This window comes from Salmo salar, chromosome 03, assembly GCF_965601325.2.
Source record: "Salmo salar chromosome 03, fSalSal1, whole genome shotgun sequence".
NCBI lineage: Eukaryota > Metazoa > Chordata > Actinopteri > Salmoniformes > Salmonidae > Salmo > Salmo salar.
In genome coordinates this window covers 35,420,543-35,858,913 of record NC_138293.1, presented here as the reverse complement: position 1 = coordinate 35,858,913, position 438,371 = coordinate 35,420,543, and the positions used below count along the sequence as shown (strand labels likewise).

Sequence of the window (438,371 nt, the reverse complement as noted above, 5' to 3'; positions counted from 1 at the left end):
GCTATGTCCGATTTTAAAATAGCTTTTCGGTGAAAGCACATTTTGCAATATTCTAAGTAGATAGCCCGGCATCACAGGGCTAGCTATTTACACACCCACCAAGTTTAGCCCTCACCAAAGTCAGATTTACTATAAGAACATTTTTATTACCTTTGCTGTTCTTTGTCAGAATGCACTCCCAGGACTTCTACTTCAATAACAAATGTTGGTTTGGTCCCAAATAATCCATAGTTATATCCAAATAGCGGCGTTTTGTTTGTGCGTTCAAGACACTATCCGAAAGGGTAAATAAGGGTTACGCGCCCGACGCGTTTCGTGACAAAAAAAATCTAAATATTCCATTACCGTACTTCGAAGCATGTCAACCACTGTTTAAAATCTATTTTTATGCCATTTTTCTCGTAAAAAAGCGATAATATTCCGACCGGGAATCTGTGTTTTAGTTCAAAGAGAGAGAAAGTAAAAACATGAGGTCGCCCCGTGCACGCGCCTCAGTCTGATGGTCCTCTGATAAACTTTAGCGCCTTTGGTAAGTGGTAAGTGGTCTATCAGCCAGCGGCTGGAATTACATCATTCAGCTTTTTCCCGGGTTCTGAGAGCCTATGGGAGCCGTAGGAAGTGTCACGTTACAGCAAAGATCCAAAATTGTCAATAAACAGAGCCAAGAAGCCCAAGGAATGGTCAGAGAGGGTACTTCCTGTACAGAATCTTCTCAGGTTTTTGCCTGCCATATGAGTTCTGTTATACTCACAGACACCATTCAAACAGTTTTAGAAACTTTAGGGTGTTTTCTATCCAAAGCCAATAATTATATGCATATTCTAGTTTCTGGGCAGTAGTAATAACCAGATTAAATCGGGTACGTTTTTTATCCGGCCGTGTAAATACTACCCCCTAGCCCTAACAGGTTAATTGAAATGCATTCCAAGTGACTTCCTCATGAAGCTGGTTGAGAGAATGCCAAGAGTGTGCAAAGCTGTCATCAAGGCGTGGCTACTTTCTGGTAACTACAAGATTCCATATGTGTTATTTAATAGTTTTGAGGTCTTCACTATTATTCTACAATATAAAAATAAAGAAAAACCTTTGAAAGACTAGGTGTGTCCAAACTTTTGACTGGTACTGTACACGGCTGTGACTATAACCGAGGATAATTATCTTGGGAGGTATTACGGTCGGTATGGTGTTGGTTGTCTGTGGTCAAGAGAGCAGTAGGAGTGGTTGTGGTGCGGTCTGGTTGTGTGTGTGTGTCTGGTTTGAAGAGGAGGGGGAGGAGGGGTCTCTGGTCATGGTCCAGGATTGATGCCTCTGTTCTGGGTCGTGAGGAAGCCCCCCCCCACCCAGCCCCCTCGTCCCTCTCCAGGCCCACCCGCACTGTCCACCTCAGCTCCCCAGTCCAACTTCAAACATGCCGGGTTGTGGTGATCTATGGAGATGGCCAGGCAGCTCTTTCAACTGAGTCAGGCCAGGTCCATCAAAGGATTTATCTCCTCACAAGATTAAAGGGGGCCAAGGCGTCTGCCAAACAAAGGCTAAGGCTGAGGGTCAACCCAGGCCTCTGCTTGAGAGATTTATACTGAGGCAGCCTTCACATTGTAGACATTGTAGCCGTCTCAGCCCCTTGTGACGTCCCCTCACCTAAACCTCTATATTAACCAGACCTGCTCAAATATGCTGAGAATTAACATCGGTATGTCTGCAAATTGTTACCCAAATATGATCAATATCTCAAAATATTTGTGGAAATTATGAGAAAAACATAGTTAAAGCCATTCATCTGAAATTGTTTAATTGAAAGACTTGAGGAGGATTTGGCAAAATGTAGGTGTGGTATAAATTGTTCTTTGCGTCACCACGTGCATAGTTACATTAACTAAGTTGTGAGATTCTAAGTCAATTTTCAGCAACATCAACTATAAACACATTAGCAAATAGTTTGAGTCAAACTCCGAGGCAGGGTGTAAGTTACTCAACCCTCCTCTATATTTCTGACATGTTCCTGGCATCACTGAGAATTCCACAGTAATGAGGAAATATCTTTTATGGAACATTAATAATGGTTTGGGGGGAAAAAAACACGAATTCACCCCTTAAACAGTATAAGAGCTATGCATTCAGTGTATGATCCTATTGGCTGAGGGAGTAGCTCACCTGGTCCATCATACATATGTAACACTCCCACATAGCCTACGAGTACATAAAAAAAAAACATTTTCGTTATAGAGCATGCCCTCTCAATGATTCTATGACCAAAACACTGAATCAATCAGTGACGCTCTCTCTGTCCTCAGCTCCAGTCATTAAGGGACATTGGAAGCAATTTGATCACAATACGATTGCATTTTCGAGAGTTCCACCGCATCATACACTCTTAGAAAAAAGTGTTCCTAAAGGGTTCTTTGGCTGTCCCCATAAGAGAACCCTTTTCGGTTCCAGGTAGAACCCTTTTCGGTTCCAGGTAGAACCCTTTTTGGTTCCAGGTAGAACTTTTTTGGGTTCCATGTGGAACCCTCTGGGTGCTCCTATGGGGACAGCCGAAGAACCCTTTTAGGTTCTAGATATCACAGTTTTTTCTAAGAGTATGTATTGTCCCCCACAACGAAATTGGGGAGGGGACTGTGGATCTGTGTCCGTCCGTCATCTGTTAGTCACACGCAATGTCTCAGACACATTGGCGAGATTTTGATGAAACTTGGGTGAATTGTGCGTCTTGCCATAGAGATCTGGCATTTACAAAATGACACTGATTGGCCCAAGGTGGTAGCTATAGTAACTGAAATCTATTACTCACACGCCATATCTCAATTGTCCCATAGGGGGGCGCTGCATCATTCGTGGGGGACAACATGTTTCCTGTTGCCTTGTTTTTCTTGGGGATGAGATTTGGTTCGTTTTAAGAGTAGGAACGCAGGCTTGTGATAACATACTTTGCCGTCTAGCTCAGAATGAAAACACTCATTTGTATTCATTTGCGGGTTGGCTGGGTGTGGGTAAGACAGAGTGAGTGAGGGAGTTGAGGCCGGTGGCTAGATAGGACCAGGCACCATTATGACTAGGGGGGACGGTATGGGTTCACTCAGACCATCTGGAATACCAGGGGACTTCTCATTAAGAGGGAGCAGAGACAGTCTAACCAGAATCATATCATTCAGAGAGGTCTTCCATAATGAGTTGTTATCTTTCAGACACAGCCTTATTGATGAAACATACCAGCGAATTCCATAGTAAAGAACATTGGGCCATGTAGAGGAAGAATGTGGGAGGTAGTAGACTACACATTTCCACTAGATTCCAATAATAAGGGGGGTGTTACTGAATGGACAATATTCAATGGTGTCAAAGTCAGAGATGTGAGATGACCTTGACCACCTCATCCTATACCTAATTTCTGGACCATGATCCTCTAGTTTAGTTTTCACCTGTGCTGATGAATTCCAAGGCAATACTTTTGTCTCCCTTCTACTCCAACTTCTACGTTGCCCTTGGTGTATCACTGTGTGTTTTCAAGTGTATTCATTTGTCTGCTTTTTTTAAGCGCCTGCCTCTCTCTCTGTGTGTGTGTGTGTGTGTGTGTGTGTGTGTGTGTGTGTGTGTGTGTGTGTGTGTGTGTGTGTGTGTGTGTGTGTGTGTGTGTGTGTGTGTGTGTGTGTACTGTACATGCCGTGTGGAGCCTCGCCCAGAATAGTAGGAGGAGGAGTATTCATCACCATGTACTCAGACTGTACAGGGTCAACACTGGGCTGGAGGAGACGCTCACTTCACTGTGCCTGGCACCAGCAGGCACGCACACACACACACACACACACACACTATTCAGGCAGCCTTGAGAAATGCAGCCAGGACAGAATGTACATTAAAACAGGAGGGAGGCTCTTCTATCTATCCTCCCCTCTTGCCCTTACTTTCTCGCTCTACCTCTCCTCCTCTCTTTCTTCTCCCAGTTTCGTCCCGGGCGTGGTGTGAAGTAAAGTTCTTCGGCTTTGCCCCCTCCTCCATACGCAGAAAACGACATCCCGTTTGTGCGGAGCTGGATACAAATCGCATTCTCCCCCATACCTCTGTCTCCTCTTATTATGTTTACGGTGATGTCAATGGGAGCAAAGTGGATAATATGACCCCTGGAACGCGGAGAATGGAGCACAACACTCAGCTCAGAGCATGACTAAACCTCTCTGCTCTAGCCCTGCCAGTAGAGCTGCTATTGTCCCAGGTTTCTTACTTTCAATTAAAGTGACTGAAATGCAACCGTACTTCATGACATTACTAGAACATTACTGCACAGGAGGTTGGTGGCACCTTCATTGGGGAGAGTGGGCTTGTGGTAATGGCTGGAGCGGAATGAGTGGAATGACATCAAACACATGGTTTCCATTCCGTTTGCTTCGTTCCGGCCGTTATTACGAGCCGTTCTCCCCTCAGCTGCCTCCTGTGCGTTACTGTCTTTTCTCTGAGGGAATGCAATATGACACATCCCCTGGCTTTCTCTCTCTTTCTCTCTCTTTCTATTTTAATACAAGAGGTCATGAGATGCTACTTTGTCTTGTAAACACCCCGAGCTAGGGTTTACCTCTGTAGCTCCAGTGTTAAAGGTCTGACTGGAACAGGGCTCCCAACAAGGAGCAGATGAGGAGAGCTGTGCTCTAGAGGTTTATGGCTGTGCATGTGTCAGTGCCGGGCAGTCTGTCAGAGACGGCTTAGCAGAATCTACAACAGGTCCTAGAACTGCTGGATTACTATGGCATATACCAGCATCATCAACCGCCTGTTTTTCAGCCCCCAAAAAATGTGAAACTGAGACATACTTTTTGTCCTCAGACTAAAATACAGTCTGACGAAGCCCGAATGGAGAAATAAAATCATTTAAGTAAACTTTTAGAAATCAGATTTACTACATAACTAATGCACTGTTGAACATGTCTAACTCAACATCATTTGTCGATTGTATATGGCGTCCTTGGGACATATAACATGCCTCTAATATAGTTCAATCATTTTTATGATGCCCCTATTTCTAATAAATCACTTCTCAATGATCTGAGGTACTTGACCCTGGCAGTTCTAACCAGCAGACAGACAAGCTCTGCTCTCCATCATAATATCCTCTTTTATTTATCTCTACTTCATCACTCTGTCAGAACCACTCAAATATAACTGCAATTTTTCTGTCAGAATGATTCAAATGTAACTTCCATTTTCCCCCATGTAGAATCTGTCATGGCTCTCTTGTTCTGTTGACGATGGAGTGGAGTGGATTACAGAGATAACGTAATGAGCACCATTCAGGAATAGATGCGGTAAAGAGGTAACTCGAACAAAACAATGAAATTCCCATGGAAACACGTGGGGGGAAAGATCCCGAGTCTCCTCATTGCCCCCCAGCAAAATGAGTTTACATTTAAGCAGTGGTGTAAAAATACTTTAAAGTACTACATAAGTAGTTTATTTGGATATCTGTACTTTACTATTTATATTTTGGACTACTTTTACTTTTACTGCACTACATTCCTTTAGAATTTATTGTACTTTTTACTCCATACATTTCCTTTGACACCCAAAAGTACTTGTTATATTTTGAATGCTTAGCAGGACAGGAAAATAGTCAAATTCGCGCACTTATCAACCGAGAATCCCTGGTCATCCCTACTGCCTGTGATCTGACGGACTCACTAAACACAAATGCTTTGTTTGTAAATTATGTCTGATTGTTGGAGTGTGCCCCTGGCTTTCCGTAAATAAATAAAAACAAGATAATGGTGCCATCTGGTTTGCTTAATATAAGGAATGTGAAATAATTTATACTTTTACTTTTGATACTAAAGTATATTTTAAACCAAATACTTTTAGACTTTTACTCAAGTAGAATTTTACTGGGTAACTTTCACTTTTACTTGAGTCATTTTCTATTAAGGTATTTTTACTTTTACTCAAGTATGACAGTTGGGTACTTTTTTCACCACTGCATTTAGGCTATTGTTTATATGTGTATTTCACACTATGTTGAGGTAAACATCTGTGTATAATGCTTGTATGGATGTCAACCCCAACACATGTTCATGTCATCGTCACCAATCAACTGTATTACAGTTAAAAACAACTTTGACTACCACCGCCGATTTCTGTATGCTAGCTATGCTAACCAGCTTATACGAATGAGAATTAGCATTAAGCAGTCAACTCTTCTAAATCTGAAACTTCTACATTTTATGCAGCGAAAACAGACAGATATATCCAAATCGGACTTTAAGTAACCACATTGTGGGCCTGTTACAATACATAAATCATGACATATTTGACAAATATCCACTTTGTTACATCAGATTTGTTGAATGTGCGCCAATATGGTAAATGAAACGTCTGCGTTCCATTGACTCCTTTACCGCAATTATCCTACAACGCATTAGGTCATGAGAATTTGAGCGCATTCCGTATGAATGATGAAATGACTCGCCAATGGGACCTGAATCAATCCACAGAAAGAAGGAATGATTAAATACACGGGGCTCCACTAGAATTATTACATTTCATTCTGGTTTTTCTCCCTCCTTTTCTTAACAGAAGAGCAAATTAGCTGTTCTCGCAGGCGGCTCAGGTCTGACAATGAGCTTGCTACACGCGTGGGAATTTTAAGTGACAGACAGACAGAAAGAGTGGGTCAATAGCCAGCCAGTCGTCAGAGCTATTTTTGTTTGTCCAAAATTCAGAAGTGCAAGAGTTTGCCTGTTACTCAGGAGGGGGCGGGTGTTTTTCATTATAGCTCAGCTCAGTTTCCCATTGAGCCCCCTCTCCTCCTACCGACTCTCTCTCTGTCATCCCCTCTCCCGCCTCCCCCCTCCCCCGAGCAGGAAAAAGCTTGCAGGCCGCCTTGGAGACAGGCTGGCTGCGCAGGAGGCCTGGGCAGATGCACTGCAGATATGTATGTATGTGTGTGTGTGTGTGTGTGTGTGTGTGAGCTTTGGGCCGCGACCCTCGGCGGCAGGACATTGACCAGATCCTGTCAGAGACAGGGAAGAGCCGGCCCAGCGCCTCCTCTCTCTCGGTCTCTGTCTTTGTCTCTGTCTCTCTCTCTGTCTTTCTCTCTATTCCTCCCACCCCTTTCTGTCTGTCCTCGTTCCCTCCCTCTATCTCCAGCCCCATCCTCTGCCTGCCTGTCTGTCTCACCACCAGCCCAGAGGGGAGCCATGGGGGAGGACAGGACAGGCCCCCCGGAGCCATTGCGTTCCTCTGGAGCCACACACACACACACACACACACACACACACACACACACACACACACACACAATAAGACCCCTGGATCACTTCCTCTCTCCAACAGAAGCTAATGGATAGCTGAGGCAGGGTGACAGGACAGCTTATGTGACAGCAGCAATGCCGGACCACTTATGAAAACAGCCTCTTTCGAGCAGCGTCAGCACTTTTCCCTTTCTTTTGTCTGTTGTGGCGGAGAGGAGGAAACGCATCGGGTGGAAATATGAATAATTTGTCATGTGAAAGGATGGTGGATGGCACATGGGGTGTCAGTTTGTGTTGTGGTGAGACAACAGAGGTGGCTTCATGCCCTGATTTATAAAGCTTCTAAAGGCCTCCTACTTCAGTAATATTCAAACTTTTTCCTGACTTGTGTTCAACACCAAGTCATTTAACCTGTGAGCATAGTCACAGGAAGTACAGGTGCTGAAGGTGCTGCAGCATCCCCTGATGAATACAAATAAAATAGAAATTCACATTTTTTTGAGTAGGAGACTATTCCAAACGGAAAAAAAATATATGGTGTTGTGATGATTGACCTTATAGACTAGCCAACAGGACACTCTCTCTCCTGGTCCTCCACTATCCCAGCATGCCAGGCAATACCAATGACTTCCTGACTCCGTCTAAGTGGCAGACCCTGGGGGGGATGAGATGAAAGAACTGGCACAAGTTGAAATGCCAGCAGGGATGTATTGAAAATTCTGCAGCCGCTTTGATGTCAAGCTAATTAAGCTTTCACTAGTTTTATCTTTTCTAGAGAGAGGAGAGTATTTACAGCACCCCTGAGGGGGTGTGGTATATGGTCTCATATACCACGGCTGTCAGCCAATCAGCATTCAGGGCTGGAACCACCCAGTTTATATTTAGAGCGTAGTGTACAGGCTATGGTGAGATATTGAGGTGGTGTGGCCGACTGGGTTTGAACTCAGGGTCTCAGGCTACAAAACCTTATTGGCCTGCTGAGCTCAAGCCTGTAGGGATTAGCTTGGGGAGCTAATGAAAGTCTTCAGGTCACAAGCCAGGTTACTCATCATGTGTGCATGGTTCCTTACAAGAGGCCTATTTTGTGAACAAAAAAAAGTTGTGTTAATTGAATTCCCGGCCGTACTTTTCTGAACCATTTGTCTTCTGAGCAAGTAGTGGGGGGCGTCGTCCACCCCTCCTCTCTCTTCCTGTTATACGGTGTTCACATGAGTCATCATCTCACAGTCCTGGACTTTCATACCTTCTTTCCCTCCCTTTGCTCTGAAACATAACCTACAGAGGCTACTACAGAAGGGTACACTACCGATCCATCTCTCGCTGAAATATACAACTCCCACACCCTGGAGCATTAGGACGTGGTGGAGTAACACATCCAGCTCCTTGTAGCTGGGAGGTTAAACCTAGTTTGTCATCAGATTCTAATGGGAGTGAGGTGATGAAGACACTGTGCAAAGAACAACCAGGATTGATCATGAGCAGGGGATGACTCCTCATTCCGTCTACTATTTCCAGGATTTCACACTCTTTTCACAGTCTTTAAAACTGGAATCTTACATTTCAGTGGCCCGTTGCAGTGTTTTTAAAATGGGTGGGATTCTGTTATTGTAGCCACCCATGCAAAACCCTTTTTATTTACCTTTCATTTTCAGGGTTCTTCTTTTTGTTGTTGCTGTGTTTGTATTTGGCCAAATTCCTCATTGTATTAGTATTTTGCTTTCAATTGAGGTACAGTACTTTTAAGCAATAAGGGCTCTCTCCTCAGGGCAGCAATAGAAGCTCAAGTCCGTTAACCCTCCACATATAGTGACTAGCCAGTGCATATGTCCGACCCAACATGGGCCAACATGTAATCCTAAACAGTCCCAACTTAATGTTTCTGTCAACTTTCCACCAACCTCTGATAAATGAGATACAGCGGAGAAGTGTTTAACGAGTCATAAACTACCATTGTTTAACATTATAAACATATCCATTTATCATTTGTTACCATATGAAAATAAACCGTGAAAATTTCGCCACCATTTCAGGCCAGCAATATAAGGGCCTTGTAGTCTGTAAGCAGTGAACAGATTTGGGAGTGAAGTAGAGATCTTTCCAAACTCTACCCTACAAATTATATTATGCTAATAGCTCATGTTGCATATTCCCTTATGTGATGTATGGCAGCTTCATTTTGCTTTGGCTAGAAACTATATGAATATGACAAGTGGCATAACAAACTTGATACAGTGTATGATGTGTTTCTTTTTACTTTCCCAGGTTCTGGTGCTGCCCCTTTGTGATTCAATATGATTATTGTTAGAAATGTGTCATAACAATTTTGCCACAGGCTATGGCACTACATGTTGCTTCTGCATTATAAATGGTTTATGATGCCTGTATTCATCCTTATAAGTGATGTTCCATTTAAAGATATGTTCCGTTTTAAAGTGGATCTGAGGTTAGTTTAGGAACCTGGAGCTGGAGGCCCACTTACTGAACACCGGGAAGACTGTGACGTGGAGACACAGAGAGGTCAAAGTTCACAGGTCAGACTGCTCATAGTCCTCACTGGTCTGGATAAGAGAAGTTCTAAGTGAAGCCTCTGGAATCATCTCTTCTGGGGATGTTCATTTGTTGTCCTTATTTATGTTTTCCTGCAGGGAAATATCTATTGGAATGTTTTATTTTATATTTGAGTACCGTATCATTATAATTAATGGGGTCTTTTTAAGGGAGATATGTATATTTCTTTAAAAAAGTTATGTATCATATGTCAGATTCAATTAGCAAATATGAATGACTATGTTCTTGAGGGAGTGTCTTGTTTCAATTTAGACTTAAACAATAGCATGGTCTGAACTTGATACCCCGCAATTTGTCTTGTACTTTTGAACATGTCTTTCAACATGAGTACAGTTTCGTAAAAAAGAAATTCACAATAGAATAAATATTAAGGCAAAACCTTGGGATGTTTCCCAGATTAAATGATCAATGATTAAAATGTTCATTTTCACTCTCGTCCTCAGAGACTGAGAGCGTTCCATGATGACACGTAGGGAGAATTCACTGTTGGGCTTTTCACATTCCTTTGGTGGGAAGATTCAAGTTCCCGGTCGACCTAGTAGGTATCAAAGAGCCAAGTGGATACATTTCATTCACAACACATTGTTGGCAGCGATTCAACGCAAAGCAACCACCAACGTCTGTTCTGTACTGTTCTGTCTAGCCACCCCGTTCCTATACCTCAAGTGGAAATGTAAACGACAAATTCAAAGTTGGCCGTTCGACGCAAACATCCACTGTACTAGGACAGCAGGTAAAATACAGTTCTGTCATATTTACCTCCTATATTTACCTCACACTAGCTGTTCTTTAATCTCTAATCCAAGGCTCAGGCTTCAGACAACACAAGGCTAACAGACCCATTGTATGGCTCACACAGCGAGGGAGGCAGCAAAGGTGTGTGTGTGTGTGTGAGTGAGTAAGCCCTACTTTACATAGTCAGAAATGTAAACACTGGATCAAAAGAATGCAGGGGGCATCTGCAGGTGAAAGGTCAAAGAGAGGTGAAAGGTCAGAGTAAGGAAAGGAGGGAAAGTAGAAAAGGATGGAGGGAGCTTCAAGGAGGAGATAAAGGGTGATAGAGGAAGAAACTGAGGGAGGTAGGGAGGGAATAAAGAAGTGGAAGAGGGATGTAGGGAAGGAGGCAGGGAGGGAGAGAAAGGATAAAGGGGGAGGAAGGGGAAGGGGGGATGTTGTGAGTGGATGGTAGGAGGGATTCAGACCGGTCCAGGTTTTAGTGCCCTACCTACACATAGGTTAACCTGGCGCCATGCAGTGAAGCCCAACAGTCTCTCCGTGGGTTGATGAAAAATGGCAACGCAAACACCGCTGTGCCACTCGTTATGTGATTAACTGAACAAAACACTTCTAGTAATCCTTGTCTCGCTGTAGGAGGGAATGTGCATGGAGGCACTGTTTCTGAAGCATGGCTATACTCAGATGCTTAGAAATTGTATTTAAAAGCGTTTATGACAACATAAACACATGGATAATTTCACTAAGCGTGCTGATGGAGGAATCCACTAGGCTTTAGGCTATTAGGTGTTGGGCTTCCATGTGAGATGTGGTTGTGAGGTGTTCCCATGGATGCTGTGACACTTTATAAACAATAATGAGAACAGGGTGTGCTCAAATACAAGCACACACACACACACACCTTGCCCCACCAGGAGTCGTCCCACCAACAGAGTCAACTACAGGACCACACAGTGGGTATTTACGCCTCACACTTCTCTGCCTAAACACCTCTGTTTATGAATTGGTCTTGGGCAGCTTACCAACACTCTGCTCTGGCCTCAGGGTAGGTAGGTTATGGGAACAGAATAGATTGTACAGTAGGGCTTCTCTCCTCCCCCTTCACCCCTCTCCCCTGTTTTGTGTGTGTGTGTGTGTGTGTGTGCGTGCGTGCATGCGTGTGTGTGTGTCTACGTTCTGCCAGCCAGCCAGCCACCTAGGGCCAATCAGTCAACGGTTCCCCTGGGACCATTTTGAAAAACAATCACTCTCTAGTCAAGTAGTCAAGAGATGCCACGGCTAATTCTAAACAAACTATTGATGTTCCAGAGGCCCAGTAAATGTTTGACAGTGTGTGTGTGTGTGTGTGTTTACATGTTCTACTATCCTCGTAGGGACCTGAAATCCCTAAATGTTCCCACAAGGATAGTAAAACAAGGAAAATTCTCTGTCATGGGGACATTTTCTACAATTAGGGTTAAAGTTAGAATTAGGTTTAGGTGTGTGTGTGTGTGTGTGTGTTAGGGTCACAGAACGGTTCTGCTTGACAGAACGTTCAATTGGCCATTTAGCAGACTTCACCCAAAGTGGGGCGGCATCAAGATAGCCTCAGACTAAGTGGCAGGTGCCTATGGGCTCCCCATTGTAGGTGCAGGGAGAAGTTACCTCTTATTTCATGGTCCCTAAACCATAACTTACCAGGATCAGGTGAAAAGCTGCTTGTTGAGGGCCAGTGGTATACAGCTCCCTGACTTCTTCTGTAGCGAACTAACAGCAATTACAAGACATATGCCACTACTGTGTTCTCTCAGTGGAATCCCTAGGATAAGCCACTGACACGATTCTCACATTTGTTTTTATCCTCTGATGTTTAGCTCTTGGACATCCAATACTGTAATGTACTGCAATGTCAACAACAGTTGCTGCTAGGGTAGGGTCCCATTTGTAAGTGGTGTATTGGGGGGGGTAAATCAACTGATAAGACTGTCACAATAGACCCTGGGCCTGCTGGGCTGAGTGAAAAAGGTCTGTGACAGAGTGACAGACACACTCCAGAGCCAGATTGAATTCCATCCACCTCCGGTTAAAACAACATTTGCATTCTGGCGATTCTAGCTATCGCATTAACTCTAAAACACAGTCTCATCCACCAAAAGAGACTCGTATTTATTTTGGTATGTGCTGCCTTTCTTTCCTCTGAATAATGAATTAGAAAAACACGAGGCTTGGACGGCCTGGTCACCTCAATGCCTGGTGTGGGATGTGTGGGAGAGAGATGTGTGTTCAGTCCCAACGCTGGAGGGATGGATGGATGGAGGAGGAGAGGAGAAGGGATGGAGAAAAGGAGGAGGGATGGACAAGTGCCTCTAGAGACCCCCACCACCACCACCTTACAGTAATGAAGTCACGTCCTAAGTACACCAGAGGAGGCTGGAGGGAGGAGCTATAGGAGGATGGGCTCATTGTAATGGCTGGAATGGAATAAATGGAACAGAGTCAACCATGTGGTTTCCATATCTTTGATACCTTTCCATTTTTTCCCATTCCAGGCATTCCAATGAGCCCGTCCTCCTATAGCTCCTCCCACCAGCCTCCACTGCAGTACACAGTCTCAGAGAGACAGGCAAACGCAGGACAGAGAGAGGGGGAGATGGAAATGGACAGGGGGGAGTTCTGTGGGTGATGGTGACAGTGATGCTGTTGTAAGGCTGGAGTCGGCTGGGTGTTTGTGGGTGTGTAGGGAGTTATCATTGTAAAAGTTAACTTCAGAAATACAAGGGATGGGGTGATAGTGTCAATGTTTATGTATTCGTCTTTGTGTGCGTGCATGTGCCTTTTTAAAGTTGTAGTACTGTCAGGAAAGGGGATACTGTAGTTGTGCCAGAGAGATTGCGCAACCAGCCTCCCCCTCAACCCTCCCCTTCCCCCTCTAAACACCTTATTTCTCTTTGTGTCTTCTCTCTGTGCTGTGCTGGAGAGAAGGGTTAAATCAATGTTAGTGATGTGATAACCGGCCTGTTTATGGAGGGGCCTCCGGCCAGCGGGCCGCTGCTACAAGGGCTGCCGGCGTTAGCTACTCACTGATGATGTCATATCAACAGCCCCCCTTCCCCTTCACCCCTTCCACCCCCACCAAGCCCTGTCCCTCAGGAAACCCCCTTCGTCCCCATCATCACTACCCTATACAGTGGTGTAAAGTACTTAAGTAAAAATACTTTCAAGTACTACTTAAGTCTTTTTTGGGGGGGGTATCATATATTTTCCTTGACATCCAAAAGTACTAGTTACATTTTGACAGGAAAATGGTCCAATTCACACACTTATCAAGAGAACATCTCTGGTCATCCTACTGCCTCCGATCTGACGGACTCACTAAACACAAATGCTTCATTTGTAAATGATGTCTGAGTGTTGGAGTGTGCCCCTGGCTATGCATCAATAAAAATAAAACATGTTTTATACATATATATACTATATATGCTTAAGTATATATAAAACCAAATACTTTTTGACTTTTACTCAAGTAGTATTTTTCTGGGTGACTTTTGCTTTTACCTGAGTCATTTTCTATTAAGGTATCTTTACTTTTACTCAAGTATGACAATTGAGTACTTTTCCCACAACTGCCCCCATACCATCCCCATGCTCTATGACATATCCAGTGACATGGTCTCGGCTGTTTTAAATCTGTAACGATCAATGACGTCACATCATTTCTTACCAATCAACCTCTATGCATGACTTGTAAAGTGGCTGTACACAGCATTCACGTCTCCCTTTTATTTACTTTCACCACACAATCCAACAGATCTGCGGCACAGATATCATTAGGCCAAAACAATAGAGAGGATTTATCTGATGTCGAGCCTGAAAGAATGTGTCACCCCCTACTCTAGAACTCACATGTGAATTAGCTCAAAATACAGACTTTCTGAAGCTTAAATCCTCCATTAAAGCCTGTTTTACTGGCCCAGCTCGGGTTGGTGCACTTTAAGTCTTCACTTTCTCCTCCTTTCCGGTTTCCCTGTGAAAAACAGAGGGTGAGGCAGACTAGAGGTGAGTTTCAGTTCAGAGTTGAAAAGGGCAACGTTGGAAAACACTCCCAGGTATTCAGCGGGCAAATACAGAGCATGTACGATAACAGTCGAGTTGACTTGTCGCTCTTGAACACTACGCTGTAGATTTCGTTCTAATTAGGAGTGTTGCAGCAGAAAGGGGAAAGGAAGATAAAGTGTGTCAAGGTCGATTTGTCCGGTGGTGGTGGATGGGGTGGAGAGAGAAAATGCTTGGTGCAGCAACTCACTTGGCAGCAAATCCTACAGTACAGCAGAATGTGTTGCAAATACCAGGCTAAGGCAGCGTATCTCTTGGTATTAGCTGAAGTCATGTTGTGGCGCTGCACGGTGTTAACGCAGTGAGTAAGAGCCAGCTAGTCATCCCGCCTGCCTAAGGATAATACTGGACGAATTCACTGGAATTTTATTTTCATAAAAGAGGACGGGAAACGCTTAATAAGGAGCGAATAAATCAATAGCCTTTTTTATTTGTCCTGAATAAGTGACTGCATGAGTGTAATAATAAACATCTTAGTCAGAGATTGATGGTGGATGATGGGCCTGACTAAGGGCACGTAGCGGTTAACCCTGGCATAGGGGCAGTGGGCAGCGCCCATCTTGAACCCGCCTGACCAGCCTTTTCCTCCGAAATTCCCACATTACGCAGGCTAGAAACAGGAAGAAATGACAGACATAATTTCCCTGCGATCAAACATTGTTGATCTTTACATTAACACGACCTGATGCAATCTGCTTTCAGACCGGGTAGCACAAAATAATTGAACGTGCTGAAATTAGAGACTATTTTGAGGTTATTTCCTCTGTTTCCAGTGCTGGGGCAGATTGGCCTTAATTGAAGAGAGAAAAACAGGAAGCTTTAAAGTCATGTCTATAATTAATTGGCGGTCCCAGCCAAAGGGTCTGCGCTGGTCAGTCTGTCCAGGGATCAAGGGGAGGGTTGAGTTGGGTTCTCTACGGCCAGAGTAGACACTGCTGTGTTCACATCATAGAAAAAGAATTACAGAGCTTTGGCTTAAATGGAAATGTCCGTTGTGGTAATGCTATTGTATTCCCATGAGTCCTGTGCAGCCCAGAGCTCCTTTCTCCTCTCAGAGCCCCAACAACATCCTACAATGTTATCCTCATTATGCGCCTCCACAGCTATCTGGAACTCCAAATGAAAATGTATAGCGTTTCAAGACATCAATGAGCCAAATAATGTTTACACAGCCATACCAGAGAGAAGAGAGGGGGAGGGAGAGGGAGGGAGAGAGGGAGAGAGAGAGGGAGAGAGAGGGAGGGAGAGTGAGAGAGAGAGACCCTGGCCCTGCATTGCCTTCATAGCAGGAAGGAGGGGCTGGTATCCCACTAGACTACATAGCCTGTACTTGACCTGAGTGACTAGGGCTGTAACTCCATGCAGAATCTCTGAAGAGTGAGCCATGGAGCCAGAGGACTGATACCAGCCAGAAGGATGGATGTGTTTTCCACCCATGCAGGCACGCACACACAATATGTTGGAATGGGGTGACCATCCTTCTCCCCCTCACATTGTTCTCTATCTGTCTCCCACCGGACATTGTGTTTGTACTGCTGCTGGTGGGACCGGAGGAAGATAAGATGCATATATTTACATATCAGAAGTGAAAGCATGGGGAAGCCATGATGAAGCCATGATGCTGTGAAGTAATATAGTAAGAGCCTGGCAGTTTGTGACAGTTGGCAGGATTAAAGGAGATCAGCCTTTTTATATTAATAACTGAAATAACTTAACGGTTATAACAGTCTACGAATACAGGCAAAGATTACAGTGTTATACATTCTCCTAGGCCAATATAGTTTACCTCAAGACTATGATTGACACCTGCTCATACGTCACCATACTATAATTCGTCTCCCCATTAAAAGAATGACTAGCATGTTGTTTGTTGACACAGTTAATTGATTAAAATGTCTCCACTGTGATTTCACATTGTTTTGTTTTTGAAAGGCCTGGACTTTGACGGAAATACTCGGGAATTATTGCATTTGGCTGCGAGCTGGGTTTCCCATACACACAAGTGCTGAACTTAATTCAAAACCCCTTTGGACGCCAGGCTGACTGTTGAGCTAGTGGGAGAGGAGAGATAGCTATGACCGGACTCTGAACTCACAAGAATCTTGGATTATGCCTTCCTTGGATAGACTAGGACAGAAAATACTTAAATGAGTTACATGATTTACTAGATAGGTTTCAAAGTACTAGCTAGGTTCTTTATTGAAAGAGAGAAGAGAAGACAGTTGGTCAGAGAGATTGAGACATAGTAGAGGTGCGTTTCCCATTAGGAACAGTAGAACAATAGCTCTACGACAAACCTGTCTCATCGTCATGGGGGAATAAATGATCATTTGACAGTCAAATTTTGTCAGGCTTTCATGTATTCAGAGGCCAGAGAACCCTCCCACTCTCTTAACTATGGAGCCTTGGCTGGTATTTTCATATCCTAGTAATACCAAAGAATGTTTCGCGTTCAGGTCAATAATTGATCTGGGTTGGAAGTTGCATCATATTTGTTTTATATAATATATATTATACAGTTGAAGTCGGAAATGTACATACACCTTAGCCAAATACATTTAAACTCAGTTTTTCACATTTCCTGACATTTAATTCCATGTCTTAGGTCAGTTAGGATCACCACTTCATTTTAAGAATGTGAAATGTCAGAATAATAATAGAGAGAATGATTTATTTCAGCTTTTATTTATTTCATCACATTCCCAGTGGGTCAGAAGTTTTCATACACTCAATTCATATTTGGTAGCATTGCCTTTAAATTGTTTAACTTGGGTCAAACGTTTCGGGTAACCTTCCACAAGCTTCCCACAATAAGTTGGGTGAATATTGACCCATTCCTCCTGACAGAGCTGATGTAACTGAGTGAGGTTTGTAGGCCTCCTTGCTCGCACACGCTTTTTCAGTTCTGCTCACAAATTTTCTATAGGATTGAGCTCAGGGCTTTGTGAAGTGCCACACCAATACCTTGACTTTGTTGTCCTTAAGTCATTTTGCCACAACTTTGGAAGTATGCTTGGGGTCATTGCCCATTTGGAAGACCCATTTGCGACCAAGCTTTAACTTCCTGACGGATGTCTTCAAATGTTGCTTCAATATATCCACATAATTTTCCTGCCTCATGATGCCATCTATTTTGTGAAGTGCACCAGTCCCTCCTGCAGCAAAGCACCTCCACAACATGATGCTGCCACCCCCGTGCTTCACGGTTGGGATGGTGTTCTTCGGGATTTCAAACCTCCCCCTTTTTCCTCCAAACATAACAATGGTCATTATGGCCAAACAGTTCTATTTTTGTTTCATCAGACCAGAGGACATTTCTCAAAAAAGTACGATCTTTGTCCTCACGTGCAGTTGCAAACCGTAGTCTGGCTTTTTTATGGCAGTTTTGGAGCAGTGGCTTCTTCCTTGCTGAGCGGCCTTTCAGGTTATGTCAAAATAGGACTCGTTTTAATGTGGATATAGATACTTTTGTACCTGTTTCCTCCAGCATCTTCACAAGGTCCTTTGCTGTTGTTCTGGGATTGATTTTCACTTTTTGCACCAAAGTATGTTCAACTCTAGGAGACAGAATGCGTCTCCTTCCTGAGCGGTATGATGGCTGCGTGGTCCCATGGTGTTTATTCTTGCGTACTATTGTTTGTACAGATGAACGTGGTACCTTCAGGTATTTGGAAATTGCTCCCAAGGATGAACCAGACTTGTGGAGGTCTACAATTATTTTTCTGAGGTCATGGCTGATTTCTTTTGATTTCCCCATGATGTCAAGCAAAGAAGCACTGAGTTTGAAGGTAGGCCTTGAAATACATCCACAGGTACACCTCCAATTGACTCAAATTATGTCAGTTAGCCTATCAGAAGCTTCTAAAGCCATAACATCATTTTCTGGAATATTCCAAGCTGTTTAAAGGCACAGTCAACTTAGTGTATGTAAACTTCTGACCCACTGGAATTGTGATACAGTGAATTATAAGTGAAATAATCTGTCTGTAAACAATTGTTGGAAAAATGACTTGTGTCATGCACAAAGTAGATGTCCTAACCGACTTGCCAAAACTATAGTTTGCTAACAAGACATTTGTGGAGTGGTTGAAAAACAAGTTTTAATGACTCCAACCTAAGTGTATGTAAACTGTATATATACTGTATATATAAAACATATTCAATAAAATAAACACAGAAGCACACAGAAATACATATGTATTTCTCTGTGCTTCTGTGTTTATTTCATTGAATATGTTTTAAAAAATCACATTCAAAAATGATAAAGAGTCAGTTGGCCAAACGTCTGGTGGCAGGACATACCTTTACATGCAAATTAAATAACGGCAGGTTCCTAATCTGCCCATGGCTACTCGACATTTGACCATTTTACGTCATGTTCATTAGAAGTAGTTAGGAAAGCTATATCACGCACAATGAAGTCAGTCTACCGCATGCGGTGTGTTGTGTCCAGAAAGTAAAGTCCCCTTCCCAGTAACCTGCCGTGGTCAACTGTGGAATGCCAGGTGAGAGAACAAAGGGGTTGGAGTTGAACAAACAGTTGGTAAGCATGACCGATATGTTCCCAGCTGGCGTAGGAGTGACGAGTTAATCTTTACATCTTATTGTTATGTTCCTCAAACAGAACAAGCCTTTTACCTGCTTTTTGCAGCACAGGATAGAAAAGAAACACCTTCTAATCTACTGTACTGCACCTACTGTAGCAGATATTAATAAAGCATGTTATATTTAGGTGTTATGGTATAACCTTCAGAATGTTACATCAGCAAAGGACCTTTTGTTTATGATATAACAACTGAGAAATTTTTTTTTATAAAAAATATTGAGTTATTTTATTTTGTAAATATTTTTTCACGAAAGTAGTGCACTGGGCCTTTAATAGTATTAGCGGACCGATATAGACGTCTGTTGCGTCATCTTGGCAAAAAAAGGTAGTTGCATAATTAAGAACAGATTCAAAAGTTGGAATTGTAAGAGTGTTTGTTCTGTCCCTTTCTCTGCAATTGTCATTCTAGTGGAATCCAGAAACAACAAAACCCTGTCCTCAAACATTTACATCAAAAGGTGCAAAGTTATGGGCAAAGACACATCCACATCAAATTCAATATTTTTCTTGATAAAATAACATGGAAAACTATCACTTTTTGTGCAATATTAATTTACCATCCTTACAAACCACTTAATGTAAATGTACATCACTGTATTGTACATAGTTTTGTCATCTAGGTTTGTACCTGTAGACTTTCCATCACCATGAAGAAAAACAATGATCAATACAGTAATTGAGTACATTGAGACATCAAGTGGTTTGTGATGATGTGGCTCAGTTGGTAGAGCATGCCGCCTGCAATGCTATGGTTGTGTGTTCGATTCCCAGAGGTTGCCAGCAGGAATATGTACGCACTCACTACTGTAAGTTTCTATGGATAAGAGTGTCTGCTGAAAAGGAATGAATAGACCTTTTCAGTTTTCACATAGAAATAAGTTGCATTTGCAAAGTTCAACAAACTAGAAAACATATATCAAGCAAGTATTTTTATATTCCACAAGTATTATCAGATGAACTTTTGGGGGTGAATTTTAATGTGGTTGTCTTTTGTGTATATATGTTTCCACGTGGCAAGCGTTTGTACATTCACTCTGCCAAAACAGTACACAGTTACAGTAACTCACCCTTCTAGATAACTTGAACTTGTCTAACCAGGTCTTGTGTCTTGAAGTCCCCTAGGCTAGCTATTGCTAGCCAAATTATTTAGCCAATTAGCTTGTGCCAGCTGGTGTGCAACCGTGGCAAAGTTGTTTTGACATTGGATAGCCTTTCTCTGGGGCTAGTTAGGGACCATCAATAAATTACATAATGTAAATGGGAAAATATTTTCATGTTGCACAACTGTCACAAGCTCATTAAATGCTTTAACTATTTGTATGTGAATTTCTACAGTGCATTCGGAAAGTATTCAGACCCCTTGACTTTTTCCACATTTTGTTAAGTTACAGCCTTATTCTCAACAATCTACACAAAATACCCCATAATTACAAGGTGAAAACTGTTTTTAGAAAATGTTGCAAATTTATACAAAATAAAAAACAGATACCTTATTCATACCCTTTGCTATGAGACTCGAAATTGAGCTCAGGTGCATCCTGTTTCCATTGGTCATCTTTGAGATGTTTCTACAACTTGATTGGAGTCCACCTGTGGTAAATTCAATTGATTGGACATGATTTGGAAAGGCACACACCTGTCTATGTAAGGTCCCACAGTTGACAGTCCATGTCAGAGCAAAAATCAAGCAATGAGGTTGAAGGAATTGTCCGTAAAGCTCCGAGGCAGGATTGTGTCGAGGCAGAGATACCAAAACATTTCTGCAGCAATGAAGATCCCCAAGAACACAGTGGCCTCCATCCTTCTTAAATGGAAGAAGTTTAGAACGGCCAATACTCTTTCTAGAGCTGGCCGACCAGCCAAACAGCAATCGGGTGAGAAGGCCCTTGGTCAGGGAGGTGGCCAAGAACCCGATGATCACTCTGACAGAGATCTGGAGTTCCTCTGTGGCGATGGGAGAACCTTCCAGAAGGACAACCATCTCTGCAGCACTCAACCAATCAGGCTTTTATGGTAGAGTGGCCAGACGGAAGCCACTCCTCAGTAAAAGGCACATGACAGCCCACTTGGAGTTTGCCAAATGGCACCTAAAGGACTCAGACCATGAGAAACAAGAATCTCTGGTCTGATGAAACCAAGTTTGAACTCTTTGGCCTGAATTACATTTACATTTACATTTAAGTCATTTAGCAGACGCTCTTATCCAGAGCGACTTACAAAATGGTGCATTCACCTTATGATATCCAGTGGAACAACAACTTTACAATAGTGCATCTAAATCTTTTAAGGGGGGGGTTAGAAGGATTACTTTATCCTATCCTAGGTATTCCTTAAAGAGGTGGGGTTTCAGGTGTCTCCGGAAGGTGGTGATTGACTCCGCTGTCCTGGCGTCGTGAGGGAGCTTGTTCCACCATTGGGGTGCCAGAGCAGCGAACAGTTTTGACTGGGCTGAGCGGGAACTGTGCTTCCTCAGAGGTAGGGGGGCCAGCAGGCCAGTGGTGGATGAACGCAGTGCCCTTGTTTGGGTGTAGGGCCTGATCAGAGCCTGAAGGTATGGAGGTGCCGTTCCCTTCACAGCTCCGTAGGCAATCACCATGGTCTTGTAGCGGATGCGAGCTTCAACTGGAAGCCAGTGGAGAGAGCGGAGGAGCGGGGTGACGTGAGAGAACTTGGGAAGGTTGAACACCAGACGGGCTGCGGCGTTCTGGATGAGTTGTAGGGGTTTAATGGCACAGGCAGGGAGCCCAGCCAACAGCGAGTTGCAGTAATCCAGACGGGAGATGACAAGTGCCTGGATTAGGACCTGCGCCGCTTCCTGTGTGAGGCAGGGTCGTACTCTGCGAATGTTGTAGAGCATGAACCTACAGGATCGGGTCACCGCCTTGATGTTATTGGAGAACGACAGGGTGTTGTCCAGGATCACGCCAAGGTTCTTAGCACTCTGGGAGGAGGACACAAGGGAGTTGTCAACCGTGATGGCGAGATCATGGAACGGGCAGTCCTTCCCCGGGAGGAAGAGCAGCTCCGAATGCCAAGCATCAAGCGTGGAGGAAACCTGGCACCATCCCTACGTTGAAGCATGGTGGTGGCAGCATCATGCTGTGGGGATGTTTTTCAGCAGCAAGGACTAGGAGACTAGTCAGGATCGAGGGAAAGATGAACAGAGCAAAGTACAGAGAGATCCTTGATGAAAACCTGCTCCATTGTGCTTGGGACCTCAGACTGGGGCGAAGGTTCACCTTCCAACACGACAACGAACCTAAGCACACAGCCAAAACAAAGCAGGACTGGCTTCGGGACAAGTCACTGAATGCCTTGAGTGGCCCAGCCAGAGCCCGGACTTGAACCTGAACGAACATCTCTGGAGATACCCAAAAATAGATGTGCAGTGATGCTCCCCATCCAACCTGACAGAACTTGAGAGGATCTGCAGAGAAGAATTGGAGAAACTCCCCAAATACAGGTGTGCCAAAGCTTGTAGCGTCATACCCAAGAACACTCAAGGCTGTAATCGCTGCCAAAGGTGCATCAACAAAGTACTGATTAAAGGGTCTGAATACTTATTTATATGTGACTTTTCCTTTTTTTATTTGTAATAAATTCACAAAAATGTATAGAAACCTGTTTTTGCTTTGTCATTATGGGGTATTGTGTAGATTGATGAGGGGGGAAAAAAACATTTAAATCCATTTTAGAATAAGGCTGTAACGTAACAAAATGTGGAAAAAGTCAAGTGGTCTGAAAACTTTCCGAATTCACTGTAGGTGGTGTGAGGTTTAAGTTATTCAAATTTGGAGCTATTGACATTTTAAAATATTGTCCCATGCATTGTCCCGTGTGGCTCAGTTGGTAGAGCATGGTGTTTGCAACGCCAGGGTTGTGGGTTCAATTCCCACGGGGGACCAGTACGCAGAAAAAAATTTATGAAATGTATGCATTCACTACTGTAAGTCGCTCTGGATAAGAGCGTCTGCTAAATGACTTAAATGTAAATGTAAATTGTGTAATTTACTGACGGTCCCTAACTAGCTCCACAGTGATATCGAGTGTAAAACCAAATTGACCATTATGATAGGGTCATGCAGCCGCGCTCCGAATTGATGATTACTTGCATGCTGCCAGCTGTGGGCAGGATTGAAATGAACCCAACCCAAGGAAAACTGTTACAGTACCCTTCATTCCATGACATACCTTTTTTTTCCCTATCATCTCGCAAGTATTGGATTTGGACCAGACTTACTTTATGACCAAAATTATCCTATTAACACTTAGTAGTCAATTTTGACACTAGAATACATTTTTCTGACTCGTATCGATAGGCCATTTTCAAAAAGAGAAAAGTTTAGTTTTAGGTGCGGTCCCTCAATAAGTATGTTCACTCATCCTGTTACAGGCCCAGTGCAGTCAAAATTGTGATTTTCCTGTGTTTTATATATATTTCCACACTATGAGGTTGGAATAATACCGTGACATGGTGAAAATGATAACGTTTTAGTTTTAGAGCTGTTTGAAAAGGATGCCTGACAACACAGACAGAAGACACTGGCAACAGCACAAATATAACAGCAAACAAACAGTGGATGTGTGTGTGTGTGTGTGTGTGTGTGTGTGTGTGTGTGTGTGTGTGTGTGTGTGTGTGTGTGTGTGTGTGTGTGTGTGTGTGTGTGTGTGTGTGTGTGTGTGTGTGTGTGTGTGTGTGTGTGTGTGCAGGCAGGCATGTGTGTGTGTGTGAAGTAAAACAACATGCTCCTTTCATAAGGCAACACAAACTAGTGACATCGGCTGCCAACTAGAAACATCTACATGTCTCAACAACCTGTCCATCAATTTGTCCTTTGAACTCCTCCAGGGCCACCAGGACCTGTAGTATAAGGTTGGCTTGGAGGGAATTCCAAGCCAACCTTCTTGGTAACTTAATTGTTATCCAGAAATGATTTCATACTGAAATAAAAACGGCTGCATTGGACCTTTAAACTACTGTCAGGTGGAAGTGACTCTGAGACTATCATTCCATCCAGGATCACTTCCACCTATCATTCCATCCAGGATTACTTCCACCTATCATTCCATCCAGGGTCACTTCCACCTATCATACCATCCAGGGTCACTTCCACCTATCATTCCATCCAGGATCACTTCCACCTATCATTCCATCCAGGATCACTTCCACCTATCAATCCATCCAGGATCACTTCCACCTATCATTCCATCCAGGATCACTTCCACCTATCATTCCATCCAGGGTCACTCCCACCTATCATTCCATCCAGGGTCACTCCCACCTATCATTCCATCCAGGGTCACTTCCACCTATCATTCCATCCAGGATCACTTCCACCTATCATTCCATCCAGGGTTCATGGGTTGTCAGTTTTGACTGATCCTCACTCTTCCTCTCTGCAGGCAAAACGGGTTTGTTCTCTTGCCCTTCCTGCAATCTCAGCTTCAGAGTGCATCTCCTCCCATAAAGACTGGCTTCGCCTTCCTACAACTTCCTCACATTCCTCACAGTCACAGAACGAATGAAAAAGACTGAAAAAAGACAACACTATCAGGCTAGCTAAGGTCGCTGCTGGCGTCTTCCCTTGTTCTATTATTCATGCTTCTACTGTCATTGTCAACGGTTATGGTCAACTACAGAGCTTCACAAAACTCATTTTCACTCTCACACTCCCACACATAGCTACAGTATATCTCTCAAAAAAAGTATATGATAAAGGCCTTAGAATAAATATTCAGTGATTTCTCCTGATGTATTGAAATGATCTTTCCATCGTATTTTGCCATTCAAATCCTCCAAGAAACATGAGTCGGCGGTCTTAAAGAGTACGTGTTTTTAATCTTTTTAAATATGCCCTCTCTCTCTCTCTCTCTCTGTGTGTCTGTCGAGGAAACCCAAAAGGGCTGAGTCAGAGATCCCATCGCTTCCGGAGGCAGACAGGGCCAGCCAGGGCAGAGCCAAACAGAGGGAGCTCCCCTTTGAAAAGCCTCTCTGTGGAAAAATCAACGGGCAACTCCTGGGGGAGTCACTCTGCTGTACTGGTCCTACCCATTCCTGCCCAAACAGCCCCAGGGCCTGGGACCTGGCTGGGGTCATAACATATTCATTAGGACCAGTGGCGGTCAGTGCCGTTTAAGATGAGGGAGGCCGATTTTTTTTCTTCTCATGAGCATGGTCTTATTTCTATGACAGCATATTGGATGTCCTTCATTCATATTTCATTTACCCAGCTCAATGTAACAGCGATAGGTTTAGGCTACTACATTATACTCAAATTTTCCCTATACCCATCATGAGGTTGCTACAACCTAGCCTATGAATGAAAGTTTACAACGTAGGTACACACAGGTCCAGAGACAAATTTGAGGTGACAGACAGTGACGTTCAATACCGCCTTGCACACTCTTGCCTGCGTTTTGCTGATGTAATCATTAGTCCAACAGTTGCAAGTGAAAGTTTCTATTGGACAATTCAGGTATGTTTATCCCCATTTTGTTGTGTTTGCTTCCGTCTACTCTCATAACAGCCACGTTGTATTAGTCATCTTCCCTTCGCTTGTGGACTTCAATGCACAACAATTCAGCTGTATGTGACCAGGCAAAAAAAACATTCCAAGGCAAACCGCCTACATCATTGTCACCATATTAGCTGAAGTAAAGTCATAGTCAGCATAACTAATAGAACTAACGCGTTTGTAAACCCAGCTACAATCATGCAGTAACGTTAGTCAGTAAGCAGTTACACTAGCGGGCCCCGGTAGCAATAAATTAGTAATACCAAAAGCTTACCTTGACTTGGAAGAGTTCCAGTGTTGTGTTGGAAAGTCATAGCCAGCTAGCAAACATAGCATCGCTCTGTTTGAGCAGGGTGTTTCAGTAGGCTAAACTAGCTAGCTAAGTACGTGAGAAAAAAAATGACAATCTTTATCGCTTGCTCTATTTCTCTCTTGCTTCTCCTTAATTTTGGAAGAAATGTATTTGTTCGAAACTGTTAAACTATTGTCTTTCTATCTCTTTGAGTCAACTACTCACCACATTTCATGCACTGCAGTGCTAGCTAGCTGTAGCTTATGCTTTCAGTACCAGATTAATTCTCTGATCCTTTGATTGGGTGGACAACATGTCAGTTCATGCTACAAAATCTCTGATAGGCTGGAGGACGTCCTCCAGAAGTTGTCATAATTACTGTGTAAGTCTATGGAAGGGGGTGAGAACCGTGAGCCTCCAAGGTTTTGTATTAAAGTCAATGTACCCAGAGGAGGACAGAAGCTAGCTGTCCTCCAGGTACACCATGGTGCTACCCTACAGAGTGCTGTTAAGGCTACGGTAGACCTTCTTTGCAAAATAGTGTGTTTTAATCAATTATTCGGTGATGTGATTATATTTAGTATAGTTTTATCTAAAAGGATAACCTTTTAAAAATATTTTTACATTTTAATTTTTATGAAATTCACTGAGGAGGGTGGTCCTCCCCTTCCTCCTCTGAGGAGCCTCCACTGATTAGGACCCAATGGAAGAAAACAGACTAAGACAGGGACAAGGACAAATTCCCTGTATTTGTCCAAAAAGAACCACTCGTTTTTGTTTTCCATTGAAAAATAGTTTGCTACACTATTAGAGAAAAAGGTGCTATCTAGAACCTAAAAGGGCTCTTCGGCTGTCCCCATAGGAGAACTCTTTGAAGAACCCTTTTTTGGTTCCAGGTAGAACCATTTTGAGATCCATGTAGAACCCTTTCCACAGAGAGTTCTACATGGAACCCAAAACAGTTCTACCTGGAACCAAAAAGGGTTCTCCTATGCGGCAGCCGAAGAACCCTTTTGATACCCTTTTTCTAAGCGAGTACGGTGTGCCCTAATGAATGTTACCCAGGCTTGCAGTCTCTCTGTCCTCATGCTGTGCTGTGCTGCTAACTGTTTACCTTGGCTCCAGTCTTCCCGCCAGAGGACTTTCAACTCAGTAGCGCTGCCCTCGGGGGTGACACGGACTCTCTTACTCACTGTCTAAATAAAGCAGCCTTAGGCGTCAGTTGCTGTGTATCGCTCTCTCGCTCTCTCTGTCTTTCTCTCTCTCTCTCTCGCTCACTTGCTCTTTCACTCTAATTCTCTCTCTCTCCCTCTCTCTCTTTCTGTCTCTGCCAATTTAGAATAGCACATTCAACACAGATAAGACTCTGTTACGCTGCTCAGTGACAAATACATCAGCCTATTGCACCATTCACCAAACTCCTAAAATAGGTTTGAGGCTTTGGTTTGTGTCACTTGTCAGTTCTTACAGCTGATCTTCACAGCTACAGATAATTTATGGTGAAATAACATAGAGTGACTGTTGTCATGCGCATGACCCCCAACCTTAAGCACATGAATTCAGAGTAACAAATGGGAGGAGGACCTCAGTGATGTAATGTGTTGTGAATCCTCTTAGAAAAAAAGGTGCTATCTCTAACCAAAAAGGGTTCTTCGGCTGTCCCCATAGGAGAACCCTTTGAATAACCCCTTTTGGTTCCAAGTAGAACCCTTCTGCTTCTAGGTAGAACCCTTTCCACATGGAACCCCAAATAGTTCTACCTGGAACCAAAAAAACGTTCATCCATGGGGACAGCTGCAAAGTGCACCTGGAAGACATTACTAGCCTAGGACCACTTCATAAATTAACAGACCTATAAATATTTGTTCTTATTTTAGGTTTCACACTACGTTTGATTTACATATCTAAAGAAAAGTTTGTAATTTGTCTCGGTTGCAGCAGAGCCTATTTAAAGTTTGTGTGAGGTCATTTCTGTTAAAGGCCCATTGCAGTCAAAAATGTGATTTACCTGTGTTTTGGAATAATTGGAATAAGGTTGGAATAATACTGTGAAATTGTGAAAATGATGATAAAAGCTGTTTGAAAAGACCGGCTGAAATATCAGCCTGTTTTGGTCGGATGGAGTTTTGGCCTGCCAATTAGTTAAAAGACCAATAAGAAAGACAACTCCCACTCAGACTACCACATGACAGTCCTAGTAAAACATTTCCTTGAGAAATTGCTCTATTATAAGAAGCTATGTTTGTTTCTTGTTGACAATTTAAATTAAAAACAATCCTACTAGGGTATTTAATTGTTACCCAGAAATGATTTGATATTGACATAAATTCAAGCTGCTTTGGACCTTTAATATGGATGATGCATAACTGCAACACCTCAGACAAAGACTGGAAGGAAATTAAGCCTGCAGACGCTTGCCAACTCCTTGGGCATGTGCTATAGACGAATAAAATACAAAAGATCCAAAACTAAAAAATACATGTTGTTGAAGATATTGAACTGGTGACATTATCAAAATAATGGATTATAATAACGTTTTTCTACACTGGTCTGCTCAAAACTAGTATCATGCAAGGGGACAGGTAGTACAAAACAATTGCCATTTTCTTAAATAAAAGTGAAATAACATTTAAATAACCTTTATCTCTAAATTATGTATCTGGCTGATGTGCAGTGCAGTCTTGAACATAGCTACACTGACACTCAATAAACTCTCCAACATCAATATGTCAAATTGCAGCCAGATAACCTAAAGCTCAGGCATAAATCTAGCCATCTCTAAAATGTCTGTGTCTGCCTATGGTATAATTTACAAGCTATGTTCACTTAAATATATTTCACACTGTGACAGGCACAATACACTTGATTTAACACACACTGAAAACACTGATAAAAACCATTGTAGTGATTGCATATCATGGTGTAAAGAAACAATTGTTGTTGTGTGTAAGAGGAAAGGCTAACTTTAATACAGAATGAGAAAACAACTAGACCAACACTGTCTGGAAATTCAAAACCCTCAGGGATCCATTGCTGCTGCCTTTCCAAAATCTTCTCATGACATATTTCTCTTGAAGGTACCATCTTAAAAATGTACAAACTGTAAAACACAGTTTTAATTAACGTTTGGTTTATTATTCCGGCATGAAGTAATATAGTGGAAATCTTCATACAAGTTCAATTAAAAATAAAAAAAATGGAAAGTAGGCTAAGGCGATTTATATTCCGGAATACCGGTAGACTACTAGCTTTTATCGAACCTCCCTGAATCATGAGGTGAAAGAATTTAAGTGAGGAATACCACTGCCAATTTTTTTTAATGCCAATATAACAACAAATGTATAAATATTATTCAAATATGAGGGGTTATTTAATATTACAATTTCAAAATGGTGATATGTACCTTCACAGCAAATGGCTAGATGGAGCTAAAACTCTTGCTGCAAACTCTGGCACATACCACAAAAACACTGTGATACAATGACACAACAACAACGTGTAGATTTCCTTCAAAGATGGGCAATTATTCCAAAATTCACATATCAACAGAACAATTTATTTCAAATATTGAAATAATATCATTTAAAACTGTATCAAGAATAAAACAACCAACCAAAGAAATACAAATATCCAAACAAAAAAATAGGAAAACAATGTTATTAATAAACATGATATTTCAAAAAATAAATAAGTCCAGAAAAAAACTATTAGCAGGCCCTGTTTCAGCTGAACGACCCTGATGGTGAAACTGAAATGCACTTTAAAACGGCAGTTTCACAATGACCTTCAGATTCATTCCGCCGAAATTGACATTCCCCAGAGAGCTAGAGGAATTTGTCTGGCCCTAAAATGGATCCACTGAGAGTTCTGCTGAGCGAGGCGCCATTCACACCCCTGCTGGAGGAGAGGGAGACATATAGTATGATCTGTGTATTGAATGGGAAAGACATATTTCTACTTTTTTTTTCAACTTTTTTCAGCTTTAGACATATTTTGAGTAAAAATACAAGGGCACATTTGTATTCCACTTTTTTGTTGCGTGTTGAGTCAAACCAAAATCAACAGTGATTTGTCATATAAGGTCATTATGTCTTTAAACCAGTGAAAGGTTGTTTTCTACCTACATATGAATTTTCTTCACGTCACTGAAACATAACTCTTGGCATAAATCAGTCTTTTAAGATTATTCTCAATTGAAGCTACAGTTTCATCAGCATGTGTAAATGTGTAACATTTTACTCGTTGACTAATTTTGTTTTATGACAGTCTAGAGTTGGTTGTAGGAACAACCATTACCCTTTTATCAACCAAAAACTTACTAGGGGCAATTTAGCAATTCCGCATCTGTTTGCGGAATTAGCAATATTAGCAATATTACATTATTTTATGTTGACCTCATTTAGCCTTTTCATTTGATTTTTGTCAAATTTTATATGAACATCAAATGCATGTATGCGTCAGTAAATGTATACTGTTTCTACCAGTTAGGTAGTCTTTGTTGTAGCCAGATAATATTGCAGCAGTCTTCTTTTGCAGTTTTGTATTGTAACAAAAATATGCATCTATAAAACAATTGCGGGTGCCATTCATTCAAACAGTATTTAGCTAGCTGTTGTACATGTGTCAAAGATTTTGCGGACATGTTCTCTCTTTTTTTTATCCTCGCCGAAAAGAAAAAAAACACTTCTACCAATTTCTTAAAAAAATAGTACCATAAAGTGAACAGTATTTTTTATTTAATCTGTAGGATTTCATTATTTGCGAATTGAGTTAATAATTAAAAACAAAAACTGACCGACATAGGATATTGCAGTCCTTGATACCCTGTTTTAAAACCAAGAGTTTCAGTCAGATACAGTAAGAGCTATCAGTGGGAAAAACGTGCAGATTTACGATCACTGTTAACAACTACTCACTCACCAAGAGAGAAGGAAATACAAAAGTATATTAAAAAAACAAAGATATAACATTTTTTTTGTTTGTTTCAGATCTACTCTATATCCATATCTTTATTTAACAATCATAGTCATATTTTCAACAATGGAAGATTAATAAATACTTTCTCTTGATTCAGGAAGGTTGTCTTGGTAACTTGATAGCTTGATTCCAGTTGCAAAAAAAAAAGATTATCAAAATGTCCTCTGTATGCATGGTTGAGCTTTTCTCAAGCACTAATATCCAATTAACCACTTTTGTCTTGAGTGGGGGAATCCATAACATTATGTACAGGTTTCTTCATTTCAGACATTTTATCCACCTCCATAGCTGAGAGAGAGAGAGAGGAGAGAGAGAGGGAGAGAGAGAGAGAGAGAGAGGGAGAGAGGGAGAGGAAGAGAGGAGAGAGAGGGAGAGAGGAGAGAGAGGGAGAGAGGGAGAGAGAGAGGGAGGGAGAGAGAGAGGGAGAGAGAGAGGGAGAGAGGAGGAGAGAGAGAGGAAGAGAGGAGAGAGGAGAGAGAGGGAGAGAGGAGAGAGAGGGAGAGAGGAGGGAGAGGAAGAGAGGAGAGGAGAGGGGAGAGAAAACAGCAGGTCGGTCCGGAACGCATCCGAACTGCAGAGTAACAAGAATGCATCAACAGGCCTCCTCTCACATAATTCCCTTTCTGTTAAGGCACTAAGGTTTTCTCATATAATTCTGGAAATCAATCCCAAATATTCCAGACGTTTCAAACTTGCATGAGCGTGGAGGGGGGGGGGCTGTCTCTGTCCAACTGTTGTTAGCTGGGAAGTAGGAATCAGACCCAGAACCATCAAGGCACAGAATATTTCCACCATGCAGCAGCAGGACATCCAGAGAGAGAGAGAGAGAGAGAGAGCGAGAGAGGATAGTGTGGTGGGTTCCACCCCCAGCTCGTGACTCAGGCAAGAGCCATGGGGCACCAGGACTCTCCCCTGACGGAGCCGGCTATGTCTGGAGACTGGGTGAGGCCCACGCTGGTGTAGAGACTATCCTGGCCTGGGTACTTCACGACGGCAGAGCCATCAGAGCCTGAGCCATCCGCTGGGCCACTCAGGACAGAGGACTGGACCTGGAATAAGACAGAGAAATGTTAGTCACAGATTCAAAAGAAATGACTGGGTCTTTCCACAAAATAAGTGCCCTTTGATATTTTTACTAGAAATTGTGCACCAATATTGAATTTTAAAAGCCTGGTATATTACATGAAGTGCCCTTAAATATAGACCACATGTATAATTCAATAAATTGCATGAACCCTGTTACGTGAACTGAACACTCGTTTTTAATATGGTGAAACTATTCTTAAAACATTTAAATAAGAAACATTGAACATCTAATAGTCAATAGTGTAAAAGCCGGTGAACTGGTTTTACTATTTTTGGCAATTTTCTGGTGTTTTGTGGTAGAAAACTGATCGGTTGGAGCATACCACAACCCTCTTAACCATAGATAGACAGGCTAGAAACGTTTTAGCGCGTTTTATTTACTTTCTTAAGCTTGAATTCAATTGCCGCTCCCTGTTGCACACAACAAGCTTCCATTCCTACTGTCACAAAGGGGATTTAAGGCTGATTTAAGATGAAATCGTCAACCATCTTATGGTCAACCCTGTTACTTTATTTGCCACTTAATTGGCACTCACCATAGTATGTGTTTATATAAAATCTTGAGATGAGAACATGTATTTTTTATTAAGTTGAACATGTGCTCATAATGACAGAATGTGAAAATCAGGCGAAATCAAACTTTTTTGGACCAAGTTACATTTCTTAAAAAGCACTGAATCGGTGGAACGACCCTACAATTATCCATGGGTTTTCCATAGTCACAGCCAGGGCTTCCAGAAGCCGATCAATGATAAATCTTCATTTGTAACTGCTAAAATTGATATACACTGAGTGTACAAAACATTAAGAACATCTTCCTAATCTTGAGTTTTGCCCTCAGAACAGTCTCAATGGGTGGTGGACCATTCTTGATACACACGGGAAACTGTTGAAAGTGGAAAAACCAAGCAAAATTGCAGTTCGTGATACAAACCGGTGCACCCGGCACCTACTACCATACCCCATTCAAAGGCACTTAAATCTTTTGTCTGCCCATTCACCCTCTGAATGGCACACATACACAATCCATGTCTCAATTGTCTCAAGGCTTAAAAATCATTCTTTAAACTGTCTCCTCCCCTTCATCTACACTGATTGAAGTGACATCAATAAGGGATCATAGCTTTCCCCTGGATTCACCTGGTCAGTCTGTCATGGAAAGAACAGGTGTTCATACTGTTTTGTACACTCAGTGTATAGGCCTATATGCATTGAATCTCCACGTTATTATAGCAAACCGGCCCATTTATCAAATGATAGGAACAGACAAATGTCATTAATAAAATGTACTTTAAATAGCCCTATAATATTGTTTCATTTGGAACAAATCAGAGACTAAGTTTCAGGACACAATTCCAGAAGAGCATCATCTCTGAAAAATGCAGACCACTTCCCAGAACCCATTGGAGACAGCCTTTAAATACCTCTGAAGACACCAGATACAGTAAGCTACATCCCACATACCGTGTGACTCAATACTTTTGAATCCAGTATTATCAGGCCAATATTACTGGTATCACGAACATATAAGATGAAAGTGTATTATTAGCCTGCCTGCTCCTTCATTTGTCAACAGTAGTCATTCAAAAGAATACCAATTAGTGCAATAAATAAAACGATAGAATCACATTTTAGATATATATATATATATATTTTTTTAAAGTAAAAGTGGGTCTATCCTACCAAAACCGTGGACTTATATTTGACGCTAACTGAAATGTGTGGGAAGAATTCAGCCGTGCATAATTTGTTACACAAGACATATCCGAGGAGGGAACAACAGTAGAATTTCAATAGCAAACGACCTTGAGTCCGTTTTTATAACATACGCGGCCTATCCCACACCTGAATATTGGTTTTCTTTTTGAATACGCTATATCAAAAGATGGATCGTTCATATTAACCCTGGCACCTGCGTGTTGGGAGAGCTGTTCTTCGAGCAGTCTTCAGAGTTGGAAGAAGACGTCGACGTCGGAGTCATGGCGACGGAATTACTATTTCCTGTGGTAAAATGATTTTAAAAAGTATATATATATATAAAGAGAACCATAAAAGTGAAGTATTTCAATTATACAACAGAGAGAGAGAAAGAGAGAGAGAGAGGGGGGTCTGCTTACCAGAGGATCCCTTGGTTTTGTTCAAAGTTTTAGGTTTTCTTTTCCTCGTCTGAATTCCCTCTTTCTTCATGGCGAGCGGCCGAGGTACCTGCAAAAATAACGACTACATTAGTCTGTCATGTTTTTTTGGCTACACGTTTTGTCAATGTAGGAAAACGTGTAAATTGTCCTTTAAATATCAACTTTATTAATAATAAATATAATTTATTAGGCACACTGAATACACTGATCCCATTTAATATTGTTCTCCATAGTCATCGAAATAATTACACACGGTAATTAGGCACGTGTCAGTTACAATATTCTCTGCATTTGTCAAACACGAAGTTATATAAAAAAAGGGGTAACTTGTGACATAATACAAAGATTGTGTCTTACTCCATGTAATTTTGTGTAGAGCCCACATGCGTTGCAGACCGGTTCTCCTTCTGCGTTTCTGCGCCACAAGGTGGTTGTGCTCGTCTGACAGTTGGCGCAGGAGAGGCCAATTCGCCGGGATGATGACTGGGAAAAGGCAATATGTAAACAACGATAAACACACTGGAACATAAAGATATGAAGCTACGATTAAGCAAAGGTGAGCGCGTGCTGTAAACGTGAAATGGAGAGATGTCTGAGCCCGCGGTTAGGCTACCTGACTAATGGAATCTTTGGCTGTGATCCAAGCACTTTAATTCATCGTTGGATATGAAGGGCATGGATTCTCCTCTCTTATGACTTATGACTCTCTTTCTGTTATCTGCACTAATTTCCGAACAATAATATTGGTCCAATTCATGTCATCCATTTAACTGGCAGTTACGTTCAGCTTATTACCAGGAATTTCATTGTCAGGCAGTTTGTGGAAAAAAGGCATCAGTCTTTTGTTAGTGTGCGTAATAACTGCGTAATGGCGCCAGGAGAATGTGGGTCTGAAAAGTATTTTTTCCCTCGCGTAGCCTCTGTCCACTTGTTGACCCTGACTAAATTACCTATATGACAGCCAGAATGACCTTGTTAATATATGAACGCTGGCTAAACTGAGGGTGCAATAAAATGCTCTACCGTTTAAGCGAATTGTTTGTCCAAAAAAATCACCATAAGGAGTATTGAGATCTGAGGTGATAACCTTAAGCCATTGCTTTAAATATATAGACAGGAAATTGAGTGGTTAACTAGTCCCCTGAGCGTGTTCTGCTTACCATCCGCTTCTGTGGTTTAATTAATGGCCGGCTGAGTCCATTCATTTTGCTGTACAGGCCGCAGGCGTTGCAGAGAAAGTGGCCCGTGCCATCGCGTCTCCAAAGCGGCGTTGAGATGGAGCCGCAGTTGACGCATTCCCTGCTCTCTCCCAGGTCGTCGAGAATATCTGCGGGAAACAGATAGGGCAATACACCAATCACTTACATGACACTTCAGAGAGGTGCTTGCGCATTAAAAGAGCCATGATTTTTCTTAGGCTTAATTGAGCACCTGTCTTCAAATATGTTAAGTTTTTTAATGATTCACCATTATTTTCAAAATGAGGTATATTCTAGGCATATGTGATAGCAAATTAAGATTATACATTCAATACACAAGGAGACGGCACTTTTGACTGTACTTTAGCTATTTTATCTATGTCTAATGCATTAAGTTACTTTAAGAAACTCATAATGTTTCCATACTAGTTTTATATGTGCAGTCAGAGGGTGTAATCAACAATGTATTTATTTTAGTTACACCAATAAAAATATGATAGGCTTTGAAGTCGTTATAAAACATTTGATATCAGGGATAGGCCTAAACTTTAATTCATGCAACAAATGCATTGATAATAGCCTATGTAACTAATATATAGCATATACTCTTAGAAAAAAGGTTTCAGATAGAACCAAAAAGGGTTATATTGCTTGCTTCATTTATGGCACCCCTAAAGGTTCTATATAGAACCATTTCGTAGGGTTCTTTGATCAGAACCCCATCAGAACCCCAGGGGTTCTTCATTGAACCAAAATTGGGGTTCCAACAACCTTTAGGGTTGCCATATATGAAGCAAGTATAGAACCCTTTTTGATTCTATCCAGAACCTTTTTTCTAAGAGTGTAGGGCTCCCGAATGGCGCAGCGGTTCGGTACACTGCATTTCAGTGTAAGAGGCGACACTACAAACACCCTGGTTTGAATCCAGGCTGTATCACAACCGGCCTTCATTGGGAGTCCCATAGGGCGGCGCAAAATTGGCCCAGCGTCATCCGGGTTTGGCCGGGGTAGGCCGTCATTGTAAATACGAATTTGTTCTTAACTGACTTGCCAGATAAATAAATAAAATATATAGCCTAATTAACTTGCTATTCTAAAATGGAACCTATTTACCATGTCTTACCATTACTATAAAACATGTATTTTACCTCCGATAATTTCCTTAACCAAATTGAATTAGAATTTATTGGGGCCATCAGACCTAAACACTTGTAATCGTAAATTATCATCACATTGTTTCACACATGTCCTTGTTGCTTATACATTTTTTGAATGGTTATTTTTATTATTATTACCATGCGTTAAACAGCTATCCGATAGATGTCATATCAGCACTAAAGTTCTCACTCAATTAATCAGCTTTCTTCGATACTTTTGGGAATAGTAAGCCTACCTCCATTGGGTCCTCGAATCGTCAAGGGCGCACCTCTGCTTTGCAAAGTGTGCAACATGGTGTTATCGAACGGTCCTCCCGGCCAAGGCGAGGACAACTGGGATAGCTGCGGTCCAACATACGGGGAGTAGGGACTGGCGTAGGATCCACCGAGGGGCCGCGGGAGACCGTACTGGTCTCGACTGCCCACATTCAGCGGGTTACTGTAGCCGTTATCCCTGGACGCTACGTTGTTCATTGGCGGGCTTGGAGGGTAATGGAAACGGTTGGCGGTATGAGGACTCCCGGTGCTGTAGGAGGGACTCTCCGGAGTAGACTGCGACCAGACTGAATGGCTTGTGACCGCATGACTGGGCTGTGCCGACCCGCTGGCTTGCAAATAAGGGAGGCTGGATATCATGGGTCCCACCCGGGAGCTCGGTACATACACTGGAGAGTTGGGGTTGGAGTGCATATAGCCCCCAGAGGGCGAGTCGTACCCCGCCTGGCTCTGGTGGGCCGCCGCGATGGCTAGTGTTTGATACATGTCGCTGGGGTCGACGATAAGGCCCCCCTTGTGGTGCGGGTGCGCTCCGCTAGAGATGATTAGTTTGTTGCCCTGGTCTAAATCCGTGAACAGCGTGATGTCCTCTGTGGTGGGCAGGGCAGTGTTGTTGTTATGGTGTCCGTGTCCGAAGTGAACGTAGGAGTGTAGAGATGGTCTACCTGGCCCCTCGTCGCGCCGGTGTCCCACTAAGTTAAGTTGATCCGTTGTCGGCGGTGACCTGAGTCCCTCCGAGTCGTGCGCGTGGCCGTGACTCTCCCTCCTGTCCTGACCGCCGTGTAAGTAGCTCTGTTCAGCCGGTGACCCTGGGCTGCTGGACACTTCTTGCTTGACCATGGACCAGCTGTTTTCGCCCAGGTCCATCCAGGATCACTTTCCATACACCGTAGGGCTAGAAAATCGTGAGGGTGTTGTCTGCCCTGGGAATGAGAGAGAATATGTTATTATCAAGATCAAGTAGGCTAAAAGGGTCTATCATATTGTAAATTGTTAACTTAAATCAGGTCCTTGGGCGTCATGTAACTATTTCTGGTATCATAAAGGATCTATGAGATGAGGTAATCAAATCTTATTACAATCTCAAATATTCTTCCCAAAGATTTGGTCCAAAGAGTTACATTTGAATTAACTTTCAAGCGATACTATTAATTTGCAAGAAACATGTAATCCCCCATGATAACAATATCATATCAATTCCATAGCTTACCCTCTGGGAAACTGCGTAATACAAACCCAACATAGCCCTTGACGTGGGGCTTGGTTTCATTTTGAAACGTATTCGCGTAATTTTGAGTACATGACATAAAATGATAGGCGAAAGGCTAGGTTACTTAGCACACACTACTCGATCCTCACTATTAAAACTATATGATGGTTATAGACTAATAGTTAAGATATGTTTGGCAATACCGCCTAAGATATTAATCCATTAGAAATGTAAGCACACCGCGCGCTCTGACCGGAGGAGTTGAATCCATCCGTGTCAAAACCCTGTCCTCCCCTCTCGAGATAGCCTCTTCATTATAACAAAAAAACCACACACCGTTACAGATAGGAACAAAATGCAATATATCTTTGGAGCAAAGCGATAACCGCTTGATAAGACGCGTAACAGATAAGACCCAAGAGGCAGGGTAAGGGTGACAAACCAATACCCCAAATGATTTAGGTTCTGCGCAACTGGCACCCAGGAGCACGATCACTGAAACCAGATGTTTCACCAAGACTGGACTGAAACATAGAAGACAAAAGAGGAGAGGAAGGATTATTCACCACACACCTACTCGTTCTGTGCCATCGGTCGCTTCGTTGAAGTTTCCTATAGTGTGCGGGTCGTAGCTGGTCTCTGGGAAGATAGGAATGAAAGCGTTAGCCTACTGCGCGCGTGACGAGGTTTTTAGAGAGGAGGCGCTTCTCGAGGCTGCAGTTGGAATCTGAGGGCGTTCTCTGATTGGATTTCAGTTTAACAAACATATCAACTGGTTGAGGGTGCTAGCCTTTAAGAGACTTGATCCTGTCTAAAATGACATGCAATCAATTTGATGTTTCACAGTAGGCTATTGACTTTTTGTTGTTGAAATAAAATCGAAATTCATATATCAGATAAATATACAGAGAAAAGCTTGTTTTGGCAGTGCACATTGGTTTACTCACAAAGTAGTTAAGATATTCAAATAAATAATAATAATAACTGCGTTTTATTTTAGAGCAAAAATGGGGATGTTTCATAATTGACACCAATCCTGGTTTAAAAGGATATTGCGTACAAATTAGTTAGATGTACAAACCACGACTATCATGATGAACATTAACCTATCAGAGGCTCACAAATTATAGTAGGCCAGTCATTATAGACAAACAAGTTAAGTAGTCCCTAGGCTAACATTCTTCAGAATGTGTTTACAAGTTCTAGCAAGCAATACATTGAAATAATGTAAGATGTTACAGAACTATCGACAAAACTGATGGCATCGAATACAGAGTTAAAAAAACAATATTCAATTGAAAAACTTTTCAATTTACAAAGTGAAATATTTAATAGCCTATCAATTGCACCATACTTAAAATAACTAACATTGAATGATACAATAATTATAATTAGAAAGTAAAAGGCCGTAAAATACAAACCTCGCTGAGAACAGCTATTTTAAAATCGCCTTTTTATTTGTTTATTTGTTTGTTTATTCTCAATTTCGGCGTTGTGTTAGGGCAGACCATTCACAGTTAGTTTATTTAAGTGAGCCCTTAAATTGTGATTAAATGGGGTCAGCCTCGGAAGCACAAACTCTCAGCACGTATCTGTTGTTGCAGAGAGGATTTACATTGAACTGGCGATGAATACTTCAGTTGGAATATACATTGGCTTAGTGAAATTATCAAAAGTGACGAGATGTCAATTAAACCATTCATTACTAGTCTTCTGCACTCCTTCCAGACGTTAACAAATCGGTCCGTCGTTAGTCAACCTGGGAAGAACTGAAATGGTATTTCTTTCTGTTTACATTTTGTCTGGATAACACTGTTAGGCGATACGCGTTTCAGGGTAAATTATAGGTCACCATTTCGTTGCACTGAAAGATAGAGGAGAGACACGAGCCATTGCAACACGATCTATCCTCTGTTTGACTCCTCTTGTAAAATGGGCTCAAACAATGGCCATTCTTCTTTTAATTTGGTCTTTGCATTCCTTTCACTTTTCGTTGCTTTGTAAAGGGTAAACCTAGGTAGCATTTTATAAACGTTCTCTTAGAGGTGTAAGCAACGGCATACTTCTAAAATAGATATCCGAACTATGACTATTGGTTTAACGCGCCATGGATTGGACGTGTCCTCGTGCGTAAAAGGGATAGCACTAACAGCTATCGCCTAGGCTATTTTGATAAATCGTTGAGAGCAAAGCGAAAAAGACAGAACATAGCCTATCAAATGCACGGTGGAACATGGAGTAAACAGGCGCTACTGTCTCGGCTGGACATTGGGGGGGGGGGGGGGGGGGCAGTTGTCAGGGAGGTGCGAGAATACATCATTTTACTGTCTGTTCCAATGCGACTTAACGAATGAGGTGTTTTCGCTGTGATGCCATGAAGTGTGTCTCTCAGATAGTTAGCCTACCTGTGACGAATCCCCACCCGTAAAGTGTCAGGACGCCAGTCAGTCTCAGCCTCTATCTTCACACTATCCAGGGACGGACAGGCTCAGGCAGGGGCAGACCGGGAGAAGACTGTTTGCAATCAACAATAAATAGTCTATATCATTTGGAAATTTAAAGCGAATAATTTACTTTCACTGTGGAATAATTTAAGGTTTATTATAATGTAATGGCATTATTAGGCCTAGATAAGTCGCTCTGGATAAGAGCGTCTGCTAAATGACTTAAATGTAAATGTAAATGTAGATGGGCCTTCATTCGAATTACCTCGACAAGCTTATAATATTAATGTTATAATTATTCATAATAATAACAATATAATAATATATTTTGAAAATAATAGTAGCGGTAGTACAAGTAATGATAATACAATTCTATTATTATGTGATTTATTTCTTTATTGATTTTCAAGATGGCGGTATCTTCAGTCGTATCTCAATAATGTGTGTCTGTTTCATTACGTAATCGCCCTGAGGTGTCATTGCCTTATACTGTATGTACTGACTTCATAATGATTATCTCCTACTACTCGTTTTCTGTTATATTGAAAGACAGAGTTTCCTTGGTTTCCTATTTTGAGACATGGATGTTGTATGTGTGCCATTCAGAGGGTTGAGATATTTACGTTTCTTTGAACGGGGTATGGTAGTAGGTGGGGGAAGCATTGGAGTCAAAATGGGCCAGTATCCCTGTGGAATGTTTTCGACACCTTGTAGAGTCCATACCCAGACGAATTGAGGCTGTTCTGAGAGGAAAATACGGGGTGCAACTCAATACTAACAAGGTGTTCCTAATGTTTTGTATACTCGATAGGCCTATTCATGTGATGATAAAAGTTATATTATCATTGATTTGGCGTAATAAAAATATCAGCTAAAATCGTAACATCAGATTTGATTGGTTTAATACAGTCACAACACCTAATAATTTATGCTATTCATGAATGGCGTTGAAGGCAAAAAAGGAAGTCTGCTTTGTCAGTAGTGTAATAGAATAGTGTCATCAAAGGTGAGAGTTTATGATGAATTGGGAACAATCAGCGATTTGTAAATGAATGTCTACCTTGTAGCATTCAGACATTTACTTAATTATTCACCTCAGTTTCGATTGCGTCTCAATAGATTGATTAGATTAAGTGGAGATGTTTTTATGTGCTCGGAAATTAAACGAAAATGTTGCAGTTCATGTTTTTATTTGATAAAATGTTTTATTGCACATCTTATTCAATCCAGTATCGTTGCCAAGACCGCTATGCGATCACATTTGAGATATCCTGTTAATATTACATTTGACAATACAGAGCTTGAAATTATGATTATTATTACCGCGCTATTACAACAATTATAATAACAACAATAAAATACACTTTTGTTTTACCCACTAGATAAATGTAATACAGCATTTTATCATTACATTTTGAGTGTCCATTTAATCTCACAAACGGGTGATAAAAACAAGATAAAGATAAGCTAAGGAATGGGATTTATCGTTGTAGGTACTCTCTCTCGAAATTACTGGACAATTTCTCGAGCAGTTTTGGAGTTTAGATTCAGCTGGTAGTGAGATAGTTCAATCAAAGAAATGACAGCTATGTATAGAATATAGCACATGGCATCCATCAAGAGGATCCACATACAGTAGGATATATTTCGAGGTAATTTATGGGTAGAAGATCATTTCAGAGCAGAATGCCATTTCATTGTTATTAAAAGGCGAAAACCTCATGGTTTGATTAAATCCAAACGAAGCCACTAATGTCCGCTAATTATGGTTAACTCGAAAGGTCGCTGAGTCGAATCCCCTAGCCGACTAGGTGAACAATCTGTCGACGTGCAATGCCCCTAACCCTACTTGCTCCTGTAAGTCACTTTGTGGATGAGAGTCTTGGAAATGTAAAAATATTGTACGGTCGTGACTCAATACAGATAAATAATTGTTCTCGACATATTTTCACGTTATGCTTTAGCGATACATACCATCTAATTTAAATTGCCATATTGAATATGGCTGATAATTGGTTGTTATTTAATTGACCCCTAAAGACATCTAATGTATTGTGATAACATTTAGAGTGAATTGCCTAAAATTGATATATCTAACCTTCCACGTCACACATATACAGAGAGCATAGTGTCCCACTTCCTTATTCAGATTCACAGTTATTACAGTTTGTTTATAGGTCGTCTGGCTCTTTGTACATAGCTTGGACTTTGGGAGGAAGAGTTGTGATTTGTTCTGGAAGTCAAATAAAACTCTGTGTCCCATTATGGAGGCTGTGAAAGTAATTTCCTTTATGTGATTGATCTCTTCACTGTGTCTGAAGCGTTTGGGGCTTAAAACAAATGAAATGCCCTATTTACACGTTTTTTTCTTCTTCATGGGAGGCAGGCACAGAGCAGTTAAGTTTTATGCCTGAGACTCTGTCTCTGTCTGTCGCTCTGTCTGTCTGTCTGTCTGTCTGTCTGTCTGTCTGTCTGTCTGTCTGTCTGTCTGTCTGTCTGTCTGTCTGTCTGTCTGTCTGTCTGTCTGTCTCTACCTTCCCATGGCTGCATGGCCAGTGGCTCCCATAGAGGGTTAAGTCAAAATGAAACTGCATTAAAATAACAGGTAGCTCTTAGGTCATAGCCATTTCCTGCAGTCAAATGACACAGTGACCTCATGGGTGGAATGATTATAACATTTTTAATAATATCATTAAATAAACATGATAAAAATGTCCATGTCAAACAGTTTGTTATACACTGCATGACCAAAAGTAGGTGAAGACCTGCTCGTGGAACATCTCGTTAATATGGAGTTGGTCCCCCCTTAGCTGCTATAACAGCCTCCACTTGCTTCCATTCAGCCACAAGAGCATTAGTGAAGTCGGGCACTGATGTTGGGGGATTAGGCCTGGCTCGCAGTCAGCGTTCCAATTCATCCAAAATGTGTTTGATGGGGTTGAGGGCAGGGCTCTGTGCAGGCCAGTCAAGTTCTTTCACACAGATCTCAACAAACCATTTCTGTATGAACCTCACTTTGTGCTCAGGGGTATTGTCATGCTGAAACAGGAAAGGGTCTTCCCCAAATTATTGCCACAAAGTTGGAAGCACAGAATCATCTAGAATGTCATTGTATGCTGTAGAGTTAAGATTTCTCTTCACTGGAACAAAGGGGTCTAGCCCGAACCATGAAATACAGCCCCAGACCATTATTTTTTTACAGTTGGCACTGTGCATTGGGCCAGGTAGCGTTCTGCTGGCATCCGCCAAAGCAAGATTTGTCCGTCAGACTGCCAGATGGTGAAGCGTGATTCATCACTCCAGAAAACGCGTTTCCACTGCTCCAGAGCTTTACACCACTTCCGCTGATGCTTGGCATGGTGATTTTAGGCTTGTAAAACCCATTTCATGAATCTCCCAATAAATAGTTATTGTGCTGACATTGCTTCCAGAGGCAGTTTGGAACTCAGTATTGAGTGTTGCAACCGGGGACAGACAATGTTTACGCATTATGCCCTTCAGCACTCACTGGTCCCGTTCTGTGAGCTTGTGTGTCCTACCACTTCGCGGCTGAGCCGTTGTTGCTCCTAGACGTTTCCACTTCACAATAACAGCACTTACAGTTAACCGGGGCAGCTCTAGCAGGGCCACAATTTTACGAACTGACTTGTTGGAAAGCTGGCACTGAGCTCTTCAGTAAGGCCATTCTACTGCCAATGCTAGTCTATGGAGATTGCGTGGCTGTTTGCTCGATTTTATACACCTGTCAGCAACTGGTGTGGATGAAATAGCCAAATCCACTCATTTGACGGGGTGTCCACATACTTTTGTATATATAGTGTATTTAATTCTTCTTTAATGTATATAAAATGTAATATTGGGATGCAAACTTACGATTGAATACATTCAAACTCTGTTACTTATTATTTTAAGCCCATATCCATGTGTGTGAGGTGTATACTTTTGTTTCAAAGTAGATTTGTTTAAGACTATCAAGAAACACTCTGTGTGACCCTGACTTAGCCCATTGCAGTAGAAGGTTAATTTAAAGTAAGAATTAGGTTTATCTTTAGCAGTGTGGTTAGGGTTAGTTGCATGATAATATTTTTAAGAGAGAAACTGTAGGTGACAACTGCCTCGGGGGCTGCCCCAGTGGCTGATGGGATGTGGTGGGTGAGCGTCAGTCTGCTGTTTGGAGTGGTAGATGATTAAGCGAGGCAGGGCAGGTGTGTAAAAGCAACCTTTGTCGTTTGGACAGTGTGAACCATCCTTGCTGCTTTCCAAGGCTCGCCCACAAAAGGGAACGCCCTCACCTGCCCGATTACGAGTGTGTGTGTGTGTGTGTGTGTGTGTGTGTGTGTGTGTGTGTGTGTGTGTGTGTGTGTGTGTGTGTGTGTGTGTGTGTGTGTGTGTGTGTGTGTGTGTGTGTGTGTGTGTGTGTGTGTGTGTGTGTGTGTGTGTGTTGGGGAGAGGCTAGGGGATATACAATACTTCCCCGGAAGTATTGTAGAGCCACAGCCAGTCAGCTACACCCTAGCTGGGTCAAGTGATGAACCACTGTCTATGACCAACTACATTCCTCTCCATCTAATGACACTGAAATAGAAGAGAGTTTTAGACTAGCTTAGCGCTGCGTTTATGATTCTAGGGGATTGGTGTCACTTAGCAAACTCATAAAAAAAACACGAACATAAAAGTAGCAAGTTGAATAGTGTGGCTCAGTACTGGAAAATGGATAACTATTCCAATTCATACTCGTAAAAGCCTTGCATCAGACAATGAGGGAGACACCCAATCTTTAGTATTGTCTCCATACGTATCAGTCTATCATAGTGACGTCGTCACAGGTTGGTGATATGGGGTGCCTTTGACTCAGTTGCCTCTCATGTCTTGACCTTGGCTCTGTTTTCTAATTGTAGTGTAATAATAATGACATGCAGGGTAGATAGGAGTTACAGAATGGAACCAACTACTCTGTGTGATACAATGTAGACAAGATTATGAGGCTCAGTATCTGTTTATGCAACCATATCAGGACCTCTAATGCCCATATTAGTATTAGTAACTTCCAAATGTATATCCGATGATGTAACGCATGATAACTCAAAAGGAGAAACACACTGACGTTGCATTTTAGTTTACGTCTTAACTATGATTTTGTCCAGTTTATACCAGCAGGAAAGAGGTCACCAAATTGGAATGAACCCAGGCCAAACCATTCTCTATGTCTCGTTGTCTAATGTCTCTTTACAAGCATTTCTCTACACCCGCAATAACATCTGCTAAACACGTGCATGTGACAAATCAAATTTGATTTGATACAATTTGATTTGAAGGCCAAACCGTTGTTCATGACTTCTTTCTAAACCAGCGTTTCTTGGGTCACCCCAGTCTAGAGCCCAACTCAATACATTTGCATCTCCTCTCTTTCTGACAGTGAACTGCTTTCTTACCTATCTCATGAACAATTAAGGGGTTCATTTCCCCGTGTAGCTGGTGGAGGGACATGGCATGACACACATAAGTAAATCTAGTCTGACTGACAATAAGACGGAGTAGGCCTTGTCATACAACATGCACATAACGTTCACATCAATCATGCATTTGTCTAGATGGGAGATTTACAATGATAGATAGTAATTTCAAGTTGCATGCACAGATTTGTTGCATTGGGAATTTATTTGGGAGTGCGGTCTGAAATGGTGGCATACCGGCAGTGGCGGTTCTAGCTTGTATGGCTCCCTGGGTGCCCCCCTCCCTTCAGCCCCCCGCCCCTGGCGGCTGCCCATGTCGCCTATACCTAAATCCGCCACTGCATCCCAGCCCCTGATATAGTTGGGGTTCCTCTAGCTCTACCTTTCTCCCTTTCTCTTGGTACCCCTCTCTACCTTAGCCCAGTCAGTGTGGAAGGGCTAGCTCCAGTGGTGGGGGGTCTGTGGGGGTGCATGGTCATCCAGCCCCTCACAACCTCATGTCAGAGAGCTTCTCCTGGGATGCTCCTCCAGGGACGGGCCCCAGATAAGCCCTCCATCCATCCATCACACATCTGACTCAAGTGTTTAAAAAGCCATTAGACAAACTAACCAGATAAGCCCGAGGTGTATAATTCAACACTCGCACCGATTGAGGGTAATAAGAACTTAAGCACTGTAATTGTGAGGAAAGATTACAATGGCGGAGTGCACTGCTCTAGCCCACAACTCTGTTATGTTGCTATCTTGTACGAAGATCATATGGTAGCACTTCATTTTAGAATACATAAATTACCACAAAATTGGAATTTTCACTAATTACCTAAAAATTACTAATGGTTTAGACTAGACATGGCCTTTAAATGAACACCTCTGTATTGGGTCTCTGAAAGTACAGCTAATAGATGAGGTTTGGTTTTCCAAACCCGAGCAAGGCCATGTTATTGTTTCCACGTTAACATCCCCGTCACCTCCATCCTGTTAGCTCGCCAGCTAGAGCCAGCTCCTCTCTGTGTTTTGTCTTAGCAGAAGGTCAGGTTTCCAGAACACCCTGTGACTTTCCCTGAATCAGCTGTTTAGATGTTCGGCGCACCAGAGAAAAAGAGCAGCCTTGGCAGAGGTGACGTCATTAAATAGTAAAAAGCAGAGGTGTAGGGGTGGGGGTAGTAGTTGGGGGGATTCTGGGCTGTATTGGGGAGGGGGGTAGAGAGAGGATAGGGCAACAGACAGAGGCAGACAGACATAGGGAAAGAGGAGAGGAGCAGCTGAAGATCCAGACCTTAGCATACACAGGTCTCTCAGCTGGTCTCAAGGCCTGGGCATTGTATTGTACTTAGCGGCTCTACTGCTTATTAGGGAGATACCGTATGAGAGGGGCGTAAAACCTCAGTCTTGGTAGATTAATGAACTACCCTCTTGTCTTTTGTTCATTTTTGTAGGGCAGAAAGTGTACATACCTGTACTGTACCTAAGTTAGGTGGATATTCATCTAGGTTAACTCAGAACTAAAGTCTTGCGTAATTGATCAGATGCTCTATTAAGTTCTGGGTCCATATGTGTTAAGAGAAGAGATAGAACGAGGATCAGAAGCGGAAGCGGAACGAAGAGCTCCAACCTCTCTCTTTCCAAGTTATGGGCAAGTCTATGGGTCAAATGTCCCCTCCCCTTCTGGAATTCTAAAGATGCAAAATTGTGAATTGTCCAAAGCACGGAACTAATGCTGCTCATTATCTCACGCTCCGTTGTATCACGACAGATCTACGGTTCCGTTTATGTTTACGTAGTCTGTTCACGGGAGATTTAGGTGGACCTTGGAGACTTGTTTTTGCAATTGAAATAGCTAGGTAAAAATCTTAGAATCTCAAAGCCTGAAAGAGTAAAAGTCTGTAGTACCCAGTGTTGGGGAGTAACGGATTACATGTAATCTGTTACATGTAAGGGATTACAAAAACGGGTAACTGTAATCCACTGCATTACCAGCAAAAATACTGTAATCAGATTACAGATACTTTTGAAAAACTAGATGATTACTTTGAGGATTACTTTTAAATTCAGAAAGGATGTTTGCGGAAAAAATCTTTGACACTTCTCTGTTTTTCAATGACATTCAAATCAGCGTTGAAAAAAGGCGCAAGTTTAAGTTTGTTCAACCTGAGCGAGTCTGACCACAAGAGAGACCATTATGATGACACACCAAATGTGTTTGATGGATCGTGGGAAAAGAGCAGGAATAGGTTTTTGTAGGCTACAGTCCAAGCTATGTCTTCCAGTGGTACGGCTGCTGTCGGCATCCATAGATTATCCAACTTGAATAAATGCTTGGAGGTAAGGATGACAGCAGTGGTGTGGTCTATGGCGATATGGATATCACTTATTATTGATATCTACATAGGGCATTGATGTGAATCACACTGCTGCTCTCTCATTTAGCCATTTGCACCTTACGGATTGTGGTTGTTGTGGATGTCTGTTCACAAATCTAAATGTGTATTTGAACCCAATAATGGTTGAATTCAAGAAGTTTAAGCAGCCTATCAGTCATTGTTTTTGAAACCAGTGGACAGGCAGTGAAAAATGCGCTCTTGCAACAGCTGCATAGTGCGGATCCAGGACTATGGAATAAAAGTGTTTTTTTTATTGCTCAATATAATTCATGGTGATAAAAAAGAAATAATACATAGGCCTAATGGACACATGGTCAAACTCACACACTTTTGATAGACTCAAACGGACTTGTAAATTATATATATTTATATGTATATGTGTGTATGATTCCTGAAGAATTTAACTTACAAATGCCTCATGAGCTTAGTTCAACTGTCATACATCCATGAGAACCCAAAATATAAGCTTGTAAATGTAAACAAACACTGTATAGCCTCATAACATGGTTAAAACAATTATTTTGATATCATGGAGGGTCAGTCCTTGCATCCATAGCTCTGTCTATCAATATAAGAGTGGTTACATTTCTCCAGGCGCATCCCTCAGCTTTTTACCAAAACAGAGGCGTGGCAACTGTTTTGTTATTGTTTCATCTGGGGATTTGCCCTTTAAATGGCTGCATATTATTAAGATAATGTCGCCAACAAAAAGGTAAACAATATGTCTATAGCAAATGCAGCATATGGCATTGAGTCGTTCAATTTAACGTCCATATATGGCCAGCTATGTAAACTTTAACATTGATTTATCCTGCAATAGATGTCGTTCAATTGGTAACATACATTTTTCTCTTCTTCTAATGCCTCTTAAGGGGAAAGTAATCTAAAAGTAACCGAATGTAATCAGATTACGTTACTGAGTTTGGGCAATCCCAAAGTTACGTTACTGATTACAATTTTGGACGGGTAACTTGTGACTGTAACGGATTACATTTAGAAAGTAACCTACCCAACCCTGGTAGTACCATAGCTCATTTTGGCTGTGCAGAACTGAACACTAGCCCCAAATTGGTCCTTGGAGTTGTGAGTTGCTGAGTCAATCCAACACCTTTTTGTGACATTTTAGAAACACCAATCCGATTGTAGCAAATTACATTACTCAAAAAGGTCTTGTTCTCTTTCACTATTCTGTTGAAATGCACAACGCTAAGCTAGGGCCTAGATCCTTCTCCATAGACAGTTTCTTTCTTTCCACTGGAAAATGTATTCAAATGTGTGTGAGGCTGTTTGAGTGTGTAGAACAAACAAGGGGCTCGGCAGACCTGATAACATCTTGTTACTGAAAAGGCTGCAGAGCTCAACCAACCAAACATGGCCACCATCATGTGGCAACGGTTTCCCTTGTCCATCCATGACCGTATGACCTTGTCTCAGGCACCTCAAACAGCTATACTTGCACATGTGTAGATGCAGACACACAGACACAGACATGTGCACACACACTGCTCTTCCACACACATTAAAATACAACACACTCATTCCAACTGTGCACTTGCCTGCAGATTTCCTGTCACATTATCACTTCACTTTACTCCAGTTGCCCAGACAATGAAAATATCGAGGTGCTGGGTCAGTACAGTTTATGGCGTGACAGAGTCTTTGTTTGACTGAAAACAGTCAACATGTGAATTCTACATGCTCCAATTATATATATTTTTTTTATCAGATCTCCATCAAACAGACCAATCATGCGCCTTCCTTTGTGCCTGTGTCTCCGTCCTCAGTGTGCTGTACCAGGCAGAGCCATATTGCTCACAGCTCCCTCTGTTTGTCCGGAAATGTTTGCTCATGGTGGGAATATTACACCTAACTATACTACAGCAAGAAAAGACATGAAATGACTCCAGGTCTGACTGAAAAGCAATGTGTCACCTCCCTTCTACTTCACCGTAACTGATTTGTTTATAAATTCACCGTCCTTCCCGATACTCTTTCTCTCTTAATTCCATGTCAAAATGACATCTGCGTAGTAGTGTGTCTGGCCCTTCGTTTCCATGGTTGAGTTTCCGTGGTGAGTTTGTCTTTGAGGGGGGCATTCCCATGACCTAAAAAAACCTGTATGATTCTACAAAATGAGGTCATATCAGGATGATCTCCAGCACGTATCATTTACTGTAACATTGTGACTTGGTGCCTGTACCACTCTACCTCAACAAAAGGGGACAAGAAAGACATGGGAGATGGGAGTAGCTACTGGATGAGGCCATTACCGGTCTCACTTCCACATAGTGTCTATATAGCACGTTGTCCCTTCAGAAGGACAAAGCTGTTCTCTGTTGATTTCACAAGATTTGGATTGGGATCTCTGTATATGTCTTATTGTAAATACTGTAGCCATAACAGAAATACCAAGCAAACTAAGCACTTGGAAAAAAGTAGACTTGAAGCAATGTATTACATGTAACTGCAAATGTGTCAGGAAAACATTTTATGTGTAAAGTATAATAAAAAAAATCCTCATAGACAACATGCGATACATTTAAATATATTTCCTGGATTGAACACAATAACAACTGAATGGACATTTCCCTAAAACAATCTATTTTTGAGTACTTAAATTCATATTCTTTCGTACACTACCCAGGACTCTTGTTTGACACCCCCTCCCCTCCTCTCCCCTCCTACCTCACCCCTCCCCTCCTATCCCTCCCCACTTTACAAAAACATTGGGCATTGTGTGTGATTTGTTTTGATAGAACATGGTCCGTAGCCTAGAGGTGTTGGCTCCACTCAGATCAGTGTTTACAGAACAAGAGAGAACACAGAGCTCAGACTCACAAAGAGCATCAAGATGCTCTAGGCGCTAGGGACGATGAGTGTGTGTGTTGGTGCGCGCGCGCATGTGTGTGTACTAGCCTTCAACAACCCAGCGTGGAACTAGAATACCAAGCACTGATAATGATGGGAACCGATTGGCATAGGAGGAAAATGACAGCATTTATCTTGAACGCTACTCTGTGACATCATCGTGTGACTTACACTGTCCATAACAAGTTGGATAATAGTTAGGATCATGACATATTGTTCGCAACACATTGGATCAGCTCTTATCCATGGTGAGATAAAAATTAAGTGTTATCTTGGCCTTATTATTAAGTTAGAATTATTTAAGGCAATACATCTTTATCAAAATATTGTCTTATGAATGTGTTACAAAGACCAGTATAAAAAATTGAAGGTGAGGCACTAATCTAGAGATCTGCTTGAAGTGTAAATTATAGATATTTTACAAAGGAGCGGTTTATAACAAACAAACCCCTTTTGACCAGTGAATTGTGAGGCTAAAATGTCTGAGAACGTCAACAAGCCTATGCGTTTCTATATCTACGGCACCTGTGTGAGGCTGAGGACACCCAGGGTTGCTATAGGCTAATAAATCATTGACCTCACCTCCCTCCACAGCCAATTCTTGGGAGATATTGACTAGAACAACATCACATTCTCTCCTCTGGCCCACTTCAATCCTGGGAACAATGGGTATAGATGAAATGGAGGTAGGTCATTCTGAGAATGTGTCTGTTTGCCTGGTTACCTGCTACAGCATACCAACACTGGTATTCAAGAGAGACATGGCTTCCAAGAATAAAGTGATCGTTTAAGTGTAGGTTACAAGCAAACATATGGCTTGAAGCATAAAAAAACAAATATCCAAACAAACCTCCTTATATTTTACGACTAAACATTGTAGCAAGTCAATTGCAACACAGTGAGAGGATGCATGTAAACTCAGCAAAAAAAGAAACGGCCCTTTTTCAGGACCCTGTCTTTCAAAGATAATTCGTAAAAATCCAAATAACTTCACAGATCTTCATTGTAAAGGGTTTAAACACTGTTTCCCATGCTTGTTCAATGAACCATAAACAATTAATGAACATGCACCTGTGGAACGGTCGTTAAGACACTAACAGCTTACAGACAGTAGGCAATTAAGGTCACAGTTATGAAAACGTAGGACACTAAAGAGGCCTTTCTACTGACTCTGAAAAACACCAAAAGAAAGCTGCCCAGGGTCCCTGCTCATAAGCGTGAACGTGCCTGAGGCATGAGGACTGCAGATGTGGCCAGGGCAATAAATTGCAATGTCCGTACTGTGAGACGCCTAAGACAGTGCTACAGGAAGACAGGACGGACAGCTGATCATCCTCGCAGTGGCAGACCACATGTAACAACACCTGCACAGGATCGGTACATCTGAACATCACACCTGCGTTACACCGAGGCCTGTACTCTGGACCGGGATCGATTGGTCTGTCATGGTCTAGGGCGGTGTGTCACAGCATCGTCGGACTAAGCTTGTTGTCAAGGCAATCTCAACGCTGTTCGTTACAGGGAAGACATCCTCCTCCCTCATGTGGTACCCTTCCTGCAGGCTCATCCTGACATGACCCTCCAGCATGACAATGCCACCAGCCATACTGCTCATTCTGTGCATGATTTCCTGCAAGACAGGAATGTCAGTGTTCTGCCATGGCCAGCGAAGAGCCCGGATCTCAATCCCATTGAGCACGTCTGGGACCTGTTGGATCGGAGGGTGAGGGCTAGGGCCATTTCCCCCAGAAATGTCTGGGAACTTGCAGGTGCCTTGGTGGAAGAGTGGGGTAACATCTCACAGCAAGAACTGGTAAATCTGGTGCAGTCCATGAGGAGGAGATGCACTGCAGTACTTAATGCAGCTGGTGGCCACACCAGATACTGACTGTTACTTTTGATTTTGACCCCCTTTTTGTTCAGGGACACATTATTCCATTTCTGTTAGTCACATGTCTGTGAAACTTGTTCAGTTTATGTCTCAGTTGTTGAATCTTATGTTCATACAAATATTTACACGTTAAGTTTGCTGAAAATAAACGCAGTTGACAGTGAGAGGACATTTCTTTTTTTGCTGAGTTTACATTTTGCACACAGAAGAAAGTGTGCATTCTTTGATTGAGTCCGACTGTACGACACATCAGAATCTGAATCAGAATTGCCAAGTACATTTACACATACCCAGAATTCGCCTTAGTAAGAAGGTGCTGCCAGCAATAGACAATATACAAGAAGAATACAGTCCATATACAAGTATACATAAATATACAATTCAAGTCCACAGAGACATCATACAGAATGTACGATATCGGAACAGTAAACATTAAAAAAAAAATTCTGGAGTATAGGCTAATTACATTGGGAATATACCATTTACCGAGGGTTGTGCGGAGGACCGGAGGTGTAAATAGTGAAAATGCGGTATAGTGCAGATTAGTATTTGACGTCATTGATGACAAGGTGCAGTAATCGTCCCAATGCAAATTCACTTAATCCCTATGAGCCCGATTGGCCGGTTGATGTGCACGGAGGAAGAAACTGTTCTGGTGGCGGGAGGTTTTGGTCATGATCTAAATCACCTGCCAGAGCGGAGTCTTTGAAATATGGGGTGTCGGGGGTGGGCAGGGCTGGTGATGATCTGACCTGCACGCTCCCTTGTCCTGGAGGCGTGCAGGTCCTTGATGGAGTGCAGGTGACATCTGATGACCTTCTCCGCAGACCGGATGATTCGCTGCAGTTTGACCTTGCAGCGGGCAGACGCAGACCCAAACCAGACAGTGATAGACGAGGTGAGGATGGACTCTGATGGGCGTGTAGAACCGAACCGGAATTGTCAGAGAGAGGCACAGTACATAGGCCTGCCAGTCGATTACTTCAACCGTTCATCATCTCACACTGACATGCCATACATGTGCTATAGTGTCAAAGCAAATCAAATTTTATTTGTCATCTGCGCCGAATACAACAGGTGTAGTAGACCTTATCGTGAAATGCTTACTTACAAGCCCTTAACCAACAATGCCGTTCAAGAAATAGAGTTAAGAAAATATCCACTAAATAAACAAAAGTTAAAAAAATATAAAATCAAATCAAAAAGTAACACAAGAAAACTACATAACAATAACGAGGCTATATACAAGGGGTACCGGTACCAAGTCAATGTGCGGGGGTACAGGTTAGTAGAAGCTTGGAGGTAGAAGCTGTTAAGGAGCCTTTTGGTCCTAGACTTGGCGCTCCGGTACCGCTTGCCATGTGGTAGCAGAGAGAACAGTCTACGACTTGGGTGACTGGAGTCTTTTGACAATGTTTTGGGCCTTCCTCTGACACCGCTTAGTATATAACTTGGCCCCAGTGATGTACTGGTGCTGCCCTCTGTAGCACCTTACATTCATATGCCAAGCAGTTGCCATTACAAGTGGTAATGCAACTGGTCAGGATGCTCTCGATGGTGCAGCTGTATAACTTTTTGAGGATCTGGGGACCCATGCCAAATCTTTTCTGTCTCCTGAGGGGGAAAAGGTGTTGTTGTGCTCTCTTCACAACTGTCTTGGTGTGTTTGGACCATTGTAGTTTGTTAGTGATGTGGACACCAAGGAACTTGAAACTCTCAACCTTCTCCACTTCTGCCCCATCTATGTTAATGGGGGCTTGTTCGGCCCTCCTTTTCCTATAGTCCTCGACCAGCCTTTGTCTTTCTCACAATGAGGGAGAGGTTGTTGTCCTGGCACCACACTGCCAGGTCTCTAACCTCCTCCCTATAGGCTGTCACATCGTTGTCTGTGATCAGGGCTATCACTGGTGTATTGTCAGCAAATGTAATGATGGTGTTGGAGTCGTGCTTGGCCACTCAGTCGTGGGTGAACAGGGAGTACAGGAGGGGACTAAGCACACACCCCTGAGGGGCCCCAGTGTTGAGGATCAGCGTGACAGATGTGTTGCTACCTACCCTCACCACCTGGGGGCGGTCCGTCAGGAAGTCCATGATCCAGGTGCAGAGGGAGGTGTTTAGTCCCAGGGTCCTTAGCTTAGTGATGAGCTTTGTGGGTACTATGGAGTTGAATGCTGAGCTGTAGTCAATGAACAGAATTATCACATAGGTTTTCCTTTTGTCCAGGTGGGAAAGGGCAGTGTGGATTGCGATTGAGATTGGGTCATCTGTGGATCTGTTGCAGCGGTATGCGAATTGGAGTGGGTCTAGGGTTTCCCGGCATGATGGTGTTGATCTGAGCCATGACCAGCCTTTCAAAGCACTTCATGGCTACCAACGTGAGTGCTACGGGGCGGTAATCATTTAGGCAGGTTACGTTCGCTTTCTTGGGCACAGGGACTTCAGTGTTGCTTGCCTCAAAGCGAGCTTAAAAGGCATATATCATATATCATATATCAAAGGTTCCCCAGAGCACATTCGACTTTTGCCCCGGCGGAAAGCACGAGAGGCACTAAATGTCAACCAGGCCTTCCTACACTTTGTACAAGCCATCTTTATGTCTTAGCGTTTTATGATGCACAGGATAAGGCTCACTCTGAAGGTCTCTCAAAGGATCCAGTTAGTGGAGGACTGAAGAGATGGAGGGATTCAGAGTATGGGTTAGATGGGAAGGTAGGACGGAGGTATGGGGGAGTGAGGGAAGAGTGGGTGTGAGAGAGAGAGAGAGAGAGAGAGAGGGAGAAAGAGAGTGAAGGAGAGAGGGAGAGAGAGACAGGATAAAAGAGCAGGCCGGGCCAGGCCTGAATGGGAGGTTGCAAGCAAACACTTTTGCTCCCTGTACTGAGATGTTCCCACTGAATAACACACACTTGTGTGTGGAGGATGCACCGATGTCATGCCGCAAAGGTCGGCAAGAGTCTCAACAACAAGAGGTGTCAATCAGTAACGTGGTTATATGGCTGTGTTAATACTTAATAACATGTGCCCAGACCCGATGCCAGGATAAAGTGACTGAGGGGGAAGTTGAAATTAACGAGGGGGGGGGGGGCAAAGTTTTGCATTTGAATTATATTAAATTCTGCTTATATAATCACACTATACCACAATAAACATAAAGTTCAAATGCTGAGATTGCGAGATCATTGAGTGCTTTTGAAATCTGTAGCCTATCTCTGCCGCTCTGTATCAGCACAATGGACAGCGCCCTACAGCTAGGCCGTTTCGGTAATGAATATAGGCTACAACACAGGTGTCGAACTCATTCCACGGAGGGCCGAGTGTCTGTGGCTTTTTCACTCCTCCCTTGTACTTGATTGATGAATTAAGGTCACTAATTGGTAAGGAACTCTGCACACCTGGTTGTCTAGGGCTTAATTGAAAGAAAAACCAAAAACCTGCAGACACTAGGCCCTCCATGGAATGAGTTTGACACCCCTGGGCTACAAGATAGAGAGGGAAATTCACCTATTACAAACAGCCTATGTGAATGCAGCCATGCACACAGCTGTCTCACCAAGATAATGCAAACTAAATGCTGAAAGTAGTACCTTAGTTATGCAAACAGAAATACTGAATAGCAGTTTGGCTTAGAATAACCGACAACTCTGAATGTGAATGAATGCGAACAGAACAAAAACAGTGGTACCAAGTAGTAGACATAGTAATTGACAAAGGCATGACACAATCTATATTCAGGCTAGTTACATTAACAGCAAACAAACACAGTAAACAAAAGGCAAATAGAGATCCAAATAACCAACACATAGCCTACTGCCTGTTACAGTGAGATGCAGCCGTACACAGCTGTCTTGCCAAATAAACAGGCCAAAACAGGACCGCTTCAAACATGGAAAAATCATGCTGCTCACTCATGAGTTCAGCAGCACATTGTGCTGTGGCACAATACACTTCTGTGAATAAAATTCGACCAACGTAATTAATTGAACAATGCCAGCCTACCTACCAGAAACACGTTTCCAATACATACAGCTCCTTTTACAGCAACGCAAACCAATAGGCTACCAAGAAAACCATAATACAACGGAGCCTATCTATTTCTATGATGAAACATACCCATATGTAGCTATACCCAGGGGCTTCATTTGGGTTCTTGCATTGGAATTATATTGAATTCGGCTTATATCACGCTATACCACAATAAGCATAAAATATTAAAAAAGGCTTTTGACCAAGTGACAGGTTCAATGGCACGAAATCTCGCTGAGATCTGTCAGCACTATGGACAGCGCCCTACACACTAAAGCAAGATTTTAATAAAAACCAATCAGCTAGATTGTTTAAATTGTGTATTTTCAAGAGTTGCAGCTTCCTTGATGCTCTGTGGAACTTCTTGAGTAGGCTAGTCGATAATTCCCTTCTCCCCGAAGTCTTCTTGTAAGATCCCCCCCTCAAATGCCAGTTGGATTAGTTGAGCTCTCCGCAGGGTGTAGCACGCCTCTTCTATGCTGACTGAACACATTTGTCATAGTGGAAAATGAGTTCTCGCATGTAGCCGTGGACGCCTCAAAAGTCAGTCCATGTTTCAGTGCAGTAAGCACAGGCTGGATATGGGGAGAGAGGCCCAGAGAATCATTGCAGGATATCAAGTGGGGTCCATTGGTCCTCACTGGAGCCAGAGAGGAGCGTAAGATTTCAGTCTGCAAAAAAACTGGCGGGCGACACTAAACTCAGCTTCCACCAAATCTGTTTGGCTTACATCCAGCAGTGGTTTCACCTTTTCCACATCTAGAAAGTCCTGACTCTCTGGGTCAAAGGGCACACAGTGCCTCCACGAGTTTGTTGGCTGTTGCGTTTGCTGAATCGTTCGGACATTTCACCAATGACAGCATTCAACGTGCTGAAGAACAGTCTTTTCTCCTCTGTCCTGTTGGCTTTACTGTACTGTCCACCACGTATTGCTGAAAATGTGTATGTACATAATGTTGCTGTTGGCTTGGAGCTGGTGGTGGTGTGTCAGTGCCACTGGCACTGCACTGTGCCCAAATGTCTTCGAACTCGCTGTCGCCCTTCAACTTCTCGATGCACTCCAACGCACTGTGGCCCACTTTGACTCCAGTGTAAAGCTCTGTTGCTTTTGTCTGGAGTAATTTGTTTGGAGCATCGAGAAGACTGAAGATTCTGTGCCCCATGCTGTCTGTAAACTCATGTTTTGCGCCAACCGGTCACTCAATCATTTTACCGTTGTTGCTATTAGAATATAGGGACATGAAACAAAAACTGAGGGGGCTAAAGTTTGAACTGAAGGGGCTAAGCGACCTTTAGCCTTGTGGGCCCGGGCCTACATGTGCCCCTGGCCCAAGCACCTACATACCATTTTAACAGGCATAATCCAGGGCAAAACAAATACTCCATGCTTATTGAACACATTAATGATACATGTACTGTCAGTGCTTCACTTGGACTGAAATAGGTTCTGGTACTCATTTTGGGTGCTAGTATTGTTCATACTTAGGTGCAGGAGCTCCACAATACTTTTGAGCTAATATTCAATAAGACCTCAAGCAGTAGAAGATTTGAGGTGCCGGTACTCAGCTCCGATGAGCTCCTGCCCAAGTAAAGCACTGTGCACCATCTTGTTTCAGATTTTACCACACTCCACTGGCCTCTCAACATGTGGCTGAGGAGTTAGATGTTACAAAAGACAAGAAAATATGTCCTTGAGAAATACAATTTTGGGAGTTCTACTAGTGCTTACCTCTACAGGATCGGTGGGTCCCCCCGCGGGACGGTTGAGCTAACGTAGGCTAATGCAATTAACATGAGGTTGTAAGTAACAAGAACGTTTCCCAGGACAGACATATCTGATATTGGCAAAAAGCTTAAATTCTTGTTAATCTAACTGCACCGTCCAATTTACAGTAGCTATTACAGTGAAATAAAACCATGCTATTGTGTGAGGAGAGTGCACATTTATGAACTTGGAAAGTTATTAATAAACCATTTAGGCACATTTGGGCAGTCATGATACAAAATGTTGAACAGAAATGCAATGGTTCATTGGATCAGCCTAAAACTTTTCACATACACTGCTGCCATCTATTGGCCAAAATGTAAATTGCGCCTGGGCTGGAATAATACATTATGGACTTTCTCTTGCATTTCAAAGATGCTGATACAAAAAAATACCAAAACAAATGTTTTTTTCTTTGTATTATCTTTTACCAGATCTAATGTGTTATATTCTTCTAAATTCATTTCACATTTCCACAAACTTCAAAGTGTTTCCTTTCAAATGGTATCAGGAATATGCATATCCTTGCTTCAGGTCCTGAGCTACAGGCAGTTAGATTTGGGTATGTCATTTTAGGCGAACATTTTTAAAAGTTAAATTGAGTGAGTATTCACAAAGCTCTAGTAGTGCATTACGATATTGTCATATACACAGCTCCAGTCTGTATAAAGTTGTGTCTGTGGCAGCCAGACATGCCAGTAGCCTTCCAGGGTTAGAGGCACAGGAGTGTGGTCTATCCATCTCCCCCCCAGCCCCACTCCCACAGACGGCCTTGTGGCTCCACACAGAAAGAGCCTCCATCCTTGAAAGACACCTTCGCTAGATACTGGAGCAGCATGTACCTGGAGCTGCTTTCCCTTATCTTACTACACCCTCACACAGAAACAAAACACTTGCACATTCGCATGCACACACACACACACACACACACACACACACACACACACACACACACACACACCTCCCAGCTTGCTTTGCTTGATAAATATGATGACCCAGACAGGCTCCATCTCCTGTTGTGACCTCCCTCACCCCCATTACCCCCTCACCCCCCTGCCAAGCCTGGCCATCGCTCTCAGCCAATCTCCACCCCCTTCTCCAACCAGGAGCCAGCACCCAGCCATACACAGGACACATTAAGGGCGATAAATGACAACATTTCTATTCGTCTACTTAAAATCTGGTTCTGTTTCATTTTTAAATACTGTTCACCGAGGTTATTATAGTTTTGTGTTTTTAGGTTGGTTTATATTTCTATTCGCTTTAAGATTTCTCTTTTAAATTCAGTTTAGTTTCAGTTCTTTTCCAGATCTGATTTACTCGTTTTTATTTAATTTAAAAGTTTTATAAAAACATTTCGTTTTTATATTATTAAGTTTCAGTTTTAGTGTTAGGGACAGAAAGTATGTGTGGGAGGCTAGGAGCCATGTATGTGTTGTATAGTTTTTAGGGATGTCACTTCTTGCCACTGGGGGCAGTAGTGCATAAGGTGATAGGTCAAGTCACAGGTTAGGTTAGGTTTACAGGTAGACTCAGCAAGATGAGGTACGTAGATTCACCAAGTAATCAGTAGTAGTGGATACATTTCTGCAACAACCAGGAGCGTTGAAGCTCGAGGCTCAACTTCACCATTGTTTTGGTCCGGTAGCTACCAAATTGTAGAAGTGTGAAGCGCACCCACGCACACGCGCAGATACTCTATGTGACCGTGTGAGAGCAAAGTCTTGCATCATGCTCATCTAAATGGGCGCGCTCCTCTGTTCAGACATTGCTGATGCCTGCCAGATCTTACAACACCTGGATAGGTATTTTGCATTTCTGCTTACCACATCATGGTCGCATTCCCGCGGCTCAGACGCTGCATGCATCAACCAAAGGTTGCATGCCACGTCATCGATTGTGCAGTCGGACAACAGACTGCTACAGTGCCTTCAGGAAGTATTCACACTCCTTGACTTTGTCAACATTTTGTTGTGTTAAAATTGATAAAAAAAAATTGTTTTGTTTTTTTTCGAAATTTTTACAAATTAATTACAAATGAAAAGCTGAAATGTCTTGAGTCAACAAGTATTCAACCCCTTTGTTCTATGGACTCATACTGTGTGAAATAAATTGTGTTTAACGTGATTTTTGAATGACTACCTCATATTTGTACCCCACACATACAATTATCTGTAAGGTTCCTCAGTCGAGCAGTGAATTTCAAACACAGATTTAATCACAATGACCAGGGAGATTTTCCAGTGACTTGCAAAGAATGGCACCTATTGGTAGATGGGTAAAAATAAAAAAGTAGACATTGAATATCCCTTTGAGCATGGTGAAGTTATTAATTACACTTTGGATGGTGTATCAATACACTCAGTCACTACAAAGATACAACAGTCCTTCCTAACTCACTTGCCAGAAAGGAAGGACCCCACTCGCAGATTTCCCAATGAGGCCAATGGTGACTTTAAAACCGTTAAAGAGTGTAATGGCTGTGATAGGAGAAAACTGAGGATGGATCTACATTGTACTTACTCCACAAGACTAACCTGTCACGCCTGCTCCTGCTTTCCCTCTCTGGTGCTCGAGGGCGCCAGGCTGCCCTTCATTACGCACACCTGTCACCATCATTACACGCAGCTGGGCAATATTGGACTCACCTGGACTCCATTTCTTTGTTGATTGCCCTTCTATATCTGTCTGTTCCTCAGTTGTTTCCCCGTGTCAGCATTATTGTCGTTATGTCGTTTTGTTCCCCCACCCTGTTCTTGTTTTGATATCCGTTTTCCAGTAAATGTTTACTCCCTGTACTTGCTTCTCATCGCCAGCGTTGATCCTTACGTAAGCTAATTGACAGAGTGAAAAGAAGGAAGCTTGTAGGAAGTAAAAATATTCCAAAACATCCATCCTGCTTGAAATAAGGCACTAGAGTAATACTGCAAAGAAATGTGCCAAAGCAATTCACTTTTTGTCCTGAATACAAAGTTTTATGTTTGAGGCAAATCCAACATCAATCAATCAAATGTATTTATAAAGCCCTTTTTATATCAGCCGATGTCACAAAGTGCTATACAGGGACCCAGCCTAAAACCCCAAACAGCAAGCAATGCAGATGTAGAAGCACAGTGGCTAGGAAAAACTCCCTAGAAAGGCGGGAACCTAGGAAGAAACCTAGAGAGGAACCAGGCTCTGAGGGTTGGCCAGTCCTCTTCTGGCTTTGCTGGGTGGAGATTATAACAGTACATGGCCAAGATGGTCAAACGTTCATAGATGAACAGCAGGGTCAAATAATAATAATCACAGTGGTTGTAGAGGGTGCAACAGGTCAGGACCTCAGGAGTAAGTCAGTTGGCTTTTCATAGCCGAGCATTCAGTGTTAGAGACAGCAGGTGCGGTATAGAGAGAGAGTCGAAAACAGCAGGACGCCTGGCGAACAGGTCAGGGTTCTACAGCCGCAGGCAGAACAGTTGAAATCAGAGCAGCAGCACGACCGGGCAGACTGGGGACAGCAAGGAGTCATCTGGCCAGGTAGTCCTGAGGCATGTTCCCAGGGCTCAGGTCCTCCAGGAGGGGAGGGAGAGGGAGAGAGAGAGAATTAGAGGGTGCATAATTAAATTCACACAGGACACTGGATAAGACAGGAGAAAAACTCCAGATATAACAGACTGACCCTAGCCCCCCGACACAAACTATTGCAGCATAAATACTGGAGGCTGTGACTGGAGGGGTCAGGAGACACTGTGGCCCTATCCAACGATACCCCCGGACAGGGCCAACCAGGCAGGATATAACCCCATCCACTTTGCCAAAGCATAGTCCCCACACCACTAGAGGGATATCTTCAGATCACCAACTTACTACCCTGAGGCAAGGCTGAGTATAGCCCATGAAGATCTCCCCCGTGGCATAAACCAGGTGTGGAAAGATCTTAGAGATTTACCCCAAAAAGACTCACAGCTGTTATCGCTGGCAGAGGTGATTCTAAAATGTATTGACTCAGGGAGTTGAATACTTACCTAATCAAGGTATTTGTGTTTTATTTTCCATATATTATTTTCAAATGTTAGAATTTTTCATCCACTTTGACATTAGAGTCAAAGATAATAGTTTCAGCATAGTTTTAGCTTTTCAGATGGGTTTGTTGATTATTTAATTTCAGTTCACTAAACCTTTTTTTTCATGATTCGCCTTTGTTTTCGTTTCAGTTTCAGTCTATTATAATACCCTTGCTGTTTACACATTCTCTTCTCCTCACTAATTTAATGGATATATTTAATCCGAGTTTTCTGAAGTCAGAAAGAGTAGATTTAGATGTCGAAGCAATATTGAAGTAAAGTGAATGTCTTCATGCAGCCAGCCAGGCAGATGGAGGTGTGTGTGCACAGTGCAAACAGACCCTTGTACCGAGGAGGGTAAAGCCAAAGCACTCGGCACAGGAAAAACCTGTGCTAATGTCTGTTTCTCCTGCTAAATTGTTTTTTGATAAGGGAATATCTAGAGATAAGTGTTTTCACTGTCCTGTCTGCAATGCGGAAGCCATCTTGATAAATATTCTGTAATCTGTAATCCACTATCGCCTGTTTAGGAATCTGACAGACATGATTTTGGTCAAATAAAAGAACAGGGTATTATTTATGACATTTTAAGAGCTATCATTATATTAGCGGAGTACCTATCGTCTATACTTTATAGTCAGCATTGGGTTAAGGTTGGATTTGTTCACTTTCTCGTTGCTTGAGGTTGTGTCGGTGAGCCATTGGGGGAATAAAAAAAAAAAATTGTGTTGAAACAGTTAACGCCACACAGCGTGACCGAAAGAAGCGCTGGACCTAAGGTGAGACTGTACAGTGACTAACACAACACCATGGAGAACCTTCTCAAGGAGAACCTTCTCAAGGATGGATCTGTAGGACAAGGCCTTGTAGTACCAGACACACACACACAGAGAGAGAGAGACGTCATTAGAGGACCACCTGGCAAAGAGCTGGAAGCCCAGTCTACAGAATGTACGACACAGACAGTGTACCAAAAAAAATAGTTTATTTAACTAGGCAAGTCAGTTAAGAACACATTTTTATTTACAATGACGGCCTACCAAAAGGCAAAAGGCCTCCTGCGGGGACGGGGGCTGGGATTAAAAATAAAATAAAAATATAGGACAAAACACACATCACGACAAGAAAGACACCACAACACCACATAAAGAGAAACCTAAGACAACAACATAGCATGGCAGCAACACATGACAACACAGAATGGTAGCAACACAACATGACAACATCATGATAGCAACACAACATGGAAGCAGCACAACATGGTAGCAGCACAAAACATGGTACAAACATTATTTGGCACAGACAACAGCACAAAGGGAAAGAAGATAGATACAACAATACATCACGCGAAGCAACCACAACTGTCAGTAAGAGTATCCATGATTGAGTCTTTGAATGAAGAGATGGAGATAAAACTGTCCAGTTTGAGTGTTTTTTGCAGCTCGTTCCAGTGACTAGCTGCAGCGAACTGTAAAGAGGAGCGGCCCAGGGATGTGTATGCTTTGGGGACCTTTAACAGAATGTGACTGGCAGAAAGGGTGTTGTGGAGGATGAGGGGTGCAGTAGGTATCTCAGATAGGGGGGAGTGAGGCCTAAGTGGGTTTTAAAAATAAGCATCAACCAGTGGGTCTTGTGATGGGTATACAGAGATGACCAGTTTACAGAGGAGTATAGAGTGCAGTGATGTGTCGTATAAGGAGCATTGGTGGCAAATCTGATGGCCGAATGGTAAAGAACATCTAGTCGCTTGAGAGCACCATACCTGCCGATCTATAAATTACGTCTCAGTAATCTAGCATGGGTTGGATGGTCATCTGAATCAGGGTTAGTTTGGCAGCTGGGGTGAAAGAGGAGCGATTACGATAGACGAAACCAAGTTACCGCCCAAACAGATCCACAGATGATGCAATCTCTATTGCACTCCACACTGCCCTTTCCCACCTGGACAAAAGGAACACCTATGTGAGAATGCTATTCATTGACTACAGCGCAGCGTTCAACACCATAGTGCCCACGAAGCTCATCACTAAGCTAAGGACCCTGAGACTAAACACCTCCCTCTGCAACTGGATCCTGAACTTCCTGACGGACCGCCCCCAGGTGGTGAGGGTAGGTAGCAACACATTTGCCACACTGATCCTCAACACTGGAGCTCCCCAAGGGTGCGTGCTCAGTCCCCTCCTGTACTCCCTGTTCACCCACGACTGCATGGCCAGGCACGACTCCAACACCATCATTAAGTTTGCTGACAACACAACAGTGGTAGGCCTGATCACCGACAACGACGAGACAGCCTATAGGGAGGAGGTCAGAGACCTGGCCGGGTGGTGCCAGAATAACAACCTATCCCTCAACGTAACCAAGACTAAGGAGATGATTGTGGACTACAGGAAAAGGAGCACCGAGCACATCCCCATTCTCGTCGACGGGGCTGTAGTGGAGCAGGTTGAGAGCTTCAAATTCCTTGGTGTTCACATCAACAACAAATTAGAATGGTCCAAACACACCAAGACAGTCGTGAAGAGGGCACAACAAAGCCTATTCCCCCCCAGGAAACCAAAAAGATTTGGCATGGGTCCTGAGATCCTCAAATGGTTCTACAGCTGCAACATCGAGAGTATCCTGACCGGTTGCATCACTGCCTGGTACGGCAATTGCTCGGCCTCCAACCGCAAGGCACTTCAGAGGGTTTTGCGTACGGCCCAGTACATCACTGGGGCAAAGATGCCTGCCATCCAGGACCTCTACACCAGGCGGTGTCAGAGAAGGCCCTGAAAATTGTCAAAGACTGTTCTCTCTACTACCGCAGGGCAAGCGGTACCAGAGTGGTAAGTCTAGGACAAAAAGGCTTCTCAACAGTTTTTACCCCCAAGCCATAAGACTCCTGAACAGGTAACCAATGGTTACCCGGAGTATTTGCATTGTGTGTCCCCCCCAACCACTCTTTTACACTGCTGCTACTCTCCCGCACATTGGCTAACCGGGCTATCTGCATTGTGTCCCACCACCCACCAACCCCTCTTTACGCTACTGCTACTCTCTGTTCATCATATATGCATAGTCACATTAACCATACCTACATGTACATACTACCTCATTAAGCCTGACTAACCGGTGTCTGTATATAGCCTTGCTACTCTTATTTTCAAATGTCTTTTACTGTTGTTTTATTTATTTCTTTACTTACCCACACACACACACACACACACACACACACACACACACACACACACACACACACACACACACACCACACACACACACACACACACACACACACACACACACACACACACACACACACACACACACACACACACCTTTTTTTCGCACTATTGGTTAGAGCCTGTTAGTAAGCATTTCACTGATTTGAAGTCTAGATTTAACCGTAACCTGCAGCTTTGATATGTGCTGAGAGAAGGACCGTGTACCATCTAGCCATACTCCCAAGTACATGTATGAGGTGACTACCTCAAGCTCTAAACCATCAGAGGTAGTAATCACAGCTGTGGGGAGAGGGGCATTCTTCTTACCAAACCACATTACCTTTGTTTTAGAGGTGTTCAGAACAAGGTTAAGGGCAGAGAAAGCTTGTTGGACACTATGAAAACTTTGTTATAGAGTGTTTAACACAAAATCTGGAGAGGGGCCAGCTGAGTTTAAGACTGAATCCTCTGCATATAAATGGATGAGAGCGCTTCCTACTGCCTGAGCTATATTGTTGATGTAAATTGAGAAGAGCATGGGCAGTGGCTGAGACAGCAGATGTTCTGACTTTGTACACTGCACTTTTGAGAGAGGTAGTTAGCAAATCCCCCTCCGAGAAACCAACACTCCTTAGCCGGCCCACAAGAATGGAATGGTCAACCGTAGCAAAAGCGTTGGCCAAGTCAATAAAAATAGCAGCACAACATTGCTTAGAATGAATCATTTGGGACCTTTAAGGTTGCAGTGACACATCCATAACCTGAGCGGAAACCAGATTGCATACCTGAGAGAACACTATAGACATCAAGAAAGCCAGTCTGTTGATTATTGGCAATTTCAACACTTTTGATTAACAGGGCAAAATAGAAATTGGCCTATAACAGTTAATCAGCTTGATTTCCCCATCTAAATAAAAGACGCACTGTGGCTGCCTTCCAAGCAATGAGAATTTCACCAGAAAGGAGAGACAGGTCAAAAAGGTCAGAGATAGGCTTGGCGATGATAGGGGCTTTGTGTACAGCAAACTGTCTGTCATAGTGACCTCCAGCAGAGAGAGAGCTGTCTGTCTGTGGTCACCATGGGACTCCCCCCCCCCCCCCATACAGGATTCAATAAAGGGCAGAGGCCCCCTCCACCAGTCAGTCAGCCAGCCAGCCAGTCAGTCAGTCAGTCATCCAGTTAAGTGGATATTTTCTCTCTCTCTCTCTCTCTCTCTCTCTCTCGCTCTCTCTCTCTATATATATATATATATATATAGTGTGTATATATAGTGTGTATATATATATATATATATATATATATATATATATATATATATATATATATACACTGCTCAAAAAAATAAAGGGAACACTAAAATAACACATCCTAGATCTGAATGAATAAAATAATCTTATTAAATACTTTTTTCTTTACATAGTTGAATGTGCTGACAACGAAATCACACAAAAATAATCAATGGAAATCCAATTTATCAACCCATGGAGGTCTGGATTTGGACTCACACTCAAAATGAAAGTGTATATATATACTGCTCAAAAAAATAAAGGGAACACTTAAACAACACAATGTAACTCCAAGTCAATCACACTTCTGTGAAATCAAACTGTCCACTTAGGAAGCAACACTGATTGACAATAAATTTCACATGCTGTTGTGCAAATGGAATAGACAACAGGTGGAAATTATAGGCAATTAGCAAGACACCCCCAATAAAGGAGTGGTTCTGCAGGTGGTAACCACAGACAACTTCTCAGTTCCTATGCTTCCTGGCTGATGTTTTGGTCACTTCTGAATGCTGTCGGTGCTCTCACTCTTGTGGTAGCATGAGACGGAGTCTACAACCCACACAAGTGGCTCAGGTAGTGCAGCTCATCCAGGATGGCACATCAATGCGAGCTGTGGCAGAAAGGTTTGCTGTGTCTGTCAGCGTAGTGTCCAGAGCATGGAGGCGCTACCAGGAGACAGGCCAGTACATCAGGAGACGTGGAGGAGGCCGTAGGAGGGCAACAACCCAGCAGCAGGACCGCTACCGCCGCCTTTGTGCAAGGAGGAGCAGGAGGAGCACTGCCAGAGCCCTGCAAAATGACCTCCAGCAGGCCACAAATGTGCATGTGTCTGCTCAAACGGTCAGAAACAGACTCCATGAGGGTGGTATGAGGGCCCGACGTCCACAGGTAGGGGTTGTGCTTACAGCCCAACACCGTGCAGGACGTTTGCCATTTGCCAGAGAACACCAAGATTGGCAAATGCGCCACTGGCGCCCTGTGCTCTTCACAGATGAAAGCAGGTTCACACTGAGCACATGTGACAGACGTGACAGAGTCTGGAGACGCCGTGGAGAACGTTCTGCTGCCTGCAACATCCTCCAGCATGACCGGTTTGGCGGTGGGTCAGTCATGGTGTGGGGTGGCATTTCTTTGGGGGGCTGCACAGCCCTCCATGTGCTCGCCAGAGGTAGCCTGACTGCCATTAGGTACCGAGATGAGATCCTCAGACCCCTTGTGAGACCATATGCTGGTGCGGTTGGCCCTGGGTTCCTCCTAATGCAAGACAATGCTAGACCTCATGTGGCTGGAGTGTGTCAGCAGTTCCTGCAAGAGGAAGGCATTGATGCTATGGACTGGCCCGCCCGTTCCCCAGACCTGAATCCAATTGAGCACATCTGGGACATCATTGTCTCGCTCCATCCACCAACGACACGTTGCACCACAGACTGTCCAGGAGATGGCGGATGCTTTAGTCCAGGTCTAGGAGGAGATCCCTCAGGAGACCATCCGCCACCTCATCAGGAGCATGCCCAGGCGTTGTAGGGAGGTCATACAGGCACGTGGAGGCCACACACACTACTGAGCCTCATTTTGACTTGTTTTAAGGACATTACATCAAAGTTGGATCAGCCTGTAGTGTGTTTTTCCACTTTAATTTTGAGTGTGACTCCAAATCCAGACCTCCATGGGTTGATAAATTGGATTTCCATTGATTCTTTTTGTGTGATTTTGTTGTCAGCACATTCAACTATGTAAAGAAAAAAGTATTTAATAAGATGATTTCTTTCATTCAGATCTAGGATGTGTTGTTTAAGTGTTCCCTTTATTTTTTTGAGCAGTATATATATATATGTATATATATATACATACACATTCCCCCCAAAATATCCAGTCAACTATATGGCACCAATGGTGAGAAATTCCACCAATGGAAATGTGCAGAGTTCATCTGTGCAGCTGTCCAAACCAGGTGCAGTGTTCTCAGGCTATGGTGTAAGCCGGCCTTCAGCACTGGAAAATAGAATTGTGGTTGCTACGTTTCACACAGAAATTGGAAGCCAATAAGATTTGCTGCCGCTAAAGTCGAAATATTAAAACAGTTGTTGATCTTCCAAGCACCTGACAACCTGATGAATATTTATTCATTTGAATTAACACAACAATCCTATTATCACCAGGTTCCTTTTGATGTTCTCTTTTCTCTGCGATAATGACATCTGAGCTTGGGACAAACTGCATTAAAACCACTATAATTATCTCTTTTGGTGTCCTTTTAAGTTTTTCAGAACTGGAAAAGGATAAGTGGATCAGTGGAATAAGCAGTGCTACAGTTCAGTTGAGGGTGGAACAAAACAACGGTTCCTCTCTCAGGCAGCAAGGCAGCAGGTGCTCCGAGCTCTCCCCTCCACCACGTTGTAACCTTGAAGGGAGTAGACAGGAATGCTGCCTGCCAGCCACACTATCTATCTGAGAGGAGAAATACTGACTGCAAAGGCTTTTTTCTGTGGATGTGTGAGAGAGCAAGTGTGAGAGAGAGAGAGAGAGAGAGAGAGAGAGAAAGAGAGAGAGCGAGAGAGAGGGTGAGAGGGGTAAAATCAATATTCCAGAGTCCATCAGAGGAACCAGGTTTTTTTTTGTGTGTGGTCGGTAGGTGTATGTAAAACCACACTATGACCCCTGGAAAAATAAAGTTAATGTCTAACTTCTTTATCTCTCTTTTACAGCCAAGGGTTGTACCCCGAATCAATACACAATGCACAAATATCCCAGAGCTCAGTGTTCGAGAGAGAGAGAGAGAGCGAGAGAGCGAGAGAGCGAGAGAGAGAGAGAGAGAGAGAGAGAGAGAGAGAGAGCTGAGTGATGAAGAGGGCCTGAGATTTCCCCAGCCTTAGACCACCTGAAAAAAAGCTATTTTAGAGCTTGTCTGGTTCCTGCTGAACTGATAAAGGGTAAATTTAAACTGAGGTCAGAAAGTTTAACTCTCATTCAAAAAGAGGCTCTGAAAGACAGAAACTTCTGAAAGACAAAGCATTCAGTAGCACCGGGTCGTGATTCCAGCATGTGTAGGCTGCGTTTGAGCGGTATAATGTTTCCAGACGAAAGATTATTCATTGAAATAGACTTATTCATTGTGAAAAATAATGCTAAAGGAAGGAACATTGGATTTAAGTTTTGTTGAAATATTCAAAGTCCACAGAGCTTTACACTATAGACAAAAATGAAATACTGTAAGAGCATCTATTTGGTTATTAATGATAGCCACTCCCGTAGCAGACTGTACAGGCTCCCCGATACCCTGGAAGTGAATGCACATCAGGAAGCTAAAATCCACAGGACACAAGGACCCAGTACAGACCAGTGCCAGGAACCGTGTTAATGGTTAAAGGGGGAACTGCCTCCTAGAACCAACTTCTCTGGTTATAAACAACCTATGTGACATTGATACGAGTCAGAAACATTCATTATCGTGTCAATATTTACTACAAAGTGTACATAGGATAATTTTGGTCATAAAGTCAGTCTCGTTCAAAACGAGATTTGGATGTGAGCGCGTCACGACGGGTATGGATGGGCTGGGTATGGATTCCTTACATGCTCACTTATGATGTGCAATTGCCCAGAGACACAAGGTGTGGTCTGTCGCCAGCTGCCATGTGTTGTGGACACATTGTCAAGTCTACAACGCATGCACACTTGCTTGGCATAGGAGTGAAAATAGGCTTCCGTTTTCTGTCTTCCGTAAACACGCGCTGTAACATAGAGATGTGGACGTGTGGGAACGCTAACCCTAACCTTATAATGCTTCCAAAACCATACCGCGAGCCACGTATGTTAATGTTCAGACAAAACTTAACAAAACTCCCCCGTACAGAAGACGCCTTCGTCCAATGACTCTTATGTGTGATGTAATGAACTGAGAGTCGTGATCAAGGGCTAGTGTGTGGCGGGTTGTGATACTGTGATGTAACTAGCTAAATACATAGACTGTCCCTAATGTGTAATGTGATGTAATGTTATAGACTGCTTTTTTACTACAGTCATTTTGCAATGTAACTGCAATTAGAGTGCAGTATTACTACAGTTCAACTGCAGTACACTGCAGTTATTCTGCAATTACTGCGTCCAAAATACCACATTCGACTGCAGTTACTGCACTTTTACTGCAGTTTCAAAACTGCAGTGTTTTTTGTAATGTTACCGTTTATATTTAGGTGAAGGAGCTCCACAATACTTTTGAGCTAATATTCTATAAGAGGAACAGGAGCTCAAGCAGTAGAACATTTGAGGTGCCGGTACTTAGCTCCAGTGAGCTCCTGCCCAAATCAAGCACTGCTTATAATTTTTGTATACTTATCCAGTACATTACCCATCCTGTCAACCTGGCCCTCATTTGAAATCTTCTGGAAGTTTCACATAATTTCACAATAAGTCAAGCTTGGTCAGTAGCTATGAGAAGAGTGCCATCTTCCTGCATCTCACATCTGCTTGTATTTATTGAACTCTGCCTGCTGGACCCATGGGTTGACACAAACGGACATATCTAGGACGGAGTGTCATGCCACCTGACTGCACCTGTCCACAACCTGTAATACATTACATAGCTGGAAAGGACTTCCTCACCCACTGGAGACTTGAAGATAGAACCTCACCCAAAGATCTCTGCATTTCAGTGTGTGGTTAGACAGCCAAATCCTTAGAACGGACCAAAGAAATAGAATCGAATGCTATGCTACTTCTGGGATAGCTGAAGTTGTACTGAAGATGATTATGCTCCCTGTTCTATCTGTGGTTGTTCTCTACACACAACTTATTTTCATTTGCTAGGTGATAGACTATCTACAGCAGAATTTATTTTTTATTTGACTTTGCAACACCCATCAATTTTATGTTGATAAATGTACAGCTGAAATCGGAAGTTTACATACACCTTAGCCAAACGCATTTACACTCAGTTTTTCACAATTCCTGACACTTAATCCGAGTAAAAATTCCCTGTCTTAGGTCAGTTAGAATCACCAGTTTATTTTAAGAATGTGAAATGTCAGAATAATAGTGGAGAGAATTATTTATTTCAGCTTTTATTTATTTCATCACATTCCCAGTGGGTCAGAAGTTTACATACACTCAATTAGTATTTGGTAGCATTGCCTTTAAATTGTTTAATTTGGGTCAAACGTTTCGGGTAGCCTTCCACAAGCTTCCCACAATAAGTTGGGTGAATTTTGGCCCATTCCTCCTGACAGAGCTGGTGTAACTGAGTCAGGTTTGTAGGCCTCCTTGCTCACATAAGCTTTTTCAGTTCTGTCCACACGTTGTCTATAGGATTGAGGCCAGGACTTTGTGATGTCCACTCCAATACCTTGACTTTGTTGTCCTTAAGCTATTTTGCCACAACTTTGGAAGTATGCTTGGGGTCATTGTCCATTTGGAAGACCCATTTGCGCCCAAGCTTTAACATCCTGACTGATGTCTTCAGATGTTGCTTCAATATATCCACATAATTTTCCATCCTCATGATGCCATCTATTTTGTGAAGTGCACCAGTCATTCCTGCCGCAAAGCACCCACACAACATGATGCTGCCACCCCCGTGCTTCAAGGTTGAGATGGTGTTCTTCGGTTTGCAAGCCTCCCCCTTTTTCCTCCAAACATAACAATGGTCATTATGGCCAAACAGTTCTATTTTTGTTTCATCAGACCAGAGGACATTTCTCCAAAAGTACGATCTTTGTCCCCATGTGCAGTTGCAAACCGTAGTCTGGCTTTTTTATGGCGGTTTTGGAGCAGTGGCATCTTCCTTGCTGAGCGGCCTTTCAGGTTATGTCGATATAGGACTCGTTTTACTGTGGATATAGATACTTTTGCACCTGTTTCCTCCAGCATCTTCACAAGGTCCTTTGCTGTTGTTCTGGGATTGATTTGCCCTTTTCGCACCAAAGTACGTTCATCTTTAGGAGACAGAACACGTCTCCTTCCTGAGCGGTATGACGACTGCATGGTCCCATGGAGTTTATACTTGCATACTATTGTTTAATAGATGAACGTGGTACCTTCAGGCATTTGGAAATTGCTCCCAAGGATGAACCAGACTTGTCGAGGTCTACAATTGTTTTTCTGAGGTCTTGGCTGATTTCTTTTGATTTTCCCATGATGTCAAGCAAAGAGGCACTGAGTTTGAAGGTAGGCCTTGAAATACATCCACAGGTCTACCTCCAATTGGCTCAAATGATGTCAATTCGCCTATCAGAAGCTTCTAAAGCCATTACATCATTTTCTGGAATTTTCCAAGCTTTTTAAAGGCACAGTCAACTTCGTGTATGTAAACTTCTGACCCACTGGAAATGTGATACAGTGAATTATAAGTAAAATAATCTGTCTATAAACAATTGTTGGAAATATTACTTGTGTCATGCACAAAGTAGATGTCCTATCCGACTTGCCAGCCTAAAGTTTGTTAACAAGAAATTTGTGGAGTGGTTGAAAAACACGTTTTTTGACTCCAACCTAAGTGTATGCACAGAAAAAAATAATAAAATGTATGAAATGAAATGTATGAAATGTATGCATTCACTACTGTAAGTCGCTCTGGATAAGAGTGTCTGCTAAATGACTCAAATGTAAATGTAATGTATACTTCCGACTTGACCACGCTCTCCATAGCCAATGTGAGTAAGACCTTTAAACAGGTCAACATTCACAAGGCTGCGGGGCCAGACGGATTACCAGGACGTGTGCTCCGGGCATGTGCTGACCAACTTCACTGACATTTTCAACATGTCACTGATTGAGACTGTAATACCAACATGTTTCAAGCAGACCACCATAGTCCCTGTGCCCAAGAACACGAAGGCAAACTGCCTAAATGACTACAGACACGTAGCACTCACGTCCGTAGCCATGAAGTGCTTTGAAAGGCTGGTAATGGCTCACATCAACACCATTATCCCAGAAACCCTAGACCCAATCCAATTTGCATACCGCCCAAACAGATCCACAGATGCAATCTCTATTGCACTCTACACTGCCCTATTGCACTCTACACTAAGCTGGCCAAGTTTGTGCAATGTCCACATGTAGCCTACACCTGTAGAGATATTAGTTCTGGGATTTGTCCCCCTGAAAAGAGCTAACAGCGAACATATGGAGAGACGAGGCAAAACTGCTGGCTGTGAAGCACCAATAGGCCACCACCTGTGCTAATTGGCTATCTAGGTTTTAGAGTTAGGGCGCTCAAACTCAACTCTGGACCTCAAAGCCAGTTCCACTGCATTTGTTCATTGTTCTCATCTAATCAGGGAATGATTTAGACCTGGGACACCAGGTGTGTGCAATGAATTACCAGATATAACATGGACGGGATGAGTCGTGTGTGAGATGGCATCAGGTCAGTTGGTGTTGAGCGATGGGGAAAAGGCTACAGAGACAAGAAAGAACCACAGGAACTTCTGTTATGGGTGTGAGGAAGCACTGCCTCTACCTAAGCTGGAGGACACATCTTTCTGTTTCGACTGTGTGGAATGGAAGAGGAAAAAGAAAGTTTTGAAGACAGTGAGGAAAGAAGAGGTAGAGTTTGAAGAAGATGGCGATAAATAGGGAAATGGGGTGTCAAACAAGACAAGTACAAACAAAGTAAGAAGTACGCCAGATCAACTGGTGTGGTGGAAGGTGTGGTGAAGAGCTCAGAGCTCAGAGCCCAAGCCTTGCATCGATGGACCTGTTAAAGAAGAATCTGGTCCAAATGGAGAAAATTGATCCTTGCCTTTTGGCGGATCCATTTATGGTTTTAGGGTGGGTGGGTAAGGAGTCGAACTAGTGAAGGTAACTCATAGTGCACTTGTGATATTTGTTTGTGTTTCTTTTGCCCAGAGGGAGCGGGTGCTCTGTGTCACACAACTTGGGTCAATATCTGTTTCTTGCTTTGCTCTTAGGAACAGGGCACCAGTAAAACGAGGGATTTCTGGGGTAGCGTTAAGTGTGGAAGTGGAGCAATTTAAGTTGAAGATTCCCGGTGTGTGTGACGCCCGCCGTTTGGTGCAACGCAGATCTGGTGGTGAGCGTGGTGAAACAGAAGAGTCGCTGTCAGTCCTTTTGAGTTTTGAGCCTGAATCTTTACCCGACAAAGTCATTAAATAAATCAAATGTATGTATAAAGCCCTTTTTACATCAGCAGATGTCACAATGTGCTTATACAGAAACCCAGCCTAAAACCCCAACCATCAAGCAATGCAGATGTAGAAGCATGATGGCTAGGAAAAATTCCCGAAACCTAGAGCGGAACCAGGCTCTGAGGGGTGGCCAGTCCTCTTCTGGCTGTGCCAGGTGGAGAGGAACCAGGCTCTGAGGGGTGGCCAGTCCTCTTCTGGCTGTGCCGGGTGGAGAGGAACTAGGCTCTGAGGGGTGGCCAGTCCTCTTCTGGCTGTGCTGAGTAGAGAGGAACCAAGCTCTGAGGGGTGGCCAGTTCTCTTCTGGCTGTGCTGGGTGGAGTTTTAAAGAGTGCATGGCCATTAAGACCAAATCGTTCTTCAAGATGTTCAAATGATCATAGATGACCAGCAGGGTTAAATAATAATCACAGTGCTTGTAAAGGGTGCAACACGTCAGCACCTCAGCATTCAAAAGTCGAGACAGCAGGTGTGGGAGAGAAAGAGGGAGGGGGGGAGAGAGAGAGAGAGAGGGAGAGTGAGAGAGAAGGTCGAAAACAGCATGTCCAGGACATGGTATCACGTCCGGTGGACAGGTCAGGGTTCTATAGTCGCAGACAGAACAGTTGAAACTGGAGGAGCAGCACGACCAGGTGGACTGGGGATGGGGACAGCAAGGAGTTTTCAGGCCAGGTAGTTCTGAGGCATGGTCCAAGGGATCAGATCCCCTGGGAGGGGGGAGAGAGAGAAAGAGAGAGAGATATGTAAGAATTAGAGGGAGCATACTTAAGTTCACACAGGACACCAGATAAGACAGGAGAATTTCACCAGATAGGGCAGACTGCCCCTAGCCCCCGGGCACATAGACTATTGCAGCATAGATCATGGAGGAGGAGACAGGATGTTAGGATATCTCAGCTATCCTGTTAGAGCTTTTGTGTCTAACCCGCTGCAGTGTTTCAGGTGTCATGTTTATGGTCATGTTGCAGAAGTGTGTAGGAGGGAGATTCCAAGATGTAGGAAATGTGCAGGAGGGCATGGGACAGAGGAGTGTCTAGTGTCGGTGAGTACAGAAGGTGTTGTATGCTGAGGCAGTGAAGAAAGTAGAGAAGGATGGGTCTACGGTGAAGGATCCTGAGAGGATCCCTGTGAGTAGTAGATCTGTGCCAGAACAGAGGGAGAGGCCAATAATGCTTCAGTAAGGTTGGATTCTTAGCGTTCATAGCTATGGTTATCAATTGTACAGCAGGGATGGAACCTAAGTCCCAGAAAATAGATGTGGTGGCAGTGGCAGAGAAGTACTTGGGGGTACGAGATTTAACTTCAGAAGAGTTACAGGGTGTGTCGAGTGGTGGTGTCCTGTCCCGTTGGCCTGGGATAGTATCAGGTAGGGTTAAATAGTGGAATAGGTGGTGGTGGGTTTTTAATGAATGTAAGGTTAGTTGGCAGGGTAGTTTTTCCTTTTCAGTATCACAAAGTATAAAGGATATATACCCAAGTTGTTGGCAGGAATGAAACATATATTGGATGCCAACCGTCGTTAAACCTCACCAAAGAAGAAGATCTGCTGGCTGTAGCAAGTTATAGAATACTGTGTTGACAGCGGAGCTAACTGAAGATCGGGCATTCAGCTTGCAGCTGTTGATATTGTTTCCATAGTCACGTCTTTACGTGATGTGATAAAACTTGAAGTTGCACGCTACTTTCATATCAAGGTGTTGTAGTACGAGTGTCTCATGAAATATATTCCAGACACTGTACTTTTTCCTCTCTTGGCATAACTGTGATTTGATCGAGAAATATCAGCTAGCTAGATAGGCTAGCCAGCTGTAGCTATCCCCAAGCTATGCTAGCTAGCTACTGTCAGGTTGGCTAAACACAAGGTCAGCACAGGCTTAGCCTACACATAGTCTGAATAGATCATCTTGAGATGATGAGTCAGTCAGGAGGGGAGTCCTCAACTTCAAAACTGCTCTCCATGGCAAAGCTAGCTTAGCTTACCTCTGTCACTAACTCACTGCTGCAATTGTTTGTTTGTTGTGATTGAATGACAGACACCCAAGAACACCCACATTAAACTACACCCCAGTCTGTCAGACAACTCTCGTTTGGGCTTCAGTAATAGCTGCTGCATTTCTAAATAGGCATGTTCACACTGCACCTTAGCCCTGGGCTAAGGGAGATTTTAGCCCAGGACTAAGCGAGTGTTCACACTTAAACATTCTAAAGTGGGCTAGCACCAACCTTAGCCCAGGGTTAGCTGGCCCTGCTCTGGAGCAGGGTTAGCACCGACTTTTCAGGGTTAGCCCCAGAAACACGGTGCCATTGTGAAACAGGGTCAAGAGCAACGCCTAGAAGGCTCACTGTGTAATGAACATGAGGGAGACAGAGAGCTGGTTTCAAGTGCAGGGCGCAGCAGGTGTTTAATGTAAAGGACCACAGGAGGAGGCAGGTAGCTGGGTCCAGGGGCAGGAAGCAGGTCATACACAGGGGGTCCAAAAGGCAACAGTACAGGCAGGGAAAAGGCCAGTAACGTCGCCCGGGAGAACAGGAAATCCGATAGGCTAAGTTACAAGTAGGGAATAGGCAAAAGGCGTCGTTAGTGAGGCGGTCAAAAACTATCATACACGGGAGGAGTTAAAGACGGGAAAAACTGAGCGTGTCAAAAACAAACAATACCTCCCAAAGATGGGGTGCAAAGAACTGAACTAAATAGTGTGTGAGAGTGTAAGCTGGGAAGTGGGCTGGAAAGTGAGCTGCATTCAGGGGATCTACGTGTATGAAAGTGTGAGTTGGAAGCAGACGTTACACACCGTCCAATCACAATAACTGCACTGTCACTTAATCCAAATATGATTCTGATGCCTTTAATATGTTCTGCACGTTATTTTGATAAGTAAATACATACTATTTCATTCTTCCATCTGAAGACAAAAGCCCAAATACTTTCATCCAAACATTGGTTACCCTGGCTAACAAAAATGGTTTCTATGCAGCAAGCTGGCTAAGGAATTCTCACTTAGCCTACTATAGCTACAAACTCTACAGTTGCAAGGGCAGCCAGCAAACGCAACATGTTCATCTGTTTTCATAGCTTTTCTTTTTACATTTAATTGGATGCAATCTCTGTACAGGGGCAAGATCGAATCGGATCAAAAGTGAACCAATGTTTCCGAGGTCAGATAGGCAGACAAAAAAGGTTAATACAAACCATCATTGTTGGAAATCAAATGCTCGGCTAGAAGCAAGATTAAATAAGTAAGGCAATCAACGAGGGGTAGTTCTATGGAAAATAACGAACGACGTGGAAGGTGTTCCATGGAGTTGCATTATTTTCCAGAGAACGCATAGAGTCCCTTGATTATCCATTTTATACCATGGCTATAATTGAACACATTTGCCACTAGAAATGTGTTCATTTGCTGGTATAAATGTGTTCAACATCCACTGAAGTAGCCTAGCAAGTTTACTACAGTGGCAAGAACAAGTATGTGAACCCTTTGGAATTACCTGGATTTCTGCATAAAGTTGATTTGATCTTCATCTTATTCACAACAATAGACAAACACAGTGTGCTTAAACTAATAACACACAATTTATAGTATTTTTCTTGTCTATATTGAATACATAATTTAAACATTTACAGTGTAGGTTGGAAAAAGTATGTGAACCCCTAGGCTAATGACTTCTCCATAAGCTAATTGGAGTCAGGAGTCAGCTAACCTGGAGTCCTATCAATGAGACGAGATTGGAGATGTTGGTTCGAGCTGCCTTGCTCTATAAAAAACACTCACAAAATTTGAGTTTGCTATTCACAAGAAGCATTGCCTGATGTGAACCATGCCTCGAACAAAAGAGATCTCAGAAGACCTAAGATTAAGAATTGTTGACTTGCATAAAGCTGTAAAGGGTTACAAAAGTATCTCTAAAAGCCTTGATGTTCATCAGTCCACGGTAGACAAATTGTCTATAAATGGAGAAAGTTCAGCACTGTTGCTACTCTCCCTAGGAGTGTCCGTCCTGCAAAGAGGACTGCAAGAGCACAGCGCAGAATGCTCAAATAGGTTAAGAAAAATCCTACAGTGTCAGCTGAAGACTTACAGAAATCTCTGGAACATGCTAACATCTCTGTTGATGAGTATACGATACGTAAAACACTAAATAAGAATGGTGTTCATGGGAGGACACCACGGAAGAAGCCACTGCTGTCCAAAAAAACATTGCTGCACGTCTGAAGTTCACAAAAGAGCACCTGGATGTTCCTCAGCGCTTCTGGCAAAATATTATGTGGGCAGATTAAACTAAAGTTGAGTTGTTTGGAACACACAACACTATGTGTGTAGAAAAAAAGGCACAGCACACCAACATCAAAACCTCATCCCAGCTGTAAAGTATGGTGGAGGGAGGATCATGGTTTGGGGCTGCTTTGCTGCCTCAGGGCCTGGACAGCTTGCTATCGTCGAAGGAAAAATGAATTCCCAAGTTTATCAAGACATTTAGCAGGTGAATGTAAGGCTATCTGTCTGCCAATCCGCCAAAGCTCAATAGAAGTTGGATGATGCAACAGGACACCAACCCAAAACACAGAAGTAAATCAACAACAGAATGGCTTCAACAGAAGAAAATACACCTTCTGGAGTGGCGTATAAAATACGCCTTCTGGAGTCCTGACCTCAACCTGATTTAAAATGCTGTGGTATGACCTCAAGAGCGGTTCGCACCAGACACCCTAAGAATATTGCTGAACTGAAACAGTTTTGTAAAGATGAATGGTCCAAAATTCCTCCTGACCGTTGTGCAGGTCTGATCCGCAACTACAGAAAACATTGGTTGAGTTTATTGCTGCCGAAGGAGGGTCAACCGGGTATTAAATCCAAGGGTTCACATACTTTTTCCACACTACACTGCGAATGTGTTCAATAAAGACATGAACACGTATAATTGTTTGTGTGTTATTCATTTAAGCACACTGTGTTTGTCTATTGTTGTGATTTAGATGAAGATAAGATCACATTTTATGACCAATTTATGCAGAAATCTAGGTAATTCCAAAGGGTTCACATACTTTTTCTTGCCACTGTAGATAGCTACAGTAGATGCCGTGGTAAACAAACACACTTGCTAGTTTTTTTAAATGTATTTTTATTTCACCTTTATTTAACCAGGTAGGCTAGTTGAGAACAAGTTCTCATTTACAACTGCGACCTGGCCAGGATAAAGCAAAGCAGTGTGACACAAACAACAACACATGGAATAAACAAGAGTACAGTCAATAACACCATAGAAAAAAGAAAGTATATAGACTATAGACTACAGTGTGTGCAAATGGCGTGAGGAGGTAAGACAATAAATAGTAATTACAATTTAGCAAAGTTTAGCTAACCAAACCTAGCTTGCTATTATGAAAATCAAATTCAACTATACCAATACTGTTTTATTTTTTACCCACAATTTCATGATATCCAATTGGTAGTTACAGTCTTGTCCACTGCAACTCCCATATGGACTCGGGAGAGGGGAAGGTCAAGAGCCGTCCTTCCTCCGAAACACGACCCTGCCATGATTCTTGACACACTGCTCACTTAACCTGGAAGCCAGCCGCACAAATGTGTCGGAGGAAACACTGTCCAGCTGGCAACCACAGTCAGCTTGCACGCACACACCCAACCAGCCACAACAAAGTTGCTAGAGCACAATGGGACCAGGAATACCCAGCCAGCCAAAGCCTCCCCTAACCGAGACGATGCTGGGCCAATTGTGCGCCACCTCATTGCTCTCCCGGTCACGGCCAGTCTTGTGACACAGCCTGGGATCGAACCCAGGGCTGTAGTGGCACCTCAAGGACTGCGATGCAGTGCCTTAGACCACAGTGCCTTAGACCGCTGCGCCACTCGGGAGGCCCATCAATACTGTTTTAAATTTTACTTTTGCTTTCAAAAGCAGTTCAAACAAAACATGCAATAAATAACTTTAGCCATTGAATTCTACCATGCAAATATACTGTGCATTATAAGGAAATAATGCATGCTCTAGAATGTCCTTCAAGCCAATCAGAATGGAGTATTCAGCAATGCCATGGTATTGAGCTGAGCTACAGCCTTCCCTGTAGCTCAGTTGGTAGAGCATGGTGTTCGCAACGCATGGTGTTTGCAACGCCAGGGTTGTGGGTTTGATTCCCACGGGGGGCCAGTATGGGGGGGAAAAAAATGTATGAAATGAAATGTATGAACTGTATTCACTACTGTAAGTCGCTCTGGATAAGAGCGTCTGCTAATTGACTAAAATGTAATGTAAATTGATAATTAAGCAATAAGGCCTGATGGCTGTGGTATATGGCCAATATACCACGGCTAAGGGCTGTTCTTATGCACGATGGAACGCGGAGTATACCAATCAGAATTTGTTTTTCCCCATAGAAGGGCTTCTTTATTACAGACAGAAAGAGAGAGAAATTAACATTATCTTTTTTGGCAACAGCTCTGATGGACATTCCTGCAGTCAGGCTGCCAATTGCACGCTCCCTCAAAACTTTAGACATCTGTGACATTCTGTTAGAGTGGCCTTTTATTGTCTCCAGCACAAGGTGCACCTGTTTAATCAGCTTATTGATATGCCACACCTGTCAGGTGGATGGATTATCTTGGCAAATGAGAAAATTCTCACTAACAGGGATGTAAACAAACTTGGGAACAACACTTAAGATAAATAAGCTTTCTGTGCATACGTATGGAACATTTCTGGGATCTTTGGCTTGGAAAGGTTTTATCGCCTAGTCACAGAAAGCTGTTGTATTGTGCATTAAAGTCCAAAAGCAAAGGGAAAAGGTGAGAGGAGGAGACCCGCGTAGATGTGAAATGGAATTATACAACAAGCAAATGATCATGTTGTTTGTATGTGGCTGCTATCAAAGTGAACTGTCTTTGTAATGATCAGGGATGTATTCATTACGCCGATTCTGTTGAAAACGTTTCTTAAACATAAGCAAACGGAACGAAACAGGGATAAATATACCTGAATTTGTCCAATGGAAACTCTCGTTTGCAACTGTTGGACTAATGACTACTTGAACTCTGTGAAGCATTTATTTGGGCTGTAATCTGATGTGCAGTTAATTGCCGATTTCTGAGGCTGGTAACTCTAATGAACTTATCCTCTGCAGCAGAGGTAACTCTGGGTCTTCCTTTCCTGTGGCGGTCCTCATGAGAGCCAGTTTCATCATAGCGCTTGATGGTTTTTGCAACTGCACTTGAAGAAAATGTAAACGTTTTTAAAATGTTCCGTATGTCTTAAAGTAATGATGGACTGTCGTTTCCCTTTGCTTATTTGAGCTGTTCTTTCCATAATATGGACTTGGTCTTTCACCAAAAGGGCTATCTCGTCACAACCCAACTGATTGGCTAAAATGCATTAAGAAGGAAATAAATTCCCCAAATTAACTTCTAACAAGGCACACCTGTTAATTGAAAAGCATTCCAGGTGACTACCTCATGAAGCTGGTTGAGAGAATGCCAAGAGTGTGTAAAGCTGTCATCAAGGCAATAGGTGGCTATTTTGAAGAATCTCAAATATAAAATATATTTATTTGTTTAACACTTTTTTGGTTACTACATGATTCCATGTGTTATTTCATAGTTTTGATACCTTCGCTATTATTCTACAATGTGCAAAATAGTACAAATTAAGAACAACCCTGGAATGAGTAGGTGTGTCCACACTTTTGACTGGTACTGTATATTTTTCAATATTAAAAAGTAAAAAAACATGTTTAAGAAAGTGTTTTGCTTTGTTTGTACCTGGAATGGTTCTCTGCTATGCTCTGCTGCTACTCTCGCATGACATTGCTGAATCAGTGAAAGGACAAAATTGCTGTCCTACACACACTTTTTTTAATATTAGTTACTAGTTACTACATTCCAGTTCTTAACAGATGATCATTTCTATAATATGGCTACATTACAAAAATATAATATATTTGTTACAGCTGAAACGTGGTGTTACAGCATTTACAGCCTTTCTGTTTTCTCAGAAGTCTGTCTATTCAATCTCTCTCTGCATCAAAAGCACTTAGAGTTTAGTTTACTGCCCAGCCAAAGGTTGCACTTACACAGCTTTATATAATTATTAAGTAAGCAATTATGTTAACCCACTGTTTTAAAGATAATACAATGATAAGGTTCTGCCAGTCACACTGTAGTGTAGTTTGTCCTATAACGCTGTTCTCCCTCCCTGTAAGAAAATAAATCGCTTCTCCACAGAGGCCATAATGTCCTCTCCTCTTTCAGGTTGAGTGTTTGTTTAAATTTCTGAAATTTACCTGAGAGAGGCACTGTAAAAAAAAACTCAGTCAGCAACACTTTGTAATGACCCCGCTTAGCTAGTGGCATTTTATCAAAGCTCATAAACCTTGAATGACTATATATTGATAAAGACTGTTTAAAGTGTCATCTGAACGATAACATTTGTACTGTAAATGTGGCCCTACAGGCTCTAACCCTTGGCTTTCAGAGCTCCAATCAGGCTGTGGTGGTGATAAGCATGGTGCCTAGTGGGCCACAGCCCTACACACATTAATCAGGTCAAAAGTGACACAACCTTTGTGGGGACATCAAATCAAATTTGATTTGTCACATGCACCGAATACAACAGGTGGAGACCTTACCGTGAAATGCTTACTTACAAGCCCTTAACCAACAGTGCAGTTCAAGAAATAGAAAATATTTACTAAATAAACTAAAGTAAAAAAGAAAGAAAAGTAAGTAACACAAAATAACAATAATGAGGCTATATACAAGGGGTACCGGTACCGAGTGAATGTGCGGGGGTACAGGTTAGTTGAGGTAATTTCTACATGTAGGTAGAGTTACAGTGACTATGCATAGATAATAAACAGCAAATAGCAACAGTGTGAAAATAAAAGGGGGAGTAAAACGTGTAAATTGTCCGGGTGGCCATTTGATTAATTGTTCAGCAGTCTTATGGCTTGGGGGTAGAAGCTGTTAAGGAGCCTTTTGGACCTAGACTTGGCACTCCGGTACCGTGTGCCGAGCGGTAGCATGGACATGGGTGACTGGAGTCTATGAGAATTTTTTGGGCCTTCCTCTGACACTGCCTAGTATATAGGTTTTGGATGGCAGGAAGCTTGGCCCCAGTGATGTACTGGGCCGTACGCACTACCCTTTGTCGCGCCTTACGGTCAGATGAGGAGCAGTTGCCACCTGGGGGCGGCCCGTCAGAACGTCCAGGATCCAGTTGCAGAGGGAGGTGTTTAGTCCCAGGGTCCATAGTTTAGTAATGAGCTTTGTTGGCACGATGGTGTTAAACACTTTCTTCACACGCTTTGAGGATAACACAGTGCCACCGACATTGCCCGCTACCAACGACTGTGGGCTCTCCTTCCTGGCTGACGTGAGTAAAACATTTAAATGTGTTAACCCTCGCAAGGCTGCCGGCCCAGATGGCATCCTTAGCCGCATCCTCAGAGCATGCGCAGACTAGCTGGCTGGTGTGTTTACGGGCATATTCAATCTCTCACTATCCCAGTCTGCTGTCCCCACATGCTTCAAGATGGCCACCATTGTTCCTGTACCCAAGAAGGCAAAAGTAACTGACCTTAATGACTATTGCCCCATAGCACTCACCTCTGTCTTCATAAAGTGCTTCGAGGGGACTAGTCAAGGATCGTATCACCTCTACCTTACCTGACACCCTAGACCCACTTCAATTTGCTTACCGCCCCAATAGATCCACAGACGATGCAATCGTGTCACTCTGCACACTGCCTTATCCCATTTGGACAAGAGGAATACCTATGTAAGAATGCTGTTTATTGACTATAGCTCAGCATTCAGCACCATAGTACCCTACAAGCTCATCATTAAGCTCAAGGCCATGGGTCAGAACCCCACCCTGTGCAACTGGGTCCTGGACTTCCTGACAGGCCGCCCTCAGGTGGTGAAGGTAGGAAACATCACCTCCACTCCGCTGATCCTCATCACAGGGGACCAACAAGGGTGCGTGCTCAGCCCTCTCCTGTACTCCCTGTTCACCCATGACTGCGTGGCCAAGCACACCTCCAACTCAATCATCAAGTTTGCAGACGGCACAACAGTAGTGGGCTTGATTACCAACGATGACGAGACAGCCTACAGGGAGGAGGTGAGGGCTCTGGGCGTGTGGTGCCTGGAAAACAACCTCTCATTCAATGTCAACAAAACAAAGGAGATGATCGTGGACTTCAGGAAACAGAGGGTGCACCACTCTATCTACATCGACGGAACCCCAGTGGAGAAGGTGGAAAGCTTCAAGTTCCTTGGCGTACACATCACAGACAAACTGAAATGGTCCATCCACAGAGACAGTGTGGTGAAGGCGGCGCAACAGAGCCTCTGCAACCTCAGGAGGCTAAAGATTTTTTGACTTGTCACCAAAACCCTCACAAACTTTTACAGATGCACAATTGAAAGCATCCTGTTGGGCTGTATCACCGCCTGGTACGGCAACTGCACCGCCCGCAAAGGCCAAAAAGATCATCAAGGACATCAACCACCCGAGCCACTGCCTGTTCACCCCGCTATCATCCAGAATGCGAGGTCAGTACAGGTGCATCAAATCTGGGACCGAGAGACTGACAAACAGCTTCTATCTCAAGGCCATCAGACTGTTAAACAGCCATCACTCGCACATTAGAGGCTGCTGCCTATAGGCATAGACTAGCAATCACTGGCCACTTCTTCAGGCTAGTGTCCTTTTTTCTGAATTTTCGCTTGACTGACGTGCCCAAAGTAAACTGCCTGTACTCAGGCCCAGAAGCCAGGATATGCATATAATTGGTACCATTGGAAAGAAAACACTTTGAAGTTTGTAGAAATGTTCAAATAATGTATGAGACTATAACACAATAGATATGGTAGGAGAAAATCCAAAGAAAAACCAACCGGAATCTTTTTTTTTTGAGAGCCCATGCTCTTCCAATGGAACGCACCTGCTAATTTTGCTTTCCTATTGAACATACTTCTTTCCGTATGAAATATTATAGTTTAATTACATTTTAGGGTACCTGAGGATTAAATTGAAATGTATTTTGACTTGTTTTAACAAAGTTTAGCGGTAGCTTTTGGATTCCTTTCTCTGCATGTTGAACGAGTGGATGACTCAAATAGAATGCGCCAACTAAACAGACTTTTTGGGAAATAAAGAAGGATTTTATCTAACAAAACGACCATGCATGTTGTAGCTGGGACCCTTTGGATTGAAAATCAGAGGAAGATTGTGAATATTTAAAGTAAGTGAATATTTAATCGCTATTTGTGATTTTATGAAGCCTGTGCTGATTGAAAAATATTTTGATGCGGGGCGCCGTTCTCAAACAATCTCATGGCATGCTTTCGCTGTAATGCCTATTGTAAATTGGACAATGCAGTTAGATGAACAAGGCTTTAGGTACATACAAATGTCTTATATCGGTTAAAAGCTTAAATGTTTAATATCTATAATTTTTATGATTATTTATTTGAATTGCGCGCCCTCCACTTTTACCGGAAGTTGTCACCAGGTGTCCAGCTGGCAGGACGGATAGCCCTAAGAATGGAACACTAGTCACTTTAATAATGCTTACGTATCTGGCATTACTCATCTCATATGTATATACTGTTTTCTATACTATTCTATGGTATCGCATTCACTTAAGAAGGTTTACATATCTTGCATTACTCATCTCATATGTCTCTACTGTATTCTATACTATTCTACTGTACCTTAGTCCGTTCCGCTCTGACATCGCTCGTCCATATGTATAAAGTCTTAATTCATTCCTACTTAGATTTGTGTGTATTGGGTACACGTATGTTGTGTAATTTGTTAGATATTACTTGTTAGATACTACTGCACTGTCAGAGCTAGAAGCACAAGCATTTCGCTACACCCACAATAACATCTGCTAGTCACGTGTATGTGACCAATAGAATTTGATTTGAATGAACAGCTTTCTCACATAGGTGTTTTTATCCAGGTAGGAAAGGGCAGTGTGGAGTGCAATTGAGACTGCGTCATCTGTGGATTGTTGGGGCGGTATGTGAATTGGGGTCTAAGGTTTCCTGGATGATGGTGTTGTTGTGAGCCATGACCAACCTTTCAAAGCACTTCATGGCTACCGACGTGAGTGCTAAAAACCTGCGGGCTACCAAAACCTGCGGGTTCTCCTTCACTGCAGCCAATGTGAGTAAAACATTTAAACGTGTTAACCCTCGCAAGGCTGCAGGCCCAGACGACATCCCCAGCCTCGTCCTCAGAGCATGCGCAGACCAGCTGGCTGGTGTGTTTACGGACGTATTCAATCAATCCTTATCCCAGTCTGCTGTCCCCACATGCTTCAAGAGGGCCACCATTGTTCCTGTTCCCAAGAAAGCCAAGGTAACTGAGTTAAATGACTACCGCCCCGTAGCACTCACTTCCGTCATCATGAAGTACTTTGAGAGACTAGTCAAGGACCATATGACCTCCACCCTACCTGACACCCTAGACCCACTCCAATTTGCTTACCGCCCCAAAAGGTCCAGAGACGACGCAATCACACTGCCCTAACCAATCTGGACAAGAGGAATACCTATGAAAGAATGCTGTTCATCGACTACAGCTCAGCATTTAACACCATAGTACCCTTCAAACTCGTCATTAAGCTTGAAACCCTGGTACTCGACCCGGTCCTGTGCAACTGGGTCTTGGACTTCCTGACGGGCCGCCCCCAGGTGGTGAGGGTAGGTAACAACCTGCTGATCCTCAACACTGGGGCCCCACAAGGGTGCGTTCTCAGCCCTCTCCTGTACTCTCTGTTCATCCATGACTGCGTGGCCAGGCACGCCTCCAACTCAATCATCAAGTTTGCAGACGACACCACAGTGGTAGGCTTGATTACCAACAACGACGAGACAGCCTACAGGGAGGAGGTGAGGGCCCTTGGAGTGTGGTGTCAGGAAATAACCTCACACTCAATGTCAACAAAACAAAGGAGATGATTGTGGACTTCAGGAAACAGCAGAGGGAGCAGCCCCCTAGCCACATCGACGGGACAGTAGTGGAGAAGGTGGGAAGTTTTAAGTTCACGGACAAACTGAAATGGTCCACCCACACAGACAGCGTGGTGAAGAAGGCGCAGCAGTGCCTCTTCAACCTCAGGAGGCTGAAGAAATTTGTCTTGTCACCAAAAACACTCAAACCTTTACAGATGCACAATCGAGAGCATCCTGTCGGGCTGTATCACCGCCTGGTATGGCAACTGCTCTGCCCACAACCATAAGGCTCTCCAGAGGGTAGTGAGGTCTGCACAACGCATCACCGGGGGCAAACTACCTGCCCTACAGGACACCTACACCACCCGATGTCACAGGAAGGCCAAAAAGATCATCAAGGACAACAACCACCCGAACCACTGCCTGTTCACCCCGCTATCATCCAGAAGGCGAGGTCAGTACAGGTGCATCAAAGCGGGGACCGAGAGACTGAAAAACAGCTTCTATCTCAAGGCCATCAGACTGTTAAACAGCCATCACTAACATTGAGGGGCTGCTGCCAACATACTGACTCAACTCTAGCCACTTTAATAATGGAAAAATTGATGTAATAAATGTATCACTAGCCACTTTAAACAATGCCACTTTATATACTGCTCAAAAAAATAAAGGGAACACTTAAACAACACAATGTAACTCCAAGTCAATCACACTTCTGTGAAATCAAACTGTCCACTTAGGAAGCAACACTGATTGACAATACATTTCACATGCTGTTGTGCAAATGGAATAGACAACAGGTGGAAATTATAGGCAATAAGCAAGACACCCCCAATAAAGGAGTGGTTCTGCAGGTGGAGACCACAGACCACTTCTCAGTTCCTATGCTTCCTGGCTGATGTTTTGGTCACTTTTGAATGCTGGCGGTGCTTTCACTCTAGTGGTAGCATGAGACGGAGTCTACAACCCACACAAGTGGCTCAGGTAGTGCAGCTCATCCAGGATGGCACATCAATGCTGTGGCAAGAAGGTTTGCTCTGTCTGTCAGCGTAGTGTCCAGAGCGTGGAGGCGCTACCAGGAGACAGGCCAGTACATCAGGAGACGTGGAGGAGGCCGTAGGAGGGCAACAACCCAGCAGCAGGACCGCTACCTCCGCCTTTGTGCAAGGAGGAGCACTGCCAGAGCCCTGCAAAATGACCTCCAGCAGGCCACAAATGTGCATGTGTCTGCTCAAACGGTCAGAAACAGACTCCATGAGGGTGGTATGAGACCCCGATGTCCACAGGTGGGGGTTGTGCTTACAGCCCAACACCGTGCAGGACGTTTGGCATTTGCCAGAGAACACCAAGATTGGCAAATGCGCCACTGGCGCCCTGTGCTCTTCACAGATGAAAGCAGGTTCACACTGAGCACATGTGACAGACGTGACAGAGTCTGGAGACGCCGTGGAGAATGTTCTGCTGCCTGCAACATCCTCCAGCATGACCGGTTTGGCGGTGGGTTAGTCATGGTGTGGGGTGGCATTTCTTTGGGGGGCCGCACAGCCCTCCATGTGCTCGCCAGAGGTAGCCTGACTGCCATTAGGTACCAAGATGAGATCCTCAGACCCCTTGTGAGACCATATGCTGGTGCAGTTGGCCCTGGGTTCCTCCTAATGCAAGACAATGCTAGACCTCATGTGGCTGGAGTGTGTCAGCAGTTCCTGCAAGAGGAAGGCATTGATGCTATGGACTGGCCCGCCCGTTCCCCAGACCTGAATCCAATTGAGCACATCTGGGACATCATGTCTCGCTCCATCCACCAACACCACGTTGCACCACAGACTGTCCAGGAGTTGGCGGATGCTTTAGTCCAGGTCTGGGAGGAGATCCCTCAGGAGACCATCTGCCACCTCATCAGGAGCATGCCCAGGCGTTGTAGGGAGGTCATACAGGCACGTGGAGGCCACACACACTACTGAGCCTCATTTTGACTTGTTTTAAGGACATTACATCAAAGTTGGATCAGCCTGTAGTGTGGTTTTCCACTTTAATTTTGAGTGTCTCCAAATCCAGACCTCCGTGGGTTGATAAATTTGATTTTTATTGATTATTTTTGTGTGCTTTTGTTGTCAGCACATTCAAATATGTAAAGAAAAAAGTATTTAATAAGATTATTTCTTTCATTCAGATCTAGGATGTGTTGTTTAAGTGTTCCCTTTATTTTTTTGAGCAGTGTATAATGTTTACATACCCTACATTACTCATCTCATATGTATATACTGTACTCTATACCATCTACTGCATCTTGCCTATGCCGTTCGGCCATCACTCATTCACATATTTTTATGTACATATTCTTATTCATTCCTTTACACTTGTGTGTATAAGGTAGTTGTTGTGAAATTGTATGGTTAGATCACTTATTAGATATTACTGCATGGTCGCAACTAGAAGCGCAAAAATTTCGCTACACTCGCATTAACATCTGCTAACCATGTGTATGTTACAAATACATTTGATTTGATTTGATTTGATAAAGGGTGGTAGTCATTTAGGCAGATTACCTTCGCTTATGTTGGTCTGCTTGAAACATGTAGGTATTACAGACTCGGTCAGGGAGAGGTTGAAAATGTCAGTTGGTCTGCGCTTGCTCTGAGTACGTGTCCTGGTAATCCATCTGGCCCCGCGGCCTTGTAAATGTTAACCTGTTTAAAGGTCTTGCTCACATCGGCTACGGAGAGCGTGATCACACAGTCGTCCGGTCATAGGCATCCTTGAAAGCGGCAGCACGTGGCTTCTGGTTGGGATATGTTAGTACGGTCACTGTGGGGACAACATTGTCGATGCACTTATTGATGAAACCAGTGACTGTGGTGGTATACTCCTCAATGCCATTGGATGAATCTCAGAACATATTCCAGCCTGTGCTAGCAAAACAGTCCTGTAGCTTAGCATCCGCGTCATCTGACCGCTTTACAGTATTTATTGAGTGAGTCACTGGTACTTCCTGCTTTAGTTTTTGCTTGTAAGCAGGAATCAGGAGGATAGAATTATGGTCAGATTTACCAAATGGAGAGCGAGGGTGGGCTTTGTATGCGTCTCTGTGTATGGAGTAAATGTGGTCGAGAGTTTTTTCCCCCTTTGGTTGCACATGTGACATGCTGGTAGAAATAAGATAAAACAGATTTAAGTTTGCCTGCATTAAAGTCCCCGGCCACTAGGAGCGCTGCTTATGGATGAGCATTTTCTTATTTGCTTATGGCATTATACAGCTCATTGAGTGCGGCCTTAGTGCCAGCATCGGTTTGTGGCGGTAAATAGACAGCTACAAAAAATATAAACTCGCTCGGTAAATAGTGTGGTCTACAGCTTATTATGAGGTACTCTACCTCAGGCGAGCAATACCTCGAGACTTACTTAATATTAGACATCGCGCACCATCTGTTATTGACAAATAGACACACACCACCACCCTTCATTTTACCAGACGTAGCTGTTCTGTCCTGCCGATGCACGGAAAATCCAGCAAACTGTATATTATCCGTGTCGTCGTTCAGCCACGATTCTGTGAAATATAAGATACTACAGTTTTTAATGTCCCGTTGGTTGGATAGTCTCGAACGAAGATCATCCAGTTTATTCTCCAGTGATTGCACATTGGCCAATATAACGGATAACAAAGGCTGGTTACCCACTCGCTGACGACTTCTCACAAGGCACCCCGATCTCCGCCCCCAGTATTTCTGTCTTTTCTTCACACGAATTACGTGGTCCTCGGCCTGGTCTCGGAGAAAATAGTATATCCTTTGCGTCGGACTCATTAATGAAAAATATTTGTCCAGTTCGAGGTGAGTAATTGCTGTTCTGATATCCATAAGCTCTTTTTGGTCATAAGAGACAGTAGCAGCAACATTATATACAATATAAGTTACAAAAAATGCGAGAAAAAAACAGAAAATAGCACAGTGGGTAAGGAGCCCGTACAACGGCAGCCATCCAGTCCGGCACCATTATAACATACATACAGCTGAGGAGGCTGGGAGCTCATCATTCAATGTGAATTTTCCATGTCTGTAAGGACAGACGCTGGGAGATGAGAAGCAAAAACAGGGAGTGAATATTTAATAAATAACGGACATGAAACAAAACAAGGACAGAGTCTGGACAAGGGGAACAAAACAACATTATTGCAGACATGGGGCAGAAACTGAGGAAGTGACAGATATAGGGGAGGCAATCAATAAGGTAATAGAGTTCAGGTGAGTCCCATGAAGCGCTGATGCGTGTAACAATGTTGACAGGTGTGCGTAATGATGGGTCGCCTTGCGCCCTCAAGCGCCAGAGAGGGGGAGCGGGAGCAGGCGTGACTACCCCGCCAGGGGCACCACTCGGCGTCCCACCTGGGCAAGCCTGACAGGCAGGCCGATGCATGGGAGCTGGACGAGCCGGCTGAGGCGTGGAAGCCCAACGAGCCGGCTGAAGAGTGGAAGCCTGACGAGCCGGCTGAGGCTTGGGAGCGTGATGAGTCGGCTGAGGCTTGGGAGTATGACGAGCCGGCTGAGGAGCAGGCGTGAGCAGGCGTGATAATGTCAATTCATCTTAAAATGTATAGATCTCACAACATGAGTTCTTTAAAAAAAATATGTAAATAATGAGGTGAGAAATATATTTTTTTTAAATCATGTAAAAAACAGTTCATAAAGCTACAACAAATTGAAGAGAAAAGTGAGAAAGGTAACCATTTATTTTAAAGCCTGGTATTCCCCAGGCAGTTACTTAGTTACCATTTTACCAAGCAATTTCTATCTAATAAGTGCATAGTAATTACGCTTTGAGATTTTATTGACACAAACATTACTACAGTATGTACCATTTGGTACCAATTATATTGACACCTTCTCTGAAAGATAGGGAATAATGAGCATTTTATGAGGGAATGATGATCGTCCCATGTCCTCCGTCACTGGTGGACTTACCATTAGGCAGAAGAGACAATTGCCTCAGGCCTCACATCATCAAGGGGCCTCGTGAGTTGGGAATAAGAAAATTAAAGCCCCCCCATGCTCCGCTGGAGGCATAATAAATAAATAAATAAATAAATCACCATCAAAATATAACTATTTAAGCTAGAGATCTCAGTTTCTTTGCATGGGCTGCATCTCAATCCACTACATCCGCCGATGTCGGCCTTCCGCATCTGCGGTGGAATGGGTCGTCACTAGTTACCACAGCCACGAAGTTATAATTATGGCTAAACCCGGCCTATTTCTAAAATGTATCTTCTTAAAATCAGATTTTAAACCTAACCTTAACCACACTGCTAACCCTACCCTTAAATTCTGACCAAAAAAGCTAATTTTTGTTTTCATGAATTTTTACCACATTGTCAATTTAGACTTTGTGGCTGTGGTAACTAGATACAACCGATGGAAGGTGCCAGAGCTACAATGGTGTTTGTCAGACCTGGAGACATCCAGAAAATCGGTCTTCTCATGAAAACATCTATAGCGTCCGAACGGTCTGTGCTACACACTGATATGACCCCTCTACGGAAAGATGAGACTCGCTCCACAACCCACACAAGTACTTCTCTGAAGATAACCCGGTACCGGGCCCAAAAACGTATGGAAGTGAATTGGGCATTTCCATGTAAAGGTATATGGGTAATTCCATGTTAAATGTTTTATTTTTATTTTCCTGATTTTACTTATCTCTCTCAGATATAGGACAAACACTTCAAAACATACTGAGGCCTCCAAATCAATAAGACCGCCCCTGTCCTCCGTCACATAATCTAAAGCCTTTTATAAATGACTAGACATGATTTACAGTTGATGAGAAGCACATTGTTATTGATAATAACGTGGGTTAGAGATGTCTTCTTGATTGTTGCTAGTCACCTGAAAAAGATGAGAAACATGTGTTAAGAGTTTGAGTTAGGAGCACGGCAATTGGTTTGGCGCCGAAACATTTTGTTGCGAGTCTCCCCATAATATACAGTAGCTCTTTCTGGTCATACATGTAGTAATCAAAAGTTACAAGTACAGTATGATGTTGTTTGCTAATTGAAATGTCAAGGTGAATCTTCAGAAATGAATACATTGTTTTCTGTTGTGATTGAAGAGGTTTTGTTAATTTCCAGAGCATTGAAGGGCAAATGGGGCACGTTCAAGCGTATAGTTAATTAATGGTACGGGTAAAGGGTCTATCAGAGTAGGCTACCAAACGTGTACACATAACCACAGCAGTGTTCTACCACAGTGGTTCCCAACATTTTTATAGTCTCGTACCCCTTCAAACATTCAACCTCCAGCCGCTTACCCCCTCTAGCACCACGGTCAGCGCACTCTCAAATGTTGTTTTTTTGCCATCATTGTAAGAAAATTATGGCATCCCGGAGTTGCCTCTTCAATGTTGACGTTGAGACTGGTGTTTTGCGGGTACTATTTAACAAAGATGCCAGTTGAGGACTTGTGAGGTGTCTGTTTCTCAAACTAGAAACTCTACCTCTTTCTATTCTGGTTAGAGACAGTTTGTGCTGTTCTGTGAAGGGAGTAGTAAACAGCGTTGTAGGAGATCTTCAGTTTCTTGGCAATTTCTCGCCTGGAATAGCTTTCATTTCTCAGAACAAGAATAGACTGACGAGTTTCAGAAGAAAGTTATTTGTTCCTGGCCACTTTGAACCTGTAATCGAACCCACAAATGCTGATACTCCAGATATTCAACTAGTCTAAGGAAGGCCAGTTGTATTGCTTCTTTAATCAGAACAAAAGTTTTCAGCTGTGCTAACATAATTGCAAAAGGGTTTTCTAATGATCAATTAGCCTTTTAAAATGATCAACTTGGATTAGCTAACATAACCTGCCATTGGAACACAGGAGTGATGGTTTCTGATAATGGGTCTCTGTACCTATGTAGATATTCCATAAACAAATCTGCCTTTTCCAGCTACAATAGTCATTTACAACATTAACATTCTTCCGATGGCATTGAGGAGTACACCACATCAGTCACTGGCTTTATCAATAAGTGCATCGAGGACGTCGTCCCTACAGTGACTGTACGTACATACCCCAAGGGGGTCAAATACTTATTTCCCTCATTAAAATTTATAACATTTTTGACATGCGTTTTTCTGGATTTTTGTTGTTGTTATTCTGTCTCTCACTGTTCAAATAAACCTACCATTAAAATGATAGACTGATCATTTCTTTGTCAGTGGGCAAACGTACAAAATCAGCAGGGGATCAAATACTTTTTTCCCTCACTGTATTTGCATTGTGTGCACCCCCCAAACCCCCCCCCCCCCCCCAACCCTCTTTTTACGCTGCTGCTACTCTCAGTTTATCATATATGCATAGTCACTTTAACTATACATACATGTACATACTACCTCAGTTGGGCCGACCAACCAGTGCTCCCGCACATTGGCTAACCGGGCTATCTGCATTGTGTCCCGCCACCCGCCAACCCCTCTTTACGCTACTGCTACTCTCTGTTCATCATATATGCATAGTCACTTTAACTATATCTACATGTACATACTACCTCAATCAGCCTCACTAACCGGTGACTGTCTGTAGCCTCACTACTGTATATAGCCTGTCTTTTTACTGTTGTTTTATTTCTTTACTTACCTATTGTTCACCTTACACCTTTTTTGCACTATTGGTTAGAGCCTGTAAGTAACCATTTCACTGTAAGGTCTACACCTGTTGTATTCGGCGCACGTGACAAATAAACTTAGATTTGATTTGAACAATGTCTACACTATTTCTGATCAATTTTATGTTACTTTAATGGACAAAAAATGTGCTTTTCTTTCAAAAACAAGGACATTTCTAAGTGACCCCAAACTTTTGAAAAGCAGTGTACGTATAGTTGAAGTCGGAAGTTTACATACACCTTAGCCAAATACATTTAAACTCAGTTTTTCACAATTCCTGACATTTAATCTTAGTAAAACATTTACTTCCCCGTCTTAGGTCAGTTAGGATCACCACTTTATTTTAAGAATGTGAAATGTCAGAATAATAGTAGAAAGAATGATTTATTTCAGCTTTTATTTCTTTCATCACATTCCCAGTGGGTCAGAAGTTTACATACACTCAATTAGTATTTGGTAGCATTGCCTTTAAATTGTTTAACTTGGGTCAAATGTTTCGGGTAGCCCTCCACAAGCTTCCCACAATAAGTTGGGTGAATTTTGGCCCATTCCTCCTGACAGAGCTTGTGTAACTGAGTCAGGTTTGCAGGCCTCCTTGCTCGCACACGCTTTTTCAGTTCTGCCCACAAATTTTCTATGGGATTGAGGTCAGGGCTTTGTGATGGCCACTCTAATACCTTGACTTTGTTGTCCTTAAGCCATTTTGCCACAACTTTGGAAGTATGCTTGGGGACATTGTCCATTTGGAAGACCCATTTGCGCCCAAGCTTTGACTTCCTGACTGATGTCTTCAGATGTTGCTTCAATATATCCACATAATTGTCCTTTCTCATGATGCCATCATGCAAGCGGTCAGACAAGTGAAAATGATGGTCAGTAAAGAAAACTTTAAGCTCGTCTCTCAATTCAAAAAACATGTAAATACTTTGCCCCTTGATAACCAGCGCACTTCTGTATGTTGTAAAAGCGTTACATGGTCACTGCCCATATCATTGCATAGTGCAGAAAATACACGTGAGTTCAGGGGCCTTGCGTTAAGTTAACCATTTTCACTGTAGTGTCCAAAACGTCTTTCAAGCTTTCAGGCATTCCCTTGGCAGCAAGAGCCTCTTGGTGGATGCTGCAGTGTGCCCAAGTGGCGTTGGGAGCAACTGCTTGCACGCGGGTTACCACTCCACTATATCTCCTTGCCATCAGTACAGATACCAAAATGAGCAGCAGCTACATTTGGCTACATACGGACCATTAGTGGAATTCCCACGAGATAGTACTACGTGGAGTTCCAGGTCTCCGGCAGCCTCTGGAACTGACGGTCTGCAGCCAACAAGGCTGAGTTCATCTCAGCCTATGCTACCCTCCAGTCCCTAGACTTCCTGGCGCTGACGGAAACATGGATTACCACAGATAACACTGCTACTCCTACTGCTCTCTCTTCGTCTGCCCACGTGTTCTCGCATACCCCTAGAGCATCGAGCCAGCGGGGTGGTGGCACTGGAATCCTCATCTCTCCCAAGTGGACATTCTCTCTTTCTCCCCTGACCCATCTGTCTATCTCCTCATTTGAATTCCATGCTGTCACAGTTACCAGCCCTTTCAAGCTTAACATCCTTATCATTTATCGCCCTCCAGGTTCCCTTGGAGAGTTCATCAATGAGCTTGACGCCTTGATAAGTTCCTTTCCTGAGGATGGCTCACCTCTCACAGTTCTGGGTGACTTTAACCTCCCCACGTCTACCTTTGACTCATTCCTCTCTGCCTCCTTCTTTCCACTCCTCTCCTCTTTTGACCTCACCCTCTCACCTTCCCCCCCTACTCACAAGGCAGGCAATACGCTTGACCTCATCTTTACTAGATGCTGTTCTTCCACTAATCTCATTGCAACTCCCCTCCAAATCTCCGACCACTACCTTGTATCCTTTTCCCTCTTGCTCTCATCCAACACTTCTCACTCTGCCCCTACTCGGATGGTATTGCGCCGTCCCAACCTTCGCTCTCTCTCTCCCGCTACTCTCTTCTCTTCCATCCTATCATCTCTTCCCTCTGCTCAAACCTTCTCCAACCTATCTCCTGATTCTGCCTCCTCAACCCTCCTCTCCTCCCTTTCTGCATCCTTTGATTTTCTCTGTCCCCTATCCTCCAGGCCGGCTCGGTGCTCCCCTCCTGCTCCGTGGCTCGACGACTCACTACGAGCTCACAGAACAGGGCTCCGGGCAGCCGAGCGGAAATGGAGGAAAACTCGCCTCCCTGCGGACCTGGCATCCTTTCACTCACTCCTCTCTACATTCTCCTCTTCTGTCTCTGCTGCTCTTCTCTGTGTCACGGACTGCTCTTCTCTGTGTCACGGAGACTGCTCTTCTCTGTGTCACGGAGGCTCTCCGCACTGCTAAAGCTAGCTCTCTCTCCTCTGCTCTCATACTTCTAGACCTATCTGCTGCCTTTGATACTGTGAACCATCAGATCCTCCTCTCCACCCTCTCCGAGTTGGGCATCTCCGGCGCGGCCCACGCTTGGATTGCGTCCTACCTGACAGGTCGCTCCTACCAGGTGGCGTGGCGAGAATCTGTCTCCGCACCATGCGCTCTCACCACTGGTGTCCCCCAGGGCTCTGTTCTAGGCCCTCTCCTATTCTCGCTATACACCAAGTCACTTGGCTCTGTCATATCCTCACATGGTCTCTCCTATCATTGCTATGCAGACGACACACAATTAATCTTCTCCTTTCCCCCTTCTGATAACCAGGCGGCGAATTGCATCTCTGCATGTCTGTCAGACATATCTGTGTGGATGACGGATCACCAGCTCAAGCTGAACCTCGGCAAGACGGAGCTGCTCTTCCTCCCGGGGAAGGACTGCCCGTTCCATGATCTCGCCATCACGGTTGACAACTCCCTTGTGTCCTCCTCCCAGAGTGCTAAGAACCTTGGCGTGATCCTGGACAACACCCTGTCATCTCCACTAACATCAAGGCGGTGACCCGATCCTGTAGGTTCATGCTCCACAACATTCGCAGAGTACGACCCTGCCTCACACAGGAAGCGGCGCAGGTCCTAATCCAGGCACTTGTCATCTCCCGTCTGGATTACTGCAACTCGCTGTTGGCTGGGCTCCCTGCCTGTGCCATTAAACCCCTACAACTCATCCAGAACGCCGCAGCCCGTCTGGTGTTCAACCTTCCCAAGTTCTCTCACGTCACCCCGCTCCTCCGCTCTCTCCACTGGCTTCCAGTTGAAGCTCGCATCCGCTACAAGACCATGGTGATTGCCTACGGAGCTGTGAAGGGAATGGCACCTCCATACCTTCAGGCTCTGATCAGGCCCTACACCCAAACAAGGGCACTGCTTTCATCCACCACTGGCCTGCTGGCCCCCCTACCTCTGAGGAAGCACAGTTCCCGCTCAGCCCAGTCAAAACTGTTCGCTGCTCTGGCACCCCAATGGTGGAACAAGCTCCCTCACGACGCCAGGACAGCGGAGTCAATCACCACCTTCCGGAGACACCTGAAACCCCACCTCTTTAAGGAATACCTAGGATAGGATAAAGTAATCCTTCTACCCCCCCCCCCCCCCCCCCCCCTTAAAATATTTAGATGCACTATTGTAAAGTGGTTGTTCCACTGGATATCATAAGGTGAATGCACCATTATGTAAGTCGCTCTGGATAAGAGCGTCTGCTAAATGACTTAAATGTAAATGTAATAGTAACAGTTAATGTGATTGGATGTTAATTATTTGACTAGGCTACCTGTATTTAAAATTGTGTTGTTATTTCACTGAACACTCATTTTATTTTTGGCAGTGAAACGAGGCTACTCGGGCGAGAAAAAAAACTCACCCAAATGTATAGCCCCGTTGGAAAATATAAATGGACTGTTTGAAAATGTGAAGAAAAAATACATTTATACCATTTCTTTTTAATGTGAATCACATTTTTATTTGCCGTACCCCCAACGGCATTGAGCGTACCCCTGGGGTGGTGGTCCACAGATGGTGGTCTCAGAGCCATGTACCTATGTCCCAGTGGGATTCCGGACTATCTCGTGTTAGCATCTGTGGACTATGATTTATGCTTCAGGCGATAGTACTTTATGTCCCAGGTTGTATTTACGCTTAAACGCATTTGTGGCACCTCTATGGATATGTGTGCTTACAGTAATGAAATGTATGTTTATGATATGAAAATGTACAAATTAAAAATTCATGCATGGTGAAGGGTTATTGAACGATACAGTACGTCATGTTCTCATTGGTAAGAGGCATGATGGGTAGGCCTATTCCTATTTAAACTGTGGCATTTATTTGTTTGGGAGACAGGACAGGGAACAGGTCCGCATGCTGCCAGGTTACAGGTATAGTTGAAGCCTGGGTTTTGTTTGAAAATCTCTATTTGGTTCAGTATTTCCTTTCGATGCAACAACCAATTTGTCATTTTTGTTTTTGTAAATACTTGTACAGTTCGCCAGTAATCGTCACATTTGCCAATAAAAGCCTAGCTCTAGGCAGAGAAACGATCTTCATCGTCAGCCTCCTCAACGTTCAAATCCTACCACTGGGTCAACCTTCACAGAGGGTTACTGGGGATGTCATTATTAAATATAAAACTTCTGAAAAAGATTCTGATAGGACAATTTTCACACTCCCACCATATGACAACAATACAGGCTATCTGCCATCGATAAGAAAGCATAAATGATATGATATCATGCAACGATATCAGTCCCCACAACAGATAAGAGTTAATAATACTGTAGTAGGATATCTACTGTACAGACATTGCAGTATTCCATACTGTGGTGCATTTAACTGCTCTGCAAATGCAACCGTAGGTGTAGGCTAAGAAAGTGTAACTTGAGTGTTCAAACAACAAATTGGGTAACATGTGAACATCACATCAAGTCACGAGTTGTTTACTCATTTGTTTCCCCCTCCATGTTACAGATGTGGTATGTTTCCCCACATAAGAGGGCCAGGACACTTTGCCCTGATCAATAGCAATAAAGCAATCCGTTTGTCAGTCTGGGGCTGTATGTATGGAGGTGGGGTTGGTGAGGAGGAAAATAATATAGCTCATTTACAACTTCACTGTGGAGGTGGGGAGGGCGGTGGTTTCAGGCTGAACTCCATGAACAAACACACACACACACACACACACACACACACACACACACACACACACACACACACACACACACACACACACACACACACACACACACACACACACACACACACACACACACACCCCACCCCCAGTATAAGGCCCTCTCTGGTCCAAGAAGTGCATGTCAGAGTGCACTTTGCCCAGGCCAACCATAAAGCCTGACCATAAATATAGCTCTAGTTCTGAACTGGGTGACATGTGAGAGGACCTTCAGACGAAGAGCGATCAATGCCTCCAACACAGCACTCAGACCTAAGACAGGCACATATACTGCCAATTGCCAAACACACACAAACAGTTATGAAAATACATGACTCTTATCCGGAACTGGGATGACATATCAAGGTCCCAAATAAAGAGGAAGGAATCAAATCCTTCCAACATGGCAGATTTGAACTGAAACTAACAAATACATTATTCTTAACATATCTAGAGGAAATACTATTTTCAGAGGGTGGCAAATTGATTTCCCTTCATAATGTTCTGGCAGGACTACATGCATGTAGCCTCTCTGAGTTATGTTCAATAGGCCAATAAACTGACTGGGCATTGGATATATTGCCATCTTGTGGTATGCTCTACAACCTGCAATTCAACTATATTGTTCCTCATCCTTTAGTTTAGAAAAATATAATTCAACGTTTTGAAGTGATGGCATACTGAAACCTTCAGTAGAATGTTTTCCTGCACCAAACATTATTTTAGCCAGGTATGCCTTCGTCGTGGTGCTTACACAATAACATAAAAAGGGAACGATCACTGCAAAATCAAAGTTTACAAAAAATAGAAAGTTCAACATCTTCATTTTATGAATTTTTACTGAATATCAGGAACATACAGATATACTTGCAGTGAAGTTGCTCACCTACACCACACCAGTCAACCAACAGATTCCCATTCAGAGTGACACAGAGAAGCATCCAGGGTCAATGCTCTGCATAAGGGCATATTGACAGATCTCCCAACAGGCCAAAAAGCGTGAACCCGAACCTGCCAAGATCCCTCCAACAGTTACCCAATAGCTGTCCCTCAACCATTTGAGACCCTTCCCACAGTCCCCCCCAAGAATAAAAAATACAATTAATTCCATTCCCCACCCCCAAGAACCCCGCAATGTGCCAACAACCAAGAAAATGAACTAAAGAGAAAAAAAGACAGAAGAAAACAGCAAACACTGCAAAAAACAAAAAAACAAAGGACATCAAGGACAACTAAAATCATAACAGAAATTATTCAGACTTTTTCCAAATTTTGTAACGTTACATCCTTATTCTAAAATGGATTAAATTGTCCCCCCCCCCCCATGAATCTACACACAATACCCCATAATGACAAAGCAAAACAGGTTTATAGACATTTTTGCAAAAAAAATACAAATTAAATATCACAAGTATTCAGACCCTTTACTCAGTACTTTGTTGAAGCACCTTTGGCAGCAATTTCAGCCTTGAATCTTCTTGGGTATGATGCTACAAGCTTGGCACACCTGTATTTGGGGAGTTTCTCCCATTCATCTCTGCAGATCCTCTCAAGCTCCGCCAGGTTGGTTAGGGAGTGTCATTGCACAGCTATTTTCAGGTCTCTCCAGAGATGTTCGATCAGGTTCAAGACCGGGCTCTGGCTGGGCCACTCAAGGATATTAAGACTTTTCCCGAAGCCACTCCTATGTTGTCTTGGCTGTGTGCTTAGGGTCGTTGTCCTGTTGGAAGGTGAACCTTCGCCTCAGTCTGAGGTCCTGAGCGCTCTGGAGCAGGTTTTCATCAAGGATGTCTGTACTTTGCTCCCTCAATCCTGACTAGTCTCCCAGTCCCTGCTGCTGAAAAACATTCCCCACAGCATAATGCTGCCACCACCATGCTTCACCGTAGGGATGGTGCCATGTTTCCTCCAGACGTGACACTTGGCATTCAGGCCAAAGAGTTCAAACTTGGTTTCATCAGACCTGACCAAGGCCCTTCTCCCCCGATTGCTCAGTTAGTCCGGGCACCCAGCTCCATGAAGAGTCTTGGTGGTTCCAAACTTCTTCCATTTAAGAGTGATAGAGGCCACTGTGTTCTTGGGGACCTTCAATGCTGCAGACACTTTTTTGTACCCTTCCCCAGAGCTGTGCCTCGACACAATCCTACCGCAGAGCTCTACAGACATTCCTTCAACCTCATGGCTTGGTTTTTGCTCTGACATGCACGGTCAACTGTGGGACCTTATATAGACAGGTGTGCCTTTCCAAATCATGTCCAATAAATGTAATTTACCACAGGTGAACTCCAATCAAGTTGTAGAAACATCTCAAGGATGATCAATGGAAACAGGATGCACCGGAGCTCAATTTCAAGATCAGAGCAAAGTGTCTGAATACTTACAGAAATAAGGTATTTCTGTTTATTTGTAATACATTTAGAACATTTTCAAACAACCTGTTTTCGCTTTGTCATTATGGGGTAGTGTGTTGATTGATAAGGGACATTTAAAAAAATATATAATAATTAGAATAACACAATGTAGAAAAGGTGAAGGGGTCTGAATACTTTCCTAATGCACTGCATATATAGACCATCGGAGGGAAAAGACACCACTCACCATCTGTGTGCTGAGTAAAAAAGACCACTGTGAGGTTAAGTGGAGACAGTTGGGTGAACAGCTGGATGAATTATCCCTTTAATACATAGCTTTGCTGTTTCTGTTGTGTTACACAGTATGTTATGTTCTATGTTATGTGGCAAGCCCTAGAGGGCCTGGTCCTTGTCCTGAGCCATGGGTGTGTGATCAGCAGCAGATAGGCAAGGCAGCCAGTCTGCTGGTGGACTCCAATCATGGCTCAGACCCAGCCAGGCCCAGTCGTCCATTCAATCATCCATCACCTTGACTGACTGACTGCAGCACTGCCACCCCGTCGGGGTGCTGGAGACAGCACTATCTTCCCTGGCCTGAGGATTGGGGAGAATGGCTGTGCTGCATGGGGAGGGGAGGGCTGTTTGCTGACTGGGTCATGAGGGGTCGGGGGTCGTTATTCCCCCACCAGGCAGTTAGTTTGTCAGTTAACCCCTGCTGGGTGTGAGTGACAGGAGCCCATTAGTCCAGCCTGGGCGAGAGAGGGATGGAAACAACAGTCACACCAAGACTCGGAGGACACTGACTGTCTTTGACCCCCCCCTCCCCCCAGCAGTGGATTTAGGCATAGGCGACATGGTCAGCCGCCCAGTGCGGCATGGGATGCCCGCACAATTCTTCTTTTTTTTTATATTCCAAATGGTGACATTTGCGCAATGGGTTTTCTATCGCTCATTTACATGTCACGTCAATGATATCATGTCACCGTGTGGGACTGTGGGTCAATTACCCTTGTCGGAGTGGGCGCCCTGATTCTAGTTTGTGAGCTCGGCAGGCTACTGCCTGGAAGGTCTCCCACTCAGAAGTACGAGATGGGGAGGGGGGTGGGGGTAGGTTGACCTCAAGTCTCCCCACTGGAAGCCTGAGGTAGGGGGAGCGGGGGAATCTATCAAATAGCGCACCTCTAACTTTGAAAAAGTACTAATGCAATTAGTTGTACAATTTAGTTTGTGTGTTTCTTGTTTGAAGTGCAATATTGTAATAATCATGTTCTCTTCTTTATAAGTGTGTTATTCCATTTGTGTATTTGTGTGATATAGGATTTGTGAAATGTAGTTTTTTTTTGTTAGCAATAGTGTAATACTAATAATTCGATTCTCTTTTTATTTGTATTTATATACCCCAATGTGTTTCAATTTGTCTTTACTTCTTTTTGTATATATTGTTATATGGTTTTAAATGTTATGATTATTTATTAGTGTTAAATGAGTTAGTGCAGAATGGTGTTGTTTTTTTTTTTTTGGGGGGGTGGGGGGGGGGTTCACCCAGGGAGCCATACAAGCTAGAACCACCACTGCCCCCCAGGACTGTGCTGTGATCAGTGAGGGAGATCATAGAACCATCCCTAGTGTCTGCTGATTTACCTTAGTTTGCAGCCCTTCAGTTTTGTGTAGTCAATTATTGTTTTGTATATTGACATGATCAGCCAAATGCCTCTAAATGTTTGTAAATTTGTCAAAAACAAAGACAGTGCGACGCCAGCCTACACAGCAGGGGAAAGGCAACATGCTAATTAATTGTCCATCAAACATTTCTAAATAAACAAGTTGACACTGTCGTCCTTCAGTCAATTTACGTTCACAAGAAACACATTTTTTTTTAAAGTACCTGTGGTTAGATGTCCCAAGGTTCATTTTGAACTTTATTTCAGCTATACGTTTGTTTTTTAAAGCACTTTTAAGCAATACAGTGACCAGCTTTCATGATACATGTTGTACTGCATACATCAAACATTCATGCCAAAAAAAAAGGAAAGAGAATACTACTGAAACCTTTGTAAATCTGAACAGATATAAGTATGGAAAATAAGGTACAAAATAGGCCTTTATAACAACTGCATCAAGACAATACTACGATAAAGCAATATTAGTGCTTCAAGCTTTTAAAAATGTTAACGTGATCAGTGAAAGAAATAAAAACTTTATTTCCTAAAAAAATAACTTGTTTGCACTGGCAAACCCATTTGCGAGGGAGCTGGTCACCTTATACAGAAGTGAACTGCTTTTCCCTCCACAGAGGGATGTGCTGTATTAGTGTCAACTTTGCCAGGGGAACCATGTTCTTCTTAGCCCCAAAAAAAACACTGGTAGAAGGATACATGAAGAACCTGACAAAAATATATCCCTTTCCTTATCAATCAATCTTACTATTGACTCTGAACATGTTAGACTTGCAGAGACAAAACAAGATATAAAATAATACTTTGATAAAAATGTTTAATGGTGGATGTCTATCAAAACAAAAGACCAATTTCAACGTTGATATTGAAGCAGGATTTGTGGGAGAGGCTATCTAAATCCTATTTATGGGCAGCAATACAAAATAATTTACTCTATATTATCGTTTTGGCTTTCCATTAGATTGTACACTAGCTCAATACATTATTATATATATATATTTTTTTTTAAAGAAAATACATTTAAATAAAATATAAGGTAAAGAGCACCTTATCCCCAAACAACGTCTTTAACAGGTACATCATTTTTGGAAGCAATGGCACAGGAATAATCAAATGGTTATTAACGGTGCTTATAAGAATCATAGGATGGATGAATATCAGACAGACAATACCACCTATAGTCTCAGAACAGCTCCACAGCAACTTGTGACATACGTGTTGACATACTGTTGTACAAATGCTCAATAATGTGTGAATTCATCCATCCAGCGAGTACATGACGGACACTATTCACTTAGAGAAGGAAGTAGGCTGAATGAGACGTGTCTTGACTTGCATCTCCACTGGGTGTACAGTATTTAACCGCTGCAGCCCAAAGATGACGCAATACTAAACATGTGCTGCCTGCCTGCATTTCTCCACAGAGAGAGAGAGAGAGAGGTTGGTAAACAAGGTACAGCTGATGAGGTGTTACCTGGCGATTGGACGACCGCCGTATCACCGCGCTATCAGAGTTAAGGTGGAGGTGGACCTCCAAAGTCATGACAGAAAGAACAGCACTTTTGCTTTACGTTCAATCAGAAGTTGTTCTACCTAGAGAGCATGCTAACTAGTGCAAACCTGTCCTGTTGACTGGTATTAAACACGCCGTAGAGGAGCATGTCACAACAATAACCCTGCCTCAAATACGCACGTGTCGCAGGAGACCGGCTGAACTTTTTAAAAACGGACATTGCATTTTTACAAACATGCCATCATACTGTAATTATCATTGATTAATGTTGAGTAAGCTCCAAAAGAACGGAATAGTCAGTCAGTAGCCTCCATTATGAATACGCTTGCATAATAAACACAATTCCAATAGAACCAATGATAAATGGGCTTTAGATTTAGCAGAGGCAGTCTTCCAGGCCATTTCGCAAGGCCAAGAGTCCAACATGACAGGGCTGCGTGCCAAGGACCCCACCACAGATATCATTATAAGAGGACGAGTTTCTCTCCCGAGAGAGAGAGAGAGAGAGAAGAATTTTTGTAGAATCAATGATAAATGGGCTTTAGATTTAGCTTGAGGCAGTCCTTCAACAGAAGAAGAGTTGACTTGTATTCCGGGCCTGTACATTTCCCAAGGCCAAGAGTCCAACACGACAGGGCTGCGTGCCAAGGACCCCACCACAGATATCATGATAACAGAAATGGTAAGAGAGATAGAAAGCAAGGTGAAAGGGCATTCTGAGGAGCAAAGCACTTTTTCCTGACACAAGGGGATCAAGAGACTACAGTCTGCTACAGGCTTTTTTAACTGAGATACAACACCAAGGTTCTATTAAGACAATGTCAGCTTTTTTTTTTGTAACAAGGTTGCCACAATTGTAACGCTAAAGTCTATGTTTTGTTTTTCTGGTTGTAAGACGTCCTACGCTGGGCTGGGCTAGCAGACACAGAGGGGAGAGCAGTGAAGTTCAGATAGATGAGAGAGCAGCAGCTGGTGTGGTTGGTTGTTGATGGGGAGTATAGTAGGCCGAGACTGAAGCCTGGGACTCTAGTAGAGGAGGATGCGTCTCTCGATGGCCTTGCGGCAGATGGGGCACTCGCTCATGCGGTCGCCACACAGCTGACAGGTGCCGTGGCCACACATGAAGATCATGTTCTTCAGCCGGTCCAGGCACACCGGACACATGGTCTGGAGAGATACGCACAGCGACACTTAGTACTCATCCCAGTTCTGATATAAACATACTGTATTTGGAAAATGGTTGCTGTAAGACATGGCTACAGATGCCAAGAGAGTCTAAAGCCATGTTTAAGGGCAAGGAAAAGGTGTTTAATATCCACATGCTACAGTGCCGTCAGAAAGTATTCATAACCCTTGACTTACACATTTTGTGTTACAGCCTGAATTCAACATTTTCTCGCACCCATTGACACACAATACCGAATAACGTCAAAGTGAAAACATGTTTAGACATTTTTGCAAATTCATTGAAACAAAACGGAAATCTAATTTATACAAGGATTCACACCTGAGTCAATACATGTTAGAATCACCTTTGGCAGCGATTACAGCTGTGAGTATATCTGGGTAAGTCTAAGAGCTTTGCACACCTGGATTGCACACTATTTGCACATTCTTTTTTTTATTCTTCAAGCTCTGTCAAGTTGGTTGTTGGGCATTGCTTGACAGCCATTTTCAAGTTTTGCCATAGATTTTCAAACCGATTTAAGTCAAAACCGTAACAAGGCCACGCAGACCTTGGTAAGCAACTCCAGTGTATATTTGGTCTTGTGTATTAAGTTAGTGTCCTGCTGATAGGTGAATGTGTGTCCCAGTGTCTGTTGGAAAGCAGACTGAACCTGGCTTTTCTCTGGGATTTTTACTGTGCTTAACTCTACTCAGTCGCCACCCCCAAACAAAACCCCCCAAGTCCTTGACCCATGACAAGCATACCCATAACATGATGCAGCCACCACCATGCTTGAAAACATGAAGAGTGGTACTCAGTGATGTGCTGGATTTGCACCAAACATAACGCTTGTAAACTCAGCAAAACAAGAAACGTCCCTTTTTCAGGACCATGTCTTTCAAAGATAATTCGTAAAAATCCAAATAACTTCACAGATCTTCATTGTAAAAGGTTTAAAAACTCTTTCCCATGCTTGTTCAATGAACCATAATCAATTAATGAACATGCACCTGTGGAACGGTCATTAAGACACTAACAGCTTAGATGGCAGGCAATTAAGGTCACAGTTATGAAAACTTAGGACACTAAAGTGACCTTTCTAATGACTCTGAAAAACACCAAAAGAAAGATACCCAGGGTCTCGGCTCATCTGTGTGAACGTGCCTTAGGCATGCTGCAAGGAGGCATGAGGACTGCAGATGTGGACAGGGCAATAAATTGCCATGTCCGTACTGTGAGACACCTAAGACAGCGCTACAGGGAAACAGGACGGACAGCTGATCGTCCTCGCAGTGGCAGACCACGTGTAACAACACCTGCACAGAATTGGTACATCCGAACATCACACCTGCGGGACAGGTACAGGATGGCAACAACAACTGCCAGAGTTACACCAGGAACGCACAATCCCTCCATCAGTGCTCAGACTGTCCGCAATAGGCTGAGAGAGGCTGGACTGAGGGCTTGTAGGCCTGTTGTAAGGCAGGACCTCACCAGACATCACCGGCAACAACGTCGCAGGATGAGCAAAAAGTGCTTTTCACTGACAAGTCACGGTTTTGTCTCACCAGGGGTGATGGTCGGATTCGCGTTTATCGTTGAAGGAATGAGCATTACACTGAGGCCTGTACTCTGGAACGGGATCGAGGTGGAGGGTCCGTCATGGTCTGGGGCGGTGTGTCACAGCATCATTGGACTGAGCTTGTTGTCATTGCAGGCAATCTCAACGCTGTGCGTTACAGGGAAGACATCCTCCTCCCTCATGTGGTACCCTTCCTGCAGGCTCATCCTGACATGACCCTCCAGCATGACAATGCCACCAGCCATACTGCTCGTTCTGTGCATGATTTCCTGCAAGACAGGAATGTCAGTGTTCTGTCATGGCTAGCAAAGAGCCCGGATCTCAATCCCATTGAGCACATCTGGGACCTGTTGGATCGGAGGGTGAGGGCTAGGGCCATTCCCCCCAGAAATGTGCGGGAACTTGCAGGTGCCTTGGTGGAAGAGTGGGGTAACATCTCACAGCAAGAACTGGCAAATCTGGTGCAGTCCATGAGGAGGAGATGCACTGCTGTACTTAATGCAGCTGGTGGCCACAACAGATACTGACTGTTACTTTTGATTTTGACCCCCCCCCTTCTTTGTTCAGGGACACATTATTCCATTTCTGTTAGTCACATGTCTGTGGAACTTGTTCAGTTTATGTCTCAGTTGTTGAATCTTGTTATGTTCATACAAATTTTTGCACATGTTAAGTTTGCTGAAAATAAACGCAGTTGACAGTGAGAGGACTTTACTTTTTTTGCGGAGTTTATTTACAAAATGAAGTTGTATTTTTGCAGTTTTACGTTAGTGCCTTACTGCAAACAGGATGTATGTTTTGGATTATTTCATTATGTACAGGCATCCATTTTTTCACTCTGTCATTTAGGTTAGTACTGTGGAGTAACTACAATGTTGTTGATCCATTCTCAGTTCTCTCCTAACACAGCCATTAAACTGTTTTAAAGTCACCAACGGCCTCATGTTGAAATGCCTGAGCGGTTTCCTTCCTCTCCGGCAACTGAGTTAGGAAGGACGCCTGTATCTTTGTAGGGACTGGTGTATTGATGAACAATCCAAAGATTAATAACTTCACCATGCTCAAAGGGACATTAAATGCATTTTTATTTTTAGAAGTACCATCTACCAATAGGTGCCTTTCTTTGCGAGGCATTGGAAAACCTCCCTGGTATTTACGGTTGAATCTTTGTTTGAAATTCATTGCTCAACTGAGGGACCTTACAGATAATTGTATGTGTGGGGTACAGAGATGAGGTAGTCATAAAGAAATCATGTTAAACACTATTATTGTACACAGAGTGAGTCCATGCAACCTTATATGTGACTTGTAAAGCACATTTGTACTCCTGAACTTATTTAGGCTTGCCATAACAAAGATGTTGAATACTTAGACTCAAGACATTTCAGCATTTCATTTGTAATATTAAAAATATCCTAAAAGAAACATACTTCCCCTTTGACATTATGGGGTATTGTGTGTAGGCCAGTGACACACAATCTAAATTGAATCCATAGTAAATTCAGGCTGTAACACAACAAAACGTGGAATAAGTTCAAGGGTGTGAATACGTTCTGAAGGCATTGTAAGTGAATAGTTATTGGATGTGCCTAGCATACGCACAAAGAGGACTGTTTAACATTTGTTATTACAATGAAACCAAATCTGAACCAAGTATATAAACTCAAATGATGCATGGCGTTTAAGTAGATATCACCATGTTGTCTTTCGTACATACCACCACGCTTACCTGCTCCTTGATGTCCTGCAGTTGTTGCTGCAGCTTCTGAACGTCAGCGTTGACATTGGTGTTGTCTTTGTCTCTCTGCATGGCCGGGATATTACCGCTGGCTGTAGGAGGAAAACAAGAATAGAGCGCACACAAAGTTGAGAAAGTAACCAACAACCAACATATGCAGGCTCTCAAACTAGTGGCCCCCGAGCCGTTTCAATGCAGCCTAGAGAGACCGCAAGCGGGAGAGATTGAGAGAGAGAAGGGGAGATGCCTTTCATTCCGTTGGTGGCAATGTCAACGCAAACCTCCCTTTTATTGACATGCTGCTCTAAAGGCCGAACGAATCAAGCAATCATACAGCCCCGTTCTATGTGGGGGGCCGTTCTGGGAAGAGTTCTACACTTGAATCCAGGCCTTTTTTAACAAGCAGGGATTTCAGAGTTCGACACATGCACTTCCCCAGACAGTGTTTGGCCGAAAATGGTCCGAGGCCACGTGCTTGAGGGCACAACCTGTCTGAATGGTGGAAATCAGTGTAATTGTGGGTCGGTGCGATTCTGTGTGTGGTGTGGAGCGGTGGACGAAGGATCGCTGCAAAGGAAAAGGGGGTTTAGGCAACAGGGCCTAGGCCAGGCAGGGCAGACAGCAGAGGGGAGTTTTGAACCAGGGCAGAGGATGAGATACTTACACCAACTTAGCGCCAGATTGTTGGGCTGGAGCAGATCCTGCTGCGACCCCCCTGCCATTAGAGCTGAGTTAGAGCTACCTGCTGAGAATAACCAGTCACAGTGTTATAGCAGGAGCCCCAGATACAACTCCACAAGACAAGGCCTGAGGAGGAGCAGTCTACTCTCTATTAAAAGGCCTCGAGAGCGAGCGAGAGCGAGCGAGAGCGAGAGAGAGCGAGAGAGAGAGAGAGAGAGAGAGAGAGAGAGAGAGAGAGAGAGAGAGAGAGAGAGAGAGAGAGAGAGAGAGAGAGAGAGAGAGAGAGAGAGAGAGCAAGGAAAATGAGGTTATTAAATCAGAAATAGATGTTAGGTGGGAGGTGGGGAGGAGTCTTCGCTAGATCGAGTAAGGCAGCTGGCTGCAACCGCTTCCTTCCAAGTCGAAAAACAAAAAACACACTAAATAGTGTTATTAGGACCAGGAAAAGAGCTGTTTGGGTCAGCAGTGCCCAGCAGCTAACCTGACAACTCTTAAGTGCTCCCCATTAAACACTAACTAACACTAAGGCTAGGAGAGTCTCGTCTAGGTCGGCATCCCTCTTCAAATGTCAAGGGACATAGGGGAATGTGCATGTGCGCATCTGTGTGTGATAGACGATGTACTTTGTATTTGAAGAGATCGGTGTGTGTGAGTATGTGTGTGTTTGTGCGATACGGGAGTTTGTGGCAACACACAGAAAGATCTTTCGACAAGCGAATCTTCGGCAAATCAATATAAAAATCAGTGAACTTACAACAGTTTCCCCTTTAACTCAACATAAAATAATAAGGACAACAAAATAAAGGGAACTGCGTGTGAGGTGCAGTCATAAAGGAGGGACAATAATGTGATCGAAGAGCGTGTGCAACTTAAAGACAACACTAGGGATGGTGAACGTAACCCAAAACACACACATTAAAAAAATGACCAACATTGTACCGTCACTGCTTAGCTAACAGATTGATTTGGATGGAGAAATGGACTGATGGTGATATTGGAAGCAGTTTTACAAATATACTTCTAGGGGCCAGTTAAGGGAGAATTAATAGCCAGTTATGGAGGCCAATTTCTGTTAATCACGAGTGCATGCTGCTAAAAATGTTATAAAACTGACGTGATTGAATTACATGTTATGATTAAACAGATTCCATAAAAATTGGTCAGCCAGTTCTAGTCTGATTAAGTTGACGATCATAGATGACGCATTAAATGACCTCAACTAGGGAGGTGGTGTCCTTGTCTGGGAAAATAAACACATTCGACTAAAACACACAAAACAATGACAACGCCAACGTTTGAATAATGCGTGAGCAAGAAGGCTGTGAATCAGAAAACCAAAGCCAACACCAACAAACAGAACATGTTCATCGTGGGGGGGGTGGGACGAAGGGACGGTGAGTCATGACAAGAAAGAAAGGAGGATAAAAAGGGAATTAAAAGGGAACGTGTGGAAGATTCACTCACTAAGGTCCTCATCATCCTCATCATCATCATCATCATCAGCTGCATCATCCTCCATACCTTTCCCTCCACAACACAGGACGAAGGGCGTGCGGCGTTCCACAACAGCCCGGCATTGTACGCACTTCTTCATGAGGCTGGCACAGTCTGCAGCGAGGGAGGGAACAAACACAGACAGGGTCACAGGTCAGTAAGGCCCGCTGGAACAGGTGAAAGACTTGGGATAAAGAGACGGGGTCCCGTTCCACGGGGCAAACCGGACGCAACCTAGGCTGGTTCACTTCATGTACTTACTCTCACAAGCGCACATGTGACCGCAGGGCTCGAAGAGCACGGCAGCCTTCTTGTCGGAACACACGACACACTCCTCAATCTGTACGGAGACAACAACAAAAAAAACATCTGATGTCAATGAAAGGAAAGAGAAGAAAAAGTCATACCTCTGATTGGAGGATGTCTTTACTACCCCCAAACAGATTGAAAACATCTATCAATTGATTCTCTCATTAGTAACTTATACAGCTTGATACTTATCGAAGCGCAACAAAAGTTAGCGTAAATCATTCAGGGACAGTAAGTCTTTGGTCCACCCACACAGACAGCGTGGTGAAGAAGGCGCAGCAGCGCCTCTTCAACCTCAGGAGGCTGAAGAAATCCGGCTTGTCACCAAAAACACTCAAACTTTTACAGATGCACAATCGAGAGCATCCTGTCGGGCTGTATCACCGCCTGGTACGGCAGCTACTCCGCCCATAACCGGAAGGCTCTCCAGAGGGTAGTGAGGTCTGCACAACGCATCACCGGGTGCAAACTACCTGCCCTCCAGGACACCTACACCACCCGATGTCACAGGAAGCCCAAAAAGATCATCAAGGACAACAACAACCCGAGCCACTGCCTGTTCACCCCGCTATCATCCAGAAGACGAGGTCAGTACAGGTGCATCAAAGCTGGAACCGAGAGACTGAAAAACAGCTTCTATCTCAAGGCCATCAGACTCTTAAACAGCCATCACTAACATTGAGGGGCTGCTGCCAACATACTGACTCAACTCAAGCCACTTTAATAATGGAAAAATGTATGTAATCAATTTATCACTAGCCACTTTATATTATTTATATTAGATCATGTTTACATAACCTACATTATTCATCTCATATGTATATACTGTACGCCATACCATCTACTGCATCTTGCCATCCTGATGTAATGTATCACTAGCCACCTTAAACAATACTGCTTTATATGTTTTCATACCCTACAATACTCATCTCATATGTATATACTGTAGTCCATACCATCTATTACATCTTGCCTATGCCGTTCGGCCATCACTCATTTATATATTTTTACGTACATATTCGTATTCATTCCTTTACACTTGTGTGTACAAGCTAGTTGTTGTGGAATTGGTAGATTACTTGTTAAGATATTACTGCATGGTTGGAACTAGAAGCACAAGCATTTTGCTACACTCGCATTAACACCTGCTAACCATGTGTATGTGACAAATACATTTGATTTGATTTTGACATCAATGGGAGACAACCCAGATCCTAAGTCAGAATACCGCCCTGAAATTCTCCAATACAGACATGATCACTTTATTGAGGCTGGGTGGGTGTGCAACAGTACCTTGGTTCTGGACTGGACCTGGTCCTTGCAGATGAGACACTTCTTGACGCGGGGGGAGCAGAGAGAGCAGGTGGCGATGTGTCCGCACGGTCCGAACAGGGTGTCTCTCTTCATGTCAGAACACACCATACACTCCTCCAGGGTCTCACCGTTACTGTTCAGAGACGGGCTGCGAGAGCCCACCTGGCCACTGGAGGGGAGACACGGGGAGAGAAGAGGGCGCTTGTGAGAAAGAGGAGACCGGATACAATGGAAGATAGGGGAGACAACTACTTGGAGCGCAACAACCGTGTTACAGTGTGGTTTATAAGGTCTGGGCTGGGGGCTGGGTAAAGGAACTAGGGTTTCTTACCTGCTCTTCTCCTTGTGGCACTTGGCCAGGGCCTTACAGAGGCTGGGGTCGGGGCAGAGGTCCAGAGGGGACTGGCCCTTCTTGTTGCGGATGGTCAGGTCTGCTCCGTTAGCCGCCAGGAAGCAGGCGATGGACGCTGCACTCTTCTTCTCTGCTCCCTGGGTGCCCAGGCCCATGATCAGCTGTGGAGGACCAACGCACAGGAGTCAGTAAGGCTGTCTTTTTCTGTCTCCCTTATCCTTTCACCCATTCTCGGTCTTTGTCCCACTCCATCTCCCACTTACCACTCCTCCCAGCTCCACCAGACAGAGGAGAGGAGAGCGAAGCAGACAGTGTCTGATTAGAATGTGTGAACTAGCGTGTAGGGCTGTACAGGTTGAGGCTGGGTCAATCTCCCATAGCATCACTTTACAAGATGACAGTTGAATTAGCCACCCTAATGGCTCCATCAGTACAGATGTAAGCCACTGGTTAGAAAGAGTCAGACATGTTGAGGATAAATTACTTGGGAGACAGGGGGCTTTGAAATGGCCCAGCCAGCCGAGTGAGGAGCTGTCTCGGCATAGTAATGAGCCGAAACGGTGCTTGAAATCCCAATGAAGCATGCCCCCTTATGTATATCTCTCAATGGGACTTTCTTGTTTAACCCCCTAGATAGAGTCCATTGACGTGTCAGTGAGTCAAAAAGTCCCCATCAAAATCCGTCAGTTTAAGCTAGATATGTTTTTTTTTTTCTGCATTGGATGTGTCTCGATCCACCGCATCCGCCAGTGTCGCACTTCCGCACCTGCGGTGAAAGGCGGCAGAGCTAGAGCGTTGTCTGTCAGACCATGAGACATCCCGAAAATCGATCTTCTCACTGAAACATCTGTAGTGTCCAAACAGTTTGGCCTACAACCTATAATGACCCCTCTATGGAAAGGGGAGACTCCCACGAACGCGATGGTGTTCTCCGTTTTGCTCTACGACCCCACAAGTGTCACGGGACTCATCTTAAGGTAACCGGTACCGTTTAAAAAAAAAAAGAATTGAAGTATGAAGGTAGTTTACCAAAAAAAGTCATTAAATATGTATAAAATAAATATATTTAATTCGTTTTTTTTTAATACATCTCCTAGATTTAGAGACACTTCAAAACCTTGTTTCTTCTGATTTATATTTGGACTGTCCTTTTTGCCATTTATGAATGTATTACTCAAAAGGGGTCCTAAAATTCCGAATCAAATAGCTAAATGCTCCATTGTTTGACCATGTTAAAACAATTCCATATGTTAGCTTAGCACCCCCCCCCTTAAACTCAGAATAATTAAATAAATGCTTAATCCCGTACCGTGTTTTTGGATGGTTCCCAGGGCTCCACCTTGCTGACGTCTTGCATGTCCTGCAGCTGGCGGAGCTGGGACAGCGTGTGGTGACGCAACGCCTCGTGGAGAGGAGTGTCCCCGTCCTTGTCCTGCACGTCCAGCTTGGCTTCCGCTCGCACCAGTAGCTGGAGACAGACACACATGGTGCTAATTTATAATGAGCATTTATTCGTATAACAGTTCAGTACCCATTTTTCTTTCAAAACAATCATCATCCAAATGAGTATAGCACCATATCGTAGCAAGAGGTCCTGCACATGACTGTGGTCCTGCTGCGCCAGTCTGAAGCTGCACTAGCCAACCACTCCACAAGATGGCGACGTAACAGCTTTACCCAGACAGGAGCCACATTACTCCACTCTCACGTTCCCTCCCAGAAAGCTTTCTCCTTTCTTTGGCACTACGTCAGCTTGGACCTAGCGGGCTAATTCTACTGCAGGAGATCCTCCATTTTAAATGAAACGTGGGTTACTGTCTTTGATGTTCTCAACAGCCTTTAGTGCACCGTCAGGGGGACAGATAGCGAGATAACTACAGATAGCATCTTCAATTAGTGGTAGGAGAGAGGGAGCGAGGAGAGGAGCAAGGGAGTAAGGAGAGTAGCGAGGGAGCAAGGAAAGTAGAAAAGAGGGGGGGGGGGAGGGAGGGAGGAGAGACTGACCCTGACTATCTGTGTGTGCTGTCTCTCCACAGCCAGGTGCAGGGCCGTCTGTTGGTTTACATTCTGGATGTCCAGGCTGGCACTGCCCTGAGAGGAGGAAACAGAAGGAACACACAGAGACGGGGAGAGAGAGAGAGAGAGAGAGAGCTATCGTTCAAATATTCCTGTATAAAACGCCCCAGTATAACATGCACACACTGGTTCTGCAGTGTACCTCCTAATGTATACTACAGTACATTGGTGCATGACTGCATGGTTTAAGCTCGGGCTGAACAATATATTGAATTCATTCGAATTCATACACATTTCTATAAAAGGAATTGGCGACTAGTTCTCATTCTGAGAAACAAGCATCATCTTATCCAGGTAGGCGACTTGATTTCAACATCTAAAAGTGGACAGGCTAGCATGTTGTTCAAACAGATGGAGATGGACAGGAGGGTGTGTTCATAACAGTTCAACTGTTCTACCTTGTTAGCAAGCAAATTGATCCAAGTTGGCTAGACTTCACATATAAAAGATTAGCCGGTTACTCACTAGCACGTGGGCTTGTGCTTCAGGGGTTGTTTGAGACATTTTCTATAATGCCTGCGACAAGAAGTTGGTCATTTCTTAGTGGGGATGTGCATTGTACATGGTTCTGGTTCAATTTGTTACCAAAAGGGCATTTTCATAGCCAGATCAGTGACTGTTGAAAAAAGCAGGTTCAACTATTTTGATAGAAAAAAAAAAAAAAAAGATGCTCTTATGGTTGTGGAAGGCTTATATTTGGCCTAGGTAGAAATTTCACAAGCCCAGAATTCATTCGGCTATTCCAGACTGTTTGAAATGCAGTGGTGTGTTAGTGTGTCCCCTACCTGGTGAACCAGCAGCTCGGCCACCTCCACGTGGTTGTTGAGTGCGGCCAGATGCAGGGCGGTGTAACCATCGTCCTTCTTCTCGTCTACGATCCAGGGCCGCGGCAGCTTGGACAGCAACACACGCATGGCACTGCAACGAGAGAGAGAGCGAGAGAGAGAGAGCGAGAGAGAGAGAGAGAGAGAGAGAGAGAGAGAGAGAGAGAGAGAGAGAGAGAGAGAGAGAGAAACCGAGAGGGAGGGAGAGAGAGGGATGAGCAGGAAGATGACGGTTTGGTGCATGACAACAGAATCCTAGGAAGGAAGGAAGGTCATGAGGGCGCAATCAATTGATCATTGCTGAATGACTAGGGATGAGTCCCAAATGGTGCACTGCCTTTGACTAGATTCCTACCGGCCCTATGGGATAGGACAGTGATGGTCCAGTCACGTGGCCAGGATACATTTTGGAAATATGTTAACATTCCTCAACGTATCTATAGATTCGATTCTTTATCTCAAAGTCCAATACGCCGCTTGAAAGGCATCACTCCACTGAGGACCAACACACACTACAGAGAAAGGTGCTGAAACATACAGTAGTGCACCCAAAACAATATTTTTTTTAAACACACACACACACACACCAGTTAGATTTCTTTCAACAGTACATTCCTTCTTACATGGAAACTACTAGAATGCTAAGGATGGGCTTGGCTAGTGGCACAACATTTACATTTACATTTAAGTAATTTAGCAGACGCTCTTATCCAGAGCGACTTACAAATTGGTGCATTCACCTTATGATATCCACAGCTTCTACTTAGGCTAACCTTTGAGGAGTTCTGTACAAGTGCCTGAGGGAATTTGAGAAACCCACGTCCTCAAGTCAAACCCAGTTGAAAGAAGAGAGAAAGTCTTTCCCTGGTGAAGCAGCACAAAAGCCCCCGTTATTGAGAGGAAAACTGGTCATTACACCACAGTTAGCTGCTTTCAGTCAGCTCTCCTTATGGGGGGGTGAGAGAGAATCTATTGTTTAAACAGGGTTGTTAAAGAGGGGTGCGTTGCGAGGCAGCAGCGAGTGGTTATGCTCCTGTTTGAAGGTCATTTGGAGGTTACATGCCTTATAGAGAGATGGCTGCTGCATGGGGAAACGACATGACAAGGCGGCAAGTAGTAGTGTGTCTGGACTGGAATAAGGCCTATTGACATTCTGCAGAGCACTTGGAAAAGAGAGCCAACTATGCAATGACGCCACACCAAAACAGAAACGGGATAGAACATTGGACTGGGGAGAGCAACATCACAATGGAAAACTGGCCTATATGGGCAGACCCTATTTGAACGTGGGAGAGAGGCGGAGCGGTTGAAGGACAGAGGCAGGCATGCGACAAACCCCCTGCTGAGCAGACTGGGTCTTCCATCAAACCTCCTCAGCTAGCTAACACACATCCAATTCTCTCTATCCATCGCTCCATCCCCTCTTGCCCTGCCCAGCCCAGGGTAAGCAGCCTGGGCTAGAAGTGACCAGCCCACAGACCAGTCAAGTGGCTCTCATCCCGACACACACTGCATGTAGTGAGGCAATATCGTAACCTTCCTAATACAGTCAACCAGGCCAATAGTCAAAGACTAAACCTGGCTATATCTACTGACTTTGTGGGGAAACTTGTCACCTTGGCCAGCCCTGGCCATGGAACGGCGTAGGTTGCATCTTTGAACTGCGAAAAAAAAAAAAAAAAACACAGCCAAGTTCAAAAAGGGTTTTGACACGGCTGAAAAGTCCTGGCAAGGCATGTACTAGAGAACCAGCGGGAAAAGGAAGAGGAAGCGCAGTAGTTGCTAGGTAGATATTAGGTCCTTATACACGTGTAGCAGTGAAACAAAAAGAACGATAGAGCAAGAAAGAAAGTAGAGACGCAGGCACATGCTGGGAGTAGAGTAGGCTTTGGGGCTCGGAGCTCTCTGGAGTACCGGTTAGCTGCAGGGTAGATTCTGCTAAACCCACACTCTCTCTCTTTCTTTAGAGTAATAAATAGCATCAGCATAGTAACCCTCCAAGCTGCAGCAGAAGTTCAGTATATTTCTGTACAGAGCAGAGCTGGCTGCTGTATTACTGCAGTGCTGCAGAATACCCTGATCCCCAGTCTCTCTCTCTGTCTCCGCACAGCGTCTGTCTTAAGCACACCTGCATTGCTTGCAGCCATCTTAAAATGCTTAATGCAGGAGAGCGTGGCTTAAACGTGTTGCCAACCAGCCGCAGCTCTACTGCTACCAGTTTTCTAAACAGTCAAGATGTGTCACTGTGAAATAGCGCAGTAGTTCGTAAGATATAAGATATAATGATCACATGGGACACTTTCAAGAAATGTCCCTCAAGAATATTTAAACAATTGTATAAACTAATAAATATTTGACAGCTGTATTCCTCTTCTCTATTCTACAGGACTAAAACACTGTTGAGTTGAGAGAGAAGATAATGTTCTCACCCCAAGAACTGTCTACAGCGTGACATTGAGAGTCAACCGTTCTGAATTGCACTCTCCTTGACTACAAGAGTTTTCATGAGACCCACAGGCAACCATCCCATGCAAAAGCTTTTGTTCTCTGGTCCTTGCTATCTGGTATCCTTGGGATGTCCTTACCCCCATTGAAGATGAAAGGTAAAATGGTTAACGTGGCAATATGTAACTTTTTTGGGCAACCCGACCAAATTCACATAGAAATGTGAGTTATAGATCCGTCATGCTCATTGAAAGCAAGTCAAAAAAAGTGGTAGATCTGTTCTATGTGCACTATTTCTATGCTTCCCGTCAAATTTTGTTTTTGCGTCTTTTACTTTCAGTTTTGTATACCTGCTTCAAACAACTTAAAATAAAATATATTTGGCTATTGAAAAGATATTTCACAGCAGTTTAGACAGTACAATGATTCTCTACACTATACATTGTTTTGTCAAACTTCGATTAGCAGATACCCATAGACTTGCAGTCATTGCGCTAAAGCTAGCTAGCATTGGCTCGCAAAACTATCTCTAACTTCCTTCATACTGGACACAGAGACATAAGAATGGTAACCATGAGCTCATCTGACTCTGGGGAAGTAGATAAAGGGCCTCATTGCAAAATAGCCTATTTTGACTTTGTGTCTGGAAACTAGTGACAACCGGAAAATGACGCAATTATTCCAAAACTGGAGCTCATTTTTGGAACACATATTTAAGGTTTTGTCACGCAAATGCCCATGTAAAAATGGAAAAGGAAAAGCAAATGAACATAGTCTTCAAGAGTCAGTCAGAACTACAGACGTTTTCGTGAGAAGGCCGATTTTCGTAACGTCTCATAAACACTGCTGTAGCTCGGCCACCTTTCAACGCAGATGCGGAAGGCCGACAGAGGCAGATGGGGTGGATTGAGACGCAGCCAGTGCAACAAAAAAACATCACTAGCTTAAATTAACAGATTTTGATACCCATTTGTTTTATGTTACTTAGATTGAAGCACGGGTGTGTCAACAGAGTTAAGGATTAAGGTAAGCCTAAGGTTACAGTAAGGATAAGGGTTAAGCTTAGGTTTTAGGGTAGGGACATCCCAAGGATCCCTGATAGCACTAACCTTAGTTCTCCCCCCTCAGGAATGGTCGAATAAATCTCCTCAACAGACAACTTAACCAATGACAGCCCACCTTGCCTCCCCAGTCCCAGGTCCCCCACCAAAGTGATTAGGGCCTGGCAGCAGACTAGTGGCCTCTGGTGTTTTCTAGGTGGTACTGCGGCACTGTGCTGCACTGGTCAATTAGTGCTGGTTGGGGTGGAGAGAGACAGAAAGGAGAGTCTCTCCAGTAACGAAGAAGCTTGACCATAGAGATGGATAGAAGTCGCACTTGCACACTGCATGGACAGCGCCATCGAGGACTTTTACATTAGCTATCATGGCAAAGATAGAGCTGGAAAGAGAGAGTACCTATGAGGCTGAATAGATTGACAGACTCCCTGCCACGCTGGGTGAAATGGGCAGACATTAATATTAATGCACCTTCCACGCTGCCTGGCTGGCACTGCTGCAATGCAGTTAGCTATTTGCCGAAGAGGCAAGAAAAAAAAGGGGGGGAGGATGGATGAAGAAAGAACATACTAAATATCTCAAACTAAAAGCATAATTTTTGGGACAAATCGCTCGCTCAATGCTAAACCTTGTTTAGATCTATTACTAAATAATGTGAGCATTTAGCAAGTTAAGGAGACTAAACTGCTGGGTGTAACCTTAGATAGCAAGCTTTCATGGTCAAAACAGACTCAAATGGTTGCTAAATGGGAAGAGGTCTGTCCATGATACGGCGTTGCTCTGCCTTCTTCACATCAATGCACAAAATGCATAGTATTAAATAGAGCGATGACTACATATAACTTATCTACCCCAGGTAACTCAAGCCAGCAATAAATACAGTTTCAAAAAACAGATTAAAAAGTTAGAATTTATATATTTTTTTAAATACAACATTTACATAAGTATTCAGACCATTTACTCAGTACCTTGTTGAAGCACCTATGGCAGTGATTACAGCCTTGAGTCTTCTTGGGTATGACGCTACAAGCTTGTCACATCTGTATTTGGGGAGTTTCTCCCATTCTTCTCTGCAGATCCTCTCAAGCTTTGTCAGGTTGGATGGGGAGTGTCGCTGCACAGCTATTTTCAGGTCTCTCCAGAGATGTTCGAGCTTGACTGAGTCACAAGGACATTCAGAGACTTGTCCCGAAGGAAAACCTTTGCCACAGTCTGAAGTCCTGAACGCTCTGGAGCAGGTTTGCATCAAGGATCTCTCTGTACTTTGCTCTGTTCATCTTTCCCTCGATCCTGACTAGTCTCCTAGTCCCTGCCGCTAAAAAACATACCCACAGTTTTCTGCTGCTACCACCATACTTCACCGTAGGGATGGTGCCAGGTTTCCGCCAGATGTGACACTTGGCATTCAGGCCAAAGAGTTCAGTCTAGGTTTCATCAGACCAGAGAATCTTGTTTCTGAGAGTCTTTAGGTGCCTTTTGGCAAACTCCAAGCGGGCTTTCATGTGCCTTTTACTGAGGAGTGGCTTCCGTCTGGCCACTCTACCATAAAGGCCTGACTGGTGGAGTGCTGCAGAGATGGTTGTACTTCAGAAAGGTTCTCCCATCTCCACAGAGGAATTCTGGAGTTCTGTCAGAGTGACCATTGGGTTCTTGGTCACCTCACTGACCAAGGTCCTTCTCCCCTGATTGCTCAGTTTGGCCGGGCAGCCAGCTCTAGGAAGAGTCTTGGTGATACCAAACTTCTTCCATTTAAGAATGATGGAAGCCACTGTGTTCTTGGGGACCTTCAATGCTACAGAAATGTTTTGGTACCCTTCCCTAGATCTGTGCCTCGACACAATCCTGTCTCGGAGCTGTACGGACAACTCCTTCGACCTCATGGCTTGGTTTTTGCTCTGACATGCACTGTCAACTTTGGGACCTAAAATAGACAGGTGTGTGCCTTTCCAAATCATGTCCAATCAATTGATCTTACCACAGGTGGACTCCAATCAAGTTGTAGAAACATCAAGGATGATCAATGGAAACATGATGCACCTGAGCTAAATTTTGAGTCTCACAGCAAAAGGTCTGAATACTTATGTAAATTAGTTATTTCTGTTTTTGTATTTGTAAAAACAATTGCTAAAATATTGAAAAACTGTTTTCACTTTGTCATTATGGGGTATTGTGTGTAGATTATTTTAATACATTTTAGAATAAGGCTGTAACGTAACAAAATATTTAAAAAGTCAAGGGGTCTGAATACTTTCCGAATGCATTGTATATCTTGTATTGTAATTTGCACTGTACTACGTATTAGACAGATAATCTTTGTATGTACTGATATGTAGGCCGTGTGTGACGTTTTAAATTGATGTATTTCAGTCCTTGATTCATAATCTTCTGTACTATGTATTATGTTATGTTTCATGTAGACCCCCAGGAAGAGTAGATGATGCTTTTGCAGCAGCTAATGTGGATCCTAATACTTAATGTTTTATCTTGGCGGTGTGTGAGTGGGTTTCCACTGTGAGAAAGGGGGTATGTTGGAAAGAGGGGGAGATAGAGGGGGAGAGAGCGCATTGGAGATGGGAGGCAGTGGCTGTGGACCTCTAGTAGTAGCAGGGCATATAGACTTGACCAGGGCGTTAACACCAAGGAGGCTTGGAGAGAGATTCTAGAGCACATGGAGGGAGGGAGGGATGGAGGCTAAGTGATAAAGGATGATGGAGACTCAAGCTGGAGAAATAAAAAGGCGAGCTCCTTTTGTTAGGATCAGCTTGCAGGCAGCAAGAGAGAAAGTGCCTCAATGCAGAAGGGCACAGCAGAGAAAGGAGAACAGGGGGAGAGAGAGATATGGAAAGAGGGAGAAAGGGACCAATACAGATGGGGAGAGAGATGGATAGAGAAAGAGACAGAAGAAGAGAGCAGAAGTGAAGGCGTGATGGAACTGGGTCACGCAGCGGGAGATCTCAGAAGTCCCTCAGGAGCACTCTACCAGGGCCTGTTGTCTTGGGCTGCAATTTGTCATTGACTGGGAGCCTGTATAGCGAGGGTGTGTGTTGTGCATGGGTGGGTGGAATGGTCGACAGGGCCATTCTGCTACCCTTGCCTAGCTGACAGCCATCTGTGTGGTGGTCAGTACCTGGTACCCACAATGCAACAGGAGGTGAGGGGGAAAATAACTAATAGGACAGAGCTAATATGTGTTCTCCATAATATGTTTCGCTGAATTTTTTTTAAATCCAGCCTTAACATATTTGGTGTTGTCAATATTTTGGAAAGTTAACAGATAATGCAATGTTTTCATCACGCAGGTATTTCATTGCATCAATATGGCTAGATGGAAACCTGTCTACTGCCAACTCCTTAAGGAATTTCATGCCAAACAAATTGAAACAGACTGGCATTCAGGCTACCATCCTCTAGCCGGTGCCCTCTCTCTGGTGTGAGTCTGGGGAGTGACAGTCTTCTGTGAGAGCTAGGCTAGATGATGTAAATATATGATGATGTAGCCTAAATAAGTAAATAGAACCTCACCAGGTTGGTTTTGGCTATCAAAAGGGGGATGGATGCCCACTGACCCAGTCCCACCGTTGAGATGGACTCCACCCTCTAGTCTCTCTCAATGTAGACTGAAAGGCTAAATAAACCAGTGCAGGCCAAAGCATCACAGAGGAACCAGGCTCAGGCTCCAGAAAAAAAGCCTTTGATTAGGCTGGCGTGGCTGGAATAATTCTCCCTGCAAAGTGACCTTCGCTGTCTACCTGTCGTAGGCCCTGCGTGTGTGTGCTAATGTTAACCACTATTTATTTGCATATACTGGGATGGGAAGAAAGTTAATTGACTTGTGCATTTCTATGCTTTGGTTTGGCTTGAATTGCTAAGCAATATAATGCATTTTGTGGTGACAAATTTAACAAAAAAAAATAAAAAATTACTGGTGCATTTTTTAAAGCAACCGACCCAGATGGGGTTTTGTCCATCTCTGAAGTAGGCATGATAATGCTTCGTTTTTTTAAATGATCCTTAAATCACTTTGCATTGTGGAACATTCTGATTCACAGCGATTTAAGAAGACAGAGGTAGACAGTGAGGGGGACCTGAATGGCACATTAAATGTCCCATTGGTTCTATATGACCCAATTACTTTCCCACAATGCTCATCTGCCCCTTGCACTTCATTCCCTTCAGCACCTTAAAAAAGCCTCACTCATCTCTGCACCAGCCATAACACACGTCCTGCCATAATACTCATAATCTACGTCCTGCCATAACACACGTCCTGCCATAATACTCATAATCTACGTCCTGCCATAACACACGTCCTGCCATAATACTCATAATCTACATCCTACCATAACACACGTCCTGCCATAATACTCATAATCTACATCCTACCATAACACACGTCCTGCCATAATACTCATAATCTACATCCTACCATAACACACGTCCTGTCCTAATACTCATAATCTACGTCCTGCCATAACACACGTCCTGCCCTAATACTCATAATCTACGTCCTGCCATAACACACGTCCTGCCCTAATACTCATAATCTACGTCCTGCCATAATACTCACAACACACGTCCTCTAGCGGGTGAATGGATCCAGAAAAATGAAAAGGGGAAATACAAGGGTGTGTACGTAGATCAAATGACATTTTATTTGTCACATACATGTGTTTAGCAGATGTTATTGCAGGCGTAGCGAAATGCAGTAATATCTAACAGTAATATCTAACAATTTCCCAACAATACACACAAATCTAAAGAAAAGGAATTAAGAATATATAAATATTTGGCCTAGCAATGACAACCCAACAACGTTCCACGGCACATGGACTAATGGACAAAATAGCTGGTAAACTATTACAGAACATGCTTTCACTTCTCCGACCCTGCCTAGTGAGACAGCTGCAATTTCTTTCACTACAATCCTTACCCTCATGATTGATTGATTTCCTAACCATTTTTTCACCGCAACTACCATGACTCTGACCATCAAAAATGGCACAAACAACACACAGTATAACATAAAAACTATACTTGCCCCTGGGGATTTTTCATGCTGTTTCACACAGAGGTTAAGAAGCCATGCTTAGAGGGAGGGATTGACCGGGGGTTTGCAGAGCAGAACAGTGGTGGAGAATTAAGCTACTCGAAGCGAGGGCCTTCGATCGACGGCCAGTCAGGCAGCCTCCTGCCTGTCAAAATATGGTTGACGGTCTGAGAGGCACGAAGGATCTACAGTATGCTCGTAAATCTACCACTCTAAATCACTGGCTGCCTCAGCCACACACACACCCGTTTACACTCCGACGGATGGCTGAGTTCACTCTGTAGTAGATGAGCTGCAAGGGTACCAGCCACACTAGAATATAATAAACCAACACCTTTAAACCATTAACAAAAGGAGGAACAACCCGTTACCAGATTCTGTACATAAGTAAAGTGCAGTAATTGCAGAAGATCCAAACAGATTAAGATGCTGCTGCAGTGTTGCAGGGATGGATGGGAGTTCTGTGGTGAATTCTAACTTCTCACCCTCTTCCCTACTACAAATTACTTCGGGGATTTAAGATACACGGGCAGAAAGGAGTCCATATAGCTAATTAAAATGTATCCATTGTTTGCAGAGGAAAAATTGGGAGTAAAACGCTTTGTATCCGCTACCCCCCCCACCCCCGAAGCACTGAAACAACGGGGCCATATGCCCCAGTGCAATACAGAGGACATGTATAATGTGGCTCACGAGGGAGCTGGGCTGTTTAAATGTACATTGTCGTACAGATAAGAACGAGCCCATATAAACATGAATAAATTCCAACTGCAGTCCACCAGATCCGTGGGGGTGCATAGATAAAGAGTACCATACAGTTCTCAAGTTCTTGCTTTTCATGCCCAAGCTACAGGCTAAATAATGGACTTTTGATAACTTCTGTATGGTTTTCCTTATTCGCGATTCCTTATTCAATGGTGTTGTGCAGGGGTGTGAAACTAATTTTGCCCCAGGTTGCCGTATTTGGTATAATCCTCCATCCATCATTTTTGGAATTTTCAATATTTCATGTCTGTCTAGCTAGCTGAACAGTCAAAAAACAGTATAAATGAAAGTAAATAATTTCTACACAGTTTCGATTTCGTTAGTCTGTCCTGCCCCCCCCCCCCGGGAATACACAAACCCACTGCAGGATGGATTGGACCCCCTCGCTTATTTTATGAATATATACAGTTGAAGTCGGAAGTTTACATACACCTAAACCGGTGTGGTACATTGGGTTCATGTGCACTAGACCCCGTTATGAAGCTTTGTGCAGTCATAATTTGGATTCATTACATCTACAATAATCATGAATGAAACACAAATTATAACATAGTCAACAGTGTCCAAAGGTGTCCTCCACAACACCACAAGCCGAAACACTATCATTGACTATAAAGAACTATCAAATTGGGCCCGAATAGAAATTACGACAGCCGTTCCAATACATCAAATGAATATAAGCGTTTGTTTTTAAATGGAGTGAGAAAATATTCATAGACCCCTGTCAGCCGTGTAGTAAGGAGTATATCACCTTCATATCCTATATTTATCACCTGCATTGCTGAAGCACTTAAAGGGAAACACAAATAAATCCTGCTCTTTCTAGGTTTGGCAAAGAAGAGCAGGGCACAGTATACACACAGAGTACCACTGCTTCATATACAGTACAGTGTTTTTTCTTGATCAAAATGGGACTGGACGGTGGGCGTGGCAATGTGTGCAGTCAGCCCATTGGCGCAGCTGAATTTTAGAACATTTTGTATTATTTTTTGTTTACCCTTATTTTACCAGCTAAGTTAACTAAGAACACATTCTCATTTATAGCAACAACCTGGGGAATAGTCATAGGGAAGAGGAGGGGGGATGAATGAGCCAATTAGAAGCTGGGGATGATTAGGTGGCCATGATGGTATGAGGGCCAGATTGGGAATTTAGGCAGGACACTCTTCAAATCAAATTATTTTGGTCAAATACACGTGTTAAGCAGATGTTATTGCGGGTGTAGCAAAATGCTTGTGTTCCTAGCTCCAACAGTGCAGTAATATCTAACAATTTCACAACACACAAATATAAAGTAAAGGAATTAAGAATATATAAATATTTGGATGAGCAATGACAGATCGGAATAGACTAAGATACAGTAGAATAGAATACAGTATATAATTATGAGGTGAGTAATGCAAAATATGTAAACATTAAAGTGACTAATATTCCATTATTAAAGTGGCTAGTGATTTCAAGTATGTATATAGGGCAGCAGCCTCTGTGCTAGTGATGGCTATTTAACAGACAGAAGCTGTTTTTCAGTCTCTCGGTCCCAGCTTTGATGCACCTGCACTGACCTCGCATTCTGGATGATAGTTGGGTGGACAGGAAGTCGCTCGGGTTGTTGTTGTCCTTGATTATATTTTTGGCCTTCCTGTGACATCGGGTGCTGGAGGTGTCCTGAAGGGCAGGTAGTTTGCCCCCGGTGAACCTCTGGAGAGCCATGCGGTAGCAGGCAGTGAAGTTACCGTACCAGGCGGTGGGTGATACAGCCGAACAGGATGCTCTCAATTGTGCATCTGTAAAAGTGTTGGAGGATTTTAGGTGCCAAGACAAATTTCTTCAACCTCCTGATAGGTGCAAGCGCTCGCTGCTGTTTCCTGAAGTCCACGATCAGCTCCTTTGTTTTCTTGACGTGGAGTGAGAGGTTATTTTCCTGGCACCACACTCCCAGGGCCCTCACCTCCTCGCTGTAGGCTGTCATCATTGTTGGTAATCAGGCCAACTACTGTTGGGTCGTCAGCAAACTTGATGATTGAGTTGGAGGCGTGCTTGGCCACGCAGTCATAAGTGAACAGGGAGTACAGGAGGGGGCTGAGCACGCACCCTTGTGGGGCCCCAGTGTTTAGGATCAGCTAAGTGAAGGTGTTGTTTCCTACCTTCACCATCTGGGGGCAGCCTGTCAGGAAGTCCAGGACCCAGTTGCACAGGGCGGGGTTCATACACAGGGCCTCGAGCTTAACGATGAGCTTGGAGGGTACTATGGTGTTGAATGCTGAGCTAGTTAATGAACAGCATTCTTACATAGGTATTCTTCTTGTCCAGATGGGATAAGGCAGTGTGCAGTGCAATGGCAAATGCATTGTCTGTGGATCTATTGGGGCGGTAAAGAAATTTAAGTGGGTCTAGGGTGTCAGGTAAGGTAGAGATGATATCATCCTTGACTAGCCTCTGAAAGCACTTCATGATGGCAGAAGTGAGTGCTACGGGGCGAAAGTCATTTAGTTCAGTTAACTTCGTTTTCTTGGGTAAAGGAACGATGGCGGACATATTGAAGCATGTGGGGACAGCAGACTAGGACAGGGAGAGATTGAATATGTCTGTAAACACTCCAGCCAGCTGGTCTGCGCATGCTCTGAGGAGCTAGGGATGCTGTCTGGGCCATCAGCCCTGCGAGGGTTAACACGCTTAAATGTCTTACTCACGTCGGCCACGGAAAAGGCCACAGTCCTTAGTAATGGGCCGCGTCGGTGGCACTGCGTTATCCTCAAAGCAGGCGAAGGTGTTTAGCTTGTCCGGAAGCAAGACATCGGTGTCCACGACGGGGCTGGTTTTCCCTTTGCAGTCCGTGATTGTCTGCAGACCCTATCACATACGTCTCATGTCTGAGCTGTTGAATTGCAATTCCACGTTGTCGCTATACTGACGTTTTGCCTGTTTGATTGCCTTACGGAGGGAATAACTACACTGTTTGTATTCTGCCATATTCCCAGTCACCTTGCCATGGTTAAATGCAGTGGTTTGCACTTTCAGTTTTGCGTGAATGCTGCCATCTATCCACGGTTTCTGGTTAGGTTTTAATAGTCACAGTGGGTATAACATATCTTATACACTTCCTGATAAACTCAGTCACCGTATCAGTGTATTCGTCAAAGTATTTCTCTGTGGGAACCCGGAACATTCCCAGTCAGCGTGATCAAAACAATCTTGAAGCATGGATTCCAAATAGGTCAGACCAGTGTTGAATAGTCCTTAGGCACGGGTACTTCCTGTTTGAGTTTCTGGCAATAGGAAGGGAGGAGCAAAATGGAGTCGTGATCCGATTTGCCTTAGGGAGGGCCTTGTAGGCATCCCGGAAGTTGGAGTAGTAGTGGTTGAGTGTTTTAGCAGAGTGAGTACTACAGTCAATGTGTTGATAGAACTTGGGTAGCGTTTTCCTTAAATTTGTTGGGTTAAAATCCCGAGCTACAATAAATGCGGCCTCAGGATATGTTGATTCCAGTTTGCTTAACCTCTCTAGGGTATGTGGGACGAAATCGTCCCACCTACTCAACAGCCAGTGTAATCCCGTGGCGCGTTATTCAAATACCTTAGAAATGCTATTACTTCAATTTCTCAAACATATGACTATTTTACACCATTTTAAAGACAAGACTCTCGTTAATCTAACCACACTGTCCGATTTCAAAAAGGCTTTACAACGAAAGCAAAACATTAGATTATGTCAGCAGAGTACCCAGCCAGAAATAATCAGACACCCATTTTTCAAGCTAGCATATAATGTCACATAAACCCAAACCACAGCTAAATGCAGCACTAACCTTTGATGATCTTCATCAGATGACACCCCTAGGACATTATGTTATACAATACATGCATGTTTTGTTCAATCAAGTTCATATTTATATCAAAAAACATCTTTTTACATTAGCATGTGACGTTCAGAACTAGCATTCCCACCGAACACTTCCGGTGAATTTACTAAATTACTCACGATAAACGTTCACAAAAAACATAACAATTATTTTAAGAATTATAGATACAGAACTCCTTTATGCAATCGCTATGTCCGATTTTAAAATAGCTTTTCGGCAAAAGCACATTTTGCAATATTCTGAGTAGATAGCCCAGCCATCATGGCTAGCTATTTTGAACCCCACCAAGTTTGGCCCTCACCAAACTCCGATTTACTATTAGAAAAATTTGATTACCTTTGCTGTTCTTCGTCAGAATGCACTCCCAGGACTTCTACTTCAATAACAAATGTTGGTTTGGTTCAAAATAATCCATAGTTATGTTCAAATATCCTCTTTTGTTCGTGCGTTCAAGACACTATCCGAAGGGTGACGCGCCCGACGCGTTTCGTGACAAAATTCTAAATATTCCATTACCGTACTTCGAAGCATGTCAACCGCTGTTTAAAATCAATTTTTATGCGATTTTTCTCGTAAAAAAGCAATAATATTCAGACCGGGAAACCCTGTTTCAGTTCAAAGACGAAAAAATAAAAACATGGTGTCGCCTCGTGCACGCGCCCCCAGTCTCATTGTTCTCTGATCGACCACTATCCAAATGCGCTACTGTTTTTCAGCCAGGGGCTCCAAAGACATCATTCACCAGTTTGCCGCCTTCTGAGAGCCTATGGGAGCCGTAGGAAGTGTCACGTTACAGCAGAGATACTCAGTTTTCAATAAAGAGAGTGTAGAAGCCCAAGAAATGGTCAGAGACGGCACTTCCTGTAAGGAATCTTCTCAGGTTTTTGCCTGCCATATGAGTTCTGTTATACTCACAGACACCATTCAAACAGTTTTAGAAACTTTAGGGTGTTTTCTATCGAAAGCCAATAATTATATGCATATTCTAGTTTCTGGGCAGTAGTAATAACCAGATTAAATCGGGTCCGTTTTTTATCCGGCCGTGCAAATACTGCCCCCTATCCCCAACAGGATAAAGTACAGTGAAGTTCTTTGAGGGCCTTTGTGGTATCGGCTTGAGGGGGAATATACACGGCTGTGACTATAACCGAAGAGAATTCTCTTGGGAGGTTAATCATGAAACATACACCCCCGCCCTTCTTCCCGGAGAGATATGTATTCCTGTCTGTGCAATGAACTGAGAACCCAGCTGGCTGTATGGAACAAAGACAGTATATCCCGGGAGAGTTAAGTTTCCGTGAAACAGAGTATGTTACAATCACTGATGTCTCTATGGAAGTAAATCCTCGCCCTGAGATCGTCAACTTTATTATCTAGAGACTGAACATTAGCGGGTAATATACTTGGAAGCGGTAGGTGGTGTGTGCGCCTCCTGAGTCGGACTAGAAGTCCACTCGGAATACCTCTTCTCCGCCGGCGGTGTTTTGGATCAGCCTCTGGAATCCATTCAATTGCTCTGGGGGGGTACAAACAAAGGATCCGACACAGGAAAGTCAAATTCTTGGTCGTAATGCTGGGGAGTTACCGCAACTCTGATATCCAAAAGTTCTTCCAGGCTGTAAACAAACCCCCCAAAAAACGATGGGCTAATAACTTAAGAATGAACACAAAAAAATAATAATAATACTGGAAAGTTGCCTAGGGGCTAGAAGCACGGCTGCACAATCTATCGGCACCATTTTCCTTACGATAAATGCCATGGGATCTTTAGTGACCAGAGAGTAAGGACACCCGTTTATTGTCCTGAAAGACAGCACTTGATATAGGACAATTTCCCCAATCAATGCCCTGGGGCATTGGGATATTGTTTGATGGCCAGAGGAAAGAGTGCCTCCTACTGACCCTCCAACACCACTTCCAGCAGCATCTGGTCTCCCATTCAGGGACCATCCAGGACCAACACTGCTTAGGTTCAGAGGCAAACCAGCAGTTTGATGCAGGGTGGTATGCTGCTGGCAGTGTACAGCCATTCTTGCATTTATAAGCATATTTCCTGCAATTCTACCAAATTCTTCATGGAACAGAGCATTTTTGGTCGTTTTAAAGCGAATTTCCTACATATTTCGCCATGGAGCTGAGAGAAAATGTACTTTTGAAATTTCCTGCAATTCTATGAATTTTGGACATGGCTAATGGTGTGTTCTTTTGCTTAAATGTAATAAAATCAATACAGCTACATTTATGTAATTTTCAGTCCCTGACAGTCTAGCTTTTATTTAGGTGATTATTAGTTGTCAGATTATATTATTTAAAAATCCGCAATAAGAACACCTAATATTGAGTTGCACACCTAGGGCTATTACGGTGACTGTACTACCGGCGGTCACGAGTCATGAAGGCAGTCAAATTCCACGTGAACGTTTAGTCATAGTAAATAGGCTTCTCCAAGCTCTGATGCTGCTGACGGTCATTAGTAGCCTACCAAACTTACTAACTGCCTTGTACTCTGCACGCTTATTGTCCTCTCTTGTCACTCTTATGCAAATGTCATCGAAAATCAAATCAAACTCTTAATGAGAGCCCATGAGCTCATGTTGTGCAACATTTCTATGGCTAAAATGTGGACGGTTCTTCCAAATGCACCTCAGAATTGGATAAGGAAGTCCCCGATGTGTCTGTATTCACTTGTAGCCTGTGAGAAAGACCAAATCACGTGACGGAGAGCCATGTGAGTGAGAAGTGCTTCGGGGGCACGCAACATGTAGGGAGAAGGGAATTAAAGTGATTATATTCAGCCCAAGTGCACAAATGGCCACTGGATGCAAAAGGAATTCTTTTTTTAGGGGGACTTACGGCCGCATAAAGGGGGATACTGCCGGGAAATTCAAGGCATTATCAAGTGCTTTTCAAATTGTGAATGAGAGACTGATGAAGTGTGTACAGCCTACACAAAAAACAAAGCAGAGCGCATGCCTTTCATACAACTTTTTTGAAATCATCATTTGGTCGCATCATGGAGCCTTACAATGTATTAAAAAGCACAACATATAGCCCGACGATTGTATCACAACTAAAGTTACATACACAACTCCAAATTAAGCATATAGGAGTACCTATTTCTTTGTTAACCGCTCAACACAGAATAGCCGCATGTGTGCACTCATATCATTTGGAGAAAATATTTATATTTTATTCAGCTTTGTTCAATTGTATTCTTCATACTATAAAATAATGCCATGGAATTCTAAGCAAATATTGTCTGCTAAATTACCTCGTGTAGCCCACAGTCATATCAGGACCCAACATAAGGACAACACAGAGTATACTATTCTGTTCTTCTGAAATAGACAACATTTTCTTCATATCATCTTCCTTTAGACCTGTAAAATAAACAACGGATTTATTGTGAAGGTGTAGGGTATATTACATTCATTTAGACTTTTAAAAAATGTAGATGTTCCAAAAGGTCTGCATCAGTGGCTTGTAGGCTGTGTGTGGAAGCCAGGAGATCCTACATTTATTTATGTTAATTAACGGTCAATTACCATGAGATTACAGGCAGTTATTTGCTTGTCAATCCCCGTCTGACAAAACTTCGTGACCGCCACAGCCCTAAGTTGCACCCGCCCTCAGAACAGTCTACAACGACAATGTGTTCAAAACGTTCCACAGGGATGCTGGCCCATGTTGGCTCCAATGCTTCCCACAGTTGTCAAGTTGGCTGGATGTCCTTTGGGTGGTGGACCATTCTTGATACACACGAGAAACTGTTGAGCGTGACAGACTCAGCAGTGGATTTAACAAGTGACGTCAAAAATAAATCATAGCTTTCACCTGGTCAGTCTATGTCATGGAAAGAGCAGGTGTTCTTAATGTTTTGTATACTCAGTAGGTTCATTATCCTTTCTACATCATTTAGATCTGGCTTTAGTCATTTAAGCTTAGATTGAAAGCACCCCCCCATGGGCATTAATATGGAATTGGTCCCCCCTTTGCTGTTATAACAGCCTCCACTCTTCTGGGAAGGCTTCCACTAGATGATAGAACATTGCTGAAGGGACTAGCATCCATTCAGCCACAAGAACATTAGTGAGGTCGGGCAGTCTGCGTTAAAATTCATCCCAAAGGTGTTTGAGGTCAGGCCTATGCCAGTCAAATTCTTCCAAACCAATTGACAAACCATTTCTGTATTGGCTCCCGAGTGCCGCTGCGGTCTAAGGCACTGCATCTCAGTGCTAGAGGCGTCATACAGACCCTAGTTCGATCCCGGCCTGTATCACAACCGGCCGTGATCAGGACTCCCATCGGGCAGTGCACAATTGGCCCAGCGTCATCCGGGTTAGGGGAAGGTTTGGCTGAGTTAGGCCGTCATTGTAAAATAAGAATTTGTTTTTAATTGACTTGCCTAGTTAAATGGACCTCACTTTGTGCACAGGGGCAATGTCATGCTGAAACAGGAAAGGGCCTTCCCCAAACTGTTGCCACAAAGTGGAAACACAGAATCGTCTAGAATGTAATTGTATGCTGTAGTGTTAGAATTTCCCTTCACTGGAACTAAGGGGCCTAGCCCGAATCATGAAAAATAGCCCCAGACCATTATTCCTCCTCCACCAAACTTTACAGTTGGCACTAGGCATTGGGGGCAAGTAGCGTTCTCCTGGCATCCGCCAATTCCAGATTTGTCCGTCGGACTGCCAGATGGTGAAGCGTGATTCATTCCTCTAGAGAATGCGTTTCCACTGTTCCAGAGTCTAATGGCTGCGAGCTCTACACCACTCCAGCCGAAGCTTGGCATTGTGCATGGTGATCGTAGGCTTATGTGCGGTTGCTCGGCCATGGAAACCAATTTCATGAAGCTCCGACAAGTAGTTATTGTGCTGAAGTTGCTTCCAATGGCAGTTTGGAACTCTGTAGTGAGTGTTGCAACCGAGGACAAACAATATTTACACTCGGCGGTCCCATTCTGTGAGCTTATGTAGCCTACCACTTCGCGGCTGAGCTGTTGTTGCTTCAAACGTTTCCACTTCACACTAACAGCACTTACAGTTGACCCGGGCAGCTCTAGCGGGGCAGAAATAAGATTAACTGACTTGTTGGAAAGGTGCCACGTTGAAAGTCACTGAGCTCTTCAGTAAGGCCACTCTACTGCCAATGTTTGTCTATACACGTGTCAGCAACGGATATGGCTGAAATAGCCGAATCCACAAATTTGAACGGGTGGATTCGGAAAGTATTCAGACCCCTTGACCTTTTCCACAATTTGTTACGTTACAACCTTATTCTAAAATGTATTAAATTGTTTTCATCCCTTAGCAATCGACACACAATACCTCATAATGACAAAGCAAAAACAGGTAAAAATGCCAAGAGTATGCAAAGCTGTCAAGGCAAAGGGTGGCAATTTGAAGAATCTCAAATATAAAATATATTTTGTTTGTTTGACTTTTTTGGTTACTACATGGTTCCATATGTGTTATTTCATAGTTTTGATGTCTTCACTATTATTCTACAATGTAGAAAATAGTAAAAATAAAGAAAAACCTGGAATGAGTAGGTGTTCTAAAACTTTTGATCGGGAGTGTATATTTTTTCACATTGTTTGGACTAGGATTTAAATGGCAGAACAATCCCTGCAGTAGATAGGTAGTCTACACAATACAAAGGCTTTTTCCTGTTACATTTGAGTGTGTGTGCATATGAATGTGTGTGTGTGTACATGCACTTGTGTAGTCACTTTCACCCAAAGGCGCACAAAGAAATAAAACATACTTTTTTCTAGGCGCACTGTGTGCTACTAAATTAAAATTCAAGGTCACACAACAAAATATTTAGGCGCACATAAGAGTAAAATGGTCCTATTAGGCTCTAGACACGCATAGCGAAATGTGGTCTACGACTGCAGCTCATCTCATCTACCTTGCAAAGGTTACCTGGAGTAACGCATCTCGGTGAGATCACTTATCTTTTAATGAATTACAGAGCACTTATCTCCGTCCTCCAGCCACCCAATCCGGAATTAGGCCAGATCAACTGGGGAAAGGACCGATCATACACACTGCAGATAAACAACAAACGTATCATAATAAAAATACAAAAAAAGGCCTCTGTATGTAACTGTGTGTCCCCTCTTGGTTTTATCCTGCAACAAGGAAAACGCTCCTATGTTCAATGTGGCTCAGGAGAATTGTAACTGTGTGTGCGAGTGAACATACGGCAACAGGGTGGTAGTTTTGCATTATCCTCATCAAACACCTTCCCTGTCACCTCCCTTTATTGACACTGTACAAGCACCTGTCTTAGTCCTCTCCCATATTACCATATGAATATGAAAAACCATCAGGTGAAAATGCCAAACATACAGAGTGCATGTATGTACCATACACACTGAGTATACCAAACATTAGGAGCACCCCCTCTGATTCGCAGAGTGGCGCAGCGGTCTAAGGCAAGTCAGTTAAGAACAAATTCTTATTTACAATGACGGCATAACCTGGACAACGCTGGGCCAATTCTGCGCCGCCCTATGGGTCTCCCAATTACCGTCTGGTTGTGATACAGCCTGGATTCGAACCAGGGTGTCTGTAGTGACGCCTCTAGCACTGAGATGCAGTGTCTTAGACTGCTGCGCCACTCGGGAGCCCCAAGAAGGGATGAAGGGAAGAAGATCCTTACTGATGGAAGGAAGAGTGAGAAGGTTTAACCTCAAAAGCACAGTATGATAACAGATCTGTGTGTGCGGTCTTGCACAAAGTCAAAGACCTTGAAAAAGCTTCAAAATGATCTGAAGGATCGTCAAACTCCTGCAGTCCATCAAGTTCGAGGGGATCTCTTTCAAGTCCAGAGTCTTGTGACAGAAGCTGTGTCAATCACATGGGAGAGTATCAATTGAATAGCCCCGCCAAAAAGTAGTTGAAAAAAATATGTCCAACCTGAGAGCACATTGTGAATGTCGAGAACACGTTGCTCAAACTCATCCACTCATTCTGGCACATGGAAAGTCCAAAAACAAGTTCTTGACTAGTTTTCAAAAGCTTTCATGGTTTTTGCACACCGAAATGTTCGGTTCCAGAAAGGAACAGCATTGAGACCTACCAAAACACTACGTCGCCAATCAATAACTTATAAATGGCCTGTCTTAGTGGAACTCTTGGTTGAATGGAGTTGTTGTCTTAAGACAGTAGAGTGAAAACAGCTGCCCCACCCTTTTATCCAGCTGAAACCATCCAATCAATTAGTGCTGTGGCCCCTACCTTCGCATATTGATCGATTACCTGCTCAGCTTAACATCCAGCCCGTACTATTTATCACCCAGGCAGGGAGGACGCATGTGAGGCCGCTGGGGCTGGTTGAGTGATGCTGTGATGGTGCTTCAGAGGCAGATGCATGACTGTCTTGAGGTAATTCTAATTAACCTGTTGGGTCTAGGGGGCAGCATTTGCATGTCTGGATAAAAAAAATGTACCCGATTTAATCTGGTTACTAATCCTACCCAGTAACTAGAATATGCATATACTTATTATATATGGATAGAAAACACTCTAAAGTTTCCAAAACTGTTTGAATGGTGTCTGTGAGTATAACAGAACTCATTTGGCAGGCAAAACCCTGAGACATTTTCTGACAGGAAGTGGATACCTGATGTGTTGTATTGACTTTAAACCTATCCCATTGAAAAACACAGGGGTTTAGGAATATTTTGGCACTTCCTATTGCTTCCACTAGATGTCACCAGCCTTTACAAAGTGTTTTGAGTCTTCTGGAGGGAGATCTGACCGAACAAGAGCCATGGAACGATGATGTCCCATTAGACACCTGGCGCGCGAGTTCATGTTGGGTACCCTCGTTCCAATACGTTATAAAAGAGTATGCATTCGTCCACCTTGAATATTATTCATGTTCTGGTTAAAAAAGGCCCTAATGATTTATGCTATACAACGTTTGACATGTTTGAACGAACGGAAATATATTTTTTCCCCTCGTTCATGACGAGAAGTCCGGCTGGCTTAGATCATGTGCTAACAAGACGGAGATTTTTGGACATAAATGATGAGCTTTTTTGAACAAAACTACATTCGTTATGGACCTGTGATACCTGGAAGTGACATCTGATGAAGAGAATCAAAGGTAATGGATTATTTACATAGTATTTTCGATTTTAGATCTCCCCAACATGACGTCTAGTCTGTATCGCAACGCGTATTTTTCTGGGCGCAGTGCTCAGATTATTGCAAAGTGTGATTTCCCAGTAAGGTTATTTTTAAATCTGGCAAGTTGATTGCGTTCAAGAGATGTAAATCTATAATTCTTTAAATGACAATATAATATTTTACCAATGTTTTCTAATTTTAATTATTTAATTTGTTACGCTGACTTGACTGCCGGTTATTGGAGGGAAACGATTTCCTCAACATCAATGCCATAGTAAAACGCTGTTTTTGGATATAAATATGAACTTGATAGAACTAAAAATGCATGCATTGTCTAACATAATGTCCTAGGAGTGTCATCTGATGGAGATTGTAAAAGGTTAGTGCATCATTTTAGCTGGTTTTATGGTTTTGGTGACCCTGTCTTTGACTTGACAAAACATTACACACAACTCTTGTAAATGTACTGTCCTAACATACTCTAAATTTATGCTTTCGCCGTAAAACCTTTTTGAAATCGTAAAACGTGGTTAGATTAAGGAGATGTTTATCTTTCAAATGGTGTAACATAGTTGTATTTTTGAAAAATTTGAATTTTGACATTTATTTGGATTCAAATTTGCCGCTCTTGAAATGCACCTGCTGTTGATGGAGTGCACCACGGGTGGCACGCTAGCGTCCCACCTAGCCCCAAGAGGTTATACTGCTGGGCTTGGTTCAGGTTGGGCTGGCTGGGCGAAACGGGACATGTCAGACAAACCACTGCGGGTTTAGCATTAGGGAGGAGTTGTTCCCCCTGGCTGACCAGGTCACCTGACCAGGAAAACTCCAAGCTCTAGTCATAGCCTCTAACTGGGGCCTGACTTTGTTCGGTCAAAGTCCATGTGTTTTTTGAGCGACCGCTTCAGGCGAAGCAAACTCAACGGCAGCACACTCTTACACCACACATTGGCTGGAAAATGTCTGCTGGCTCGGCTGGGGTTGGCTAGGGCAGAGAAACTCGCTATATGAAGGCTAGGGTGTTTTTACACTTGGTCTCTTTCAGACAATTTATGTGAACTCAAGGCAGTTGACTTAAATTGTTTGTGCAGTGTAAACAATCCAAAAGGAACTCAGACACCTCAAAAGAGCCCCGAAGCGAACTGAGACCAAATCTCGAGAGGTGGTCCGTGTTCGGTTCGCTTGAATTCCACAGTCTGGTTCCCTTTTTAGGGAAAGGTGAACACAAAGCTCCCCAGGTTCACTTGTCATTATTCCCACACCACACACTAGACTACTGCAACACCGTTTCCCTTGCCATAACCCCTCACACTGGTGCCACAAAAGAGAGACGATGAGCAGACTGGAAGAAAAAAAAACGTGTGCTGTTTTCGGCTACTGATTAGCGATTGTCAAGGACGCACAGAAGTTTTTTGTTCCGATTATTTGTTTGCAATATGTTATCTGTAGGCTAAGAGAGCGGTTTATTCGAATGTGGGGGTTAAATACTGTGAGAAGACGACAATGCATTTGGTCACAATCAACATAGGGTACAAAATCTATTCAAGCTTTTGAAGGGGTGGTAGCCGACATTGAGTGTGAAATTTTCAATTACAGCGTTATTTAATCTGCAGTTATTCTTCTGCTATTTATTTTGATACCAATAATATTTCCATGTTAATATTATCTTCTGATTGCATTTAGTTAAAAGATGAAACAATAATAATTGCAATCTATTAGCTTCCAAAATAGGTTTGTCTAGCTTTGCGATAATACTTTCTGATGGAATGGCTTATCTTGCGCACTTTGTGAAAACCCAAGTGAATGTTGAAAAAAGATCTTGGTTCCTTTCTAAACATAGCAATGTGAATGCAAAGGGGACTCGGACCACAAAAAAAGGTGAATTGAACTGGCAAAAAATTTGAGTCCTCATTCAAAGGCAAGGGCAGTGCGAATACAAAGCGAACACATATTTAACTTTTTTTTTTTTACCCAGTCCTTTAAAGAGGATTGAGATCGGTGACTATGTTTGTGCAACAGTATCTTTCAAATCAAAGAGGAATAGTAGAAGCATGAATGTGTTAGCTACATAGAGTAAAGATGATTAAGTCCCCTAGGAAACACTGACCAACACTTTGGTTCTTACCCTGGTATTTTCATTCATTGTCACGTCAAACAGTGTATTCTAAGTGCCCACTATTATTTTCCAACTATAGAATTAGAATAATCATTTTTACACCGTTCACCCAAGTGTGTTGATCTAAATTGCAAGAGAAATAGCAACTTGCCACATTTGATAAAAAAGAAGGCCTAGATTTTTTTGCCCATATCGTCCCACCCTAATGTGGCAGTGTGGAAATTCTCTCAAATGAGTGCAGGAAATGAAGATGCATTTATAAAGCCCTTCTTACATCAGCTGATGTCACAAAATGCTGTACAGAAACCCAGCCTAAAACCCCAAACAGCAAGCAATGCAAGTGTAGAAGCACGGTCAACTGTAAGACCTGTTATTGTGAAGTGAAAATGTCAAGGAGCAACAACGGCTCAGCCGCGAAGTGGTAGGCCACGCAAGCGCTCAGGACCACTGAGTGCTGAATCGCGTAGCATGTAAAAATCGTCTGCCCTCAGTTGCAACACTCACTACCGAGTAACAAACTGCCTCTGGAAGCTTCCTGAAATGGGTTTCTATAGGAGAACGCTACCTGCCCCAATGCATAGTGCCAACTGCAAAGTTTGGTGGAGGAGGAATAATGGTCCGAGGTCGTTTCTCATTGTTCGGGCTAGGCCCCTTAGTTCCAGTGAAGGGAAATAATAACGCTACAGTATACAATGACATTCTAGATGATTCAATACTTCCAACTTTGTGGCAACAGTTTGGGGAAGGCCCTTCCTTGTTTCAGCATGACGATACCCCCGTGCACAAAGCAAGATCCATACAAAAATGGTTTGTCGAGATCAATGTGGAAGAACTTGACTGGCCTGCATAGCGCCCTGACCTCAACTCCATCGAAAAGCTTTGGGATGAATTGGAACGCCGACTGCGAGCCAGACCTAATCGCCTAACATCAGTGCCCGACCTCACTAATGATCTTGTGGCTGAATGGAAGAAAGACTCCACAGCAATGTTTCAACATCTAGTGGAAAGCCTTCCCAGAAGAGTGGAGGCTGTTATAGAAGCAAAGGGGGGGACGAACTTCATATTAATGCTCATGATTTTGGAATGAGATGTTCGATAAGATGGTGTCCACATTCTTTTGGTCATGTAGTGTATGTGTTGCCACCCTAGGGTCGCACACTACTCATAAAGAACATTTTGACCTTTTATTATTTAAAAACATAAAAATACCATAATAATTTTGTTTTTTTAAATACTTTGATACTGGCCATATCACCCAGCCCTACTCGCACATACATAAAGTAGTGGCTGGACAACGCAGCAGGAGCAGTGCCTGACAGGAGGAATGTGGAAATGAAGAGCTGTTGAGTGTGTAGCATTGGATAATAGCGGGGGGGTGTAAGCACGATGGTTGAGTGGAGATGGTCAAGTAAGGAATACAGTTATCTAGTGTAATAAAAATGGCTACGGTCGGAAGTAATGCACTACATAGGGAACCATTTAGGACACAGCCCTAATAAACAAACATAGGACTTCCAGAGATGGGGATTTGAGCCAAAACCAGTTGAGAACAGAACAAAAAGACCAATAACTTAAGCACAAACCCCCACCGCCAAACACAGCCCTCCTCACTCTCTGATCTGATGACACTAAGTGAAATTATGTCTGTTAGCAATGGAGTTATGACTGGTTTGATTTAAAGAGGGCCCTGCCTAACTGCTGAAGGAAAGTGGAGACAGACTGTGGGACTCCTTTTTAGAGCCCAATAACAGGTGGACGTTCCGGGCCTGCCATTTATACAGTTGCAATTCTGCACTTTCATTGGCCATGTAAGGTCAAGCTTTGAGCACACATTAGCCAGGAATGAATCCATTCCAACCTGGCAAATGGTCAATTCTTGTAATAGCCATAAAGATAACGTGATCGAAAAGCTATACATTTTACTGACAATATATTAATTGAGTTGCATACTTAAATCTATGCAAGGATTTCTTACACTCGCCCCATAAAAAAGCCAGGGATATAGTTTTGTTATAGTGGAGATGAGGAAGTGTTGCCAGTGAGCTTGTTAGCAACGATATATAAATCAAATCAGTAGATATGCTTTGGAATGAAGAGCATTAGGCTAACGCAAGACGTTAGGCTACTCTTTTTGATGACAACACACTTTCCTCACAACATGAGCCCCTCTCCATCTCAGCTACTGTGTCTCTGGGCGGTTTTCCTTCTCTTTTATAATGACACAAATACCTCAGAGACATTTCCATATGATTACTTCTTGCAGGGGACATGACAGTAAATGGTGTGAAAAAACATGGGCCTGGAATAATGAAATACACATCCTCGGGCGATGCAGTTAAATGCAGGGTAGGGGGTGTGGGACTGGTGCACTGTCACTACAGGTAGCAGGAATAGTCAAAGACAAGCACTGCTCCAGAGCGAGCGAAAGAGAGAGAGAGAGAAGTGCGAGAGAGTGAGATAGAGAAGAGGACACAGAGGACATTCCAGGCAGTGCAGTAGATATGCCCTTTGACGAGACCAACAGATTCTTCGTGCCTCGGCAAAGCTAGAAAAAGCCACTTGAAAATGAATTCAAAAGCTCAAAAAGGAGAAAAGACAAAGCCTTTGGGTAACACGCGCACACTAAGCTTCGAGGTGAGGCTGACACATGCACAACTAGATCAGCTGCTCTCCAGTACCCTTTCCACTTCTCACCAGCACAATCTCTTTCCCTCCCTCCTCCTCCTCCTCCTCCTCCTCTCTTCTGAAATGCGCAGTGTTTCTAAGTATAGAGTTTGAGCAGACGCGAGCTCGACCATAAGCAGTGTGCTCCAGCGCTATTTAAAAAGCGGATAGGGAGAGAGTGAAGGGGGGTTCAAAAGGAGGGAGAGAAGAGGGGGAGTTGAAGTAAAACAGGGGAGGGGGAAAGAAAGACTCAGGAATATACAAGAGGAACCATAAGAGGGAGACCACTTTATTTGGCGGTACTAAAAATAGCGCAGCAAATGGCAGGAGTAGTAGACAGTGTGGGGCTTGCCTGCTCGGCCGGGCCAAACCAACCGACACTGCTCGCCTCGCAGGAAGGATGGACGAGAGGTGCAAACGATAGGCAGGGGACCTGGACGTAGGCTTCCCGGAGCCTGTGGCCAACAGTTGCTGAAAGGGGTTTACGGAAGGGAAGGGGGAGTGACGCGGAGACGCACTGCTTGACTAAATATGGTCAGGGAGGTGGTGGAAAGAGAGAGACACCGGAGCAGCCCAGCAACCTGGGACCAATTCTGAATGCGTGTTTCAAATGCTTGGCTAGCCATAAAGAGAGAGTCAAGTAACCAACGGTAGCTTTGCTTTCTGTACTGTGAGGAAGGGACACAATAGAAATAGACTCATAGAAATGCCCTTTCTAGTCATTGCATTTCTATGGGGGACACCACCAGTTAAGCTCGTCTCTTATTCGCTGTGTGCGTTTTAAGTGTGCGTGAGTTAGCTGCCCTACCTCCCACTACCACCTTCTCTAGGCCGTGACCTTCTCCCCCTGAAGAGGTGACCCCTGCTGGGTTGGTTTGGCCTAATGAGGGTGTCACGTCTACTGTAAAGATTTCAGCTGTGAACTATGAAATAAACAAAATAATATATAGATTTTATTTTAAATGAACTCAGTCCGGCTCTTGACAGTTGCAATAGTTCACAGGGTACATTATCGAAACTGGGTAGTGCATCACCAGTTCCTCTTGTCATGTCAGTCATTGCAAACCTAAGAGAGCTATTTATAACTTGTCTTCATTTTGGTGTCGCTCAAATATGACATGAATATACATTAGACATGGCAAAATGTATAGAATTGCGCGAAAATTTGCTTTAAATGTGCAACATTTTATCTCGCAACCCTTGAAAAAATGTGTAGAATTGCAGGAAATAAGCTTTAAACCTGCAAAATTCTCTCCACCAACAAGAGGGGTGTGAACAGTTTGTGTCAAACAGTGCTTGTGCCCATAGAAATAGACGTGGCACGGGCGCTGGAAGGGGCCCCGAGTGAACAAGTTTGGGAACCCCTGGTGTAGAGAATCAATGAACCATCTAAACTGCTGCGAAATATATTTTCCATAACAAAAAAATATTGTATTTTCAACTGTTTGAAGCCGGTGTACAAAACCGAAAGTAAAAGATCCAAAAACAAAACTTAAGAACAGCAAGCACAGAAAGAGCGTACACAGAACAGATCTACCGCTTCTTAGACTTGCTTTCAAAGAGAATGACAGATCAATAACACACATTTCTATGTGAATTTCGTTGGATTGCCCAAAAAGTTACAGTGCAGATTTAAATAAAGGTTAATAAAATAGGCTACCCTTTTCCTCCCTTAACTGTGCTCACCAACTGTAACATGAGCAAATTGCTATCAAGACCTTTTTTTTTTTAAATGGCAAATATCAAAACTACTCGGCTGACTCCCTCACTCTTCTCTTGTGAAGTAGATGCACTGAATAATAAAAGTGTTGCGTTTTAGAAATCCCCAGCACAGAAAGCGCAGAGGCTGTATGTGTGTGAATATGTCAAATGAATAAGAAGAAAGAGGGAGAGGGAAGAAGGGAGAGTGCTACACTTTCTGCCTGTCTCCTACAGACAAGGGAATCCTCCCTTCCGTCTCTCCCTCAGAATGCACATGGTAAGAGAGGAATGCTGCAGTTTTTTCATTCCTCCGACACCTTTTTCAAACGGCAGCTAGCTCCCCATGTCAGACCGATGTCTTTCCCCTCCTAAAGGTATGGCTTGAGTGTGTGTGTGTGTGTGCGTGTGCGTGTGTGTGTGAGAGAGAGAGAGAGCGCTCCACCCCAACCCCCCACCTCTCCCTGACTCTGACGCTCCCCCCTCCCTCCCCCAACCAGAGAGCTGATTCAGCGAGTCAGGCATGCACCCAGCACACGATGGCTGCAGCAGCTGGAGCGCAAGCTCTCTAGGTCATTATGGTTCTCCTCACTACGGAAGAAGAGAGGAGGAGGAGAGGGAGAAGAGGAGGAGCAGCCCCAGTTAACAAACTGATCTGACAGGTAACATATGCTCCCCCCTTTTTCATTTAAAAAGGGGGAATTTACCCGACGGGCCCCTGACGTCTCTTCCCTCTGCTCCGTCCTCTTCTATCGCTTTCAGCGGAGGGACGCAATCCATTATTAAGAGCATGGCTTGGCTGTGAGTAGCGTAGTCAGTCGGAAGGGGGAGTGGAATTTACTGTTCTGCAGTGGCAGCAGTCAGCAGCACACAGTAGCAGCCAGCCAGTAGGACAGAAAATAACTTAACCAACCAACACCTTGGGGCTTCTCTCTTCTGGGGTCTCTTGCTGGCTGCCTGGGTAGACCCATAGGAGGAAAGAGAATACCGGCCGGGAAGGAAGGAGCGTGGAACGAAAAAGAGAGAAAGAAGAAGCAGGTGAAGGTGGAATGAACGAGGAGGGAAAGTTGCCGTCTGTTCAGTTGACGTCCACATGGATATTTTTGTTGTTTCCCCTCTCTCCCTCCCCCTCCCGCACTCACCCGGTTGTGCTGTGGCAGGACATGCTGCTGCAGCAGCATCAGAGCTCCCGCTCTGCCTGGCTCATTAGGTGTCACGGTTGCAGCCCCTCTGATATCTAATGACGGACTCGTTAGCTCAAACCCGCACTGACGTGGAGACAGAGACAGCCAGAGACAGAAGCATTCGCTCTTCTTCTTCTTCACACTCTGTCCTCCATCTACCTGACTGGGAACTCATCCATTTTTTTGCGTCCACTTGATAAAGGAGATATCTGATGGCGATAGAACATTTCTGGGTATTTGATTACCCTCGTGCCTTTTCATTCACTGGCCAAGATGAGGCCGAAGACTTCATTTTTGGAACGGGGTCATCATCATCGTCGTCGTTTTTGTTTTCTTTGAATCATAGGGGTACGTTTTGAAGACATAATAGTCCCGAGGATGACGGCCGGATGGTCGGAATGTGGATGATATATCGTCGGTGTGGATGACGACGAGGTGTCAGCAGCCTTAACGAACGGCGTCGGTTGCCATGGCGAACAAACAGGACTTGAGTTTTAAACAGAACAGGATGAAATGGACCGGATTGACGGTACAAAGCTGGGTCAGTGAATTAACACCGATGTGGAGGTAGAGGGGTGGGGACAGGGGGGAGGAGGGCTGATGGGGGTTACGGCTGACTGAGTGGATGTGTGTCACAGGCTGGCTGAACCCATGCAGTGGTGGTAGTAACCCAGTTTGTCTCGCTCTTCCCCTCTCCCTCCCTCTCCCACACTTGCTAGGGGCAGGCAGGCAGGGCACAATACTGCAGTGCTACTGTATATCTCAGACCACACCAGACCAGGCCGGGGCAGGGCCAGACAGCAAGGCACCAACTCTGCTCATTCACTCCTTCCCTTTACGTCAGTCAGTCAGTCGCTAGTTAGCTAGTCCTCCAGGAGGAATCCCCCCCACCTCACTCAATTCTCTCGGGAGGCTGTGACTTTTCCTAAACGGGACGTCACACCAACACAGCAGAGCTGCCTCATCCACCCACCCAGCCAGCCCTGCCCCATCTTTAAGCTGAGAACAACTGGACAGGACACCTCCAATTCTCAATGGCCAACTCTTCATTCATTCCTATTTCCAGAACCAGAACTCACAAATACATTTCACTATATATGGCATTAACACTTCCACACTCGTCATCCACATTCACAAACATAAGTGTTTAGAGGTAACATGTAAACTAACTCTCCCCCACACAGACATAACCTCAGTCAGCCAGTCAGCACCTAAGCTAGACTGCTAGTGGTTTAGAGGGGGGTTGGGAGTACAAGCTGCCACCAGGCAGTGTTGACTTGTGGAATGTGTTGAGCTGGGTTAAAGATTCATTAGAGACTCGCTGAACTTTTCACGCCGTCGCGCAAATCGTTATTGATCTATTGCCTCCTATCCGTCATATTCTCCCCCTCTAACAGAACAGCTGCTGCCACCGTTAAACACGGGACGGGCAGGTGAGGAGGAAGAAAGAGTGACAAGAAGAAAGGGAGCGAAACGCCCACAGAACCAAGGAACAGAGAGAAAGAGGTGGAGAAAAGAGCGAGGGGGGAAATTAAAAAAGGAGCAGCGCCACCCACGGCCAATCAACATACAAGTGCTGAGTGGGCAGGCCAGCAGTATTAGTGCATGCATGTGACCTCTGGCCTGTTCTGTGCTGCCTGCCTGTGTATGAGCCTAAAACCCAAATCCTGCTCACAATAGCTTCCTATTCCACTTGGATAGATCGCCACCCTCGTTTTCAAACATCAGCAGGAGGCAACGGGCCAGCAGGGAGCTGGGTGGACACTGGACACACCGCTAGCTGGGGGGCGAGGGGCAGACAGTGACACCAGAGACATGTATGGGACAAGAGCGAGGAGGGAGGGAGGTGCATAACTGGTTAGGGATATGGGGAAGAGGGTGGGCGTAAGAGAGAGCGAGAGAGAGAGCGGGGGGAGGATCAGGGAGGTGTAAAAGTATACCATGTAGCCTACGTAACTTGAAAGTGCTCCCCTATTTCCAGGACAGTAGGATCAAGCCTCATACAAGACAAGGTGCACAGAGCCTAACCACCTACCAAGGACGCATAACCAGCAACGAACAAGTCAACTACGCTTAGTCTCCACCGCTTTTGAATTTTTGACCCACCCCTCTACACTCGTCCTCTTTCTTTTTTTTTTATTTGCTGGAAGAAGACCAGGACAACCTTCTCTTGCTGTAAAATGAGAGCGAGAAAAAAAGAAAAGAAAAGAACTCCCTGTTCCCAATGGTTTGTCCCAGTTCTCTGGAGGACTGATGGGATCACTGGGACAAACAGCACCGACAGGACTGGAACACTTCTGAAAATGGGGGGAGGGGAGGGGGGCTGGTTGAACTTTACTGGGTAGCTAAAGAAAAGCAGCCTCGAGTGTTGATCTGAAATCACGCTCAAAGTCACCTTACGGTGCAGACTCACACTGCATTCTTAGGAGGGGGAAAACGGTGAGAGAGAAAATCTATGCTGCCACTACTAGCTGCTCCGTGCGACCTTGTGAATTCACTGTGATTGCCTACTTGGTGTACATACTTCTTTATGTACCCATATGAATATATGACAGCTATGGAATGTAAAGAAGTATGTATTCTTGGTGAGGTGTGGACCCTCAACTGGCGGAGCGACGGGGAATGTTTCTTGGTTGATGAGAGTCCCTGTTTTTTTTGTTGACAATCTATATCGCTGTGTGTGGAGATGGTTGTGAACACAACTGCGATTTCGGGGGGGTGTAAATTAGAATAGTGGGCGGAGTGGAGAGAGGGGCGAAGACATTAGCTATACTGTTTTGGGGAAGTGTCACTGCAGCAATATAACTGCTGTAGGGACATAGTTAATACTGGTTTCTCTAACTGGCAATATGATCCACACTATTAACCAAGAAATCAGAATATTTCCCGAAATGATTGTTTAGACTACATGTGTCTACCAGAGTGGAGATATAGGGTTAGCGTGTTTGGCTTGTATTATTCTCCTGTGTGGTGGAATTAATTGGTTCTGTCAGTTAGTTCCAGTCAGTAAGAAACGACTTGGTTGGAGCTAGTAAGGAACGACTTGGTTGGAGCTAGTAAGGAACGACTTGGTTGGAGCTAGTAAGGAACGACTTGGTTGGAGCTAGTAAGGAACGACTTGGTTGGAGCTAGTAAGGAACGACTTGGTTGGAGCTAGTAAGGAACGACTTGGTTGGAGCTAGTAAGGAACGACTTGGTTGGAGCTAGTAAGGAACGACTTGGTTGGAGCTAGTAAGGAACGACTTGGTTGGAGCTAGTAAGGAACGACTTGGTTGGAGCTAGTAAGGAACGACTTGGTTGGAGCTAGTAAGGAACGAGTTAGTTGCGTCACCGACAAACTCAGAAGTAATAATGACCCTGTGACATCGCCATAGGAACAGGTCCTCCTTTCAACATTGGTGGGCTTTACTGCATTATGGCCTTTTGAATCACAGCCAGCTGCAACTTAGCTTGCGACTAGTACAGGGGGAGGGAGAGAGAGAAATAGGTATGCCAGAGAGCCAGGCCAGAGCTCCATTATTAATACTATAATCTCTTCAAAAAGGTCCCTCGGGACAGGAAAATAAGGAAGGTGAATTATGGCAAAATGTTGCCATCTTTGTTTAATAAAAGCGCGGCGATGGGATGAAAACGCAGCAGAGAGGAGAGCTGCTGAGGAGGCAGATCAGAGAGAAAGAGGCAGGCAGGCAGTTGCTGCCGTTTAAAAAGCTGCTGGCTCTGCCACAGTGCTGGATCATACGGCAGGCATGGTGTGTGGCGTTAGCCCTACTGTGTGTCCAGTCCAGCTATAGCAATGTCTCTCCCAACATACCCCCCCCCGACCCCTCTGAAAACCCCTCTGCACCCCTCCCCTCCGCTGCTGATTCCTAGCCTCATTGTTCAGTTTGCTATGCTTGCCAAATGCTTTGCTGCGCCGCACGGCAGTTGGCAGTGCAGCTTAGGACCGTCGAAAAGTGACAATGCAGGATCAGGGCCAGCTTCGGCCCTGTCAGACGATTCCAATTGTATCACTGCTTCAAACAAATAAAGGCCCACAGGAGAGGGGGGGGGGGGAAGAGGGCTGTGGCAGCTGAAAAAGGTGTAACAAAACTAAGAAAGCGTTTCCATTGCGTTTTTTGGTCTGCAGCGTAAAAAACAAAAGCTTGCGGAAGTTGTCGTAGTGAGCTGAGCTGAGCGGTGCGGTGCGCTAACACAAAATCTGCTAAAAGCAGCACAGTGCAAACCAGACCATGCTAGTGCAGAGCAGTCAAGCAATGGAAAAGTCTAGTGCTTCATCTGGGACACCTTTGTGCTATGGGACTAGTATAATGAAATAATGCACAATGGCACTCTGTTGTGGTTTGATTAACATGCTGAGGATGGCGCTGCGAGGACGTATTCCATTTGCCATCCATGAGAGAAAGTGAAAGGAGGTAGGGAAGAAGCAAGATTCTTAATTCAGTCTTTGACAATGTGCACCAGTGCCATTCCAGCGACAAGACAGGATTTTTTTTTAAGTAAAAAAAAAAAAGTCTCATTTTTAGACTTCAGAAAGAGAGAGGTGGAATTTGTAACCTACTTGTCCCCTCTTAATACAGTCTGGTTTTTCTTTTTACCTCAGTGCAGTCATATTTGATTCATGAAGATAAAACTGGTGGTACAGGCACTCAGATTCTCTGTGGTGTAAACTAAAATGCTTGAAGACTGAGACAGACCTGCGTTTGCCTTTTCTATGAAGTGTAGGCTAGCTCAGGGTGCAGCTACGCTTTAGGGTAAGCTAAGCCGTTACTGCTTGAAGGAGGGGGTTCGGAACTCGGAAATTAGAAAACGTAGCGAATAGTACAAGAGACCTTCCAATGAGGGTAGGGGTGAAATGGTTACGTCAAGCTCAAATGTCATTTGAAGAGACTAATCTGGACAGAAGATTTAGGCTACTAAATGTATTTCTCTTTCGTTACCCCCCCCAGTCTAACCTTTCTCAGTCCTTCTGTCAATAACCATCTGCGTATGTCTCAATCCCTCAATCTCTCCCTCCCTTTCTGTAAAGCCATAGCAGCTATTCTACCAACTGTCTAGGGGGTCTCTCTCTCTGGCCATAACATGCTGCCTGACTGACACCACACAGCAGATGCTGACATTATCAAATGCTCAGTGCCTGTCGGTCGGTCTGTCGACCCCTTGCTTTTGCCCTGTTATGGACAGTGGACGAAATGGTGCAAGCCGGGCCCCCACCCATCTGACTCATCTAGTGTGTGTGTGTGTTGCAAATAGCCTCTCTCCTGTGCCATACCGAGCTGCCCCTGTGCTGATCTCTCTCTATCGCTCTCCCGATCTGTCCCTCAGCTGCTGCTCTGCTCTTAGAAAGTGGCTCTTAGGCGCACTCATAGAAAAACCTGTTCACATCAAAACTGTTCCGGAAATTGGAGCAACAAAAAGGTATAATAACTAAATGACAGTTAAAAAGTACAGTTAACCAGCAGGCCAATGACATTCATTGAAAGGACCACCATGGAAAACATGAGAACGCTCATCGTTTAAATACATACTATTTTAAAATAAGTCTATGACTGATATGAATGACTGGGCCAAAGTAATGCCCCCTTGAGCGCTGCATTAGGAGTGTGTGAGGCTGACTGCGGAGGTATGGGTGTCGGCCTCGGTTTCAGTGACCTGGCACGCACACACACACACACACGCAGCGGGTCCCATCCGTCACAGGCTGTAATTGCTACATGACTCCGGGACATTTGACTCAAGTGCACCGCGACAGATTATTATCCTTTTCTTAGGGAACCATTTTTCCTCCCTCTCTCAGAGAGAGGTTGGAAAGGCAACTTAAAACATCGCAACAAGGATAAATAGACTGGCTGGAGGGCAGAGCAGAGCACGAGGGAGATATGGCTGTGGTGTGGGAAAGAGAGAGGGGGGGGGTAGAGTAGAGATTTTAGTTAATGGAGCGGGCAGACATAATACTTGATGGCTGATGTCCTAATTGCAGTATTAGTACACTACACACTTCCCTGTACTGTATTATACTGTATGTTCATGTTTCCAGCTTGTTCCAGCTGGGTTGCCGACACTCCAGTCCTTGACCCAGTGAACACCTAATGCTTTGCTAAAGCTGGTAAAAAGGAACCAAATCACCTCTTGAATGGATTTGGTCCCCTTCAACCAGCTGTAGCTATGCTTTGATGACTACATACCGTCCTACCGGAGCTCCTCTCTCTTCAATGTTCTGACTGACTGGATGATAGCGTCAATGATCAGGTGTAGCCAGATGCCTCGACTTAGTGAAGATGAGAGCCGACGTGTCTAAGTGATTATTGATCAAGTATCATGTTTCATTGCTGAGTCTGTCTGCCTTTCTTCCATCTTGACTAATAAAAAAGAAGCCATCAGAGACTGAACAAACCGCTGCAGCGTCCCTTACTCTTCGACTTGACCGTAGAACGCATGTGCAAGACTGGCATTCCAACCAGATGCGCAACTCAACGGCTGTTTTTAAAAAAATAGCAGGGGACGTACAGGTAACTGCCAAAACAATGGAAACACTTGAGGGGTATACAAAGTAGATTGAAAGCAGGTGCTTCCACACAGGTGTGGTTCCTGAGTGGATAAAACAATTAACATCCCGTCATCCATCTATAAAAATGCTGGGTAGGCCATTATTTTGCCGACTACGGATGCATAGCCGTAGGGCACAGGTGGTCACTGAATGGTTTGATGCGCATGAAAACGATGTAAACCATATCTGTAACCCATGGCCGTCTTAGTCACCAAATCTCAACACAATTGAACACTTCTAGGAAATGTTGGAACGGAGCCTGAGGCGGTGCGTCCCACCACCATCTACAAAACTCCAAACGATGGAATTTCTCGTGGAAGAATTGTGTCGCGTCCCTCCAATAGAGTTCCAGACACGTGTAGAATGTATGCCGGCTCGGGTTGGCCCAACGCCCTATTAAAGACACTATGTTGGTGCTTCCTGTGTTTTTGCAGTTACCTGTACGCAGTGCGCTTCAGAAACACCCAGCGTTCCGCGCTGAGTTAACTCACATGGCTGTGTAAAGAATGCAGCAGCAGCCCAGGGGCCACGCCAGAACTAGCTCCTCCAACTGACTACCACAGGATGATATATTAACATACAATTAGTGTTGAGACGTGGGGAGGCAAGCCAACGCAGCACAGTGGGGCCACATAAAACGGTTTGAAAGTGCAGATCTAAGGGAACGTTTTAAAGAGAGCGAAGGGGAGTGGGGAATAGTAGACCAGGTACCGGACCCCCTCTTTGGAGAAGCCTCCTTTGTGTGTGTGTGTGTGTGTGTGTGTGTGTGTGTGTGTGTGTGTGTGTATGTGTGTGTGTGTGAGCGAGAAGAGGGGGAGATAAGAGCCAGATGCTCCAGAGGACGGGAGCTAAACGCACAAATCATAAGGAGCAGACCCCTCGCAGACTGACACACACGCAGCCGCAGTTCATGCAGGCAGATCAAACCATTCCTCTGCACCCCCCCACCACCACCACCACCTTTCTGCCTCTTTCCGTTACTCGGTCTCTCACATACAGAATTGCATCACACTTGGCTTTCATGTTTAATGTCAATCTGACCTGACCGAGCTGTGACATCACACACCCTAAAGCCATGGCTATAAGTGACTCAAATGGGCCAACATCTGGTTGAAATTGTGATCTATAAAAGGGACACGGGTGTTAAATTAACAAAACAAAATATAAGCCTATGAAGAACAAGAAGGGTTGCACTTGTAATTGAGTGGTTATTGCAACTGTGCCATTATACTATTATAACCACAAGTAGCCTAAAGTGTTTGATTAGCTTGTATAAAAATAAAAAAAAATACGTTTTCAGCTGCAGCCGCTCAAGAACAATAAAGATTTATTGAAATGAAAGTTAGAATTAGAAATGTTGTCTTTGGCTTCACCACATAAAAACAGACATAAAACTCCATCATGAGCACGCCATTCTTGAGATCATTAAATAAACTGGACGCAGCAAAAAAGTTGATATATTTTGCGTTGTCGGTCTAAAGCAATAATCATAGTGTTCATCATAAGAGTTTATCAACACGTAGAGGTCAAAGACCGCCATCATCAAGACTGAAGGGCACCTGGTCATCTCCATGACTCCGATCGTCTTATGCATGTCACGGTCCGAGACCACCGTTTACAGCAAAACGTTATACTTTATCCTTGAACTACGAGTAGCCTTGCACAACTTCAAGTCAGGGATTTTTCTGCCATTGTAATCCTTGCGTGGCCTGCCTAAGTATTTTTCGGGTTGCCTAAATCCAAACATTGTTAAGTTAATACATTTTAGAGATGGAAAAACACATTCGGTGTAAAGTTAAATGACTAAAACGGATATAAAGTACGTAGAAAAGATAACGACCCATATATTTTTTAGGGCTGACCCCAATTAGTCGACTCGTCAACTGTTTGGTCGTTAGGCTGTTGGTCGACCGAGATTGTTTTAGTCGAGCAGTAACAAACGCATACAGTACTAATCAAAAGTTTAGACACACTTACTCATTCTAGGGTCTTTGTTTTGACTATTTTCTACATTGTAACAGTGAAATAACACATATGGAATCATGCAGCAACAAAAAAAAGTGTTAAATCAAAATATATATTTTAAATTTTAGATTCTTCAAAGTAGCCACCCTTTGCCTTGATGACAGCTTTGCACTCTCTTGGCATTCTCTCAACCAGCTTCACCTGGAATTCTTTTCCAACAGTCTTGGAGTTTCCACATATGCTGAGCACTTGTTGGCTGCTTTTCCTTCACTCTGCAGTCAAACTCATCCCAAACCATCTCAATTGGGTTGAGGTCGGGTGATTGTGGAGGCCAGGTAATCTGACGCAGCACTCCATCACTCTCCTTCTTGGTGAAATAGTCCTTACACAGCGTGGAGGTGTGTTGGGTCATTGTCCTGTTGAAAAACAAATGAAAGTCCCACTAAGCGCAAACCAGATGGAATGGCATATCGCTGCAGAATGCTGTGGTATCGAGCTCCGTACCGCATCGCCAAAATTTTGTAACAATGCAGAAGGCTCTGTATAGCTTCGCATTGACATGATTGGTTGATGGTAGCTCTGCACTGCTCCGTGAAGTGCAAGAAGTATGAATGACCTTGACATCTGCTGAGGCCATATCACCGTAAATGCTGCATGGTCAATGCTGAAGTCGGATTGACCATGCACCCAGATGCACAATGCCCTTCTCTCTCCAGAATGCGCTCTCTCCCGCCAATTTGTGCACATTCATTGTTGCTGGTTAAGTGTGCCTTGAATTCTAAATAAAATCCCTGACAGCATCACCAGCAAAGCACCCACACACCATCCCACCTCCTCCTCCATGCTTCACGTTGGAAAACACATATGCAGAGATCATCCGTTCACCTACATCTCACAAAGAAACAGCAGTTGGAACCAAAAATCTAAAATTAGGACTCATCAGACCAAAGGACAGATTTCCACCGGTCTAGTGTCCATTGCTCGTGTGTCCTGGCCCAAGCAAGTCTGTCCTTATTATTGGTGTCGTTTAGTAGTGGTTTCTTTGCAGCAATTCATGAAGGCCTGATTCACGCAGTCTCCTCTGAACAGTTGATGTTGAGATGTGTCTGATTCTTGAACTCTGTGAGGCATGTATTTGGTCTGCCATTTCTGAGGCTGGTAGCTCTGATTAACTTATCCTCTGCAGCAGAGGTAACTCTGGGTCATCCTTTCCTGTAGCAGTCCTTATGAGAAGCAGTTTCATCATAGTGCTTTGATGGTTTTTGTGACTGCACTTGAAGAAACTAAGTTCTTGAAATGTTTCGGATTGACTGACCTTCATTTCTTAAAGTAATGATGGACTGTCGTTTCTCTTTGCTTATTTGAGCTGTTCTTGGCATAATATGACCTTTTACCAAATAGGGCTATCCTATGTATACCACTCCTACGCTGTCACAACACAACTGATTGGCTCAAACGCATTAAGGAAAGAAGTTCCATAAATTAACTTTTAACAAGCCACACCTGTTACTTGAAATACATTCCAGGTGACTACCTCATGAAGCTGGTTGAGAGAATGCCAAGTGTGTGCAAAGCTGTCATCAAGGCAAAGGGTGGCTACTTTGAAAGTCAAATATATTTGGATTTGTTTAACACTTTTTTGGTTACTGCATGACTCCATGTGTGTTATTTAATAGTTTTGATGTCTTCACTATTATTCTACAATGTAGAAAATAGTCAAAATAAAGAAAAACCCTGGAATGAGTAGTGAACTAACCCATCGCGGAAGCCTAGACTAAAAGCCAATTTATTTTTTATACAAAAATATTGTCGGAGGCTCCATATTGAGGGTGTGACGCAATTGCGGAGCCTCCAGAGACATGCAGATGCAAAATCGAGCTCCGTACCGCATCGCCAAAATTTTGTAACAATGCAGAAGGCTCTGTATAGCTTCGCATTGACATGATTGGTTGACGGTAGCTCTGCACTGCTCCGTGACGTGCAAGAAGTATGAATGACCTTGACATCTGCTGAGGCCATATCACCGTAAATGCTGCATGGTCAACGCTGAAGTCGGATTGACCATGCACCCAGATGCACAATGCCCTTCTCTCTCCAGAATGCGCTCTCTCCCGCCAATTTGTGCACATTCATTGTTTCATAACTTCATTATGTCAATTGTTTGCGTTTGATTGTTAGTGTATATCAATTCCCCATTACATATATCCCCTGTAGTACATTTACCATTAATTCCTATCATTTCTAATCTACAATGTTTGTTGCTTTGGTTACGGTAATTATTTAAATGCATTCAACATTATTATTCCAGTCTTCTCATTGTCTGAGTGGACACATTGTTTGGAGCGTGCCCAACCTATGATATACTTGTGAGAAACAGGTTTTGGTTCATTTCATTCAATTTAGTCATTGTCTTTTGTTGTTTGGAGTGCTCCTGTCAATGTTGAGTAAGGACACACACACACAGAAGTAGGCCTCTTCCCTTCAATAACCACTCAGCGTGAAAGCGGAAAAAATGTCATGCTCTGATCCAGTAGAAATGTCATAAAATAGGCCAAACTGATAACTTCATATCAGTGCTTGACTTGGATTGAAATAGGTTCCGGTACTCATTTTGGATGCTGGCACTGTTTATATTTAGGTGCAGGAGCTCCATAATACTTTTGAGCTGATATTCTATAAGAGGAACAGGAGCTCAAGCAGTAGAACATTTGAGGTGCCGGTACTCCGCTCTGGTGAGCACCTGCCCAAATCAAGCACTGCTTCGTATCCTTAACGCAAATGCTCACTGCAGGGTAAGTGAGGGCCCAGAATATTTTGTACAATGTTGCAAGTTTGCTAGCACAAACTTCAGGTCTGGACCCAACTTAATAGTTGATACAACGTTTCAAGTTCATTGCAGACAGGACTTACGTAGCCAATGTCATTTATAGGATATTTATTTTTTAAATCAGGATATTTTCTACCTGCAGGCTGCAATTTTTTATTTGTTGGCTTTATGTAGGCAGTATTCATTTTGTTATTATGTTTGAGCAAAAGAACGCAGCATTATAATTGCAGGAAACTAGTTTTAAAACTAACATTCTCACTCAGCTCTAATGTAGAATTGCAGTTAAATTAGCTTTAAAAACAGCAAAAATGTCTCAGCTCCATGGAGAATTGTTTTGAATTGCAGGAAATTGTCTCAAAAATGCTAACTTCATCTACACCGCCAAGACGGGGGCCTATAAAATGTTCTAAAGTTTGGCGCGCCGACAGGCCGACCACCTTAGCCCCTTTCGATAAAAAAACAACAACCCTGGAGGTGAACCTAGCCTGGTAATAATAGCATAACAGTCTCAATCCCAATTGTCTCCCAGTCAGATTAAGCTAATCTTAAAGTACCTACTTCAGGTGGTAAAACCCTCATTGTAATTCCAGAAATGTCTGCCCTGCAGCAGCAGCAACGAATCCCAGAAACCAAACAAACATCCAACACAACCATTTCACAGCAGTCTTCACTACAGGCCTCTGTAAAATATATTTTTGAAATAATTATGACCCGTTACAACGACCAACAGTAGAAGCGATCTCCTCTCTCTAGTCTCCATTAGTTCTGGCAGAGTGAACCGGTGTGTGCGCCTGGTAACCCAGCAGGTCAGGTAATTAGTACTATACGGGGTGTCCTATCCGTTTGTTGGTGCGTTAAAGCTACATTATGCAATTTGGAGAAAAAAAGAAAAAAAAAAACGTGTCCTGGCAACTTGACCCTTAAACAGATTCCCAGATCCCAGACTGTAGCGTTAAAGGGGATGTTGAGAGCTGTATTAAAAAAGGGTGAGAGGCGTGTAAAAAGGTGGCGGAGTTGTCTGGTCTGACACTGCAGGGCCTGCTCTGTTTGGAGCCCCGTACCGTTTATGACTCACAGGTTATTAATCGTATTGTTTACAGTGCTGTAGAAGCGAGCGCCTTCCAGCCAGACAGAGCCAGAGCTGCTGAGAGGAACCAGTCCCCCGTCAGCGGCAGAAGCAGCAGTAAACACACACACACACACACACACACACACACACACACACACACACACACACACAGTACGTACACACGCAAGCTTAACCCTCCATACTCAATTTAAAAAAGGTGTCACCTCAACTCTTCCTATTTACCAAGTAGCCTAAATTACACACTAATTGTAAAAGACGCAATTAACTGACTCACAAAACCTGTTGCTTTATATATAAACACGACCATTTCAATCTGCTTTCAATCTCTCTCCCTCTCTATTCATCCATCTTCCTCCCTCTCTCCCCCTTTCCATCTCTCAGACAAGCACATACAAAACTTGACGCGGTATGGGTGAGTAATGACAGCGGTGATATATAGTTTAGCTCCCGCATTAGCAGGCGCCCCTGCTGGTACAGTTTATTTGTCTCCGCGTTTGGGCCTCCACTCCACACACACTGCCAGATGCCAGACTCATCTGTCACCTCAACTCCTCCTGTGTCGTCGTCCCCCCCTTCATCCTCAACAACATTTACCCACACCTGGAGGGCACTACCACACACGCACACTGGCTGCCCGCCATTACTGTCTGATGTCTGAACATATGGCTGATGGGTGTCCTATTTAGTGTACATGGAGGGATTGTCAGATTTGTTTCTCTGGTCCCAGATGATGCACAAGACATGCAACTTGGATTATAAGTACAATCAATACAAGAACATCCCGTGGCAGGAAGTATTCATCCATAACTGAACATAAATAGCCTGAACAGAAGCTTGAGTCATGTACCACTGAACAATAACCATTTCAACTGAACAAACACCACCCGACAGATATTTCGAGGGAAAGGATTTCATTTCCCGACCTATTTTCAAAGGTTTGGCATCGCCACTGACGGCCACTAAACTTCGTCTGACAACCACCTAGGGTGCTTTTGAAGAACACGACACTACTACTGCAGTCAAAACCTACTCCCAGACCCAAGCACTCTATCAGGACTCAAAAGCCACTGCATTAAAGCACTGCTAAAATAAATACATTCACTTCAACCAAGGGAGACGTCCTTTTCAAGGGGTTTAAGACGTGCTCGAGTCCAGACGGCCATTTTTCTCTCTCTCTGCAATATTGTGGAGGAGCTTGAGTGTGAAATCGACGTACACATCTTGGTTTCTCTGAAGGCGAGGGGGACAGAGGTTGGGTGGAAAGCAAGGCAGCAGGTCACAACAACACGGGCCCTGGCCTGTAACAAATACTGACTCCAGCACTTTTCACCTTTACTGTACACTTGATATAAGACTGACAACTCCCACTGTTACACACTGGTGGAGGGAATCAGGGTATAAAATGAACACCTGCCAAATGTGGGTAGATTAAGATATTGGCGGGTAGGGATGTCTATTTCACCAGCCACGTAGGCGGGTGGTCAATATGCAGGGCTCCACAGTGCGAGCATTACGTTCACATTTGCAAATAACAGTCAAAAGTCAAGTATGAGCACGTGCTAATTTCGGCCATTTTGTTTCACAGCTGCTAATCGCCCAAAGAAATAGGAATCCTGTATCCCACCTCACGCAGCAACAATACCTGGCTAGGGAGCTTTGCGCACTAAGTTAAGTGCTGACAATGGCGTGCAACTGCAGCCTGCAATTCGGGGCGTTCTTGCATGTGGGCGTTCCTGCATCTGACCCCCCCACCCCATTGGTCCCTTCATGAACCGCCCCAACTAGCTTGCTAGTTAGCACAAGGTGTCACCCCCACCTGCTGTGTACTAGCTAGTTTGACACCGCCTCCCTCCTGCTGTGTACCGGGCCGTAATTGCACCCTTCTCAATGCTGATAGATTCACTTTTGGAGGCACTGCGCACAGGCATAACAGTTGGTCTAATTTACTCTAAAGTCAATGAAGTGAGACTTGGTCCTCGTGTTTCTTGGCTACTACATTGTTTTGTTCACAAGCTTGGTTGCTTTTCGATGTTGGTTTGAATCTGCTGCTTCAATTGAAAGCAAAGAGTCGCCGTCTACTACTAGTCAGATCCAAAATCACACACACAACTCAAGTGGCCCCGTTACCACGGTAACCACCCGCTCTTAAAGGGGCAGCAGAACATTTTCTCATCTGATAAAATGTTGGTTGAAAGACTGAACATTTAGCAATTTACCACATTACTGGTTTTAGAAACATTACAAAGCATGGTCATGTTTTTTTTTGGTGTTATGTAATTATGGCAATAACAACAACAAAAAAGTACATCTTAGGCCCTGGAGGGAATGCAATGTACAGAGCATTAATGTACAGTACAATGGGAGTCCACTCAGTCCAGTTGCCTGGACTGAAACACACTCAGAGTTCAAGATTCATATGAAACAAAAAAAGAAGAAAAACAGAAACATTTGTCTCCCATCTTTTGATGCCATTAACTGGTTAAATCACCGCATTATGACAAATGACTTCAATGCGCCTGACTGAGGCCACAAGGCTTATGCAGTAATAGGCAGGCCGGCACAGCGAGGCACGCCGATTGCAATCCAGATTATTGTTTTAACTGGCTATCTATGAGTTGCAGGCAGTGCCATAGGAGGACTCAGGGGGGCTTAATGTATTCCAGTGTTATACCACTATTATTCCACTGTATTCCAGTGTGCTGCTGCTGTCTGTGCCACTCCCAGTGGACTACACCATACCAGACTATGTCAGGCAGGGCTGAAATAGCAGGTGCGCCAGAGCCCTCTGACCCCAATTCCCTCTGTCCTCGTGCCAATGGAATGTGTATCAGCTAAGGGGAATGATAATGTCCCCTAGCTAGCCCTGACCAGACCGTACACCATGAGCCAGACCTACTGCCAAGCCACAATGGCAGCGGCTAGTGTGTGTATGTGTGTGTGTGTGTGTGTGTGTGTGACCGGTATATTGTAGTCTCGCTGAGCTACCTGCCTTAATGTGTGTCTCATGCATGAGAATAGCCCATAGCTACAGAGTGGAGCAGAAGCAACCAGGTGGAGCTAGAAATAGACGTGGCCAAGGACGAGGAGGCTACTGACAGAGGCCGTAGACTTGCCTAGTCTAACAGTCAGAAACAAACACATCAACCTCAAAAAGTCATTTGCGGTTCAGTGTGGTCATAAGCCATTTTCTAGCAGTCTCATTCAATTTGTTCATTTGCAATCAATAAAAGTAAAACGTGTTTGAAACACTTCAACTTGGCAAGCCACAAACGCAACTGTATAGACGCCAGGGCTTCCCATTCCATTCACTTGGTTTCCTGTGAAGCCAAAAGGCAGATTTCCACATTGACTTTTTTCATCATCAGCCCTGGCTTGGCGGTTAGGGCCAGATAAGTATCAGGGTTGTACCTGGGGTTCCCTCGGAGGGCAGCGTGGTGCAGGGCGTTGAAACCGTTGTTGTTGGTAATGGTGACATCTGCACCCGCCTCCAGCAGCACAGACAGCATGTCATCTCTCTTCTTACTGATGGCATCATGTAGGGGGGTGTCTCCCTCTGAGTCCTGTAGGGGGCGACATTATACCAACGTCACTTTGACCACCTGCACCACACCCATTATCACTAACAACACCCATATAGATTTCACCTAAACCCTTGAGTGCAGCGAGATCCACCCAAATATTTGGTTAGAGGTTGGATACATGACAGCGCTCCAAAGCAGGTATCTGCAAACTCCCATCTCATGAATGTTTGTACATTCACTGAAGGGACAACTCATTCCTAAAAATCGGGGACAATTTGTGTAGAAATATCCAATGCCCTACAGAGCATTTATCATCTTAGGGTCAAACATAAAATATCACAGACCAAAAGAAAACAAGAAGTACAATTTATGGGTGAATCAAAATCAATGAAAACGTACCTGTCAACACCGCACCAGCATGAAATTCACTTCTGAGTACACGGTTTACAGCTGAAGACTCAAAACACAGTCTACTCATGTATACATGTACTCACTCATCTGTGTGCGTGAGTGTGTGTGTCTGAGCGGTTACCTGGAGGCTGGGGTGGCAGCCAAAGTCCAGTAGGGTCTTGACCACCTGCAGATGGCCCTTGTTGACAGCGATGTGCAGGGGCGTCTGTCTGCGCTTGTTCCTGGCGTTCAGGTCTGCACCGCCTCTCTGCAGCACCTCGATCACAGAGCCCTCGTCTCCGAAGGACGCGTGGTGCACCGCCCGGTCTCCATCCTTGTCCTGGGAGGAATATTATACATAGACTGACACACTGACCCGATGTCTCCACTGTTTACATCACTGTGTAACTATGACTGACCAGGTCAGCTTTTTAAGAGTACGACGCGAGACCTGTATAGGTAGACTGGGTACGGAAAAAGAGAGAGGGATTGGTTTCTCTAAAGTGGTTTCTCTGTTCATTTTGGTATTGAGGAGAGTTTAAATATATGAGTACTGAGAGGGGACTATAGTATTGATTTTAGCATTGAGGAGGGACTGTTGGATGTACAAACCTCGGCCTCCAGGTCCACGTTGTGTTTCAGCAGCAGCTTGAGGACGTCCACGTGTCCGTTCTGACTGGCCGCCTGCATGGCTGTGTGTCCAGCACACTGCCCGTTCACCTACAAAACACACAATATAACACTGTTCGTGTGTTTGTGCGTTTTTGTATTTTGAGTTTATCCGGTGCACTGCCTCGTCACTTGCAAACAGAAGACAAATATGCGTGTGTATTTCATTGCCAACTGCAGTACTGCAATACTTAGGGCATTAATATTAATGCAGGCTCCTTTGGGAGTCACAGAACGTGCCTTGTCCTGGCGGGCAGATCACTTGGCACAGCTCACCGAGCTTTAAGCAATAATTTCACTGAAAGGCGCCGGGGCACCTGGCCAGCCCTCACAGCACTGACACACACTGCCGCTGAGACTGCTGCAGAACGCTAAGATGATCAACTCTAAGCAGCTCTCGAAAGGCAATAGGAAATAGGAGAGCGCAGACAGCTCTCCTTAGGGGAAGATTGTTGGCCTGGTTGATGTAAAGGATGCATCACAAAAAGGGACAGGAGTTTTTCCTGACTGTGGCCCCCTGACAAGGAAAAACTCTGCGCCCCACCTGTATCGTATAACTAGCCCCCAGAGTTGTCCTAGTAACGTGGAAAATTGGCCCTAGACCAGAACATGGTGTATGTTCACCATGTCGAGACGGTGAACGAAGCAAGCACTGCAATGCACGCCAATGCCCTGGATGCTTGCACTGGGCCGGAGCGGAATGTTTTAAAGACGAGGTGTGAAGTAAATGGCTGTGACTGGCTGCAGTAAATGGTGCTGTATAGAAGGCACATCAGAATGTTTACCTGTGACCTAGAGAAATGTCTTTCTTTATAGAATTATTTTGCAATCTCAATTTGCAATAAATAGATCTTAGGGAGAAAAACAAAAATGGGACTAAATTAAACCCTGAAGCTGTGTTGAATGCAGGGATCACTTACGTCCACGTCAGGTCTCTTGAGGATGTCCTCCACCTTGGCCAGGTCGCCATTGGCTGCTGCTTTGACCAGCTCCTCATTGATGTCACCAGACTCCTGGGTCTCAAACAGCTTCTTCAGCAGCTGAGACAGACGCTCTACACACAGATGGAGAAAAAAAAAAAACGTTCCAAGTTCATCCTCTAGATCCAAGGAGTGAAGAATGTGTGTGGTGTGCACGAGTGGTCAGTGTACGTGCATGCCCACTTATAAACGGGCTAGAAGCAGATAGGGAAAAAATATGAGTTTATGGTCTGTGTATCTCAGTGTGCACGCACATCTTCTATGTGTCTGTTCTGACTGTGTGTGTGTCCTGCCTACCTCCGGATGCATTGGTGACAGCTGAGCCAGCGGGGGCCACTTTGGTGACAGCAGCAGGGTTGTAGGTCCATGACGTTCCGCAAACCTCCACCTTCAGGTCGCTGTCTGAGTAGATCTGCTGCACACGGCCCACCTTGCCCAGGGTCTGAGGGAAACAATACATTATTACATTGCTACAGCCTTTCATTACAATCACAAAAGAGCATATACACATCGTATTGTTAGTTTGTCTTTGAAGACAAACCAGTGCTGCGATGAAGGAGCGTTTAAGTACTGAAGATTATTGAAGTGAATTCTGAAACTCCTTTGAGCATTCTGGTGTCTAAGAAAGGGAGGGTAAATGATCTAAGACATAACAAAGATATAGAAAACATAAGCAAAATGCCCCCCCCCCCCCAAAAAAAAAGTCAACAAAAAAAGAGATGCCGTGTGTCTGTGCATCTAATTTCTATAAAACCCTTCGTTCCTCTTCCAGGAAGAAAGACTTGGCCCTTCCTTTCCAAAAACATGACAGGAAAGAATAATCACAGATGACTAAAAGCACTGTTCTGATTATTCATTCAAAGGGAAGGGCAGTTGAACGGCTGAGCGAACGGCAGACTTATTCCTCATCTATATAGCCAATTACCTGGGACCTTGTTGATGTCCGTCAAGGGACACACACCAGAAAATACTTCCACTGAAACGCCGTACAAGTTGAGTAATGAAAGGGATTTGCTGGCTGTCTCGCCGGTTCGTTCCAATATCCACAGTCTTCAGCATACTAGATAGAATGCATGGCCGACACACTGCGTTTTTCTACATAGTATGCTAATGTCAATATTAAAACAGACAAACACTATGTTGCAATATGCACTCGGTGGCCAGTTTATTAAGTACGCCAACCTGTTCACGAAAACGGTTCGCGCCAACAGATAGTGAGTCCTGTGGCCGTGGCATGCTATATATAGCAGGCAGATGGGCATCGAGGCATTTAGTTACAGTTCAATTGAAAGTTAGGATGGGCAAAACGAGCGACCTAAGCAACATTGAGTGTGGTATGATCGTCGGTGCCAGGCACGCCGGTTCCAGTATCTCAGAAACTGGCCGGCCTCCTGGTCTTTTCACACAGTGTCTACGGTATACCGGGAATGGTGCGACAGACACACACAAAACTACCAGTCAGCAGCAGTCCTGTGGGCCAAAACATCTCGTTGATGAGAGGTCGAAGGAGAATGGCAAGAGTCATGCAAGCTAACAGGCGACCCACAAAGAGTCAAATAACGGCGCGATACAACAGTGGTGTGGAGAACGGCATCTCGGAACGCACAACTCGTCGGTCCTGGTCACGGATGGGCTATTGCAGCTAACGCCCACACCGGCTAAAAACAAAAAGCGATCACCAACACCGGACAATTGAGGAGAAGATAAACAACTTGTTCTTTTAGGTTCTGGGCATTTGTTTTTCATTCCAACAAAAAACGCAACAAAGTGCCTATGCAAGTCCTCAATGTCACTCAGAAACTAATTCCAGTGTCAACCTGCCAGTTTAAAATCTTTGCCAGTGTGTACACGTGTAGGTTACCTGAACCTGCACCTCCCTTTCCAAAGTATAGGCTACTGTCTATGGCCTACTGATGTTATGCGTGATTCAGAAATTAGGGAGATAGATTTTTTTTTTTTACCCGAGATTAACGGATTCACTTTTTCAATGACAGTTGAGGATACTATAGATATCACGTTCCACATGGGATTTGTGAAATGTTTTTATTTTAATTATGGTGCCGCTTCGCACACACAAGCTTGTTAGCAAATGCTGGTCCAACGTTAAGCCAACTCTCAGAAGTTCAAAGACATTCAAAGTTTCTCCATAGCAGCCGCTTCTCCGTTGGTGTGGGCGTAATTCAGATAATGTAAATCACATAAAATGCACTGCGCTTCAAGCCAAGCCTCCTCTCCTCCACCCTCTCTTGCTCTCTCCCCACACGCAACATTTCAGTCGCCCTACACTAGTCTGTCCAATGCATGTGAACAACTATTGCACTTGATTGGTGAAGTCATTTAATGTTGAGCTAAAGGAAAAAATTTAAATAAAAAGATTTCAGATGTATCAAAAGGAACAATATCAACCAGTACTTTTTGGGGTTTGAACCGGTTCAGAACTTTATTTTGCTGGTCGGAAAATTGCAACGGAACAAAATAATAGTTATATTCGGAACAAAACGATTGCGTGCGCAACTATGGGGCAAAACAAACGGGGTTGGCTTAGATTGTTGACAACTTGTCAACTTTATTTTGTCTCCAATGTTTACTGAAAACATAGTTGCACAATGAGCGCTTGTCTCTCAAACCCATCATTACAGTGGTTGGTTAGCTAGCAAGCAAATGTTTGCCATATTAGCATAGGAGTGACAGTCAAAACAAGACATGGTATCAAGAACAAGATCCAACGAGCTACTTACGATTCCCACACATAGTAGTTTGTCATTGTTGCTAGCTATCTGCCCATCCAGAACCATAACACACAGCCTTCTGCCCCTTTGAAGAGCGTGCATCGTTTTTGTGACAGCTAACCCATCTATAGGGGGCTGTAGCAGGCAGGCAGAGAGCAGCACCATTAGTGGCTAGTGATCAAAGTAAGTACCTATCACTGGGTTTTAAAGCTCGTTAGCTGTCGAGGGTGTTGGTTTTAGTGGAGCGTTGGAGGATTGTGGTGTGATGTAACATACAATTTGATGAGATGAAGCAATGACTATCTACGATTATGCCAGTTTACAGACTTTTAGCCTAAAATCACAATAGCCTAGTTTCTGCCATAGTCATCACATATCATTACACCCCAGCGATACTGTCATTGTTATGTGGGAGGTGAGAGGAAAGAAAAATGCCTTTATGCTGACGAAGGAAACACTTCCTTTTGACCACTGATGCTGCGAGTTCTGGTTTTTATTGCTCATACAAAAAGATGTCCGTTTAAGGGTTTTAAAAAGGTGTGTTTGTCTGTTACAGGCACCATGGAATAGGCCCTCCAGTTGTGAGGTTTAAGGGTGTGTGTGTGTGTGTGTCTGTCTTACAGGCAGCATTGCCTCGGCCCACTCCCCGTGTCCTCTCTGCAGCAGTTTAATGCGGTCGATGTCGTAGCAGATCTGGACCAGGTCTCCCACCAGGAACTGGGAGCTGCCGCCCTCTGCCCCCGCCGCAACACCTTCCCCACTACGCACCACGTTGGCTTTGGTCAGCACCGCAGGGTTGAACGTCCACCTGTAACACACGTTGGTAACGCTTTATTTCAGATGGCCTCTGTGACATGTCGGAAATATTTTTCATTAGGCCAAATACGTTTCAAGTCCATATCATACTCTTGTTATGACACAGAGGGTGCTGCTTGTGTTATGACTGGATTGACCTGACACCCCTATGCTTGTGCACTGGTCTGAATCATGAACTGGTAGAGCTCACCTGTTCCCACTGGGGTACTGCACCACAATGTCGTGGTCCTCGTCAATTCCACACACGGTACCGGTGGTGGTGAGGGTCTCGAACATGCCGTCTGTCCAGCCTCCGTGGCCGTGCTGCAGGGACTGGACTATCTCCAGGTCCAGGTCGATGTTGACCAGGTCTCCGATCTGCAGACCGCCTGGGTTCCTGTTGCCATTCTGTTCGCCTGTGGAAAGAGTGCAAGGGAAATACATACTGGTTACACAGTACGGGGGGTACATTCCTTACACTATGTAACCTTGTTTTATCTAGGTTAGTCTCATTAAGATAAAATAAGGTGGACAAATCAGATCCTGGAGAGCCTTATGTGATTATTTCATTTGGTTTCTGCAGTGCTGCATCGGGTGCCTAACATAACCCAGGTATCCCTGGACAGGAAAATCTGAGAGAAGATAATCATTTTCCCAGCCAAGGAGATGGGATTGTGGGAATGCTGTGCCAGTGTGACCTGTGACTGCACCCAAGCTGTCTCCATGCAGCCTGGTCCTGTCTGTATCTGTGTGGTGGTGCCACCTAGTGGATGCCACCAGTAACTGCAGCCTGGCATGGACATGCTCCTGATGCCCTTGGACTCCACTGCAGAACACTGTGCTGGGGAGAAATTGGTGCAATATTGACGGTAGGTGTAGTGCAACGGATTACTAATACAGTACTCACCTAGAACAGGGCAGTGGTCTCTGTAGAAAGAGCCTCCTTTGGCATCCTGGACACATTTCAAATCCGACTGAAAAGGAGAGACGGGGGAACAAAGTGTCAGCTAATTATCTACTTGATTCAATCTATTAGAACTGCAGCAGAAAAATGCGACAGTAAAATCACACTGCCTTAATACTGCAGCGACACTCTGTTAAAGTTACTGCAGGGTAGCGTGGCAACAACAGCATTACCCTCAGGGCTCTGAAGGATATGGAAACATTACATTACAAAGCTCTGGCTCGGCAGGGCAAAGAAGCCACTGCATCATGTCATTTGTGATGACTCAAATGTGGATGTGCATCCACTGTGACATAGTTAGAGGGTAGCCGTGCTGATTACAAGGCAGTGCAGACATCTATCCGGAGATGAAGGGACACAGCAGGGTTCACTAACAGCGGTTCTATCCCAAATGGCACCCTAGTCCCTATATAGTGCACCACTTTTGACCACTTTTGGTCTAAGGTAGTGCACTATAAGGGAATAGGGTGCCATTTGGGATGGTAGCCATGTTCATAGATTTGTGATATCAACCAACTTGACTCTTTTTGATGCCCTTTTGCACAAAACAAATGTGTAAAAAGAGAAGGGAAAGGAAAAAGGAAGAGGAAATGCATAGTCTGGTAAATGTGTGAAGCCAAGAGACCAGGCTGTGTGTTTTTGATGCTATTTGAAAAAAACTACTTTGTCAATAAAAGTGAAAATACATTGATTGTGCGCACCAAAACGCAGTTTCTTTGACATCGTCAACAGTGCTCTTTTGCAGTCTTACTACCAATAACGTCAAAGCGTGTTACAAAAAGTGTTAAAGTAACAGAAAATTTAAACACCAACTGCAAGGTTGACCAATGACCAGGACATCAAATAATATGTATTTTTTTATTATTTGGGGGGAGCAGCATATACAAACCGTGCTTTAGTTCAGCCTTTTTATTAAATTCTGGGTCGAGACCCAGTCAGAGTAAAAAAATTAAATAATGTTTTTCCTTATTTTTTAGGACCTCAGTCTGTTTCAGCTTACTGTTGAGACTTAGAATAGTAGAATAAACAAGGTGCAAGTTTGAAATGTTGAAAATGTTTTATTGTTTGAAATGTTTTATTTCGTTATGTCAGTCACAGAGTCACTCAATTAGCCAGGCATGCAGGGCACGTGCCCAGGCGCCCTAACCTCCAGGGGGCCCACATAGATTTTATTATTTAGTCTCACTCAGATAACATGAGTCATGGCAAAATGTGTAGAATTGCAGAAAACTTGCTTTAAAACAGCAACATTTTCTCTATGCTCCATCACATAATGGTAGAATTGCTGGGGGGAAAAAAATAGCTGGGGGAAAAAAACATACATTTCTCTCCACCGTCAAGGGGATGGGGGGGCACTAAAATGTTTTACCTGCAAGGTGGGGGGGCTCCCAACCAAATCTCGCTTAGGGTACCTAAAAGGGGGCATGTTTTCATGAGCTTTGATCTCAGGAAAACATAGAATTTCTAATTTGGGTCCCAGAATGAAAAAGCTTAAGAACCCTTGCTTTATTCAATCAGATGCCGTATACCCTAACCCCTCAAACCTACCAGACCTATTAGAATAACAAAAGACAAATCTGTTACGCAACCCAGAGCTCTGATTGGCCGTGTTCATAAAAAGCAGGAATGTTCCGCACCAATCAGCACGCTGCCTGTCATTTGTGGCTCGTGTGGGACCCCTCCTTTTCTCTCCACCCACTGAAGCTGACCTCCATGTTTGCTCTCTTCCTCATAAAGAAAGAAGGGAACAGATTGCCTTTCTCATGTAGATCCCCTCCCTCCTTCCAGCTGCCTGCCACAATGGGGCCCTGGCTGCTGGCTGGCTCTCCACCACAAAGGCTTGGCAGCACAAGAAAGACCCCAGGCTCTGTGGTCAAACACAAAGACCAACTGACAGCTGATCTTTTGTGAGTGAGTGTGTGTGTGTGTGTGTGTGTGTGTGTGTGTGTGTGTGTGTGTGTGTGTGTGTGTGTGTGTGTGTGTGGTGCTTTACTCACCATCCCCTCGAAGCCCACTCTGTAGAGGTTCTTGGCCCCGTTGTCCCAGAGTACGTAGGCTGCACTGTGGGGGCTGGCTGCACTCCAGTCCTGGATCTCTGTCACCTGGGGAGGAAGAATGAGAGAGGGAAATATGAAAAAAGAGTAATGAGCTAGCAAAGACATTCCCATCTAAGAATCATGCTAAAGGCATGCCTTGGGGTTTTCATACACTCTGTTGGATATGTCAGATGTATTCCGTGCATTTGAGCAAATAAACAAATAATGGCACATAAATATATATCATAATATATAATTTAACATGGAACCTCAAACAGAAAAATGATGGAGTAGGTACACACAGTGCATTCGGAAAGTATTCAGGCCACTTGACTTTTTCCTCCTTTTCCTACGTTACAGCGTTATTCTAAAATTGATTAAATTAACTTTTTCCTCATCCACCACCACTCATTACCCCACAATGAATGAGTGAAAACAGGTTATTAGAAATTTTGGAAAATACACTGCTCAAAAAAATAAAGGGAACACTTAAACAACACAATGTAACTCCAAGTCAATCACACTTCTGTGAAATCAAACTGTCCACTTAGGAAGCAACACTGATTGACAATACATTTCACATGCTGTTGTGCAAATGGAATAGACAACATGTGGAAATTATAGGCAATTAGCAAGACACCCCCAATAAAGGAGTGGTTCTGCAGGTGGTGACCACAGACCACTTCTCAGTTCCTATGCTTCCTGGCTGATGTTTTGGTCACTTCTGAATGCTGGCGGTGCTTTCACTCTAGTGGTAGCATGAGACGGAGTCTACAACCCACACAAGTGGCTCAGAGAGTGCAGGTCATCCAGGATGGCACATCAATGCGAGCTGTGGCAAGAAGGTTTGCTGTGTCTGTCAGCGTAGTGTCCAGAGCATGGAGGCGCTACCAGGAGCAGGAGGAGCACTGCCAGAGCCCTGCAAAATGACCTCCAGCAGGCCACAAATGTGCATGTGTCTGCTCAAACGGTCAGAAACAGACTCCATGAGGGTGGTATGAGGGCCCGACGTCCACAGGTGGGGGTTGTGCTTAACGTTTGGCATTTGCTAGAGAACACCAAGATTGGCAAATTCACCACTGGCGCCCTGTGCTCTTCACAGATGAAAGCAGGTTCACACTGAGCACATGTGACAGACGTGACAGAGTCTGGAGACGCCGTGGAGAACGTTCTGCTGCCTGTAACATCCTCCAGCATGACCGGTTTGGCGGTGGGTCAGTCATGGTGTGGGGTGGCATTTCTTTGGGGGGCCGCACAGCCCTCCATGTGCTCGCCAGAGGTAGCCTGACTGCCATCAGGTACCGAGATGAGATCCTCAGACCCCTTGTGAGACCATATGCTGGTGAGGTTGGCCCTGGGTTCCTCCTAATGCAAGACAATGCTAGACCTCATGTGGCTGGAGTGTGTCAGCAGTTCCTGCAAGAGGAAGGCATTGATGCTATGGACTGGCCCGCCCGTTCCCCAGACCTGAATCCAATTGAGCACATCTGGGACATCATGTCTCGCTCCATCCACCAACGCCACGTTGCACCACAGACTGTCCAGGAGTTGGCGGATGCTTTAGTCCAGGTCTGGGAGGAGATCCCTCAGGAGACCATCCGCCACCTCATCAGGAGCATGCCCAGGCGTTGTAGGGAGGTCATACAGGCACGTGGAGGCCACACACACTACTGAGCCTCATTTTGACTTGTTTTAAGGACATTACATCAAAGTTGGATCAGCCTGTAGTGTGGTTTTCCACTTTAATTTTGAGTGTGACTCCAAATCCAGACCTCCATGGGTTGATAAATTGGATTTCCATTGATTATTTTTGTGTGATTTTGTTGTCAGCACATTCAACTATGTAAAGAAAAAAGTATTTAATAAGATTATTTCATTCATTCAGATCTAGGATGTGTTATTTTAGTGTTCCCTTTATTTTTTTGAGCAGTGTATATGAAAAATACAAAACTGAAATACGAAATTGACATAAGTGTTCAGAACCTTTGCTATGAGACTTGAAATTGAGCTCAGGTGCATCCTGTTTCCATTGATCATCCTTGATGTTTCTACAACTTGATTGGAGTCCACCTGTGGTAAATTGAATTGATTGGACATGATTTGAAAAGGCACACACCTGTCTATATAGGGTCCCACAGTTGACAGTGCATGTCTTTGCAAAAACCAAGCCATGAGGTCGAAGGAATTGTCCGTAGAGCTCCGAGACAGGATTTTGTTGAGGCACAAATCTGGGGAATGGTACCAAATAATTTCTGCAGCTTTGAAGGTCCCCAAGAACACAGTGGCCTCCATCATTCTTAAATGGAAGAAGTTTGGAACCACCAAGACTCTTCCTAGAGCTGGCCGCCTGACCATTCTGAGCAATCGGGGCAGAAGGGCTTTGGTCAGGGAAGGGACCAAGAACCCGATGGTCACTCTGACAAAGCTCCAGAGTTCCTCTGGAGATGGGAGAACATTCCAGAAGGACAACCATTTCTGTAGTACTACACCAATCAGGCCTTTATGGTAGAGTGGCCAGACAGAAGGCACTCCTCAGTTAAAGACAACTTGGAATTTTCCAAAAGGCACCTAAAGACTCTCAGACCATGAGAAACAAGATTCTCTGGTCTGATGAAACCAAGATTTAACTCTTTGGCCTGAATGTCAAGCATCACGTCTGAAGGAACCCTGGCACCATCCCTATGGTGAAGCATGGTGGTGGCAGCATCATGCTATGGGGATGTTTTTCAGCGACAGGGACTGGGAGACTAGTCAAGATCGAGGGAAAGATGAACGGAGCAAAGTACAGAGAGATCCTTATTGAAAACCTGCTCCAGAGCACTCAGGACCTCAGACTGGGGCCGAAGGTTCACCTTCCAACAGGACAACAACCCTAAGCACACAGCCAAGACAACACATGAGTGGCTTCGGGACAAGTCTCTGAATGTCCTGGAGTGGCCCAGCCAGAGCCCGGACTTGAACCCAATCGAACATCTCCAGACCTGACAACGCTGTCCAACTTTTTAGAGTACCAGACGCACACGCCAAATCGGGGTTCTCTTTCTCCCCGCACACTGACTGTTTGAGTCTGATTTCAGATTTTCGAAATGTATAAAATCTCAAATCTAGTGCAAAGGCATTTTAGAAGCATTGCCTCTATAGCTAAAACCGGGCAGTCATTCAATCTTCATCGCGCAGTCTTCTAAACTCCAGACTCCATTTAATGCCAAGATGTTTATATTTATTTTAGATTATACTTTGGTAATGCTTTTTGTGACGAGGATCATAATTACACTTACAGTCTCAGGTTACGTGATCCTCGTAATGTTACATGTAAAATGCAACTAATGGGACGCAGAATTAAATGTATATCACACTCGCACAAATGCGACCAGTTATTTTTCATATTTGCATTTCATTTCTTTCTCTAGCAAATGCGAGTGAACTGCTGGCACTTTAGAACCCACTGAATGTCCATCTTATGTTCGCTAAAGTTAGCTTGAAACAATTAGTGTTTACCTTTCCACAAAACAGAGTCGAAAAGGGATTTGTGTTTAAGTACGAGCTGACAGTCGGCAAACTCAGCATCACAACAAACAGGAGGGGCAGACATGGGGTAGCTACGTCCAATAATGACGTATTAATCTCCATGTCCATTGACACAAACAATGTACATGTCTGTGTGTTGCAGCTCGAGAATCAGGATGTTAGATTTACTCAGTGGATTGTTTATTAAAAAAGGTTTAAAAAAAGTTTATATATAAAAAAAATATTATATCGAGCGTGGCCATGAGCACGAGCTCCGTTCCCTTTCCTTTCTAAAGACAAAGGAATTGTCCAGTTGGAATATTATTGAAGATTTATGATAAAAACATCCTAAAGATTGATTATATACATCGTTTGACATCTTTCTACGAACTATAATGGAACTTTTTTTACTTTTCGTCTGGACTTTGTGAGCGCGCCTTGTGCATTTGGGTTACTGGACTAAACGCGCAAACAAAAAGGAGGTATTTGGACAAATAGATGAACTTTATCGAACAAAACAAACATTGTCTAACATGGAGACCTGGGAGTGCCATCAGATGAAGATCAAAGGTAAGTGATTCATTTTAATGCTATTTCTGACTTTTGTGACACCTCTCATTGGTTGGAAAATGGCTGTATGGTTTTCTGTGGCTAGGCGCTGAGCTAACATAATCGCATGGTGTGCTTTTCCCGTAAAGCCTTTTTGAAATCTGACACAGCGGTTGCATTAAGAAGTTTAGCTTTAATCGTATGTTAAACACTTGTATCTTTCATCAATGTTTATGATGAATATTTCTGTAATTTGATGTGGCTCTCTGCACTTTCAATGGATGTTTGTTTGAGACAATGCATTTCTGAACATAACGCGCCAATTTTAAATGAGGTTTTTGGACATAAAGATTAACTTTATCGAACAAAACACACATTTATTGTCTAACATGGAGTCCTGGGAGTGCCATCCGGTGAAGATCAAAGGTTAGTGATTCATTTTGGGACATCTCTCCTTTGGAAAATGGCTGTATGGTTTTCTGTGGCTAGGCGCTGACCTAACATAATCGCATGGTGTACTTTTGCCATAAAGCCTTTTTGAAATCAGACACTGTGGCTGGATTAACGAGAAGTTTCTTTAAAATGGTGTATAATACTTGTATATTTGAGGAATTTTAATTATGAGAATTCTGTTGTTTGAATTTGGCGCCCTGCAATTTCACTGGCTGTTGGCGAGGTGGGACGCGTCCCACATATCCCAGAGATGTTAAACCACCTGACCAAGTCCTAAAGCAATGGGACTCCCCGAATCTCTCAGATTATTACCAATCCCACAAGAAGACTCCAAAACACCATGAAAAGGCTACTCTCCTTGATGTTGTCCTTACAAATAATCCTGATAGGTATCAGTCTGGTGATTTCGGTAATGACCTTAGTGATCACTATTTTACAGCCTGTGTTCGTAATGGTTGCTCAGTGAAACTAGCTGTCCTGATTTGTCATAGATGATTGCTAAAAAACTTGAATGAACAAGCCTTCCTTCATGACTTGCCCTCTGTATATTGGTATAGAATCAGCTTGATCACCTTTGTCGAAGACGCATGGACCTTCTTTTTTATATTTTCAGTGGTATTGTTAAATATGCACCAACAAAAATGAAAAACCGGTTCAGCCCCTGGTTCGACCTTCATCTGGCAGCATTACTCCACCTCAAGAATTCAATTTCCTCGGCATACGCATACTCAGGCTGACTGGCTCTCTTTCAGGCAAATTAGAAAGTGCACTCAGGCTATCCAGAAGGCCAAAGTTAGTTACTTTAAGGAGCAGCTGTCGCTCTATGGGTCTAACCCCAAGAAGTTCTGGAAAACGGTTAAAGACCTGAGGAATAAACCCTCTTCCTCACAGCTGCCCATGTCCTTAATGTTGATGTGGTTGCTACTGACAAGGAGCACATGGTTGAGCTCTTTAATCACCACTTCATTAAGTCAGGATTCCTATTTGACTCTGCCATGACTCCTTCCCCGTCCAACATTTCCCACCCCTTCTAATGCGACTATCCCCAATGCTCCTCCCCCTCTTCCCCCTGCTCTGCTACAAAGTTTCTTCCTGCAGGCGGTCACTGAGTCCGAGGTGCTAAAGGAGCTCCTTAAATGTAAGATGGCGCCGACAGAGATGGTAGCTTGGCCTTAGGAAACTATGCAGTATTTTGTTTTTTTTATGTATTATTTCTTACATTGTTACCCCAGGAAATCTTAAGTCTTATTACATAGAGCCGGGAAGAACTATTGAATATAAGAGCAACATCAACTTACCAATTTTGCGACCAGGAATACGACTTTCCCAAAGCAGATCCTCTCTTCGGACCACCACTCAGGACAATGGGTCTAATCCCAGCAGCTGAACGAAAACAACGGCGGCGCAGAAGGGGCAGACGAAGCGGTCTTCTGGTCAGGCTTCGAAAACGGCGATTCGCTCTCCTTTCCCAAGTATACTACTCGCCAATGTCCGGTCTCTTGACTACAAGGTAGACGTAATTCGAGCGAGGGTTGCTTTCCAGAGAGACAGAGATTGTAACGTTCTCCGTTTCACGGAAACATGACTATCTTGGGATATGTTGTCGGGATCGGTTCAGCCACCGGGCTTCTCCATGCATTGCGCCGACAGAGATAAACACCTCTTTGAGACGAGGAAGGGCGGGGGAGTATGCTTTATGATAAACAACTCTTGGTGTAATCATAACAACATACAGGAACTCAAGTCCTTCTGCTCACCCGACCTAGAATTCCTTACAATCAAATGTCGGCCATTCTACCTCTAGAATTCTCGTCAGTTATCGTCACAGCTGTGTACATCCCCCCCCCCTCAAGCGAACACCAAGACGGCCCTCAAGGAACTTCACTCGACTCTATGTACACTGGAAACTATATATCCAGAGGCTGCATTTATAAACAGTGCAATTTTATTCCCTTCTCAAGCGAAATTCCAGTACAGGGAAAAGGTGGAGTCGCAATTCAACGGCTCAGACACGAGACGTATGTGGCAGGGTCTACAGGAAATCACGGACTACAAAAACAAACACAGCTTTGAGAATAATACAGTGCCACCGTCGCAGCCTGCTAACAAGGACTGCAGACGTAGCACCCCCCCCACAACTGAAATGGTCCACCCACACAGCCAGTGTGGTGAAGAAGGCACAACAGCGCCTCTTCAACCTCAGGAGACTGAAGAAATTTGGCCTGTCACCCAAAACACTGAAACTTTTACAGATGCACAATCGAGAGCATCCTGTCGGGCTGTATCACAGCCTGGTATGGCAACTGCACCGCCCTCAACGGCAAGGCTCTCCAGAGGGTGGTGCGGTCTGCACAACCCATCACCGGGGGCAAACGACCATGACACCTACAACACCCGATGTCACAGGAAGGCCAAAAAGATCATCAAGAACAACAACCACCCGAGCCACTGCCTGTTCACACCGCTATCATCCAGAAGGCGAGGTCAGTACAGGTGCATCAAAGCTGGAACTGAGAAACTGAAGAACAGCTTCTATCTCAAGGCCATTAGACTGTTAAATAGCCATCACTAACTCAGTGAGGCTGCTGCCTACATGGAGACCGAATCACTGGACACTTTAATAAATGGATCACTAGTCACTATAAACAATGGCACTTTAAATAACGCTACTTTAATAATGTTTACATATCTTACATTACTCATATCACATGTATATACTGTATTTCATACCATCTACTGCACCTTGCCTGTGCCGCTCGGCCATTGCTCATCCATATACTTATTATGTGCATGTTCTCATTCACACCTTTAGATGTGTGTGTATTAGGTAGTTGGTGGGGAATTTAGATTACTTGTTAGATATTACTGCCCGGTTGAAACTAAGAAGCACAAGCATTTCGCTACACTCGCATTAACATCTGCTAAGCATGTGTAATGTGACCAATAAAACTTGATTTGATTTAAACTTAACCCCCAAAAACATCTGGGTCAGATGGTTATGACCCTTTCTTCATTAAGGTTGCTGCTCCTATCATCGCCAAGCCTCTCCAACCTATTTAACCTGTCTCTCCTTTCTGGGGAGGTTCCTATTGCTTGGAAGGCAGCCACGGTGCGTCTTTTATTTGAAGGGGGAAATCAAGCTGATCCTAACTGTTACAGGCCCATTTCTATTTTGCCCTATTAATAAAAAGTATTGGAAGAACTTGTCAATAATCAACTGACTGGCTTTCTTGAAGTGTATAGTATTCTCTCAGGTATGCAATCTTGTTTCCGCTCAGGTTATGGGATGTGTCACTGCAACCTTAACGGTCCTAAATATTGTCACCATTGCCCGTGATTCTAAACAATGTTGTCTTACTATTTTTATTGACTTGGCCAAATCTTTTGCTACGGTAGACCATTCCATTCTTGTGGGCCGGCTAAGGAGTATTGGTGTCTGAGGGATCTTTGGCCTGGTTTGCTAACTACCGCTCTCAAAGAGTGCAGTGTATGAAGTCAGAACATCTGCTGTCTCAGCCACTGCCTGTCACCAAGGGAGTACTCCAAGGCTCGTTCCTAGGTCCCATGCTCTTATCAATTTACATCAACAACATAGCTCAAGCAGTAGGAAGCTCTCATCTATTTATATGCAGATTAATCTTATACTCAGCTGGCCCCTCCCCAGATGTTGTGTTAAACACTCTACAACAAAGCTTTCTCTGCCCTTAACCTTGTTCTGAACACCTCCAAAACAAAAGGTAATGTGGTTTGTTAAGAAGAATGCCCCTCTCCCCACTGGTGTGATTACTACCGCTGAGGGTTTCGAGCTTGAGGTATGGCTAGATGGTACACTGTCCTTCTCTCAGCACATATCAAAGCTGCAGGTTACGGTTAAATCTAGACTTGGTTTCCTCTATCGTAATCGCTCCTCTTTCACCCCAGCTGCAAAATTAACCATGATTCATATGACATACCAACCCATGCTAAACTATGGAGACGTAATTTATAGATCGGCAGCTAAGGGTGCTCACGAGCGACTAAATGTTCTTTACCATTCGGCCATCAGATATGCCACCAATGCTCCTTATAGGACACATCACCGTACTCTATACTCCTCTGTAAACTGGTCATCTCTGTACACCTGTCGCAAGACCCACTGGTTGATGCTTATTTATAAAATCCTCTTAGACCTCACTCCCCCCTATCTGAGATACTTACTTTTACATTTTTTATTTAACCTTTATTTAACTATGCAAGTCAGTTTAAGAACAAATTCTTATTTACAATGACAGCCTAAGAAGAGTGGGTTAACTGCCTTGTTCAGGGGCAGAACGACAGATTTTTACCTTGTCAGCTCGAGGATTCTATCTAGCAACCTTTCGGTTACTGGCACAACGCTTTAACCACTAGGCTACTGCAGCCCACATCCTCCACACACACACACACACACACACACACAAACACACACACACACAACACCCATTCTGCCAGTCACACTGTTGAAGGTCCCCAAAGCACACACATCCCTGGGTCACTCCTCTTCTCAGTTCGCAGCAGCTAGCAACTGGAATGAGCTGCAAAAAAACCCCACTCAAATTTGAGTGGTTTTTTTTATTCAAAAGACTCAATCATGGACGCTCTTACTGACAGTTGTGGCTGCTTTGCGTGATATATTGTTGCCTCCACCTTCCTGCCCTTTGTGCTGTTGTCTGTGCCCACTAATGTTTGTACCATGTTTTGTGCTGCTACAATGTTGTGCTGCTGCCATGTTGTGTTGCTGCCACGCTGTGTTGTCGTCTTAGGTCTCTCTTTATGTAGTGTTGTGGTGTCCTTTGTCGTGATGTGTATTTTGTCCTATATTTTGTTTTTTATTTTTAATCCCAGCCCCCGTCACCGCAGGAGGCCTTTTGGTAGGACATTGTAATTAAGAATTTGTTCTTAACTGACTTGCCTAGTAAAATAATGGTTAAATAAAATAGAGTAAAGTGTCTGAACACACACGATTTCCTTTTTTCCCCTTTTATAAATTTGCTAAAAATTCTACAAACCTGTTTCTGCTTTGTCATTATGGGGTATTGTGTGTAGATTGATGGGGGGGGGGGGGAACTATTAATCTATTTTAGAATAAGGCACAACAAACGTAACAAAATATGGAAAGTCAAGGTGTCTGAATATATACAGTGCATTCGGAAAATTAGAAATGTTTTGAAGTTCAGCTATGAGCCCAAGGCAAGATTGGAAAAATATTACAATAGAACAGTAAATAAAGTATCCCTTTAATTAACAGTGTGACAAACTTCCCTCTTTTACGTACAGTTGAAGTCGGAAGTTTAGCCAAGTAAATCAACTCAGTTTTTCACAATTCCTGACATTTAATCCTAGTAAAAATTCCCTGTCCAGGTCAGTTAGGATCACCACTTTATTTTAAGAATGTGAAATGTCAGAATAATAGTAGAGTGATTTATTTCAGCTTTTATTTCTTTCAGGACATTCCCAGTGGGTCAGAAGTGTACATACACTCAATTAGTATTTGGTAGCATTGCCTTTAAATTCTTTAACTTGGGTCAAACGTTTCAGGTAGCCTTCCACAAGCATTCCCACAATAAGTTGGGTGAATTTTGGCCCATTCCACCTGACAGAACTGGTGTAACTGAGTCAGGTTTGAAGGCCTCCTTGCTCACACAAGCTTTTTCAGTTCTGCCCACACATTGTCTATAGGATTGAGGTCAGGGCTTTGTGATGGCCACTCCAATACCTTGACTTTGTTATCCTTAAGCCATTTTGCCACAACTTTGGAAGTATGCTTGGGGTCATTGTCCATTTGGAAGACCCATTTGTGACCAAGCTGTAACATCCTGACTGATGTCTTCAGATATTGCTTCAATATATCCACATAATTGTCCTTCCTCATGACGCCATCTGTTTTGTGAAGTGCACCAGTCCCTCCTGCAGCGAAGCACCCCCACATCATGATGCTGCCACCCCCGTGCTTCACGGTTGGGATGGTGTTCTTCAGCTTGCAAGCCTCCCCCTTTTTCCTCCAAACATAACGATGGTCATTACGGCCAAGCAGTTCTATTTTTGTTTCATCAGACCAGAGGACATTTCTCCAAAAAGTATGACCTTTGTCCCCATGTGCAGTTGCAAACCGTAGTCTGGCTTTTATGTGGCGGTTTTGGAGCAGTGGCTTCTTCCTTGCTGAGCGGCCTTTCAGGTTATGTCGATATAGGACTCGTTTTACTGTGGATATAGATACTTTTGTACCTGCTTCCTCCAGCATCTTCACAAGGTCCTTTGCTGTTGTTCTGGGATTGATTTGCACTTTTCGCACCAAAGTACGTTCATATCTAAGAGATAGAACGCGTCTACTTCCTGAGCGGTATGACTGCTGCGTGGTCCCATGGTGTTAATACTTGCGTACTGTTGTTTGTACAGATGAACGTGGTACCTTCAGGCATTTGGAAATTTCTCCCAAGGATGAACCAGACTTGTGGAGGTCCACAATTTTTTTTCTGAGGTCTTGGCTGATTTCTTTTGATTTCCCCATGATGTCAAGCAAAGAGGCACTGAGTTGGAAGGTAGGCCTTGAAATACATCCACAGGTACACCTCCAATTGACTCAAATTATGTCAATTAGCCTATCAGAAGCTTCTAAAGCCATGACATCATTTTCTGGAATTTTCCAAGCTGTTTAAAAGGCACAGTCAACTTAGTGTATGTAAACTTCTGACCCACTGGAATTGTGATACAATGAATTATCAGTGAAATAATCTGTCTGTAAACAATAGTTGAAAAAATGACTTGTCTCATGCACAAAGTAGATGTCCTAACCGACTTGCCAAAACTATAGTTTGTTAACAAGGAATGTGTGGAGTGGTTGAAAAACAAGTTTTAATGACTCCAACCGAAGTGTATGTAACCTTCCGACTTCAGGCCCAAGTTCTATTTCTCACTTTGTGGGGTAAATAATATTCATTCTAAACTAACAGTATAGCTGCTGCTAGGCTGGGGGACATGTAATAGCAGTTAGATGTGTAGAGGCTGGAGCTGCCTGAGCATATTGCTTACAGCATCGTAAAACAAATTATACCATTAAATAACACAGCAAAATGATCCCTTTAAAATTGACTGTGGGGAATCTTATATTGAATACAACTGGGGTCTAGACCGGAGCAGGGTCCAGCAACAGAGCAAATCAGTTGGACGGGCATGTGATTTTCATAGGGGAGCAAGTTCTCTCGCCAATGGACTTCCTATTTTGGTTTTTTTTTTTAAGACATGTAGCCTAATTTAACAGTAAAATTAGGCTACATGTACTACATTTTAATAGGGTGTTATGGGTCAAAATGAAACTTTCGTTCTGGTGTTATACTTTGTATTTCATGTTACAGAGCAGCTTCTCAGGAACACAGAAGACTATTTCAAGATGATAGGACTTAACATTACTGAGATATCTTACTCAAGTAATTGGAGGGGGGGGGGGGGGGGGGGGGGGGGGAGTTACCTTGTCAAAAAGGTACCAAATCACCTGTCTGGATTCTTAATTTCATTTGTGTCATATTGTTATGACATTTTCAGGGCTGATGAACAAAGAGACGATTCAAATAATTTTGTATTTTATGAAAATATGCACTAATATGCAAATGAGTCTGTATGGAGTACATCATTACAGGAACTTAAGCCCAATAATTTAAGGTAGGGTGGTACTATTAACAAATCATAAAGCTTTATGCAAAATTTGAAACTTTATGAAATTCGAAAATAACTTTTTATACAACGTTATGCAAATGAGATACATACTAATATGTTAATTCATCTGTACGGAATTAAACAATACAGCATGTTAAACCCGTTCATTTAAAGTCAGGTAGTCAAATCGTTGACATATATTGATGTTTTATGCAGAACTGGAAGTCTACACTGAGGATTAAGATACTGCCCATGCGTGTGCACACACACACACACACACACACGCTGTTGGATTCAGTAGCCCAACTTACTAGGCCTGGAGAGCCAAATAATACGCCCATCACTGCACGCACGCACACAGAGAGCCTGACACACAGAGAGCCTGACACACAGAGAGCCTGACACACAGAGAGCCTGACACACAGAGAGCCTGACACACTTTTCACCAAGTATGTACTGTAACAAAGGCCAATAACAGCTTTTAAGGTAGGCCTACACCTGAGTTGGGTTATATTGTAATGTTATTTTTGGTGTTGATGAGTTAACTGCATTGTTTCAAGTAAATAATTAGCCTAGGCTCAGAAGAGTCAGTGGGCTGCCTGCTAGCCAGCAGCACAGCAAGATAGATGGAACACATTTTCAAATTCACTGGTATTTAGCTACGGTTTTAATCGATTGTGGTCCCATGTGGCTCAGTTGGTAGAGCATGGTGTTTGCAACGCCAGGGTTGTGGGTTCGATTCCACGGGGGACCGGTACGGGGAAAAAATGTATGAAATGTATGCATTCACTACTGTAAGTCGCTCTGGATAAGAGCGTCTGCTAAATGACTAAAATGTAAATGTAAAATGATTGTAGTGCTGCAGCCACATAATACTGGTAGTTTCCACTTGAAAGAATAAAACGATCAATCACAAAATTCCCCGCTGGTACAAAACAGCCAATGCTGTACAGCGCTGTCTCGCAACAATTGCCTCAGCGAACAGCGTCCAGCACTCTCACACAGCTAGCAAGCTAACACTAGTCATGGAAATTGGGGTGGCGGAGGTGAATTTGGACCTGTCCCTGACAACCCATACATCAAACCGTAGCTACGAAGCTCTGCTTTTTATGACGGAGCCAAAATTAAAACGTTTCACCTTACACTTCAGTCCAAGGATGTCCAACAACCATGAAAGAACCTCAAGACTCTCCAATACTTCTAAGCATTACAATGTCTCATCGATCTTACTCTGGTAGGTTGAGGAATGAATACCTTCTACCAAAAGCAAATATGAACACACCGATTTCACGGGTTTCACAAAAAGGGCTTCCCCACAGAGTAGAACGTTCTTAGCACGGCACTTGGTTTACATTTCGGGTTCATATCTCGTAAATGTCATAATTTTTTGACATGTGTAACAACTGCCATATTCATGTTTTCAAAGGATTTATTATATTTTGACGACCACAATATTGACATTTAGTAAAAATGGATTTTATAGAATTCTTGCATAGCGTCCATGGTTTGTTGCATCACCCAACACCCTACTTGTAACATGGCATGAACACAACCAGTCATGTTTTCATCATTGTCAAACAAATCACTTCAAAGAGTATGTTAACTTAGCACGTTCTTCCAAAATAATTCTGGTATCCAAACAATGCAACGTGTACCCGCTAACTTTCCTTCAATTAGCAAGTGGCTGAAGCTATCTCACCAGAGCAGGGCCTAAAATGAACACCCGCCACCGTGAGTAGATTTTGGCATTGGTGGGTAAAATGTCAATTTCACCAGCCACGTTGGCGGGTGGTCAGGGCTCCACAGTGCGAGCATTTCACTCGCATTTGTGAGTAAAAAGTCAAGTATGATCACATTTATAGTAAAATAAAAGGCTGCAGTAGCTGTTATCAGAGTATTTCCGCAGTGTTGTTTCATAGATGGTAAATTAAATCGCACAAAGTCAAAGAACTACGAATCCTATATAGCCTATTCCACCTAGTGCTGCAACACTACCTGGCTGGGGGCTGTGCGCATGTGAAGAGTTGAGTGACAGATTCATTTTTAGAAGCGCTGCGCATAGGCATAAAAGTTGGTCTAATTTACTTGAAACGAACATCTATTGAAGTGAGACTGTCTTTGTGTATCTTGACTATTTACATTGTTTGTTCACAAACCAGGTTGTTTTACTATGTTTCAGTTTCAACTGCTAGGGAAGCAAACTATTACAGACTACAAAGGGAAGCCCAGCCGCGAGCTGCCCAGTGACACGAGCCAAATTGCTTCTATGCTCGCTTCAAGGCAAGCAACACTGAGGCATGCATGAGAGCATCAGCTGTTCCGGACGACTGTGTGATCACGCTTTCCGTAGCCAACGTGAGTAAGACCTTTAAACAGGTCAACATACACAAGGCTGCGGGGCCAGACGAATTTCCAGGACGTGTGCTCCGGGCATGTGCTGACCAACTGGCAGGTGTCTTCACTGACATTTTCAACATGTCCTTGATTGAGTCTGTAATACCAACATGTTTCAAGCAGACCACCATAATCCCTGTGCCCAAGAACACAAAGACAACCTGCCTAAATGACTACAGACCCATAGCACTCACGTCCGTAGCCATGAAGTGCTTTGAAAGGCTGGTAATGGCTCACATCAACACCATTATCCCAGAAATCCTAGACCCACTCCAATTTGCATACCGCCCAAACAGATCCACAGGTGATGCAATCTCTATTGCACTCCACACTGCCCTTTCCCACCTGGACAAAAGGAACACTTACGTGAGAATGCTATTCATTGACTACAGCTCAGCGTTCAACATCATGGTAACCTCAAAGAACATCACTAAGCTAAGGATGCTGGGACTAAACACCTCCCTCTGCAACTGGATCCTGGACTTCCTGATGGACCGCCCCCAGGTGGTGAGGGTAGGTAGCAACACATCGGCCAAGCTGATCCTCAACACTGGAGCCCCCCCAAGGGTGCGTGCTCAGTCCCCTCCTGTACTCCCTGTTCACCCACGACTGCATGGCCAGGCACGACTCCAACACCATCATTAAGTTTTCAGACGACACAACAGTGGTAGGCCTGATCACCGACAACGACGAAACAGCCTATAGGGAGGTGGTCAGAGATCTGGCCGGGTGGTGCCAGAATAACAACCTATCCCTCAATGTAACCAACACTAAGGAGATGATTGTGGACTACAGGAAAAGGAGCACCGAGTACGCTCCCATTCTCATCGACGGGGCTGTAGTGGAACAGGCTGAGAGCTTCAAGTTCCTTGTTGTCCACATCACCAACAAACTAGAATGGTCCAAACACACCAAGACAGTCATGAAGCGGGCATGACAAAGCCTATTCCCCCTCAGGAAACTAAAAAGATTTGGCATGTGTCCTGAGATCCTCAAAAGGTTCTACAGCTGCAACATTGACAGCATCCTGACTGGTTGCATCACTGCCTGGTACGGCAATTGCTCGGTCTCCGACCGCAAGTCACTACAGAGGGTAGTGCGTACGGCCCAGTACATCACTGGGGCTAAGTTGCCTGCCATCCAGGACCTCAACACCAGGTGGTGTCAGAGGAAGGCCCTAAAAATTGTCAAAGACCCCAGCCACCCCAGTCATAGACTGTTCTCTCTACTACCGCAGGGCAAGCGGTACCAGAGTGCCAAGTCTAGGACAAAAAGGCTTCTCAACAGTTTTTACCCCCAAGCCATAAGACTCCTGAACAGGTAATCAAATGGTTACCTGGACTATTTGCATTGCGAGCCCCCCCCCCACCCCTCTTCTACGCTGCTGCAACTGTTTATCATATATGCACAGTCACTTTAACTATACATTCATGTATATACTACCTCAATTTGCCCGACCAACCAGTGCTCCCGCACATTCGCTAACCGGGCTATCTGCATTGTGTCCCGCCACCCACCATCCGCCAACCCCTCTTTACGCTACTGCTACTCTCTGTTCATCATATATGCTTAGTCACTTTAACCATATCTACATACTACCTCAATCAGCCTGACTAACCGGTGTCTGTATGTTTCCTCGCTACTTTTATAGCCTCGATACTGTATATAGCCTCCCTTCCTGTTTTTCCACTGTCTTAACTGTTGTTTTTATTTATTTACTTACCTATTGTTCACTGAATACCTTTTTTGCACTATTGGTTAGAGCCTGTAAATTAGCATTTCACTGTAAGGTCTACACCTGTTGTATTCGGCACACGTGACAAATAAACTTTGATTTGAGAGACAACACTTCTACTATTCAGACTCCATCGCACAGGAAAAAACAGATGAGGTACGCTACCACGGTAACCTTCCATCCTTAAAGGGGCAGGTTTAATTTTTTTTCTCTCATCTGTGATATTTTGGTTAAAAGACTCAGGTCACAAAAAATGTACTATATGTAGCCCATGTATCTGATTCAGTCTGGCCCCCCCAAAAAATGGACATGCCATACTCTTTTTGGCCAGACAGTATCAAATATATTGGCAACCCATACTGAGACAGAGGGGCGCTGTTTCGCTCACTTGGATGCTTAATCTGAGATTGATGTGTCTCTGTCGGCGCACATCCTGGTCAAATAAATGACCAATATTTAAGTATTTTATTTGGACAGGTACGGTAGACCGACCTCAACCCCCTAAGACCCACCCATAACGCCAGCCCTGGACCGGAGTTGAACTTCTAGAGCTCTATGGGGTAGAGGTCGACCGATTAATCGGAATGGCCGATTAATTAGGGCCGATTTCAAGTTTTCATAACAATCGGTCATCGGTATTTTTGGCCACCGATTTGCCGTTTTTTATTTGTATTTTTTTGTAAAATTTTTTAACCTTTATTTAACTAGGCAAGTCAGTTAAGAACACATTCTTATTTTCAATGACGGCCTAGGAACGGTAGGTTAACTGCCTTGTTCAGGGGCAGAACGACAGATTTTTACCTTGTCAGCTTGGGGATGCAACCTTACGTTAACTAGCCCAACGCTCTAACCACCTGCTTTACGTTGCCAAGGTAAGTTGCTAGCTAGCATTAAACTTATCTTATAAAAAACAATCAATCAATCATAAACACTAGTTAACTACACATAGTTGATGATATTACTAGTTTATCTAGCCTGTCCTGCTTTGCATATAATCAATGTGGTGCGCATTTGCGAAAAAGGACTGTCCTTGCTCCGACGTGTACCCAACCATAAACATCAATGTCTTTCTTAAAATCAATACACAAGTATATATTTTTAAACCTGCATATTTAGTTAATATTGCCTGCTAACATGAATTTCTTTAACTAGGGAAAATGTGTCACCTCTGCAACAGAGTCAGGGTATATGCAGCAGTTTGGGCCGCCTGGCTCGTTGCGAACTGTGAAGACTATTTCTTCCTAACAAAGACAGCAGACTTCGCCAAACGGGGGATGATTTAACAAAAGCGCATTTGCGAAAAAAAGCACAATCGTTGCACGACTGTACCTAACCATAAACATCAATGCCTTTCTTAAAATCAATACACAGAAGTATATATTTTTAAACCTGCATATTTAGCTAAAAGAAATCCAGGTTAGCAGGCAATATTAACCAGGTGAAATTGTGTCAGTTCTCTTGCGTTCGTTGCACGCAGAATCAGGGTATACAGAATCTGGCTCGTTGCGAACTAATTTGCCAGAATTTTACGGAACTATGACATAACATTGTAGGTTGTGCGATGTAACAGGAATATTTAGACTTATGGATGCCACCCGTTAGATAAAATACGGAACGGTTCCGTATGTCACTGAAAGAATAATGTTTTCGAGATGATAGGTCATTAATATGGTCAAATCCGGAAACTAAGGTTTATTATATTATAGTTAAGTCTATGATTTGATATTTGATAGAGCAGTCTGACAGAGGTGGTAGGCAGCAGCAGGCTCGTAATAGTCAAAGATATATGGTTTAGAGAGAAATAGTCGACGCGTCATAATTCCTGTAATAATTTGCGGCTGAACTTGAAAGGGGTTCCTTCGTTATTTTACCGTTCATGTCTTCCATAGAGAATGTCTTGATCTACTTCAAATAAGGTCTGTGTTTTGTGCTTAAACCGCCTCGGCGTTTTGATACCCGTGTAAATCTCACTAGGTAACGTTTGTCAACATATTTTCATAAATCCACTCTACAAAAAAAATGATCTTCGCTTACATTGATCAGAGTTATATCCTATGGATATCTACACAGTTATAAAATTGGCAAGGTGGTGTAAGCCTAAATCAAACACAGACCTTATTTTAAGTTAATCTAAAAATATCCTATGGAATAAATGAAGGAAGCGCTTTTCAGATTTTGCTAGGTGTCATGGGAATTGTGACTCGCACTTTGGTAGTCAAATCTTACCATGCCCATTATTAAAATAGGATCTCCTGCATATAGAAATTACAGTTTTTGTTTTCAGCATTCATCACAGGTAACTTAAACTCTATTTTTATTATTCAAACAGTTGAGAGTATTTGTCTCCTAAGCAGACTCCTCAGTATCGTTGTCACTTCAGAGCTGTGTGTGTGTGTGTGTGTGTGTATGTATATATATACACATATGTAAAAAATCATCATAATAATCGGCCGATTAATCAGTATCGGCTTTTTTGGTCCTCCAATAATCGGTATCGGCGTTGAAAAATCATAATCGGTCGACCTCTAATATGGAGCTGTTCTCTTCATAAATCTACACGGAGAACGTTGAAGCTGGAATGGTGAAACTGCCACGGCCATTTGCAATATTACAACAAATTTTAGGGCAAACAACCAACACTTTTTATCCCTCTGACATCATTGCACGAGCAATGCAACAGTATCATATGTACTGCATTGTTTTTTGCCACGATCCACAACACTCACCAGCTCTGCTCCGTCAACAAAACAAAGTGTATTCTGTGGTGATGAAGTATGCATGTCTTTTCACAATTATACTAATGTAGGGCACTGACTGGGATGGAACCAGTCAGTCCAAAGGAACTATGCTGGTCCCCACATTCTTCACACTTCCTCCTATCACCTTCTGGGACCTAATGAGGAAAGCACACCGTAGCAAGAAATTTTTTCATGGTACATTTTTTGCAACAGAACGAGTACCTTTCCTCTCCTGCCGTTGCCTCCGTCCTGGTCCTCCCACTGCCAGTCCACTCCCCTCACCACCCGGCCACCTGTGTAGATGCCTCGGGCTGTGATCTTCTTCGACTTGCGGCGAGACTCCAACAGGACTCTGTCAAAATAAACAAGAAAATGTATGTTTAATTTACTGACAGTGGGTGGGTGAATAACAATAGTTGTCATTTGATGGGTGTTGAAGATGGAAATATTCAACCAATGTTGGATAAAGCTGGACATTTATTTATGGTGGCATTGAAAGACCTATTATTGGGCACATCATGAAGTTGATGTATTAGTCCATCTATGATTTAGGTCTACTAGCTATATCAGTTTTAACAATGTTATTAGCCAAAAACAAATGTTGTTGATATGCCAATTTAGACCTTTTCAAGAACTGAGCATCTTTGGTCACTAACGTTAGATAGGTAGAATATTTCAAGATGTCTGTCGAAAACATATCAAGACTCCTAAACCATCTCTTTTGATGAAGACTTAGAGCTGCTAACTGGATTTGAGAGGAGACTAATCGAGGATGTTTAACTGCGCAGTGTACTAAAAACGGTCCCAGTTTTGATTATGGGGATGAAAAGCCATGAAAACAGACTGAACCATTACCACAACAGTGAGCAGTGCAATTGGCTTGCCAGATGGGCCCGTCTGATCGTCAGAGCAACAATACCAACATATCTAGGCTATATACTTAATTTTTCACTATAGCAGTGGTTAAACTAACTCTACAGCATATTGCCAGCACAACAATGGATTAGGCTACCCCAAAGTAGCCTCATCCATAGTGTCTAACGACATGTTAAAAAGACTGAGGGCATCTGGTTCAAAGAAATTGCACAATTACTTGTGTCAAACCTCTATTTGGGTATCAGCAGATAATCACATTTGAAGAAACCTTGTCTTGTCGTCTTTGAACTGGATATTCCAGCACTTCAAAATAACAAATAGGATTTGGCTTGTTTTATTTATTAGTTGCTGGCATGCATCTTTCAGACTCTGGGTCATCCTGGGTTAACCCTTGCACACTATCTATTGAGAGTAAACAAACAGAATGAACAGCCTGTAACAGTGCCTTGACTTTTTCCACATTTTGTTATGTTCCAGCATTATTCTAAAATGGATTAAATAAAAGCAAATCCTCAGCAATCTACACAAAATACCCCATAATGACAAAGTGAAAACAGGTTTTTAGAAATGTTTGCAAATGTATAAAAAAATCTAAGACATTAATACCTTATTTACATAAGTGTTCAGACCCATTGGTATGAGACTCAAAATTTAGCTCAGGTGCATCCTGTTTCCATTGATCATCCTTGAGATGTTTCTACAAATTGATTGGAGTCCACCTGTGGTAAATTCAATTGGTTGGACATGATTTGGAAAGGCATACGCTTGTCTAGATAAGGTCCCACAGTTGACAATGCACGTCAGAGCAAAAACCAAGCCATGAGGTTGAAGGAATTGTCTGTAGAGCTCCGAGACAGGATTGTGTCGAGGCACAGACCTGGGCAAGGCTACAAAAAGATTTCTGCAGCATTGAAGATCCCCAAGAACATAGTGGCCTCCATCATTCTTAAATGGAAGAAGTTTGGAACCATCAAGACTCTTCCTAGAGCTGGCCGCACAGCCTAACTGAACAATTGGGGAAGAAGGACCTTGGTCAGGGAGGTGACCAAGAACCCGATTGGAGTTCTGTCAGAGCTCCGGAGTTCCTCTTTGGAGATGGTAGAACCTTCCAAAAGGACAACCATCTCTGCAGCACCCCACCAATCACACCTTTTAGGTAGAGTGGCCAAATGAGATTCTCTGGTCTGATGAAACCAAGATTGAACTCTTTGGCCTGAATGTCAAGCATCACGTCTGAAGGAAACCTGGCTCCATCCCTACGGTGAAGCATGGTGGTGGCAGTATTATGCTGTGGGTATGTTTTTCAGCGGCAGGGACTGGGAGACTAGTGAGAATCGAGGCAAAGACGAACAGAGCAAAGTACAGAGATCCTTGATGAAAACCTGCTCCAGAGCGCTCAGGATCTGAGACTGGGGCGAAGGTTCACCTTCCAACAGAACAAAGACCATAATCACACAGCCAAGACAACGCAGGATTGGCTTCGGGACAAGTCTCTGAATATCCTTGAGTGGCCCAGCCATGCCCGGACTTGAACCCGATCGAACATCTCTGGAGAGACCTGAAAATAACTATGAAGCAACACTCCCTATCTAACCTGACAGAGCATGAGATGATCTGCAGAGAAGAATGGGAGAAACTCCATAAATACAGGTGTGCCAAGCTTGGAGCGACATAACCGAGAAGACTCAATGCTGTAATCGCTGCCAAATGTGCTTCAACAAAGTACTGAGTAAAGGATCTGAATACTTACGTAAATGTTTTATTTCCGTTTTTTATTATTAATAAATTAGCAAAAACTTTTTGGGCATTGTGTGTAGATTGATGAGGAAAAAAACAACAATTTAAACAATTTAGAATAAGGCTGTAAAGTAACAAAACGTGGAAAAGGTCAAGGGGTGTGAATACTTTACGCAGGTGTGTATTTGGGAAAGTATAGAATGCATCATGTTATTGTCTGCTCCATAGCATTGTTATTACTTGACCGATGAGGCACGCATCCAGTTTATGCTTCAAAACCAACTTTATAATAGATTATATTTTACTCTAAATTCCATGACTTACTGTAAGGCATTGTTGGCAGAATAGACAGATGCAGTTCAATGCTTGACTCATATAATTCACCAATACATTTCTTGGTAGCTATCAAGTTGAAAATCACAGCTGGCCTGATACATTGTTTGCTGCCTCCACCCATTCGGGATGCACTGTTTCAGTTTCAAATACTCAATATAAAAGTTAAAAATAAAAACTGACAACTGTAACTAAGGCTGTCAACACAATCAATCTAGCAAGGGCAATGATGACAAGACCGTCATAACGTGGCAAATAGGCAAGCGCACATGTCAAACAAGGCCCACGGGGCGAATAGGACACAAAAGCGAGTATAAATGAGTCAACAGTTGAGTCATCTACTTTCTGAAATTACAGCCTGATGCACTTGCATCTGTGAATTGAACTTCAAATTGCGCTGCTTTTGTGTGTCCCGTTTACAGTGCGCAGCGGTGGGAAAGTGCACAGACACATGCCAGAGTCCTAGCTAGGCTACTAAACTGTTGCAGTCTGGCTTCGGTTTTTAAAGCTTGACAATGAATAACCAAAAAACAAAACCTGCAAACCATCCAAAGGAGAAAAATGTAGGCCTATTACAGGAACATTTGAGCGGTAGCCTAGGCTGGCAACTCAACTACAAGACATTAGTGCTGCATTCAACTGCACCGGTGATCCATGTAGTGCAAACAAATGAAATCATGTTTTAAGTTACAACATATTGCTTCGTTTTTGTTCTTTGGAGTTATTAGGGTCGCAGCATATTATGCACATCTGCAAGCATAGCAGCAAAGAGAAAAAGTCTTTGGCTTGACAAAAAGTATTTATCCCTTATGTTTTAATATGTTAAAATGATATATACAGCATCCATATGTACATAAGTGCACACTATAAAGTTAGCACATTTTTTTTGTCAAATCAAATAGGCTATATTTGGCCCGCTAGCTGCTGGGAGGATGTCATGAAATTGGAGTTGTTGAGTGACCAACTTTTTCACTCATATCGTTTTTGGTGGCTACAGCTAGAGATGCAGGTGTCATTTGGTTAGCTAGCAAAAAAGCTATGGTGAACTTGAACGACTTATCCACAATTAGCATCTGTCTTAGATGTCAATCAAACGCATTTGGCATCGATAAAATGGGCGGGCAGGGAAGTACACATTCAGTTGTCAAAACGTGGGTTTAGACAAGCATGCATTGGCAAGCAAGCGGCAGAAGGATGAGCAGGCTACTACTCCCCAACGTTTATCAGTTCAATTGTGACAGCCAAATAGCTGAAAAGGTTTGAAAGGGTTTATTTAATGTTCCCTTGATAGATTTTAGCTCATCTCCCTCTGGCTAGCATTAGTTGTCGATCTTAATGTTGTTGATGTGCATAACTGAGGGAGCGATAGCCTACGTTTTCATGGTTGTTTGATCAATAGGACTGTTAATTTCCAAAACGCAAGGGGACTCCCATGGTATTTACATATTGGAAGAAATCCAGTCAGGTATGTTTTGTGGATTTTGGCGAATGTGTTCTAATGGTGGACAGCTTGAAGCATGCGGGTCTGCTGTCCCCACTTGCTTCAAGATGTCTACCATTGCTTTCTTGGTTACAGGAACAAAGGTAACACAACTAAATGACTATCGCCCCGTAGCACTCACCTCTGTCATCATGACGTGCTTTGAGAGGCTAGTTAACGATCATATCTACCTTAACCTGTTAGGGCTAGGGGGCAGTATTGACACGGCTGGATAAAAAAACATACCCGATTTAATCTGGTTACCACTCCTACCCAGTAACTAGAATATGCATATACTTATTACATATGGATAGAAAACACCCTAAATTTTCTAAAACTGTTTGAATGGTGTCTGTGAGTATAACAGAACTCATTTGGCAGGCAAAACCCTGAGACATTTTCTGACAGGAAGTGGATACCTGATGTGTTGTATTGACTTTAAACCTATCCCATTGAAAAACACAGGGGCTGAGGAATATTTTGGCACTTCCTATTGCTTCCACTAGATGTCACCAGCCTTTACAAAGTGTTTTGAGTCTTCTGGAGGGAGATCTGACCGAACAAGAGCCATGGAACGATGATGTCCCATTAGACACCTGGCGCGCGAGTTCATGTTGGGTACCCTCGTTCCAATACGTTATAAAAGAGTATGCATTCGTCCACCTTGAATATTATTCATGTTCTGGTTAAAAAAGGCCCTAATGATTTATGCTATACAACGTTTGACATGTTTGAACGAACGGAAATATATTTTTTCCCCTCGTTCATGACGAGAAGTCCGGCTGGCTTAGATCATGTGCTAACAAGACGGAGATTTTTGGACATAAATGATGAGCTTTTTTGAACAAAACTACATTCGTTATGGACCTGTGATACCTGGAAGTGACATCTGATGAAGAGAATCAAAGGTAATGGATTATTTACATAGTATTTTCGATTTTAGATCTCCCCAACATGACGTCTAGTCTGTATCGCAACGCGTATTTTTCTGGGCGCAGTGCTCAGATTATTGCAAAGTGTGATTTCCCAGTAAGGTTATTTTTAAATCTGGCAAGTTGATTGCGTTCAAGAGATGTAAATCTATAATTCTTTAAATGACAATATAATATTTTACCAATGTTTTCTAATTTTAATTATTTAATTTGTGACGCTGACTTGACTGCCGGTTATTGGAGGGAAACGATTTCCTCAACATCAATGCCATAGTAAAACGCTGTTTTTGGATATAAATATGAACTTGATAGAACTAAAAATGCATGCATTGTCTAACATAATGTCCTAGGAGTGTCATCTGATGGAGATTGTAAAAGGTTAGTGCATCATTTTAGCTGGTTTTATGGTTTTGGTGACCCTGTCTTTGAATTGACAAAACATTACACACAACTCTTGTAAATGTACTGTCCTAACATACTCTAAATTTATGCTTTCGCCGTAAAACCTTTTTGAAATCGTAAAACGTGGTTAGATTAAGGAGATGTTTATCTTTCAAAGGGTGTAAAATAGCTGTATGTTTGAAAAATTTGAATTTTGACATTTATTTGGATTCAAATTTGCCGCTCTTGAAATGCACCTGCTGTTGATGGAGTGCACCACGGGTGGCACGCTAGCGTCCCACCTAGCCCATAGAGGTTAACACGCTAGACACACTTCAATTTGGTTACCACCTCAATGGATCAACAGACAATACAATCGCCATCGCACTGCACACTGCCCTATCCCATCTGGACAAGAGGAATACCTATGTCAGAATGCTGTTCATTGACTATAGCTCAGCCTTAAACACCATAGTACCCTCCAAACTCATCATTAAGCTTGAGGCCCTGGGTCTGAACCCCGCCCTGTGCAACTGGGTCCTGGACTTCCTGACAGGCCACCCCCAGGTGGTGAAGGGGTGAAACAACACCTTCACTTCGCTGACCCTCAACACTGGGGCCCCACAAGGGTGTGTGCTCAGCCCCCTCCTGTACTGCCTGTTCACCCACGACTTCAACTCAATCATCAAGTTTGCAGATGACACAACAGTAGTAGGCCTGATTACCAACAATGACAAGACATCCTACAGGGAGTAGGTGAGGGCCTGGAAGTGTGGTGCCAGGAAAACAACCTCTCACTCAACAAAGGAGCTGATCGTGGACTTCAGGAAACAGCAGAGGGAGCACCCCTTATCCACATCAACGGGACTGCAGTGGAAAAGGTGGAAAGCTTCAAGTTCATCGGTGTACACATCACTGACCAACTGAAATGGTCCACCCACATAGACAGTGTGGTGAAGGCAGTGCAACAGCGGTTCAATTTGGCTTGGCACAGAAAACCCTCAAACTTTTACAGATGCACAATTGAGAGCATCCTGTCAGGCTGTATCACCGCCTGGGACAGCAACTGCACCGCCAGCAAACGCAGGGCTCTCCAGAGGGTGGTGCGGTCTGCACAATGCATTACCGGAGGAAAACTACCTGCCCTGCCCTACAGCACCCGATGTCACAGGAAAGCCAAAAAGATCATTAAGGACAACAACCACCCGAGCTACTGCCTGTTCACTCAGCCATCATCCAGAAGGCAAAGTCAGTACAGGTGCATCAAAGCCGGGACAGAGAGACTGAAAAACAGCTTCTACCTCAAGGCTGTTAAATAGCCATCACTAGCATCGAGGCTGCTGCCTATATACACTGGCCACTTTAAATATGGAAAACTTGTCACTAATGTATCTTAGTCTATGCCACTGACATTGTTTGTCCAAATATTTATATATTCTTAATTCCATTCCTTTAGATGTGTGATCTCTCTTTTGAAGAACATATCAAGACTGTTTCAAGGACAGCTTTTTTCCATCTACGTAACATTGCAAAAATCAGAAACTTTCTGTCCAAAAATGATGCAGAAAAATTAATCCATGCTTTTGTTACTTCTAGGCTGGACTACTGCAATGCTACTTTCCGGCTACCCGGATAAAGCACTAAACAAACTTCAGTTAGTGCTAAATACGGCTGCTAGAATCCTGACTAGAACCAAAATATTTGATCATATTACTCCAGTGCTAGCCTCCCTACACTGGCTTCCTGTTAAGGCAAGGGCTGATTTCAAGGTTTTACTGCTAACTTACAAAGCATTACATGGGCTTGCTCCTACCTATCTTTCCGATTTGGTCCTGCCGTACATACCTACACATACGCTACGGTCACAAGACGCAGGCCTCCTAATTGTCCCTGGAATTTCTAAGCAAACGGCTGGAGGTAGGGCTTTCTCCTATAGAGCTCCATTTTTATGGAATGGTCTGCCTACCCATGTGAGAGACGCAGACTCAGTCTCAACCTTTAAGTCTTTACTGAAGACTTATCTCTTCAGTAGGTCCTATGATTAAGTATAGTCTGGCCCAGGAGTGTTAGGGTGAACGGAAAGGCTGGAGCAACGAACCGCCCTTGCTGTCTCTGGCTTGCCGGTTCCCCTCTCTCCACCGGGATTCTCTGCCTCTAACCCTATTACAGGGGCTGAGTCACTGGCTTACTGATGTTCTTCCATGCCGTCCATGGGAGGGGTGCATCACTTGAGTGGGTTGAGTCACTGACGTGGTCTTCCTGTCTGGGTTGGCGCCCCCCCCTTGGGTTGTGCCGTGGCGGAGATCTTTGTGGGCTATACTCGGCCTTGTCTTAGGACGGTAAGTTGGTGGTTGGAGACATCCCTCTAGTGGTGTGGGGGCTGTGCTTTGGCAAAGTGGGTGGGGTTATATCCTGCCTGTTTGGCCCTGTCCGGGGTATCATCGGATGGTGCCACAGTGTCTTCTGATCCCTCCTGTCTCAGCCTCCAGTATTTATGCTGCAGTAGTTTATGTGTCGGGGGGCTAGGGTCAGTCTGTTACATCTGGAGTATTTCTCGTCTTATCCGGTGTCCTGTGTGAATTTAAATATGCTCTCTCTAATTCTCTCTTTCTCTCTTTCTTTCTTTCTCTCGGAGGACCTGAGCCCTAGGACCATGCACCAGGACTACCTGGCATGATGACTCCTTGCAGTCCCCAGTCCACCTGGCCGTGCTGCTGCTCCAGTTTCAACTGTTCTGCCTGCGGCTATGGAACCCTGACCTGTTCACCGGACGTGCTTGTTGCACCCTCGACAACTACTATGATTATTATTATTTGACCATGCTGGTCATTTATGAACATTTTAACATCTTGACCATGTTCTGTTATAATATCCACCCGGCACAGCCAGAAGAGGACTGGCCACCCCTCATAGCCTGGTTCCGCTCTAGGTTTCTTCCTAGGTTTTTGGACTTTCTAGGGAGTTTTTCCTAGGGAGTTTTTCCTAGCCACCGTGCTTCTTTCACATGCATTGCTTGCTGTTTGGGGTTTTAGGCTGGGTTTCTGTACAGCACTTTGAGATATCAGCTGATGTACGAAGGGCTATATAAATAAATTTGATTTGATGATGTGTGTATTGTTGTGAAATTGTTAGATATTACTTATTAGATCTTACTGCACTGTTGGAGCTAGAAACACAAGCATTTCACTACACCCGCAATAACATACAGTGGATATAAAAAGTCTACACACCCCTGTTAAAATGCCAGGTTTTTGTGATGTAAAAGAATGAGACAAAGATAAATAATGTCAGAACTTTTTCTACTGTTAATGTGACCTATAATGTGAACAATTCAATTGAAAAACAAACTGAAATCTTCAAGGGGGAAAAATGAAAATAAAAACCTTACAATAACCTGGTTGCATAAGTATGCACACCCTCTTATAACTGGGGATGTGGCTGTGTTCAGAATTAACCAATCACATTCAAACTCATGTTAAATAGAAGTCATTACACACCTGCCATCATTTAAAGTGACTCTGATTAATCGCAAATAAAGTTCAGCTGTTCTAGTAGGATTTTCCTGACATTTTCTTAGTTGCATCTCAGAGCAAAAGCCATGGTCTGCAGAGAGCTTCCAAAGCATCAGAGGGATCTCATTGTTGAAAGATATCCGTCAGGAGAAGGGTACAAAAGAATTTCCAAAGCATTACATATACCATGGAACACAGTGAAGAGAGTCATCATCAAGTGGAGAAAATATGGCACCACAGAGACATTACCAAGAACTGGACGTCCCTCCAAAATTTATGAAAAGACGAGAAGAAAACTGGTCAGGGAGGCTTCCAAGAGGCCTACAGCAACATTAAAGGAACTGCCGGAATTTCTGGCAAGTACGGGCTGTGTGCTACATGTGACAACAATCTCCCGTATTCTTCATATGAATGGGCTATGGGGTAGGGTGGCAAGACGGAAGCCTTTTCTTACAATGAAAAACATCCAAGCCCGGCTGAAGTTTGTAAAAACAAACATCAAGTCCCCCAAAAGCACGTGGGAAAATGTGTTATGGTCTGATGAAACCAAGGTTGAACTTTTTGGCCATAATTCCAAAAGGTATGTTTGGCGCAAAAACAACCCTGCACATCACCCAAAGAACACCATACCCACAGTGAAGCATGGTGGTGGCAGCATGATGCTTTGGGGCTGTTTTTCTTCAGCTGGAACCGGGGCCTTAGTCAGGGTGGAGGGAATTATGAACAGATCCAAATACCAGGCAATTTTGGCACAAAACCTTCAGGCGTCCGTTAGAAAGCTGAAGATGAAGAGGAAGTTCACCTTTCAGCACGACAACGACCCAAAGCACACATCCAAATCCACGAAAGCATGGCTTCACCAGAAGAAGATTAACGTTTTGGAATGGCCCAGCCAGAGCCCAGACCTGAATCCAATTGAACATCTCTGGGGTGATCTGAAGAGGGCTGTGCACAGGAGATGTCCTCACAATCTGACAGATTTGGAGCACTTTTGCAAAGAAGAGTGGGCAAATATTGCCACATCAAGATGTGCCATGCTAATAGACTCCTACCCAAAAAGACTGAGTGCTGTAATAAAATCGAAAGGTGCTTCAACAAAGTATTAGTTTAAGGGTGTGCACAGTTATGCAACCAGGTTATTGTGAGTTTATTATTTTTCATTTTCACCCTTCAAAAATTTCAGTTTGTTTTTCAATTGAATTGTTCACGTTATAGGTCACATTAAAGGTGGAAAAAGTTCTGACATGATTTATCTTTGTCTCATTATTTTACATCACAAAAACCTGGCATTTTAACAGGGGTGTGTAGACTTTTTAAATCCACTGTATGCTAAACACATGTATGTGACCAACAAAATTTGATTTGATGATGTAAAGTCGCACTATTGCTACTGCCTGTAAAGACAGAGTCCAGTTCAAAGTGAATGATAGCCCGTGTGGCAAATGGCTTATTTGCATATAGGCCTACTGTAGCCCTGGTTGGCTATGGCGCGTAGGCTCCGGTCCTGAACAAGACAAACCTTTTTATTAGGTATTATTTGCTGCAGTGTCTTAATTGTCCAATCGCACGGCCGCTTTCCCACTCTATATTGCTATAGAATTTTTACAAATGCCGTACCATGTTATTCCCAAACTTTCTATGAATTTATGAAAATGACCTTATCTAAGGGCTCGCTTGTCAGAAAAAGTTTTTAAACATTTTTTTTAAACGTTAAGTGCCTTTCTTCCTTGGGGTGTATATGAACAGATTTTTATAAATGTTCATGTTGACAAAATGCTGTCAGTTCCACTTTAAATGGTAATTGGTCAAGAGAGAACCCACAGACTCATAAATAGCCACAGACTGCAGACAGTCAGTGAAAGAATTTAATGTGGCATAACAAAAAAGTCCATCATGCCTTCAGTTTAGAGCAGTGTCTGTGGGGGGGGATGGGGACAATTAACAGTCTCAGGGGAACTGAAGTCACACGTCGTTGAAAGGGTGCCAGCGGTCTCGCCATGCATTTGGTTTGTCCCTTTGGATCTAATAAAGGGCCTGAAGCAGTTGGAGGGACTGCTAAAGCAAGAAAATATCTTCACTGTATGTAATAATGCAATAACATGTCCTGGTTGCATTCTCTGCACATTATGTTTCAGTCAGTTCATTTTGAAAACCACAGAAATACACTAACTGTTGTTTTCATGAACTAACTTTTCAGCTCCTTTTGTTATTGGGGGTGGCAGGTAGCCTAGCGGGCCAGTAACCGAAAGGTTGCTAGATCGAATCCCCGAGCTGACGAGTTAAAAGTCTGTCGTTCTGCCCCTGAACAAGACAATTATCCCACTGTTCCTAGGCCGACATAGTAAATAAGAATTTGTTCTTAACTGACTTGCCTAGTTAAATAAATGTCAAATAAAAAAATGATTTCAGACTTTTACATTTCTGCCCTATCATAACCATTGAGGTACAATATGAACTGGAGACTGAGTCCAAGATGTCAGACCGATGTTTAAGGTAATCTACTCATCTTCGCATACGACGATTCATACAGGTTGCATCCGGTTTATACCGACCAACATCACATGCGTACTAGCACGACTTCGTAACGTCATCCAAAAACAAGGCAGACATTGGATGAATATAAATATAAAATGTTAATATCTCCGGCTGTGAGTGATGGGAAAAAATTTGGCCTCAGCAACAACTATTTGAATAATTCCATTGATGTTTTGCTCACAAAGGTGATGACTAAAGTGTCTAATTAGTCATTTTCAAATCAGACTTCTCTATGTAGCCATCAGAGCAGAACTGTCGGAGCAGTCGAAACCGTGCTTCTTGACTGGAACCCTGGCCCCTTGACCATAACATTCTCAAGACAGGTTTGTTGTTACGATTTGGCATTTTATGCAATTATGCTTTGTCTTTCATTTGTAAATCTTCTATGGAAGCAGATAAAGACAGACATGGCCAGTAACATGGGATTGGCTGAGGCCCCAACAACATCGCTGCTTCTGAAATAGAGTCTGAGCAGTCGCCTGGCAACAGAGAGCCATGATCGGTGGCCACATGTTGAGTCTGCCTACAAGGCTGGGCTCAGGCACCACTTCTCAAATGTCAGAGAGAGAGACCGCCAGGGAGAAACAGAAAGCCGCAAAACAGAGAGTAAAATTGGTGGGTCCCTCAATATAATCAACCAAAGGATGTAGATTAGAATTGTTATCATTTAAATCATCACTAAAACCATAGAGTTTGTGGGGCTGAGTTGACAAAGCATCCCTACACATTGGTTCCACGTTGTCTTTATTGTGGTCACACTGCATAGATAATCAGATCTCACACTGAGTAACATGACTGCATTGAAGTTGACCCGGAACGTAATCATTAGCTTCACAGGGCAGCTGACAGTACTCACCTCTCGCTGCCTGGGGTGGTGATCCTGTAGAAGCGGTGGCGCAGGTGGTGCTTGTCTCCGTGGTAACAGGTGGTACAGAGGTCATAGTTGGTGCACTCCGCACACTTCCAGCGGATACCGATGATAGGTTGCTGACGGCAGGTGTCACACATGGTACCGTCATGCTTGATACCTGAGAGGGAGTAGTAACAAGGCAGTTATTCACATTTTTGCTGGGCAGCAGGTTGCCTAGCGAGTGGCCCAGGGGTCTAAGGCGCTGCGTCGCAGTGTTGCGGCGTCACTACAGCCTGTGTGTCTGCTAAATGACTCAAATGTAAATGTTGGAGGTGTCAAGTGTGAAGCAATGATGCCTCTGCCCGCAGCTCTGGGGCCTTTGAATTGCCATCTTCATGCTGTACCATCGTTCATCAACACAAATAAAAGTAAACATACAGTACACTAGGTCTAAACACTCAGAGGGAGACGTTATTCACAAAGCTTGCTTTGATGAAGATATCTTAAGTAGTCATCCTCACGTCTAACTCTCTAGATGTCAATCAAACTCAACGTGCTCCATGTAGCACGCTTGATGCATTGCAATAACTTGTAACGTGGCGGTATGCCAAACAACCGTGTACACATCAACACCCAAATGCATAGGCTAATTGAAACAAATTATTAACAAAAACAGGACATACTATATGTTTAGCGATCACAGAACCAGCAGGGCAACATTACCTGTGGGAGCACTGTCAAATATCCTCACGTCGTATGCACCAGAGCACCGGTAGTTGGCCGCAGTCCCGTTATCCCAGACAACAACCACTTCTTCCGGACTTTCGAAACTCCTGACGGTGCCGACATGTCCCTCTCCACCATCCTGTTTTCCCCATTTCCAATCGGGTCCACGGATCACTCTCGCACCAACTCCTTCCATTATCACACGGTTATTCCTGCCAGTAGTCATTTACGAAAAGGTCTCGCAAATAACGTAACACAAAAAATATATAGCCAACTAGCAGGATATGCTAAGTAGCTAACTACCTGTGTTTAGCAGGATAATTTTGAGAAGCAAAACTGTTCTGTTGTCCAGAAAAACACAATTTAGCAATATCTTGTTAGCTTGCACGTTACGTTAACTAGGCTAGCCTGCTTGCGGTAAAGTTCCAAAACAATATAGCAGACACAAGCTAACAGTTAGTTGCAAAGGCAAATATACATTGCTAGTGAAATGTATCAAACGTTTAGTTAGCTTGCTTGATAAAACAACGCGTTGTACTTGAAATCAAAGCCAAGCTAACTCACTAACGTTAACTGTTAGCAAGCTAGCTTTGCCAACTAGCAACTGCCAAACATTAGCTACCAAAGTAAGCTGTTGAATGGCACGCACTTTCCCCTCCACAAGCTGTTCGTCTGCAGTGTTATGGAAATAACGGGTATGTCTCAGTATCCCCTTTCATGTGCTTTTCGTCCCAAGAGCACAATACATTGTCACCCCAAGAGCGTGTAAAGTAGCCACATCGTCACGAAATGGTATACCGTTATTAGCTAGCTAGCTATTTAGTTAGCTAGCTTGTGCCTCTGCAAGAATGCCACCTCCACAACTTAACGTTAGACCACTAGCGTACATTCGTCCTTTTTGTTGCATAAATATTTCATTCGTAGGTACGTTTATCCTATGTATTCGATTTATGTCTCAAATGTATTTATTTTGTCAAATGGCTCGCAGAAGTAAACTCAGTATAAACGCGTCGCCATTATTGTCAATATACCAAGCAGACGGAGGTTTACCACAGATAAACAATGAGACAGATATTTCACTGGATGTATAAATGTGAAGCATCCGCTTGGTGTTTTCTCTCAGGAAGCCCATTGGCGTGCGGTGGGAGAACATGGAACGAGATGGCTTTTGGCCGACATTCTGCACATTTTATCATCATGAAACCTTTGATCTCAATACAGTTTTCTGTTCCCAAAATTATAATCTGTTATCAAGAGTGGACTAAGTTTTGTAGACTTTGCCATTGGAAAACATCGCTGTTTAGAAGGAGTGCAAAGGCGAATTAAGTTACTGCACACGAACACTTCAGAGTAGGCGTTCCCTAATGGAAATATGCAGATAAAGCTAGAACACGCCAATAGGATCTCGCTAGCTCGTGCTTGGCTCTGCCCACCTCCTGGCTTGTTCTGCACACTATGACTCATTTGTTTCCATTGGAAACGACAAGGCATATGTGTATCTTGGTTTAGTTGTAAAAATCTTTGCGTTGTGACGACGAAGATGTTTGGTTTGGAAAGCGAGGGTTTTGCCGCGTTCAAACACTAGTAGGAACTTGGAAACTCGGAAATATCCGACTTGCCGATTTGTTGTACACGGCACGTGTATAACTACAAAAATATAAAGTCTGACGTTTCTGCGTTGTCTAGTTCCGACTAGCACATGAACCCAGCAATAGGCAAGCTCAAGGGGTAATTTGACAAAGCGCAAGGTGGGGCAATTTGTTTTGTCGAAAATGCAACATGCAAATGTTCTCAAAATGCAAAACGAGGGGTTTTATTACCTATTTCATTGAATGCATTCCTCCAATTTCTTCCTAAATGCATTTCCTCTGTTTTAGCCTGATGTAGTTGCACTCTTTGTAGGACTATGATTATGAAGCAGCCGAGGCATATGATATACACTGCCCAGTATATCAGGTAAACCACCCTGTTCACGAAAATAGTATGCTCTTACAGACAGTGAGTCACGTGGCCGTGGCTTGCTATATAAATGAGGCAGACAGGCATTGAGGCATTCAGTTACTGTTCGATTGAACATTAGAATGGGCAAAAAGAGTGACCAAAGCGACTTTGATCATGGCATGACCATAGGTGCCAGGCGCGCCGGTTCCAGTATCTCACGCACGACAGTGTCTAGTGTTTACCGAGAATGGTGCTACAAGCAAAAAACATCCAGTGAGCGGCAGTCCTGTTGGCGAAAACAGCTCGTTGATGAGAGGTCGAAGGAGAATGGCAAGAATTGTGCAAGCTAGCAGTCAGGCCACAAACAGGCAAATAACAGTGCAGTACAACAGTGGTGTACAGAACGGCATCTCGGAACGCACAAATCGTCAGTCCTTGTCACAGATGAGCTATTGCAGCAGACAACCACACCGTTTTCCACTCCTATCAGCTAAAAACAAAAAGAAGGGTCTCCAGTGGGCACGCAATCACCAACACTGGACAATTGAGGAGAGGAAAAACATCGCCTGGTCCGACGAATCCTGGTTCCAGTTGCGTCATGCTGATGGCAGAGTCAGGATTTGGCGTAAGCAGCATGAGTCCTGGTGGCGGTGTGTGGGCAATGTTTTCCTGGCAAACGTTAGGTCCCTTAATACCAAATGAGCAACGTTTCCATGCTCTGAAGAATTCAGGCTGTTCTGGAGGCAAATGGGGGTTCGACTTGGTACTAGATGGGTGTACCTAATACTCTGGCCACTGTGTGTGTGTGTGTGTGTGTGTGTGTGTGTGTGTGTGTGTGTGTGTGTGTGTGTGTGTGTGTGTGTGTGTGTGTGTGTGTGTGTGTGTGTGATAATCATGTTGTAACCAAAAAAGTGCTAAACAAATCAAAATCTATTTTATATTTGAGATTCTTCAAAGTAGCCACCATTTGCCTTGATGACAGCTTTGCACGTTCTTGGTGGCAGCATCATGCTGTGGGGATCTTTTTCAGCGGCAAGGACTGGGAGACTAGTCAGGATCGAGGAAAAATGAACGAAGCAATGTACAGAGAGATCCTTGATGAAAACCTGCTCACTCTCAATTTCTCCCCCGATTGCTCAGTTTGGCTGGGCGGCCAGCTCTAGGAAGAGTCTTGTTTTTTTTTTATTCGGAAAAAGTCAAGGGGTCTGAATACTTTCTGAAGGCACTGTGTGTGTGTGTGTGTGTGTGTGTGTGTATACACGCACACACTCTGTTCAAAAGTTTGGTGTCACTTAGAAATGTCCTTGTTTTTTTGTCCATTAAAATAACATCAAATTGATCAGAACTACAGTGTAGACATTGTTAATGTTGTAAATGACTATTGTAGCTGATTTTTAATGGAATATCGACATAGGCACACAGAGGCCCATTATCAGCAACCATCACTCCTGTGTTCCAATGGCACATTGTGTTAGCTAATCCAAGTTTATCATTTTAAAAGGCTAATTGATCATTAGAAAACCCTTTTGCAATTATGTTAGCGCAGCTGAAAACTGTTGTTCTCATTAAAGAACTAATAAAACTGTCCTTCCTTAGACTAGTTGAGTATCTGGAGCATCAGCATTTGTGGGTTCGATTACAGGTTCAAAATGACCAGGAACAAATAACTTTCTTCTGAAACTCGTCAGTCTATTCTTGTTCTGAGAAATGAAGGCTATTCCATGCGAGAAATTGCCAAGAAACTGATGATCTCATACACCGCAATGTACTACTCCCTCCACAGAACAGAGCAAACTGTCTCTGACCAGAATAGAAAGAGGAGTGGGAGGCCCCAGTGCACAACTGAGCAAGAGGACAAGTACATTAGAGTGTCTAGTTTGAGAAAGAGACACCTCACAAGTCCTCAACTGGCAGTTTCATTAAATAGTAAACGCAAAACACCAGTCTCAAAGTCAACACTTAAGAGGCGACTGCGGGATGCTGGCCTTCTAGGTAGAGTTGCAAAGAAAAAGTCATATCTCAGACTGGCCAATAAAAAGAAAAGATTAAGATGGGAAAAAGAACACAGACACTGGACAGAGGAACTCTGCCTAGAACGCCAGCATCCCGGAGTCGCCTCATCACTGTAGATATTCCATAAAAAATCAGACGTTTCCAGCTACAATAGTTATTTACAACATTAACATTGCCTACACAGTATTTCTGATCAATTTAATGTTATTTTAAAGGACAAAAATGTGCTTTTCTTTCAGAAACAAGGACATTTTTGAGTGACCCCAAACCTTTGAACGGTAGTATGTACAGTTGAAATCTAAAGTTTACATACACTTAGGTTGGAGTCATTAAAACTCGTTTTTCAACCACTCCACAAATTTCTTGTTAACAAACTATAGTTTTGACAAGTCGGTTAGGACATCTACTTTGTGCATGACACAAGTAATTTTTCCAACAATTGTTTACAGACAGATTATTTCACTTATAATTCACTGTATCACAATTCCAGTGGGTCAGAAGTTTACATACACTAAGTTGACTGTGCCTTTAAACAGCTTGGAAAATTCCAGAAAATTATGTAATGGCTTTAGAAGCTTCTGATAGGCTAACTGACATCATTTGAGTCAACTGGAGGTGTACCTGTGGATGTATTTCAAGGCCTACCTTCAAACTCAGTGCCTCTTTGCTTGACATCATGGAAAAATCAAAAGAAATCAGAATTTTTTTTGTAGACCTCCAGAAGTCTGGTTCATCCTTGGGAGCAATTTCCAAACGCCTGAAGGTACCACGTTCATCTGTACAAACAATAGTATGCAAGTATAAACACCATGGGACCACGCAGCCGTCATACTTCTCATGAAGGAGACGTGTTCTGTCTCCTAGAGATGAATGTACTTTGATGCGAAAAGTGAAAAACAATCCCAAAACAACAGCAAAGGACCTTGTGAAGATGCTGGAGGAAACAGGTACAAAATATCTATATCCACAGTAAAACGAGTCCTATATCATCATAACCTGAAAGGCTGCTCAGCAAGGAAAAAGCCACTGCTCCAAAACCGCCATAAAAAAAGCCAGACAATGGTTTGCTTCTGCACATGAGGACAAAGATCGTACATTTTGGAGAAATGTCCTCTGGTCTGATGAAACAAAAATAGAACTGTTTGACCATAATGACCATCGTTATGTTTGGAGGAAAAGGGGGGAGGCTTGCAAGCTGTAGAACACCATCCCAACCGTGAAGCACGGGGGTGGCAGCATCATGTTGTGGGGTGCGTTGCTGCAGGAGGGACTGGTGCACTTGGCATTATGAGGATGGAAAATTATGTGGATATATTGAAGCAACATCTCAAGACATCAGTCAGGAAGTTAAAGCTTGGTCGCAAATGGGTCTTCCAAATGGACAATGACCCCAAGCATACTTCCAAAGTTGTGGCAAAATGGCTTAAGGACAACAAAGTCAAGGTATTGGAGTGGCCATCACAAAGCCCTGACCTCAATCCCATGGAAAATTTGTGGGAAGAACTGAAAAAGCGTGTGCGAGCAAGGAGGCCTACAAACCTAACTCAGTTACACCAGCTCTGTCAGGAGGAATGGGCCAAAATTCACGCAACTTATTGTGGGAAGCTTGTGGAAGGCTACCCTAAACGTTTGACCCAAGTTAAACAATTTAAAGGCAATGCTACCGAATACTAATTGAGTGTATGTAAACCTCTGACCCACTGAGAATGTGATGAAAGAAATAAAAGCTGAAATTATTCTCTCTACAAATTTTCTGACATTTCACATTCCTACAATAAAGTGGTGATCCTAACTGACCTAAGACAGGGAATTTTTACTAGGATTAAATGTCAGGAATTGAGAAAAACAGAGTTTAAATGTATTTATCTAAGGTGTATGTAAACTTCCGACTTCAACTGTATATATACAAAGCATTAGGAACACCTGCTCTTTTCATAACGTAGACTGACCAGGTGAAAGCTACGATCCCTTACTGATGTCACTTGTTAAATCCACTTCAATCAGTGTAGAAGTTGAAGGGTAGGAGACATGTTAAAGAAGGATGTTTAAGCCTTTAGACAATTGAGACAGAGGGTGAATGGGCAACACAAAATATTTAAGTGCCTTTGAACGGGACATCCAGCCAACTTAACACAACTGTCGGAAACATTGGAGTCAACATGGGCCAGCATCCCTGTGGAATGCTTTCAACTCCTTGTAGGGTCCATGCCCTGAGGAATGGAGGCTGTTTTGAGGGCAAAAGGTGGGGTGCAACACAATATTAGGAAGTTGTTCACTGTTCTTAATGTTTTGTGCACTGCCATTTAGCAGACGCCATGCTCTACCAACTATACATTTCACATATGGATGGTCCTGGGAATCCGACCCACTACCCTGGTGTTGCAAACGCTATGCTCTACCAACTGAGCTACAAAGGACCACAATGAAAGGTGTGGCCAATAGACTGCACAGGTGACATGGGCTTGAAGCACCCATTTTCACAAATGGATAGAATGGCCTACAGGGTTCTGGGTCAAGAGTTCACAAGGTCAAGTATTGTACCATTACATAACTACACTGAATAAAAATATAAATGCAACATGCAACAACTTCAAAGATTTTACTGAGTCACAATTCATATAAGGAAATCAGTCTAAATAAATAAATTAATTAGGCCCTAATCTATGGATTTCACATGACAGGGCAGGGGAGCAGCCATGGATGGGCCTGGGAGGACATTGGCCTTACCTCCGGGGAAGCATGCCTAGTCAATCAGAATGAGTTTTTCCCCTCAAAAGAACTTTATTACAAACAGAAATGCTCCTCAGCACCCCTTCAGACGATCCTGCAGGTGAAGAAGCTGGTTGTGGAGGTCGGTGGGGTGGCGTGGTTACGTGTGGTCTGCGGTTGTGAGGCCGGTTGGACGTACTGACAAATTCTCTAAAACGACGTTGGAGTTGACTTATGGTAGAGAAATGAATATTCAATTCTCTGGCAACAGCTCTGGTGGACAGTCCTGTAGTCAGCATACCAATTGCACTCTCCCTCAACTTGAGACATCAGTGGTATTGTGTTGTCTGACAACTTCACATTTTAGAGTGGCCTTTTATTGTCCCCATCACAAGGTGCATCTGTGTAATGATTGTGCTGTTTAATCAGCTTATTGATATGCCACACCTGTCAGGTGAATGGATTATCTGGACAAAGGGGAAATGCTCACCAACAGGGATGTAAACAAATTTGTGCACAATATTTGAGAGAAATAGCTTTTTCTGCATATGGACAATTTCTGTGATCTTTTATGTCAGCTCAAACATGGGACCAACACTTTACATTTTGCGTTTATATTTTTGTTTAGCATAAATATACACTGAGTGTACAAAACATTAGGAACACCTTCCTACTATTGAGTTGCACCCCTTTTTTGCCATCAGAACAGCCTCAATTCATTGGGGTGTTCGAAAGCATTCCACAGAGATGCTGGCCTATTTTGACTCCAATGCTTCCCACAGTTGTGTCAGTTGGCTGGATGTCCTTTGGGTGGTGGACCATGATTTATACACTCGGAAACGGCTGAGCGTGAAAAACCCAACAGCGTTGCAATTCTAGACACACTCAAACCATTGCGCCTGGCACCTACTACCATACCCCGTTCAAAGGCACTTAAATATTTTGTCTTGCACATACAGCCTCTGAATGGCACACACACAATCCATGTCTCAATTGTATCAAGGCTTAAAAATCATTCTTTAACCTGTCTCCTCCCCTTCATCTACACTGATTGAACTGGATATAACAGGTGACATCAATAAGGGATGATAGCTTTCACCTGGATTCACCCGGTCAGTCTGTCATGGAAAGAGCAGGTGTTCTTAATGTTTTGTGCACTCAGTTTATCTATTATGTTTCTAGTATATTCTACTCGAATGACCTGCATGATAATTCAAATATATTTGCTTCCCTGGAATAGTATCTTGCCAATCTGCTCCCAGCTCACTATATGCAAACCCCAAATCATCAAGGGCTATTTGCATCTGCACATTTTAGGCCTATGGACTATAGCCTAAGATGTGCACATGTAAATACAGTAGCCCTTGATGAGTTGGGGTTTGCATAGGCCTATATGAAGTGGAAGCAGGTGCATGGTTGCAACCTGGTGTCAGAGCCAAGACACTCCATTAAGTATGATATGTTACGTTTGGTATGGTTACATACTTTTGGTTATGTAGTGTATGTGGACACCTGCTCATAGAACATCACATTACAAAATCATGGGCATTAATATGGAGTTGGTCCCCTGTTTGCTGCTGTAACAGCCTCCACTCTTCTGGGAAGGCTTTCCACTAGATGTTGGAACATTGTTGCAAGGACTTGCTTCCATTCAGCCACAAGAGCATTAGTGAGGTCGGCACTGATGTTGAGCGATTAGGCCTGGCTCGCAGTCAGCGTTCCAATTCATCCCAAAGGTGTTCAATGGGGTTGAGGTCAGGGCTCTGTGCAGGCCAGTCAAGTTCTTCCACACCTATCTCGACAAACCATTTCTGTATGGACCTCACTTTGTACACGGGGCATTGTCATGCTGAAACAGGAAAGGGCCTTCCCCAAACTTTTGCCACAAAGTTGAAAGCACTAAATCGTCTAGATTGCCACTATTCTGTAATTTCAGATTTCCCATCACTGAAACCAAGGAGCCTAGCCTGAACAATGAGAAACAGCCAGAGACCATTATTCCTCCTCTACCAAACTTTAAAGTTGGCACTTTGCATTCTCCTGCCATCCGCCAAACCCAGATTCTTCCCTCGGACTGCCAGATGGTGAAGCTTTATTCATCATTCCAGAGAACGCGTTTCCACTACTCCAGAGTCGAATGGAGGTCGAGCTTTACACCACTCCAGCCAACGCTTGGCACTGCGCATGATGATCTTAGGCTTCTGTGCGGCTGCTCGGCCATGGAAACCTATTTCATGAAGCTCCTGACGAACAGTTCTTGTGCTGACGTTGCTTCCAGAGGCAGTTTGGAACTCAGTTGTGAGTGTTGCAACGGAGGACAGACAATTTTTACGCACTACGCGCTTCAGCACCCGCTGGTTCCGTTCTGTGAGCTTGTGTGGCCTAGACGTTTCCACTTCACAATAACAGGACTTACAGTTGACTGGGGAAGCTCTAGCAATGCAGAAATTTTACAAACTGACTTGTTTGAAAAGTGTTATCCTATGACGGTGCCACTTTGAAAGTCACTGAGCTCTTCAGTAAGGCCATTGTACTGCCAATGTTTGTCTATGGAGATTGCATGGCTGTGTGTTCGATTTTATACATGTGTCAGCATCGGGTGTGGTTGAAATAGCCGAATCTACTAATTTGAAGGGGTGTCCACATACGTTTATATATATGTATGTATATATGTGTGTAAGACAGATGGTTACTTAAGGCAAAAATGAAAGTAAATTGGATGGGTGGGTGTGTAACTCGAACGTCTAGAAACCCAAAGGTTGCTAACTCGAATCTCCTCACAGACAACTTTGGCAATAGCAACTTTTCAGCTACTTACTAGTTTTTTAGCTACTTTGCAACTACTTAGCATGTTAGCTTACCCTTCTCCTAACCCTAACATTAACCTTTTTAGCTAACCCTCCCCTAACCTTAACCCTTTAACCTAACTCCTAAACGTAACCTTAACCCCTAGCCTAGCTAACATTAGCGAGTTAGCTAACGTTATCCACCTAGCTTGAATTCGTAACATATCATACATTTTGCAAATTTGTAAGATGTTGTACTTTTTGCAAATTCGTGACCTAACATGTTAAGCAAATTAGTAACATATTGCACGTATTGCAAATTCATGACATATAATACGAATTGTAATTCGTAACATATCATATGTAATGGGTGAAGGACATCCACAAATTAATACATATATAACTCTAAATGTGCGCAATTGTTTTGCATGGAATAATCGGAAATGTGTAGTTCTGACTATGCTCAATAGGTGGTGATATTAAAACCAAATAGTTGTAACGTTTAACCATCCCCTGAAAATGGCACCTAGCTGTCAATGGTTTTAGCGGAGTTGGGGGTCTCCTTGCCCCCCAGCAGCCAAATCGAACGTATTGTGGCGTTTTATTGAAAACGACCTATTCCAGTGACCTGTAGTCTGTATTATACATTTGAATATACAGTATTTGCTTCCATGGAACAATGTATTTACCACCTATTCCGTAAACCCAGTCACTGGTTTTCATTGGGGGGCTGTGGCTTTTATGTAATGTATCCTTCCTTTCTTTCTCTCTTGAAGATATCTCTGATCTAATTTATTGTGATAAGATCAGTGATTTAGACTGGGTGTAAAGGTGCATTAGGCAGGCTAAGGGCACACTGATTAGATCTAATTCGTTGACTGTAAAAAATGACTGGACTTAAAGATCTACATTAGAATGGATTCCAAAGAATCGTCCAAGTGACAGACCATTATGACAACAGACAGACGTCTGTTCAGGGCAATAGATGGCACATGCAGTGAGTGGTGTAAAGCACTTAAGTAAAAATACTTTAAAGTACTAGTAAAGTCATTTTTTGTCGTGTCTGTACTATATTTTTTGGCAACTTTTACTTTTACTTCACTACATTCCTCAAGAAAATGGTATACGTTTTACTCCATACATTTTCCATGACACCCAAAAGTACTCATTACATTTCGAATGCTTAGCAGGACAGGAAAATGGTCCAATTCAAATACTTATCAAGAGAACATCCCTGGTCATCCCTACTGCCTCTGATCTGTCAGACTTACTAAACACATACACATATTTTTATAAATGATGTCTGTACATTTTTAAAACAAGAAAATTGTGCTGTCTTTGCTTAATGTAAGGAATTTGACATTTACAGTTTTACTTTTGATACTTAAGTATATTTAGAACCAAATACGTTAGACTTTTACTCAAATAGTATTTTACTGGGTGACTTCCACTTTTACTTGAGTATCTTTCTATTAAGGTATCTATACTTTTACTCAAGTATGACAATTGGGTATTTTTTCCACCACTGGGCACATGCAACATGGCCCTTGCGTAATTCCAGTCGCGGTGATGTGACACAGCCTTGATTGTACCCACACTCTGGGTCATGGCTAGAAAGGTACAACTTTTGTGACATTTATTTCAAAATAAATGTTTTATTGTTGCATTTTAGCTAACCCTAACCTTCACCCTTTTCCTAACCTTAACCTAATTATCCTAACCTGCTACTTTAATTATCCTAACCTGCTGCGTAAGTTATCCTAACCTCTACGAAAAAGATAAATCGGACAAAATGTGCATTATTTCTTATCAAAACCAGCTCCCGCTGTCCCCGATGCAATGTTGGCTGCTTCCACTGCAGGTGTTATATAGCCTAATATTGCGCCTGCTACAGCTCAGCGCAGTCCGGTCAAATAGCGCCATCGTCTGCCTCTATATATATCGCTCCCCTTGACTTTCCCCTTCACATTTGTGCATGCATCCAGAGGAGCAGAGGTTTCATTCGAACCTGGCCGCTATACCTGAAAGCGCGAGATAACAGGGACCTGGCAATGATCTCACTGGACTTCAATTTGAATGTTTTGACAAGGGACCTGTCACTTTATCTGGAAAATCAAGTGAAAGTTGGACTTTTTGGATCTGGAGTATTGTCACTGGTGCTTGGCTTCAGCGCAGCTTATGCCTACTATTACTTGATCTCTGTCGCGAAGGTAGGGAGGTCACAGAGGCTGCTTTGAAGAATAATTATTTGGGATACATTGTAACCTGCAACTTGTCTTTTAATTATTAGAATGTGGCATAACGGTTATTATGAGGGATATTGCTCGCGCTTTTGCGCATCAAACCGGCTGAGCTGCTGCATGGTTTGCTGAGGGGGCTGATTTATAACAGTACCGTACGAGCATCTGCGGTACTGCACATGTGATATAATCTCTCAATAAAATGCTATCGTATGATTTTTCTCCAGACTAAATGTGAATATTCAAAACTTGTACAATTAGGCCAAGGCTACATATTTACAAAAGTTGAATTGTTATTTAGGCCGCATATATTTTATCGTGAGTCCTTTGTTGGTTTTGTAATCTGAAATGTCGATGATGTAGGCTCGGTTTAGGCTATTATCATACAAGCTGTCAGAAATCTAAATGCAGTGATTGTTCATTACCTACTGTAGGTCTACTGTTATATTCAGAAATTAATGGGTTTTCCAATATTCGATTTCCCCAATAATGAAACGCATAGGCCTATATAACATTAGGCGATCGTTTGATAATAATAAAACATACAATAACGACCGTGCATTACATTTGTTGTTATACAGGTTCAGAGATGTGCTGCACATGTATAAGGGCCTATATTCTCTGATAGGACAGATGTGTTTGATATTGTGGTGACCTCATATAATCCCATTTGCAACACTACCTACTGTCACTGTATTCTCATTACCAGTCTCCTTCATCTCCACTAGTGACTGCAGAATGTCCCTAAAACTCACCAAAACATTTACTATTTTCTCACACTTTATACAGTCCTCTAAACCAACATTAGAGCAACATAAAATATTTAGATTCCAGACTTGGTATTGCATTACAATTACACTATAGTTGTTGAGATCCTTCCTTTGGAATCAATATTCAATATCATGTGATTTCAGTGAAGAGGCTTCACGATGTTTTTAAGGGTATTGTAAGGGAGGAGTGGTGTAGATTGTGAATGATGAAGTATAATGAACTGTATTCAGGAGATTGTTTGTCGTCTGTAGTATACAGTGTGTCAATTCAATGTAGGAAAGGCACAACAATGTATCTTTGACTTGCATGGTCAGACATTCCTCCTCCACTTCCCCTCAATAACGTGAAAGCCACATCACTCACACACTTCATGTCTTGTATTGCAGAAGCCCCAACTGATTTCTGGTGGTAAGAAGTTCTACCAGTTCCTGCGGGACCAATGTCCCGTGGTGTCAGAGACCTACTACCCCACCTTCTGGTGCTGGGAGAGCCGGATCCAGACACTGCTTAGACCATTCGTCACGGCTAAACCGGGGGTCAGCTACAGAAAGTAAGACTTTTATAGGATGAGAAGTGATGGTAGTGGTGTTATTGTTGAAAGAACTATCTCAAAATGAACATATTGCGAGAGGATCTTTAGCATGTGATCTTTAGCATCTCTTAAATAAGTGTCGAAGTTCAAGGGTCACTTGGCCTAGTGACCAGGTAGAATGAACGTTGAATTGACGTCTGTGCCCAGTGGGTTGCACCTCTTGTCTTTCGTCAAGACTGATCAGCAGAAACGTGAAAGGAATCTTTTGTGTGATGGTATTGGCTCAGCCAACCGGTGCCACTTTAATGCAATTTTGTTAGAGATTAATGGTCAGGGTGTCCAAGGCCTCCTGCATTTATTAGGTGGGTTGAAATTAATTAAAATGAGTTGGGGGTAGTTAGTATATATATATATATGTATGTGAGAACTCCTTCAAGACTGTTGGAAAAGCATTCCAGGTGAAGCTGGTTGAGAGAATGCCAAGAGTGCAAAGCTGTCATCAAGGCAAATGGTGCCTACTTTGAAGAATCTCAAACATAATACAGTTTGATTTGTTTAACACTTATTTGGTTACTACATGATTCCATATGTGTTATTTCATCGTTTTGATATACAATGTAGAAAATAGTAAAAATAAAGGAAATCCCTGGAATGAGTAGGTGTGTCCAAACTTTTGACTACAGTGCCTTCGGAAAGTACTCAGACCCCTTGACTTTTTCCACATTTTGTTACGTTACAGCCTTATTCTAAAATTAATTAAAATAAAAAAATCCTTAGCAATCTACACACAATACCCCATAATGACAAAGCAAAAACAGGTTGAGAAATTTTAGCATTTCATAAATAAATGTTATTTATTATATGCAAAAAAATTCTAAAAACCTGTTTTTGCTTTGTCATTATGGGGTATTGTGTGTAGATTGCTAAGGATTTTTTTTCCCAATAGCTTATTTTTTGTATTTATTATTTACCTTTATTTAACTGGGCAAGTCAGTTAAGAACAAATTCTTATTTACAATGATGGCCTAATACATAAGTATTTAGACCCTTTGCTATGAGACTCAAAATTTAGCGCAGATGCATCATGTTTCCATTGATCATCCTTGAGATGTTTCTACAACTTGATTGGAGTCCACCTCTGGTAAATTCAATTGATTGGACATGATTTGGAAAGGCACAAAACTCTCTATAGAAGGTCCCACAGTTGACAGTGCATGTCAGAGCAAAAACCAAGCCATGAGGTTGAAGGAATTGTCTGTAGAGCTCAGAGACAGGATTGTGTCGAGGCACAGATCTGGGGAAGGGTACAAAAAATGTCTGCGTCATGGAAGGTCCCCAAGAACACAGTGGCCTCCATCATTCTTAATTGGAAGAAGTTTGGGATCATCAAGACTTTTCCTAGAGCTGGCTGCCCGGCCAAACTGAGCAATCGGGGGAGAAAGGTCTATGTCAGGGAAGTGACCGAGAACCCGATAGTCACTCTGACAGAGCTCTAGAGTTCCTCTGTGGAGATGGGAGAACCTTCCAGAAGGATGACCATCTCTGCAGCACTCCACCAATCAGGCCTTTATGGTACAATGGCCTGACGGAAGACACTCCTCAGTAAAAGGCACATGACAGCCCGCTTGGAGTTTGCCAAAAGGCACCTAAAGACTCAGACCATGAGAAACAAGATTCTCTGGTCTGATGAAACCAAGATTGAACTCTTTGGCCTGAATGCCAAGCTTCACGTCTGGAGGAAACCTTGCACCATCCGCATGATGGATGTTTTTCAGCAGCAGGGACTGGGAGACTAGTCAGGATCGAGGATGAACAGAGCAAAGTACAGAGAGATCCTTAATGAAAACCTGCTCCAGAGCGCTCAGGACCTCAGACTGGGGCGAAGGTTCACCTTCCAACGGGACAACGACCCTAATCACACAGCCAAGACAATGCAGGAGTGGCTTCGGGACAAGTCTCTGAATGTCCTTGAGTGGCCCAGCCAGAGCCCGGACTTGAACCTGATCGAACATCTCTGGAGAGACCTGAAAATAGCTGTTCAGCAACACTCCCCATCTAACCTGACAGAGCTTGAGAGGATATGCAGAGAAGAATGGGAGAAACTCCCCAAATACAGGTGTGCCAAGCTTGTAGCGTCATACCCAAGAAGACTCAAGGCTGTAATCGCTGCCAAAGGTGGTTCAACAAAGTACTAAGTAAATGGTCTGAATACTTATGTAAATGTTTTATTTATATATATATATATATATATAAAAAAAAAATGTTGGGGTAAATTAGAATACTTTTCTTAAAACCTGTTTCTGCTTCGTCATTATGGGGTGTTGTGTGTAGATTGATTTACACATTTTTATTTTATCAATTTTAGAATAAGTGTCACACCCTGACCTGAGAGAGACGGTTTATTTTTCTATGTTGTTAGGTCAGGGTGTGGGGTGGGCATTCTATGGTTTATATTTCTATGTTTTGGCCAGGTATGGTTTCCAATCAGAGGCAGCTGCCTATCGTTGTCTCAGATTGGGAACCATACTTAGGCAGCCCTTTTCCCTCCTTGAGTTGTGGGATCTTATTTTTGTACTGCTGTGTAAAGCCTGCAAGACGTGACGGTCGTGTTCCATTGTTTATTATTTTGTTTAAGTGTTCAGAGTTCAAATAAATTCAAGATGAACACATACCACGCTGCACCTTGGTCTACTCCTTTTGACGATCGTTACGATAAGGCTGTAACCTAACAAAATGTGGAAAAAGTCAAGGTGTCTGAATACTTTCCGAAGGCTCTGTATATAATATATATAATATAGTATATTCCACAGAGCTAGAATCAAAATAGTGATTTGATCTGATTTACTGACCGAAAATACCAAATTATTTGATCGTCGTCATTAGTTACTGTATTTATGTAGGCTGTCCACTAAGGAGCAATATCATCATCAACTTCAATAGCCAATCAAGATAGAGTAGACCTTCTGAAATCTTTACTACTATTGCTGAAAATCAAACTATAGGTAACTAACCACAGAATGGGACTATAGGCCATCTATTACTATTGTCCTCGCCTTGATAGTCAGACTTGCCCTAATCTGACCCAGTGACTCAGAAGGATGCCCTAGTGCCAAGGGCATTCCACTTCCCTTGGCCTTTTTTTGACCATTGTCCAATCAAGCAGCTACATGTTTCCCACTTCCCACAATGCACCATGGCAGCATGTGGGTCTCACCCACCACCTGTCTCAGATCAAAGCCTGTGTGTGTGTGTGTGTGTGTGTGTGTGTGTGTGTGTGGTGTGTGTGTGTGTGTGTGTGTGTGTGTGTGTTTAGCCAATGATATTTGTTGGAGGTTATTAGTCATGAGGGAAGAGAAGACCTCTACTAACCATAATCAAATCTACACAAGGACAGAGCATAGAAATTGCATTACTAGAATTGGAAAAGTGCCTCAGACCATGGCAATTTGACTATTTGACCCACCATGGAATGTTGAACTGAATGGGACAGAGATCCTTGAAAGCTGACCAGGTTTGTCTCGATTATCGCTGGCTGTTGGAGTGAAATTTCTCTCTCTCTCACTCCACTCATCCGCATCTGGGATTAGCATGTCTATAAAAGAGGTGTCCTCCTGTTCTGCTTGTGGGTCGTGCTCGCTCTCGATTGGTACACGGCCCAACCAGCTGGCTCCAGATTGGTGCATGGCCCACGACCCCAGTGGCTGCTCTAGTCTCGCCTTTAAGTGCATATTTAATGCTGGTGTGGTTCTGTAATTTCATTCCTCCACCAGTCATACAGGCATTGACAACCAATGTTGTCGTCTGGTCGCTCGGTTGGTTGGCGTGAGATGGATTGCACTGGGACTCATTGACCCCAGCTAACGGGGTAGGCTTGGGGAAACTATACATTTATTCTCCATAAGAATCCACTGCAGCTGCAGCGAACAAAATCTCTTCACAGCAAAAAAGGTTGATCTGAGCACCCAGTCGGAGGTCGCAAATGGAGCATCAGAATTGTATCAGGATTGAGATCCACATATGGATGTGATTTAAATTGGAAGTCAAATCAGATTGTTTTTTTGTTTACACTTTAGGGAAAAGATCAGATAAGTATCAGATATTCTAAATCATTGGCAGAAGATCTGAATTGGTCTGCCTGTATAAATGCAGCTTGTGAGGCTGATCACTAGTGAAATAAAGTGGTTGTCAAGAAAATGGTGCAGGTGGGACTGCACGGCTGCAATTGCACATGCAGCCCAATTCTGATCTTTTGCCCAATTAGAGGCAAAAGATCTGAACTGATTGGTCAAAATACCAATTAGGTGGCAAAAATGATCTGCATACTAGGTTCAGTTTAGTCCTAGCAGAACTCGGCTAGGGGAAGGGAACGTCCGTGCCTCGCGTACTCTTTTACAAGACCCTTCGCTTTAAAAAAGCGATATTACTTTGTCCCTCTTGAGATGCCATAGCAACAACATAGTCAGTATACAATTCCTCAAAATAGTTAGAATGAATCTAAGATGAATCGTTAATTAATTTAGCCGAAGAGGTCTGGTCGCAATATTTTACATCTAAGTAAGATGTTTGGTGCAGTATTTCTCAAGTGGAAATATAGATCCATATAGGTTCCAACAAGAAAATAAACATTACTATAAGGGCACAAGGCAGATGGTTAGAGTCTTTGCAGTTTACTTATAATCCAAAAGGAGAAGGAAAGAGAATGGTCGTGGACAGGCAAAAGGTCAAAACCAGATTCTGAGTTCAAGAGGTAAAGAGTGGCAGACAGGCTCGATGTCAGGGCAGGCAGAAGGGTCGGGCAGGCAGAAGGGTCAGGCAGGCGGGTACGGAGTCCAGAAAAAAACATGCAAGGTTCAAAAGCGGGAAGACTAGGAAAAAGATAATAGAAAACAGGCACACGGGAAAACACGCTGGTTGACTTGAAAACATGCAAGATGAACTGGCACAGAGAGACAGGAAACACAGGGATAAATACACTGGGGAAAATAAGCCACACCTGGAGGAGGTGGAGACAATCACAAGAACAGGTGAAACAGATCAGGGCGTGACAATTACAGTTGTTAATAATTCTATACCTTAAAGTATTCGATTTCAGATATCTCTCTCGATATATGTATATATAAATAAAGTGGTTGTCAAGAAAAACTAAAAGATAAACGCCACATGCATCAATTTCAAAGATTTTACTAAGTTACAGTTCATATGCGGAAATCAGTTAATTGAAATAAATTCATTTGGCCCTTATCTATGGATTTTACATGACCGGGAATACAGATACCTTTAAAAAAAAAAAAGGGCCTAACAATGGGCCTCAGGATCTCGTAACTGTATTTCTGTGCATTCAAATTGGCATCGATAAAATGCAATTGTGTTCGTTGTCCGTAGCCTATGCCTGCCCATACCATAACCCCACCACCATCATGCGGCACTCTGTTCACAATGTTGACATCAGCAAATCGCTTCCCCACATGACGCCACGCACGTCGTCTGCGGTTGTGAGGCTGGTTGGACGTACTGCCAAATTCTCTAAAACGACGTTGGAGGCGGGTTACGGTAGAAAAATGTACATTAAATTCTCTGGCAACAGCTCTGGTGGACATTCATGCAGTCAGCATGCCAAATGCACGCTCCCTCAACTTGAGACATCTGTGGCATTGTGATGTGTGACAAAACTGCACATTGGCCTTTTATTGTCCCCAAGGTACAGCTTTATAATGATCATGCTGTTTAATCAGCTTCTTGATATGCAACACCTGTCAGGTGGATGGATTATCTTGGCAAAGGAGAAATGCTCACTAACAGGGATGTAGCCAAATTTGTGCACAACATCTGAGAGAAATAAGCTTTTTGTGCATATGGAACATTTCAGGGATCTTTTATTTCAGCTCATGAAACATGGGACCAACACTTTACATGTTGTGTTAATATTTTGTTCAGTGAACATATAGATATACAGTATATACAAAAGTATGTTGACACCGCTTCCAATTAGTGGATTCGTCTATTTCAGCCACACACGTTGCTGACAGGTGTATAAAATCGAGCACACAGCCATGCAATCTCCATAGACAAACATTGGCAGTAGAATGGCCTTACTGAAGAGCTCAGTGACTTTCAACGTGGCACCGTCATAGGATGCAACCTTGCCAACAACTCAGTTCGTAAAATTTCTGCCCTGCTAGAGCTGCCCCGGTCAATTGTAAGTGCTGTTATTGTGAAGTTGAAAAGTCTAGGAGCAATAATGGCTCAGCTGTGAAGTGGTAGGCCACACAAGCTCACAGAATGGGACCACCAAGTGCTGAAAGCGAAGCATGTAAAAATTGTCTGTCCTCGGTTGCAACACTCAATACCGAGTTCCAAACTGTTTCTGGAAACAACATCAGCACAGTAACTGTTCGTCGGGAGCTTCATGAAATGGGTTTCCAAGGCCGAGCAGCCGCACATAAGCCTACGATCACCATGCGCAATGCCAAGCTTCGGCTGGAGTGGTGTAAAGTTTGCCATTGGGCTTTGGAGCATTGGAAACGCGTTCTCTAAAGTGATGAATCACGCTTCACCATCTGGCAGTCCGATGGATGAATCTGGGTTTGGCAGATGCATAGTGCCAACTGTAAAGTTTGGTTGAGGAGGAATAATGGTCTGAAGTTTTTTTTTCATGGTTCAGGCTCCTTAGTTCCAGTGAAGGGAAATCTTATCGCTACAACATACAATGGCATTCTAGACAATTCTGTGCTTCCAACTTTGTGGCAAGAGTTTGGGGAAGGCTCTTTCCTGTTTCAGTATGATACTGCCCCCGTGCACAAAGCGAGGTCCACATAAATGGTTTGTCGAGATCAGTGTGGAAGAACTTGACTGGCCTGCACACAGCCCGGAACTCAACCCATCGAACACCTTTGGGATGAATTGGAACACTGACTGCGAGCCAGGCCTAATTGCCCAAAACATCAGTAGGTGTCCACATACATTTGGTCATGTAATGTATCTCCTAGATATAGGACAGACACTTCAAAACCTTAGTCAACAAAATCTATCATAAGGAATGTCTTTTTTTGCCATTTAGGAATATGTTATTCAATGCGTTTCTATGGGCTATAGTACTAAAGGCCAAATAATAAAAAAAAATATATATATATACCTAAAAGGATCAGAAACTCTAAATCAAATAGCTAAATGATCGATGGTATGACCATCTGAAAACAATTCCATATGTTAGCTTAGTACCTCCTCCCTATTCAAACATTCTCTACCGAAGTTCTCATTTGGGCAGCATGTACGAGACAGCGCAGAGAAGCAGGAGAAATGTTATAGTGGTATTTTGACATGCATAACCAAGAGACGTGCTTTTTGATAATCCAACCTATGGATTACAGAATAAAGGAGTCACGATTTTGGGTTTCAGTGGGATTGGGACTTGACAGGAAAATAGCCTAGGCTCTAGGACGAGAAGATAGAATTTTCCCTCATGTCTCTCTGAATTGTTAACAGACTCATGACACAGATGCCTACGTAGGGAATTGTGCATAGGCCTATCAAATTTGTGACTGCCTGAAGACTTAAAATGACAGCTCAAAGAGACACACGTTCTTTAATAGACTACGCTGTAGGGGGTTTCCTTTAGGGTTTATTAACTGAATTCAGGTTGCGAATGCAGTCCGGCAAGACCGGCAGTGTCAATTTTGTGTGCGCTTTGAATTTATGGCCACTTTCTGTGAAGTAAATACGCTAGGCTTCCATGCTACACCCTGTTTGGATAATGTGCTACTACATTTTTCCTAATCTGATGCTGAGGAATTAGTGCAGACATTGGGGAAGAAATTAGTCATCATTTTTCTTTTTGGGAAATGTGAAGTGTTCTCGGGACAGTCCCGTGATCCGGTTACCCATGATAATCCCTAGTTTGTGTGTCTGTAATTTAGTGCTGTCTTTTTCTACCCGGCCTGTCCCGCTTCTCTTCTGACTGTTATGTCTGACCTCCTCCTCTCTGCAGTGAGCTCATTAGAGCAGCAGATGGAGGGCAGATCTCTCTGGATTGGTTCGACAACGATGACAGCGCCTCCCACCCCAACTCGGCCACGCGCCCCACCGTCCTGCTGCTTCCAGGCCTGACCGGCACCAGCAGAGAGTCCTACATCCTCCACATGGTCCAGCAGAGCAGGGAGCTGGGATATAGGTGTGTGGGCCTGGCTAGAAGTACTAGACAGTACTGCACAGTTTTCATTAATTCAAACTATTGTTCCATTCAATACTCTGGATTAGCTCTATGTTTTAGCCTGTAGGACTATTTTAAACACTGTGTACAGTCAACTCTTGATAACACGCTCATCTGTTTCAGTGCTTTGCAGTTCAGTAGTCCAAATTCAAATACATTTCCTTTCCAGTGAACATACTCTATGTCAGGAGTTGACAATACTTTCAAACGCATTTGTACATTGTGTTTTAACAACTGTGTATGAAGGGATTAGGGTTACTTGAGGTAGGCAGCTGCAACAATAGAGAAGCTAGCCAAGCTCTCAGTAGGCAGAGCAGAGCTGCTTTGGAAAGAAAGAGCTGAACGTTGCACAAGCACTAAGAGATGCCGAGGGAGGCAGTTTTTTCTCCTCCAAAAGGCCCCTTCTGTGTTCTCTGTACTCATTCTTTAAAACGGAGGGAGCAGTTTAGAGAAGGTACGGGAGGGGGGCAGGCAAGCGGAGCAGGGAAGGGAGGGTGGCATGCAAGCTATCAAAGCAGGGAAAGGAGGGGGGGGGCAAGCAGGCAAACTCAGCATCTTTCACCCCGGCCCTCACCCCTGTCCTGCTAGCTTAGTGAATTACAGCTTACTGGTACAAGCTTTGCAGCAGGAAGCAAATGTACGTCACCACTCCTTCCCGTGTCCACCCCCCCCCCCCCCCCCCCCAATCTACAGTATGGCCCCACCCTGCTGCTGAGTTTTACAGATAGAAACAGCAAGTTTGAGCCTCTCAGATAACAGATGAGTAGAGAAATGTATGATACTGCTGTTCAGCACTAATAGAAAAACAGATTGGGGGCAGCGTGTTATTTTGAGTCATGCAGTGCACCTGGAAGTTAGAACATAGTCATCACACATAGTCTGCTGGTACTCGCTTACATTTAGGAAATGAATCATATTAGCGTTAGTCTTGTAATTTCTCAAGGAATGCAAGGAAGGAAATGGAATGAATGGAATTCCAAGGGTAAAGTGCATGTTGTTGTTGTGTTTCAGGTGTGCGGTGTTCAACAACAGAGGGGTGTCTGGCGAAACTCTCTTGGTGAGAATTTAATATTCATACAAAGTACAGTTTCAAAAGGATTGGTGCGCGTGTGCCTTTTTATGTTTTCAATTCAGACATGCATTCAAAACCACAACCGTTTTCGACGACTATATTACTCCGTACAATCAAAAGGTATCTTCGTCTACACGGCTATGCAAACACTCACAACGTGACAAAGACATAGGCCCTACATCCTAGTGGTGCTCCACATGCATGTGCAGGCTTTCCCCTGCATTGTCATTGGTGCTATTTATCAGTGTGACATCCCCGTCACTATGTCACCGAGCAGCCCATAACATGTCTGTGTCATGTGTAACCCGTAGTGTGTAACCCGTAGTGTGTAACCCGTAGTGTCTTGGGTAACCCATAGGGAGCCTAGTCCAGACAGGATGCAGACAGACTATGTTGTTACATAGCAGGGATTGCAGTTACAGGTGGATAGATAGTGTATTCTAACACTGGACCATAGAGCAGAATGACCTTGCCCTGTCCTGTCTTCACCAAGCACATGCTCCTTCTGACATCCACTGTAGCTCAAGCTTTATCTATGAATCTATGCCTGTTCCAGATCTATTTAGCCAACAATTAGGGTTTGTCAATCTCCATTGAAGTGAGGAAGTGCTATGATGCTATTCAAGAGATGCAAATGTGCATAAATTATATTAGGTATCGTTGTCACCCAAACAGCTCAGCCAGTCGACAAATGGAACCTTGTATCGTGCCATAGTTTGTGGCCACAATGTCCTTTTTGAGCTCTGTGCTCTCAGAATAAATAAATGGGTTGTTTTGTGTCTTGTCGTTGTTGTATTCACATGCACAGTCACAAAGACAGACACACATGCAGTCAAGCATGAACACACACACGAACACACACACACCAGTTACTGTATCTTGTAACCCAGGCCAGGGTTTCATCTGAAAGGGCTATTCTCAGTTGCCAAACTGGGCCATTACTGTAGTGCACACAGATCATTAGGAATTAGAGTACAAGTAATTTAATAGGATAGAAAAAAATCGAACAAACTTCACGTGTTGTCTGCATGATGAGATAAGAAGTACTCTAATTATGCCTAGTTAAATAAATATTTACAGTGTTTTGTATGTACAGGTATGTATATATACCAGTACTATGATCTCCGAGTATAACTATTGCACTACATAACGTGGTGGTAAGAAAGGAATGACCCTTCTTCCACTAGCTTTGAGGTTTTATGCAAATGCCTACGCATTCATAAGCCTTTGACTGTTTTCTTTGTGGACAGTTTAGTGTAAATGGCGTCCATTGTTTAAATAGGGCACAGTATTAGAAGGAATGTCCTGCTGTGTGAGAGGTTCCCTCTCGGAGCTAATTCAGTTCTTCAGGTTTCGAACTGCAGCCGTTGCACTTAGTTGGTCCATTTGAGTCGCATCATATATCATAGTAATATTTACCATTACTACAATGCAATGGATGATTATTGGACATTGAACTGTGTTCTATTGTAGTAAACTTTAATACTGTATCATCAAAAGGGAAATTGGTTTACGCTGTTTTTATTGTGGATATTCTCGTTGTAACCGTACCAGTACAGTTCCTACTCCTCTCAAGTTGTCTACTCAAAAACGTAGGCTACGAGGAAAAAACAGCTGCCACTTTGGCTGAGCTTTGCTCATGAATATTGATGAGGAAAGGTATTGGTATGCAGCCACAGAGATAGACAACATGTCTGACTGAGAAATAGGTGACGTTAAATGGACTTGAAACGCTGAAGTGATGTTGTCAGGGAGTATGAAGTTATAAAACCAGCTTTAAGGTTATTTTAAATCCATGTGTTGTCAGTTATTAGTACTTTAGTGGGTTTTAGGTACAACATAGAACAGTTGTAAAGCTGTAGCCTATCCCTTTTTAGATTGTACTAGTATTTTAATTCATTGTCACCTTTAAAACCCTGTTGTGTTTCATTTAGTTTTGTAATTAAATGTCCCGAGTGGTGCAGCGGTCTAAGGCACTGCATCTCAGTGCTAGAGGCGTCACTGGTTCGATTCCAGGCTGTATCACAACCGGCCATGATTGGGAGTCCCATAGGGCGGCGCACAATTGGTCCAGTGTCATCCGAATTAGGGTTTGGCCGGGGTAGGCCGTCATTGTAAATAATAATTTGTTCTTAATTGACTCGCCTAGTTAAATAAAGGTTAAATATAAAATAGAGTTTTTTTACTTATTTTCTTTTCTCAAACCTTAGTGGCCCATTATTGTTCTCCATGTCTGTGGTCTCATTTGACTAAGCGGGTCATTTGCTTAATGTTAACAAGAATTTCTTGATGGACAGATGCTACAGTCCAGAGGCTATCCAGCAGCAGGCTGCATGCTACACAGCTCTGACTACTCTTTAATGGTGTTACAACTGCTCCTGTGGTTGCTACTGCGCTAACTCCAAATAGCCTGAATCAGCCATTTGTAATGCCAGACCTTCTTTTTCTACCACTCATCAGTAGAGCGCCATGGAAACGACATAGCATCATGGAGATGGTTTGGCCTCTAAATCACAAGCAGTGTTTGTGCATGTGTGCGAGAGAAGGTATGAAGGCTTGAGTGTAATTCATGTACTGCGTGTGCACGTCTGACTATAGATACCCTAACAGTGTGTGCACGTGCAGGGAGGATGATACACAGTACACACACTCTGCAAAAGCACACATGGTGAACTCTTCTTATCTTTGTGTGCCACCCAGACACCCAGAACGTACTGCGCTGCCAACACAGAGGACCTGGAGGCTGTCATCGAACACATCCAGAGGACAAATGAGGACGCCCCTCTCATGGCTGCTGGGGTCTCCATGGGCGGGTAGGTGCCTCTTCATGCATTCTCACTTCAATGGACAGTGACACTATACACTGGGCCAAATCCCAAGCGCATGCATTACTCAGACTTCTGCATAAATCGTGTATTATTGTAGCTTATTGACGTCAACGGGATCTGTATAGAGCAGTACTATACTACAGTATTACTTCACTGAACTGTGGGAGTCAGTCTGATGCGAGTATGGTTTATGTAGAGCCTCGAGAGCGCACTTGGTAGTCCTTGGGGTTTTAATGATTTTCAAAAAAGGTCAACGCTCACCAGCAGAAATTATGTCATGGGTTGGTAATGTATTTTGAAATTTTGCAGCCTCATGCTTTCCCCCTGTTAGAAACAACACTTTGCATTTGATTTAGAGAGCTCAGCCTCTCAGTAGTACTTACACCATGTCAAAAGAGGTATTCAAGCTATAATCTCCCAGGTAAGTGCAGATTGATGAAAGATTTAACATTTCACAATCCTCCTCTGCTCTCCCCTCTCCCCACAACCCTCTCCCCCTCTTTTGAACCCCAGGATGATGCTGGCAAACTACCTGGGTAAGAAGGGCAGGGAGACGTGTCTGAAGGGTGTGGTGGTGTTCTCGGCAGGCTGGGATGTGTTTGCGTGTACAGCGTCACTGGAGAAGCCTCTGGACCGCTTCCTCTTCAACTCTTACCTCACTAGCTGCCTGCAGGCAGGTGTGGACAGGTGGGTGGGGGCCAGAGGAAGCTGGAGCCTGGGCTGGGGGATTAGCCTATTTTAGCTGTTAGCATTGTTTAACATTGTTTTCCTTTTAGCGGTTAGCACCTGAACCCTGAGGTTTGTGGAGGGTGTGAACTAGCTTGGCCACTTTCTTTCTTTCTTTCTTTCTTTCTTTCTTTCTTTCTTTCTTTCTTTCTTTCTTTCTTTCTTTCTTTCTTTCTTTCTTTCCCTCTCTCTCACTCTCTTGCCTCTCTCTCCGCTCTCTCTCTCTTCGCTATCTCTCTCTGGGGATCCTGGACATATTTTATACTTCACTCTCAGGCCCCAATCATATCATGAACATTGCCACTGGATATTAAAGCAAACCCCCATGCTTCCCCATGATGCCCATTGAAGCAAACCTACTTCCACAGTGAAGCAAACCTACTTCCTGCTTCCTCATGTTTTTCTCTCCTCTAGACACAAATCTGTCCTTGAGAAGAGTTACGACATTGATCATGTGATGAAGGTAAAATGCACTTCCTTTTTAATGACCTCCTGTAAATCCAATCAAAGTCAAAGAAAACAATCTATTCTTGTCACGTTCTAGTCTCGTCCTTATGGCCCTCTTGGACTGCTGCCAAATGTTGTTTATCCCAACCCCCATGCAGGCCAAGACCATCCGTGAGTTTGATGAGAGGTTCACGTCTATAATGTTTGGCTACCCCACCAACGATGACTACTACCACGATGCCAGTCCTATCCACAAGCTCAAGTCTGTGCAGGTGCCCATGTTGTGTCTAAACGCTGCAGACGACGTCTTCTCCCCCTGTCATGGTGAATCCACAATCACACCCCACCCCTGGCCCTCCATGTTGGTTGCTTAGCCGATGAGCAAGGCCTATACGGAAAGACAATGCAGGCAAAACAGTGGTTCTCAAACTTTTTGTGGTTGGGGACCCCTTTTGTGATAACAAATTCATCAGGGACCCCTTAAAATCAGAACACAAGAAAATATAAGGAGTTCTGCTATGACTTTGGCAGTGCATGGCTGGATGAAACACGTCTCAAGCCCTGGGAAGGACCATTTTGGCACACGTTTTGCCATGAGGCAGAGAGAACTTTGCAATTTTAAAGATTAAATTACAGTGCATTTACAGTGCCTTCAGGAAGTATTCACACCCATTGACTTTTTCCACATTTTGTTGTGTTACAGCCTGAATTTAAAATGGATACAATTGAGATGTTGTGTCAATGGTCTACACACAATACCCTATAATGTCAAAGTAGAATTATGTTTGTAGAATTTCAAGTTTTCAACCCCTTTGTTATGCAAGCCTAAATAAGTTCAGGAGTAACAATGTGCCTAACAAGTCACATAATAAGTCCCAATCAGTTGAGCTGTGAATTTCAAACACAGATTTATCCACAAAGACAAGGGAGTTTTTCCAATGCCTCACAAAGAAAGGCACCTATTGGTAGATAGATAAAAAAAAAAACAGACATTGAATATCCCTTTGAGCATGGTGAAGTTATTAATTACACTTTGGATGGTGTATCAATACACCCAGTCACTACAAAGATACAGGCGTCCTTCCTAACTCAGTTGCCAGAGATGAAGGAAACCGCTCAGGGAATTCACCATAAGTCCAATGGTGACTTTGAAACAGTTACAGAGTTTAATGGCTGTGATAGGAAAAACTGATAGATCAACAACATTGTAGTTACTCCACAATACTAACCTAAATGACAGAGTGAAAAGAAGGAGGCCCGTACAGAATAAAAAATATTCCAAAACATGCATCCTGTTTGCAATAAGGCACTAACGTAAAACTGCAAGAAATGTGGCAAAGAAATTAACTTCATGCCCTGAATACAAAGTGTTATGTTTGGGGGAAGTCCAACACAACACATCGCTGAGTACCACTCTTCATATGTTCAAGCATGGTGGTGGCTGCATCACGTTATGGGTGTGCTTGTCATCGGCAAGGACTAGGGAGGTTTTTGGGATAAAAATAAACAGAATAGAGCTAAGCACAGGCAAAATCCTAGAGGAAAACTTGGTTCAGTCTGCTTTCCAACAGACACTGGAAGACAAATTCACCTTTCAGCAGGACAATAACCTAAAACAAAAAATGTACACTGGAGTTGCTTACCAAGACAACATTGAATGTTCCTGAGTGGCCTAGTTACAGTTTTGACATAAATCGGTTTGAAAATCTATTGCAAGACTTGAAAATGGCTGTCTAACAATGATCAACAAACAACTTGACAGAGCTTGAAGAATTTAAAAAAGAATAATGTGCAAATATTCCACAAACCAGGTGTCCAAAGCTCTTAGAGACTTACCCAGAAAGACTCACAACTGTAATCACTGCCAAAGGTGATTCTAACATGTATTGACTCAGGGGTGTGAATACTTATGTAAATTTGATATTTCTGTATTTCAAAAACATGTTTTCACTTTGTCATTATGGGGTATTGTGTGTAGATGGGTGAGGAAAAATATAAATGTTATCCATTTCGAATTCAGGCTGTAACACAACAACATATGGAATAAATCAAGGAGTATGAATACTTTCTGAAGTCACGGTATTTTTTGTTTGTTTTTGTAAACAATACAAGAAGTATTGAACTGAAATTGATAATTGACCCTTAGTTAAGCCATGTCCCCCTTAGTTACTGTTGCAACCTCAGACAACATTTTCCCGGGAAGCACAATTCCCAATTCAACCACTGGTGAAATCCCCTCACAATGATCTCAAACTGTGTTTCCAATACACAATCAAATTAAACACAGACTACCCCTTGCTAATCAGGAAACTCTTGGGTATGTTGTGGTGGACTGTCATTTCAATTGCTTTACAGGAACCTGGTAAAATGACGTTTGTGGTGTAGCTCGTTTCTGAATTGCTCTGAATTCACTGTCAGAATGCAGTCTAAGCTATAACCACTTTTGGAGCTAACTAGTGCTCTCAAATCGTATCCTGATGTTGACAGCAGATGGGAGCTAAGTATTCATAACATTGCTAACTTAGCTACCTAACTTACATTTTGAGAAAACAAGTTATATTAAGTGGCTGCCTAGCTATCTAGCTTTCACAGGCTCTGCATTTCAGGAATCATAGTAGCAATTACTCCTGGTGAACTGTTCACTTATTTAATAATAATTGCATACATTTTATTTGAAGAAAACTCTGTTTTCGCTATAGCCCTCTCCGGCTTTCATTGCGTTTAAACGTGAGCTTGTCCGAAGTGTCGGACTCGACTACAGTTGCGATCCGTTGGAGCGCAGCGATTGGTTGCCCAACATTCGGTGTGGGGCTTAGCGAATGGTCAATTGGTGGAGAACTGTGGATATCATAAACATTTTATAGAAGGTTTCTCTTTTTTTCATTCTATTTCTTTGATGGATACCAATATCCCCGTGAGCCTCCCAGGCCCATGCTTCCCAGGGTTAAGAACATCAATTGGAGATGAATAATATTACATCGTATTGTATTACACCCTGTAAACTTATTCCACGGACCCTTTGCCAAAATGTGTTTAATCTGTTAGTAATATAAATGTATATATATATATTATTATTTTATATCTATCTGTACATTTCTTGTAATGCCTTAATGTGTACGTGAATACCGTATTTCTGTGGGGTTTTGGAAGTTAAATCGACAATCTACTGTATAGTGCTTGGTGTATGTATCCATTGCTTGACTGCTAGATTATTAACAATGTGTCTTGTCTCTTCTCCTCCTCAGCCATTCCAGTGGAGGCAGTGAAGCAGAACCCTAACCTAGCCCTCCTTATCACTTGCCATGGGGGTCATATTGGTTTCCTGGAGGGCCTGTGGCCCCGACGGAGCACCTACATGGACCGCGTGTTCAAGCAGTTTGCCAAGGCCGTCATAGAACAGGGTGGTGACCTCAATGACCTTTCCAGCTAATAGGACCAGTTCTTCTCTTTTTCCTTCTCTCTGTCGTCCCTTCACACCTTCCTTTTCTCCCTCTCTCTTTCCTTCATTCCTTTTCTCCTTCCCCCAGTCCTTCTCTCCTTACTTCCTCGTCTCCATCCCTCTCTCTCCTCCCTCCCTCCCTTTCTCCATCACTCCCTTCCTCCATCGCTCCATCCCTCCCTACAAGCAAAAAAAACATTTTATTTTGAAGTGAACACTGTCACAATACAACATTTGTCCGTCCACTCATGTGTTCCTTCATACATGAATTAATTCAGTGTATGTCCCCATGAATTCATACTATGCTTATTCGAAAAAGTGATTGCAATTGCTCATGTCGACGGTGAAAGGATGAGTATGTTCACATTAGTTGTGCTAGCTAAATGAGTGTGTGGTGGAAATACTTTTTTAAGTTAACAGAAGTACTGTATGACATGAATCATTTCAGCTGTCTTTCCCCGTCCGTCAGTGTTCTCAACAACAACTTGTGTATCAGTAGGATTTTAGTCCTCAGGGATTGTATTTATTTTTACATAGTCTGTCTCTGTCTGTCCGTCTTTGTTATGAATGTGAATGTTTTTATGTTGAAGATCGTTAATTCCTTAAAAAAAAAAAACACACAAAAAAACCCATATCTAATCTCTCATGACAGACAGCTAGCTGCTATAGTAGCGCGATACTTAGTTCTTGGTTCGAGATGATAACTTTCCCTTACCCGAACAGATCACAGTATTTATGTTCTCTTGAACTGTTCTGCATGCACTTTTATTCACACATTCTACCTGTGCACACACCAAATAGCTCTAACAATGTAACTCCATTATTAATGATAAGGAATGTGAAATTGCACTATTTTAGTTTGAAACGAACCATGCCTCTAATTCCTTCATGCAAACACACTTGATTTCAATTATTTTTAATATGTTAGTAAGTATACCCAAAAGTCCTAATAAATTAATATACAAATATCACAGGGATGTTATTGTTGTCCAGATGTTAAAGACACAGCCAAGTCTTAGTTACTTCATGGACCAGTACTGTATTTTACCCTACTTGTAGGGTATTTGCTGAGCATATCAACCTGAAACCTCATGTTAGAATGAAGGTGCTAGATACAGTGATGTGTATGATATATTGTACATTTGAACAGGATTGTGTTACAGTAAGATGGGATGTATGCATACCCTCTGTGTTGACTGTGATCCTGCACCAGATGCATATTTCATCAATGCAGCCTGGTTGCCAGTTTAGTTCTGCTTAAGACAACAATGAGAATGGAGTTGTTTGCCATAAAGGAGTGAGCAAAAGTAGCACCAGATTTGGCAACCGGACTGTCACCAATGCACTGTTTCAGACATTGTCCGCATACAAAATGGCACCATATTCCCTATATAGTGCACTACCTTTGGCCAGAACCTCATGGACTCTAGTCAAAAGTTGTGCACTCTGTAGGGAATAGGGTGTCATTTGAAATGCACCTATGACTTTATTCCTGTGGAATTTGTATGTTTCTTTATTCTGCCCCGTGGCCATTAAGTAGCATGTGTCTCATCGTCATCACGTCCTGAACCTTACGACTTAGAACACCGCATCATAATCAGTAGCACAAAGGACATATTTTGTTAGTCATTATATTTATGATATTATATTTCATTTTATATTTTAAAAAACAAACATTCTATTTAACATGCCTAGCAATAAGATTTTCAGATTAAATTGTCTATGTAGTAAAAGTACCAGTATATACATGTATCAATACGGAGTGTATTTCGCTGTATGTAATACATTATTAAATGAAACCTACTACAGTGCAGTTGTCTGCTGTCGCTCTTCTCTCAAGTGCTCTGCTTGTTAATGCATTTCCTCAGTTGACTCTGCCTGATTTTATTGACTTTTAAGGGTTTGGTAATTTGGTCAGTGCCCCAATGTTGGCATCAGCTTCAGTATCATCCAAGAGATGTGTAATGCCACGTTCACGTCATGTCAGAAACTTGGGACCTCTGAGTTAAAATGAACCTAAGTTATTTGTGTAGAACTTCCTATTGGTTGATTCTGATACTTCCCGAGTGTGAAACTCTTTTTACAACGACCAAGCAAGGCGGAAATGTCTGAGTTTCCGACATTAAGTGAATGTGGCATAATAACAAGCTACTGTATGTTGCATCATCCATCCCTATTTCCAACACTAGCATGAAATGAAGACGCTATATGTTTCTACTTTTGACTCCTCCTTAGTGAAAACTTATTCCAATGTAAATACATTTTATTTCCCTCTTCACATTAACATCTTTGCAGAATGCAGGCAAATCATCTGTAATCTGATTCACATGGGGATGGTTCTCTGCTAAGCTCTGGTCCACGGTCAGACGACCTCACACAGCCTCTTACGACATTCAGAGGTCCTGTGGAGGTAACATTCGACAGCACACAGAACAGAAGCTGCATGGCTTATCATATAACCCATCACGTGCCACACAGCCAGGTCATTAGGTTATGACACATGTGTCACGCTATGCCGGGCTCTCTGTTTTTGGTTGGCCGGATTTGGTCGACTCACTGTCATTGGCTGTCCTGGTGTTGTGTTTCTAACAGACTTTGGTTCAAATGGTACTGCTGACACCGGGCTATAATCCTTCACACGCACGAACACACACAGCTCCCAGACAGTGTTGGTTTCAGCTAAATGGTTCTAGAAAGCTTGGGAGGGAGAGTCGTTAGAGTAGACAGTGGACAAATTTATATCAGGAATCTATGTGACCTATATTGTATTGACCAGACACAAACACACACATATAGCTTTCAGGACGTTTTGGAGGGGGAAAATGTTTGACCATTAAAAAAAACGATTTCCACTTAACGTAACCCTAACCCCCAAATCGTAAACCTAACCCTTAAGCTTAAAATAGCATTTTAACAAGAAGTTCTTGTTTTCCTAACTTTCAGGACATTCAGGTGAATTGTTTGGACATTGGGGTCCTGATAATGTAGGAAAACAAGTACAGACACACACACACACGCGCGCGCACACACGCACACACACACACACACTTATCTAACTAAGCAATGAGGTTCAATTACTTCTGTTTCAGTATTCATTATGTCAGCTTTTTAATATTTTAATCATGTAAAATCTGCGGGGTTAGATTGAGTACAGTATTGCCAGCTACAGAGAAAGTAGCCTGAGGGCTGAACGACTGAAAATAGTTTTCAGATGGAATCCTCAGGAGAGGGACAATAGGTTTCTTTGTTAAGGGCAATGTGACAATGACATTTTACAAAGCAATGTAGAAACAATGCAATTGAAATGGTAAAGGTGGACAAAGAGTGCTATACCTGGATAATATTTCTGTTACGACTATACATATGTAAAGGGGGGGGGTTTGCATATGTCACTCAGGAAAGACTTACTATACAGATGTTGTTTAAATTCCTGGAGGATCAATTATGTCTTACCCACAAATGGTACACCTAGGGCATCAGCAATGCTCTGAGAGACAGAGTGAGAGAGAGTGACAGAGAAGTAGAGAGAGAGAGAGAGAGGGGGAGAGAAACAGACAAATACACAGTAAATCAAGTATAGTTGAAACCACAGTGTTATATTTTTGGGCGGCACTCGAATGGGAGTTATCTTAACTCTCAAGAGAGTGATACATTCCCTGGAGCTGGTGTTGATAACTGGAGTTCAATGGGACAGAGTACTTTTAACTCCATTATTGGTAACCAGAGACAGGGAGTTAAATCTATGGAGTTATCCACAGATGGATTGATATATTTCCCAGCATGCTCCGTTGCAGGTTGATTTTTTTAAATCGTTTGTTTCAATATCTGTATTTTCGCATGTACTGATTGTTTTTGATCTTATGCTACACAAAGATAAGAAACGTACATTTTTCTAAACTAATCCGATCTGTAAGTGGCTGGATTTATAGCAACTGTTAGTGAGATAGCTGTTCCAGTTTACATGGTGTAGGTAGTCTTCATCTACTGTATTTTCTTATTTACTCAGAGTTGTATGTGTTGTAAAAGTGCTGGATATCTTCCTGTAAATTCGCGTGCAACAGAGATTGGATATCACATTGTGAACCACCATATTGTGACATGTTGAGAAATAATCAAATAAGGCTTTCCACCCTTATAACTCAAAGGAAGTAAAATGAAAGAGAAATGGACTCTGCTGTAGTCGATTGTTAATTCAAAACGATCCAGTGTAAAATGGCAAGGGAGTTGATAAAAAAAAAAGGCAATTGGGAGTTAAATTTAAGCGACTCTCTGAGAGTTGGATATTTAGTGTTGTTTTAAGTCCAAAAACATCAACACCATGACCAGAGTAGTTTTAACACAAAATGGAGGTGGGAGCATATACACCCCAAAATAGTGTTTCATTTCCATAGAAGTTACATTTACTGTGTAGACGGGGTATGACATAGTTTATAGTAATGCTAGTGACTTAAAATAACCTGGTGTTACACCACACTGGGTTTGGAGGTGAATGAAACACCCATGTCCCAATACTACCTCCCACGGCTTATAAATAGCGTAGTACAGTACATGGGTTGACCATAGAATTAGGAATTAAAATACAACTCTCAAACTTTGAATACCACTAGAGGGTCATTGGAAAAGGTTGAAAAAGGTTATGGAATAGATTGACAACAAAAAAACTGTGTTACCAACTACAAGCCTTTTGTAAGGAACAGATTATTCGAAAACGTAGCCTCAGGGGATTACTTTAAAAACAAAAATGCTACGCAAGACAGAGGAAGTAAACTTGTACTTTTTATCTAGCAATATAACAAACAAATGGATCCACCTTTTGTAGTACCCTTTCATTGAATTTGTTTAATGTGAGCACAGTTCAACAAAACTTCGTCACAACTCCCTAGTTTATTGTAATGTCACTTTATTACAGAAATTACAGAAATTCCAACAACAAAAGCATGTTTTCCAAAGTCAAATGTTCACAGCCCGCATATTGAACAACCGCAATGGTCAACATGAGGTAGATGACTCTGTGGCCAAGCCTACCATCGGTTGGGTCGCCAAATCTTTAGCAAGACACTTAAATACCCACAACAGATAATACTTCAGTGAAGATTGTGAGAAGCAAATTGCATAAGTTACTGTATGTGTTCATCTAATTATCTACAAACAAGACACATTCTATGGGTCAAAAGGGTATGATCAATATCGAAGGGTCTGATCATCAATCAATCCGATTAATCAATCAACACTGTCTGTCTTTACTGATAGTGTAATCAATATTTTCTCAGTGTCTTTGTTCATCATTTACCCCGTACAGTTTTGATGACAATGATCAATACTTTTTTGGTTGTTGCTGCTGGCAAGTTGTATAGTGCAAGTTCACATTTCCTACCCCTCAACATTCAGTAGATAAGACTCAAGAGCTCTTGGTCTTGTGCAAAGCCTTCGTCAATGGTTTTCAGAAGAGGATACGCTTCTTGATTTTAGCTCGCTCAGTCAGCACGCAATCAATATTATTACACTTCAACATGATTATCAGTCCAAAATGCTTGTTCAAATAAATAAGAATCTCTCATGTAAAGGACATGATTTTCATGACAAAAAAAAACGAGAATAATCTGACATGAGAAAAGCCAGGGAAACGAACACGGTAAGAAGATAAAATCTTAGGTAGATTCTTTGCGCCTTGGCTGGCAAACACAAAATGCAGACAGAAAGCCATCATCATGACACCAAAACATAACTGCTAAAAGTGACACAATACAAAAAAAAATGGTCAGAAACCCTCCGCGAGCCGTAACGGGGTTGATTGAATATATTAATAATGTAAACAAAGCTTTTAACAACAGACAGTTGTCCTCAAATCCAACTTAACCTCTTAACCCCAACCAGACAGATGTTTCTTCACAATTTCTTCAATTGGATTGGCCTGTAGCCTCTCCATTGTAAGACTTATTACAATATTACCCTTCACTGCAAATGAGTGATCTATGTAACAACATCACTTAATAAGGCATATTCTTTGGATGACCCTGTGCAGTAACATATAAAAAAAACATTCCTACCTGCTTTCAGGTAGATGAATTGACCTACAGTATTCATCTGATGATGACAGCAGTCCACACCCATTTTCTGATTATCCATAGTTTCATGTGAAAACCCTGCAACTGTAAGTCATTTGACTGCATTAAGGTATATGGGGGAGGTCTAAGCCATCTATACTATCAGGCACGGAGAACAGATCACTGAGTAATATTACAATCATAAACAAGACCACAGGCACAGTCAATAGCAAGATAGGTAGAGGTGCCAGTGAAGGTTTGCTCTTTCTATAGCATCCTCATCTAGTAGTGGGAGCTACTGGGATATATGCATCATCCGCATAACATGAAATAGAATTCTACTTTGTATCTGAGCATCAGGTCTTTAGAGCTAACTGATTGGTCAACAGGTCTCTTCCTGTTCTCCCTCGCTCCATTTGATTGGCTCAGTTAGATGAGCAAAAAGACAATGTGATAGGAACAGTTTAGTTAGGGACAACATGTTGCAATATGAGGGCACAAGAGCAACAGGGTCCCTTGCGGTGGCTTGCCAGTCAAATGTAAGTGGACAGGACTGTACACTACACAGTGGCTTAGATATCAACTAGAAGCTTTTTCCCTGACTGATCAGCATAGAAATGGATATACTAGACCTTGATGATAGAATTCTAATACACTCCAGAATCTATAATATTTACACTAGTAATCTAACAATGGAGTGGGATTTTAGCGAGAAGAGAGGAGAGGAGAGTAGAGGAGGCTAAGGGCAAGGTGCAGATGTGGATGTCATTTGTGGCTCATATCAGGGGTATCAACAACATTACAATGGGTAATAAGTAACAACACTTGACACTGAAGGCGAGAGAGAAAAGCAGTAGCTTTCCTTTAGCAACGGGCAACTCGCTGTTGCCTCTCACTTCAAAACCCTGAGATAAAGCGTATGTCCGTGACGGGACATCCCAACAAGAGCTGTGTTCGCCACAGCGCCATGCTTACAATCTTTGAATAAGTCCCATTATCGATGACGAAGAGTCTCTTTTTGCAGCAAGAAATATGTCAACAAATACAGAAGTTCACTGATAATGCTGATTTTTGCACAGTAAAGTCTTTGAATTTTAATCAGGCTCAGATTAGGGACAGACCCCAACACAAGTCTGCGTTAAAACTCACTGTCCAACCACTTCTGTTCCAAACATAGCACAGCGTTGTGGAGGAGCTTGTACTGTAGGAGGAGAAGGCATCACATCCACATTGATGATGGCCACGTGTCCATTTTTTGGGCTCTTTGGCCTTGATGTGCCCCAATACTCCTCTCTGATCTCCTGACATCATTGTGATTGTTAACTGGTCTGAGAACAGATGTTATACTCCTGCGTGATCAGGGTCTGTGTGACAGGAGGTCGGCTAAACAGATCTGAGAACAGTGGTTGTATCCCCCTAACAGACAAGGAATCGTCGTGATTGTTAACTGGTCTGAGATCAGTGGTTAGTGTGTATCCTTCTGTCTAGTTAGGGTGGATGGGACAGGAGGGCCATTTGGGCAGGTCTGGCAGCAGTTTCAGGGTCAAACATGGCGTCCTGTGAGAAAGTAGAGGGGCCGGTCTTCGCTGCAGTTGGCTGTCTGGAACTCATCCCGCAGACGAAATTGCCACTTGTCCTCCAGCTCCAGCCGTACGATGGTCTGACGCAGAGAGTTACGGTCCTGGCAGATCACACACAACGTGGCACCTATGGACAGGGTCAGGGGTGAGGGGTCAGAGGCCATAGGTCAGGGAACCAATCAGAAAGGTGCTATGGTTTTCCTGCTGTATATGCATGTATTGCTATATAGAACAAATCAGAAAAGTGGCATCAATGAAGTGAATTTAACCGGAGGGGAATAACCCTTGGCTTCACATACATTACATTGACTTAACCTCCCAATATTTGTTATGGTTTCGCAACTCGGGATGAGGTTACACTTAACATCACATAAGGGCTAAAAAAACAAACAACATTGAAGTAGCATCAGTTACCTTTGAGGAAGCTGAACTTTTTGAGGAGGCCAGAGACGACAAAGGAGTCACACAGGTAGAGCAGCAGGCCGCTGAAGACCAGACCCTGGTGGTCCAGGTTAGTGGAGTGTGGCCTGGAGCTGACGTAGCACACTGACACCTGGGGATGCAGAAAGCACAGTCACATCTCCACCATCTCAGTCGTGACCTTTTCATCAGGGAAACAGTTTGTAGGATCTGTTCGCACGATAAAACTGCGCTGGGTTGACGTTTTTCTTTTTACATTCATCTACTTTGCAGAAAATCAATGCACGAGTTGGACACATGAATCTCAAGATTTTCACATTCTCTCCACCAGACTAGCTCAGCTCGTACCTCATGGCAAGCCTATGTTGAGGTAGCTGTCTATGGACAGCACTGAGTTGCTGCATAATTCATGGCCTGTGTTGAGGTACATCAGCTGTCTATGGGTTGGATCTTACCTCAGGGCTTATGTTGAGGTACAGTAGCTGTCTAGGGGTCGGATGTTACCTCATGGCCTATGTTGAGGTAGCTGTCTAGGGGTTGGATCTTACCTCAGGGCCTATGTTGAGGTAGCTGTCTAGGGGTTGGATCTTACCTCAGGGCCTATGTTGAGGTAGCTGTCTATGGACAGCACGGGGTTGCTACTGTTCTGTACTGCCTTGGGGAACAGTCTGTGGCTGCAGCTCTGGAGAAACTTCTCCAGGAGGAACTGAGCCGGGGCGGCCAGGAGGGTGTGCTCACTGTCTGGGGCACAGATGTACTGGGGTGGGCTGATGGGGGTTGGGTTCTCCATCACCTAGAGGGGGAGCAGGGTAGGGGTTAGCATGACTGACTGTGTTTCAGACTACACACACATACTCGCACACGTACACGCATACACACACACAATATATCTCTCAGACCAGGAGGTGAGGTAGAACAATTAGGAGCAGGACACTCACGACGAGTTTGGGTTTGACCAGGAAGTCCTTGTGTCCTCCAAAGAGTATTTCTTTCTTCATCAAGCTGAAGTGGTTGAAGCGACAGAGCAGCAGACCACTGCTGTTGGCTCTCAGGTTGAAATCCACCTCCTCACAACTGTATCGGTTGAGGTCGTACTGGACGTTCTGCGTCAGCTCAACGTTGAGCATGACAAAGTCGTGGAGGTGGCATCGGGAGAAGGGCCGGGCTGGCAGGCGGCGGGCCAGGGCACTGCTCCACTTGCGGGCCCCGCACACGGCATATAGGGAGATCTTAGGAGTGGCCTCCATGTGCTGCAGCACCGTCTTTAAAGACACGTTGGTCAGACTGGGCCCGGTGTCTGCCATATCACTGAGGGAGACAGGGAAGAGCAGGGGAGACAGATATTAGTGTTGTTATTGATAGAGGAGTCCAGATATATTACGGTTTTTGTGTGAGTGCGCGTGTGTGTCTGTGCGTGCCAGTTTCCCCAGCAAACCGGGAACATTCCCAGGACATTAGCTAACGTTCCCATTAAGTTCTAGTTAGGGTTTTATCTTACATTAGGTTGATAATATCCCAAAAACATTGAAATACATATATTTAAAAAATATATGTTCTGGGAACGTTCTTGTGAATGTTTTATACAAACATTATATATTAATCAGCACAACTGGACAATTTTGGGGTTATTAGAACTTTTGGAGCAACCTAATAAATGCTCTGGGAATGTTCACAGAACCTATTTTGGTTTGCTGGGTCTGTTGTAACCCATACCTGCTGCTGTCCTGGGGTTGGTGTGCGTTCCAGAGCACACAGGAGTCATCCATCATGACTATAAAGGGCCAGACGTCCTGCCTCTTGACCCCCTGCTCCTCCAGACGGTTCCTCTCCAGCTCCAGATTGTGGTAGGACAGCTCCTTGATCATGAACCGAGCCGCGCCTGGGACAGATACAACAGTAATGTTACTGCTATGTTACTGACAGTGGTTGCATCCCAGACAGTGGTTGCTCTGGACAAAAGTAGTGCACTGTACAGAGAATAGGGTGCCATTTGGGACACACCAGTTCCCTAATGGGATGCCGCCCCATAATAACCATAATGATACAGTACATATGCTGGTGGAGACCCACTGATATTTCATTTATTTGCCTGGCCACATGACCCGACCAGGAAAAAGTCTGGGGTCTAGTTATGACCAAGGGGTCATGTTGGGCCATAGTCACAGCTTGGGCCATAGTCACAGCTTGTATGGTCACAGTAGAAAAACATTAGCCAACCACCGACCCAAGAACTCTACCACATAGTTTCACCTCCAACTCTAAAGCTCCAACTCACATGGCAGTCTGAACTTTGACCTGAATTCTAATTATTACTTTGTTGGTTCTCTCACCTGCGAAATTGTCCTGTCCTTTCAGCCTTTACCCAATGCCCCTATTACTGCACCTGGCATGTGCTTGTAGTACTGCAACGCTATTGGTCCATCCATAAAGACTACACACCTAAATGGTGGCTCCATATATCAGACTACTGGCCTGCTGGTGTTCTCATTGGCCAGGCCCTTCCCTTTTGGTTCCTGCCATATTCAAATCTCAAGTACCTACTAAAGTTATGTGTCCAAACATGCTTTACTCAACAGATGGCAATATAGACACAGTATATCTCTTGAATTTCATACAGACTGCTGTAGATGCATCATTATCATCAGAGAGAGATACGCTACTGGGCAAACTAAGAATGTAAAATACATTAGTGTATAAATAAACAAATGCCTAAATATAGTTTATACATCGCAGGACAACTCTATGGTTTCTTTGTTGAGTGTTTTATCACAAATGACTATGGTCCTCAATGCTACCGCTCAGCAGGGAAACACCTTACTGAGCTCTATGCTGAGACAAAAACCTGTAGTACTGCAACTCTCCAAGCAGGGTTGAGGGTAATTAACTAATCAAATGAGTTAACCTATCTAAATGACTGATTGCCAGACACTCCGAGTAGGGCAAAGTTTCCCCTAGACGCTGATTTTGGGTCAGTTTCGTATTTTCCCCACTAATGGTTACAGTTAGGATTGATGGAGGTGAAGCTGATCCTAGATATGTACCTAAAGGAAACTTCACCCAGGGGCCCAAACACTCACCAACTCCTGCACTGTTGAACATGGCGGGAAGCACCAGCAGGATGTGGTTGGGCCAGTATTTCCTGTAGTGGTGCATCTCGTACTGCTTGACCACCAGGATGTGGAGGTGGGCGGTGCCCTCCATGGCGTGGAAGATGTTGAGAAGGCCGTGCTCCTGGCGCCCCGTGGTCGGGGTGAAGATGGGACTTTTCAACAGACTGAGGTCCTGGGATGGGAGGAGAGCTGTAGTTAAAGACGCATAGTGCAGCTGGCTACGGGGCAGGTAGCCTGATCAAGCAGACTGAGTGCTGAGCTATGGCGAGTTCAGGCTGGTTCCACTAGGCTAGGGCCCAGGGCCGCAGTAGCATCAAACAACTAAAGTGAGCGAACGAGAGACACATAGGTGCATAGTTCGCGCTGTGTGTGAAATGTGGCAACTCCTTGTAACATGATGATGTGTGTGCCTGTGTTGCTTATGTATTGCTTACGGCACTATTTCCTTTAAGCACATATAACGCCATACTGATTACAGAAGCTGAAGGATGAGAACATTCCTTGTCACTATTGATAACATTCATCTTGGGCGCAACATTCTAAGAACTCGAGGGCAGTCTCAAGGTTTTCCCCAATCCCCACTGATTTCCCCCATCCCCCTTTACCTTAGCAGAGATGAGGGGCAGCCTCATGCTCTCCAGGTGACTGCCCTGCTGGCTGAAGACAAAGTGCTGCTCCTTGGCCTTGGGGATGATGAAGTGAAGCTGCACCTCCTCTCCCAGCATGGACGAGCAGAACGTGAAGGCGTGGAAGGTGCACTCCGACAGCTGAACGCAAACACAACCACACACATTGTTGCGCACACATTACGCACGCATAACACACATTATTACACACATGTACGCTTCCAGTACAGACAGAGCTGCACCAGTCAGCACACGTCTCAGCACAAAAGGCTGAACCGTTCAGCGCACCAGTCGTTCTGCAAGTTGGACGGTCGTTTTTCGATAGGTTTAGAAAGGGGGGAGGAGAAAGGGGCTTGAGACCCAACAACGCAGCAATAGGTGTCACAGGTGATCTGTTAGTTAAGCCAATAAATAAAGTTCTCCATTGAGACAAATTATCTCTTCACAATGACAAACGAGCTACCCTTTCCTTCCCAGAGCCATTTATTCATATCTAAATACTCTACATGGCTGGTTCCCTCCCTGTGCACTCACCTGTGTGGCTGGGCTGGCTTCACAGTAATGGTGACACTGATCACAATGGTGAAATGCATTGTGGGCTGCGAACATACTCAGCCGCATCGACACCGTTTCCCTCTTCGCAGGCATTTTGCTCTCTCCTTCCAGTTTAGGATCTGCATGGACAAACATTACAGTTACACCCACATGCTATGGGACAAAGCTGCATACACAATATACATAGACAGTGATGCTTGAGGTGGAAGTCGAGGTAGAAGGCGCAGCAATATCTGACCCTGAATCAGTGGAACAAGGGCAGCTTCCGTCTACAATGACAGGGATGGGAATAAGAGTTTATTTCTGCTGACCTTTCAAGCCCTTTGGCATCTTGTCAGTGTAAACAGCGCTGGCCCTCCTGAACTTAGGGTCTCTGGGGAAGAGGTCGAAGGGCAGTTTGCGGATCTCCTCAATGTCTGGCCACTGGGTGCTGGCTGGGGGTGTGGCCTCGGACATATCCGTCATCGCTAGAAGAGAACCATACAACATACATTGACATCAGCCTCAGTTTCTAGACTAAGACAGTATGAGAGAAAATGAGAGAGAAAGAGGACGAGAGAGAGAGAGAGAGAGAGAGAGAGAGAGGAACGGACAGATATTAACTAGGGGATCCTGCTCTCCTCACCTTCCTCCAGCTCCTCTTCATCATACACATCCACCTCAAGCAGTCTAATCAACATACGGAACAGGATGCGTAGAAACTGCAGGTAGGCACCCGTCTTCCCCACCTATCAGAGAGACAAAACAGAGTTGTTCAACCGATTGCAACCTATCTGTTTTTTACCACTGACACTCATTGCATGCAGCCATTGCCACTCAATCTGCGGTATCCATTCGAATAACATCATTATACACAATCGCCTCTTGGGACTCCATACAACAAGGTGGATATTCTCTTGGTTGAAGAGGGATAAGTGAGGAAAATGAATATCAGCATGCAGCTGTAGAATACGATGCATGACTTGTACAGGAGAGACGCTGTCATTGATATAGACAAGAGTTGATATATTAATATCTGTATGGTCTCTAACCTGTGGGGGCCCGCTGAGCAGCAGGCGTCGTGGGTGTGGCCCTGGGGGGGCCTCGTGGTCGGCATGATGTTGCCTGGCTACAGTCCACTGTCTGTAGAAGAGGCTCTGCTCTGACCCTTGTAAGTTAGGGGTGAAGAGGGGCCTCAGTGGACTGCTCCAGCCCACATCGGCGTGAGGCAGCAGGGAGAAGGAGCTCAGCTGGCTCCCTGATTCTCCAGCCAGGAGGTTGTAGGCCGCGCGCGACAGGATGACAGTCCGGGGAGAGACCCGAGGCGACTTGCTGCCCCGGCCGCATTGCGTAGACTGGCTGGGGTGCTGGGTCGAAGAGGAGGAGGGGGAGGAGGAGGAAGAGGAGGAGGAGGAGCAGAAGGACGGAGGGGCGTTGGAGGGGCGGGAGGTGGCACTGCCCAGGGAGTCACACTCCTGTTTGACCCGGCGGGGGGAGGATGAGGTTGTGCCCATCCCGTCTTCCATCATGATGCTGCCCGCCTTGCCTCCGGGGGGGCAGGAGGAGGTGGAGGGCTTCTGGGAGGAGTCAGGGATGTCAGAGGAGCTGACCCTGTTCTCTGCCAGAGAGCCTGGGGAAGGGAGAGGCATGGTACGGTGAGAGAGAGAGTTCAGACTCATAGAACAGTATTTCAAAATGATTTCATAAACACAACTGTAACACCATCACTACACAGTATCCTAAACCCTTAAAACAATCATCTTGTCCCCATTTCCTAAACATGTTGTGTCTCTTTTGTCCAGCGACCTACCGGGGCCTCTGGTAGCAGCGCTGCCGGTGCTCTGGGGCCTCTCCAGGTCCATGTGCAGCTCTAGATCTGGGTCCTGAGGGCCACTGGTCTTGTCTGTCTCTGGGTCCTTGGGGGCCATGGACCTGCAGGGCTCCTTTACCACCCTCAGGGACACGTAAGAGCAGGCCAGACCCACCTCCTGCTCCAGGGCCGTACGCGTCAGGTAGCTGGAGTCGATCAGACGCAGGTCACAGTACTTCAGGGACCTAAGAGGGAAAAATCCAGTATAAAGGTGAGGTGGGGGATTTGAATCGATTCTACAAAGTCAATCCAATAGAGGATGCATCTTCTATGGCTAGGTAGATGTAGATGCTGTCATGTCAGTACTACCTTGGAAAGGTTTCTCCTAGAGGGTCTTTTCCAGTGAGGATGACAATGCAGGGAAGACCCTCCAGATCCTCATAGGTGTGAGGGACCCAGTCTTCAATTTCACAGCCCCGCCAGGCCTGCAGAAACAACACAACACACAATTAGAAATGTTTCGGAGTCAAATTAAAACCAAGTTATTATGTCTCAGTCTGATGAAAGTGGGTGGGCCCTTGATATGATGACATTTTTTAAAGACATCTTCATCAAATCACTTCTTTCATAGAGAGAGGTGGTGTTCAAGGTCATCTCAATATCAAATCATTTCTGGGTAACAATTAAGTACTTGTTAAATTGTGATTGTTTTCAATTAAAATTATATATAGCTTCTTAGGAAAGAGCAATTTCTCAAACAAGAATTTTGCTAGGACTGTCCTGGAGTGGGGAGGGGAAAACTGAAAACTAGCTGTTATTGGCAGAGAGGTTTGGAATTGTATTTCTTATTGTGTTATTAACTAACTGATGTCACCAGGCAGGCTAAAACTCCAACCCACCAAAACTGGCTGAAATTTCAGGCGGTCTATTCAAACAGCTCTTTCACTAAAAGGACATTGTCATAATTTTCACAATTTCACAGTATTATTCCAACCTCATAATGTGGAAATAAATACAAAACACTGGATATCACATTTTTGACTGCACTGGGCCTTTAAGATGTAAGAATAGGCTAATCCAAATTGGCCACCCTGCCCTCCCTCCTGACCTCACATCTCACCCTGAGTCGGTTAGCGAAGTGCCGTGGAAGGCTGAGCTCGGCGGCAGGGCTTCCCAGCAGCACAGCGAAGCAGAATTGAAGACCCAGCTTGTCCCTGACGTCCTCCAGGCGCTCCCGGGCCAGCATGGCCAGCTGCAGAGAGGGCACCCGGACCAGCAGCATGTGGCCCCGGCCCTTGGTCCCCTCCCGGCCCGGGGCACTGATCAGATCCTCCACCATGGCCAGGGTCTCCGGGGTGATGTGATCCCGTAGTGAAGGTGAGGAGGTCAGAGACATCATGGCTTCAGTGTACTGCTGGATCAACAGGTAGCTCCTGATCACCATGCTGTGCAGGTGGGGGTGTCTGCAAAACCAGGAGAGGAGAGGTGGTGGTGTTAGTTGTGTCAAGGCAGGTTTGGTGTCCAGGTCAACTGGTTGAGCTTTTTGGGGGTCATGCATGGGCTTTCTGATGATCTTGAACTTAAACTTAAAAAAAATGGTTGATATGTAAGAAATAAAATAAAAATGAAAGATGTGTGTATGTATATGTTTGACTTTTATGACAGAGAGTGTGTGTGTGAGAGCGAGGAAGAGAGGCACTGCCTATCAGCTTTAAACTTGTCCCTAAACCTCCTTATGGGGTTCTCACACTTGGTCCCTTTCAGACAATTCTTGTGAACGCATGGTTAACTTCACTTTTTTGTACAGCGTGAACACTCCAAAGGAACTCAGACCCTTCAAAAGAGCCCCCAGAGAGGCCTCCCGAGTGGTGCAGCGGTCTAAGGCTCTGCATTGCAGTGTTGCGGCGTCACTACAGGCTGTGACCGGGAGTCCCATAGGGCGGCGTACAATTGGCCCAGCGTTTCCGGGTTAGGGGAGGGTTTGGCCGGGGGGGCTTTACTTGGCTCATCGCACTCTTGCGACTCCTTGTGGACCGGGCGCCTGCAGGCTGACTTCGGCCGTCAGTTCAGCGGTGTTTCCTCCTAGACATTGGTGCAGCTGGCTTCCGGGTTAAGCGAAGGGAGGTTAAGAAGCGCGGTTTGGTTTGGCAGTGTTAAGATAATGGGCATAATGCCAACCCAAGGTGGCGCTAGTGGGGCACCCATCTAGGATATATAAACAGACCTGTAACTTGTAATACCTGAGGAAAGGATTATGCTTGCAGTTTGCCAAACTCTCCGAAGTGAGTTATTCACATACACATAATAACATGGTGTCAGAAGTGAGATTTGAACCCACGCCTCCAATCGGAGACCAGAACCATGCTACTGATCAAAACATCGCCCCGCAGACACGGTGTAACGATGTGCGCTGGGAGTCGGGAAGCAAGTTCAGGGAGTGAATGTTTAAATAAATAAAAGAAACAATGAACACAAAACAAAAACAGCGCACCGACATGAAACAGAAACAATGACGCCTGGGGAAGGAACCAAAGGGAGTGACATATATAGGGCAGGTAGTCAAGGAGGTGATGGAGTCCAGGTGAGTGTCAATATGCGCATAACGCTGGTGACAGGTGTGCGCCCTAACGGGCAGCCTGGTGACCTAGAGGCCAGAGAAGGAGCACACGTGACACACGGGAAGATCCTAAGAGGCTGGCCGGACACAAGAAAGAGTACGCCCATCCTGGTGAGGGACTACTGGACATACAGAGACGAACTCACAATGCAGGAAGAAGTGGTAGTGCCAGAAACTCTACGCCCGATGATTCTCTCTCGTATCCATGCAGGGCACACAGGGGTCAAAGCCAGTCTCAGGAAGGCCAGAGACTCAGTATTCTGGCCCAACATGACCCAAGAAATGTAACATGTTGTGGCTGTGTGCAGCACATGTAATGCTAATCTACCGAAGCAGCAAAAGGAAACGCTGCACCCACATGACGTACCAGCACGTCCTTGGTCGAAAGTGGGAATGGATCTGTTCTCGTTCCTTTTCTGATTATAGTGGACTACTATTCCGATTTCTGGGAGGTGGAGAAAGTGATTGACGCAACAGCCGCTTGCATCATTGACTGTTCTAAGCAGAAGTTTAGCAGATATGGCATACCTGACAGTGGTGTCGTTACAGATAATGGGCCACAGTTCACGAGTCAAGACTCTTCTTTGCTTGCAAAAACCTAGGATTTCCATCATGTGACCTCCTCACCCTCCCACAGTCAGAGTAATGGTAAGGCGGAGTCAGCAGTGAAAATATCCTCTGCATTGGTGTGGGCAGGACACATAATGAGGAGACGCGAAAGACCCCACCAGGGCAGTTATCTCTGCCGACCGTTCCCCCACAATTTCAGGAGAATGTGGAAGAGGAAGGAGAGGCCCTGAGGCTCCCAGAGGTGCCCAACATCCGAGGTGCCAGGCGAGTCATGTTTCGGAGGACGCATGACTCGACCTTCGCCTCTCCCGAGCCCGTTGGGGAGTTGCAGTGATGAGACAAGATCATAATCACGAAATTGGGAAGTAAAAAAGGGGGTATAAATTACAAAATATATATATAATAATAAAACAAAGAGCCCCTGAAGCAAACCGAACTGAGACCATCTCGATTTAGGTTCGCAGTCTGGTTCCCTTTTTGAAGGCAATGTGAACACAACGCTCCCCAGGTTCCCTTGTCATTATTCCCGCACCACACACTAGACTATTGGAACAACGTTTCCCCTGCCATAACCCCTGACATCGGTGTCACGAAAGAGAGAAGATGATGATGTGCAGGTTCACGGAAAAAAAGTGCATCGAGTGAATGTTTGAAAAAGATCTTGGTTCCTTTCTAAACATAGCAATGTGAATGCAAAGGGGACTCGGACCACAAACTAAGTGAACTGGCAAAATGTCCGGGTGCCCTTATTCAAAGACAAGGGCAGTGTGAATACAAAGAGAACTGAGTTCTTTAGCTTTTTTTTTACCCCAGAGTTCACTTTAAAAAGGATTGAGATCGGTTCTTTTAAAGAGGACCAGTGGAGGCTGGTGGGAGGGGCTATAGGAGGACAGGCTCATTGTAATGGCTGGAATGGATGGTATCAAACACATAAAACATACGGAAACCACTGACTCCGTTTCATTCATTCCATTTCAGCAATTACAATGAGCCCGTCCTCAACTAGCTCCTCCCACCAGCCTCCACTGAAGAGGACCATATGTTAAAACACCCTTATAGATTTTATTACCCCTAAACCCGGACCCCGAGTGACTGACTGACCTCTCCAGCAGTGTGTTGATCATCTTCTCGAAGGCGTCGTCACAGCGCAGGATGGGACTGGCCACCCCCCACTGCAGAGAGCTGCTGTAGTCCCTCAGGCCAAAGTACACCAGCTCCTTAGGAGACAGCTCCCCCTATGGGTCAAACACAGGAACATCAGCTGCTGTCTGAGCAAATTGACTCATCTCTCTTGTCTATTAGTTACATCTACTTGTCTGACCAATAATTTATATATACACTAGACACCATTAGGGGGGAGCTGTGTTGAAGCCAACGTGCCTCCATCTTGGCACTCCCCCAAAATTGTAAAAAAGCTATAGAAATGCATTTATTAATGTCTACATCTGTTTTTTTCCATGTTTATTATATTACAGACACCTTAATGCATACTTTTAAACGATTATGTGAGCTAAACATACAAATAAAAAATGGAAAAATATATAAAAACATTTTCCTTAAAGCATCATTTTGAAAGATTACTAATGTTACTGGCCCCACTACAACAACAAATAATTAAACACGTGTAATTTTGTCCTTGAAACATTTAATTGAAATACTGTAGAATTCCATTCATTTCTATTGAGGACTGCTCCTACTGGGGTGTGCAGAATGGTGGCTCTCACACAGAGGTCATTTAGAAGGTGATTGTTATATGTGGTTGTTTTGCTTCCTTAGTTGAGTGCACTGACTGACTGACTGATTGTAAATTGCTATTGATAAGTGTCTGTTAGAATTACTCAAATAATTTACATGTAATTCCATATAGCTGCCACCAGGTGGCAGAGATGAACCACGGCGCAGGGCCACTCACCAAGCTGTCAGTGTTGGCTGGCCAGTGCACCTCATTGTGGACGCTGATGCGGGACTGTCGTGTCTGCAGGGTGAATGGGAAGCAGCTGACCTGCAGCACCAGCAGATTCATAGCCTCCAGAACCTCCTGGCAGTTTACCACCCTGTCAGCCAGACCCTGAAGCTCCCCGTGGCACACCGAACCAGACAGGGCACTACAAAGAGAGAGGAAACAAAAAAGAGGTTTCCTTTGGGGAAACTTGTTCTGCCCTGTTCTATATGTATGACTACAAAGAAGCCTCTGCTCTTCTCTGTCTTGTTCTGTCTTGGCTTGGGCTGTTCTGTTCTTATTCAGTACACTGTGCAGCCGAGGACAGACCTTCTAATCAATGTTTTCAGTTACTACATCTGTCAGAACCAAGTGTCAGCGGCACAATTTCAATACTCAAATGTGTGTGTGTGTTCGACATGCGTGTGTGTGTGTGTTACCTGGTCAGGTCCACGTGGGAGTTGTCGTGGATGAGGACAAACAGGGTGTAGGGGTTCTGTTTGACCTTCCTCATGAAGGCCTCCATCTTGCCGTGGACGTCTCCGTCTAGACGCACCACATACTTGTCGGACCTCTGGTGGGCTGAGGACGCATCCTCTATACCCAGGTCTACTAGCACTCCTTTTAGAGACGGGCAGAAAGAGATGACAAAAAGTCCAACGCACGTAACTAAGAAACCTTGTAAAAAAAAAAAAAACAGGTAGAGATAGTCTTGACATGGACCTCTTGTAGACAACCAACAACAAATTATTTTGATTCACCCATTGTAATATTGCCTAGTGCTGTCTTTCGATCCTAATCATGAGTACCTGATTGTCGGATGCGTTGAGCAGTCTGGTTCACCAGGATGTGGGACGGAGGAACCAGAACCAGGAAGTCCACCTTGCAAAAGCGTCCCAGGTCCAGACTCTGACTGCCTGAGTCTGCTATGGAGCACACCTGGGAGAGCAGGCTCCTGGCTACATTGAGCTGGGGAGGGTGGATCTGAAACATCTCACTCAGCAGCTCTGGAGGGAGGGGGGGAATGGGGGGGCACATGTCATCATACTGGAAACTTAGAGCCAAGTATATAGTATATACTGTAGCTTATTATCATATCTATCCATCCAGAAGCTTCACAGCGTCAGAGTCTCCGGCAGAAAGAGGAGGAAGGGTCAGAAGAGGGGCCAGGCAGAGGCCGTGCCTCACCTGACTCAGAGGGTGGCACCATGGTGGCTGCATCCTGGGAGTGGATGTGGTCAGTGACATCGCCCTGGAAGGGCTGGATGACCTGGCCCTTCCGTCGCCGCTGGATACGCACCAGCTGCTTGTCCAGGTTGTCCCCTGGAAACAACAACATAGCAGGCCACCACCAGTCAGAGACAGAGACGCTCAGACACATGTGCGCAAGCACACGCACACACACACGCACGCACGCACACACACACACACACACACACACACACACACAGCAACTACAGAAACAAAATCTACTCATAAAATATTGATGTCTGTCTGTTTGTGGTACAGTGTCTCGTTTCAGTCCTGTGACTGCCTAGCTGGAATGGCCCAGTCGGCATTTAGGAAGGTAAATATGTGCCATTGTCCTTGATGTCTTTGTAACACAGGTCATGTTTGTTTGATTGATTGATTCATTCATTGGGCTACCTAAATCATTACTCCTTAGAAATGACCTTTGAGTGTTTTCCATTGATGTCGTGTCCCAAGGCATCTAGTATACTCACCGAGTGAGGTGGTTTTGAAGTGTGACGCCAGGACACTGACTTTCCCTGTTATGAGCTCGTAGCTGATCTCCTTCAGGAACTCATTGGTGGTGAGCATTCCCTCGGCTAGCGCTCGTGCCTGGTACTTCCCTGTAAGACCCATACAGACAAGTATGAACGAGCCTGAGTCTCCTTTGCGCCGTAAGACTGCTAGCCCGAAGAGCTAAAGCCTAGGCATTAGCTCTGGGAGCTACGCAAGTCTTACGGTCTCAGGCAAGGCTCACCTACTGTAATTACTTCCTTTAGTATGCTCTAAAAATACAGACACGCCACATCTAAGTATCAGGCTGTATGGAGGAACACTCACCCAGCGCGAGCACACAGAACTCGTTGCCGCTCATCTTGGAGGTGCACACAATAACCACGTAGGTGGGCAGGCACTGCTGGTAGGGCGGACCGTCACAAAGCGAGCGCAGGGACTCAGAGATGCCTTCTCCCAGCGAGTTGTAGGTGACCAGGACCTGGACACTGCCCCCAGAGACACTAGCCTCCAGGCGGGCCAGCCAGGGCAGCTGGGCCGGAGAGATGGAGGGACCTCCAGGACAAACTAACATGGCCTTCAGCACGATCTGCTCAAACTCCTCCCTCAGAGGGATCTGCTCCGAACCTGGAGTGGGGAGGGAAGGAGAGGAGAGGTGAAGTGAGGAAAGGAATACAGTTTCCCCATGTCTACTTGCTGTTTTTCACGGGGGATGATGCTCTTATGTTTTTATAATGTGAACAAGACAATCAAATCTCATTTCTCAACAGTGCAGAGCCCATTCTCAACAGTGCAGAGTTAAAAATTAAGACAAATATTTGCTAAATAAAAAAGGAAATAGTAACACAATAAAAACAATAACAGGGATATATACAAGGAGTACCAGTATTGAGTCAATGTGTTTGGGTATGAGGTAATTGAGGTAATACAGTACTGTATGTGCCTGTGGGTAAGGGTAAAAGTGACTTGGCAATCAGTGTGTGGTGTGGTGTCAATATGCATGTGTATGTGTGTGTTTTGTGTTTGTGTGTGTGTGTGTGTGTGTGTGTGTGTTGGAGTGTCAGTGTAGTATGTGTGAGTGTGTGGGTAGAGTCTAGTGAGTGTGCATAGAGCCAGTGCAAGGGAGTCAGTGCAAAACAATTAAGATAAAGAAATAAATAACAAAGGGGGGTCAATGTAAATAGTCCGGGTGGCCATTTGATTAACTGTTCAGCAGTCTTATATAGCTTGGGGGTAGAAGCTGTTAAGGAGCCTTTTGGTCACAGTCTTTGCACTCTGGTACCACTTGCCGTGCGGGAGCAGAAAGAACAGTCTATGACTTGGGTGGCTGGATTCTTTGACAATTTTTAGGGCCTTCATTCTGACACCACCTGGATGGCAGGGAGTTTGGCCCCAGGGATGTACTGGGGCCGTACACACTACCCTCTGTGTGAACTTGCGGTCAGATGCCGAGAGGTTGCCATACCAGTCAAGATGCTGCCAGTCAAGATGCTCTCAATGGTGCAGCTGTAGAACTTTTTGAGGATCTGAGGGCCAACGTTAAACCTTTTCAACCTCCTGAGGGGGAAGAGGTGTTGTCGTGCCCTCTTCATGACTGTTTTATGGATTTTTTTTTTTTACCGTGATAGGTCCTTAGTGATGTGGACACTGAGGAACTTGAAGCTCTCGACCCGCTTTACTACAGCCCCGTCGATGTGAATGGGGGCGTGTGCGGCCCACCGTTTCCTGTAGTCCACGAAATGCTCCTTTGTCTTGCCAACATTGCGGGAGAGGTTGTTATCCTGGCCTCCTCCCTATGTCTGTCTCATCGTCGTCGGTAATCAGGCCTACCACCGTTGTGTCGTAGGCAAACTTGATGATGGTGTTGGAGTCGTGCATGGCCACGAACTCTGCCCCCTTCTTGAGGGTCAGCATAGCAGATGTCTTGTTGCCTACCCTTTACCACCTGGGGGTGGACCATCAGGAAGTCCAGGACCCAGTTGCAGAGGGAGGTGTTCAGTTCCAGGGTCCTTAGCTTAGTGATGTGCTTAGAGGGCACTATGGTGTTGAACGCTGAGCTGTAGTCAATGAACGTTATTCTCACGTAGGGGTTCCTTTTGTCCAGGTGGGAGAAGGCATTGTGGAGTGCAATAGAGATTGCATCATCTGTAGATCTGTTGGGGCGGTGCGGGAATTAGAGTGGGTCCAGGGTTTCTGGGATGATGGTGTTGATGTGAGCCATGACCATAATTTCAAAGCATTTCATGGCTACAAATGTGAGTGCTACGGGGCTGTAGTCAGGTTACCTTGGCGTACTTGGAGGACTATGTTGGTTAGCTTGAAACATGTAGGTATTACAGAATGGGTCAGGAAGAGGTTGAAAATGTCAGTGAAGTCACTTGCCAGCTGGTCAGCGCATGCTCTGAGTATGCTTCCTGCTAACCCATCTGGCCCTGCGGCCTTGTGAATGTTAACCTGTTTAAAGGTCTTACTCACATTGGCTATGGGGAGCGTGATCAGCTGGTGCTCTCACACATGGTTAAGTGTTGCTAGCCTCGAATCGAGAATAGAAGTTAATACGCTCGTCCAGCTCTTGGCTGGATTTTCCTTTGTAATCCGTGATAGTTTACAAGCCCTGACACATCCGACGAGCGTCAGAGCCAGTGCAGTAGGATTCGATCTTAGTCCTGTAATGACACTGTGCCTGTTTCGTTGGAGGGCGTAGCGGGATATCTCATAAGTGTCCGGATTAGTGTCCTGCTCCTTGAAAGCAGCAGCTCTAACCTTTAGCTCAGTGTGGATGTTGCCTGTAATCCATGGCTTCTGGTTGGGATATGTACGTATGGCCATTGTGGGGACAATGTCGTCGATGCACTTATTAATGAAGCCGGTGACTGATGTGGTAAACCCCTCAATGCCATCGGATGAATCCTGGAACATATTCCAGTCTGTGCTAGCGAAACAGTCCTGTAGCTTAGCATCCGCTTCATCGGGCCACTTTCCATATTTCCTGTTTGAGTTCTTGCTTGCAAGCAGAAATCATAAGGATAGAGTTATTGTCCGATTTGCCAAATGGAGGGTGGGGTAGAGCTTTGTATTCATCTCTGTATGTGGATTAAAGGTGATCTACCATTTTTATCCCTCTAGTTGCACAGGTGACATTCTGGTAGAAATGAGGAAAAAGGGAATTCAGTTTTCCCGCATTAAAATCACCGGCCGCTGGGAGCTCCGCCTCTGGATGAGCCTTTTCTTATTTTCTTATGGCCCTATACATTGAGTGCGGCTTTAGTGCCAAAATCAGTTTGTGCTGGTAAATAGACAGCTACGAAAAATACAGATAGTAAATAGTATGGTCTACAGCTTATGAGGCAGAACCCAGAGCCTTCCTTAATATTAGAGATTGCGCACCAGCTGTTGTTAATAAAGAGACATACTGTACACCACCCCCCTGACTTTACCGGACTCTGCCGTTCTGTCCTGCCGATGGACAGAAAAAACAGCTAGATTCATATTATCCATGTCCTTCTTCAGTCATGACTCTGAGAAGCATAGTATATTACAGCTCTTAGCAACTCAAGGTCATGCTAGCTATTTGGAGCCACTAACGTGCATTAGTGACAGTAAGTGCAGCAGCAGCCGTTAAAGGAGCACTTTGAGTTACAATGGGGGAGCGGGATCCAACTACCTCATCAGTGTTACCAAACTACCTCATCAGTGTTACCAAACTACCTCATCAGTGTTACCAAACTACCTCATCAGTGTTAGCAAACTTTAAAACAACCAGGCTTTGGCTTAGCCCATTCTCCCAACTATTAGCCTCAATGTCTAATTAAACACTTTAAATAAGCCTTTCATATGTAACAGGGTGTGTGTGTGTGTGTGTGTGTGTGTGTGTGTGTGTGTGTGTGTGTGTGTGTGTGTGTGTGTGTGTGTGTGTGTGTGTGTGTGTGTGTGTGCATGAGTCTTTTGAGGCCTTTACCTAGTCGTGCAAGGTACTGCAGGGTGAGGAGGATCATGGTCTCCACACTGAGTAGTTGGCTGCCAGTCAGTCCCAGGCTGGCCAGTGTCTTCTCAGTCAACTGGTTGCCCTTATAGCAGCTCACCAGCAGGGGGCTCACCACAATGTCCCCCACGTTCCCATAGAAGTATGGTAATGTGCCGTGCCCTGCAAACCAAACACCAGAATCAGTCAGTCAATCATATACCCTGAGGAAGACACTGTGTCCTGAAACGTTGCTTCATTCAATGATTGGGAGTTATATAGAGTGTGTCTTTCTTTCTTTTCTCTAAATCACATCCTGGTACAGTACAAGTGTCTTTTTAAATTGAGATTACAGTTTTAAGAGGAGGATTTACCGATGAGGATAACAGGACGGACTCCTGAGGTGTTGAGCAGGTTGTCAGGGACGATGACAGTCTCTCCAGCAGTGACGGGTTGGGGCTGAAGGACACCTGCTACAGGCAGCTGAGGAGTGGACATGGCCAGCACAGCGCCTGTTCAGAAATAGACACACCATGTTAATACTGAGATTACAATACAGCTGCATATTAAAGCAGATCCTGGAAATCAGGACCTTTATAATTCTTAAAGATCATTTGTACCCACTCTTTCGGCTTCTGCTCAGATCTGCACTAACCTGTCTGACCCTATCTCCATGGAGATGCTGAATGAATCACCCCTGGCAACAGAGAATTTCATGGACCTTTTGTCCTTCCTTCTCCCGAAAAGCAAGGTCAATGTGGTAAACAACATCAGATCTAACACGCACACTCTCTCTCTCTCTCTCTCTCTCTCTCTCTCTCTCTCTCTCTCTCTCTCTCTCTCTCTCTCTCTCTCTCTCTCACACACACACACACACACGTTTTCACAATGGCTGGGGCTAGAGTACACTCTTCGAAGAAAAAAACCCATCAAAAGGGTTCTACGTTGAACCCAAAGGGGTTGTACCTGGAACAAAAAGGGTTCTTCAAACTATGGGAACAGCCGAAGAACACTTTTAGGTTCACGATATCACCTTTTTTTCCTAAGAGTGTAGGTGGTGCATGACATTTCAAAGAATTCCTCATGAAACAAAGACTACTAAGGCTGTATCTATTCAGGACACGCACTGGACGTTAGCATACGCTGTGGTGTGATGGTGCAATTCATCTAACTGTTGCCTTTTCAGTGTTGTACATGAATGTGTCCCTATGTAAATAAACAATGAAACATTATCAAAAGCTCTGTGCCAGACCTGAGGAGCAGACGATGGGTCGGATAGCGGGCACAGGGACGGCTGTAGGGGGGACTGGCACCAGGGGGTTAGGGTGCCAACCGCGGTGGCGCTTCTTGGGCGGGCCTGAGATCATGGCAGAGGAAACTGGACAGAAAACAATACAAGAGAAACATGAGAATTCATTCATGTTGTAACTGCAGAATATGGGTCTGGGTTCTCAAAAGGAGTCTGGGTTCTCGGAGTCTAGGTTCTCAAAATAATTCAGAGGGCTTCTACAATGGTGACCTATTAGCAATGATATTACATTCTACTTGATATTACAGATCAGATCGGTAATAAAAAGAAAAAGCAGGTGCAGAGAAACATTAAATTGGAATCGGAATAGTAAATATGTATTGTAATTCCCCCATAACAGGAACACAGCAAGCAGACATTTCCTGTGTATGTTCAACGTCCCAGAGGTTAGGGAGGAGAATGTGGCGCTCACCTGGGTTGCCTCCTAGGTCGGAGGCTCTGTACCCCTGTCCCTGGGGTCCCAGAGACACCTGGGAGGGGCTCAGTAAAGGGGGGTGGCCGTCTGGACCCAGTCCGTTGGTCGGCCCGTTCACTCTTAAAGCCATGGGTACTACACAGACACACAGACAGACACACCGTACATTATTGATGCATTTCACCACAATTCCGTTTCAGATGATTCGACGTTAAATAATTAACTTTCGTAAGATAATGTTTTGACAGCCTTTTGAGAGATGCCATACGTGAAGTGCGTGTTTATATATTCTTCATAGTGAACAAAGAGTAAACAAATACAATAAATACATGTATTTGATAATTACAAAATAAAACCAATTGTCCTGAAAGATATCTTCCTAATATAGAGACTGAACAATACATAAGAATGATTTAGGCCCGCCTAACACTGAGCTATTGATTCCCTATTGCCAATGAACTGATGGGGCACTTTCCAGTCTCAGATTCACTGTGTGTGCATTTACGCTAACAGATTGATTGGTATGTGTAGGCCAGGCCTGTCAATCTTACAACCTTGTAAACGAGCTAATGGATAGCCAGGTCTTAAAAAGTCATTACAGGGATTTTCTGCTCAGTATTGATGAGGAGTGTGTGTGTGTGTGTGTATGCACACGTGTGTGTGCACACGTGTGTGTGTCTCCAGTCAGTAGAAGAGGCTAATCTACACGCCACAGCTCCATCTGGACTATGCTTGGCCACGTAAACAAGCCTGTTTCTAGGCAACAGGTCCTTCTCCAACTCAAACCAGGGCACATAGCAGAAGTGATGCTGGGGCTATTTCCTGACCCTTAGAAATACATGGGCTAAAGTTTATTACACATGTGGCATGTCTGCATAATATTACTGGATATTATTGATATATAATGTACCATGCTGTAAAACACTTTAAAGCTGATGTTGTGAGGTAACAATGACTATACGATGGAGATATAATTACACATACAATCGATTAACACATTGTCATCCAGAAACAAGTTCCACGGCCTACACATCACTGACAAACTGAAAATGGTCCACCCACACAGACCTCAGGAGGCTGAAGAAATGTGGCTTGGCACCTAAAACCCTCACAAACTTTTAGAGATGCGCAAATGAGAGCATCCTGTCAGATTGTATTACCACCTGGTACGGCAACTGCACCGCCCGCAACGGCAGTGCTCTCCAGAGGGTGGTGCCCAACACATCACCGGGGGAAAACTACCTGCCCTCCAGGACACCTACAGCACCCAATGTCACAGGAAGGTACACAGAAAAGTACAACAACCACCCGAGCCACTGCCTGTTCACCCCGCTACCATCCAGAATGCGAGGTCAGTACAGGTCAATCAAATCTGGGACCAAGAGACTGAAAAACAGCTTCTATCTCAAGGCGATCAGACTTCAAAATAGCCATCACTAGCATATTAGAGGCTGCTGCCCTATATACAGTTGAAGCTGGAAGTTTACATACACTTAGGTTGGAGTCATTAAAACTTGTTTTTCAACCACTCCACACATTTCTTGTTAACAAACTATAGTTTTGGCAAGTCGGTTAGGACATCTACTTTGTGCATGACACAAGTAATTTTTTCAACAATTGTTTACAGACAGATTATTTCACTTATAATTAACTGTATCACAATTCCAGTGGGTCAGAAGTTTAAATACACTAAGTTGATACACTAAGTTGATACACTAAGAAAAAATGTGTAGACCTCCACAAGTCTGGTTCATCCTTGGGCGCAATTTCTAAATGCCTGAAGGTACCACGTTCATCTGTACAAACAATAGTATGCAAGTACAAACATCATGGGACCACGCAGCCGTCATACCGCTCAGGAATGAGACGCGTTCTGTCTCCTGTTGATGAATGTACTTTGGTGCAAAAAGTGCAAATGAATCCCAAAACAACAGCAAAGGACCTTGTGAAGATGCTGGATGAAACGGTTACAAAAGTATCTATATCCACAGTAAAACGAGTCCTATATCGACATAACCTGAAAGGCTGCTCAGCAAGGAAAAAGCCACTGCTCCAAAACCGACATTAAAAAGCCAGACTACGGTTTGCAACTGCACATGGGGACAAAGATCGTACTTTTTGGAGAAATGTTCCCTGGTCTGATGAAACAAAAATATAACTGTTTGGCCATAATGACCATCGTTATGTTTGGAGGAAAAAGGGGGAGGCTTGCAAGCCGAAGAACACCATCCCAACCGTGAAGCACGGGGTGGCAACATCATGTTGTGGGGGTGCTTTGCTCTAGGGGGGACTGGTGCACTTCACAAAATAGATGGCATCATGAGGAAGAGAAAATATGTGGATATATTGAAGCAACATCTCAAGACATCAGTCAGGAAGTTAAAGCTTGGTCGCAAATGGGTCTTCCAAATGGACAATGACCCCAAGCATATTTCCAAAGTTGTGGCAAAATGGCTTAAAGGACAACAAAGTCAAGGTATTGGAGTGGCCATCACAAAGCTCTCACCTCAATCCTGTAGAAAATTTGTGGGCAGAACTGAAAAAGCGTGTGCGAGCAAGGAGGCCTACAAACCTGACTCAGTTACACCAGCTCTGTCAGGAGGAATGGGCCAAAATTCACCCAACTTATTGTGGGAAGCTTGTAGAAGGCTACACAAAATGTTTGATCCAAGTTAAACAATTTAAAGGCAATGCTACCAAATACTAATTGAGTGTATGTAAACTTCTGACCCACGTGGAATATGATGAAAGAAATAAAAGCTGAAATAAATAATTCTCTCTACTATTACTCTGACATTTCACATTCTTAAAATAAAGTGGTGATCCTAACTGACCGAGACAGGGAATATTTACTAGGATTAAATGTCAGGAATTGTGAAAAACTGAGTTTAAATGTATTTGGCGAAGGTGTATGCAAACTTCCGACTTCAACTGTACATAGACTTGAAATCACTGGCCACTTTAATAATGGAACACTAGTCACTTTAATAATGTTTACATATTTTGCATTACTCAAATCATATGTATATACTGTATTTTATTCTATTCTACTGCATCTGAATCTGTGCCACTCTGACATTGCTGACATTGCTCGTCCAAATATTCATATATTCTTAATTCCATTCCTTTACTTTAGATTGGTGTGTATTGTGTGTATTTCTGTGAAATTGTTAGATATTACTTGCACTGTTGGAACTAGAGAAACAAGCATTTCAATACACCCGCAATAACATCTGCTAAAAACGTGTATGTGACCAATAACATTTGATTTGATTTGATAGAAGAAGAGTAGAAGAGCTGTACCTATTGGTAGAGTCTTGCCCCCAGGGGTAGAGGCCAGAGGCTTGAGGAAGCTGCAGTCTCGGGCCAGGTCCTGGGCTGAGAATAACACAGAGGCGGCAGAGGGAGTCCTGGTAGGAGGGGAGTCTGGAGGGTAATAAGAACACAGGGTGGCTGTTGGGTCCTGTCAAATTGCCTTCATCAAAATCTCTCCAAACAAAACTAACAAATCAAGAACAATGAGTCAATCCAATTGTTCCATTAGAACAAGTAAACCATAACAGTCCTGGTTAACAAAACAATGCTTCGTAAACAAACACAGACACTCTACACTCAAGCCAGATGTAATCTTGGTCAGAGGACGGAGGGATGGGAGATGAGGGGAGGGAGGGAAGGAGGGAGGGAGGGGAGAGGACAGGGGGTGTTGTGTCAAACCTCTACCCTTCCCTGACAGAGCGTGATGACCTAACTGGGAGCAGGATGTAGCTCAAGGTCGGTGTCAGGAGATAGGACACTGATGCGTATCAGCACAGCTAACACATCAGGTTTAGTATTTTAGTATGTGTTTGTGTGTGTGCGTGTGTGTGTGTGTGTTTTTAATCTGATTTTACTGCTCGCTTGAGTTACTTGATGTAGAAGAGAGTCCCATGTAGTCATGGCTCTATGTAGTACTGTGTGTTTCCCAGAGTCTGTTATGGACTTGGAGACTTTGAAGAAACCCCTGGTGGCATGTCTTGTGGGGTATGTATGGGTGTCTGAGCTGGGTGTTAGATGTTTGAACTGACAGTTCGCTGCTTTCAATAGTCCGGGTGGCCATTTAATTAATTGTTCAGCAGCCTTATAGCTTGGTGGGTAGAAGCTGTTAAGGAGCCTTGGAGCTCCGGTACTGCTTGCCGTGCGGTAGCAGAGAGAACAGTCTATGACTTTGGTGACTGGAGTCTTTGACAATTTTTTGGGCTATCCTCTGACACCGCTTAGTATATTTCACAAAGACAAGTAGTGATTCAGTCAATCTCTCTTCTACTCTGAGCCAGGAGAGATTGACATGCATGTTATCGATATTAGCCCTCCATGTACATTTAAGGGCCAGCCGTGCTGCTCTGTTCTGAGACAACAGTCATTTGCTTATGCTCTTTTTTTATGGCACTTGACCATATAACTGGGCAGTAGTTCAGGTGTGATAAAACTAAGGCATGTAGGTCTTGTTTAGTTGATTGTGACATCAAGAAAGCAGAGTAGGGCTTTATCACGGACAGACCTCTCCCCATCTTAGCTACCGTTGCATCAATATGTTTTGACCATGTCAGTTTACAATCTAAGGTTGCACCAAGCAGTTTAGTCTCCTCAATTTGTTTAATTGACACATTATTCATTACAAAATTTAGATTAGATTTTGGGTTTAGTGAATGATTTGTCCCAAATACAATGCTTTTATTTTTTGGTATATGTAGGACTAGTTTATTACTTGCCACCCATTCTAAAACTGACAGCAACTCATTGTTGAGTGTAGCAGTGTTTTCACTTGCTGTGGTAGCTGATGTATATAATGTTGAATCATCAGCGCACGTGGACACGCGGGCTTTACTCAATGCTAGTGGTAGGTTATTGATAAAAATAAAGTCAAGGCAGCTACCGTGAGGTATGCCAAACTCTACCTGGTTTACGTTAGAGAGGCTTCCATTAAAGAAAACCCTCTGTGTTCTGTTAGACAGGTAACTAACTCTTAATTCACGATATACATTTGAAGTCGGAAGTTTACACACACTTAGTTTGGAGTCATTAAAACTCTTTTTTTTTAACCACTCCACAAATGTCTTGTTAACAAACTATAGTTTTGGCAAGTCGGTTAGGACATTTGCTTTGTGCATGACACAAGTAATTTTTGCAACAATTGTTTACAGACAGATTATTTCACTTATCACAATTCCAGTGGGTCAGAAGTTTACATTCACTAAGTTGACTGTGCATTTAAACAGCTTGGAAAATTCCAGAAAATGATGTCATGGCTTTAGAAGCTTCTGATAGGCTAATTGACATAATTTGAGTCAATTGGAGGTGTACCTGTGGATGTATTTCAAGGCCTACCTTCAAACTCAGTGCCTCCTTGCTTGACATCATGGGAAAATCAAGAGAAATCAGCCAAGACCTCAGAAAAAAAATTGTAGACCTCCACAAGTCTGGTTCATGCTTGGGAGCAATTTCCAAACGCCTGAAGGTACCACGTTCATCTGTACAAACAATAGTACGCAAGTATAAACACCATGGGACCACGCAGCCGTCATACCGCTCAGGAAGGAGACGCGTTCTGTCTCCTAGAGATGAATGTACTTTGGTGCGAAAAGTGCAAATCAATCCCAGAACAACAGCAAAGGACCTTGTGAAGATGCTGGAGGAAACAGGTACAAAAGTATCTATATCCACAGTAAAACGAGTCCTATATCGACATAACCTGAAAGGCCGCTCAGCAAGGAAGAAGCCACTGCTCTAAAACCCCCATAAAAAAGCAACACTACGGTTTGCAACTGCACATGGGGACAAAGATCGTACCTTTTGGAGAAATGTTCTCCCGTCTGATGAAACAAAAATAGAACTGTTTGGCCATAATGACCATCGTTATGTTTGGAGGAAAAAGGGGGAGTCTTGCAAGCCGAAGAACACCATCCCAACCGTGAAGCACGTAGGTGGCAGCATCATGTTGTGAGGGTGCTTTGCTGCATGGGGGACTGGCACACTTCCCAAAATAGATGGTTTCATGAGGTAGGAAAATTATGTGGATATATTGAAGCAACATCTCAAGACATCAGTCAGGAAGTTAAAGCTTGGTCGCAAATGGGTCTTCTAAATGGACAATGACCCCAAGCATACTTCCAAAGTTGTTTAAAATGGCTTAAGGACAACAAAGGCAAGGTGTTGGAGTGGCCATCACAAAGCCCTGACCTCCATCCTATAGAAAATTTATGGGCAGAACTGAAAAAGCGTGTGCGTGCAAGGAGGCCTACAAACCTGACGTTTGACCCAAGTTAAACAATTTAAAGGCAATGCTACCTTTATTTAACTAGGCAAGTCAGTTAAGAACAAATTCTTATTTTCAATGACGGCCTAGGAACAGTGGGTTAACTGCCTTGTTCAGGGGCAGAATGACAGATTTTTACCTTGTCAGCTCAGGGATTCGATCTTGCAAACTTTCGGTTACTAGTCCAACGCTCTAACCACTAGGCTACTTGCCACCCCACAAATATTAATTGAGTGTATGTAAACTTCTGACCCACTGGAAATGTGATGAAAGAAATAAAAGCTGAAATAAATCAATCTCTCTGCTATTATTCTGACATTTCACATTCTTAAAATAAAGTGGTGATCCTAACTGACCTAGACAGGGAATTTTTACTCGGATTAAATGTCAGGAATTGTGAAAAACGGAGTTTAAATGTATTTGGCTAAGGCCTGTAAAGGATGTAAAGCCAAAACACACGTTTTTTTCATGATCGATAATGTCAAAAGATGCATGACAAAAAAGCTCCCACAATCATATCATTATCAATTTCTTTCAGCCAATCAACAATAATTTGTGTTAATACCGCACATGTTGAGTACCCCTACCTATAAGCGTGGTGAAAGTCAGTTGTGAAATAGCCTTGTATCTGGTTCAACACTCTTTTTTTTCAATGTAAATAGTCCGGGTGGCCATTTGATTAATTGTTCAGCAGTCTTAGAAAAGCTGTTAAGGAGACTTTTGGACCTAGACTTGGCGCGACGGTTCCATTTGTCAGGCGGTATCAGAGAGAACAGTCTACTGTGACATTAATGCTAGTACGAACTCGGACCCAGGCGCAGAGAAACACAGCAGGCAGAGGTAAGGGTAAAACCAGAATATTTACTCAAGATCTTCATAGCAAAACAACAAAGCAAGGGCACACGAGAACACTGAACAAAACATGAGACCTGAGCAACTGGCCCAATCCACAGAGAAACCAAAATAGTCATCCAGCATGTGATCCCAATCAGCCCAATCAGGGTCACCTGGACACTAGAAGTAACCCAAGGGTGCTATCCAGTGGCAACGTCAGGTAGTACACTGAAGGGAGAAAACCTGACCTGTGACACTATGACTTGGGTGACTGGAGTCCTTTGACAATTTTTTGGGCCTTCTGGGATGATAGTGTTGATGTGAGCCATGACTAGCCTTTCAAAGCACTTCATGGCTACCGACATGAGTGCTATGGGGCGGTAGTCATTTAGGCAGGTTACCTTCCCATTCTTTGGCACAGAGACTATGGTGGTCTGCTTGAAACATGTAGCTATTACAGAATCGGTCAGGGAGAGGTTGAAAATGTCAGTGAAGACACTTGCCAGTTGGTCCGCGCATGCTCTGAGTACACACCCTGGTAATCCGTTTGGCCCTCAGCCTTGTGAATTTTGACATGTTTAAAGGTCTTGCTCACATCGGCTACGGAGAGCGTAATCACACAGTCGTCTGGAACAGCTGGTGCTCTCAGTGTTGCTTGCATCGAAGCGAGCATAAAAGGCATTTAGCTCTTCTGGTAGGTTCGCGTCACTGGGCAGCTTGCAGCTGGGTTTCTCTTCGTAGTCCGTAATAGTTTGCAAGCCCTGCCACAGCCGACGAGCGTCGGAGCCAGTGTAGTAGGATTTAATCTCCATCCTGTATTGATGCTTTGCCTGTTTGATGGTTCGTCAGGAGGGCATAGCGGAATTTCTTATAAGCGTCTGGATTAATGTCCCGCTTCTTGAAAGCGGCAGATCTAGCCTTTAGCTCGGTGCAGATGTTGCCTGTAATCCATGGCTTCTGGTTGGGATATGTACGTACGATCACTGTGGGGACGACGTTTTCGATGCACTTACTGATGAAGCCAGTGACTGAGGTGTTAAACTCCTCAATGCCATTGGCTGATTCACGGAACATATTCCAGTCTGTGCTAGCAAAGCAGTTCTGTAGCATAGCATCCGCGTCAATTGACCACTTCCGTATTGAGCGAGTCACTGCTACTTCCTGCTTTAATCTTTGCTTGTAAGCAGGAATCAGGAGGATATAATTATGGTCAGATTTGCCAAATGGAGCGTGGGGGAGAGCTTTGTATGTGTCTCTGTGTGTGGAGTAAAGGTGGTCTAGATATTTTTTCTCCTCTGGTTGCACCTGTGATATGCTGGTGGAAATGAGGTAAAACAGATTTAAGTTTATCTGCATTAAAGTCCCCGGCCACTAGGATCGCCGCTTCTGGATGAGCATTTTTTTTTATGGTTATGGTCTTATATAGCTCGTTGAGTGCAGTCTTAGTTCCAGCATTGGTTTGTGGTGGTAAATAGATAGCTACGAATAATATAGATGATACATCTCTTGGTAGATAGTGTGGTTTACAGCTTTTCATGAGGTACTCTACCTCAGGTGAGCAATAGCTTGAGACGTCTTTAATATTAGACATCGCGCACCAGCAGTTATTGACAAATAGACACACACCCCCGCCCCTTGTCTTCCCAGACGTAACTGCTCTGTCCTGCTGATTCATGGAAAACCCAGCCAGCTCTATCGTACCCGTGTCGTCGTTCAGCCATGACTCGGTGAAACATAAGATATTGCAGTTTTTTGTCCCATTGGTAGGATTGTCTCGACCGTAGATCATCGAGTTTGTTTTCCAGTGATTGCACGTTGGCCAATAGAACCGATGGTAGTGTCGATTTACTCACTCGCCTACAAATCCTCACAAGGCACCATGACCTTCTCCCTCTGTATCTTAGTCTTTTCTTCACGCAAACGATGAGGATTTGGGCCTGGGCTCCGGAAAGCAGTATATCCTTCGTGTCGGACTCATTAAAGAAAAAGATCTTTGTCCAGTTTGAGGTGAGTAATCGCTGTTCTGATGTCCAGAAGCTCTTTTCAGTCATAAGAGACGGTAGCAGCAACTTTATGTCCAAAATAAGTTTCAAACAAAATAGCACAGTTGGTTAGTATCCCGTAAAACGGCAGCCATCCCCTCCGGCGCCATTATTATTCAGAGTTTGTTGCTGGCATTTCATGCCCAAGTTTGCTAATCTTGCCAATAAAAAATTTAAGTAGTTGGCAATATCAGAGGGTTTTGGGATGAATACACCGTCTGATTCAATGAATGATGGAGCTGAGTTTGCCTTTTTGCCCAAAATGTCATTTAAGGTGCTCCAAAGCTTTTTACTATCATCCTTTATATAATTTATCTTTGTTTCATAGTACAGTTTCTTCTTCTTTTTGTTTAGTTTAGTCACATGATTTCTCAATGTACAGTTTGTTTGCAAATCGGCTGTGCAGCCAGACTTATTTGCCATTCCTTTTGCCTCGTTCCTCTTAGATCTCATACTGACTGAGCACTAACTGCACTATAAACTGAGACAGAGTTGACTGCCATGAGCGTGTCCTACCTGAGAGGGAGAAAGAGGAAGAGGAGGGTGTGCGTGTGTCCTACCTGAGAGGGAGAAAGAGGAAGAGGAGGGTGTGTGTGTGTCCTACCTGAGAGGGAAAAAGAGGAAGAGGAGGGTGTGCGTGTGTCCTACCTGAGAGGGAGAAAGAGGAAGAGGAGGGTGTGTGTGTGTCCTACCTGAGAGCGAGAAAGGGGAAGAGCTGTGTCCATTGGTGCCTCCATTCTCCTTGCTACTCAGGGAGGATGAGGAACTGGGCTTGGAGGTGGATGCACTGCTATTGGAGAACTGGCGCGTCTTGCAGTCTGGGGAAAAGGAGGGGAGAAATAAATAACATTTTTAAAATAGAGCTGGAAACATATTATCAGTGAATCAATCAATGATACATTTTGTATATATATTGATGGGTCATAAAACAAATATAGCCCCAGTCCAATAACACATTTTAGTTATTACAAACGTTACAAAAACCACTCAACTCCATTAGGCTACTATGCATTTATAATGCATTTACTAAATTACTATGCAACATCCTGTCATGTTGTAGAAACATACAATGTTACTAGTGTAATTACAGTGTTACAACACAGGTATAAGAGAAATTCAATGTAAAGTGTTGCAGAAAGTGTGTGAAATGAATGCAGATAGGGTCAGAGAGACATCTCACCTTTCCAGCAGATGAGGGGTCCTTTGCACAGAGCACCCTGAGAGTTCTTCACCAGGTAGTATTTTAAGTGCTTCTGCTTCTTGGGCTGCGTGGCTAGCTTCAGGTTGATGTGGTTGGAGAACTCAGTAAAGTACCGGAACCCCTTCTCCCCACAGCCAACACAGTTCCCTGAAAACCCTGCACACACAACACATACAGAACATATTATAAGGATACATTATAGTCTTATGTCAATATTTCTATCGCCAAACATTTATGAACAACAAAAATAAGCTGTTCAATTCAATGGGGCATTAGGAGGCCACAGCACAGGTTTACCAAATGCTGAATGCAACAGTAATCAAAACTAGTTGCAAGCTACAGTATGGAGGGTGCTAAAAATCGAGCATTTCCGATGACTCATCTAAGCTGAGCGGGTAAAATACTCATATGTCTACCTCAGTATATCAGGTCATAGAGACGGACTGACCTAAAAGTGCATTTTTCCCGTTCTCATCAGGCAGAAAGCGCCTGTCCACGGCACACACCAGGATGTGCTCTGGGACGCTGGAGGACTTAGCACCGACAAGCTCGAAGCCAGCTGGGACTTCGATCGGTTCCGTCGCCATGGAGACCAGACGGAGGTCCTTACCGGCCTGGCAGAAGCCTGAGAAGAACAGTCAGCTCGGGAGTAAACATCCACAACAACACCACACAGTACACGTACCATGGTCGCGTTCACTGGAATTAGTATTATCGTCATCAACTTGCTGAATAATATCTATACAGAGGTCTACGATACATTGGAACATACCAAGCTGAATATTGTTGCAAACATGTGGTGTTCCTAAGTAGAGAATGTATTAAGATGTGTTCTTAAGATATGCTTTTTTAGCAAGGATTTGAACCCCAGGGGTTCCCAGGACAAAAGGAGTATGAGATGTTTTTTGAGGCCTTACCGTCCATGGTGCAGCAGCCGTCGGGCGCAGGGCCCTGGTGTAGGTAGGGCAGGGGGGGGCTGCTGGGGTCAGAGTCCTCCTCCTCCTCCAGCTCTTCCAGACCGTTAGAGGCCCGGCCGTTTAGCAGATCCTGACCCTTAGGCTCCCCGCACGGCATGTACAGGTCCACCTTGGGCTTTACATCTGACCCAATAACACACAATGACCCCCGTAAGACATAATGTCGCCATCATACACCACATCACACAGCACAATAAATTCTCCTGGAGTGAAGATGCCAGACAAAGGCAAGGAGATGGAGTTCGGAGGCTTTGCAAGTCCTTTTTCAATAGAAGGACAAACCCATAACACATTACATGGCCACGTTCAAGTCCACCTCTCTTCAAGAGAACTAAATGAGTGAGATGATATAGATTTGCTGTGTGTGTGGGTATAATGTAATGACTAATTCGCGAGTCCTATTCAACTGGTTATCATTAACATAACTAAACATGATCAGAGAAAGACGTTTTTTGCCCAATGTGTTTCTGTTATCTATAATCCACTAATGAAACAGTCAGCTAGCTATAGCTAGTGTTTTGTACTGTTTCTATACATAACGACCTTGATGAGGACAGAGAACGGAGCAATTCAGACAGAGAGAAGTACCATCCATGTTGCCAGGATACTGGTCAGGCTCCAGATATAGCTGAGTGAAGATGGGCTGTGGGTCTCCACTGCTGGAGCGTAGGGAGGCCTTGATGGAGTTGTGGAGGGCCTCCTCGAAGCGAGCAGATTTCAGCTGCCCCGCGTACGAATTCCCCATTATCTGTAATGAGAAGAACGGTATAACATGGACAAAAGCACAGCTATGCACTCAAGGCTCAGCTCCATCCACGTCGATTAGTAAGAGAGAACAGAGTAGGAATCCAATCTACAAAGGATACTTGTCCAGGGGTCATATAGATGCTAGGATGCACTTACAGTCTCACATAAGATGCATGCGCGCACACAATCTCTCACTCTCTTTACCTTTTATTCCCTCTGTCTTTATCCCTACCCTATTTCTTTCTGGTTTTGTCTCTAAATCTTTCCCTCTCTTTCTGAATTTCAGTATGTCGCCCTGGCCTCATTGCCCCCTCCTTTGGTCCACTCTTCGGACATCTGCCGAGGTCGGCTGTGTGGGCCTGGGGTTGAGGTTGGGAAGCAGGTGGCAGCTGGACAGACAGGGACACACACATGTGGCCTGGTGGCACTGAAGAGTGTAAGGGGGGGGGGCTTAGTGAAAAGCTCTTGTTCAAATAGAACAGAAGTGACCAGTACAGGGAAAGAGTAATAACCAAGTACCCCCATAATGAATGACTGGTATAGACTGTCCAGCTAAATAACTATCCTTAAATAACTCTCCTTTTCGCTCCTCTCCTTTTTCTGGCCATTGCCCTTTTCATATCACCCAGCCATTCATTTGCAGGGTTTACAATTATAAAGGACTGAAAAGAAAGTCCTATTTTTTTGCCAGCTAACATATGGTCTTGGCCTGAAAAACCCTCCGTACCATTGTCCTTGGGCTACATTTGGCAGGTGTTACTGTAGTGTTGTATAAACGCAACCATTAACAGCCAAGTCAAGCCACAGGTTGAAGGTTTCATCTGTTTGGGAACAACTAGGACTCTGTAACCATCACATTGTCTGCGCAGGTTTTTTAGGGGCACAATTACTAGTGATAACATGTATTTTGACTAACTCTATGCCTAGCAATATTACATTTTGACTATGCCAAGCGATGTATAAATGGCTTGGCTATCGAACAACTAGTCCAAATGAAACTCCTGTATCTGCAATGTAAAAGAAATGTACAGGAATATAGACTACACATGATATCTATAGGACATAGAGAATTTGCAGACAAATCACATTTAAATATAACTAACCAATTTGTATCTATTTTTGACATGTAAAAAAACAAGTTGCATCCAATCCAGATCATTTGATTGACAGGTGAATTGCCACTGGACAAAATACCCCTCGCCTAAGGTAACCATTATAAAATACAACCAACTAAGACTTAACTGGGTTAATCATTATATCAAGAGAACCTATTTTACTGAGATCAATCTGACAAATACAAAGCACTATTCAGTGTCTATGTTGATTCTACTCGAAAGCTCTTTGTTCACCCTTTTAAAATGAAGAAGCATGCCTCTTCCCATGTTGTCTTTAGCTACTGTAGTGTAGCCGTCTAAAACCCTGAACCCTTTTATTCTGTCAATAACCGGCAGGCTTGGTAATCAAGTTGAAACAGTCAGCCATCCGAGGTCCTGGTCCTGCCCTAACCTGTCCCATGCCTGGACAGGTTCAAGCCTGGCTGATTACCCAAGAACCTACCCAGGGGGAAAAGGGTCTGAGAGAATGAGAAGAAAGAGAGAGACAGCAAGAGAGAGAGAGAGACAGTGAGAGAGAGACAGCTTTGGCAATGTACACATATGTTTCCCATGCCAATAAAGCCCTTTGACTTGAGAGAGATAGAGAGGGGGTGGGATATGGCCAGCCAAGGCAGACAAAGGACAAGATTAAGTGTGGTGCCTGATTGTGCTTTGACAGAGATAAGCAGCTTAACATAAAGAAGCTACAGTATTTCTCCCTCCGCTGACGGGTGGATGGATGGAGAGAGATAGAGAGAGAACTATCCAAGGTGTGTTTAAAGAGGTGGCGGAGCCTGGTGAAGGCGTCCACATGCTTCCCATATATTATGACAACATTTTGTGACGTTTTCGTTCGTTTTGGTCTTCGGTTGTTTGTGCACACGTCATTTTTTCTCAAAGTTGGTAGCGGTTTCATGCACATTTTTTCACTTGAGAAATACTGCACCAAACATCTTAGTTAGTTGTAGAATTCTCGGCAAAAACATGAAAAGATGAATTCAGTCTGGTTTCGGCGTCTCAAGATAGACAAACAGTACTATTGCCGCTTTTTTCACATTTTTCAAGCAAACGTATTTTAAGGGAGTATGAGAGCACACTCATTCCGTTCGCCGAGCCGAACCGAAGCATGCTGATGCCTTAAGGGGTTTTTCGGAGGACTTCCAGGTCAATTCAAGAGCCCAGAGCAGCAGAGAACAGATTTGTCCTTAAACCTCACAAAGTGAAGCCATAGTGGTGACCTCACAAAGCTGACACATGGGAGAGGTGGAGAGGGGAACACAGACGAGACCCTTCAACACGTGCTCCATCACAACAAAGCCACACCGTGACAAAGGTGGCCTAATGGATGTGGCTGGAGCAGGAGAGAGATAGAGGAAGTGGCTGGAGCAGGAGAGAGATAGAGGAAGTGGTTGGTCAGGAGAGAGAGAGAGGAAGTGGCTGGAGCAGGAGAGAGAGAGAGGAAGTGGGTGGTCAGGAGTGAGATAGAGGAAGTGGCTGGAGCAGGAGAGAGATAGAGGAAGTGGGTGGTCAGGAGAGAGATAGAGAGAGGAAGTGGGTGGTCAGGAGTGAGATAGAGGAAGTGGGTGGTCAGGAGAGAGATAGAGAGAGGAAGTGGGTGGTCAGGAGAGAGATAGAGAGAGGAAGTGGGTGGTCAGGAGTGAGATAGAGGAAGTGGGTGGTCAGGAGAGAGATAGAGGAAGTGGGTGGTCAGGAGAGAGAGAGAGGAAGTGGGTGGTCAGGAGTGAGATAGAGGAAGTGGGTGGTCAGGAGAGATAGAGGAAGTGGGTGGTCAGGAGAGAGATAGAGAGAGGAAGTGGGTGGTCAGGAGTGAGATAGAGGAAGTGGGTGGTCAGGAGAGAGAGAGAGAGGAAGTGGGTGGTCAGGAGTGAGATAGAGGAAGTGGGTGGTCAGGAGAGAGATAGAGGAAGTGGGTGGTCAGGAGAGAGATAGAGGAAGTGGGTGGTCAGGAGTGGTTTCAGGCGGGGTTTCATTTGACATAATTATGTTTGATGAATGATGAAATAGTGTCTGATCTGTGTTTCCAGGTAGTGACAGAATCATGTTTGGAGAAGTGAAGTGACTGAGATCTCCATTTTCTCCAGAAGTAACTGGAAGCTGACCAGAAAACCCGTCTCAGATTCTTCCACAGATTCCTGAGCCTGGGTGGCCATAATGGCCATATTGCAAGAGTCTAACCCCCGTGCAGAATTAAGGTCTGGTCCTGTGACAAGCTTGCAAATTCCAGGAAGCCATATGGGAGAAAAAAAAATAGGTCTTGTTCATTAGGAATTAAATGAAAGAAAATTGTCAGACATTTTGTCAAATAGGGAGGTACCATCTGAACTTGTCCAATAAGAAACGCTCGTTATGGTTTCACGCTTTGACATGTTTTGCTACGGTGTGCCCTAAGGAACAAGACCCTCCCTTCTCTCTTTACACATCTTTCCCATTCGGACTTTACCTCACTTTCCCGACGCGACTTTAAAACATGATAATCTCATGTATTATCACGTCATCTTGGTGTAGCTGACCTTACCTTGTGTGATTGTTCCCAGGCGTGAAGGGATTTGTTCTCCTCTGCTACATGATGGGTCAGAAGAACCACTGTGTAGAAACGTCCTGCAGTGACATCCCCCTCAGCAGCACTGTTCTAGACCTAAAGAGAGAGGTCGGATGAATACATGAGATTAACAGAATGCATCTTCACCCAAGGATCCAAATGAACAGACATATGGAATATAGGAGACATACTGTATAGTAGGCTAAAGGTTTATAGTTGGCTAATTGTCTGAAACTGATTAGTACACTAAGGAAGACGATCATGCCACGCTGGTGTATTTAAAGGCGAGAGCGTCGAATCAGGCTTTGACCCGGTTGATATACTGTATGCAAGGAGAAGTGTTTGCTGCAAATAACACACGGTAGGCCTGCAGCACCTTTCATCACAAGATATCAAATCAAACCCAATATTTCAAAAATCCTATTGAAATGAAACTCAAGGTTGAAAGACGCACAAAAGCTTTTAAATAGTCAGTACAGTCCACACAACATGTCTGACCGTGTTGGCTGCACTTAGAGCAATGAGAGAGGCCACTCAAAAGTTAAGAGGAGCTTAACAGATTGCACAAAACCATGACATATGTAGTGACCGTTGGCGGTGAACAGGGGTTATGTGATACGGTAGCCTCTGGGTATTTTTGTAAAACACACTAGAGTGTTAGGGTTTGTAATCATTCACACACACACACACACACACACACACACACACACACACACACACACACACACACACACACACACACACACACACACACACACACACACACACACACACACACACACACACACACCAACAACTACTAAAAACTGGTACAGATAAAAGATCTTAATTTGACCAGTTTCTCACAGCAGCAAAATAATCCTGCAGCAACAGGAAATTTGAACTTTGGTGTGGATTATAATTCATGGAGTTTTTGTAGGCGTTGATAAATGTTTTTTTTTTAAATTAAGTCTGACATTTTAAAGTGGAAATTTCAAACTTTAGAAGCCTTTTTAAACCTTGAATACACTACACGTTTGCATTTCCTGCTTTGCAGGACATGTCCTGCAACAGCAGAATGATCAAATTAAGATCCTACATCTGTACTTCCACTTTGACCCCAAGCATTGTTTACCCACTCCTAGACCTTATACAACTAAGCTGATACAAAGTTCCCTTCAAAACATTGACTGTCACAAGAATGCTCCCTGTCACCATCCTGTAATGCACGGTCCTTGTTGTGCAGTTTTTGGGACCTAGTGTCCCTAATTTGCCCCTGCCTGTGGTCTGGGGCCCAAGTCCTCGCGCTTGCATTACATACACACTGATTTGTCCTGTTAACCACATTGAAGTAGTTAACTTTGTGAATGATTAGCCTCACACTGATAGGGCTAATCAAACTACAGAGCTACATGGTCAATGGGAGGGACAAGGGGATAGGGGGATAAGGGAGGTCATGCAAATTCCATACCATCCAGGTCAGACAGTGCTATACCTTTACCGGAACCCTGTATGAGTTTAGGTGGACATTCTCTTTAGTACAGACTGAACATCCAAATCTTCCTTCACTTCTAGATACACACATTAAGGGCCCTCTAGGCAACCAATTCTGCATTCACAGTAATATAACCCATTCTATGAGACATTCTCATCACACCGGCCTATCAGTAGGCCTAGACTACACATCACTCTTAACATAACCCTGTATCTCTGTCCATGATCACAGGGTCACTATCAACGGCATTAACCCCCCACTTGGCCCAGAGTGTTGAAATATTTTCATGGCTGTCAAATCAAATTATGTGTATGTGTCATATGCACAAGAAACACATGATGTACTCAGTACAATGAAATGTTTACTCTCAACTAAATGTGACAACAATAAGAATCGAGGGGGGAAAAAAAGTACTAATAATAAGAATAATCTAGGACACTGCAGATGGCCGGTGAGATGTACCTGACCCATCGGAGCCGTAAATCTAGACATACTCAGGCACAGCCTCGGGCGCCTAACGGCTGGGATCCTGTTCTTCTGGTAATGACATTTTAGGGTCCTTTCAGCATGACATGCTGGTAGGGAATTTTGCCCGAGGGGTGTAAGGAGGGAATTTAAGGCGGTGGCCGCAGAAGTACACACACACACACACACACAAACATACAAACACACACACACACACACACACACACACACACACACACACACACACACACACACACACACACACACACACACACACACACACACACACACACACACACACACACAAACACCCACATGTGCACACCGAAGGACCCGTGCATGCATATGCGTAAAATAGCTAACTCATTGTGAATGAACGATGTGAAAACAGAGGTCCTATTTTAGAGTGATGTGGATTTAAATTCTAAGAAATGTTAGATATTTAACTCCAAGAGCACTGTGAGCTTAGCCTTGCTCCCACCCCTCCCTGTGTTCTTTCTCTCTCCCTCCTTCCCTCCCTCTCTGCCTCTCTCTGTTTCCCCCACGCCACTCCACTCCCCCTTTTGTTTCTTCCTTCATCTGCATAATGACGTTACACTCCTGACAATGGAGGGATAGAGGCAGGATAGAGAGGGATTACATCTACTTCCCCTTGGTCACAACCTGTTTCAGACCCACTCTATCACTCCTGGAACCTTTCCTTCAAAGGACAACACTGCAACGTTGCAGTCAGTCAAGGGTTCCACGTTAAGAAATCTAACTTGCTACTGTATCCACATACGTGCACATAGGCACTGGCACAAATAGACGTGTGCGGCACGCACGCACGCCACACACAAACACACTTTGAAAAGGAAGGGGAAAAAAGTGAAAGGACAACACTGCAACGGGTAGATGCAGAAAAAACTTGATACTGGCTCGGTGATCCTGAACATGATTTTTCTACAACGCATAGTGATATAATAGTGTAAAATGATGTAGATCATCCAGAACACGGTAAAAAGACGACCACTGACTACTTCTTTACTTTATTATTGAAACATTCACGCAAGCTTTTGCCAGTCATCATGACTTACATTAGATCATGATAAAACAGACTACCGTAGTCATTCGAGTAAATGTATTACATATCTTAAGTAAATGTATTTCATATCTTAAGTAAATGTATTACATATCTCAAGTAAATGTATTACATATATTAAGTAAATGTATTACATATCTCAAGTAAATGTATTACATATCTCAAGTAAATGTATTACATATCTTAAGTAAATGTATTACATATCTTATTTTTCACAGAAATACAAGAACAATGACTGTAGGCTACACTCCTAGAAAAAAAGGTGATATCTACAACCTAAAAGGGTTCTTCGGCTGTCCCCATAGGAGAACCCTTTGAAGAACCCTTTTGATTCCAGGTAGAACCCTATTGGGTTCCATGTAGAACCCATTTCCCCAGAGGGTTCTACATGGAAGCCAAAAGAGTTCCGACTGGAACCAAATAGGGTTCTACCTGGAACCAAAAAGAGTTCTCCTATGGGGACAGCCGAAGAACCCTTTTGGAGACCTTTTTAACCAAGAGGGTACTGTCAACATTAGAAAACCCATGAATGAGGACGAGAGTACACATCAGTATAGCAGAGGAGAGGAGAGGGGGATGGGGGTTATGCAAAAAAGGACTAACATTTCCAGGTCCCTTAAATTAGGTGCTAAGAGCTGAGCCATCAACATCATGTTGGTGGAAAAGAGTAAACAATGTAATATGCTTCCATACCTTCCAAGGGTTCTCCACCAGCCAGACAGCACTTCGATAACACAACAACAACAAAAAAACGCTCCAAAACCAAACACTAAATTCCACAATGCAAAAATAAATAAATCACAAAGTCACGAATTATAGTCCATTATGGGTGATAGGTATGTCCTAAGGAAGAGGAAAAGAGTGAGGAAATATCCAAGGAGACGTAGGGCTGATTAATTCTCATCTGGTGTGTCCCCAAGCCATCAGCAGCTCCTTGGTAATTAAACTCCACGACAGTATGGACAGCAAATACTCCTCCTTCCTCCAGTACAGCAGAACCCCTCTCTCTCTGAGTCAAGCACACACGCACCCTCCCCCAGTCCCCTTGTCCCTCCCCTATGTTGTGCCATTTGCTGTGTGTGGAGTGAATTCTCTGGGGCCTCATTCATCTTAGCCCCTCTGACCCCCTGTAGTGACAGATGCTCTTGGAGGGCCGTCCTGCCTGGCCAGGAAACAAAGACATTGGGCAACATCCCCTCCTGCCACACGGTCACACCACCCCGACACGCGTGACCATCAGCATTTAACACGCCAACAACACGGGGGAAACCCTGACACAGCAGGATGACACACTGGAGAAATGGAACTACTATACCATACACTTCTTAGATTACCAAAGAAGAAGAAACAAATCTAGTCAAAATCAACCCCCCCCCCCTACTCTTTTTTTACTTTCACCCCTGTCTCTCCCTCTCTCTCTCTCTCTCTCTCTGCCACTCCCTTCCTTTTTATTAGGGCCAATTTAGAGATAGGGCAACCCCAACCACTGGCAAAATAGGGACAAGAAGAATGTCAGGTCAGCTCTGTGCATTTTGTCCCTCTTGGCCGGGCTGGGACCCTGGCCCTACAGAACAGACTACAGGCCTGGGACTGGGATGGAGACTGGGATGGACCCCTGACTGTTTTTTTTTTACCCCCGCTATAAATACCAAGGGCTCATCTGGTCAAAATAAATAAACTGGGGATCCACCTTCCGCCACCACAAATCAACAGGCGCTGGGTGGACAGATGTCAAGGATTATAGTGTCATTATAGCCTGGCTGGCTGGTCAAATGCCTCGTCATTACTAACACTGCGTCAATGGAGCGCTGGGGTGACAGATTTTATGGAAACTAAGAAATGCATTTTGGGTTTATTCCATGAAAATAAATTCAATTACGTCACATCATGGCTAATATACTGTACAGGTAGACAAGTTTCCCTAAGTGCATAAGCAACATAACACTGTATTTTTTCAATGATGTAGGGACTTTGGAGACTTTTTGGGGACTAATCAATTCACCTTCTCCTCACCAGTGGTTGCCTCACACGGAATGTTCTAACTAGGCTTTTGAACATTTTAGGTTCTCACAACAACACATTTGTAACGTTGCAATCAGATCCCAACCTATTGGCTGAGTATGAGAAAAAGATAATACTATACTCTCTTTAACCCCCCCCCCCCTACAGATCCACTGCCGATAGAGCAAAGGGTTGATGTGTGTCAGTGACATTCCCATTTCCACTTTCATATGACTTTGAACGCAAAATCTAAGCAGCTAACTGACTGCAAAATCATTCCTTGCATACACTGCCTGGTTCCTGTTTTGGCTGCAATCTCAAAATAGCTTTTGTTAATAATTTACGCCAGCCTCGTCCATGGAGTGACCAGTTAAAAGGTTACTATGCATAAAAACATTTCCCAAACAAGCCTGTAATCCCTATGTCTGGGTCTTGTTTTTCGTTTTCTATGTTTAAGTAAAGTTGCTGAGAATTTCTCAAGCAAACTAAGAAAATTCCCAAGTCAACACACAGCTACTTGACAGTAGAAAAGACACACTCCACTCCATACGCTGCACGGACCCTTTTTACACTTTTTCTAACGTTGATATTTGACCTCATGTGGATGTGCCAATGACAACATTATTATTCTCACTCTTAAATCCAACATTAGGGAGACCTAACAACCTCAAAAGAGCCACACAATATATTCACTATAACACCATATGTCTCTTGTCTCCACCTTCAACCTTCTTTTCAACAGTCCATTCTTAGAAAAATGACAAGCCTGAGTAAGCCAGTCGGTTAGCAATCTTAACATTACTTTACTAAAATATTGGATTCTGAATATGGATTCATAATATAACTGTGTTATCCTGGATCATTAAAGAGAAATAAACGGACAGATGAAACATTAAGTCAGAGGATGTTGATAAAGACCATATTGTTTAACTGTAATTCTTTCATTTTCATCTTTGCATAGCCAGGCAAGCAGTGTGACTGCCTTAGTCTTCAGTTCATTACAGCAGATCTAGTCAACAGTTGGTTTAATCTGTCCGTATAACTCTTCTCACCTCCTCACCAATGGTTATAGTATGCCGGCCACAGGCGGTGTGTGAGACAGCTATAAACTGGGGCATTAGCCAATCAGGGCTCCATTGCTCCTCACCACTCATTCATCATACAGACATCGCGCATTCTATGCTGAACGTGGAGGTTCGTGTAAATTGTATTATTATACTACACAGCGTCTGTCTGTCTGTATGGACTCTATAGGCTCCCGGGGGTAGTCCATTTGAAACAGTTGGAGTAAAGAATGAAAGAAAGAGATGACTTGTGCACTAACAGGAGACTAGCAACTTTAGTAAACATTACAGTTTCCTGTCTGATGGTAAATCAACATATGACCAATCGAAAACTCCCAAAATAAGCTTATTTGGTACAGACCAGCACTAGCAGCAAGTTGAACCTGGGAAGAGGAGTCTCGCAGTGTGATTCATCTCCCCCAGCTCCCAGCAGTAGCTCCCTCCCTCCCTGACTTTGACACAGCAGCCACGTTTAAATAGACCCGTTTGAAATGAAGATAATGAGTAAACCCAGCGGTTTCTTTGGCCTCAAAAGAGCCCTGTGTGGGAAAACAAAAGAGCCTGGGTCTGAATGCTGGCCCTGTGGCCCTCCCTCCACCCATCCCTCACCACTGTATTGAGGGCCAGCCAAAGGGCCTGACAAAGGGGAAGTGGCCCTTCCACCCTCCACTGCCACCTGAGGAAAGATGGGTCATGTGACAGGGTGACTAGAGGACAGGGGGAAGGGAGAGGGGGGATAGGGGACTGGGGGTCTCCTATCCCCTGTTGTCTTTAGATTCCAAGGGGGACAGGAGATGGTTGCCTCCATTTCTCCTCTTGTCTTCTGGATTCCCAGAGGAAAAGCTGCTTTGTCTTAGCTCAGAACTGACTCAGCTTCATTGGGTTGAATTGAGCACATTGCAGCTTTGACTGACTCCAATAACTGACTCATTATTACACCTGATAGGTGTTGCGATACTTAATTGATACAAGTATAACATGTTCAAATTGCAAATGTTCAGAAAAAATGTAGAACAATTTGAGACTCAAGGGAACGTGAACCGCACTATTGACTGCGTGCCGAGGTCAAAACATTCATTCAGACCTATACATTTAGACCTGATGTAAACTATGTGGAGAGGGTCATTTTACAAAAACACATCAAAATGAAGATACACTGAAACAGAGTCAATGACTGGAAGTAATATGTCATAGTAGAATTGAGTGAGATGAGGGATCAGTATCAGGTTTGTAGGAGAGAAAGGAGAGCTGAGGTGTTAAACGGGACAGTGTGTCTGAAGACTTACAATAAGAAAACAAACCTGCTGCATGAATAAACAAGATAGCAAAACAACAACAAAAACCCCAATGTGAAAAGTTCCTCACCGAGCCCCATTGCACCTTCTTCTCTCCCATGTTGGTTACCTCCACGGTGTAAGGTGTGACACTGTCACTTACTAGCCGGGTGGCAGCTTGTCCCCCTGCTATAATCCCCCCCCCCCCCCCCTCCCCCAAGGCTGAGCCAGGCCACACAAACAAAAGGCAGTGAGCAGCAGCATTCCAGATGAATGCCATAGCTGATGTCGGCAGCAGCAGAACAGAGAAAATAAAAGAGAGCTCAACCAGACCAGGGCCAGGAAAGTGGAACAAGAGCCTGGGGCTGTAGGGTTGGTGGGTGGTGGGGTGGATTAGCCAGTGGGGACTATAAAGGGGAGTGAACTAGGGTTTAAGGCCTGTTGTGACAGAGGGGCTGGGGAAGGGCTGATGGGGGGGCTGGGGGGAGGCGGACAAAAGGAGCATTTGGGCAGATGAAGAAGTCATCATCATTAAGCCACTGGAAGTTTACTGTCCAGTTATAAAAGTCATTTCAAAATTAGGAGGTTAGGGGGTGCGTGTGAAAGGGGAGAAGGGCTCAGAGTGCCTGAGAAGGCCTGGGGGCGGGGCAGATGAGAGCTGTGGCCTGTGGTTGTGAGGGACTCTGTGGGACTGGGGGGCCAATTCATTAGGGGCACAGCCCAGCCTTTGTGTTTGCACCAGGTTGATTGGAGTGCTGACCTTGCCTTGCCTCCCAGCCTTCCCTGTACACTCTGCTCTGGCCCAGTGGAGGATGAGTATAAGGGCAAGGCATTTAACCTTCAACTAAATCCCAGCCTCAACCACAGCAGACAAAGGTCAGCATCATTTATTAACAAAGACTTGTCTAAACAGCTGCTATTAGGACACTATAGATGCTATATAAACTGATACACAGAGTTGAAAAACTCTGTTCTGTCCCCTAAGGATTTGTTGCCAGCTCTAGTTGAAAAGTCGTTTTTTGGTTACATCTGATTCTGAAGAGTATAGAATAGAAGAATGTTTTTGGATGACAACTTTGGTGTAATTCCTTTGCATGACAGAAAAAAACATTGAAGGTTTTAACACTGTTCATCATAATGTGGGAGACAGGGTGAATTCTAGGCAGCTAAATCAACAAAATTAAGTTTACAACATTTATTTAGATACACATGGTCTAAAAATTCCTAATCAAAATAGAGGTGTAGGATCTTAATTTGATCACCTTATTGCAGGAAATGTAAAACTTGAAGCGTATTTGAGGTTTTAAAAGGCTTCTAAAGACTTAATTTTCCATTACAAAAACGTATCAACCCCTACAAAAATGCAGATGAATTATAATCCACATACTAATTCACATTTCCTGTTGCTGCAGGATACGTTTCTTGCTGTAGTAAACTGGTTCAAATCAAGATCCTTTGTCTGTACCACACTTGTCCCATCTTAGTTTTACTATGTTAAAGTGCGACTGCCCCTAAAATGCAACTTCTCATTTTGAAAATGGCCTATGTGGCATCGATATGAGTCAGAAACATTTATTGTAGTGTCAAAATTGACTATAAAGTGTAAATAGGATAATTTTGGTCATAAAGTCAGTCTTGTCCAAAACAGAGTTTTGCGAGATGATAGAAAAAAGTGGTATGTCATGGAATGAAGGTTACCGTAACAGTTTTCCTTGGGTTGGGTTTATTTCAATCCTGCCCACATGCCCACAGCTGGCAGCACCCAAGTAATCATCAGCTACACGCAATGGTCAATTTGGTTGACATTCGATATCCCTATGGGGCTAGTTAGGGACCATCAGTAAATTACACAATGTATGTAAGACAATATTACAAAATGTTAATAGCTTAAGTTTCAATGACTTAAAAACATCAAATCAACTATAAATTGTAGTTATTCAAATGCCAATATTGAAAGCATTCAATGAGACAACTAAAAGATGTGCAACATTTTTTTTCTTCTATCATTTACATTGTGTAACTTATTGATGGTCCCTAACTAGCCCCAGCGATAGGCTATCCAATGTCAAACCAACTTTGCCAAGGTCGCACACCAGCTGGCTGAAGCTAATTGCCGAAAGAAGTTGGCTAACACTAGCAAGCCTAGGTGACTTCAAGACACAATACCTTGATAGACTGTTTCACGTTATCTGGAAGGGTGAGTGACTGCAACTGTGTACTGTTTTGACAGAGAGAACGTACTGTACAAACGCTTGCCACGTTCGAACACACACACACACAAGAGATACCGACATTAACCCCCCCCAGACAACTCTTGAATCACATGGCCGCTGCGTTTCTTAATGAAAAACAAGGCCAAATCAGGAAGTTCAGCCCTCTTTAAATGTGAAAAAAAAAATACATGGAACATTTTCACTTAGTGTTGTTCTTTTTACATTTAATTTGAGGCCTGGAGGACAAACTCAGTCAATGTGGGGAATTACTGATAATTTACAATGCTCGCTGAGAAGACCTAATAAAATGGATGCCCTGCGAGTGAACCCACTCTGCATTTTACAACGCTGCTCAGCCATGGTTGAACACCAGTCCAACTATCTGAACAAGAGAAAAGGACATAGAATCTTTGGCCCTTGGATAATTTTTATATTTATGGAGTTATTCTGAGCTGCCATATTGAAAGTAAACAATAAATTCCACTTCTCTCCTTAGTAGTGGTTATTACATAGGCCGAAAGTATACACAAATAAAAAGAGAAACAATTATAATTCAGAAATGTTTAATTAAATTACAATAATATTTTTCTACATTTTCTTGAAAGGACATGTTTGTTTCCTTTACATCTTTCTACTGTCAACAGCTCTACTATAGTGGGCCTACTACTGTAAAAACGAACACTACATGATATGTCAAAGTACTATTGATGCATAGTACTACATCTACTATATAGTGTTATTAGTAAGACTCATATAAGTTGTTCACATTTAACACAGACAAATAAAAAAAACATGTAAAAAAATTATAATAATACAAACCTCTCCTTCCTGTACAAACTCACTGGTACCTATCTAATCACTCCTCTCACATAACAGGAGACGACAGGAAGAAAGGAACATAGCTCAGATATGACTCAGTTTATGTACCCTGATAACATCATCACAGCTAGCATCTCCATTTGGGCATCTGGTCAACACCTCACTGCTCATCCCCTCCCTAAACCCTAAACATTTAATGTTCAGTTTGACCAAACCCTGTCCTGGCCTGGCCCTCAATTGCTATTTAGACAGGCGTATTTGTTATGGGGTGTAAAAGGGGAACTCTAAAGCCATGGATCATGGGTGGAGGGCAATATTATCAAAACACTTAGTCTTATCAGATGACAGGAGGGAACAGTAAGGGGTCAAGTTCCATATCCACGAACAGGACAGGCCTGGCCTGCACCACACCTCAACAACTAACTGCATTTTGCTATTGTATCTCATATCTGTCAGTACATGATAGTTAATATCAGTATATCGAGTTGCAAACAAAGCGGAATCTATCAAAGATGTCAAAACATTTGTCATGATTATTACATTTTTTCTAGTGCTGACATTTAGTATTTTTGTGGTTATTAAACAACTAATTGACCGAAGTCGGTTCAATTACTTGAATTCCATTTAGTTCTGTTTTTGAGTGAGCCCAACGCGCCATTTCTCTAGAGCGAGTACCCCCAGGGGTACACGCAATGCCGTCGGGGGTATGCCAAATGAAAATGTGATTCAAATTTTTTGAAATAAAAAAATATATATATTTATTTTTTCACATTTTCAAACAGTCCATTTATATTTTCCAACGGGACTATACATTTTGGTGAGGTTTTTTTCTCGCCTGAGTAGCCTCGTTTCATTGCCAATTTTTTTTTTTAACCATCTAGTGTTCAGCAAAATAACAACACAATGTCAAATACAGGTAGCCTAGTCAAATAATTAACATCCAATCACATTTTTTTATTTTACCTTTATTTATCTAGGCAAGTCAGTTAAGAACAAATTCTTTTTTACAATGACAGCCTAACATTAACCGTTACTCTCTCGCAGGAATTCCACTAACGGTCCGTATATAGCAAAACGTAGCTCGAAAATTGATAAATGGTTAAAAAAAGTAAGGCTCGCGTCCATAGAGACACATACCAGCTCTACTGGTAATACTGCTACTACCAGCAGTACTACACCTTCACCTGTCGACGACGAGCACATCCAATGCTAGCATCAGTAATTCTACATTTGTTGTTAGTCCAGCTAGCATGGACATGGACAGTTGTGAATCTGATGCAGCCGAAGAGCTACTGCCCCCTTACCCGGGAAAGCACTGAACAACAGACAGGGACGTTGGACCATTGAAGAGGCGCAAATATGATGAGAACTACATTGATTTGGGGTTCACTTATATTGGGAGTAGTGCCTTTCCTCAGCCACAGTGTGTTATATGTGCAAAAGTACTCTCACAACTCAATGAAACCTTTACTCTTGCGCAGACATCTAAAAACAAAACATGCCAATTTGAAAAATAAGCCACGGGAGTTTTTTGAGCGAGAATTAAGACAACCTTCGATTAGTAAGACATGTATAAAAGCAACAGATACCATTAATAAGAAGGGGGCTAGAAGCGTCTTATATGTGAGCTACCGAGTGGCTAGGACAGGCAAGCCCCAAACTATTGTGGAGGACTTAATTCTTCCTGCTGCCGTGGATATGGCTGGGACAATGCTGGGGGAAAAGGCCCAAAAAACTATACAGACAATGCCTTCATAAAACAACACTGTTTCACAATGCATCAGTGACATGGCAGGAGATGTTTTGAAACAATTACTGCTTCGCATACAAGCCAGTGAATTCTAAGCGTTACAGCTGGATGGGTCAACAGACGTGGCAGGCCTGGCACAGCTCCTGGTATATGTCCGTTACGTTTATGGGGGGTCGATTAAGGAAGACATCCTATTCTGCAAACCACTGGAAACCAGGACAATGGGAGAGGATATTTTTTAAGTAATGGACAGCTTTGTGACATCAAACAGATTTTAGTGGTCAAGATGAGTTGGTATCTGTACTGATGGCGCAAAAGCCATGACAAGGAGACATAGTGGAGTGGTAACGCGCATGCAAGCAGTTGCTCCCGACGCCACTTGGGTACACTGCAGCATCCACCGAGAGGCTCTAGCTGCCAAAGGAATGCCTGACAGCTTGAAAGACGTTTTGGACACTACAGTGAGAATGCTTAACTTTGTTAAAGCAAGGCCCCTGAACTCTCGTGTATTTTCTGCACTATGCAATGATATGGGCAGCGACCATGTAACGCTTTTACAACATACAGAAGTGCGATGGTTATCAAGGGGCAAAGTACTCACACGTTTTTTTTTTAATTGAGAGACGAGCTTAAAGTTTTATTTACTGACCATAATCTTCACTTGTCTGACCGCTTGCATGATGACGAGTTTCTCACACCTATCTGGGTGATGTTTTTTCTAGCCTGAATGATCTGAATCTAGGATTACAGGGACTCTCCGCAACTATATTCAATATGTGGGACACAATTGAGGCTATGATTAAGAAGTTGGAGCTCTTCTCTGTCTGCAGGACAACACAGGTCTTTCCACCATTGTATGATTTTTTGTGTGCAAATGAACTCAAGCTTACGGACAATGTCAAATGTGATATAGCGAAACACCTGAGTGAGTTGGCTGCGTAATTACACAGGTACTTTCCCGAAACGGATGACACTAACAACTGGATTCCTTATCCCTTTTACACCCTGACCCCAGTCCACTTACCGATATCTGAACAAGAGAGCCCCATCGAAATTGCAACAAGCGGTTCTGTGAAAAATGAATTTAATCAGATGCCACTGCCAGATTTCTGGATTGGGCTGCGCTCAGAGTATCCTTGGCAAATCGTGTTGTTAAGACACTGACACCCTTTGCAACTACATACCTATGTGAGAGTGGATTCTCAGCTCTCACTAGCATGAAAACTAAATACAGGTACAGACTGTGTGTGGAAAATGATTTAAGACTGAGACTATCTCCAATAACCTGTGGTGAGTTATTCACAATATTTAATGAACAAATAACATTTTATATGTAAGATGGGAAAATAAAGAGAAAAACTCACACTCATTCTTATGTTTCATGAATGTATTGTATAGTGTGTGTGTGGCAGGCTTACAATGATGGCAAAAAACAACATTTAAGAGTGTGCTGAAACTGGTGCTAGAGGGGGTACACAGCTGGAGGTTGAATGTTTGAAGGGGTACGGGACTATAAAAAGTTTGGGAACCACTGCTCTAGAGAGAAATCAAATCATTCACTGAAAGAAGTCAAAAACTATGTGGGACGCTGGGGTGAAGGAAGTTTTTACAAAGCAAATGTTTTTCCATTTAACCTTTATTTAACTAGGCAAGTCAGTTAAAAACACATTCTTATTTACAATGACAGCCTAGGAACAGCAGGTTAACTGCCTTGTTCAGGGGCAGAACGACATATTTTTATCTTGTCAGCTCAGGGATTTGCTCTAGCAACCTTTTGGTTACTGGCCCAACACTCTAACCACTAGGCTACCTGCCGCCCCATGTTTATCCTAGTTCAGCGCAGAAACGTGGTAATTAACTACAATGACCATATTCCATTGCACCTGTTTTTTCCAGCTCAAACAGATCAGAAAGGATTAGGCGAAGTAAGAGGTTTCACTCTGGTCAAAATCTGTCCAAAATAAGCCCAATGCGTTTCAATGGGCTTGATTTGTACCTAAAGTTGTCGCCTGCCTTCCCGCCTTTAGGAAAATGACTCCTATTGTTGGAGTGGAGACATGAGCATTTTGTCATTACATACAGATCTCTGGACTGATATTCTTTTACGCCTGCTATGTGAAGTTAGATACACACAGACCGCGTGAAAGACAAATGTAGACAACGACGACAGTGACAGAGGCAGTTTGTGAAAGTATGCCTAACTACTTTGAAGAACTAGTAAAATGATATCGTCAGACAGCTCTGCAGCATGATAGGCATGCTAGCTAAATAGCATGACTAAAGATAGTACAGTATGGGGAGCACACAATATTAGATGGCCTGGCTACCTGGCTGACTGCTACTGTCTGAGCAGAGATGAGATGATTACTTTAATAATTATAAGGAATGAAAAAGAATAAAGCGATAAAAAGATATATACAAAACTTAAATATTTTTATATTTCATAGTAATTTCCTATTTTTCTATTGATGTCTACCCAATGTGGACCTGATCATAGACAATGGAATATTTTCAATGTTTTGGCAATTGAATGTTCGGCTTAGGAAATTCCATTAAAAAGCTCTTTAAATCATAGTAATGTAATTTTTTCGTAATGCATTTCCTGTATACAAAAATAATCGAAACCGAAAAAAACGTGATTCTTAAAAAAAAATCTAACCGAAACAGAACCGATCTCAAAAAGCACTAATCTCAATAAAAAAAAATAATAATCTGATCATCTAAATCTAAAAGTACCACTCAAATATCCAGACAACCCCTTCCCTATGAAAATTATCAAAGACAGAGCATCTAACTACTTTTGAACTCGATGAATAAATGCCCATCAAAAAGAGACAGAAAGAAAGAAAGAGGACACCTCACTGAATAGGACCCCTCCACCCATTCTTTCTTTCCTCCCCCTGAAGTCCCAAAGCAGCCTTGAATTCATTTGAGTGACACATTGACAAAGAACGTCCTCAATGTCCTAAGGAAGGAGCGCTCTACCCCCCCACCTCCATTTACTTCCTTGAGGGGCGATCAGCTGTATCTATCATGCCTCTCTTCCTGACCTCCAGGTTCCTCTGCTGCATCAGCGCTGACACACACACATACAAACACACCCCACTCCCTCCCGATTAATAATAAGTAGCCATGTTGTCCCTGGTGACAAGGTCCACACTTTAAATCCCATTCCCCCTAGCTGACCACAGCACAGCCAGGACCCACCATGGTCACAGTGGCAGCAGGGCTTCTCCTCTCTTCTTCTTTTTGTCTTAACGGGACAATGGTGGCCGGGGAGGCTTTTGTCTGGCCCTGACACAAACACAAACCTCACTGATGAGAAAAGTGACAGTAAACCCATTCAGGCATAGTGGCCACTGCTTCAACTGTATTGATCCTGTGGGAGACAGGATATTTTCCCGGCAGATGTGCCAGTCAGGGCTGACAGGAGCTGAGCTGAGGCTCTCTCTGTGGGTCTTGATGTGGATTGAGAGGATAAAGATGGGGTTTAATTAGTTACTAAGCTCTGAAAGCTTTTGATAATGGCCAAATAAAACACCAGTCGGGATTGGGAAGTTTAGATGTGTTGTTGTTCTCATTGATAATGTTAATTATTATTTCCATCTTTGCAGAGATTCTAAAACGTTGAATGGAAGATAGAGTTGGTACAAAAGCATTGGCTGAAACATCAAAACCTGCAGGACTTGAATAATAGAGAATAAACTTTTTTTTATTAAAACACAATGCAAGACTTAAAACGTACTGTACTGTAGACATAACAACGACAACATGGTTTACAGGTGAAGTCGGAAGTTTACATACACTTAGGTTGGAGTCATTAAAACTCGTTTTTCAACCACTCCACAAATTTCTTGTTAACAAACTACAGTTTTGGCAAGTCGATTAGGACATCTACTTTGTGCATGACACAAGTAATTTTTCCAACAATTGTTTACAGACAGATTATTTCACTTATAATTCACTGTATCACAATTCCAGTGGGTCAGAAGTTTACATACACTAAGTTGACTGTGCCTTTAAACAGCTTGAAAATTCCAGAAAATGATGTCATGGCTTTAGAAGCTTCTGATAGGCTAATTGACATCATTTGGGTCTATTGGAGGTGTACCTGTGAATGTATTTCAAGGCCTAACTTCAAACTCAGTGCCTCTTTGCTTGACATCATGGGAAAATCAAAAGAAAACAGCCAAGACCTCAGAAGAAAGACCTCCACAAGTCTGGTTCATCCTTGGGAGCAATTTCCAAATGCCTGAAGGTACCACGTTCATCTGTACAAACAATAGTATGCAACTTTAAAACCATGGGACCACGCAGCCGTCATACCGCTCAGGAAGGAGACGCGTTCTGTCTCCTAGAGATGAATGTACTTTGGTACGAAAAGTGCAAATCAATCCCAGAACAACAGCAAAGGACCTTGTGAAGATGCTGGCGGAAACAGGTACAAAAGTATCTATATCCACAGTAAAACGAGTCCTATATCGACATAACCTGAAAGGCCGCTCAGCAAGGAAGAAGCCACTGCTCCAAAACCGCCATGAAAAAGCCAGACTACGGTTTGCAACTGCACATAGGGACAAAGATTGTACTTTTTGGAGAAATGTTCCCTGGTCTGATGAAACAAAAATATAACTGTTTGGCCATAATGATCATCGTTATGTTTGGAGGGAAAAGGGAGAGGCTTGCAAGCCGAAGAACACCATCCCAACCGTGAAGCACGGGGGTGGCAGCATCATGTTGTGGGGGTGCTTTGCTGCAGGAGGGACTGGTGCACTTCACAAAATTGATGGCATCATGAGAAAGGAAAATTATATGGATATATTGAAGCAATATCTCAAGACATCAGTCAGGAAGTTAAAGCTTGGTCACAAATGGGTCTTTCAAATGGACAATGACCCCAAGCATACTTCCAAAGTTGTGAAAAATGGCTTAAAGACAACAAAGTCAAGGTATTTGAGTGGCCATCACAAAGCCCTGACCTCAATCCTGTAGAAAATTTGTGGGTAGAACTGAAAAAGCGTGTGCGAGCAAGGAGGCCTACAAACCTGACTCAGTTACACCAGCTCTGTCAGGAGGAATGGGCCAAAATTCACCCAACTTATTGTGGGAAGCTTGTGGAAGGCTACCTGAAATGCTTGAAAGACGTTTTGGACACTACAGTGAAAATGCTTAACTTTGTTAAAGCAAGGCCCCTGAACTCTCGTGTATTTTCTTCACTATGCAATGATATGGGCAGCGACCATGTAACGCTTTTACAACATACAGAAGTGTGATGGTTATCAAGGGGCAAAGTATTCACACATTTTTTTGAATTGAGAGACAAGCTTAGTTTTCTTTACTGACCATAATTTCACTTGTCTCACCGCTTGCATGATGTCGAGTTTCTCACACAACTGGCCTTTCTGGGTGATGTTTTTTCTCACCTGAATGATCTGAATCTAGGATTACAGGGACTCTCCGCAACTATATTCAATGTGTGGGACACAATTGAGGCTATGATTAAGAAGTTGGAGCTCTTCTCTGTCTGCACTAACAAGGACAACACACAGGTTGTTCCGTCATTGTATGATTTTTTTGTGTGCAAATGAGCTCAAGCTTACGGACAATGTCAAATGTGATATAGCGAAGCACCTGAGTGAATTGGGTGTGCAATTACGCAGGTACTTTCCCGAAACGGATGACACAAACAACTGGATTCGTTATCCCTTTCATGCCCTGTCTCCAGTCCACTTACCGATACCTGAACAAGAGAGCCTCATCGAGATTGGTTCCATGAAAATTGAATTTAATCAGAAGCCACTGCCAGATTTCAAAATTGGGCTGCGCTCAGAGTATCCTATCTTGTCAAATCGCCCTGTTAAGCTACTGATGCCCTTTGCAACCACGTACCTATGTGAGAGTGGATTCTTGGCCCACACTAGCATGAAAACTAAATACAGACACAGACTGTGTGTGGAAAATGATTCAAGTCCACTTACCGATATCTGAACAAAAGAGCCTCATCGAAATTGCAACAAGCGGTTCTATGAAAATTGAATTTAATCAGAAGCCACTGCCAGATTTCTGGATTGGTATCCTCAGAAAATCGAGCTGTTAAGACACTGACGCCCTTTGCAACCACGTACCTATGTGAGAGTGGATTCAAGGCCCTCACTAGCATGAAAACTAAATACAGGCACAGACTGTGTGTGGAAAATGATTCAAGACTGAGACGCTCTCCAATACAACCCAACATTGCAGAGTTACTGTATGTGCATCCTTTCAAGCACACCCTTCTCATTAACCTGTGGTGAGTTATTCACAATATTTAATGAACAAATAACATTTTATATGTAAGATGGGAAAATAAAGAGCAAAACTCACTCATTATTATGTTTAATAAATGTATTGTATAGTGTGTGTGTGGCAGGCTTACAATGATGGCAAAAAACAACATTTGAGAGTGTGTTAATATTGTAAACAAATCACTTAATCTCCAAAGTACGCTTTGGCAATATGTACATTGTTACGTCAAGCCAATAAAGCAAATTGAATTGAACTGAATTGAGAGAAAGAGAGAGAGAGAGAGAGAGAGAGAGAGAGAAAAAAAAAATCAGTCCGTGTCCCTGCTCTTCCCAGGTAAATATTTGGTCATCTTCTTATCAAAGCAGGGAGCTGAGAGTCTGGATGTCCTCTGCAACCAGGAGAGCTTTCGACAAACCAGTCAAAACACCTCAAAACAAGACATGATTTCAAGATCAAGATAAAACTAGCTGAATGAGCCACTTTCGATTCCCCACATGGCAGCTTCTTGTCATTGTTGCTATATATCTGGCCATCCAGAATCATAATAACACACAGACTTTAGCCCCATTGAAGAGCGTAACATAATTTTAGTGACGTTGTCAGTTAACCCATCTATAATCCAAGGAAAAAGTCAGACTCCCAATTGGATGGGTTTATCTGTAGACTCATTTTGTTGGCCAGAGAGAGAAAAAGAGAGAATGAGAGAGAGCTGGGGGGAGAGAGAGAGAGAGAGAGAGAGAGAGAGAGAGAGAGAGAGAGAGAGAGAGAGAGAGAGAGAGAGGGAGAGTGGGCTGACTGGCTGGGTTCTGGTCACCATGGCCTTGGACAATCTGTGACAGCCCACAGCAGGCTCAGCCTTCTGCCAGAGAACCTCTCTCCCCTCCTCTCCTCTCCTCTCTCACAGTCACACTGCCTTGCCTTGGTAGGTCTGACACTGTCATGACCTTGGGCTTAAGTACAAGTGTTTGAGTGTGTGATTGTGTGATTGTGTGTGTGTGTGTGTGTGTGTGTGTGTGTGTGTGTGTGTGTGTGTGTGTGTGTGTGTGTGTGTGTGTGTGTGTGTGTGTGTGTGTGTGTGTGTGTGTGTGTGTGTGTGTGTGTGTGTGTGTGTGTGTGTGTGTGTGTGGGTTCTGAGAATGGGGGCAGGAGCCAGGCCTGATGATAACGCAGCTGCAATGTTGCTAAAAAAGTTGGTGAAACGCTTAAAGCACAGAACAGCTTTTGTCCCTAAGCCAATAAACAATGACAATGCCATGACCTCAGCTGTACCCTCTTATTGTCAATATCTAGTACTCAAACTGTGCTCTGCAAGAGAATTGACTACAGGAGTGGAGAGGAGTGGACTGTCTCCTGTAGAGAATAAGTTAACTTCAGGAGACAGAAGAGGGAGCACGCCCCCATCCACATTGACAGGGCTGCAGTGGAGAGGGTCAAAAGCTTCAAGTTTCTTGGCGTGCACATCACTGAGAACCTGAAATGGTTTCCACCACACCGACACCGTGGTGATGAAGACAACAGTGAACTTCCACAGATGCACTATTGAGAACATCACCATCTGCACGGCAACTGCACCTCAACCGAATGGCTCTCCAGATAGTGGTGTAGTCAGCCCAATACATCGCCGGGGGTACACTGCCTGCCCCCCAGGACATTTACAGCACTTGGTGTCAAAGGAAGGCCAAGAAGACCATTAAGGACCTCAGCCACTCGAGCCATGGTCTGTTCCCTCTGCTACCATCTAGTAGACAGAGACAGCATAGGTGCATCAGAGCCAGGGCCGAGAGACTGTGAAACAGCTTCTATCTCCGGGGCCCAGTTTTTCTGAAGTAATTTATCCGGATTTCACCTGTCAGATAGGATTAAATGCATAGAAATGATATGAATAGAATGGGTGTCCCCATTCAAGTCAATGATTTGTCCATTGTATTCATTCTATTTTCATGCATTTAATCCTATCTGATAGACAGAATCCCGATAGATAACTTTTGAAATATTAGTTCCAGGCCATCAGACTGTTGAATAGCCATCACTAGCTGGCTACATTGAATGCTGGTCACCTCATATTCTGTTTTCATACTGTTGTTTACTCGCTGTGTAGGCATAGATTGTATTCTCAACATACAGTGCGTTCGGAAAGTATTCAGACCCCTTCACTTTTTCCACATTTTGTTACGTTTCTACTGCACTGTTGGAGCTAGTAACACAAGACATTCTACTGTACTGTTGGAGCTAGTAACACAAGACATTCTACTGTACTGTTGGAGCTAGTAACACAAGACATTCTACTGCACTGTCGGAGCTAGTAACACAAGACATTCTACTGCACTGTTGGAGCTAGTAGCACAAGACATTCTACTGCACTGTTGGAGCTAGTAACACAAGACATTCTACTGTACAGTTGGAGCTAGTAACACAAGCCATTCTACTGCACTGTTGGAGCTAGTAACACAAGACATTCTACTGCACTGTTGGAGCTAGTAACACAAGACATTCTACTGCACTGTCGGAGCTAGTAACACAAGACATTCTACTGTACAGTTGGAGCTAGTAACACAAGCCATTCTACTGCACTGTTGGAGCTAGTAACACAAGACATTCTACTGCACTGTCGGAGCTAGTAACACAAGACATTCTACTGCACTGTTGGAGCTAGTAACACAAGACATTCTACTGCACTGTTGGAGCTAGTAACACAAGACATTCTACTGCACTGTTGGAGCTAATAACACAAGACATTCTACTGCACTGTTGGAGCTAGTAACACAAGAGATTCTACTGCACTGTTGGGGCTAGTAACACAAGACATTCTACTGCACTGTTGGAGCTAGTAACACAAGACATTCTACTGCACTGTTGAAGCTAGTAACACAAGACATTCTACTGCACTGTTGGAGCTAGTAACACAAGACATTCTACTGTACAGTTGGAGCTAGTAACACAAGACATTCTACTGCACTGTTGGAGCTAGTAACACAAGACATTCTACTGCATTGTTGGAGCTAGTAACACAAGACATTCTACTGCCCTGTTGGAACTAGTAACACAAGCCATTCTACTGCCCTGTTGGAGCTAGTAACACAAGACATTCTACTGCCCTGTTGGAGCTAGTAGCACAAGACATTCTACTGCACTGTTGGAGCTAGTAACACAAGACATTCTACTGCACTGTTGGAGCTAGTAACACAAGCCATTCTGCTGCACTGTTGGAGCTAGTAACACAAGCATTTCGCTGCACCTTCAACTCTGTCTACACAACCAACACACTTTTATTAGACTTCGGTTCTAAACTTCGGCTTGCCTCTATAAAAAACTTGTGTGACCGAACAGCCGAAAAAACCCTCACCGAAGTCCAAAACGAACAAAAACGTCACAAAATGTCGTCATAATATATGCACAAACTCTACCGAACTGTTTTGGCTGGGAAGCATGTGGACGCCTGGAGGAGTTGAGGGGGAAGATGGGAGGGATAGCCTTCAGAAAAGCTGCTGAGGAGGAGGATGATGAGAGGGGAGGAATGGGGTGTGAGAGGGAGGACGTGGGGAGGGTTGTGGGGGAGGGACAGGGATTACAGTGATGAGAGATAAGGTGCTGTCCTCCATGTCAGGACCTGAGATAACCAGCAGGACAACAGGAAGTGACATCCATCACCGCCGTCCATCACTGCAGTCCATGGACACAGACTCACACAGTCAAAGGGGTGTCTGTAACGGAGCCTGGTCCTATAGTGCATGAGGTTCTGACTAATAGTTGTACACTGTAGAGAATATGGTGCCCCACAAACAGATGCACTGACAAAGCTCTCACTGGGCACACATTGGTTGAATCAACCTTGTTTCCACGTCATTCCAATGAAATTGCATTGACTCAACGTGGAATAGACGTTGAATTGACGTCTTTGCCCAGTCTGCTTTTCCACTTCCCTCAGAAACAGACTAGGATCGTCAGGTTCGTATTACGTACTGCGTGTTCTAGCTGTCTTAATGTTCCTCCTGTCCCATACATCACAAAAGGCTTGTCAACGGCTCAGCGCTGAGTGAGAGGAGGGTTGCTGCTGGGAGGTGTTTCAGCTAGTCCATAGAGGTTTCCCCTTCACTCTTTGGCCCATCGTAAAGACCAGGGAGTGAAGTGGGCTCGCACCCAGACCAAGCACAACAACTTCATGGTCAGACAGAAATTTGGAGCAGGAGTGACCTGGCTCATTGCTAAGAACAGTTGATAAGAATAAAGAGGTATACAACGAATCAAGACCAGCCAGCTAACTACATATTCTGAAATAACTTCTTATTTTTTTGGAAAGATAAGCTTGAAATGGGCATGGTCTAATTGACTCAACAACCAAAAACACATATCTAAGTTTAGCTCGCTAACTCATTGATCCTGCTTTGTCGTATACCCCTCAGTTGCAGTGTATGAATTATATGGCATTATTGATTACTGGAATGGTCAGTCTCTTTATGACAAAGATAGTTTCAGCCATCAAGCAATCAAGGATTTTCAGGAGACAGGCCTGAAAGTGTCTTTGGTGAGAAACACCATATGCTCAATTGTGATGGAGTTCTGTCCTAGTATGGAGAGACGAGAGTCAAGTTCAATACAAAGTTGGAAAAAATGTGTTTGTTTTCCACCCATAAATATCCACTGACAACTAACTACAAGTGGATTTGGGAAAATGTCAAACAGGAGAAACAGGCTATGAACCCTTATTTTTCAGGCTATATAGTTAGTCTTTGCACTTTGAGGCTTACCTGTCTATTACACAGTCCCATTGTCCAGTTTCTAAATATAAAATATACTGAATAATATATGCTGTCAACAACATACCATGTTGTGAAGAATGTTCTGGTATACTGTATAACAGCTGATTTGTGAGTGCTTTGCTTGAGGGAGGAGAGAAAACCCACCTTCAGCAGAGGGATCAATGCCTAGAAATGGAAGAGGTCAGCGACCTTTGACATCTTCATTCAGAGGGGGTAGGGGCCAGGGCCTTTGTCAGATTGGCTAAAATTATCCAATTTTGCAACTGTGTCATACTCTCTAATACAGTATAAACAGTCTTGTTTGGCCCCCTCCCTCACTCCCTCTGAAAACATAAATGTAAATGTAAATGTAAAACATCTCACCCTACCGTTCCAGCTGTCTTGTTTCTTTACCACTCACTCCCACATCTTTTTAGCCTCCTCTCCTCTCTCACACCACCCCTCTACCACCACTTCCCCCCTCCAACCAATCTCTCTTTCACTCCCTATCTTTCTCTCTCTCTCCCTCCCTTATATCCCTTTGCTTTCATGCTGCATTTTGTAGGTGGGGCTTGGCCACTAACAAGGCCAAAAGTCTAAAATGTAGTTACTGTATGTAATTTTACTTAATTCCTAATGAATTCAGAATAATATTATATTAAGTCAATGGTTATTTGTTTGATTTACGAAATATGTCAATTCCAGGACCCCATGAAGAGCAATAGGTTATTTCCTAGCCTAATTATTACCAAACACAAAAATACAACTATGTATAAATGTATCATGCCTCTTGGTAAACTGTCAGCGTAAAAGTTACAGCTGTAAATAAACCAAATTAAGGAAATACTTCCTAAATGACAACATAAAAAAACAGAGAAACAGACAAATGTACTTATTCTAATCTTGGGGCACATCTGGCTATTACAAAGACAATCAGTGTCAATGTTTTTCTTTCTCTCTTTTTTACACAGGGTTGACAATGCAGATGGGTTCCTGGCATTCTTGACCCCCAATAAAAAGGACAGGTTAAAAGTTTACAAGCACCCATGTGGAAGATGGCTGGGCCAGCAGAGCAGCAGCTGGAAAATAATATATCGTAACTCCACAGCTGATTATACCTCTGAGGTCTGGTAACTAAGGGCACGTCTCTGACCTAACTCCAGGTCCACTGACCTGTGCAATTAACTCAAAATATACTTGAGATCTCTCAACTTTAACATTTCATTGAATATTGTTGGCTTTTGGTTGAGGCCCTGGAGACTGAAGGCTAAATATTATCAGAATGACTAGTGGCATCTATGGTTCCTAGTGCTTGTTTTAATGAATCCCAAGGAAACAGATAAAATTAAGTGGAAACTAAAAATCCATACTAAAACCATTCACTCATTTGGTGTGAATTATTTCTTTTTTTATTTGTAAATCCACTGCATTGTGGAATTAAACGGTACCGTTTGCCAAACATTTATACAAAATGTCACGTCTTGGAAATTTGATCAATGACAGCTTTTGAAGACCACCTGTTTCCCGAGTCATCAGATCTCAGAAAACAGATGGTCTCCAAAAAGGCAAGGATTTCTCCCTGGCAGATAGCAGGGTTTTATCTCTCCTACTACCATCTGTAGTCAGCACCAGTAAAGCCCACTATGGCCTTCAGGTACACCTCAATGGATAAGAAGATTGAATCAGTAGGCTTTCAAAAACAACAACATCCACCTCAATTTGTCTTGGTATTTTTAGAACCTTCATCATTTCCACACTGCAATTGGACCTAAAACAATAAAAATAAGATTTCTCTATATGTAATCTGCGTGGGCAGATCATGTGGAAAACATCCTCCTTAATCTTAACCTGATTGTTTATAGCCAAATGGTTGCTCTCTCTCTCTCTTTCCCTTTGTGAGTTAATTCCAATTCACCCTTTGCAAACAGATATGTTCCAGCTGCTGCCAATATGAACAGTGAGTGGATACAGAAATGTCTGCATTCTTGATGTTATTGGTAGTCAATTGTTATGTATGGCCGTCTGTTATGACACAGAGTGCATAGATGAACCATCCCATCACACACTGGTTTGTCATAACAGACAAAGATGGATGGGGTATTGTGATCAATATGGATGTAATTCAATACAGGGCTTTAGAACAATACTGCCTATGTGTTTACCCCAGTTGTAATGACTAGTACACAAGGGGAGACAAGGCAAGCAGAGGTGGTTTGAAAAAAAAATACAATTACATTTACAGTAGGCTAGATATGAAACCAGCCAAGCAGGAAGAACCAAAAGGTGCTCATGAAGATTTTAAAAAATGGTTTAAATAAGCATGGATCTACAACAGCTAGCGGTCAATCTTAATGTAAGAAAGGTCACGTCTTGGGAGCTGAGAAACAATAGATCCTGGATCGTTCCACTTCAAAAAGCACAACAAATTGGATTTTGACACCCACCATCTCAGATTGTTCTGAAATTGTTTCTGTTGTTAGAAACAGATAAGACTAGAATTCCCGGCAAATTATTTGGTGGAAATATATTTTCATCTCTGAGAAATTAAGACAATTGATTGCACCCAAATTAGCAATTTTATTTTATAGGATTCATATAATATTCAATAAATATAGAACCTAACATCTGAGTTGGACCCAACTTTGTTGTATTCCCAGTGACTTTCTTCCCCCTGATCAGAGAAATTAGTAATTTAAGTTGTTAGGTTTATGTCCCATCCTACATTTTTGTACAGCGCGACTCAGACCAGAGCTTACCGGACCTATTCTCTCTCCATATCCCTGGATTTCTACCGCAGGCTCTGGACGTTTACACCTGGATCTTGCAGCTAGCTAGCTGCTACCTGAGTGGCTATTGGCAACGTTGGTCCCGGAGTTAACATAAATTATTCCGGAGCTAGCCAGCTGAAGAGTTTCATCAGCCACTCCTGGGCTATTCCGGAGATAGCCAGCTGAAGAGTTCCATCAGCCTCTCCTGGGCTACAATCACCTATCCGGACCCGTTTTACTGCCGATGCGGAGCCCCATCGGGCCTTCACGACTGGACCACCGACGTTATCTGCCCAAGGGAGTTATCCAACTCGCCCCTCCGTCGCGACGTAACCCGAATGCCCATCTGCGGCCCGCTAATCGTTAGCTGTCTTATCGGCTGCTGTAATGCCCTGGCCATAGAAAGGTTTTTTTTTTTTCATTATTTTGGTTAGGCCAGGGTGTTACATTGGGTGGGCGTTCTATGTTCATTTTTCTATGTTGGCTGGTTTCTTTTGTTTGGCTGTGTGTGGCTCCCAATCAGGCACAGCTGTAGTTCGTTGTTGCTGATTGGGAGTCACACATAAGTAGCCTATTTTTTCCTTTGGGGTTGGTGGGTGATTGTTTCTTTCTAGTGTTTTCTGTTTTGTTCATGTAGGACCAGACAGGACTGTTTGCTGTCGTTTCTGTCGAGTATTTTGTTTATAGTGGTTCATTTGATTAAATCTTTAAAATGAATACACATCCTCCGCTGCATCTTGGTTTTCTTACGACGACAGCCCTTACAGAATCACCCACCAAGAAACGGACCAAGCAGCGGAGGAAGGAGAGGCACCAGGAGAGGAGCTATCGGGAGTCGTGGAATTGGGAGGAATTGCTGGACGGTAAAGGACCATGGGCTCAAGCTGGGGAGTATCGCTGCCCGCAGTGGGAGATCGAGGTGGCGATAGCTGAGAGGCGCTGGTATGAAGCGAGGGAGCGCAACAGGCACTAGAGGCAGCGGGGGGTACACGGGGAGTGTGGCAGAGACAGGATCTAATTCTGGGCCAACTCCCCATGCTTACCGGAAGCAGCGTGGTATTGGTCAGGCACCGTGTTATGCTGTGAAGCGCACGGTGTCTCCAGTGTGCGTTCATGGCCTGATGCGCTATAGGCCAGCCCCCCGCAAGTGCCATGCGAGTGTGGGCATCGAGCCAGGACGGATTGTGCCAGCTCAGCGCGTCTGGTCTCCAGTGCGCCGTTTCGGTCCAGGTTATCCTGCGTCGGCTCTGCGCACTGTGTCTCCAGGGGGCTGGGAGGGCTCAGTTCGCGCAATGCCTGCGCTCCGCCCGTGCCGGGCCAAAGTGGGTATTCAGCCTGGAGTATGGGTGGATGGCCTACGTACCAGAACTCCAGTGCTCCCCCACAGCCCAGTCTATCCTGTGCCTCCTCCACGGACCAGGCCTCCAGTGGGTCTCCCCATCCTGGTCAGTCCTGTGCCTCCTCCACGGACCAGGCCTCCAGTGGGTCTTCCCATCCTGGTCAGTCCTGTGCCTCCTCCACGGACCAGGCCTCCAGTGGGTCTCCCCATCCTGGTCAGTCCTGTGCCTCCTCCACGGACCAGGCTTCCAGTGGGTCTCCCCATCCTGATCAGTCCTGTGCCTCCTCCACGGACCAGGCCTCCAGTGGGTCTCCCCAGCCTGGTGAGTCCAGTGCCTGCGCCCAGAGCCAGGCCTCCTTCATGTCTCCCCAGCCTGGTGAATCCTGGGCCAGAGCCGCCAGAGCCGCCCGCCAGTCCGGAGCCACCAGAGCCGCTCGCCAGTCCGGAGCCGCCCGCCAGTCCGGAGCCGCCAGAGCCGCCCGCCAGTCCGGAGCCGCCAGAGCCGCCCCCCTGTCCGGCGCCGCCAGAGCCGCCCGCCTGTCCGGAGCCGCCAGAGCCGCCCGCCTGTCCAGAGCCGCCCGTCTGTCCGGAGCCACCAGAGCCGCCCGCCTGTCCGGAGCCGCCAGAGCCGCCCGCCTGTCCGGAGCAGCCAGAGCCGCCAGAGCCGCCTGCCGGCCTGGTGAGTCCTGTGCCTGTGCCTGCGCCAAGGGCCAGGCCTCCTTCATGTCTCCCCAGCCTGGTGAGTCCTGTGCCTGTGCCCAGGGCCAGGCCTCCTTCATGTCTCCCCAGCCTGGTGAATCCTGGGCCAGAGCCACCAGAGCCGCCCGCCAGCCCGGAGCCGCCCGCCAGCCCGGAGCCGCCCCCCCTATCCGGAGCCGCCAGAGCCGCCCGCCTGTCCGGAGCCGCCAGAGCCGCCCACCGGTCCAGAGCCGCCAGAGCCGCCCGCCTGTCCGGAGCCGCCAGAGCCGCCCGCCTGTCCGGAGCAGCCAGAGCCGCCCGCCGGCCCGGAGCCGCCAGAGCCGCCCGCCGGCCCGGAGCCGCCAGAGCCGCCAGCCTGGTGAGTCCTGTGCCTGCGCCCAGGGCCAGGCCTCCTTCATGTCTCCCCAGCCTGGTGAGTCCTGTGCCTGTGCCCAGGGCCAGGCCTCCTTCATGTCTCCCCAGCCTGGTGAATCCTGGGCCAGAGCCGCCAGAGCCGCCCGCCAGCCCGGAGCCGCCGGAGCCACCCGCCAGCCCGGAGCCGCCGGAGCCGCCCCCCTGTCTGGAGCCGCCGGAGCCGCCAGAGCCGCCCGCCTGTCCGGAGCCGCCAGAGCCGCCGCCTGTCCAGAGCCGCCAGTTATTGACCTCATCCCGTCAGTAGAGGATGCCTGGTTATTTTTTTTAAATGCCTTCCTCACCATCTTAAATAAGCATGCCCCATTCAAGAAATGTAGAACCAGGAACAGATATAGCCCTTGGTTCTCCCCAGACCTGACTGCCCTTAACCAACACAAAAATATCCTATGGCGTTCTGCATTAACATCAAACAGCCCCCGTGATATGCAACTTTTCAGGGAAGTTAGAAACCAATATACACAGGCAGTTAGAAAAGCTAAGTCTAGCTTTTTCAAGCAGAAATTTGCTTCCTGCAACACAAATTCAAAAAAGTTCTGGGACATTGTAAAGTCCATGGAGAATAAGAACACCTCCTCCCAACTGCCCACTGCACTGAGGATAGGAAACTCTGTCACCACCGATAAACCCACTATAATTGAGAATTTCAATAAGCATTTTTCTACGGCTGGCCATGCTTTCCACCTGGCTACCCCTACTGCAGTCAACAGCACTGCACCCCCCACAGCTACTCGCCCAAGCCTTCCCCATTTCTCCTTCTCCCAAATCCATTCAGCTGATGTTCTGAAAGAGCTGCAAAATCTGGACCCCTACAAATCAGCCGGGCTAGACAATCTGGACCCTTTCTTTCTAAAATGATCTGCCGAAATTATTGCAACCCCTATTACTAGCCTGTTCAACCTCTCTTTCGTGTCGTCTGAGATTCCCATAGATTGGAAAGCAGCTGCTGTCATCCCCCTCTTCAAAGGAGGGGACACTCTTGACCCAAATTGCTATAGACCTATATCCATCCTACCCTGCCTTTCTAAGGTCTTCGAAAGCCAAGTCAACAAACAGATTACCGACCATTTCGAATCCCACCGCACCTTCTCCGCTATGCAATCTGGTTTCAGAGCTGGTCATGGGTGCACCTCAGCCACGCTCAAGGTCCTAAACGATATCGTAACCGCCATCGATAAGAAACAATACTGTGCTGCCGTTTTCATTGACCTGGCCAAAGCTTTCGACTCTGTCAATCACCACATCCTCATCGGCAGGCTCAATAGCATTGGTTTCTCTAATGATTGCATCGCCTGGTTCACCAACTACTTCTCTGATAGAGTTCAGTGTGTCAAATCGGAGGGCCTGTTGTCCGGACCTCTGGCAGTCTCTATGGGGGTGCCACAGGGTTCAATTCTTGGGCCAACTCTTTTCTCTGTATACATCAATGATGTCGCTCTTGCTGCTGGTGAGTCTCTGATCCACCTCTACGCAGACGACACCATTCTGTATACTTCTGGCCCTTCTTTGGACACTGTGTTAACAACCCTCCAGACGAGCTTCAATGCCATACAACTCTCCTTCCGTGGCCTTCAACTGCTCCTAAATACAAGTAAAACTAAATGCATGCTCTTCAACCGATCGCTGCCTGCACCTGCCCGCCTGTCCTGCATCACTACCCTCGACGGTTCTGACTTAGAATATGTGGACAACTACAAATACCTAGGTGTCTGGTTAGACTGTAAACTCTCCTTCCAGACTCACATAGAGAACCAAGGGCTCTCTATGGTCACGGCGTGACAGTACCCCCCCCCCCCCCAAAGGTGCGGACTCCAGCTGCAAAACCAGAAACCAAATGGGGAGGGTAGGGGGGGGGGTGATTAGTGTCGGTGGCAGCTCCGGTGCAGGTCGTAGCCCCCGCCCAGACCCCGGACCCGGCCATCGCGCCGGGCTGAACGCCGTGCCTGGACTAGGCATCGGCACAACGGAAGACTCCGGCCATGGAGCTGGGTTGGACGCTGTGCCTGGACTGGGCACCGGCGCAGAGGAAGGCTCCGGCCTTGGAGCTGGACTGGACGCCGTGCCTGGAATGGGCACCGGCGCAGAGGAAGGCTCCCGCCCTGGAGCTGGACTGGACGCCGTACCTGGACTGGGCATCGGCGCAGAGGAAGGCTCCCACCCTGGAGCTGGACTGGACGCCATGCCTGGACTGGGCATCGGCGCAGAGGAAGGCTCCCACCCTGGAGCTGGACTGGACGCCGTGCCTGGACTGAGGACTGGCGCAGAAGAAGGCTCCGGCCATAGAGCAGGACTGGACACCGTGCCTGGACTGGGCACTGGCGCAGAAGAAGGCTCCGGCCTTGGAGCTGGACTGGACGCCTTTCCTGGAAGCTCCGGACTGTTGACCGTCGCTGGAGTTTCCGGACTGTTGAACGTCGCCGGAGGTTCCGGACCGTTGACCATCGCCGGAGGTTCCGGACCGTTGACCGTCGCCGGAGGTTCCGGACCGTTGACCGTCGCCGGAGGTTCCTGACTGTGGACCGTCGCTGGAAGCTCTGGACTGGGAAACGTCGCCGGAAGCTCTGGACTGGGAAACGTCGCTGGAAGCTCTGGACTGGGAAACGTCGCAGGAAGCTCTGGACTGTGAATTCGCACTGGAGGCCTAGTGCATGGAGCCGGTACAGGTGCCACCGGACTGGTGGCACGCACTTCAGGATGAGTGTGGGAATAGGCACAGGACGTACCGGACTGGGGAGGCGCACTGGAGGCCTGATGCATGGAGCCGGTACAGGTGGCACCGGACTGGTGACACACACTTCAGGACGAGTGCAAGGAGCAGGCACAGGACGTACCGGACTGGGGACACGCACTTCAGGGCGAGTGCGAGGAGCAGACCCCGGAACTACCGGCCTGAGGTGGCGCACTGGAGGCCTGATGCTTGGAGCCAGCACAGGTGGCACCGGATTGGTGACACGCACTTCTGGGCGAGTGCGAGGAGCAGGCACAGGACGTACCGGACTGGGGACACGCACTTCAGGGCGAGTGCGAGGAGCAGGCACAGGACGTACCGGACTGAGGACACGCACTTCAGGGCGAGTGCAAGGAGCAGGCACTGGACGTACCGGACTGGGGAGAACTGCGTTTTTCTGAATTTTTTGTTGTTGTTATTCTGTCTCTCACTGTTCAAATAAACCTACCATTAAAATTATAGACTGATCATTTCTTTGTCGGTGGGCAAATGTACAAAATCAGCAGGGGATCAAATACTTTTTTCCCTCACTGTACTAGATCACCCCCTAGTCATGCCCTGACCTACTACACCATAGAGAACCAATGGCTCTCTATGGTCAGGGCGTGACACCCATCTGTACAACGAGCTCGAAATATTGATGACCTCGAATACAACCACACTTTATGTTTACATTTACATTTAAGTCATTTAGCAGACGCTCTTATCCAGAGCGACTTACAAATTGGTGCATTCACCTTATGATATCCAGTGGAACAACCACTTTACAATAGTACATCTAAATCTTTTAAGGGGGGGGGGTTAGAAGGATTACTATATCCTATCCTAGGTATTCCTTAAAGAGGTGGGGTTTCAGGTGTCTCCGGAAGGTGGTGATTGACTCCGCTGTCCTGGCGTCGTGAGGGAGCTTGTTCCACCATTGGGGTGCCAGAGCAGCGAACAGTTTTGACTGGGCTGAGCGGGAACTGTGCTTCCTCAGAGGTAGGGAGGCGAGCAGGCCAGAGGTGGATGAACGCAGTGCCCTTGTTTGGGTGTAGGGCCTGATCAGAGCCTGAAGGTACGGAGGTGCCGTTCCCCTCACAGCTCCGTAGGCAAGCACCATGGTCTTGTAGCGGATGTTGACATGGATGTCATAGTGACAGTGTGCAAATAACCAGGATCTAAAACATAACATCTAGACATAAGAGATTGCCGTGAAAGAAACAGTGCTGTAGATGAGACAAAAACATCCACACAGGAGAGAGAAGGTAAGTTTTCCACGCAATATGTTTTGCTTTTCGATACAGAAATTGTGCTGGACAATTTAGCATAGGTAGGTAGCCAACTACCTAAATTGTCCAGCAGAATACCAAAAACTAACTAGCTAGCTAGTAAATGTTAGCTGTGGTTTATGGTAGGCTTAGTTAACATCTGCAGAATATACTAGCAGTTTTCTAAAATCGGCAGGCAAAATTAACACAGTACCCCATAATAACAAAGTGGAATTATGTTTTTAGAAATGTTTACAAATGTCTTGAGTCAATAAGTATTAAAAACCTTTGTTAGCCTAAATACGTTCAGGAGTAAACATTTGCTTAACAAGTCACATAATAAGATGAATGGACTCACTGTGTGCAATAATAGTGTTTAACATGATTTTTGAATTACCAACTCATCTCTGTACCACACACATACAAATTATTATCTGTAAGGTCCCTCAGTCGAGCAGTGAATTTCAAACAGATTCAACCACAAAGACCAGGAAGGTTTTCCAATGCCTCACAAAGAAGGGCACCTATTGGTAGATGGGTAAAAAAAAGCAGACATTGAATATCCCTTTGAGCATGGTGAAGTTATTAAATTACACAATTGGATGGAGTATCAACACACCCAGTAACTACAAAGACATACAAGTCCTTCCTAACCTAGTTGCCGGAAAGGAAGGAAACCACTCAGGGATTTCACCATGAGGCCAATGGTGACTTTAGAACCATTACAGAGTTGAATGGCTGTGATAGGAGAAAACAGAGTATGGATCAACAACATTGTAGTTAATCCACAATACTAACCTAAATGACAGAATGAAAAGAAGGAAGCCTGTACGGAATAAAAAAGATTACAAACATGCATCCTGTTCACAATAAGGCACTAAAGTAAGACATAAAACATTTTGGCTAAGAAATTAATCTTTATGTCCTGAATACAAAGCGTTATGTTTGGTGAAAATCCAACAAAAATCATCACTGAGTACCACTCTTCATGTTTTTAAGCATGGTGGTAGCTGCATCATGTTATGGGTATGCTTGTCATCGGCAAGGTCTAGGGAGTTTTCTTAGGATAAAAAGAAACGGAATAGAACTAAGCACAGGAAAAATCCTAGTGGAAAACCTGGTTTTGTCTGCTTTCCAACAGTCACTGGGAGACAAATGCACCTTTCAGCATGACAATAGCCTAAAACACAAGGCCAAATATACACTGGAGTTGCTTAACAAGATGTCATTGAAAGTTCCTGAGTGACCTAGTTACAATTTCGACTTAGATCGTCTTGAAAATCTATGGAAAGACTTCAAAATGGCTGTTTAGCAATGATCAACAACCAACTTAACAGAGCTTGATGAATTTAAAAAATCATAATGTGCAAATATTGTACAATCCAGGTGTGCAACACTCTAGAGACTTACCCAGAAAGACTCACAGCTGTAATCGCTGCCAAAGGTGATTCTAACATGTATTGACTCAGGGGTGTGAATACTTATGTAAATTAGATATTTCTGTATTTCATTTTCAATAAATTAGCCTTTTTTTAACATGTCACTGTCATTATGTGGTATTGTGTGGAGATGGGTGAGAGAAAAACATATATTTAATCAATTTTGAATTCTAGGCTAAAACACAAAATGTGGAATAAGTCAACGTCTATGACCACTTTCTGAAGGCATTGTACCTAAAGCTGACAAACAGATAGCGAGCTAGCAGGGCTCAATGATCTTATCTTCCCTGAACCTTGTTTTCAAGGTATCTGTACCCAAGGGTATTATCATAGACCACAGCTTCTCCTTTCCAATGGGAATAAATTAGTTACAGTGGGCAGAACAAGCAAGGAGGTGGGCAGAACAAGCAAGGTGGTGGGCAGAGCCAAGCATGCGCTAGCGATATCCATTTGGCGCGCTCTAGTATACATCAGCATATTTCCATTAGGGAATACCTGCTCTGTGAAGTGCTCGTGTGCAATAACTTAATTTTCCTTTGCACTCCTAAACAGCGCAATTCTGTACAACTTTTGCAAAGGGTGAAGTCTACAAAACTTATTCCGTTCTGTTCATAACAGATTCTAGTTTTGGGAACAGAAAACTGTATTGAGATCAAATGTTTAATTGATGAGAAGATTTGCAGAATGTCAGCCAAATCCATCTCATTCCATCTTCTCCCACTGCCCACCAGTGGGCTTCCTCTCACTACCATATTTGGCAGTGAGTGGAAACGCCAACCGGATGCTTCACATTTATACATCCAGTGAAATATCTCTCGTTGTTCTGTCTGTGGCACTATGTGAGACACACCCAGCATGTTAAAGTTAGCTAGCTAGCTACTTGTGTCAAAACACCTCCTTTTCAATTGAAACTCTGGCTAGCTTCTTAGTGTTAGCAAGCACCATTATTAGTATAATGCTAGCTGGATAACACAACAACTAGGCAGATAGGCCTAGCAATAAGCCTAAACCCTAAATTATAGAAATCATGACAGCTAATGATGATAGCAGAGATATTGGATGAAGGTTTATATACTGTCTCTGATTATAGCTAGCTAGTAGGCTAATTGTATAGTGTAGTTGCTAAATTGTCATAGCTTCATTCTTCTTCTCTACCATAGATTCCCACAAGGTCTCAGACTCTAGAATGGGAAAATGCTTTCAAGAAAGAAACAGACGAAGACAGATGTTGTCCATTTCTAATGTTACTTGTAATGTTAAAAAGGGCAGAAAAAGATAATCCCATGTTCTCTTAATTAGATAGCTAGCTAGCTAGGCTACTCACCATAATATAGTTTGCAGATTTGAGTCACAACTAAAATATTTATGTATACATTTACATTACATTTACATTTAAGTCATTTAGCAGACGCTCTTATCCAGAGCGACTTACAAAATGGTGCATTCACCTTATGATATCCAGTGGAACAACCACTTTACAATAGTGCATCTAAATCTTTTAAGGGGGGGGGGGGGGGGGGGGGGGTTAGAAGGATAACTTTATCCTATCCTAGGTATTCCTTAAAGAGGTGGGGTTTCAGGTGTCTCCGGAAGGTGGTGATTGACTCCGCTGTCCTGGCGTCGTGAGGGAGCTTGTTCCACCATTATATGTATGTATAAGTAACATACTATGTAGGTACACAATAATTACAAGTAAGTACCCCCCCTAAATACACTTCATTATAACTAGCTAAATCCTGTATAACACCTAGCAATTACATTGCACTTAGACAGATATTACATGTACTCTATGGTGTACTAGTGTGTTTATCCTCCCACTTGGATGGCAAGGAGGTTGAGGTTGTCATAATGGGTAACATACACATTCATTATAAATACATTTGTTAATTATAATCTAGGATGACACCCGTATGCCAGATCCCAGTTAGTGAGGTTGACCTATATCTGATCTGTTTCTGTAAACTCAACCAAGTTAACCCAGATGGTACATTTTCTGAGGGCAAGTGCTAGCAACAACACTGCACGAGATGTTGCATTCATGGGTAGGCAATTAGAGCCTATAGAGCCTCCAACCTTTGTAATCTCGGACACCCAACACATCTGTCCACGGGAGATGACAACCTTGTGACAGTTGTTACTGAATCGGAGAGAAGAAGCAAACCACTAACTTGGTGAATTTAGTGGAAACTTGACCATTTGTAACAAGCATGGTAACAAGCATTTGTTGTTACACCTCTGTAATTATAGACTACAATTACCAACAGTTAAATGTTGTTTTTACAGTGTAACTTTAAGTTATTACAATAAACTACAATACTTGTTACAGCGTAATTACACTGTAATAAGGGCCTTTTAAAATGAAGTGTTACCCAGCACATTTAGCATATTGTGTTTCTCTGTTCTTATAAACTAAAGGACTAGGACATTAATCCTTTTTTGAGATATAGCACTCACGGCATGGAACTCTTTCACAAGTTTCTTGAATATCTCCTCAATGTAAAACTTCCATGTTTCTCAAATTAGGATTGCCTTCAAAGCAGCTAATGGCTGGTGATTTCATAATGAAGCTGCACCATTTAGGAGAGCATAGTGAGTGTGACTGAGGAGGCTATTCTTATCTCTCCCAGATTAACTTCACATTGTTCCCAATGAACAAAGACAGCCTGTGAGGAAGCCAGGCCAGCTCCCCCGAGGGCCAGATGGCCAGCTCAGTGCTCTGCTCAGCACTCTGCTCAGGGCCCCTGACCCTGCCGGCCAGCCGCTTGCCCTCACTGACATAGCGGCACGTGCTCAGTCCAGACACAGAGACATAGGCCACCAGAGTTCATCATCATACACACTGGCCAATGACGCCAAGTGTCATAAAAACTATGTGAAGTGTACGCTGCAAGGAACTGCAAGCCCCAATGAAAGCAAAGGCTGATCATGTGACCTTGCTTTATCACATTCACAACAATAAAGAGAGGATATTTTTTGGACTTACTGGGTAAATAACTGATTGAGATGGTTTTCATAAAACATTCAAAGCATTGGAATATGGAAAACTGATGTTGGTTGCTGAGAACATATGGCTGGGAAAACATCACAACCATACCTGACTCAGTAACGTCTGGGTACATCCATTTGAATTGAATCACTTTTTGATAGCACCCCTTTTCGATTTGAACGAAACCTTAAATACATTGTAGAAGTGCTCAGAAAAATATTTTTTAGACCTGAATGCCAAAACATTCACGAGAGAAAGGTGCTCCAAGTCGACACATGTTGAATACTCCACACCATACCATTAGACAGCTATGTCTTCATCACTGGAAATAAAATAAAATTGTAATTGTCACATGCTTCATAAACAACAGTTGTAGACTAACAGTGATATGCTTACTTATTGGCCTTTCTCAACAACATACAATATATTTAAAAAAAATTATAATAATAAAAAATTGTAACACAAGGAATAAATACACAATGAGCAAAGATACCTTGGCTATATACAGTTGAAGTTGGAAGTTTACATACACTTAGGTTGGAGTCATTAAAACTCGTTTTTCAACCACTCCACAAATTTCTTGTTAACAAACTATAGTTCTGGCAAGTCGGTTAGGACATCTACTTTGTGCATGACACAAGTCATTTTTCCAATAATTGTTTACAGACAGGTTATTTCACTTATAATTCACTGTGTCACAATTCCAGTGGGTCAGAAGTTTACATACACTAAGTTGACTGTGCCTTTAAACAGATTGGAAAATTCCAGAACATTTTGTGACGGCTTTAGAAGCTTCTGATAAGCTAATTGACATAATTTGAGTCAATTGGACATGTACCTGTGGATGTATTTCAAGGCCTACCTTCAAACTCAGTGCGTCTTTGCTTGACATCATGGGAAAATCAAAAGAAATCAGCCAAGACCTCAGAAAAGATTTGGAGATCTCCACAAGTGTGGTTCATGCTTGGGAGCAATTTCCAAACGCCTGAAGGTACCACGTTCATCTGTACAAACAATAGTACGAAAGTATAAACACCATGGGACCACGCAGCCGTCATACCGCTCAGGAAGAAGATGCGTTCTGTCTCCTAGAGATGAACGTACTATGGTGTGAAAAGTGAAAATCAATCCCAGAACAGGTACAAAAGTTTCTATATCCACAGTAAAACGAGTCCTATGTTGACATAACCTGAAAGGCTGCTCAGCAAGGAAGAAGCCACTGCTCCAAAACCGCCATAAAAAAGCCAGACTACGGTTTGCAAGTGCACATAGGGACAAAGATCGTACTTTTTGGAGAAATGTCCTCTGGTCTGATGAAACAAAAATAGAACTGTTTGGCCACAATGACCATCGTTATGTTTGGAGGAAAAAGGGGGAGGCTTGCAAGCCCGAAGAACACCATCCCAACTGTGAAGCACGGGGGTGGCAGCATCATGTTGTGGGGGTGCTTTGCTGCAGGAGGGACTGGTGCACTTCACAAAATAGATGGCATCATGAGGAAGGAAAATTATGTGGATTTATTGAAGCAACATCTCAAGACATCAGTCAAGAAGTTAAAGCTTGGTCGCAAATGGGTCTTCCAAATGGACAATGACCCTAAGCATACTTCCAAAGTTGTGGTAAAATGGCTTAAGGACAACAAAGTCAAGGTATTTGAGTGGCCATCACAAAGCCCTGACCTCAATCCTATAGAATATTTGTGGGCAGAACTGAAAAAGTGTGTGCGAGCAAGGAGGCCTACAAACCTGACTCAGTTACGCCAGCTCTGTCAGGAGGAATGGGTCAAAATTCATGCAACTTATTGTGGGAAGCTTGTGGAAGGCTACCCGAAACGTTTGACCCAAGTTAAACAATTTAAAGTCAATGCTACCAAATACTAATTGAGTGTATGTAAACTTCTGATCCACTGGGAATGTGATGGATGAAATGTCAGGAATTGTTAAAAACTGAGTTTAAATGTATTTGGCGAAGGTGTACGTTAACTTCCGACTTCAACTGTCCATGGGGTACGAGTACCGAGTCGATTTGCAGGCGTATGAGGAAATTGAGGTAGATATGTTTATATAGGCAGAGGCAAAGTGACTAGGCAACAGGATAGATAATAGATAGTAGCAGCAACGTATGTGATGAGTGTGGAAGTCTGTAAGTGTGTATCTGGTGAATGTGCGCCTGTGTGTACGTATTATGTGTGAGTGAGAATGTGTGTGAGTGTCTATGTTTTGAAGTGTCAGTGTAAGTATGTGTGAGTGTGTGGGTAGAGTCCAGTGTGTGTACATAGAGTCAAAAAGCGTTAGTGCAAAAAGGGTCAACTCAGATAGCTATTTGTTTTACTATTTAGCAGTCTTATGGCTTAGGGGTAGGAGCTATTCAGGAGCCTTTTTGTCCCTGATAATTTATAAGCTTACAAGCAGGGTTGTCAAATTACTTGTTAATGTATGGAGAAAAAAATGTATACATAAAAAATATATACTTTTTTTTACTTTCAACATCAATTATCTAAAAACCTGTAAACTCCCAAAATGGTCATATTCACATATGTTGTAGCTTAGGTTTTTGTGTTGTGCCCGCCATCAGTTGAGACACAGCATGCTCTTGAATAGGGTGGCCAACAGGGTGGGTGTCATGTTTTAGCTGATAAATGTACAAAAATGGCAATAGAATTGAAAATTTGACTTTCAAATGGTACCAGAAAGACAGTTGGAGGTCCACACATCAGAGAATGTAGACTTGAATGGGAATATCTGTTGTTTTAAATTATACTGTCAATCCTCCATAGGAAACCTATTGAAATCATAGAAATGTAGATAATAGAATAGACATGACCATTTATGTTGACAATCGACAGTGTGTGGACCGGCAGTCATCTTTGTGGTAGTAATTATAAGTTAAAATGTAAATGATATGTAAATGGTGTAGCAGCTATATTGCAATGGTCTCAAGTGGTTGTAAGAATTCTATTACTATGATTGAAATGACGCCCACCCTGTATTCAAGAGCATATTGTGTCTCAACCGATGGAGGGCACAACACAAACTCAGATGATGTGAAATAGGGTCTAAACTACAACATGTGTGAATATGAAATAATTGACGTTCAAGGTTTAAAAATGGCATACTTTTTATTTAACAAAAAAAAAATAATAATAATAGTTTGACAACAGTGTTTGGAAGCTTTTAAATGATATCAATCTCACTGTTTATCTTTTCCAGTGACAAAGAAATAGATGTCTGATGGTATGGTAGGTATGCAAAATAGGTCAACTTTGAGCACCTTTATCTCCTGAATGTTTTGGCATTCAGGACCTAAAAGTCCATTTCTGATCACTTTTTTCATGGGCAAACATTTACGGAAAGTTATGTTTAAAATCAAAAGGGATGGTGTCAGAAAGTTATTGAATTCAAATGGATTTACCCATCTACAACTACATAGTCATCCAAGGCTGCAGACATACGTAAAATACAAAGCAGTTTGGTGACTGACAACAGCACAGTATTATTAGCTGACAGTCCAAATTTGTGAATAAGTACTTTCTGTTTCGTTTTCAAATGCAACACCTTTTAGGGCCTTCTGTCAAAAAGAAAGGCATGTAACCTCCAAAGAATTCAACCAGAAATTGGGAGGAAGGAGGGAAGAGTGATAAAGATGAGGTTTTGTGGAGACATGCGGAATGTAGTTCACCTCTAGGACATGAAACGTGGGGGACAGTACTGTAGATTAGGATCTGGTCTGGACAGACAAGTTTGTAAAGGCGGTAATTTCAGTAATAGCTTACACGCCACATCTTCTGGTCACTCTCATCTGATATGACTCATCTCATTGTCTACTTTAACATACAAGTAAAAGATGAGTCAGCAAAATGCAATCTATAGTCCCAAGCGGGATAGTACAATATAGACGTTTTGACTGGTCTTCATCCAATATCACCCTTTACTGTTGTGGGCATATATCACCTGTGATACTCAACCGTTGATACCTGTTTTGTTCAAAAATGTCTTTGAAAATTATTGGTGGAAAAATGTTCAATAAGGCCACTGAAATGTCCCAAATTCAACATGATACAGTACAATTCCAAACGTTTTTAAATATGATGGGCATTTACAAGGTAAAAAAATAAAAATAAAAATCCACAGAGGTAGAGTAGCCTATCATGCCTTTTAAGTGCATCATGAGTTTGTACCATGTTTTGTCCTACTACCATGTTGTGCTGCTGCCATATTGTGATCCTACCATGTTGTTGTCATGTTGCTACCATACTGTGTTGTCATGTGTTGCTGCAATGCTATGTTTTTGTCTTAGGTATCTCTTTATGTAGTGTTGTGTTGTCTCTCTTGTCATAATATGTGTTTTGTCTTATATTTATTTATTATTCTTTTATTTATTTTTTATCCCAGCCTTGTCCCCGCAGGAGGCCTTTTGCCATTTGGTAGGCCGTCATTGTAAATAAGAATTTGTTCTTAACTGACTTGCCTAGTCAAATAAATGTTAAATAAAATACAAATACAAAATGTCCCTACATTTCTATAAAAGTTCTTAGTGTAAAAGAGACTGAGAAAATAGACAATGTGCCATAGTTTTCGATCTCAGAAAATATATATTACACAGAACATCTTTGTTATATAAATCTAATGCAATATAGTGCTGGATTAAATATAGACAGTCTCTCAGTCTCAACTCGACCCATCACCTGCAACATAGCCTCCGCTCAAGTGTTCGAAGGGAAGAACTTCGTAACACGCACTGACGGCGAGATAAAATGCAAAGCATAACCAGCTGCAAAACACATACATGTTATAGGCCTACATCAATAATTAGAAGAAGAAAAAAAACCTACCAATTTGCGATTTCCGTTGAATTGAGTTAAATGTCCATCACGCACATCTTTCGCTCTCGCAGTTCCAGGCTGTCCTCTGAGCACTCAGAGTCACAGTATAGGGAGCCTCCAAGTGACGTCAAGGAATTACTAGTGGGGAAATTGCTTGGACGTATAGTTTTTCTAATGAACAGTACATAATAAAAACAAAGACTGCAGAACGTGCGTAACTGATGCGCAGTTATTGTGGCCTATAGGCCTATGGTTAAAATGCGCGCCAGAGAAGCAATCCAGTTCAGTGAAAAAGGGGATTTACGCATTTTCAGGACTAGATCCTGGTGATAAATTCCTCATCATTACTCTTTTTTAAAGATATACATCTAGAATACATATATAACTCATTACATATATAACTCATTAGGCATAAGCTAAAGCTAGGCCTAAGCTATATTTTCAACCCCTAAAAAGTTTATTGTAGCCTACGGTCAATCAACAAATAAAAAGTAGGCTATAGTTTTTCATCTCTAAGTTATCATATTTATCGTTTTTCATCTATAAGACTTAAATTCGATTTACATATTACAAAATTTAATTTTGGTTTAGTTTGATTTATTCCATATTTTGGATTCACACAACAGGCTATGAATTGCATTAGGCATAGACCTACATAGGTAGACTAAACAAACTAGAATACAAACGATAGAAATGATACGTCTACAACACCATGGAAACTTGAACTACATAAAATACCTATCTTTATATGTTGCACGCACGCACACATGTTCCTCATTTAGTCGTTGCATGTAGTGATATACTTCACATTCTCAACAAGGTTTAAAACAATGGTTCCTGCCGTCATTATGATACAAGTTGTTCATCAGCTCCTCCCATGGGGTTAGACTGTCTAAAAGCTTGAGAACCTCTCCCTCTGTCGGAAAAAAATGCTCGGTAGCCTAGGCTGAAATGTCAGTCACTGCATGATCTGCCGTTGTAGGGTAATTGACAATTAATAATCATTAAATCATTTCATATTTCCACAAATAATCACTCCGATATATTACACTATAAAGTGCATGGGAAGCCTAGGCTATATCTTGTAGGCAAAAAAAAAAAAAGAAATAGGTGAAATATAACACCTTTTTGTCTTTATACATTCAGTGAAGAGTTGAAATAAAGTAGGCCTGAGAGCTGAAGGGCTATATTTTTTAATAAGGGACCGCTCCGGGGTTAAGTTTCCCCCTACGTAGGCCTACAGATCTAGGATTAGCTTCTTCTCCCCCAATCTACCTATCATTAGCGGTGCGTGAGTAACTGGGAAGCCAAGCATACGCCCTGCGACCGAGACAACAAGAATACACAGTGGCAACCTCTGTCCAGTGAAGTCCACAAAGCATATTGCATGTACAGTAACAGACAGTTACATGACCTACAGCATGGTCAAGCAAGTTTATGACAACAACACAGTATTATTAGCTAACAGTCCAAATTTGTGAATAAGTACTTTCTGTTTTCAGACCACTAAACACGGAGAGTTACCGCAAGTCGCAAAGAATACAAGAGCTGCCTCTACTATTCCAGCAACATTTCAACTTCAACATTATCCCGAGCTCCCGAGTGGCGCGGTGGTCTAAGGCATTGCATTTAGGTGCTTGAGGCATCACTACGGAAAGTATGGTTCGAATGCAGGCTGTATCACAACCGGCCACGATTGGGAGTCCCATAGGGCGGCGCACAATTGTTCCAGTTTGGCCGGTGAATAAGAATGTGTTCTTAACTGACTTACCTAGTTAAATAAAAAATAATCAAATCACCTCTGCTTAGTCAAACAGAGCGTCAACTAAAAGATGCCAATAACAATTTAGTCCAATCAGTTGCCTGTATTCATGGATGCCAAGGGATTTCTTTTTTTTTAAACATAAAATAATTTATATTTCGTGTCTCTGTGTTTTATAATGTTCGTTCAATTCGCAAGAGGCTGAATGTATCTCACAGGAGAAAGCATCTGAGCGAGCGAAACAGCGCCCCTCTGTCTCTCTACGTGTAGGCCACATATCGGATGCTGTCTGGTCCAAACGAGGATACCATTGTTGCCGCCAGTAGTATTGAATGCAAGGGAAGCCAGCCAGCATCTGGCCTCCCATGACAAAAAAAAGTATAAAACATTTGCCAATCAGCGTTGAGCTAAACTGAGTGAGTTCAACTGTGAATGGTCCTGGCGCACCAAAAAAAAAGTGTCAAAGCCATCTAGGATTTGGCGTCACTCCTATCAAATCCCATTGAGAGCATACATCATTGACATAAAAATGTGAATTTTTGTATCTCGTTGTGTTGTTGTCCTCCAGTGGCTATCTAGCCAGCTAGCTAAAATTGTCCCTTTCCTAAATTAGCAATGGATGGAGATTGGGATTTGGACTTGTGGTTTTACTTCATTCTCCATACTGGCCAATGATTATAATGGCGATTCTGATCCAACCATTAATTCATACATTGTTGTGCTCCCTGGCCTGAGAGGATAGAAGTTCAATGTGTTATTCTAATGTTAACTAGCTAACGTTGCCCATTAACGGGAGTTAGGCTAACGAGCAAGCATTTTAGCCAGGTTGCCATGGACAACAAAAAATAAAAGCGTGTACTGTATGACAGAGTGATAGACAGTTTCGTCTACATGAAAGAGAGGAGGATGGCATTGACGTTTGTCTACAAGTAGGGTGAGTCAACATGTTTCTCTACTTGCACGAACGCACACACACGCACAGAGAAATCAGAACCATGGACAGCCACATCATATTTAGCTTACGTTGATTGGACTAAATTGTTTTTGGTATCTTTTAGTTGTCACTGTATTAGACTAAGCAGAGGTGATTTGATGATGTTAAAATGTTGATGTTGAAATGGTGCTGGAATAATGGAGGCAGCTCCTGTTTTCTTTGTGACTTGCGGTAACTCTCTGTGGTTCTAAATCAATAGTTGTTTAGTGGTCCGAAAATGTTGGAAACATGAACTTGCTTGACCCTGCTGTAGGTCATGTAACTGTTTGTTACATGCAACATGTTTTGTGGACTTCACTGGACAGAGGTTGCTATCCGGTTTATGTGGTTGAATTTATTCTGCCACTGTGTCTTCTTATTGTCTTTAGGCCTATATATCACGGTCGCAAGGCATATGCATTAACAGGTTATAGAGTAAACAATGCAATTATCACAAGACATAGGTTGGGGGGGGGGGGGGGGGGGGGGGGGCTTAGCTTCCCCAGTGATTTTACCCATGCACCGCTACTGATAGGTAGATTGGGGGAGAAGAAGCTGATCCTAGTTCTGTAGGGGAAACTTAACCCCGGAGCGGTCCCTTATGAAAAAATATAGCCCTTCAGCCCTCAGGCCTACTTTACTCCAACTCTTTAATATGGCTTTTTTTTGTGGGGCGGCTTGGCTTCCCCAGTGATTTTACCCATATGATGTGGCTGTCCATGGTTCTGATTTCTCTCTCTCTGTGTGTGTGTGTGTGTGTGTGTGTGTGTGTGTGTTTGTGTGTGTGTGTGTGTGTGTGTGTGTGTGTGTGTGTGTGTGTGTGTGTGTGTGTGTGTGTGTGTGTGTGTGTGTGTGTGTGTGTGTGTAATCAAATACAATTTTATTGGTGACATACACGTGTTTAGCAGATGTTATTGCGGGTGTAGCGAAATGCTTGTGCTTCTGTATCTAACAATTTCACAACATATACCCAATACACAGAAATCTAAGTAAAGGAATGGAATTAAGAATATATAAATATATGGACGAGTAATGTCAGATCGGCATAAAGTAACATACAGTAGAATAGTATAGAACACAGTATATACATATGAGATGAGTATTGCAAGATATGTAAACAATATTGAAGTGACATTATTAAAGTGACTAGTGTTACATTTATTAAAGTGGCCAATGATTTCAAGTCTTTGTATATAGGCAGCAGCCTCTCTGTGCTAGTTATGGCTGTTTAACAGTCTGATGGCCTTGAGATAGAAGCTGTTTTTCAGTCTCTCAGTCCCAGCTTTGATGCACCTGCACTGACCTCACCTTCTGGATGATAGCAGGATGAACAGGCAGTGGCTTGGGTAGTTGTTGTCCTTGAAGATCTTTTTGGCCTTCCTGTGACATCGGGTGCTGTAGGTGTCCTGAAGGGCAGGTAGTTTGCCCCCGGTGATGCGTTGTGCAGCTCGCACCACCTTCTGGAGAGCCCTGCGGTTGTGGGCGGTGCAGTTGCCGTACCAGGTGGTGATACAGCCCGACAGGATGCTCTAAGTTGTTAAAGTCTGTGAGGGTTTTTGGTGACAGGCCAAATTTCTTCAGCCTCCTGAGGTTGAAGAGGCGCTGTTGTGCCTTCTTCACCACACTGTCTGTGTGCGTGAACCATTTTAGTTGGTCAGTGATGTGTATGCCAAAGGAACTTAAAACTTTCCACCTTCTCCACTGCTGTCCCATCGATGTGGATAGGGGGGTGCTCCCTCTGCTGTTTCCTGAAGTCCACGATCATCTCCTTTGTTTTTTTGACATTGAGTGAGAGGTTATTTTCCTGGCACCACACTCCCAGAGCCCTCACCTCCTCCCTGTAGGCTGTCTCGTTGTTGTTGGTAATCAAGACTACTACTGTTGTGTCATCTGCAGACTTGATGATTGAGTTGGAGGCGTGCTTGGCCATGCAGTCATGGGTGAACAGGGAGAACAGGAGGGGGCTGTGCTTAATGATGATCTTGTAGGGTACAATGGTGTTGAATGTGGAGCTGTAGTCAATGAACATCATTCTTACGTAGGTATTCCTCTTGTCCAGATGGGATAGGGCAGTGTGCAGTGTGATGGCGATTGCATTGTCTGTGGACCTATTGGGGCAGTAAGCAAATTGAAGTGGGTCTAGGGTGACAGGTAAAGTGGAGGTGATATGATCCTTGACTAGTCTCTCAAAGCACTTCATTATGACAGGAGTGAGTGCTACAGGGCGATAGTCATTTAGTTCAGTTATCTTTGCATTCTTGGGTACAGGAACAATGGTGGCCATCTTGAAGCATGTGGGGACAGTAGAGAGAGAGAGAGAGAGAAAGAGAGTAGAGATTGAATATGTCCCTAAACACACCAGCCAGCTGGTCTGCGCATGCTCTGAGGAAGCGGCTAAGGATGCCGTCTGGGCCAGCAGCCTTGGTAGGGTTAACATGTTTAAAATGTCTTACTCACGTCGGCCACGGAGAAGGAGAGCCCACAGTCCTTGGTAGCGGGCCGCGTCGATGGCACTGTGTTATCATCAAACCCGGCAGAGAACGTGTTTAGTTTGTCTGGAAGCAAGATGTCGGTGTCCGTTACGTGGCTGGTTTTCCTTTTATTGTCCGTGATTGTCTGTTGACCCTGCCACATACGTCTCGTGTCTGAGCCGTTGAATTACGACTCCACTTTGTCTCTATACTGACGTTTTGCCTGTATTATTGCCTTGCGGAGGGAATGACTACTCTGTATTCTGCCATATTCCCAGTCACCTTGCCATGGTTAAATGCAGTGGCTCTCGCTTTCAGTTTTGCGCGAATGCTGCCATCTATCCCCGGTTTCTGGTTAGGGTAGGTTTTAATAGTCATAGTGGGTACAACATCTCCTATACACTTCATGATAAACTCAGTCACCGTCTCAGTGTATTCGTCAATATTATTCTCGGAAGCTACCCGGAACATTTCTCAGTCCGCGTGATCAAAACAAGTGTGGATTCTGATTGGTCAGACCAGCGTTGAATAGTCCTGAGCATGGGTACTTCCTGTTTGAGTTTCTGCCTATAGGAAGGAAGGAGCAAAATGGAGTCGTGGTCAGATTTGTCGAAAGGAGGGTGGGGGAGGGCCTTGTATGCATCCCGGAAGTTGCAGTAACAGTTGTTGAGTGTTTTAGCACCGCGAGTACTACAGTCAATATGCTGATATAATTTAGGCAGCCTTTTCCTCAAATTTGCTTTGTTAAAATACCAAGCTACAATAAATGCAGCCTCAGGATATGTTTTCCAGTTTGCATAAAGTACGGTGAAGTTCCTTGAGGGCTGTCGCGGTATCGGCTTGAGGAGGGATATACACGACCATGACTATAACCGAAGAGAATTCTTTTGGGAGATAATACGGTCGGCATTTGATTGTGAGGAATTCCAAGTCGGGTGAACAAAAGGACTTGAGTTCCTGTATGTTATCACAATTACACCATCAAATCAAGCGCCGAATACAACAAGCATAGACCTTACCGTGAAATGCTTACTTACAAGCCCTTAACCAAAAGAGCAGTTCAAGAAGAGTTAAGAACATTTTTACCAAATAACCGAAAGTAAAAAATTATAAAAAATTATAAAAAGTAACACAATAAAATAACGAGGTTATATACAGGGGGTACCGGTACCGAGTCAGTGTGCACGGGGGTTCAGGTTATTTGAGGTCATTTGTACAAGTAGGTAGGGGTGAAGTGACTATGCATAGATAATTAACAGCGAGTAGTAGCGGTGTACAAAACAAATGGAGGAGGGGGGTCAATGTAAATAGTCCGGTGACCATTTGATTAATTGTTCAGCAGTCTTATGGCTTGGGGGTAGAAGCTGTTAAGGAGCCCATTAATCATGAAACATACACCCCTGGCCTTCTTCTTCCCAGAGAGATGTTTATTCCTGTCAGCATGATGAACTGAGAATCCAGACGGCTGGATCCGAGAGAGCCATGTTTCCATGAAACAGAGTATGTTATGATCCGTGATGTCTCTCTGGAAAGAAGCCCTCGCCCTGAGCTTGTCAACTTTATTATCCAGAGACTGAACATTAGCGAGTAATATACTCGGAAGCGGTGGGTGGTGTCCGCTCCTCCTACGTCGGACTAGAAGACCGCTCTGAGTACCTCTTCTTCTCCGGCTTTGTTTTGGGTCGGCCTCTGGATTCAGTTCAATTGCCCTAGGTGGTGCGAACAAAGGATCCGCTTCGGGAAAGTTGTGTTCCTGGTTGTAATGCTGGTAGTGCTGGTGAGTTACTGCCGCTCTGATATCCAATAGTTCTTCTCAGCTGTATGTAATAACACATAAATATTTCTGGGCTAGCAATGCAAGAAATAATCCATTAAAAAACAAAATACTGCAATGTTTCCTCAGAACTAGAAGCGAGGCAGCCCTCTCTGTCGGCGCCATCTTCATACTGTGTGTGTGTGTGTGTGTTTGTGTGTGTGTGTGTGTGTGTGTGTGTGTGTGTGTGTGTGTGTGTGTGTGTGTGTGTGTGTGTGTGTGTGTGTGTGTGTGTGTGTGTGTGTGTGTGTGTGTGCGTGCGTTCGTGCAAGTAAAAAAACATGTTGACTCACCCTACTTGAAAAGAAACGCCACTGCCATCCTCCTCTCTTTCATGTTGACAAAACGGACTATCACTCTGTCTTACACTACACACTTTTATTTGTTGTTGTCCTAGGATACCTGGCTAAAATGCTTGCTTGCTTGCCTAACTTCCATTCATTGGCAAAGTTAGTTAGTTAACATTAGCCTTCTACATCTATTATTATATTGAACTTCTATCCTCTCAGGCCAGGGCACAACAATGTATGAATTAAAAGTTGGATCAGAATTGCCCTTATAATCATTGGCCAGTACGCAGAATTAAGTTAAACCACAAGTCCAAATCCCTATCCATGGCTAGTTTAGGAAAGGGCCAATTTAAGCTAGCTGTCTAGTTAGCCACTGGAGGACAACAACACAACAAGATGCAACAATTCAAGTCAAGTCAATTCAATTCAAGTTTGCTCTCAATGGGATTTGTTAGGAGTGATGCCAAATCCAAGCTGGCTTCCCTTGACACTTTTTTTTTTTTGGTGGGCCAGGACCATTCACAGTTGAGCTTGCTCAGTTTAGCTCAACGCTGATTGGTAAATGTTTTATACTTTTTTTGTCATGGGAGGCCAGATGCTGGCTGGCTTCCCTTGCATTCAATGCTACGGGCGGCAACAATGTCATCCTCGTTTGGACCAGAAAGCATCAGATAGGTGCCCTACACATAGAGAGACAGAGAGGTGCTGTTTAGCTCGTTTGGATGCTTTCTTCTGTGAATTGAAGAAAAGATATGAAACACAGAGAGATGAAATATCAATTGTTTTTGTAATTTAAAATAAAAATGTTATTGGTACATTTTTTGGGGAAGCCTGGGTTCTCTTGCTATGAATACTAGACACTGCTACCTTTCCCATCATTTAGGCTAGTGCCAAACACAGACTGAGTTTTCAAAGTAATGTTTGTTTATCATGCTAGCGTTTTCAAGTGCATTCCTACAGCTATACATGCTCTACAGTCCTTATACAAAAGATCCTACGAGACTAGAAATGTTCACCATGTTTATTAGAGTGTAAAGTTACATTGTAGGCCTATCGCTGACCTGTAGCCTCTAGCCCGGTGATAATCAACTAAACTCAGCTGCGGGCCGATTTTTTTCTTGAGAGTATGGTCAAGGGTCGGGAACATCATTACATATAATTTGTAGACTGCAAATTGACTACAAGATGCCCAAACACATATAATATTTGACTAAAACATAATAATTTCAAACCTATTGTGTGGGAATACTTGGGAACAGATTTCCAAAATGTAAATAGCTTGGAGCAGATTTTCTGGTGTTTTAACAGTCCCCCCCAATACGTTCTTTGGGAGAGAATGTATAGGCCTAGGCAATGGGGTGGCAGGCAGCCTAGTGGTTAGAGCATTGGGGCAGTAACCAAAAGGTTGCTGGATTGAATCCCCGAGCTGACAATGTAAAAATCTGTTGTTCTTCCCCAGAACAAGGCAGTTAACCCACTGTTCCCCGGTAGGCCGTCATTGTAAATAATAATTTGTTCTTAACTGACTTGCTTAGTTAAATAAAGGTTAAATCAAAATAAAATAGAGGCTACAGGTAAACAATGTATTTAAGCAATAAGGATCGAGGGAGTGTGGTATACGGCGACGCCATGTGGAGTCCCTCGATACAGCCATTAGCTGTGGTATTTCGGCTATATACCACAAACCCTTGAGGTGCCTTATTTCTATTATAAACTGGATACCAACTTAATTAGAGCAGTAAAAATACATGTTTTGTCATACCCATGATATATACGATTCGATAGAACACAGCTGTCAGCCAATCAGCATTCAGGGCTCGAACCACCCACTTCATATATACAGTGCATTCGGAAAGTATTCAGACCCCTTCCCTTTTTCCACATTTTGTTACATTACAGCCTTACTCTAAAATCGATAAAACTAATTTTCCTCATAAATCTAGACACAATACCTCATAATGACAAAGGGAAAACTGTTTTTGGAAATTCTAGCAAATGTATAAAAAATGTAAAACAAAAATACCTTATTTACACAAGTATTCAGTCCCTTTGCTATCAGACTCGAAATTGAGCTCAGGTGCATCCTGTTTCCATTGATCAACTTTGAGATGTTTCTACAACATGATTGTAGTCCACCTACGACAAATTCAATTGATTGGACATGATTTGAAAAGGAATACGCCTGTCTATATAAGGTCCCACAGTTGACAGTGCATGTCAGAACTAAAACCAAGCTATAAGTTCGAAGAAATTGTCCGTAGAGCTCAGAGACAGGATTGGGTTGAGGCACAGATCTGAAGAAGGGTACCAAAAAATGTCTGCAGCATTGAAGGTCCCCAAAAACACAGTGGCCTCCATCGTTCTTAAATGGAAGAAGTTTGGAACCACCAAGACTCTTCCTAGAGCTGGCCGCCTGACCATTCTGAGCAATCGGAGGAAAAAGGCCTAGGTCAGGGAGGTGACCAAGAACCCGATGGTCACTCTAACAGAGCTCCAGAGATCCTCTGTGGAGATGGGAGAACCTTCCAGAAGGTCAACCATCTCTGCAGCACTCCACTAATCAGGCCTTTATGGTAGAGTGGCCAGACAGAAGCCACTCCTCAGTAAAAGGCACATGACATCCCGCTTGGAGTTTGCCAAAAGGCACCTAAAGGACTCTCCGACCATAAGAAACAAGATTCTCTGGTCTGATGAAACAAATATTGAACTTTTTGGCCTGAATGCCAAGCGTCACATCTCAAGGAATCATTGCACCATCCCTACGGCAAAGCATGGTGGTGGCAGCATCATGCTATGGGGATGTTTTTCAGTGGCACGGACTGGGAGACAAGTCAGGATCGAAGGAAAGATTAATGGAGCAAAGTACAGAGATATCCTTGATAAAAACCTGCTCCAGAACGCTCAGGACCTCAGACTGTGGCTAAGGTTCACCTTCCAACAGGACAACGACCCTAAGCACACAGCCAAGACAACGCAGGAGTGTCTTCGGGACAAGTCTCTGAATGTCCTTGAATGGCCCAGCCAGAGCCCGGACTTGAATCTGATCGAATATCAAATAAAATAAAATCTAAATAGATTTGTTACATGCACCGAATACAACAGGTATAGGTAGATCTTACTGTGAAATTGTTAATTACAGGCCCTTAACCAACAACACAGTTCAAGAAATATAGAGTTAACAAAATATTTACTAAATAAATTAAAGTTAAAAAAAATATATAAAATCAAAAAGTAACAAGAAAATTACATAACAATACAGAGTCAATGTGCAAGGATACAGGTTAGTCGAGGTAATTTGAAGTGATAATAAACAGCGAGTAGCAGCAGTGTAAAAACAAAGGGGGGTCAATGTAAATAGTCCGGGTGGCCATTTGATTAATTGTTCAGCAGTCTTATGGCTTGGGGGTAGAAGCTGTTAAGGAGTCTTTTGGTCCTAGACTTGGCGCTCTGGTACCGCTTGCCTTGTGGTATCAGAGAGAAGTATATAGGTTCTGGATGTCAGGAAGCTTGGCCCCAGTGATTTACTGGGCCGTATGCACTACCCTCTGTAGTGCCTTACTGTCAGATGCTGAGCAGTTGCAATGCCAGGCGGTGATGCAACCAGTCAGGATGCTCTCGATGGTGCAGACTGGAGAGACCTGAAAATAGCTGTGCAGCGACGCTCTCCATCCAACCTGACAGAGCTGGAGAGGATCTGCAGAGAAGAATAGGAGAAAATCCCCAAAGAAAAGCTGTGCCAAGCTTGTACCGTCATACCCAAGAAGTTTAGTGGCTGTAATCGCTGACAAAGGTGCTTCAACAAAGTACGGAGTAAAGGGTCTGAATACTTGGGTAAATGTGATAATTCAGTTTTTTATATTTAATAAATTAGCAAACATTTCTAAAAACCTGTTTTTGCTTTGTCATTATGGGGTATTGTGTATAGATTATTTATTTAAAAAACTAACAATTTTATCAATTTTAGTATAAGGCTGTAACGTAAGAAAATGTGGAAAAAATCTATGGGTCTGAATACTTTCAGAATGCACTCTACATACACTGAAACAAAATATGAACGCAACATCCAACAATTTCAAAGATTTTACTGAGTTACAGATCATAAAAATTCATGATGCCCAAATCTATGGATTTCAAATGACTGGGAAAACAGATATGCATGTGTTGTTCACAAATACCTTTTAAAAAAGGTAGGGGCGTGGATCAGAAAAATAGTCAGTATTTTGTGTGACCACCATTTGCCTCATGTAGGGCGACACATCTCCTTTGCATAGAGTTGATCAGGCTGTTGATTGTGGCATGTGGAATGTTGTCCCACTCCTCTTCAATGGCTGTGCGATATTGGCGGGAACTGGAACACGCTGTTGTACATGTCGACCCAGAGCATCCCAAACATGCTCAATGGGTGGTGATATATCTGGTGAGTATGCAGCCCATGGAAGAACTGGGACATTTTTCAGCTTCCAGGAATTGTGTACAGATCCTTATGACATAGGGCCATGCATTAGCCCGCAGGTGAAGAAGCCTTATAAGCCTGTTTGGCCCTGTCCGGGGGTATCATCGGATGGGGCCACAGTGTCTTCTGATCCCTCCTGTCTCAGCCTCCAGTATTTATGCTGCAGTAGTTTGTGTCGGGGGGCTAGGGTCAGTCTGTTACATCTGGAGTATTTCTCTTGTCTTATCCGGTGTCCTGTGTGTATTTAAATATGCTCTCTCTAATTCTCTCTTTCTCTCTTTCTGTCTTTCTCTCGGAGGACCTGAGCCCTAGGACCATGCCTCAGGACTACCTGGTATGATGACTCCTTGCTGTCCCCAGTCCACCTGGCCGTGCTGCTGCTCCAGTTTCAACTGTTCTGCCTGCGGCTATGGAACCCTGACCTGTTCACCGGACGTGCTTGTTGCACCCTCGACAACTACTATGATTATTATTATTTGACCATGCTGGTCATTTATGAACATTTTAACATTTTAACATTTTGACCATGTTCTGTTATAATATCCACCCTGCACAGCCAGAAGAGGACTGGCCACCCCTCATAGCCTGGTTCCTCTCTAGGTTTCTTCCTAGGTTTTTGGCCTTTCTAGGGAGTTTTTCCTAGGGAGTTTTTCCTAGCCACCGTGCTTCTTTCACATGCTTTGCTTGCTGTTTGGGGTTTTAGGCTGGGTTTCTGTACAGCACTTTGAGAATATCAGCTGATGTACGAAGGGCTATATAAAAATAAATTTGATTTGATTATATGGATGTCCTGGGCTGGCGTGGTTACACATGGTCTGCGGTTGTGAGGTTGGTTGGACGTACTGCAAAATTGTCTAAAACGATGTTGGAGGCGACTTATGGTCGAGAAATTAACATTCAATTCTCTGACAACAGCTCTGGTGGACATTCCTGCAGTCAGCATGCGAATTGCATGCTTCCTCAAAACTTGAGACATCTGTGGCATTGTGCTGTGTGACAAAACTGCACATTTTAGAGTGGTTGTCCCCAGCACAAGGTGCAGCTGTGTAATGATCATGCTGTTTAATAAGTTTATTGATATGCCACACATGTCTGGTGGATGGATTATCTTGACAAAGGAGAAGTGGTCACTAACAGGGATGTAAACACATTTTTGGCCAAAATGTGAGAGATATATGGATTTTGTGCGTATGGAACCTTTCTAGGATCTTTTAGTACCCGCAAAACACCAGTCTCAACGTCAACAGTGAAAAGGCGACTCCGGGATGCTAGCCTTCAAGGCAGAGTTGCAAAGAAAAATACCTATCTCAGACTGGCCAATAAAAATAAGAGATTAAGATGGGCAAAAGAACACAGACACTGGACAGAGGAACTCTGCCTAGAACGCCAGCATCCCGGAGTCGCCTCTTCACTGTTGACGTTGAGACTGGTGTTTTGTGGGTACTATTTAATGAAGCCGCCAGTTGAGGACTTGAGAGGGGTCTGTTTCTCAAACTAGACACTAATGTACTTGTCCTCTTGCTCAGTTGTGCACCGGGACCTCCCACTCCTCTTTCTATTCTGGTTAGAGACAGTTTGAGCTGTTCTGTGAAGGGAGTAGTACACAGCGTTGTACGAGATCTTCAGTTTCTTGGCAATTCCTCACATGGAATGGCCTTCCTTTCTCAGAACAAGAATAGACTGACAAGTTTCAGAAGAAAGTTCTTTGTTGCTGGCCATTTTGAGCCTGTAATCGAACCCAGAAATGCTGATGCTCCAGATACTCAACTAGTCTGAAGAAGGCCAGTTTTATTGTTTCTTTAATCAGAGCAACAGTTTTCAGCTGTGCTAACATAATTGCAAAAGGGTTTTCTAATGATCAATTAGCCTTTTAAAATGATAAAATTGGATTAGCTAACACAACGTGCAATTGGAACACAGGAGTGATGGTTGCTGATAATGGGCCTCTGTCAGCCTATGTAGATATTCCATAAAATATCTGCCTTTCCAGCTACAATAGTCATTTACAACATTAACAATGTCTACACTGTATTTCTGACCAATTTGATGTTATTTTAATTGGCCAAAAAAAAATGCTTTTCTTTCAAAAACAAGGACATTTCTAAGTGACCACAAACTTTTGAATGGTAGTGTACATAGAATAATTCAAGATGTTTAACTCACCAAACCTCAGAGGGAAGGAGGAGTGGAACACTCAAGGTGTTTTTAACAGCCAGTCTGCTGCGATATTTTGATTTTGTTGCAGCAACAGAGGAGAAGCTGGTCTCACATAAATAGGTAGAATTAAAGGAGTTTATTAACGTCATCACTGCCATCTCGCTGAGTTGCGGGTATTATGAACAGCTGAACAGCCAGAATGTGGAAAGGCGCATCTCATTCAAACGTTCGCCAGACCTTGGTCACAGGTTAGCTCCATTCATTTATCCTCAAGAACCGGTGACAATATGTGAGTCTCTTCAGTGCTGGTGAACGGATTACGCATCCACTGCTTTCCCGGGTGTGGATCGGATTGTGAGGGGAAGTAATCCTAGAATTTGAGCAGTGTGTCTCAAATGTAACCCCATCAATTTACGCATGTGATCCATGTCTACATCACCCTCGTCTGTCAAAATTGAGAAGAGAGGGGGTATATCTAAAATGCCTCTATCCACTGGGTCTCTCAGCTTGTTATTGAAAGCGGCAATTTTATTGTTTGCTTGGAAAATGTAACTTGCGCGTCCCTGCATGGATAGTTTGAGCAGGAGTCCCGTCCGTACAGAGCGGTCCCATCGTAACGGTCTCGTCGTAATCCATGTCCCGTTATGTAGGCCTATTCGTTCAGAACACGGAATATTTCACCCGCAGTTGTATTCGGGGGCAACTCTTTGCAACAAATACATTCTTAATATAGCCAATGTAGCGTTTCAATTCAAGAAGCGGGCGTCTAAAATGTCAGTCGTCTCATCTAATTGGATTGCAGACCAATGTTGTTGTGCGAGCTCTGTCTAAAATTTGGGATTCAACATAATCTGCCATATTCTGGATTCTATGCGTGACAGTGTTATTGTAAAATAGGATTGCACTGTCCTTTGTAGCAGCAGTTGGGCCTAAAACGTCTTGGCCAACAAGTGTTTTTATTTGGTTGGTCATCTCTATTTTTTTTCTTTTTTTTTAATCGTATGGTTTACGCTATATGAGATGGGGTGATTTGTTTCTAAATATCTGCGTATTTTCGATGGCTCCATTGCATCGTTGCTGAGGCAAGTCTGACAAACAGGTGTTGTGCCGAAAACCTCCCCCCTGCCAGACTCTAGCCACAAAATGAAGGAAATTAGAAGGCGGGAGGGGATTTCGGCAGGCAAGAACATGGCCTCCACGAAATACTCTCCCCCCTCTTCTAAATTCGTTAAGAGTGAAATAGAGTGAAGAGTGAAATACTTTGTTTCCTAGAAGAGCTCTTATAGGACCAGGGCACAAATAATAATATACTAATAATCAATCATTTTGCTCTTTATTTAATCATCTTACATATAAGACCTTATTTGTTCATCGAAAATTGTGAATAACTCACCACAGGTTAATCAGAAGGTTGTGCTTGAAAGGATGCACATAACTCTGCAATGTTGGGTTGTATTGGAGAGAGTCTCAGTCTTGAATAATTTTCCACACACAGTCTGTGCCTGTATTTAGTTTTCATGCTAGTGAGAGCTGAGAATCCACTCTCACATAGGTATGAGGTTGCAAAGGGCATCAGTGTCTTAACAGCTCGATTTTCTGAGGATATTCTGAGCGCAGCCCAATCCAGAAATCTGACAGTGGCATCTGATTAAATTCAATCTTCAAAGAACTGCTTGTTGCAATTTCGATGAGGCTTTTTGGTTCAGATATCGGTAAGTGGACTGGAGGCAGGGTGTAAAAGGGATAAGGAATCCGGTTGTTAGTGTCATCCGTTTCGGGACAGTACCTGCGTAATTACGCATCCAACTCACTCAGTTGTTTCGCTATATCACATTTGATATTGTCCTTAAGCTTGAGTTCATTTGCACACCAAAAAAAGCATACAATGGTGGAAAGACGTGTGTTGTCCTGCAGACAGAGAAGAGCTCCAACTTCTTAATAATAGCCTCAATTTTGTCCCGCACATTGAATATAGTTGCGGAGAGTCCCTGTAATCCTAGATTCAGATCATTCAGGCTAGAAAAAACATCACCCAGATAGCCCAGTCATGTGAGAAACTCGTCATCATGTGAGCGGTCAAACTAGTGAACATTATGGTCAGTAAATTTAACTTTAAGTTCGTCTCTCAATTTTAAAAAAAACGTGTCAATACTTTTCCCCATGATAACCATCGCACTTCTTTCTGTATGTTTTAAAAGCGTTACATGGTCGTTGCCCATATCATTGTGCGACAAAGTGAAAATGTAGAGTTTCCATCAACTTCGCGCGCAATGTAGATATCAAAGAACACCACAGTTCGTGGGTGGAGTAGTGGGTGAAACCATTCACTTCATGAAAAGGTTTGATATAAGTAAAGTTTCCTTTCATTATGTGTTGTCGAATTCATAAAAATATTTGCTGCCACTGTAGGAAGGTTGGCAATACGAGAGGTCTTCGGACTTACCATTTTTTTTATTATTTTCCTTGAAAGAACAACTAGTGGGTTTCTAGTGCTTCTCCCCTATTTGGAAAGTTTGTCTGCCTGCTCTTCAGTCTAGAGAGATATTCTGAGAGCAGTATTGTGTCTCTTTCCTCTGTACATAAAAACGCTTTAAAACTGTATAACATAATAGTGTATTTGGAAAACGGGTTCATATTCAATAGTGAATGTGACTATGTATATATTTATCTTACCGTTGATATATTTAAGGCCTATTTCGGCAAGTTAACCCCGTTTTTGCTGGTTTAGCTAGCCATGTTAATGACGAGCTGACTAGCACCGTCCGTCAGTGCACTGTAATGTCAAGCTAGCTATTGCTAGCAGATTATTTGCTTCAGGTGATTTATTGAAATATTAAGTGAATGTTTATTTTCTTACTACCTTAAAAAGTTTATATGAAAAGGGTTGTACTTGTGCTTTGTATTCATGTGTTAATATCACTTCACATTGAGGGCATGTATCATTACTGTTGCACCTATCTAAAATATATCTTGTGTTCTACCTAACCAGTGAACGTGTGGCAGTGATCGTCCTGTCAATGCCTGTCATCACTGTTTGATATCTTTTACTGCAGGTATGCTTTTCTGTATTTTTGTTATTTTCTAAACACAACGCATTTATACTATACGATCACTTTGTGGATTGAGTCAGAGAGATATTCTGAGAGCAGTGAACGTGTGGCTGTGACCGTCCTGTCAATGCCTGTCATCATTGTTTGATATCTTTTACTGCAGAAAAAAACAAGTCAACCTGAAGTGTGGGTGTCCGTGTGCCTTTCTCCTGGGGGGGGGGGGGGCTTATGTGAAGTTGGTTACAATTGCATAGTGCAGACAATACACACGATTTCAGGGGCCTTGCATTAACGAAGTTAACTATTTTCACTTTAGTGTCCAAAACATCTTTCAAGCTGTCAGGCATTCCCTTGGTAGCAAGAGCCTCTCGGTGGATGCTGCAGTGTACCCAAGTGGCGTCGGGAGCAACTGCTTGCACACGGTTCCCACTCCACTATGTCTCCCTGTCATGACTTTTGCGCCATCAGTACAGATTCCAACATGAGCAGCAGCTACGTTTGGCTACATATGGACCGTTAGTAGAATTCCCGAGCAAGAGTAACGGTTAATGTGATTAGATGTTAATTATTTGACCACGCTACATGTATTTGACTTTGTGTTGTTATTTCGCTGAACACCTAGATGGTTTAATTTTATTTTAGATGGTTTAATTGTATTTTTGGCAGTGAAACGAGGCTACTCAGGCGAGAAAAAAAACTCACCCAAATGTATAACCTTGTTGGGAAAAAATAAATTAAATAATATATATATATATATATATATATATATATACATATATTTAAATGTGAATCACATTTTTATTTGGTGTACCCCTGGGGGCAATACCTGGGCTACATGAGCATGTTCTTGCTATTCTGCCGCCCTAGGCAGACCAAGCAAATTAGGTTAATTTTCGCTTGTGAATGAAAGTATTTTCCAGATGTTGAAAATATGTATTTTCTGGATGTTGAAATAAGACTCATTTTTGGTTCTGAATGAAAGTTGAAAAGACATTTATAGACGTCTATGTTTGGGCCAAATCAAAGCTGGTCCAGACCGGACAAAATCTGTATCAAACATTTCTTTGATTGGTTCAGATTTGTTCTGGACTAGATCAAAAATCAATGTCCATATGTATGTGGAAATCAAGGTTGGTCAAGACTGCACCAAAAAAAAATGGTATGAGTTGGTCTGTGCTAATTTATTTAATTTTTATTTAATCTTTATTTAACTAGGCAAGTCAGTTAATTTTGAACAAATTCTTATTTGCAATGACGGCCTAACCCGGACGACGCTGGGCCAATTGTGTGCCGCCCTATGGGACTCCAAATCACAGCCGGTAGTGATACAGCCTGGAATCGAACCAGGGTCTGTAGCACTGAGATGCACTTCCTTAGACCGCTGTAGGTGTAGCCTACATTGTTGCCTGAAATTGAATTTTGCCCATCTATGTGGTAAGCCTACCGTTTGCAAAACACCAAAAAAAGATGTCCAAAAGACATCAGCTCTGCTTACTGGGGTGTAGTTTACCAAGTCAGCCCACAATGGAATTGTATGAATCCATGTGGTAGCCCCACCATTTGCAAAACAGGCCGTTGCATTGGCTTTACTAGTCCTGATTCCTGTGACTAATTAATTTAGCTATTTAAGCTCTGAAAATCAGCTACCCAACTTTATCAGGAGTTATCATGAGGCTATTTGCAATGTGTTTACACAGCGGGAACTGCATAACGATTTTATTTTTCGTTATGATTAGCTTAGCAGAAATGAACAGATACAACTTCAAACCACTGATCATGACAATGGGGTGAAACTCCTGGACAACAGTTGTGATTGTCCATTTTACTTCGACCTGGCCTGTTTTTAGGATATGTTGTTTGTTAACATGACAGCGCATTTTGTAGGTTAGGCTATTTGATCGGATAAACCTGCATGATGTAAAAAGTGTCCGTCTCATTACATTGTCATACATTTTATCTCCAGCCTACAAAAAAAGGCCACATACTCTTTCTACCATATCCTATATCTGCTACATGATTTATGTTAGATTTTATTTTTGTGACGGAACGTTGGTGGAGCGATACGTCTTTCCAACAACAGCACCCTGGTGAGGCGCGCTGGAAATTTTATTTTTATTTAAAAAGTCAGTTAAGAACAAAATATTATTTACAATGACGGCCTATAAACCGGACAACGCTAGGCCAATTGCGCGCCGCCCTATGGAACTCCCAATCGCGACCAGTTGTGATGAAGCCTGGATTCGAACCAGGGTGTCTAGTGACCCCTCTAGCACTGAGATGCATTGCCTTATACCGCTGCGCCACTCGGGAGCACAATGGACAAGCAAAAATATTTGAACACTGCTAATCACAGGACAGCATCAACGCTTACCCTCAAAGCCCAGATGAAACTGGTTGGGAGAAATTGGCATTGTTTTGGGGCAGAATTATGTTGAGAACTAAGCCTAGCTCATGCACAAACTCCTTTGTAAACTGGGATTTTACACTGCTGAGTGTTGACACCGGTGTAGATTGATTGGAAATCTCTATTTGATTTTGAAGTACTGGCTGGGTGGCAGTCTGAAAGGCTAGATAAAGCAGGATGTATTTGCCTACTTTTGAATGGGGTTTGGCCGGGCCTCCTTATGTTGAATTTACATTGACATGTATATTGTAAAGAGGGGCGTGTTTGAGCTGGGCCCTACAACACGTTGTCATCATCACGATCGTGCGCTCACAACCCAGCCTGGGTAAACTCCATACCGTCTATGGTGGTAAACTCCTTCAACGAGCCTCCACTGGGGCTCATGCGCAGTACTTGACGTTTCAAAGTTGCTTCTCCGGGTGTTTGAACAGGAAGGCGGACATGTTGGTCAGGCGGTGGGAGAAAATCGGGCATCGTTTAGTTTTTCGAAAAATAACATAGCTAACGTTAGATCAAAACCAGATTTATCTATGTAGAACCAGAACGTTGTCCTTCTGTATCGGTCAATATAGATGGCCGATGACAATGTGAGGCTTACTGCGAACGGACGGCAATGAAATGTTGTAACAAGACGATGTTTTAAACTGATCGAAATTTGGAAGGATCATTGTTTTTCCGCCACTTCTACTTTGCAGCTGTCAGACTCGTTTATAGTTTTTGTTTGCAAGGGCCTTACACTGGTATATGGACACAAGCCTGGGAGTAATGTGGCTACTTTGCATCCTATCGGATTTTTAAAACTGTATTTAAGTTTTACTCTTTGGATGTATCGATATATTTTTAAATCCTGCACAACTCCTCTGCGGCATCCTGTGGACGCCGACTAATCTGTTGATGCATTTAGCCAAGTTAATTTAGCTAGCGTTAGCAAGTTAACTTCTTTTGAATTGCTGAAATTGTCTGCAAAACCTGGCTGAACTGGGAAAATATTTTTTCTGAAAATGTGGCTTTTGAATAGCAAACGCCACTTTAAACGTTTCATGGTCAGTGAAAAGGAGAGAAGAGACACGTTTCTTTGATTGAAGCTGCGGGTTCTTGCTAAACACTGAGTTCACGCAAAGGAAATAACATTAGGCTAACTAGCTACGTTAGCTAAATTGAGCTAGATTGCTAACTCGTTTTATTTAGCTATAGCACCGGCGTGGAACTCTACTTGTCTGCAAAAATGTCGGCTGGAGAAAGTTTGGAGGCTCGTTTTGAGAAAATCGATGCCATGTTGAAGGACCCGAAGTCGGAAATAAACACTGATTGCCTTTTGGTAAGTAAACTAGCTAGCGTTAACCTGACGATAAGCTTGGCTCGCTAAAGTTGGCTAACGTTAGCTAGATATGTTATTGAATTAGCTAACTATCATTAGCATAATTTAGCTAACTAGGTAATGAATGTGTTAGTAAGCTAGCTACCGTTAGCCAAGTTGAAATTGGTTTGAGTAAATTAGCTAGCTAACGTTAGTTATTTAATCTAACGTTAGTTTCCTACTCAACTTTCTAGCTACCTGGTGTAGTCAGCTATATGAATAGCTGCCTGCTATAGGCTATATTTGTTAGCCAGCCGACGTCTTGAAGATTAGCTTGCTAACTAACGTTGACTACCTGTTAGCTAAACAGCTAACGTTATTTGGCTAACAAGCTGAAGAAGTGGCATCCAAAACAACCATGAGATGTAACGTTGGTAGGGCTGTGAATTGCCAGGGACCTCACGATACGATGATATCACGATACGTAAGTACGTGCCTAAACGATATGTATTGCGATTCTACATTATATGTAACGTTATTCCAATAACACATAACGGTTTTTTTTATTGCGATTTGATATTACAAACATATTGCTCACTAAAGTTATGTCTGCTGCCGAGTGACTGTTTTGATCAGTCAGGGAAATAAAATATATCTATATCGTCATTCCAGTATTTTTTTTTTACTGTTTCCGGGAACCGTTAGTTAATCGATATATATATTTATTATTTATTTATTTAACCTTTATTTAACCAGGTAGGCAATTTGAGAACAAGTTTTCATTTACAACTGCGACCTGGCCAAGATAAAGCAAAGCAGTTCGACACATAATAACACATGGAGTAAAACAAACATACAGTCAATAATACAGTAGAAAAATAAGTCTATATACAATGTGAGCAAATGAGGTGAGATAAGGGAGGTAAATATATTAATATATATGTTAATATTATTTATATATATATTAATGTCCATGCTAACTAGTTAACTTCTTATCAGGTATCTATGCTAGAATGGCTGAATAACTTTAAACCAACATCATCAAGTTGAATACAGGTATGTCTGATTATTGATGTAATTACAATTGACACATTTCACTACTACTAGTAGCTATTTTAAAATCGTCAGCGCTGTTGATGGTGAAGGTGCTATGCTATTTGAACCCGAGGGTATTTTGCAGTCTAAATAATAATAAATAACTGTACAGTGTAGTTTTGTTTCCATGAAGATGGACAGACAGTCCAACCTTGACCATGGTGACTTTGCAGCCTGCTCTCATAGACAAGACATAACACAGTAAATGTTCACAGAACACTCAAATTAGTATGGAATGGTTACATAGGACAGATCGTTACTCTATCCAAAAACGAAAGTAAGGTGGATGCTACTTTGAATCTCATCATGGACAAAGTTAGCATTTTAGCTATTAACATACTTTTCAACTACTTACTACTTTTTAGCTACTTTGCAAATACTTAGCATGTTAGCTAACCTGTCCCTTAACCTTAACACTTTTAGCTAACCCTTCCCCTAACCTTAACCGCTAGCATAGCTAACGCTAGCCACTTATCTAGAATTCGTAACATAGACGTTTTGGAAATTCGTAACACATCATACGAAATGGGTGATGGACATCCACAAATTAATACATACCATACGAAATGGAACATGTGCTAAATGGAGTGTCTGGAATTTATGTACAGAATAATACAAAATGCTCCGAGACCAGGTTGGGCTTTTGGTTGTCAATCATAGTGTATGGAACCAGAACAGGAAAGGCATGTAAAAAGGCACAGTGGACCAAATGTGACAGGGGTTGGGGCTGTCTGCCTGAAGGCCTCCTTTGTGATGTACAGGCAATATTAGAACAAACTCTTTGGAGAGTAGGCCTATACATGGACATTTATTTTGTAATATCCTCTGAAGTGGTAGCATCACGCCTGTTCTAACCTGCCAACCCAGCTGCATCAGTTAACTTGCTTGGGTCTGCCTGCCCTGACGTTTTACTGTGTCACTCATTCCCAGCTCATGATGTAACTTGTATCAGACTGCCACGTGCTAAACCTCAGAGGAACACCTCCAGACTCGAGTCTAGTCTATCAATCATGCAAACCGAAAACAAAACTGTTGTTGAGGTTTCTCCCCCAGAGAAGACTGTGATGTAGCCTCAGTCAGGGTCTGTTCTGTGTCTGCTTATGTTCCTATGAATGTCCATACCACTTAGAATAAAGCATTGTATTGGGCATGCATTTTAAGTGACAATCACGTGTGGATATTGTAACACAGCCTTTGTCTCTGTTAATATCATTCAGAGCATTCTAGTGAAGGCTTGATGTCTTCGATCCACATGGTAGTCGAAAGCCTCTGCATATTAGCCAGTGTGACATCTAAGTAGTCCATATGTGTGGTTACACTGTAACTAGCCTCTTTGGTAAATTGGGCTTTGAGGATATCGCTTACTGTCTGCTTCCCGAGGACTCGGTTCATTTAATAATCCATGTGAAGCAGTATGTAATGTAACTCAATGTAAAGTACTAGCCTGAATTTCCTGTAGTTGTATTAAGCACCGGCAATGTTATGCAGACAGGTATGAACCTATAAGGGCCTTTCTATGAACTAGGGTACCGTTGAGGTTTTGGTATGCTGGACAACTTGCTACAGCTGTTGATAAGTCATTGATAATAATCTGCAGGTTTTTTATTGTCATTACATTCAGCTATAAGGGTTGAACATAGCTATATTCAATAAAATTCAGGAGTTGATTTGAAACCTATTTTTAAGCCTTTGTCATGATGGGTGTCTTGAAGTATTTGTCCAAAGTCGTGTGACATAAAAAACATTACTTTTCTGTCCTTGCATTCATGGCAGTGTAAGTTATATCACATATTTAAGCATTAATCAGTTAAATTACGCATTGAACTTGAATCCTGGATCTAGCTGTCGGACAGATTTATTTATATATATATATATATCACACACACACACTACCGTTCAAATGTTTGGGGTCACTTGTTTTTGAAAGAAAATCACTTTTTTTTTTGTCCATTAAAATAACATCAACTTGATCAGAAATACAGTGTAGACATTGTTAATGTTGTAAATGACTATTGTAGCTGGAAAGGCAGATATTTTATGGAATATTTACATAGGCGTACAGAGGCCCATTATCAGCAACCATCATTCCTGTGTTCCAATGGCACGTTGTGTTAGCTAATCCATGTTTATAATTTTAAAAGGTTAATTGATCATTAGAAAACACTTTTGCAATTATGTTAGCACAGCTGAAAACTGAGATGATTAAGCAATAAAAAATTAGTCATCAAATAACTAAATCATATTTTATTATTTCATAGTAATTTCCTAGTTCTCTATTGGGTCGACATCAATGTGGACCTGACAGTTAAAAAAATAAAATACAGATATGATCAATGTTTTGGCAATTGAATGTTAACTATTTTTAGCTTTTTTTTATTTTTTTTATTTATCCAAACCGGACCGACCGCAAAAAGCACTAATGCTAGATTTACAGCAGGGTCTCATTAGATTTAACAGAGAAAGCGTCAAGGTAATGAGGTTATGACACTGAGTCTACTGTGCGCAATTGTGTAGGATAGACTATTGTGCAACATTCAACACTATTCTTATTAATAATTCTGAATAGAATGCCAAGAAATTACATAGCCTCGTGTTCGTCTTCACAATATCTTCTGATGATTAAATAACATGATAAATACATTTTGGTTTCCATGTTACAACTTTTAATTTAAACAATACAAGGGGCTTGAAGTAGCCTACTTAATCTTGAATTTGGAGCTCAGAAGTTCAAGTACTGGAATAGGCCTACCTTGAAAATCTGACATTTCCTTTATTTGGTGCTTGTAATTATTGTAGGCAATTTATACGTTTTCCTTCTCCCTTATATCTGTTATTTTATCTCTGCCACTTTCGTTTGTTTCCTGCCGCTTCAGTTGAAGGGTGTTACGAAACTGTTGCGGTAAAACCACGTGCTGTTATGAAGATGACAACATCTAATGCTGACTCCAACTTGGCTCATATTTTAGAATGTAGTAATTATAATTTGAATATCAATGCGTTGGCAAGGTCTAAAACAAGGCCTAAACAAAACCTTTGTGATAATGGCCTATTTTGTTTACACTTTACATGCTTTTTGGGGAAGGGTTTGTATTACGCCCTATATGTACAATTATACAATTGTCTAACATTGATGTCCTTAAATTACAATTAAGTGCTTGAAAAAGTCCTTGAATTTGACTTGCCAATGTCCGTATGAACCCTGTAAATTATGTATAGTCATAGGCCAATGTTGTATAAGTGGAGTTATGGGAGATTTTGCATATATTCCTTTAACTACACACTTGTAACTGCATCAAAATATATATATTTTTTGTTTGAAACCATTTTAAGTTTTGGTCCTAGTGTGTCAAAATTGGCCCCATTTATTTATAGAAAGACCCACAAGCAAGTTGCCTAAAATGTGTGATAAGAATGAATAGGGCTGGGAACTGCCAGGGACCTCACGATACAATATCATCACGATACTTAGGTGCCTATACGATATGTATTGCGATTCTCACGGTTTTAGATTTGTTGAGATTTGAGGGACAGACACTATTCAGAAGTTAGGACCTTTTTAAAGAGCGCAGACAGCCTCTTATCATCTACATGGAGGGTGCCAGGGCTGCTAGCCATATTAAAAACAACTCCCTTTTTAAAGAAGAACAGTTGTTTAGTCTCCCTGACCTCCCTCCCTCGCTTGCCTGCCTGCCTGCCTGCCATAGAGAAAGGCACTCACCTAACGCACACACTCCGGCTCTGCTCTGACTTAATGGCAAAAAGCTGTGGCGACTTTTCCGAAGCTCAAGCCCAGGGCAGCTACACACACAAGGGTGTTGTTCCTCTTTTCCCCCTTAGCTGCAATCTCCCTCAATGAATGGAAGCCTTTGCTTCAACCCCCTCTCCACCACCACTCTGCTTCTTCACCCACAGCTTAATAAAATTCCATGCTAATCAAATAACCTCTTGTCTTTGACTGGCCTTGAGTCCCCTGTGTGTCCCAACGCCATTCTGTACGTGCTGCCTGCGCCTGGAGAGAGTCAGAGCTGCTTGCCCCGGCCTCTGCTCTGAGGTAGCAAGCTGGGTGTGTTCTCTCCACCCATAAAACCAAAATGATGTGGGCCGTTGGTAGTTTCATGTTTCTGAGAGCTTTGCTTTTAACATTTACCTCGTAAAGCAGCTTTCAACATGTTTAGCTGCTAGGCTATGAGTAGGCTAATCAGTTCCATCAAAAAGCACAATGCTAGCTGTTTTCTAAGGCTGGTTATCTGTCTCTAACTTGATTTGACTTTTTGTGGTGTTTTTCCGCTAGCCTTGGCGGGGTCTGGGGTTCCAATCTGTTTTTGCTCTCTTGCCAACTCCCTATGGAATTGCCATGCCAAATGTTGTCAAGAAAGCAGGAACAGACTGGCACCCAGGCTAGTTTGCTGTTGCCTTAGCCGAAAGCAGTGATGTTGCTCTTTTGCCCATTGTTGTTTTGACTGTGATATTTTGCCCCCGTCCTGCACTCAGGGGTAGCCTACCACTCAGACACTATGTTCCAGCCCTGTCAAGCTTATCTTCTCCCTAAATAATTTCTGTTGGAGAGAGAGATGGGACCTTATCTGTATCACACTGCCTGCCCTCATCACAGCTCCAGGCAGGCTCCTGCTCCTGAGAGCCTCTCCGCACAACCAGAATTCCTGGCATTGTGATGGGGAAGCTCGCTGACATTTTAAGGGTGCTTTTATCGTCTATATAGTGAGCTACAGTGGGGGGGGGAAGTATTTGATCCCCTGCTGATTTTGTACGTTTGCCCACTTACAAAGAAATGATCAGTCTATAATTTTAATAGTAGGTTTATTTGAACAGTGAGAGACAGAATAACAACAAAAAAATCCTGAAAAACGCATGTCAAAAATGTTATAAAATAATTTGCATTTTAATGAGGGATATAAGTATTTGACCCCTATGCAAAACATGACTTAGTACTTGGTGGTAAAACCCTTGTTGGCAATCAGAGGTCAGACGTTTCTTGTAGTTGGCCACCATGTTTGCACACATCTCAGGAGGGATTTTGTCCCACTCCTCTTTGCAGATCTTCTCCAAGTCATTAAGGTTTCGATGCTGACGTTTGGCAACTCTAACCTTCAGCTCCCTCCACAGATTTTTCTATGGGGTTAAGGTCTGGAGACTGGCTAGGCCACTCCAGGACCTTAATGTGCTTCTTCTTGAGCCACTTCTTTGTTGCCTTGGCCGTGTGTTTTGGATCATTGTCATGCTGGAATACCCATCCACGACCCAATTTCAATGCCCTGGCTGAGGGAAGGAGGTCCTCACCCAAGATTTGACGGTACATGGCCCCGTCCATCGTCCCTTTGATGCGGTGACGTTGTCCTGTCCCCTTAGCAGAAAAACACCCCCAAAGCATAATGTTTCCACCTCCATGTTTGACGGTGGAGATGGTGTTCTTGGGGTCATAGGCAGCATTCCTCCTCCTCCAAACACGGCGAGTTGAGTTGATGTCAAAGACCTCCATTTTGGTCTCATCTGACCACAACACTTTCACCCAGTTGTCCTCTGAATCATTAAGATGTTCATTGGCAAACTTCAGACGGGCATGTATATGTATTCTTGAGCAGGGGGACCTTGCGGGCGCTGCAGGATTTCAGTCCTTCACGGCGTAGTGTGTTACCAATTGTTTTCTTGGTCACTATGGTCCCAGCTGCCTTGAGATCATTGACAAGATCCTCCTGTGTAGTTCTGGGCTGATTCCTCACCGTTCTCATGATCATTGCAACTCCACGAGGTGAGATCTTGCATAGAGCCCCAGGCCGAGGGATATTGACAGTTCTTTTGTGTTTCTTCCATTTGCGAATAATCACACCAAATGTTGTCACCTTCTCACCAAGCTGCTTGGCGATGGTCTTGTAGCCCATTCCAGCCTTGTGTAGGTCTACAATCTTGTCCCTGACATCCTTGGAGAGCTCTTTGGTCTTGGCCATGGTGGAGAGTTTGGAATCTGATTGATGGATTGCTTCTGTGGACATGTGGCTTTTTTACAGGTAACAAGCTGCGGTTAGGAGCACTCCCTTTAAGAGTGTGCTCCTAATCTCAGCTCGTTACCTGTATAAAAGACACCTGGGAGCCAGAAATCTTTCTGACTTCAGAGGGGGTCAAATACTTATTTCCCTCATTAAAAATGCAAATCAATTTATAAAATCTCTGACATGTTTTTCTGGATATTTTTGTTGTTATTCTGTCTCTCACTGTTCAAATAAACCTACCATTAAAATTAAAGACTGATCCTTTCTTTGTCAGTGGGCAAAATCAGCAGGGGATCAAATACTTTTTCCCCCCACTGTATGTGTGTTTCCATAGGGCCTAGTTTTAAAAATGGTCATGCCCTGGAAATCCTGGAATAGGAGCCAGAAGCTGTCTGAAATAGCATTTTTAACAAAAGCTGCATTCTAGTAACAGAATGTTATATTTAAATCCTAATTGCTAGTTGGTAGTTTCCTTGAGTTTGATCACATGTTTGGTAGAACTAATTCACCGGCTGGCAGAATGGGATGGCTGGATTGATCTGTTGGAACTTGCCTGGTATGGGCCTTTGTTCCTGCCATAGCCCACTCTTTTAAGCAATAAGGCCCATATACCACAAACCCCCAAGGTGCCTTATTGCTTAAATAAAGACTTGGCTATTATAAATAAACTGCTTACCAATGTAATTAGAGCAGTAAAAATACATGTTTTATCATAGCCGTGGTATAAGATCTGATATACCACAGCTGTCAGCCCATCAGCATTCAGGGCTCAAACCACCCAGTTTTATTTTTATATATTTATATTTAGACACTTGGCACATTGGGCTCCCTAGCCTAACATAAGTCTATGTTTTGCCTCTTCCTTGAGCTAATGCTGAGCTATACCAAATCTTTCATTCCGTCCATCCTCAACCCCAGGACGTGGGTGCTGACGTTACACTGATTCCCTAGTTCAGAGATCAACTAGATTCAGCCATGGGCTGATTTAAAAAAATTAAAAAAAAATAATTATTAGAATATTTTTTCCTGGAGCGGATGGTCAGCGGGCCGGAACATGCAAATTGACAGCAAGAAGGCCAAACATATATTTGACTAAAACAATCCTTTAAAACCTTGCTTTCATTTGTATACTTTCACATACACTGAGTATACCACACATTAGGAACACCTTCCTAATATTGAGCTGCACCCCCTTTTACCCTCGGAACAGCCTCAATTCATTGTGGCATGGAATCTACAAGGTGTCAGAAGTGTTCCACAGGGATGCTGGCCCATGTTCACTCCACCGTTGTGAAGTTGGCTGGATTCCCTTTTTGGTGGTGGACCATTCTTGATACACACAGGAAACTGTTGAAAGTAAAAGCGTTGCAGTTATTGACACAAACCGGTGCGCCTGGCACCTACTACCATACCCCTTTCAAATGCACTTAAATCTTTTTTTCTTGCCCATTCACCCTCAGAATGGCACGCACACAATTTTGTATTTATTTTACCTTTATTTTACCAGGTAAGTTGAGTGACAACGCGTTGTATTTTACAGCAACGACCTGGGGAATAGTTACAGGAGAGAGGGGATGAATGAGCCAATTGTAATCTGGGGATGATTAGGTGACCGTGATTGGTATGAGAGCCAGATTGGGAATTTAGCCAGGACACCGGGGTTAACACCCCTACTCTTACAATAAGTGCCATGGGATCTTTAGTGACCAGAGTCAGGACACTGTTTAACATCCCATCCGAAAGACTGTACCCTACACCGGGCAATGTCCCCAATCACTGCCCTCGGGCATTGGATATATATATATTTTTTTTGACCAGTGGAAAGGGTGCCTCCTCCTTGCCCTTCAACACCACTTGTAGCAGCATCTGGTCTACCATCCAGGGACTGACCAGAATTGACCCTGCTTAGCTTCAGAAGCAAGCCAGCGGTGGGATGCAGGGTGGTATGTTGCACAATCCATGTTTCAAGGCTTAAAAATCTGTCTTTAACCAGCCTTCATCTACACTGATTTTGAAGTGGATATAACAAGTGACATCAATAAGGGATCATAGCTTCCACCTGGTCAGTCTGTCATGGAAAGAGCATGTTTTAATGTTTTCTATACTCAGTGTATATCTCTCTTATGCGTGGGAATAGGGTAAGTGTGCCTATTAAGCCCAGCAAAATCTAAGTTTGGACATTTCTATCATATACTATCCTAATTTTTGTAGATAAAATTAAAGGTTAATGTTGTGAAATTTAATGACTTTACTTTTTAAATGTATGAGACAAAATATTTGATTTAAATACACTATATGACCAAAAGTATGTGGACACCTGCTCGTTGAACATCTCATTCCAAAATCATGGGCATTAATATGGAGGTCCTTGCTTTGCTGCTATAACAGCCTCCCCTCTTCTGGGGAGGCTGTTGGAACATTGCTGCGGGTACTTGGTTCCGTTTAGCCACGAGCGTTAGTCGAGGTCGGCACTTATGTTGGGCGATTAGTCCTGGCTTGCAGTTGGCGTTCCAATTCATCCCAAAAGTTGTTTGACGGGGTTGAGGTCAGGGCTCTGTGCAGGCCAGTCAAGTTCTTCCACACTGATCTCTACAAACCATTTTTGTGTGGACCTTGCTTTGTGCACGGGGGCATTGTCATGCTGAAACAGGGAAGGGCCTTCCCCAAACTGATGCCACAAAGTTGGAAGCACAGAATCATTTAGAATGTCATTGTATACTCTAGTGTTAAGATTTCCCTTCACTGGAGCTAAGGGGTCTAACCCAAACCATGAAAAACAGCCCCAGACCATTATTCCTCCTCCACCAAACTGTACAGTTAGCACTATGCATTTGGGCAGGTAGCATTCTCCTGGCATCCGCCGAACCCAGATTTTCCCGTCAGACTGCCATATGGTGAAGCGCGATTCATCACTCCAGAGAACGTGTTTCCACTGCTCGAGAGTCCAATGGCAGCGAGCTTTACACCACTCCAGCCGATGCTTGGCATTGCGCATGTGGATCTCAGGCTTGTGTGCGGCTGTTCCGTCATATACGCACTATGTTGAGTGTAGGAGTGATCCTTTGAAACAGGTCCTATACGCTAGATTGAGTTATTTGGCAACTTTAGCTGTAAAAGATACAAACCTTAATGTCTTAGAAATCAAAACATATATGGGCTGCATGATGATATGGGGGGGAAGTCTCGGGCTGAAAAAAGTTTTCATATTTTTATCCATCAGACTATTTTCAATTTGATCTTGTCTTAATATGTTAAAATAGTTTAGATTGGCCCATTTTATCAAATGTGCAGGAATAGCAATTGGAGGCCGCTTTCCCGACTGTTCATTTTTGCTGGGTAGGCTACTCTGGTTGTTTCACTCCATGCAGCAACCACTGTTTTGAGGAGCATGCCGCCAGGTGATTTTCCGCCTAAACTCTTTATGCCATGGGCTCTCCAACCCAGTTCCTGCAGCTACTCAGTGCTTAATTTTGGAAACCAAGTGAAATCTGTTCGGGAACATGTTTTCACAACAAAACATGTTTCATTCAACTGTTAACAGCCTCTATCTCTGCGTGCTCTAGAAAGGAATGAAGGAGAGATGGAAACGCACAGTGGTGAGATTCTGTAGCTTAAGGTAATGTCAGGCTATTCAAAATCCTATAGAAATTCACTATAATTGTAGGCAAACTCTGTTAGCCGCCCTGCACAATCAATGAATCAATATAATTTTTGGAACTTATTTTTACCCTTTATTTAACTAGGCAAGTCATTTAAGAACATTCTTATTTACAATGACGGCCTAGGAACAGTGGGTTAACTGCCTTGTTCAGGGGCAGAACTACAGATCTTGTCAGCTTGGGGATTCGATCTAGCAACCTTTCGGTTACTGGCCCAAAGCTCTAACCACTAGGCTACCTGCCGCCCCATTGCCTAGGCTTATACGTTCTCTCCCAGACTCATGGATAGACAGTTTGGAGCGTAGCATAAGGTAACCAGTCCATCCAGTATGCATAATAATACACTCTACACTCGAAGGCCGTTAATAACATTTTTTAAATTAGGAAGATGGGCTACACCAAATGTACTTCTTAAATACATTTTAAAAAATGGTGTCGTGTATGGTAGGCTATGTATTGTATAACGGCACAATCATAATTTTATTTCAGTTTTTTTGGGGGGGGCATGGACTCATTATGCCTATGCGTAAACTCTATTATTTATCTTCAGCTTAGAAAGCATTGTCCATTTAGGCTTTAAAACAACATCTACAACTACCATGTTTTCCACTCAGTTTCAACCTGTTGAACTACTTTCTTCAAATTGATCAATCACAGTGAGATTAGCTTTTTTTTTACAAGGAAAATACTGTTTTGATGAGAAGTGTTTGTGGTTTTAGATTGTCCATCTAACATCGATGCAAATACAATGGAGCCCTGAGTACCAGGCCATCAGCGACCTGATGGAGGGACAATAGAGCCCTGAGTACCAGGCCATCAGTGACCTGATGATCGTTAGTGAGTTGGGTAATGCCACCAATGCATGTTCACAGTGCATAAATGGAGATTACTGTGACTCAACGTTAACATGGAATTTTCCTCCGGTCATGACTGAGTGGCGGTAATACGGTCAAAGCAACAGCCCTAGGCTACATGCGTAGTATGCATAACTGTAGTTTTTGTGTGTTCTAATTGGCTTAAATCTGAAAAACAAATGTATGCTCATGTTCAATGAATATTAGGGAGAGCAACGCTATCCCCATGTGTTTCAATGCATTCCGGGTTTAATAGGAGCATACCAGGCTTAATAGGAGCATACCGGGCTTAATAGGAGCATACCGGGCTTAATAGGAGCATACCGGGCTTAATAGGAGCATACCGGGCTTAATAGGAGCATACCGGGCTTAGTAGGAGCATACCGGGCTTAATAGGAGCATACCGGGTTTAATGGTGAAAAAGACAGAATAGCAAAGTCTACTCATAAAATATGATGCAAAGTTAGTATTGAACAATATTTTATTTATTTATTGCCATTTACATTTTGCGTAGAGTGCTTTTTGTGCTACTAAACCCTTTAAGCCCACCTGAGAGATGTCATATTTACACAAATGGCATCTGTAAAACAATGCCAGGTAAATTTTAACAAAAATACATTGAAGAATGAGCTGTGAAAGATGATTTCAAGCATTATTTTTGTAGTTCATGTTATGTTGCTACAGTGTGACATGCAGGCACAATTGCTAGCATGAAAAATCCATATTCCTTAATTGGCAAGAAAGTGATTCAATTCTCATTCTTCATGTGCATTCGGAAAGTATTCAGGCCCCTTCCCTTTTTCCACATTTTGTTACATTACAGCCTGATTCTAATATCGATTTAAATATATGTTTTTCCTCATCAATATCCCATAATGGCAAAATGTATATATTTTATTTTTGCTCAACTTGAATGCCCAAATAAAATCACCTGTGGGCCGCCAGTTGGGCAACACTGCCCTAGTTGATCCTGCCATGCGTTTCTCGGTGCGAACCCAAAACTGCGAGCTGCTTTATTAGTGTGTACATTATTATGTGCAGAAACATGAACATAGGTAGGTCTGTTACGTTGACCATATTGCCGCCACGCTAGCGGTCACAAGTCATGACCGCAGTCAAATTCCATGTGACCTTTTAGTCACGGTAACTAGGCTTCTCCAAAACTGCTCTGATTCTGCTGATGGTCATTAGAAGCCTACCAAACATGCTAACGGCCAGTCGCTAATAGCCTGCTACTCGGCACTCTACAGTCCCTCTAATCACTCTGACGTCAATGCAAATGCCATAGAAAATCAAATCAAACACTTCTTGAGTGCTCATGTTGTGCAATATTTATATAGGCTATGCAATTGCATGAGGAAGTTTTGATGGCCTCTATTAAAAAGAGGATCCCATCAGCTTTCCATAGGCTAGGCCTACTATATTTATTCCTCAATTTTCTTAATATTAAGCACAGTGCGTCACTTTATAACAGGAGTTTAGCCTTCATGTCTGGCATGAAAATGAACCACTGGAACATTCTACATTTTTTTTACATTTTAGTCATTTAGCAGACGCTCTTATCCAGAGCGACTTACAGTATTGAATGCATACATTTCATACATTTTTCTTTTCTGTGCTGGCCCCCCGTGGGAATCGAACCCACAACCCTGGCGTTGCAAACACCATGCTCTACCAACTGAGCTACAGGGAATCTATCCGCTATTTAAGTGGATAGATTACATGTATTTTTTGCCCCTGTTCCGACAGGTGCATGTTAATGGTCCATTCTAAATCAAAACAAATTAAACACCTATACGATTTAGTATATATTAAAGACAAGATTAAATGTAAGAAATGTCCGATTGGTGACACTATCACTTTTGAATGAAGCCCAGCAATTATATTTTGCAACTTTTTCAAATCATAGTCGCACACATGTAGCCTGGCCTATATGTGTTGATAATGTTTGTATCACAACTGAAGTGGCCTAATAACTCAATGTAGCTTATAGGCCTAGGACCCCTGGAACAGCTTTAGAGAGCAGATAGCGTACAGAGCCTAGTGACGGGTGTTCCTATAAGCCCAGTCATTGTGCAATCGCACATGAAATGAGTTTTGACTACCCACTATTTAAAAGATGATCCCAGCATTCTTCTGCTGCTATATTTATTCCTCAATTCTTAAAATGAAGCACATTAATCCGCTTTACAACCTGGCATACGTAGGCGGCGCGTGAGTGTCAAGTTTGGGGAAGCAAATTTTCACCATTAAAAATGCACATTTTATCATAGTACTACTAAAAAAAAAAACATTCTATGCGTCATAAGTCTGCATTTTGCCTTGTAGCGTTGTATTCATAATGTGATGAGTAGATTGCATAGTCATAATGTAGGCTAATAATATAACTCACTGTTCAATGCATGGCTGAGTGTGTGTGTGTGTGTAGTGTAGGCCTAGGCAATATCAGATGCGTTTCTTCTTTCTTTGCATGGGAAAAAATGGGGCCTTTTTATAAACACATTTCATGCAATTCTACTACACTTTATGACTGGAGACATTTAGCAGAATATATTTTTATACGACTAATTACAGGGTAGCCTAATCTGCTGACACTGACAAACAGATCAATGAAAACGACATTGTCCATATCGGCCTATGAGAAGGGGGGAGACAGAATATGAAGTCCAAGTAAAAAATCCTTGAAATTGTTGCATGTTGCATTTCTTAAAATATTTTTGTTCAGTGTAGATGAGTTTGTTGCAGACAGGCCGATAGAGAGATGAATGCGATTTGCAAGAACATGAACAAACTGCCATGCATAGCCGACGTGATTAATAGGATATTTATTTTTAGCAGGATATTTTCTACCGGCAATATATTTGTTGGTTTTATGTAGGATATTTGTACCTAGTTGGTAATAAAGTTACTTGCATTGTGTGTGTGTGTGTGTGTGTGTGTGTGTGTGTGTGTGTGTGTGCATGCTCTGCTTTCTGCGCTAAGTTCTTTTAGCTGCCAATTTCTCACGGGTGTATTTTGCAGAGGGAGGCGCTCTTGCATTAGATTAGTTTAAACTTTTACATTTGTTTCATTTGGATTTAGATAGGAAAACATTATTTAAATTAAACTTTTCCAAGAAAAGTTGCGAATGAAAAGCATAACTGTGACACACAGATTGGTAGAAATGTTAAGGTAAATTGTGTAGTGTCAGTCCACATGGAAAAAGGTTGCCGACCCTTTACTAATTCTTGTGAAGAAGTGTATCAGTAAACTGTATTCTGTAATTTAGTTACGAAACAATAGAAATGCAATTGTGTATTGCTGCTGTTAGTCAGATATCCAAAAGTCCATGATCAGCTCTGTTGACCATTAGAGCATTTTGTAGAGAAAAGGGAGTGAGACATACTATTTAGGCTTGGAATGACATGTGGCACATTGTTTACCTTGTTACCTGGCAATGACCACACGGGCGTTTAAAAGAGCTGTCAGTCAAGGTGAGCTCATGAATATAAGCTCCCCGCCCACTCAGCTTGTTCTTTAGGACTTCCTAATCGATAAGTAAACATTTCTTCAATTTTGAACATTTTAGTAGTTAAACAGTATTATGGGTGATGTTTTGGTGAACCAAAGGCTATTTTTACATTGGAAATAGGATTACTGTGCGGGACCTTTAAAGCATCAGACAAGCTCAGTGCATCTAAATTCAGCAAAAAAAGAAACATCCCTTTTTCAGGACCCTGTCTTTCAAAGATAATTAGTAAAAATCCAAATAACTTCATAGATCTTTATTGTACAGGGTTTAAACACTGTTTCCCATGCTTGTTCAATGAACCATAAACAATTAATGAACATGCACCTGTGGAATGGTCGTTAAGACGCTTACAGACGGTAGGCAATTAAGGTCACAGTTATGAAAACTTAGGACACTAAAGAGGCATGAGGACTGCAGATGTGGCCAGGGCAATAAAATGTGCGTACTGTGAGACGCCTAAGATTGCGCTACAGGGGGACAAGACGGAAAGCTGATCGTCCTCGCAGTGGCAGACCACGTGTAACAACACCTGCACAGGATCGGTACATCCGGACATCACACCTGCAGGACAGGTACAGGATGGCAACAACAACTGCCCAAGTTACACCAGGAACACACAATCCCTCCATCAGTGCTCAGACTATCCGCAATAGGCTGAGAAAGGCTGGACTGAGGGCTTGTAGGCCTGTTGTAAGGCAGGTTCCTCACCAGACATCACCGGCAACAACGTCGCCTGTGGGCACAAACCCACCGTCGCTGGACCAGTCAGGACTGGCAAAAAGTGCTCTTCACTGACGAGTCGCAGTTCTGTCTCACCAGGGGTGATGGGCGGATTCGCGTTTATCGTCGAAGGAATGAGCGCTACCCCGAGTCCTGTACTCTGGAGCGGGATCGATTTTGGAGGTGGAGGGTCCGTCATGGTCTGGGGTGGTGTATGACAGCATCATCGGACTGAGCTTGTTGTCATTGCAGGCAATCTCAACGCTGTGCATTACAGGGAAGACATCCTCCTCCCTCGTGGTACCCTTCCTGCAGGCTCATCCTGACATGACCCTCCAGAATGACAATGCCACCAGGCATACTGCTCGTTCTGTGCGTTTCCTGCAAGACAGGAATGTCAGTGTTCTGTCATGGCCAGCGAAGAGCCTGGATCTCAATCTCATTGAGCACATCTGGGACCTGTTGGATCAGAGGGTGAGGGCTAAAGCCAATTCCCCCCCTTTGACAGCCCTCCAGAATGACAATGCCACCAGGCATACTGCTCGTTCTGTGCGTTTCCTGCAAGACAGGAATGTCAGTGTTCTGTCATGGCCAGCGAAGAGCCTGGATCTCAATCTCATTGAGCACATCTGGGACCTGTTGGATCAGAGGGTGACAGAAATGTCAGGGAACTTGCAGGTGCCTTGGTGGAAGAGTGGGGTAACATCTCACAGCAAGAACTGGCAAATCTGGTGCAGTCCATGAGGAGGAGATGCACTGCAGTACTTAATGCAGCTGGTGGCCACACCAGATACTGAATGTTACTTTTAATTTTGACCCCCCCCCCTGTTCAGGAATAAGTTACATGTCAGTGGAACTTGTTCAGTTTATGTCTCAGTTGTTGAATCTTATGTTCATACAAATATTTACACATGTTTAGTTTGCTGAAAATAAACGCAGTTGACAGTGAGGACGTTTCTTGTTTTGCTGAGTTTAGTTGATTTTATTATAACACAGGGTGTGTCTATATATGGAAAAATACACGTTTAAAATTGACATTGATTGGTCGAAAGAACAGGTGCTTCCTGGTCGACCAAGATTTTGTTTTGTCAGGGACAGCCCTAGCTAGAATGCAGACTAAAAGGATGCCAATCCAGGCCCTTTACTAGATAGGCAACCCAACCCACACTCCTCTCCTCCTCCCTTGATTTATTTAATTTAACATCATTGCTTCCTGTTTTTTTTTGTCCCTTTAATATTTTCCTCTTTACTGTTCTTTTTCTTTGTATCCCACAAACCAAGGAATCCCCTCTGCCTGCCCTGGCTGTACTGTCTGTGTGCTTCAGTAGAGCCAGCTAGCTGAAGTGAGCTGCAGCTCTACCAGCCTCAGGACAATGTTTAATACATTGTTTAGTTGGACCAGGTTATCTCTGGGGTGAGGTCAGGATCCTGGCAGCCACGGTTGAGTTTGCTTTGCTTTGCCTTGAGAATCTAGGGCTCAGTCAGTACTAAGGAACTCAATTATATTTTGATGTGAAAGCCTTTGACAGCCAGTACGACTCACTGGGGCCTCATAAGGAAATGGAATATCCGGTTCGCCATGCCTGGGTTCACTGTCATTGCCATTTATACACAATGCCTGTTAGATATGCGGTCTTTCCAGGTAAGTGTGATTTCCTGTCAGTACTGTATGTGAAGACTCCCCTTGTTGGTTGGCAAGCAGTTGCCCAATGTTCTGGCCTACAGTTGAAGTCCGAAGTTTACATACACTTAGGTTGGAGACCTTTAGACTCGTTTTTCAACCACTCCACAAATTTCTTGTTAACAAACTATAGTTTTGGCAAGTCGGTTAGGACATCTACTTTGTGCGTGACACAAGTAATTTTTCAGCAATTGTTTACAGACAGATTATTTCACTTATAATTCACTGTATTACAATTCCAGTGGGTCAGAAGTTTACATACACTAAGTTCACTGTGCTTTTAAACAGCTTGGAAAATTCTAGAAAATGTTGTCATGGCTTTAGAAGCTTCTGATAGGCTAATTGACATAATTTGAGTCAATTGGAGGTGTACCTGTGGATGTATTTCAAGACCTACCTTCAAACTCAGTGCCTCTTTGCTTGACATCATGGGAAAATCAGAAATCAGCCAACACCGTAGAAAAAAAATTGTAGACCTCCAAGGGTTTGGTTCATCCTTGGGAGCAATTTCCAAACGCCTGAACGTTCATCTGTACAAACAATAGTATGCAAGTATAAACACCATGGGACCACGCAGCCATCATACCGCTCAGGAAGGAGACGCGTTCTGTCTCCTAGAGATTAACGTACTTTGGTGCGAAAAGTGCAAATCAATCCCAGAACGACAGCAAAGGACCTTGTGAAGATGCTGGAGGAAACGGGTACAAAAGTGTCTATACCCACAGTAAAACGAATTCTATATTGACATAACCTGAAAGGCTGGTCAGCAAGGAAGAAGCCACTGCTCCAAAACCGCCATAAAAAAGCCAGACTACGGTTTGCGACTGCACATAGGGACAAAGATCGGACTTTTTGGAGAAATGTTCCCTGGTCTGATGAAACAAAAATAGAACTGTTTGGCCATAATGACCATCGTTATGTTTGGAGGAAAAAGGGGGATGCTTGCAATGAGGAGGGGAAATTATGTGGATATATTGAAGCAACATCTCAAGACATCAGTCAGGAAGTTAAAGCTTGATCGCAAATGGGTCTTCCAAATGGACAATGACCCCAAGCATACTTCCAAAGTTGTGGAAAAATGGCTTAAGGACAACAAAGTCAAGGTATTTGAGTGGCCATCACAAAGCCCTGACCTCAATCCTATAGAACATTTGTGGGTAGAACTGAAAAGGCGTGTGCGAGCAAGGAGGTCTACAAACCTGACTCGGTTACATCAGCTCTGTCAGGAGGAATGGGCCAAAATTCACCCAACTTATTGTGGGAAGCTTGTGGAAGGCTACCCAAAACGTTTGAACCAAGTTAACCAATTTATAGGCAATGCTACCAAATACTAATTGAGTGTATGTAAACGTCTGACCCACGTGGAATGTGATGAAAGAAATAAAAGCTAAAATAAATAATTCTCTCCACTATTATTCTGACATTTCACATTCTTAAAATAAAGTGGTGATCCTAACTGACCTAAGACAGAATTTTTACTAGGATTAAATGTCAGGAATTGTGAAAAACTGAGCTTAAATGTATTTTGCTAAGGTGTATGTAAACTTCTGACTTCAAATGTACATCCCTGCATACAGGGAATTTTCCTATTCAATGCCATTAGTTGTATTTTCCCCCATTGACAATGCATTGCAGAAGTATGCAAAAAAATGAATTTTATATATTTCTTTAATTTAATCTGTCAAGGCTTTAGCAAGCAAAGTTTGTATAAGTTGCAGACTGAGAGCCCGCCATTGGCACGGTTTGGTTTTAGTTGGCCTTTTTGACAGATACCGAATGTATTTTGCATCTGTATTGCTAATGTGTGTGACATCTTTTAGGTGGCAAAGGGAAATGAGAGGTACGGCTACAATTAGACCTCTGTGCCTGGCCTGTCCACAGTGCCTAGCGTTGGCATGTAGAGAAGGAAGATGTGGTTGAGTCGCCCATGGAAACTAACTCCAACTGAAATGTCTGCCGAAAAGAGGTCTGACTAAATGTGTAGATTTTTACTCCCTTTCAGCATAATATAAATAATTGCCATGTAATGTCAACCACAGATTTTATTTGGAATAGTCATGCGCTTTTGAATGTCCTTTTCATCAATAGTAGTGTGCTTTTTGTGTTATTATTTAACAATCTTAGGGATGGATGTCACCCTTCCCTGCAGCATCAGCAGAAAGCAGGAGAAATACAGAGTTGGCAGGATGCAATGCAGTGCTCTCCTCTGTCTGCTTTTCTAGCCATTTACCCCAAACTGCCATATTTGGTTTGATTTCCTTTAGTGTGTGGAGTGAAGCAAACTGTAGCCTATGGACTAGAGCCGTATACATGACTCTGGCTATAGACCTAGGCTTACTTTTGACATGGGCTTAGTCTATTGAATGAGTTAGGCTCAGCCTAGTATACAATTGATCTGTTTTACTTCGGTCTGAATCTATCAAGCAACAGTGCCATACAGAGCAGTTATTTGGCTTAGATCCTTTGTATGCTGGAAATCTCAGATATTAACAGCTGGCCATATTGCATTAGTCATTTCTTCCGTTTGTTATGCATTTATTGATGGTTGCTGCATGATTCACCTCCTGTGCCTGGAACGCAGATAGACTGCACACCTCTAGTACTCTGTAATACCCTTCTCACACTACTGAGATGAGCTGAGCCGAGCTGTACTATGCTGGTTTGGTTACGCATCCATCATAATGGCTGGAATTGAGATAGAAAGGACAGTCTGACACACGACCTCTGAGACCGCACTGTATGATTCCAGTCGTCGCGATGGCATTTAAAAAGTGTAAATCAAAGCAATCCGTACGGTCCGGGTTGGCGTGATGGTGTGAAAGGTGTCAGTCAGTGCATTAGTGGCAGAGGCTTTTTGGCCTTGTGTTCCTGTCTTCTCTATGGAGCCAGACAGAGACAGGAGAGATGGAAAAACTCAGGTCCAATCCCTGCCCGTGCCCTGCTCAACACTGGTTGCCTGGTGGATAGCTTTCTGCACACGATTTGAAACCAGAGCCTTCATTATTCGTTAGGTCTAGTAAAGTCACTGGTTTACACTGTTACTGGTTTTCTCAGCCCAGCAGCTGTGGCTATTGCCCGTGAAAAGACGTTTCACGCATCACTGTTTGGTGCATGGATGACCTGCGTTCCATCTCCTTCCTCCGCAATGAATACTTGGGCTTATGTCTTGGGTTGGTGTATCTGAAGACAATGCATATGCACTTGGCTGGTGTCAGCCTAACCAGCTGTGCTAGGGCGAGTAAAATGGTCAGAGTGTCTGGAAGTAGCTAGCCAACGTTAGCCAGTTAGTATGGGTGCTTGACTGCGTCCAGTGTTCGCGCTGAACGCTCCCAGACCGTAACGCTCTGAGTTTACGAACCCCAAGAGCATACTGACACTCCAGATTACGAACACACCCGTAGTATAAACCACCCTTTAGTCTTGAAATCCTTGGTTGTTTAGTACTTAGCCCCACAGTGAATCCTTAAAGAGATGGGTGGGGCTAAAGCTTAAAAGGGTTTGTATGACGCTGAATGGGTGTAGACGAAGCTCTCCAGTAGGTACCAAAACATTCAAGATTCATTTTCTCAAAAGTGAGGTTACAAGTTTATCAACCTTCAAAGCAGAATTACTTTCCCATTGTTCCTCAACTGTAGTGTATGATATACCATTTCTAGCTCTGAGTGTATACTTTCATCCAATGTAAAAAAATAACATTTCACATTTTGCTACATAAGACTGAATCGAGCCGGTCGGTCACATTTTATTGATGGCAATTTGAATGCACAGAGATACCATGACGAGATTCTGAGGCCTATTGTCGTGCCATTCATCCGCCGCCATCACCTCATGTTTCAGCATGATAATGCCGAGCCCCATGTCGCAAGGATCTGTACACCATTCCTGGAAGCTGAACATGTCCCAGTTCTTCCATGGCCTGCTTGCTCACCAGACATGTCACCCCTTGAACACGCTGTCGTACACATCGATCCAGATGTGGGTGACATGTCATCTGTACGACAGCGTATTGAAGTTACCCGCCAATATCCAGAAACTTCGCACAGCCATTAGAGAGGTGGGACAACGTTTCACAGGGCACAATTAACAGCCTGATCAACTCTATGTGAAGATGTCGCACTGCATGAGGCAAATGGGGGTTACATCAGATAGTGACTGGTTTGCTGATCCACGCCCCTACTTTTTTGTTGTTGTGACCAACAGATGTATATCTGTATTCCCAGTCATGTGAAATCCATAGATTAGGGCCTAATGAATTGAAATAGTTGCATGTTGCGTTTTAATATTTTTTGTTCAATGTATTATTGTTAGGCTACTATTATAAGCCTATTATTCATTATATACTCATACCATCATCGGGGAGTGTTGAGCGAGTCTGACAACAAATCTGTGTTTTTACATTGAAAGTCAAGGGTGTTCTTGGGGACCTTCAATGCTGCAGACATTTTTTTTGGTAACCTTCCCCAGATTTGTGTCTCGGAGCTCTACGGACAATTCCTTTGACCTCATGGCTTGGTTTTTGCTCTAACATGCACTATCAACTGTGGAACCTTTTTTATAGACGTGTGTGTGTGTGTGTGTGCCTTTCCAAATCATGTCCAATCAATTGAATTTACCACAGGTGGACTCCAAACAAGTTGTAGAAACATCTCAAGGATGATCAATTAAAACAGGATGCATTTGAGCTCAATTTCGGGTCTCATAGCAAAGAGTCTGAATACTTTCATGTAAATAAGATATTACCGTTTCCCAAAAATATATATACATTTGCAAAAAAAAAAATCAAAACCTGTTTTCACTTTGTCATTATGGGGTATTGTGTATAGATTGCAGAGTTAAAAAAAAGAAAAAATACATTTCAGAATAAGGCTTTAACTTAACAAAATGTGCAGTAAGTCGAGGGGTCTGAATACTTTCTAAAAGCGTTGTTATGGTGACCATATTACCGCCACACATGCGGTCACAAGTCATGATGGCAGTCAAATTCCATGTGACCGTTTAGTCATGGTAATTAGGCTCCTCCTAGCTCTGCTGCTATGGTCATTAGTAGCCTACCAAACTTGCTGACTGCCTAATACTCTGCACTCTTGTTGTCCCTCTAATCACTCTTACATCAATACAAATGTAATTGAAAATCCAATCAAACACTTCATGAGAGCTCATGTTGCACAACATTTCTATAGGCTGTGCATTTGCGTGAGAAAATATTGATCGCCTCTTAAAAATAGTTTTCTATTGGCTAGGCCTACTATATTTCTCAACCTCGCTAATATTAAAAAAAATATTAAAAAAAATATTAGAAGCACATTGCTTCTCTTTAAAACAGGAGTATATCTCACCTGGCTGGCATGAAAATGAACCATGGGAAAAGCATCCTCCGTTCGCTATTTAAGTGCATGATAATGGTCCATTCTTCTAAATGAAATAAAAAATGTCACATTATTTACTATATGTAAAGACAAGATGAATTCAAGTATAGTGTGATGAGTGACAATATTAGCCTATTACTTGTAAATTATATATTACAATGTCATGCTTAAGGGAAACAGCGCATGCTTTGTTTTGGGCAACTTTTCAAATCATAGTTGCACACTTCATGTAATGAAGCACATTAAGCCACTTTCCAACGGATGTAGAGCCTGACTGGCATACATACGCAGCGCGTGAGTTTCAAGTTTGGGGAAGATCATATTCAACATAGAAATGTACCTTTTATAATATGTATTGCATTCATATTTGCAATTGTGGTTACTTTTGAGAATGGCGTTTTCCTGCTAATGGAATATTTTTGCGCTTATAGCCTACTGCCTTGTGCGCATTGCTGCGCTCTGTAATGTTTAGAAACAGCTTAATAGTTTATCAACATTTTAAGCTAAACATTCTGATCTGTTGCATCAGGCTCATTGCTTAAAACAGTTTTTTTTTTAATGCGATTGGTTGAATTAATTTGGGATCTATCACATCCCACAACTGTCCATGTTTGGAATATTTATTTCTCGCACTGACTAGAATAGGTCAACTTTTGTACTATGGTTATTGTAGATTGACATGGGGTAGTGCTTTTGCTGTTAGGCAAAAGGCCTACTCATCTTGTTGTCGGACGAAAAGTTAATGTGGACAGTTCTTCCAATACCTTCAATATGCTCCTCAGAATTTGATAAGGACGCACGCAGTTGCATCCCATATGTGTCTGTCTTCACTTGTAGAAGAGAAAAGACCCAATCACGTGACTGAGAGCCATGTGCATCAGAGGTTCTTCGGCATGCAGTTGGGAGAAGGGAATTATATTCAGCCACTGGCATTTTGTGGCCAGATTTTTTTGGGGGGGATTATGGCCACACAGGGATGCAGCTGGGAAATTAGAGGCTTGTCAAATGAGAGACTGATGAAGTGTGTGCAGCCTGGGCAAAAAATAAATCAGACCTCATGCCTTTTCATGCAACTTTTTTCAAATCATCATTAGTCACATCTTGCAGCCTTAGAATGTTTTAAAATTCAAAACATATAGCCCAACATTTGTATCACAACTAAAGTTACATAATCCTAAATGAAGCATTTAGGATTACTTATTTCTTAACACAGAATAGCCGCATGTGTGCACTCCCTCAAATCGTTTGGAGAAAATATCCTTTCTATTTTATTCGGCTATGTTCAATTGCATTCTTCATACTATAAAATAATGGCACGTAATTCTAAGCAAATCTTGTCTGCTAAATGAGCTAGTGTAGCCCACAGCCATATGGCATAGCCAGATCAGGACCTAACATAAGGACAACTCAATATGCTATTCTGTTCTTCTGAAATAGACATTTTCTTCATATCATGTTTCTTTAGACCTGTCTAAAATAAATAATGGATTTATTGTGATGGTGTAGGCTATATTACATGGATTTATTAGACTTGTTAAAATGTAGATGTTCCAAAGGTCTGCATCAGTGGCTTGTAGTCTATGCATGGAAGCCAGGAGATGCTAAATGTGTATGTTAATGAATGGTCAGTTACCTTGAGACCGGCAGTTATTTACTTGACAATCACTGGCTGACATAATTTCATGACTGCCACAGCCCTAGGTTTGCAACTATAGTTTTTCTAAAATGAAAATACATTAGTGCAACACATTTGGCAGAAAATGGCTTCATTTTCATCAGATAACAGAAGTGCAAGGCTTTTTGGCGAGCAGCCACACAAGTAAATTAGCTTACAATGGAAAAAGCAATTTTCCATAAACGATGCATGGCCATCATATTTCTGTTTATCATAGAAAGAATGGAACCAGCTACGGTCCTTTCATTTTTTTGCTTGCTGTTAATCTTAAATTTTTCTGGAGAAAAGTAGGCTATACTGACTAGTACCGAAGAATAGTATAGACTGATAGAATGCCCGTTTGTGAATTCACATCTGAGTGGAGAAGTGCAACTGAAGTACAAAATTTGTCTGATGCCGATCAGAAATTACCATAAGGAGCGTTTTAGATATGCATTTACAAAACGCAGCAAGATATTTCTTATGGGTTATATATTTTATATATTGTTTGAAAAACACTTTGTGTTGTGACCCCTGCAGTTGGGATGCAGGACCCCTGCAGTTGGGATGCAGGATATCTTCTTCTCGCCCACTTGCCACTCTTCCATGGCCAAGCTTAGCCCCTCGGCTATATTGCCTAGTGTCGTTTCCAGGCATTTTGACTCCAGCTCCCAGTCTTTGGTGATGGAGTGTGCCGTCACAGACAGCAGTCATATAGGGCGTCAGGTGCAGCTGGAGAACTTATCCTCTGCAGCAGACGAAACTCTGGGTATTCCTTTCCTGTGGCAGTCCTCATGAGAGCCAGTTTCATCATAGCGCTTGATGGTTTTTGCAACTACACTTGAAGAAACTTTCAAAGTTCTTGACATTTTCCGGATTGACTGACCTTCATGTTTTAAAGTAATGATGGACTGTCGTTTCGCTTTGCTTATTTGAGCATATAATATGGACTTGATCTTTTTCCAAATAGGGCGATCTTATGTATACCAAACCTTTCACCCTAGGTTGGTATCAGAAGTCTGGCACTATGGTGTGATAGAGCATCTGCTAAATGAACTAAATATAAATGTATGTAAAGAAATTAACAATCGTAAAGCATGCTGAGTATTATTCTAATGAGCTCTGCCCCAAAACAAAGTCAATAATGAATACCTAGTGTGTGTTGCAGTTCATTTAGCTATTTTCACATGTACATTAAACATTTTTGTGATTTAGCAGACACTCTTGAGGCGTCAGCATCTTCTAACCGAACAGGTGTGCTCACATACTCCCTTAATACTTTGTCCATTTTGAGGCGCTGTATCCAGTACTCACTTCCTCAGAATTGTCAGAATTCATCTAAAATAACTCAAATCTGCCGAGGAGATCTTAGTCGAGCAATGTTACATCAGATGTTTGGTGCAGTATTTCTCGATGAAAAAATGTGCATGAAAACGAGTCTTCTCACATTGAATGACAAATACTTTATTGAAGATTCCGTACTGTTGACCAATCACCTACGAAGGGGCGTAGACTTCGGCTCCAAACGTCGGCTTGCCTTGAGATAAAATATTGTTCCTGAATAGCCGATTTAAAATAAATCTCACCGAAGTCCAAAATAAACGGACTTGTGAGGCTTCTGTTTCTCAAACTAGACACACTAATGCACTTGTCCTCTTGCCTACTTGTGCACCGGGGCCTCCCACTCCTCTTTCTATTATGGTTCGAGACAGTTTGTTCTGTGAAGGGAGTAGTACACAACGTTGTATGAGATCTTCAGTTTCTTGGCAGTTTCTCGCATGGAATAGCCGTCATTTCTCAGAACAAGAATAGACTGACGAGTTTCAGAAGAAAGTTCTTTGTTTCTGGCCATTTTGAGCCTGTAATCGAACCCACAAATGCTGACGCTCCAGATACTCAACTAGTCTAAAGAAGGCCAGTTTTACTGCTTCTTTAATCAGAACAGTTTTCAGCTGTGCTAACATCATTGTAAAAGGGTTTTCTAATAATAAATTAGCCTTCTAAAATGATAAACTTGGATTAGCTAACACAACGTGCCATTGGAACACAGGAGTGATGGTTGCTGATAATGGGCCTCTGTACGCCTATGTAGATATTCCATAAAAAATCTGCCGTTTTCCAGCTACAATAATCAGTTATAACATGAACAATGTTAACATCAAATTGATCAGAAATACAGTGTAATTTTAATTGACAAAAAATGTGCTTTTCTTTCAAAAACAAGGACATTTCTAAGTGACCCCAGCTTTTGAACGGTAGTGTATGCATGAACTCTTCCAAACTGTTTTGGCTGGGAAGCATGCGGACGCCTTTATCCAAAGTTACTACCTATACAAAAAATATATATATAAACGCAACATGCAGTTGCAGTTTATATAAGGAAATCAGTCAATTGAAATAAATTCATTAGGCCCTAATCTATGGATTTCACATGACTGGGCATGGGTGCAGCCATGGTTGTGCCTGGGAGGTCATGACTTTTTTTCCCCACAAAATTGCATTTTTACAGACAAATAGTCTTTAGCATTTGAGAGGAGTTTTTTTGTGAGTATGGAGCATTTTTTTTTTACATTTTTAAGGTCATGGGACTAACACTTTACATTTTGCGTTCATATATTGAAGTGTATTTACAGTCAGTGCATTCAACTGAGGCAGATGAACATCACATTCATAGCAAATAAAATGTTCTGTAACTGTTTCTGAGAATGCTGCTGCTGTTCGGGACGGCTACTTGCGAATGCATTTCTGTATTTGAAAAAGCAACACGTATTTTAATTTAAATGCATTTCAAAATACATATTTTTTTGTAGTTATGATACATTTATATTTTTGCCCATTCCTGTCCGCCATCCGGAGCCATAGTTACTTAAGAGCATTCCTCTCTTCTTGTCTGAGCTGCAGCTGATTCACCATGTGGCTTTTCTTCTTGTTTCCCCCATGAGGAGGGTCAGGCCTGTCTGTCTGTCTGTAGTGTCATCTATTGTTTTTATTTCACACAGATTGGTTGTTCAAGTCATAACTAGGTAGACAAAGGTCAACGTTCTGTGCTCACGTGTCACAGAACAGAATACATGACATCTATGCCCAACTCAATCAGTCCGTCACCCTTGACTCAAATGCTTCCTTCTCACTTGTGTGGGAGCCAAGGAAAGAACCATACATGTCGTGCTGCTGTTCAATTTCATGCAGCTCAGATAACTTTTTATAGACCTAGATATCAAGGTGTGAAATAATATTAACAAGGCCTTAATCTAAAAATGTTTTTGCCTTTACGATTTTCTCCATGAGGCAGCTGTTCCCCAGTCAATTGAGCACACGGAAGAGTCACCGACAAAGAAGTTCGCTTCTGCTGCAGCCTTTGCTTTAAAATAGAACGCTTTGCAGCAGCGATTGGGTCCTGCTACAGGCCTGGCTAAAACTGCTCTCTTTGATGTGGCCCTGCCCTCTTTGTGTGAGACATCCTGGATTAAGGAAGATTAGGTTAAATCCCGCCAGTTGGCCCGACCGATCTAGGCTCTGAGGGGCCTTTTTGTTCACACCTGGGTGATGAATGGGGATTAATATGTTTATTTAGGGTATTAATCATAGTGTTGGAATAACATCATATGGATGATGTCATGAGATGTAGAGAGGACTGTTTCACTGCAGTGTTGACATTGACGTAATCCTTTTCCCATTATCTACTGCCATTCGAGTCAAGGTGCTAATTGTCTAAGCCTTGCCAAGTTGACTTAAGGTAGAAACTCCGTCAACCAGACAGGTTTGCATTGAAGAGCGCTCCCTGACCTGGGAAATGTAGGCAATTATTACAACCCGCTGTTTTATGTCATCCGATGTAGTGCTTTCTCATTCTTCAGTTTCCTCAGTTGCTGTTCTAAGTAAGGAGCGGCTGGTGTTTTAATGAAATCTCAGTGCTTGTGAGTGTGACGTCCAATGCCTGTGGCTAAGCTGACCATTAATAATTTGTTTCTCATGAACATAGATTTGAGATCTTGCTGTAGGGGAATGAGTTCTTCAGTCAGACTGAACAGGCTTTGTCCATCTTTTTGTCGGAGACCAAATGTGGTCAGGCGTTTGATGTCACGCCATTGCTGTGATAGTGTGTAGTGCACAAGCTCTTAATGTGACTTGCAGGGCTCGACGCTGACCTCTTTTTAAAAAAGGAGGATGTGTGCACCTAAATTGGAAAATGTAGGCGCACATAAAAACATTTTAGAGCTCAGTGAAAAATATTTCAGATAATGAAGCTAGAATCCTTAATTTTTCTAGGTGCTTTGGTGCTCCTAAATGAAAATTCCAGGTCGTACAGTAAAATGTTCACCACTGTAGAGCGCTGCCTTGATGCTTATTTTCTAAGCATCAGAGTTTCTGGTCTGAAACTCCCTGAACATGGATAAAGTTGTGAAACTAAACCCTTTTCAATCTGTCATGAGATCAGCTATTAATCAGTTATACTAAATTGCAACCGTTCAGGCTACAAGTGGCACAGAAATATGATCTTTTGATTTGCTGAAAACCTTGGCCTCTGTTGGCTAAGCCAGGTTGGGGCTACTGCTTGCAGGGTTGACTTATTGTGAAGGTTTGGGTATATAGCTGGTTTATAGCCTATAGCCTCCCGGTAACACGCCATAGATTTATTCTACTGTAGACCAGCTAAGAGCTGGTTAGAGTATTGTAGAGTAGTTGCCCTAGTTGTGGCCTTAGGCCTGGAAGACTATACCTTTTTATTAATGCTTCTCTTCTCTCTCTCTCTAGGATGGCTTGGATGCGTTGGTGTACGACCTTGACTTTCCAGCCTTGAGGAAAAACAAAAGCATCGACAACTTTTTGAATAGGTGTAAGTAACTAGCCCATACAAGGCTCTTTTCCCCATTTGTCATCCTTCCTTTGAATCTGTGACTTCCATCATGTAGTGCTTTGCAGTGTTTCCCCTAGGATTTTTTTCAGCAGTGGTGACAAAGTTAGCGTAGGTGGGGGGTGATGGTGAGCGTCGCCAATCACCCCCCCTGATTGTCATTTTTTTTTTCTCCCCAATTTCGTGATATCCAATTGGTAGTTAGTCTTGTCCCATCGCTGCAACTTCCATACGGACTCGGGAGAGGTGAAGGTCGAGAGCCGTGTGTCCTCCAAAACACGACCCAGCCAAGCCGTACTGCTTCTTGACACACTGTTCGCTTAACCCGGAAGCCAGCCGCACCAATGTGTCGGAGGAAACACCGTACACCTGGCGACTGTGTCAGCGTGCATGCGCCCGGCCCGCCACAGGAGTCGCTAGAGCGCGATGGGACAAGGACATCCCGGCCTGCCGAACCCTCCCCTAACCCGGCCGACGTTGGGCCAATTGTGCTCAGCCTCATGGGTCTCCCGGTTGCGCCCGGCTGCGACACAGCCCGGTATTGGTCCCGGGTCTGTAGTGACGCCTGCGACGCAGTGCCTTAGACCGCTGCGCCACTCAGGAGGCCCATGACTGTCGTTTTTTATTTTGGTGATTTTAGTTCTGATGATATTATAAAATAATATAGCGCTCAATTATATTTTCCATATGTTTTATCTGGCTTTAGTCGTTTAAGTTTACACTTTATTTTGAGTCGCGGCAACGATTTAGCAGTGGCGGCAGGAGAGATTGGAGGCTGTTTTTAGGTCACTGCCTTGCCTCTGTGTCCAGGCCCGGGTATAATTGTGTCCGCAGCTTAGCCCACTCAGGGTCCCCAACAAAGGGGCTTTCATGAGTGGCTGGTGACCCACATGGTGTCTATCATGACGTGTTCCCTTCACCACTACACCCTCTATGACTGTAGAACTTATGGAGGCTATGGCATTTTTACATATGGACTCTTGTCATTTGTGTTAGTGTCTCCTATGATAACAATTCTTCACAAACTGTTCATTGTATTAGAAACAAACTATTGTTGAATTAGTCTTGTTGGTACTTTTTTTCATGTTCAACTAGGGCTGGGCGATATACCGTATTTTACTATATACCAGTATTCTTGCACAGACCGGTTTGGTGTTTTAATTTACTTTCTATAATGGTATTTTTAATGTTTCAAAAAAGGAAATGTCATACTGAAGTCTAGCGCGTGTAGTGTCCGTTTTTACAGTTTACTCCATTTGCTATTGGTCATCTTTCTCCCCCTCCTGCTGCATACCACTTCCCACACCAAGCCCTGCCCCCTGTCACTCAAGGAGAGAGCAGTTGCTCAACCAGGGAGTCATGAGCACTTTGTTGCCTTTCACTTCTTCATGGTCAGATAGATGCAACAAGATGTTGGTGACAACTAGTGATGGGCATTTTGACATTTATTTCAGTATTTGAATAACATAATGATATCCGGATAGTCGAAGTACATGTTTTCAATTATTATAATATATATATTTTTTTACTTCAATGGAGACTTGCTCACGCAACTCGAGGAACCGCCGATAGTGGTGCGCAGGTCAGCTGTTTGTTCACCTGCTCCTGCCTGCAATTACTAATAACGCATCTGAAAAAATGACTATTTGTGATAAAGTGTAAATCTGAGGCCCGCACCCAACCCTAACCTGATTTTTTTAAATGTATTTATTATAATTGTATTTTATTTATTATTATACTTTTTTTGGGGGGGGGACAGGGGATGCAGGATTTTTTTGTCATTTAGTTATGTTTCTGCTTATGATTTCAGACATTTTGTTAGGCTATGGTAGGCTATTTGTTAGTCAACTTGTCTATAATTAGATGCATATAGCTTCTCTTTTGTCATTATATGTTGCCCTAGAAGACTAAATAAATCCTTGCTCAACTGATTGTGGTTGAAATACTATCATCTTTTATGATGAAGACAGCACCTCTACAGATCGTATCTAACGGAGCATTGCATTCTCTCAAGATGCAGAAAAAATTTAGAATTTTTCTCCACTCCTGTATAATTTTACTGCAAGAAATGCTTAATTCTGCAGGAGTTAAGGCTATAGCCCTATTCGCACGGTACTAATATTACCAGAGAACGTTGGTTATGTATTTGTTACCCCAGAATGTACGTTATTCCAGAGAACGATTCGACGGCATACGTTTTTTTTTTCCCAAACTGCCTCCTGTAATTCTTACTTTTTTTAACATAAATTGACAGTAATGTTTTTTTTTTTAAGTGTGAAGATATTTCAACCAGTCCAGGCAATTTCAGGCTACACTGATAACATCTTTGGTATAGTGTCGCTATAATATTTGAATGGAGGAAGTGTGATCAATATCATTAGGATTTTTTTAGTCATCTGCAGTAGACATCCTAAATGCCCCCTCAGCCTTCAGATGTGAGCTAAACAGCTAACTTCAAATCACATTTTATTCGCCAAATACAACAGGTTTAGACTTTACTGTGAAATGCTTACTTACAAGCCATTAACCAACAATGCGGTTAAAAAAAATAAAACAAAGATAAACAAGAAATATAATACAAAAAAAAAGATTAAGAAATAAGTCACACATAATTAAAGAGCAGCAGTAAAATAACAATAGCGAGGCTATATACAGGGGGCACCGGTTAGTCGAGGTAATATGTACATGTAGGTAGAGTTATAATAAGAGTAGCAGCAGTGTGAAGGGGGGGGGGGGGGGGGGGTTAAATACAAATAGTCTGGGTAGTCTTTTGATTAGATGTTCAGGAGTCTTATGGCTTGGGAGTAGAAGCTGTTAAGGAGCCTTTTGGTCCTAGACTTGGCGCTCCGGTACCGCTTGACATGTGGTAGCAGAGAGAACAGTCTATGACCTGGGTGGCCGGTTGTCTTTGACAATTTTTAGGGCCTTCTTCTGACACCGCCTGGTGTAGAGGTCCTGGATGGCAGGAAGCTTGGCCCCAGTGATGTACTGGCCTGTACGCACTACCCTCTGTAGTGCCTTGCGTAGGCCGAGCAGTTGCCATACCAGGCACTGATGCAACCAGTCAGGAAGCTCTCGATGGTGCAGCTGTAGAACCTTTTGAGGATCTGAGGACCCATTCCAAATCTTTTCAGTCTCCTGAGGGGGAATAGGTTTTGTTGTGCCCTCTTCACGATTGTCTTGGTGTGCTTGGACCATGTTAGTTTGTTGATGTGGACACCAAAGAAACTTGAAGCTCTCAACCTGCTCCACAACAGCCCCATTGATGAGAATGGGGGTGTGCTCGGTCCTCCTTTTCCTGTAGTCCACAATCATCTCCTTTGTCTTGGTCACATTGAGGGAGAGGTTGTTGTCCTGGCACCACACGGCCAGATCTCTGACCTCCCATAGGCTTGTCGTTGTCGGTGATCAGGCCTACCACCGTTGTGTGGTCGGCAAACTTAATGATGGTGTTGGAGTCGTGCTTGGCCGTGCAGTCATGCGTGAACAGGGAGTACAGGAGTGGACTGAGCATGCACCCCTGAGGGACCCCCGTGTTGAGGAAGAACGTGGCGGATGTGTTGTTACCTACCCTTACCACCTGGTGGTGGCCCGTCAGGAAGTCCAGAATCCAGTTGCAGCGGGAGGTGTATAGTCCCATGGTCCTTAGCTTAGTGATGAGCTTTGAGTGCACTATGGTGTTGAACGCTGAGCTGTAGTCAATGAATAGCATTCTCACATAGGTGTTCAGGTGGGAAAGGGCATTGTGAAGTGCAATAGAGATTGCATCATCTGTTAGTGCGGTATGCAAATTGGAGTGGATCTAGGGTTTCTGGGATAATGGTGTTGATGTGAGCCATGACCAGCCTTTCAAAGCTCTTCATGGCTACAGACGTGAGTGCTACTTGTCTGTAGTAATTTAGACCAGTTACCTTAGTGTTCTTGGGCACAGGGACTATGGTTGTCTGCTTGAAACATGTTGGTATTACCAGACTCAGACAGGGAGAGTTTGAAAATGTCAGTGAAGACACTTTTTTTAGGCTATGAATGAGAAAGTGAATTTGTTCCAAACGTTTAGCTCAGTTGTATGCTGCTTTGCGATCTATTAAAAGCAGGGGTTGCATTAAATGGGCACAAGCTTTTTTTTTATGACGCATATGGCGATGTTCAAGTCATTCCCACAAAACTTATACACAAAAGCATTCATTGTGAAGTTGCAACACGGTCTTGCAACAAAAGTTGATACATGTAGGCCCTTCATATATAGGCAATGCGCAGCATGTCATTCAATTTATCGAATCGTTAGTTTTCTTGCTCAAATATCGAGAAACGCCTGTAAAACTTAGACATTTCTCTCAAAACACAAGGATGTCGATTCGCACGGCACTAGTATTATCAGAGGACTTTGCCAAAAAAACAGTAGGTTTTTCAGGTAGGTCAATGCCCAGATTTCAATTTCCATTTAACCCATCTAAACGGTAGGCTACGGTTTCCTTGACATGCCATAGACCTATTTGAAGTCCCGTCTTGTGACTGTCAAATTTTTATAGTGCCTCGCAATCATGCTCTTTTACCACTTCAAATCTTTTCAAAACCTTTTCTGGCCCTCCCTTCTCTTTATTTTTGACTCTCCTTTCCCAGCTTTTGTCTTATTGAATTGAATTTCCATGTCCTTTTTGCCTCCGTGGACAAATGTTAACTTTTTTCTGCCGGTTCCCAAAAGCATTATTTGGCAAATGGCTGTGTAGGCAATTTGGCGCGTGTACAGTTAAGTCCTAAAGTTTAGCCTAAAACAATGAAAGAAAAACCTCAATGTAGACTATATAAATTGCGCAATAATTATACATTTATGGATTTTTAAAGGTATTGTTTATCTTTATTCAACCCGCCCAACAGCCATAAAAAATATTGAATGACCTCGGCCTAAACCCATCCGCGGGGAGGGGTGACAGAGGAGCAGGGACCGGTGTGACAGTGTGTGTGTATATCCAAAAAACCGTGCCCATCCCTAGTGACAATGCTGTTTTTTTTAACAAGCATTCTATAATTACACTTTGTTTGTATCTGTCTGCTAGTTTATTTTCTTAGCAACTGCTGGCTGAAGGTAATTGTATTAGCCGCTAATGCTAACTGCTAGTTAGCTGGCTAGCTAGTAGGGATGTGAAAAATGTTTCTTAATGTTTAAACGGCCATTTAAAAAAAAATCTGTTTTCCCTTAAAATAAGAAATTAATATAATTCCACGTGAATTCACACTCCAGCTTCGCTGCTAGAGCAACAGTTTGGTCTCATGATGCGTCCCTTTCGGATGCTTAAGCATTGCACCTGGGCTACCATTACTGTACCTCAATTTCACCTGGCAAAGTTAACATTTCCTTCTCATTTAACTTCTTAAAGTATTGCCATACAGGACTTTGCTGCTGTCACTTGCCTTTCTCTGCCATTGTTCCAACTGTTAACGACGATGTTTTTTATTTTATTTAACCTTTATTTAACTAGGCAAGTTAGTTAAGAACAAATTCTTACTTACAATGACGGCCTATCCCGGCCAAACCCTAACTTGGACGACGCTGGTCCAATTGTGCGCCGCCCTATGGGACTGCCAATCATGGCCGGTTGTGATACAGCCTGGATGTAGTGGTGGAGTGTCGACTACAAAATAATTGATTGCTCAACTCCTTGCACATCGACTCCTTTTTTTTGCCCATATCATGCAGCTCTGTGTGTGGAAATTAAAACGAAAGTCCAGGAAATGCAGAAATTGGTTAAAATGCTGCAATATTGTTGTTGGATTGAACATTATAAAATATTGTGTTGCTACTCTGGTGTCATGAACTACTCATAAAGCATATTTTGAACTTTTTATTATTCAAAAACATAAAATCCCATAAATTTCAAAAATAAGTTCAACATCCAAGTGTTGGAGAGGCCTCGATGGACGTTAACGGACTAGCTGTGTTGTGAGGGGGGCTTGTTGCCAATGGGATGCATCCCCTCAGGGGTTCTGAACTCCTTGTACTGCTAGTGCTCTCCTTCTTGCAAACTGCTAGCCCATGACATGTAGTCCAATCATATTCTTTATCACACTAGTAGCCTATACGCATAGACTCAGTCACATTAGCCGACAGCTCTGCACAAACACGTGATTTTAAAGCTGGAATCCGTAGTGGTGAAACTACCACGCCCGTTTAGGATATTATATTACTTCAAACAACGAACAGTCCCCCCCCCCTCGGACATCATTGCACGTCATTGTGCGATAGAACAGAAGAGTATTTACTACAAAACTATTTTCCACGATGCTGGATACGCCTCCGCTCTGTTTTCATAAACAAAACAGTAACAAATGGGCCTGGGGCGACCGTTGGTGCTTGTTCACCTTATGCGGATCTCATCTTAAAAATGGTTCTAAAAATGTATTTTAATCCCGTAGTTTTTTTTTAATACCATTTCTCAAGTAGGGATCATATTCTTTACTTTCTTGAAACTGTAACTGCTGGAAATGACTGCATCAGAATGTTCTGATTTTAATAGTCCTTGGCTTTATTTTGTATATCAGTTGAACTGTGATACAGATTTTCATCCGCTGTTGAGCCTTTTTTTCCCCATTCTGAATTCTCAGCCTGAGTCGGTGGACAAAAGCCTCTCTAGTCATACTTACTAATCAACCCAGGTTACTAATGATAAACGCTTGCCCTGCTCTAACTGGTTTCCTCGTAATGTCATCTCTCCTCCTCAGATAAGGACACCATCAGTAAGATCCGGGACCTGCGGATGAAAGCAGAGGACTATGAGGTGGTCAAGGTTATCGGGAGGGGGGCGTTTGGAGAAGTGCAGTTGGTGAGGATCACCATTATGGTTATGCTAATTTGTCCTCAGTGAATTACATCAACTGTCATTTGTCTGTCTGCTTTCCCTTTTTATAAATCTGCTACAGACGTAGGAAATTATTACATGGCTTATGTCTTCGATTTTCATCTGTATGAAAGCCCAGTATACATCCTAAGAGAACTGTTCTCCCGTCTCTCCCAGGTAAGACACAAAGCCACGCGGAAGGTGTACGCCATGAAGCTGCTTAGCAAATTTGAAATGATCAAAAGGTCGGACTCTGCTTTCTTCTGGGAGGAGAGGGACATCATGGCCTTTGCCAACAGCGCCTGGGTTGTGCAGGTATAGATAATTGAATAACACTTAAAAAATATATATATATTATATAGTGACTCCCTAGTCTCGTCCTCACTTTGCCTACTAGGAACAATCAGCAAGGAAGCCCGGTGATTGAGTTTCATGTAACAGAATATTCATGCAATTTCTAGTTTTGCCTCTTTTCCTGTCTATTCCTCCTACTTATGTTTGGTCACTAACCCTAAGCCCCCCCCCCCCAGCTGTTTTATGCGTTCCAGGATGACCGTTACCTCTACATGGTGATGGAGTATATGCCCGGCGGAGACCTGGTCAACTTGATGAGCAACTATGACGTCCCCGAGAAGTGGGCCCGCTTCTACACCGCTGAGGTGGTGCTGGCTCTGGACGGGATCCACGCCATGGGCTTCATACACAGGTATACTTACTGGACTTCTCTTTCTCCTCACCTCCACTGTAAAGGTTGCTCTTGAATGTCTCCACTTCTATGTCAGTTCTGTCGTGGCAATTCTTGCCACCCTTCCAAAGCCTCCCTGAATTGGAGAAAGCCACTCTTTCTCTTGACTTGGTCTTAAAAATGGCAGTTTAATGTACCGTTGTTGGTTCGAGAACGTTTTGGTTGTATAATATCATGTCTTAGGTTCGAGAGCTGCTGGTTTGTTATATTACTGTGTCTTTTTTGTCTTTTCAGGGACGTGAAGCCTGATAACATGTTGCTAGACAAAGCGGGCCACTTGAAGTTGGCAGACTTTGGGACCTGTATGAAAATGAACAAGGTAGCTATCGCACCAGCCTTCCAATTCACCACGACTGATAATGAGGAGTTAGTTGACACTTCAACACCCTGTAGAGTAGACTGTTGGTCTTCTCGGATCCCGAAATTGAGATCCCAACCGAATTGGATCTGCGAAATTTCCATCCGACACCAACAGGACCCTTAAAAAAATATATATATATATATATATATATATATATATATATATATATATATATATATATAAATAATACCGGATCCGAGAGACAAGATCCAACCCAAAATATGTCAGAGATGATGGAGAATTTTATCCGACATTACCCAGTTTATCAATAGCCTAGAGATTGACCATTCAAATAAATGATTACCATTATGTAGTTAGATTGGTAAAAAACAGTCCAATTGATTGTTTGACTGTATAATTGATTCATTAATGCATACATAAAATAATCTAAAATGTTCAAATCCGGGACCTGGATTGAACTCAAAAGATCTGTCTGGATCAAGTGCCATCTGAGACAAGCTAAAACGCCTTCTTTTTTTTGTCGTGGTATTGTTTTGGTATTGAGTATCGTGATATCGAAGTCAACATTCTGGTATCGTGACAACACTAGTTGCAAGTTTGCTATAGCGAGCTCAAGCCAGAGAGAGAGAGAGGGGCAGACAGGTGGAGGAGAGATTAATGCTTTTGACTGAACTGACTGCCATGCGTAGCAAAAGTGATTTATAGAGGATATTTATTTTCATCAGGATATCTTCAGATATAATTAAGGATCTGATCGGTATTTCACTCATTTTCAGACAGATCCGAGGTCTGTGTACACCGAGCGTGATCCGACCCGGAATCCGAGGGTTAACTACAGAATTTAGCTTAGTGACAGTTAGGGATGGGCATTTTGAAATGATTTTACTATTCAAATAATATCAATACATTTTTTTGTATACCCCCCCCCCTCCCAAAAGTAATTGGTCTTGACTCTCTTGGTCAATCAAAATGAAGCAAATGCATATGGCAGAGGTAAACAGCTTACGCAACAGGGCGAAGAGAAGTCAGATTTTTTCCGTCCATGATGGAAATGATTTTGAAGCTATAAGGTTTCTGTTGAGTGTTAAGGTTTTGTGGAAACTCCATTAGGTTTGTGCCTGTTATTGCTATTCGAAGTGGGGGAAAATAGCATATCGATGTCAGGGCAGGCTGGTGGGCCAGTTGCTTAGCCTTAGCTCAACGTATGGTTAGAAAAACTATATTTAAAGTTTGTTGTTTTATTAAATTAAGAATTTCACGGTATAAAATATCACAAGGATCATTTTCATTTAGACAGCTTTTTCATAGTTTTTTCCCAAAAATGTACTCACTGAAGTAATCGAATACTAACATCTGTTTAGGTATTCAATGAATCGATGAACCGTGCCCGTCCCTAGTGACGGTTCATCAATCTTTAGAACGGTTTAGCAGTTTAACACATTTCCTTTCCATTTTTCCTCTTACATATCAGCACGTAGGCTTACAATTTATTTGCTTTCTTGAACTGTGACAGCTTATGCATTTTATGCAGATCGTATAAAGCATTGTACGATGCGACACAGCTGTGTTTTATAAATACAGTAGTATAGCAGTATAATATGAGGCTGTGTTTCAGGATGGTATGGTACGATGCGACACAGCTGTGTTTTATAAATACAGTAGTATAGCAGTATAATATGAGGCTGTGTTTCAGGATGGTATGGTACGATGCGACACAGCAGTGGGAACACCAGACTACATTTCGCCAGAGGTACTAAAATCCCAGGGAGGAGATGGATATTACGGCCGGGAGTGTGACTGGTGGTCCGTGGGAGTCTTCCTGTATGAAATGCTCGTTGGTGAGTCACAATTACGTGTCTTTCTCACACTGTTACGATGGGAAACATACTGATCATATTAACTTATTGTAGTTCTAGAGCAGAGTATTCCTATTAACTCGCAGACAGGACATAACATCTTTCCCTTGTTTTGTCATGTTGTATAATCCTGCACTAAAGAAACCATGAATCCATACTATACAATGATGAAGTTGAAAATAATACTATCATGTGTTTCACATTGGCCACTGGTTGCAAATCCCATGTTTGATATTTTATTAGGATCCCCATTAGCTGTTGCAAAAGCAGCGCTACTCTTCCTGAGGTCCGCACATAACATGACAATACAGAACATCATTAGACAAGAACAGCTCAAGGACAGAACTACATACATTTTTTTTAAAGGCACACATAGCCTACATATCAATGCATACACACAAACTATCTAGGTCAAGAAAACGTTTCACACACACTGAACCTGGGTGGATGTGATCTCTGGAATGACCCCGGGCTTCCAATGTTGTTTATTAATCACGTGTGCTTTTTCAGTATGTTTATTTGTTATGGTTTTGTCTGAACTTATTGTAGACATTCCAGTAACCTAAAAAAAATTGATAGGATATTTAACCGGCAGATCCAAAGATTATGGTTCGGCATATGGATCAAAATTGGTTAAGGTGAAAGGTAGACGTAAAGTTAGGGTTAGCAAACCACCATTGTGAACCATTGAAAATCAGGCTGTATATACAGTGCATTTGTGAAGTATTCAGACCTCTTGACATTTTCCACATTTTGTTACGTTAATGTCTTATTCTAAAATTGATTAAATATTCCCCCCCCCCCCCCTCAATCTACACACAATACCCCATAATGACATAGTAAATACATATTTTTTGAATTTTTTTGCAACTGTATTAATAATAAACAACTGAAATAATTAATTTACTTAAGTATTTAGACCCTTTACTCAGTACTTTGTTGAAGCACCTTTGGCAGCGATTACAGCATTGAGTCTTGTTGGGTATGACGCTACCAGCTTAGCACACATCTATTTGGGGAGTTTCCCCCATTCTTCTCTGCAGATCCACTCAAGCTCTTGTCAGGTTGAATGGAGAGCGTTACTGCACAGCTATTTTCAGGTCTCCTTAAATGTTCGATCGGGTTCGGGACAAGAGACTTGTTCCGAAGCCACTCCTGACTGTTTGCATAGGGTCGTTGTCCTGTTGGGAGGTGAACTTTGGCCCCAGTCAAAGGTTCTGAGCTCTCTGGAGCAGGTTTTCATCAAGGATCTCTCTGTACTTTGCTCCGTTCATCTTTCCCTCGATCCAGGCTAGTCTCCCAGTCTCTGCCACTGAAAAACTTCCCCACAGCATGATGCTGCCACCATAGGGATGGTGCCAGGTTTCCACCAGATGTGACACTTAGCATCCAGAGAATCTTGTTTCTCATGGTCCGAGAGTACTTTAGGTGCTTTTTGGCAAACTCCAAGCGGGCTGTCATGTGCCTTTTTACTGAGGAGTGGCTTCCATCTAGCCCTCTACTTTCCTGATTGGTGGAGTGCTGCAGAGATGGTTGTCCTTCTGGAAGGTTCTCCCATCTCCACAGAGGAATTCTGGAACTCTGTCAGCTTGACCATCGGGTTCTTGGTCACCTCCCTGACCAAGGCCCTTCTCCCACGATTGCTCAGTTTGGCCGAGCGGCCTGCTCTTGGTGGTTCCAAACTTCTTCCATTTAAGAATGATGGAGGCCACTGTGTTCTTGGGGACCTTCAGTACTGCAGATATTTGTTGGTACTCTTCCCCAGATCTGTTCCTCGACACAATCCTTTCTCGGCGCTCTACAGACAATTCCTTTGACCTCATGGCCTGGTTTTTGCTCTGACATGCACTGTCAACTGTGGGACCTTATATAGACAGGTGTGTGCCTTTGCAAATCATGCCCAATCAATTGAATTTATCACAGGTGGATAATCAAGATGTAGAAACATCTCAAGCATGATCAATGGAAACAATATGCAGCTGAGCTCAATTTCGAGTCTCATAGCAAAGGGTCTGAGTACTTAGGTAAATAAGGTATTTCTGTTTTTATTTGTAATAAATGTGCAACATTTTCAAAACCTGTTTCTGCTTTGTCATTATGGGGTATTGTGTGTAGTTTGATGAGGAAAGACAATTTGATACATTTTAGAATAAGTTTAACAAAAAAGAAAATGGGTCTGAATACTTTCCAAATGCACTGCACTAGCTAACCCCAATGCCTGTGGTTTTGTGTGCCTATAGGTGACACACCGTTCTATGCTGACTCGTTGGTGGGGACGTACAGTAAGATCATGAACCACAAGAATGCCCTGAGTTTCCCTGATGACAGCGACATCTCCAAGGATGCCAAGAACCTCATCTGTGCCTTCCTGACTGACAGGTGAGGATGATGATGATGATGGCGGTTCGGAGGGGCCCGAGTTAGAGTGCAAGATTTATCTACTTGCCCAGTCAGCTTAACTCGTTGAAGGAAGTTAACGGTAGATTTGCACGCAATTGCTAACTAGTTAGCACAATGACTGGAAGTCTATGGGATCAGCTAGCATTGCGCTAACACATCAAACTGCACTCGGACAACACAATTGTATCCATGAGTTCATCTGACTCTGGGTAAATAGATAAAGGGCTTCATTGACAATCTCGCACTATCCCTCTGTCTGTCTTGTTTCACCAATGATTTTCCGTGTGAGCAAATCGCTAGAAAGGGAATAGTGTTATGATCTCACTGATTGGATGAGACTTAAGTCTTTGAGTAACTACTTAAACATCGAGCAGTGATCTTTTGAAGAGCTATCAATCATGTCTAAATGCTTTCACTGGGTTGTGCTCAGAGACGGTCAGATGCATAGACTTGAATAATAATGGATGTTATTGGTGGATTGCAGAATCGCTAAACTGTACGTTCTATGTTCCTGTGTTTAATTTGTCGCCAGGGAGGTAAGACTGGGTCGCAACGGGGTGGATGAGATCAAGAGACATCCTTTCTTCAAGAACGACCAGTGGACGTGGGAGAACATCAGAGATAGTGAGTTCTGTTCAGGTTTCACGCTTCCTTTGTAACGCCCCTCCCCTTCATTCTGTATTGTTATGTTGACAAATGTTACAAATAGCCAGACATGCTATAATACATGCTTTCCAATTGACCTACTAAAGACAGTCACAGGAAATTTCAGAATAAGAACCATTCATTTCATTCAATATCACAACCACCTAGATGGTTGATTTGAGGGTGAGAATGGGGAGGAAAGCTTTCCTCGGTAGAAAAAACATTTTGAAACTGGGAGGTACTACCTAAACTTGTCCAATAAGAAAGGCTCATTTTGGTTTTCTGTTGCAAATAGTTTTTGCTGCGGTGTGCCCTGCTGAACAGGAGCCTTGCGTTTTAGTATTCATGTGGTCTCCGGCTACAACAGAGAGATCAGAGGCGGGAGGCTAAATGTAAATCGAGTGGCTGTAGCAGCTCTCAGGGTCGCTTGAGCTTTCAAAAGTCTGCATTTTCAAAACGCAGACCAACCCAAAAGCTGCGTTTTTAATAGATTTCACCTGCGTTCTAATTAAACAAACAGACAATAAATATATATACATGGGTCCTCTCTGTGTTCTAGAATGCAGGAAAATACGGGTCAGTTCAAGAGGATGTGAAAACGTACTTTTCTTTACCCTATCGTGTCATTATAATCAGGAATCTGAACGATATTATTGCCGTAATATACTTTTAGCCCAGAGTTCAGGTGGGCCTTCGCGCTTCAGCAAACAAAGGAAAGGAGGGGAGCGCAACAACAATGACAAAAATTATGAGAAGGAATACTACCAAGAAATACTTCCTAAAGGACTAATTCGATAAAAAGTGTTGACACACTCACGAAAATAGGCTAATTAAACACTGGTTCGAACTCAAGCAAACAAACTAGTGTGAAAATGGCAACATGGCAAACCTTGTCAATGTGCACACGCAACCTATCTTACTTCCTCATTTCCCTCCCTCCGTTTCTCTCTATTTTCTCCTTTCGGCAGCCTGGTCAAAAATTGTGTGTGCCTTATCAAAGTAAAAATTTCGTGACTCTGGTGCCCCCATTGAAATTGTCATTAGTGTCTGTAGGTCCTGGGAGCTGCATCCCCTTTCAGCGGGAACACTGGCCATGGGGAGGACCACAGAAACACCCCGAGCTGAGCGTTGTGCTAGGAACACGTTGCAAATGCCATTGACAGAGAGACCCGCCTCGTACACCTTCCCCGCAGAGAGAGTGGTTGGGAGGATGGATGAGACTTTTCAGATAATTGCAGCGGGTCTATTTAAATATAAAAAATTGGAACTTGAAATTGAACGTCATGGTCAGTACCTGAGTTTTCAGCATGCGACACAGATTTATTTTCTGCAGGAAAATTCAGAATTCTGCGTGAACGCGACCCCTGGCTCTTTCCCGGGTGTAATATGAAGTAATCTGAAGCGCTGCGGTCGGCGCTTTGGCCTGGCCACACTGTCTCTGGCCTGGCCACACTGTCTCTGGCCTGGCCACACTGTCTCTGGCCTGGCCACACTGTCTCTGGCCTGGCCACACTGTCTCTGGCCTGGCCACACTGTCTCTGGCCTGGCCACACTGTCTCTGGCCTGGCCACACTGTCTCTGGCCTGGCCACACTGTCTCTGGCCTGGCCACACTGTCTCTGGCCTGGCCACACTGTCTCTGGCCTGGCCACACTGTCTCTGGCCTGCCCTGCCATGGCACCAGCTGTCCTAGCTAATACGTTGTTCTGTGTTGACTGTCAGACTGAATGCTGGTGTTTTATAGTTGATGCATTTGATCTCCAAGCAATCTAGCCTGCATCCAAATGTAGGCTAGATTGACAAGAGACTGTTTATATAATATAATGAGGAGATAGACTGACATATTTGACAGTAGAAGATTGTCATGATGAGAGATGTGAAGGGTGCTTCTTGCACCAAAAGCCAGTTTTAGAAGTACAGTACATGCCTCAGTTTAGGACTGACATTTCCTCTACAACATGCTCTCAACTCAGTGTGGCTCTGCACCAAGTCATAGAACGCTAGTAGAATACCTCATCTGCAGTGAGTCATGTTTCTCTCTTCTCTCCTCCACCTTCTGTCCATCCGTGTTTCCAGCGGCGGCCCCGGTGGTGCCTGAGCTGAGCAGCGACATCGACACCAGTAACTTTGACGACATCGAGGCGGACAGGGGAGACGAGGAGACCTTCCCCATACCAAAGGCCTTCGTGGGCAACCAGCTGCCCTTTGTGGGCTTCACCTACTACAGCAGTCATCAGTAAGTCTTACTCTGCATAGCCAGGCTTCAAACTACTACAGCAGTCATCAGTAATGCTCTTAAGGCCCTTTTCCTGTAGAATTTCCATAGATTTTTCTTCTCAAAACGGTATCTAGAGTAGCTATTCGCACTGTCCGCTTAGCCAGGCTTCATCAATTACAGTCAACACTGTCAGTCTTCACCTAGGCTTTTCCTGGTCAGCTCAGTTGGTCAGGAAAAACATCAAGGCCCTAACCACAGTCGAAATGGTCAGGCTGCCCTACTGGAGCAATCATCAGTTTGTCTAATGTCAACTACAGTCATCACATTCTAGGCTGCACTTATTAGAACAGGGGTGTCAAACATACAGCCAGCGGGCCGATTCCGGCCCGCAAACACATTTAATCCGGGCGCGCGTGTGGTTCGAGTAAAACAAGTTTTGGGGAATTATAATGGACCTACTTTTATAGTCTCTTCACTCTGTCCAGCTTGCTAACAGTCATCGAAACGAATGGTAGACTGTCAGGAAGCGTCGGAAATTCTAAAAGCCTGGGATATGGGACTATTTAGAGAGTGAGGAAACATAACCAGTTTTAAGTGCGGCCCTCCGGACCTCGGTGGAGAACGAATGCGGCCAGCGGGACCAAATTAGTTTGACACCCCTGTACTAGAGCCATTAGCCGTTTGTTATACCGCCACAGAAATATAATGCAACCTGTATAAATACTTAGTTAACCTCACCCAGAGCGTGTTAGACATGCACACGTCTCAAACTGCAGACTAGGTAACCTGACCTAGATAACAACCACAACATGTTTGACCCACGGGGATGTGTTTTCACGGTGTGGCCAGGTCATCAGTGGTTCAGGTCAGGGAAGTGTGGTCCTATTGTTGCCTCTGACGAGATCTGATCGCCCTGTTGTGGTCTATTCTCCAGGTTTTCCCGGAGCTCCAGCACCAAGAGTGTTGACAAACGCAGCAGCTCCACTAAGGAAGACAAGAGCCATGTGAGTACTCGCTTGGATGTTAAAACGAGACACTGGAGTTGCATGACTACTTTCTGCATAGACAAAAAAAAACACGGCACGTTTGTTATTGGGATGGACACGATTAATTGAATATCCGAACGGATGTTAGTATTAGATTTACTTGAGTGAGTTGATGAATTAAAAACATAAATATGTGTAGGCCTATTTAATGAAAAAGCTTTGTCTAAATTACCCTTGAGACATTGTTACCTACAGGGATATACAATCACATTGAAAAGTGTTAATTCAATAAAATGCGGATGTTATAATGGTGCATTGAGCTACTGCTGCTATTTCCCCGACCTTAAAATAGCAATTACAGGCACGCACCTAGCAGTTTCCACAGGACCTGACACAGATCAATACAGAACACTCAATAGAAAACCTTTTGGTATCAGAATCAGTTCTATAGATGGCGAAAATAGGACTTCTTTCTCTCTGTTGCCATTACTCCAAACTACCGGATTTAAGCAGTCTACTTCTGCCATGTGTATTTACACTAGTTTACATTGACGTTTTAGTCATTTAGAAGACCCCCCCCCCCCCCCCCGAGTATCTGTTTAATGTATTATACATTGTTTATTGTTTAGCTGGAGAACCTGCAGAAGAGGATCTACCAGCTAGAAGAACAACTCCACAGTGAGATGCAGCTGAAGGACGAAATGGAGCAGAAGTGCAGGTATACAACCTGTCAATCAGTTCCAATAAGTTCCATCTCAAGTTAAACAAATACACAATGCCGGTTTTGAGGGAGAAAACAACCCGTCTGTCTTTTTAACGACCAATGCTCTTGATCTCAAGTAGTTCCCGTTTTTAGACGATCAAGCAAAGCAATTTAAAGTGCAAATCTGTGTGTCTTTAGGACCTCGAACACGAAGCTTGACAAGATCATGAAAGAGCTGGACGAGGAGGTGAGTGAATATCTCGGATTCTGCAACACATAGTCTGCAAAATGTGTTTTAAAAACCCCCCCACATAATATAGGGCCTAAATGCTCTGTACTTTGAGGACTTACTCCTGTCCTCCCTCCTCTCCCAGGGCAACGTGAGGAAGGGTGTGGAGGCCAGCATGTCCCTGCTGGAGAAAGACAAGATGATGCTCCAGCACCGAGCCACCGAGTACCAAAGAAAGGCCGACCAGGAGGCCGAGAAGAGACGCAACTTGGAGAACGAGGGTAAGGGTGGTTTTTGTCCTCTCTCATTCACCCGATCATTTCATCTCTTTTCAATCTCCCCCTGTTTTAGTCCAAACCTCTGTTTATAATCGTGTCTATAACATGTGTTTCTAACACTGATTATGAACAAATATTATCATAGGCGTGTACAGTATTACAGTACTTTACTTGTTCCTAAAGCAGAATGTATACAAGTGGTTTGGCCATTAAATTGACAGGGTTTGTACAGGGTTAATGCTACTACAGTATAATCCATGATAAGATCTCTCCCCAGGGCTGTAGTGGTTAGAGCGTTGTGCCGGTAACCGAAAGGTCGCTGGTTCGAATACCCGAGCCGGCAAGGTTAAAAATCTGTTAAGGTGCTCTTGAGAAAGGACTTAACCCTCTTTTTCTCCAGGGGTGCCGTACTACTATGGCTGACGCTGTAAAACGACACATTTCACTGTACCTGTCCGGTGTATGTGACAATGCATATATATCTTTGTAGCATCCCTCTCCTCCCTGATGTTAGTGAGCGTCCCAAAATGGCACCCTGTTCCCATATAAAGTGGACTACGTTTGACCGGGGCCCATAGGGAATAGGGCGCCATTTAGGACGGAGCCTTGATCTGGCCCGAAGAGATGTTTCTCCCAACTGGATTACTACTCACCCTGGCCGAGCAAGACTGGAGCTGCTTGACCTGCTGGTCTCTGACCCTCTGACTAGCGGTCTTAACCCAGACACACACCATCTGAGACCCTCGAATTGACTGGGACCAGTGGCTCGCTGTGGATTCAAGCACAACCACATCCGATACCATAAACGGAGCACTTTAAATGCAACGTGTGAGCAAGTCCCATGCACAAAAAACAGTTTCTTGGTAGTTAGTTTAGTGTAGCGTCATGTTTTGAATGGGGCGTGTGTGTGTGTGTGTGTGTGTGAAGATTTACTTAATCTTTGATTGACTCCTCTTACGCTCTCTCGTCTCAGTGTCCACGCTGAAGGAGCAGCTTGAGGACATGAGGAAAATCTGCCAAAACTCTCAGGCCTCGAATGACAAGATCCTACAGTTGCAAAATCAGGTACAGTTTTCACACTGCTCTCTTTGATTACCATCCACACAGCACAGGGGTCATTTGTAGTTGTGAGGGGGTTGTTTGAGGTCTGTGTCAATGTAGTATTCGGCTCATCAAATCAGAGGGTCGGAATGTGTGTCCAAGGTCAGAATCTGGGTCAAAGGTACAGACAGTGAAGGGGTTTGTGTGAGGGATGTTAGTTTTTGAGGGTTGTGTGAGACGGATCAAGGAGAGGGCAGGCCAGGTTTTAACCACAGATCAAGGATCAGATTACTCCACTCTAAATCGGTACCTTAACCATGACAACGGATGAACAATATCTGACCCGGTGTCATCACCCTAAGGCTTTGTTGCATTACATGCATTGATGTTTATCAGCAAATTGAAGTCACTATTTATTTTCATAGAGCAAAGTAAAGGAGGAAACAAGGCCTCAGATTGGACTGGTATAGACCTTTCAGAGAGCAAAAGTAGTCTTGGCCTATTAGGTATTATTAGAAGCATATGAATGGATATCATTTCATTCACAACATTAGACGTCCTCCCACATGTTGGTTAAGAAACCCAACTGTTTCAATCAAACGTTCTGCAGCAACTGAGCGGATCGTCTGTGTCAGGAAGTAATATTGATTCTGAACTTTCCTAATGGCCGTTTCCTTGACTGGCAGCTGGAGGAGGCCAATGACCTGCTGCGGGCAGAGTCGGACACGGCGGCGCGGCTGAGGAAGAGCCACACAGAGATGGCCAAGTCCATGAGCCAGCTGGAGGGGCTGAACCGCGAGCTGCAGGAGAAGAGCCGTTCGTCTGACGGGGGGAGGGCCCAGCTGGAGAAGGAGCTGCTGCAGCTGCAGAGCACCCTGGACTCTGAAAGGAGGTGCTACAGCCAGGGATCAGAGGAGATCCACGAGCTGCAAGGTACCATTTGACTACATCCTAATTCTCCACACTTCTCCCTAAAGTGTGCACTCTTTAATCTTTATTCTGATCCCCATTAGCCAACAGCTACTCTTCCTACGGTCTATACATACAACAAATACATAGCTAAGCACTCAGCTAAGCACGGTCTCTTACACCAATCTTAGGCTCTTAAATCTATGTAGGGGAGTGCACCAGACAAGGAAAAGGGTAGCGATTTTGGACACTCGGGGGCCCAAAGACTGCACTCATTGTTCTATGAGTAAATGTGACTACGACATGACTCGGCGTTTGAGTAAACACGAGGCGTCTGACTGCATGCGTTAGAACTACAATGGATTAATGTGATTGCCTACACCCATTTTAAGTTTGCTTTACAGTAATACCTCAGTCACAATTACTTAGCTGTTCAACTAACTTCAAATGATCTGAAGTGAACTCAATCGCTATTTAAGAGACAGCTGGGGATTATATGCTCCAGTTCTAACCGTTGTCATTCATCACAGACATGCCCAGGCACTGCCCAATGCCTACAGAACTCTTTGTACAGTAGGAGAGGCCTGGGGGTGAATATATCTGAGGGATTTTCTTGAAATATTGCTCTTAATTCAGACTGATTTTGAAGTGGTACAGAAGTCCACATTGAATAGAAAAATACTTTGTCCAGTGTCCTTACAGTCCAGACTTTTGGAGATGTACAGATATAGTTTCCCCAAGTCTTAAAGCTATGCATTATGGTGCGTTTAGCACGTTGCACAAACGACTGTTTTGATGGTGACTCTCTGTGTCTGTAGTGCGGATGACTGGTCTTCAGGAGGACAATAAGAACCTGATACGCAGCCTGTCCAAAGTGGAGGCGGAACGCAAGCAGGCCCAGGAGAGGAGAAACAACCTGGAGAAGGTTTGTGCCCTCCAAATGTCACATACAAGCCCATACTATGCTTTCGAATGCTAACACAAAACCTGCCGTTGATATCCGGTTACTTGTGAAGTCCCCCTACTGTCAGTAGGGGTCCAAATATGGAAGTTTAAAAAAAAAAAAACGGCTGTGCTCCTTATTAGCCATTTTCTTTGCTATCTTAACAAAGTAAATCAAACATTTAGACGAATAAAAACATCTTAAGGTGGGATAACCAAATGTACATCTAACTGGTATTTTAGTCCCTTTATTCTCAGTGTCTCTCCCATAAAGATCAGCAGAATGAATGTTTTCCTGATCAAGATGGACACGCTGCTAGTATGCCAATGTCCTTTCCAGGGATTCTTTATGCAATTCAGTGTTGTCTCCCAACAGGAGAAGAACAACCTGGAGATTGACCTGAACTACAAGCTGAAGACTCTGCAGCAGCGCTTGGACCAGGAGCACACAGAACACAGAGTGACGCGGGCCCAGCTCACTGACAAATACGAGTCCATTGAAGAGGCCAAGTCAGCTGCCATGCATGGTATTTCTGAGCCTGTGTTGGAGCACACCCTACCCACCACTACCATCTGTCTCCTTTTTCTATCTGTCTCTCTTCTCTCCCCAACCCCACCTGTACCACTCATACCCAGGGGGCACTGGCTGGATGGGGCGGAATTCAGGGAATGTACACCGCTCCCCTCCATGTGGCATGTCGAGACTTTACCCCCCCTACGTATTAAATGCTGGACCACATCCCAACTTCCAAAAACAGAAATGACTGAGACTAGCACTGTTTGAAGCAACATTTACTTGTCTTCTAGCAGTTGTAGCAGTCCTGACCTTTTCAATGTAGTTTATTTGAAATGACTGAGCACAAATGTCCCATTCGATCTGTCTGTGAGATCCTCCATAGAATAACGGATGGATAGTTGCAACTGAGTGAAACACCTTCCTTCCTTCCTTCCCTCCAAGCGGTGCAGCAGAAGGTGTCGGAGGAGAGCGGGGCGAGGATGCGAGCGGAGAGCAGGGTGGTGGAGGTGGAGAAGCAGTGCTCCATGCTGGAGTTTGACCTCAAGCAGTCAGTGCAGAAGATGGAGCAGCTGATGAAGCAGAAGGAGAGGCTGGAGGACGAGGTGAGCACCACCGGATGTTAACTCGTACCGTCTGGGGTGGATGCCCACGGTCACGCGCTTAAAACCTTCAACTTTGCATCGCTCGTTCAACCGCCAGACTTATCAGACGTCAGTCATGAATTGTTACTAATGGCAAATTTCACAGTAGTTAGGATTCAGGTCCACTATGTGAACGCTGGTGATTTCTTTTTTTACCCAAGACGAAATCTCCCGGTATAACCTGTATAGTTAGGACATACTGTTTATCTTGTGTCCTAACAACCTGTGGTTCCCTCCCCCTTTCCTCTCAGGTGAAAGGGCTACGGATGCTGATGGAGCAGGAGTCCAGTAAGAGGCTGCTGGCCCAGAACGAGCTGAAATGCCGCTCGCAGGAGGCCGACCGGCTAAAGGGCTCGGAGAAGCAGCTGAAGCAGGAGATCAACACGGCACTAGAGAGCAAACGGTCGCTCGAGTTCCAGCTCGCGCAGCTCACTAAGTGAGAATACCCTCCAAACTAGTCACATGTTGTCACAGCCCACCACAGTTTGACTTACCCCAAATAAGAGTATGTCGAGTTTACCACTAGTCACTTATACAAGGGTCAGAGATCTTTTAATCCCCCCTAATGTTTATTATGGTTGGGTGATCTGATCCTAGATCTGTGGGTAACTTTTAGCTGGATTCTCAACAGGCCCACATTGAGCATCGTCTCAATGCATTTCAGCCACACTTATCGGTCTTCATTAGCTGAAATCTATTCTGAAAGGTCGAATATTCTGTAATACTCTTTAGTTTGACGTTTTTCCTTCCTGCAGCTAGCTAGTACTGCTTTGGGAGTCAAGACGTTAAATGGCCCTACAATTGGTTGTTATTCCAGTAAAAAGGCTCTTATTCCAGCTTAGGGGGTAACTGTGGCAAAGCTGCCCTCTGACAATGTTTACACCACAGGATTAAGGATTAGCCTGCAGTCCAGCTCCTCCCACCAGACTGACTGGACTGTTAATCCTGCTGCAGAGCGTTCTGTAGGTTTCCGCCTACGGAGCTCTGCAAGGAGCGGTGGAGGTGGTATTCCCCAGCTAATTACAGCCCTGGCACATACCGGATAGTACAGTGTCATTAGGTTCATAATCTATACACACGTTTTGTGGCTGAAAAGTTTGATCGCTTCTTGATGATTTTGATCTGAATTTCCCTTTCAACACGGATTTGGTTGCTTTGAAACTCCAATATGTTCATCATGTGGTTTGTGTGTCTGTCTTCCAGGCAGTACAGGGGCAACGAGGGGCAGATGAGGGAACTTCAGGACCAGCTTGAGGCCGAACAGTATTTCTCAGTGAGTAGGACCCAACGACCCCACTCTCCTATAACCTGGTTTAGTGGCTAACTTAATTGCCCATATCTCCTCTCTCTACCCCCCCAGACGCTTTATAAAACTCAGGTGAAGGAACTGAAAGAGGATATTGAGGAGAGGAACCGGCAGGTCCAGGAAGCTCACAAGAAGGTGCAGGAGCTGCACAGCGAAAGGTAACAAATCACAAAATGGAAACCGTTATAAAATCAGGCATTTGTCAATGTAGCAAGAATGTGTGGGTGCATCTTTTCTCGACCACTCTACTTTCAAGTCTCCACGCGGAGTGATTATTATTCCATTTTAAACCGTGTGTGTCCGTCCTCCCTCCCACCAGGGACTCCCTGTTGGCCCAGCTGGATCTGACAGTGACCAAGGCGGAGTCGGAGCAGCTGGCCAGGGCGCTCCAGGAGGAGCAATACTTTGAGCTGAGCCAGGAGAACAAGAAGGCCACGGCCAGACACAAGCAGGAGGGCACCGAGAAGGATGCCACCATCGCACGGGTCAGTTACAGCGTGCCTCAATGCGCACTGCTCTCCTGCATTGTAAATGAATGTCAGGGAAAATGCATCTACCCAGGAATGGGGGCACAGAGGAAACAATAGCTTGGTATACTTTCATTATTGGGGATATTTAAGGATTGTTTTTGTGTGTCTCAGGCAGCTGTAGAACACCTACACTTAAACCTCTGAATGCATGTCTCAGGCAGCTGTAGAACACCTACACTTAAACCTCTGAATGAATCTCCCCAGCTTGAGGATTCCAACAAAACCCTGACCAAAGATGTGGAGAACCTCAGCAAGGAGAAGGCCGAGCTGAACAACAAGCTTCGCATTCAGGAGGAAGGTAGCGCCAAGACTCAATTGTCATAATTTGGTCTGATTACTATATTCTAGGTCTATGGGTAAGGTCAACATCGGCCCTGGTATGGGTCTGTTAGATCCCTGTAAGACTGTCTAGTCTCCTCAGGCTGTACCCTTCCCTCCTGCAGAGTATGCCTCCCAGAAAGAGGAGATTACAAACACAATCAAGGCCAACTACGAGAAGGTTCTCAGCACAGAGCGCACGCTCAAGACTCAGGTGAAGACACTTCAACCTTAGACGACAATTTACATTACAGAACGCCACATCAATAGTTATGAGCTCCTTATTTACATCCAAACACCTCAACCAGTTGCCCCAATTTGTTAAACCTCAACTGGTTACCCTATTTGATCCCAACCCTCAACCGTGTCTCTCCAGGCGGTGAACAAGCTTGCAGAGATCATGAACAGGAAGGATATGAAGCTGGACACCAAGAAGAAGGGAAACACGACCGACCTGAGGAAGAAGGAGAAGGAGAACCGCAAGCTGCAGCTGGAGCTCAAACAGGAGAAGGACAAGTTCAACCACATGGCCATCAAGTACCAGAAGGAGCTCAGTGAGATGCAGGCGGTCAGTAACACATTATACATTGTCAGGCAATTGAACAGTAGGGTCAAATCGGTTTGAAAATCATCTGACGATGATCTTGGGACCTTTTAAGTAACAGTATGCTATAAAATAGAACAAAAAAGCACTCTTTTAGGTAAAAGAGTATGAGGTAATAGGACAGTTAAGAAGATTTAGTAAAATACATTCCTAATTTAGAACAGAGCTTAAAAGTCGATAGTGAAAGGCAGTGCTACATTCCTCCTTGACGGTGCGGTGCTTCTGATCTTCCCTAAAGTGACTGCATATTCACTGTTTGCCTCTCCTCTTCTACAACAGCAACTGTCCGAGGAGTGCACGTACCGCAATGAGCTGCAGATGCAGCTGGACAGCAAGGAGAGTGACATCGAGCAGCTGAGGGAGAAGCTCATCGACCTGCAGCTGCGCATGGACAACTCCAGCGTCACCAGCCTGCAGATGGACGAGACGGACAGCAACATCGCCGGTAAGTTCACCGCGCGGGTCAGCTAACCAAGGGCAGCTGTGTCAAAGGACAGGCTAGGCCAAACATCCTCAAACCCTGTTCGTGATGAGCCACAGCACACATGATTCAGCGAATGAAAGTGTTGAAGGTGGGACGATGCTAAGCTGGGACGCAAATCTACAGTACTACAGCTCTCAATGAACAGGATTTTGGATCACTGAACTAGATGTTTGGTCCATCAGGCGAGCTTTAATGATCCAACACGAACCCTGGCATGATTTAAATCTTATCAATCCTAGCCATTCCAAGTTATTAAACCATTCCATGACTGGTTGAGTTATGACAGTATTGTTCTGAAGCAGTGAAGTACCTAGATTGCATTCGGAAAGTATTCAGACCCCACATTGTATCACATATACAGTTGAAGTCAGAAGTGTACATACACTTAGGTTGGCGTCATTAAAACTCGTTTTTAAATTTCTTGTTAACAAACTATAGTTTTGGCAAGTCGGTTAGAACATCTACTTTGTGCATGACACATACTTCTTCCAACAATTGTTTAAGCCAGATGATTTCACTTAATCACAATTCCAGTGGGTCAGAAGTTTACATACACTAAGTTGACTGTGCCTTTAAACAGCTTGAAAATTCCAGAAAATGATGTCATGGCTTTAGAAGCTTCTGATAGGCTAATTGACATCATTTGAGTCAATTGGAAGTGTACCTGTGGATGTATTTCAAGGCCTACCTTCAAACTCAGTGCCTCTTTGCTTGACATCATGGGAAAATCAACAGAAATCAGCTAAGACCTCAGGGGAAAAAAAAGTTGTAGACCTCCACAAGTCTGGTTCATCCTTGGGAGCAATTTCCAAACACCTGAAGGTACCACGTTCATCTGAACAAACAATAGTACGCAAGTATAAACACCATGAGACCATGCAGCCATCATACCGCTCGGGAAGGAGACGCGTTCTGTCTCCTAGAGATGAATGTACTTTGGTGCGAAAAGTGCAAATCAATCCCAGAACAACAGCAAAGGACCTTCTGAAGATGCTGGAGGAAACGGGTACAAAAGTATCTATATCCACAGTAAAACGAGTCCTATATCGACATAACCTGAAAGGCCGCTCAGCAAGGAAGAAGCCACTGCTCCAAAACCGCGATAAGAAAAGACACACTACGGTTTGCAACTGCACATGGGGACAAAGATCGTACTTTTTGTAGAAATGTCCTCTGGTCTGATGAAACAAAAACAGAACTGTTTGGCCATAATGACCATCGTTATGTTTTGAGGAAAAAGGGGGATGCTTGCAAGACGAACACCATCATAACTGTGAAGCACGGGGGTGGCAGCATCATGTTGTGGGGGTTCTTTGCTGCAGGAGGGACTGGTGCACTTCATAAAATAGATGGCATAATGAGGGAGGAAAATTAAGTGGGTATATTGAAGCAACATCAAGACATCAGTCAGGAAGTTAAAGTTTGGTCGCAAATGGGTCTTCCAAATGGACAATGACCCCAAGCATACTTCCAAAGTTGTGGCAAAATGGCTTAAAGACAACAAAGTCAAGGTATTGGAGTGGCCATCACCAAGCCCTGACCTCAATCCTATAGAACATTTGTGGGCAGAAATGAAATGGCGTTTGTGAGCAAGGAGGCCGACAAACCTGACTCAGTTTCACCATCTCTGTCAGGAGGAATGGGTCAAAATTCACCCAACTTATTGTGGGAAGCTTGTGGAAGGCTACCCAGAACGTTTGATCCAAGTTAAACAATTTAAAGGCAATGCTACCAAATACTAATTGAGTGTATGTAAACTTCTGACCCACTGGGAATGTGATGAAAGAAATAAAAGCTGAAATAAATAATTCTCTATTATTCTGACATATCACATTCTTAAAATAAAGTGGTGATCCTAACTGACCTAAAACAGGGAATTTTTACTAGGATTAAATGTCAGGAATTGTGAAACTGAGTTTAAATGTATTTGGCTAAGGTGTATGTGAACTTCCGACTTCAACTGTACATAAGTATTCAGACCCTTTACTCAGTACTTTGTTGAAGCACCTTTGGCAGCGATTACAGCCTCGAGTGTTCTTGGATATGACGCTACAAGCTTGACCCACCTGTATTTGGGGAGTTTCTCCCATTCTTCTCTGCAGATGCCCTCAAGCTCTGTCATGTTGGATGTGGAGCGTTGTTGCACAGATTTTTTTCAGGTCTCATGAGATGTTTGACCGGGTTTAAGTCCGGGCTCTGGTTGGGCCACTCAAGGACATTCAGATCCTTGTCCTGAAGCCACTCCTGCGTTGTCTTGGCTGTGTGCTTAGGGTCGTTGTCCTGTTATAAGGTGAACCTTCGCCCCCAGTCTGAGGTCCTGAGCACTCTTGAGCAGATTTTCATCAAGGATCTATCTGTACTTTGCTCTGTTCCTCTTTCCCTCGATCTTGACTAGTCTCCCAGTCCTTGCCGCTGAAAAACATCCCCAAAGAGTTCAATCTTGGTTTCATCAGACAAGATAATCTTGTTTCTCATGGTCGGAGAGTCCTTTAGGTCCTTTTGGCAAACTCCCAAGTGGGTTGTCATGTGCCTTTTACTGGTCACTACCATAAAGGCCAAATTGGTGGAGTGCTGCAAAGATGGTTGTCCTTCTGCAAGGTTCTCCCATCTCCAGAGAGGAACTCTGCAGCTCTGTCAGAGTGACCATCGGGTTATTGGTCACCTCCCTGACCAAGGCCCTACTCCCTCGATTGCTCAGTTTGGTCGAGCGGCCAGCTCTTGGTGGTTACAAACTTCTTCCATTTAAGAATGATGGAGGCCTCTGTGTTCTTGGGGACCTTAAATGCTGCAGACATTTTTTGGTACCCTTCCCCAGATCTGTGCCTAGACACAATCCTGTCTCGGAGCTCTACGGTCAATTCCTTCGACATCATGGCTTGTTTTTTTTTTCTCTGACATGCACTGTCAACTGTGGGACCTTATCTAGAGAGGTGTGTGCCTTTCCAATTCATGTCCAATCAATTTAATTTACCACAGGTGGACAATCAAGTTGTAGAAACTTCTCAAGGGTGAATGGAAACAGGATGCACTTGACCTTAATTTCGAGTCTCTTAGCAAAGTGTCTGGGTATTTCTGTTTTTAATTTTTAAATGTGCAAAAAAATCTAGAAACCTATTTTCGCTTTGTCGTTTTGGGGTATTGTGTGTAGTTTGAGAAAAACATATTTAATCCAATTTAGAATAAGGCTGTAACGTAACCAAGTGGTAAAAGTCAAGGGGTCTGAGTACCTTCCGAATGCACTGTATAAGAGAATGCTGATTTTCATATTTCCTAACCCACATGGTTCAAGTGTCAACTTGAACAGTCCATTTAAAATGACTGTTTTTCTTTGGAGACCTACCAACAATGTTTGCTGTACATTGAATGCCTGATGTGCCTGTGGTTAAAGTCCTCTCTCATCTCTTATTCCCCCATCTCCAGTTGGTTCTCCTTGCTCTCCTCCCTATCTTTGTATCTTCTATTCTTTTCCTTCTGTGAGTAACTCGGAGTTGTGGACCCCAATTGTGCCTGGCCTAGGCTGTGCTACTGTATGTCTTTCGCCTCCCTTGTGTTTTTGTTATTTGGGTGAGAAAGGTATCCATCCTTCTTGTATGCTCTCACCAACACTTTTGAAAGGCCATTCCGAGTGACAGAAGGAGCAGTTATAGCCCCTTTTAGGTTATTTTAAGGAAGTTGGCTTTTAAAAAAAAAAACAAGTTGTGCCATGCTGGGGGCATTTTCATTTACTAACCGTGAATCATAATTCACATAAGCCATTTGTAGGGACAAATTAACCATTTACAGTATAGAACTTAATATAACATTATTTCAGTACAAATTCTAACTGTACCGTATAAATGAGTCTTCTGTAGGTAATCAGCTTCAATGTTGTCAGCTGTACATTTATTTTGCGGCAGGGCAAGCGATCATAAAATCTGAGTGACTCCTAAAGTGACTACATGAGAGGTTAGCTACTGTAACAGTAGACTACAACAGCACTGTGTGGTTTAACCCATCACTCTGAGCACCTTTCAAAACGTGTCTGGAAACCATGACCACACCCTTCCTTTTGAGCCCCTGTCCCTTGTGCTTCAAACAAACACTCCTTTTTTTCCCTTTTTTTTAACGTTTTTTTAGTTTAGTTTTGTTTTGGCATGTTCACCTCAGAACAGAATCGGCTCCTTTTCAGAGTCAAGGAACTCTCACACACTTGTAGTTGAGCTTTTGATCAATTCACTGTTCTTTTGTAGCTTGTGTTTGCCAAAGCATGCTCTTTGTGTGGAGTCGTTAAAACTTTAACATAATGGAAGGATATTCCCAATGATATACAGTTCCCTGCTACGTGACGGTAGACTGAGGCATCAGAAGCCCCATGTTGGATGGGCAGATCCATAGAATTATAATTGATAAGTGATTTCATAATTCTATGGCTAGAACGGCCATGCTTTGTCAGCCGTTGACTGAGTAGAAAATAATTGTACAACACACATCTATCTAGACCACCATGGAGTTTAAGCTAGTCCATGATATCTAACTGGCTGGAAAAATAACGTGGATATGACTTGCTTTATTAAAGACATTTATACTGTCCTATATATCCCTTTTAATTAATGCTCCCTTATGCATGGGATCTAAAACTACTGAGCTTGAAGTAAATGCATGGGATATTCTAACTCTGTCGCTCACGTACTATTGTATAATACAGTTATTTTGAAGTGTAACCCGGGCAGAGAATGATCAGTTAGTTCAACTTGAAATGACTTATTATGGCCCGGCCTTGTCACATTACTTTTTTATTTTTTTCTTCCCCCCAGCTGAGTTTGAATTGAATCACTGCATGGTGTTTTGGGGACAGTGTTACCCACAGGCTTGCTTTTCATTTGTGTCTATCTTGTGTCTCTGTAGAATCCAGACTGGAAGGGTGGCTGTCCATTCCTAATAAACCTAATATCAAGCGATATGGCTGGAAGAAGCAGGTATGTCACCTGGACGCTTTTGAATCGTTTTCCTGACGTTACTGATTCATATTAAATGGCACGGTACTGGTGGTACTGATGGTGCTGCCTCGTGCCTACTCCTTTGGGCCAACATGATTCTTCTTAACATTGATTCTTGATTCGATTTTTCCTCAGTATGTGGTGGTGAGCAGCAAGAAGATTCTGTTCTACAACGACGAACAGGACAAAGAACAGTCCAACCCCTCCATGGTACTAGATATCGAGTAAGTACCCTTGTTCTGTGGATTTCGTTTTGTTTTTTTTCCATTTCACTTTCTTTACACTCGCCATCTGTTTTTAACACTCACAGAATATCACCATCTTAGATGAGTTTGTTTTGTGAAAATTATTGCTTGGGTTGTAAGAGCTCGTGTAACGGTGTCTGAGACGGTGTATTCTGATTCCCCCCCAATAATCACACATTGCTTGTTGTTCTGTGCAGCAAACTGTTCCACGTGCGTCCAGTCACCCAGGGTGATGTGTACCGAGCAGAGACCGAGGAGATCCCCAGGATATTCCAGGTAGGAAGGAAACTTCTGACCTGACCAATTGACCTTCTGACCCATTGTCTTACGTCAGAAAGCACGGAGGCCGTCGGCGGACTGCTGGTTCAGGGCAACGCGTTCGCGTTAGAATGACCCCAGCCTTCTGACCTAAACCAATCAAGTTAACCAGCTCAGTATTTTTAGGTCTACAATCACCTTACTTGCCCATTCAAATTTCAAAGTGTTTGGTTACTTCTCTGTATCGTTCCAAGGTTAAGTTCAGGCATGAACTCAGAATGGTTCATGTTTGGGATAGGCTTAAAACACAAATATGAAAAACAACTTTCTGTCGCTGGATTCGAACATGCAACCTTTGGAACCATAGGCAGTTGCTTACACCCATCCGCCATCCCTGTCCACAACATCCAAGCAAAACCAAAACCTACTTAAAGGTATCACTCACTGTTGCTCCTTAGTGGGCAGTTTCCACATCTCCTGACGTCCTCAGACATGGATAGACGTCGACTACTGGGTGACCTGCCTGCTCAAACAGATGATTACAATCCCATTGTAGATTTTGACACCTGTCTTGAGTGCACTCCAGTCTACATTCACAATTAGTTAAGTTGACTCCTTTTGTTTTACCCCAGAGACTTTCAATTAGATTTTCTGATTCAGTAGTATACAACCCTAAAAGCCCCGCTTCAAACTATCCCTTTTATAAAAACGCAGAAATGTTTTGAAGAGACTCTTACTCTCTCTCGTCTCCCCCCTTTAGATCCTGTATGCCAATGAGGGGGAGTGCAGGAAGGAGGCGGACATGGAGACGGTCTCGCAGGGCGACAAGACCAACTGTCTGCCCCACAAAGGTCATGAGTTCATCCCCACGCTTTACCACTTCCCCACCAACTGCGAGGCCTGTGCCAAGCCCCTGTGGCATGTCTTCAAGCCCCCACCAGCCCTGGAGTGCCGCCGCTGCCACGTCAAGTGCCACCAGGACCACCTCGACAAGAAGGAGGACGTCATCGCCCCCTGCAAAGGTACGGTCGCAGAGTTTAGGTTAGACTGATGAAACCTAAATCAGTGGTGAAAGGGGGGAAAAATATACTTTAAAAATTACAAGACAAACTGCTTGATCCTGGTTTTCGGCACCAAAATAAAGGAGAGAAAGAAAAACAGGTTAAATTTAATATAACTTCATTTGGCTTTCGTTAAGGGGTAAGTGGGGACTTCCTGAGTTTGTGTTCTCAGTGTTCTACCTGCTTTTGTCTCCTCTAACCCCCCCTCTAACAGTGAACTATGACGTGACCTCTGCCCGGGACATGCTCCTGCTAGCTCTGACCCAAGACGAGCAGAAGAAATGGATTGGCCACCTGGGCAGGAAGATCCCCAAAACACCACCCTCCTCCTTCCTGAGGGCGTCGCCCCGCACCATGTCCACCCGCCCCGCACCCAACCAGTCTTTCCGCAAGAACCCCAAAAGCATCACAGGCAAGCCAAGGTAACCTTACATACGTACTCTCTGGGCCTGAAATAGCATTATTTTCCTTTTATAAAGTTGTGCACTACAATTGTCCAGAGCATCTTATTCTCCATATAGTGCACTACTTTTGGTCAAAAGTAGTGCACTATATAGGTAATGGGGTGTAATTTTGGACACAACCTCTGATGGTCCCACAGGGCAGCCCTTTCCAACCTCCTTGTACTGCCTAAGCAGCCACACTCGTTTTCTATAGCCCAATACAGAACATTGAGGCTAAGAGACGGTGTTAAGAGAGCTTGTGCTCCAGGTCCAGAAGTCCTCTTTTCATCCCTGCTGCTGCTGGTGGACTGTCTGTGACTGTTGTCGTCCGGTCAGCCACGTGACTTGCTATTTTGTCTTCTCCTGCCCTGTGTAACTAGCAGGTTGCAGTCTCATTCTGCTACCACAGCCTCCAGCCTCCAAGCAGCAGACACAACATCCAGCACTTGTTGACATTGACAACAACTCCTCCTCCTCACCAAATTTACAGAAGAAGTCTTAACTCTTTACACTATTATCTCCTTACTGTTTTGGCTTGATTATTTATTATTAACTGACTGTGTTGATGGTGTATCTAACAGCAGTGGAACTGTCCTTTGTGGTTCTTTCTCGTTTGACTTGGAACTCTTTCTATCTAATTTGACACTAAAGTGTTTTTTTGGTTTCATTGACTAACTCTTAGGCCTCTATGCAACCTTTCCTGAAGCATTTCCCTCTACCAAGTATGATGCCAGAGACCATGAAATGCATAATGGAGATGCAGTTACCTGTTTTTCTATGTAATGTATTGACATCTATCAGGGGTACTAACCAAGTGTCAAATGTCTTACACTCTTTCACTGGACACCTGTTTTCTCTTTCTTCCAGCTAACCATCTGAACCATTGGATTCTATTGGGACTTTGTGTTTTCTCCCCCCTCCCACCTCACAAAAACAGGAGGGTCCCTATTTGATCTCAAAGTCAATTAAAGCAATCTGACCAGCGCTGGAAATGTGGGATAGTTATCTGGCATAAGGCATCAGGGACATTGAAAAGACCTGCTATTCCCCCCTCACCCCCTCTTCTCCTACCCTCACCCTCACCCTGGAACCTCAACTAAGACTCCCTCATCCAGCCACCACATACTTGCAACTCTTTGTTTCTTCCAGAAGATGGCGTGGCTCGTCGTTCCAAAACGTGGGACTTGGGACCTGAATGGGAGATGGAAAGAAAGAGCGAGGGGCTCATGACATGCTGTGGGTAGTACATCTTCCATGTCAGGAATAGGAAGGGATTATGGTTGAATAAATGACTGAAGGTTTTGCTTGGGACTCTTGCATGTAAACAAGGTCAACATTGAGGTACTGTAGTGCAGGGATTGGCTTAACTCTGTGGAGAATGGGTACATCTCGGGGAACCGTAAATGTTTTTTTGTTTTTTTTCCCTGTCTGAGAAAACAGATACTCTGTTTCCATCTAAGTTGACTTCAATGCCTTTGACTGATGGACTCTGGTGGCCTTTGCTTCGATCCCTTATTACTTGGCTCTCCAGCTATATCAGGGGTCAGTTGAGACAGAGTATGTATTGGGAACTGAGTATTAGATGTTTTTCAGTATTGAGTGAAGAGCGTGCAAGATCATTTAAATCTATGCATTGTTATTTTTATTAATTATTGTAATTGCTCCAAGCCATAAGCAAATTCCATTGTAATGGCAGATAGGAGACCTAAAAAGTATTTTCTTTTTCTTTGTGTATTCATTGGGTACATTGTTTTCTGTAATATTGTATTTTTGTATGTATTGCCTTACATTGACTCATAGATAAATGGTTCAAAAGGAAAACATTAAGTTAACAAATGTAAAACTGCACTGTTTGAATTGTAAATTATTTGTAGAAGACTTAACCAGGTGTAGCATTTGGCCCACCTAGTGCCTTAATGTTTGGATAATGATTTTACTGCCATATCTGTTTTGTGTTTATCTCCAAAAACAAGACAAATCCAAACTCTTCCGTCATTTTTTTTTTTTTATCTGCTACATTGTGGTTTTATCAGAACGTTTCCTGTCTGGTTGGAGTATATTCTGAATGCCTCTTTATAGATTCATTGCAATAGTGTAATGTGTCAACACAAAGTTCCCAGAGTCCAGTATCTAGCTCACAACAGTTTCTGGATGGTGTACCTTGACGAAGGCTTGTTAAAAATGTAGTTCTAATTATATTCATATGGTAACGTCCCATTCACGTAAATCCAGCTGTGTACATAATTTGAAGATAAAAAAAAACTATGATCATGAATACCGCTAATTCAAAATGTTTTTTTTTTGTTCAGTAAAAAGAGGGTGAGGGGGAAGCACTGGAACTATGACCTACTGACTCTATTTTGTCTTGGATGAATCGCATGTTTAATTGCATTGGAGGCCGCACTGATGGATATGTGTCAATAAACATATCTTTATCTATAATCTACAGACTTCTCTTTTATTATGTATTTAGGCTATGAGTGATTTTGATATACAGTAATTTATTCTGAGCAACTGCTTATAGACTTGTGGCTAACGAAGTGATTTACCAATCACAGGGCTGTGATTGTAGCTAGTAATTCAACAATCACAGTACTGGGAACAGAGAAGAGGTGTGTGTGTGTGTGTGATGGATGAGCATCACGGTTGATTGGCAGGAAAAAAATGACAAAGCACAAGGTAAGGAAGATTTTGAACCACTGATGTGTTGCTTTTACATTTTGGTCATTTAGCAGACGTTCTTATCCAGAGCGACTTAGTGCTTTCATCTTAAAATGGCTAGGTGAGACAACCAAATATCAGTCTTAGTAAGTACATTTTCCTCAATAAAGAAGTTATCAGCAAAGTCAATGCTAGTTGGAAAAGACAAGTGCAAGGTGTTTTTTGTTGGAGGGGAATAAGGTCGGTGTCTAGTTTTAAGATACTCTTTGAAGAGGTATGGTTTTTAGATGTTTTCGGAAGATGGGCAGGAACTCTGCTGTCCTTGCATCAGGGCGAAGTCCTGGGAGCTGACCTTCCGTAGGGGTAGGATGGCCAAGAAACCAGAGGTGGCGGAATGGAGTTCTCTTGTTGGGATGTAGGATTTGAGCATAGTTGTCTCTACCTTCTTTCCTTTGTGCTGTTGTCTGTGCCCAATAATGTTTGTACCATGTTTTGTGCTGCTACCGTGTTGTGGTGTCTCTTGTCGTGATGTGTGTTTTGTCCTATATTTGTATTTTTAAATCCCAGCTCCCGTCCCCGCAGGAGGCCTTTTGGTAGGCCGTCATTGTAATTAAGAATTTAACTGACTTGCCTAGTTAAATAAAAAAATGTGTATGGAGAAGTGGAGTGACATGGAAGAACTTGGGATGGTTGAACATCAGACTGGCTGTGGCGTTCAGGATAAGTTTACAGGGGTTTGATGGCACAATCGGGGTGCACAACCAACACAGTTGCAGTAGTCCAGATGGGATTTAACGTGTGCCTGGATTAGAACATACGCCGCTTCCTGTGTGTGGAAAGGTGGTACTCTAACCTGCAGGAGCAAGTGACTGTTTAGATTTTTTTTTTTTTAATACGACAGGGTATTGTCCAGGGTCACGTCAAAGTTCTTTGGGAGGGGAATACCAACCGTGATGGAGAGGTCTTTGAGCGGGCAGGCCTTACCCGGAAGAAGAGCAGCTCCATATTGGTGAGCTTGAGGTGGTGGACCAACATCCAAGCTGAGATATCTGCCAGGCACGCAGAGATGTGTGTCGTCACCTGTTTGTCAGAAGGTGGGAATGAGAAAAGTAGTTGTCATCTGCATCGCAATGACAGGATATAATGGAGCTGAGTGACTTGGCATATAGAGAAAAGAGGTGAGGGCCTAGAACTGAGCCCTGGAGGACACCAGTGGTGAGAGCATGTGGTGCAGACACTGATCCCTTCCACACCACCAGGTAGGAGCGACCTGCCAGGTAGGATGCAATCCAGGAGTGCAGTGCCTGAGACGCCCAGCCCCGAGAAGGTGGAGAGGAGGATCTGATGGTTCAGTGTCAAAGGCAGCGAATAGATATCCGTGAAACAGTGGAGAACAGTCTCAGTTGATTGACCTGTCCTGAAGCTTGACTGGTTAGGATCAAGAGGTTCATTCTGAGAGGGATAATGAGAGCATTGGTCAGAGAGCATGCTCAAGTGTTTTGGAAAGAAAGAAGGGATACCGGTCTGTAGTTTTTGACATTGGAGGGGTCAGGTGTTTTTCTTGAAGGGTGTGACTGTGGCTTTCTTGAAGGGATGAGGGAAGTGAGGAATGGGAGAGTCTCCAGAGATGGAGAAGGTAAGAGGGGATTGGGTCGAGTGGGCAGGTTGTCGTGTGGCTGGACCTCACATGTCGCTGGATTTTATCTGGAGAAAGAGGTCAAAATGTAGGGTAGTTCTGTGTGATTGGGACCAGTGGACTCCGTAGGCTTAGTGAATGTGGGGTGGATGTCCAAGTCGTCCACGCAGGGGGAGGAGGTGGAAACGAGTTTCCCAGGCTTGGAATTTAACAAGTGGGTAGATTTAGGCTAGGGATTTGGTCAGTTTTCTACCGATCATGATTCATGAGTGTCATTAGGAGAGTCAATCTTGGAGACGGAAGTGATTAAATTATTTTAGGTGATGATTAAAATAATAATAATAATTAAATCGGCTGTGTCTGATGTGGGAACTTGATGAGATTACAAAAATACTATTTGAACCAGGCTGGATAGCTGCAGGCAGAGCGCATCGATAATGTTTCAGCGTGCACACTGGCATGCAGTTGCAGCGTCATTGTGCGAGCTGCTTAAATGAAGTTCGGTGTAGCTAGCTAACTAGCCAGTCAGAAACCTATCGTAGTCACCTGCACCAGACAGCGAATTCGCGTCCCGGCGACTGGAATTGGACATTAACAAACAAAACTGCCTAAAATATGCCCGTGTTTTCAGGTATGTTAATATAACGTGACCACTTCCCTTTAATACTTTTTTCCGGAACTATTTATACACGTGTTTTATTGGTCACTATTGGAACGCTAGCGAACACACTAGCAAGTTAGCATCATAGGCCGTAAAGTAAATCGGAGTCACCAACTAGCGAGCTGCCCGACAAAAATAAACGATTCGGAGTGTTCTCTCCCGATTTTAAGAAAATACAATATGAGAAACTAACCAACTATTTATAAGCTAACTAGCTAAACCAGATCAGTGTTGGTTTTGGGGACATAACTACCAAAATAACAAACTAATTTAGCCTACGGTATCTAGCTACTAACGTGCATATGTTATGCTAACAAATTCCATCAGCATCACTAACTTCCTGAACTCACGTCAATATTTAGCTAACTACGTTAGCCTGCTAACTGCTAAACCAGCCAGATATGAACTGTCACAGAGTCTTTCTAGCTATGAAAACTCTGCTGCAACGTTAACATGTTTTTTGGGCCAGATGTAGCTAAATAAGTACCTAGTCAAACGTTAGCCAATTGGTTACCGCTAAATGTATGGATTTTTGTGTGATTCCTTTGCAAGCCAGGTAACTAGTAAGCAAGACAGTTATTGTACTTAGTAAGATGACTTAGCTAGCTACAGGTTAGCTTGTATGTTAACGCTTTTTCAGCACAGTAACGTTAGACGCAGTGGTTCACTTGCTTATGTTTAACTAACGTTAACATTATGGATGTACTTAATGTTAAAACAGTGTAACTGAAAAAGGTAGTTTGTGTACACATCAAGGAAGCTTGCCAGCCTTCATTATCCCTAAAATCTAGCTAGCTAACGTTAGCATATGATGTGATGGTGGACATGTCTATTTAGCAGGTGATCAAGACTAACATTCGACTCCTATTTCAAGCCATTCTCTGCATCACAAATGTTATCACAATAAAATATGATTGTGCTGTATCATTCATGACTTGACAAGACATGATGCATCAGAGATGCCCTCCACTCCCAAATGCCGGCTTGGTATTCACATATACCTGTGTTTTTGTTTCTCTTTTATTTCCTCAGTGAATGTGAAATGGGGAAAGGAGAAGTTTGATGCAATAGAGCTGAACACAGAAGAACCTCCCATGGTCTTCAAGGCTCAGCTCTTTGCCTTGTCAGGGGTACAACCAGAGAGACAGAAGGTTATGGTCAAGGGAGGCACACTCAAGGTAAAGTTGCTGTCACGTTTTAGTTTACAGTCAGTGAATTTGGACCACAGGTAATCAATACATGAATTATTTCCAATAATACTTAATCATTTGTGTATGTATTTTTAGGATGATGACTGGGGAAACATCAAATTGAAGAATGTAAGTATAGTCTGAGTGTGTTATGAAATAATACAAAATAAAAAGATCTCACATACCCTGGATAGGTGCAGTAAAATGTGTTGTTTTACAGGGTTAGCCATAATAGTATGGCGCCCATGGAGCAAATGAAGTGTTATTGGTCGCATACACATATTTAGCAGGTGTTATTGCAGGTGTAGAGAAATGCTTGTGTTCCTAGCTCCAACAGTGCAATTATATCAAACAATACACACATCTACACAGTAAAAGACTGGAATAAGGAAATACAGAAATATTAGGACGAGCAATGTCAGATGGGTCAATGACAAATAAGGATTTCAAAATGCAGGGGGGGGGGGAAGTGTTAAATGCTAGTCAAGTTCTTTCTACATTCATTAGCTGTTGAAATATACAGTACCAGTCAAAAGTTTGAACACACCTACTCATTCAAGGTTTTTCTTTATTTTTTATATTTTCTACATAGTAGATTAAATAACACATTGAATAATGTAGTAACCAAAAAAGCGTTAAACAAATCCCAAAATATTTGAGATTCTTCAAAGTAGCCACCCTTTGCCTTGATGACAGCTTTGCACACTCTTGGCATTCTCTGAACCAGCTTCACCTAGAATGCTTTTCCAACAGTCTTGAAGGAGTTCCCACATATGCTGAGCACTTGTTAGCTGCTTTTCCTTCACTCTGCGGTCCAACTCATCCCAACCATCTCAATTGGGTTAAGGGCAGGTGATTGTGGTGGCCAGGTCATCAGATGCAGAATGCTGTGGTAGCCATGCTGGTTAAGTGTGCCTTGAATTCTAAATAAATCAGACAGTGTCACCAGCAAAACACTCCCACACCATCACACCTCCTCCTCCATGCTTCATGGTGGGAGATAATCCGTTCACCTACTCTGCGTCTCACAAAGACATGGCGGTTGGAACCAAAAGTCTCAAATTTGGACTCATCAGACCAAAATAACAGATTTCCACTTGTCTAGTGTCCGTTGCTCGTGTTTCCTGGCCCAAGCAAGTCTCTTCTTATTGGTGTCCTTTAGTAGAGGTTTCTTTGCAGCAATTCGAACATGAAGTCCTGATTCACGCAGTGTCCTCTGAACAGTTGTTGAGATGTGTCTGTTCCTTGAACTCTGAAGCATTTATTTGGGCAACAATCTGGGGTGCAGTTAACTCTTATGAACTTATCCTCTGCAGCAGTGGTAACTCTGGGAATTCCTTTCCTGTGGCGGTCCTCATGAGAGCCAGTTTCATCATAGCGCTTGATGGTTTTTACAACTGCAGAAACTTTCAAAGTTCTTGAAATGTTCCGTATTGACTGACCTTCATGTCTAATGTAATGGACTGTCGTTTCTCTTTGCTTATTTGAGCTGTCCTTGCCATAATATGCACTTGGTCTTTTACCAAATAGTGCCATCTTCTGTATACCCACCCCTACCTTGTCACAACACAAGGCCATGTAACAGAAGTCAAATGTGAAGAGAAAATATAAAGTTATTAAATAAATGTCTGTTATATTGAATGAAATCCTAATGTAGGGACAGAAGTCTTTCAAGCATAAAAATGTAATGAAGTTTAGGATCCTCACCATTATTTATATTTATCTATACAAGTGGTTCTCAAACTTTTTATAGCCCCGAACCCCTTCAAACATTCAACCTCCAGCTGCATACCCTCTCTAGCACCAGTGTCAGTGCACTCTCAAATGTTGTATTTTGCCATCATTGTCAGCCTACCACACACACACTATACGATACATTTATTAAACATATGAATGAGTGAGTTTTTGTCACAAACCTGCTCGTGGGAAGTGACAAAGAGCTCTTATAGGACCAGGGCACAAATAATAATAATTTCTCTTTATTTAGCCATCTTACATAACTTTATTTGTTCATCAAATTGTGAATAATTCGCCACAGGTTAATCAGAATGTTGTGCTTGAAAGGATGCACATAACTCTGCAATGTTGGGTTGTATTAGAGAGAGTCTCACTCTTAAATCTTTTTCCACACACAGTCTGTGCCTGTATTTAGTTTTCATGCTAGTGAGGACCGAGAATCCACTCTCACATAGGTACGTGGTTGCAAAGGGCGTCAGTGTTTTAAGAGCGCGATTTGCCAAGGCACAATACTCTGAGCGCAGCCCAATCCAGAAATCTAGCAGTGGCTTCTGATTAAATTACATTTTCACAGAACCGCTTGTTGCAATTTCAATGAGGCTCTCTTGTTCAGATATCGGTAAGTGGACTGGAGTCATGGCATGAAAGGGATAACAAATCCAGTTGTTTGTGTTGTCCGTTTAGTGTCCAAAACGTCTTTCAAGCTGTCAGGCATTCCCTTGGCAGCAAGAGCCTCTCGGTGGATGCTGCAGTGTACAGTGGCGTCGGGAGCAACTGCTTGCAAGCGCGTTATATCACTTCGCTATGTCTCCCTGTCATGGCTTTTGCGCCAACAGTACAGATACCAACATATCTTGACCACCAAAGTCCGTTTGATGTCATAAAGCTGTCCAGTACTTTCAAAATATCCTCTCCAGGGGTCCTGGTTTGCAGAAGAGGATGTCTTCCTTAATTGACCCCCCATAAACGTAACGGACATTTAGTAGGAGCTGTGCCAGGCCCACCACGTCTGTTGACTCATCCAGCTGTAACGCATATAATTCACTGGCTTGTATGTGAAGCAGTAATTGTTTCAAAACATCTCCTGATGCGTCTTGAAACAGTGTTGTTTGATGAAGGCGTTGTCTGTTTAGTTTTTTGGGCCTTTTCCCCCAGCATTGATCCATACAGATACCCTCACAATTATGCCAGAGGAGTTTATTAGCTCTATAGCTCCCTAAGTTCCTATTATTCGTAATGAATACTCTTATAAGCTGATATACAAGGGAAGGTTAAGTCTTATAATGCAGTGTTTAGAAAAGTATTTTTACAATACTGAAAATATGTTTCGGACACAAATGGACACGTCACAACTTTGATGGGATGTATAGACATTATGGACAGTAAATGGATAGAATGTGGTACATCTGAAAAATACGTAGGATAGAATAGTATATGTACAGCAATAGTTAAATAGGATAGGCCTTGACTAGAATACAGTATATGCATATGAATTCGGTAAAACTGTATGGCAATATTATTCAAGTGACAAGTGTTCCATGTGTATGAACAGAGGTCAGCAGCCTCTAGGGTTCAGGGTTGAGTAACTGGGTGGTAGCTGACTAGTGACTAAAGGTCAGGGCAAGGTACTGGGCGGAGGCTGGCTGGTGGTGACTATTTAACAGTCTGATGGCCTTGCGATAGAAGCTGTTTTTCAGTCTGTCGGTCACAGCTTTGATGCACCTGTACTGACCTCGCCTTCTGGGGGGTGGCGGAAGTCCTTGATGATCTTCTTGGCCAGTTGGACAGACCGCACCACCCTCTGGAGAGCACTGCGGTTGCGGACGGTGCAGTTGTCATACCAGGCGGTGATACAACCCGACAGGATGCTCTCAAGAGCCCTGAGCTTAATGATGAGGTTCGAGGGTACTATGGTGTTTAAGGCTGAGCTGTAGTCAATGAACAGCATTCTGACATAGGTATTCTCTTGTCCAGATGGGATAGGGCAGTGTGCCTTGCTCAAGGGAACATTGACTGATTCAAGAAAAATTATTATATATTTTTTTCAGATTATTTCTTATCTGTAAGGGCTATGACGATACCAGTATCGCAATATTTTTTCCATGGCAATAATGAAAACACGAAGCAGTCATAACTCTGTAACCTGCTGTATGTAAAATATTGTGTGCTATTGCTTGAAAAAATAAATATGTGACAGTGGATGACATCATGATGTTTGTTTCCAACATTATGGCTATTTTCCTAAAGCAGTCAAATCCGCTTCGTGTTTTGTTTCCTAGCCACGAGATTAGCGAGTATCGCGCTACAGGTGTTGTCCCGGCCCTACTATCGATGTCAGTATTGTGCAAAGTAGGCTATGATATATTGGCTGATTTCATTGTCATTTTAGTGGGGTGGTGTTATGATGCATGTTATCTAACCTAATGCTGCTGGCGATTACCATCGCCAGTTATCCGATGGTACGCGATGTGACATGGGATACTTTTCTTTCCTCTCCTCTCCCCCCCAGGGGATGACTCTGTTGATGATGGGCTCAGCCGAGGCCCTGCCTGAGGAGCCTGCAGTCAGGCCCATGTTTGTTGAGGACATGACTGAAGACCAGCTGGCCTCAGCTGTGAGTTAATGTTTACTAGCTGGCTCTTAATAGCTATGTCGAGTACTGTTTTCTAGCTGGCTCTCAGGGCCAGTGTCTAGTCTGTCTGGAACTGTATGACATGTTTAGGCTATGCCTTGCACACTAGTGCTATGAACAAGCACAGATGTCAGTCATTCCTACTAGCCCTGATGGAAATTGAGATTGTACAATGTTATGACGTAGTTGTTGGATGTGTGTTTGTTTTAACGGAATCGACGCTGCCTGGATTTGCCAGGGCAGGCAGTCCTAGAGAAACTAACCTAATTTTGCTTGTTGTGTAGATGGAGATGCCTTGCGGACTGACCAACCTGGGAAACACCTGCTATATGAACGCTACAGTGCAGTGTCTTCGCTCTGTGCCAGAGCTCAAAGGAGCCCTCGGAAGGTGGGCCCCTGAAATTGCGTTAACGCCAATCTGTGAAGATGCAAGCAACGTTTGTCGGATCTATAGTGTTGATGATAAAATAGGTTTCTTATTCATTTGATATCTACTCAATGATACAACTGACAATTAGGTCACACAGGCTTCATTAGCCAGGAGGATAAACCAAAAATTACGGACAACCACATTGCCTTCTTACCGATGGTCAGTGATTTTGTTACACAACGTTCCTGCAGATTTTTTTGGTTGTTTCGAAAACCATTATATGGTCAACAGTAATAGCCTATGCATAATGTTGATTCCTGCTATGAAAGTATCTGCCTGTCCCTGTTTGGCTGGCTTTGCTCTTACTTATTATCCCTCTGTCTCCCTCTACAGGTATACAGGTGCTCTGCGGTCCTCTGGGGCCAGTGCACCATCCCAGTACATCACAGCAGGTCTGTCATTTCCCTTTCTGTCTCTGTATGTTTTTATATCATTGTGCCACTGCCTTTTTGTTATCTGCTAGTGTAGATGGTAATAGTATGATTCGGTGAGTCAGGGCATGGTGCTGGCTACACCAGCATTGTTGGCCACATACTATGAACTGCTTTGGATGAAAGAGACGTCTGCTAAATGGCCATGTTAGAACTTCTAAATTACCATTGTATTCCCCTCCTCAGCCCTCCGTGACCTCTACAAGACCATGGACAAGACCTCCTCCAGCATACCCCCCATCATCCTGCTGCAGTTTCTGCACATGGCCTTCCCCCAGTTCGCTGAGAAGGGAGACCAGGGACAGTACCTCCAGCAGGTGAGACCATGGCCCCTGGCTGGCACCACTCACCATCAGAAGATGCGACTTTGCTATCACTGCTTGGTACTACTCAGTACTGCACATCCTATACTCCAATGAACCACACTGATTGCTCCGTTTTTAGTGGTTTTGGTTTGTACTAAAAGTGGTCTGAAGAGTAGAAATGAGTGTCATTTGTCAATTTCTGCCCCTCTAGGATGCCAACGAGTGCTGGTTGCAGATGATGAGGGTCCTTCAGCAGAAGTTGGAGCCACAAGACACAGATTCTCCCATGGAAGTATGTGTAAAAGCAAGTATGGAAGCTGTCAAGCTAGTTACAGATGTGAATGTTGTCCTAACCTTCTCTTCCTCCTCCAGACTGAGAGTGGAGCTGCCAAGAAGAACTTCATTGACCAGTATTTTGGAGTCGAGTACGAAACCACGTATCCTTGCAGTCTGAACGTCTGATCAATTTAAGTTCAGATGAGTGCATGATCTATTAGGGAATGGTGAATGGCTTCCAAATTTGGTATATTATTTCAACAAACCTTTGTTCTCTCCTCCCAAGAATAAGTGTCCTGTCTCTCAGTTCCTTCCTTAACCCCTCTCCACAGTATGAAATGTACAGAGTCTGAGGACGAGGAGCCAGCTAAAGGTAAAGAGAGCCAGCTCCAACTCAGCTGTTTCATCAACCAGGAGGTCAAGTACCTGGCCACTGGCCTCAGGCTGGTGAGTAGTACCACTGCAACTCACAGTCACATGCACAGGAACACAGCGCGCGCGCCCGCACACACCGCGATGTCTCCAATGTGGTCTGTCACCATGGCAACACTGATCTAATCCCATCATGTGTCTCTGTTTCTTTCTCTTCAGAGACTGCAGGAAGAAATCACCAAGCTGTCTCCGTCTTTGCAAAGAAATGCCCTGTACATAAAATCTGTAAGTTTGGCATGGGCCCCTAAGGTTTTTATAAACCACTGAGAGGGTGTGACATTTGTTTTATTGTCATGTCCTTTTAGTTGGTTGGCTCACTTGGTCTCCCTTTCTTCGTCTAGTCTAAAGTAAGCCGCCTCCCTGCCTACCTAACCATTCAGATGGTTCGATTTTTCTACAAAGAGAAGGAGTCTGTCAATGCCAAAGTCCTTAAGGTATGTATTCTGATGTTATAGGAATGTCCTCCTAATTGATGGGATTATCATCAGAATACTGTTGCAAGTGGAAGAAAGAACATTGTCTTGATGCTTTTTTCCCCCCCATTGATTTAATGTTCCAGGATGTAAAGTTCCCACTGATGCTGGATGTGTATGAGCTGTGTACCTCGGGGCTGCAGGAGAAGATGGTGGCCGTTAGGTCAAAGTTCAAGGAGATTGAGGACAAGAAGCTGGAGAAACAGTCGCAGAAGGTAGAAATTAATTGAATTACTTGTCTACTTTGTCTCTTGCAATTCAGCTTTGAACTGCAAATGTATACTCTACAAAATAAACCTAAACCTCCAAGAAATGTATTGCTCAGTGTTGTTCCCTGACCAAACAAAGTAACTCGGTGTGAACGAACATTAGTGTAGAACGTGCAGCTTACGTTATTCCCTTTGTGCATCAAACAGGTGGAGAAGAAAGTGGGAGACGAGCCGAAAGAAGTGAAATACGAGCCCTTTTCATTCGATGATGGTTGGTTGCTTTACATCATATGGATTTGTGGCCTGCCTCTACAAACAAGGCGTCAGTCAGTCATTCACACACGCGTGTAAGGGATAGGTTGTTACACACTGTAACTTAAGGAATATGTTTCTAAGCGTGTGCCTATCTATTGCCTGCAGACCTGGGCTCTAACAACAGTGGCTACTACGACCTGCAGGGAGTGCTGACACACCAGGGAAGATCGAGCTCCTCCGGACACTACGTCGCCTGGGTCAAGAGGAAAGAAGGTGACCTCGATAAGAAAAAAAGAGTCTCTGCACACGGTCATTTTAATGTGAAACGTTTTCAGTCACAGTAGACCTTCATCAAAGCATACAGTCAGACAATGAGAGGCTGTATAAGAGGCCAGTCAGTCAGTGCAATCGACATGATTCATAGATGCCAGTCTGCTCCTTAAAGGGATAATTCATCCAAATTACAAAATGGTATGTTGGTTTCCAGTCTATTGATAAGGTGTGACGCCAATCCACGCTTTGTTTTAGTTTCCCTAGCACCGTTTTTTGGTTTTGCACTGTTTCCACATGCTAACGTTTTTGCATTTGGGGCACAAATTCCATTCACAGGGTATCCGCGAGTCCTTAAAAAGTCTTATAATATTACATTATTTATCTGATTTAAAGGCCTTAAGTCTTAATGTATTACATTCTGTTTTCAAAGGTCTTTAAAAAATGCGACGTAGATGACTACAGTGTTACCGTTATATTGTGCCGCTGCTTAATTGTTGCAAACATGGCCTCCCCCCCAAAAAAAATGTTTTAACATGAAATAATACTCTGGGCCACTTTCAAGATGTTAGAGCTATCCACATGCACGTCATGTGCTAGACAGGCCGTTGCCAGGGGAGAGAGTGGAGAGAGCAAGGTAACCTATACAATTTGATAGACATCAACACTCACTAGAGCTGGGACGATAACCTGAAAAAGATCGACACCTGACATTGCCCTCTTCAGCAATTTTGCTTACGTGAGTAATTTGGGTGATTAGGCTACACAATATTCCTGCAGCTTTTCTGGGTCCTAAAGCCATTCTTTGGTCAGGTTAATTATCTTCCCTGTCCATATTTCGCTGATGGCTCTCAACCCCGCTCCCCCCTTTGCACACGGAGTGACGGGAGAGATACATTCTGAGAAGAGCAAGAGTAGGGACGTGAGAAATTTAAAACATTTCTTAACGTTTAAACCGCCATTTTATTTTTAAAGTGTTTAAAACGATCATAGAAATGAAATCATAAAATTCCGAACTCACAATTCCGATATGATCCTGCGTATGACCGATATGGGGCAATGCAGTTCAATCTACCACAGTCCTGGCTACCTACCAAATGGCGCTCGCCTTACTGCTGTCCACCACCGACTCAGCAACAATGGTAGTTAATGCCAATGTGTTTTGAGTTCCCACTTCCTAAAGTGGTAAATAGTGCTATATATGGGAGCACAGTACTACATAGAGTCATGGCTACATGGAACTCTATTCCACATCAATCAATCAAATCAAATTTATTTTTATATAGCCCTTCGTACATCAGCTGATATCTCAAAGTGCTGTACAGAAACCCAGCCTAAAACCCCAAACAGCAAGCAAAGCATGTGAAAGAAGCACGGTGGCTAGGAAAAACTCCCTAGAAAGGCCAAAAACCTAGGAAGAAACCTAGAGAGGAACCAGGCTATGAGGGGTGGCCAGTCCTCTTCTGGCTGTGCAGGGTGGATATTATAACAGAACATGGACAAGATGTTAAAATGTTCATAAATGACCAGCATGGTCAAATAATAATAATCATAGTAGTTGTCGAGGGTGCAACAAGCACGTCCGGTGAACAGGTCAGGGTTCCATAGCCGCAGGCAGAACAGTTGAAACTGGAGCAGCAGCACGGCCAGGTGGACTGGGGACAGCAAGGAGTCATCATACCAGGTAGTCCTGAGGCATGGTCCTAGGGCTCAGGTCCTCCGAGAGAAAGACAGAAAGAGAGAATTAGAGAGAGCATATTTAAATTCACACAGGACACCGGATAAGACAAGAGAAATACTCCAGATGTAACAGACTGACCCTACATCGGGTAACTGATCCAAGCAGTAGAATCAGATTTAAAAAACCAGATACAAATACACCTTATGGAACAGCGGGACTGTGAAGAGACACACAAGCACAGAAGTATAGTAGTGGCCTGAGGGGGCACATTTAATGTTTTGTGAAAAGTGTTATCAAATGTCATGTAATATTTTTTATTGTATATAACTGCTTTGTTGCTGGAACCCAGGATCCTTAATAAATACAAAAAATAGCCTAGGCCAATATGCACAACAAAAAACATGCAGGCAAATGATCTCGCGGATGCCAGGAGAACGCTACCTACCCGAATGCATAGTGCCAACTAAAGTTTGGTGGAGGAGGAATAATGGTCTGGGGCTGTTTTTCATGGTTCGGGCTAGGCCCCTTTGTTCCGGTGATAGGATATCTTAATGCTACAGCATACAATGACATTCTAGTGCTTCCAACTTTGTGGCAGCAGTTTGGGGAAGGTCCTTTCCTGTTTCAGCATAACAATGCCCCATGCACAAAGTGAGGTCCATACAGAAATGGTTTGTCAAGATTGGTGTGGAAGAACTTGACTGGCCTGCACAGAGCCCTGACCTCAACCCCATCGAACACCTTCGGGATGAATTGGAACGCCAACTGCGAGCCAGGCCTAAATTATCACACATCAGTGCCTGACCTCACTAATGCTCTTGTGGCTGAATGGAAGCAAGTCCCTGCAGCAATGTTCCAACATCTAGTAGAAAAGCCTTCACCAGAAGAGTGGAGGCTGTTATAGCAGCAAAGGGCGGACCAACTCCATATTAATGCCTATGATTTTGGAATGAGATGTTCGATGAGCAGGTACCCACATACTTTAGGTCATGTAGTGTGTGTGACTTTGTTGAACTTAATCTATTTGAGATACTTTTGGATGATTTGAGCATGATGCAGTGAAAAATGCTAATATCGGTCCCATGACTTGAACGGGATGTATACCACAAAGACTAAAACGTTAGCATGTAGAAACAGTGCCAGGGAAACTAAATCAAAGCATGGATTTCTGTCACACCTTGTCTATAGACTGCTTACAGGGTAAGTAAACCAACATGTAATTTGGGTGAACTATCCCTTTAAAGGAATAGTTCACCCCAGTCAGTTCAACACAACCAGAGGGTGTGGGATATGGACCCAGATATGTGTAGACCACTTGAGGTCTGAACACATTGATTTTGGGGATCTATCCCTTAAACTAAGGCTTGGCGATATGACGTTGCCACATAGCAGCCGGACGAACTGCCGATATTGCAGATGAGCGCAATACAACATGATGCACTTAAGAGTATATGCGTATGTACAGTTTACTCTGCTGCAACGTGATAGCTGCGGGACCAACACATCATAGAAGTTTAGCTTCGCGTTTCGCGCTCTTATTTGTTGTGGAAGTCGGTCTGATATTGCTGTTTACCTTGTGCAATTCAGACTCTACATGAGTAATACAAATGACTGTATTAATTAACATTTTTATCGATGATCAGGTGCATAATGTAACTTATGTTTTGTATACATCCATGTTTTTCCATCATAGATGAGTGGGTGAAGTTTGACGACGACAAGGTAAGCGTGGTATCTCCAGAAGATATACTGAGGCTGTCCGGTGGAGGAGACTGGCATATAGCCTACGTTCTACTATACGGACCAAGACGACTGGAAATACTTGAAGAGCAACAGTAACCAACCTAAACACAAATAAAATCTAGCCAACCTACACACACATGCCTGGGTGTCTACAAAAATTGATTACCTTATTTTTTTATTTTAACTTCTTGACACATGCTTGTAAACCCATCCAGCATCAACACGAGTGGAGGTAGTTTATCTATCGAAGGAAGGTTTTAAATTGTTTATTATAAGAGAGCCAGGATCCTTGAGAGGTTTTGAGAGATTTAGTTCTGCAGTTTTTCATTAAAATGTTTTATACACATTGTATATTTTTTAAAGCCTTGAACAAGGTGCTTATGTCATAGTACTTGTCTGTAGTCATAACTAATCCGCTTGTACAGAAGTCTTTGGCCAAGCAACATTGTTTTAAGGTGTCTTGAGATACCCTGAATCTTCCCTTCAAACATTTTTATTGGAGAACCCCCCGCATCATACAAGCAGTTCAACATCTCTGCATGACGCTTCACTGTCTCATCCTGACCACCACCCTGCCAACAACGATGTGTAAGACCTACGACGGTCCCTCTGTAATAAGTTATTGACTGATTGCTTTTCATAAATGGTGAAAGTAAACCGTTATACCAAACTTTTTGATTCATTTAAAGGGGGAAATGTGTGATTGCTACAACTTGTATTGATATGCCTTGAGCTCAGTTCAACTTTAACATCAGAACCCAAATGATAATTTTACTCCATTGTAAACAAACCATGTATGAACATGGTTAAACGTCCTTGCATCTATAGTTATGGGGGGGTCAAGGTGCCCCTTTAAGAGTTATGAATCTAAATGCCCTTCCTGTATGGCTAGAAGACATTACAATAAAGTATACCGTGTCTTGTGAGGGGTCAAAGTAGAGAATTTATTTAGAAAAAAGATTTATTGAAGATTCTAGAGGGCATAACTACAGACCAACAAATGCCAGGGAGGGGTACATTAAGAGGAATAGATGGGGGGGGGGATGATCTATGTCTCATTGAGGATGTCTGCAATCTTGGGGAAGCCAGCAGCGTTGAGGGCTGTGACCAGGCTCTCAACAGTGGCCTGTGTCCCCTCGCGGTCCTGCCAGGCCACCAGCAGCAGCTTGGCCTGCATGTCCACATCCTCGCTGTCTGTCTCAATCTCCCGGATCTCTGCTGCCTTTATCTCCAGCTGGCCAGCCAGGGTCTTCCACTGGGCACCCAGCTTGGCTGCTATCTCATCCATCTGCTGGTTGGACACCAGCTTGGTCTGCATGCTCGGACCTGGGGGCACACAAAATGAAGGAATTAATCAGGTGATGTTTTTGTAAAATCAAAAAAGATATAAAACAAAATGGGGATCTGATCCAGAAAATATTTTAGAACTAACTCATAATATCTAGATGCTATAGACTTCAGTTTTATGAAGTTAGAACGCACTGTCGTTGCTCTCCTTCAGTAGCGTGTCACTGTTGTCTTCATCGTCTTCCTCCCCGGTCTTTATCTCCTCAGACGGAAGGTCCTTCTGTGATGACGGGGCAAAGGGATCAATCAAGAGTGAGGTGGAGACACGGACGCCAAGATGACCACCTAAGTCGTCATGAAATGTTTGAGTAACCATGGTTCCAGACAAGACTTCTCACCGGCAGCTCCTTGGCCAGTTTGATGACCATGCTCTCTAGGTAGTCAGCCAGGCTCTTGAACTGCTGGTTGGTGGGCTGGAAGAAGTGAGGACTCCTCCTGGACAGCAGACGCAGGGCTCGCCATCCATAGTTAGAGTTATGAACCACCCTACATGACACGGAGGGTGGAGGTTAGTTGAAGAATATTGCACCAGAACATGGCAGGATCTTTCTTTACACCATTGGTTAGGACATTGGGCAATCATCAGTTCCAATTCACTTGCATACTTGTATTCATTTTCCACCATGTTGGCTGGGTCTGCCTGTTCAATGGCCTCTTCAAAGAAATCCTCCAGAGAAGGCATAAACTCCCTGTGGACAAGACATTTACATTATGTAGGGTCAACAAACAGTTCACTGAAATAATGTTTTTTGAACTGGGTGAACAACACACAAGTTATACACAAAAACCTTCCATGTAGCTATGTGATCTATTTAAATTTGACCAGCTTCACAGTGATGTATGATCACTCACCTGCTCTCTGACTGACAAGCCGCCATATTGTCGTGGTTCAGATTCCAAAGTCTCGTGAGTTCATCACTGCAAGAAAATAAACACATGCGTTTTGGCAAAGCCAAGTGCAAGAGAAGCTGTGTCACTCGTTACACTTCTCATTAAGATTCCAATGTGAGGGCTAGACATTCTAAATCATCCTACTGGGCATATAAACCTTCCGAAACCAACTATGGTTTTGGAGAACACATGACTAGTCTGTCCCAGTTATCATTGCCATACAGAGGACAGGTTAGAATTGCTACTTACTTCCCCATGAAGACCTTCCTGTCAGGGCCTTTACCAAGGAAATCTTCTGGAGCTTGTCTTTTCCTCGTGGGTCTCTTGGGTTTGTCATCTACTGGTCTGAGGGGGGAGAAATACATTTGTATCGTTCATGATGTTAACGCTGTATACAGTGAGGGAAAAAGTATTTGATCCCCTGCTGATTTTGTACGTTTGCCTACTTACAAAGAAATGGTCAGTCTATCATTTTAATGGTAGGTTTATTTGAACAGTGAGAGACAGAATAACAACAAAAAAATCCAGAAAAACGCATGTCAAAAATGTTATAAATTGATTTGCATTTTAATGAGGGAAATAAGTATTTGACCCCTCTGCAAAACATGACTTAGTACTTGGTGGCAAAACCCATCACAGAGGTCAGACGCAATCACAGAGGTCAGACGTTTCTTGTAGTTGGCCACCATGTTTGCACACATCTCAGGAGGGATTTTGTCCCACTCCTCTTTGCAGATCTTCTCCAAGTCATTAAGGTTTCGATGCTGACGTTTGGCAACTCGAACCTTCAGCTCCCTCCACAGATTTTCTATGGGATTAAGGTCTGGAGACTGGCTTGGCCACTCCAGGACCTCAATGTGCTTCTTCTTGAGCCACTCCTCTGTTGCCTTGGCCGTGTGTTTTGGGTCATTGTCATGCTGGAATACCCATCCACGACCCATTTTCAATGCCCTGGCTGAGGGAAGGAGATTCTCACCCAAGATTTGACAGTACATGGCCCCGTCAAATGATGCGGTGAAGTTGTCCTGTCCCCTTAGCAGAAAAACACCCCCAAAGCATAATGTTTCCACCTCCATGTTTGACGGTGGAGATGGTGTTCTTGGGGTCATAGGCAGCATTCCTCCAAACATGGCGAGTTGAATTGATGCCAAAGAGCTCCATTTTGGTCTCATCTGACCACAACACTTTCACCAGTTGTCCTCTGAATCATTCAGATGTTCATTGGCAAACTTCAGACGGGTATGTATATGTATTCTTGAGCAAGGGGACCTTGCGGGCGCTGCAGGATTTCAGTCCTTCACGGTGTAGTGTGTTACCAATTGTTTTCTTGGTGACTATGGTCCCAGCTGCCTTGAGATCATTGACAAGATCCTCCCGTGTAGTTCTGGGCTGATTCCTCACCGTTCTCATGCTCATTGCAACTCCACGAGGTAGGTGAGATCTTGCATGGAGCCCCAGGCCGAGGGATATTGATAGTTCTTTTGTGTTTCTTCCATTTGCGAATAATCGCACCGTATGTTGTCACCTCACCAAGCTGCTTGGCGATGGTCTTGTAGCCCATTCCAGCCTTGTGTAGGTCTACAATCTTGTCCCTGACATCCTTGGAGAGCTCTTTGGTCTTGGCCATGGTGGAGAGTTTGGAATCTGATTGATGGATTGCTTCTGTGGACAGGTGTCTTTTATACAGGTAACAAGCTGCGGTTAGGAGCACACCCTTTAAGAGTGTGCCCCTAATCTCAGCTCGTTACTTGTATAAAAGACACCTGGGAGCCAGAAATCTTTCTGATTGAGAGGGGGTCAAATACTTATTTCCCTCATTAAAATGCAAATCAATTTATAACATTTTTGACATGCGTTTTTCTCGATATTTTTGTTGTTATGCTGTCTCTCACTGTTCAAATAAACCTACCATTAAAATTATAGACTGATCATTTCTTTGTCAGTGGGCAAACATACAAAATCAGCAGGGGATCAAATACTTTTTCCCCCCACTGTATATTCCTCATTTGAATGTATGATATGAGTTTTCAATTTGTACTTTGTCTTGACAATGAATATTTGTATAAATATAGGATCATGAGTTTGTTGAATTCTGATTCCATACCTGTCCTTCACAAAGCTTGGGCATCCCTCATTTTTCCACGAGTTCCAGTTCTCCTCTGTGTTTAAGACATGCTGTCAAAATATAAGAGAGGACTTTAAAACTTTCACGGTCATCAATAACCCTTTACCGGTCTCACCTTGACTTGTCAAACAGTTGGCTACATGTTGTGATGTTACTCCGAAAACATTTGACCTAGCAGGAATTACAAAAGACGTCCGGAACACCAGAATATTCAGACTAGTCTTACCTCAACCATGGTGGCAAACTTGTCTCCATCAGGTGGGATCTCTTTGAGAAGCTACATGGAAACAAGTTAGACAGGATAGTGCAACATCCCCAACAATGTGCCGTGCCATCTATCTAGTACAACATCTAGAGAGAGAGAGAGAGAAAACACACTGACCTGGTACACCAGTTTGGTGGTCTCCTCCATCCACAAACACTGGTCATCATTCAGGATACAACTGGAGCTGTAGCAACAGACAAATAGTTAGGCAAAACAGCAGTCAAAGCGTATTACGGATTTTACTACGACGTCTTCTGCTAGACAAACTGCATTGCATTCAACCTGCCGTAGGGTATGACTGAGTGGCACGGGGTCATCTTTTTGGGCCATCTCACCTTTTGAACTTGACCTGTCCCTTGAGGTACTGGAACAGGACAAGGTACTGCAGGAGGATGTGTCGTCTGAAGTTACTGTCACTGAGCTGCAGGTCCATTAGCTAGACGGTCAAAAAGAGAGACTCGGCGTATGAGGGGATCCGTTTAAACAAGTCGAGGCACAGAATTGCTGACCTCAAAAAACACATCATGAAGACTTATTTTGGACGCAAGGTGATGTGTAGACCAAGTGACTCTGCACTCTCACTGCAATGTAGTCAATCTCAAACACCCATGCATAGATCTGTTCTGTTCTTTATTGAGTAGGAGGGTGAGATATGCAACCTTCTCGCTGGTGAGGAACTTGGCGAAGTAGACGTGGTCTCCTCCCGCTGTCCTCAGCTCCTCCAGCTTCCTCTTAGAAGCCTGCATGTCGTCCAGCTTGAAGCTCTTAAACACCGCCAACGTCTCGTCTGAATACTAGCGACAACATACGGAACATTTCCATGAACTCAAACATATGTTCACTGTCTTCTCGAAAGGAACCAAAATGGCTAGTGAGTTTTGAACAAGAAACATTTTAAAGCAAAGTGTCATACTTTTAGTAGATGTCAGATAAAAATACATTTAAAAAAATGGCCTAAAATGACTTTAGAAGGAAAGGTTAGATGGCAGGAGAGTCACCTTGAGGAAAGTAATCCAGGAGAACTTTTCGTAACACTGAACAGGGTTTCTAAAGTAGTCCTGCAGGGTCCAAAACTTCCTGTATAGGTTGTAGTCGATGGGGATGGAACTACGAACAAAGGGAGCAATGTCATAGGTGGAAACTTGTTTAAGCAAGCTGCAAAAAAGATGTTCAACAAAACTTGCCGGCATAGGGCTCTGTGTAATAGCTATGTTCATAAAGAACCACTGATGATTCCAAGCATTGTAATAGATAGAACAAGGACTCATGTTGCTAACCAAGGTGCAGGTGCACCAGGTTCCTCATCTCCCATCTCCCCCTCCTCCACCTCCATCCCATCCTCTTTTTCCTCTGTGGGCTGTAGAATACAACACAGAGTTAGTGTTGAGGGTTAATTCATCGTTAAAACACATTCAACAGCACACACACAATATTTATAATATCATTCAACAGCTCACACACGATACAGTATCTGTAATCCTTAGAACAAGGCCTTACCCTTTGGCCTAGAGTGCTTTCCTGCTCGTTTTTGTTGAACACTGTGATGTTGTCGAGATTAAACTGGCTCTGCAAGTTCAGACCTTAAACACACACACACAGGAACACATAAAAGAACACAAGGGTGACCACATGTCCACATCCATGATTAAACGTGAATTATCTTCGTTCCTGTAGTGATGAGATCCATGTAATCCTCTCACCTGATTTCTCCGACAGGGGGAAGAGACGAGCCAGGAACAGCTGGATCCGCCCACAGAAGACTGTGTTCTGAGACTTGGACAACCTCCTCAAAAGATCTGCAGGGTCAGAAGGTGTTTCATGATGGAATATCTGCACATATCGAGGTACCAACTACAAACAAACTTTGTGACTTTATCCTCACCGTTACACATCCTTAACAGGTAGTTCTTCCCAGCAGTGTAGAAGGAGTTCTGAAAGTGAGAGGAGAAAGTATTATTGGCGTTACTTCCTCAATAACCAAAGGAAAGACCTTCTATAAAGGAAACGGTCACAGGAGTGACATTGAACGTACTTTAAGAACGCAGAGAAGCGCAGACTAAGCTACTCACAGACTTCCAGGTGGAGACATTCTCTTCAACAAAGGAGAAGATCTTATCACACTGGTCAAGAGGTAGACAGTCCAGAATATCTCCCAAAAGTAGGAAAGGAGTAGTGGCGGAGCAGATACCTGCATGGACGAGGGACTTTACTACATCATTTGCTGTCCGACATGTATACCAGTTAAATACTAAAGAGGTAGAACAAAGGTAGATGTAGCGATTCTATGAAGTGACGTTCAGCCTCACTGAGCCTGCTGCTTACCTTCAGTGACTCCATCAATGCTGAGATAGATGAGAGACAAGAAGTCGTCGACGAGTGCTTTCTTTTCCACCTGTAGAAGGAGAGAAAGGGAGAATGTTACTCGACGCCAGCTATAGCGCTCACTAATTATTCGTAAAGCATATTGAGCATAAACATGACCATGAACTAGCAGTATACCTATATTAACTGTAGAAACCAGGCAAGATACAAAATGGATAAGGCCAAATCCCGACATATAGACGCCGTTAATGACACCTTACATCAGCCTCATAAACTGTGGAACATTTTAAAAGGACATTGGCTCAAAAACTCCCCATAAGGTAAAATCCTGTAGTATTGGCCTGGATATTGATGATGTTTTATGTTATGACCAGGCAAAGGTTGCAAATTATTTTACTACATTTTTTTTTTTTTTAACCACCATAGCCTCATCTCTGGTTAAGAAGTTACCCACCTGCTCTGGGCACTAGCTAGTCTTTCATTAACAACTTTTACCATAGCAAAAGGTTTAACCAATTATTTGTTTGAGCATTGCATGGTAACAGTGGACAAAGTTTCCAATCTAATATGCTTAATGAGCACAAACACATCAACTGGGCTGGATAACCTTCCTGCAAGATTCATAAAGGATTGTGCTTGTGTCACTGCTAAAATGATAACACATATTGTAAACCTTTCTATTAGTAGTGGTACATTTCCCAAGGGTCTCAAAACAGCCCGGGTGGTTCCACTCCACAAGAAGAGCAGTAGAACAAATGTAGGAAACTACAGGCCTGTGTCAAGCCTCAGCACCTTATCCAAAGTTGTTGAGAGATTCGTTTTTTAATCAACTTGAGGGATACCTTCTTGAGCAAAAACTTCTTTATGAACTGTAATCTGGCTTTAGAACAGCTCATTCCACTGATACTTGCGTTATCCACCTTTTTGACCACATTAAGCAGGAAAGTGAGAAGGGGAACTATACAAGTATATGTTAGTATTATGTTAGACTTGCAGAAAGCTTTTGATACTGTGGACCATGATATTCTCCTGATGAAACTGAAATGCATGGGTCTAAATTATGTAGCAGTGAATTGGTTTAGGTCTTAACTGACCAACAGAACACAAGTATGTAATGTTGGTGATGTTCTGTCAGAGGCTAAAGAAATATCCTGTGGAGCACCGCAGGGATCTATTTTAGGGCCTCTCTTATTTCTTATATACATTAATGATATGCCACATACAGTGAAGTGCAAACTCTTACTTTATGCTGATGATTCAGCCATACTGGTATCAGGAAAGGATATAAACTCAGCAACAACAAAAAAGTCCCATTTTCAGGACCCTGTCTTTCAAAGATAATTAGTAAAAATCCAAATAACTTCACAGATCTTCATTGTAAAGGGTTTAAACACTGTTTCCCATGCTTGTTCAATGAACCATAAACAATTAATGAACATGCACCTGTGGAACGGTCATTAAGACACTAAAAGCTTACAGACAGTAGGCAATTAAGGTCACAGTTATGAAAACTTAGGACACTAAAGAGGCCTTTCTACTGACTCTGAAAAAGACCAACAGAAAGATGCCCAGGGTCCCTGCTCATCTGCGTGAATGTGCCTTAGGCATGCTGCAAGGAGGCATGAGGACTGCAGATGTGGCCAGGGCAATAAATTGCAATGCCCGTACTGTGAGACGCCTAAGACAGCGCTACAGGAAGACAGGACAGACAGCTGATCGTCCTCACAGTGGCAGACCACGTGTAACAACACCTACACAGGATCGGTACATCCGAACATCACACCTGCGGGACTGGTACAGGATGGCAACAACAACTGCCTGAGTTACACCAGGAACGCACAATCCCTCCATCAGTGCTCAGACTGTCCGCAATAGGCTGAGAGAGGCTGGACTGAGGGCTTGTAGGCCTGTTGTAAGGCAGGTCCTCACCAGACATCACCGGCAACAACGTCGCCTATGGGCACAAACCCACCGCCGCTGGACCAGACAGGACTGGCAAAAAGTGCTCTTCACTGACGAGTCGCGGTTCTGTCTCACCAGGGGTGATGGTCGGATTCGCGTTTATCGTTGAAGGAATGAGTGTTACACCGAGGCCTGTACTCTGGAGCGGGATCGATTTGGAGGTGGAGGGTCCGTCATGGTCTGGGGCAGTGTGTCACAGCATCACCGGACTGAACTTGTTGTCATCGCAGGCAATCTCAATGCTGTGCGTTACAGGGAAGACATCCACCTCCCTCATGTGGTACCCTTCCTGCAGGCTCATCCTGACATGACCCTCCAGCATGACAATGCCACCAGGCATACTGCTCGTTCTGTACGTGATTTCCTGCAAGACAGGAATGTCAGTGTTCTGCCATGGCCAGGGAAGAGCCCGGATCTAAATCCCATTGAGCACATCTGGGACCTGTTGGATCGGAGGGTGAGGGCTAGTGCCATTCCCCACAGAAATGTCCAGGAACTTGCAGGTGCCTTGGTGGAAGAGTGGGGTAACATCTCACAGCAAGAACTGGCAAATCTGGTGCAGTCCACGAGGAGGAGATGCACTACAGTACTTAATGCAGCTGGTGGCCACACCAGATACTGACTGTTACTTTTGATTTTGACCCCCCTTTGTTCAGGGACACATTATTCCATTTCTGTTAGTCACATGTCTGTGGAACTTGTTCAGTTTATGTCTCAATTGTTGAATCTTGTTATGTTCCTACAAATATTTACACATGTTAAGTTTGCTGAAAATAAACACAATTGACAGTGAGAGGACGTTTCTTTTTTTGCTGAGTTTAGTTTACATAGAGACCCTGAGTAAGGAATTGCATTTTCTTAGAGATAGGTTGTCTGACAACGAATTGTCACTACATTTGGGAAAAACTTAGATTTCCTAGTGCTGACAAGGTATCAGTAAACGGTGCAGGCAAGGAGATTGAATCTAAAACAAGTGCATCTTGGTGTCCCTAGATCAATCCCTTTCTGGAGACCTGATTGCTGCTAAAATTCTTTCTAAAATAGAACTTATTGACATTTTTATATCGTAACACTAGATACTTTAACATTAAAGTTAAGAAACTACTTGTCTCAAACTTTATTCAGTGTCATTTTGATTATGCCTTCTCTGCTTGGTATAGTGGGCTATCAAAAAAGCAAAAAAAGAGAATGCAGGTCATGCTAAATAATGTTATCAGGTATATGCTGAATGTCTCCTCTAGGACCCACATAGGGGTACAGGAGTTCTGGGAGGTGGGCTTGTTGCCTTTGGAGTCCAGAGTGGACCAACTTAAACCTAATCATATGTTTGACATCTTAAAATGATCGCGCCCCAGGATTCATGAAAAACCACATTGATATGGTCTATAACCAACACAGTCACAATACTAGAGCTAGAGTTGTCTTGTAAAATCCCAAGAGTAAACAGTACTGCGAGAAGCACATTTTTCCATACAGGCATGTGTCTATGGAATAGCTTTCCCTTCGAGATCAAGCAAATAAAAAGTAAAAATTGCTTTTAAAAAAAAACATTTTTCATTTGGACAAGGTTGTCTAAGTAAGGGAAACCACTCCACTGCCCCTTGTACCCCTACTGCTGGTCAGGTGTATTATTTGAAGGATCGGTATGATGTGTAATTAATAGATTGTTTTAATGTGAAATGAATATGGTGTATTTTTAAGGTTAGGGAGAAGTGCAGTGAATAGTGCCACTTTTTTGGATGTCAATATAAATTTGTATTTATGGTTGTTTGTAATTTTGCCTTGTCTTTTAAATCATGTGTTATTGATTTCACCATCGAGGACCACTTTGGAAGCAAGCGTTTTAATGAATACTTTCAAGTGATATCCTCTGGGTCCACATTGTGCATTTTGTTGTATATGTCTGTTGCCCAAAATAAATTCAATTAAATCCAATATACTATAGATAAAATACACTTTCAACTTACAATCTGCTCCTCCAGGACCTGCCTTAGAGCTTGGTCAAGGGTGGTCTTCTTCTCTGTCTCACTGTGGAGAGACAAGTAGGCAGGCACGGTCATGAAGTGGGCAGAAGAGGCATAGCATAGAGATCATTTAATTTATATAGTCCGTTAGCTAGCTAAAGTTTGTATTTACTTAACGTACTTTCCAGTGATCTGGTTGAATGCGTTTATCAAAGGTTTGCTGGTTTTGTTATCCAACGCACTTCTGGTTGCGGCCTAGGTGAGAGACATAACAAATCAACAAAGAATACTAGTTTAGTTTTCTTGAGACTACACATACTCTGCCAACGTTATCTAGCTAGCTAGACAGCTAGCTAACGCGTGGCTAATGTAATGAATCATGCTTGCAAAGTTATTGTAAGCGTTTCTAAAAATAAATAAAAAAGACGTTATAAACAATTTCATTTAAGCATAGAAGAGATCTTGAAATACACCATATTGAAGACAAGTTCTTACAGTAAATGTATCTTTTGCATCGTTGAAGTTGAATAAGATCGGAGGAGACATAGCTATTTCCTCACAATAAACGTGACCCCGACGGAAGTTTTTAGATCCGGTTGAAATGGGGCGCATTCAGGACGGCAACGTTAAACGCATGGTTCAAAAAGTTACGTTACAGTTATGTTACAGAAATACAATTTACTTATTGAGCCTTCTACCGGTATTTAGATTTTGTGACGTATGCTTGTCAAAGTTTACTAGGAAGATCATCATAAACACAGGTATAAATTGAAAACCATCGTCAACTCACTGTTAAAAACCATAGGCATTGCAAAATCCAATACATTGCTGGCCTTTAGATGTTGTGCAAAAACGTTGTTTTATAACCAGTTCAACAGGGATGATTTATTGTGTATTCCCTGGATGTTAATTGTAATTAAAAGCCTACTTATTGATGGATGTGTAGTTTTACATGAGGCCAGAAGATGGCACTGTACACCTTGGTTCTAAATTGAACAACCATTACATGCGCGTGCTCTCAGTGAGTGCAGTCTCATTGTCTGAATGCATGCATGTCCTGCCCTCTGTCAGGCTGTAGTTCTATGACAGGATAGCCTCAAATGATTTGAATTCAACCCTAGGAACATTGTCCCCATCTCCCAGTCCTCAGACCGCACGTTTCCTGACATTTAAAATAATCTCAAGTCTTTTGAAAGCTTTTACTGGCCCCTGCCATTGTGTGAAGAAAAAGATAACCCCATAATAATCTGTCCAATGGTCAGCCAAGCTGACGTGCGATGTTGGATACTCTGAGGCCTGTTCCCATGCCTCCAAAAGGATGTTGACAGAAACCAAATAGATAAGGAGAAATTGTACATTGCATTGCCACACCGGACTACTTACTGGTTAGTGTGTAGTCTGTAAACTCTTTGTTTGAATGTGTGTGTGTGTGCTCATGTGTGTGTCTCTCTGAAATGAATGATGTGTTCTCTGAAGTAAAGACAACTGTTTCTGTGTGCAACTTTTAGTCAGCTCCGGTATGCAGTTGGCAGGGCGTTCTGGAGAGAATGGGCTAAGTGGACATTAACATTAATCAGCTGTTATAAAAGTAACACTTCAGTGGAATTTCTAGCTTCGTTTTACCACCACCTTCAGTGTTGTGTTTTTGCAAGAAAGGTTATTGTCGTTTCAAAACGAGCCAGTGCTTTTGTCAGATTGATCCTCTTTATGGAATGTACTTAGGTTCAGTGACATGAGTCAATGCCATGATTTCATTGTTGTATAATATTTGTTTTGGAAATAATGTAATTGGAAGCATGGTCCAGGTATGACATGACATGGTCCAGGTATGAGTGGACATGGTCCAGGTATGACATGACATGACAAATAATAAACATGACAAATAATATACCCAGCAGTTGTGGCTAAACCGATTATAATTTTTAAAGATAAAGATACAAAAGTGGTAGGGAAAAACAATGCGATTAATGACAACTTTAAAATCTTCTATGAAAATCGATATAAATAACATTTTAACAGTTGGATGGTTCCTGTAGCCTTCTTAGACTCAACAACTCTGAAGCAATTATCAGCAGACAAAAAAATAATCACTAAAAATAGAGATCAGCTAAGAATAATAATTAGATACTGTTAAGAACATTCACACAGAGAAAAGCAACAGGAATGGATTGCTTTCCCATAGAATTCTATTCAACATTTTGGGACAAAGTAGCCCCCCTATTAATTACAATTTAGCATTAATACTGGAGTGATAGATGTGCAGATGATGATGTGCAAGTAGAGATACTGGGGTGCAAAAGAGCAAGAGGGTAAGTAATAATATGGGGATGAGGTAGTTGGGTGTGCTATTTACAGATTGGCTGTGTACAGGTACAGTGATTGGTAAGCTGCTCTGACAGCTGATGCTTAAAGTTAGAGAGGGAGATATAAGACTCCAGCTTCAGAGATTTTTGTAAATCGTTCCAGTCATTGTCAGCAGAGAACTGGAAGGAAAGGCGGCCAAAGAAAGTATTGGCTTTGGGGATTTACGGTGCAATATACCTGCTGGAGCGCGTGCTACGGGTGGGTGTTGCTATGGTGACCAGTGAGCTGAGATAAGGCGGATAGTTAAGAACACTATAACAATATGGAAGAAAATGAAACGTATTCGACAAGAAGCAATATCACTCCCTAAAAACATACCCTTATGGAACAATCCTCGGATAGCTTTTCAGAATTTACCTATAAATTGATCCACATGGAAAACTAAAGGCATAGAGACCATAAATGACTTGGTAACAGGAAATACATTTATTTCCATGACAGAATTAAAAATATATTTTGGACTGACCAATGTAGAGTTTGAAATACATGCGACTTAAAAGTTACATGTCACAAAATTTAGATTGGAAATCTTTTAGCAACCTTGAGGGAATTTTATGAGTCAGAAAAGGATGTTCATATGATGGGTAGGATATACAAAACCTTGCAGAGAGCCTATCCAACTGACAATCTCTGAGAAAAAAGAAGCTATTGGAACCAAGACTTAAACATAACTGATGTTGGCCCAAGATGGAGGGAAAGTTGGAGCATAACTAATGCAATTACGGTTAACGAAAATGTACACTTAATCCGGTATAAACCAATGTATAGAATGTATTATACAAGTGACAAAAATTCACAAATTCTACAGCACAACAGCAGAGTCATGTCTTAAGTGTAAAACTAACAATGACTCAATAATCCATGCCTTCTGGGAATGTTATAAAGTCCAAAAGTTATGGGCGGAGCTAGAAAGACGGCTGTCAGAAGTGTTACAATGTAAACGAGCTTTTAATCTGTCTGTCTGCATATTTCAAGACACGTCATACTGTATGGGGGTGTAGTGAGATACACAATGGGCTGGACCATTCTCTTATCACTCATTTTGAAAAAAACGTGTATTAAAAACTTGGAAATCAATTAATCTGCCATCATTACCACAATGGATAAATCAAATTATTTATTATTTAAATATTGAAATAGCATGGGCGACCGAGAAAAACGAATTGATCAAATTTAAGGCCATGTGGCTATTTATAATGCAGTCACTAGGGATGGAGGTATGACAATGCGGTTCTGGGCAGAGGAGATGTAGTCATATGTGTATGTTTCTATTTGGTGAGAAATGTCTAAAAGAAAAGATGATACAAATAAAAAATATTAAGTCATGACTGCTTGACCCAGCAGTTGTGGCACCTCGTTCCTCCTAGATTTGACTGTACACAGTTCTCTTCTTTCGCCCCCTTCGTCACAGATGATGATAACCATGGCCAAATTAACTTCACCTCCAACTTCAAAACAATTACTAGGTTACATACCTCAGCAGTGTCGCTCCCCCATCTGCCACAGCGGGTTCTGACCGTTTACCAGTAATTGATGAGAAGCAGAGAGGGAGGGAATGCGTCAAGTCTCTCTGGGGTCACAGATAAAGGCTCGACATTGCTCAGCACCGTTAATGTGGACATCGGGTGGTGGTGCATGTGTCTGCTGGAGGACACAGATTAGAAATAAACCGTTGGGATATTATAGAGAGGGTATGACGAGGCCGAGGCTAAGCACTACTAATGAATACTGCTGTTTGAACCAGGTAATGTCTCAATGCACAGGGTCAAAGTTACAGGGAATGTCCTATACGGATGTATTTATATATGCATTTATATACAATTCAATATGGTAGGAATAAGTGACAAATAATATATGCAATTTAGCAGACACTTTTATTGAAAGCAACTTACAGAAATATTTTACGTATGGGTGACACCACGCAGGAATCGAACCCGTGACCCTTGGCGTCACAAGCGCCATGTTCTACTGACTGAGCCACACAGACCTACAAAAGGGACGATGGAAGGATCTAGGCCACACGATCAGAGGCGACCCGTCATTCAGGGCAGGTGGGGCTCTTGAGCCCCACATGTTTAGCATTTTTTTTTTAAATAACAAGTTTTTGTGTGTTGCGTTGTGGCTTTGCTTGCATGCATCAAATATATATATATATTTTTGCCCCACCAACATTTACATGCTAAAATCGCCACTGCACAGGATACAGTCAGAGCTCCACAAGTAGAATCACCAAATCCCTATCCATCCATCCATTTACTGTATCTACCCAGCCTCCGTAATCAAATGATGAGGACCTCTACATGAGTCAAATAACATGATGAGACAAATTCTGCCACACACGATAACAAAAAGGTCATGGTTCATGCCGTGGAGGGCAAACATCAAAACAGAAGCCCGACACAATGCAATGACCTCAGAAGTTGAACACACAAAGGAAGTAGGGGCTATTAGGCCCTTGACATGGCACGGGACAGGAAGATGCTGCCATCAGACAGAACAGAGGCATAGAGGCTGAATGTGTTAACTTGAGCATCCCAGCACATCTTCACTACCATACTAGCACAATTAATATAAGCTACAGTGTTGAATCGTTGAAAACACGTCCAAATGATTCTTTGAGACAGATGATAGGGGGTAGTGATACTCCTAGGTAAGGGTTCTCTGCTCCCTTCGCAGTAGTGGTTGATATTCCAGGCGCTGGTTGGTCTCAGTGAGCACATTTACTGCAATCACAAGAACCGAGACAAAGGAGTAGCAGGAACTCGCTTGAACTTTTTTTTTCCTGATCTACATTTGATTGATTTAGCAAATACAGAATAACCAAGGCTTTTCAACTTCATTGGCTTACAAACAATGGTGTACAAAACATGCGTTTACAATTAACCGTATCTAATACAAACGCTTTATCTTGTTTGTTTGCAGATCACTGTCTGATGTAACTTGATTATTGCCACATTTTCTGGTATCAAAGATGGTAAGCTATGAATGTGACTTTTTGAGAACCAGGTAATGCATGTGTCGAGGGGAAGAACACAATACACTGTCTTCTGGAAGCATCTGTCGCTATGGGACACCCTGACAATTTTAGAGATAGCTTTAGCTGGAACACTTAAAATTAACCTCTCCAACCTGTTCCATCCTTCAACTTGTTTGTGTGTCTTTCGGAGGGGTTAGGATCAAAGCTGTAAATGATTTTGAGTCTGTTTGTGGTTGCCATGTATGATAACTAAACATGACCAACTGGTTCTTTGTCCCTTGCAGTGACACAGAAGTAATACATATATATACAAAGTATGTGGACACCCCTTCAAATTAGTGGATGTGGCTATTTCTGCCACACCCGTTGCTGACAGGTGTATAAAATCGAGCACACAGCGATTCACTCTCCATAGACAAACATTGGCAATAAAATGGCCTTACTGAAGAGCTCAGTGACTTTCAATGTGGCACCGTCACAGGATGCCACCTTTCCAACAAGTCAGTTCGTAAAATGTCTGCCCTGCTAGAGCTGCCCCGGTCAACTGTAAGTGCTGTTATTGTGAAGTGGAAACGTCTACAAGCAACAACGGCTCAGCCGCGAAACGGTAGGCCACACAAGCGCACAGAACAAGACCGCTGAGTGCTGAAGCGCATAGCGTGTAAAAATTGCCTATCCTTGGTTGCAACAGTCACTACCGAGTTCAAAACTGCCTCTGGAAGCAACATCAGCAAAGGAGTGATCGTTGGGAGCTTCATGAAATGGGTTTCCATGGCCAAGCAGCCGCACACAAGCCTAAGATCCCCATGCGCAAAGCCAAGCGTCGGCTGGAGTGGTGTAAAGCTCTCCGCCATTGGACTCTGGAGCAGTGGAAACGCGCTCTCTGGAGGGATGAATCACGCTTCACCATCTGGCATGCCAACAGACGAATCTGGGTTTGGCAGATGCCAGGAGAACGCTACCTGCCCCAAAGCATAGTGCCAACTGTAAACTTTGGTGGTGGAGGAATAATGGTCGGGGGTTGTTTTTCATAGTTCAGACTCGGCCCCTTAGTTCCAGTGAAGGGAAATCTTAACGCTACAGCATACAATGACATTCTAGACGATTCTGTCCTTCCAACTTTGTGGCAACAGTTTGGGGAAGTGGCTTTCCTGTTTCAGCATAACAATGCCCCAATGCACAAAGCGAGGTCCGTACAGAAATGGTTTGTCGAGATCAGTGTGAAATAACTTGACTGGCCTGCACAGATCCCTGACCTCAACCCCTTCGAACACCTTTGGGATGAATTGGAATGGCGACTGTGAGCCATTGGAACGGCGACTGTGAGCCAGGTTGAAATCGCCCAACATCAGTGCCCGACTTCACTAATGCTCTTATGGCTAAATGGAAGCAAGTCCCCGCAGCAATGTTCTAACATCTAGTGGAAAGCCTTCACAGAAGAGTGGAGGCTGTTATAGCAGCAAAGGGGGGACCAACTCCATATTAATGCCCATGATTTTGGAATGATGTTCGATGAGCAGGTGTCCACATAGTTCTGGTCATGTAGTGTAAGTTATATATCTTGCATTCTTACACCAAATAGCCTACTTTCTGGAGTTATGTAATTCGACTGATATCTGACTCTGCTGTAGGCAATTGTTCATTGTCCCCCATGATGAAATCGGGGAGGGGACTGTGGATCTGTCTCTGTTCGTTAGTCACGTGACATCTCAGACAGCACTGGCCCCATTTTGACAAAACCCCGGTCAATGATGTGTACACTGATTGGCCAAGGGTGTGACGCTACAGTGCATTCGGAAAGTATTCAGACCTCTTTACTTTTTCCACATTTTGTTCCGTCACAGCATTATTCCAAAATGGATTCAATATATATGTTCTCATCAATCGACACGCAATACCCCATAATGACAAAGCGAAAACAGGTTTTTAGAAACTTTATGAAAAATAACAAACAGAAATACCTTACAGTACCAATAAAAAGTTTGGACACACCTACTCATTCAACGGTTTTTCTTTCTTTCTTTTTTCTTTACATTGTAGAATAATAGGGAAAACATCAACACTATGAAATAACACATACTGAATCATGTAGTAACCAAAAAAAGTGTTATTATAGTTCATATTTTTACATTTTAGATTCCTCAAAGTAGCCACCCTTTTCCTTGATGACAGCTTTGCACAGAACAGGTCGTGGCTCGGGTGGCTGAGTTCACTGATGTTATTGGCTTTCCTGTGACACCTGCTGTTGTAGGTGTCCTGGAGGGCAGGCAGTGTGTGCAGCCAATGGTGCGTTCGGCTGAGCGTGCCACCCTCTGTACAGCCTTGCGGTTAGCGGCGGTGGCGTTGCCGTACCAGGCTGCGATGTCTTGTTTCTAATTTAGATGTAGAACAAACAGACACATCCAGTACATGCTAGATTGTACACCTTATTCCATTTTACTGTCCTCCAGGGGACTCTAATAGTAATTGGGTTGAAAACATTAGAGGTTAATGATCCCCCGCAAACCGAGTAAAATAATAGGAGCAGTCAACGAGAGGATGTTCATTCAAGCACAGAGCTTTTCCTGCCTCTGATTGGGGCTTCTGCCAAGAATAACTTACTAGTTAGTATTCACTTGGGGCACTGGCTGGATATGGATGTCTTTACTTCCTGTCCAACGTTCCTATCTGTTCAGATTGACTCCACAGGCAAAGCTAAAGTAATTTGGTCGTTACTCAATGATTAGCGCAGGCCCAGAGTGTGGGCTAGGGACCATTAAATACCCATAACAAAAATGTAACCTCCCTACCCACTGGGCAAAGACGTCAGTTCAACGTCAAGTTTTGATTTACATTTGGGTTGAGTTGTCAAGTATTGTGAATTCAACGTGAAATGACACCATGTCATTGGGTTTAGGTTAAAAGTTTGGTGAAAGAAATTACAGACTGCCCTTAAGTTGACTTTTTGGCAAATCCAAATGAGTTTTCCACATGTATTCAACTTCATCACATATTTTTTTGGGGTTGAAATGTGGAAACGGTAATTCAACCAGTTTTTGCCAATTGGATCTCCTCTCCACAGTGGGTATCCTCTCCATGCTGGAATCATCTTTCATTTTCTGGTGCAAAATGTATAGCCTTATAATGTCTCATTATCTGATCCTCATCCTCATGTTGTTACTGTAGACACCTTGGAATTACTCCAGGGGAGGTCCCGCTAATTCTTCAAATAATATAAGGACCTGTGCCATACTTCTGATGACCTTGGAGGAAGTCAGGGTTAATTGATGCCACCTACTGTTTGATGGTGTTTCCTGGATGATGGACATATGATGGAATGAGGTCAAAAGTTATGAGGTACTCTATTGAACATTACACTGAATTGAGTCCATACAGATTTGTGGCTGACATTCGGCCTTTCAGTCCAGGAAAGTTCAAATAAAGAATTACAAGTGTTGAAATATATTACTTAATAACAGAACATACTGTATTTCTATGCAAAACAAATACTAAAATATTATTAGGAGAACATGTAAGTACCCTAGGTGTGAAATATATCCTAAATAAAACCGCCAACATACTGTAGGACAAACACAATGTTTTTCAATGTAACAGACATTACAACGAGGTCGGCTAGCGGAGAGGTGTTGTGAGGTGTTGTTTTATTTGTTTTTTAAAGCTCATTTTGCTGTTTGCTTGAGTTCATTAATATGGAGTTGGTCCCCCCTTTGCTGCTATAACAGCCTCCACTCTTCTGCGAAGGCTTTTCTACTAGATGTTAGAACATTGCTGTGGGGACTTGCTTCCATTTAGGCACAAGAGCATTAGTGAGGTTGGGCACTGATGTTGGGTGATTAGACCTGGCTCGCAGTTGGCGTTCCAATTCATCCCAAAGGTGTACGATGGGGTGAGGTCAGGGCTCTGTGCAGGCCAGTCAAGTTCTTCCACACCGATCTTGACAAACCATTTCTGTATGGACCTCACTTTGTGCATGGGGCATTGTTATGCAGAAACAGGAAAGGGCCTTCCCCAAACTGCTGCAACAATGTTGGAAGCACATAATTGTCTAGAATGTCATTGTATGCTGTAGTGTTAAGATTTCCCTTCACTGGAACTAAGGGTCCTAGCCCGAACCAACATTGAGGCAGGTAGCATTCCCCTGGCATCCAAGGGGGGGGGGGATTCGTCCATCGGACTGCCAGATGGTGAAGTGCAATTCATCACTCCAGAGAACGTGTTTCCACTTCTCCAGAATCCAATGGCTGCGTGCTTTACACCACTCCAGCCGACGCTTGCCATTGCGCATGGTAATCTTAGGCTTGTGTGCGGCTGCTCGGCCGTTGAAACCCATTTCATTAAGCTCCTGACGAACAGTTGTTGTGCAGTTTGGAACTCGGTAGTGAGTGTTGCAACCGAGGACAGACGATTTTTACGCACTACACACTTCAGCACCAGGCGGTCCCGTTCTGTGAGCTTGTGTGGCCTATCACTTCACAGCTGAACCATTGTTGCTCCTAGACGTTTCCACTTCACAATAACAGCACTTACAGTTGACCGGTGCAGCTCTAGCAGGGCAGAAATCCTACAACTGTGCTACATTGAAAGTCACTGGGCTCTTCGGTAAGGCCATTCTACTGCCAATGTTTGTCTATGGAGATTGCATGGCTGTGTGCTCGATACACGTCAGCAACGGGTGTGGCAGAAATAGCCGAATCCACTAATTTGAAGGGGTGTCCACATACACTATATATACAACTGTATGTTTTTAAATCGCTGCCATTTGAAGGTTTGCATCATTCACAACTGAAGTTGACAAATAACTCTACATCTAGAGTATAGGATCTGTTTCAAATGACCACTTCAAATACTCACTTGCTCCAGAATGGGAAAAAGATCCTTTCTATTTTATTCAGCTAAGTTCAATTATATTCTTCTTACTATAAAATCATAATATATAATAAAGGCACAGGACCACAGGACCTTGTCTGCTAAATGAACTAGCCTAGAGCCCATGGAATGGAGCATAGCCAGATAACATACAGTAGGCCAACTCTTATTCTGTTCTTCTAATATTTCTTTAGATCGACCTAAAATAGCTCTATTGTGGTGTATTTTAAATTGATTTATTCAACTTTTAAAAAATGTTTTATAATAATGATTTTCCAAAGGCGCTATCAGGTGTGTTACAGAACACGTTCAGCATCTCCAGGCCTGGAAATGCTAAATGTGTTTATGTTAATTAACCGCCAATTACCATGAGACCGGCAGTCTTTTTCATGGCCGTCACAGCCCTAGCTTTGGCCATAACTGTTTTGACTTGTGAACTGTATATTTTCTGTAACACGCCGGATAGTCACTATATGGTTTTTGCTCATCCATCCCTAAGCTCCCTACATTGAGTATGAACTGCCAGAACACAAAAGGAGTTGCTGTGTTTAGTATTTGTAATTTACTGTCTGCACAGCTTCTCAGGCAACCACCGCAGCAGGAATGCTGTGACACAAAATCAGCTTTCCCAA

The 438,371-nt window shown here is 43.4% G+C and overlaps 7 protein-coding genes across 17 annotated transcripts; 3 read left to right on the top strand and 4 right to left on the bottom strand.

The window, feature by feature from the left end:
• Positions 1-29,338: 29,338 nt before the first annotated feature.
• LOC106600428 (GATA-binding factor 6-B-like) lies at positions 29,339-40,180 on the bottom strand. Of its 3 annotated transcripts, none has more exons than XM_014191769.3 (8): positions 39,505-40,180; positions 38,657-38,722; positions 36,834-37,796; positions 35,402-35,568; positions 34,599-34,724; positions 34,221-34,308; positions 34,016-34,104; positions 29,339-32,066 (listed from the first exon to the last, which is right to left on the bottom strand). In XM_014191769.3, the coding sequence occupies exons 3-8, from the start codon at positions 37,738-37,740 to the stop codon at positions 31,896-31,898; spliced, it is 1,548 nt and encodes a 515-aa protein (XP_014047244.1). In that variant the 5' UTR covers positions 37,741-37,796; positions 38,657-38,722; positions 39,505-40,180; the 3' UTR covers positions 29,339-31,895. The 3 variants fall into 3 exon arrangements, with proteins under 3 accessions (XP_014047244.1, XP_014047246.1, XP_014047245.1); XM_014191771.3 differs by having other exon boundaries at positions 38,661-38,722; positions 39,505-39,523; XM_014191770.3 differs by lacking the exons at positions 38,657-38,722; positions 39,505-40,180 and adding an exon at positions 38,084-38,578.
• Positions 40,181-102,179: 61,999 nt separating this feature from the next.
• Positions 102,180-205,402, bottom strand: mib1 (MIB E3 ubiquitin protein ligase 1). Of its 5 annotated transcripts, XM_082973460.1 has the most exons (23): positions 204,986-205,402; positions 204,334-204,548; positions 203,617-203,788; positions 191,197-191,326; positions 171,892-171,996; positions 169,838-169,904; positions 169,142-169,346; positions 168,757-168,943; positions 165,704-165,848; positions 165,347-165,480; positions 164,370-164,477; positions 163,900-164,097; positions 163,255-163,406; positions 118,398-118,530; positions 117,541-117,627; positions 116,846-117,004; positions 115,516-115,697; positions 115,164-115,353; positions 113,823-113,901; positions 113,532-113,675; positions 112,051-112,131; positions 111,378-111,478; positions 102,180-108,065 (listed from the first exon to the last, which is right to left on the bottom strand). In XM_082973460.1, exons 2-23 carry the CDS (start codon positions 204,530-204,532, stop codon positions 107,925-107,927), a joined length of 3,099 nt encoding a protein of 1,032 aa, XP_082829586.1. In that variant the 5' UTR covers positions 204,533-204,548; positions 204,986-205,402; the 3' UTR covers positions 102,180-107,924. The 5 variants fall into 5 exon arrangements, with proteins under 5 accessions (XP_082829586.1, XP_014047249.1, XP_014047250.1 ...); XM_014191774.3 differs by having other exon boundaries at positions 204,334-205,402; XM_014191775.3 differs by having other exon boundaries at positions 112,051-112,128; positions 204,334-205,402.
• A 10,351-nt stretch (positions 205,403-215,753) lies between these two features.
• On the top strand, positions 215,754-235,857 carry LOC106600430 (phospholipase ABHD3). 2 transcript variants are annotated; one of them, XM_014191780.3, is made up of 9 exons: positions 215,754-215,995; positions 217,183-217,346; positions 225,313-225,495; positions 226,546-226,591; positions 229,307-229,419; positions 229,948-230,121; positions 230,575-230,623; positions 230,766-230,931; positions 233,853-235,857. In XM_014191780.3, exons 1-9 carry the CDS (start codon positions 215,837-215,839, stop codon positions 234,035-234,037), a joined length of 1,239 nt encoding a protein of 412 aa, XP_014047255.1. In that variant the 5' UTR covers positions 215,754-215,836; the 3' UTR covers positions 234,038-235,857. The 2 variants fall into 2 exon arrangements, with proteins under 2 accessions (XP_014047255.1, XP_014047256.1); XM_014191781.3 differs by having other exon boundaries at positions 230,766-230,879; positions 233,853-234,015.
• Positions 235,858-238,929: 3,072 nt separating this feature from the next.
• greb1l (GREB1 like retinoic acid receptor coactivator) lies at positions 238,930-318,891 on the bottom strand. Of its 2 annotated transcripts, none has more exons than XM_045714752.2 (33): positions 318,085-318,891; positions 276,448-276,567; positions 272,659-272,818; positions 272,011-272,193; positions 271,542-271,718; positions 271,073-271,249; positions 270,585-270,710; positions 264,028-264,150; positions 260,722-260,859; positions 260,253-260,378; positions 259,375-259,512; positions 258,998-259,183; positions 255,367-255,666; positions 255,021-255,149; positions 254,485-254,619; positions 254,106-254,303; positions 253,737-253,917; positions 253,270-253,462; positions 252,459-252,592; positions 249,291-249,633; positions 248,540-248,655; positions 248,171-248,415; positions 247,413-247,990; positions 247,007-247,109; positions 246,693-246,848; positions 246,361-246,500; positions 245,806-245,967; positions 245,168-245,372; positions 243,804-243,969; positions 243,029-243,398; positions 242,683-242,883; positions 242,085-242,223; positions 238,930-241,797 (listed from the first exon to the last, which is right to left on the bottom strand). In XM_045714752.2, exons 3-33 carry the CDS (start codon positions 272,813-272,815, stop codon positions 241,634-241,636), a joined length of 5,889 nt encoding a protein of 1,962 aa, XP_045570708.1. In that variant the 5' UTR covers positions 272,816-272,818; positions 276,448-276,567; positions 318,085-318,891; the 3' UTR covers positions 238,930-241,633. The 2 variants fall into 2 exon arrangements, with proteins under 2 accessions (XP_045570708.1, XP_014047257.2); XM_014191782.3 differs by lacking the exon at positions 318,085-318,891 and adding an exon at positions 280,185-280,495.
• An 18,957-nt stretch (positions 318,892-337,848) lies between these two features.
• On the top strand, positions 337,849-402,076 carry LOC106600432 (rho-associated protein kinase 1). Of its 2 annotated transcripts, none has more exons than XM_082973459.1 (33): positions 337,849-338,766; positions 368,046-368,127; positions 374,863-374,963; positions 375,156-375,293; positions 375,509-375,684; positions 375,958-376,042; positions 377,739-377,883; positions 380,142-380,280; positions 380,834-380,925; positions 383,022-383,181; positions 384,098-384,167; positions 384,779-384,867; positions 385,051-385,099; positions 385,227-385,362; positions 386,333-386,424; positions 387,087-387,333; positions 388,128-388,234; positions 388,628-388,778; positions 389,210-389,370; positions 389,661-389,845; positions 390,613-390,682; positions 390,770-390,873; positions 391,035-391,200; positions 391,450-391,543; positions 391,689-391,777; positions 391,940-392,131; positions 392,447-392,612; positions 397,536-397,606; positions 397,763-397,851; positions 398,070-398,148; positions 398,891-399,152; positions 399,406-399,613; positions 400,502-402,076. In XM_082973459.1, the coding sequence occupies exons 1-33, from the start codon at positions 338,674-338,676 to the stop codon at positions 400,503-400,505; spliced, it is 4,092 nt and encodes a 1,363-aa protein (XP_082829585.1). In that variant the 5' UTR covers positions 337,849-338,673; the 3' UTR covers positions 400,506-402,076. The 2 variants fall into 2 exon arrangements, with proteins under 2 accessions (XP_082829585.1, XP_082829584.1); XM_082973458.1 differs by lacking the exon at positions 400,502-402,076 and adding an exon at positions 400,015-400,495.
• Positions 402,077-404,383: 2,307 nt separating this feature from the next.
• On the top strand, positions 404,384-417,326 carry LOC106600434 (ubiquitin carboxyl-terminal hydrolase 14). Of its 2 annotated transcripts, none has more exons than XM_014191788.3 (16): positions 404,384-404,562; positions 405,625-405,770; positions 405,879-405,911; positions 410,029-410,133; positions 410,436-410,539; positions 410,915-410,973; positions 411,199-411,329; positions 411,529-411,609; positions 411,690-411,754; positions 411,926-412,040; positions 412,185-412,250; positions 412,367-412,459; positions 412,585-412,713; positions 412,915-412,978; positions 413,128-413,235; positions 416,607-417,326. In XM_014191788.3, the coding sequence occupies exons 1-16, from the start codon at positions 404,547-404,549 to the stop codon at positions 416,750-416,752; spliced, it is 1,461 nt and encodes a 486-aa protein (XP_014047263.1). In that variant the 5' UTR covers positions 404,384-404,546; the 3' UTR covers positions 416,753-417,326. The 2 variants fall into 2 exon arrangements, with proteins under 2 accessions (XP_014047263.1, XP_014047264.1); XM_014191789.3 differs by lacking the exon at positions 404,384-404,562 and adding an exon at positions 404,894-405,148.
• Positions 417,327-417,574: 248 nt separating this feature from the next.
• Positions 417,575-428,146, bottom strand: thoc1 (THO complex 1). The gene is made up of 21 exons (XM_014191787.3): positions 428,028-428,146; positions 427,714-427,787; positions 427,536-427,596; positions 423,607-423,676; positions 423,354-423,472; positions 423,167-423,215; positions 422,985-423,080; positions 422,782-422,864; positions 422,562-422,641; positions 422,283-422,391; positions 421,944-422,078; positions 421,620-421,720; positions 421,402-421,468; positions 421,246-421,296; positions 420,999-421,069; positions 419,144-419,239; positions 418,856-418,921; positions 418,609-418,692; positions 418,342-418,489; positions 418,139-418,223; positions 417,575-417,982 (listed from the first exon to the last, which is right to left on the bottom strand). The coding sequence occupies exons 1-21, from the start codon at positions 428,142-428,144 to the stop codon at positions 417,705-417,707; spliced, it is 2,040 nt and encodes a 679-aa protein (XP_014047262.1). The 5' UTR covers positions 428,145-428,146; the 3' UTR covers positions 417,575-417,704.
• Between the last annotated feature and the right edge of the window lie 10,225 nt (positions 428,147-438,371).

Coding starts and splice junctions, on each gene's coding strand:
- LOC106600430 (XM_014191780.3), top strand. CDS start 215,837: ATGATCTCACTGGACTTCAATTTGAATGTTTTGACAAGGGACCTGTCA. Junction 215,996..217,182: donor ACTTGATCTCTGTCGCGAAG/GTAGGGAGGTCA, acceptor CTTGTATTGCAG/AAGCCCCAACTGATTTCTGG. Junction 230,932..233,852: donor CGTCTTCTCCCCCTGTCATG/GTGAATCCACAA, acceptor TCTCCTCCTCAG/CCATTCCAGTGGAGGCAGTG.
- LOC106600434 (XM_014191788.3), top strand. Junction 405,912..410,028: donor GAAACATCAAATTGAAGAAT/GTAAGTATAGTC, acceptor TCTCCCCCCCAG/GGGATGACTCTGTTGATGAT. Junction 410,974..411,198: donor ATCCCAGTACATCACAGCAG/GTCTGTCATTTC, acceptor TCCCCTCCTCAG/CCCTCCGTGACCTCTACAAG.
- LOC106600428 (XM_014191769.3), bottom strand. CDS start 37,740: ATGGACCTGGGCGAAAACAGCTGGTCCATGGTCAAGCAAGAAGTGTCC. Junction 35,569..36,833: donor GATTCGAGGACCCAATGGAG/GTAGGCTTACTA, acceptor TGTTTCCCGCAG/ATATTCTCGACGACCTGGGA. Junction 32,067..34,015: donor ACAGCTCTCCCAACACGCAG/GTGCCAGGGTTA, acceptor GTCTTATTCCAG/GTCCAGTCCTCTGTCCTGAG.
- greb1l (XM_045714752.2), bottom strand. CDS start 272,815: ATGGGGAATTCGTACGCGGGGCAGCTGAAATCTGCTCGCTTCGAGGAG. Junction 252,593..253,269: donor CAGCCAACACTGACAGCTTG/GTGAGTGGCCCT, acceptor TTTGACCCATAG/GGGGAGCTGTCTCCTAAGGA. Junction 246,501..246,692: donor GATGCCAAAGGGCTTGAAAG/GTCAGCAGAAAT, acceptor TTGTCCATGCAG/ATCCTAAACTGGAAGGAGAG.
- mib1 (XM_014191774.3), bottom strand. CDS start 204,562: ATGACTACTGGCAGGAATAACCGTGTGATAATGGAAGGAGTTGGTGCG. Junction 169,347..169,837: donor AGACCACTGCCCTGTTCTAG/GTGAGTACTGTA, acceptor CTCTTTCCACAG/GCGAACAGAATGGCAACAGG. Junction 111,479..112,050: donor CAATCTGGCGCTAAGTTGGT/GTAAGTATCTCA, acceptor TTCCTCCTACAG/CCAGCGGTAATATCCCGGCC.
- LOC106600432 (XM_082973458.1), top strand. CDS start 338,674: ATGTCGGCTGGAGAAAGTTTGGAGGCTCGTTTTGAGAAAATCGATGCC. Junction 368,128..374,862: donor CGACAACTTTTTGAATAGGT/GTAAGTAACTAG, acceptor TCTCCTCCTCAG/ATAAGGACACCATCAGTAAG. Junction 384,168..384,778: donor CTAAGGAAGACAAGAGCCAT/GTGAGTACTCGC, acceptor TTTATTGTTTAG/CTGGAGAACCTGCAGAAGAG.
- thoc1 (XM_014191787.3), bottom strand. CDS start 428,144: ATGCGCCCCATTTCAACCGGATCTAAAAACTTCCGTCGGGGTCACGTT. Junction 423,473..423,606: donor CATTGATGGAGTCACTGAAG/GTAAGCAGCAGG, acceptor TCGTCCATGCAG/GTATCTGCTCCGCCACTACT. Junction 423,216..423,353: donor ATGTCTCCACCTGGAAGTCT/GTGAGTAGCTTA, acceptor TCTCACTTTCAG/AACTCCTTCTACACTGCTGG.